At 41.3% G+C, this 576716-nt stretch overlaps 19 protein-coding genes and 1 long non-coding RNA gene across 54 annotated transcripts; 13 read left to right on the plus strand and 7 right to left on the minus strand.

Moving 5' to 3' along the window:
- Positions 1-1513: 1513 nt before the first annotated feature.
- Positions 1514-107932, plus strand: DIP2A (disco interacting protein 2 homolog A). 7 transcript variants are annotated; one of them, XR_010306090.1, is made up of 40 exons: positions 1514-1743; positions 36513-36584; positions 41935-42054; positions 48330-48449; positions 55274-55519; positions 59562-59690; positions 60760-60879; positions 63040-63237; positions 64797-64888; positions 65264-65374; positions 66152-66275; positions 66546-66655; positions 67087-67189; positions 68862-68926; positions 69232-69325; positions 69745-69864; positions 70520-70634; positions 71634-71773; positions 80831-80967; positions 81596-81676; positions 81871-81998; positions 84007-84151; positions 85240-85441; positions 86005-86114; positions 86265-86345; positions 89484-89607; positions 92673-92794; positions 93379-93490; positions 93729-93838; positions 94344-94474; positions 96096-96264; positions 98012-98182; positions 100060-100089; positions 101193-101254; positions 102872-102929; positions 103343-103417; positions 103843-104017; positions 104958-105081; positions 105818-107207; positions 107299-107932. XR_010306090.1 is itself a non-coding variant. In XM_064160425.1 (39 exons), exons 1-39 carry the CDS (start codon positions 1647-1649, stop codon positions 106068-106070), a joined length of 4776 nt encoding a protein of 1591 aa, XP_064016495.1. In that variant the 5' UTR covers positions 1514-1646; the 3' UTR covers positions 106071-107932. The 7 variants fall into 7 exon arrangements, 6 of the variants coding, with proteins under 6 accessions (XP_064016495.1, XP_064016509.1, XP_064016516.1 ...); XM_064160425.1 differs by having other exon boundaries at positions 105818-107932; XM_064160439.1 differs by having other exon boundaries at positions 84007-84121; positions 105818-107932.
- A 10404-nt stretch (positions 107933-118336) lies between these two features.
- Positions 118337-128698, plus strand: LSS (lanosterol synthase). The gene is made up of 22 exons (XM_064160484.1): positions 118337-118445; positions 118522-118714; positions 118800-118938; positions 119017-119125; positions 119511-119632; positions 119962-120058; positions 120871-121006; positions 121211-121319; positions 121652-121770; positions 122091-122188; positions 122325-122352; positions 122973-123029; positions 123720-123791; positions 124365-124415; positions 124563-124712; positions 125056-125152; positions 125362-125467; positions 125981-126046; positions 126465-126545; positions 126843-127013; positions 127428-127506; positions 127701-128698. Exons 1-22 carry the CDS (start codon positions 118429-118431, stop codon positions 127872-127874), a joined length of 2271 nt encoding a protein of 756 aa, XP_064016554.1. The 5' UTR covers positions 118337-118428; the 3' UTR covers positions 127875-128698.
- A 3199-nt stretch (positions 128699-131897) lies between these two features.
- BZW1 (basic leucine zipper and W2 domains 1) lies at positions 131898-140010 on the plus strand. 2 transcript variants are annotated; one of them, XM_064160651.1, is made up of 11 exons: positions 131898-131971; positions 133843-134019; positions 136222-136316; positions 136542-136607; positions 136879-137014; positions 137403-137512; positions 137631-137801; positions 138160-138306; positions 138615-138753; positions 139564-139686; positions 139934-140010. In XM_064160651.1, exons 1-11 carry the CDS (start codon positions 131908-131910, stop codon positions 139963-139965), a joined length of 1260 nt encoding a protein of 419 aa, XP_064016721.1. In that variant the 5' UTR covers positions 131898-131907; the 3' UTR covers positions 139966-140010. The 2 variants fall into 2 exon arrangements, with proteins under 2 accessions (XP_064016721.1, XP_064016731.1); XM_064160661.1 differs by lacking the exon at positions 131898-131971 and having other exon boundaries at positions 133849-134019; positions 136222-136227.
- Positions 140011-141269: 1259 nt separating this feature from the next.
- On the minus strand, positions 141270-147921 carry CLK1 (CDC like kinase 1). Of its 3 annotated transcripts, none has more exons than XM_064160591.1 (13): positions 147812-147921; positions 146572-146726; positions 146186-146378; positions 145054-145144; positions 144571-144637; positions 143569-143685; positions 143275-143441; positions 143103-143197; positions 142889-143018; positions 142666-142748; positions 142007-142086; positions 141672-141762; positions 141270-141581 (listed from the first exon to the last, which is right to left on the minus strand). In XM_064160591.1, the coding sequence occupies exons 2-13, from the start codon at positions 146724-146726 to the stop codon at positions 141369-141371; spliced, it is 1482 nt and encodes a 493-aa protein (XP_064016661.1). In that variant the 5' UTR covers positions 147812-147921; the 3' UTR covers positions 141270-141368. The 3 variants fall into 3 exon arrangements, with proteins under 3 accessions (XP_064016661.1, XP_064016654.1, XP_064016671.1); XM_064160584.1 differs by having other exon boundaries at positions 146186-146381; XM_064160601.1 differs by lacking the exons at positions 145054-145144; positions 146186-146378 and having other exon boundaries at positions 147812-147920.
- A 3124-nt stretch (positions 147922-151045) lies between these two features.
- On the minus strand, positions 151046-158114 carry PPIL3 (peptidylprolyl isomerase like 3). The gene is made up of 7 exons (XM_064160686.1): positions 157917-158114; positions 157204-157248; positions 154683-154757; positions 153838-153931; positions 153102-153169; positions 152535-152653; positions 151046-151429 (listed from the first exon to the last, which is right to left on the minus strand). The coding sequence occupies exons 2-7, from the start codon at positions 157204-157206 to the stop codon at positions 151303-151305; spliced, it is 486 nt and encodes a 161-aa protein (XP_064016756.1). The 5' UTR covers positions 157207-157248; positions 157917-158114; the 3' UTR covers positions 151046-151302.
- Positions 158115-158172: 58 nt separating this feature from the next.
- Positions 158173-163912, plus strand: NIF3L1 (NGG1 interacting factor 3 like 1). The gene is made up of 7 exons (XM_064160673.1): positions 158173-158269; positions 158538-159009; positions 159706-159871; positions 160357-160483; positions 160855-160993; positions 162025-162108; positions 163542-163912. Exons 2-7 carry the CDS (start codon positions 158577-158579, stop codon positions 163724-163726), a joined length of 1134 nt encoding a protein of 377 aa, XP_064016743.1. The 5' UTR covers positions 158173-158269; positions 158538-158576; the 3' UTR covers positions 163727-163912.
- A 693-nt stretch (positions 163913-164605) lies between these two features.
- On the minus strand, positions 164606-243603 carry LOC135184583 (hyccin 2). 9 transcript variants are annotated; one of them, XM_064160571.1, is made up of 26 exons: positions 242928-243034; positions 221343-221445; positions 218794-218869; positions 217702-217803; positions 210283-210462; positions 208355-208435; positions 207704-207819; positions 206909-207004; positions 205079-205195; positions 204319-204406; positions 200123-200282; positions 184257-184400; positions 183890-183976; positions 182637-182726; positions 181098-181129; positions 179842-179899; positions 178422-178606; positions 177712-177810; positions 175062-175171; positions 173473-173605; positions 172994-173090; positions 170655-170801; positions 168742-168913; positions 168347-168408; positions 167019-167137; positions 164606-165681 (listed from the first exon to the last, which is right to left on the minus strand). In XM_064160571.1, the coding sequence occupies exons 3-26, from the start codon at positions 218842-218844 to the stop codon at positions 165595-165597; spliced, it is 2613 nt and encodes an 870-aa protein (XP_064016641.1). In that variant the 5' UTR covers positions 218845-218869; positions 221343-221445; positions 242928-243034; the 3' UTR covers positions 164606-165594. The 9 variants fall into 9 exon arrangements, with proteins under 9 accessions (XP_064016641.1, XP_064016622.1, XP_064016613.1 ...); XM_064160552.1 differs by lacking the exons at positions 200123-200282; positions 204319-204406; positions 205079-205195; ... (6 more) ...; positions 221343-221445; positions 242928-243034 and adding an exon at positions 185311-185693 and having other exon boundaries at positions 178422-178588; XM_064160543.1 differs by lacking the exons at positions 200123-200282; positions 204319-204406; positions 205079-205195; ... (6 more) ...; positions 221343-221445; positions 242928-243034 and adding an exon at positions 185311-185692.
- On the plus strand, positions 235647-238090 carry LOC135184695 (uncharacterized). The gene is made up of 2 exons (XR_010306129.1): positions 235647-235798; positions 236586-238090. It is a non-coding gene; the product is annotated as an uncharacterized LOC135184695 (long non-coding RNA).
- A 229-nt stretch (positions 243604-243832) lies between the features above and the next one.
- On the plus strand, positions 243833-251486 carry NDUFB3 (NADH:ubiquinone oxidoreductase subunit B3). Of its 4 annotated transcripts, XM_064160707.1 has the most exons (4): positions 243839-244008; positions 245426-245567; positions 247855-248057; positions 250444-251486. In XM_064160707.1, exons 2-3 carry the CDS (start codon positions 245428-245430, stop codon positions 248009-248011), a joined length of 297 nt encoding a protein of 98 aa, XP_064016777.1. In that variant the 5' UTR covers positions 243839-244008; positions 245426-245427; the 3' UTR covers positions 248012-248057; positions 250444-251486. The 4 variants fall into 4 exon arrangements, with proteins under 4 accessions (XP_064016780.1, XP_064016777.1, XP_064016768.1 ...); XM_064160710.1 differs by lacking the exon at positions 250444-251486 and having other exon boundaries at positions 243833-243984; positions 247855-248122; XM_064160698.1 differs by lacking the exon at positions 250444-251486 and having other exon boundaries at positions 247855-248122.
- A 101-nt stretch (positions 251487-251587) lies between these two features.
- Positions 251588-269612, plus strand: CFLAR (CASP8 and FADD like apoptosis regulator). 5 transcript variants are annotated; one of them, XR_010306110.1, is made up of 12 exons: positions 253012-253143; positions 256022-256129; positions 256791-257216; positions 258049-258154; positions 259048-259183; positions 259741-259838; positions 260903-260954; positions 261832-261881; positions 263019-263097; positions 265895-266408; positions 266539-267355; positions 269301-269612. XR_010306110.1 is itself a non-coding variant. In XM_064160622.1 (11 exons), the coding sequence occupies exons 3-11, from the start codon at positions 256921-256923 to the stop codon at positions 266675-266677; spliced, it is 1470 nt and encodes a 489-aa protein (XP_064016692.1). In that variant the 5' UTR covers positions 251588-252048; positions 256022-256129; positions 256791-256920; the 3' UTR covers positions 266678-269273. The 5 variants fall into 5 exon arrangements, 4 of the variants coding, with proteins under 4 accessions (XP_064016692.1, XP_064016711.1, XP_064016684.1 ...); XM_064160622.1 differs by lacking the exons at positions 253012-253143; positions 269301-269612 and adding an exon at positions 251588-252048 and having other exon boundaries at positions 266539-269273; XM_064160641.1 differs by lacking the exon at positions 266539-267355.
- A 1297-nt stretch (positions 269613-270909) lies between these two features.
- On the plus strand, positions 270910-284055 carry CASP10 (caspase 10). 2 transcript variants are annotated; one of them, XM_064160727.1, is made up of 11 exons: positions 270910-271261; positions 273000-273339; positions 273475-273574; positions 274108-274243; positions 275005-275093; positions 276409-276445; positions 277537-277625; positions 279715-279826; positions 281916-282200; positions 282321-282420; positions 282917-284055. In XM_064160727.1, the coding sequence occupies exons 2-11, from the start codon at positions 273026-273028 to the stop codon at positions 283086-283088; spliced, it is 1434 nt and encodes a 477-aa protein (XP_064016797.1). In that variant the 5' UTR covers positions 270910-271261; positions 273000-273025; the 3' UTR covers positions 283089-284055. The 2 variants fall into 2 exon arrangements, with proteins under 2 accessions (XP_064016797.1, XP_064016792.1); XM_064160722.1 differs by having other exon boundaries at positions 281916-282420.
- A 643-nt stretch (positions 284056-284698) lies between these two features.
- On the plus strand, positions 284699-293530 carry LOC135184721 (caspase-8-like). 3 transcript variants are annotated; one of them, XM_064160738.1, is made up of 9 exons: positions 284699-284777; positions 286481-286731; positions 287082-287411; positions 287638-287743; positions 288412-288547; positions 289892-289980; positions 290570-290681; positions 291616-292105; positions 292852-293530. In XM_064160738.1, the coding sequence occupies exons 3-9, from the start codon at positions 287101-287103 to the stop codon at positions 293000-293002; spliced, it is 1395 nt and encodes a 464-aa protein (XP_064016808.1). In that variant the 5' UTR covers positions 284699-284777; positions 286481-286731; positions 287082-287100; the 3' UTR covers positions 293003-293530. The 3 variants fall into 3 exon arrangements, with proteins under 3 accessions (XP_064016808.1, XP_064016803.1, XP_064016815.1); XM_064160733.1 differs by lacking the exon at positions 284699-284777 and having other exon boundaries at positions 286066-286731; XM_064160745.1 differs by lacking the exons at positions 284699-284777; positions 286481-286731 and having other exon boundaries at positions 286783-287411.
- A 927-nt stretch (positions 293531-294457) lies between these two features.
- LOC135184738 (caspase-8-like) lies at positions 294458-301069 on the plus strand. 2 transcript variants are annotated; one of them, XM_064160760.1, is made up of 6 exons: positions 294458-294943; positions 295361-295472; positions 297387-297566; positions 298729-298867; positions 299780-300281; positions 300509-301069. In XM_064160760.1, exons 1-6 carry the CDS (start codon positions 294636-294638, stop codon positions 300642-300644), a joined length of 1377 nt encoding a protein of 458 aa, XP_064016830.1. In that variant the 5' UTR covers positions 294458-294635; the 3' UTR covers positions 300645-301069. The 2 variants fall into 2 exon arrangements, with proteins under 2 accessions (XP_064016830.1, XP_064016841.1); XM_064160771.1 differs by having other exon boundaries at positions 294459-294943; positions 298732-298867.
- A 3045-nt stretch (positions 301070-304114) lies between these two features.
- On the minus strand, positions 304115-332191 carry TRAK2 (trafficking kinesin protein 2). 2 transcript variants are annotated; one of them, XM_064160793.1, is made up of 18 exons: positions 332025-332191; positions 325759-326079; positions 324639-324833; positions 320446-320499; positions 319609-319679; positions 317600-317716; positions 315992-316201; positions 314350-314428; positions 312879-313009; positions 312611-312685; positions 311914-312051; positions 310915-310994; positions 310043-310246; positions 309627-309916; positions 309023-309301; positions 308685-308784; positions 307553-308118; positions 304115-305725 (listed from the first exon to the last, which is right to left on the minus strand). In XM_064160793.1, exons 2-18 carry the CDS (start codon positions 325793-325795, stop codon positions 305718-305720), a joined length of 2634 nt encoding a protein of 877 aa, XP_064016863.1. In that variant the 5' UTR covers positions 325796-326079; positions 332025-332191; the 3' UTR covers positions 304115-305717. The 2 variants fall into 2 exon arrangements, with proteins under 2 accessions (XP_064016863.1, XP_064016854.1); XM_064160784.1 differs by lacking the exon at positions 320446-320499 and having other exon boundaries at positions 304115-308118.
- A 13-nt stretch (positions 332192-332204) lies between these two features.
- STRADB (STE20 related adaptor beta) lies at positions 332205-343272 on the plus strand. 3 transcript variants are annotated; one of them, XM_064160815.1, is made up of 12 exons: positions 332205-333360; positions 334396-334452; positions 334991-335071; positions 335465-335564; positions 336148-336269; positions 336862-336970; positions 337477-337600; positions 338140-338311; positions 338697-338801; positions 339023-339252; positions 339813-339855; positions 342801-343272. In XM_064160815.1, exons 2-12 carry the CDS (start codon positions 334441-334443, stop codon positions 342858-342860), a joined length of 1158 nt encoding a protein of 385 aa, XP_064016885.1. In that variant the 5' UTR covers positions 332205-333360; positions 334396-334440; the 3' UTR covers positions 342861-343272. The 3 variants fall into 3 exon arrangements, with proteins under 3 accessions (XP_064016885.1, XP_064016875.1, XP_064016894.1); XM_064160805.1 differs by lacking the exon at positions 342801-343272 and adding an exon at positions 340279-342493; XM_064160824.1 differs by lacking the exons at positions 334396-334452; positions 342801-343272 and adding an exon at positions 340279-342493.
- Positions 343273-345857: 2585 nt separating this feature from the next.
- Positions 345858-360734, minus strand: TMEM237 (transmembrane protein 237). 2 transcript variants are annotated; one of them, XM_064160827.1, is made up of 14 exons: positions 360507-360734; positions 358869-358904; positions 358109-358140; positions 357163-357173; positions 356596-356652; positions 355723-355833; positions 355229-355343; positions 354211-354371; positions 353498-353621; positions 352432-352623; positions 351415-351488; positions 350833-350926; positions 349664-349785; positions 345858-348751 (listed from the first exon to the last, which is right to left on the minus strand). In XM_064160827.1, the coding sequence occupies exons 1-14, from the start codon at positions 360534-360536 to the stop codon at positions 348684-348686; spliced, it is 1227 nt and encodes a 408-aa protein (XP_064016897.1). In that variant the 5' UTR covers positions 360537-360734; the 3' UTR covers positions 345858-348683. The 2 variants fall into 2 exon arrangements, with proteins under 2 accessions (XP_064016897.1, XP_064016900.1); XM_064160830.1 differs by lacking the exon at positions 358869-358904 and having other exon boundaries at positions 346019-348751; positions 360507-360730.
- Positions 360735-361646: 912 nt separating this feature from the next.
- Positions 361647-383789, minus strand: MPP4 (MAGUK p55 scaffold protein 4). Its single transcript, XM_064167098.1, is given in 21 exon segments — positions 361647-362060; positions 363322-363456; positions 364264-364372; positions 365657-365750; positions 366391-366471; positions 367322-367492; positions 368295-368336; positions 371081-371095; positions 372327-372347; positions 373049-373087; positions 374103-374120; positions 374883-374947; positions 376101-376297; positions 376703-376774; positions 377517-377602; positions 378724-378805; positions 379443-379574; positions 380102-380182; positions 381296-381373; positions 382286-382407; positions 383729-383789. Coding segments are annotated over 21 exon segments (1893 nt in total). The 3' UTR covers positions 361647-361868.
- A 5114-nt stretch (positions 383790-388903) lies between these two features.
- ALS2 (alsin Rho guanine nucleotide exchange factor ALS2) lies at positions 388904-430419 on the minus strand. Of its 3 annotated transcripts, none has more exons than XM_064160841.1 (34): positions 430354-430419; positions 425579-425668; positions 422342-422496; positions 420127-421043; positions 418173-418533; positions 416704-416872; positions 416182-416278; positions 415705-415782; positions 414663-414836; positions 413110-413281; positions 412568-412748; positions 410929-410994; positions 408266-408428; positions 407388-407519; positions 407031-407159; positions 406531-406601; positions 406122-406188; positions 405694-405896; positions 405487-405552; positions 405011-405109; positions 404265-404429; positions 402916-403027; positions 402412-402489; positions 402172-402305; positions 400079-400246; positions 399694-399811; positions 399005-399162; positions 398202-398321; positions 397006-397182; positions 396588-396633; positions 395019-395080; positions 394289-394438; positions 393893-393989; positions 388904-392542 (listed from the first exon to the last, which is right to left on the minus strand). In XM_064160841.1, exons 2-34 carry the CDS (start codon positions 425596-425598, stop codon positions 392504-392506), a joined length of 4944 nt encoding a protein of 1647 aa, XP_064016911.1. In that variant the 5' UTR covers positions 425599-425668; positions 430354-430419; the 3' UTR covers positions 388904-392503. The 3 variants fall into 3 exon arrangements, with proteins under 3 accessions (XP_064016911.1, XP_064016908.1, XP_064016920.1); XM_064160838.1 differs by lacking the exon at positions 430354-430419 and adding an exon at positions 430282-430343; XM_064160850.1 differs by lacking the exon at positions 430354-430419 and adding an exon at positions 430311-430338.
- A 7381-nt stretch (positions 430420-437800) lies between these two features.
- On the plus strand, positions 437801-479429 carry CDK15 (cyclin dependent kinase 15; the record flags this gene model as incomplete). The annotated part of the gene is given in 9 exon segments (XM_064166070.1): positions 437801-437890; positions 443929-443973; positions 445695-445826; positions 446338-446459; positions 453170-453267; positions 465058-465106; positions 467604-467743; positions 476127-476231; positions 479377-479429. Coding segments are annotated over 9 exon segments (834 nt in total), but the record flags the coding sequence as incomplete, so codon positions are not given.
- Positions 479430-547323: 67894 nt separating this feature from the next.
- Positions 547324-551636, plus strand: FZD7 (frizzled class receptor 7). The gene is made up of 2 exons (XM_064160861.1): positions 547324-550253; positions 550827-551636. Exon 1 carries the CDS (start codon positions 548045-548047, stop codon positions 549767-549769), a length of 1725 nt encoding a protein of 574 aa, XP_064016931.1. The 5' UTR covers positions 547324-548044; the 3' UTR covers positions 549770-550253; positions 550827-551636.
- Positions 551637-576716: the final 25080 nt, after the last annotated feature.

Genomic DNA, 576716 nt, shown 5'->3' on the forward strand with positions numbered 1-576716 from the left:
TTGCCTGCAGCTACCCTCCCATCTGCTCCCTGGTTCCCAAAGAGTGGAAGCATCTGGGCAGAGATGGTTTTGCCCACTGTGGGGTTGATAGTTCTTGTTGGCATGGCTTTCCACGTACTGGTGTGGTGTGTTTGTGCACTCTGAAGGGCAGTCTTACAGGATCTGCTCTCATATGCCACATTGTCCTCAAAAGAAATCAAAAGCTGAAAAATTTGGACTGGGTAGGGAAAGAAGAAGAGAGGTGGCAGGAGCAGAAGGAAAGGGAAGGAGAAGCAAGGACTGGTTGCAGGTAACAGAAAGAGGCTGGTAGTTTTTTGGTAGTCCTCCTTCAATGGATCATGAGTCGAGCTCCCATTTCTGCAGTTACCTGGAATACCTGCTCGTGCAAATGTCAGCCTGGCTTACAGTGAGCTTACAGTGAAGCCTGCCCTTAGCAGTGTTTCACAGTGCACCACATGACATCCTCCTTCTCGTGTTTCCAGGAACTTGAAAATCTCCGTGGCCCCTCCTGAGAAAGGCTGCCACGTTTCCTATTTTCTGCTGAGAGGAAGAAGTGGGGAAGAAGGGTGACAAAGCTGGTGAAAGGCCTGGAACACAAACCCTATGAGGAGAGGCTGAGGGAGCTGGGGGTGTTTAGCCTGGAGAAGAGGAGGCTCAGGGGTGACCTCATTGCTGTCTACAACTACCTGAAGGGGCACTGTAGCCAGGTGGGAGTTGGTCTCTTCTGCCAGGCAACCAGCAACAGAACAAGGGGACACAGCCTCAAGTTGTGCTGGGGAAAGTCTAGGCTGGATGTTAGGAGGAAGTTCTTCCCAGAGAGAGTGATTGGCATTGGAATGGGCTGCCCAGGGAGGTGGTGGAGGCTCCGTCCCTGGAGGTGTTCAAGACTGGATGAGGCACTTAGTGCCATGGTCTAGTTGACTGGCTAGGGCTGGGTGCTAGGTTGGACTGGATGATGTTGGAGGTCTCTTCCAACCTGGTTGATTCTATGATTCTGTGATGGAGAAAAAGAACAGTATCGGTGTTTTCCCAAGGGTACATGGCTCTAGTGGCCAGAGCGAGTAGAAAGGGAAAGGACAGCAGTTGGATGAGGGAGGGGATGGGTCCTGCTGACTGCTTCCCAGACGGCGGGACAGGCCCGGACCTTTCCCGGGCCTGGGAGTACCTGTCTTCAGCACCGCAGAGCACATGCTGCTAGGGGGCCTGCTGGCTCTCCTCCCCGCCGCCAGGGGGCCTGCGGCTCTCCTCCCCGCCGCCAGGGGGCCTGCGGCTCTCCTCCCCGCCGCCAGGGGGCCTGCGGCTCTCCTCCCCGCCGCCAGGGGGCCTGCTGGCTCTCCTCCTCGCCGCCAGGGGGCCTGCGGCTCTCCTCCTCGCCGCCAGGGGGCCTGCGGCTCTCCTCCCCGCTGTGGGGCGCCCAGCGCGAGGCGGCCTGGGAGCGCGCGCCCCTCCCTCAGCGGCCGCCCCGCCCCTCGCACGGGGCACGCGTCCCTGGCTGCGGCAGCGCGGAGCGGCGGCCGCTCGTCTTCTCTCGTCCTGGGGCTGCCGCTAACTCTCCTCCCCTACCTGTCTCCAGCCCGCCCCCTGCCTCACCTGCGGCAACGCTGGGCGGCGGCTCTGGCGGGGCCCACTCGCTCCTCGCCTGCACCATGGCGGCGGAGCGCGGGGGCTGCTCCTTGGAGTCGGTGCCGCTGCCGCCCGAGGTGCGCGAGAGCCTGGCGGAGCTGGAGCTGGAGCTGTCGGAGGGTGAGGGCGGCCGGGGATCGCGGACCGCAGCTAGGGCGGGGGGAGGTTTGGCCCGGCCCGGCCCGGCACGACGGCAGGAAACCACGAGTCGCTTCCGCTGTCCTCTCGGGGTGGGGCGGGGGCCTGGTCCCTCGGAGAGACCCTGGGGGTCAATGGGAGCCTCATGCCCCTGCTCCGCCTGGGGCTCCTCTCCCGCCACGAGCCCTCGGAGGGGAGCTGAGCTGGGCTGGGCGGGCTGGGGAGGCGCGCCAGGCCCGGGCTGTGAGGGCCTGCGCTCCTCTGCCCCGCGCCCCTGTGGCAGGCAGTAGTGCGGGTTCACCTGGCGCCGAAAGAACCACGTTGGTAGAGGAGGCTCCGGGTGCTTGGTGTCCTCTGTCGCCAGAGTCTGCGTGGAAGCCGTGTTGGAGGTCCTGTTAGGCGTTTTCAAAAGGCCGTGAGGTGTTGCGTTCGGTCCGAGCAGACACTGAAATGTTCAGTTAGTGTGCAGCTGGGTAGTCTGAAAATACCTTTTTTTTTTCTGTTTTATTTAAGTATCTGTTCCTAAGTATGACTGAAATCTTAACCCTCTTGTTTGGGACCACTCTATAATTCTCATAGTCTTTATGCTTTCTTTTATATCAAGTTTCGAGGTAGCATTCTGTTCACTGCTCTAATTATCGAGCCTTTGGTCAGAGGTGGCAAAGATGCGGTGCCAGGCCAAGGCTGGCTTTGACAGTCGCTTAAACTTATCTATTGCTGCGTGGCCCCCAAAAGCTACTGCTTTCCTTCCATCTCTAGGCTTGTGTTTGGTGGCTTCAGCTGTTCTGTGATGCCCATGGGAATTATGCTTGTTTTCTCTCTAGTGCTGGAATGGGTTTTTTTGCATATCGATTCCTTGACATGTCCAAGGCAGGTGTAGAATCTTGGTGCAGTCCTGCGGTAGGAGTTGTGCCTCAGATATTGCAGTTTTCAGATAGGTATGTTCAGGTGGGCAAAACTGGAGTTGTTTAATATGCTGCCTGAGTTATGTTGTGGTTTAGGAAATGATTCACAAATTGGCTGTCCTCACCTCCTGCAGTGGCAGAGGTAAAAATATAAGATTAGTAACTTTGTTGTCCAAATTTAACCTGTTGCTGCATGTCCACCAGAGCTGTAGGAAGCAGTATCTGATGTGTAGGAGTACCTGACAAGAGGAGTTCCAGTGATTTGTGAGCTGTGGTAATGCGCAGCTGGTACCTGTGTGCTCTCATGCTGCAGCCACGCTTGGTATAAGGACTGTCCTGTGTGTGCCTTCTGGCGCTTTCCTGTTAGCCAAGATATCCTGGGGTTGGCTTCGCTTGTGTAGGCCTTCATGGTCTTGTTGTTTAACCATTGTGATCTCTTTTTATATATAAGCCTGCAGTACATTAAATCTGTGACGTGCCTGAAGTGATTGCAAACTGCGGGTGCAGTGTGTCCAATACTGACATTTCTGTTGCTGTATGGCTGCTGGATTAATTATGTGATTAGGTACAGTGGTACGTTAGCTCAAGCTGTTTGACCACTTTGAAGACTGTTTATGATCACAGATGTGACTTGGAAGCATTTGCAGGCAGTTCTTCAGCATTGAAGCATAAGTAGTTTGGGTTGGAAGCAATCTTAAAGATCATCTAATTCCAACACTCCTGCCATGGGCAGCAACACTTCAAGGGAAAGGATGTCCACAACTTCACTAGCCAACCTGTTCCAGTTTCTCACCACTCTCACAGCAAAGAACTTTTCCTTATGTCTACTCTAAATCTACCTTATTTAATTTTAAAACCATTACCCTGATAGACTTCCTGCCCACCTTTCCTGTAGGCTGCCTTTATATATTGAAAGGCTGCTATAATGTCTCCTCAGAATCTTCTGCAGACAAGCCCAACTCACTCAGCCTTTCCTTGTAGAGGGCATATCTAGTTATATGTTACTTGCTTGTGTTCTGTGATCACTTAATGTTTATGTATGCTGCTTTTAATGGACCTCTCCATCACTAATGTTCAGAATATGCTTACTCAGGAAGAAATAGTGATCAAGGATTATATACTTATAATCTATGTAAAATAGAAGTAAATTGATACGTGTAGATATTGTCAGTTATTTCCCTCTTTTCATTTGAACAGAATTCAGGCATAGTGGAAGGTTGCTGCCGACAGCTGTTTCCTCAAGTTGTCAGCATCGTTTTTACTGTATTTACAGTGCTCTTCTGCACTTTTGTATGAATGTTGTAACTGACCTCTGCCTTAACAAAGACTTGTGTCAAAGGCTTGTGTATGTGTGAAAGCAGACACACTGCAGGGAGATTTAATCGGGGATTTCTTTTGCTGCATATGCTGTAAACTAGAGAAGGTTATACTTGGGAGGATGTTGCCACAATCTGAGAGGAAGTGTGAAGGGAGGAAAAGAGAAGAATAAACTCGAGAGCAAGTTCCTTTCCACTTTGTGTGTGTATTCTGTTAAATGAAATGTCATGTATTCTATGCTGTGGCAAGAATAATGTATATTCTCTTTGATTATGTTGTTTTCATCTATAAATAAATCAGGAAGATGATTAAGAACTTCCTTTGATTTTGCACCAGGTTGTCGTAGTGGAGGTTGGGTATTTACAATTCGATGTAAAGGAAAATGAAGGCATTCAGAGTGCATTGCCACTTTCTAAGGACACCTCAAAAATCCAAGTAGTCAGCTTTTAGGTGATTTTTAGGAGAGGAATAAATTGATTCTTGCTGCAGTTCTGGTCATGTGCACTGCCGTGGATCCTTATATTTCTACAAGATCCTAATCTCTTGATTGACATTTGTTTGTGTTCTTCATGTACTAGAAAATAGTTGGAGGTGGAAGGGAAACCCTAGAACAGTGATGCTGTGTTACTTTGTTATATCAGCACTGTTAATTTCATTCTTGGAAAAAAAAATAGTGAATATTTTAATGAAAACTAAGAGATCTGCCACAACCTTTTTGAGAGATGATGACAATTTTGAGATGTTTGGCATCCAAGCTGAATTACAGCTCACTGATTCCTAGACTTTCTTACCCTTAGACATAAATGCTGCAACTTTCTGACATAATGGGAAAATACAGAGTTCCCTGATCAGGCTGGCAGAATCTTCTGTAAAAGCATGAAAGTGATGCTGTGGAAGTTCAGTACACCTTCAAAATGTTTTTGGTTGGTGTTTTTTGTTTAGTGGATATTTTTTAGTTTTATTTGTCTTTATTCTGTCCATTGAAAGACAACTATAGTTATAAGCACTCTTTAAAAAAGATCTGATCTGCAGTGGATCTGCAGTTTCGTAGGGAAGACATCAGTTTACTTGTTTAATGCTTGTGCCTCTTTTATTTTAGTGTATGATGTATTTGTGTGTATTTTTATGTGTCTAAGTGTGCTTGTATGCTACATTTTAGGTGTGATAATTCTGAAGGGCAAGTCTTATTTAGACACAAATGTTACTTGTATGTTGTGTGTATTTATGAAAGTGACATTTTATTGGAAAGCTGTGCTGCAAGTTTCGCTTTTGACTGCTGGCCAGAAGGCTTCTCATTTTTGTTCTTTTCAGAGCTTTTCATTTTTTTCTGCTATCACATAGCTATAATTTACTGACTTATGCAATGAGATGCGTGTTTTTGGGTAAGAGAGAAAAACTTGAGAGGTCATGCAGTCCTTCCTCTGCAGAAATAGTTCTTGGTGTTTAATGACCCCTTTCTGAAAAGCTCTAGGTGCAGTGCTTCCACCTTTTGAGCAGCTTCACTTCTACTCTCCTAAGCCTAGGGGATATGAAATTTAGGTCATTTTTTGCTTCTTCCATATCCTTTGTGCCGGAGAATGCCTTGCTTGTTCCTTTCTAATATAAGGACAACATGAGTGAATGAAGTAGTAGTCAAAGATAAAACGACATTGTATGTCCATGTAGCTACAAGGATCATCCCACTGGTGTTAGCCTGTGTGGTTTTGTCATCTAGAGTTTTCATGTTAGTAGTCCCCTCAGCTAGCAGTTCAGGGGAACATGCGACTGTGTTTTGTTCTTTACTTGGAAATGTTTTTGTACTTGTTGCTCTGTGGTGCTGGTGAGAGTGGACCATTTGGATTCATAATACATGATCTGCATTCAGTAAATGTTACATAAAAGCTGAGGAACAAAAAATGTGAAGTTACAGACTTCTGTGTGGCAGTTTGACCAGTGTGTGAATGTTAGGCTTTTTTTTTGGCTCTGAATTTCTGATCAGCTTTAAATGTTAAATATATTAATTTAATTTATCTTCTGTTTCATAGGACTTTGCAAGTCAGTCTTAGTTTGGAACTGAGCTGAGATTCTTAACAGATACTACCTACTGTAAAGAGGTTGAAGATATTTTTCTTCCAGTTCTGATCTATTTGGTTACGCCCTGCTTGGCAGATGGAAAACGACTTCTACCAAACAGGCTACAGAATTAGTCCTGAGATAGAAATGTATTGTCACATAGTTTATGGTCTTAATTATAACTTAATCTCACTGTTTATTTTGGTGTGCTGTGTTTTCCATCTCTTAATACATCACTCAGAGTTTCTTCTGAGATTGGTTAAGTTTTAGTGGAAATTCTGGCAATTTAGATGGAGTGTTTGATGTGTTGATGCTGGTTTGGGGGTGTTTTTTGGCATCTTCTGAGTTGCTGCAGGTATTGTGATGCATCCAGCTAAGTGGAAGAAGGTGGCAGCTAGGGAGGGTTTCCCAGTATCAGACAAAAAATACCCTTTTTTTTTTTTTGGTTACTGCAAAAGCCTCAGCAAATATAGATTAGTGGTTATTGCAAAAACTACTAGCCGATGCTAACAGTCTGGTTGGGTGTTTTTAGAAAATAAACTGATGATGGGATACTTTCAGGGGAGGGGGCAAAGCACATTATAGAAACTAAAGGTAATGGGCAGAGATGGTAAGTTGTAACTTAGTTCATTTTGTTACACTAGCAGTACTGATGTGGTGTTGAATACTGTTATGTAAAATCAGCTAAGAGATGCATATGCACTATAAGCTACATTTTTTATGATAAAGCATAGTATTTGATACTTTTTTCTGATCTTAAAGTAGTATTTTTCTGTTATGGAAGTCTTAAAACTGTCTATCTGCAAATTGCAGTTGTTTACTGCTTCTGCTATTGTTTTAATACTTGGAAATAAATATAATCCAATGCTGTCAATGAGCAGAACTGTTGGAACTGGGCAGATAGATAAGTGGATGGTAGTCTGAAACTTGACCTGCAACATCTTTGTTGCTTAGTTTCTGGGCTTCTTCACCCAAAACTGTTAATTGTGCGATTGTAAGTGGGGCTTGCTAAGTGTCAGTGGGGACCAAGTAAGTCTACAAAGGTTATTCTTGCACACGTGCTGCACCCAGCATGGGTCTAGGCAGCTGGCTGACAACTTTCAGGCCAGTTCATATCCTTAGGTCTGGTTTGTCACTGAAGTAGTCATACAGGTTTCTGATTTTGTTTAAACCAGTCTTCTGGCAAGGAATGATTATCAAGCAATTACAGATTGATGGAACAAGGCTAGCTCTTTCTGCCAGCCCTATCTGGAAGTCAGGTGCTTCTTGTGGTCTTTATGAATACCTGCTGCTTTATTGTATATATATGCCAGTAAGTGGTAACCAACTCAAATATGCCTTCTATGGGTACAAGCGTATTTGAATGCTTTTATCAAAATGCACTTCAATCTAAGATGGTCTTGCATTGATACGTATTGGTTGTAAAACTACACAAGGATGCAGCTTAAGATTACCTTCATGATACATTCAGAGACTGTTCAGAAACTAGATTCATAATGGTTTCATCTTGTGGGAGTCCAGTGTTTCATTGGTGGGTCTCTAAGCACATCCCCCACTTGTGTCATTCTTGGGTTTATGTTGTTTAATGCTTCTATTGTATTATTATTAGGGAGAGTATCAGTTATTCTAAGGAAAAGAGGGGCTTTTCATACCCAGTCACAGGTGGAGGATTTAATTTGCAGCTATTTGAAATTAACACAGTGAATATGAGTATGGAATTCTCATTAAAGCTATCTTTGAAAATATCTCTAGAAGATGAAAGCTGTCCAAGCATGTTTATTATCTGCAGTGAAAAGGTGGTGACTTCATGGACAGAGGTGTTACTGGTGGATAGCATTGCTATCACAGCCTTTCCATTTCACTGATTACGTGAGTGGATACAAACTCATCTGCTGCCATTGGTAGGCTAACCATGAAGCAGCTGTTCAGTGTGTTGTCACTGCTTTGTCTTGCCCTATTGCTCTGACTGGTCAGCTAGTCCAGGCTATTAACAGGAGTGTCAAGGGTTAGTACTGGGCTGGCCACTAAACCAGTAACAGACACTCTCTGTTAACATTCTTGCTTCCCAAAAGGCATGAGAAAGGGAGTAAGGGAAGACAAATTATGAATTGGAATGCTAAACCAGCTTTATTTTTTTTTTAATAAAAAGTACATAAAAATATACAAAATCATTATCAAATCCAACTCTCCTAATGGCCTCCTAATGGACTGGGACTGAAGACAGAATGGACAGAGTTGTCCTCAGACACCGGCCACTGAAGAAAAGAGAGCTGAACCCTTGTTATCCCTCAGCTTTATACCGAATATTGTGTCTATGGATTGAAACACTCATTGGTCAGTTTATTGTCACCTGTCCTGTCCACTCCAAATTGTGGATTCAGCCTTTTAATCTGCACCCTCAAAGTAGCACACTGAGATTTAGCAGTGACGTTGGCCTTCATACCAGTCCTTGGTACCAGCTGTAAACATTGAGGCCTTACCAGAACTAGAAACAAACACTAGAGGAATAGGCTGTTATTTTCAGAAAGTCCAGTTAACTTAGAGGAGACTGAGATGAGATGTAAAATCTCTGAACAGAATTAGTTCTGTTTTCACTCAAACCAGGAAAAGATGCCACGACTTTAGCTTTCTGAAGCTGTGTTCTGATTGCAACTAAGCTTTATTTTATAACAGCAGCAGCTGAAAACTAGATTACTTTTAAAGCCCCCATCTTTTTTGAGTAAAACTTTCTGATTATGGTAGATAACTCAAATTACCATATTTAATAAGGTGATGGTTGGGGTTTTCTTGCTGGTTATGACAGCTTTACAGTTTAATGGCAGCAGTATAATTAGAAACAAATTAGCATCCTTACTTGATATGGTTAAGAATGATGTTTTCTTTCCAAAAGTGGGTTCAGTATCTTCCTGCTCTGTTTCAGGATAGGACTCTGAAGTTCATTTACAGGCCACATGTCTATTGAGATGAAGGTAGTCCAGATAGTTGGCTGATATGTAAACACCAGGTCTGTGAGATGCTACCATCCATTGTGCTCTTTTCAGCCACAGCATGTTTCAAAGACTATTCAACTATTGGATTTTGCCCTAACTGAACCAGTGTGCCGGTAGAGCAGGAAAAGGAAGAGGTGGAGGAGCAACACATTGCTGCTGGGCTAAGTAGGAGTAGTTCTGTGGAGCCAGGCTACTGGCACTAGGATGGCAGCAGCAGTTGTTTTTGTTCTCCTTCACTGAGAACTTGCAGAAAGCTTAAGGACATCCAGTCTTATTTTGACATCTGTGGCTTTCAACTTAGGAAGAATGGAGATACACTTAAAGGCTTATAAAACAGGGATAAATCTACTTTGTTGAGGCAACAGAAAATGTACAACAAGGAGAACTGGGAGTGCTAGGTCATCAGTTTTCTTTCCAATCAAAGCAGAATTTCAGACTCTGGTTAGGTCGTTTGGGGTTTGCTGGTTTGGTTTTTCGTTTGTTTGTTGGTTTGGTTTTTGGATTTTTGATGTAGCTGAACAGTATTTGGATTCTTCTCTTCCCATGTTCAAGTAGAAGAATGTAAAGTACTCTGTCTCTTTCACAGCCATTCTGCATTGAAGGATCAACTGGTAGTTGTTGGTGATTGAGGGTGAAGACTTAAATGAAGACTGTTATAACAGAGATTCAGGATGCCGAAGATGCTGGCTTCATGATATTTCATGCTGTTGATTTATAGGTGTATCACTCTGTTACTGAAAAATATTTTTACTGTACCTGTATGCAAATACAGAGACAAAATATTTCAGTCTCTCTGATTACATGAGTGATTTGATTATAAAGAATGTGTGTATTTACCTTGGAATAAATATCAAAGTATTTGACAGTTTCTTGGCACAAGGTTAGTAACTCACAAAGAAGCATTAGCTTGTTGCATTCTCCTGAGTTTGGCTTTTGGGATTTTTCTGGGTTTGTTTTTTGAAGCAGTGATTGCTCATCTGAATTTTAAGATCTGCTGCAAGATATGAGTATTTTGTCTTCCTGTGATGAGGAGAAGTTATGCAATGCATATTTTGGGGGAACAGGTTGAAATGTGTGCCTGAATTATTAAAGCCTCTAAAGCATCATTGTATCACCTCATCATATCCTTCTATTTGCTTAATGGTTGAAGTACCACCTTTGTGCTTTCTTCACTGTTGTTTTCCCAGCAGTGCTGAACAGGACACAAAGCTGGGTTCACCCCTGTAGTCTTGTTGAAGAATACAGCATTGTTTGCTTTGCCCCCTAACAAGACCATTTTATTCACTTCTTTTTAAGCCTCTGTGGATTTTTTAATGGTTTATTTTTCTGTGTGGAAGCGTCTATCTTTTAGTGTTTTTTTATGGTATAGTGACAAAATAGTGAAGAAAGAAGGAGCTTTTAATCTCTCATGTCATACTGTTACCTTTTAAAGATCAAGACACTTTCATTTTGTTACGTTTGTGTATGTCCCTTTTCAGAATTTGGAGAGACTCCATAACTGGTAACTATATGTGGCTCTCAGCCCTTCACTGTCAGGAACTTCTTGTTTAGTGTTCCTCTTAGGTGCCAGTGAGAAACATCTCACAAAATTCTATGTCTTCTAATATTTGCTGATTATGAACGCTGAAAATGCACTAGTAGCTGATGTCTCAATATCACAATGCTAGATACAAATCATCTTTTCTTCTGGCTTTTTATTATAATTAATCAGTGTTCGAATTTTTTTTCCTTTTTCTCAGATTTCTTATTTAATGTCTGGTTATCTTGTTTTAGCTTGTTTGTTTGGATTTTTTTTGGTCTTCTGGGTTTTATTTTGAGGTCTTTTTGTTTGGGGTTTTTTGGTGAGGTGTTGGTTGTTTGGTTTTTTGTGGTATTGTTTGTTTGTTTTTCCCCTAGAGTCAAATGAAACAGCTATTTCAGAAGAAAGTTATGAGAGTAGTATGTCCTTATCCCTAAAACAATATTCCATGCTATTGCAGAAACTGCCAATTGCACTTAACAGGCTGATGAAGTTTGAAGGATGTGTGCATGCATATGTCTGTATGGGCTACATCAGTTCAGCTGACTCCTTCCTTCCTGCTGGAAAAAAATGTTAACACTGGGGGTTTGCTACTTCTTTATCAATTATCCTTTGTGTAGTGGTTTTCTGATTAAGTTTGGGGACACTCTTCTGCTCCTGTGGAAGCTCATTCTTTCCACTTCCCATCTTGTGCACAAGAGAGTCAGTTTTCACAATGGGGATCTTGTGTTTGTCTTGCTATGTCTACAGCTCTCTGGCTGCTCCTGTGGAGGGAGTTGGAAGGGGCCTCCATCTGTCCCCAGTCTCTGAGTTGGGTACTGTTTTACCAGGCTGGACTAAAGAAGCAGCTGTTGCCCAAAAGGGAGTTTCTTATCCCCAGGCTTTTATCCTGAGCTATGCCTGGTGGCAGCAAGTTAACATGAGAGAAGGTTAATTTTAATTGTTTTTAAAGCAATTTAGAGAGTTGAATTTGCCTGGTGTTATAGCCAGATGGGCTCAGAGATGGATTGAGTTGAGAAGAGAAGGATGAGGGAAAGTGCCAATGCTTAAGCTTAGCTGAAACATGAATCTGTGCCCAAAATAAATCTTTTTTCAGTGCCTGGCTCCATCTGTACTGCTGTTCCAGATAGGGTTTTTAAAAGTTATTACATATGCAGAACTGAAGGCATGTAGTGGTAGGTGGTTTGAATGTAACTAGAGGGCCTTCAGCTCTGTCTGCCATGAAGAGGTTTCAGAAGGGCAGTCCAGGAGCTGCAGCTTTTCTAGGGGCAAGGAGTCTACTGGTTCTGATTTTTTCCTGTTGCAGCAAGACACATAGGTAGGAGGACAATGTGTCTTTGCAGCCCAGAAGGCCAACGGTATCTTGGGCTGCATCAAAAGAACTGTGACCGGTAGGATAAGGAAGGTGATTTCCCCCTCTGCTCCCATGAAGCCCCACCTGTACAGTATGCAGTTCTGGTACCCCCGGTATGAGAAGGATATTGAAATGCTGGAGTGTTTCCAGAGGAGGGCCATGCAGATGATCAGAGAGCTGCAGCACCTCTGCTGTGGGGGCAGACTGTGAGGTGGGGCTGTTCTCTCAGGAGAACAGAGGGCTCTGGGGAAACCTTAGAGTGGCCTTCTGGTACCTGAACTGGGTATACAAGAAAGCTGGGGAGGGATTTAACAAAGACATGTTCTGATAGGTGAGAGGGAATGGGTTTAAGCTTCATGAGGGTAGATTTAGACAGGGTATGAGGAAGAAATTTTCCAGTGAGGGTGGTGAGACACTGGATCAGGTTGCCCAGGGAGGTTGTGGATGTCTGCCTTCTGAAGGTGTTCAAGACCAGGTCGCACAAGGCCTTGGTCTAGTGAAAGATGTTGCTTCCCATGGTTTGGAAGTAGATGATATTTAAGGTTCCTTGCAACCCAAACCATTCTCTGAATCTCTGACACCAATGGTAGAGAATGTATATACTGTAGAGGACAGCAGTACAACTGTGTGGCTGAAAACAGAAGTTCTGTGAATCATATAAGGATTATGGATGAGCAGTATTGTTGTACAGATTGTGTTCATGGGTGCCATTGTGCACTATATACATAGTCTGTGGTGGTGAATCTGCCCCATCACCTTGTTCTAGGTTCTCTGTTGTATTGTGAATTCACAGTTTTCCTTGCATGTTGAGGGAATTGAAATGGCTTCTTTGCTTCTCTGTGTTCTACATATGCAAAGTAAAATTCACAACCTTGAAACTTCTTAGCAGTCAAACTGATGAATCCAGAGTCACTCCTTAAGCAGGACCCAGAAGCCTTTTTTTTACCTTGCCCTAGTGCAAGTGTGTTGCTGCTTGATGAGCTTGCATGCACATCAAGAACTTGGGAGTTCCTGCCAGTTTGGCTTAATAGTCTCAGTTAACTTTGGGGCTACATGTAACCATTTACCCAGAAGATAGCAGCCAGGTAAGGATTGATTTTGTATATAGTACTTTTGCTATTTGTGAGTTTGTCTTCATTGAGCAGTTTGGTAAACTGAAACAGCAGGTGGTGGCCAAATCTGAAACCATAGCTGGACATGTCACCTTGAGCGATAGGACGAGAGTAAAGATGGTGTGCATCTTTGTCCTTGTGCTCCCATTCCAGCCACACCCACCTTTGCGTTACTATTCTTCTATAATGCAGTAAAACAGTCTGTTCTTAAAAGATTACTGTAGTAGTTGAACAACGTGATTGTGTGACAGATGAAAGAATGTGCAAAGGAAATTAGTATTTTTTAAATAGGAGACATTCTGCTGATTGACATAGTGGTGAGAACAAGTTATATTTCTAGACTTTTCTGATTCGTTTTGGTTTTATTTCCATAGGGCATGAGTTTATAAATTTATCAGTGCCTGACACTTACCATTACCAAATGAGAATCTTCCATTCCTAACATAGGGTGATTTTCAGATATCCTTCAGAATTCTGCTAGTTGAAAGAAAAACTTTAGACGCTGGTAATATTTGTTTGCAGGAGTCAGGGGCTGCTCCAGGGACCATAGAATGAAGATCTGCAAAAGGTAGCTCTGTGTTTATTGCATTTCCTTTTTTCAATGAATCTGATTTTTTTTTCCACTTCATTGTTAAGATATTTGTGGCACAGCACACACTACAGAATAGTTTTCCAGTAGGAAAAGTAAGGGAACCAAAACCATATGGAATAGCTTCTCTGTCACTAACATGTACCAGAGAGATGTGTGGCTAGCAGGTCACAGCTCTTACTAGGGCCTAAATGATGCAGAGGGAGCTTCTCTTGTTCTCTTTCTCCAGGACAAGTGAAAAAAAAATATGGCTTAGCTGTATGAATTGTTGTTTGAGAAATGGAATAATTCATCACAGTAAAAGCATCAGTTCCTAAGAGTTTCTGTCTTGTTAACTTCTGTTTGAAGTGATTCCTCATATTCTATATTCACTTGTAGCTGTGGCTTAATACTCTGATCTTGTGCTACTGTTAAGATCATAAATAACTTCTTAAATTACAAAATGGCTGCATGTAAATCCTGATTAATAGTACTTTTGCTCCAGCAAGTTTTTTGGATCTTAAACATTAAGATAAGTCTATGTGTTGTGAAATCATAGTGGGTTAGCTATGATGAGTACGGGCTTGTTAGCTGGTTACTGCATTTAGTGAAGGGTAAATTTGATAAGAGATGAATCCCTTTGCATTCTAGCTGGCCATCAGAGATTAGAGGGGCTAGGGGCAGCTGGACTTATCTCTTGATAGATAGCATGCCAGTTATTGCTGTGATTATGAGCTGGCACCAGGAGCAATAATACATGCACTGAACTACAGACTAGCTTTGCAACTTTACAGTGTGATTGCCATTACAAGCATAAAGTCTCCTGGGGAAGCACTGATGAAGTCACATACTTTACCGGAGGGTGTCCTTTTTGGGGGAGTGGGAGGCAGGGGTGTGAGTAGGACAAATCTATCCTCTATCCCTGCCATTTGATAATGAACTCTCTTTCCCCTGCAAGTGAGGTATGAAATTGGGATCATATTTATACCTCAGTATCTACTGTTGTGCAGAGTGTGTGCGTGGGATTGTGGTCAAGACATAATTCCTTGTGATCAAACCTTTGTTCCTTTATCAGCTGCACAAAACATTTCTTATTTTTGGTGTAGCTCCTCTGGTCAGCAGTACTGCAGGTGGCAGGTGGAATTAAAATGGTGGTCCTCTCCATTCTCCCCAGTGCCATGGCAACACAGACCACTGAGTCTCCAGCCCACCTCTGTGTCTGCTCTGATCACCATGTGTTTATCAGCAATACTGAGTTTTGTGATTTTTCCATTGTTCTGTTCTTCCAGCACTGGCTTGAGATGACAGGAGAAGAAGAGCAAAATGCCTAGGGAAAACCAGTAAAGGGTAGATGGTAGTCAGAGGTAACTGATGTCTTGTACTTTTTAAGTGAAAGCTATATGAATAAATATAACAGGTTCAGTGACAAAGTATTGGCTGATCTTTCTCCCTTGGCAGGACCAGTGTTGTCTGAAGTGCATCCAGAGGAGTAAAACCAATTGTGTATACACAAAAGTTATACATAACTAATATCTCACTACTTGTTCCTGTGATAATTACATGTCTTCTGAACCCTACAGCATTTCTTTGTATCTTCCACTCAGCAGCTGTTGCATCAGGATTGCTTTTACTGATTGTTTGGATTGTTTCTTTTGGTGGTTAGGCCATTTCAGTCACTGTCATGCCACAAACAGGTAGATTTTTCTTGACTGTAGACACAAAGTCTGTTCTTGGTTTTATCCAACTCTGTCCATAGTCTTCAGTGCTGGTGATAATCCACACATTTTTTGGTGGCTTTAGCTTTCTTTAATGTCTACTTCTGAGTAGTGGAGTGAAACAATAGATGCATACTTTTATGTTTAACTTTGAGCCATACTCTGAAGTGCTTCAGTCATGCTTGCTGTGTTGTTACAGGTTTAAGAAGCTGGATCAACTGAATCACAGACATCCATGTGTAGGCTTAATATTATGTTCAGTGTACATGGCTATTTTTGAATAATAAAGATAAAAGATTGTAAATGTGGTAGGTGGTGTTTTGTGTAGCATGATTCAAAGTGTGAAGTTCAATAGCCATATCTGCAGTGAAAAGTGTGATAGCAAGAGAAGCCCTTCTGAACAAGTGGGGGAATTAACACCAGTTTTATAGCTTTGGACAGACATTTTTCCTTAAGAAAAGACATGCCTGGCAGTCATTCTGTGAGCCATTTGCTTTTTAATTTTTTTTAATTACTGGCTGTTCACTGAGCCCATAATTAGTGATCGTGATGAAAGTGGCATTGGCTAAATCATAATAGGAGGTGACCTTGCTGTTTAACAAGCCATGTTTTGACAATGCAAAATAAAACAAGATTATGAATCGGTATGAGATAATTCCTTGTGGTGACTGAAGGGTACTGTTGGATAGATTGATGACTCATGTGGTGTTGATGTTATCAAAATTGAGTCCATCACACTAAGTAGGTTCTCAATGCTGCTTTATAAGGGAAAGTCTGAACTTCAAAACTCAAACTTTGCAGTCATTGTCACTGAATATCATACTGAGTAAAATGACTGTAGTGAGATTAACTGCTGCTGTATAAAGACCATGGCCTAGTTTTGTGCTGGGGAGATAACATGATCGGTCACTGGAAAATAATACTGTTGTGCATAATTAATAGAAGCACCCTCAGCAAAATGTGATTTAAGTTATTTCAAACAGATGTTTTTGTAAGCACAGTTTCACATTGTTACCACTGTAAAACAAACAAACAAAAAAACAACCCTGAAGCGATCATGTTGACATTCTACGTTTGGATGATAAACCAGGTGATAAAATAGTAACTTCTGCAGATTTATGGATTTTTAGGCATTTTAAATAGCACCAAAGTAATGGAAATTAATGGAATTAAACAATTGGGTTATTCAGGTATTAAATATGTAGTTTTTTGGAAGACCAACGGGCTGTCACATTCTAATAGAAGTTTATTACCTAAGGTTCCAGATCCTGTTTTAAAGAATATAGTAAACATTATTCTCATCTAGTTTCTAGGTTACTGTTGCGATTAAAACAGGCTGTGATAATAGTGATTCACTTTCTTTACAAGAAATTTGTGTTGAGCTTCTTCAAGTTTTATTTAAATTTGTCAGACTAGCAGGAAAATTAGTGGAAACTGAGGACATGGGTATCCACAGCTCTCTTAGTAGATCTCTGGAAGGTCTAAATTTTCCAGGAGCAAAAATCAAAATGCTTTCATGAACTAATGATTCAGGGTAGATAAGTGAATAGTAGCTCTGGATGGTTTTTGTTTGTTTGTTTTCTCAGTCGAGATTGGAGAAAGAAAATTTAGAAACCTGATTGGGTTAGATGTATGGGAAAAGCAAGTGAAATGTAGCATTCATACAGGTCATGTCAATAACTTCTACCTATTGGATTAGCAGGAATTCCATTGATTTAAAATTCCACATCTGTTTATAAAATGCATTAAGGCCATTAAAGTGTGTTCTGATCATCAGTCAGAATGAAGGGACAACTTAACAGCTATCTGAAATCCTTAGCTCCAAAAGTATTACCTGTATTTTTTGTACTAGTGGTGAGGGACTTCTAAAATAATGTAGAACCCTGAAGAATTTGTCTGTGGTGAACAGAGATAACTCTGTCTCATGAATGTTCAAAGCAATTATTCAAACCATGTAGGCATGATTTTTAGTATCAATTTTAAATGCTAGTGCATTTAATTTATATTTAAAATATTGAAAGTCCTGGGTGGTAAAGTCACTATTGTGAGAAGTGGCATTGAATTATAACTGAGTATTTAGTGACTGCTGCATTAAGGAGAAAATAACTACATATTCATAACTTCAGGGCAGAACGGTCCAATTTTGGACATTTATGTGGATATGCAGTTATGTCCCAGTCTTTTCTGGTAACAATAAAAAGTTGTGTGTTGTGCACTCCTAAAAATGGAAGTATTTGGACTTCAGTGGTTACTTAAATATCAAATCATAGGAGTTTTAAGCCCTTCTGCAAAACAAACAAACAAATTAAACTGTAAAAAAGTGAACTTCTGTGCTGGAAATGGAGTGCAGATAACCTGCTGGATAAGCTTAGGTGGACCAACTATTGCAACAGTGAATATCATCTATGTTGTGTTGTCCTTTCCCCTGTGACAATGTTCATTCTCCATTTTCTGTGATCCTCTTCTACGAGTTTTTGTGTTGTCTAGAAGCCCATTTACTTTTAATTTGGAAGGAAATAGCAAGCAGCCCTATAGCATGATCTTAGAACATATCTCCCTTGGTTATAAAACAGATTTGCCAAATTAGTTTAATGCACTAAGTCTTAACAATAACCTTGTAATGAGCTGAAAAAATGCTTCTGTATCACAGCATTTGAAAGGGTAATGTCGGCTATATCTTTAAGTTTACCAGGTCATTTGGAAACAAATGTCAAAATCTATTGTGTTGAACTAGGGACAGTTTCACTGGTACTGAGTTTCATGTGTGGAAACTTCTATGTTCCAGTGTCTTAAATTTAGGTGCATGAGTCTTGAGTGACAACTCACCAGTAGGTATCTTGATTCTGCATGTATATGGAAACAGTTTTAATACAGATTATACAAGGTGAAACCAGATGCAGCTGTTATCTTTGAAGATACCACCTTCTGTGCAAGCAGTGCCATGTCTTGTTTTGTATTACCATTTTTACTTTTAAATTCTTGTGTGGTCCTGCTTTTCTGTACTGCATCTAATCCCAAGTATTCAAGAGGTGGTTGGTTGCTGCTTAATCAGGTTCTGAACACCAAAAGGCACTGCTGGGGATACTGGTGGAACTTTTTGAAGTAAATCCACTCTCAGACTAAATCTGAAGAAAAATCAGATAGGCTATTGCATGCCATAGCCTATCTGAATCAGACCATTTTTGAGTAGAAACAAATACAAACTTAGTATTAAAGGATGAAAAAGTTTGAACTGTGGTGCCAGCCTATTAAGTCCTTTACAGCCACCTCTGACCTGTACCTCTATCTGTGACCTTCTTGTTCATGTGCTCTTGCCCTCTGAAGCCTGCTCTATTGTGACAAAAGAATTACAAAGCAAAACAAAAAAATCAACAACAACAACCAAATGTATTCAATATTCTGTTCACTGAACAATGTCTCTTCAGTGCATTGGATGAGTCAGAGATCTTGTTGAAAAAATAAATGCGGTCATGTAGGTTTTCCCAGTACATGCACACAAGGGACAAGCTTAAATCTGATTTTTTTTGAACTATGTTTGTCTTTAATGTTTGTCTAAACTTTTGGTTTGGGCAGTCAGACTTCATTAGTATTGGGTAGCACTGCATGTGGTGTGTTTATTTTCCTACTGGCCTTCACTGTCACAGCATCAAATATGTGACTTTCTAAAGTTTATAGATTAGCACTGTTTAAAAGGAATTCATTGTGATCTGTTTAAGAGATTGAAAGTGATTAAATGCTTAGTAATCTCTTAGTAATGATCACTGTTAAGGAGCTGTGGAGGAAAATGTGGTAATGGAAGAACTTAAGGAAGATGTAACTTCGCCATTAATCTGAGGAACTGTGGTATTTCACCAGTGGTTTGAGGACAACATAGTCCCTTGCTGCTTGATGTTTCCTCTTGTGTTCTAGGTCACAGAGGGCCATCCTGTATGCTGTCTGTGGGACTCAACAGGCGTTTTTATCGTAGAATCAACCAGGTTGGAAGAAACCTCCAAGGTCATCCAACCTAACCTGTCACCCAGCCCTATCCAATCAACTAGATCATGGCACTAAGTGCTTCATCCAGTCTTTTCTTGAACACATCCAGGGAGGGCAACTCCACCACCTCCCTGGGCAGCTCATTTCAGTGGCAAATCACTCTCTCTGTGAAGAGCTTCCTCCTAATATCAAGCCTATATCTCTCCCAGCACAACTTGAGACTGTCCCCTTGTTCTGTTGCTGGTTGCCTGGAGAAGAGACCAACCCTCACCTGGCTGCTGCCTTTACTTACCTACTTAGTTTTGTTTCCTGGGTTAATCTTACTCAGGTTTAGGAGCAGTCTGAGTGCTGGAGCTGGTTAGAGTTGTGGCAGAAGCAGTTGTTTGGGGAGCAGGTCTATCTCTTCCAGCTGCAATACTACCTTGTGCAGCCACACCGTTTGCCTACTTCGCAGGGTGATAGATAGTGCTGCTACATCCCTTCTCAGCCACATTTAAATGTCCTTTCAAAAACACTTGCAGCTTGCATTAATAACAACAGCAGAGAGGAGGCAGTCCAGGAGATTTCTAGACTGCGTGGAGGACAGCCTCATGACCCCGCTGTTAAGTGAGCCTACTAGGGGTCAAGCTCAGCTTGACCTGCTGCTCTCCAACAGAGAAGGGCTGGTAGGAGATGTGACAGTGGGAGGCTGCCTGGGGTGTAGTGATCACGAGATAGTGGAATTTTCAATATGCAGGGAGATAGGGAGGCACTACAACAAAACCCACACCTTGGACTTTCGGAGGGCAAACCAGTTTGCTTAAGAAACTTATTTCCAGAGTCCCCTGGGCAGCAGTCCTTGAGAACAAAGGGGTCCAGGATGGTTGGACCTACTTTAAACAGGAGCTTTTGAAGGCACAGGAACTGGCAGTTCCCATGTGCCGAAAGATGAGCCGGCGGGGAAGGCGACCAGCCTGGATGAGTAATCAGCTCCTGAAGGAATTGGGGGAAAAAAAGAGGGTGTATCACCTTTGGAAGGAGGGGAAGGCTTCTCCTGATGTGTTTAAGGATTTAGCCAGATTATGCAGGAGAAAAATTAGAGAGGCTAAGGCCCAGCTAGAACTTAGGCTGCCACTTCCGTGAAAGATAACAAAAAGCACTTTTATAAATTTATCAATGCTAAAAAGGGCAAGAAGAGCCTCCACTGCTTACTGGACCAGGAGGGGAACACTATAACTGATGATGAAGAAAAGGCTGAGATCCTGAATGCCTTCTTCGCCTCAGTTTTCAACAGCAAGGAGGGAGGAGGAGGCAAGTGGCCTGTTGAACTGGGGGATGGGGTCAAGGAGCGGTGTGTTGCCCTGGAAATTCATGAAGAATTAGTTCAGGACCTGCTGAGCCATCTGGACACCCACAAGTCCATGGGACCAGATGGGATCCATCCCAGGGTGCTGAGAGAGCTGGCAGCTGAGCTGGCCAAGCTGCCCTCCATCATTTTCCAGCAGTCGTGGCTCACCGGAGAGGTCTGGGAACTACAGACCCATCAGCCTGACCTCAGTGCCAGGGAAACTGATGGAGCAGGTTATCTTGGGGGTGATAAGAGCGCACCTGAGGGATGGCAAAGGGCTCAAGTCCAGCCAGCATGGGTTTAGGAAGGGCAGATCCTGCCTCTCCAACCTGATCTCCTTCTATGATCAGGTGACCCGCTTGGTGGATGTGGGGAGGCCTGTGGATGTGGTCTATCTGGACTTCAGCAAGGCCTTTGATAATGTCCCCCACAGCAGACTGCTGGCTAAGCTGTCAGCCTGTGGCTTGGATGGCAACACTCTGTGCTGGGTTAGGAACTGGCTGGAGGGCCAGACCCAGAGAGTGGTGGTGAATGCTGCCACATCCAGCTGGCAGCCAGTCACTAGTGGTGTCCCTCAGGGATCTGTGCTGGGCCCCATCCTCTTTAACATCTTCATAGATGATCTGGATGAGGGCATCGAGTCAGTCATCAGCAAGTTTGCAGATAACACTAAGCTGGGGGCAAATGTGACCAGGTTGGAGGGCAGAAGGGCTCTGCAGCGGGACCTTGACCGCCTGGACAGATGGGCAGAGTCCAATGGGATGGGGTTCAATAGCTCCAAGTGCAGGGTGCTGCACTTTGGCCACAACAACCCCATGCAGAGATACAGGCTGGGGTCGGAGTGGCTGGAGAGCAGCCAGACAGAGAGGGATCTGGGGGTGCTGATTGATACCCGCCTGAACATGAGCCAGCAGTGTGCCCAGGTGGCCAAGAGAGCCAGTGGCATCCTGGCCTGCATCAGGAATGGTGTGGTCAGCAGGAGCAGGGAGGTCATTCTGCCCCTGTACTCTGCACTGCTTAGACCACACCTTGAGTACTGTGTTGAGTTCTGGGCCCCCCAGTTTAGGAGGGACATTGAGATGCTTGAGCGTGTCCAGAGAAGGGCGACGAGGCTGGTGAGAGGCCTTGAGCACAGCCCTATGAGGAGAGGCTGAGGGAGCTGGGGTTGTTTAGCCTGGAGAAGAGGAGGCTCAGGGGTGACCTTATTGCTGTCTACAACTACCTGAAGGGTGGTTGTGGCCAGGAGGAGGTTGCTCTCTTCTCTCAGGTGGCCAGCACCAGAACGAGAGGACACAGCCTCAGGCTGCGCCAGGGGAAATTTAGGCTGGAGGTGAGGAGAAAGTTCTTCCCTGAGAGAGTCATTGGACACTGGAATGGGCTGCCCAGGGAGGTGGTGGAGTCGCCGTCCCTGGAGCTGTTCAAGGCAAGATTGGACGTGGCACTTGGTGCCATGGTCTAGCCTTGAGCTCTGTGGTAAAGGGTTGGACTTGATGATCTGTGAGGTCTCTTCCAACCCTGATGATACTGTGATACTGTGAAATACACACCAAATTTGACCTAAAGATATATGATATGGGGAAAAGCAGATGGAAAGAAGGAAGAGGCAAGTATCTTGAATGAGTTACCTGGCTCTGACACTCATGGCTGTTCTACAGTTACATTTTCGTGTGTGCTTTATTGATATTTTCTTGTATGGAGATGTCAAAAGTGAATCCAAGGACCCAGTTGCCCTATAGAAACACAGGAGATGGAGAAGCTTCTGGTGCTAAAAAAGCTAGAGCCCTTTCGGTTCATTAACATACATAGCACAGATTGAATGGGTCTATTTGTTAACCTTTCCGGGTTAATGGTTTGATCTAGCATACTTTTTAATCACATGAGGTCTAAAGCTGGCATATGGGAGGCTGCACTGGTTGGGAGTTACAATCAGAGCTACATTTTTCAGCAGTAGTAGCCTATTGAATTAGCCCAGGTGTGTTGTGTGACCAGGCTTGGAAAAATTAACTTGCTTTTATTTAATCCTATTGTTTATACCAACATTCTTCATTATCCTTTGGCCTTGGCTTGGGAACTTACTTATCTACTACATCTGTCCTCTTCTGTTATATACCTATCTGCCTGTTGCTGCTGTTCAGACAGCAGGTGTAGCTTGCATTAGGTTGGTCAGGCAGAACTTGGTCTTGGTGAAGCCATACTGACTGTCTCAAATCACCTCTTCATCTTCCATGTGCCTTAGCATAACTTTGAGGAGGATCTGTTCCATGATCTTCCCAGACACAGAGGTGAGGCTGGCAGGTCTCTAGTTCCCAGAGTCCTCCTCACTACCTTTTGTAAAAATGACGGTGATGTTTCCCTTCTGGTCACCAGGGACTTCACCTGACTGCCATGACTTCCTAGATATCATGGAGAGTGGGTTGGTAACTACATCAGCCAGTTCCTTCAGGACTCTGGGATGCGTCTCATCTGGTCCCATAGACTTGTGTATGTTCAGTTTCCTCAGGTAGAAATAAACATGATGTGCTCTTATGTGGTAGGAACTGTCCCCCCCCTCCCCCCCCATCATTGTCTTGTGTACCGTAGATTCAGCAGTGTTATTTCTCCTGCCTAATTGATGGTGGCATTCATTGGAAAGGAAATATGTTCCTATAGTGGTGCTTCTGGATTCCCATCTATAAGTCTCTTTGGACCTATTTTACATTACTGCTATGTTGACATCTCAGGATATCTTGCTGCCGCTGAGCATTTTTCAGACACGTTGCAGCCCTTGATTGTGGCTACTACTACATGTGAAATTCAAAAAAAAATTGATTCATTTAGTTGCTACTGGAGTTGCTTCACCTCTTCTCCTTAATATAGTTTATCCTTTTTTATCAGCCAGTTAAAATCTTGCATTCACTACTTGATGTAATAAAAATTATGCATTCCAGTATTCAGTTTTAACAAGCCTTACTGTATGGAAGATGCTGTTAGTTAGCCACTGCCTCGGCAGCAGCGTGTAGCATTGTGTAACATTCAACCTCAAACCAAGTGGAAGTTGTGGGCTTGAGCATCTAAGGCTACAGACACTCATCCTGGCTTTACCTTTGGCTCTTTCCAGCAAGCCGAGTTAAAAATGCAATTGGCAGAAATGGCATTTTCTTGCTGTTCAGGGAGACCTCCAGTTCATAAAGAAATAGATGTCTCTGTGTTTTTCTAAAGAAGATTTGTCGAGTTAAGGATATGAAAATATTTGGAAAGAAATCAGCATATTTTATTTGAGGAGCTGAATTTCCTACTCTTGGTAGCAAACTGATGGCTTCTGTCTGATCTTTAAGTCGATGGGGAGGCATGCAGAAGTGAAGCAGTCTCCTTATCCATAACCAGCGCTAGCAATGGAAGGCTGAGGTACAATGGTCTTGATTCTTGATAATGCCCTTCTGCACAGAAAGTTAGCATGAGATGATGGATTGGATTTTTGCTGACTGAACAGATCTGTGGTGTACACTGTGTAGCAAGCTTGACTGGTAGGGCACTGCTCCCATTCATGAGGCCTTTTCAAGTCCTGTTCTTGCACTTCTCCAGTTGCAGATTCAGGAAAATACTTTGCTGATCATGTATAGGCTCCAGACCTCAGCTAAACAGTTAAGTGAGTATTGCTTCAACTAGAAATAAGTTTAAGTTTAGCCATTATGGGGACCCTTGCTGGACTTTCCAAGCTTTGTAAGCACAGAAGTGTTCTGGTTGTAGTAGGGATTGATGTTTTGGGGAAGGGGAAGGGGGGAGGTTGTTGTTTTGGATTGTTTTATTGTTTGGTTTCTGGGTGGGGGTTTGTCAAGGTCTGCAGAACAGAGATTAGTGATATCTCTGTCTAGAGGAGCAAGATCTGTTCTTAGAGATTTCCGTGTTGTGAAATTAAGGTGCAAGTAAGACCATATATCATCACAAAACTATTTATTAAAGGATAAAATTGAAACAAACCGAGGGAGAGAGAGAAGAGGGAAGGGGGAGAGAGAGGGAGAAGAAGCAGGGAATGAAAAGATCGGGGATTATATTACCATCAGGAGAAGATGGGAGGGGAAGAGAGAGAGGTGTGTGTGGCCAAGGGACGTTCTTCTGTCTTCAGGTGGAGGTGCTCTCTTTGGCAGGCATTGCTCATGTGTTTTTATACAGGTATTTAGATTGTGTCCAGATGCAGCTCCCCAGGAAATCTTTCTGTGTATTCATGCATTCGCAGGGGTCCAGCGGCACCGGGGAGGGCCTCCGCCCCCTCCCTGTGTCACTTACCTGTCTGTATCCCAAATACACATAAGCCTTTTCTCTTTGGGGTAGCTGATGTAAGACATGTGCATCCTGGGCATTCAAGCCAGGCAGAGGTCCAAGAAGTCCACAAAAGCACTGTATCCCTGTTGATTGCATCCCTGAGCTTTCGGCCAGGCACCTCAGCTGAGCCGGGGAGGGTAACAAAGGCAGTCTTCATCTTTGTTGATGAACAAGGGAGAGATGATTTAGACTCTCACAGGGTTTTTTGTTGTTGTTTTGGTTTGGGATTTTTTTGTGTTGTTTGGGATTTTTTTTGTTGTTTGTTTAGGATCTTTATGGATTTTGTTGGGGTTTTTGTTTGTTTGTTTGTTTTCTTTGGTTTTCTGAGTTTTGTTTCCTCTTGCAGTGAGAGGTTGCTTGTGTGTACCAGCTTGCTTTTCTGCATACTTTTATTTTTCTATTTTCCTTTTGTGTGCTTGTGTTTGGGTTTTTTTAAGTCTTTCAATGTCATTTAGAAATTTGTCGTTCAGCCAGGAACTCTTAATTACTTCATCTGTTTCTTTATGATCACATCAGATGATTTATGTGGATCCAATATAAAGTCTTTAAATGACATCTCATTTCCTAGTGAAATTACATTGAGCTATGTTATTTTTCAGCTTTACCATGGATATTGATGAAGGTCTTATTTTAAAATAAGTCAAAAGGATTTGCATGTGTAGTAAAACATGGCCACCCCCACTCCAGTTATCTCAACATCAACTTTAGATCTCATTTACCCTTTCCTTCATGGTCTTAAGGTGCTTTTGAGGGTGTGATAATAACCTTCTCAGGAAATCAACCAAACTCGGAGCCAAAACCTAGAGATCCATTGAAAAAAGTTTCATAGTTTACAAATTGAAATAACTTGAGTTGTCTATGGCTGAAGTAGTGGGGCTTAAGCAGTGAGCACCAAACTAAAGGCTGGCCTCTAGATGAACCTCCCAACCAAACATTACCTATTATTGGTATCTGACTACTGGCAAAATTTGTATTATCGTTAGTGTCTATTACAAATGTCTGGTTATTGGTGAAATATCTATGATTATTAGTGAAAGATGTAACTTAGACAAAATATAGTTGTGAAATGCCATGGGAATATATTTAACTTTCCCTATTTAGAGATAGACCACCAAGACAATGAGCTCAGATGTCTGGTCTTGTAGAGGGTGTGTGATCAAAGCCAAAGCGATAAAGATACTCCCTTGGTCTCCCACTGGGCTCTGGCCAGGCTCTGTGGAAATCCAAGAGGAGTGTGAAGTCAGAGGTTTCCACATTTAGAATCATATAAACCTGTTTATTTAACAATATAAAAGCTGGACCCTCTGGCAGTGATTTTTTTTTTTGAAGCCTCACCTACAAGTGGATGTGCTGCATGGGAGTTTCCAATTGCTGGGTAGGGTTCTCCAAATCCTCACTGCAACCAGGGCTCCCCAGTGACTGTGTCTATGGCAAATATGAAATGCTGAGTCGCTTGTAAAACATCTGCAGCTGATGGGGTAACTTCTTGGGTGTTAGTGAAGAGAACGGGAACAATCAGTATCACTGGCATCCAAAAAACACACCATTAAAATAAAGCTTTTATCCAAGATAAAGGAGTTTAATAGTCAAAAATACCTTCATCTTGCTCACTAATCACTGTGTGATGAGTGTGTGAAGGATAGGAAAAGTAAAAAGCTCCTTGGATCAGAAAGGGAGTTGCAACTACTTAACCTTACACAGCCTTAAATATTACATTTGTCCTCTTTATATATTCATTTCTCAAGGATGACTTCATAATGTAAGACATTTATTATCAAGTTCTTTTTTGGTTTTGTGATTGTTTGTCTTATCTGAATTATACAGAGAAAATTATCTAGCTGATAAATGTCTCCACAGCCTTATAAGAGAGGAATGTGTACTGAAGGTCTTGCAAAAAGTACTGTAGAAAGCGGTTTGTTTGTTTTTTTCCTTTGTGGTCCCTTAAGTCTTTATCTGGTTGTTTCTAGATTTGCATATTTGGAGACAGTTTTCAGGGAATCTTTTGTGGTAACCATGGAATAGAGTTTGGTTTGAAACTGCTCCTGGATGTTGTGACAGTAGAAATTGTCAATGCGACTCATTGAAGGGAAAATAAGTGACTTTGTACTTAGTAGCAAAGCATCTTCCCCCTCCTTCCCCACTGCATGCTGTAGGTTAAAATTACTTAGTTCAGACAATTATTTTTGGCTAATTCGTTGTGATAGTTGATCACTACATGCCAGGCATAATTATTCTACTCTTGTATTGTATCCCTGATGCATCTAGGAAGCAGCAAGCAAAAAGTCTGAATATTTTCATCTCTGCAGTAGACTGACATTAGATTATTTTGAAATAACATTTTCCTAGTAGTATTTAAAAGAAGGACATACCTCATGTCTATCACATCCTTTCAAGTTTTTTTTCATTTTTGTATTTCACTAAAGTAATTTTCAGCTCAAATTTTAAAGATTGTATTTTTAACGTTTTTCTTTGGTTTGTGTGGGAAGCAGACAGGACATTGTCTGCGTACCAAATGGTTTCCACCACTCTGCCCGCCCCGTGTACTCAGTTTTCCTTAGCTTGTTAAAGGGAATGGTGACATTCATGATTTACATAATAGTAAGATGTAAAAGCTACATCTGCTTTGATAAATTTTTTTTCATAACCTCTAGTTGAAGATTCTAATCAGCTTTAAAGAACGTACCAAATGAGTGATTAAAAACTGATTTTCATACATAAAAAAGCCTGATACCATGAAGCTACAGAAGTTACATTCTTTTGAAGCTTGTATCTGCTGTGGAAATAAACCTGTAAATTAACGCAAGCTTAATGAAGCTGGTTCTTCATTTGTCCTTCTAGTGCTATAGCAGAAGAGAGTGTGTTTCATTGAAAGGGAACATCTCAGCCTATTTAAAACAGGACTAGTTTTTCATCACTAAGAGCAGAAGCCAGAGGCAGACTGGTACACCTACAGATGTTTGTGTCGCTGGTATCTGTCAATTTGTTTCTGTATTCTGCAGGGAGCCCTAATGGGATAGAAGTGAAGGAGCAGAGTTTAAGCTTTTCCTGTCTCCCTGTGGAGTGAGCTTAAGGAGTTACTGAAGCAGTGTAAGAACAATTCATTAATTGGGCTAACCAAGTCTGGAAACCTGCCAAGTTGCTTTTGCAATCTAATTATTTAACCTTCTTTTACCCTGTCAAATATACTCCTGGCAGATGAAGAGGAATTAAAGCCAGGCAGCTCAATATTTAAGAAGGAGCATCTCATCTCAGCATGTGTGCATGGTTTTCAAGTGTGGGTTTGTGCAGAACAGAATAACGTGGAATGCATAATATACTTTTCTCATCCTCACTGTATTACATACTTACTTTGGTGTTCTTCATTTTGTAAAATACAAGTAGTGCCTATGTCTAGGAACTGCTTTGAAACTTTGAGGTGAACGGATGACATGTGTGTCAGGTTACAGTCTTCAAATTCTGCTATTTAGCATTGCTTTGCTAATGCCAAAACTGCCTATGGCTTGATCAGACTAAATTCAGACCACAATAAAGCACACTAACCAATTCATGGTACTGTGAAATGAGTAGTTCTCTTGTGTAATGGGGCACAAGGTGGAAAGTTTAGTCTTCTGCTACTAATACTGGTAACATTAATTACCTTTCTGTTGTTAAGATATGTACAATTAGCTAGGTTCTAGAGGTTGATGTTTAAGTGATTTTACTGCAAAAGTTTCATAAAACTGCACATATTTAAGTAGTTGTGTATTTCTACTTCTACATGCAGGTAAGTTTTGTACTTTGATGAATTATGTTAAAGGGGTGAAAGTTGTACTGGAAATTAGAAATTGCAAGTGAAGTTGTGCTATAATTGTAATACTGCTTAAAATGCATCTTGAGGCTCTCAGGATGTTTAAAATAAGATCTTTGAAATAGAATTTCTTACAGGTTAGTCAAACATATCCCATTTGGAATGTTCAGATGTCACTTTATTTCTGTATTAAACACATTTGTATAATATCAAAGTTCATAAGATATTTTCACACTTCACTGAGCCTATCATAGGCAAGACTTAGAAATGATTCAGGATAAAGGACTGCTATTTGAATATTTTGCACACTTACAGATGTGAAGAAGTGTTCTTTCCTTCAGCTTCACCCACTTCTCATGTGGCTAGTTTCTGTGCTTTGACAAAGACAACCTGAACAGAAGTGTAGTTGTGCCTGAAATACTGAGCTATAGTCTGAGTCTTGGAATGAAGATATGTTCTATAGAGGAAGGGGGGGGAAAAAGAGAGAGAGAGACTTTTCACTAGAAATTGAATGCCAGAATGGATTTCAGGTTACCTGACAAGTAAAAAATGTATCTTTATAACCACAATTGCAAAGCATGAGTTCTATAGAAGAGCCAACAAATGGAAACAGATGTCCTTGTCACCCTTAACCAGGAAGAGCAACAAACTCAAACCACTAAGTTTGGCAGTATAACTAATCTATATAGAGTCACTTATTTCAGTATAAACTTCATTAATGATAGATATACAGCCTGTAAAAGAATTAAAGATCAAGACTGAAATGGCAAAAATAGGAGTAGCTAAAAGAACCAAGACTACATAACAGACTACTTATTTACATACAGTTGTGACATGTCTTGCTCATTTATCAGTGCACAATTGAATTCCCCTCAGCTACTAGGGGAGGAATTCAGCAGTAAACTTCTCTTTTGCCCAGGAAAAAAATGGGGGTTCTTCAGCAGGCAGAAAAAGGGGGGGAAAACCTACAGCCACTACAGTTTACAGAAGATCTGTGTGAATGTGAATCCAGTTTGGAACCAGTGTGTTTAGTAAGTCCACCAATTTTCAGATAGGGGTAAGTAGTAGTTAAAGAAGATTTTCTTTTTAATATATTTCTTTTTTGAAAAACCCCACTTTGATTATCAGATTGAAACAGTGCAGACCTACTAGAGATCATATCTCAGGGATGGTAGCGAGTATTGGCATTTGCTTAGTTCAGGGGTCCAAACTGCTTCCTTGAATTGCAGGTATGATTTTAATCTTCTGATTCTCTTATCACCTTTAGGTCAGTTTGACTTTTGCTTAATTTATACAAAAATGTACCTGCAGGAAGAATGTGTAGCAGTTAACCAAAGATTGTAATGGGCATTAGTGGTAGATTTGGGAGAGATGTTCCATTTTTTAAAGTTAAGTGCCAATTAAAATTTGATAGTACTCACACATGTCAGGTCATAATTTTACAACCCTGGTGTTTGTCCTCTGATACGTAAATTCAGTAATCCCAAAATGAAGTCTTAACAGAACATTGCTGCTTTTGGTGCAGTGGACTTCACTACATGGGGGCTCATTCATCAGGTCCTTTACCAGAGGGTGCAATGATGCTGGTTTCACCTTCTCTTAAAGAAGATTCTGGTCATTGGAAACTACATCATATTTACCTTGAGACATTAACAACAGCAGCCTTAATGGATGCTTTTTAGACTTCGATAGGAGAATAGCAATTCAGAAAGGTACTGACCTTGACTTTTCTGTGGCTTTTCATCAGCTTTTCAGTGCCACAGCATGAAGGTGCCCAGTGCTGCATGTCCTGGTCCACTGAGGAAGTTCAGCACCCAGGAGAGGTGCTGCTCCTCTTCCTTCTCCTTTTGCTCAAGGTCTTGTTTGTGACTGCAAATAATACTGTAAATAAAACCATCCTGCTGCACTTAATCTCCCCATCTTGTTATTTTCAAGGGTGTCAGCAACTGCTATTGGCCATCAGAGTGCTGTAACAAATGACATACCTTGGAATTTGAAGGCTGTAACCCTTGGTGTGTGACTTTGTTGAGATGTATCCCATGTGAGTGGCAATATAGATCTGATCGCTGTAATGACTCGGTATTCAATTCAGGAATTACATGTGGCTGTTGCTGTACTTTTGCCCCTTGATGAATAGACAACTTTATCCTACTGTTAGGCTGTCTCCGTTTTTAATCTTTTGTATGTTGGTTTCTATTAGCAACAGCTTTCTGAAGCCTGCTTATGCACTGTGCTGGAAAGATTTTTTTTTTCCCTAGGAGTGCAGAGTTTTTGTGGGTTTTTTGTTGTTTTAGGGAGTTGTTTGGTTTTTTTGTGTGTGTTTGTTTTAGTGGGTTTTTTTTTGGTAGGTTTTTTGTGGTTTTGTTTTTGGGGGTTTATCAGTCTTTGTTTACTGCACTTCTCAGCTATGTTTGAGAGAACAGCATCCTTGAGATTCTGTCATGGGGATTGTTGTTCAGATGCTTTAATTGTCTTTATTACAAGTGAGATGCACTAATTGCTATTTTCAAGCCTTTGAGTAATAAGCTCCTTACTTCCTATAAGGCACTTTTACCCTATTGATGTTGGTTAGAGTCTCGAACTGGTGGTCTCAGGCTGTATCAAGAATGCATAGGCTTGCAATGCACGTGCATGTTGTGACTTAAGCTCGTGATCTCTGTGGTCTTCATGCTGAAATAGCTGTAGTTTCATAGCTTTGCCGTGCTAGCAGAGGATACAAACCATCTATTGATGTTCCGCTGTCGTCAACCTGTGCATCAGTGAGCTCTCTTTTCACTTCTTGTGTGCTTCCATTATCCCATTTCCTTGGGACTGGTCAGCACATGATTTACTTGTGAGGAAGGATAACATGAAAAACGGAACCATTTCTAATGCTGGCTGCATGATTCAGTGATCCTTAGCACCAATCTTCAATTCTCCAGCTGTGACGCCGTGTGTAACTGCCTTCCCTCATCATTATCTCTCATGATAGTTCTTAGAAATGCCTTGATTATTTTTGCTTTTGCAGTGGGCAAAAAGTAATCACAGATATTAAAGTATTTTTTTCCTCCATGAATTTTTGTTTCTGACTTGGCATTAAGTCAAAATCATGTAGCAATGTAGGGTTCCTTTTATAATACGTCTAGGATACTGAAGCTTGGCAAGTTTTGTCATTTACCAAATATATCTAAGATGTAGAATTGGAAATGATGACTGCTGAATTGATTTTTTCCAACTCCACCAACCCTTCAAATTCAGTTGACAACCTGTCTCCCAAGTAAATCTGGAGATTTGCTTGAAGTTTTCCACAGGTGACTTCTGAGTTATGTTTTACACTAGCAAATTGTCTGCCTTTTCAAACCATCCAAGAACCATTTGTTTTTCAGGCAGAAGCCAGCATTCACATCTCTTTCACCTTATACTAAAGGAACTGACAGAAATTTCTGTAGTGATTCACCAATAGTTGCTATATCTGACACTCTGGCTGCTCACCAGTGGTCAAATAGTGGAATCCCTAAAGGTTTCATCTTGCAGATCTAATACATCTTAATTCTTTTCATCCGCATTTAATGCACAGTCGTCTCATTTAGAAACGTCTGTATTCCTGACCTCTGCAAATTGGCAACTTGGAAACATTTCCTTGTCTCCTGCAAGTGCTAGGTTTGCACAGACCCATCCTCAGCTGTACAGGATGCGCAGTCATCTGGCAGAGAGCATTTACACAACAGGTCCTGGGGGTATATTGCCAGCACAGTGTGATGTGTGGTTTCCTATAACTGCTCCCACAGAGAATTTAAGTGCAAGCTACTGATTAAGGGCTGGAGAAGTCACTTCGTAGCAAACTCACCTTTCCATGAACTGTTCAGCATCTGCTCTAGGTGGTGCTGCTCTGGCAGAGAGACTGGACTTGATGCTCTTCAGAAGTCCCTTCTAGCCCCTACCACTGTGTGATTCTGTGATCTTGCTGATTTTCCCTTTGCCATTAGTAAGCCTTCAAGGACTCCTCACTGCAAAAAGAGCTGCACCATCAAGCTCTGTCCATACACCCACTGAAGAGGAGAGGTTTCTTTGCTTGCAGATGTACTTTTCTGGTGGAAAATAATATTTTGTGAGGCACACTTTATTTATTAACTATTTAGCTCACATATATCCAGTTACTAGGGTTTTTTTAAAGTCCAAACATTATTATCCAGTGAGTAGAGGACCATAAAAGACTTGGGATTACAAAATCAGGATTTTGCAGCATGAAGATTTTGCAATGCAATGAGGCATGGCAGCTGTATCTAGGCAGTAAGGCATATACTTATTTCCTGTTTTGCATTGAGGCAGTTAGTGTTCACCACCTGCTTTTCAGAATTGAAAATAAGCTATTTGAAAATTTTGAAGTGGATAGCCAATGAAAAGTAATTAATGAAAACCCAATAAAATGCAAGTCGTTTTAATTTCATTTATTTGGCTCTTAACTAAGATGCTGTTAGCTAGTAGTGCAGACACTGTGAAATAAAAACATACGTGGGTAGCTTTGGGGTAACTGTGTGATTATTTTTTTTCTGTGCACCAAGAAAATAATGTTTATAGATCATTTAAAGAAATTCCAGTCCTTTCATCTCTGTAGAGATTGATTTTCTTGAAGCCCCTGATGTATATTCAAACATATTCTATATTTTAAAAACTATAAATATTCCAGGCAGAAACCTTACAGTTTGGCTCAATGTCTACCTTTATTCATACTTCCCAGCTAGTTTGTGGAGAATGAGGAACCTCATATTGCTTTTGTGTAATCTAATAATTAGTGAGAAAGTGAGGCTAAATGACAGCAGCTGTGGCCCCCACATACCAGATGTGGCTAAGCGGCTCTTTCTGGAAGAGGTGAAGGATCACAAAGAATCCCAGCTGATGGTTTAATCCCACTGAGGGTGGGGGGGTGGAGAGTAATTGTCAGGAAGAATCCACCCCTGAGCTTTTTGAGAGAAACAAAGAAAGCTTTGCTGGGCTGCGAAGTGTGACTTACCAGTGGAGCTGCAAAAGTTGACAGAGATGCTTTTGACTTTGGACTTTTCTTAACCAGGTGGTTCAAAGAAAATTTTTCAAGTCATCATTCAAGAAAAATCAAAGAATTTCCAAATGCAGTGAGATGCCAAAGTTTAAGATATTTTGGGTTAAGTGAGACTCTCTTTTCAGCCGTTTCTTTTGATCTGCTGCTTCTTTGGCACACCTCTTCAGCTAAGTGATATCTGGTAAGACAGCTGATCTCCTAATAGATTTAAGGATTGCTTGAATCATTTATTGAACTGTGAAAATTACTGTCCTCACTGAAGTTGTGGTATGGCAAATGTGTGTTGTGTACAGCGTCTGTCACTTAAAACAATGTGCTGAGGTTGATTTAGTCTTTCAAATTACTTATGCTTTCAGGTTCTTCCTGCTGATGCTTCTTGAGTGTTTTAGGTTTGGTGGTTTGGGATGGTGGGGGTTTTGTTTTGTTTTCCCCATTATTTTTATTGTTTCCTAGAAATTACTTACTTAAAGTGTGTGATTTGTCATTTTGATCAGCGTTTTCCAGACACAAATTTATTTGGGTGGTTGGGGTTTTTATTTTGTCCTTGTTTTGATATATAACACACACAGACACACACCCCTACGTGTATGTAGTACTTCTATATATTTCTGCTAATAAAAAAAAATCTGCCTAAAAAAAAGGGTAACCAAAGTGTTTCTGTTCTGTGTCCAAATTTTATAGGAAATATTTGCATATGCTGATGAGTGAAAACTGACAAATTCTGTTTGTTGTAGTTTAAAATGCTTCCAGTGATGGAAGCACACCAGCACTATTTTTTGCTTATCTATTTTGAGCAGCATCTTCAAGCTGTCATTGCTTGTTTTGGCATAATGTTAGTGCTTAGTCACCTAGCTGCAGGTATAATGAAGTGACTTCATTTCTGTTAGCACTGTCTTCTGATGTAGGAGTAAGGTGGATGATTAAGGAAATACTTTCCAAGCACATACTGCTGTGGAAAATAATAAACAAAAAACCAAAACTGACTCTTATGTATTAAGGCAAATACCGAAGAAACATTTTTAAATAGAGTAAGAACATATCTTGCTTTTGTATGTCCAAGATAGGTCACTCATCTGGATGAATTAAAAATGACTGTTACTAGTAATACATAGTCTTTTATATATATCCCTGGAGGTGTTTAAGGCCAGGCTGGATGAGGCTCTGGTCAGCGTGATCTAGGGTAGGGTGTCCCTGCCCATGGCAGGGAGTTTGGAACTAGATGATCTTTGTGGTTCCAGCCCTGTCTGGTTCTATGATACAATTTTACCCTCCTTTCTAAAGGGAATGAATCCTGTGTAAATCACACTCTTGTCTGGATTGCTCTCTGAACTCGATTCTTGCCTGCAGAAAACTTCTGTAAGGGGAAAAAGACTAAATCCCCAGCAAAGTCCCAGGTGTGGGGCATTGTGTCAACTCTTACTGCACTCCTGAAAACTGAGATCAGAGCAGCCTTAGAAATAGCATGGAATAGTGTACATGGAGTTCTGTCAAATGCAAGACCTAAATCCGTTCAAGCACCCAGCATGCCAAGATGGGCAGTATTACTTTTTACTCCTCTTAAGGTTCCCAGACTTAAAGTTTTAATTCCTTGTATAAACAGGATGGAGAGTTCAATTTGACAGAAAGCAAATGGTCAGGGTTAGACTGTTTTACGTAATTCATAAATTCACATATATAATTCATGCCTTATTTTTCCTTTCTGTAGTTCACTTTGATAAGCTCTTTCTCCAATATATTCCTGAAAGAATGTGCTTGAAGTAAAGATCTACATGAAAACATTCACTTGCATGTCCTAATTAAAGTCCAGATAATTATCTGACTACATTTCTAAAAGTTACCTGCTTTGAGCATGTTTTTTTTTTAAATCTTCAAATATCTATATTATCTTGAATCTTGGTTATATTTCATATTATGCATTTGCCAGATATTGAGACATTAAAGTCCACCTTGTTAGTGGAACTGCTTAATATCTCACCATCTTTAAGCAAGTGTGAATTTTGGGAGGGGAGAGTGTTTTTGAGTTATTTCAGATCACTGTTTTCATGTCTGTGCCAAGGCAAGAAAACGGACAAAGCCTGTAACATTTTTGGGGGTTTGGGTGTTTTTATATTTATACTAAGCTTGCTGCTGTTTGTTTTTATGGAACCACTTTGTTCTTGTGGTAGGATGACGAACGCAGAGATTCTGAACTGTCTCAATAAGTTGTTTTTATTCTAGTCAGTGAAAATGTGTTGTGTTTTACCAGTGGAGTCTGCAATATGAGTTTGAAACAGAGTATCAAATGACAACTGTACATAAAAACTAGTGCTTGGAAGGGAGTTAGGACATCCTAGAATTTGAAGTTGCAACTGCTGTGCTTCTGCTCAATTCAGAATGGACAGCACAGTCTAGAGTTCGAAAGGCACTACAAAGATGCGCTAGACAATATTCTTTCAATCCCTGGTCTACTGAGCATGTCTAATGCCCCAGAAGGGTGCAAAGCCAGGCTTATTAGCTTTGTTGGCTGCTGCTATGTTGCAGGTCTTTTGTGCTGTGTTCCGCATTATGGTAGCTATCTCCAGGGCCAGGTTCAACACAGGTGCTGGAGACAAAACTGTTATTCCACCGTTGTATAACTCCAAGACAGATAACGCTGCAGTGATGTTATGTATGTAGCCATGAATTTCTTTGACCAAGTCTTGATTGCTGATGTGACCCATTCAAATTTAGCAAGTTTAACCATGGGCATCAGAAAAATGAGGCTTATTTCAAAACTGTTGAAAACAACTTAAATGTATTTCTCTGTTTCTTTAGGAGACATCACTCAGAAAGGATATGAAAAGAAAAGAGCAAAGCTCTTAGCACGGTACATACCACTAATTCAAGGTAAGAGACTGCATGTAAATTGCACCTTCTGTGCTATATCTGTGAAAATATATCATAGGAAAGTTCTAAATGGAATTGGTTAATTAATCACATGTGATTGACATGGCATCTAGGCAGTAGTGGAAAATGGCTGTTGTAGAGAAGTGCAGATCAAAAGTCTGAATTAGTTTTTATTTTATGTGAAATAATAAATGGTAACATTTCTTGTCAGCAAACTTTAGTTTGATAACCACATTCAAGACTTTAAGATAACTGTAAAAATTAGTGAAGTTTTTTCTGAAAGCAGGTTGTCCAGTGTCATTAAATGAAAACACTCACACATCATCACTCTCCTTCTTCAGTGTGATTTTTTTTTTTCACTTTATGTTGTACGTCCAAAAACCTAAAATGTTTAACTTGTAAAATTTATTTTTATACTAGGATATTGAAATCACTTGCACTTAAAGCTGTTGTGCTGTCATTGAACTTTCATCTTGTATAATAATCTTAAGCCAGTGCTTCCATAGCTTGAGAGATTCTGGCTGAAATAAGGGAGAATGAGACAACAGCTGAGATGAGTGGAACCAGTAAAAGACCCTGTAGATAGATGAGAGAAAGAGAGTAGAAGTTCTTTTTTCGCAGTGTTAGGATTATGCTTTCAGATGAAAGAACAGAGGGATTGGTGCTGTGATTTCAATCTAGTGCTAATATCTACAGAAGTTACTGATCTGAAGGAGGAATGGGCATCTCTAGCCAGTTTTATGCAGATTGTGTGTTGCAAAATGCTAAAGGCCTTGCTACCTTCCATGACATTGTGGAGTTAGATGATGGTCTCTTTTGCTTTTGAAATCTTGTTGCAGTGACTCCTGTGGCTTTTCATAGCAGGATAATCAAGTTTTATTCTTCTGAGTCTTGCTGACTGAGTTGTGGTGATTTAAAAAAAGATTTATGGTGTGTATTTTGCACTGAACATTTAGAATATGATCTGGTGATTCATTATGTGGCTTTTCAACCCAGGTTTGTTGTTGTGTTTTATGTTTGGTTTTGTAGTGTGTGGTCTTTTGTTTGGTGTTTTTCTGGTGGGTTGGGTATTTTTGTTTTAGTTAGAGGGGGATTGTTTGATTGGTTTGTTATAGTTTTTCTTTGTTTTTCTTTTAAGAACAACTGCAGCTTTTCCCTTAGCAAATTTATAGTATTCTGTAGGCTACATAGGACCTAACCTAATTCTATGAAGTGGCTTATTCCTTGAATAGAAACAGCTTGGGTTTTTTGGATAAATATTGCAGTCAGCAGCAAGGTCTAGCTTCATCCGCTACAGCTTCTTCTCCTTACACCATTTTTCTCTAAGGAACTGTCTTGTTCATAATACCCTGTCCTCAAACTCAGCTTAGTTAAAGATTTTGACACCAGGCTGTGCATGGTTTTTGGCTGAGGATTAACAGTTATAAGAAATACTCTGCCTGCTAGCAGGTCATGTCTTTGGATTTCTGTCTCTTGGTTTAATCTCTCGTAACAGTTGCTTTACTCTCTCTGCTTTTCTCATGATAGTGTTTTTTTTTATTTTTAAAATATTATTTTTGCCTCTCAACCCTTAAACTATGAAAGGCTATTTGCACAAATTGTTCAAGTTCTGAACTCTCAAGTGTATCTTAGTGAAGTACAGCACTTTCTCTCATCATTTCAAAAATAAGATTAATGCAATGTATAGCACCTTTGTTCCCCTTTTCTGCATTAATACCACTGGCTTCATGTCATATTCTACCTTTCAGAAGCAACATTCAGTTATCTGCTCTCAAAACCTGCTGTGATACCTGTATTATTTCCAAAGGTGTCTTGTAATACCCTGTGTAGGTAACAGGATCACAGGATGTTAGGGGTTGGAAGGGGCCCAAGGAGATCATCAAGTCCAACCTTCTTGCCAGAGCAGGACAATACTATCTAACAGCGATCACAGAGCAACACATCCAGACAGGCCTTGAAAGTCTCTGTAGAAGGAGACCCACTCATTGTAACCTGAGTAACCTTATGAGTAACCTGCTTATTCAGGAACTCATTCAGTTGGAGTGGTGAATGAAACTACAGCATTGTTTGGTTTATTTCCTTTGGAAGAAAAAAAATGTTAATGACACTTTATTTTTTTTTTCTCGCACTGAATCTTCTCTTTCAAACTTGGTGTTCAAGAGTGTTTCATTCTAGAGGCTGGAAATCGTATAATTAATTATAGGTTAACAATAATTGCAAGAAATCATGTCGTGAGGAGATGGCAGTGGCAGGGCAATTCTACAGTCTGTTAATTTGCCTGCGATCTGAGGTTAGGCTCCATAAGAATCCTAGGTCCCTGTAGAGTTCTGTCTGCTTAAAATTTTTCTTGTTTTTCTTCATGTTTTAAGGAGTGGCTGAAAATTAGCTGATCCTACTTTGTCCTGCTTGATGGATAACAGATTTTCTAAGAAATACTGGATTACCCAATTTGTCTACCATTTCTGCCTAGCTTTGCTTTAAGATGACAGGAATCAAGCTTTAATATACTGGAGAATGAGTGAGCAGGCTCTCTGCCTTTGAACACACAGAGTGATACTCTGGCAAAAAGGCAAAGTTTGCTTAAAGCTCTAAGCTAGCTACTTACTTCAGTTTCCTGACATATGTGTTCCATTAACCTAATTCTAGCTTGGAATTTTGTTAATTGACACAGCCTCAGCATGGCCCAGATTAATGTGTGGAAGTCCCCATGGCTTTGAGCCTCCAGTAATTTTTTTTCTCATTAGCAATTTGATCACAGAATTTTTTTGTAACACCCTTTGCTCAGTATCATTCCTGACAGGATTCAGTAAATTTTGTATTATTGATCAAGTTTTTGCAGACTAACTGATTATAGTATTGTAGATTTGAAGATTCTTAGTCTATGACCAATAGCTTGTGTCTTTCTAAAGCTGATTTGATTATCATTTACTTCCCAAGTATATGCATTGTCCTTTCTCTTGGTCTATGAGATAAAGACTGCTGACCAGTTAGTTTCACCTCACATTCTTCAGTACTTGAATTCCACAAAACCTGAGGTCTTTTTCAGTGCATCAACGCATAGCTCTAAACTTTAGCTCAGGGGATAATTTGCTGATTTGTAAGGTTTTTAGCAAAAATGTAAGGTAGGCAGTGAAAGTGCTGAGTAAGAAGTAGAATTCCTAGTGAATGTAGAAAAGGAAATAATGGGGAAATTGTTTGAAGTGAAAGGTTTTGATTGCTGTGACTTTTCGAAGTATGGAATGATTAGAGAACTCAAGATAGGATTGGATGTTGATGTGGTACTTGTAAAGATGGAAAAAGTGATGGCATGGGTTCAGAAGCAACTGTGGAAAGAAACTGCTTCAATGGAGAGGAGGGGATGACTGTTCTATGAATCTGCTTCAGGTTTTCCAGCTTAGGCTTGCATGGGTACAGTTTTTCTATGGTTTGTGGACCTCTTTCTAGCCAAGACAGTTGAAGGGTCATCACAGCTCAAATGCTCTATATTTCTGAAGAAGAGTTGTGTGTAAGCTTTCCTTTTCCTCTTTTTGCGACTTGTGAATGTGGTAGCTAGAACTAACCTTAGAGTTCTGCTAGTAAAAGAAAAAGAACATTTCAGAGATTCTGTCTTGGACAACACAAGTGGTTTTTAGAAGCACCTAAAGGTGATGAAAAGATACTTGAGTACTTTTAAGTTGTTTGTCGAAGGACCTGCTTGGACCAGATAATCTTAAAGATTCAAGAACACTTCCAAGTCAAGATGAAATGAGATAAAAGCAAATATGAAAAGTATATTGCTTGATTTCCATCTAATCCTGAGATCACTTGAGGCCATGCTTCAGCAGTTCAGTAGTGGATCTGCACTGAGTCATATGGTAACATGAATTTGTTCTGCATCAGCTAAATGACTGTAATTAGTCACAGCACATGATGATCTTGTTCCTTATCTCAAGTCTGTCTTGGTAGATGTTAGAAATAGTTTTGGTACAAGAAGAGACAATCAGTGCCAAATTCAAACTTGCCATTTTACATCTGCTGCCTTTGATTGTCTTTTCAGTCATCATATTTCACACAAAAATTCCAAATGCCTACCTCTTAGGCAAATTACATTTACAATTTTTGCTTTTATGGATTTATCATGAAATGAAATATGATTGGCATATTAACCATAGTGCAGTTGCCACTGCTGCTCATTGATCAGTGACAATATATCAAATAAAAAGAAACAAATGTAGAGAAATGCAAATAGTAACCCAGTGATTCTTCTGCTTTCTAAACCTGAAAAAACACACATTCTTCATTTTCTTCTGAGAGCTGTTATTTACAGGCCATGATATGTTTGTCAATCATAAGTACTAGTCCATATTCTAGTTTTGAGAAAGCTTGAAATCTGGCATCAAGTGTGACCTACAAACCCAGAGGTGTTTAGTTATGTTACTGGGAAAAGAAAGAAAGGCCCAACCCTCCCCTTCCCCTATTACATATAAAGCTTTGCATCTCTTTCCTTGAGAGCTAAGCCTATAGCAGGGGGTTGGGAACTGGAAGCCAATGGCATCCTGGCCTGTATCAGGAACAGTGTGGCCAGTAGGATGAGGGAGGTTATTCTTCCCCTGTACTCAACACTGGTCAGGCCACGCCTTGAGTAACGTGTCCAGTTCTGGGCTCCTCAATTCAAGAGAGATGTTTGGATACTGGAATGTGTCCAGAGAAGGGCAATGAAGCTGATGAGGGGCCTGGAACACAGCCCTGTGAGGAGAGGCTGAGGGAGCTGGGGGTGTGCAGCCTGGAGAAGAGGAGGCTCAGGGGTGACCTCATTGCTGTCTACAACTACTTGAAGGGAGGCTGTAGCCAGGTGGGGGTTGGTCTCTTCTGCCAGGCAAGCAGCAACAGAATAAGGGACACAGTCTCAAGCTGTGCTGGGGGAGGTCTAGGCTGGATGTTAGGAGGAAGTTCTTCCCAGAGAGAGTGATTTGCCTTTGGAGTGGGCTGCCCAGGGGAGGTGGTGGAGTCTCTGTCCCTGGAGGTGTTCAAGAGAAGACTGTATGGTGCACTTAGTGCCATGGTCTAGTTGATTGGACAGGACTGGGTGCTAGGTTGTACTGTATGATCTTGGAGGTCTCTTCAAACCTGGTTGATTCTATGAACTCTATTAAATTGGAATGGGATACATTTTGCACACTCTATAGCACTGTGTTCTGTAGTTCATTTTCTTGGGAATGCACAACTTACGCTGGTGTCTTGGAATCTGCAATAGCTTTTATAGTTTCTTCCATTTGTAACTCATGACAAAGATGATAAAACAAACTAAGCATGGGAAGCAGATACTTTATTTGCAAACCTGAATTTGTACTGAAATAGAACTGTCTTTCAGGTGTGGATCCATCCCTGCAAGCAGATAACAGAGTCCCAGGCTCTTCGCAAGCTACCAATGCTGTTTCTAAACAGCAGAAGTCTCGCTCTGCCAACTCGAGGGATGAGCGCTTCCGATCTGGTAAGGATGAGAAATGTAGCTAAAACATCAGGGGTCTTAAAAGAAAAAGTGTGCCAGCAAAATAGTTCCTACACCTAAAAAAACAGTTGGAACTGCTTTGGAAAAAGAGAAGTGGTAATGAATATTTTTCAAGTAGCTTATTGTATTTCTATACATGAGGGGTTTTGTTTGAAACAAGAATGGGGTGTATGCTAGGAGGGAAAGAAATTGTGTACATGCCCTTTGGTGTTTTTCTTAGTGTGGATTTTACACCACAATTAACAGTTTTCTCTTGTTTACTGATTGGGTCTCCATTCTCTAGATGGCCTGTTTATACCTTTAGAAGATTGCAGTGTGTGGGTTCATGTTTTGGGGATTTCTTGGGTTTCTTTCTGGGTTTTGTTTTGATTTGTTTTTTTTTTTCTTTGTTTTCTTGTCTGTTTGGGCTATGTTATTAAAGGAAGGTTACAGGTTTATCATATTTATTGTAAGTTACTTTCAATATTTCCTGATTTAAAACAAGTGTACAAAAAAGGGAAGTGTCACAATGGATATTCTACTTAATTTGAAAGGGACACCACTGTGACAAACCTGTTTTGGAAACTTCTGTGAAAATACCTTAGTATCCTCATCACATCCTGTTTCCATTGTTACTTTTCAGGTGGTTATGTAGACTGTTTCCCTGTGAAATTCTTTGTCACAATAGTGAGAAGCCTGATGCGTAGGAGATCTAGTTTATTCCTTGCACTTAGCACTGGCCTGTGCCAGAACCTTAGGTAGTGATTCGTGTCCTTCTGTGGTTTCCTCTCACTGCTCTAAATCATGTTTCATTAAATGTTCTTGCTTAGAGCCTATTCTTCACTTTGAAAAGGAAAGTTTTGGGGAAAATATTCTTAGTTGCAACGCATGGAAATGGGTTTCTCTTTCCCATTAGTGATATATGACAAGGCTTAGTGTGCTCAGGTGGTATCAAAATCAGACAGCAGTTGTTTTTACTGTACTTGATTGAAGTTAAACTTATGTCTAGGCAAGGTAATGTAGATATAGCTGTCTGAAGCTGCTACATTTTCCTCTTCTTCCACTCAAATGCTTAGAAAAAAAAAAGTGGTTCTCCTCTTTATCTCAGTATGGGGCTGGGCTGAAAGAAAAATGTAAGGTGCTTAGTACACATTTTTACTTTTTGAAAGAATTACTACTGTGATTCTAATGTATGTTGAATCACCTAGTTTATTAAAGCCTGAGAATGCTTCATATTGCTGTCAATGCTCTGATGTTCTCTCATGGTTACTCATGGTGTGTGACATATATATGGAGCATATGAATAGAAACATTGACAAGATGTCTCAGAAGATACCTGTTACTTGGTTCCCCTCAATTTCACACAAAAAAAATTCACAGTTTCTCTTCACAAAGCAGTTCTGGTTTATCTGAGAAATTATAGCTGTACTAAACCCATTTTCTACCTGCGAAAAGATGTCCATCACCACCAGCTTGAAATGCTGCAACTTAGGTTTTAATATCCCTCTATGTTGATACATTACTTCTTGGGAAGGATAATCAGCTTTAGGTTCTTGTTCTGGATACTGTTGTTTCTTCTATTGATTAGGTACCTTATTTATTCCAGGCTTTTCTGGAAGTCAGGATTCCTCTATTCCAGGCTTTTTGGTGGTGGTGCTGGTGATGGTGTTTTATTTTTCTTTCTTTGCATGTCGTCAGTTCTGCTATGTCCTTTTCAAGAGTAGCTGATGAGACTAAAATGCAACTTTTTGCAGAACAGAATCTCTTGAGCAGAGAGCTATTTTAGAACCATCAACATAAATTACTTAAAATAAGCAAATTAAACAATTTTGCCTTTTTATGTAATTACTTATGCCATTAACTAGGTGTAAGCACTTTTTTATCTATAGTTTCCCCATAGTTGTTGCCCATTTAAATTAGCTGTAACTTCCATCATCCACAGATTTTTGTCTTCAAACAGGAAATATTACCAATGGATTTCAACAGTGAATACTGCCAATAAGTACTGCAGCCTACTAAATTTCCTAAAAGTTCCTGAAGCAACGTTTAACACTGCAGTGCTTTAACTGGGTTTTTGTTCTGTTAAACGATGATGACAGTGTGTTAAAGTGAGACGTGCAGAGAGTTTGCCAGCATTGGTCCATAAGTGCTAAGACCCTCATACCCTTAATTCAGACAATTGGTGATGAGTGTATTGCAATTGCTACTGGCTTTTCTTTCAGAAGAGTATGTGGTTTCCAGTAGAAGCATTGTGCTTTTTCCTGTGTTCAGTCCCATTGCTGCCTGGTTTGGAGTGAGAACACAAATGAATTAGCTGATGAGCCTTTAGAGTGTCCGAAAAAGCTTACCTGGCAGCTATACGTTCTCTTCCCACTTATTTTTTCCCCACTTGCACTTTTTTTTTCTGGTGGCTATTCTTCAGCAAGTTGAATATGTAACTGTAATAGGCAGCCTGTTCTCCCAGTTTGCCTGGATCAAGATGTAGAAATGCATTTGGGAAGCTGCTCCAGAGGAGGAGCAAGCCTGCTCAGCATGCAGGATGATACCTGCACAGTACTGTGCAATGTGCAGTAGTTCTCTTTTTCATTTCATGTGCTAAAACTTGATCTCACACTGATCATCTGTACTCTGTCAGCCTTCCTGGGGTCACATTATCTTTTTCTGATTTTTTTTTTAAATTGGCAGTCCTTGTCACAGTGATGCAGTCATATGGGACATCAGTGTGCAGCAGCTATTTGTAAATGCAGACTGTGTTGGTTGCTGTATAAGTTCTTGGAGAAGAAAGGAAACTGGTTAACCTATGAATGCCATTTTTTCTTCAACCAATTGTAGAAATTCTTCTTCTTCTGCCTAAGGCAGGAACAACAGTCAGAGGCTGATACGTGGTACAGGTGAGGCTACAAAGAGGGAAGAAAAATACTCTTCTAATAGCTGGAGGGTTTAGGGTGCAAGAGTTTAGGTGATTTGTAGTCCACAACTGTTTCTTAGTTTTCCTCCTCATTCATTTTTAAGTACATATAGAAAATGAGAGCAAATACATAAGAAGGAAGAGGAGACAATGTGGTTGACTACAACAGAGGAAGGAAAAACTTTTTGAATCAGTAATAAGAGGTTGATGATTGTTTGCAGCCGAATGAACTGCAGAATCTTGGAGCTGTTTTTTCTGATTTTGGCATATGTGTTTTTTCCCTGGCTTAGGTATGCATAATCTTCATGTTAGTAAGAATCTGGCCTTGCTGTTCATCTCTCTTAGTGTTTAATTTTGGACATTCATGTTCCCTGTTCTCAAAAATACGATATAATACAGATCACATTTGATCTGATTTTTAACAAAGAAAACTGAAGTCCACAGTTCTTAAATATTAAAGCAGTTTCAGAGTAAATTTGTGAGAATTTAGTAGTAGATGATGGTAGCTTCTTTTTGCAGTTCTAATACCCATTTGAACTGTAAATTATAGCAAACTTCTTTGGGTTTTGGCGTTTCTTTTTCTTTTTTTGGTACTCTAAATATTCTGCTTCTTTAAAATTTAATTCCTTTTACTTATTTTAGTGAGGTCTTGTTTCATCGTGTACATAAGGCTCTTAAATGAAATGTGGGATAGGAACAAAGCATTCCAGAGAAGTGAAACGGATTACTTAATTTGGCAAAGAAGGGATGATCCTACTCACTTGTTATCCGGGGACAAGACATTAGAAGACATGTTTTGAGCTGGAAATAGATATTAATGAATACCAAATGAACTGATGAATTAAATCAAAGTTATTAAAAAAACAGAAAAAAACTTGAAACTGACTAAAAACTTATCTTGACTGTCATCTGCTCACATTTTCATCATTTAATACAGTTTTTTCCAGGTCTTGAGATGAGAGTTAGGAGGGCTAGAGGAAGAGGTGGTAGTGATTTTTGCCCTCTGGAAATGAAATAAAATGTAGTTCTTATACTTGTTACCACAAATCTATGTGATGTTAGGACCAATCTCTCGCTACTTTGCTAAAATACCTCAACACATCTGTGCCCCAAGCTAGTCAGTCGCAGTCCCTATATGTGCAGCCAGCTAAGAGTGCTTTCATTATTTTGTCTGCAGAGTTATTTAATGAATTTATGTACATATTACAAATACTGTGTGTTACTTCTCTCTTCTGGGAGACCTTTTCTAAAGAAAAAGAGTTTGTTCCCCTTCTTCCTACAAGATGCTAATGTAACACAAAAATAGCCTCTAAATTTTATGTAAATATATGTATGGTTGAAGTGAATGCATCTAACAGTTACAGTCTCTTTTAAAAACATGCAACTTGGTTTTCAACTTCAGGCTTTGCTATGGAACTGTGTCCTGCAGATTTGACACATTTTCCCTATATTTCAAGGGACAAACTTTTAAAGGTTACTAAAAAAATAACCTTTAACTAATATTCTCAAGTCTTTGCATAGCAGTAGTGTCCTTGGTGTGTCTAAGCAACACAGCATAACAGAATTAATTCCTGGAGTTCTATGAAATTAAGAGGTATGCTTTTGGGTGTCTGTGAGAATAAACTTCAATAGTGAATGTGTACAGTGGAAAAGTCCAGAACTAAAGATTAGGAAAAAATAAGACTCTGCAGAAAGCAGTAGCCTAGTTGTGGGGAACTGAGGCCTGTAGTGACAAGACAAGGGGTAATGGCTTCAAACCAGAAGAACCTTGAACAACCTGGTCTAGTAGGAGGTGTCCCTGCCCATAGCAAAGGGATTGAAATTAGATAATCTTTAAGGTCCCTTTCAACCTGAGTGATTCTGTGATTCTGGGGTTTGTGCCACAGCTTCCTGCTGTTTCACAGTGATGCATAGTGCTTTGCTGTTTCGGATGCTCAAAAATCTCCTCTGATTTCCATTAAAATAGATACAGATCAGCTTTACCTTAAGCCATCTCTTGCTTTGTTAAAGTTAACTGGAGTTGATCAGAATAATTTTAAATGAATTAGAAATAATGTTGTGTTGAGCATGACTAAAATGGGTTAATGACTGGTACCAGAAATGTATGGAGCTTTACTTGTAGTCATCATCGAGGTTAACCCCTATAGATATGGAGCAGAAGAATTGCCTTTTTCAAAATGTAAGTTGTGTTAAGTGTGTGCATGTTACATGTCTGAGCTTCATACCTACAGATCTATCAACCTGATAAATACTTGCAGCCTTAGATCGATATCTAATGAAAGAATACATCTTTTTTTGGTAGGTTTGGGGTTTTTTTTCAGAGTGGACAGATTCATTCTCTAATTCTTCTTTAATGTCTTTCACATAACAGCAATGTGGCAAGGCAAGAGCATACTTGCGTTGAATCTTAGGTCGTAAGTTGAAGTGTATTTTGGGTCTGCCTCATTTCTCCTTGACATCTGCTCACTTCTCATGAATTTTCTTTCTCCATAAATTTTAGCTTTTGGCACCACTGAAATATGTGAAATAGATAAATCTGCTGAAGGCAGTTTAGAATTACTTGAATATGTTAACTGCACTGTGGTCTTGACTGAACACTGAATTCCTCTTTAATCTTAGTTTCTGTTTGAAAATAAAAAACACTGAAATAAATCCCATGAGTATAGTAGGGTAATTTTTACTTTCAGCAAAGCAAAAACATTTTGTGTCTCTTCCCTAATCCTTCATATACATTTCTCTGTTTTTTGTTACTTGTATTCTTTAGTCAGAGCTTCAGGTAGACATTTTTCACTTCTTTTGCCATTGAGAATTTGGAGGCTGAAGAGTGCAATGCTGTTGTCATTTTACAGCATCTGCATTGAAATTTCCCCACAAAATGAAAATAAGTCATAGCTCAAAACAAATGTATTATTTAACTTCAGTATCAATTTTCAGGGTGTTACTCCTAAAATTATATTTACAAAGCCTTTTCAAGTACATTTCATAAGGAAAATATCTCAGCATGACCCTTGCTCTTGAGCTGAATTTGAGTGTGAGGTAGGCATATTTATTCAGTCCTGCTAAGCACTGCTGAAAGAGAAACACAAGTTATCACAGCTTCTGATTTGAAAACCCTGTTACTGTAGTTTAGGTTTGGACCTTTCTGCTCTGCAAGAAGTGCTGCTTCCTCTGAAGATGAGAACCTGCTCCTTTCTGCAAGCTTAACAAGTGGCTGGGATAAACAGGATTAAAGCCATAAAGGCTGTCGTATGTGATTCAGCCTTTGAAATTGAGCTGTAAAAGATGGCATTGATGCTTTCCCTGTTTTCCGAAAGAAATAACAATGAAACTTAATCCCTTAACCTTTTTTTTTTTGTTGTTTTCTGTTTAGATGTCCACACTGAAGCAGTACAAGCAGCCCTTGCAAAGTACAAAGAGAGAAAAATGCCCATGCCTTCAAAGAGACGGTCTGTTCTTGTGCAGTCTTCAGTAGAAACATACACCCCTCCAGGTATCTATTGAGTTAACATAGATTAGCCTCTTGCCAGGTGAAAATGATGACAAAATATAAAGAACAAACCCTTTTTCTGCAAAGATGTAAGTATGTTGCAATGAACTGTATTTCCTGATAATCAGGTGTTGATTGGATTTGTTCTTTGATGTCTTTCCTCAAGATTTTCAGTGTCTTACCGAGGTGCTGTAGCTGCTGAGGGTATGCTTGAACACAAAAAGAGAGTGAGCAGTCGCCCTTTATGAAGTATATTCTCTTACTGTTAATGTGTTTCTTGGAAGGAGATAATCTTGGTAAGCATGACAGTGCTGTGAATAGCTTTCTCCATGTTGCAAAAGATGATTTTCTCAAGAGCTGAAGAAAATGCCAGAGCATTAAGTTGCTGCATTAGCTTGCAGAACTCTCTCATCAGGTGGTTTTTCAACTTAAAGCATTAAGAAAGTCACATGCTATAATGGTTCAGATTGTTAGTCAGAGTGTTTTAGTGAGGAAAAAAGCAATCTTCGTGTTGTCTCACAATAAATTCTCTAGAGACTAAGAAAAGCCTTCTCCAGACAACATATTGTAGTAGCAATCCATGTCTTGTATACAAAGAAGAGAAATTTCCCCAAGCTCTTAGGTTTTGAATGATGTGTCTTTGTCTTTTCTAGAGTGGCTCATGAGTAGAGGTGCAATGACTTGTAGTGACCTGCTCCATCCATTGTGTGTCTTATCCCTCACTCTGAGAAAGTGTAGGTCTGCTGTGCTGCTCTCTTGCTTCCTGGGTTATATTTCCTTTTTTCTGCTCTTCCCATTTCCCATTAAAGGAAATTCCACTTTTCCTTGCAAGTCACTCACTTTTGGATATTGTTTTTGTAGATTCTCTGGCTATTTCCATAGTTAATAAATAATAAGCAGTTTCTGTTGTAGTCTTACATGTCATCTTTGTTCACCCTTATGTTTTTGCCTATAAAGATATGTGAAGGTGTCATGCCTTTGAGTTAGCTTATTCTTCTAGTACTCATAAACTCAGAAGTATGTGAAGGCATCTGTTACAGCAGCATGGTTATCATGCTTTTAAGTTTTCTTGCATATTTGTTCATTCTGTAGGTTAAAGTTATGAATTGCATGAAGTTAAATCCTGGAGAAAACTAATGTGTAATGACCATCTGTATGAGGCTTTGGGAAAGAGGCCCTGAAGTTTCTGCTTATAGCTCTTCAAAGCAGTATTCCTTCTCATTCTTCAAGAAAATTGATAGTGTTTTTCTAGCATTATCAGTGCATTTTCTTGGTACCGACAGTGCCTTTCTTGTAACATCACTCTGTCCTTTTCTCTCATTCCCCTAGTGTGACAAATCACTATGTGCTTGACATGAGGTATATCATAACAAGAAAAGAACAGGCCACTGTTCTGCCTAAGAGTTGGTGTGCAAAAAACAGCTGGGATCTGGAAGCTGTGAGTGTGGAGTACAGCTAGGCTTACTTGTCTGGCTTAACATTTAAAAGTAGGAGGAATCTTCTTGCAGTATTTTTGAGAGAAGCAAAATATTCTCTTCTGAACACCTTTCAGACCTTGAAGCAGTGTCCCTGCGGTTACTCTACAGGCCCATGCTGCCCAAAATCAGGGCTCTGCAGTGCTTCTCTGAAAGAGCAAAGTCTCAGGTGGAGTTGAGAGACTCTTCAAAAGAAAAAAAAGTTGAGATGCTGCAAGCAAAATGTTAATGGTCTGCATATCTTCACAGGAGCACGAGTGAGGGAACCCAAATAATACCCTGCCCCTGCTATTCCCAGGCCTGTCTCAGCAGTCATCAGCCTGTCACAGACCCAGCTGCACAGGCCCAGAGAGGCATGAGGGAGAATGGCTGTCAGGAGTCCACAGGAGACTCCCAGGCTGTCCCTGGAGTGTCGCAGTCTTCCTATACAGGCATGAAACCCCTCAAGGCCAGTCAATACTAGTGCACCTTCTGGGCTGAAGGGGCATGCCCTGGAAGGGTATGGGACGCAAGGCAAACATATTTGTGAACTGCTTGTGTCTTGTTGCAGGATATTTAGATGAGGAACCACAGATAAGGAAAGGGGTAGATTTAGGTGATATAGGGAGAGAACAAGTGTGGGGGAAATAACAGGGTAAGAGGATAAAAAAGGCTAGCAATGTATAAATGGAACACTTGCTTGGCCATGTCTTATGTCAGACTCTGCAGTCTTGTCCTTTCATCCTGTTACACTCAATATCTAACACCTCTCCAGAGGTGAGAGTCTCTTTGTTCTGTGTGTGGAGTGACTCAGTCACTCCATACAACCAAATGGAGTGGCACTGCAGTCTTGGGTTCGTATATCCCAAGTGCCAGCAACTGGGGAGTCTGGAGCAGCCTAGCTGCTGAAGGGATCTATGTTGTACATGATGTGTATGGTCAGCTGGAGCAGGATGATGCCGTGGAATCTGCCCATTTTCTGTGGGTGTTAACTCTGTGACTAATAGTGTGGCCAGCAGGAGCAGGGAAGTGGTCATGTCTCTCTACTCAGCACTGGTGAGGCCGCACCTTGAATACTGTGTTCAGTTTTGGCCCCCTCAGTACTACAAGAAAGACATTGAGTTGTTGGAGCATGTCCAGAGAAGAGCAGTGAAACTGATGAAGGGTGTAGAGCTGCTGAGGGAACTGGGATTATGTAGCCCGGAGAAGACTGAGATGAGACGTTACTGCTGTCTACAACTGCCTGAAAGGAAGTTGTAGTGAGGTGGGAGTTGGTTTCTTCTACCTGATATCAAGTGATGGAACAAGAGGAAATGGCCTCATTTGCACCAGGAGATTTAGATTAGATATTAGGGAAAAAAGTTTTCACAGAAAGGTCAGGCATTGGAACAGGCTGCCTAGGGAAGTGTCACTGTCCTTGGAGGCATTAAAAAATCCAAACCATGTAGACATGGCACTTCAGGATATGGTTTAATGGCCATGGTGGTGGTAGGTCAGTGGTTGGACTTGGTGATCTTAGAGATCTTTTCCAACTGCAACAACTGTGTGATTCCATTCATATGTGTTTGTGCTGCTTGAGAGATGTTGTCTTCTAACACAGAAGACACAAATAGCAGCATCTTCTCTGCTATCCACTGCCAAAGTGGATAGCAGAGAAGACAAGTATAATCCTGCTGGGCTTCAGTGGGATACAGGAGCACCCTAACTAATACATTCTGAAAGAAGAGTAAAGTGTCTCTGGGATCTGTTGTCCTGTTTCTAAGAGGTGACTTGTTATATCTTTGTAAGAGAATGGGCCACTGGATGATTTCTGTATCATAGGAGGTCAGGCCATTCAGGACTTGCTTCAGCTGCATCAGTTCACCAAAATAATTGTCTTTATTGGTCTGTCTTTATTTGCAAAGTTAACTCAGCAAGAAAGATCTGGAATTGCAAAGAACTTGAGTACTGCAAAGAACTTGAGTACTGCTGAAGTAGTTTTGTTGTCTTGAACCATTAAACCACTGCCTTAAAATCCTTGTACAGGCAGAAGTTAATGCAATTAAACCCAGCCTTTCTAAGTAACTGAATTTTTGTTCCAGTTACTATTGGTCACCGGGAAGGAAACATTGGATTCTAGTCACAACATTATGTGCAAAACTGACTCCTGACTGGCAGTAATGGAACTGCTTTCATCAGTGATCCTTCCAAAAATTGTAATGGCCATTTGTTTTTGTCCCACTGAGTCTCTCATGCTTCCCATACGGATTTCACGTGATGAGAACTAGTCTTGATGCAAGTTTGGTCCAAAGGGTGGTGGTTTCTGTGGCTGTCTTGGATCAACTCCCAGCCAGGAAGAGCTGCAAGCCAAGCACAGAGCATTCCATGCACAGCATACTCAGAACCACTAATTAACTCTTGAGTCTGCCTCAGAAATAGTTACTAATGTTACCTGGATACTTTTCTGTTGTAATTATGCTTTCATATTAGAATGTTTTTACTAAAGATCCTCCATTTTTATACACAGGATTCTTCAGTTGAAGTGTTTAGGGTTTTTTTTCCCCTTATGTAAGACAGCTGAAAGCTTAGAAATTTTAGAGCCTTCATTAAACTTGGGTCTGAACCAGGAGATGCTGTCTGTCGGTATTCTTTAAGAAACCTGGGGAGGTTTCTATAGTTTATTTCTTACAATGAAAGTGATAGTAGATTGCAAATGTGGGGGAGTTGCTTTTGGAAACCTGACTGTTTGTAATCCTGTCTTATTCCATATTCCTGGAATTGTTTATTTTTGCTTTCCACATAAAAGAAAGGGAAGGGTGCAAGCACTAAGGGGCAGGTTTGGCTCCCCTCCAGGAGAAGATGGAGGTAGCAGCCAAAAACTACAACCGTGGCAGTAGACCAGAAATACTTATACAAGCACAGAGCCAGGACTGGTGATGCACCACAGCTGTATCTTCTCAAAGATTAATTGTTTGTGCATTTCAATTCAAAATTTTCATGTTTGAGTAGGGATAGTCAAATCATAGAATCAGGGTTGGAAGGGACCACAAGGATCATCTAGTTCCAACCCCCTTCCTTGGGCAGGGACACCTTACCCTAGATCAGGCTGGCCAGAGCCCTATCCAGCCTGGCCTTCAACACCTCCAGGGATGGAGCCTCAACCACCTCCCTGGGCAAACCTTTCCAGGATCACACCACTCTCATGGTGAAGAACTTCCTCCTCACATCCAGCCTGAACCTACCCATACCCAGCTTCGCTCCATTCCCCCTAGTCCTGTCACTCCCTGGTATCTTGAAAAGTCCCTCCCCAGCTTTTTTGTAGGCCCCCTTCAGATACTGGAAGGCCACAATAAGGTTGCCTTGGAGTCTCCTCCAGACTGAACAGCCCCTACTCTTTCAGTCTGTCCTCATAGGAGAAGTGCTCCAGCCCTCTGATCATCCCAGTGGCCCTTCTCTGGACATGCTCCAGCATGTCCACATCCTTCTTGCAATGGGGGCTCCAGAACTGGATGCAGTACTCCAGGTGGGGTCTCACCAGAGCAGAGTAGAGGAGGAGAATCACCTCCCTCGACCTGCTGGCCACACTTCTGCTGCAGCCCAGGATCTGGTTGGCCCTCTGGGCTGCAGGTGCACACTGCTGGCTCATGTTGAGCTTCTTGTCCACCAGCACCCCAAGTCCCTCTCCTCAGGGCTGCTCTCCAGCCAGTCATTGCCCAGCCTGTATTTGTGCTTGGGATTGCCCCAACCCAGATGCAGGACCCTGCGTTCGGTCCTGTTGAACCTCATGAGGTTGGCTTGTGCCCACCTCTCCAGCCTATCCAGGTCCCTCTGGATAGCATCCCTTCCCTCCAGTGTGTCTGCTGCACCACACAGCTTGATGTGGTCAGCAAACTTGCTGAGGATGCACTCAGTGCCGCTGTCCATGTCACCAACAAAGATGTTGAACAAGACTGGTCCCAGGACTGATCTCTGAGGGGCTCCACTTGTCACACTTGTCACTGGTCTCGACTTAGACATGGACCCATTGACAGCCACTCTTTGGGTGTGGCCATCAAGGCAGTTCTGTATCCATTTAGTTGTCCACCCATCAAACCCATGTTTCACCAGCTTGGAGACCAAGATGTGGTGCGGGACAGTGTCAAAGGCCTTGCTCAGGTCCAGGTAAATGACATCAGTCAATTAATGAGAGATCTACAGTTTAAACTTTAAAAATGTCATCAGGTTAAATGGGCTTCTTATGAAATTATTTCTGATTTTTATGGTTTTAGGCTGCTTAAGGTCAATTATTCTGAAGCTATTTGGAACATACATATTCTTGAAAAGAAAATTAAATACTTGGTAACAGAAATTAGTTCCCAAGGATGAGCAAAAGATTATTTTGGGGTTTTATTTCACTCCACTATAACCCAGGTTTTCCATGTTTGCACACCCTGTATTATTCAGAAGCTGTTTTTCAGTTCCTGCTGACTTCTTTGGTTTGGCCTTTATGTGTGACTTTACACTGCTCTTCACAAGCTGTCTTGATGTGAGCTTTATCAGTATATAAGGAACAAGTTCTGAAAATACAACAGCCTCTTTAGAAGGCAAAAGCTTTTTCTGTAACAAAAGTTTCCATTTTTCATGCAAAAAACACAGTGTTTTATTTTCTTGATATTTAGAAAAGACCTTTTTGTTATAAATGTGGGAAAATTGAATGTCAAAAGGAAAGCTCTAGAAAGTTGTAAATAATAGAATGGTAATTAGCATAGCCTTTTATCAGGCTTCTGACAGCAACAAATATACACTGAGAATGAAAGGATATTTTACTCAGCATTTCTATGTAGTACTTGTCAGGTTATGTGGATAAGATAAATGCTTTGCAATTCTTTTTAATTATTATTAATGCAATTCCATGAATTTTCTAGCACTATGCTTTTTTAGTAATTCTCAAAAAAATATATAAAAATTGAGAAGTGAAGAGTTCCTCCCCCCCCAAATAAAATGTCCAATTAAGAAAACAACAAAGTAATAGAATTTGTTCAGATGGGATGAAATCCAGTTCAACTGTTAAGAACAGACCTGTCCTTTCAGTGAAGCAGGTATGGTATGCTCACTGAAGATAGCTAGGGAATGTACTTGGTACCTTGGCAGAAGCCTTTCTTGAGTGTTACATCATTCAAAATGCAGGAGGTAAATGAGATGTTACGTCCCATGTGTTCTAGCTGTTGTGTGTAGAAGTTGTTGCTTTAACCTAAAAAAAATGGCAACGAGCAGAATTTGTGCATGTGATGCTTAATGCATGCATCTTATGTGTAGCACATGAGACTGCTACGTGAAGAACATGGAAAATCTTCATGTTCCCGTCTGTTGGGTCATTCCCACATTACATGCCTGTCATCATTATTTTAACCACAGACACATCGTCAGCATCAGAAGATGAGGGCTCGTTACGTCGGCAAGGACGGATCTCCTCCACTCCGTTCCAGAGCCACTCCAACGTAGAGCCCTGGCTTAACCGGGTTATTCAGGGCTCCTCCACCTCATCCTCTGCATCCTCCACCTCATCTCATCCAGGAGGGAAACCTGCTGCTGCTTCCAATACTGCTCCTGCCACCGCTGCTGCCACTGTTCTTGCAGATCTCATGGCACACACCCAGCTAGGTTAGTAAAAAAACTGCCTGTGTGGTTGGAATAAGTTCAAATTAAAAATCCCAAAGCAGGGCTAAACACAAAAGTCTTCACCAGAAGATGCCTGTAAATAGCTTTAAAATGTACAGTCCACAGACCAGGTATGTATGACATGTGTATTAAACAAACTCAGTTGTTCATGAGATCTGAACGTGCATTCTTCTTGGTAAAATGCTTGATTTATCAAGAAACTAAGGTTCCATTTGACTGGATTCAAAAGCAGAGTTTCATAGGGATCATATTTTTTTATGCATGCTTTCTGATCTCATATTTATCCTAGACAGTATCAGGTTATGGATTTCAAAGATTGTTCAATTGGTAAAGATCCAAAAGATTGGAAAAATACCCATTTGAGAAGTCAGAGGTACTGACAAAGCCAGTTTTCAAGTGCATATGTGAGTCTAGGGTCTCTGAGAGAGTATTTTCTGGATCTTCTTTGTGGACGGAAACAGTGACCTCACTTTGTGGTGATTGATGTCCCACTTTTCGCAGAGCGGGCAGTTTTCTGCAAGTCAAGTTGAGATGGAAAGAGGTAGTAGCTTGCTTTGTGTTCTGGAAGGCTCTTTAGATGTCAAGAGACTCTAGGAAGACTCTTTCCTACTCACTTTTTTTCCCTCATTTCTTTGTATGGTGATCTCTTTACTGTAGAAACTAAGCAGGGAAGCAAATTCTGATACCTGAGCTTTTATAAGGCACAACATTTTTCCCAAGCCTGCTTAATGCTGTTGACTTAGTTCCTGCATGCTGACGTGTTGGGATTTGGTTTATGTCTTTGAACGTTATGGGCAGCATTAGACTTGTTCGTTTTTCTGCACTTTATCAGTGTTTCATCCATAAACATAGTTAGAAAGCTCTGTCTCTTCAGTTAGCTGGTGGATTTATTGCTAGGGAAATTTTTCCTGTTTGTACAAAATATTCAGCTTGCTGCCTTTCAGAAAAAAAAGAAGCTAAATTTTCCTCTTCCTATTTCCAAGTTTATTTATAGTGAAGTATTGTCTTGTAGGATCTTGTTTTGTGTCCTGTCTGGCTTGGTGCACTCTTGTTGTTTTATTGTTCCAACACCATTTAATAAACTTCTTTAAATGTCCCATTTTGGTAGAGTGGTTTCCTAGAGACGTAACAATCATGCACGGCCATCTCTAGGTCTATCTCAGCTTCTTGCCAAGCAGGGACGTTTTTCAAGTGTTTGTCTTCACCCTGAGATTCCTCCTGAGACTGCTTTCTCTCTAATGCCTATCTCTTCATTTTCTCTATTTTATCCCATATGTTCTTTCCTGGGCCACTGCTCTCGTGTGCATTTGTCTCTGTCTTCTAATTAATAATGGGAAGGTACTTCAGTCTAATTCCAGGTTTTTTTCTGAGGCTGCAAGTCACTTGCTTTCATTTTTTGGGTTTTTTTGACTACTTGCTCCTCCTTTTTCTCTGCTTTGCTGTAGTATCTCTAGATGACACAGACTTAATTTCATGTATTCCGTGGACATATATTAATAAAATGCTTAATTAAGCTAATGTGTTTTTTCTCTGGGCATAAATCCTGAAAATTGAACTTATTCCTTCTTCATGCACAGAAAGAATGTTGCCTTCTCGAGGCAGAACTGGGAGGGAGAGTCCATTCTCTGCTGCATGTAAGATGAAATAAGCGTGGACAGCAGAGAAGTTGTTCATAAGCACACTGGCCATTTCTCTTCTATGGTGATGGACATTGATTTGCATGAAACTTGACTCTGAAATGCTTTATGATGCATGAATTATGTAGGTTAACACCTCCGTATATAGCTTAGCTTTGCTGATTTTTTGTGTTGGGTTGGGGTTTTTTTTGCTTGTTTTCAGTTGGGAAAGATTGTCAGTGGGGTTTTGTTTCTTTTCTGAGCATTCTCTTTTATGTTATTTCTGTAAGTGTTTCCAAATAGCCAATTCCTTCTGCTATTTTCTGAGCATCTAATTGCGGAGCTTTTGTACTGCAAGTATCTGCTTTGTGTGTGGGTGGAAGACTGTTTTTCCCAACAGGAATATGCATGATAAAACCTACATCCACTAAATATTTCAACATAGAACTTTATGCAGGGCTTCTGGCTGACGTGCACCCAGTCTTACAGTGTGTGTCAGTGCCTCTTGTCCCCTCTCTCTGGTGTTATAACTGTTCCTATGTGCATATCACTTTGAGTGTACATTTTGAGTCACCTTAATGTTTAATGGTGGCAATTTCTTCTATAGGAATGCCGGTTTGGGGTCTTCCATTGATGAAGATACAGTTGTAGATGTTTCCCAATTGTCATTCTTGGTGGTGTGTTCAAAGAGTGGAAACTTTAGACATTGATAACCACTGCAGGGTTTGTAAGCTGAGAGGTAGGGATTTCGGGTCCCATACTGCAGTGTGAGAATTAGGTATATTTGAGTGTCTTTTTCTGTGATGGATTTTTGTGCCATGTGAAGTCAGTGGTTTAGGACTCTGGTAAGGAAAAAAACCCAACCAAAAAGCAACTCAGAAAGTACATAGAACAAAGAGAGAATGTTTCTATTTACTCTGAATGCACTGACTTCTATACACCTTGTGAGTGGTTATACAGTTCTGTAAACCTGTGAAACAGAGCTATGAACAGTTGTTACCTTAGTGCAAATCACTTCCTTAAAATGGGTGAAGTCTTGTATGTATTGCACAGCATTGCCTAGATCTCCCTGTGCTGTGAGTTCTAGCTGCAGGATTTGTGGCATGCTGAGGTCCTTCAAGAGGTGTTGCTTCAGCACCATGTGTTCTTAAGCTCTTTCCTGTTGCACTCCTATTGGTACTTTTTAGAATTCTGAGTATTTCAGGCCTCAAATTCTTGTTTTTTTTCCTTATTTGAACACTTCTACTACATAGTGCCATTTCCTAACCTGTGATTCTATTCAAAACTGTTCCATAATCTAGGTGACAGTTTTGGAGTGATGATATTCCTTAAGCATCATTCTGCAGCAAAAATGGAGCAGTTCCAAGCAAAGCAGACTTTTGCCTCAAGGCTTTTGCAAGGTGACTTTCAAGCCCTTGTGAATATGTGAGGGTTCCTTGCTTTCCCTGTGTAAATACATATTACTAAATAAATGAAGTATTTATTGCTTGTAGCATGAAACAGCATGTTGTGTCCCACCACAAATGACCACCTCACACCTCAGAAACCTTGGTGCTAAATTTACCTGCAGCAAGCAGCATATGTGTATAATGTTGACATCTACACCACAGGTGCTTTTCAGTATTACAGACATTCCAGCTATCCCCACAGATAGATGTTCCATTGAAGACTATACCTTGTCTGTACCGTAATATAAACAGGAAGCTTTTACCTGTTAAAACCAGTTGATAATGAGAGCTGCTAAAGAGAAAAACCATGACTGGTATTACAAACTGCAGGTGACAGTTCAAGTCAGCAATTACTTGCCTCTGAGGAAGTCTCTCATCTTGCCCTGTGCATCCCTGAGATGTGTTCCAGCCTAAGTACACCCTTTGCTACCTTAAATTTTGATCTGTGCTGATCAGCAAGTCTTACTCTACAGACTATGAAATGTCGACAAGTGCTTTGTGTTCTCCTGGGGCGAAGTTCCCTCCTTTCAAACTTTTCTCCCATTCTCTTCCTATGGGACTTAAACTAGTCATTCCAGTTTTGTGGTGAAGCTATGGAGGCTTGTGTTTCTTCTGAGAGAAGCCAGACTGGCTTTCTTTTAAGACTCATTCTGTTTACTTCTTATATTCTCCTTTCTCTCCCCTTGCTGTGATGGAGTGACCCACTGATCTGTCGATTTGTCAGAATTTCTTTGGATCCCTTTGAAAGCTGGAATAGCTTCTCTTCACCCTAGAGAGACAGGAGGGTTTCTTTACAGATTCCCACTCTATCTGGGTGATTTTGATTGCAATTTGATTAGAGAAATCGGAGTTTTGTTAAAAATGTCTGAGAAAACAGCAGGACTGCCGCAAGAGGCAATTTCAGATGCATTGATTCTTAGATGGCTGATGAGCTCCCATGTCTGCCTTCCATTTCTGCAGATAACCACTCTGCGCCTCCAGATGTAACCACTGGCCTGGTGGAACATTTGCATCATGAGTGTCCACAAGTAGCATCAGTACGAGGAGTTCCCCGAGGCTACTGCAGCAGCATTTTGGAAACTGCAGATGGTGATTATATTATAAATCTTCTACCTTTCAATCTGTGCCCTTCTTGTGCATAAGTGAATGCATGACGGAGCTTGACACCCATCGTGTGCTGTGTGCCAGCTCCCTCCAGAGCTTTGCAGTAGTATTGTGCGTCTGTCAGTACTGCATTTCCTGTGTTCAGCGGCTGGGAACCAACTCCCCATTTCTGTACGGTCCTATAGTAAATTGCAATGTAAGTCTTGGTCTCACATTTAAATTTTCTATTTTCTCAGAGCTTTAAATTTTAGTATATGTAGGCAAATGCACACATTTGTATCTAAAGTGAATATATCATGTATGCAAATGAAAATCACCATTTGATGCGGTTTTGTTGTGATTGTTTTTTTCTAGCCCTGTACTGAAAGTTTCACTTATTTCTCCCAAGCCTGCTCACATTTCAGAACTGAACAAATGTTAGAATGCAGCAAATTCCCAGGTTCTTGAAGGAAGGAACATTCATGAGATCATGAGGGGCTGGGCTCTCTTCAGTGGTGCCTAGTGATAGGCAGTGGGTACAGGCTAGAACACAGATTTCACTTGAACTGAATGAAAAAAATCTTTACTTTGAGGGTGACCAGGTACTGGAACAAGCTGTCCAGAGAGATTGTGGAGTGTCCTCTGGAGACTTTCAAAACCCACCTGGACACATTCCTGTCCTGATCCAGGGAAACCTGTATTATCGGGGGGCTGGACTAGGTGATCTCTGGAGGTCTCGCCCAACCCCTACCATTCTATGATTTTTTTAAATTTTTTTTTTAGTTGTGTGTTGAAATCTCATGAAGTAAATTTAGTTTGAAAATCTGAATTAAAGTGTGAGAAGGTATATGCATCAGCCAGCTAGCTAGGAAACAGCAGTATTTAAAAACAAATACAAGGTTAAAACTCTTACTGATTTAAAGCTGTTTTTTATCAAACAAGCTGCTGCTCTTCTTTATGATTCCTCCTGAAAAGCCTTGCTGAGCTTACTGTGATGTCAGCAGTGTGGCAACATGTGTTTTAGTGTATGGGTTTTTTGATATATGGTAAGTAATAAATCTTCTCTTTTTGGCAGGTGTCCCAGTGAATAGCAGAGTGTCCTCTAAAATCCAGCAGCTTCTAAATACCTTGAAAAGACCAAAGCGCCCACCTTTGAAAGAGTTTTTTGTTGATGATTTTGAAGAACTACTAGAAGGTTAATTTTCTTTCAAATACATTTTTCGCTCTTTGTGTAAGTGGTTCATGAATGAACTAATACTTCTTAGCAAGTGTTGTTTTCTTTTTCTCTTCCTAACAGAAAAAAAATCACAGTGGGTTTGTATTAGCAAGACAAAAGTTATATGCTATCACAAGTGAAACAATCTTCAGGTTAGCCCTCCTGCTCAGTATACCTCTTCTCCCCCTTATCACTCTCTTTGGAAAATCTTTTGATTCAGTCCAGTTTGGGCTACTGTGATGACCTAGTGAATACTAAAGACGGTAAATTGCAGATACCTGGAGAGGTTCTGTTGACATCCTTGTTGAGAAATTTATTGATACATTCAGAAATTGTCATGTTTGGTGATGGTCCCAATGGAGCTTCTTGTCTCAGGGACTCTAAACTTTGCCCTGTGGTAGTCTCTGACGTGAATCAGGACATAGCCTAAGTGTAACTGATTGTTCACTGAGCCTCTGGAAGCCTCTTATCAAGCTCCTGTTCAAAGCAGACCTGACTAATCCAGGCTGCTCAGTGCTGTGCCCAGTCCAATTCTGTGCATTTCCAAACATGGAGATTCCATGTACTCTCTGGCTGCCCACATTCAACTGCTTGCCTTCAAGCATCCTGTTTGAAAAACTGCTTTATAACTGGTCAGTGCCTAAATATAGTTAGATGAAAAAAATTGCTGATAATGGGAATTTATTTATGATAATATTTTTTGCATGATAATGTCCTCTTCTTGAAATCCAGAAACTCATTCTTTTAGAGGTTCGAAGGAGTGAAATGCATGGAGTGCACTGTTTAAGGTCTCTTTTATCTGTGCATTAAATGAAATGATGGAATAGTGCTCCTGCAGGCTCTACAGATACTGCTCAGCTGAAAACCACTATTTTCTTCTCTGTATGTGTCTGGGTGGAAAGAAAAGTATCTCCAACAAGTGTAAAAGTTGCTTAGCAATATGTAGCAGCCTTTAAAACCAGCTACATCAGCTAATTCTAAATAATTATTTTCTTTTCTGTCCTCTTAAAGATTTAAATTTTGTTCTTCATTTGACTTTTTTGATTCCCAGTACTATTTGTTTTGATACTCAAAGTGATTCCAGTTCTAGTCTTTTGCTGCAGATATTTCAGGCAAGCTTAGGCTGAGATGCATGTCTGTCATGGTGGAGACTGAAGACCATCACTTTGTTTTAGTTGTCGTATAGAGTGTTAGCTAAATCAAACTGTGGCTTTGTTTTGCTAACCAAGATCAAGATATCTCACCATCTTGAGCGGTTTGGGACAGGATTTTAGTATCAGGCTACTTAGAGAGCAAATGGCATACAAGTCCTGCAGTGTGACACAACTGGGAGGGATGATGACAAATATTCTGTGAGCAGTATAGTTTTAGTTTAGATGATCCATACCATGAGCATCTCATCTGACTTTTTGGTTGGGTTTTTTGGCTTGCTCTTTTTTTCCATAAATTGTTACAGAAGCATAGTGTCATTCTTCATCACCTGTTGAGAATTTGGTGCAGCAAAAATAAATGTCCAGTTGTCATTGAAGCCATTCTCTCTGATAATGCTCCTTGACATGGTGTAGGCTTTCGTTTAAACAGGTGTTAGGGGACACAGTCTCAAGTTGTGCCGGGGAAGGTATAGGCTGGATGTTAGGAGGAAGTTCTTCCCAGAGAGAGTGATTGTCATTGGAATGGGCTGCCCAGGGAGGTGGTGGAGTCACCGTCCCTGGAGGTGTTCAAGAAAAGACTGGATGAGGCACTTAGTGTCATGGTCTAGTTGACTGGATAGGGCTGGGTTCTAGGTTGGACTGGATGATCTTGGAGGTCTCTTCCAACCTGGTTGATTCTATGATTCTATGGGGAGCAAACAGCAGAAAATAACATTTTTCCCAAAGCAGAAAGAGAGTGAAGTAGATATTGAAATTCTGTTTCTGTGGCCAGATCCTTTGGCTAGTGTAGAGTAAGGATTCTAAAGTTAAGAGAATTAATTTTTATGAAGCCAACAGATAACTAGTTTAGTATCATTATAAAGCAGAGAAGTAATAGTATCTGTGAGGAAGAGGAAGGTGATTAACATCCACAATATAGTCTGTTTAAAGTCTAACCTGCACATTTCTAGGGTTTGACATTTGTCATTTTGCTGTGCTCTGATTTTAGTGCAACAGCCTGACCCAAATCAACCAAAACCTGAAGGAAATCAAGTGAATGTACTTAAAGGTGAACCCTTAGGTGTGGTAACTAACTGGCCACCTTCCCTGCTGGCTGCCCTGCAGTGCTGGGGAACTACCCACCCAAAAGCCCCTTGTCTGACAGCTTTGGATACAACTGGGAAAGCTGTTTATACACTTACCTATGGTAGGTATTGGTGATAACGGTGAGGAACAATTAGACGTTCTTTGTGGAATGGACAATTTGCTTTACTTAAGAGAGACTAAGCATGCTCACAATGGATATTTTGCTGATCACATGCAAGTTGTGAATTCATTTTATGTGAGAAACACCTTAATGAAGTGTATATATATAGTGTCGAATCTTAACAAGTGGCTGTAAATTTCAAACAGTTTGGGTTTTTTTTTCCTCGACATTAAAAATAGCATGGTGAAAAATAGGAGGAAGAAACTGATGACTAATAATGCCCTCCTCAAATTCCATGAGCTGATACTAAATTTTAGCATGTTCTTCAATATCCTTACAGATGATTTGGACTTCAGGAGCTCATTTAGGATGTGTGGGAGTGTTACAGTAACTGCATTTTTCTGGGAGATAATTGTGTCTCTTGGGACAACTAACTGCAGCATTTCATGGTCTAGTATGTTAGAATGCTAACGTTTCTTTTTTGCATTATTACAGATGAACTCTGTTTACAGGAAATGTAACTGAGCATGTGCATTAATGTCAGTATTTTGCAGTGGAGCTTTAAAAATAATTTAGAATATCATATTTAGTTTTATCTTAAAAAAAAACAAAAAAACCAAACGAAATTAAAAGAAGCCAAAGTCTTAAGTTTTACTTGGATTCTGAATTATATTTGGACTCTGCCAAGTGCACTGAATGGCCAGTTCTAAAGTGAACTGTGGGTCAATAGTTGTATTTGAATCCTGTGGAAGTTATGTTGTTTTTTTTTTGTTGCTGCTTTGTTAGATTTGTTTTTTAATATATGTATATAACTGGAAACTACACAGGAAAAATACTGAAGACGTTTGAGACTGATTAAACACAAAGTAATTGTTTTCTACATGCTCTGAAGGGAATGATGCGAGTCCATGATAATGACCCTGTGTTCCAGATGCATGCTATTTGCCATGGCATGCTTCTTTGGAGGTTCTTGCTTTGATTTACATATACTCTGAAAGGGTTTGGCTGTTGATCAGTTTTTGTAAATATTTTTTTTTTTTTAGCAAAGCTTTTCCTTTTTTGGAGGCCTACAAAATAAAATAATATGTTTATATTTTGTCAAATAAGCATTTAGATTATTGTCTTTGTATTTGAATAGCTTGGAATAAGTTTTTGCTCTAAATTAGTGAGAGCTGTGTAGGTCACTGCTGAGCACTGAACTGGCATTTCACAGAACCAGATATTGTGGCGTTTATTCACATCCTTTGGTTTTGTCCAGACGAGTAGAGTTTCCTTTCTTTAGGAGCCTGCAGGGAAGAGTCTTATTAAATGCCTTTTGGAAATCCAGTTGGCTTGTATCAAGCAGACTGTGTGTGCACATGCACTAAGACACTGGAAGAAGTCAGTAGGTTTGTGAGCTGCTTTGTGTTCACAACAGCAGTCTTTGCTTTTCCCTATTACTTGCTCATGTGCCTGTTGTAATACGACCAACGTAAGGGTGTATATGAGGTACGGATATTTTGCTGATGTTACCATTGTAGTATCCAGTTTATAATTTCTGTATTGCCTTTTCTCTTTAGGCAAGCTGTGGAGTCGAAGCTTAAAATTAGCATATACCCTGCTAAACAAGTTAACCACTAAGAATGAACCACTGCTGAAGCCTGGAGACCGGGTAGGCATCTATTTGAGATGCTCTTTATGGATAAAGTAGACAGTGGGGACCAGCTTCAGCTGAAAAAGTTACCATGCCTGAAAGTGTTTGGAAAAATGAGTTGGTGTGGCATTTTGAAATATGGTCCAGTGGTGATGGATGTGTTGGGTAAAGGTTGGACTTCATGATCTTAGTGATCTTTTCCAGTCTTTAAGATTCTATGATACTGTGGCTTATAGTAGTATATTGTTGCACCATTTAGTATTTCTGTTCATAGTTTAAATATGAACCTGAACATTGTTGTGAAGACTTTTTTCCCCCACCAATTAAAACACAGCTTCTCTTCTGCAATTGATGTCAAAATTTGTTTCCTGTTATTTTAATGTGTCTTTGTAGGTAGCTCTGGTATTTCCTAATAGTGATCCAGTTATGTTTATGGTGGCATTTTATGGATGTCTCCTGGCAAAACTCATTCCTGTCCCAATAGAAGTTCCACTAACAAGAAAGGTATGCAAATATATTCAATGTTTTTATAGTTTCAAACATAAAGATAAGAGATGTGTCTGAATCATGTAGTTCTTATATAGGACCTTTTAGAGCCTGTACTGCTGAAAACTGCCTCATGCGTCAGTTGACCTGCGCAGTGCAGTTTATATGTTTGGAAAGTGTTTAATAGGGAGTTAGTATGAAGCCAATAATTAGTTAACTATTTTAGGATACATAACTGCTTAAGTTATTTTCATTATTTTTGAAAGATCAAGGAAGTATTTCTTGTAACACAGAGAGCTCCTTTCAACTTTCATGTCAAGTAATGAGAGCACAGGCAGTTGGAGACATAATATTTATTGGAAATAGCCAGGTTAAGCCACTACACATTAAGATTATTAGGGAAGGTGTGAAGTCAGAGCTGGAAGGCTGCAGGCTTTGCTTTGCAGCCAGCACCTCAGGACTTGACCTGCATCAGACCAGCTCTCTGCTTTACCAGAATTTAGCAACATGCCTATAGGGTTGGAGGAGGATGCACAACCATTGCTTTTGATACTACCATGCTACCATTGCTTGCCAGATCTACTGTCAAATCTAATTTACTTGGCACAAAGCAAAACTAAGCCTTTTGAGTATGGCCTTCGGTCTTTTGTCTTCCATAAAAGGTCTCATGGGGTAGAAGTTTGTTTTTCCCTGTGATACAAATTGACATAATATCTTCTAAACATGGAAAAGTTACAGTAGACTGTACAAAAGCTTCATTATTTGTAAGTTTGCTGTAATGTGATTTCTCTGTAGGATGCTGGCAGCCAGCAGATCGGATTTCTTTTGGGCAGCTGTGGAGTAACACTAGCTTTAACCACTGATGCCTGCCAAAAAGGCCTTCCTAAAGCACAGACTGGTGAGGTGGTTACATTCAAAGGTATGTTTTTATGATACTCTTTTTTTCAATAGGGTAAAGAGTGGGTATGCCCATGGTTGATATTACACAATCTTTGAGCTTCCTTATATGGTTGTAGATTACATAGGAAAAACTGTCTTCATGTCAGGACAGTATTTATGACTGCTTCTTCCAGTCAGGGTGATGATGCTGCAACTATTGCTTGCCTCCTGTTTTTATCTTTGAATACAGTGGAGGGAAAAAAAACTTTTTTAAAACTGTCATGACAGTAGTGCTTCTTTGTCTTTGAAGGTTGGCCTCGTCTCATGTGGTTTGTGATTGATGGGAAGCATCTGGCAAAACCAACGAAGGACTGGCATCCACAATTACGGGATGCTAATGCTGAGATTGCTTATATTGAGGTGATCCAGTAGAATATACTTGACATACAGTTACTCTGTTGTGGTTTGTCACAACATGTTTTCTTCCTTTCATCTCCTGATGCAGTACAAGAGATTACTATAATATTTTTAACTGTGAACAAGAACTTTTCCCTTTAGGTTCTCAGGCAAATTGTTATTCAAGTAATTGCATTGAATCAGATTGAAGACTCAGTGTAACAGGCATTTTTGGATCCCTGTGGCAATTTGTTTAATTGTAGTAAAGAAAGAGTCACATTTCATACAGTATTACTGTATTTCATGAATATAAATGTGTCTTCTACAGGAGCTTTTTGATAGATCTTTTTAAAGCTTGTTTCATTTTTTAGAATAAAACATCTTTTCAGTTCACTACTGTAAATTTTCTTGCTTTTGTTCTTGATCTAATGTTTATGTAAACTTTGTCTTTTCAGTACAAAACCAGTAAAGAGGGCAGCACAGTTGGCATTACTGTCTCTCATGCTTCCATGCTGGCACACTGTCATGCATTGACTCAGGCATGTGGTTATTCAGAAGGTAAGTCAGATAAGTACAACTTTATAAATGGTACTCATAGATTTGAATATTTAGACAGTTTATGTTGCAAAAGCATGTTTACTGTCTTAAAAAAAATACAAAACTTAAAGAGTAATTACTTCAGCTGCAAAAAGAAAGACAAACTTCCTCATTCATAATCAACACAGTATGAAAAGGAAAGAAGCCACCTTGTGAAATCATAATCAATGTGTATTAATTCTTTTAATGTGATGGTTTGGGCTCTTACCTGCCCCCCCCCACTTTTGGAATTGCCCCAGCTAACTCAGACGGCCTCTGGGAATATAAATGAAGCTATTTATTTTACAGCAGCAAATATACAGGCAGCTATTTACAATATATATACAGTTATATACAGAAATATACAAAGGATAAACAATACAGAAGCACAACTCCCCTCCCAGAAACCTGAGTCCCCAGGAGGGCCTCTCAAACCACCCCAACACCTCCCCTTGCCCTCTCAACCTTACCCCAGTTCTCAGGAAGAAGAGAGGTGCAGCCAAGAGGTTAGGGAGCAAGGTTAATGAGATGTGACTAGGTCTGAAGGCAAAGGCAGAATGAAAGACAAAATGGGGAATGTTTTACTTCTTCTTCCCAGAGTTCTCAGTGGGACTGTGAGTGAAGAGACACAATTGTTTTTCATTTCACTGCCCGTTATCTAGTTCTTTTACCAAAACATTCTAGCTTGCTTCAAACTAGCACATTTAGTCCAAATTCCTTACAGATTTTATTCAAGGGTTTGGATTTGTCAGTCTTAATAAATTTGATAGTCAGTAGTAAGAGCTGTGATGATTTTTCATCCTCTTGAAAACAGCTTGGCTACAAATCCATTTTGCCCTCCCCTTGTGCCTTTTGAACTCAGCAGCCACTTCGGGAGAGGGGAGAATGAACTGATACAGGATTGTACAGCAGCTCCAGAATCCTGACAGGACAATGGCAACCAGTTATGGATTTAAGGGATCTACACATCTTAATTTTCAGGCAAATGTGGAGTACAGTTGCTAACCGTTAGTGTTTCAGATCTTCACAAAGGCTATTGAATTCTCCTGTCCTCATGTGTGTTTGTTACTCAGATTTCTGTTGCACCATGCTAGAAATGCTGTCACAAGGTTTGTGTTCTGTAGAGGCCGTACCTAGTATAAAGCTTTGCCTTCTATTTTGTTTACAGATATTGCAGCTTCACGGTTTTGGCCACAATAGTTCCTATTTTTAGAAAGTAAGAGGTTTTCCTCTTAAATAATCAAGTCCTACAAAAGAACATCCCTGTAAAAATCAGAGTAAAGTGAGAGGTCTGCCTGTTTTCAGTCATTCACTCAATGAATAGTCAAGAACTGCACCTAATTCTGACCACATGCATAAACTTGATTAACCAAAAAGTTTTCTGTTTTAAATCCATTTGCTGGAAGAGTCTTATGGGTTTGATTGATTAGTCATTACTCTATAACAGGCTAGTGTGTGCCAATGTATGTTGAGTCAAGTGAAATAAGTTAGTTTCAGCCTAAGCAGCCTGTTGTAAACAAGAAGACATGGCAACATAGCTGGAATTCTTAGTGATGTTCAAAGTTTCGTAGTTGCTTTAACAAATATTTTGAGTTCTTAAATATTTCCTATAAATACACTTCTGAAGTCTGATATTTTTTTCCTTCACTTTCAGCTGAAACACTAACAAATGTCTTGGATTTCAAAAGAGATGCTGGCCTTTGGCATGGAGTATTAACAGTGAGTATTTGAATCAAAAAACCTGCCCCAAGTTGCTTCTCTCAGGGACAGAGTGTTTGAATCAGAGTGAGATCATAAACTCTTTCAAACTATTTATATTTCAGTATTTATATTTTTCAGAACAAAGTGTCACTTTTTCAGTAACAGATTGCACAGGGATAGCTTATATTTATCCTGATTACAAACACAGTTTTCACTAGCAGTTAAGTATAAAAGTTATGTTGTAGCTGTGATTTTATTTTTTTTTAAGTATTAGTACAAGCTGTATGTTTTTTGAGACACTTAGAAGTTTCTTTTCCTCACAGAGTGTTATGAACAGGATGCATGTCATCAGTATTCCTTATGCATTAATGAAGGTTAATCCACTTTCCTGGATCCAAAAAGTGTGCACATACAAAGGTAACCTTAAAGTATTTTCATTATTATAAATAAATATGTTTTCATGAAATTTCCACTCAGGCTGAGGCCTGAGCAGGTCTTTTATCAACCTGACTTTTTAGCACAGCATTCAGAATTGGGTGTACCTTTTCACCATTGCATTTACTGATAGACTCATTGATGAGTGACATTGATGGCTTCTTCTGATGGACACTTAAAGAAACTGCGTGTTTCTCATCTCAATATTTGAACTAATAGTAAACATTTAAATTTTATAATCAGTCCATCTGGAAATGTTTGTTTCTGGTTGTAAATTGTTTTCTGTGTTTGTGGTTTGTCTCATAAATGCATGCAAATAAAAGTATTTTTGTGTTTCTGTACTCCGCCTATGTTTTGTTCTGTATGCACACCATAATGGTTTTTTCCCCCATTATTTTCAGCCCGTGTAGCAGTAGTAAAATCCCGTGATATGCACTGGTCACTTTTGGCTCAAAGGGATCAGAGAGATGTCAGTCTGAGCTCTTTGCGAATGTTAATAGTGGCAGATGGAGCTAACCCATGTGAGTATGGATGCAGTTTCTGAGTGTCAGTCCAATGTAAACCTAAGCGCGCTGCAAATCACAGAGCTCTGGATCTGCGCTGTAGGAGCTCAGCAGCAGTGGCTTCAGTTCATCTTCAGCAAAGCAGAGACAGCAGCAAATATTTCTTTGCCAAGGCCACTGGAGCTACACTTTCTATAAAAGTGTTCTGAAGGATCTGTTCTTTATATAAAGAATGGTAATTGGCAAAGTCGTTTGAAAGAAGCTTTTAGAATTTCAAATAAATCAAAATACCGTTTTCAAGGTAACTACTCTTGGATTGTGAGTAGTCATCGAGTTGCAGTGTGTGTTGGTTCTGGGCATACTCCTAGGGCTTGTCTCAGTCATGTGCAAGGACCTAAAAAATGGGAACAGTCATAGCCTTACCTCAATTAGAATATGCAATAGTTTCTTACTTTTTTCTCTTAGTCATGTGGTGGTCATTTGCAGTAGCTTAAGAAACAGCTGGGAGGTTTTTTTCAACAGGCAAGCTGCTTAATTTTGCTGTTCTTAACACAAAATCAGTCATTCTGGATTCCTTGTGAGAGGTTAGCAAGTCATCAGAAAGTGAAAGCATGAAAGTCTTGCCTTCCTGCTTTTGGCAAAATGTTTCTACTTGTGTAATTGTTCTTTTTAGGGTCAATATCTTCCTGTGATGCATTCCTGAATGTATTTCAATCCAGAGGTTTGAGACCAGAAGTGATCTGTCCCTGTGCTAGTTCTTCAGAAGCGCTAACCGTTGCTATCCGCAGGTAATTGTCTTTCCTGGGAGGTGAACTGAAGCGTTTTTTGTCTATTGTAAGGTATCTGGTGTTAAAATAGTAGCCAGACCATTACTTGCATAAAGAGGTCCTCAACAGAGAAAGCTTGGAGGTGTATCCTTCATTGAAGGATGTGCAATTTGTTTGTTTTCTTCAAAAAGCTTAGTATTTTCTAAAAGTAATCAGCCATAACAGTTTTTTGGTTTTGGTTTTACTGCTTGGGAAAGCAAGTTCTCATCTTCACTGATGGTGGAGGATTCTCACAATGTGTCTCAAAAATCAAGACTCTTATTTGTGAGGAAGTTGATGCTGAATCTACAGTATTTTTTTACATGTAATGCCTCTTAAACAGTAGGCTAAAGAAAGAAAAAAACACTTGTAACTGGTCTGAAAAATACCATTGGCTATCTGGAGATATTTCTATTAATAGGTGTATGAATGGAATATGCTGGGTTTTTTTACAGTAGTTTTGATCTAGACATGCTTTCCCAGAAAACCAGTTTCAACAGAAAAATGAAAGTTTGGGATTTTAGAAGTGTTTTCTCTGGTGGGAGAAGTGACGTTTCCCAACTTAAAAATAACAAAATGCAATTAAATTATTACTTTTATACAACAGCTCTGTAATATTTTGCTCTGTTCTGTCCTGGAAGTAACCACAAAATGATGTTGCTGATCCTCAGTCAGTTCTGTTCAGAGTAAGAGGTGTCAAGCCTTCTGACCACTTCCTTGGTTTTCTGCTTATTCTTGATACATCTTTGCCCATAATGGAACCCTAATCCTCTTTGTAACATTTTAGAATGAGAGGAATCTATATGGTGTTTTGTTCTAGCTCTTTTATCATCTGGTTAAAATGTATTCCCAGTCTTGAAATCTTGTTTGCTTAAATAAGAAACCAGTATGAACAAGCCTGAGAGACTTGCATAGTGGTTTTGGTGACCATAATGCCATTGGTCTGTTGATTCATACCTATTTTGATTATCTGTTTTTCAGGCCTCCAGAATTGGGTGGGCCTCCTCCAGGAAAAGCAGTGTTATCTATGAATTGTCTAAGTTTCAGTGTGATAAGAGTGGATACAGAAGAGAAGTTATCTGTGTTAACTGTACAAGATGTTGGTCAAATTATGCCTGGAGGTAGGAAAGTGTTTCTTGTAGGTGTAAGAATACTCCACATAAGGTATCATTACTATCATACTTGTGCTGTTGAAATAGAAATGTTGAATGATAAATACCTTTAAGATACTATGATTTACATTTTGACAGTGTCAACTAGATTATTCAGTATTTTCAGTAGAGGTTAGTCCATAATAAATTTGAGCACCCTTAGATTTTGACACATGCAGGTGCTTCTGGCTGGTCTACAGAGTCTGTTTATTACTCATTTGTTGGTATTAGTGATGGGTACAGCTATGTAATAACAAGTACAGCTGAATGAAACAAAATGTAAAGCACAATAAGAAATACTGTCTTTCATCCAGGAGCAGTAGTCCACATGTTAAAATAGAATATGTCAGTTGGAGGGGACCTACAATGACCAACTCAGTTCAACTGCCTGGCCAACTCAGAGCTGACCAAATGTTAAAGCATGTTAAGGGCATTTGTCTAGATGTCTCTGGACAGCTTTGGGATGTAAATCATCTCTCTAGGAAGCCTGTTACAGTGTTTGACCACCCTCTTGGTAAAGAAATACTTCCTAGTGTCCACTCTAAACCTCACCTAGCACAGCATTGAACCTTTCCTGAGTGTCCTATCACTGGATGCTGGGGGAAGGGATCAGCAGCTCCCTCTCCAACTCCTCTCCTCAGGAAGATGCAGAGAGCAATGCAGCTGCCCCTCAGCCTGCCTTTCTCCAAAGTAGATAAATCCTAAGTCCTCAGCAAGGAAGACATACCCGTGATAGAAAATACAAAGTTAAGTATTCATGAAGTGAACTACATATGTAGAAGTCTATGGGCCTTGATGGGACTTAGCCATAAGTGCTGAAGGACCTGTTCAGTGTCATTATGTAGTCTTTCAATAACTGTGACAACTAGGACAAGGGCTTGAGGACTTGAGAGAAACAAATGTCAAGCCTGTCTCCAAGAAGGGCAGCCCAGGGACCTACACATTGGTCTGCATCGTCTCAAACCCTGCAAAGATGATGGACAACTCTGGAAACACATAGAGGACAAGAAAGTCACCAAAAGTAGCCAGCATTGATTCACCAAGAAGTCATGTTTAACCAGTCTTACCACCTTCTACCAGGAAGTGACTGGCTGGGAAGATGAGAGGAGAGTAGTGACTATTGTCTGCCTTGATTTTCATCAGGTTTTGGACACTTTATCTTGTTAGATCCTCATAGAGAAGCTGATGAAGTATGGGCTGGATGAGCAGACAAGGAGATGGACTGAAAACTTCTGGACAACCAGGCCCAGAGGGTTGTGACTGGTGGCACAAAGACTAGTTAGAGTCCAGTGACTAGCTGTGGAGCCCAGGACTCTGTACTGGCTTTGGTTTGGTTGAACATCTTCATGAATTATCCAGTTTGTGACTGACACAAAGCTGGTAAAAATGGCTGATACACTAGCAGGTGGTGCTGCCATGCAGATGGACCTTGGCAGGCTGAGGGAATGGTCTGACAGGAACTTCATGAAGTTCAACAAGCAGAAATGCAAAGTCCTGCCCCCTGTGGAGAAGTAACTCCATGCACCAGGACACGTTGAGAGCTAGCTGTCTGGAGGTCAGCTCTGCATGAAGGGCCCTGGGATTTTATCGTGGCCACCAAGCTGAACATGAGTGAGAACATGCCCTTACAGTGAAGAAGGCTAATGATCTGCTGACACCAGTTGTGTTAGCAGGGTGTGATCCATCTCCTCTGCTTGGCACTGGTGAGGCTACAGCCAGAATTCCTGGTCCATTTCTGGACTTTTGAGAAGAAAACAAGAGATGGAGCAACTGTAGTGAATCCAGTGAAGGGCAACTAAGAGAAGAGACTGAGGCCATCTTAGCATATCTGAAGCTGAGAGAGCTGAGTCTGTTCAGCCTGGAATAGAGAAGGCTTGGGTGAGGGGGTGGATTTCAAATGTGTACAAATATCCAAAGGGAGACTACAGAAACAACAGTCAGACTCTTTCCAACGGTGTCCAGTGACAGAACAATGTGCCAGTGGACACACACAAGCTGAAACACACAAGCTTCCCTGCAAACTGAAGGAAAAACATTTTCCATTCTGAGAGTGACTGAGCGCTGGAATGGGTTGCCCAGAGAGGTTCTGGAGTCTCCATCCTTGGAGATACTGAATTGTTGTCTGGCATAGTTGTCCATAATGTCTGTCCATATAGTTGGCTGTCCTTGAGCTGAGGGGTTTGACCAGATGACCTCCAGAGGTCCCTTTGAGTCCCAGTCATTCTGGGAATCCCAGACCCTGGATACCCCAGCAAACTGGTCAGTCCCAGATGAACCTCACTTTATTAGTGACATATGTTAGCACCACTGCTTCCTGAAGTAGCTAGATATGGGTATCATTGCCCAGCCCACTGAGCAGATTGAGGGAAAGAGACTCTTCCCTATTGTTCTGTTCTGAAGTTAGGCTGATGAGTCATGCATTATTTGGCAAACAAAGCACTCTGGAGAAGATGAATAAAGTTAGGGTGCCAAACCAGACCTAAGGTTGTGGACAGTGACTAGGATCTGTGTCCTGGAAGACCACACAGTGTCCTCTGGATGAGGCACTTAGTGCCGTGGTCTAGTTGACTGGATAGGTCTGGGGGATAGGTTGGACAGGATGATCTTGGAAGTCTATTCCAACCTGGTTGATTCTATGACCTCTACTCCAGAATGAAGATCAAAACATTTAGGTTGGTAGTGTAATATTGCCTGGTGCTGTCTGTCTTGAGAGCACCACTAGCTTTGGGCCCTGTCTTGTCCTGGTCTGGGTGTGCTTGAACAGGATGAGATACAAACTACTTTCTTACTCCTTCAGGTTTACTATGTGGGGACCAAAAAGTTCTGTTCTGGCTGTGCCTTTGACACCTGTGACTTAACTATTCTTGGTCTCATTACGAATCTCATACCTTGCTGAGATGTGGTTATGAGGCCTTCCTCTCTGTAGAGTATTTACTCAAAGATAATCTTGCACTGCTTCACTGTAAATCAGGGTCCTCATTACAAGCAAGAGGCAGCAAACACCTTTCCAGTCTGCTGATAAAAAATGCAACTATCGTGTAGCAAGTGCCATTGATCTTGTTTTATTTTCCTCATAACTTCCAGAAGCACTTAGCAGCCAGTAAAGTTGGTAGTTCAGTTATTCTTACTGAACTTAAGTTCACATTCAGAGCATCCTCCTGCTACCAACAGAAGACTGAGCAGAAGTCGTTCCCAAAATAAAATGGAAAGACATCCTACTTCCTGTAGGGATTCATATCCAATCTGCTTAATTTAACTGCAGAAGACTGAACCTCTCTTCTGACCTTCTGGGAAGATAGGCAAAATATTTTAAATGTTCTTCTGGGAACAAGAGTTTTGTGCCCAGCAGGAGGGTTTTAGTGCATTCTTGGAGATGTTCACAGAACTCTCTGTGTTCTACAGGTCCTGTTAAGAGTTCAGTGTGGTAGGCAACCTCAGGCAGGTGGTATTTGGATGAGTCTGAAAAATCCTTGTGTTCTCTTTGCTCAGGCAATAACCCCATTATATCACCATATCTCTTCAGCTTTTGATCCTTGAGCATACTGTAGCATCGTGGATCTGACTGAAAACAGGTCAGATAATTTACAGCTAAATTATTTCAACTTAATGCTCTAGGAAGTAAGATTGTAAGGGCTGCCAGTGTGAATATAGCCACTGAGAATAATGACTCCTTCTCCTTTGTCTAGTGCTTTGAAGCATTGTCTGGCAAAGCTAATGGATTTGACTGGTTTAAAATGCCATTAACAGACAATTGACAACACTACTGTGACTTTCTACATTTGTAAGAAACATCAAGAGCCATACCTGGTTCTGAGAGGGGACAACAGTTAATTGTGTGTCCATTTAGTGCCTCGAAGTGGCATGACTTGGAATTGCTGGCTGTTGCTGTCTTCAAATACAGTAGTAAGTGACAAAACTACTTGTAGGCTAAGCAGAAGTTGGGCAACTTCATGAATTAACTATTTTAAAACTCTGATCAACATTAGGCTATCTATGTTTGGGGCAGATGAGCTTCAGTTTGACCAAATTATAAAAATGTCAGGTCTAAAGGTGTATTTTTAGCAGCAACTTCTCTGTACGTTTCTTAAGTCAGAACCTATGTGATGGAGTTCTTGCTAGAGGATAACCTGATGATTTTGCTTGCTGTGACTCTGCTAAAAATAAGTAAAAAATTGAAAATTTATGGAGTAGGAAGAAAATTAGAAAGTTAGCTCATTTATAGGTGTGTGCCAGTTGAAAATAAATTAATGACTTAATGAAATCAATAACTTATTTTCAAATGAGCCTGCATGTACATTCTAACAGTGAATATACTTGTACCTTACCTTGTAAAATTTTTGCTCTTTACTGCATAGTATTCATGGAGGATGTGCTCTGTCTATTCTCACTTGGTGTTTGGCATACAGGAAAAAACATACCACCATTTCCTTTCCTGTTAGTTGTCCTCTTGAATTACTCTGAGTCTTGCTCTTCATCTGGTTTTGGATTTGTATTTTATCCTCTCCTTAGATAGCTGTGATTTCACCAAAGGCCTAATTTGAGTCAGGTGCAATCCCTCTGAAGGCTTTATTCCATCTTCTGATCCCCACTGAATATGTTTAGAAGTACTACATACCCTAGTCTTTCAGACTCGCATTCCCAAATTTAATTTGGTCAAACATGCTGTGAAAGTAGTCTCCTAGCCAAGAACTGGTAGTCATGGTGAGACTTCTTCAGTCTAGCCAGATGGTTTTGATCTCATTACCCTTGAAGATCACTAGCACACTTTATTCAGGAAGCAGATGGTTAAAGGTCTTGGATAAAATGTCCACTTTCACCCTTCTTTTCTTCATAGTTATTCTGACACACTGAGCCCACCTACAATGGGAATCTTACTCAAAAGATCCCTCAGCACCAGGATCATGCCTTATATCACTGCTGTTAACCCACAGGCTGCTCTTGGTGTGCTATATTTCCTTCATTTGCCTTGGCTACTCATTTCCATCATTTACCATGAGTGCAAATCACAAGAGGAAATGGAAGTACTTCACACCAGGGAGATGCAAGCATCCACGTGGATATCTTTCCATGAGAGATGACAAGGGAGTTCTTAACAGAGAACCTAGTATGCATTGCCCTGGAGTCTTTTCTGCAGCTTCCAGAGGGATGATGTTTTGTCTTACCTGTACCACTTTGCATTATTTTGCATGGTTTCTGTCTGGGACTCATTGCTAAGAAGCTATATTTGGCTTATAAAAATCTCCAGTTTATGTTTTCAAATTGCAATGAAAAAAAATGGTAGGAAGAGTACCAAACCTCTCTTCTACTTGCTTTGTGCCTTCAGCTTTCACATCAGCTGGGAAGCAATTGCTATGCCATCTTTCATCTTGGAAGTTTACTTTAGCTTATACTTGGCCCTGGATGTGGGTGCTCAAGGTATTCAGTAAAGTTTACCTCTTTGCTAGTTCCCAACTAAATGCTTATATTCTTTTACAGAAATTCTTCTTGCTTCATTCTTTGACAGGAGAGTAACCCTCTCCAATCCATAAGATCTGTATCCCTGTAGTTTCTAATTCTACAAAGTCTGGTTCATAGGAATAGTGTTGTAATAGAGATAGTTTCTTGTACTGAAACAGAAAACAGAGTTGGTGCCAGATCTTAGGCTTCTGCAAGGTGAACTTACACAGTTTCAAGTTCTGTATTCAGTACCTCTTCCAGAAGTTCTGGGAGAGTGACTGAAATTTTCCAAATGGCAGCACGCTTTGTCTCAAGCCTTTGGATATCATGGATGTTGCTATTTCCACTGTCCGTGTCTCGGCAAACATTTGCCCAAGTTCTGGTAGTTACCATGATGCATCTACACTGCAGAGCAATCTGGTTCCATTATCTCATTGCCCTGTTTATGAGAGGAGTTGTTATAGAAGAACCTTATGAAGATTTCAGTCTTTTACCTTAGGCCATCAATGTGATATAGCAGTACGTTGCCACTTGGTCCTTAGAAGTCATTGTGACAGTCTGCTCTGTGTGTTCCACCTGGCTTCAGTCTGTTGCACGATGGCACAACAGCCTGCCACTGCAGAGAACAGCTCTTGGAGATCTGTAGCAAAGTGTATGCTTTTGATGGTACAGTTTCTTGCAATTTAAATGTCAGGTTCAGCTGCTTATGTGAGCATCTCTAGAGTTTAGATTCTTGTTCATCATCTAGGACATTGGCTTGCTTTATGCCTATTGCCATTCCCGGAAGAGCAGGAAAAGATTCAGGTCCTTGCACTGGATGTCCCCAAAGATGAGGCTTCTCTAGAAACTCTGTAAATGCCTTCCACAGTGGTGGTAGAGGCATTTTGTCCTCACATTTTAGTATTTCTCCTAAGGCTTCATGCTTCTAGGTCTGTGGCATTCTTCTTGAATTCATGTTGTGCTTGTCTTGAAACATGCAAAGCTGAATTCAGTCTTTGGTAGGGCATTACTGCAGTCATTTGTTTGCACAAATTCTCATCCTCTGCCAGAAATGTCATGGCAGGGCTAACTGCTGAGAGGCACCATCTATAAGAATGTACATGTGGACTCATTTGAAGAAAGCAAGCTTTCTCACCAGTAATCTGTAGTCTTCATAGTGTTTAGTCCACATGTACATTTCCATCCCATCTGCTTTTCCCTTCTCTCTAATTCTTTTTCAGATGCAATGCTGTTGAGACTGAAATGGTGGTAGATGCACTTTCTTGTATGTCACACATGAAGCAGGAAAAGAAGGAGAAGCCAAAGTACAGGCTCTACAGATACTGCAAAAGGAAAATCTTGCAGTATCACATGGCAGGGCAGAACTATGTCTGCTGTTAGAATGTACGTGTAGCCTACCTGTATCAGACATGGGTTACTGGTAAGTGGGTTTTTTCACTTGGTCAGGGCGATACTATTGTTCTTGGCCTTCATGGATGGAGAGTTGTTTTGGGCACTGTAGGCTAATCTGTTGGGTTTTGCGTGTTTGTGAATGAGTCAGGCTCTAACATTTGTGTGTGCCTACAAACTTGTGCTTTCTCCAGTTAGTATCACTTCTCTTGGCATTGAACCTTAAGCATTACGTACAGAGTTCTGAGATTAAGTCCAGTTATTTCCTGTGGTAATACCCTGTTTCAGCTTGCTATTCAGTTTTAAATGGCCTTTTTATCCACTATCTTCTAGAATACAAAATGTGGGGTTTGTACTACTGGCTGGTAATTCACACTGTATAATTCCGTTCCAGACTTCTAGTTCATAGTTACAGTTTTCAGCAACTGAAACTGTTCTACTTTAGACTTAGACCTTTAGCAGATTTTGAGTAGCATCACCTTACTTGGTCACCAAAAGTTATCATTGCATGGTCCCAGCTATTAGTTGTTCAGGTGCTTTTTATGGAACCAAGATATATAGAGGTTGCTCTGTTGGCAGGGTGAATTATTGTCTCTGTTGTTCAGATCTAAGTTGCTGAACTGAGGAATTCTCTGAAATTTGAAAACATACCTATATTAACATTTTTTACCAACAGAGTTCTTGGTGCATGCCTGCCACAGAGCTGGTTTTAACATGTTTTAATAATAAAGGAAATGTGTCACTATCAATTTCTGGTTTCTTTTCATGCTAGTTGAGCAGTGGTAAAAGAAAGTGCTATCTCTGTATCACTTAAGATTTACTAAACTGGGAAACAGGATTACAGTTCCTTTTAATGGTGATTGTAAGCCTTATCCGGGTTTCCAATATGATATATGTTCCATGGGCAAAATGTCCCAAGGATCCTCATAGAAATAAGTGATCCAAATACATTTCTGATACTTACGGAGTCTCATCATTGTTTTCTTAGTATAGTATGCATGACCACAGAGTACTCTTAATAATCTGAGGTGGAAGCAGACACAATGGCAAAGGGCCGAATGAGGGTAGAGAGGCTCTTCAAAAGGACTTGGATAGGGTAGATCAATGGGCCAGCATTAATGGGATGAGTTTCAACAAAGCCAAATACCAGATCCTGCACTTGGGTCACAAAAATCACAAGCAATGCTACAGGTTTGGGGCAGTGTGTCTGGAGTGCTGCCTGGCAGAAAGGGATCTGGAGGTTGTAATAGACAGCTGAATATGAGCCAACAGTGTGCCCAGGCAGCCAAGAAGGCCAATGGCATCCTGGCTTGTATTAAAAATGCTGTGGCCAACAGGAGTAGGGAGATGATTTTCTCCTTGTGCTTGGTTTTGGTGAGGCCATACCTCCTCACTTGCCAAAGTAAAATACAACCCATAACCAGAGCTAAGCTCAGTTGTAATATTTGATTTACAAGTGTGTATATTCTCAATTAAAAAATAGAAAATTTAAGTATAGGACTTCTGATATTTCAGAAGAAGATTGGTAAGGATAATAGTGGTAAGACCTTTATGGAATACAGACCTTTTAACAAGATAGGAAAGAGATATTACATAGTCACAGGAATATATTCCATAAGGCATAGCTCTGAGATGAGTTGTATGTGGTCTCTAAGAGTTGGCAGACTGGCCTGCTTTGAAAGATGGGACACAATCCAGAAAAATCATTGCCCTATCAGTGAAGGAATAAAGTAACCCGGTTTTCTCTCAATTTGTGATGTGTTTCTCACATAACTTGAGATGATACTATGAATATCACAGTGTGCGATAAATAGATAGTATGTCTGTAATTGATAGCTTCTTATTTGTGATCTTTCTCTCAAATATGCTTGTACTTGATCAAGCCATCTGCCTCCATGCTGAAAAGCAATTGCTGTGGTTTCGGGTTCAGTTGCAGCTGCTGTATAGGCTGTAAAGCACTGTAAGGAAAAAAAAGTTGCATTTGTGTATCTTGAACTTTAGGAAACCCATTACACAGGCTGTCAAAAAGAGCTCTCTCACATGCTATGTGTTTGCTGTAGCTGGTAGGTAATTAGATAAAATAAATAAATTTTTAATAAATTAGTAATTAATAGGTTACAAATCTTCCTGTTAGTGGCAAAGCATCTTCTGTCAGTTGCTGAAACATATCAATGCTGTGATTCTGTGTTCTTCTCTCTTTAGCAAATGTGTGTGTTGTGAAGGTGGATGGGACTCCTTATCTGTGTAAAGCTGATGAAGTTGGAGAAATATGTGTGAATTCAGGTGCTACTGGGATGGCATATTTTGGTCTCCTTGGAATCACCAAGAATGTGTTTGAGGTTTGTATCTTTTTGTCATGTAAAGTTTCATTGCTACTTTTCTACTATTTCTTTTTACAGATAAGCTGCAGCAAACTTAAAGTTCTGATAGCATAGCAGTTGGAGTGATATGCCTGGGTACACTCACTGGGGATCACAGAATCACAGAAACATTCAGGTTGGAAAAGACCCTCAGGGTCACCAAGTCCCACCTATATCCCTACTCTACAAGGCTCACCCTAAACTGTATCTCCAAGCACCACATTCAAATGACTCTTAAACACATCCAGGATCGGTGACTCAGCCACCTCCCTGGGCAGTTCATTCCAATGGCTGACTGCACTTGCTGTGAAAATGTTAGCAGAATGATTTGCTGATAATTACTATGTGAGTGCATACTATGAAACTTGGTTTAAAAAGCAGTGCAAACTCGTGCTGCAAAGGCTGAGTAGCTGAGAAAAAGGCTACCACAGACTTAAGAACTGGAGTGTTCTTTGTTAAAAAAGCTGTTGTTCATACTTGATAGTAACAGTTGTCATCAGGTGATTTTTCCACTGAGCATAGAGCTGAAATGAAACAAGCAGAAAGCATTTTGACTTCACTACTCTTATCGGTACTGAATGTCTGAATACTTGTGTGTTTTTTCCAGGCCGTTCCAGTGACAGCAGCTGGTGTCCCTGTTTCAGACCAACCCTTTACAAGAACAGGATTACTTGGCTTTGTGGGTCCTGTAAGTGTCAGTGAGCCATCTGGGGCCCTGCTTTGTGCTGCCTCACAGCTCTTTAGCGATGCCCCTAAATTCAGCATAATTCTGTGCCAGAGCTGTAACCTTGTACAGATCTTGAGAATATTGTTTGCTTTAGTTAGGCATGTGTTGCTGGAGGTCTGCAGGTTTTTCACCTCTATTTCCAATCCTTTTTTCAGGACTATTTGGTGTTTGTGGTAGGAAAATTGGATGGCCTAATGACAGTCAGTGGTCGCAGGCACAACGCAGATGATGTGGTAGCCACTGCATTAGCAGTTGAACCCATGAAGTTTGTGTATCGGGGAAGGTGAGTATTTAAAGAACTTCATCACTGCTGATTGGACTTTGCTCCTTTTTAATCCAGTAAACAAATAGCATAGTGTGGACAGGAGGTCTGCATGTGAATTTTTATGTGTGTTCTCTAGGAAAGGTGGCAGTAGGTTGCAGTTTCCCAGATAAGAACTTGTCTGTCCCTACTAATTTGAAAGACAAATATTGACACCCTGCTTCATGCATAATAGATGCAGAATTACTTTCACATGGTATAAACATAGGTCTTTAAAGATCTACTTACAAATTTTTACAAAGCTTTGTTTAAGACAGGCAAATGAAGTTTGCGTGCCAAATGTAAAGCACAACTCGCGTCAGTCTGCCTGAGCCTTTCATGCAAACTGGTGTAGGGAAGAACTGTGCAGCATGTTCTAAAGAACAACCTAGGAGTGTTGAGGCTGCTGAAGGGCCTTCAAAGATGGCATGTATTCTGTCACCATCCTTATTGCTCTTGAGTGGTCAATGACTCAATATCTGGATGGAGATTAATGATGAATCATATAGCTCAGGGTTTCATTTATTCTGTTTAATATCTTCATCAATGGCATAGTGGGATCAGGTTCACACTCAGAAAATTAGCACATGACACCAAGCTCCTGGGTAGAGTTGATGCACCTGAGGAGTAGGATGCTATTCAGAGGGACATGGACAAGCTCAAGAAGTCGGTCTGTGTGAACCTCGGAAGTTTTAGTAAGGCTGAGAGCAAGGTCCTGTACATGAGGTAGGGAAAACTCAAGTGTAAGTCCAGGCTGAGGGATGAAGGGCTTGAGAGCAGCCTTCTAAAGAAGGACTTGAGGGTACTGGTAGGTAAAAAGCTGGACATGAGCTGTCAGTGTATGCACACAACCCAGGAGTCCAGCTGCCTCCTGGACTGTATCAAAAGCAGTGACCAGCAGGTTGAAAGAGCAGATTCTGCTCCTCTACTTCACTCTGGTGAGACCCCCATCTGTAGTGCCGTGTCCAGCTCTGGAGTCCTCAGCACAGGAAAGACAGGACCTCTTGGAGAGGGTCCTTGGAATGACCACAAAAATTATCAGAGTGCAGGAGCACTTCTACTGTGAGGACAGGCTGAGAAAGTTGGAGTAGTTCAGCTTGGAGAAGAGAAGACCTAAGGGAAACATTATTATGGCTTTTCAGTACCTGAAAGAGGCCTATAAGAAAGATGGGGAAAGTCTTTTTAGCAGAGTCTGTTGTGATAGGAAAAGAAGTAATAGCTTTAAACTAAAAGAGATGAGATACCATCTAAATGTAAAAAGAAGATGTTTTTTGCAGTGAGAGTGGTGGAACACTTTCACAGGTTGCCCAGAGAGGTGATAGATGTCTCATGCCTGGAAACAGACAGGGCTCTGAGCAACCTGATGTGGTTGAAGATGTCCCTGCTTACTGCTAGCGGATTGGACTAGATGACCTTTAAAGGTCACTTCAAACCCAAGCTATACTATGATTCTGTGAAAGTCAGTCTCTCCTCATTTTTACATCATTTGTGTAATTCACAGTTCATAATAATAATGGCACGTACCTGCTTTAGGCATTATTAATATTTCATCTTAGAAGATGCAAGCCTAGAACTAATTCAGTACACAAATAGGAGTAAGTATTTTTCAGTACAAATATTGATAGCCATGCTGATCAGTAATTTGGCATAGTTGTCTTTCAGAAGGGACATCTTATGCAAGTGCCACAAGTTTAGAATGCATGATAGAGTTGTATAAGCACAACCCCTGCACGTATGGAAGCTGTCTGTGTTAAACACATGCAACGTGGGTGACTGCAAATTCACTTGTCCCCCAACAAAAATAAATTACAATAACAGGCCCACATCTGTTTTAAATTTGTCTGTGATTTTGTGATGATCTGGCATGAAAAATGCTTGTGTATGTTGAAACAATACCATTAAAGATTGCAGTCATTTCCATGTTATAATAAACCATGCTATGTTTCATCATATGTTGCATCCTATCATTCTTCTGTCCTTTGTGTTTTAGGATAGCAGTGTTTTCTGTGACCGTTTTGCATGATGATCGAATAGTGCTTGTGGCAGAGCAGCGTCCTGATGCGTCAGAGGAGGATAGTTTTCAGTGGATGAGCAGGGTTCTACAGGTAGTCAGTCTGTCCTTTCTCTCTTTCCAGGTGAATAAGGCTGATATCTGAAATAAGACTCTGAGAGCATCTTCTTTTTTTTCCATAAGAAAAACCTATCAGTGTAACACCAGAGTTGTAATGCACTGACTTGGGGAATTATTTCAGGGTTGATAGTTAATAGAATTTTGTCAAAAGTAAGACTTTCTTTCACAATGTCTTTTAACTTCATGCTACTAAAAGAATTTTAAGTTCTAGGGATGATAGGTTTTGTTTATTCTAATTCTGTGTATCTACTCAGTTTTATACTGATTGGGAGAGTTAAGTCTGAAAATGTTTAAAGGGGTACTTAGTGCTGAGTATCAAAACACACTTTGAAACCTTTTTATGTCACTGACGTCCTTATTCTAGGTCTCCAACAGTAAGCATTAAAACTTCTTCCCTTGAGTCTTTTTTCCATGGGGAGCATGAAGGGAGGGAAATTCTGGTAGATTTGTACTTGAGGATTTTTTAATTAATCCGTTGTAAGGAAGTAAAAAGTGAGAGAGCAATTATGGCAGAATAGTGAACGGACAACTGAAGGGAAGGTTCCTCTGAAGAGTAAAGCAGTCATATAATAATGTTTTCTGTCTAATTTCAGTTTGGTAATCTTTTTGGAGGGACTATCTGATAATAGGAAGGAGTTTTTTCATGGCAAGAAAAATATTTTTCGTTCTGTCCTCAGAAGTGTCATGGCCAAAATGGACGTTTAAGTTTTAGGCCAGAAGATGTATCCCTCCCTACTTTTCTGATTTTATGTTCTACTGTGCTTTTGTGATTGTGCCATACAGGCCAAATTCAGTTTGGGTAATTCTTGGTTTTTCGAAACCTCTGTGCTTTTTGCCCACTTTTAAGAGACATCCCTGATGTGCAGGTGGCATCCCCTTGATACAATGCACAAGCATAGTCCTGGGTCTGCTCCTGCTCCCATTGAAGTCATGGCACAGCTTCTATGAGTTCAGTGAGTGCAGAATTGGACTCTTTATTTGCATATTGTGGTGCAAATAAAACTTTTAATGTTACTAAATGACATAAATTCTTGCCATAGCTACATCCCAGATGATAACATGGACTGTATTTTTCTTTTTCTTTCTATCAAGGCAATTGATAGCATTCACCAAGTTGGCGTCTACTGTCTTGCCTTGGTACCAGCCAACACTTTACCAAAGGCTCCACTTGGCGGAATTCATATTTCAGAAACCAAGCAGCGCTTTCTAGAGGGTACTCTGCACCCATGTAATGTCTTGATGTGCCCACATACTTGTGTTACTAACCTGCCTAAGCCTCGGCAGAAACAACCAGGTCAGTAATCCTTAGTTGTGTATTTCTCTCTCTGAGGGTGTGCATGGGATAGGACTCAGAGTTGACATGAGAGTTCAGGGCTGTGCATGTAGACTGCCTTTAAGCAGCCTAAATTGACAGTTAGTAATGGTGTTAGACCAGCCCAGAGCTCAGTTGAGGAAGTTAGGGTTTGCCTTTAGTCCCAGGTAAATGCAAGGACATAAAGCATGTACCTGTTTCATGCTTCTGTTAGTTCCATTATAAATTGGTTCTATACTGGTCATCTTGCAAAGGCTGATCCTTAGATGCACTGTAAATCCTGTAATAAAACTGAAATACAGACCTCAGTTTGCTGAATCAATAGAGTGTATTTTTTAATCTACCATACTGATAATGGGCTGATGTTCAGTGTACCATATACTGTCTTTCCTTTTTCCTATGCAATATGGCCCTTGGTCTTAGCTTTTCATCTTTTCAGATCGATGTCACATGTGACATTTATGGTAATTCACAGTCTGAGTTATAGATTATTACATGTTCCTTGCATTCTTTTCCTTATTTTCTACTGTTTTTTCAAAATGCAGAGGTTGGTCCTGCCTCAATGATAGTTGGAAACCTTGTTGCTGGAAAGAGGATTGCGCAAGCCTCAGGGAGAGATGTTACTCAGCTGGAGGATAACGATCAGGCAAGAAAGGTACCACTGATGTTCTAGTGTTATTAAATACTGGAGTAGCCTTATTCAAAACAAGAGAAGACCAGTTATGGTATTCTGAAACTAAGCATGGTACTGGTACATTTTGAGTGAACCTGAGTGTCTCTTTTTTTGTTGTTTTGTTTGTTTCAGTTCCTATATTTAGCAGACGTTCTTCAGTGGAGAGCTCAGACAACTCCAGATCATCCCCTTTTTCTTTTGTTGAATTCCAAGGTGAGTTGCACTTTAGGTCATGCTTGGAGATTGAGGTCTGTTAAACATTGTTTGTGTTCTAAGAAAATTATAGCTAGCAGTCTTTTCCAAAAATGCTATGGTGAAGCAGACATTTGGAAGCAGAATTTTGATGAAGCAGACAAAAACTGCTCGTTAGCAAAGCAGCACAGTTTTTCAACAGCTGCAATTGTATTCCACATCTTTTATTCCATATCTAAAATTTCAGTATGAATTCTACCTATCTTAAAACATTGTAGTAATTACATATCCTGTTGGAACACAACTTTTTGTCATATTAACGAAAGTCGTAATTCTGTCTTTGTCCCTGGACACAAGGATATGTGGAAGTCAGAGATGAAGGATTATTTTTTTTTAATTAGAAGATCTAGAGCCTAAGTAGAGAACCCTTGGAAGAGCTTTGGAGATGCATTTTTTAGGAACACTGCCAGGTGGGGGTTGGTCTCTTCTCCCAGACAACCAGCAACAGAACAAGGGGACACAGTCTTAAGTTGTGCTAGGGGGAGTATAGGCTGGATGTTAGGAGGAAGTTCTTCCCAGAGAGAGTGATTGGCATTGGAATGGGCTGCCCAGGGAGGTGGTGGAGTCTCCGTCCCTGGAGGTGTTCAAGAAAAGACTGGATGAGGCACTTAGTGCCATGGTCTGGTTGACTGGGTAGGGCTCGGTGATATGTTGGACTGGATGATCTTGGAGGTCTCTTCCAACCTGGTTGATTCTATGATTCTTTGGGAGCCATAGAAGCCTTGTCCTCAGACTCTGGCCTCCAAAAGGATTGAATTTAGAGTTGCTCAAGAATGAACAAGTAAATGCTTCACTTCTGAAGTGCAGGCTCTGTGTGATTACAGGCTCCATATACTTAGAGCTGTCTGAGCCCTTGTGACATATGACACAGCAGCAGTCATGTCTCTCGGTTTTGCTCATAGCTGCTCTGTAGATGTGGCTGTCAGTAGTTTTGGAGCATCTATTTCCCTGTGCATCCAGCACTTTGTAACAGGATATGTTATAAATAAGAACTTTTGGATGTTTCTCAGTATTTCAGCCTCTTGGGCTTGAGAAGCTCTACTGCTGTTCATGTATCAGAAAATTCACATCTTTTAGATCTTCTACTGCTGCTCTGGCACTTTTCTGTTCCCCTTCTTTCTTTACAGGAGGCAAAGCTGTTTGTTTTTTATTGATACCTATCTTCAGTAGCTACCATTTCCATGACAGAATAGTCCAGTGACAGATTTGGCTTATCTTGTGCTATACTCTACTGCTGCTGTGCAAGACAGGAAAAGTTACAGATTTGCCTTAGGGACTCTCATTCAGGCAGGTGAAATGGTTTGTGACATGGTCCAAAGTCCTAACTTTCTTTCTGAGACTCTGTTTTAGCAGAAGAAACTTCTTCAGTATAGTTACTATTGAAAGCCTCTGAATTGCTTTATTATTCTCACAGAATAAAGAGGCTTTTGAGGGAAGGTTTTTAGTATGAAGAAGCCCCTTTCTGGATCTCATGCCACCCAACTGGCAACCAAGCACTATACAGCCACTCACTCCTACCCCTCTGTGGGTGGATATAGAGGAGAAAGTATAACAGAAGGCTTTGAGGGTCAAGACAAAAAAACAGGGAAGGTTCACTCCCCAGTTATAATTGCAGGCAAAAGATAGACTCAGCTTCAGGAAACAAAATGAGGTTGATCTGAACAGCAAAACCACCACAAATGTAGCAGCCAAATCAGAGAAGGATAGTGAGCAATACAACCAGATCTTAAAAACATCTTCCCCTGACCCCACCCTTCTCAGGCTCAGCTACCTCTTCACCTTGCAGCAGCATAAGGATTTTCTTGAAGCTTCTTACAGGAGTTACATCAATAGGCCCCTCCTCTGCTACCAAAACCCTGCCAGACACAAACCAAACACACTGGATTATTTTGTTCCAGCAATCTTTATCCTTTACAAGGAGGTATTGTACAAAGAAAATGCAAAACTTAGACACGGTGAAATTATCTGTTGGTGAATACCTCTTAAATAGCTGGAACTATTAAGCTATGATGCTAAACATTCATTTGTTCTCAGCTTTCCTTGAGAAACCCTTTTGTTCTCCCCCTTTTTAGGTCAACATTTTTCTCCCGAGTCGAGCTGCTACTGTTCCCATATTATCAAGAATACACTGTATTTACTTTTCTAATTTTGCATGATGTTAGCTCACAGACGTTAGCAACAGATGGAGCAGAGCATCAGTGCATCCTGCATCAAACTAAGCCTTGAATCAGAGAGCTGTGTATTTGAGCTGAAGATTACATTTGGCAGCTCTCCATGACTTGAAATTGGTTACTTATGTGGCAGACATTTGCTGTGATAATCCTTTCTGTGTAGAAGTGGTCTTGATTCAGTCTCTGACTATTTCCCTCTAAGGTAGTTGTCCACTAGTTTTTCTTGAATCAGATTGAGTCTTGGGAAATCATACATCCTAATTTCACAGGCTAAGGCATTGATTCCTAGGTTGGATAGAAAAAGAATGTTTCTATCTTCACATAAGGAACTGGAGTTAGCTTTTTGCAGTCCCCATGACTTGGGAACTGCCTAAGCAATCCAGAGAAAGCACTGCTTCTAAGCAAAGACTTTGCAGATGCATAGTTGTGAAAAATACACTTTCAGTAGATGCACTAAAGCAGAAGTGACAGTGTACACCAGGCACAACTTACATTGCCTCTCTGACATGTCAAAAGAGTATACCAAAGACATCAGCAGAGTTCCCTTTGCACTTTTAATACTGCTGATTGCATCTTACACCATTATATGATGATTCTGTGAGCTACAGGTTGGGTTATGCATGGTAATGTAAAGCTGATGCAGTGCTTTTCTTGCTGCTAATACAATTGTGTTTTCTCCCTTGGACTGAAAAAAATGAAATATTTGTAACACAGTCCCTGTGTGGTACCAAATATATTTGGAAGCTGATGTTTTTTAGCATTCCAAAAGTTCATGGTACCAGTAGTATGGTTACTGAAACACCCAGAGTCTTTAAAAGCTTGCTGTGGTGTTAAAATAAGGACAATGAAGTGCTGCCTCTGCAGCATATACTTTGTGGAGAACAATTTGAAACTAAAAGTTTTGTGATGTTGCTTCTTTTGTGTGCAGGGCACTGTAGCTAGCACTGCGTCGTGCATACAGTTGCACAAGAGGGCAGAGAGAGTAGCAGTTGCACTGATGGAGAAAGGACGACTGAATATCGGTGACCATGTGGCCCTGGTTTATCCTCCAGGTAAGGCAGTACAGACAGCAAAACTCAAAGGCAGATACTGCAAGAAGCAACTCTTTCCAAGACAGAGTATTCAAGCATCCATTTGATATAGTAGTATATGGCAGTAACTTGATATTTCAAAGAGATGTATTTCTGTTGTTTTATTGTTCGTTCACTGTTCTTAAGTGGCAAACTACATTCTCTTAACATTTCATCAAAGTGTTGCAGATGTCTGGGCAGTAATGGAAGAATAGTTTGGTTCCTCCAGTGCTTTGATGATGACTTCTTAATGGAGATGGTGGAGGAGCCAACTAGGAGGGGAGCACTGCTGGATCTTATCCTCACCAACAAGGAGGGTCTGGTTGAAGCAGTGAAGGTTGAGGGCAGCCTTGGCTTTAATGGTGGAATTCAAGATCTTGTCTGGTAGGAACAGGATATCAAGCAGGATTACAACCCTGGATTTCAGAAGAGCCAACTTTGGCTTTTTCAAGCAATTTCTGGGTGAAATCTCACTGGACAGGGCAGTAGAAGGCATGATAGTTCGTTAACATTTAAGGACCTCTTCTTACAAGCTCAAGATTAGTGCATCCCAGCAAGTGGGAAACTGAGAAAGGGAGCCAGGAGACCTGCATGGTTAAGTATGGAACTGCTAAGTAAACTTAAGTGGAAGAAGAGAGTCTACAGATCAGGGAAGGAGGGACAGGCCACCTGGGAGGAGTATAGGACTGTTGTCAGAGGGTGTAGGGAAGCAACTAGGAAGGCTAAGGCCTCATTGGAACTCCACCTTGCAAAGAGTGGTCAAGAATAGCAAAAAGGGCTTCTTCAAATACATTGCAGGAAAAGCTAATGTTAGAGGCGATGTAGGCCCTCTGATGGATGAGGTGGGTGCCTTGGTGACAGAGGACACAAAGAAGGCAGAGTTACTAAATGCCTTTTTTGTCTCTGTACTGCTGGAAACTGTTCTCAGAAGCCTCTGACACCTGAGGCACCAGAGGAAAGCATGACAAAGGAGTCTTCTCTGGTTCATGAGGACTGGGTTAAGGAACAGTTGAGTAATCTGAATATCCTTAAGTCCATGGGTCCTGATGGCATGCACCCACGGGTGCTGAGGGAGCTGGCACAGGTCATTGCCATACCACTCTTGATCATCTTTAGTAAGTCATGGCAGAAGAAGTGGTACCTGGGGACTGGAGGAGGGCAAGCATCACTCCAATATTCAAAAAGGGTTAGAAGGAGGACCCAGGTAACTATAGACCTGTCAGCCTCACCTCCATCCTCAGAAAGGTAAGGGAGAAATTTATCCTCAATGCTGTCTTTAGGCATAGCAAGGACAGTGGAGTCATTGAGAGCACAACATGGTTTTACCAAGGGGAAATCATGTTTGACCAACCTGATAGCCTTTCATGAGGACATAACCAGGTGGAGGGATGATGATAGAGTAGTGGATGTGGTTTATCTTGATTTCAGTAAAGCATTTGACACTGTCTCCCACAGCATCCTTCTGGCTAAACTGAGGCAGCGTGATCTGAATGATCAGGTAGTGAGTGGGACTGGGAACTGGTTGAAGAGGAGAAGCCAGAGAATTGTGGTCAATGGGATGGAGTCTAGTTGGAGGCGTGTTACTAGTGGGGTCTCACAGGGGTCAGTACTGGGACCAGTTCTGTTCAATATGTTCATCAATGACCTGGATGCAGGCACAGAGTGCACTGTCAGCAAGTTTGCTGATGACACCAAACTGAGTGGAGTGGCTGCCACACCAGAAGGCTGTGCTGACCTTCATTGAGACTTGGGACAGGCTGGAGGGTTCGGCAGGAAGAAATTCAACAAAATTCAACAAGGGCAAGTGTAGAGTCTTGCACCCAGGAAAGAATAAGCCTAGGCATCAGTATAGGCTGGGGACTGACCTGTTGGAAGGCAGTGAAAGGGAAAAGAATCTGGGAGCCCTATTGGATAGGAGGTTGACCATGAGACAGCAATGTGCTTTTGTGGCCAGGATGACCAATGCCATTCTGGGGTGTATTAGAAGGGCTGTGTTTAGTAGGCTAAGTGCCATTCTGGGCCTCCCAGTTCAAGAGGGACATTGAACTGCTGGAGAGAGTCCAGCACAGACTCAAAAAGATGATTAAGGGAATGGACCATCTCTCTTACAGTGAGAGACTGATAAAGCTGGGGCCCTTTAGCTTGGAGGAGACTTCATCAATGTTTATAAGTAGGTAAAGGGTGAATGCCAGGAGGATGGAGCCAGGCTCTGCTTGGTAATGCCCGATGACAGGACAAGGGGCAACAGGTGGAAGCTGAGGCAAAGGAATTTTCATTTAAACGTGAAGAGGAATTTTTTCACTGTGAGGGTGACAGAACACTGAAACAGGCTGCCCAGGGTAGTTGTGGAAGCTCCCTCTCTGAAGATATTCCAAACCCACCTGGATGCATTCTTGTGTGATCTGATATAGGCAATCCTGCTCTGGCAGGGGGGTTGGACTGGATGATCTTTTGAGGTCCAGCCCCTGACATTCTGTGATTAAACCACACAAGTTTCTCAGTTTTTAACCTCAGAGAATGGAATGAAACTGTATAAGTATCCATTGAAAACTAGATTTAGATTAGTGATGTCAGTACATGAACACCCTTTCTTTCCTGAATGACTGTCTCTAAAGGAGATATCTGGACTCCAAGCTTCCATTGCTACAGTGTGTATAGAAGTGTACCTCAGGAAACAAGTATTACCTTGCAAATGCAGGATGACTGCGTAATTCAGAGTGATAATTATGAAGATGAAAAGTATGCTTTCTAAAAGAATATGAGTTGTCATCTTCATAATTTACAATACTCTATTGTTTTTGTTATTTTATACTTCCTGTCCATGAAAATATATCCTTATAAATCTAAAGTTTGTAGGGATTGAACACTTTTTGCTAACTCTCAAATGCAAAATATGCTAACCTTTTAGAACTGGGCATGACCAATTCTAAAGAGACCCTGTGACAAACTTTTACATCTTAATAAAATAAATCTGTGCCTATTTTGATTTTGGTGAAAGAATTTGGCTTTTTGTTCTGATTTATTTTTTTTTCAAATACCCTTTACAGGAGTAGACTTGATAGCAACGTTTTATGGCTGCTTATATGCTGGTTGTGTACCTATCACCGTTCGCCCCCCTCATCCTCAGAATCTTGCTACCACTCTGCCCACTGTCAAAATGATTGTGGAGGTATGTATGATATTCTTTTCCGAATGCTTCTGGTGGGTCTAGGTTGGCTGATGCAGCCTGATAAATTACTTTCCACAGTCAGTGTAAAATAAGATAAGAAAAAAAAGTCTCTGTGGCTGAGTCAGTAAACACATTGTAGCCAGGTGGGGGGTGGCCTCTTCTCCCAGGCAACCAGCGATAGAACAAGGGGACACAGTCTCAAGTTGTGCCGGGGTAGGTGTAAGCTGAAAGTTAGGAGGAAGTTCTTCACAGAGAGAGTGATTTCCCATTGGAATGGGCTGCCCGGGGAGGTGGTGGAGGCACCGTCCCTGGAGGTGTTCAAGAGGAGACTGGATGAGGCACTCAATGCCATGGTCTAGTTGACTGGCTAGGGCTGGGTGCTAGGTTGGACTGGATGATCTTGGAGGTCTCTTTCAGTCTGGTTGATTCTATTCTGTTTATGATATTCTTTCTATTGTTGTGATTTATTTTGCTTGAAATTTATTAATCTAGTCAGCTTACTGGTTCTGTCATCAGGATGGATGTGAAATCACTTGAGCACTCGTTAACTAGTTCTATAAATGGTTTTAATTGTGTATTTACAGGTCAGTAAGTCTGCATGTATACTGACCACACAAGTGATAATGAAGCTGCTGAAGTCCAAGGAAGCTGCAGCAGCTGTAGATATTAAAACTTGGCCCACTATTTTGGATACAGGTATAGAATGTTTGCCCTCTAGCCAAAATGTAAATGGTTTGAAGACTTACTTATTTTATTATACCATAGCTGCCTCATTGAAAGGACGTATTTTATATTGCATTGACATAGCTGTCTAGAAACTATAGAATGCATCTGGAGAAAGTATCTGCTGTAGAGATACTTTTTTTTTTTTGTCCTGTGATCCTTTTCCAAAATAATAATGTGGTACTCTTCTCTTTGTCTGTATTTTACATAGATGATATGCCTAAAAAGAAGCTGGCTAGTATTTTCAGACCGACATCTCCAGATATGTTAGCATACTTGGACTTCAGCGTGTCTACCACTGGTATATTAGCAGGAGTAAAGGTAATGAGATTGTTATATTTTGTTTGCTTAAATATATTTTTTGCACTTCTTCTCTGGCAGGAGGAATGAATGTGGAAGATATCTATATTAGTGGGCCATCTCAGCATTCAGAAAACTATTAATAAAGTCTGTATGACATCAGAATTTCTCCATGCACTTGTTGAAAGCATTCAGTCCTGCTGCCTCTGTTTGGGGAATTTTTGAGGGGGCTAAAAGAAGCAGGTTTCTCATAATGAATTCTTCGGTTCACTAAGTTTTATTTTGCAGTTTATTCGAGAGAGATCAGATGTCATTTGGCATCATTCAGTGTCATAGTATGTCATTTGCTACTATCTTGAAAAGTACCTATGAAATCATGGGCTCAGATCTCTTTTCTCTTTGATAGGTGCTTAAAAGAACCTCACACCACTACATGTCTTCCACAATAGACACTTCTGTCAATTTTCACATGTGATATGCTGTTTTTTTTACAAAGTCCCTGAGAGTGCCTGCTTTCCTCTTGCAGATGTCACATGCAGCTACAAGTGCCTTATGTCGCTCTATAAAGCTACAGTGCGAGCTGTACCCTTCACGTCAGATTGCCATCTGCCTTGACCCTTATTGTGGCTTGGGGTTTGCACTGTGGTGCTTGTGCAGGTATGTTGTTTCAGTCTTAGGCTTTCTGATATGTTCCCAGCCCTCTCTAGAATCCAAAGGAACAGTCATGCATGAAACTGTCAGAGAAATGCAAATTAACCTTTGTGTAGGTATTTCATAAAATACATTTGTGGTAACAAAATTCATTTCAGTTACTTCAGTAACTTGAGTTTTGCAAGTGGAATTATTTAGATACTTAATCCAAGAAAAGAAGGACTTGACTGTCTATTTCACATTGATACATAAGTTCTTTTAAAGTGTTGAGATTAAACCATTTCTTGTTACCAGACTCTTAAGGTGTTGACTGCAAGGTTGGTGTGCGCTAAGAATAATGCTAGAGGAAGCCATTAAATGTACCTGATTTGATACAATTAGGTAACAACTATAATGCATCATGTCTTGCAAAGGTGCAAATCTTTCCTCTTTTATGCCTTTTAAAACATTCTGCATTTTAAACCATGCTTTAATCCAAACATTTAATAGTGGTTTAGATATTATTTTGCAAATTTACTGTAGTTAACCCATTCATTCCCTCTTCTTATTTCCTCAACTGGGAAGGAAGCTTAACTTTGGTAACATCTGATGTATTATCATCATCAGTAAAGTGAAGCAGAATGGAGGGAGAAGAAACTTGAGTTATGGGAGATTTAAAATGTGAATTGATTTAAACAAACATTTCTAGGGAAGGGAACAACACGTGTAATGCTGTCTGTGGAAGAGGTCTGCTGTGTTCCAGATGAGCTTTTAGTGTGAAAGACTGTTTTATTACACCATTATTTTTTTTTCTGTTTTAGAATATTTGAAAATAAAACAATAATACCCACTATAAAAACACATCAGATGTAGTCAGGAGAAATGGGAAGTGTGTTAGGCTCCCTGTTGAAAGCAGTTAGAGATGCTCTTCTTTTTTTCAAGATGCATTGAGTTACCTAAGCTTTATGGGTGGAGGGCATGAGGGGAGTGGTGTCACTGATTTATGGATAGTAACTGATCTGAAAAACATTTGGTAATTTTAAGACTATGTGGTTGTGTTATTTATTATCTTGAGGTGAGTGTATAATGTTTTAAATAAAAGGTGGTCTGATTCTGAATTTGGGTTTCTGTCCACTCATGCTAGCCAGTATCTAGGTTAAATATTTCACTAAATGTGGTTTAAAAGCTAAGACACCTATGGCAAAGGCTAGACAATTACACTATAAACTTGAATCGTGCAATATAGGTGTTAAAGACTCATTTCCTTCAAAGCAAAAGGTGCATTTTCCTTACAATGCCTCACAAAAATAAGCTTTGTTACAAATTGTGATCTCTAACTGGATTAGTATCTCAAACGTTAACATTTTATGTCAGAAGTTCTGTCTATTCAAGGCACTGAGTATTTGCTGATAGTTTAACACAATTTACTGGAGGACAAATACACTCCCTTTAAAGTTTGTGACATAGCTAAGAACTGTGTGTTTGAGGTAACTGAGGGATACTTGCTCTCTTTGGAGGAGATAAACGGAAGTTCCAATAGATACCAAGCCCTCTGTTTTCCTTTTCACTTCAGGTTGATGTTATGTAATGTTTGGGGGTTTTATGCCAGCTTGAAGTTTTCAGGTTTCTTTTCTCTTTCTTTTCCTAGTGTATATTCAGGTCATCAGTCTATTCTAGTCCCTCCTCTGGAACTGGAGAGCAATGTGTCTCTGTGGTTGTCTGCTGTAAGTCAGTATAAAGTACGTGTCACGTTCTGCTCTTACTCTGTGATGGAGATGTGCACCAAAGGGCTTGGAACACAGACTGATATACTCCGTGTGAGTGGACTTAATTTTTCAAGATACTGACATAAATATACAGATATTTCTCTTGCAGAAGATGGGTCCATAAGTATCACACAGTATCACAGTATCATTAGGGTTGGAAGAGACCTCACAGATCATCAAGTCCAACCCTTTACCACAGAGCTCAAGGCTAGACCATGGCACCAAGTGCCACGTCCAATCTTGCCTTGAACAGCCCCAGGGATGGCGACTCCACCACCTCCTTGGGCAACCCATTCCAGTGTCCAATGACTCTCTCAGTAAAGAACTTTCTCCTCACCTCAAGCCTAAATCTCCCCTGGCGCAGCCTGAGGCTGTGTCCTCTTGTTCTGGCGCTGGCCACCTGAGAGAAGAGAGCAACCTCCTCCTGGCCACAACCACCCCTCAGGTAGTTGTAGACAGCAATAAGGTCACCCCTGAGCCTCCTCTTCTCCAGGCTAAACAACCCCAGCTCCCTCAGCCTCTCCTCGTAGGGCTGTGCTCAAGGCCTCTCACCAGCCTCGTTGCCCTTCTCTGGACACGCTCAAGCATCTCAGCGTCCCTTTTAAACTGGGGAGCCCAGAACTGAACACAATACTCAAGGTGTGGTCTAACCAGTGCAGAGTACAGGGGCAGTGTTTCTCTGAAAGCCTGTAACTGGCCTTTTGGCAAAAGCTGAGATTGCTGGAGGCTTCAGCCTTTATGTTTTTTTGTGGAGGGAAAAAAAAAGATGTCTTATGTTTTCAACTTAACTTATTTGTGGCACATCTGTGCTTCTGGGTATTTCTGAGACTTGGGGCAAAATATGTAGCAAGCCTATCAACTTTCACTTCTCTGGGAAAAAAACAAACAAACAAAAAACAACAAAAACAAAACCCATATAAACAGACAAAACCCACACCCAAAAGAAGGAAAAAAAAAAACCAAAAGCCTTACTAACCCCCAAACCCAAAAGACCTAACCCTTTAAAAAATCAAGGAAAAAAAGCCCAAAGAAACAAACAAACAAGAAAAAAAAAGCCCCCAGAGCCTGGCAAGTCTTACTTGCTTTCAGATCACTTGACAATAAATTTATTGAGCTCTAGAATGGATGTAATTTTCCTAACAGCAGCAATTACATAGTCATTTATTTTTGAGGAAAATCTCTTAACTGAAACTTAATTTCCTTGAAGAGATGCCTCCGTCTCAAAGGCAGGAGAGTTCCCACGCTATAGTAACTAAGCTGTTCAGGACTTCCACTGTGGGAATATCTGGCAGCTTGTTGTGTACAAGAAAGCAGTACATTGTACTTATTCTCAGTAGAGACAGAAAATGCTGCCCTTCTGTTTTCCTGAAGGGAGAGCCTCACTGAAGTGTATCCTGACCCACAGCCTGCAGTTGCTATAGGTTCACATTCATGCAGATGACAGCTAATACATCTTGAACGCTCTGCTTGCATCTGAATTGTGTAGCACTGGGAGTGAGCAGGTCTCTTCTGAGCCTAGCCCTGTGACACGGTGACAACTTTGTAGGTTTTTTCAGCTCAAAATAAGTGGCCATGTGTTGCAGCTATATGATGTGAGTAATTTGCATCTTGTGCATCAAACCCTGACACAAAACTTCTTGGCACAGTTTTTGAGGGTTGTCCTGAGTGGATGGAGCCAAGCTGAGTTCACGTCAGTTGTTCCACTGCTCTACAAATCTGTTCCACAGATTAAAATGGCTTATTGCTAGAATTGTAGACTTCAAACTTAAAATGTTATTTTCTTCCCACAACCTCTTAGATGAAAGGAGTTAACCTGTCCTGTGTACGAACATGCATGGTGGTTGCAGAGGAGAGACCAAGGATTACGTTGACACAGTCTTTCTCTAAGCTATTCAAAGACCTGGGCCTCTCTGCTCGTGCAGTGAGCACTACATTCGGATGCAGGGTCAACGTAGCAATTTGCTTACAGGTAAGATTAAACTGCTTATTCCTTATACGAAATCATAGTCAGTTGTAAGTAATGTTTCTCCTAATGAATCATAGAAGGATTTTGGGTTGGAAGGGACCTTAAAGATTATCTAGCTTCAATCTCCCTTCCATGGGCAGGGATATCTACTAAGCAAGGTTGTTCATTTAAACTTTAAATGAGGCATATGAGCTGGTGCAATGGGACAAATATTTTGGAACCAGAACTCCATTGCTTGTTTGCTTCATCACCGAGTTAAATAAGCCTTGAATATGTGGATACAGACAATTTCACTTTTCTGTGCTAATTGACCAGTGGATTTGCCTTTCCAGTACAGAGCAGGTCAGTATTAAGAAACTTCTTTCCTTCCTACTATTCAGGACCAGTATTAAATGCACAGCTTCCTGTCTATAAATGTACTTAGTATTTCAAGCAGTGTTGTTTCAGCTTTCATGTGATTCAGATTTTGTCTGTTTGAAGAGTAGCTTATGTATGTGGGGAATTAAATGCAAGACAGAGTTCCTCAAGTAATAGCAAGGAAAATTGACCAGGTTGGCAGGTTTTTTTTTACTTTTGAAGATCTCAACTGAATATTATCAACATGCAAACGTATTTGTCTCACATCATGGGAAAGGTGAACTTCTTTTCAATTAAAGGTATAAAATTTAAAGCTTTTGAGGGGGAGGCTTTGCCCATGAAGTACATAGTCCTGTTTCACACACTCTGGATAATGGCATGCTGTGGTCTAGATCCAACTTTGACAGTGTACTGTTCATTTGACAATAATACTGTATGTGTAGTTTAAACAGATTAAATCTAACTTGTCTTTGTGGGGTGCTAATTGACAGCCAGCTGAACATGAGCCAGCAGTATGCCTGAATGGGCACTAAAGCCAGTGGCATCCTGGCTCATATCAGAAATAGTGTGGCGTGCAGGATCAGGGAAGTGATTGTCCCCATGTACTGTACACTGGTGATACTGCCCCTCACACACTGTGTTCAGTTTTGGGCCCTCACTATGAGAATGACATTTGAATTGCTGGAGGATATAGATGAAAGGAAGATAACTGTAAATGAATATTCTAAATTCATTGAATAAAGCATTTCAGGTGACAGGTGTGAAAGTACAGCTTTCTGAGTTGGCTTGTCTAAACAAGAGTTTTAAAAACCTGTTTGGGATATTTTCTGTTCAGACTGCACAAAGCAGGGAAGTAAACTTTTCTGCAGAGTATTACATGACAATGTGAAAAGTACTCCAAGAAAACTGAAGGTGTAGGGCTGCTGGACAGTTAAGCTTCCCCTTCATTTTGTACCTTTTTCATCTCTGTTCTCCATTCTTGAACCCTTCTGTTGTGGGCTGTAAGTTTTTTTTAAAAACACCTTTTCTCCATTCTTCCAAAATAATACCTGTATTTGACTTTAAATACATTTAATTTAGGTTCATATAGATCAATAGCCAGACTGAATGGGTATTTGATGCAAATTAGCATGCAAAGAAACACATGTTCTCTTCCAGCCTTACTGGGATGGTTTAGTGAGAAAGTATTTCTGAAGCTGCAAGCATCCTTTAGGTACTTATTGGTGGAAGAGGGATTTATAAGACAGCAGGCATTATGTATGATCTACCTTAATCCTCTTTGTGTTTATTAACTGGAACTTGCATATTTCCCAGTGAAGCATTTAGAAGTACCAAGCTCTTAAGTAATCTGAAATAGAAAATTTCTTTTCACTCTAAAACAGTATGAGGTTTGTTTTCTGTCTTACTGTGTGTATCCTATGTTTCCAGTGCCTCTTTGTTTGTATTTTCTTTTTTTTTCACTTTCTCTCTGTTTCACACACTTTGATGGCCTCTGTTACTTCTGTTTGTGGTCCCACTGTCAGCCAAACAGGCTGGGCAAGCTGGCTGAACAGGTATAGTGATGCATGTGTGCTTGTAACGACCTGAAGTCAATCTGGCTCAGTAGTTATTACTCTGTAACGAATGTATGCCACTTAAGAGAATTTTCATTTGAAGTGGATCAAGCAAGACTTGTTCTAAAGGAATTAAATTCCACTCAACTAAGAACAGTTGCAGATGAAGTATAAAACCTCTTTCTCAAACAGGGCAGAAAGATGATTAGAGCAATGATTAAAATTGCTGAGTAGTATATTCCTAAAGATACAAATCATACATACCATTAATCTGGTGCGGAGCTTGCTGTCACTGTGCCTCAGCAGTGCTACAAAAGTACAAGGGAATGTTATTATAAAGAAATTATTATTGTTCTCCAGCACTGCAATCTTGGGCCTCATTTTTAAGTATTTCTGAAATAAGAAACTGCTGTTGGGGAAGTTAGTCACCAGAACTTTGACTAATTTTTTTTAGCTTGACTATGCTTTGCACAGTGTTTTCTAATTGTCTTGAGATTAAATTCTGATGGGGAAAGGAAAAAGGGGAAAAAAAAGTCAGTCCCCTGTTCTCATGTTGGGAAATGGAAAAACCTCTCACCAGAGTTGGTAAGAAGGTTTACCCCCTGACTGCAGTAGAGCTTTACCTCTGCCTAGGCTGTTACTGGCAGGAGCCTTGAAAAGGTATGGATTGTGAGAGTTACAGTTCAATAAAATTTTGTTGGGTTGTTTTTTTCTTCAAAGTTGACAGAACTGTTAAAAAGTGGAACAGTTGGGCTTTGGGAAAGGGATTAGGCCCACAAAGGTTTATGCTTTAAGTACTTTGTACTTCCTGTGTAGTTTTTAGGGAAGTGCTAATCAAAATTAAAAATTTAAAACTTAAGTTTTCAATTTACAAATGAAAGAAACTTAGACTTACCTGTATAAATACATAATTCATTACTGACTCTATAAAGCATCAAAGCATGATGGCAGTCACTGTAGAAAGGGGGTCAGTTTTCCTATATTTCTGGTAGATTAGGGCATACTTTGAATGTCAGTGAAAAAGGGAATTTGTGAGTGTATGTGGCTCTGAGAAGAAAATCAGGATTTTCTGCCTTCTTTTGAATTTGTTTCCTCCTTCTTAGGGAACAGCAGGACCAGATCCGACAACAGTCTATGTAGATATGAGAGCACTTCGACATGACAGGTACCAGTTATGATAAAGCATTAACTCTTTCATGACTGTAGAGGAAAAAGTTCAGCCTCACTGCATTGCATTAGTCTGTTACAATGCTCCTGGCAGCTGCTAATCCCTTATCACCATATGAGGAACCTCACTGCAGAGAATGATATGTGCTGGAAGTGGTCCAGCATCTCCTGCTCCATCATTTGTTCTGCTGTTCACATCTAGATCTTCACCTTAACTTGTTGTCTATTCATCAGTCCTGTATAATCTTGACTCATTAGCTGTTTTTAACCTAACCATATTGTTAGGAAAAGGTGGGTTTGCCAACTGGCTGGTTAGTCACAGAATCACAGAAACAGTTAGGATGTCCCTCATGCAACCTCTGCTCAAAGCAGGACTGGCTTCAGTGCTCTTCAACTGGCTCTGTCTTCTCTGTAATAATAATCCTTTAGGTAGTGGGAAAAGTGCAGTTAGAATTCCCTTTTTTTAATCCTTCAGACCAAACCACCTCAATTCCCTCAACCTCCCCAGATCCAATAAACTGATTCAAGGCCTATACTACAGCATATCAAGACACACAACACATGCCTGCACATTTGGAAAGTTGCCAAATATATATATATATATATAAGAGCAAACAATTCTGTTACTCATAATTTTCATGTTAACTTGTTTCACAGTTAACTTAGTTACAAGTGCTGGCAGCACCAAGTTCAGATAACTTTAGTAGGGTATGTGGAGTGCATGCATGTCTTTGTTTCTGTACTTTAAGAAATACAGTGTCAAGATTTGGCACATTTGCCTTTTTTTTATGGACAATGTTAAGCTAGGATCTTATGTTAACTTTCAGTCTTTGTAACTACTTGTCTCTGATTTTTGCAAACTTAAATCTTAGCTGTTAGAAGACAAGCTATTCACCGTGATTTGCATGATCCTCATCTGGCACCTGAACAGATCAATGTAAACTACAGTCATTTTAGTCATTTGCTCTCTGCTTCAAATATTATTATGACTTTTATGACATATATTCATTCCTGTTCAAAATTAGTTTGGCCATAGCTTCAAAGCTGCCACTTGTGTCTGTCAGTTCTAGCCTATGGCTATAAGGGTAATGTAATGACATAATGTATAGGAGCCTTTTCTCTTATATGCCTCTCCTACTGCACTCAGTTCTTGTTCCTTCTGAAAATGTGGTACCTTTATAGGCTATACTACTAATGTGCTGCACAGCATCACTTAATTCCATTTAAGGTGCTTGCTTTTCATTTTCTGTAATTCCTAATGAAGTTCTGCCATCTGTCAAGCAGAGGTCCATGAGAGCCCAACAAAGAATGTGCATCTAAAATGCTGTCAACCTTAGAACTTTGCTGGAAAAAACTTACTCATCTCCCCAGAGAGCTGCTTCTGATTCTTAAAGGAGAGTGGTCTATGGAAATGCTAATATGGAGGTCTTTAAGACACCTAGAAACTCTTAACTGTCCTACTGCATTGTGAATAACTGAGCATAACTGTCTGGCATCTTAACAGTTTGGTCAGTGCAGCTGAGGATAACATAACACCAGGTATACTGTAACACATCTATTTAACTCCTGCTTAAGTTACAAATCCTGGCACAAATGCATTTTCTTGTTTTCTTAGGGTGCGTTTGGTGGAGAGGGGTTCTCCACACAGTCTGCCACTTATGGAATCTGGAAAGGTGAGAGACTGAGAGCAATCATTCTTCCTCATGACTCTTCCCAGGGTGGTGAGCTGCTTCAGCTGGATCTCAGTACAAATCTGTGCAACGAGCTTCAATAATGACGACATGTGTGGGAGAGGCACTAGAGAGAGCATTAAATTAACAGCTAGTTAAAATGAAGCCAGGTGAATAAAAGGGAAGCAGCAGGATATATTGCTACAAATGAAAAAAACAAAGGTCTTCATGCAGAACACATGCATGCTGCTTAAACTGTTAAGTAATAATTTAGTAGGAAGAGATGGTTGATGCCTGTGGTGCAGAGAGGACTAGAATGAGAGGGATTGACTTTTGGGACTCTGCATTAATAACTTTTGTTTTGATTCATTCAAGTTCTCATAATTTCTGTTCTAAACATTTACTTCTCATTCAAGATTCTTCCGGGGGTAAAGGTCATCATAGCACACACAGAAACCAAGGGACCTCTAGGAGACTCGCATTTAGGAGAGGTAAAGCTTTGATGCTGTTATACTTTATTAACAGTGATTTAATACAGACATAAGTCATGTTTGATAAGTGACTGTTTCTTAGTGGAATTACTACAATTGCCTTGATGTGGCAAGTGAAGGAAGTCTGTTTACATATTTGTATGTATGTTTGCATGATTCCTCTTTATCATCCCTAATGACACGTATTAAAAACTCTCCTTTTCACTCCTATGTCCTGGTATTTTTCTGTGAGGCAGAAGTTAATAAATCTTAGTAATTGAGAACCAAAAAGATTGTCGATGGAACAGAATTTTTAAAACCAATAAATAATGGTGCCTGGGTTTGGCAAAATAACCTCTGTAGGTATGGGAGTGGTTCCACTGTTTCATTTCAACATGGGAGTGATCTCATTGTTCGTTTTGGTTTGTGCATTTTTTATCCCCTAGATATGGGTAAGTAGTCCACACAATGCTACTGGTTACTACACAGTGTATGGAGAAGAAGCGCTGCATGCTGATCACTTTACTGCTCGCCTGAGTTTTGGAGACACTCAGACCATATGGGCTCGGACTGGGTACCTTGGCTTCCTGCGCAGAACAGAACTTACTGATGCTAGTGGAGGTAAGAGAAAACAAATGTATTTACAGAAGCATGTGCTTGAGACTCCTTGGGATAGCTAAGCTAAGGAAGAGTAAGCTGTCCTGCAAGTTTACCCTGACTTCCGTCAGAGAGAAGTGCTGAATGCCACAGGAATTATTGCTCTGTACTTGCTCACTGATTATAACAATACTGGGCAATCGTCCAGAATGAGAAATTCATAATGCCCTTTTGACATGTTTAGAAACCATGCTCACCTTCTTTTATTTCTACTTAAACAAAATGAGCACACTTGGTAGAAGCACTAAAGCCTTTCTGCTGACTTCTCCTCTGAACCAGTTCCCTTTAAAGTATTTCAGTGCTGATCTAGAGAATATGAATAATGTTGTCTTTCAGCAGTTTTAGGATGTGAAATTCCCAGGACAGTGATTTCCTAACCTTACAGAAGTTAAAGGTTTAGAGGAATAACTTATTCGTAATGTTTCTGGTATAGAAAATAAATGGTTTATCTCCTTTTTTCAGTCTAAGCCAACATACCAAGACTTGAGAAACATAAGCAGATGGAAAAAAAACAACTACTCCTTTTTCTCTTGAGACAGGATATGGATTAGGTATAACTGTCTTGATTATCACAAAAAAAAAAAAAGCTAACTCTAAACATCCTAAGAAGAGGATGGATTTTGTTTGGGTTTATGAACTCAGAATACATTCCGTGGGAAAAGACAATCAGATGACTAAGAAATTTGGTTTAGTCTGGATCCATTTGCTTGGCATCAATAGGCAGAAGTGCTATATGACCTCTTAATTCTCTTCTCTCCAAAGGTAGAGCTTGATGTATATTATAGATACTCTTTTTCCTAGGAATCACCAAGAACATCTTAGAACACTAGGAATAAGCAGATACAAATAAAAATGTTTCTTTCATAGATCTAATGATGTTTTAAATGTCTGTGCTATATTGCAGAGAGGCACGATGCCCTGTATGTGGTAGGCTCTTTGGATGAAACACTGGAGCTCAGGGGAATGAGGTACCATCCCATTGATATAGAGACCTCTGTAATAAGGGCACATAAGAGCATTGCAGAATGGTAAGAGCCTCATCATGAGTTTTTTGTGTCCTTTTCTTTTCAAAAACAGAAGTCAGGTTCTGCAGAACAGCATGCTAGCCACAACTTTGAGTTTGGTTTTCATACTTTAAAAGAAAGGGTGGGCAAGATATGAACTGGGCAGCAGAGCACTTCAGGTTGTGTTGTTGACTTTGCTGGTTGCGTCAGAATGTACACAGTTGGATGTGGTAAACATGTCTCAAAGATTTCTGGAATTATATCTTCTAACAAAGAATATTCTCATTAGGTTCTACTGGATGATGTATACCATTTGGCCATTGGTCATCTTTAGCTTCAAAATGGCAGTGTTTACTTGTAAGCTTTGGGGAGTTTTGTCTTTCTTTTAAAAACCTCTGAAGATATACACAAGCACATTACTATCAAGTATGCATGTGCTGAATGTGAAATCTTGATGGCTCCCATTGTAGTACTTAAGCACAAAGGACTTTTTAATATATGATTGTGTACACAGAAGAGCAAAAGGCCTACTTTTGTACATGGACAGTTGAAAAACAAGTGGCAGAGAACATTCCAAGAAGTTATTGCTTTAATACCTCTCAGTTTAGGATTTTTTTCACATAACTACTACACTTGGTTTTATTTATGGGGTTGTTCAAGTCCTTACAAAATTTATTTCCAGTGAGTCTGTCTTTGCTAGCTGGCTTCCTTGGACTGTGTTGGGGTTTTCTCACGCTAAATATTTGTATCATACCAACAGTGCTGTGTTTACATGGACCAACTTGCTGGTGGTGGTTGTGGAGTTGGAAGGCTCAGAACAAGAAGCATTGGACCTGGTTGCACTGGTGACAAATGTGGTTCTGGAAGAGCACTATCTCATAGTAGGTGTTGTAGTCATTGTGGACCCTGGTGTTATTCCCATCAATTCCCGTGGTGAGAAACAACGAATGCACTTGAGAGATGGATTTTTAGCTGACCAGTTGGATCCTATTTATGTCGCCTACAACATGTGAGAGCAGAATATCACATCAAGGCTAAAGCACCAAAATCCAAGTAATAACATGGGAATCCATTTTGTGTTTGTAAAGCTGTTGAAAATGGAGATACTGATCTTCATAGACCTTCATCTCTTAGACTGCATTTGCTTTCATAAATCCATTGTAACGGTTACAGCTGTTTACTGGAATTCCTGAAGGAAGCTTATTAGAACTGTCATGGACCAGTGTTTTGGTTTTTTACAAAAATTATGAATGTCAGTACTTGATGCACTGCATAAAAGGACATAAAGCTCAGTGGGGAGAGAACACCAGCCCTGAGGAGGACTCTTAGAAATAATACTGAAAGTCATGAGTAAATGTTCAGAGTTCACCCTCCATGTGATTGTTTGCAATATATTGGCAGTATGTGGGTTGAGAGGCACCCTTAAAGACTGCACACATCTTTACCATATTCTCTACTGTACTGAAAGGAATTTTGCACAAAGCTAAGATTTAAAAATGCAGCCTTTATATTTTAAACCACAGGCTCATCCCTACACAGAAGAAAAAAAACTCATTTCAATCCCAGATTCGATGTAACAGTGACGCTGCTGTTCGGCTTTTTGTACCAAGCAAAAACAAATACTGTAACAGGGTTACTTACTGTGCCATGCTGGACTCTGTAATGCTATAACCTTTATAATAAAATATAAATGAATATCCAGTTTTAATTACTTGATGCAGGAGCTTTCACTGCTCTTGCTGTTGTAACTTCATGTTAAAGTTGCTTGTTTTCATAGCATTAGCTGTTTATTACTGCCTTCCATAATGCCAAGTATTTGAAAATTCATTCCAAAGCCAACAGTCTCTGAATGATTTCTAGAGATGTTTACAAAGCATGGTCTTACAATATCCTGTGCTAAAACTTATGATAGTAATTTTTTTCCCCACCATGGAAAAGATACTCAGTGTTAGCTTGATCCACCATGGTACAAACTTTCGTTGTTCTTAGAGTTGTATTTAGACAGACTTCTTTGTTCAAGCTGAAATATCCAGTTGGTTGAGTCGCACTTGACTAATTAAGGTTTTGAAGCTTCTGCCTGATCTAATACTGCAGTGAACCTAATCCAGAAAGAGAATGTGAAGTTACTCAAATACTTCATGTATTTGGAGGTAAGCACGAGACTAGCAAATAATTATTTTTATAGAATTGCTAAAGACTTTGACCTAAACCTTTGTTTTCTTTCCTTTTTTTTAAACAAAGAAAGAAATGCATGAGTTTGGCAAACAGCCAGGTTTTTCTGCAAGGCAATTCTGCCTGGATCAGTGCCTAAGAAAGATGGATGTCAGCTTCCTGATACGAGGATATCAAATTGACTGTTGGTAAAATAAACTATAAAATCTCCCAAAAAAACTTTCATATATGGTAGTTGTTTGCCTTCATGGTGTTTGACTTTGGTGTATTATACAGCTGCATACTCTACTATGACTGTAATTATGTACAGAACTTGTGTAACTTATTAAGTACAGCATCCTCTAGCAGTGGGCTATGGGACATTCCTCATAACTAAACAGCTGGCAGAAGTAAAGACTTACCTTTAATGTTGTAGTTTTTTAGCAAATAAAGCGTTGTAAGGTTTTTGTATTGAGACATTGATGAAAGTGAGACAAGTTGCCTTGTAAAGTAAATCTAAAACAGAAAGCACATTAAACATTTCAAATCAGCTCTTGAAAATCAAGATTTGCTGAATGTTGAAACTTGAGCTGTTAGATCAAAAACTTACCTAGGGTACACAATTTTCACTTGTGTTTTAGACAGTTTAATGCCTAAAGAGCTTTTTTTTCTGCAACATGTTATTGCAGTTGCTTTATAATTAAAGCAATTACACATCCTCAAAGTGTGGATGTTTCTGAGTTTTCTGTTTTCAGTAACAAAACTGAAGTGTGTGTTCTTTCTGGTCTGGCTTACCTCCCTGCCCTGTGTGGATCCTCTCCACCCACAAGGGCAATTGCTGCAGACTGAGTTTCTTAAACTTGGGGGTGAAGAGTACAGCTGGGAGGGGAGATGGGCCGGGATGGGACAGGGGGTGCTTAATACCCCTCCCCTCAGCATCATCTTGCTTATTTCACCCAGCAAAGCAAAAGGTGGCTCTTGACTTAGAGCTCTGCCCACCTTGTGTCACACCAGCTTCTTGAGTAGAGTGAGAGGATTTTCAAGTGCTCTACCTGCGGGGAGGCCTTCAAGCAGGCATTGTCCCTCAAGCAGCACCTGAAGATCCACGAGGCATGTGACCCTCACTCCTGCTCAGTTTGCAAGTTAGCCTTTTCCAGGCCCTCTTACCTCCATCTTCGTATGAGAACACACAGTGGGGAGCAGCCATGCCACTGTTCAGTTTACAAATGGACCTATGCCAAAATCTCTACCTTTGAAAAACAGTAAAAAGCACCAACAGGATGAAGAGAAGCCTGATGGTAAACCCGAAATAAAGACCTCCAGGCCAAAAACACTGGCTGGAAAAAAAACAGGAGCACAGACAGCAGCACCAAAATGACATCCTCAAGCAACCTCACCAGGCTAACCCAAAGCAGCAGCAGTAGGCAGAGAGGTTGTAAAAGTCACTAAAGCGAGAACTTGCCCTGGGCTTTCTGCAACATGGCTTACAGAAGACACAGTGTCTGTTTTTTAATCAAAATAAAATTACATAGAGCACCACCTTTACCCCAGAGCATGCTTCCAAGCAGAGTTCTTTTTCTGACACAAGATTCAGTGCAACACTTCTCTGGGATGCAAAGGATATCAAAGTATGCTGAGGCTTCCTGCAGCTGATCTGGAGTGTAGAATGGTCCATCCTGACAGGGTGATTCCACCCTGTTTGCACACCCCAGTGGTTTTGTGTCATGTCAGCAGCATTCTCTAACAAACTAAAGAGGCTCCAGAACAAAGCACCTGCTTTTAAACAGAGTGAAAGAGGGATGCTTCTTTGTAAGTGGAAATTACAGCTTCTTAAAGGCAACGTTTTTGTTTGAAGAGTTTTTGTTTATAGGTGTGCCTACAGAAAACAGATTTGTACCAACATTCAGTGTAGGAAACAAGCAGGATTTTCTCATCATCTGTCTTTAAAAGCACTGTACATAGAAGGAAGATAGCATCTTTGAGCCTTTTCTGTTTTGCCTCAGTTGACTGAAATAAGGCATTGTACTTCACATCCAGATAATGCTGTGTATGAAGCACGTTTGAAGCACAGCACAGTTTTATTGCCAAAGAAATTTAACTCGTCTTTCTCAAAACTAACAAGTGTCAAAAATCTGTAATTCATCTTGAACTGAATGAGTTTTCACATTTGAATTACCACCTCTTCGTAAAAGTGCAAGAACTTTTGTTTGTTTTAACCTGATCATTTTGAAATCTATAATGCAGCAACAAGGGAATCCTGAGCCTCATGTTTTTCTGAATTAACTAGTTGCTGTAGCTGGTTCACTGACCAGTCACCATGCTGAGGAAATGAGGCAGGATGCCATGAAAGCACTGCTGTTGAAGCAGAATATTTCAGAGTTGTTCTGAGGCATGAGATTGGACTCCAGTGAGTGCTAAATGACTTTGAAACGTTAATGAAACTGCCTTTATTGCAGCAGTGGTTTTTGTGGACCAGTAACTTCAACTGTTCTTTTTTAATAAGCTTTATGTCATTCTGACAACAGTACTATGAGGCTACTTTATGCCTTTATATGTTGCTTATTCCTACCCTGAAATTTACAGTGGAAAAGAAGAAGCAGTGAGTTCATTTTTAGTGTACACTTCTAATCTTCAGAACCAGATTCCTGATTTCTTTAATGCTGTTTTCCTGCTGTTGTGTATTGTGCCCTTTAAGCATCCTTTGACATAGGCTTCTGGTTTTGTTTTCTATTCACAACTCTGTTTTAAGGACAAAAAGGCATTTTCTGAAAGCTTGCACATTTTAAAGTATTGCAGTGTATCAGACCAAAAATCATGTTGGTAGATGATACAGATAGATTACATTTAAGAAGTAATTTACAGCTAACAGACTTCACTAAATAATTCTCTAACTTTCTGCACCTCGGGATTTACTTGATGCTGGTTATATATTTAGTTGGTTTACAAGCCTTAAGTATTTATGTGGTCAGATATTTCAAATAAATTGTTTCTAAGCCAGTTCCCTGTCATGACAATTTTTTGCTACAGTCTTTTTGTTTTGTGGCCAGTCGTGTTGTTAAGGAGGAACTTGACATACTGGTTTTTATTTTCAGCTTGGTTCTGCCAGTGCCAAGTAAGCAGAGTTTTGTCTTTCTTTGTATTTCAATTCATGTTATCAAAATAATATACACAACTATCTTTTCCTCCAAACACTTTTTTTTTAAATTCTGTTCTCACCTATACATAGAAGTTTGCTTATAGAAGTGAAAAACTTGCGCTAATTTTCTAGCATTCCTTGAAACTTGCCTTGCAAATGTAACTGCAAAATAACAGGTGTCTTTATTTCAGGCATTTTTCTTTGCCAGATGTGAATAGCATTGCCATGTGTGATGGTTTGGGAGTTACTCGTCCCCCCACTCTTATGAAGTCACCCAGACTAGACTCAGCCGGCTGGAAGTTAAGGAATGAAGCTTTATATTCACAGCTTAGCACAATATACAAGCAGGTACTTGCAATATATTACAAATATATACAGCTGTATACAGAAATATACAAATTAAAAGTAATACACAAACACAACAGCCCTCCCAGAAATCAGAGTCCCCAGGAGGGGCTCCCAACCACCGTTCCACCTTCTTTCCACCCCTCCACCTTATCCTAGAGTGTGCTTTACATGCAAGGTGAGTTTGGAGGATCGGCAAGGGAGGTTGGAAGCCCAGGGAGAAACACAGACTCTTACAGACCAAGACACACATGCTCTCCCTTATCTGTGTTTGTGTTCTTGTTTTTATACATCTCAGCAAGCCTATGAGTGAAGTAGACATCACCATTGTTTTCACAGCGTATAATTTTTCTCATTAAAATATTCCATTTAGCCTCAAACTAGCACAATCCACCCTTGTCTGTTTCACTCAGAGTTTTGCTGAGACCCATCTGTCTAATCTAAACCAATATTTACAATAATATTACAAGTTCAGGTCACACTTCATTCTGGCTATCTCAGATGTCGGTGATTCAAAAGCTCAAAAAACAGTAAACAGTTTGTCTCCTCACAGATGAGATGACAGCAGGGACTGCCAGATGACATTAGGTTGGTGCTCACATACTGTAGATTCTCTCGTAGCTTGTGTCTTTGGATTCCAGGTAATACCTAGAACAGAAAACTCCAAACAGCTTGTATTATACATGCTGAATTTAAACTCTCTCAGCTAAGGTTAGATTTCTCTGTGGAATACACTGGATTTCACCATTCTCCTGCATTACCCAGTAGGTGTGACCAGGACCTTCAGCAGAAACCACCCCTCAGACAGGTTTCCCTTCGCCCAAAGGAGAAAATACCCAAACAGTTTTTCCTAACAGGTTCTCTTCACATACAACAGGAACTTTGTATTACTATCCACTGTACCAGATCTCTTTGTGCAGGTCCTGCTCTGTTTACTGAACCTCTACTATTTACCAACCAGGTAGCTTGTGCTAAATGTTTGTCCCAGTTTTTCAGAGTTCCACCCCCCATGGCTTTTAGGGTGGTTTTCAGCAAACCGTTGTAGTGCTCAATCTTCCCTGAAGCTGGAGCATAGTAGAGTATGTGGTAGGTCCACTCCATGCTGTGCTCTTTGGCCCAGTTTTTTACAAGATTGTTCTTGAAATGAGTGCCATTGTCTGACTCAATTCTCTCTGGAGTTCCATGTCTCCACATGATCTGTCTCTCCAAGCCAAGAATGGTGTTACGTGCAGTAGCATGTGGAACTGGATAGGTTTCCAGCCATCCAGTGCTGGCCTCTACCCTCGTTATCACATACTGCTTGCCAGAACGAGATCGAGGTAGAGTGATGTAGTCAATCTGCCAGGCTTCACCATACTTGTACTTTGACCATCTCTCACCATACCATAAGGGCTTGATTCGCTTAGCCTGCTTAATAGCAGCACAAATGTTACAGTCATGTATGACTTGGGTGATAGCATCCATAGATAAGTCAATTGCCCTATCTCATGCCAAATAGTAGGTTGCATCTCTGCCTTGATGTCCAGATGAATCATGGGCCCACCGAGCTAAGAACAGCTCACCTCGGTGTTTCCAGTCAAGGTCAAGATCAGAGTTTGTATCAACTTGAGAAATCTTAGCAGCTTGGTCTGCCTGCTGGTTGTGTTGGTGTTCCTCAGTGGCTCTGCTCTTGGGCATGTGTGTGTCTACGTGCCACACCTTCACTGGAGTTCTCTCCAATCATGCATTAATATCCTGCCATAGATCACCAAATAGGCTTTCCTTTCCTCTGCCAACCATTCTTTTTCCAGTCTTTTAGCCAACCCCACAGAGCATTGGCTACCATCCATGAGTTGGTGTAGAGGTAAAGGATAGGCCAATTCTCACGTTCAGCCACATCAAGAGCAAGTTGGACAGCTTTTACCTAAGCGAACTGCCTGGATTCTCCTTCTCCATCTCTCGCTTCGGTAACTCTCCTGGTAGGACTCCAGACTGCTGATATCCACCTTCACTTGTTCCCAACAAGACAACAGGAACCATCTGTGAACAAAGCATAGTTCTTTTCCTGATCAGAAAGATCACCATAGGGAGGAACTTCTTCAGCACAGGTTACTTTCTCCTCTGGAGGTTTGGTACAGTCTGTGCCTTCCAGCCAGTTGGTGATCACCTCCACCAGACCAGGTCGGTCAAGATTACCCATTCATGCTTGTTGGGTTATCAAAGGTATCCACTTGGACCAGGTTGCATCTGTGGCATGATGCAGAGATGAACCTTTGCTTTGAACATCCAGTTTAGAATCTAGGAGCTAAAAGCAATTGTGACTCAGTTCCAATCACTTCAGAAGCTGGTTTCAGTCCTTCATAGGCTGCTAGTATTTATTTTTCTGTTGGAGTGTAATTTGCTTCTGAACCTCTGTAGCTACAACCCCAGAAACCAAGTGGAGGACCACGTGTCTCAATTGGAGCTCTCTGCCAAAGACTTCAAGTTGGATCATTGTCACAGCCATATAAAGAATGTCTTTAATGTCTGGACCAGTTTGAACAGGTCCCAGGCCCACTGCATGGACTACTTCTTGCTTGATCTGATCAAAGGCTGCTTGTTGTTCAGGTTGAAATCGTTTCTTTTTCAAGTCACGTTGTGCAGAGGTTTGACAATTTGACTGAATCCAGGAATGTGTAGTCTCCAAAATCCCACTGCACCCAAGAAAGATAGAGTGTCCTTCTTATTGGTGGGAACTGCCATGGTGGAGACTTTCTTTATCACATCCTGTGGATCATCAAGGGGGGTTAGAAGTAGAAGGATTAGTTACACAGAAGCAGCCTAGGGAGAAACACAGACTCTGACAGACACACGCACTCTCCCTTATCTGTGTTTATGTTCTTGTTTTTATACATCTCAGCAAGCCTATGAGTGAAGTAGACATGACCACTGTTCTCTTTTCACAGTTTATAATCTAATTTTTCTCATTAAAATATTCCAATTAGCCTCAAACTAACACACTATGATTGTGTATATATATACCTTTCATCTGGCATACTTACTTGCTGTATCAGAATTTCAGTAGCAAGAAAATACAAAAGTGGCCTTTTAAAGATGAGGTTTATGTTGCTTCTTAGTATTTTAGAGGTATTTTGTTCTATTGAAAAAGTTTCTCATTTTGCTCTTCTAGTTTCCTGCTCTGTCAGCTTCCTTCTCCCTCCATTTGGAAGTCTACACTGTCTAGATGCAGGTTGAGCTGAGACTTTGTACGGTAAAATCCAGCGTCACACTTTAATGCCCTGACCACTGCAGTACAGTAAGTAATGCCAGGCAAATACTGACCTGGTAGGGGAAGCAAATTCAATCTGTGGATCACTCTCAGAAATCCTGCCACTTTATTTTTTCAGCTTAAAGTGCAGAGGGAGAAGGAACATTTTCCATGTCACTAGCTGCCAGGCTGAAGGAGTACCTCTTAGTGCTGTTGGAGCCTGTAGCATGGAGTTCTGAACACATGGAGGCACAACCCAGAGGTGCAGTGCTTTCTTTATGCTATTGCTGTACTGGATCCAACAAAGTTAGGAATGTTCCTTTGGGGTCTGTAGAAGTCTGCATTTGATTTGTGGGTGAGCTGTGGAAAAAAGCATATTTTGGTTCAAAGAGAAATGATTTTTCTTGCTGTCAGCCCATGAACTCTGCTATTGAAAGATTGTGCTGAAATTCACTTCCATCCATGGTCAACAAGATGATTTCTTTTCAAGTGTGCTAACAGCAATAATCAGCACTCTGACTAAGATTAGATCCTGTGCTGAGGAACTTCTGGGGGTGTCTCTAAGTACATTTTCAGTGCTGGTAATTGTGTATCTTCTTTAGGGAGAGGGTTCCTTTTCTCAAATGTGCTTTGCCTAAAATAGTCTGGAGAGAGAATAAAAGTGCAGATTGTAATCTAGAGCCAAAAGTAATGGCAGCATTTTAAACTGTACAAATGTGATTCAGTAGAGGTGTGATGCAGCATGCATATAGTAAATGCACCCCAGTCTGTCACTTTTCTCATTTGCCAAGTTGATCTGAGTGTTAAAACATCTCAGGCTCTTCTTTTTGGTCTACTTTCTTCTCTTTATTTCACTTTTAGTACTGTTGATTAATCTTGTCTTGTCAGGATGTTTCATATAAGAAGCTATCCGCTGGTGCCCTTCTAGTGGGAAATTCACTTGTGTGCGCTCCTAGAGAGAGTCAAAAGCTTAATAGATGTGTTGAAATGTCAGACTGGCACTGCCAGTGTAATAGTATTCTTTCATCCTTGCAGGTACTCCAATGGTACAGACCCCAGAGCTCCATTTTACCAAGCCAGCCTTTCTGCAGCTTGTCACACACGAGTCTGGAATAATGACCAAAAAGTGGATTTTATGCAATCAGTGCAATGTAAAATCAATCTGACCAGTGTCAGGTAATTTAAGAACGGGCTCATTCTGTTGGCTGGAATGGGGACATAACTAAAAATGACTTAATAATCACATTAGCCTATCACCTTCCCTTCCTGAAGAGTGAACTATTCCTGACAGAGCCTGAAAACCAGTGGTGCCAGGACTGGCACTTCTAAGTGACTAGCCTGTCATTGTTGGGAGGCTAGCCTGAGTGTCCTCTTTCACAGCTCAAGGAAGGTGGTTGCAATAGCAAGATGGTCCTTGTCTGAAGACATGTAATTTTGTGCATGAAATCATTATGAAATGTGGAGTGGGGTAAAGATGACCTCATCAGTGAGCATCTTTGTTGTGATTTTATATATAGATGTTGCTAGCCATGAATGTGTAACTCACAGGTGTTGCTGAGCCAGACAGCATGTGCAGACTGAAAAAGGCAGGAGCATAGAGGAAATTGTTCTAGGTTTAGTTTTGGCTTTCCAAAGGCTCACCAGCGCAAGCTCCTGCATAACCTTAGGAGCAGCAGACACATCCTAAAGAGCAGCAGTCCAGCAAAGAGTGCATTGCACTCTTTTGGCCTGGCAGGTACACCTGCCAGTTTGGACAGCCAGGAGGAATATGGTATCTGTGACAGGAACATCCATCATAGTAACTTGCGCCTGCAGCCTCTTGTCCCTTCACTGTGCACCTCTCAGATGGGTCTGGCTGCATCCTCTTTAACACCCCATCAGCCTGGAGGATAGTGGAACCCTTTGTAAGGGAGTTGCTATTGTATCAGGCTGCAAGTGGTTGTAGAACAGAGCTTGCAGCTGCAACAGAAGTTCCTCCCTGATGCCTGCATGGGGCACAGTGCCAGGTTCTGGAGTGTGTGTTGCCATATCCTCAGAAAAAAGGACATTAAGAGGCTTTGGGTTGTAAAGCTGCTCTCACAAGGCTGTCAGCCAGCCAGTAACTGTGACACCACCCTTTCATCTGAAAGGGTGGTGAGAACCTCCTGCCTGCTTGTACCTGTTGTCCACATCATGGTTGTGTAGGTGACATTGCTCACGAGTCTTCTGCAAGTCTCAGCAACCATTAAATGCACTTTTATCTGAGCAGAAGAATTGTAAGCTTTCCTTTCTGCCAGAGACTCCCTTGCAGGCTGGTGCACTGACTCGGTGGAGGGGATGCTCTGTGTGGGCCAGCAGGCAGCCTTTTCAAAGAAGGGGCACCTATAGGGGAGCAGGTGACAAGCAGCAAGAGCAGCAAGCAGTGTCTTTCACCCAGACTGCTCCTAGTGGCACAGTACAAGTGAGTGGTTGATGAACGCTGAAGAAAGTGCATTTCACTCAATTCATTCTGACTGCTGTATTTTTCAGGGAGTGAATGCTATGCTGTACTGGCTAATAGGCTAGGAAGAAGCAGGATCAGATGTGAACACTACCCTTTCTAGCCTGTTAACCGGCAGGCAGCTCTAGACAACTTCCCTGATCTGCATCCTGTCTCAGATCCTGACAAACCTGATGTGAGTTGTCCCTGGTGTGCACCACACTAGGCTCTGCCAAACCACGAGAAAAAGGCTTGCAGTCATCAAAGTGGGAGAAAAAGGTAACCAAAGCAGCTCACTCCAAAGAGGGTGGGAATCATAAGCTTCTGCTTCCAAAGAGCTGTGCTCACAGTCCTGGCATACAGAGCAGCATTTCAGACGGAGGTCCCTGGCTCTGTGCCATGGTCACTGTGTCCATTTCTGAACCCACAAATGCAGCAGCTAGAGATGAGCTAGGCTACTCTTGAAAACTCTTGAATGATGGTTAGAACAGAAGTCTAGGACATATCTGAGAAGTGGGCTGGTGCTTGTTAAAGTTGTTGGAAGGAGATGATGGGCCTGATTTAGTGCCCTGCACACACCCATAACGTATAACAAGATTTATGGGTCTCACCTCTGCCCACAGCACTCTGCCTCACTTGAGCAGGGCCCAGGTATTTAAAGGGTGCCTGACACTCAAATCAGGTGCTGCTGGCAGTGGTGCCTTCCAAGGGTGTTGTGAGCTCTGCCTCTGATAGGAGCTTTTCTGCAGGTTCAGTGAACAAAAGTGGCTTCTCAAGGCAGCAGCGACTGGCAGGACACAGTTGGGGAGCATGGGGGCTATGGGAGTGTGAGCACCTTTCCTATGGCTGGTGCTGCACTGAAACATGGTGTCCCCAGCCCCTCGTGGTCCACAAGGACATGGGCTGATCATCTAGGGTTAGGTGGAGTTGGTTTATTATTTCCATTAACGATGGAAACCATGTGCCCAGGTTTTTATGATGCACAGAGGTAGGAATGTTCACTCTGTCATATGAAGGAACAGGACAGTGATCAGGGTCTGTAGGGAGGACAGCATTCCTGGGGAAGTGAGTGCTCTCTGTGCCTGAACAGGCACACTGGACAGAGGGAACTGGGTCCCAGCTGGTGGCAGGGTGACGGCATCCCCATGACAAGAGATGCTGCAGAGGGGATGTGTATGAGGACAGATGCAGTAGGGTCACACAGAGACAGCAAGACCATGGCACATCCTGAGGCCAGGCACTGGACCTGAGTTACGCAGCTCTGGACACTGTCCAAGAGTAGTGCCTATGGTACTGAGCCCAGGCTGGTGGCCCATAACCACTATTGTGAAGGCAGGTCCTCGGAAGGAACCACACTGCTAGGCTGTGAAATGCCATCAACACCCACTCCATTGGGTGTACATCCATTTTTATTAACCACCCACTTGTCTGGCACTGCTGCTTGTCACCTGCTTCCCTACAGATCTTCCTTCTCTGACAGGCTGCCTCCTAGCCCACAGTAAGCACCACGGCCATGGGGTCTGTGCGCCAGCCTGCGAGCAAAGGGATGCTTAACAGCTCTTGGGTTCAAATGAAAGTGTACTTGCACGCATGGTGGCAGCTGCATCTGGCAGAAAACCTCTGAGCAACAGACGCAGGCAGCCACGACATGGACGTGCAGCCCCCTCCAGACTAAAGAGCGGTGCCACTGGCCGGCTGATAGCCTTGTGAGAGCACCTTTATGGCCAAATGCCACTTAGCGCGGCTGTTTATGAGAGTATGGTAAGGCGCGCCCTAGAGCCGGACACTGTCCCCCGGCAGGCATCAAGGCAGAGCAGGCGAAGGCAGCGGCACGGGAACCGCAGCCAGGCCGCTGCGGGGCTACCGTTCGGGCGCTGCCCCGGCCCCAGACACCTGCCCACGGAGGCGGGGCTAGGGGCGGGGCTAGGGGCGGGGCTGTCGTCCCGGTTTCGCGGCCCCATTGGCTGCCGCCTGTGGGGCGATGTCGGCCCAGCGCAGCGCGGCCGCTGTACAAGTGCTGGGACCGGCTCCACGGCGACAGGAACGCGGGCGGCGATGGCGGCGAGTGGCGGGTAGGTGCCGGCGCGGCGGAGGGGAACCGGGGGGACGGAGCAGGGTGCTGCAACTAACGGTACTCGTCTCCTGCAGGGTGGTGCGGAGGCGCGGTGGCCCATACCGCACGACGGCGGCTACGGCGCTGCCTGAATGGCGGCTGCGCTGCGAGGGCGGTCGGCAGCGCTGGCGCTACCTAGGCGACGGCGATAGCGATGGCAGTGGCGAAGACGGTGGCGAACGGCGTGCGCAGACGGTGCTGGAGGAGCACAGCCTCGGCCTGGACACGGTGCGGGGTGGGGGGCCGGGGCGCCGAGCAGGCGGCAGGGACCGGCATGAGGGGCACTCCTGACTGAGCCATTGCCTATCTCCAGGCAAAGACGCTGCAGCCCTTGCCGGCGGCCGACACGGCTCGGGAGGCTGCCCGCAAGGGCATGCAATTCTACGCTGCCCTGCAGGCCGAAGATGGCCATTGGGCCGGCGACTACGGCGGACCTCTCTTCCTTCTGCCAGGTAAGGGATGCCTTCCCTACGAGGAGTGAATGTGTCAGATTTGGTTTCATGTAAGAGCCAGCATATCTGATCTTCTAGGTCTCCTCATCACATGCCACATTGTCAAGCTCCAGCTGCCAGAGGGGGTTCGGAAAGAGATGGTGCGCTACCTTCGCTCTGTGCAGCTCCCGGACGGAGGATGGGGTTTGTGAGTAGCAAAGATACTTATTTTAATGATGGCATCTCCAGCGTTCAGTACTTGGAGCTGCTGTCGCATCTGGCCAGGTTTGGAGAATGGGATTTGGCAGCTGTGGTACCTCTGAGTGGCTGGACTTGTGTGGCACTCCAGGTGCACTTTTGTCAAGAGATGGCTGGAGCATTAAGTCGACTGCATCTTCTCTGTGGTGTTGTATCCCAAAACACCATGTGTGACTGGCCAGTGCAAATCAGTGTTTCTCCTTCTATTGTTTGGATCTCCCCTTTTCTTCAGTCACCGCTGGCATTCCATTTCACCCCAATAAAGACAGCTCTGTGTTTGGCTAATGCTAATAGCTAGCTAATGGCTATGCTGTCTTTGTGCATGTGTATAACAGGCATGTAGAAGACAAATCAACGGTATTTGGCACAGCACTCAACTATGTAGCCCTGAGGATCCTGGGTGTAGGACCAGATGACCCTGACATTGTGCGGGCCCGTGTCAACCTGCACAGCAAAGGTCAGCTCTGTTGTGCCCAGTACACTGGGGCTGGTACACTGTTGAGAGAGGTCTGGTTGGATCTGAGGGCTGCATGGAACATGGTGGGCTGCCAGGTAGTGGAGGAATGGTTGCTTTTGCTTGCCATTGATAGCACCTGCATTTTCAGTTAATGGTGGAGAAGTGTGTTGTGGTTTTGTACCATTGCTTGCTTGCCTTTCTTCAGGACTTGTGTCCTAACCTGTGTGGCATGCTTCAAAACACAGGGAGAAGTCAGCCATGTAGTGGGGAAGAAAGCAGCAAGCTGGCACGATTGCATTAACTCTGAAAGCTGGTACTGTTCTCTGCAGGAGGTGCTGTGGGAATTCCTTCCTGGGGGAAGTTTTGGCTGGCTGTCTTCAATGTTTACAGCTGGGAGGGGATGAACACGCTTCTCCCAGAGATGTGGTATGTGCTGTCCTTGATGGGGAGGTAGGAGGCGTTGTCAGATCCTGCCATCAGCCTTTAGCCAGAGCTGTCCCAGGCACTGATGTTTACTGGGATGCAGCTGTGGAACTCTGGGTACTCAGGCTGTTTGTTAGCTCAGAGAACAGCAGTAAAGCCAGCCAGTGGGTGGATAGCACTGAACACTGTACCAAAGGGAGATGCCAGAGTTCAGACATCCTAACTTTACCTACAGGGTCCCTGATACATCCATGTGCTCCGTGCCTGCCATCGGTATCTTCCCTTTGTGGCCAATCAGAACTGGGCACTGGCTGAACAGGACAATTACATGTCAAGCTGCCACCTCTAACTCTCATTCATACTCCAAGGGCTGCTGGGTGGCAGAGAGGGAAAGCATATGACTTTTTCCCCAGGAGAAATCAGGGGCTGCACACTACCAAGGGCTGCTGGTGCTCTGTCATCAGATGCACATAACTGCTAGTCTGAGCCCTCTGCCTTGAAAGTCACGTGGGGAAGCAAGTGGCCATTGAACTGACTTCTCTCTGAGTTTGGTGTCCTCCCTGCCCTCTCTCAGCTGGATCAGGAGTGTCTGATGGCCCTGGCGTGGGGGAGCAGCTCTGTTGGAGAGATTCTGAGCAGAGTCAGGCCATATAAATACTCTGTTTTTTAATGCTTCAGACATACCAGCAGCAGCAGGCCTGGTACAGGGGACAAGGAAGGGCATGCCCAGCTCAGATCCCTGTCAGCACATGTATCTCCATGCTGCCCTCAGCTCCTCTTGTTCCTCATAGTAGCATCTTCTGTGTTGCAAACAGGCTGCTTCCTACATGGTTCCCAGCCCACCCATCCCGGCTCTGGTGCCACTGCCGCCAGGTTTACCTTCCCATGAGCTACTGTTATGCCAAGCGTCTGACAGCAGAAGAGGATGAGCTCATACAAAGCTTGCGGCAGGTGAGGGGTTGACCCTGGTAGAGCTCCCTGACCTTTTGTTGTGCCAGCCACGTTCTTGCGGTGCAGTCTCTGGCTTACAAGGTGACAGCTCTCATACCCACAGTCTCTCTGTCCAGGCAGCAGAATCAACTTCCAGCAGTAAGCTTTCTCTGGGTGCTTGCTCCCAGCTTGCCAGGCTGATGCCCTTTTGTTATTTCATGATAGGAACTGTATGTGCAAGACTACGCCAGCATAGACTGGCCAGCCCAGAGGAACAATGTGGCTGCCTGTGACGTGTACACGCAGCACAGCTGGCTGCTAAGGCTTGCCTATGGTGAGTGCAGTTTTGGCTGGGGCGGGGCCTTTCCATGTGCGCTGATGGTGGTGGAACTGAAGATGCCTTGCACTATGGGGGCTCTTTAGAGTCTACTACTAGTTACTGGTGCATACCCTGGCACTGAGATAGAAACGTGTATTGTATTGTGTGATCCTTGGGCTTTTCTCACCTTGACAAGAGTCAAGGCCTTGTGCCCTCCTCCTTGGGCCATTCTGGGTCAGAGCAATTCCCATGCCTTCCTCAACTTGGTCATCACATGGGCAGTGGTCCAGATTGTAACAGCAAGTGAATCTGTTTTTTTCATTGCATGGCCCTTTATTCTCCTATAGCCATCATGAACATGTATGAAGCCCACCACAGCACTCACCTGCGGGAGCAAGCCATCTCAGAGCTGTATGACCACATCAAAGCTGATGACAGATTCACCAAGTGTATCAGCATTGGGCCGGTAGGACACTTACTGTTGATCCTTTTAAAATGCTCACAGGAAACAGAACATGCAGAGGACATGGGGACAACTGTGGGCCTGGCGCAGGGTCTCCTTGTGGTCCAGGGAAATGATGTGAGGTGAAATTCTGGAGTAGTCTCATGGCACCTGGTCCACTAACTGAGTGATGCCATAGGAAAAAAACGAAGGCACTACAGGTGGAGCTGTTGGAATCAAGCCCAGGACCACCTCTATTTGGCTTTATGCTGGGTTGGAGGGATACATGTCTCTGGGGATGGAAGAAGCTGTATCTGGGGCAGTGACAGTGTTGCTTTCAACAGATTTCCAAAACAATCAACATGCTGGTTCGCTGGTTTGTGGATGGGAAGAACTCTCCAGCTTTTCAGGAGCACGTTTCTAGGATCCCTGACTTTCTCTGGTAAGGGTTGAGCATGGTTCACCCGGCACAGCACAGAGCTCTGATCCATGTGGGGTGAGCGCATCATGGCTCTCAACCCACTTCCTGGTGCTCTTGCTGTGCCTGCACTGCAGCACTGTGCTCTCTCTTCCCGCAGGCTGGGCCTTGACGGCATGAAGATGCAGGTGGAGTGCTGTAGGAGTTCAGCTGTGACTGAGAGGGACCCTGGTGTGCTTGGGCAGCCCCTGGAATAATGGGATAGTTTGTTCACCCTGGGCCTGAGCTCTTAGCATCTCTACCTTTGATGCTTGATGGCCTTGTCTGTCTCACTGGCACTTCCCCTGGCTGTGCCAGGAGTGAGTAGTGTCTGTCCTGCTAGTTTGCTTCTCTGTGGCTGTGTACTGACGGGGCAGGTCTAGGCCTTTATCCCCTTCAACCCTTTCATCCCCGTGGGTCCTGAGAGAAGTGAAAGAGAAGGACAGGCTCCAGTACTACATATGGAATGAGCTGCACTTCTCTCCTAGCTGTTGTGTCCCTGTGCTCCTTACTGCTAGCCACCTCTTCTGTCTCAGCTGCACACAGAGCAGGCTGAAGCAACTGTGTCATTTCCTATTCCCTTGTTGTCTCTGAACTGCTGCCTTTGTCCCCCTCTATACCAACTGCGATGTTGGGTGATGTGAAACAGACACAGGGTGGAAGGAACTAGTAGGGGTAATGCAGGAAGGATGTGCTGTCCCATAGACCCTACAGGGGGTCAGGCTGCTGGCAGCACCTGCCCCTCACTATCTACTTAACTCTCTTCTAGGGCACAAATGGATCCCAGCTCTGGGATACTGCTTTTGCCATCCAAGCTTTCCTGGAGGTAATGCATCCCTCAGTGCCATGTGCTGCTGTAGGAAAATGGTCACCCTTGGCACATCCCTGAATACCAGCAACTTCTACTGTGCGTTCCCTCAGACCTCTGCTGTGCTAGTTCTGGCTTGGGGTCATAGTGCTGAGCCAGGGAAACACACATCTCAGAGCCCACCTCAGTCATGGTAGGCAGGGTGCCCAGCACAGCTGGTACAGCCTATCTTTGCTAGTGGCTTTTGGAGGAGGAGGAGGAGGCAATGTTTCCAGATGTCAAGTTAGGCTTCCCAGTTGCTACCATCTTGAGGTAAAACCTTGGGGCCTTCCTCTTTGCTCTGCTTGGCTTCAGCATATTGCCATTTGGCAGGGGCAGTGTGCAAGTCTCCTGCATTCCTGCACTGGGGCAGAGACAGCTATGGTGAGCATACTTTTTGGAGGGTGGTGTACTTGTACTGGTAAGCCCCTGACCTGGCCATGCAAATATCTGTCTTAGTGATACTAGCAACAATTGTTAGTTCAGCTTTCACTGTAGAGGTTTGTAATGGAAGTGGGAAACAGTATGAATGTAAACCTACAGGAAGTGTTCATTGAAGGGCTAGGCATTAATGGAACCTAGATCATCAGGTCAACAAGGTCCCAGTATATTCCCTTCTTCCTGAAGGAAGCTCCCAGCTTCCTGCTGACTATACACCTTTGTTTCTAGGCAGAAGCTCAGAAGATGCCTGAATTCACATCTTGTCTCCAAAATGCTTACGAGTTCCTCCGGTTCACCCAGGTGAGCAGAGACAGTTGATGATGTCTCTCACATCCTGGCTATGCAGACCTAACTGCTTCTCAGAGCCCTGCTGCATGTGTCAGTTGCCTTCTGAAGGGCTTTTCTGAAAGACTAGACTAGCAAAGTCTTTGGGACACTCTCCTGGTTTTGGTCCGTATTGCTGGAAGCCAGCTTTGCAGCTTGGAGAAAACCTTGGCTGGGCCCAGGGATGTTTGGGTTTGTCTCTAAGAGAGGCTGGAAAATGGAGAGCTTAGTCTTCTTTGTCCTGTCTGATGCACACACATTTAAGGCACCATTCTGGGAAAGCCAGGCTCCTTAGCAGCTTGGTGCAGATGCAGTTGCAGGCTTTGCTTATAGTGCTGTGAATGGGGCCACTGAAAGAGGCTTCTTGGCAGGAAAGTGCCCAAAGAGGGGACACTTGAAACCAGTCCAAAATATTATTTCAGCACTCCCTGCTCCAATGCTGACCTCTTTCTCTGCTTACCTCAGTAAAAGACAGGTGTTGCCCTGTCCCATGTGATCCTGCAGCTGGGCACCTCCAGCCTGCTCTCACTTGTTTCCTGTCTTTTGCAGATCCCAGAGAACCCACCTGACTACCAGAAATATTATCGCCACATGAACAAGGTGTGATGACTCAACTGGTCTCTGAAGAATGCATGAATAGGGCAGGGACTTGGGCAGAGGGGACAGGAATGAGGAGCAGCACCTCCCCCTCTTACAAGAACAGAATGGGTTAGGGGAAGGTGCTGAGCCCTCCTGACCTCTTTCCAGGGTGGATTCCCCTTCAGCACCCGAGACTGTGGCTGGATTGTGGCAGACTGCACAGCGGAGGGGCTGAAGTCAGTTATGTTGCTGCAGGAGAAGTGTCCCTTCATAGCCAAGCTTGTCCCCTCTGAGCGTCTCTTTGATGCTGTGAATGTGGTAAGTGGTGCAATAATCAGAGACAAGAAAAATGCAGGCAGCTAAACTGAGATAGAACAAAAGAAGTCTTAGCCTGATGAGTTGTTAGATCTGGAATTACTAAGCTAGTACAAGGCACTTGATCTGGTATGGCAGTGCTGTATTTACTGTGGTACAAAGCTACATATGTAGCATAAGGTGATTTGATGGTCCAGATGAGGCCTACTTTTCAATGTAGTTTGGGAGCTGGCTTGTCCGCCAGCCCTATGGTCTTGTAAGTCTGACTTTGTCCTCACACCTGGCTTGGAGCCAGACTTGGGTGGTACTGCTCAGTCTTAAGCCCTTTTCTTGCTTGCCTGGGCAGTTGCTGAGCATGAGGAACTCAGATGGAGGCTTTGCCACGTATGAAACGAAGCGAGGAGGCCACTTACTGGAGCTGTTGAACCCCTCGGAGGTGTTTGGTAAGGGGAGCTGTGGGGCTAGTTATCCTGTCCACTGTGAAAGGGATACAGTGGACTGGCCTCACTGTGCACAGTGGGTGCCTGACTTTGCCCCAGGCCCTTCTGTGGATTAAGTGCACCCTGGGTCCAGAGGGAGAGGCTGGCAGCGTGTGGCTCAGAGGCTGCATGGCAGAAGGCCTATCACACTGACACCCTTCACCTTCTGGCAGGAGACATTATGATTGACTACACCTACGTCGAGTGCACATCAGCTGTCATGCAGGCACTGAAACACTTCCATGATATGTTCCCTGAGCACAGAGCCCCAGAAATCAGGTGAGGCACTAAGATAAGCGTACAGGGGAGATGACAGGCTGCAGTGTTCCCTGCCATGGCCTCTGTTGGCACGGGCCCTGCTGAGCCTTGTCAGGGGTCTTGCCTGGACAACTGCTTTGGCACGGAGCAGCCCCTGCAGCGGACGTTGATGCTGGGATACTGGGATGCTGGGATACTGATGACTTCTGCAAACCAGAGTGCTCTGCAAGAGGCTGGAGCTTAGCCCCTCTCAAGGAGCAGAGCATAAAAATTGAGATCAGGCTGAGGGAAATTGGCGGAGATCTCCCTGCGTCGTGACCAAGCTGTAGACTGAGTCCCCTGCTTGCATGCTGGCACAAGGCAGAGAAGCACCCAATTGGTGTGCGATTTGACTCCGATCATGAACAATGTGGTTTCTGGTCTGCATGTTCTTGCCTCTTTAGCCCTCTAAAAATGGCACCCATCAAAGCCTCAGACTAATGAATGCCACTGAGTTTGAGGTGCTTCTGAATCCGCTGTCTTTTTCCTGACCAGGGAGACTCTGCAAAAGGGCCTGGACTTCTGTCGCAAGCAGCAGCGAGCTGATGGGTCCTGGGAAGGGTAAGCAGTGTTCTTGGTGCCCAGTTTTCCTCTGTCTGCCCCAGTGTGAGTGGAACCATGACAGCACATATTCCTGGCTGGCAGGATCTGTGGGAAGGACAAGTAGTTCCTCTAGTTCTTGTGTTTTGCTCTCCTTTCCTCTCCCTGCAGCCTAGGCAGAGCAGGCACTTTGTGCATTGCAGAAGACCCAGACAACCCCTCAGGCTAGGATGATGGCTCCAGCTCCGCTCACAGCACCCACTGATGCCTGAGTGAGCTGGTCATAGGTGCCAAGTGACCAGGCATGGTTGTGCCATAGAGAAAGGCAGGCTGCAGCTCTGTGCCTGCCTGTACTCGTGCTGTGAACACACACATGTTGAAACCCACCTCTACCTGGAGCCTTGCATCCCTGACAATACTGCTCTCCCCTTCTTCCTAGGAGCTGGGGCGTTTGTTTCACCTATGGCACCTGGTTCGGTCTAGAAGCGTTTGCCAGTATGCAGCACACATACCGCAATGGGTGAGAAGCACCTGTTTGGTTACCCTGCCCCAACCTGTTCTTTGGGCTTGGCCAAAACTCTGTGGTGGGGTTAGGTGGATATCCTGGTTGCACATGGGCTCTCTTGCCCCAGGTACTACTCCTTTCAAATCTTGTGCCTGCGGTATGGCCATGGCAGTCGCTGCCTGAGCCTTGACCTCTCAGGGTCATTCTGGCCATGGGCAGGGCCAAGCACAGCTCCTGTTTGCAGCTGGGAAACAGAGGTGTGCAAATGCTCTTAGCCCCTGCCCTGTCTGATTCTCTGCACTGTCTTTGCAGTGTGGCATGTCGAGAAGTGGCCCAGGCCTGCCAGTTCCTCCTCTCCAAGCAGATGGCAGATGGTGGGTGGGGAGAAAACTTTGAGTCGTGTGAGCAGCGCACATATGTGCAGAGTGCCACGTCGCAGATCCACAATACGTGTTGGGCCCTGCTGGGGCTCATGGCTGTCAGGTAAGAGCATCCTTCACCTCTTCAGGCACCACCTATCCCTGAGTGCTCAGTGAGGTAGGACATACAGGCTGGGCTGTGTAGCAGGGCTGGCACAGGCCCTGGGCCTGCCTGATTTAGGCCATACACCCAACCATGTTTGATTGTGACCTCACTGGCCACCTCCTGCAATGTGAGACTGCCATGTGCAGTGCTCCACAGGCCAGTATGGAGGATGCAGTGCAAAGCAAAGGCCTGGATCACAATTGCAGGCCTCGAGCCTGGAATAATGTTTCTCTATTCATAATGTCTGGTGTCAAAGGGTTGCAAGGGGCCTTCCCAAAGCACTCAGCATGCCTGAGTTCCCTAAGCACATGGATGGGAATTTGCAGGCAGCTTGGATAAGAATGCTTACGTTGTCTCCCTTGCATTTTGCAGGTATCCTGACACTGATGTGCTGGAAAGGGGCATCAAAGTGTTGATTGATAAGCAGCTACCCAATGGAGACTGGCCTCAGGTACATCTTTCCTCAAATCTTTCCAAGGGGTTCCCTGGTGTTGCAGACATCCTGGGCATTGTGCAGCTTTGGAAGGGAAGACATGTGTGGCTTTTGGTGGGGAACTTCAAGAAGGCAGTGAGCTCAGTGCCACATCTTGGACACACTGTGGTCCCTTGTCACCCTTAGCACTTTGCTCTCTGTCTATCTCTCAGGAAAATATTTCTGGAGTATTCAACAAGTCGTGTGCTATCAGTTACACCGCCTACCGCAACGTCTTCCCCATCTGGACGCTAGGCCGTTTCTGCAGGCTGCATCCCGACAGCCCTCTTGCTGGCCAGCTGCAATCTGGATCCTCGGCTGGTGTGGGGAAGACCTTGTCTGCCTGAACCTAGGCTGTCCTACCAGCTGCTGCATGGGGGGACAGGAGCGTTTGCTGCATAGGATGTCTCAACACTGATCTTAACATGTGACCCGCTGCCTCTGCAGCACCACAGCAGCACTTCTCCCTGGCAGGCTCCACCTTCTGTTGAACCTCTTCTAAAAATCCACTTTTAATGATTTTTCCCAGGTGTATCCTACCTCACAGGATGGGTAGCAAAGTGCCTTTTCAGACCAATATGATGATCTGAGAAATCTGCCAAGCTGTGTTCTATTACACATCTAAACAGATTCTCTCATCCTGGGTAGAGCAAGGCTGCCTTTATCTTCTCCTCCTGCTGTCCAGGTTGGCTGTCTGCAGAAAGAATGTGGGCTTGGGGCCTCCTGTGTGCCCAGCATTGTGCATGATTGGGTGCACTGCACAATCTCTGCTGAGCTGGCCTCTGTGCTGTGGATGCTAACAACTGCCTTTGAAATACTCTACTCTGGAGCCTGTGCGGGGAGGGAAAGGCAATCTGTCCTCCTCCAGGTGGATGGGAAAGAGGAATGATCAACTCAGTTTTCTTCCCATCCTGTGCCCCAGCTGGTGGCACCTGACTTGCCACAGCCTCACAGGTGAAATCAGTAGTGTCATTCCCATTTTGAAAATGGGGAAACTGAAGCAGAAAACTCTAGGGTGCTGAGCATCAGGGCACAGCTACTCCCTGTGCTCTAGTCTTTCCCCAGAGCAGCCTCTGTTCAGGCCATGGTGCAGTTGGGTGTTCACATTTTGTTGTCAGAGTTGGAAGTCACACTGGCTGACAGACTAATAAATGGCTAATGGTGTTGCAAATGGAATGTAACTGCATGCTGGTCCCCTTATGATCTGGCACAGTGTGTGTCCCAAGCAGATGTATCGTGTACCCTGGCTTGAGTCATCTCTCCTCAATGGTATGAGAACCATGTTCACCAAAAGCTACATTTGGAGCCTGCACAGCAAAGGCAATATGAGCAGAGTTGGGATTTATTAATCTATGCTCTCCCTCCAGGGAAAGCCCAGGGCAGTCAAGCACTGCTAGTCATTGTGAGCTGTGGGGGCCCAGGCACCTACAGCGTCAGCGTGGGAAAACCTTGGCTGACCCTGGGCCCTCTGGTCCTCCAGCTCAGGGTATAGGCTCTAGGATGTGACTATGACCTAAAGTGGCCCATTCACACTCGTTTCCTGTCACGGGGCTGGATTTGTGGTGCATCAGAGCCCAGTGTCCCTCCATGACATGGCCCAGGGACACCAGAACATTCCTGCCTTCTCACTTTGCTTCAGGACCAGAATATGCTCCCCACCATATCCCCTCTGTCTCTGTTCCTTCAGCTTTCTTGGCCTGTCCTGCTCCCCATCACTGCTCTTTCTGTCTCCGTCTCTGTGTCCTGCCTTATTGAGGGCTGTAGGGAGGTTCCATTGCATTGCTGTGGATGTTCAGTGTCCTCAGGGTGCTCCTGGGTTTGCTTTCAGCACCCTATGACCTGGATACATCCAGAATTGACGGCCAGGCCAGCATGAGTGGTGAGGGGAGCTGAAGTTTGCACAGAACAAGGAGTGCTTGTAGATGAGAGCCTGTCAGTCAGTCCAAGCTCCACTGAAGTCATCACAGCTGCTTGAGTAGGCACTGAGACATTCTCTTTGTCTTCAGATGTACCTCAAACTCTCCATACACCTTTCTGCACACTCCTGAACTCATATGTCTTGCAATGTGCCACCAACACTTCGCTGTAGCCTTCTCCCATCCTCATGTTACTTGGTGTGCATTGTGGTTACCTGTCTTCATCTCTGTGTGTCCCCAGGAGTCCTCTGTGGCGGCAGCCCATGATGTTTTTTCTTTACCACGTCCCAGAACTCCCACTTGTTCCCTTATCCTCATAACTATGCATTTCTGTCCTCTTCTTTCTGTGTGCCCTGGGCTCTCCCTTCAGCTTTTGTCAAGTGCTGGGACAGCCCTCTTGCCCCACAGCCTCAACTGTCCCTGACAGGACTGCCCACCATAGCTTCCCCTTCTCTATTCCCGAGGGGCTCTACCTTCGAGGCAAACCAGTGAGGCTGCTGGCAATGGCCCCTCAAGTCACTGGGTGTTTCAAATGATGGAACTGGGGCTCTGGGGAGCATGAATACTGTGAAGGTTAGTGGCTTAGTGGCAAAGGCAGAGATAAGTTGGGGCTGTGAAATGGTTGCCAAGGGAAGCTGAAGGCTAGCAACAGCATTCAGCATCGACACCTTCCGTGGGTAAGCATTTGCCAGGTGTTTCCAGTTTTGCAGATGGGCCTCTTCTGAGCACAGACAGAGCCCATTTTGAATTGCTGAATTGCTAAAGTAAATGTAGGAGCCCCACGTTTGCTGCAGCTGTGAAATGGCTACCAGCAGAAAGTCAGAGCCAACAACAGCAGTCAGTGCTGCCACCCTCCCTGGAAGCTTTTGGGTTTGGTGCTAAGTCTCCAACGAGTGCAACCCCAGCGTGTTACAATGTTAGTGGTTTACTGGCTAAAGCAAAGCTGGGAAAGCCACATGTATCAGAGCGCTGAAATGCCTTCCAAGTAAACCAGCAGCATTCGGCACTAGCCCCCTCCCCGGAGAAGCAGCCATTGGAGGCTTTCAGTTTCGGAGCCGAGGCTCAGACATACGTGAATGAAGGACATTGTGAAGGTTAGTGGCTTAGTGGCTAAGGCCAAGGTGGGGGCCCTGTGTTTACTTAGGCTGTGGTTTCCAAGGGAACCTGAGTAGCAGTAACAACATTTAGTGCTGGCTCCGTCCACCGGGTCGTCAGCAGACAGGTTTGCCTCTGGAGCTGGGCCTCTGGTGAGGCGCAGGACCACCTTACACTGGTGGAGAGTTTCTAAGCCTGGAGAAGCTCTTGCACAAGGCTTGGGCCTTTCTCTGCCGTAAGCGGCACACACGGGGCTGACAAAACCCTCCGCAAAGCAGAACTCGGCCCTACCCCCCAGAATGTCTTGTCCGGCTCTGTTCCGTGGCCCATTCGCTGAGCGCTGAGCGGGCCCAGGCCAGTGACCCCCGCTGCGCCCAGGCTGGGCAGCGCCGGCAGGGCTAACGCGCACAGCCAGGCCCGGCCGCGCTCTGCCCAGCCCGAGCGGGACGCGGTGCGGCCGCCAGGGGGCGCCTCGCCTCACCGATGGGTTGACCCACGCGCAGCGCCGCGCAGGGGGGCGCCGGGCGGCTGTGGCGTGTGACGGTAAAAGGAGCCTGGCGCGGGGCGGCGGGCGCGACCCCTGCGCTGCGAGCGGGCGGGCAGCTGCGCGGAGGAGGGAGAGAGCCGTTAGGTGACGGCGGGTCCGCAGCGCGCCCCGGGTAAGCCCGGCCCCTTCCCTCCCTCTCTGGCGGAGCGGCATGGTCTGCCCCGGGCGGGGCGCGGCACGGCCTCCCTCTTCCTCTCGTGCTGGTGCCGTTCGGGCGCTTCCGCCGCTGCTGTTGCTCGCTGCTGTCCCCGCACGTCTGCGCTTCGGCCGCCTGCGCATTTTCTCTCTGCCTTAAAGTCGGTAAGGAGACGGGCCCGAAGGCCGGGCGGCCGTCGTGCCCCGCTGCGGGGAGCCGGGGGGTTGTGTGGCCGGGTGGGGCCGCCAGGCCGTAACATCCGCGCCTCATTCGGGCGGAGGGGTTCGCTCCCCGTTCTCCTCCGCATCGGCAGCGTAGCGCGGTGCCAACAAATCCGCCGCTGCCGCGCTGGGCTGTGGGGGCCGCGCAGGCCCCAGCTCCGCACAGGCCTCCCCAGCGCCCTGCCCGTGGCTGATGAGCCTCAGTGCCTGCCGGGTAGCCGCGGCCGGGCCCGGCGCGTCCTCGCTAGTGGCCCAGTGCCCCGGGGGAAATGGAGGTTGCGGAAGGGAGAAGGGAAGGAGGAGCGACGCCACTGCGGCGCAGGGCGGCCTGGGAGCAGCGGCCGAGAGCGGGAGGCCGGGCGGGGCGCGCAGGAAGGCCAGCGAGCCCCCGGGGTTCGGCCGTGCGGGCAGGTTCCGTCGTCAGCGCCCTGAGGTGTGTGCCTCCTTCGTTGCAGGGTGTCTTTTATGAATAATCAAAAGCCGCAGAAGCCGACGCTATCAGGCCAGCGTTTTAAAACGAGAAAAAGAGGTAAGCTTTTCACAGTGTGCATTCCCCCAGTGCCTGGTACCTCTGTTCCGTGTGTAGCCCCCAGTAAAACGTCAGCTGTTGTCAGGAAACGAACTAATGTTTTTTATTCTTACCCGTAAATCTTTTAAACGAGACCACGCTAAATACTAAGTCTTGATGCTAACTCGGGGTGCTAGAATGTTCTCTGCACCGATAAAAAATACTTGTCAGTAAGAATAGCTGAATTTACGGAGATAACCTTAAGAGGTGGTCATTCCAGAACTGTAACACGAGCTAGTGGCACATTAATCTGTATATTTAAGGTGCATCTCGTAGGAGTTCTGTTGTTAGCCAATGGACAAAAGTCAACATTGCCTTTTAATGCTACAAGAATATCCGAATTAAATAAGTAGATCCTGCATTCCCCACCCAAACAATGCTTAAAGCATGGGGTATGCAAGTGCCTGTCTCTTGTGCAGAGCTAACTTTCCTAAGAAGAGTTGATAACTGAAAAGGTGTGATTAGAAATTTAATATTTTTGTACTTTTCTTGATTTTTTTCATTCTAAAGAGGAAGTTTTGTTTAATACTGTTTTACTAATATACTAGCAGTGTTCCATCTCAAACTGACAGCGTTAGGGTTGCTGTACACAATGAACTACTAATTAGGCTGTACAGAAGCACATGTTGACTTACAGAACCAAATTCTATTGTTTAAGTAAAGCACCTTGAGAGAGTTGGATTTAGTCTGTTCAGCAGATCAAACACTAGTGTCCTGGGTTCCTGGATCTGTCCTGGTAAGGTACATGATCAGATAGGTCTAGAGTTCCGCCTGACTGTTACCAACATGTTGATACTTGCATTGGATGTAAGGACACTAGTATGCCCCTTGCGGGAGGATTGCTAACACACAGTAACAAAACTGGCTTAAGCTGTTGTAAATAGCATTCAAAGTAAGATTTGCAGTTGACTTCTGTATCTTTGGAAGCTTTTCATCACTATTTGCATAACGTAAGAACAAGCTGAGGTGGAAAAGTTCTTTAACTTTTTACTTATTTAAGCCTGTTAGTTACTTGGTGGCTTTGTTGCCTATGAACTGTGCCCTACACTAGTAAAAATAAGGCTGTAATCAACTGATACATCTCAAATGAAGTCTGTGTTCTGCTTTAGCAACAACAAAGGTTGCTAAATAGAGATGCAATTATAGTCCATCGTTTAATATTTATTTAATGCTAAGAAGTTAGCTCAATTTTTTGCATTTTCCCATAGCTCTTCAAAAGTAATTGCTTCAGACTCATTTAACTCCATATTAAGAGGGAAGGATGGTCTTCATAGCCAAAAAAAGGAACTAATGTCAGTTGGCCCTAACATGATAATGATATGCAGCTTTTCAGTTGTAATATTTAATCCAAAACAGTGAGGACAAAAGGCTGAAACGGAGTGTAAGTAATGGTAGGGGCACATACTAAGAGTTACTTTCCAGACTATATTTAAGCCTCTGCTTTTGGAGGGAATGAGTGATCTAACATGTGAACAGGGGTATAAGAATCAAGCTGAGAAGTCAGATAAGCCAACCGATGATCTTTGCAAACAGCTCTTCTTAGCGAAAATGCAATAAGAATTCAATCAAAGCAGTGTTTTAGTTTTGGTAGCCTTTTTCTTAGCCTTGACTGAAGAAGGGAGTGAAAGCAGTAAAACTTCTTAGTGTTACATTGGTCTTTGAAACTAATTTTAGGCTACACTTACAGTGTCACTGTTGCTGCTAATTAATACCAGTTGTAAGGATTGACAGTGCAGGTTTGGTTTTGTGGCTTATTTTTCAATACTATTTAAATGACAGCTTTAAAATCCAGACAGCTGTGTGGCAACTTTTTCAACACTTTGTCTTTACAGATGAAAAAGAGAGGTTTGACCCTACCCAGTTCCAGGACTGTATTATTCAAGGTTTAACTGAAACTGGCACTGACTTGGAGGCAGTAGCAAAGTTTCTTGATGCTTCTGGTGCAAAACTTGACTATCGCCGCTATGCAGAAACTCTTTTTGACATCCTGGTGGCTGGCGGAATGCTGGGTGAGTCCCTTTGGCGGGGCTGCTGTCAGCCTCTATTCACTTGACTTTAGTAAAGCTCATTTTTTTCTTTCAGTGTAAAAAATCTCCTAAGGAACCTACTGAGTACCTAGAACAGTGTTTAAGTTATCTGTGGTAAATCTTAGTGACTAACTGATCAATCAGATCACCATAGAAATACTCTATCTCATGACATAGTTTTGCGTGAGTCAGTTTGTATTTTCCACAGTGTAGACTATACAGACTGAGCTTAAAGGAAAATACATGACATTGTTATTTTTCTTCACCAAAAGTGGATCTTGACTTTAGTCAAGTTCACATCTGCTCATGTGAGATGGATGAATTTTTGCTTCAGGTGTGTGGTCTGCAGTCGGAAGGCAAACAATGTTGCTCTGAAATGCTCTGATCTGATCTTGTGCTTTGTACACCCTGCCCTGTAATGCTGGACAGCAGTACTGTTTACAGAAGAATCTGATGTGCTTACTCTTGGAAATGCTATTGTATTGTTTGTTGTTGACAATAGTGAGGTCATGGGTTCTGAGGGATGCTGGGGAGTGAGAAATGAGAGGGTGATGGAGTCAGCAGCAAACACAGGGAACTGAAGAAATGCGATATAATGATGACAAGCATTGTAAGCTCATGTGCACACTGTATGAAGAGCAAAGAGTGGATGAGATGCTGATCAACCAGGTAGGAAGTAGATGAAGCTAAGTGAGATTTGAAAGTAGTAGAAAAAATAGTGCTTCTAGATTTAGACTTTACTTTTTCTACTTGACTAAATACCATTTAGTGAGAGATAGCAGGAAGCCTTTATGTTGTTCTGCCTAGACTGGAAAAGATTAGTCTCAGATTTTAGCATTTGTTATGTAGTAGTTGGGAAGGAGGACTCAAATGAGAAATTTGTGAGTTGCAGAAGATTTTCTGTAATAGAACAAGAATAGAATTTAAGTGACCTAAATGGGAGGAGAGGAAATACCTGATTCTGTGCCACAGTCAGACTGAGGATAGCAGTTCTGCAGTGGGGGTGGCTAGTTAGGGAGGAGGGATCTGTAGCCCGTTGAGGACATCTTCACACTGATACGTAGTAATGTCAGGTGACTTAAGCAAACAAATGCTGCAAGGCTTTCAAAATATTTAGCTTCCTGTACCTGCTGATCATAAAGCTGTGTATTGGAAAAGCGTGCAGACTGAAGTTACTGTGACTTTATTTTTGCTAACGTTGCAAAGACTGGTAGCAGAACAAGTAAAAACTTGTCACATGGAGCATGGGCACTTGAAGTCATTAATGTACAGCTTGTTTTAATCTGTGGGCTTGCATTGAAGAGTCTTTAACCAGTGCATACTCTTAGGTGGTGTTCCTTCTAGGAGGGAGGCTAAGAGGGAAGACTGCATTGCAAAGGGATCTTTCACTCCCTTTGTGTAACAAGTAGTTAAGTGCACTAGCTCTGATCTTTGGTCAGACAAGGCCAAAATAAAAACTGTTGCCTTACCACTTTATTATAGTGTTATCGTTAATGCTTATCATCACCTCTAAGTCATGTTTCTGGCTAATATATAACAAAAGGACTTCCCATATTATCTATGATGACATAGAAATTGGAGCTGAGGTATTCTGACGCTGGAGTTGGTGACTTCAGTTCACCCTACTTAGTGAAGCAACCTGGCTACCAGTCAAATGCCTGTATTAAAATGAAGAATGGTGAAGAAGCATCTTCTCATTAGTGGCTAGAAAGCCACTTTCAAAATTGAAGTGCCCAGCTCATCTCTAGGGCGCTGAATTTTGAATGTGATCTCTCTCTGTTTGATTACTGTTGTGGCTTCCTCTGTTATTTAAAAGACACTTAAAAAGTAGCACTGTTGCAGCAGACACTGAAAAGACACTTGATAGATTTAAGCAAGTTCGGTGACTTCCTGTAAGGGAAGTGTCACTCATGGCCATGTTGACTTATGCTTCTGTAAACAATGTGTGTTGCTAACCCACTTAGCAGTAAGGGATCAGAGTATGTGAATGTTCATATGTGTGCAGCTGATTTTACGATTCCGCTGCAGTGGTGAATCAGTGGAAATGTAGGAGTGTCTCCAGTGATCCGATCGTTCAGTTCATCATGAAGGGACATGTTGGACGTTATGGGTATTGAAATTCTTACTGTAGAGACTGTATACTCCCTGAGGAGCAATGCCGCTAATGCTGAAACCCTTCTTTAGCCCCAGGTGGTACTCTGGCAGATGACATGACGCGCACAAATGTCTGTGTATTTGCAGCACAGGAAGACCTAGAAACCATGCAGGCATTTGCTCAGGTTAGTTCTGAAATGAGTACAATTCAATTTGAACTGTTAAGAAACGTTTGTGTAGCTGAAAGTTTAGGTTAAAATAATGCATGCCTAGAAGAAGCTTACTAGAAAAGATAGAGTAACACTGTTCTAAGCTGAAAGTGCTCTTTAGAGTTTGGTTGAACTTGAATTTGATTTTTATTAGTTCTAGTTGTAGTCCAGAGCAAGAAATAATACACTGTATTTTTTTAGGTTTTTAACAAGCTAATCAGGCGTTACAAGTACCTGGAGAAAGGCTTTGAAGATGAAGTCAAAAAGGTATGGAGTAGGTCCTTACCAGCAGACAAACCTTTAAAATCTGTTAGTAAATCACTCTGAAGAGCTGTATCATAGCATGGATTATGACAATAGAACACTGAGTTCTTGCTAGAAGAACAGCTTGCTGTGACTGGTGGAGAAAAGACTAAGTGAACTAGTAGTTCTGCTCATAGAATAGTTTGATTGAAACAAAAGTGTCTTAACATAAGAGGCAGTGGCCAAACTTCAGTGAGAGATGGTAGCTTCATGCAGCTCTTTATACTTCTTGTAGCTGCTGCTGTTCTTGAAAGGGTTCTCGGAGTCTGAGAGGAACAAACTGGCCATGTTGACGGGTATTCTGCTAGCCAACGGGACACTTAATGCATCCATTCTCAACAGTCTTTACAATGAGAACTTGGTTAAAGAAGGTAAGTGTTGACCAGTTTCTCTTTTAGGGGCATACTGTGGGGTCCAGAACCATTGACAAGTACATGGTAATTGCAGTGATTGTATACCCTTGCCACTCACTAGCTTCATCTGCCAATAGATTTGCTACAGGATTAGCAAAGGTAGCGTGTTGCCTCACAACCTGGAATTTTGCTAAGGCTTTAGAAAACCGGTGGGTTTGGCAGGCTTGTGTGTAGGACTGCCCTGCATGACACTGGGAGCTGCTGGAGGTACATACTCTGCTAGGGCTGCCTCTGAGCTTAGCTATGTTGAGCAGGGGACGGGTGTGACAAACTTGGTGCTCTGTACTTGCAGACCATGATTCCGTTTGTTTTGAATGTTGTTAATAATGTTAATCCTATTGCACAGGTGTTTCTGCAGCTTTTGCAGTCAAGCTGTTCAAGTCATGGATAAATGAGAAAGATATTAACGCAGTGGCTGTCAGTCTTCGTAAAGTAAACATGGACAACAGGCTGATGGTGAGTACCACTGAAGGACTGATTTACTATTTGGACCACTTTAGTGAACAGCATTTACCAGCAAAGTACTCAACACATGTTTCTGTTGTGGAAGAGTTGTTCTGAACTTTATTTTCAGGAACTTTTCCCAGCCAATAAACAAAGTGTTGAACACTTCTCCAAGTACTTCACTGAAGCAGGACTGAAAGAACTTTCTGAGTATGTTCGGAACCAGCAAAGCATAGGAGCTCGCAAAGAGCTGCAGAAAGAACTTCAAGAGCAGATGTCACGGGGAGATCCGTTCAAGGATGTGAGTATTTGTCTGTAGACAAGGCAGAGGTGCCTTTTTATACTTTTTTTTTCCCCCTTGAAATACTTTTTCTGTAGGAATTTCACTCAAATTATCTGAAAATAGTTTGTAGTATTAATCTGAAGAAAAATACATTCTTAGTGAAATATTGAACTTAAACACCTATTTCTCACTAAGCATTGAAATTAGACCAGAGTGTTCTGGTATAAGTTTTGTAGTCTAAGGAATTTCCTTAAAGTCCTGAATCCTGCTGTACAATCGAGGGTTGTTACTGCTTCTAAAAGCTTCTGGGTTACTGTTAGAATGGAAATTTTTGTTTAGGTTAGTGACGTGTGGCCTCTGCTGTTCTAACTGGCAGATAATCTTGTACGTGAAGGAGGAGATGAAGAAAAACAACATCTCAGAACAGACCGTGGTAGCCATAATCTGGTCAAGTGTAATGAGTACAGTGGAATGGAACAAAAAGGAGGAGCTGGTAGCAGAGCAAGCCATTAAGCACTTGAAGGTATTTGTAATTATGGACTTTGCACCTGTTGGCTTGAGCTTTCCTCTGTCCACAGCTTCCTTTTTAAATGAGTGAAAGTTTATGCTCCCTCTAATGCAGAGACAGCATTAGATGGGGGGGTGTTCCCCTTATCACTGTGGTATTATAAATCTAAACTGAGACAAAACCAGTGTGACCTCTGCAAAGCACTCTGGGGAGAGGTGGGAGTTGCCAGTGTGTAAGCAGTGGCTGGTGGAAAATCTGAAACCAGTCTAGCCAGGCAATAAATGTGAAGTGCTGTGTGTGCCAACTTCTTCTTCTTGTTACAGCAATACAGCCCTCTACTCGCTGCCTTTACTACCCAAGGCCAGTCAGAGCTGACTCTTCTGCTGAAGATTCAGGAGTATTGTTATGACAACATTCACTTCATGAAGGCCTTCCAGAAAATAGTGGTGCTTTTCTATAAAGGTAACTTACTTGGCATGCAGTTTGGGTACTTTGCAGGTGTTCTTGTTCCATTGGGTAATCTTTTTTTTTTTAAACTTTTCGTCTGTGGAATGTTTTGGTCCTGGTATGACCTTTAGGGAAGACCTGCAAAGTGCTACGGAACTTCCGTTTGAGAAGTTCTACAGTTTGCTAAAGGTGGGTGCAGCTGTCTTTGGCACTTGGGAGTACTCCTCTGGACAAGGATGCTGCCTTTCCTCTAGATTTATTGGAGAGTTGTGATAGAGGAAAGCTAAATTTAGATTTGATGTCTCTTTTGCCCTTTCAGGTTAGGGAAAGATGTGTGTTAGCATGTTGTTCTTGGTCCTCCGAATGAAAAGCTAGAGATTGAGCCTACAAAAGTGTTCTGGGGTGCTCTAGGCTCTGTGAAATGGCTGTTAAAAAGTGTTACTGAAAACCATGCTGTACATGTGTAGAAACTCCACAGGAATGAAAGAGCACTTGGTTTTAAGCTGTAGGTGATAGTGTGCATGTATAATTTTAGCAAAATATTAAACACTTCCTGCAGTGTGCTTTGGCCGTTAAGAGTATTTGCATCTCTTCTTAGGTGTTGACTGAAATGTTCTTCTGTGTGTCATCTCCGGTAGCTTTGAAATAGTTAGTGGGACTAAAAGCACCTAGGAGCTGTCCCCAGCAGCCAATCTGAAATGCACGGTTCTGAGTTTTAAAATAGGAGGCACTGCTAGCAGAGGTGTGTCCTGCTCTACTGAGAGCTGTACATGCTGCGATGTTGCTAGGGAAGGTGTGTTAATACTGCTCTCGTGCATCTTACAGCTGAAGTGCTGAGTGAAGAACCCATCCTGAAGTGGTACAAAGATGCGCACCTTGCAAAAGGAAAGAGTGTGTTTCTGGAGCAAATGAAAAAGTTTGTTGAGTGGCTCAAGAATGCTGAAGAAGGTAACCAGCAGCTTAGCTCACATGTTGAGTTTGTTTATTTGGGTAACGTTAGCACAATGCTCTTTTGTTACAGGGTGGGGGGTTGGTAACTGCCCCTCTGACTAGTTGTCCCCTTAATACTGACTAGAAGAGTTTGCCTGTTGAAATGCTGTAGCAGCTATACAGGATGTGAGGCAGCAGCTGGGCTCGGGATGGGGGCAGGGAAGGGGCCTGTTCGCAGCCTGTTGATGAGCTCTCTCTGTTCCAGAGTCCGAGTCTGAAGCTGAAGAGGGTGACTGACCTGTGAAACTCTGTCCTCAGTAAAGCAAACAGCTGTAGATAAGAGTCATGTCTCATGTGTCCTTATTCTTACATCCTACCTCCCTGTATCAAGCATGATAGAAGGGCTCTCACAGCAATTTCTGTTTTCTATAGGTAATGAAATACCAGGTTTAGTTTTTAAACCCATGTTTTAAGTAGCTTACAGAAACTGTTATCATTTGACTCTAACCTGCATTTGTCCTTTCAGTTACATTCTACCTCCTCTATTTTCTACTGTAATAATGTAATTCAATTCCTTCACAGTGAAATCCATTTTATGCCTTGGGGTTTTTCTCTATACTTGAGTAGATGGCAATAGAGCAAAGGAGGCTGAGTGGCAGTTCTGTTTGCAAATCAAACTGTAAAAAGCCCCTGAAGAGACCCCATGTAATGCCACTTGTAGCTGGTTGTCCATCTCCCTAAGGATTTTGTCATCTCTTTACTGTACTTCCCAGCATAAAGCAATCTTCCATCCTAACTGCTGGTCAGGTGGCTGCCCCACTCCTGGGAGCTGTGTTATATTGGAGGGAAGCTGTTCTCGTGGCAGCAAACCAGAGCCAGGAGGGATGTTTACAGTAGTATCTCTGAGCCTGCTGGCTAGTACAGCTTGGCATCAGTTCTGAGGGGAGGGGGGTCTTGCTCACTTGTTCTCTCATGCAAGTACAAACAGCACTGTTCCATACACACAACCATGCAACAGCTTCCCAGTGCTAACAAGGGCAGCTTGCTTGTGCAGCTCTGTAAATAGATGACTACTGGAAGGTAAAGCAGACAAACTAACCCCTCCTCATGCAGTTCAGAGATTTTGTGCCAGCAGTTGACACTGTTAAATCAAACAGCTGATTCTTAATGGAAAAATGGAAATTCTCAGGACAGCTCGTAATTCAAGAGAAAATGGGTGAGTGAATTCTATGGTGGTGTAAACTAAAAAGGAACATGAACAAATAGTGGTAACTAGAGTGCACCTGCTAAAGAATATATTAAAACCGGTGATCACAATGCAGTCTGTTCAGTACTCCACTGATCTTCCTTTGTAATGTTCTAAAAAACAAATAAAGGCCCCCCCCTTACACTTCCTGTGAAGGGCTGTCTCTGTCCTGTTACTCAAAAAGGACACATCAATGACATGAAAAGGTAAAAAAGCAGTCTTAGGTATTTCACTATTCAAATCACAGTTGAATAAAAACATGAAAATACTTCCTTGCTGCTCTAGAAAGTGCTCTATAAAGCAGGCTGCCTAAGTGAAATGATCCCCATATTTTTACTGAGGAAACAGAAGCAGGTTGATCAGTATGTTTTTAAGTTTAATGCCAGCAGCTGGATGAGTATCCGAAAAGTTGTGATACAAAATAAGGAATTTACAAAACTGTACACAATAATATTTACCACTTTTTATGTTTCTTCGGTGGGCTGACATCTGTACCAGCCTGCTCAGCTATGGGCGATGGTACCCTTTTTCCCTCTCGCAATGGGAAGAAAAAAGGATGTTTCAGTGCTTCTTCAAGAGTAATGCGCTTGGCTGGGTCATACTCCAACATCTTTTCAATGAGGTCAAAGAGGTTCTCGTGGTCAGAATCATGGCAGGTCATGAACTCCTTTAAGAAAACAAGACTTTTATTCTTCCCAAATCTTAACATTTCACTTAGCTCCTTTCCTAAGAGTATTTTCCCTGTTGTCTGCCTTACCTTCAGTGGCTTGCAGCGCCTTGAGACATATCTACCAGCAGAGCTGTGTTCATCCCAATCCAGCTGGTCATGATGGAAGTATTTGCGTTTCCTTCAACAGACCACAGTTTATATTAGTCAAAGATTCTGCTTTGTCCCTTTACTACAAGTATCAGCATATTTGTTCACAACACTGGAATAGAGCTGGGGCTATTCCACCAGCGTGGCCAGCTTGTTAAAATGAGCCAAAGGATGAAGCTTAGTTTGTTTTAAACCTGTCTAAATCTGGTATTAAACCAAATCTGAAAGTGTATCACTTGAAGTGTAGCAATCCAGATATGGAAAAGTGCAATTACCTTGTTTTCTTTATCATGTGATTTGGCAAAGGCCCCAGTATTCGCTCCATCATTGCCAAGTGTTCTTTGCTGTCATGGGTCTGGAGGGAAATCACAAGGTGAGACACTTTTGTTCATTGTTACAAGAAGTCACCAAGAACCACTCATTAACCATACTTCATTCTTACTGTACCCTACAACAATAATGAATTTCAGATGGAAAAAAAAAAAGCCAGCTTGGTCTCAATCAGTTTCCTGAAATAAGTTACCATGTACTGGAGTCTTTCTCCCTTGGCCCTGCTTTTTTAAAACTTTGCTTTGTTCATAAAATTCAAATTTCAGCAATACTGGCCAGATGACCTAATTCAGGTATTGGAGCAGTAACTGCTGATGGTTACAAAGCTACACCTGTGACTAGTGGGGCTTGTGAATTACAAACACTAACAGAGTGCTTCTCCACTCTGTGAGTGGAGAATGGATAGTGGCAGCACTATTCATTTTGCTGCCAAAATGAATAGTGAGAGCAACTGTTAAAAAAAGCTCTTTGTGCCTACATTTTCCCTACACTTTGGCATTAGAGAGAAATGCAGCTTAATTCCTCAGACAATTCTCCTTAGTCCCCACCTCCCTGCAAGGAGCATTACACTTGCTGCAGCACTGTGAAATCCATAGTTACCTACCGGAAATACAGTGAATCCAAGGTAGTATTCTATAAGAATGCATCCTATGCTCCAAACATCACATGGCTGTGACCATCCCAGTGCTGTGAGAAGACGATTCAGAAGGTCCATGTTAATTCCACACTCTGAACAGTTCACCCATTCACATAAGACACACATCACTTCTGGAGCACACATTAGCATACAAGAAATCTTAGAGCATTAGGCTGAGACCTCTACTGACCTAGGATAACTTCAGGAGCTCTGTAATGTCTTGTAGATACCAAAGTGCTATGATACTCATCATCATATGTTGCACTCCCAAAATCTACAATTTTGATGTCTGCGCTTTTCAGTGTGCGCTCATCGCGTTTCTGAAACGAGTAGCAGTGGGATGTAAGTCACCAAATCAACCCAGACCCCATGACTGGGGATGAGGGAAGGGGACATCAACTCACCAGTTTGGGGTTATACTCTTCTACATAGTCAGACTTCACAAATAAAATATTTTCTGGTTTCAGATCTGTATGTGTCAACTTATTCAAATGCAAAACTGCAAGATTACAAACACAGTTAGCCAGTTCTGTGAAGAAATTTTAACAAATAAAGCAAACCAGAAACGTAACTTACAGTTCACAGACTTGCAGATCTGATATGCCATGTGCCTAATGTGGTCCAGCCTAAATGGCAGGAAGCCATTCTCTTTAATAAAGTCATAGGTGCTGAGTCCCAGTAGTTCAAAAACAATGCAGACATGTCCGTGGTACTCAAACCATTCTAACATCTTGACACAGCGACTGCAAAAGCAGTAAAATACATGACTTGATACAGGAAGTTGTGCAATGTCAATACATGCATCATACATTATAGACAGCGATGCCACAGCAAAGCCATAAGAAGGAACGGCCACCTTGGCACACTTACTATGTGCTGCTGGGATCTGATGCATTTAAGTGCTCCAGGACTTGTATTTCTGCGTGAGCTGCCTCAGAATAACGATCAACATTTTTCACTATTTTCACTGCCACGTGTCTGCCCTCCCTGCAAAGACAGGTTTGCAGAGATTAGCCCAGCAGGCAGTTTTAACTAAGGATATTCAGCAATCACTGCTGCTAACAATTGCAACCTTACCAGGAAAGAGGTGGTTTTCTTAAGTACATACTAGTGATAGAACCCAGATTTGTCTATACACAAGCAAAACTAAAATTCTTAACCTCCACATCTTGAAAACATCCTCAATACCTTATATAGTGATATTATTCTTAGAGGTGAAAAAACCCACTCACCTCCCCTTTGCATTTATGCATGCATGTTGGGCTAATACTGCAGAAACTTCCACATTGCACAGCCTTGTATGACTGTCAATCAAAAATGACAAGCTGCCTTCAGTCATTAAAATGTCACTAGCTGAGGTGGCAAGTGACTTCTACAGTGACCAGAATGGCAACCTAGTTTCATACTGGTTTAAACAGCAAGACTGCCATCAACATAACAGGTTCTTGATGTATACAATACCCTGCTGCTAGAACCCAAGTGGCACTGCATCATCATAGATGGTACTTAACTAAGGTAAGCAAGGTCAGAGACCCTGGTTATCATACAGGCCTCAGGCACTGCAGGGTGGGGAACAGAGGACAACACAGCAGCATCTCACTGTCTAGACCCACTAGGCTCCGTCATCAGTTATTGACCTGCAGCACACCTGCAGAAGACACATCCATTGCCTCATCCACCAGATCCAACAGTCGTGTAAGTCTAAGTGCTCTTTTCAGCATCATGTACTAATATGAATTTATGTCTGCAACTGTGGCAGCCTTAAAGAACACACAGAGCTGCATCTGAGGAAGTGAAGATAAAACTTCATGCAACTGGAAAGCACAAACCACACTGTCATACCAACAGTAAGAAAAATACATTAAGACTTACGCTTTGTGATCAATGCATTCCACTACTTTTCCAAAAGCACCTTCACCCAAATTAGCAACAATCTCATCTATAGAGAAAAGAACTCTCAGTCACAGAAGTTATAAATCACTCAAATATTCAAAACAAATGAGGCAAATAAAAATAAATACTAAGTACTATGACAAGCTATTCTAGTATGTGCTTCTTTAGATACTTTCAATTTAGTCTGAGAGATGCCACTGGACAACTCTCATCAAGGCACATTTAAAGGGCTCTCGTTCTATCACATTCATTAACTTCATTTACTGTACTTGGGGGAAAGAAAAGAAACAAGAAAAAAAACCAACATGTTTAAGTTCTACAGAAAAAAAGAGTAACAATCCCCACCCCCAAACAAAAACAGTCAAGACAGAAAGAAAAGACTTCCAAAGCCCCCTCACATCTTATGCTAAAAAAAACTTATTCCATCTGCAAAGTTAATAGATTTTGAAAAATATTCTATACATCTTGCACTTAGTACGTCTCCACTCTGACAGACCAGGTGACCCTCCTCATCATCCTCTACACTCCTGGATCTTTTCCTTCGATGACTCTTCTGGAACGGCACCAAGATCGTCCAGCCCATCAATAAACCCGAGTGAATTCAGGTCAGAATACGAAATTCATTCAGCATGGAGATATTCAGGCATTCAGATACACGCCAGGCCACAAACAGTTGGCAGGAGCAATTTCAATTTCAGTCCCCAGAAATTCACAGGGCACATAGTTTGTGTTACAGGAGAAAAACATGGCAAGGAACAGATTTTCAGATGAGATACTCAAAGTGGCAAGGTAACAGAAAATTACAACACAATTGTTTTGCTTTAGAAAGATTGGTTCACTGAATTTTACTTTAGGATTTCAGTGTCTGTGTATTTTTTAAGCAAGTTTTTAATAATTATCATATATATTAAAAAGTAGCCTTGTGGCCAAGTTAAAAAACCCATCCTAAGATTACATCACTGGTCTGAATATTTGGCAATATTTTTGCTTCATAAATAGCAAATACATTTACTTTAATCTGAAGATCTTAAAATTAAAAATCCTACCTTCAGCTTATGAGTTAAATACATAACAAAGTTTAGAAAACCTGCCCTGCTAGGAGGCAGACATCATACATATCTAAGTATTTCCAGTAAAACACCTTACTAAGTATTTTCTTTAAGTAAAAATCTGGTATTATCTCCTTGCTATTTCAATGTCAGTCAAACACAAGCTTAGAAGCTTGTGCTTGGATTTTCCAATGGGGCTGAAATAAATACTTGTCATAGTAAGAATTCTGACAGCATGAGAAGTGATGCCTGTATTTCAGGTACTCAAACTGATGGTTATTAGCCAGCAGTCTGCCCAAATATATGCAATGAGCAAATAGTAAGACTACATCCTGTGATATCACAAGCATACCTACAAACTGCCCATTTTCCCTGAAAGAAATAAAATCCTAGCAAAAAAAACCCCAAAACTACCAACGACAGTTAAAAGAATAAACTATTATTGACAGAATTCCCCAAATCCCCTTACTTCAATCACTACTGCCCAGATGAGAATCTTATCTTCTTAAAATAAAAAAGTCCTCAATTAAAATTGGTCACACCACCTGTGAATGACGATGATGACAGGTAGTGTGGTGTGTCTTGTATTTCCTTTTGTAACTACTCGTCACACTATCACCCGATGATTTGCTACTGTGATGCCCAGTATCACATCCTTGAATGTACTCATTTCGGTATTCTTCAACATAGCGTCGCTCATGATGGGTTCTTTCATTAACAGATTTGGTTTCTGAACGGCTACTATAAACAAAGGATCAAATAAACTTAATTAAAATAATTCTAGCAGGCCTATCACGGTAGCTTTTTGTTTGAAGCTCTAAGACATCTCCCTTGAAATATCTTCAACTCAAAAATGACACAGTATTAGATGACCTGAAGAGAAACCCTGAAACATATGCTTATTGATATCAGCAGTCCACAAGTTATTTACCTGTCAGGAAGTTTATCAATATAGTTTTTGCAGTGCTTGTTGCCCTGTGCACCACTTGATGATCTCTTTCGTTTATCAGCTTTGTCATACCTTCTGCGATCGAGACTTTCTCTTTTATCCCAGTCAGGATAATTAGTTTGCCTGGAATGCCGCATCTGTAAAAAGGTATTTTTTGAGTTATATCCCACTGACAAACAAAACAATTTTATTATCAAATTAACTAAAACGAAACTGTATTTTTCCTCAGCTATCCAATTTTCATTTTTAGCCTGCTCTTTTACAGTCATTTTTAAATGCAGCGGGTTTTTTTCAAATTAACTGAATTGTTTTGATAGAGGAACCTAAACAAATAACCTACGTCTTATAAAAAAGAATTAAAAGCATTATCGCTCGGCTACTGACCGCATACTAGGGATGTTCTTTCAGCAAGGCTGCTCAAGCACTCAGCAGTGCACACGCTAGGAAGGAGAGAGGCTTCCGCGTACTTAAAAAGTCTAAATACTGCTCAGCATCCCCTGCACGCCTAAAGGAACTTGTCAAACTTTTACTACGCTTCTCTCTCTACAGAGTCCCAGAAAATTTCTAATGCTTAAGTCAAAGCGTCAATAAAAGTCGGGTCATCTCCTAGTTATCCAGCTCCGAAAGCAAAAGGCAACTATCTCTCTGTCCATGTTTTACTTCACTTTCCAACCCTAAGCCGATTTCGGCTCACAAGCTGCATCCCAGGCCTCACAGCACCGCCTATGACGCCAACACTTCCCCCTCCTAACTGGGCTCGGACGGAGAGCCTTGCCACGCCTCCCCAGGGCGCTCCGACACTGCCCAGTCTGCCAGAGAGGCAGCGTTCGGCAACAGCGAAGTTCTCGCTCCGTTTTGCACCCCGAGGTGGGGCGCGGGAAGCGGGTCCGGCCTCCCCCGCTAAGGGGGCCGAGGCCATTTTCTCACGGAACCCCGCGCCAGCAAATAAGATGGCGGCCGCACGGAGGCGGAGCACACGGCCGCTCCCGCCACCGCACACGGCCGCTGCCGCCACCCGACCCGCCTGCTCCCGCGGACACAGAACCAGCCGAGGCACCGTCTGCCCTCCCCGCGGCCCAAGACGGCCTGCCGCCGCCGCCGCATCACAGCGGCATCCTTCCCTCCGCCCCACCTTCCCGCGGCGGCGGCCAGGCCCAGCGCCTAACGCTGTCCGGCAGCTCTGCCCTACGCGCGGCAGTCAGCGCCTTCCCATCACGCTCACCTTTGCGGCGCAGCGAGGTTCTTGCCGAGGACTGCCGCCCTCTCCCGCTCCGGCTGGGCTCACCGCAGGAGCTGCCGGCACTCTGCCACAAAATGGCGCTGCCGAGAACGTTCTGGAGTGAGGCGGCGCGCGCCCACGGCGTCAGAGGGCGGGGCCAGGCCTTTCCGCCACACCCTGCCCCGCCCCGCCCCGCCCCGCCCCGTGGTGTGTGGCAATAGGGCAGTGCTGGCACGTGCGTGCTGCCGAGTCAGCAGCTAAAGCAGGTTGCCCTGCCCAGAGGCTTTCGGGATTCTGGCCGCTGTCCGCCGAGTGCGCTGCGTGCTGCCGGCAGGCCCCAGAGGGGACGGGCACTGCGTAGGACACGGCCGCCCCCAGCGCTGAAGAGCCGTACTGTCCCTCACCTCTCCGCGGGTTAAAGACTTTTACTCCCGGCTCCGCTCGCTGGACTGATAGAGGTGCATGTCATCCGGTCACAACACTTTACAGTACCATCGTATGCCTCATCAAGTAATTCAGTTACAGCAGTTCTACATGACTCAGCTGTGGAAAAGCTTCAACCATTTTCCTGCCGAGAACTTCGGGAGACAACGTGATACTAGGGGAAAAACAAAAAATACAATTCTAACCCACCTGTAGGTATAACTGCCAAAAAGATCAGTGAGTTTTTCTGAGTCTCCAAAAATGTCTAAATTCTTTTTGCCCTTGTCTCTGTATTTTGCTAGAAAAACTGTGAGAGGCTCTTAGAGCATGTACCCAGTCAGCTTTAAACCAGAATTTTAAAAGACCATGTATTACTAACAAACTGAAGATACCTTTTTTATGCCAATAGTTTGTAGTATTTCTGAACTGTTGCACACCTTTTAAAAAATGCCTTGCAGTATCTGTTATTAGCTTCTAGGTTTTGGGGTTTTTTGAGTCTGAACAGAACATAATATAACCATTGTAAAACAAACAAACAAAAACCAAGTAAGATCAATACCCAAGAATGGAGAAGGAAACCCAAACAAAACAAACTCAACACAACACTAAAAACCCCCAAACTGGGGGGGGGGTTCCTCTGCTGTTCACTACCAGTGCACAAAGGGCAGTTTAAGTAATGGCCAAGCCCTCTCACTGCCCCATGCCTTGCTGCAGGCCCTCAGCCACTTCTCTTAGAAGGAGCTTTCAAGTATGCCAGTGATTTTTTAAGTGGTCACCTCAGTGTCACCAAAGAAGTGTGCATGTTCAGGGGTAAACTTTCTTGTAGACAATATACTGAACAATGAAGAAAGAGACTTGTAGTCAGAATGCCCTTGACAGCTGGAACATCCTGGACAAACATGTAAAAAGTGCTACTAAGTAAGTCAGCTTTTGACTTCAAAATAGTGTCCTAGGCTAAACTGGCCTCATTACAAAACACCTCTGGGCTGAAAGACCTCTGGCCAAAATAAACCCCTCACCCTGTGAGCATACTCAGTGAATTTAAGAGAAGCTGTACCCTTAATGCGAAGCAAGCAAGAGACTAGCCAATGGATAACTAGTAGGTGTTGAGATGAGGTGTAGCTAATACATTCAATTGATGTGCCAGCTGTGGAGGAATCCCTTAGCATTCAAAGTTGTGTAACTTTGTAGTAAACCAGTGTTGGCTTTCTAAACTGTCATTTGGTTTGGAGAGTTCTCTTGGTTACAATTTCCAGTAACGTCAGCAGAGCTAACCAAGCATTACACCTGAAATTTAGCTCTCCAAAACCTACAATAAGCAAACATCTCATGTGCAGTCTAATTCATGTGGGGATAGGGCCATCTAAGAATAAAGCAGTCTGGAAACAATCTATACACACATCAGTCCCCTAAAGAAAGAAAAAGACACAAAATTGTTTTCAGTTAAGTGCTACATGTCAGTATTTTAAATTATGATTCCTTTGCACTGTAGGAAAGATTCCAGTATGTTCTTCCACCTGCACAGCAGTAGTGTCAGTGTGGCAGTTAAAAATGCAGTTGCGTGCTTCTTTCTATTTCCTATTACCACTGGTTGTATGGAAGCGACAGAAAGATCGCAGAGCTAAAATAATCCATTTACTGACAGTAAAGTGTATCATGTCTGGTGCACGGGCTAGAAGCTTTAAGCAACACTCCACACACCACATAGAAATTTGTCCCAGAGATATGGTAGTGTTTAACTCTGCTCATTAACACCTCAGTAACCTCTACCTCGCATACCTTTGCCTTTCTCTTGCACATAAGTCCTCTTTAAGAGGCAAAGTCTCAAAACAGGAGATGCTAGACTGAAGCAGACTGTAAGTCAAATGTACCTTGACCTTCCAAGGATTGCAAGGCCCATTTATAAAAATGGACTTGGCTAAGTGTGTTGACTGAGCCCAAAGCAGATCTCTCACCTCTAGTAAAGTGAAAGTGAACTTCTGTGGAAACAAGTCTGTTTATTTTTTGTTTTATGAAAACAAAATCAACAAGGAAGGGTAGAACAGTCTGCTTTTACCAATATGCCAAAGGTGGAGCACTGCTTTTTTTGTGCACAAAAATCAACTCTTTTCCCCATTTAAGTTAGTTTACCTTATGCTTACTATACTAAGTGACTTGAAAATAGGATTATCTTGTATGCATATACACATCTATGCATGTATTTTATTTTTCCTCTTGACCAGTCAATATTCACATATCTCTATACTTTGCTGCAGACTTTCATATTTGAGTCCAATACTTGGTCTCATATATAACCAAACAATATCTCTCTCTTATTTGATGAACATCATCATCACTATAGTATCTTTTATTATCTTGAATGCATCAGGATATTCTTGAAGTTTGACCACAGTCTTTTTGTCACTACTCTTTGTTTTCCGATTATTTGTGCAATAAAGTGATGAAAACCAAGTCACAGTAAATCCATGGTTACCCAGTTTCAAAGTGAAGACATAAACACTTACTCTTTCACACCAAAAGCATTGTGCCAAAGACAGAAGCAATTGTTTCCAATTCACCTTTTGGGAAGGCTAAAGAGGCTCCCACTCCAACACAGCAGTACAAGAGCAAGCGCTCCACTAGGAGAGAAGAGTTTCATCTATCTAAGACATTTCTTTCATCTAGGGGAAATAACTGCAAATCTTACTCAGTTTTCTGAAAAATAGGTAAGGATGGTGAGCATTTATGTGAGACAGTTTCAGAAAACCGGGAGAAGGAAATTGTGGCAAATGACATTGTTTCAAGATAGTATCAATAAGAGACACAAGGCAGAAAAAGATTTGTAAAACCAAAATATGTATTTTTAAAAGTATTTTCTTATTTTACAAGTATAAAAAAAACAAACCACATTTAAAAATAAAAATCCTGTCAGATACTCTGGAAAAACTGACCTTTAAAGCACAAGGCTCCTCTGTGACAACTCCCAAGCAATGTCACAGCGCCTGAAAATCCTGCATTTAATGAGCAAAGGTATGATCCAGCTCAAAGAATCCTTTTTAATGACGCTTTAAACCTTGCAATGCACTCTGTGGCTACAGAGCAAAAGGATTGGCATGAATTGAAATATCTTTAATGCGAACATCGTTAAGAGGTCGGTATGTTTTCTCATTCACAGGTAGCTTCTCCAGCTCATCCAGAGTCTCCAAGCCGTCAATAACTCTGGAAGAAAAGAGGAAGTGCTAGGAATCTCCTAATGATTTAAATACAACAACTGGGGTGTCTCAAGGCATGCTATGGTTAAGTATTACAGTGCAAGGACTTTCCAAGCAAATTATATATGACAGGCAAAAATTATATATGACATATAATTTGTTTTAGAAAGAAATATTAAGCATCCATGACAGATTCTCCTACGAAGTACAAATATTCCCACTGACCTGGCAGTATCACATTTTCTACCAACCACAGCAGTATAAAGACCCTTGCTGCATTTCCTGGCAGGCAAGCATGACCAATCATAGTAGTATCATGATACCAGCCACGCCAAAACTTACTGTGAATTACTGAAATCCTATGGCTGGAAAATCAATTTCCAAATGTAAGATTATAACTGCTAATCTTATGACTCAGACAAGATTGCACAGAATCATTACTAACTGTAAATCTAATGGCACAAATAGGGAGGTGGTCTGGAACCTGACTCCAGGTACCCTTGGCTCCTCCAGGAGAAGCTCTCGCTACTCTGCTTTGCCTGACAAGCAATACCCTCCCTGCTCTCGGCTACAGCTTTGCCCCGTGGCCAGCCAAACACAGAGTGAACCAACTACTTCATAAATCTACCTTCATCCATTGTCATCAATCTGGTTTTGTATATATATATATGTTATACCTGTGTCCCCTCCCTTATCTAAAATACCCTTTATTTATTGTTAAAAGTTATTTTTTTAACTTCCAAAATTGGTGCTAGTCTGTTTTCTTTGGGTGTTTTACCCCTTTTTCCTATTTCTACCTAATTCTCTTTTTTTTTCAAAGGCGGGAGGGAGAGGCATCCTATATATATAACATTGTTCTGTTGGACTTTGGGTCTCCAGGAAGCTCTAAACCAGAACAGCATTTCAACTGAATTCTTTACTACTAAAAAAAGGGAGCAGCATTTAGGAGCAACTAATCCTGCTGACAGAGCAGGAGCATATGTTTACATATACACATCCAACATTTTACAGAATTTTAGAATCAGAAGCTTCTGAATTTGCTCTGCATGTGCCCTGAAATATTCAGATCCTTCACACAGTACAATAAGGAGGCATGCAGTTGGATCACTTACTTTCCAAACACAGTGTATTTCATGTCTAGGTGCGGTTGCTTGCCGTAAGTGATGAAGAACTGTGATCCATTGGTATTCGGACCATTGTTTGCCATTGAAACTACCCCACGGACACTATGCTGAAACAACATGAAGACACATCTGTGAAAACAGGACTAACTTGTACAAAGTGCTCAAGGACTTAGCACTCTGCTTCAGTAACATTATTAAGAACAAATCTTGGTTGCTAATATATTTAATCACAGTTCATAATTAGCTCCTAAAAATTGCTCTTTGAATGAAAAATTACCTCTTTGCCTTCTGTGCATGAAAACCACTTTATTACACACTCTTTTTTACTTCAGTTCTCAGTGGCAAAAACTCTCAAACCTAACTTATCAAGTACAGAAATGCCTGTTGGTATTTTAATGGTAATTAATAATTTCTACTACGTTATTGCAGGATTATACTTTGCTTCACAATTACCAAGAAGGTACTTAATACAGTACAACGCAATGCTGGTTGTTTTTCAACCTGTAAAGAAAATTCCTATGAAAATATAACTACATATTAAGAGCACAGAAATACCTTTAGGTATTCACTGAATTCATCTTCAAACTTCTTGCCCCAGATGCTGTTACCTCCTTTTCCAGTGCCTAACAATGAAGCACAAGAGATTACTGGGTTTTCATACTGGAAAATAATCAAGAAACTACATAGTTAAAACATTTTATAACAAAGACCCTAGACAGCCTGCAAGTGATGTGAGGCAGGGATTGGATTCTCATGTTTTGATACTGCACAGAGCCATAACTCTTTACAAGGAACACTTATTAAATTGCAGAACAAAACATTGACATACCATCATATTAAATTCAGTTTGAGTACAAGCACATGCACGGTTGAATCAGATTTGCTCCCAAACAGTTTATACTGTCTAGGTCATTTTTGCCAAATGCTTCAGAGGCAGCACAGAACCTTTTGGGCAGAAACCAGAGAAACCACAGTAGCAACTGCCACCTGTCAAAGAGCTGGTAAGACAGCAGAACTATCACATTTAGTGGAAACCACTAGAAAAACTAGTTTGTAGAATGCTTTAATACTGCATGATTATTTAGAATTACAATAATGTCTGCTCTTCTGTAAGCTTACTGCTGAAAACTGATCTCATCATAAAATCTTCTACCAACAATACAATAATTCTTCTAAATTATTTTTACTTTATTTACAGTTTGGGTTGGATATTAATATTTATAATTATTTTTTACTAACATTTTATTTTAATGTAATTTTTGTATGGAGAGCCCTGGGCAGAAGAATTTACCTAATGGATCCCCTGTCTGAACCATGAAGCCCTTTATATTCCGGTGAAATATGCATCCATTGTAGTAGTTACTAGCACAAAGAGCCAGGAAATTCTAAAGAAACAAAACAAATGATATTAACAGTTGAGAAAATCCTGTTACAAAAATTGCATCATTCGCAAGACCAAGACTAATCCTTTTGCCTCTGTTTTGCACTGTGACTATGCAAGTTCCACAGAGTACTTGCAGTGAACACTAATGAATGTGTTATAGTTAATACATTCCTTTGACATGGTCACAAATACAAGGATCTTAAAGCTTACTGCACAAGGTTGTTTGATTTGAAGAGCAAATAAGAAACCTGAAATATGCTCTGAAGTATCACTTCCATTCCATTCAACATTTTTAGTTTGTAAATGTAATTTTTTAATCAATATCTTTATACCTTCAGCTTTGTTAATTAAAAAGGCAAATTACTTATATTTAGGTTTGTTTACTGTAGAAAGGAAAACCTGGAGCCTCTGACAAACTGGGAGTGATTCTCACTCTTTTTAAATTAAAATTAAATCGGTGCAAGTAGGAGCAAATTCAGGGAAATTTGGGAATCCCAGGCCATGTACTATATTCCCCTTAAGGACAAATGATACTTGGGGAGAAGTGACCCTTAACTAAATCTTATCTGGTGAGAAACAAGCAACAAATCTTTAGACAGTTTGACAGAGAACACAAGTTCCACGAGTGGGAAAGGCGCTGTAACAGCTTAAAATGTTATAATTCCAAGATGAACTGCATGTCCTCTACAGTCTTCATTATTTCTACTGTATTGCCTCAAGATAGGCAATCCTGCTCCCATTACTTGACTTACTTCACAAGTCTTTGGTGTACGCTCACAGAACAGTTCAATTTTAATATCTCCTACATCAGTATGCAGCGTGACAGCCTAAGCAGGAGGAAAAAAAAAGAATTACTAACAGACTCAGATTTATTTACCACTCTCACCAAGAACATAAGTTCTTCCCAGTGGTTATAACCACTGTTTCAATATTTGGCCACAGGTAAGGCTACTGTCACAAACCTTCCCCTTTTCCAGTTAAATCATCAGAAACATCTTGGGTTTGTTTAGTTTCAGGACAAATCAAGTTATTCAGGATAATGCAGAAGATCTGTTTCATACTGCTACACTCCAGAGACATATCATTTGTTTGTGAACTAGACCTGCTCAGTCACTTAATTGCAAAGTTGAAGAATCAAGGTTACAACTAGTTCAGATGACAGTGTGGTGCACATACCTCACTGGTTTACAAGAGGAACAACTGCTGGGTGTTACTTGCCTTTTGACAGGAAAGGCTACTTCTGAATGGCACCATATATAACCTGCCTTCACAAACAAGCAAACCTAAAAAATTACACTTTTCTAAGAATTCATAAATAACTGTCATAACATTTAAAATGGCAGCTATTCAACCACCCAAGCAAATATATCTCTATAGGCCAAATACATCACAGTGCTCTCATGGAAAGTGCTAAACTATGCAAAAACAACTACTGAGGAAAAGAAACAACTACTGAGGAAAAGAAACAACTACTGGGGAAAAGAAACAACTACTGGGGAAAAGAAACAACTACTGGGGAAAAGAAAAATAACAAAACCCTACACAATCTTGATACTAGCATGCTGTTACAGACCATGCACCTATAAAAGGTGTATATACAATTTAAGACACACAGTCATAGAATCATAGAATCATAGAATCAACCAGGTTGGAAGAGACCTCCAAGATCATCGAGTCCAACCTATCACCCAGCCCTATCCAGTCAACTAGACCAAGGCACTGAGTGCCTCATCCAGTCTTTTCTTGAACACCTCCAGGGACGGTGCCTCCACCACCTCCCTGGGCAGCCCATTCCAATGGCAAATCACTCTCTCTGTGAAGAACTTCTTCCTAACATCCAGCCTATACCTACCCTGGCACAACTTGAGACTGTGTCCCCTTGTTCTATTGCTGGTTGCCTGGGAGAAGAGGCCAACCCCCACCTGGCTACAATGCCCCTTCAGGTAGTTGTAGACAGTAATAAGATCACCCCTGAGCCTCCTCTTCTCCAGGATAAACAGGCCCAGCTCCCTCAACCTCTCCTCATAGGATTTGTGCTCCAGGCCCCTCACCAGCCTTGTTGCCCTTCTCTGGACACGTTCCAGCACCTCAACATCTCTCTTGAATTGAGGGGCCCAGAACTGGACACAGTACTCAAGGTGTGGCCTGACCAGTGCTGAGTACAGGGGAAGAATAACCTCCCTTGTCCTACTGGCCACACTGTTCCTGATGCAGGCCAGGATGCCATTGGCTCTCTTGGCCACCTGGGCACACTGCTGGCTCATCTTCAACTTACTATCTATCAGTACCCCCAGGTCCCTTTCCTCCTGGCTGCTCTCCAGCCACTCAGTCCCCAGCCTATAGCGCTGCTTGGGGTTATTGTGGCCGAAGTGCAGAACCCTGCACTTGGCCTTGTTAAATCTCATCCCATTGGCCTCTGCCCACCCATCCAGCCTGTCCAGGTCCCTCTGCAGGGCTCTCCTACCTTCCAACAGATCAACACCTGCTCCTAGCTTGGTGTCATCTGCAAACTTACTGATGCTGGACTCAATGCCCTCGTCCAGATCATCAATAAAGATATTGAACAGGACTGGGCCCAGCACTGATCCTTGGGGAACACCACTAGTGACTGGCTGCCAACTGGATGTGGCACCATTCACCACCACTCTCTGAGCTCTGCCATCCAGCCAGTTCTTGATCCAGCACAGAGTGAATCTGTCCAAACCATGAGCTGCCAGCTTGGCTAGGAGCTTCTTGTGGCAGACAGTGTCAAAGGCTTTGCTGAAGTCCAAGTAGACTACATCCACAGCCTTCCCCATATTCACCAGGCGGGTAACCTGATCATAAAAGGAGATCAGGTTGGTGAGGCAGGACCTGCCCTTCCTAAACCCATGCTGGCTGGGCCTGTCCCTTGGACAGTCATATCTCTGTCTTCTGATTTGCTGAACTTTCAAAAGCTTGCCAAATGTAGAAGGTTACATACACTCAAGCAGCATAGGACTATGGGCTTTCAACTTGAATAATGCTTCTGTGGTAAAAGAAACCAAATTAGATCACCAAACGTTAGTCAAAGTCGGATTTAAATTTAGACTCTTATAACTGAAATTTTAACTATATTAAACTATGTTCTTCTTCGCAATATTTTGTTAAAAGGCTGAAATGAAAACCTTAATTTCTCATTACATCCAAATCCAAAGCGTGATCCTTTGAGAAGCGCTGCAGCATCTCAAAGTGTATTCCCTTTTCCAAGGGATGATCATTTCAGAAAGAATGAAAACGTATTATTGTTCTCACCATGTCTCCTTATCAAAAAGCTTTTGGTTTGTATACAGCAGCTTCCTGCAAAGAAAACACGTGAAATTTGTTGTTTTTTTTCCCACCAATCCGCAATTCTTTTTGATAACTAAAATATTCGCGTGTTTATATGTTTTTACAGTGTCGCTCAAGTGACTCTGGATAAAGTCGTTACTTTTGTTCTACACAACTATGCAGCACATAGCGAATCAGAAAGAACAAAATAGCTTAAAGAAACACAGCGAGGGGAAAACCCCACCCTTTCCTAAGACAGAAGTTTATACTGGAAATCACATCTTTTCCAAAGATCAGTTTTATAAATGGTAACAAATAAAAGCCATGTGCGAGTACCGAAACACAAGTGCGATTTGGGGCCACCTTCTGACAGCTGTGGGTGCAACAGGCAGCGACCTGCCCCCAAGCAAAGGATCAGGTTCTTGTTTTAGTAGTATTTTCAAATAAAACATTCAGACTAAGGACAATAAACCGGCAACAGCTTTACACACTAACTTTTCTATAAACTGCCCTCCCTGGTTGGGCCCTAGGCTTGGCAAGGCCTGTGACAGAAGCCAGGGAGCCCGCTCCAGCCCGGCCCCGCGCAGTCCCCTTCACTAGGGGCTGCTCGGATGGCGGGGCACCGGGACGAGCCACCGGCACCGCGCACGGCCAGCTTAGGGGCCGACCGCGCTCGCTGCAGTTCATGCAGCTTCTACCTGAGCCGCGACAGTCTGGCGCCGCCGCTCCTTTCCGTCCGACCTGAGGTACTTCCACGCGAAACCCACACAGGCGGCTGCGGGACAGGGCGCGGCCCGGCTCCTCCACCGTCCCGCGGCTGCCAGCCGACCCGGTGCCTTCACCCCGGCCTGACCTCACGCAGGCCTCGCAGACGCCTGCCGCCGGGACGCAGCAGCCCGGCCCCCAACAGGCAGGCAGGAAGGAAGGGGCTGGGCAGCCCTGGCCTCAGCCCTCCTCCGGCAAGGCGCGGATCGGCGCGGAGGGCGCTAGCGCGGCGGAAGTGGGGGGGTCGTGCGTCAGGGCTGCAGCGGGAGCTCGTCTCTGGCGTGAGGTGAGTACGAGGCCCTACGGGCGGCGTGAGCGGAGGCGTTGTCGGGCTCCAGGGCTGCTTGTCTCGCTCCCGGGTACTCCGCCACCTCCCTTTTTGGAGAGTGAACACCGAGAGGTGTCCGGTTGCGAAAGCAGATGGAGTTGAAGTTCCGTGCCTTTCTGGCACCGTTGTGCAGGATTGCTTACGGTGTTTAACCAGGAGAGCTCTGGAGGCAAGGAGGGTGCGTTTGCAGCCTGGACGCTCTCAGCTGTGCTCTTTCCCGGCCTAGGCTCACTGGCGCTGTTTTCCTGCCTCCGCTGACAGCCGCATGCTGGCGCCTGGCGCGCAGCTGCTCCGCCGCTGTGCCTGCGTCCGTGCTGCGGGCCGCCTGCCCTCGCGCTCCCTCATGCAGCTCCGGGAGCTCGTTTCTGCCCTGAATGACTTCGCATCCCTCTCGCTGGCTGAAAGCTGGGACAACGTGGGGCTGCTGGTGGAACCAAGTCCTCCCCACACTGTGAACACCCTTTTCCTCACTAACGACCTCACTGAGGAGGTGATGGAGGAAGCAGTGCAGAAGAAGGCAGACCTAATTCTTTCTTACCACCCTCCTATATTCACACCGCTCAAGCGAGTAACGTGGAAGACCTGGAAAGAGCGGCTGGTGGTCCGAGCCTTGGAGAACAGAGTCGGGATTTACTCTCCACATACTGCATACGATGCCGTACCTCATGGAGTCAATAACTGGCTCACAAAGGGACTTGGTGAGATTGTGTTAGAAACAAACAAACAGGTTAAAGTTATGTATCAGTATGTGTTATTTTAAGTGGAGACCTCCCCTCATTTTCCTTTCTTCAGCTTACACAGGTCAGTTTTTACTTCATCCTTTTAGTATTTCTGAGCCCCCTAAACGTATTTTAGGGAACTTACCTTGGTGAGGAATACCAGGTATGTATGAATAGTAGAGGACTTTTTTCACATGCTTGACTGAACTACTGGATCTGACGGTGCAGCGTATTTATTTTCTATCTTGGTTGCAGAATTTAGACCACTAACTTTAAATCACCACCGTGAATTTATAGAATGCAAGATCTCGCTGTTTGCAAAGGACTGAAGGTATCTGAAATTCATTTTAGATTTCTGTCTTGTGTTGCAGATCATAAATGACAACAGCTGTCTTTTCCAGCCTGATGTACAAACCAGAAACAGTTTTGATTTTGTACAGTTCTTAGGATAATATGGATAGCACTGAGAATGACAAATCATATCTATCCACCAGCTTCTTTGCACTTAAAATAGACTCTGCATAATGGCAGCAACACATCAAGAAGTCCTCAGTTCCTGTCAGAGAAAATAGATTCACCTGCAAAATTTGCATCTTGTTGCTTCTCTTTAGGATATGCACTAAACCAATATTAAGAGTATTTACTCAGCTTTGTAAAACAGTACTGTTTTCTTAGGGGCCTGTACTTCCATCCCATTGCATCCATCAGCTGCACCCAGCCATCCAACTGAGGGCACTCACCGGGTAGAATTCTATGCAAACAACACTGAGCATCTGGACACAGTGCTGTCCAAAATCAAAACCATCCAAGAGATCTCCTGTCTTGCTACTCTTCCTGCTAGGTATCTACCTCACTCTACTGTTGTATTCTTTCTGTTGTTTGAAGATGAGTTGCCAAAATAGTTTTTTACTTTTGTAATCACTTTGTTCCTCTATGCATTGCTGCTGTGTTTTCCAGCAGTGGCTCTAGAAACATAAGGAATAATCATCCCCTTCCTGATCAATCGATGTTACACTGAATGGTAACTGTTACACTGATGCAACACTGAATACGATGTTATACTGAATGCAACTCAATATAGCATCACATATATTAAAGGTGGTAAAGGACAGTATTAACAGGAAGCTTGATGAGGACAGTCAAGTTAAATTCCCGTATCTGTTTCTTCCCAAAGAGTTTACTAGGCCAGGTTTATTACAGTGCCTTTTTTTTTTCTCTTTTTCTGTGGTAGAACAGCCACTGGGATAGCATGGCTTCATTTTACATTAATATGATTCAGAAATTTTATCTAGTTCTGTAGCAAGGACCAAGCATATCTTTCCTCAGGGTTGAAGGTGAGGAGCAAACACGAGTCAGTTTGAACTGTTCTCAGAAAGCACTGCTGGAGGTGGTGGCCTTATTATCCCAGGACAACCTTCTTTACCACAAGACCGAGATTCTCTTATTACAGAAGGTAATCAAATCACGTATTAGTTCCAGTGAATGTGTTACTTGTGTGAGCTGAGTGCCCCAGACACTGAAATCCAGTAGTCAGTAGCATCACAGGTTTCCTACCCCATGAGTGCTCTGAAGTACTGGCCTGTGGGGATTTGAAGGCACACACATTTTCCAAGCCCATGAAAATAACTGTGTGGCCTGGACCAATTCTTAAATCAGTTCCAACAGCTGGTGTAGCTAGCATGTCACATTCAAGGGCATACATAGATAGTTTCTGTGAACTTCAGAGGCATTCCTGGATTCCCAGCCTGCCTATCTTTGTACAGCATGGAAAGCAATGCAGACTTCTACAGTCAGCTTTCTCACAGTCATTTCAATTTCTTTCAGCCTCTCCTTCCCCATACTGGAATGGGACGTCTGTGCACGCTGAGTGAGCCAGTCTCTTTGTCAGACATAATTGAGCGTGTCAAGAACCACCTAAAATTACCCTATGTCCGCTTAGCCATGGGAGTGGGCAAGACACTAGGTAAGCAAGCCTTCAAGTAAGATTGCACCATTGGATTATGACATTCCCTTTGGAGACTGAATGTTAAATTTCACAGCACCATAAAATAGTAAGGTGCTTTATGATGTCCATATGAACATGTAACCACATTTTGATTAAGAGAAGTAACAGCAAAGAAGGTGAACTGTCCTAGCTCAAACAGTGGCTCAGTAGCAAAATGTGTAGTAAACACCCTCATACGTATCATAATCTGTCATCCTGCATCTTACAGCTGTCATAATTATGAAAGCAAATTTGTTGAAAACTCTTCAAAACTTAGTAGGGAGCAGTCTTATTAGAAGCCTCTTGTACTGTAAGTTGCACAACAGAAAACCTTAAACTGTTTTTAAGGTTGTCATCATGCTGTGGGATTACAGTGGTGTGACTCCACCAGATCAATAGGAATTATGTGGTAACTACTGTAGAACCTTAATTGGGTTTGAAAACTGCGTCGTGTGTCTCCTCTCCCTAGGAAATGTAATGTATGAAATTCCCTGTCACTATCATATGCATTAGCTTGGAATCAGCAGCCATAGCCAATGGCAGATCTTTAATGGCATGGAGCAGCTTTCAGCATGCCTTCTGAGATCTGAAAGTTAGGAACCAGTATATCTTAGAGGCAAAATGTTGCCTTAGTGGTGTCATTGGTTGAGAAACTAGTGAACACCTGAGTGTCCTGGAAAGAAAAACAGCCTATTAAAGGGTTCAGAAACCTAACTAACACCTCACTAGGACAGAACTAGCAAGCAGCCAACCTCTGTGCTGTAGTTTTCTGCAAACTTTCCTGCCTCTTGAAAAAAAAAAATCTCCACATCTGTGTAGTATACAGAGAATTTGCTGTGTTATCAGAGATGTTAGAGGTCCATGACTCTTTCAGTCTGACAGATGTCTTTTCCTCCAACAAATATACATTGATCCTAAAATCAGGGTGGTAGTTGTGAAAATTAATAGCAGTACAAACACGAGGGCTGGACAGAGGGAAGAGTTTAACTGCAGTACCTTGTATCCTGCAGAATCACCAGTAAAGAAAGTTGCTCTGTGTGCTGGTTCTGGGAGCAGTATCCTGAAGGGAACAGAAGCTGACCTCTATCTCACAGGTAACAGGTTATGTTGCTATATACATTTATAAAAAGTCACTAGAATGAAAAAAAAAAAGATACAAAAGGAAATTGACTGGCTGGTAAGAGATTTGGCCAGAAAGCATGACCTGCTACAACTGGGAAACCTTCAGTTAATTACTGTAATGACAGTAGAGATCACATGCAACAGACAAATGGCTGTGCAGTGTAGTGAATCATAGAATCATTCAGGTTGGAAGAGACCTCCAACATCATCCAGTCCAACCTATCACCCAGCCTTATCCAGTCAACTAGACCATGGCACTAAGTGCCTCATCCAGGCTTTTCTTGAACACCTCCAGGGATGGTGACTCCACCACTTCCCTGGGCAGCCCATTCTAGTGGCAAATTACTCTCTGAAGAACTTCCTCCTAACATCCAGCCTATACTTCACCTGGCAAAACTTGAGACTGTGTCCTCTTTTTCTTTTGCTGGTTGCCTGGGAGAAGAGACCGATCCTCACCTGTCTGCAACCTCTCTTCAAATAGATGTAGACAGCAATGAGGTCACCCCTGAGCCTCTTCTCCAAGCTAAACAACCCCAGCTCCCTCAGCATCTCCTCATGGGACATGTGTTCCAGGCCTCTCACCAGCTTCGTTGCCCTTCTCTGGACATGTTCCAGTACCTCAACATGTCTCTTGAATTGAGGGGTCCAGAACTGGACACAGTACTCAAGGTGTGGCCTGACCAGTCCTGAGTATAGGGGAGGAATAACAAGGTTACATGAATTAAAACATTGCTTGTATATGCATTATTTCAACACAAAATCAATGCTGATGGCAGTCTATGACAAACTGAAGTGGGTATTTCCTCCACTCTATACAGAATTTCCTAATGGAAAATGGAATATAACATAGCTTGCAGAATCTTCCAAAGGAACCATATAGTGCACATGACCAAAGGGACACTTAGTCCATAATCCTCTGACAGTGGGACACCTACTTCCTTACAGCTTGCTTTAAAGTGTGCAAGCTGCCTTACATTCTGTAGTACTTTATTTGAGCAAATTCTATGGCAAGGCATGTCCCACCTCACCCTTACATACAGCAGCCCTGCAGAACTGATCTTCAAACAACTTTGCAAGGTTTCCCAATTGTTCTCCTCCATTCCAGCAGCCTGTGTGACATCCAGACAGTCCACTTCCAAACCACTCTCTGCACTCTTATTTCCTGGTCAAAGTGGCAGAATCTACCACCATTCAAAGAGGGCTTGTCACAGCTGTAACTGGGGGATGTATGCCTTTCAAGTAGTGTTCTATATTCTTACACTGAGCAGATGGTGTTGTACTTCCCCTCAGGGTCTGTGTCCTGTTACATTTCCCCAGCTTCTTAAGATTCTGCTTACATTGCAGAGGTAGTTACCTAAACTGTACTCCTAGTGACCTACATGGCATTTCTTTCTTAAAATGGCAGGAGAGATGTCCCACCATGACGTTCTGGATGCGGTTGCCAATGGGATAAGTGTTATTCTGTGTGAGCACAGTAACACTGAGCGAGGCTTCTTGTCAGATCTGCGTGACATGCTAGCTACCCACTTACTGAACAAAGTCAGCATACTAGTGTCTGAGAAAGACAGAGATCCCCTCCAAGTGGCATAAAAGAAAAAAGACCAAACAGACCAAACAGGAGAGAATTCAGTCAAGAGTTTTACAGTGTCAACTGCAAGCTTAATAAAGATGCTCCAAACTGATTTAGAACAAAATGATGGTATTCTGTATTGCCTCGAAGTTGTGATGTATTTTGTCTTTTGTCAGATAAATAAATGCTTGGTTTGGGCTACAGAAGGCTGACTTCCTCAATTACTGCTCTGCACCCAAATGAATTTACCCTTACTAGATATTTGATAACCATGATACTCAATGATTGGTTTAGGTAAAATATAAAGACCTAACTTAGCTCTAGTTTTAAGTTTACACAGCAACTCTACCCTGCTGCAGTTATGATGAATCATGTCAGTGTAAGTCACTGATATTTTAGCTAATAAATCTCCTAATAATAGTTAATGACAGTAGTCTAAGTAGTGATAGGCAAGATCTGATGCATCTTGCAAAGTTTTGAAATGCAGACTACACAATGCAGATTGCTGGAAGTGCCACCAAAAGAGACTGTTGATTGGAAAATGTTCTGGAGGAACCACTTTTCCTCATCAGCCTGTCCAGCAAAGCTAATTAGATCCTATAGCTGAAGAACCAAATTGTCAGTGGGAAAACCAGGGACCCTGTGTTTTCAACACGAACAAAAGTCAGGCTGGAAACCTCTGTTGCTCCTATCAGTAATCAGGTGACAATATTCCATGTGATGTTATGGTTCTCTTCAAGTTATACACTGGCATTAAAAGGCATGCAAACAAATCTTCTGCACACTGAGTAACTATCTGCAGATATGTGACATAATAATGAAAATGAGGCTTTCACACAACTGTCAGAAAGATCTCCATTTTCCTGCAACATAAAAAGACTTTACAGAAGACAAGCTAATGAAAATTAATATAGTACTTTATTTGATCAATTTGAACATGGAACTGTACCATAGCTACCAAACAGAGTCCCTGAAATCTGGTTGGTAGACTGCTCTTGTTGGAACTATAGGGTTTACTCCCATATACCTGAGAACAAAAGTGAAGAAAAGCTATTAAACTTGAGCAGTCTCCCAACCTCTAAGGACTTAAAAAAAAAGGAGAGCTTATAAATGGTATTTAAGGCCTCCAGGATTGGTGGACGCTCCTGATGTAAAAAATACATATATACAATCAAGCTTTTAAAAAATAAAACACTTTACAGCCTCTTCACATTCCTGGATTGCAACTTGAAAAGTAGATGAAAAAAAAATTGATTCTCTCACCCTCACCAACAGGCAATGGCTTGAGTCCATCACAATTCTTTTTAGGAAAGGATTTGTGTTTGGGACAAGTCCTTCAGTTCTGTTGCCAGAAATTACCACAGCATCCCAAACCCACCAATATTCTTCTTATGCAGTCAAGGCATTACAAATCTTGACTTCTTCACATGCTGGAAGCTAATCTTGCTCTACTGGTAAAGGAGTAATGCAAAGCACTCAGTTGAGATAAAATTTGCACCCCCAGTACAAACTAAATCTGTGACTGTCTAGTGATTTGCATTTCCCAAGTAAACTGCACCAGCCAAACTCTCCCGCCTGGTGTGGCAGCGAGCAAAGGCACAGTCTTACCAAGATCATTTTTCTGGCTGTAAGGCTGCCTGCACTGATAGGAGGAAGGCTTCATCTGAGCTAAGGGACAAAGTAGACAAATCAACAGAGCAAGAGATGCCTCGCTCACAGAAGTCATCATTCCAAACTACCTTAAGTAGCTGAACAAGGAGCATCGTTCACTACAAATACTGTATTTCAATAAGTAGCTCATCAGCCTTGGAGAGACACATCCAAATACAGGCCCTTCCCAGCAGTCCTTGAGAGCAATTGCTGTAGATGCTGTCAGAACAGAGAAATGTTATACAGTTTCATCTTCTTTTTCTAGGAAGTCGGTCAGGGTACTGTCATCTACAGGGATTAGTAAGTATTCCACACCATCAGTGCCCTGTGAACAGACAGGTACACACGTTCTGTTAACACCAACGCGGAGGGCAGTGCAAGCCACCAGACAGCACTGATCGGCTGCTGTCTACTTGGAGTCTGGGTAGAAGCTGGCCAGTGGTCATAAGGACAATGCTGATACCAACCAGGAACACGTTTCACTAGAGCAACACTAGTAATGCACAAACAAAACCAGAGTCCATAGATGAGAAATCTTCTGGTGGGCTATGCTAGTCTGACACTATACAGCTACTCAACACTGTATTTCACACAATGGGTTGGGCTGGAAGGAACCTTAAAGATGATCTAGTTTGAACCCCCATAGACAGGGACACCTTCCACTAGACCAGGTTGTCCAAGGCCTCTTCCAACCTGGCCTTGAACACCTCCAAGGAGGGAGCATCCAGAACCTCCTTGGGCAACCTGTTCCACTGTCTCACCACCCTTACTGTGAAGAATTTCTAATACCCAGTCTGAATCTACCCTCCTCCACCTTAAATACAGTTTCTCTCATCCTATCACAAGAAGCCCTTGTAAAAAGTCTCTCCCCAGCCTTCTTGTAGGCCCCCTTCAGATTCTGGTCTCCTTGGAGTCTTCTCTTCTCCAGGCTGAACAACCCCAACTCTCTCAGCCTGTCCGAGAGAGGAATTGCTTCAGCCCTCTGATCATCTTCGTGGCCCTCCTCTGGACCCACTCTAGTAGTTTGATGTCCTTCTTGTGTCGGGGGCACCAGAAATGGGTGCACTACTCCAAGTGAGCAGAGTAGAGAGGGAGAATCACCTGCCTCATCATGCTGGTCACACTTCTTTTGATGCAACCCAGGACATAGTTTGCTTGCTGGGCTGCAAGTGCACACTGCCAGCTCATGTTGAATTTTTCATCAACCAACACCCTCAAGTTCTTCTCCTCAAGACTGCTCTGAAGTCATTCCTTACCTATCCTGTATTTGCGCTTCGGATTGCACCAACCCAGGTGTAGGACTTTGCACCTGGCCTTGTTGAACTTCATGGGCCCACCTCTCCAGTCTGTCCAAAACCCTCTGGATGGCTTCCTTTCCCTCCAGCATGTCAACCAGACCACACATCCATATCTAATACTGCCTCATTGTTAGGAGTAGCTTGTATTCTTCCCCCATGCAAATACAAGTAACTACTGGAAACAGACTGGCAGACTCCAGAGCTCACTACTTCTCAAGGTCCTCAAGAAGAGACCTGTATGTTACTAAGTAAGCAAAGCACCCTGCATTTTTACAGACCCCTGTTCTTGTAAAGAATCCTGATGAATGGGACATATGGAGAGAGCTGCATCAATACCCAGAATTATTTTCTTCCCCCAACTCACTCGCTTGGTCCGGATAAGCTTGTGGTCCCTGAATTCTGTCAGCTGTGCCCTGAGTGTCAGGTCACTGTTCACAAGGAAAGCCTCTCGACACTGCTGGTAGAAGTCTTGGAAAGACAGCCCTGAAGTTAGAAAAAAAAAACAAGAATAACAAATTGTCAGATTTTTCCAGGTGTAACAACACCTAAAAATCTTGCTTTGATTCAGACCGCAGTGACTACAGTAACATCACTTTTTTAAAGTATACAGCCAAGACAGAAAATCACCTAAATTAACATTCCAGTCACCCTATTTGTCTAACGTTATTTTGATAGCATTTTAAATGCACTCCCCTACATGATTAATCTCTCTTAATTTCCAACTGATCTATGGCTTTCTTTACTGTTAGCATGCAGCACCTGTTAGAAACAGTGACAATATATTCCACATGCATCCCAGAATGCAGGGACACATCAGAAGTCACTTAGGAGCAGCAAGGGAACAGAATCTCCTGTCCTTCTCCGGCTAGTTATGCAAATCCATATTCTTCTCAGTCATGCCTAAACATCAAAGCAAGCAACAGTAAGAGATCTGTGCTGGGTTGAGGCTTTTTACTGAGATAAATTAAATCCTTAGCTGTGAGAAGAAAGGAAAAAAACAAACCAGTAACCTATATCCCTCATTCTTCTGCTGAGAAACACAACTAGTCAAAATATAGATAAGACACTTCTCAGCTCTCACTTCTATTCCTTCTCTCTGGCGGTCTGAGTCTGTGTGGTTGCCTTTGCCTTAACTCTTTAGTGTCTGACCTAAACCTTTTTCCTATAACCTTATTGTCATCTTTTTGACATCTCACTTCATATCGCTCCAGATTTATCTAGTGAGGTATGCAAAGATTGATCTGGTTATGTCTGAAGGGAGGGAAAGAGGGAGAGTGGAGGAGGTTTGGGTTGGGAGCCTCCTGGGGACTCTGATTTTCTGCGAGGGGTGTTGTGTTTCTGTATTACTTTTAACTTGTATATAACTGTAAATATTTGTAAATATATATGCTTGTAAATCATGCCAAGCTGTAAATACAGCTTCATTCCTTAACTTGTAGCTGGCTGAGCCTAGTCTGGGTGGTTTCATAAGTGTGGGGTGGGGGGTAACTCCCAAACCACCACAAGGTCCTTCAATACCAGACAATATTCAGATTCCCTGTCAGTCAGACACAGCAGCAATGAGTCTCACTGAGCCCACAGTTACAGTGCTTCTGTTACTGGTGATGTAACCTGTACACCAAAATCCAGTGCTTTTACGACTGAGCTGGCAATGGCAACACCCTAAACAGATGAGAAACTGTGGCTGTGTACCTGGGTAAGATGGGTTGTCCTTGTTCTCCAGCTGGTACTGAGCAAGCAGTCTGAATATACCCCTAATGGGGAAAGGAGGAGAGAGAAACATCACAAGAAAAAACCAGAACCAAACAAAACCCTCACAAACCAAACCACAACTAAAACCACCCCAAACACTCATCATTAGAATATATGAACTGATTTTTCTGTCATGACCAAAACTGTATGTGCAAATTGTAAACTCTCACTGAAGAAGGCTTGCTTCATATGAAGAAACCCATCAGTTGGAACCCAGATCCTACTATCTTCACTTTGAACACTGTCGTCAGAAAAGAGAGACTGCCTCTTGCTATGTGTAGACCAGTAAGGACTGGATCTTCAGCAAGTGCTATTATGAAGTATAAATCTCTTACCTGGCATTGAGAGTGAGACTGCGCAGGACATGCGTTAGAGAGCTCAAAGCCAGAGATCCAGATTGTTGTACTAAAAATGAGTTCTCATAAGATGTTTCTTCTACATAAGGACTAAATGTGGTTGTTTCATACCAAAGCCAGTTGTAGAGGCTTAGTTTTGCCTGATCCCACACTAGACAAAGAGAAAAGAAAGAGCAGACAGAATTGGGACCTTTAGCTCTTCTAAGGTGTTCAATAAGCAGTACTGAAGCATACTTAGTTGTACTGCAGGTCTGAAGAAACAGTGTACACTAGTGAAATTCACAGTGCATATACCCAGATACTTGCAGTTCAAGCAGAACAAATTATCTGCAACAAAACATCTGCATGCATCCCTTTTTCACACCAGTTTCATAGATACATGTAAATCCTTCCAAAGTCAGCAGTATGCAAAGAATCTGTGACTGATAAAATTGTTTAGACGTAACACCCAATCTCCATTTTGTTAATTCCCTAAATCAAAGTGTGCCAGGAGCTTGGATTCTATTTATATATTTGATCAAAATTAATAAACAATATTATTTTTGGAAAAATATAATCCTGCACGAATTAATTACCCCTCCATAACAGTTAAGTCCCTAAATCAAAGGGTGCCAGGAGCTTGGAGTCTGTTTGTATATTTGATCAGTGACTGGCAGCTCTCAGTAGATTTATACAATTTTGGTGCAACACAGCCACAGTCCAAGCTGGGACTCCTAGCTGCTACCACCATACACACATAACCAGATCTGTTCTGCACATCAGCAGTTAACACATGAGCTTATGAAACACGCTCTGCAACCCCAAAGTAGAATGCAGACTCATACAATGTTCTGGGTTGGAAGGGACCTCCAAAGATCATTTAGTCCAACTCCCTCTGAAGCAAGAAAGAGCATCCTCAGGTTACCCAGAGCCCAGTTGAGCCTTACTTTGAATATCTCCAGGGATGGGGTCCCAACCACCTAAATCTGCTCTTCTCTAGTCTGAAGCCATTGCCCCTCACCCTATCACTACAGACCTTTGCAAACAGTCTCTCCCCATCTTTCTTGTAAGCCCCCTTCAGGTTCTGGAGGGCCACTAATAGGTGTCCCCATAAATGCCTCTTCTCCAGGCTAACAATCCCAGCTCCCTCAGCCTGTCCCCATAGCGGAGGTGCTCCAATCCCCTGATCATTTTTGTGGCTCTCCTCTGGACCTGCTGCATCAGTTCCATGTGCTTCCTATACTGAGGACTCCAGACCTGGATGCAGTACTCCAGGTGAGATCTCACCAGAGCACAGTGGCAGAATCACCCCTCTGGATCTGCTGGCAATGCATCTTTTGATGCAGCCCAGGATGTGATTGGCTTTCTGGGCTGCAAGCACACACTGTCTGCTCCTGCCCAGCTTCTTGTCCATCACCACCTCCAAGTCCTTTTCCTCAGGGCTGCTTTCTGTCACCTCATCCCCTAGTCTGTATTCATAGTGAGGATTGTTCTGGCCCAGGTGCAGAACCCTGCACTTGCTCTTGTTGAACCTCATGAGGTTCACCAGGGCCCACCTTTCCAGCTTGTCCAGGTCACTCTGGATGACACCTCGATCCTCTGGCCTGTTGACAACACCATTCAGCTTGGTGTCATCTGCAAACCTGCTGATGGTGCACCTGATCCCACTGTCTATATCATTGATAAAAATATTAAATAGCACAGGTCTCACTACAGACCCCTGAGGGACACCACTTGTCACTGCTCTCTATCCAAACTTCAAGCTGTTGAGCACCACCCTCCAGATGTGACCAACTACCCAATTCCTTATCCACTGAACAGTCCACCCATCAAATGCATATCTCTCCAACTTGGTAATTAAGGTTTTTCTCATTCAATTAAGGTTCTTCTACATCAGGCCCAAGGGGACTCACTTAGGGGAGCATTGATGTGGTCAACAGAGGCGATGAAGTAAATGTTAGGGAGAGAGGATAACTGTGCAAGGATCTGTTGACTTTTTTCTCCTCTCAACATCTGGCCATCCAGGTTATGGATGAGGATATAGAGTTCCAAAGATGAATCTGCAAGATAAAAAGATTAAAAAAAAAAAACCACCCAAAGCCAAAAAAACAGAGAACCAGTCAGAGAAACTGCACTGAAGTGGTTTCCCATTCTCAGTGGAGCCTAGGACAAGTCTATTCCATCAGACTCCATATTCATCACTTCAATATGAAATAATTTTCTTGTAAGGCTTACTTTGATCTCTGTCCCATACTTGGTGTTTCTGAGCACCCAAATGGCTTTTTCTCAATTTACTCTATCAGTTCTCATCACAGCTACAGTTCTTTAGGCAGTTTAAGCTTCTCTCTTACAATCCACTTTCCACTTGCTTATGGCTTTACTAGGAATTGCCCTTTTAGTCCTGAGATGCAAGCTCATTCAAACGTGTTTTAGGATGGAAGTGCAAGCACAGTTTGTTCAGCTGCTTTTGAGTGACATGACTAGGGTCCTTAAGCTTCTCCTCACACAACAAAAATGCACTTTCTATTCCGGGCTGGATCCAAAGCATCCGAATCTTTCTCACTGAGTCCTCAGAGGAAGTTAAAGACTCAGCTTTGTTGATCACAGAATGGTTTAGGTTGGAAGGGACCTTAGAGGTCACCTATTCCAACCTCCCTGCCACAGGCAGGGATGCCTTTCCACTAGACTCAGCTGCTCAAGGCCTCATGCAAGCTGGCCTTGAACACACCCGGGAAGGAGGCTGTTAAAATTTCCAGCTAGCTTGTTACTTCTGTACTTTTCCCTGGTAAGAGATAGGTAATGAGACCAGAAACAATTCAGGAGCAGTAACAAGTTTTTGTGCAAATGAATACAGATTTGGCTGCCAACGGAAACCAGAATTTCCTCAGACTCTCAGTCAGATTAGTTATAGTATACTACAAAGGACTGATACATGTCGATTCAAGTGCATACCACTGTTCATTGATCTTTCTCACTTAATCCCAGCAGAAATACTCACAACTTAATGAAAGAGAGTGTAAGCACTTACAACACCAATGTCACACACAACTAAGATTCCATGACAACTTCTGTACATATACACAAGCAGTAAAAATAACACTGAAAAAGAATTCAGTAAGCATTCTGTGTGACAACATCTGTTTGGTTTTGCTTTTGAATCTGATTCTAACCTGCCTGCTTGAGACTGATGTTCTTTATTTCACCTTAATATCAGTAGTTGCATCTATTAAATTTAAATAACCACTCTGCTAAACCATACACATTTAAGCCTTAATTCAGCCTATACTGAAATTTGTGGAAAGACCATCAGGCCTTGATTTTACAGAGAAGCTCAAAGGCCTTGATATCTGTCAGCAACTAGCATTCCAAACTGTGAGTTCCCTGTTCTGTTGATTTCAGTGAAGTTTATACCAGGTCCTTAAGTAGCCACAGAAAACCACCTTTTGGACTTGCACCAGGAAACATGTGGCCACAGAAACACAGTAAATAGAGCACAAAAGACATGGTGCTGAATGCATGACAGGTGAACAGGTGAGTTTGCTAACGGGTTGGGAAGTCTCTGTGTTCAAACACTCATGTCTTCCTCCTTATAGAATCATAGAAGGATTTGGATTAGAAAGGACTTTTAAAAGTCATCTAGTCCAAAATCCCTGCAATGAACAGAGGCATCTTTAACTGCATCAGTTTGCTCAGAGCCCCATCCAACCTGATCTTGAATTTTAACAAGGATAGGGCATCTACCACCTCTCTGGGCAACCTGTGCCAGTATTTCACCACTCTCATTATAAAAAAGTACTTCCTTCTACCTAGTCTGAATCTCCCCTCTTTTAGTTTAAAACAATTACCCCATGTTCTGTTGCAACAGGCCCTACTAATAAGACTGCCCCATCTTTCTTATAGACCCCCTTTAAGTACTGACAGGCCACAATAAGGTTATCTCAGACTCAACTCTTCTCCAGACTGAACCCCAATTTTCTCAGCTGCTCTTCATAGGAGAACATGCCTTTTCTTGCTTTTCTAGAAAATTCAGGAACACAGACCAAGGTAACAGGTTGAGATCATGTTCAGATATACTCCTGGTGTGTGTATGTTTTCCTATATGTGGCATAAACCACAAGCAAACAAAGTATACCACCTACAAGAACTAAGAAACTGTAACTGCAGATATGAAAACTATGAGTAAGAAACTGTCCAGGCTCTCCTAACAGAAAGTGAACTCTAATATTTTTATGTGTAAAGTTAGTCACTTTACCTTCTTTAAACCTTTTGATGATGAATTCAAGTTGGTCAGATGGGCTGCGGAAGGTTCCTATGTGGCCCAGTACCTCCTCTGTGATGGAGTTGAGAACCTGAAAAAGAAAACAGCAGTTCCTTCTGAAGGGCTCTGTCACTGCACAAAAAATATGAAACTAAGCCTTTCACTGTCACAATGGAGTTTTACCATCAAACTCCAAAATCAGTCAAGATAACTCAATAACCCTCTTTCAAATCACTGATGTGAAATAAGGCTACAAACTCAAGAGTATTTCTTCATGATAGGAACTACTGCAATTCCCTGGAAAATGCATGTGCTAGTTTCTTTAAACTCTTAAATGGATGTAGAAACTGCTCTTCATTCAAGAGTCTGCTGCTCCAGGATGCAGCAGTCTTTAACATTTTACACTGAACGACTTTAGAGGTATCTGTAACACAGAGTGATTAGATAAACCCATAAGCTTTTCCCACACTTACAGATCTTATAGTGATGCTGGGGAAGTATCCATTAACCACAAGGTGAACATAATCCTCGAGCACAGAGGTACGAAACTTCTCTAACAGATCACGCTTTGAGCCCAGTCCATAAAGCACAATATTGAAACCCAAGCTGCAGAAAAGTGAGCAAATACACTGAATTAAAAAAGAACAAGTCCCTTTTTAGGTCCATGCATTCATTAAGCAAAATGATCCACTGTAATCTTACCTTTAACAAATTTTGTACTTCATCAACTCCACGCTTACCTTTAGCTCATAGCAGACAAAGGAGGTTAGCTGCAAGAAATCTAAAATGTGGCACACCTAGGAAGAGGCATTTTGGTAGCCTGAAGGCCTATAAATACAGCAAAATATCTACAGAAGAAAGTGGTATTGTTCAAGAATGAGACTAGATCTGCAACTTAATGTAATGAGTAACTAGCATTCACGTTCTCCCCCTCACCAGCAATTATATTAAATGTTTGCCATGGATCACAGCAATTACAAGAAGAAAAAGTAAAAAGTAAGCCTCAGTGGTTTTCTACTTTGACCTATGGGTGCAATTGCAAAACAAATCTACACTATTATCATATCTCTTTCTTATCCTAATTGTTCAAAGAGAACATGGTAGGGAATCACATAGCTGTATTCATTTTTGAGAAGCAAGACAATCATCATCTTGACCAGAAGGAAGACTATGAGATCACTCAAATAACAACGAGCAAAGGTAAGGTCTTCAGCAATCGTTACTGGACTTCAGTTTTATCTACAGATTTTTTTCTGCTACCCTGCCACATACACCTCTAACCATTTGCCCAGAACACTGAGTCACAGAGAACTCCTTCTTGCAGCTCTCCAAATTTCAAAGGTAATGTCCTTTTCATATGTTCTGTCACTCCCTATGGACCACAAATTTCTGTATACTCTACTCCCCAGCAAAGTTTCCACAAGGCCTTCTCCTGACAAGTATCTGCTCCTGGAGACATTTAACCTCAAAGCTGGTGACCTGCCTTCTCTAAGGCACTTCAAAATGTCACAGCTCTCAGTTCCCCATTTGCTTTTCTGGATGCTTACTCTTTTCTCCTTCCTATGAAAATAAATGCAAGCCCAGATGAAATTTTCCAATGGTTCCTTCATGCCTATTTCATTCGGTACTACAGGCAAAGTTAATTGCTACACCACTGATAAGAGCCACATCCTGAAGACAGCAGTAGTAGACTACTCACTACTAAGTATGCTGCTGTTCACAAAGGACACTTTTCTCATCAGTCATGACCCCATTTTCTCATTCGTCATGTTCCCTGTTTGTGAATACCCTCTCGCTTGCTTTACAGAGGCACACGCTAACTAGCCAGACAGAATGCAACCTCATTTCAGTTTGGGCTTTCTAGTCAAGGATTCAGTCAGATATGATTTGGTCTACAGGAAACATTGTACTAAATTATTGTCACCTAATTTCAAATTAAGTTACCACTGAAAGAACAAAAGTCACTCCTTAACTTATCCACAGAATGTGGTTGACATGAGGGCAAGTTTACTGGCAGTTCCCAATTACTAGGTTTATCCAGTGACTGTCATTGGATACCTACTGTAATTGCAGCATCCACCTGGAAAACAGGTTTTCATGTTGCTGGTTTAGCTTTTTGATCTCCTCAGCATAGGCAAGGGGAGTTTTTCTCAGAAGATCATGCAGTGTTTGCTGTGTGAGGAAGAGAAGACAACAGTCATCTAAAGCTGAGAATAAACAAAACGTGTATCTGGAATCCTTAAAAATACCCTTCTAGTAGGCTCTCTAGCTAGGGAGCAGAATGGTTTTCACTGACAGGACACTCAGGTGTGGTGTTTTGGTTTTGTTTTTTTTTTTTACCATGACAACCCCTCTAAGCACAGTTTTCCTACTGGAGAAACAAGGCAGAAATTGACTAACCATATACTGGGAGACGGCAGCCAAACTAGAACCGGCATCATACTGTGTTTTATTTCTTCCTGCTGCACATGGGAAAAGCACAACTGAACTAATGGACACACTTCAAGCTTATACAGCACCACACACTGCACCAGGAAAACACCAACACCACAACCCTCCCCACAGGGGCAAGGGCTCCAGTTCACATGCTTAGCAGTGGTTCAGGTGCTTGTCACTACTAGAGAATACTCACAAACATCATCTTAAAAAAGAAACATGTCAGAAAGGAAATTATTTGCATCTGGCAGCTAAATGTAGAAAAAAGTATTTCAGAAGCATTGAGAAGCAAAGGATTAATTTAGCTTTGAAGATATGCTGGGATGACAGCACATTAGCATCACAAATAGCATCAAATCTGCACCTGCCTTCCTTTTCATTTTCAACAGCTTTGCTTTCTACTCCCTTCCATTAGAAGACAGTTTACTCTGGAAAGAGCAAAAAGACACTTGCAGTGTCTCAGACAAACACGAAGCACTGAGAGATAGAAATGCCAAGCCTTCAATTTCTTTGTGGCCAGCAGTAGATTTACTACTGAAAACCTCTATTTCCTTCCAGAGCTGTTATGAAAGAACTTGTTAAAAATCCAAATGTTTCTCTGGGTAGCAATTCCAGACAGAAAGCATCAAGCAATCTGCATAGATGCCATTCTTGAAAACACTGATGGGTGTAAGAAGTAGCCATAGACAGGAGAGCTCCACATATTTTACATGGTTCCCTGGCATCTGTCCTTTTATACCCATCTCTGTAAGGTGCAACTGCTTGCTTTGAACTGTCATATGGAAAAAAACCTGGTATATGGAAAAATGGCATATGGAAAAAAATAAAGTAATTTAGTCACCACAATTAGACCATTACTGTATCTTAGGAACTGGAAGAGGACAAAGTGCATTTCACAAACTAAGTGACAAAATTTAGTCCCAGTACTGCATATGGCTTGACTCAGTAATGCTCAGAAGAAAAGGGTTCTCCATTTCCTCTATACACAACTGGTCAAGACAGCTTGAAATTCCCCACAGCATTTTATTGACAAAAACGCTATTTTGGCATGTTTTTGAAGCAGGTGTCTACAACTCTCCTCCTTCCTCCCCTTCTCCCCCAAAAGCAAACTTTAACCTGTGCTGGTATAAAGAGCAGTTCAAAGAGCATTACCTGTCTTATTGTTGTCATCAGGAATCAAGACTCTGTACTCCCAGAAGACTTGGACTAATATAAAAGCTAACATCTTAGCATGAGTTTGCAGTGGCCTGCTCCATAACAAGTTACTGATTAAGTCACTGAACCTGTACAGTGGAATGTGGTCTCCATAGATATGCAGGTGCAGGCCCCATGGGAAGAAGGTAGCTAGCATCAACCATCCATACCTGCCAGGTATGATGGGTGGCCCCACTGTCCCTGATTATTCCTTTGGAACAAAGAATCATAACTGCTGCCAAAATGGATTGATGCCTTGGTGTTGCTATGGGAACCACAAACCTTAGTGAACTTTGCTTGTTACAACGTCATTGTAACATGAAAACACACCTCCTGGCCTAAAGCTACCTACCTCCAAGACAGACCATGCCTTGGATATGCCTCCTTAGGCCCACCACACCTTGGTCACTCCTCCTTTGGCACGAGTGGAAGCCTTATTTGTGGGGGGCACAAGGGATGGAAAGGTGGAGTTTGGACATTGGTACCTGTGAAATTGATTACAAAAGATGTCTCTCTAGCAACGAGACTTGGAGAGCTTTCCCCACCAGGACCAACAAAGGATCAGTACCAGAAGGACTGGTCCCGGGATCAGAGAGACATCTTTGGACACTCACATTGGTGGTAGCTATAAACCTCTTCCTCTTTCCTCTCTTCACTTTATTTTACTTTTCCCCTTCCTCCTCTCACTTTTCCCCACCTATTGCATGCCATCAATAGGCTAACAATAAAGTTTTACTGTTGGTTGAATGGTCACCTGAGTTTTTGCACTTTGAGGTCACAGTAATGAACCATCACCAGTCCTCTGCATGGACCATGACAGCTGGTAGCTGCAACTTTTAACTATCTGCTCACTTGATGGAGCCTTCTCCTTGCATTGTACCTACTGTCCCAGGCTCAAACCGGTTACTGTCCATCCTCCAAGCAGCATCGGGGAACAAAATGCTACCAAACCAAGTTTTACCACTGAGAATGTAATCAGCAGAAATAAAGTAACAATAGCAACATCAGGAAATTTTGATGAGGAAAATTTTCAAAGAAATAAAAAAATCTCTGAGAGGGGTGTAGCTCACTACAAAGTGTACCTGATTCAGTCTTTTCTTCCGCAACTTCTGCAGCGTTCGATCTGAAGTAAGCACTTTAGAACTACTGTGAGCTTCAAAGTATTCCTCCACCAGGTTGCTCTAAAAACAGACAGAAAGATCAACCATACTTCAGCTGTCAATTTACCCCTCTCCCTTTGCACCCACAAACATGTCTGAGGATGGCTAATATGAAACACTGAGTGAGATGAATAGAAAATTAGAAGATACTTGCAAAAATGGTTTCTACAGTAGCATTTTGCCAAAGCTAAATGAGTCAGATGATCGTTACTGAAGACAGAAAAGAGATTCTCAGATAGCAGAATATAGTAATAATTCTAAGGGAGTGTGAGGATCCCTTGTGCTGGAAGGACATGAGAGAACAAAGGTGAACTCCAAGATAGAAAACAACACATGTTTCTTTTGGTGCCATAGGAGTCAGTTTCTTCATCCTGTACAGGGTATCCCACTTCACGAACATCTTAGAACTTCTCCTTCTGGAGCTTCTGAAGATACAGACTGGACTAGTGCACACACTCACAGGATGCTTGTCTAACAAAAATTGCTCAGAAGTATAGCAAAAGCCCATCCAGCTTGATTTTAAATTAGTCTACCAGTTCTTCCCCACAGTTAGGTGTGGTCACTGACAACTTACTGCCACTACACATCTCTTCACACTTGAAGGCTCAGAAGTATATTTTCTTCTCACTCACCATCTTGTCCTCCTCATTTTTTTTGGCTAGAGTGTTTCTGGAAGGGGGTACAGATGCAGCCTTAGTTTTTGATGGGGTTTTTTGACTAGATAAAAAAGTGCTGCCTTCTTTCTGGTCTTCCTCATCCTCCTCTTCTGAGCAGGAAGCAGAGTATTCACTCTCACTTTCTAAATAGAAATCTGGAGCTAGAGCATACATTTAAGGTTAAAAGCAAGCAACGACTTCTTACACAGAACACATTTTGCACCATCTTGTTCTCTCACATACACTAGATGTTCTCACACACACTCTCTAGATGTTTTCCAAGCATACGATTCCTAAATATATTTAGCAACCAGTGTTTAAGAGGACTGCAAGCACACACAGCCATGTCTTTCCCAGTTCTAGGCTCACAAATTATTTAGTAAAGCTTGCTCCTTGATACCAACTGAGAAACATAATCATACCATAAAAAGTGATTACAAATGGACAATGGAATTCCCTCTTTCTCTCAGCATCCCTACATCAGATTTCCCAAATGCCAGTCATGCCAGGTGAGTATCTTCTGGGTCACACTTTGCAAAAAACGTTTTGTAAAGGGCCTCTGTCAACAATGCTGATTAATAGAGCACAGATGGATTCTGTCTCTGTCCTGGTCTCTCAACACAAAAGAAGAAACAGAGCATCAAATGGTGCACACTAAACTTGCCTCTGCATTCATATACATACGGCCAACCAGCTATTGGAAATGCTTTACCGTGGGTGTGGAAGCCATCATCAAAATATTCTGACTTGGGCCATTCTGGTAACAGTTCCAAACTTACATGTCAGCATAGCTACTGAGAGTTTTGTCTCTTTTGATCAGGTTACCAAAGTTTAATTACTTTGTGCTTCCAACCTTTTCACCCCTTAATTAGGTAGCAATCTATTGCAGGGAAAAGATCTACATAGACATTCTTAAGGGTATTTCCACATTGCAGAATCAGATTGCTTCAGTCAGACCACTACTACAGACAAGAGCTCACCAAGATAAATGCTGTCCTCTGAACACAGAATCCCAGGATGGAAGGGGTTGGAAGGGACCTCTGGTGATCATTTAGTCCAACCTCCCCACTAAAGCAGGTTCTCCTAGATCAGGCTGCACAGAAACATGTCCAAGTAGCTTTTGAAAACCTCAGACAAGAAGATTCCACAACCTCTCTGGGCAGCCTGTTCCAGTGCTTTGTCACTCTCAAAGTAAAGAAGTTTTTCCTTATGTTTAAGTGAAACCTTCTGTGTTCTGGCTTGTGCCCACTGCTCCTTGTCCCATCACTGGGCACCACTACAAAGAGTCTGGCCCCATTCTCTTGACACCTGACCTTTAGATATTTCTAAGCATTAATAAGATCCACTCTCAGTGCCTCAGTGACTGTGGGAGCTGACTGCAAAGGCTGTTCTTTACCTGTCAGTCTCTTCCTGAGTCGATAAGGTGTGGTAGATATAAATTCTTTCTTTTTACTCTGTAACAGCAAAGAAGAAACATGCATTAGAAGTAGAAACATATACCTCCTCAAAACAGTCTTCTGCTAAGCAAAGAGTAGAATCACGTTACATTTCCAAGCTATTTCAGCCCATGAGAAACTGGTACAGCAGAGACCAGAGTATGGAGAATTCTGACCTTGCTGTTCAGCAGGTAGGAAAATGTTCCAAAAGATGCTTAATTCTTCCAACTAATATTCTGACATGAAGGGTAGAAAACTCTGAAATCTCTAATCAAGATGCCAGTCTTGGGCCCTCAAGAATAAAACCAATGCAAAGACAAACTGGAAATGCTTTGGGTCCCTATCCATCACGTCACACTGTCTACTCAAAGTCATTTGAAAGTCCACTATGAAAACAACTACCAGAATGACTGAAGACCACTCAGAGTACTAAGACCAGAAGAAGTACAGCAAAATAGTCAAGCTGCCTGAGATCAACAGGTTGCAGTGGGAACTTAACATACTACAAAGCACACCCCCGACTCTGACACCAGATCATGTCTGCACCACTTAGGAAACATTTTTGTTCATCTTATCAAAGTGAATGTGAACATGGTGTCCCAAAGCAACATCTCTTACAGGCATACCTCACCCTTATACCCGAAAAGCTGTGCACACATTTCCAGTACAACAGTACCATTTTAGGAAGCCAGCTGCTGGACAGCACTCTCTTTACAATCACAACTGGCAGTTCTGGACTGCACCTCTCTGCATGTTGTCAACTTACATCCCCCTCGTTATCACAATTTATTTTTATAAACCAATGGTAAAATAAGAAACTTAACAGCACCACAGCTCTTGATTTTCTCTTATAAAAGAACACTTTACAATTAAGGCTGTTTCTTCCTTTGACAAGAAACTGAAAGCTATGAGTTTAACTGCATGTTAAGGCATTGTCTAACGACCTCACGTGTGTGATGCAAGGAAATAGTCTCCACCCTTGCTGATTAAGCTGTCAAACCCACTATTTACCTACTGATTACTGGGAGCTCTGGTTTTCACTTAGAGTTACTCCTGCCTGGTTAGATTGGGAAAGACATTTATTCTGTGGATAAGGTCCTTCCTTTGCAGAACCATGGTAATTGGTCAGTTCAAGGCTTAAAAATGAACAACCTCCCCCCAAACAACCAACCACCCAAAACAACAACAAAACTCCAGTAAGGCAGTCATCACTCACCATCTGCTGAACTTTGTTTGAACTTGAGCGTCCTGAAAGGCGAGAAACAGCATTATTCAGAGTACTGCATATTTTCAACAGTGGCATAAGATGGTCCATTAGAAAAAACAGGCATTCAAATGTATATTGCATCAGAATATCATCTCCATGGGAGATTAATTCTTTGAGGGAAGCCTCTACTTCCTTACAAGTAGGTAAGGAAAGGACAAAGTCATTACCACAGAAGGCAGCTTTTAATTCTGGTCACAGCTTTGGGAGGCTATCAGGATGAGGAAAGAGGCTGGAAAACGAGCGAATGTCTTCTCCCTAAGCAAAAAGACTATTTCTGAGCACAAACATGCCCTCATGAGTGCTGACTTGCACTGACTTCTCCCATCTCTATTCCTCCTTCTAGCAATGGGTGCTGCTTCACTATCACATAATAAAGTGTGGATTTATAAATGAACACCCACACAGTTCTAACAAGCAAGCCTGCCTGGGCTCATCAGCCCATAAGCTGCTCTTAACTCTCTGAAGTACAAACATTTTGTTGAATACAAAGGAATCATCAAGTGTCACAGCAACAGATTGAGAGAGAAGTTCCCATTTTCTCTACACCAGCAGGGCAGAACTGAAGATCTGACACTCTGGTAAACCAGAGGCCAAGCCTATGAAATAGTTCAAACTGAAATGTTAAGCTGACTAAAATATTCAAGCATGACAGAAGCTGGGCACAGAGGAACCAAACGAGGTTCAACAAGTGCTGAGTCCTGCATCCGAGGAGGAATAATAAGCTGCACCGCTATAGGCTGGGAGGTGATCTGCTGGAGAGCAGCCCCATGGAGTGGGATCCGGGAGTCCTGGTGGATAACAAGTTATCCATGGGACAGCAATGTGCCCTTGTGGCCAAGAAGGTTATTGGGATCCTGGGGTGTATTAAGAAGAGTGTGTTCAGCAGATCAAGGGAGGTTCTCCTCCTCCTCTACTGTGCCCTGGCGAGATGTCATCTTGAACAGTGTTCAGTTTTGGAGACCCCAGTTTAAGAGAAACAGGGATCTGCTGGAGAAGGTCCAGAAGAGGGCTACAAGGATGATTAGGGAATTGGAGCACTGCCTCATGAGGAGAGGCTGAGGGACCTGGGGCATTTTAGTCTGGAGAAGACTGAGAGGGGATTTAATAAATGTTTATAAACATCTGAGAGCCGGATATCAGGAGGGAGGGGACAGGCTCCTCTCACTTGCTCCCTGTGATAGAACAAGGAGCAGCACAGGAGGTTCCATCTCAACACAAGGAGGAACTTCTTTACTGTAAGGGACACAGAGCACTGGAACAGGCTCCACAGAGAGGTTGTGGTGTCTCCTTCTCTGGAGACTTTTAAGACCCGTCTGGATATGTTCCTCTGTATGGTCCTGTTCTGGCAGGGGGGGTTGGACTTGATGATCTCTTTGGGTCTCTTTCAACCCCTAACATCTTGTGATCCTGTGATTTACTCTACCACCTAAATAGAACCATAGCCCCCATTCACTTAGCTTCAGTTCCCCAAAGCATCACAGGACTTACTGCTGCTTTGAGGTGTTCTGACTGTCTTCTCAGAGCACTTAGAGTGACCGAGTGCAACATTCTGTCCTGGTGTCTGAGCTAATTCAGAGGCTGTAGGAAACAGGAGGAAGGGAAGAAGTTTCACCTGTGAGGTACAAAACTTCTAGCTCTAGCTAGTCAGCCATGGAGTCATATCCTTGAAACATTCTCTAAATATTAATTTCCTATTTCAAGAAATGCACCACATATCTTTTTCCCCCCCTAACCCTAATAGTGAATATAAGCCTTAACAAAGGCTGGACTTCTCAGATAATTCATTTTTCAGTACAGCTGAGGGAATGATAAAGCACATTTTGCTCCCTTTGAGACCATGTGTTTTCAAATCAGAGCAATATTTAGTCATGCTTACTTATTCCTTTAAAATTTCTCAGGTGGACGGTACATCAGGTATAGCAAACACATTGGTTCCCAGGAGGTAGGTTCTTGTATTGTATTTACCTATTTCTACTAATTAAGAGCACAAGGTAAAGCTGATTCACTGATCTGAATATGGAAGGGCTCCCATATCCTACTAACAATCCCTCAAGAAACTCAGCCTTCCATTGTATGACTTGCCTCAGTTTGAAAACTGAGTGATGGCTTCAGAAGGGTGCACCTGTGAAAGCCACCCTGCTGTAGAAGGGAGGTGTAAGAAACACCCAACTTTCCAAGACACAGCAGAAGCTCCGGGAAGAAGAGATACAGAAGTCAACGAGGAGAAATGTAGTGGCAGCAAGGTTCAAGCATCTTATTTGAACTGTAACCACTAACCTTCTCCAGAACTGTCAATTTCTGCTTGCTTCTCCTAAGTCCACTGTTAGGTTATGAAGCACACTCTGGTACTTTGAGTAGAAGAAATCTCCAGACACACAAAGGTAATACTGCCTTTTTTTTTTTGGCCCTTTGCTACATGAGTTATTGTCATATTCTTCTAACTTACACAAATAAAACCCCTGCCATCCTTTGGTGCTTACACACAGACTCCTCCAGCATTAAAAAACTTCTACTTTTTATTATGCATTTTTTTATCATCAACATTTCCTATTCCCCCTATGCATTTGCTTTGTCCTAGCCCCGTGCTTTTGTTTCTGAGGAAAACTGATTCAGAACCAGATTAACATTGCTGAAACTCTGCAGATGTATATTTTGAATAAAAAGAAATGAGAAATCACATTAAGTACTCAATAAAAGACCATAGCCAAAGCAAGAATGAATGAAGAAAGACGAAAACATACCCAGCTCTGACATTCTGCTGGAGCGTCTAGGAGTTTGGAATGTATAAACTTCACCACCACTTACAGCTGAGCCATTTCCCATTGGATCTGTGAAAACAAGCATTACTTGCAGCTCTTTAAAAGCACTGGTATATGCCCAATCCAGGGAAGTTAAAATGCAACATCCTACTATTTGGATCAAAGGATTCTTTGCATTGCAAGTGGTATGAAACAAATTCAATTCAATAAAAACTCAGAATCATTATCCTCTGCTATTACCAGCCAGAGCTGGTCAGCCCTCAATAGCAGCTTCATCAACATTGTACAGCCCCAGCACTGCAAGAATTGCCTGAAGCTAGAGCTGTGTTAAGTTTTCACCTGCTAATACCTTGGGCACATACTCCAAGAGCAGCAACATAGTTATTCTCTTCCAGGATCTCTTCATCTTCATCACCTGAAATATCCTCAAGTTTCTTCGCAAATCTCTTTGCACTGAATGTCAGCTGAGCCTTGTCCTTCCGTACTTTAACACCTGGGATTGCAATAGAAGTTTTAACCTCCTGCTATCACATTATTCCTATTGTAGAACCATGCAGCTACCCTATTTAGAGGCCGTTCCTGTTGTGCAAACCACTAAACAAATACAACACTGAGAAGACAGCTCACTAAAATAGGTCTGTGCCCTAGTGTCCACATGACCCTACAGCCACTAGCCCTCCTTTATCACAAAAGCTAGCCCCTGCTGTCCATAAGATACCCAATGCAGCAGACACCTTGAGTGAACTGACAGTCACTCACACAAGTATCAAACTTCATGCTCAGGGGCTGGTATTTGACATCTCCTATCTTCCCTAGCAAAGGCGAGCAAGGAAAAGATCTGGTCTATTGGATGTCAATACACTGACGGGAGAATTTAGGCTGAGCCACCTCAGGAGACCATCTGTCTGACCCTCATCGGACAGCGGGACCCACAGCGAAGTCAGATCAGGGTGCTCGGGGCCTTCTACAGGCTAGTTTTAGGCATCTCCACAGAGGTTCCAAATCTCAAAAGTCAAAACTGCAGCACAATACTCCTGCAGCAGCCACCTCAAACCTCGTTCTGACTTGGCTCTGCCTGCGTGTAACCACATCGGGGGTTGGGAAGTTAGCCAGGCCACCTGTACACCGCCTCCTCGGTGGCCAGGAAAGTTAGGACAGAGAGCCGGTAACCACGCTACAGCTGAGGGCCTTTCTGTGGGTCGGGGAGCGGACAGAAATAGGTGCCGAAGAGGCAGCAGGAGGGGAGTGACGCTGGAGGCTCGTCCTGCCTGCCTGCAGCTCGGCCAAAGCGCTTCCGCCCCGGCTGCTGGGAAAGGGCTCCCTTCCCGAAGGCCGCCGGGACGGGTCGGGCTGCTCTCCCAGGGCCCTGCGAGAAGTGGGAGGCTGCCCCAGCCTGGCTGTACCTGCATCATCAATAATGTGCTTCAAGACATCCTCGTCCGGCACGAACTTCACCTCCAAGGGGCCGCCGCCTCTCCCCACCGGCTGGCTCATGGCGGGAACCCTGCAGCCCTCACGAGTAAGCCACGTGGGCCCAGCCACCAGGGGGCGCTGCCGCAAAGTGCGGAAGGAGGCAAGCGGCAGGAACCGCCGGAACTCGTTCACCGGTCACCGTGCCGCCCTCCGCAACACCCGGGACCAGGCCTCGGGCATCTGCCCCCTTCCCACTCCGTCGCCGGTTGGCCGGGGGCTCCAGGCCGCCCCCTGCGGCGGCGGCGGCGGCCGGAAGTGGAACCCAGTTCACGTGCCACACAGTCAGACGACTGCAGCGCCCGCCGTGAGGGCGAGCACTGAGCGTCACCGACACCTTTTGAGTGACTGGTGCCTCGGCCAATGCCCGCCGGCGGGAGCGGTGAGGGGGCGGGAGCTCCGCCCCCAGCCAGCCGGAGCTCGGAGTTGCCATGGCGACGCGAAGATGCCTTCAGCGCAGGGCTGGACCCGCCCGTGCCCGCCCCCACCCTCCTCCCGGGGTTGTACTCTCTCTCCTCAAAGCCCGCCCCGGCCTCGCTCTGCCTGCGCTTCTGCAGACAGACGCTCGGAGGCAGTTACCTCTCACGCAGCCCTGGCGGCTGCTTCCCGCCCCACGCACTGGTATGGTCACGGGTGCCTGAGCTACGAAAGTCTGCGTTACAGAGCCGCAAGGGCGTAAATCAGAATTGAAAAAAAATTAGAACCCAAACCAACGAAGACCATTCACAAAGTATTCATTCTTGCTCAGAAACAGCACAATATTTATTTAACATCTTTATATACTTTTTTTTCTGCATTGCAGATTGTGTCGAGTTTTATACATCTCTATTTACAATGATTCAAAATAATTATACTTCGTCTCTGGCAGATATTTACAAAGTCAATACTAACTACATTTCACATTTCAACAACAATCAACAGCATTACCAGCTCAGTAAGACAGTTAAATAATGGCTTACATGCATCAATAACATGATCTTCAATACGTGCCATCTTCAGGTCCAAGAATGAAGATTTTCCCTGGTCCCAGGTTAAAGGACATCATACAGCAGAGGTCACGGTTATTAAAATCCTGTTTGGTTTAGTCCTTCACCAGTACCAAATCTTGAACATCTGAGGCTGATACCAGCAAGCAAGGCTACCCTGCTCAAGACCTGCTCACACCATTGATTCCATGTCCTTTCACCTAGCCTATTTGTCCCACAAGAAGTAGGCTACTTGCTGCTTATGCTTCCTCTATGACAGAGATAAGATTACATAATGCTGAAGTAGTAAAAATCCTCAGAAACCTTAGTTCAGAGAAACAAACCTGGTATGACAGAAAAAAAAGTAAATAACATTTTAACCCTTGCAGAATGTTTCTTTTTGCTAGGAAAATTGATGGCATATCCTGTGTTCTTGCAAGGACAAAAGCAGATCACAAGGTTCACTGTAAAGTACAGGAATTAGAATTTTTTTTAAATGCAGCATAGGGTACCTCAATTTAGTTGTCAGAGTTTCTTTAATAGGAAATAAAAGTCACTGCAGTAAATCTAAAATGCATTCAGAGCATCTGATTTAATTATTTTAAAAAATTATTAGCTTTCTCCTGGAATCTTTGATATGGACAAAAATGTTAAATGACTCAATTTTATTTAATCATATAGTATTCTCCCATAAGTAACCAACTAGTAATACCCATCCTGTAAGTAGTTATTATCTGCAAGAAAACAACAAGAAGTCTTGTTTCAAAGTAATCATTGAACACGGCCACACAAAAACACACAGACACACTCCAGTACTAGAAATCTATTAATACTTTGACAAGTTGGTTTATCCTGAGTGATTGTTAACTCACATCTACTGTATACTTGAAGCTGCAAAGTTTCTACTACTTGCATTTTTCATAAACTAACAGCATGAAAGTCTAGCACAACAGTAACTGTCTGAACAGAAAGAAATACTGACTATTGATACTGTTCTGTCACTCCCAAGGCCTCCATATTTTAGAACAAAAGGTTAAATGTTGCTTCATTCATACTTTTACTTTTTTGTAATTAGCTCTGTGATTCTCCTCTGGGGAGGACTCAAACACATGGGATCCACTACCGATTTGTAAGGAAGTTTCCATGACAAAGCACCATAAAATCACTTTACTAGGAGAGACTCCTGAACAGTTATCTCCCCTGACCATTTTACCCTCTAACCCAAAAACCCTGTGTGAATTCTATGCCACATTTTAATGAGTTATTAATCATCTTTTCAAGAGTCAATATTTAAACTGTTTTATGGGAGTTCTCCACTGGGAGCTCACAACCCAATAATTGATTAATACAACTTGATCTCTTCACTTTGCTCATCACGCACAAGGTAAAATGTACAGAAAGATTTTACTGTACAGACACAAAGTTTTACTATACATCTGTTCCCATCAACAGCTCTTCTCTGGAATACCTTACTAATCCTTTATGATAGGAGGGATAATTTATGGACCCATTTTTAATTTATTTGTTCACTCAGATACTACTTCTGGTAAAATCTGATGAACACAGTCAGAAAAAAACAAAGAAGAAAACCACCAAAACAATACCAAAACCACAACAACACTTCCTCCATAAACAAACAAACCAGAGGAGGAGGGTACCCTGGAGAAAAATAAAAGAATGGAAGAATTTTTTTTTTCATTACTGCTCTAATAAAGAAAAACAACATGGGACAAATTTGACCCTTTGACTTCTACAGCTTCCCTCTGAACTGTTAATATCAGAGGCCTTGACATTTGCCTAAACTTACTAGGCAAGTTTGTCTGAAATGGTTAGCTGCTGTGTTTTGAAACCTTGTTCCAAGATCTGTTTTATTTTAAACAACATTTCATCAGGAGTATGCGGAAATCCTTGTATGTGTCAGTCTTGCAAAATCCACTTACTGCTTGCTGTCAGGAACTACTGACAAACCAAGTTGCCCACAATTCTCTCCATCACCTTCCACCACCATGAAAGAGGCAGGTTAATATTTTGGCTCTTCATCTAGTCACGACCTGCAAATTTTGACAGACTGATATATGTATTCACTATTACAGTACCCTTGTATGTCATGATCTGTTACCCTGAATCACCTACAGAAAAGCTCTCTACAGCAAAGTTTTATCTAAGTGTCAGTGGGAAAACAAACTGAAGGAATTATCAGGAGAGATTAAGGCCCATATGCTAGAAACAAGCAGCATTTAAAATACCAAAGAAAATACAGAATGTTGAACAATTTGATACAAACCAACAATGGAAGTAGAGGGGATTTGTACAGAGATTACCATGGTTGGAAAGGAAAGGTTACTTTGCAACTTTAGTCTTGCAATTATCCTAAACAAGAAATTTAAATAAAAAAGAGGGTGTGTTTATTCTTATGATGCAAATAGTTGTTGCAAACAAGACCTAACTAATGGCTTTAGTGCTATATTAAACATGCCAAGGTAGCAATATCTTTGGCAATGAGAGAGTTGCAGAATTTAAGGATGAGATCAGATTTATTAAGACAAGAATCATCATTTTGCTTTGTGTGCAGTACATACATTTCATTCAAACATGTTCCATTATATTCTCCACACCTCCTCCAGGACTATAAATACAATACCTAGTTTGTACTGCTTGGGTTTTATGATTTTACTCAGAAATTTATTCTTGGTTCTCACTTAGTCTTCAAATTGATTTTCATTTGTAAGCCAAAATGAACAAAAATTCTGGTTTGTGACCAAAATTAAAATACTGGACACTTAAGAGATAGCCATTGGTTCATGATAAAATAGACCAAGTTCAAACTCCTAGGTTAAAATACAGCCACAGCATAGAATTGTATACTCAAAAATTAATTTTTCAAAATATAAATCTCTGATCATGTTATACATTAAATACTGAGGAAAATTTCCCTGGAGCTATTTTTTTCCAAGAATACTAATAATCTTCATTAGAGAAGTAAAACAAACCACATAGTATCTGGGGACAAAAAAGGGATTAGAGATAGGGTCATCATTCTACAGAGTAGCTTTGCCACCATTAAGATACAGGTTTCCCCCTTAATCTTGAAAAATATGTTCATATTTATATACAGTATACACACAGTTGAGGCAATTGATTGTCAACATGTGACAAACGTTTGTACCTACCCACACACAAGTAAACCTCACATGGTGAGAAAAAACCCTGTCCCAGTAAACTCCAGTATTCGTAAGTAGTGCAAATAAATACTTTGTCAGAAAGCAACTTTTCTCACTATTTTGATGTTAAAACAGGTATTTTTAACTATGCTAAAGCTAGCAGAAGCATGTTGGAAATGCATTTAAGACCAACACACTTGCAAACTACAAATACTAGGATCTAATGCTTACTGGCTGCAACATGATGCTCAGTGTTACAGAATGAAGTATGCCATTAAAAACTTTTGCAAATTCACATCAGAAAGGGTGTTCAAAGAAATCTGCATTTAAAATGGACAGTGACATACAGAGACTCCAAATGAAAACTAAATCGATCATACAGCAATTAAAACTGCAATTTTGCAACATTTACTGCTGTCGCTTTTGCTGCCTGCAGGATGAAAAAAAACAGCTCGTCATTCAACCAAAAAAGCTGCTTTCTATAAACCCCTGAAAAGGATAGTCAGGCTGGAGTTACAAATCCTAACATGTTATCTTTTCTTAAAATTATAAATTCCAACAAAAATGAGTTGCAAAATAGCAGTATACTGTGATGTGGTAAAAAGTGTATCGAGGGGTAATTAATTTATCCCTACTTAAATGTATATATACATCAAAATAAAGTACCTCTTTTCCTCACCTAAAAATCCCATGTATATGCATGCATGTGCATGTATACATGGAAAAATGATGTTCTGCTTTTTGATCTTCTTGGATAATGCTGCAGTTGCACTGAAATACTCCAGAAATCTAAATCTAATGCCTCACATCAAGTATCAAATGCTCTCAAAGAAGACACCGTACAGTGAATTCAGGATAAAGATTTGCCACCAGTGTCAGAAAATGTAATCATATTTAATACTTTGTTTAGTACTTAGCATATATTATCAGGAAGCGAGCATATTATTCCCTCAACCCATATCCTGGACTCTTCCAATTTTATTTCTGCCATTGTACTTTGAAGTATACTGAACTTCAGTATATAAAGTTTTGCTACAACCTTAATGCACCCTGGCATAGTTTGAGACATATCTAGAAGCATTAATGATAAACAAGATGTACAGCACTGGCAAAGCCTATGATTACAGATGATTTGTAAACATTGGTGATGACTCATTTTGTAAGATAGATGTCAAAAAGTACTTGTCTGAAAAGTGACAGAACAAGTTCCCACAACTGAAACATTGCACTAAATGGGTAATTTTGAGAAGTTATAAATGTACCACATCAGAAAAAAAAAAAACAGAAAGATATTTGGACTCTTTAAAAAACTTTATACAGGACAGATGTGTATATATATGGGTGTGTATATATATACACACACACACACATACATACACGAGAACAAACCAAAATACAATGGATGCAACAGTAACAAAAGGCACATCATCAAAATGAGATATATAAAAAGTATCTTAAAAGGTAGTTTTAACAAGTTGTGATTTATGTATGTACAGTTGACTTCCCTGTCTGAAGTCACTGAGCTGTCTCACTTTCCTCTAACAGCTTAATAGTGTGAGACTCCACACAATTTTTTTAATTTTTTTTAAGAAAGGAAAGAAAAAAGAGAGATTGTACAATTTGGCCTGATGCAAATTTAAGTGTTCTAAACCCTCTGGAGGAATGCTTAGAATAGAAAATGTAGAAAGCAGAAAACCTTACTAATGAACACCTCTACTTTTAAAAATACTAAGCTAAAGTAATTCTTATAAAATTAGCTGACAGTCCTGACTTTTCTTTCCCAAAGATTTAAGCAATTTTTTTGGTCCTTTTCAGTTTAGAGTGATGACTCTTTAATAGAACTTCCTTTGTGGTGGTCTCTACACAATATAAATTTTGTACTTTCAGCCAACACTTACAAATGTCTGTACTAGCAAAACTTTATAAAGAAGAGTTTAACAATATACAGCTTTTGATATTTTTACAGAAAATGCCTCATAGCCTAATCTCAACTTTGCCTTAGTTCCATCTCTGTGTGACTGGTAGTCCATAAAGATTAACTTCAATTTAGAAACTGTATAATTTTTTTACTGATGACAATTCTATTTACTCTAGAAGTGAATTTCTGCATCAGTCCAGATGCCATTTAATTCACTTTATGAATATAAAATACAAAGACTAGTCTACCAAAGTGATTTGTCAAATCACAACAAAAATCTTTAAATACTTAAATGAATTTTAATGTAAGTTTTTAAAAAATAGTTTTTCTATTTGAAATAAAGATTAAGAAGCAATGAAAAAAAACCACCAAACAAAAACCCAGATCCAAGCTAACTACCAGCAATGCAACATCATGTCATTGTCTTGATTTTAACAAAGACAATAGTCTGCTATTTCCAACTGCTTATGTTTATCCTTCACAGTGACAGTGAAACCAAAGTGCCCACATGAAGATTGCAACTCTTCCCTGTGGTTTTACAATTTGTAAACTTCCAGGATATCATATATGACTTAAGATAGAGGATGAACTTCTCCCTTCTCTCTCTAGCAATCCAAGAAGAGAGAGACGGAGATGGAGAGAGACTGACAATCTCCTACGTAACAAGAAATGTGCTCCCACAAGCTATCCTCTAGCATAGGGCCAGCACAGGACCAGCTAGGGCCCATACACCAGTCGTACACATTCAAGGCTTGGTGCAACGGTGTAAGTTGTAAATTTTCTGGAGTAGGGCAATCCATTGCAATAGTTTAAAACACCTCAACAGATTACACACACCAAGGCAATGAAGTGCCATCTTTCCAGGAAAAACACTGTCAGTATCCCTTTGAACAAATGGTGTTTCTAGGAAAGCATTTCACATTGAAGCTTCAGTGTTTCTAGCAAACCACTGAGACAGCTCCTTAATAGTATGGTCTGCCTGGACTACAAGATTCTTCAAATGACTTCAGGGACACTGAGAAAGCAGCTGAGAGGGGCAGGGTGTCCATGATACCATAGAAAGCAGCCTGAGAAATACTCTTTACCCGAATACACCTTTCAATTCAGTGATCAGCACCTCACAAGAATAACAACAACAAAAATGAAGCAGAGCTAGTCATGAATTCCTGGGAAAGTAGTGTTTCCCTCCCATGTACAAGCCAGTCTGCTTCAACAACATGGTGTTATCTGAATGTTAGTTTATACCCAGAATGACCCTGTGTCCTGGAGGGGAAGACATGTAATGTTTCATAGGGCTACAACACCACTAAAAGTGCACTGTAACCTACATTATCTTCTTAGAATTTTCCTTCTGAGGGAAAACAACTTATTAATAGTCATGTCTCAGTTGTCAAACATCTAAAGCTTCTGGGATGAGAGACTGTGGGCAGGCAAGGAAAAACTACTCTTATTCTAATGAAAAAGTGCTGTAGGCAGCCAGGAGCAGCAATGACAATCCCCTCCACAGAACTGATTGCACAGACTCAGAGAGGTCCAAAGTCACACCAGAATCTCTGAGGCACTCCTGGTTCTGAGAAAGAAAAGTCATGATCTAGTAGTCTTTGCAGTACTGCAGACTGAGATAACAAACCCGTTTCTATTTCTTAACAAAGCCAAAGCATCATCTCATAGGGATCACATTCACCATTTCCGCCAGTGTCTCCAGTCTCACAGTGTTGAAATGGGACTGATCAGCCTACGATGGATTGCACATCACCCAAGGAGAAAGGAAGGCATGGAAAAAGGCATACAGTACATTATATACTGCTTCACGACCATTTTTATGAGGTGGGAGGGAAGATGAACGTGAGGGAGGAATTATTGCTGTTTCAGTAATACAATATGATCGCTAAACCAAATCAAACAAGATCACAACAGTCACTATTTTCACACTGTGGGATGATAGTTCATACTTTGACAAAAGATGAACTTGCCTGGGGATAAAGAGGAAAGAGCAAGTCCGAAGGAAGGAAGTCAGAGTTAGACCTGGGATATCAGTTGCATATTAAAACTTGGAGATCGAGACTGCTTTGTTAGGGGAGCTACTGGGGGAAGGAGATCTTTACCTTCCCCAGCTTGGCCTAGACGGTCCTCCTGTAGGCTGATAGTTGAAAATCGATTGGTGTTGCCAGCTGCTAGATTGGTAACACCCTCTGTACCAGCTCCAACACTCGAACCTGCTTGACTGCCATTGACATAGTCAAATGATTTACTGGAGGAAGAACTGGCAGTTCTGATCAGGCTCAAACTGTTGGCTTTTGGCACCACCTGCCCAGCAGGCAGGCTGAGGTGTTTCTTAGTAGGTGTCATCTCAATTATATCTGCACCAAGGTCAGCAGATTGGTGCATGTACTGCTTCCGAGCTACTGAATCTCGAGGGCTCTCATTGGATTTTGCTGCAGAAGAGGTTTCTTTATCCTTAGCAGAATGCCCATTTGCTGTTTTCCTTAAGCTGCCCTTCTGGGACACAGATGATAGAGGCTTGGTCCCAGCTGGCTGGCTGCTGAGGGAAGCTCCTGATGAAAATCCTTCATCAGCATCATTAAGGTTCACAGATTCCTCTCTTCCATTTACACCTTCAGCATCTGTCAAGAAAAAAGAAACAACAAACAAAACAAAAGGAAAAAAAGAAAAACCCAAACCAAATCAGAACACACAGTAAGTATTCAAGTTACATGATGACAAAAGATGCACACAGAATGCCGAAACAAACCTCATTTGCTAATCCACCTGTTTTCCCTTTGCTTAAAAAATTCTGATTAGCAATAATCTTGCTGCCATATTTACCAGAATAAACAGAACCTAATAATAGGTATTCCCTGAGCTTAATTTGCTTTCCCTCTACATCACTTTTATCAGTCAGAATGTCTCCTGAACTTTGTCTATAAACAAGAATAATTAGGCCCCATTTGGTTAATTTATTTTAGTTCTGCCTGCTCAAACTAGTGCCTATTCTCCTCTTCCACGTGAGTGAAAGAATTAAGATAATTTTAAAAAATTCCTTTCAGACTATTTTATCCTATTCTGATGCAAGATCTAAGACTGTTCAGGATTTCGTTGAGTCAGAGTAATTTTTGGTGAGTGCTCAGTAAGCTCCAGAATTAGGCTACTTCTTAGGCCAGCAATCACAATGCTCCAAGAGGTGAAGGCTTCTTTTGTACACTTCAAACAACGTGACTACATTGATCTTTTGGAGGTTAACCTAATTCCTAGTTCTTTCTCCTCCAGAGCTCTATTCTCTCTGCATTTCCAGTAATTCTGTTTAGGTACTTCCATTGCATTTACTTTTTCCTCAGCATTTAGATTTTCCAGAGGAAAAAAAAAACCAACATTATACTGAGAGAAATTTAGCCTCTGAAACACTCTGTGTTGTAAAAAAGGCACTGTGCTTTTGACTGTCATATCCGAGATAAAAAAAAAACAGCTTGATAAACTTCTTTATTAAATCCTTGGTTTCATGTCTGTAATATGATTAGGGCTGCACATAAAGATTAGTAATTTTTAAAATCTTGTTCTGCCCTTTTTCTAAACTCCAATTACTCACAAGAATTAGTTTCAGTACAAAACTAACAGCATTCACCTTTCAAAACTGAAAATGGAGATGCAAGCTTTTCTTCCCTATATTGCATTTCAATGGGAAAAACCCATAAAGTTTGCCATGCTGACAAAGTAAGACACATTTAATTGGCAAGAATAGTGCTCTTCTTTATAAACCTGTAGTGCTTGATTATTTACAAGAAATCTGTAAAGCCTACGGACCCATCCCAGCTAAAGCCACTGCACTGCTCTACTGGCATTTGGTTCAACCCAGCTTGCCACCATGCAAATATGTCTAAAATTCTTTTGTAGAATGAGGAAAAAGCACTAGAAAGGATCTAAGAGATTCTAGTATTTGAGTGGAAGTTCGTTTTTTCATGCTGATTGTTAGCTGAGCACTAAATCACATTCCATTTATGGGAGAACAGGCAAAAAGCTTTCAGCGTGGTTGATGCTTCTGTGTAACAGGAGCATAGCCTGACCAAAACTCACATTTCTAAACTGTAAAGCAAAAAGTAAACTTTACAGGGAGGTTTTATCACTCTGTTTTAAATTTACTTTTTATTTTCCCCAGGAAACTTTGCTTTGGAATTAACATTACTGTGTATCAGCTTCAAAGGATGTTTAGCCATCTCCAGGTCAGACCATTCTTTGGCCTCTCACAGAATAATGCGATGTGAGATTATTTTACACAGTTCTGTTTGACTCAATAGCCCCCCAGAAGCAGAAAAGTAATATGGGTTCATGCTACTGCAATCTTCATTCCTTGGTAAATGAAGGGTGCATTACTTACTTTAACTTCCTGTAACCACATACAAAATACACATACTTTCCCCCATTCCTTCCCACCTCATTTGGTCAAATGAGGCCTTTATCTTCTCAATTAGATACTGATATATTTTATTCACAATCTGCTACATCTTCATTCCCCTCTCCCACAACCTTCCCTCACATAATCAAAGATAGTAATAAATTGGAACATACTGAAAGCAAGAGCAATTTTTCAATAAACCAACATTAACGTTTCTTTATATAATCATGCAAAGCTAGATGAAGGCGTGTTTAGTTACAAGCAGAAATAGCAGCAGCTGAAGTCCCCTCTCAAGCCCTTCTTATTCAAACAAACGGTGTAATTTGCAAGAAGATATCTCCAGACAATGCTGCTAAGCTTTTTACTATTACAAGAACATAAGCTGTCTTCAAATCTTATGCTAAAATATTGCCAAGTTAACAGGATGCTAAACCAGACGTTCCTATTCAGGGACTGCGATGCAAAACCAGCCACCTTAAAGTGTCATTTTATCCACAGAATTTAAAGACAAGACTGAGAGGGGTTGCTGCAGCTACAGAGAGGCCCAAGCAGCTCAGCAATGCTCAAAAATAAGAAAATAGAGAGGACAACATGCAGGAGAATTTCCATCTAGCTAGACCCATGTACCTACAGAAGTTCTCAGTGGGACTGAAATAATTGAACAAGTACATTCTTTTACCAATACATGTTATTATTTCTATTAAAACTCCCCTCAGAAACAGTAAAGAAGTTTCAGTCCTTACCTACTCTGTTTCGAGTGAAAAATAAGATGAAGTCATAAAGTTAACCGCTTTTTTTTGTCTCCTCCCCACCAACAGACCAATAAGGCAATTTAAAAAGAAACAAACAAAAAAAAAATCCCTACAATCTGCTCCTCTCAAGCACTCTTCTGTAAGGCCAGAAGAGAGAGACAGTGCAACCTGGCAGAAATTGTACCAGTTGCACTACAGTATGTATTTAGGACTTTTGCTGTTTGTATCTGAATAAGTTTGTCTCCAAAGACTTTTTATGCCTGCACATAATTAATCCTGTAGATGTAGATACAGCATTCTCCAGTGACCCAAAACAGGACACACAACCACAGGTGCTACCACCCAGAAGCAGAATACCTTGTGAGGCATTACTGAGTCAGTTCTTGAAATCTGCCTTTTTTCCTACCTTCTGGGTCTGAAGAAGGGGGTTTATGTCGCTTTTTAGAGTTACCTTTAATCTGTTATCTTTCCCTTACCTGAAGGCTGAAAAGTCACTAGAAATTATCAGTCTTCCAATATTTTGTTTATTATATTTATGAGAGAATATTTGCTAGTTGAAACTTTCTGTGAAGTCAGCATCACTAAAATAATAGACCACTATATATATGCACACACAATTCTACACTGCTAAGCAAGCCAAACTCTGTTCTTTTTCCTTCTCTGAGGTGCTATTAACTGACAGAATTCAGTTTTCCCAAGCATGTAATTACACACTGCTAATGTTACAGAAGTGAAGGGTATTCAACCCACACTTACTGAATTAAACCATGTGGAATGAGGCCTTATCCAAAACCATGCCAAATTATATAGATGTCTTAAAACAAATCAAGACTAGAAGGCCACATCTTTGTAAACTTCTTTCCCACTTCCTGTTTCTCCCAGAAGGTTCTCTGCAGATAAGGACTTCTCCATATCCTTCAGGTCATGCACATGCAAAGTTTAGTAAAATGGAGTTAGACCAACTGAACGAGTAAATTTAGGAGAAGACAGGACTCATTTACTGAGCATGCTCAAATGCATCAATGCGTAGATTATAAACCTTTATCAAATATTTTTGTGCACCTATTTTCAACAAAAGCATGTCTTAAATTATTGTTTGATAGCTGCTCTGATTAAGGATAGGGATTCTGTGATAACAGTACATCAAATCTCCACATTCTCCAGGTTGTTTCCATAAAAGAAATCTGAAACCTATGTAGCTCCTATCTGATTGTGCAAATAAATTTCATTTATGGTGAACTGATAGGCTTATAGAGGCTGGAAACACCAAAGGAACATTCAGATAGGAAAGAAGACTTAAGATAGGAGAACATTCGAAAATTTTAGTTAGCTAAATTTAAGAGAAATTAATTCTAATCTCTGAGAAGAAATCAAGATTCATATTGAGTACTCTAAGCCATGTAGTTTATGGAGTAAATATGAGATAATTAATAGATTAACTTAAAAAAATTAGATTTTTTTTGCCATTTGCTATTCTTGGCCACAGACTAGACATATGGCATCCTACAGCATTTGTGTGGATGGCATGACTGAGAAAACAGTCATTGTTTCTAAACTTTTTAGAAACATGACAACCTGATTTCTTTTTGAAAAGTCATTTTTTGGTATGTGTCTTTTAAGCAGCCAGCCCGTTCATGTAAACAAGTTGTGTGTGTATGAATGTTCAATTAAAGGATGACTGGCAAATAAAAACAACCAACAGCTGTACATCTGTCTTAGGCTTGACTTTTAATGGGAACAGGAAATTTCATTCTTGGAAATTTAGAAGCTGCAAACTGAGAAGACCCTACTGTAACTACGCTGTAGCAAAATCTATTTATGCTCTACATTGTCTACTCTTCAGGACTAGAAATGTGTTCATGTGGTGCATTTTTTTCTTTCTGAATATTAAACATGCTCAGTAATAGAAAGTTTCCAAGCAATCCCAAAGCTCTTCACTGCTACCCCTGGTCTGGGGGTTTGTTTATGCTGTTTCTTTTTTTTTCTCTTTTTTTTTTTGCCATGCCAAGCAGTCTTTCGCCACACAGATGCAAGCCCCAGGCCAGCCCACATGATAACAGAAGGTAGTACCTGACCTGATGTTAGGTATATAGGGGATGCGTGTATTGCAAAGAGAAGCTAATACACTCTGGGATAGCGGAAACACACACTAGAATGGAAAGAAGTTCTGCTTGGGGACAGGGAGCCAGGATCCTCCTCCAGCAACTGCCTCACTGACTTCTGCCTCCTCATCTCTGTCCTACCCTCTGTTGTGGCTGCTGCCAAGGCGGGCTCCAGGAAGCCATGCTCAGGGGTCCTGCGCATCAGCACCTCCCCCTCTTGCTCATGTTTGATCCCTAGGTCTGTGGAGCCGTGTTGGATCGGTGAGCCAGGTATGCTTGAGTCAGCCTCGTTTGAGAAGTCAAAGCCATCTGGGATTCAACATATAACATTTTAGTGCTTTTCTATTCCTTTCTTGGCATTCCAACCCAGGCAGGGAAAATAGAGTATTTATGTGGACACTGAACAAACACAAAACAGAACCCAGACTTAGTTAGAAGTTGTGAAAACATCCACAGAATGGGACAAGTGAGCTATGCTGCAGACCATAGACTACCAAATTAATATAATGTCAGCTACAGTAAAGACAAACATGACTCAAGAGTTCTGAAAACAGAAGACAGCTACTTGTTGTCCTGTACATCCTGATTCAGTTGAAGACCAGAGGTCATCAAATCTTTTTGCATGATACAAAAAAAAAACACAACAGGAAAACATGTAATCCTTGTTTTCAGACTCTTTTGCCCTCAGTTTATTTTTAGGTTATTCTGCTTCAGCCATTTATATAGTTTTTTTTTAACTGAAGTTTTATATATGCACCAACAAAGCTTTATATGTATGACAAAGTGATTTCAATGCAAGATTTTTGTTACACCTACACTGAAGATGTCATCATATCAAGGTAAGTATTACTACATAGTAATTTTTTTCTTCAGACACTCAATCAGATTGCCACAGGACATAAGTATTTTCTAAGCAAAAACAATTACTAATTGTAAGCTATTCAAAGCTAGTTTATGACATGGCCCTTTTCTAAATTGGGCCATATGGTGGTAGGAGTGTGATGTTCAGCTTTTCCCTTTCCTACTGCCTTCAAGTAGCTTTAGGTGTCTGGAACCTATCAGATCTGGTTAATACCATTCATTCTCTGAGCTATTTACAATGGGAGTTTTAGCATGTATTAGAACTCAGATTCTAAGTCAAACTCTACCCCTATGATTTTATGCCGTGTAACATGAAGGAAAAAAAAAACTGAACGTTTTACAGCTTTTCAATTTCCTCACCTACCTCATAAGTTATCACCAAATCAAAACACAAACAAACACTCTAAATGTTCATGTCAATGCAGTGCTTTGAAGATGTAAAATACTATACACTGTTATGGAGTATCATTTTTTGAAAACAAACAAACAAACAAACCCCAAACCAACTGTTCTGCAAACACTCAGACTTGGAGGCCAGACTACAGTGATGATGATGAATACAATACACTATAGATTTACTCTTGGCAAAGAAAGCTCACCTTCTCTCCTCCAGCGATGACGACGGATAGAAGCTGTTGTAATAGCAGTTCGGGAAATCCTTGGCACTGTCGGAGTAACTTCTACTTTCAGTACCTTCTGGCCTTCTTGTGATGTGTCAGGAGCATCAAAGGGCAGGGAGTTCTTCATGGCATTTGCCACCTAAGATAACAGTAAAATGCTGTATTAATGTCTTTGATTGCATTAATGGCAATATTTAGATGTCTTACTGCATACAGAAAAGAAAACAAGAATTGAAAATTATGCCAGAGTCCATCCAGATGGATGGCTGCATTCTTGAGATTCACAGTTTATAACTGTTGCTCACCACAATCATATTCCCAAAAATATAGCTGGGTTTACACAATTTTGGAGATAATTTATTTTGTTTCACATTTGCTATTTTTACTGACAGAGGTAATAATCTACATACAAATGTCTCCAACCAAAAGAGACTACAAAATGACAGAGACAATACCTTTCATGTTACATGGGAAAAATGCCACAAAACTAAAGTCACAGGCCAAGCCGATGCAAAAAGCATATGGCCTTGCACATGGAGGAGACAGGGCCCCCTCTATGGCCCACCTGTACAGTCTCATATCTCTACTATGAGCAGATTCTCCCCCTGCCCAAGAGAGAGAATGTGAGGTACACAGCATGGTGTATCCCTGTGGTACTTCTATGTGACCACAGAGAGGACATAAGCAAATGAGATGGAAAGCTTACTTCAATCCTAGCTGCACAAGTACATGAGCTGCAAGAGAAAACAATCACAAAAGGGGATTCATCCAGGAAGAACACTGCTTCACTTCCCATTAAACACCTTCTCCTATATGACTTTTAACCAGCACAAAATATTATTTGCATCATCACAGAAATGCTCCTTACCATTCTGCCTCCCAGCTGTTCAACACTGATTTGCCCTCTGCTATCCAATTCTCTTAGCCCCAACACTTGTTGGTGAACTGCTCTCCTATTCACAGAAGCCTGGTTCCATGAGATGCTCTCAAAATGATACAAACTGCATTCACTCTATCCTTGATCATACTGAAGACTTCATAAACTCATTTCTGCTTACTGAACTGAAGCAGATGAGGTTCAATAGTATACAATGGCTTCACTTTCCATACACTCTCTAGAATTGCACCTTCTTTTGAAGAAATACCCTTCTCGTTAGACAGGATTAAAATCTAAAAAAAACTTAGTAGCAACGACCTTCTGCAACAGGACCAAAAAATGACAGAGCACTTCTGCTTGGTGAACTTTTTTAACAGCTGTCCCTTTCTAACAGCACGATTTGTACTTCTGGAGTCTGAAGACAACCATATGGAGGTAAAAATTAATGCAGCAGTAGAACTTTGAAACAATCTAAACAACGAGTATGAATGAGTCATAGTCCTTCTCTGACAGGAAAAAAACGAAGTGCAATCCTTCAAGCTGCAAAAATACTTGCTCACTATGTCTAATCTGGCACTGAGAGGCACAAAAACAAACAGCACGACTCAGGCTTGGCAAGTCTGCAACTGTCAATGACAAAGAAGGACTGGTTTCAGGCCAGATATCCACTCTTGTCTATCAGAAATGAGCCTTAATGAGAGAGCATCCAACAAAAGCAGTAAGTACATCAATAAAATACACTGGATATAGATGCAGTCACAATAGGGACTTGCTGATCCATGCCTTTTGCATATCAGGCTAAGAAAACCTGTGTGCCTCCACACTGAAGACAGGGAATTATGTCTGAAACAAATGCAGAAGTCTGGTGTTCAGAGGAAAAGACTGACTGACTGGAACTGAGCTACTCCCCAGGTTCAGGCTAGCTTGAGAGCGTACCGCTTCAAGGGGTAGCAAGTAAAAAGCTGCAGCCTGTTGGGAGAAGCAGACAGAAGGGGTGATCTTAAACTGACCAACAGGTATTCCATTGTGTGAATACCTCACATTCATTATACATCTGAGAGACCGTGGGGGTCAAGTTCTCTTCTTCGATGGCCAGCAATCAAGGAGGACTTTGTTCTGCCTTTGATCCTGATCCCTGTGCTTCTGAATCCAGCTCCAGAATCTAGTTCCTGAATCCAGTTCCTATCTGCTGCTGAATCCGGTTTGGGAGTTCCTCAGAGCCTGCCCGCAGGATCAGTGATGACAGGTTAATTGCCACTTTCGTTGGGTTCAGTCTCAGTTTTATATGTGGTTATATATATTATTTGAATGGCATCATTTTCACTGAAGTTGTTTATACTCTTGTTTTCCAATCCATAAGTCTCTTTCTCTTAATCCCTTTATCTTCCGTTTTGGGAAGGGAGAAGGGTTAAGAGAAATCATCTGTCATATGCCTAAGTGTCTGGCTTGGCCCTGACCCTTGACAACTGTCTAAAATTTTTCAGCAAGAGACATATACCCAAACACAACTGTGATGTTTTTCATTGTAATGTCTAATAATATGCTTAGAATTATATGGATAGATTGAGTACAGATATCTAAAAATAATCCTAATGTAGGGGGTTACCCAAATATTAACTGGACTTCGAAGAATTTGCTGCTGTTGGGAAATCCTAGCCAGAGGCTCGACTTGAAACTTATCTGGGATGCTGCAGACAGTATTTTATTTGGTGCCAGCAGTTAGAAGTTTAAAATACAAAATTCTATAATGCTGCTACATTATACACATCTCCTAGAGAAAGCAATATGGTCAACGGACTCCAGCCTTTGAAAAAAAATGGCATCACCTGAATATATAGCATGAGGCTAAATATATGCAGGTCATTTTTCCTTAAAACCACATGTTCTTAAAGCTGCTTTTTAAAAATTCCAGTAAAACAAGGTAAGAAGCAAAGCAACAATGAGAGTGTTAAGAAGGAAAACCTCACAGATGTGCCTGCATACATGTGCATGAAAAACCTGAAAACTGGGGAAGGGGGAAACGGTGATGTCATCACATCACTAACATCAGATAATAGAATGGGGAGGCAATAGTAACTCTGGAAAAAAACCATAAAGACATTCTAGGAGATTCTTACAACTAGAAATAATCTCAGATGACACAATGATTAAAAATTAACAATAAGGACTGAAAACTGTCATATCATCAAGTTCCAGATCCTCTTATACACCTTTTAAATGTAGTCGTTTGGTTAGCCCAATTCAGCAGGTTCAATATTTAAAGTTTAGTTTATTTTCAATCTAATGGAGTGAAGGGTCATTTTACAAAATAAATCAACTATTATTGTAAGTCAACAGACAGCAGGAATTTAAAATGCAGCAGCATCAGAAAGACTGTAGATAAATTTTACAGTCAATATTAATTCATCAAGAGAATAATTTTACATAATTTTTTGCTGAAGAGAGGGATCTGCAGTTGCCACAAAAAGATTTTTCCCAATCCACTCCTTTCTCTGTTATGTAAAAAGCAGTGAAATTTTACTGCTGTTAGATCAGAGTACCATTAAAAGCTTCTAGCCACAACTCTGATGCAGAAATTGAGACAATAGTCTGTTTGCTTTGTTTTAATTTTCTCTCAATTTTATCCTCATGCCTACATCTGACAAAAAATAAAATCCTTCCATTCCTCCTGTCAACCTCCTCATCCTTCCCAATCACATCCACCTGCACTCACCTTCCTAATTTCAATTCTCTATGATTAGAACAGCAAATACAGTAGAAACAGAAAAAATAAAATAAAATCCCCAAACAATCAGGTGAACTCTATTCTACGACTGCTCCTCCAAAGAAGGTAAACTTTGATCAATAAAAATCTGGCATTGACTCTAGGGACGAAGCTCCTTTTTACTTTCAGCTCTGTGCTATTGTTGCTTTTTCACTCTGTGCTAGCAAACCACACAGCATATTCTCAGCCCCACTGAACGTCTTGAAACAAATACCATCTTTGCAAAAAATGTCATATGACATGTAATCATTCAGGTAAACTTACGCCAAAACAAACATTCTGATCCAAACATAATCCATTATGAAATTCTAGTTTTCAGCAGCAGTGAGTCCTAGGAGATCCCAAAGTCCTAGTTTAATACTCAAGCATTAAAAACATGGTATAAATAGCTATGTCGAAACACCAGCTATTAACAACTACTTGCATTTGGGAGTACAGTAAATGGACACAAATGCTTTCATCATCAGTCCACTTCAGAAACACATCCACACTCCTATTACCCAAGCCCATAAATTGCAATGGATTGTTTCTTACCAGCAGAGGCTGTGAGTAGAGTTCAAGCTGTGCTCTGTAAATTATGTCCTCCAATACCTCCTGGCCAAGATCCCACTGACCATTATATCTAAAGAGTAAAGGAAGATGCTTATCTTTCATATGTTATGAATTCAAATTTGCCTTTTTTACTGTCCAAATCCACCTCATCAATTCTTTGCTTGTAAGGACAGTTCATCAATTGTAGGCATAGCCCAGACTCTTCACCTCTTTTAAAAGGATATGCAAAGCATTTTTCTATTTAACCTTCTTGGTATAACAAAAAGGCTTCTCCCTGTTATCACTGAGCAAGGCAAAGTTGAAGCCATAATCAGGACAAACTTAAAGAATTAAAAAAAGAGAGAGTCAAGATGAAAAAATTAACGCTACTTAGCAAAACTGAATTTACAGCAGAAATGTGTCTTTGCAGCATCAAAAGCTACTGACATTGAAGAGGTCTGCATTTTATCATGTTATTCTAGCATCCAAGCTGATTAAGCATGGGAACAGAAGATATCTGGTTGTAGGGGAAACTTGGGAAAAGATGAAGCCAGAAGTCTAACCCTCTTCAGCACCTACAGCCTGCTTTTTATCACCAATTCAACGCTGACAAAGATATCTTAATATTATTACTTGACTGCACAAATAACGGGAAATATATTCATCGAGTCATAAACTTCTGTTATGAGCTTAGCTATTTTTTCAATCTGTAAAACAAATATTAATGTTATAATTCATGTAAAACCAGACATCTTCCACTTACATGGCATAATAGACACCTGTGAGCAGCTGCACCATGAAATCAGGATCTAACACCACTCTACCACAGTGTTCTTTCCAGCGTTTCTCATGCTGCCGTGGAAATCCACTCACACAGAGTCTGAAAAATCACACCATTGTAAAAAACTTAACTCCACAAGACTGCAAATGTCTTCACACCACGGAGATTTTAGTTTTCAAAATTCTTCAAAACATAAGTAACAAAGTCAAACAATCTTCTATTGCTCCTTCCAAGATTAGAGCAGTTTTATAACAGTGCCTTGAGATGTGGCTTGTTGATAATCCAGCATTAGTCCCATGTAGCTATTAACTCCATTTGTTATCTTCAAATAATAACCAGCTTCTGAAGAGTGAAGGTGGCAAGATGTTCCCTACTGCCAGCTACCAAGTAGGAGATTCTACCCAAAACCCAGCAACTAAACCCAACTTTCTTTAAAGGAAATATATTGATTGTACAGGAGAAATATGTCATCTCCCATCTAATGTATGGCTACAGCATGTAATTGCCTTTTATCTAAAGCTTGGTAACAGAAATGCTGTATTGCTGAGAACTGCTCTCAGCTGCCTTCTTGAAGGAAAAAAAACAAACCAAACTTCTGATCACTAAAAAAGGGCCTGTCTCCCCTATACTACATAGCACTGAGCCTTCATAAATACCAGAATAAATTTATTCATAGTGTTATTATCCAAATCTTCATCAAGGAAGCAACATCATGGCTACTAATACATAGTAACTACTGCACTGTTTCAAACACAGCAAAAATTCCCCAAGCCTATAAATTGTTGGCTCTTTGCTTACCCAAAGATGAGATCTAATTTTCAGATGCAGGAAAAGTCAACATCTTTGTCAAATTTAGCATAGCATCATGTCAAGTGAAGATGAAGCAAGAATACCAAGAATTAAACCATTCACATCAAAAAGCAGGGAATTAAAAGAGGATTTAATCTGAACTGTTATGTGTGTGTTACTACAGAATATATGTTGTTAGAAGCTAGTCTGATCCTTCTTTGCTACATAACCGACTTGCATGTATTTATAGCAGTATTGTGCTGAAGCAAACAAGCTAAGCAAAAAATATTTTAAGAGGTTCCTCTGTTTAGGAGTAGGAGAGAGAATTTATCTAATTTTAGACAAAAATGCTGGTAAAACCTGGCATATGAGAATATCAGATATACTTGAGATTCTTCAGAACAAAAAGCAGGGATCTTTGCCAATCGATGTTTCTAAGGCAATTCGAATAGAAGGTTATATAAAGGGCATGCAGAAGAGTTTGAGAAATCAAAGTACTGAATTCTCTGGAAAGAGGGATGCTATTAGCAGAATTTTAAAAAAGGGGAAAAGATGGGGAACACCAAAAAAATAAACACACCAAATCAAAACCCAAACAAAAAAAAGCCCAGAACACTGTGCAAGCACTACATAAAAAAAAAAAAAATCCTCAGAAGCAAGACATTAGTATCTGGAAGTAGAGACAACCTTGTATTCCTCACGGGATTTTTAAGACGACTATACTGAAAAACATCTGACTATCTTAAACTGTTCTTTTTCCCCAAAATTGCCATTTTAAAAAAAAACCCAAATCATATATGAAGTTTTACAAGTAAAGTGACAGCATATGCCATAGTAAGATAATCCATATGTTTTTACTGTGTGCATGTATGACTCCAAATTTCCAATTCAGTTGCAAGACTGACCCAGAGCTAAACAGTTTAGTTTACAAAACATAACAAGCAAATTCATTCATTTTTAGCTAGATGAGTATTTTAAGTCTAGATGCAATCTGCAATACTATTTCAAAGGCAAGAGTCTCACCTGGAACCCATCCCACAAAGTGACTGGTAAGAAGAGGCAGGCATATAGACAATAGCAGAATTGTAGCACAGCATAAGAAAGCTCAGCACCTCAAACCTGAAGAGAGAGGAACAAAATTTTGCATGGTTTGAATTCTTCAATTTAACACAAAAAAATAACCCACAATAAGAAGTGTCAGAAACAAACAGAGAAATCCTGAATCTTCTTTCATTATAATTCACTAAATTGAAACAGGTTACTAAAGTTTCATTCATAAACACTTATAACCACTATTATTGCAATCCATTAGCATATGCAGGAACCATTGAGGAACACAATATTTAGACAGAGTTAGAGTATAGGACAAGCCTGCAATGCATTCAAAATTATTTTATCAGTTTTCCCAGAGCAGGGTTCAGACATAGGTAAAGCTGGCAGTCACTGGAATGGAGGGCAGATTTCTCCCATTTCTAGTTCTGCCTATCCGCCCAGATGTGGATCAGTCACAGCCAGAGCCAAAGCAGAATTTTGCTATGTCTGTAGGAAAATGTGAGTTGACAGACATAAACCTGAAGATATATTCCTGATGAACAGAGAAATGACAGAGAAGTTACTCCTTTCTACGTTAACCAATAGACGAACTGACAAAGTTAGAACAAAAAGAAGCCCTATACCTCAAGACTACCGAGACTGTTCTCTAGATTTATTTCCAAGTACTTAATGCTACGAAAGGACGGAACACTAATGTTTGGTCTTAATGTTTAAAGACTTGTCTGCCGAGTACAGCACCTCTAACATTAGAATACATCTACGTACCGATTCTGTGCTGTGAAGGTTTCTCTCTGAGGATGAAGATCACTGTAAACTACCCTGATGAGATCATGCTGACACAGAGCTCCTTCAGTTAACGCCATGGATCCAATAGTAGAGGGCTAGGAATAAGTGGTTGAATAAGGAAGAAAGGATAGGGTAGAAATCAAGCCATAAGTAAAAGGTCCTCAAAAGCATTAAAACTCCTAACCATTCAAGCCAAAAGATACATTTGCTATCTGTAAAAACAAAGATTATCCCAGAAAGCTGTAAATCTAAAAACATTACCTAATTTCATTATTATAAAGATTCCTCACTTAGAAGGAGTAGAACAGGGGAGAATAATTTTCAGCTTTGATTCTTACATATTCGTTTATACTAAGTTTGTCCTAATTGCATAGATTTTTTTTGTGCAGCAACAGTAAAGAAAGAAAAACACAATTCCAAGTTCCAGCTCTACTAAGAAGTTCAAAGAAGGAAGACTACTTGTATATGGACATGCAAGAGGCAAAAACCCCACAGTTACAACTGCACTGACTGGAAGCTACTGACACTGAAAACTTATTGCAACAACATCCATCTAAAATGGTCTGTTCCATCGAATGGGTTCAGTTTTGATTCATCTAACAGATTCAGTTATTTACCAGCAGCTCTTACCTCATGATATATTGAAGGTTTAGATAATGAAGGGATAGTGAAAGACAAAACTTTGTTGTTTCCATCTTTGTCAGCAATTTCCTGCAATAAAGACCAAAACCAAAACAGAAGTAAGGAGACAGAAATTGAAATAATTTTCAACTCTTAGAAATGCATTTAACAAATAAAAATTTCGAAGTCCTGATCTGATAAGACTATTAACAACCCAAGCTCTCTATGTGTTTGCAGAGTATCAGTAAATTTACATCCTTATTTTAAAACTGGGCAAGAATAAATCTGCAACACTTAAAAAAACCAGCAGTGGTTCCCTGATCAGTGTGACCATCAAAACTGAAAGAAGAACTATCCAGTCCGCCTTTATATTATAACATTTACTGCATAGTGCAGCAAGGCAAAACTTTAAGCCCAGAAGATAGACATATGAGTCACCTGCTGACAATGGGCAGTACTTCATAATAAATGCACCACAGAGAAAAGGTGAAATCAAGGGGACTTGCAAAGTTTCTTCAGGCATTCTATCAGTAATACATATACAGGCATTCAGATTGGCTATAGTTGCTAGGCTACTACATAAGCAAACCCAGTGATTTTAAAAGCAAATTACTTAAGTCTATGCCAAAAAGGCACCTAAAGTCCTGCCTTTTCACTTTATACAGCAAATTTCCTAGCAATGAGTTCTAGTCATTCCAGTTAAAATGAAAACATAGTGCAAGGCAGCATATTACAAGGGGAGGACAGTTGATAGAATATGGCAGAATGCAGATTTTTCCTTGTCTTTCACTTTCTATTGTCTATGTAATTAAGTATTGAGAAAACTCTGGTCTCAGTATAAATGCCAAAAATAGCAACAGAAAGAAAAAAAAAATATGGCAGCCACTGTACAATTTGAGACCTCTTTCTTCCTGAACCTGGAGAGAATGAAGAAATTGCTGTCCTTAAAAAAATGAATCACCACATGACTATGACGTGGACTGCAAAAGGACCTTTATCAGAAAGAATACACATCCTACTTCTGCTCAACAAACAGTACCAAAAATCCACAAGCAGTTTACAATGTTTTTTCTATCAGAACAAATATAAATTAACTGGATTCCCCAATTGTTAGAGCTAATCAACAGACATGTAGCAAGAATTCTATTAAGAACCAGAATTTGACTGTTTTGTATCTCATAATGTATAGAAACAGAATGCACAATCTAAAGGAGAGATTTACTGTGATAACAAAGGCAATATCACAATATAATATGTTTTAAGGTCCTGTAACGCAGAAATTCTTTCTAGAAAATGCCTGTCTTGGCAGTGTTGCTAAATTTATCAGCATCATAACACTATAAGAATAAACACTTCCAGGCTAAGGTTACAGATATAAAAAACTACTTTTACATCCAATCACCAATCATCTACGGTTATTTTTACTTATCCTTAAAATCACAGTTTCACTTGCCAACTATCTGCCTCAAATGTGCACAGGTATGTAATGAAGTGCTTGCATCAAAAAGTGGTTTCAGCTTTAAATTACCCTTAAGAAGACATCTTTAGATGTAAGTGGTGCAAGATGAAGTGACACATGAAGACTGTCCAAGCATATTGGCCTGACAATAATGTCCATAGAAAGTTGCGTTTTTCAACATTAAGGAGTGCTATTTAATTTCATTACAAACACAAAAGGGTTTCAGAAAGCCCATGACATGATGCTTTTTAGTTAAAAGTTTACCTGGAAAGATTACTACTAAAAATATTTTTGCAAACATGTTCTTACTAAGCCTTCCTTGCATGATGCTTTCCTCCACATTAAATAGGCTTTCATGTAAAGTGTGTACTGTAGTTTTAGATAATGCTGTTCCAATAATTTACTTTATTTCTTGTGGTCAGTGATGCAGACTCTCAGATCAAAGTTTTCCTCAGCCACTCCCACTCATCTCACTTACCAAGTTGTAGATGCCAAGTAGCAGTGCTTCAATGCAACCGTTACTCTGCCTGTCCCTGCTGGCAGTGAGACGCAGATATACCCAGATCAACTCTGGCAAGAACTGCAGCGTGAATCTCTTGAGCCGAACTTCAGAACTACGATAAAGTTCAAACAGCTGGTGGCAAACAGGCTCCAGGAGCTGTGGAAAGACAAAAAGACTAATGAAGTACTGTTAGGCTTCTCTAATGATGGAAAATGACATCGCAAATATAGGGGCTACATCATATAGCCACTGCAGCCAGTAAAACATACATTCCTTCGTAGTAATTGAATAAACAAACCAAAACTGTATTTGCATTCCTTCTAAGCTCTGTAAGGACAGTCCTGAGCAGCACTGGTATGTGGTACTAGGAAATGTGGCCTTACTACAGCCACCATCACATTCTTCTCTAGGGTTCACAGTATGACATTTATTTTGCATGCAGGTATTTAAGGCATGTGATGGACATGTGGCTTGAACTTTGTGCACCATAACGTTAATAGTCCAGTCGTAAGGTTTCTAAAGTATAAAGGTTAAAGACTAGCTGCTAATGACAAGTCTATTGACAGAAATACAAATTAATTTCTTACTACAGCTTTTTAGTCACAAACTTCACAAGTCTGCATTTGTTGATTACATGGTAAACTGTTTTTTCAGTCTTGACATGCCCTTCATGTTTCAATACAAGAAACAAAAAATGTCCATGCCAAGTCAGTGTGCTACAAGCAACAGAAATATCTTGACACTTTAAAACCACACAGTGCCAAATCAATCATGGATATGTATTCACAGAGCTGTTAATGAACAGAAAAAAAACAACCAACCACATCAAGTTGACTCTCCCTTTCCCATGACTAATGAAGTTTATAATACCAAAGCCAAAAGCTACCCCAAAAAATATTCTGAGAGGAGTTTTGATAAGGTCTGTGTCCAGTATCTAGTATTACATTATTAGAAATGGGAAGCTATGACCTAAGGAAAATACTCATGGGATTCAGCATCCAAAAAGATGGAGGCATCCACATGACCTGAAGTATTTACAGTCATATAGAAAGAGGAGTGACAGAATCAGAAAATAAAATCATAGAATCGTTTCAGTTGGAAAAGGCCTTTAAGATCAAGTCCAACCATTACCTAACTCTACCAAGTCTGGTGCTAAACCACGTCCCTCAGCACCACATCTCTGCATCTGTTAAACACCTCCAGGAATGGGTATTCAGCCACCTCCCTGGGGAGCCTGCTCCAGTCTTTGATAACCCCTTCAGTGAAGAAGTCTCTCCTTAATACGCAATTTAAACCTCCCTCGTTATGACTTGAGGCCATTTCCACTTGTCCTATCATTTGTTACTAGGGAGAAAAGACCAATCCCCACCTTACTGCAACCTCCTTTCAGGCAGCTGTAGAGAGCAATAAGGTCTCCCTTCAGCCTCCTCTTTTCCAGACTAAACAATCCCAGTTCCCTCAGCTGCTCCTCATAGAACCTCTTCTCCAGACCCCTCATAAGCCTTGTAGCCCTTCCCTGGACACGATCCAGGACCCCAACCCTGGACAGAGTACTCAAGGTGTGGCCTCACCAGTACTGAATACAGAGGACAATCACTTCACTGGTGCTGCCTGTCTCACTATTCGTGATACAGACCAGGATGCTGTTTGCCTTCTTGGCCTCATGGGCACCCTGCTGGCTCACATTCAGCTGGCTGCCAACCAATAGCCCCCTGTCTTTCTCTGCCTGGCAGCTTTCCAGCCAGTTGTTGTGAGCCAAGTGAGGACCTGGCACTTGGCCTTGTTGAATCACATACAATTGGCCTTGACCCATACCTCCAGCCTGTTCAGATCCCACTGTAGTTTAAAAAAATTTGCAGATGGCCCGTGCTATCAGCAGAACAACAAGCATTCCTAAAAGAGATTAGTTTGAATGTTTGAAAAATGTGCAATGCTATAAATCTGTATGACTGCACAAGTTCACATACACAAGTATATTACAAACACAAAGCTTAAATTTGACAGGAGAGCTGCCTTTAAAAAGAGCATTACTCAAGAAGGGGTGCACAGTATTCTGGTCAATGAAGCATGCCATTTTTAAACCACTGATTACATAAGCCAAAATATGACATGTATGTAAAATGAAACTCTGCTACCAGATGAATCTCTTCTGAGACAAAGCCCTGGTAAAAGTACCTTGTGTAACAAGGCTTCTGGCTGACAGCATTGTAACTGCAAGCTAAAAGCCTGTTTTTACAATAGAAGCAATGAGATACTCCACGTGCAAGGGACAGAAGCTTGATAAGGACAACACTGGTACAGCATGGAAGAAGTCCAGTCTTTCAGAGCACTCAGAGCACACAGATCTCTATAAGCTGTATATATGAAATACTTCATCATATTTATTGATTTGGGATCTAAATTGCTTAGCCTGGAGAAGAGGAGGCTCAGGGGTGACCTCATTGATGTCTACAACTACCTGAAGGGATGCTGTAGCCAGGTGGGGGTCGGCTTCTTCTCCCAGGCAACCAGCAATAGAACAAGGGGACACAGTCTCAAGTTGTGCTGGGGGAGGTATAGGCTGGATGTTAGGAGGAAGTTCTTCCCAGAGAGAGTGAGTCACCATCCCTGGAGGTGTTCAAGGAAAGACTGGATGAGGCACTTAGTACCATGGTGTAGTTGACTGGCTAGGGCTGGGTGATAGGTTGGACTGGATAATCTTGGAGGTCTCTTCCAACCTGGCTGATTCTATGATTCCAATTACATTAGAAGCCCATAAAGCTTCTATTGCAATTGTTTCATTAAAGCAATTCTGGGGCTTTCTCAATTGCCAAGTTGAGCCTATTTTTTTTTTTAGTATATTTGTGCCAGTATTTATATGTACATTTCACTTCATGTTCAAAAGATGCATAAATAGATTAAATCTTGATTTTTACTTAGCAGAAACTCCTATCTAAAAGTGACACTGATTATTAAAGCCATCTGTTACGGTAATTGTTCAAATCCTTCACCAGAACTGCATCCTTGTTTTATGAGAGGCCTAGCACATTTCAGATATCCAAATAAAAAAATAGCAGTTAACAAATAATTTAGAGATCAATGAATAAATTTGTAGGTTTTCTTTAGGAAGAAAAATATTAGCAAGAAGCTGAAGAAGAACAAGTAAAAACATCTGGAAACAATAAATACAAGCATATCTGCAAGGAGATAATAGGTGAAAGAAAAGTTATACAAATGTTTTCAGAAACCAGACACATACAGCAACATTGCTATAAACAGTCCTTCTATTAGTTTAGAGATGATAGTAGCCCATAGTTGTTTCCTGTTTGAAATTAGCTGGTCTAAACCAAGTCCCATTAAAAACACTTTAGCTAAGGTCATATGAGATTCAACCAGAGCAGCTACTGAGGTTTCCTTCCTTCAAATTAAAATTTTATAAATGTAGCCTTTTAAGCAGAACTGTGTCCTCCTGGAAAGATACAGGTAATATCCAGTTACTGGTGCTGCAAGCACATAAATACTAATTCCTAGTAGCTGTCATTATAGCTGTGCAAAAGGTCTAACAACTGAAAATTACTTAGGTGAAATCCATAAATTGTTTGTAGTAACTACTTCAGAGCTTTTGGTGTGTTCAGAGCTTTAAGAAATCAGGCTGCCATCATAAAGGCACTACAACACAAATATTTTTAAAGGTATGAATATCCAAGTTTTTCCCATCACAATGCAGGTATTATCTCCCACCTGAAAACACAAAACTTGACACTAAGACAGAACAGGTATTTTCCTTGGATCCTAGTTAACCAGCCTTTCAGAGATGCAGTCTCTTTCAATTAATTCTCTGAATACAAATACTGAGAAGACACTGGATAAACTACAGTCTACAACTATCTGAAGGGAGGTTGTAGTTAGGTGGGAGTTGGTCTCTTCTCCCAGGCAACCATCAATAGAACAAGGGGACACAGTCTCAAGTTGTGCTGGAGGAGGTATAGGCTGGATGTTAGGAGGAAGTTCTTCACAGAGAGAGTGATTTGCTATTGGAACGGGCTGCCCAGGGAGGTGGTGGAGTCATTGTCCCTGGAGGTGTTCAAGGAAAGACTGGATGAGGCACTTAGTGCCATGGTGTAGGTGATTGGCTAGGGCTGGGTGATAGGTTGGAGTGGATGATCTTGGAGGTATCTTCCAACCTGGTTGATTCTATGATTCTATGATTCTAAACAGAAGAAATGGAGCTTCTGTCACTAGTAGTGGGTGTATACAACTAGAACACACTTAATTCCAAAGACTTTTCAGTCCGAAGTCAAAAAAACTGAGTAGCACAGCAACTGGACTAAAAAGTCTCCTATAACCGTATCTCTTTCCTGACAAACTAAAAACTTATGCTAATAGGAAAGCTCTTTTACTATAAATAGGAATTGGCATAATGAACAATTATAAATAAAGAGTTTACTATCTTAAATATACAGAAAATGACAATTATATAGTTTTCAGGCTTCATTTTTACACTTCACAGAGATGCAGACTACTCATGTACTAAGAAAGCTGATAAATAGCTTTAGTTTCACTTACTTTAACAAGTTTTTAAAATCCTAACAGCCACAGTTTGAAGTTAAAGGCAATAATAAAACGCATGACGAAGATTGGAAATGCTTGCCTTTTTGAAGAACTCGCTTGTGGTAGAAAATAATGTGCTCCTTTTAGACTTAACTATACATAATGGGTGAAATTAGTTATTATTTTAAAAGTACTGGGTCTGTACTTTGGCACTGCAAAGGTGACGTCATTCTGTCTCAAGTCTGAGTTTTCCAAGTTAATCCTGAATAATGCCATACAAATACTCAATGTTTTAATTCAGTACTGCATAAAAAAATATTTATGCTGACCACCAGAAACCGAGTCTAAAAATTATAAAACCATTTCAAAAAACAGTATTTCAAAACCACTTTTTAAGTATATGCAAAACTAGTACATTATTCTAGTAAGTATGTGGGTGACGAGCAAGATCACTCTCTACTCTATGGAACTTTTTGTTCAGTTATTATCTTCTTCATATTAAAAGAAGAAATTTCCTAAAAGGCAAACTGTATTGTTTTTAACTTGACTGTATGCTTGTCTTTATTTGATAGCTCTCAGTATGGTAGACAATTGTCAGAAAAAGAAGCACCTTGGCTGCTTTTTTTGGTTCCTAAACACACTGGTTCTATAATAAATTGAGAATCCTTGTCTTGATAGAATTATGTCTTGTCAAGATAGAATAATGCCATCCTAGAAAAAATAATGTTTACTCTAAATAGTTTATTTTAAAAGTAGGCCAACTTTATGATTAAGTTGTACTTAAAAAAAAATTACTTTTCCATCAAGTTTAAGAATCCAGCAAGTACATTTTTACAATTGTCTACAACATAAGCTTTATCTTCATCAGCAGTTACCCTTCTAACAACAAATGCCCCATGAAGCATAATTTAAAAACTTCTCACTTAAAGCAAAATATTACCACAGAATTATGCAAACTAATTATTTTACTATGTATATAATCCTCACATGCAAAAGAAGTTTGTAAGGACACAAGGAAATACATACTGCTTTAACAAGCAGAACCTGAAGGTAGTCAGCAGTACTAAAGAGTACTGACAATATCAATATGCAATAAAGCAAGATAACAGTCACACTCCTAAGAAAATACACTTTTTGCAAATATGGTACTTTGCATCACTACAGAAAGCAAACAAACAAATAACTCCAAACCCCAAAAGCAAACACAAATGCTCATTTTTATAGCAAGGGACAGCTTTCACATTTTCAGAAGTCTGTGGAGACAAAGACACATATACTAAAAGACAACAGCAGCAACAGTGGCTTCAGGTTGCAGAAAGCATAATGGTAGCTTCAGCACAAAAGTCACTATGCAGGTTATTTGTAACACTGAAATTAAGTTGACACCTGCAAAGCTTTTTCTTTTTTTTTAATTGCATGAGCATTATGCAATCTCATTTAAGCTCAGTCAAGCATTCAAACAGTTTCCAAGAGCAGCTGAGCTATGCTTAGGAAAATGAACTTCCTTGCTATGTACACTTGCCATTTAATTTATAAGTTTGGTAGACATCAGACATGATAAATCAAATATTTTGAAGCAGTTTAGACAAAGTAGTTAACAGAGCAGAGAAGGGCACATCTGCACAATTCATTCAGGAGTTCTATTTCACATGCTTTCCAAAAAATATTCATAAGGGAAGCAAATGAAAGCTAAAGTTCAGTTTAATGTCATTTGCAAAATTAATTACATGCAAAGTTAAGCTAAGTTTTCATTGTGCATGTTTATATTTTGGGGTCCTGTTTCTGTTCTTGTTTACAGCACTGTAAACCAGATTACACAAACATGATATTACTATATGCTGGTTTGAGGCTAACAGGAATATTTTACTGAGAGAAATTAAATCCTTACCTGTGAGAGGAAAGAAAAAAAAAACAACAGTAACCTGTATCACTCATTCTCCTGAGAAACACTGGTAGTCAAAATATAGATAAGACACTCACTTCTCACACCCTTCTCAGCTAGTTCTCACTTCTACTTCTCTCTGGCAGTCTATGTGGTTGCATCTGCCTTAACTCTAATCCAACCTAACCCTTTTTTTCCCTTAACTTTCTTGTCGTCTTTTTGGCATCTCACTTCAGTTCTCTCCAGATTTGTCATGTGAGATATATGGGGATCGATCTGGTTATTTCTGAAGGGGAAAAGGGGCAAGAGGTTTGGGTCAGGAGCCTCCTGACAGTCTGATTGTTTTGGGAGGGATTTTGTGTTTCTGTATTACTTTTAAATTGTATATAACTATAAATATATTGTGTATATACATGCTTGTAAATTGTGCTAAGCTGTAAATATTCCTTAACTTCCAAATGGCTGAGTCCAGTCTGGGTGAATTCACTGCGGGGGGGGGGCGGGTAACTCCCAAACCATCACATACTACGAGCAGAAGATCTTGTTGTAATAGGACTTAATAAATTGATCACATCTTCCACTGTAATAGGCCACCAGGTGAAAGGCATATTGGTCTTACTGAGTTTCAGTGTAAGGCTTATTTGCCTCTGTTAAGACTGAAAGGTTTTTTTAGGGGAAAAAAAAACAAACCAACCAACAAAATCTCATTGAGAAAATCAAGTGTAACAGTCAGCTGTGGCAAGTAAAATCTACCAGACAACATCAACTATTTCTGGGAGCTGATGAGGCTGTGTATTATCAGAAAGGCATTAAAGTAACTGCCAAAACAAGAAAGTGAGAAGTGGGATGATATCCATGTTAGACTACATTAGAAAGAAGAATCAAAGAATCTTCCTATCTTCACATCACAGTTACTCTAGTTTCAGTAGTAGAGGTGGAAAATACTGACAATATTTCTGTTGGCAGTCTTAAGATTCTCTTACCTCATTATTTGGATCTTGAATGACTTTATAAAGAGCTGGTACCAGTGGTTTTTTTCGGTGCAATGTAGCTGCATAGCTTGAAATCTGTGTTTCAGGTAAAGCCTAAGGGAAAAAAAATTACCCTGATAAATCAATGCTTCCAAGTATTAAGTCATCACAAAAGTATTCCATCTTATCTCATCAACAAGAAAAAATCTTGACATTCAGTAAATTATCAGAGTATCAATCTATTTTGTTCTGTATAGGGTGACATGCCAACTTCCAGGGTTAAAATCCAAAAGCAGTTCCAGACTTTTCTTTCATAAAATCATTTGCTCCAGCTTCATAGAATATCAAGAGAACTTTCATATATTTAGCACCTAGAAATGTTGGATCAGATGATCCTTGAGGTCACTTCCAATGTGGCATTCTGTGATTCAAAGCCTTTATCAAATTAACTTGACTTATTTAAAAGGCGTGGATAACCTAGAATGAGCACAGACAGCCTTAAGTGCCACAAAGTAACCATGTCTGCAGATTTTGCACCTTTGGCTCATCAACAAATTTCCAACAATAGCATGTAATGACATTGTGTATTGCCAATTATGTGAGGAACTAATAATTCTTAATTTAAATAACAGATTCATTTCGTATCAGTAATAAAATACAGTATTTGTTTATGCATTAAACTTTATTTCATGTATCATAATTATCAACATGTAAAATAGCTTAAAAATACTTCAGATCCCTCATGACAAAAAACCTTTATGCAGATGATAGGGAAAAAATATTTTTCTTTAAGTTTCAAACACATCTAGTATAAACTTAGGCAATGTTATCCAGCTGTCAGTTAAATTCTGTCAGCCTGATTTACATAGAAATACATGCTTTATAAATCCACATTGCTATAGCAGTGTTCTACTACGCAGTAATGAACTACTACTAAAACTATGCATTGCATATTATGTACCAGCTGACTCATTTACACAGACCTTGGCAGGCTTTATGCATTATAAGATGCCTAAATATCAAGTGCTAGATAGATAAAATGTTAATTATTTGACATATGGTGGCATAATGCCAATGGTATAGCTATCGCGCATCTCACCTTACCTTGAATTCTGAAAGCCATTCTTCCACAACACCTCGTTCTGACCCCAGCATTTTCTTACTTTTGCTTCTCTCTTACCTTTAGATGTCAAAGATAAAAAGAAATAAGAGTTCTGGCAGTAAAACTTAGTTTTGTAAAATCCTATCTCATTGAAAAGTTGCTAATGTATTTCCAGTAGGCTTATACAGTATCAAACAACACAAAAAGTTGCATTTTGGACAATAAGCCCCATTTTCTAACAATGATGAAACTGTTCTCTTCAGATTTTTTGTTAAAAGTCCTGCACATTAAAGGGAAGGAGAAAAAAAAAGGAAAAGGATTCAGTGCTTCAGGCGAAAATGTATATAGTTTAAGACAAACACAACATCCCAGTCTTGCTCTCTTAAAAAATACAATATGAAGAGAACATAACTGGAGCAAAGTAAAGAATATCATGGAACTATGACCATTCTAGATACAGCTCAAAATAAGGCAGTTTCATAAACCCAGTAAGAAATCATAATAGCAGAATTTGACTCCTTAAACTTTCCTTTAAAAGAATTATGACGTTTCTTGTTCAAACAGCAATATTTACCTCTTCTAAAAGTATGCTGAAATTCTCAGAAATAAAAAGCAAACTTGCAAGGACAAATATTGTTATTTTATTTATATCTTTCATTATCTAAAATCTTTGGAAGCAAGAATGTTTAAAACACAAGGCATCATTGCCTGCCTTTGCTTAACATTTAAATAAAGTCTAAGCACCAAGGGTCATTTTTGTCTTCCTGCATGACCTCAGTATAAATTTGCAATACCTGGAATTCATTATAGTCCTAGAACATTTTAATCTGATGAAGTGAAATTAAGCTATAGCATAATATTAGAATACTAAGAATAACAGCCCTGAAAAAATAATGAATTGAAGAGACAGTAAAATCTAAGAGCTGTTTGAAGCCACACTTGGCACATGAAGGCAGTGATTCTAGTAAAGGCTTCATTAAAAGTTTGGTTTTGACAGGACTCGCAGGTTAACAGTTGCCTGTACAGAGAGAAGTAATAACTGTGAAGGAACTCTGTACTTCAGGAGATACTTTGGTCACTGTTTTGGTGTTTTTTTTAATTCTTTTAAAGAAAATGCTATTACCATACAACAGTTACATGCAACAAAGCTGTCACATATCATCATCAACCTTTACCACAGTTTCCCTAAAAACTACAAGCACCCACTAGCTTCAGAGCCCTTGTTTGGTGAGGCTTTTTTTGTTTGGTTGATTTTGGTTTTGGTTTTTTTTTAAGAACTGATATGTAATTGTTAAACAAAAAAGTAAATGAAATAAGATACTAAAATTATGTTTGGAAGCTGTAACTTCACTGCTACCAACTTTGTATGAACAAGGTAACGTGGCATGTTGCATAGCTCTTGGCAGTGTCATTCAGAGAATACAAACTCCAGCAGGTAAGGAACTGCCTCAGATATTTCAGGCATGTTTAAGTATCCTAAAAGACATATCACAGAATGGCAGGGGCTGGAAGGGATCTCTAGCGATCATCTAATTGCAATCCTACTGCTAAAACAGGTCCACCTAGATCAGGATGCACAGGAATCTCTCTGGGGAGCCTGCTCCAGTACTCTGCCACTCTCAAAAGAAAGAATTCTTAGTGAAACCTCTTGTGTTCCAGTTTGTGCCCACTGCCCCTTGTCCTATCACTGAGTACAGTATTTCAGATGTGGCCTCATGTCATGCTTTTGACTCTGCAAGTTCCAACAGTCTGCTGTCATGAAAAAAAAAATCCTGTTTTGATTGATGTTCCCTGATGAGGAATCGAACCCAGGCCACATAGTTGAAAGTAAGAATCCCTAGAGCAGAGAAGAGGGAGAGGAGAGGTTCCCTGATCTGCTGCTAACACTGCTTAGTGAACCCCATGATACCAGAAGAGCACACTGCTGCCTCAGAGTTAACTTGTCCATCAGGACTCCCAAGTTCCTTTGCAATTACTTTACAGCATTGGGTTATTCCTCCCCAGGTGCAGGACTGCACATTTACCCTTGCTGAACATGAGATACCCCTCCATCCAACTATGTATCCTATCCAGGTTGTGCTGAATGGCAGCACAGCCTTCTGGTGTGCCAGCCATCCCTCCCAAGTTTCTCTCATCAGCAAACTTTCTAAGAGTACGCTCCATCTCTTCATCGTCATTTTCCTTGATAATGTTGAACAAGACTGTCTGCAGTACTGAACCCTGGGGAACACTGCTAGCCTCTAACTGTATCAGACTCAGAAATAACATTTGGACTAATTTAAATTCAAGTAACACTTGGGTGACTTCAGCAGAAGCACTGACAAATTAACACAACATACACACATAAACATTTGCAAACAAAGGTTTCCAGAGACATCTTTTTCACAGGATAGGGAAACAGACTTCAGTCACCAGAATACACCAGAATAAGACATGGAAAAGTTAAATTTACAACACGACAGAGGTAGTTGAGATTTAGTTTCTTCTGCCTGGAAAATTATAAAAAAAAAAAACTGGTATTTTCTACAGAAAATACAACATTCAAATTTACCTCTTCTAGGAAGTCAATTTTCTAAAGGAGGAGGAGGAAGAGGATTGTAGCAGTTTTTCAACCTGGGATGCATTTGTCAAGGCTTCAAGTACTGCCTTTTTTTCTGAAAGGTGAAAAGAAACTCTGATGATTACAAAACAAGGAGAAATACAGTAAAGCAAAGCAAACAGTAATCTATAGAATCACAGCATCATTAAGGCTGGAAAAGACCTCTAAGGTCATCACATCCAACCATCAACACACTACCACCATATCCTACAAGCATGTCCTGAAGTGTCATGTCTACAGGTTTTTTTTAACGTCTCCAGGAACGGTGACTCCACCACTTCACTGGGCAGCCTGTTCCAATGTTTGACCACTCTTTCAGTAAAGATTTTTTTCCTAGTATGCAATCTAAACCCTTCCTGGTACAACTTGAGGCCATTTCCTCTTATCCTATCACTTGTTACTACGGAAAAGAGACTAACCCCCACCTCACTACAACTTCCTATTAGACAGTTTCAGAGAGCAATAAAGTCTCTCCTCAGCCTCCTCTTCTCCAGACTAAACAACCCCACTTCCCTTAGCAACTCCTCATACGACCTGCTCTCTTGACCGTTGACCAGCTTCACTGCCCTTCTCTGAACACACTCCAAGACCTCAATGTCTTTCTTCTAGTGAGGACCCCAAAACTGCACACAGTATTTGACTGCAGTATCATCAGTAATGAGGACAGAAGGGCAATCACTTCCTGCTGGCCATACTATTTCCAATACAGGCCAGGATGGGGCTGGCCTTCTTGGCTGGGCCCAAAGAGTGGTGGTGAATGGTGTTAAATCCAGCTGGCAGCTGGACACAAGTGGTCCCCAGGGCTCAGTATTTGGGCCAGTTCTCTTTAATATCTTTATCAGTGGTCAGGATGAGGGGACTGAGTGCACACTCGGGAAGTCTGCAGATGAGTTAACTGGGAGGAAGTATTGATCTGCTTGAGGGTCGGAAGGCCTCTACTAGAGACCTGGATATGTTGGATTGATAGGCTGAGATCAATTGTATTTTGTATGAGATTCAACAAGGACAAGTGCTGTGTCCTGCATTCAGGTCACAACAACTCTATGCAATGCCCGGGGCTTTGTAAAGAGCAGCTGGAAGCTGCCTGGCAGAGAAGGACCTGGGGGTGTTGACTGACAGCAGTGTGCCCAGATGGCCAACATGGCCTGTATCAGGAATAGCATGGCCAACTCCTTTACTGAAAGGGGTTGAATCCCCTACTCCTAGAGGTGTTTAAAAGATGCAGAGATGGGATGCTGAAGGACGTGGTTATCACACAAGCCTTAACAGAGTTAGATAATGATTTGACTTAATGATATTGAAAGTCTTTTCCAACTGTAATGACTGTATGACTGGAAAAAAAAAAAAGAAAAAGAAAATAAGGCTTAGCATTTTAGCAGAGTAAGTAAGGCCCTAAAAAGAGAGTTTTGTCACCTAAGGGGAAAACTCTTACACATTAGTGGTATACACTATTACATGCACAGTAGAAAACTGAAGACTACTATGAAGAGCAGTCCAAGAAAGATGCAAGCTGAACGAAGAGAGTAAGACTTTTAAGTTAGCTGAATCAATACCCTGACTTTGGACAACATACTTGTTATATGGAATATATTAAAGACCCTTACTATAATTGTTCTTAATACCTATTACTTACAGAGGGAAAATTTCACTATCATTGAATAATCATGTATTACACTAAAGTTCATGTAGGATCCCTTCACACAGAGCATGAAGTAAACACAAAAATGAGCCCACTCAATAAATTAAGGGATTTCAATATCTGGAGACTTCTAATAGGAAAATGAAGTATACAAACAATAGGTATCTTCAATTCTGTACTGCTTATTCAATTAATTACTTTTCCAAATGACTGAATCACTTAAAGCTCTTTTCTTCTTCCTCCTCTGCAGCAACTAGCAATAGGCTAACAGGAGGTATTATGCTTTTCAGGCTACAATGCAAGTGAAGCACATGGAATTAAGTAGTAGAGAAGGCAGAATGGATTTTTGTAACAGAATAGTACAAAATAAAATGTTACAATCTAACAAGATATAATGTCAGACTGCTAACAGTGTACTGTTTCTCATACTGTAAGGGTAGAAGTCATTATTATAAAATATCATGAGGGCAATAAGATAAGATTTTAGATAATCATTTTAACATGAGTTTTGCATACTTTTCTTTTGTGGAACAAGATTAGTAAATGAGACAACTTAACAGTGTAAGCCAGCACATAGGTGATACGCTTCACAATGAACTTCTGCTAGGAGTATCTCCTCCCTTCATTTCTGATTATACAGGCATATACAGCTTCATCTAGCTACTGTCAAGCTACATTAAAACAGACACAGTATGGTCTGATTTCCACACTGGAAAAGTTGACGACTTTTAGGTTAATCTGGTCCCAAGACAAAAGTAAGACCAGCTCTGGGAAAGCTCAGTTTTGCTAGATTATGTCTCATACTTTTTTAAAAGTACATGTATTATAATACATGTTTCTTATGACAAACATATCACAAATGCAATTGTGATTCACTTCTATTCATCTACATAAATATATTATTCTACAACAATCACATTTAATAAATACTTACACAACCTGCCATTTTGGCAAGGGAAAAAATTGCTGAGGGCAAAAAGTTTAAAAATCAGAACTCCAACTGCATCTTGGTATTAGAAACAGGAACAAACATTCTGCCAGGACTGTCTTGACTATACAGCACCACAACACACAGAAACTTCTACGAGGAGCACAATTAACAAAGGCAGAAAGAAGCCAAACATTCTCTCGACAGTTGTTAATGTAAATCTTCAGCTTAAGCATTCTCTGTGATAGGATTAGAGTCCTCCTGCCAGTCAGGTTCTTAGATAATTGTACTGCAAGCTAAAGCAGACAGACATGCATTCTAACATTAAAATATAAATTATGACATACTGCATAGATAGAATTTAAGTTGCCAGACTTACTAGACAAGCCTTAATCACACAAAACAATTTGGATAAGTAATTTCTTCCCTGTCCACCCTGAGTCACTAGTAATAACTAGGCTAAAAAAAATTTTTGGATACCAGCAACAAAGTAAGTTACACTAAAGTCAATGATGATTGGCAATACTCCTGAAAACTTTAACAGTACCATACTAGCACAGTGAGTTCCACTTCTTATCAATTCCTACCACTTTTGGCTGTAGCCAAAAAAACCTAGCAAAGACACAGCCCATCTGTCATTCCAAAACACTTCCTCCAAGTCATTTTAAGCCCTCAGTTATCTTCCATGCCCTTTCAAGTACCAAAAAGCTCAGCTGACAAACCCATCTTTCCATAATTGCTACAAGAAAACTGCTTTGCAGATAGAAAGGTGATGAAGGCAAAGAGTTAAAGGAAGCGTGAACAAAAATGCAACACTGAAAACATACATTTCATATCAGATTTTAAGATATTACTTTAAAGCTTTTTTATTCTCTATTGTAGTGCTCAAAAAACTGTAGAAAACTATGAAGCTAGGTGACTAAAGAAAAATAATTCCTGTTTGCCTCAGAGGATCTAAGAACCTAAATAAAATACAATTGTACACTTGTAGCCACATGTCTCTCAGGAGTTCATGCAATGAATGAAGCTGAAAAGAGAAGGGTCAAGATGATTGAGAATGTGGAAAGAGACATTTATCTTTTGTATAAGAAGAAAAGAGTCCCCTGTGTTCCTTACAGGATTTCAGAAACATTAATATAACAAAGAAATTATCCTGCAGCCTTAAATACAGCAAGAGACATGTAGTTATTCTATTATAAAGACACGACACACTTAAAAATACATATACATACACGTAGCTTAGGCACAGAAGTGTTACCTTACTCTCTCAGCACCAGTTGCCTTAGAAACAACTTCCTATTGTCATTCTACATTAAACACAATACCTTCTCATCAGTACCGTGTGTGATAACCCATCCTATGTTAAACAATCCAAGCTTGGTTTTCCTTTGCATCAGTTCACATGCAATAACTCTTTCTATGCTAGTTTGTCTGAACTCATTAAATATTTCCATGCATATTGCCTTCCGTGTAACCCTCTACCTCTCCCAAACACCTTCTTCATTCACAGTTTTGGTTCATGAAGTAAATTAAATCTAGAAAGACTTAACTAAAGATAGAAATTGCACAGCAAAAATGTAGCCTAAAAAAGAAATACAAAACAAAAAAAACCCCAAAACCAAAACAAACAAACAAACAAAAATACCCTAACCACAAACTAACACTTACAAACCCACAGCTGAGGGATATTCCACAGTAAGTACCAAAATGAACAGGCATGAGCTACAATAAACCTTGAAAAATATTTTCTCTGGGGAAAAAAACAAATCCAAAACCAACCGTAAAGAAAAATAATAGAATTACACAAACAAACCAAACAAAAAAAAACCCTCAACAAACAAACAACATACACCATTGGAAAAAAATAATACAAGCTTTGGAATAGGACTGCAAACATTATGCTGGGAGAAGTTCACTGTCTTGCCTGCAAAGGAAAGAAATGTATGCAGAAACAATTCTGCAATACAAACTGTAGATTCTATAGAGCTTCCCATTTTTGTGCTGTAGAATCGATAGAAATGTCTGTTACATTCTGGAAATAATCATTTAAAAAAATAATTCCTCTATCAATTCTAGACCAACAAAATATCAACATTCATTTCACACTGTAGTGCCTGCTAGCAACTGGAATTTAAGTTTACATATTTGTTAATTAATCAAACTTGCATTGTTCTACCCTAAATAATTCCAAAGAGATGTGATGTAACCTAAAGGAGTCTCTGGTGAAAGTAATAAAATGCTTCATTCTAATCTTTCAAACTGCCAGATGGTAAAGCTTTCACCTCCAGCAAGCAGAGTGTAAATACATGAGCCTGAGGTGACAGATCTCCACTGTCCATCCATACACTTACACATCCACAAACTCTTCAATGCAATCTTCAAATGTATCTGAATTTACTTAAGCTATAGCTACAACTATGTCATATTGCTGTTTTTTTAAAATGATACAGTAAGAATACAAAGTCTCAACATAAACTTTGAAATTGCCAGACAAAGGTATGTGAGCATTATGATACATTCCTCTGTCGCATGATACCATAAATTTGATATGTAGGAATCATATGTATCAGTCACATTTAAGATGTATGGTTTTCAAGGATAAATATAATTCTGACTGAAATTCAGGTCTTACTTTCCCAATAGAAGTTCCCAGTCTTTAAAATGAAAACTGAACAGTAAATATAGTTACATGAAACATCTACCATGATCTCACTACGACTCATCAAGACAGCACGACTTCAGAACAGCACAGATTTCTGCTGCCTGTTCTAGTGGAATGTACAAGATAGTTGAGCCCTGCACACAAAACATGAAGCTGCACGCAGAGGCTGTTTGCTATTCACAGATAAAGTGACGCAAAGTAGCATCAAGAAGCCAGAAGCTTCAACTTTCAGAATAAAAACTGCTCAGTTAGCTGCCTTTGCTACTTCTTTCAACTGTTACTTTACAGAGAACAACTCATCTTCTCCCATGTCATGCAGCACAGCATTATTTCCATGTTAGTAATCTTCTATCTCTTCAGTTTTGTTTTCTGGAGGTCAGAAAAGGGTTTTAAAAACTGCAAAGAAAATTTTAACAAAAACAGAAGAAAAACTCAACTATTGTGAGAACAGACAAATCATACAAGAATTTTCACATGCAAGATGTATACTCCTGACCATCTTACTTCTGTACAATACAATCTACTAAGAGCTACCTTAACATCAACTATCCATTGATTAGGGTGACTGTGTTACAAAAACTGAAGCTCACAACCATTCCTGCTAATTTCACTAGGATTCCTGCAGATCAAGGGCCTCTTTCTTTCACAGAAAACAGGCAGAGAAACAGTACAAGAAAAGCAGCAGCAGTCCTTTTTAATCATCTTACTAGATCCCTGGTGGAATTCTAAAACTTGGTTTAGTATAATAGGCATTCTGTTGCCTATCACATGGAAGTATACGCCACTTCTCTGTGAAATAACTTTGTAAGAATTAAAACATTTGTAAATGTGAACCAGTGCAACAACTACACTAGTTTCCCCTTTTGTCTTGGTCTAATAAATAACCTTTGCCGCTGAATAGTTAAACACAACCTATATTGTATACACAGTTATTCCTCTCCTATTAAACTAATATCAGAACAGAATAGAGACTCATCAGTCATAAGGATGGACTAGTTAATATTTTAATGTGAAGTGGTTAACTTTTAATATATTTCTAAAACAGTGAGGAGTACTAAGTTACTAATGTGTGTGGCAGTGTTTCCTGGAGGGATGTGTGTCTTTGGTTGCTTTTCTGTGTTTCATGGGTTTTTTTAATCTGAAATTTTAAGTTTTATTCTGGGGCAAAACTTCATATATAAAGGTCTTTAGTAATGTCATCTAAACCCAGGACAAACAACCTAAATCAACCAGATCTTTTATGCACCCTGTTAGGCACAACTTCCCACAATATTTTTCATTTATGTAAGCTACAGAATTAAGCACCCCCCAAAAAAAAAACCCAGCCTTCCACAGACACAGCCTTAATTACTTCAGTTGAAATGCACAGCCCTATTCCCCCTTCCCTAACAATACAGAAACAAGAGATAATAAATGCATCCTATTGTTTTCATGCATATTTTCTACTCACAGCCTGAACAAAATTAAAAGGTTTTTGTCAAATACTGTCCTAACATACATTCAGAAGGCAGGAATCTTGCAAAATGACAACTTAGGCAACACTGAAAAATCCATGCAGCTATCTTCATGCACACCCTTACTCCAGTTTGTTTGGTGTGGAGAGAGGAATGCCATTTATTAACACATGGTCAATTTTACAGCATTCTACATTTAAAATGCATTTTCTTGCACACAAAAAAAACCCCAAAAAAACCACAAAAAAACAACAGCAGAATTTCTCACCAAGGACTCAATGTTCTAAACATTGGCTATTTTTACATAACCTCACCCATACACAGAGGTTTTGTTTGCAATACTAAATAGTTTTCCTGCTAAAAACAAACTTAAAAGGCAGTTGCTAGAACAGTGTCTTTCCTTCCTTAAAGTCTCCTGAGTATATTTCCTTCAAAAAAAGACCAGAGACAGCTTCATAGGGAAACATGTCAGAGTTATATTATTGCTTTCTGCAGCATTACTCAACATCAGTAAATTCTAATTATTATGTCTAATTCAAACAGAAATACATCCATATGTACTATGCCAGACATAAAGTTTCCTTACTCTTACAGGTAAGTCACTACCTGTCTAGGTGGCAGTGACTTATTTTATTATTTACATTGACAATACAGCAAATTCAGTTCATTCTCTTCACTGTCCAAAGTTTTTAAATCAAAGCCTGAGTTTAACTAAACAGCCTGTTAAAAGTGTCACTCTTCCCACAGAAATGTGTTGATAGGAATCAGCAGCATTTACTGGTTAAGGCACCAAGCTCCTGAGCAATAAGGGACCTGCTGAACCACTTGGATCCTCACAAGTCCATGGGATCAGATGGGATCTATCCTGGGGTGCTGAGCGAGCTGGCAGATGAGCTGGTCAAGCCACTCTCCATCATTTATCAACAGTTCTGGTCACTGGAGAGGTCCCCAGAAACTGGAAGCTGGCCAATGTCATGCCCATCCACAACAAGAGCCGGAAGGAGGAACTGGGAAATTACAGACATGTCAGACTGACCTCAGTGCCAGGCAAGGTCACAGAATAGTCATCTCGAGTGCCATCACAAAGCACCTACAGGATGGCCAAGGGATCAGGTCCTGCCTGACCTGCCTGATCTCCTTTTATGATCAGGTTACCTGCCTGGTGAATGTGCGGAAAGCTGTGGATGTAGTCTACCTGGACTTCAGCAAAGCCTTTGACACAACAAGCGCCTGGCTTGGGAGGGATGAAGCTGCAGGAGCTTGGACAGATTCTCTCTGATATGGGTCAAGGACTGGCTGGAGGGCCAGGCCCAGAGAGTGGTGGTGAATGGTGCCACATCCAGTTGGCAGCTCTCACTAGTGGTGTGCTCCAAGGATCAGTTCTAGGCCCAGTACTGTTCAATATCTTTACTGATGATCTGGACCAGGGGATTGAGTCCAGCATCAATAAGTTTGCAGATGACACCAAGCTAGGAGCAGGTGTGGAGCTGCTGGAAGGTAGGAGAGCCCTGCAGAGGGACCCTGACAGGCTGGATGGGTGGGAAGCGGCCAAGGGGATGAGATTTAATGAGGCCAAGTGCAGGGTCTACACTGTGGCCACAACAACCCCAAGCAGTGCTACAGGCTGGGGACAGAGTATCTGGAGAGCAGCCAGGCAGAAAGGGACCTAGGGGTACAGGTAGATAGTAGCTGAACATGAGCGAGTAGAGCGCCGAGGTGGCCAGGACAGCAAATAGCATCCTGGCCTGCATCAGGAACAGTGTGGCCAGTAGGACAAGGGAGGTTATTCTTCCCCTGAACTCAGCGCTGGTCAGGCAACACCTTGAGTCCTGTGTCCAGTTCTGGGCCCCTCAATTCAAGAGAGATGTTGAGGTACTGGAACATGTCCAGAGAAGGGCAATGAAGCTGGTGAGGGGCCTGGAACATAGCCCTATGAGGAGAGGCTGAGGGAGCTGGGGGTGTGCAGCCTGGAGAAGTGGAGGCTCAGGGGTGACCTCATTGCTGCCTACAACTACCTGAAGGGAGGTTGTAGCCAGGTGAGGGTCAGTCTCTTCTCCCAGGCAGCCAGCAACAGAACAAAGGAACATAGTCTCAAGTTGTGATGGGGGAGGTATAGGCTGCATGTTAGGAGGAAGTTCTTCACAGAGAGAGTGATTGGCATTGGAATGGGCTGCCCAGGGAGGTGGTGGGGGCACCGTCCCTGGAGGTGTTCAAGTAAACACTGGATGAGGCATTTAGTGCCATGGTCTAGTTGACTGGCTAGGGCTGGGTGCTAGGTTGGACTGGATGATTTTGGAGGTCTCTTCCAACCTGGTTGAATCTAGAATTCTATGAAATTGTTAGATTATACATTTTTGGTGCAATATACTCATCTAACACTCTTCATAGAATATGCTTTACAAACACATGCAGTCTTTCAAGGGAAACTTCAAAGGTTTAGAAATACTAAGGTTATTGAAATGCTTACAGTGGACCTGAATAGAGAACACTGAATAACTTCTCAAAAAGTAGGGTGGATCAGGTATGAAGCCAAGACAAAGAAACCTCAAACTGCCACAGCACAGCAAAATAGCAACAAAACAAAACCAACACACAGGCCACATTGACTACTACAATATTTAAGACTTCTGAACAAAATACAAATCCAGACCTAACACCCAGGCACTTGCAATTATGTGCAGATTTGCAAGATGATTATGCAATAATTATTTCTTACCAAAGACAAGCAAGAGCTTCATGTTTTTCGCTTAGCTGCCAGCTCTCCAGATCACACACGGAAAAGAATTCCGCAACCAATTTTTAACTCTTCAATTTCCTAATCAATTCTATTTAATTTTAATAAGTAAAACCAACAAATAGGATTGCAATTTCAAACATTCTCCTGCAATTAAAAAATGAAATGCTAACAAAAACATTAATGCAATGCAGATGAAAAAAAACATTTTAAATTTACTTGTGGCAATACTATGCATTTCAGAAATGCCGTAAAATCTGCGTTTACACAGACAAGCCTGCAATGGATTAAAAATCAACATATTACTAAAGAAGAATGCCCCTAGAATTCATGGAAACAGCCATAACATAGCTGTTACTGGAATTCTGCACAAGGACAGTACACACAGGAAAAATATTTTGTCTAGCAAAAGATACTCAGTTAAATATGAATTTGAATTACCTCAAAACTTGATACAGCTGAGAACTCCTAAATAATGATTCATGTTTCTTAATTAGCACAATAATGTTCATTTGGGATCTGCCCTCTCATCTCTCGCACAAGATCATAAACTTCTTGTGAAGATAAGCTATCAAATACAATCTCTGGTAGGTTCCAATAATAGCAGTGTCATTAGTAGAGAAGAGCACTTCACCATCAGACCCATGGACATTACACCAGCTAAAAATGGTAGAAGTTCTGAGAAAAACCTTTCCGTTAAAATGACAAGCAGTGGCAAATCACAGAATGGTAAGGCTTGGAAGGGACCTTTGGAGTTCATCTAGTCCAACCCTCCTGCTAACACAGGTGTGCCTGAAGTGCTGAAGAAGATTTTCCTAGCAGCTGTCACTGACAAATAGTTACTTTAAAGCTATCTTCAGCATACATCAAACATCAATTTATCAGACAAAATGAACCTATGGAGGCACTCTCCTCTTAGGTTTTCTCGAACGTTCTTCTACTTGTATCGTGCTCTCTGTTCTGTCTTTAGCACAGATCTACACCAGCAAGTCTAAGAAAAAGATTGCAGAAAACATTTTTTTTAATTAAAAAAAAAAAAAAAAGAAACATTTGGTTAATTGTATGTTGCTAAATAAAGTGAAGCAGGGACACAATACTCTGTGACAAACACAATATTTGATTACACAATTTCAGCAGCATCAATGCCAATTAGTATTGCCCACTGACCTCTAACTCAGTTTGGAATCCACCTTGTGCGCAACAAATGGGAAAACCCACTGTTGCACATGAATTTTTCTGCCTTAACATTGTGAGTTTTACTCAGCCTAAATATTGAAGTAGCTTTAAAAAAGGAGGCAAAATTGCCAACAGTTTGTCTAAATATTATGATGGAATTTATTAGAGCATCTCCAGTCATTTCCCTAAAAATTCCAGAGTTCAAGTTTTGGCCAATTTGGCACATTAAAAATTGGACATAAAATGCTAACATTTTAATTAAAAAGGGAAATTTGTGTAGTAGGTTTAGTTTTGCCATGTAAACTGCAAAAATTAACTTCTAAAACCCCTAACAGGCCTGGAGCTAGGATTTAACCTATACAGGGGAAAAAGGTAAAGCATGCACTCTGACAACAAGTTTAGTATAGTGATTCCTGGAATACAAGACATGTGTGTATAATAAAGCTTACATTTGAATGATTTAAATATCCAGATGTCTCAGAAACACTTTTCTATGGCTGAATTGATTACAACAATCCAACAAGAGTTCCATATCCGTACGTACAAAGAATGATTGCATACAGATTTTCACCACTGATGTAGAAAAAGTACACATTCTCTGAGGGAAGAAGTAATTCTCACTAGGTCTACTATACACCTTAAAGGACTTGATATTGCAAGTCCAATCAATACCTACACCAGCAAACAGGTATCTCAGCTACTTCTGTAATGGGTCCTTTGGAGACCCATTTAGAACTGTGTCTAAACTGTTCGTATTCCAGCGATCAACCAGACAGCCTGGGCAAATATGCAGGGGGAATTGTTTTAATTCCTTTTTTCTTTGGTGTCTCAAATTCTCCCACTGATCATGGGAAGGAGAAAAAAGAAGAATCTGGAGTTTTTTCCCTCTCTCCCAACAAATTAAGAGAAAGCTAGGAAGTTGCCTTATATTACTGTCTACAACTACCAGAAGGGGCATTGTAGCCAGGTGGGGGGTGGCCTCTTCTCCCAGGTAACCAGCAATAGAACAAGGGGACACAGTCTCAAGTTGTGCCAGGGTAGGTATAGGCTGGATATTAGGAAGAAGTTCTTCACAGAGAGAGTGATTTCCCATTGGAATGGGCTGCCCAGGGAGGTGGTGGAGGCACTGTCCCTGGGGGTCTTCAAGAAAAGACTGGATGAGGCACTTAGTGCCATGGTCTAGTTGATTGGATAGGGCTGGGTGCTAGGTTGGACTGGATGATCTTGGAGGTCTCTTCCAACCTGGTTGATTCTATGATTCTAAGAGGGCCACAAAGATATCAGAGGCTGAAGCAATTCTCCTATGGGAACAGGCTGCAAGAGTTGTGACTGTTCAGCCTGGAGAAAAGGTGGCTCCAGAGAGACCTTCCAGTACCTGAAGGGGGCCTGCAGTAAGGCTTATTGTGACAGGATGAAAGGGAATGGATTCAAGCTTGAGAAGGATAGATTTAGTCTGGATATTAGAAAGTCTTTACAGTTATAGTGGTGAGACACTGGAATAGGGTGGCCAAGTGGGCTGTGGATGCTCCTCTCCCTGGAAGTGTTCAAGACCATGTTGGAAGCATCCCTGAGCAACCTGGTCTAGTGGAAAGTGTTCCTGCCCATGGCAGGGAAGTTGGAACTAGATGATCTTTAAAGGTGCCTTTCAACTCAAATCATTCTATGATTCTATACTACAGATACAGAAGCTTCTCAAACTCACCTGGTGGGGAAAGGCAAAGTTTGAGATTCACATCACATGCAAGACACCTTGGCAGTTGCACAAACGCAAGCCAACAGTGAAGGCATCAGTCTGCTACCAGCCATCCTGTTCACTAGAGAATCACGAAACACATGTGACAATTATGACTTTAAAGGAAGGGTTGTTGTCACAGGCTGTGCGAAAATAAATGGCACAGAAATGCAGTTTATGAACTCTCAAATTTGATGAGTATTTTAGGTATTTCTTCTCTTCTTTCATCCAATTCGCCTCCAACCCAGGATTCTCATATCTATTTGTATTTCCATAAGTAAACCGTAAAAAAGATTTTCATTAAACTCTTGCTACTTTGACATGGAGAGATTTGCACTGCAATCTCTCACAACTTATTAATGTGCATTCAGTCACCAGAATGGCTCACGTCAAGTTTGACAAAAAAAGTACTTCTTTCTTGTCAAGAAATTGCCCTAAATACAGTTTAGTAACTTCAGAAATTTAAGAATGCTAGTATCTGAAACTACTGCAGAGGCATAATTGAAGAGAGACGATCAGGTATCATGGTCTGTCGGTTACATAATTGCCAAATAGAACAGACATACAACTTAAAATGTACAAGCACTTTTGGGAGCTCAGCAATTTTGTCTGATGTCTGTTCTAAGCTAAGAACATGAGAAATGCAACTTACAAACAATAAAAACCTATGCACATAAGGAACTAGTAATTTTACCACTGCATGTCTAAACCCATCTTATTCTCTTATGTGCCCATATTTAGCTCATGTCTCTATGCTGTTCCAGCTCAGTTGAACATCTTACAAAAATGCAATGGAAACTTCTCTCCTGACACACAGAGAAATACAAGCTTTGGCTAGGGTAAATCCTTTATCAGCATGCCTTAAATTTCTATGTAAAAGGGCACATGGTTATTACTTAACAATGCCCCAAATCATTACTTGTGTAATTTAACTATGGTAAATGGACTTTAACTAGTCACTTGTCTATCTCACTGCTTTTACTAAAATATTTAGAGTCTGAAAATGTATTAACATCATGTCTTACTCTTGTCACTGTTGTACAGAGAAAGACTTGTACTATTAAGACTGAGTTCTAACTACAAACACGTACTAGTTTTGTCTACTGAAGTTCAGTTTAATGTGTTTTAGCAATGCAACGTGGTTACAACAGAAGCTTGGAAGTTCACACTCTAACCTTAATTCTGTGGAAGTAAATCTTAGCATTGGCTTCAGATGCATTAAAGGCATGAAAATTTTAATCTGTAAAATTTAGGTATCATACAACCACACTGATCAAGTGATCTGACATATTTTATTAAGTTACATACAAGTACTAAATACCAGTCCAACAACCATTTAAAATGGGGAGCTTTCTTAAACTGTTGTTTTTAACTGCATGTGTGTTTCCAACCATTAAGATGAACAAGAATCATATGTAGAAACATCATTTTTTGTTAAGAAAAGGATACTCCTAATCTGGACTAACAAAGAGATATCAAAACTCAAAGTTGAATACTACATTTTTTGTCTTTGCCCCAGTGATGGCACACACTAGCATGCTTGATAAATTGCTTGATCTACCCTCTCCATAACTAAGCTTATATAAAAGCTTCCTATTTTCTGAAACCTGTCTCATCTGAAATGTTATTGACGTTCTGTGTTCAGCAGTTATGATGTTGCTACCACAAAGCTGACAGTGGAATCGTCAGTGTAGCCTACACATGAGACAGACTCGTTATAGGGTACAGGATCTTCACGAAGTTCTTCTTTTTAAAAAATCTTTTTAAATAAATTAAATTTCTAGCTACTTTGTTTTCACATGTGTTATGGGTTGAGCCTCTAGGGGGCTGGGAGGTGGTCTGGAACCTGACCCCAGGTGTTCCTGGCCCCTCTTGGTAGGCACGGTCTGGAAGATGAGCCTCCGCCAGACCAGGTGCAAAGGTTAGTTCACTCCCACCTCCCATCTGCAACACTATAAAAGCAGGCAAACTTCCTGATCTCTGCTTGCCTTGCCTCAAGGGCAACACCCTCACTGCTCCAGCTTTGCCGTGTGGCGGACCAGCTAACTCCTGAATCTACCTCCATCCATCTGGTTTTGTGTATGTATGTATATTTGGCACCTGTTTTCCCTTCCCTTATACCTCTGTACACTCCCTTACCTTAAATACCCTTTATTTATTGTTAAAGTTGTTTTTAACTTCCAAAATCTGTGCTAGACTGTTTTCTGTGGGTGTTCTACCCCTTTCCACTCTTTTCTACCTATTTTTTTTCTTTTCAAAGGGGGAGGATGGGAGGCATCCTATATTTAACTTTGTTCTATTAGGCTCTGGGTCTCTGGGAAACTCTAAACTAGAACAACATGCAAGAAATATAATACTTAAACTAAAAAGACAAGCTAACATACAATATTTCTAAAACAAAATTTGCTATACCTATACCCACATGCTACCAAAATCTTGTGCCTAGGGTACATAGGAAAGTTGCTTGAAAAGCTACTACAAGCTTCCTCAGAATTTTTCCTAAATCGAGTTTTCTACTTTTTGGTCCTACTCTGAATCAGTTCAGAAGCAGTCTTATAGAGGGTTGCTCTCTACCCTCTCCTAAAGCTTAAGACAGTCTCAAACCTAAAGGAGACAGAAAGCACAAGGCCAAAAAAATGACATGAAAAGGGATAAAGGCCCAAACTCCCAGAAATAATCAACCTATTTGAATAAAAATGAAATAAATGAAGGCAGAAAGAGGAAAAATAAAAAAGCAAGTTTTACACATTCCACTTCATTGCCTTCCATCCCAGTATCTTCTCAAATTAATGGTCATGAAAAGCACAACTGTTCTTGTAAACTTTGTCTTTCCAAATAGATCTAGAATAACTCTTCCATCCCAAACACAGGTCAAGGCTGTGCAGAAGAGGGAAGAAAGAACCTAAACACAATTATATTTAAAAATTCATAAACTGCTAGACATCTGGAATGGAAATAGAAAAAAAAAATCCCTGAAGTATCAACACTGCCCTGTATGAATCAGCAAACTACAGTCACATAGCCTGCACTAGTGTCCATGTCATGCATTTCACTTAAATATAATTCAGAGGAACAGCACTGTATAACTAAAGAACTCTTGAACCATACATAATGCAAACACCAATGATGGCAACCTAACCAGTTTGTTTTTCTGAAGGATCACAGTAATTAAAATAAAGATAATGTAAGATTAGCTAAATTATGGGGATTATAGAGAAGAATATCAATGTAGCATTTCTGGACTACAAAATTCAGTATTTGTCAAACATCTATAGAACTTAATATAGAATGAGATGTTACTGACTACTACAGTCTGTTAAAAAAAATGGCAAAACATGCAGAAAGAAAGAATTCCTGGAAGAATGTTTTAACAGGTGTGAACTGCTCCAACCACTGCCATCAGCTCAACAGTATTACACAATCAGGGAAGGGTGCATTTTTCCAAGAATTGATATCCAGTACTGAGAGAAAAATATATAGATAAATAAAGAGATTACCACTTTGCAATAGTTATTCATCTGACATTTCACTTCAATACCATATCTACTTCCAAATGTCTCTGGCTATTTTCATGCAAAAGGGAGTTAATAAATTTGGACCATAAAATCAATATTGTTCCACAGAATCACACCATGAGGTCAAGGTGGCAGATCTGACACAGGCAGTAGGCCACAGGGACAGCTGGACTGCCTTGAAGGCTCTTCTGAAGAACAAAACAATCAAGGAAAGACTGAAGAAGTGACTTGCCTATGGCAATTATCTTTTACAAATCATCTGAATTGTGATTGTCAATAAAACCTCAATTTAAGTGGACGGACATAAATAATTTTAATTCCCATTAACATTTTCAAATAGACCCTGTAGTATAAGAAACATGGGATTTTGGCAGAAAAGGGTATCACGTGCTGACAGAGTAAGCCTGCTGTGGAAATTCAGTCTAATCCTCCAAGAGACACTCGAGATACAAATTACTCTAGAGGCATTAAAAGCAAGATGCAAATTAGTTTAAAAATAGCCACCATGGTTTGTTAGACAAGTAAGTTCCATGATCAGTTAATTTGCTATTCTTAAAACTTTATAAATTAACATAAATGTCACACATCTGTAGCACACCATTTCTATCTCCAAGGAAAGCAGAACATTAAAAAAAAGCCAGCATTCAGATTCATTATATTTGACAGAAAAAAAATGAATGCCAACAGAAGAAGGACTTCTGTCCATGCAGCATTTTTCTTTACAAAACTTTTAATGTTATGGACATTTGGCACCATGTTGGAACAGTTTGCAAACTGTGTATTATTTTACACTGCACTTGACTGAGGTTTTTATGTTCTCTTTGGTATTACTGGCAATAGAGAATTCTGTTTTACAGTAAGGTTTTGCTATATTTTATTTTATCAGAAGTGCCCCTCTACCTCTTGACCTTGTATTTCAACTTTAGAAACTGAAATCAGAATTTTATACAAAAAGGAGAGTCCTGTGAATAAAGTTTAAAAAAAAATTGTCCTGCTATTAGAAGCATGAATTAGCCAAGAAAAAGTGCAGGAAGAAAAATTAAGCAGTTTGCTATTTTATCTGCAGTTACGTAGGCACAAACTCTGAATACTTTATTACTCTGAAAAAAAAACTTTGCACCAATCTGGACACATATTGAAATATAAAATATTTCACTTAAACATAAGAAAAAAATCTGTGTTTAAACACTAGAAAAAGCTACTCAGAGAGGTTGTGGACTCTGTCTTTGGAGATATTCAAAATCCAACTGGACCATGTCCTGCAGAAACTGCCCTAGTTTGCCCTGCTTTAAGCAAAGAGGTTGAACTAAAGGACCATCAGAGATTCCCTTCAACCTCAAACATCTTGCAATTTTATTTTTTTTAAATGACCTCCAGCCACCTCACCTCCATCCCCAGAAAGGTGATTGAGTGACTTATCTTGGGTGCTGACCTAAGGCATATCATGGACAAGGGGGTCATCAGGAGTAGTCAACATGGTTTTACCAAGGGAAAGTCATGTTCGACCAAACTGATAGCCTTTTATGAGGACATAACCAGGTGGATGGATGATAGTAGAACAGTGGACATGGTTTATCTTGATTTCAGTAAAGCATTTGACACTGTCTCCCGGCTAAACTGAGGCAGTGTCGTCTGGATGATCAGGTAGTGAGGGGGCCTGGGAACTGGTTGAAGGAAAGAAGCCACAGAGTTGTGGTCATTGCATGGAGTCTAGTTGGAGGTCTGTAACTAGTAGAGTTCCACAGGGGTCAGTACTGGGACCAGTTCTGTTCAATATATTCATCAATGACGTGGATGAGGGCACAGAGTGCACTGTCAGCAAGTTTGCTAATGACACTAAACTGGGTGGAGTGGCTGTCACACCAGAAGGCTGTGCTGCCATTCAGCAAGATTTGGACAGGCTGGAGGGCTGGACAAGAAGAAATTTAATGAAATTCAGCAAGGGCAAGTGTAGTCTTGCACCTCAAAAAGAACAACCCCAGGCATCAGTATAGGTTGGTGACTGACCTGTTAGAAGGCAGTGAAGAGAAAAAGGTTCTGGGGTCCTGGTGGATGGGAGATTGACCATGAGCTAGCAATGTGCTTTTGTGGCCAGGAGGGCCAATGCCATTCTGGGATGTATTAAAAGGGGTGTGGCTAGTGGGTTAAGAGAGGTTCTCCTGCCCCTCTACTCTGCCCTGGTGAGGCCACATTTGGAGCATTCTGTCCAGTTCCGGTCCCCCCAGTTCAAGAGGAACACAGAACTGCTCGAGAGTCCAGCACAGAGCCACAAAGATGATTAAGGGAACGGAGCACCTCTCTTACAAGGAAAGACTGAGGGAGGTGGAGCTCTTTAGCTTGAAAGAGACTGAGGGGTGACCTTATCAATGTTTATAAATATGTAAAGAGCAAATGCCAGGAGGATGAAGCCAGTGTCTTCTTGGTGATGCCAGTGACAGGACAAGGCACAATGGGTGGAAGTTGAGGCATAGGAAGTGTTATGTAAACATGAGGAGGAATTTTTTCACTGTGAGGGTGACAGAACACTGGAATAGGCTGCCCAGGGGGGTTGTGGAGTCTCCCTCTCTGGAGATATTCAAGACCCGCCTGGACACGTTCCTGTGTTATCTGGTACAGGTGATCCTGCTCTGGCAGGAGGGTTGGACTAGATGATCTTTCTAGGTCACTTCCATCCCCTGACATTCTGTGATTCTGCTCTTGCAAAGGTGACAAAACAATAGATCATTTGGACAACATCCAACACTTAAAATCTTCCTCTAAATCATCATCTCTATCTTATAGTTATCTTCACGGTCTACATGAAACATCTGAACAGTTTACACAACCCAGAAGTTAGCAATTCCTTGAACAGAGCTGTTCATGCAATTTTATCTACTTCAAGCATCTAACTGCAAAGGAAACACTGTGGAAAGCAGCACCAAATAAGCAGCTATTCTATTTGGAAATGAAAATAACTGACTGAAGTAGTAATTCAAACTGTATAGTTAATGATCGTCTCTTCTCAAATCAATTTCCCCTGAAAAGAGTAAAAGGACTTCTTAGGATTGTTCCTGTAGCACAAGATGTCCTTCACTCAGAGTCAGCTGGAGAAGCCTCCAGTTTCACTTCCTGATACTAATTCACATCTTAATATAAGCAACAAGAACAAAATAAAAACAATTAAATTTTAATTTTTTTTCCTGCCAAGTGTTTCAGTGAACACATCATCCTGATATTTAAAGGCTAAACACATATCAAACTGCTTGAGAAAGAGCCAAACAGTTCTGTCCCTCCTCATAAAGAAAACAGAGAGAGTATCATATGAAGTTCTCAGATAACAGGTTCAAAACACAACAAAGGAATTACTTATTCACACGATACTTAAAGTATGGTGCTTACTGACACTAAACATGGGAGATGAAAAAAACATACATAGGATCAAAAGCTGTTAAAAATTTAGTATATCTATGGAATAAAAATCCACAGAGACCATCATCCCCACTGACAGCCTGCGCAAGCTGACCTAAGGAGTAATCTTATATGCTTGCCTAAAAGAATGTTAGAAAAAAAAGCCCATGATGTCAAATACTGCTTAGCTGTGCAAGACAAACAGGACTTGAAACCGTGGTCCTGTCACACAACAGGATTCCAGAGCTTTAGACTTCAGGGGAGAATAGTAGATTAATCCAGTATGGCTGTTCCTGTGAAGAATGGTCTCTGGGCTGCTAAAAAAAGACCCCCAAACCAAAAAACAACACAGAATGAAATTAAGGCTTTTGCTCCAGTACATCACTTTTCCAAAAGAGGTGAAACAGTGGCTTGAGATTGTGTACTATCCATAAAATGTTTATCTCTCTCATGCTGCCAAAGAAGATCATTTGCTCCCTAACCTTTCACAGCCTTTTTCAAAAACCATTCAAAGAATCCAAGGTGGACTAATGAAGTCTCCAAAGTAACATGCAATATCAGGAGAAGAAGTCACAGTATTTAAGTAGCTGAAATATGTACTAAGATATTGAGAAAAAAAACCTCACAAATCTAAATCCCATAACAATCCCAGAACCCTTTTTTATCTTCTCAAAACTGAAAATATTTCAAGTCACTGTTAGGCACACAGCTCTCTACTTCAGAAAAAAAAATAAGAGCATACCACTACACACCACTCAGTACTAGACAAAACATTATACGCAGAGGAAAGAAGTACCCACATGGTATCTCACAATCTGTTAATTCAGAACACCTATCAACACATAGTTCTGGAAACATGGTCTTTTGAAAGGGTTATTCAAGAAAACCCTCCCACCTTCCTCTAACCAACCAACATAATATTATTAATTAATATTAGTCAAACATAACAAGTATGGCTGGATACATGCTAACCCAACCGTATCCTAGAACACTTTATCTTTTCAGTAATTACCACAACCACAAGTAGTACCAAAAAAAAAAGGCAACTGAATAAACCACAGGAAGTACTGATTCTTTGTACATGGAGTCTCAATGACCTTCTCTTCCTAAAAGACATGCAGCACATTTTTTCTTAATCAAGAGCTTTTATGTACTTGGGGGGGGGGGGAGAAATGGATACCCAAAACCTTGTCAAACCTTGAAAGCAATAGAGTATTTGAAGGTAAATCTTGCCGACTGCACTCCTCTGCTACAATTCTGTTTGACTGCAATAGGTCACACAAAGTCAACACTCTGTGATCAGAACTGAACATTCATGTTGACAGAGATACCAGTAAAGTATGGCTTCATGCATAAATTATCAAGTCATGCTTCCAAGCACCATGAAAAAAAACAAACAAACTCAAAACAAAATAATTTTTAAAAGGACCCAAATAAAACCAGAACTTTAAATTTTTCCTTTAAAAACAAATACCCACATTGTCCAGTATCTCACATGTCTACGGGTCACTGATTTTTTCTTCTGAGGAAAATATTAACATTCCACAGCAACATCAGACTCAGCACACATATCCTTTAAATTTTGGTTACAATAAGAAACACAAAATTCTTCACAGGTATGACTGAACATCTTTTTAAGACAGAGATTTAGGCATCTCATGAATAAAGAGTCCTCCTGCAATTCCACCCCACACATATATACAGAACCGAACGTGTTTCCCCTCAGTCTTGCAGACTTACCTCGCAGTGAAAAACATTCAATGCTGAAACCAGACAGAGGCAGTCTGGATTAAACAGATGGCACTCTGTTTAGAACGGTTTCAATGTTAATAGCACAATAATGGTATTCCACTTGGAGCTATTTTCCTATGTTCCCAGTACCCTCATAAAAAATCCTGAAACCCAGAAGCAGCTTTACATCGGGATATTAAGAAAAAGGCACTACATGTTGTCCTAAAATTCAGCCAGCATCATGCTATAAACCACTCTTTATTTTCATTCTTATAAGTGCTTGTATTCTGCTATAAGAAAACAGCCTTAGCACATAATCTACAATCACAGAATAATTTAAGCCTTTATAAATCAGACTGTATAGTTAACTTCTATCAGTGCCTTTTTGGATTAAAGGGATTCAGTCTTGAAGAACGTAAAAAAATATTTAATCATCCAAAAGAACACAATCAGCATCCCACAATTACATATTCACGGCATGCAAAACACCAAGCTCTCCAGAGACAGGTACTCCACAGAGCCAAGCAACCACCTCACTCAAGAAGCAAGAGTCAAAGAGAATTCTTAACTTTCCCTCACCTTTAATGCAGTTCCATGATTTCAGGACGTCTCCCCACGTCGCCTATGGAAACAAATAGCGATGTTTTTTAAAGACAAATCCACTGAAAAAAATCAGAGGTCTGCTTCTGGTGCCAAGTCGGGCTTGCAAGCACCTCCGATTTCCCCAACTTCTTCCCTTGACGAGCTGAACCCCAAAGGCAGGCAGCGAGAGGGCACTGTCCCGGGCCTTGCGGCCGCTCCGCCACTTTCGGTCGTCAGGGTCGGGGCGCGCGGGCACGGGGCTTACATAACCGCTGAGTGCGGGGATGTCTCCCACCGCCCGCCCCTCTGCGGTGCCTGGAGTTTGGTCGTCTGCGAGGAGAGGGAAGGGAAAAGGACGGGCGAAGGTGAGGGCGAGGCCGAGCTCGACGCCCCGCACCTCAGCGAGCGGCAGCGCCGGCACCGGGGGGGGAAACAACGGCTCGCGCCCCCGCACGCGCAAACCTCGCCGGCTTCCGTCCCTGCTCGCGAGCCCAGCAACGACCGGCAAGCAACGAGCAACCGGGGAGGAGAGAAGGAAGCGGAGCGGGATCCTTCCTGCCTCCCCAGTCCTGATGCTAGCCCAGGCCCCGCCCGCTGCCGCAACTCAACGGCTCCGGTCCTGACTACTGTTGCCGCTGCCACCCCCTCACTTTCTTCTCCTCAGCTTCCACCTCCAAGCACTGCCAACTCCGCACCCCAACAAAGCACCTGCCCATTGGGCCGCTCCCTCCCCCAATAAGCTCTGCACTGATTGGCCACTTTCTCCTCTGTGTCCCTCCCCACTCCCCTTGCCCAACTCCGCTAGCAGAGCCGGTGGCGTCATTCGTCGTGCGGGACTTGCCTCGTTAAACCGCGACCGGAGTGCTGCAAGCGGCAAAGGGCGGGGCAGCGGCCTTATTGCTTTCGTACCTTCGCCAAGACAGTGGGGAGTACCGGAACGGAAGCTTCCCGGAACGCTAGTAGCTGGCTGCGCTTCCTGTAGCGGCCAGTGTTTGCGCTGAGTTCCGGTACCGGGTGGCGGTTGTGACCTGAAGGAGGGTCACGGAGCGGGCAGGTACTGAGGAGCCGTTGGTGGGAGGTGAGAGTGCGTCTGTCTGGGAGCTCTCTGCGTCCTGTATGTGCTGCTGCCTACCTCAGGAGTGTCTGGGGGGGACTTTAGGAGGGCAGGCGGTGGCGGCAATGCCTGCTGTCTGGGCTGTGCCACGGACCATGGTAGCCTTGCGCAGCCGCCGTGCGTTTTCGGACGCTGCGTCCCTGTTAGCGGCCCTTGGCGCTGGCGCAGCGCGGTCTGCCCTCGTCGTCCCCCGTTCCTATGCCGGACGTCCTTTCGGCCCTATTTTACCCAGTTTTGCTGGCGGAGAACGGACGGCTGGTGTTGCAGTGCAGCCAGCTATCCGCGGCGCCTGGGCGCACAAAGGCCCGTCTTGTAGAAAGGTAAATATTGATAAAAGAGAAGTCTTGAGGTTTTATGGCAAGGGTATATATAGATTCGAGCTAATTTGGAGGGAACTTTCCGGATAACAACGGCATAGGAGCCCCTCGAAGTTTTCTTACGCAAGACAATCCTTTTTGCTTGCCTCCAAGGCATGGCGTCTTCAGGAGTTGTAGGCTTCGAAGCTGTGTTTTTGGCACCATTGCATTCCAGTCAATTCTCCTAAAAATTAAGGACATTAACTTGTTCTTTACAACCACGTATGCGTTAAATAGGAAGTCTTGGCTCAAAGAATCTCAGGTTCTTTGTGGAAGTAGACTTAAAAAACATCATTATTTTCTTCCAGTCCTTCATGATCCTTCCCATATGTCTTGATCGCTGTTTTTAATGTAAGCTGTAATGCTTTCATAGTTCTGTCATCAGAGTATCTAAATAAAGCATATATTTTGAAGCATCGTGAAATGACTAGTAGGATGTATCTCCTTGTTAATTCATACTGTACCCATTTATTTACCACCACCGTTGTGTTTGGTTGCATTGAAGGCAATTTAAAAGCAGCTGAGGAGGCAAGCCTTTGTTTTCCTCATGTTTTCCTTTGGAGCATGGTGACCATAAAGCTGCATACCTAAATTAATAATTTCCAAAGTGAACTCTAAGCTTTTCGAACTCTCGAAAGCCTGCAAGTTGTAGGTCTCTAGTGTTGCTAAAGCGTATTTGTAGGCATCAGAAGTAATTGTTTTTCTGATGCTATTTCCTAGCACAGAAAACTTACATAGCATGAATATAACGGTGGTAGCAACTCAACACAGTAATACTTAAGTCTGCACAGTTTGCTGTATTGTACTGAACAACCAACTTCTGAAATGCAGCATGAAATCTTTAAGCACTTTTGCATTATACACCACACATTGTAGAATAAAGATGCTTCATGTAAGGTGTTACATGCTTTGAATACTTCTTGTAACCTTCCTCTTTTTTTCTGTACAGGGTATTATTTGCAAGTGTGTGAAAATAAGCCGCTATTCTATGAGAAATAAAAACCTCCTTCTATCATTCCTTATAGATATGGGTCACGGAAACGAGCATGGCCATGGCCATGGTAAAATGGAACTCCCTGACTACAGGCAATGGAAGGTAGAGGGTACTCCACTAGAGAAGGTGCAGGAAAGGCTAGCTAAACGGGGTCTGAGGGATCCATGGGCTCGGTAAGTGCAGGACCTTCAAAAATAATCATGGTATGTTGTCTTGTAGCATCAGCTGGACCCTGTCATTGCAGATTATTCTTTCTTTAGTAAAAATAGTGAAAATGCATCTAGATTATGTTAGAGTTTTGGTTAAGTCTTTACTTACTTTGTTGCGTAGAGGTCATGCTTTGCGTCACCTTGACCAGTAACTCTACTGTGCAAGGGACCTTTGCACTTTGTGATGATATAGAACAGGCACAATGATCAATACCTCACTGTCAAAAATAAATAATATTAGGTCTTACACATGTGAATAAACCCCCATTCCTTCTCAACAAAGAGATAGAATGCTCCATCAACTTCAACAATATCTGAGCACACAGAGTAGGATTCCTTATATACAACAAGAGGCCTTTATTCAAAAAGATGATTTATACTAATATATAGTGTGGAAATTGATTCAACTATGCATTTAATTTTGCTAAGTAGTGAATGATGTAATGGAAGATCAGATGTTTACCTAAGCTGTCTCATTCTACAATAAATACCTCCTCTCTTTTTTTCCTTTTCTTTTTTTTTTTAGCTAGAGCAGTTCTGGATAATTTAGGCATGAATTATGTAATACTTTACTCAAGTACGTTTTATTCTTGAGGAATAAAAATGCTAGGTGTCTTATACTGTGTAGTCTGGTTGTTTTTTAAGAGCTTTCATAGAAAAAGCTTTATATAAGTCACTACAAGAAATATTAAAGAACAAACAGCTGATCTATTAAAACGTTGTTCCATGTTATAATGTCTGGAGAGGTTAGGTATTGACATCACTTTTCTCCTTCCTTTAAAAGTTTAAGGCTGTATGCATTTAGTAAGACAGTTTTGATGGTGATAACCATTTGAGTTCTTTACTACAGACTCAGTTAATTATCTGTTGCAAATGAACTTTTCAGACATGTCACATTTATGTGGCCTGTATATCTATCAAGTGCAAGCAGCCTTAGCTTTTTTTGTCCTTTGCTTCTAACAAAACTGTTTTAGCAAGCAATAGGCTTATTCCCATAAAAAATTGATAGCTTAATATTATAAATTTAGTGCAAATTAACCTTTCTGTGCATACGCTTCCAAGTACACTGTTAAGAAGTGCTCCAAAACAACAAACTTGGATAAGAGCTTGTGTAATATTTGCTATCCCTTCTAATTAAAAAAAAGTAATGTTTTCCTGGTAAAAGAATGGGTTTGAGCCAATTGTGTGAGGAGTTGAAATAAGAAACAAAGTCAAAAGCATGAGGTAAATAATAATTCTCCTGAATTTTTATATAAGGCAATATTTCAGTTCCATAGTACAAATATCATGTCAATCTTCCTTAGCAAGCAAGAAATTCAAGTATTATTTGCTTCAGTAACCTGAAAGAAGATTGCATGATTAACATGTTGCATTAGAAGTCTTGGTAAGGTGACCTTCTCTAGGTCTCCTTTTTTTGTTGTATATTGAAGCTCCTTTTAAAAAGGCAATCAATTTTCCACCTTTGTAGCAGATACACATTAAATGTACATATTCATTATATAATAAGCTGTGTGAAAGATGCCAAATTTGGAAACTTTGTCTTTATCCATTAGTATCTTATACTAGCGTCAGGAAGATACTCTTGTGTGTCTTTGTCTTCATTCTGAGTCACAGGAATTACCCGCACAAGGAGATTATCTAAAATATGAATACTTGATCTCCTTGTTTAAAAAAACCTGTATCTTCTCCTGAAATTGTACTTCTGATTTTATTTCTTGTTTCTGTGAAAGTGTGGTTTTTTCCCTTTTTTTGAGGAATGTTGAATCCTTAGAGATGGACAGTATCTCCCTGATATATTATACTGGTCATGCTACACATTAATACTTGCAGTCAGTTATAGAAGTGACTAACATTTGAGTAAGGTAGAAGACGGTGTAGGTCAGGTAAATATTCTATATCAGGTTTCATAGGCTTTTCTGACCCTGATTAGTGAAGTTCACATTGTAAAACAAAAGTGCGTCCACATTAGAATGGGTTTTCTACTCCTTCTCGTGCATGTGCTAGCAGGTTCTGATTTTGTTTCAGAGTTAACAACTGAAGATGACTACATAAGTTTGGAGAGGTGATTCTGTTACTGGACTTCCAACGTTTGGTGGAGTTAATTATATCTCGAATTACGTGCATAAAGGGTTACAGTTAAGATGGTGATTAAATGATACTTAAATGCTAGAAATGTCAGTCTTGATGTTAATATTTATCACAATGGCTCCACTGATCTTGTTCTATTGTTTTGGTTTCATTTTTCTTCCAGTAATGAAGCCTGGAGATACATGGGTGGCTTTGCAAAACCTGTCACCTTAACAGAAGTCTTAACTAAGGGACTCAAGTGGGGATTTGCAGCTTTCGTCGTAGCTCTTGCCATTGAATATACACTGTTCCCTCCAAAGAAGAATGGAGGCCATCACTGAAGATCAAATATGAGAGCTTAATATTTACTCAGTACTAAGCTGAAACGTATGTAAGACTGATGCTTACTCTGTACTTACAATATGCATATTAAAGTCTATCATAGGCAAAAAGATGTTTCTTTGATTTTTACTATACTTCTGTGGAAGGATGAAAAAAACATAGCCAGAGGGATTTAAGTACCTTTAGTCTGGGGAAAATAAATAAGACATGCATATGCTCTTGGGTGTGCTGTACCATGCTCTGTAGAGCAAGGGAAGCTATCAGCCCAGCTCTTTCAACCTCTGCCAATTTCCGTTAAATGAAATTGAGTAAGTATGCTGCTTTTAAGAGGGGGGAAAAGTGCACTGATTACAGGTTTAATAATTTGATGGTAAGTGGTAATTGATGACTTGTCATTTCTTAAAAGTATAATTTGTTACTATTCATTATTGTGTCTCTAAATAGATATAACTATTGCCTTAAACTTTAAAAAACTACCTAAAACTGGCTCAAAGTACATTAAAGTTTTAATTACATCTGCAATAGGATTAAATATATTTGACAGATGCTCTGCACCAAAATAATCTGCTTTGTTATACCTAGAAATAAAAAAATTACATTGCTGACACATTTTCTAAGCAAAGTAGAATGTTATACTTGGTAGTAACTGCACCTTATCCTAATATGAATTCCAAGATACTAGAGTGTAATGTGAAAAAAAGAGAAAGAACAGTTGCTGGTTAACTTGTCATGGCATATTAATGTCTAAAATTGCAGTAGTACATTTAGTGATCTGTTTTAAATTATCTGATTTTCCTTTAAATTATCTAACAGCTTCTGGAATGCTTCAAAAAATGGCTGGAGTAAGGACTATAAGAGAAAAGGGCCTGTTGACAGCATCTATCCTCTGTAGCACTAGGAATTAGAATTGGCTGAGTATTGTAATTTTTTTTTAAATGCTATTAGTAACATAAGCTCGAGGGTATTTTATCTCATTTTTTAATCCAAATGGCATGATATATAAACAGAAGAGCAAAATTATGATAGAATCAGCCAGGTTGGAAGAGACCTCCAAGATCATCCAGTCCAACCTAGCACCCAGCCCTATCCAGTCAACTAGACACCATGGCACTAAATGCTTCATCCATCGTTTTTATTAACACCTCCAGGGATAGTGACTCCACCACCTCCCTGGGCAGCCCATTCCAATGGGAAATCACTCTCTCTGTGAAGAACTTCCTCCTAACATCCAGCATATACCTTCCCCAGCACAACTTGAGACTCTGTCCTTTGTTCTGTTGCTGGTTGTCTGGGAGAAGAGACTGATCCCCACCTGGCTATGGCCTCCCTTCAGGTAGTTGTGGACAGCAAATGAGGTCACCTCTGAGCCTCCTCCAGGCTGAACAACCCCAGCTCCCTCAGCCTTTCCTCACAGGGCTGTGTTCCAGGCCTCTCACCAGCTTCATTGCCCTTCTCTGGACACGTCCCAGTATCTCAACATCTCTCCTGAATTGAACCCAGAACTGGACACAGTAATCCACCTGACCAGTGCTGAGTACAGGGCAAGAATAACATCCCTTGCCCTACTGGCCACACTGTTCCTGATACAGGCCCAGGATGCCATTGGCTCTCTTGGCCACCTGGGCACACTGCTGGCTCATGTTCAGCTACTATCTACCAGTACCCCTAGGTCCCTTTCTGCCTCACTGCTCTCCAGCCACTCTGATCCCAGCCTGTAGCACTGCTTGGGGTTGTTGTGGCCAAAATGTAGAACCCTGCACTTGACCTTGTTAAATCTCATCCCATTGGCCTCTGCCCACCCATCCAGCCTGTATACAAGGAAGATACTTAAAACGTTACTAGACCATTACAAAGTGTACTTCCATGGTCAAGAAACTAACCTTTTAAGCAATTGTATCACAAATTGCAGCTTTACAAAAACCTTGGAGGTCCCACCAAAACACAGGTAAAATATATTAAATATATGTATATATTCACACATTTTTTCTGAATGAGGTTATTAAGAGTTACATTTTTAGAGCCAGTAGGCATCTGCTCTAATGGGAGCGTTATCTATGCTGTTCAGTAGAATTTGTCATCTTTGTATGACATTGCTCAAGGCACTGTTCATAGGGCAAATAGTTGTTTTACTAAAACTTTCTTGCCTAGTTCTCACAGTTCTCTATCCCATTGTATCATTCCCTGAAAAACAAATGAATCTACTGTGTGAGGTCTGTTGCGCAAAGTATTTCTGTTGTCACTTAGCAATGGCTGTCCTTACGTTAAAACAATCATTCTGCCAGCAGTGATGTGTAGTGCAAAGAACAGGGTCACAAACAGCAGTGGCACCTGCAGAACAAGAATATATGAGATTTTAATATCACAGTCAAGAAGCTCTTTCTGTACTTGTTCTGAAAACAGAAGTGATAATGCTCTATTTTTTTTAATGCAGGTGGAGACCCTATCTGTATCAGTAGTCAAGGATCTGTTTCTGCTGACCTGGAAAGATACTGGTGATTCATCCATTGGTTTTGCTAATGCTACCTATAATATGTACATCATTATATATATTTGGAAGATGTTGATGTTACAGAAAATTAGCACAGCTGAATGAGCACAATAGAATAACAATTATGCAGTCAGACTACATTGGATGTTGCTGAAACTCGTGTTTCAGAGCATAACAAAATAACTGTTCTCATGTTGTGAGGCAGATGCAGTTTAAGTACCAGACTATAATAGTTTCTGTCTGTGATGAGCTTTCAAAACTACAGGCTCCTATCCCTCAATTAGATCTTTGCTAGGTCAGCTTATATAGACTTGTAACATCAAAGCAAGTGTATTTTGTACATGAAACTAATTGAAATTGGAAGTGTTTGCTTCAAGGGGTTTTATAAGAAATGTATTCAGGACCCATGTTTGTCATCCAGTTTACTGATTTCATCATTGGTATCAAAATACCTAGATTTATCCAGACTGTTTTACATGCAAGCCAGGGAATGGAAAGTAAGATAATCTTCTTACCATTGTTCCAGTGGAGAAGAAAAACTCTTGAAAATAATCTCATCATAGTGAGTTAGCCTCTTTAAAATTGTAAAAGTAACAGCAAGACTTAACAAGTTTGACTAATGACACCACTTATACATACAGATGGAATGGCCAGATCACACCAAGCCTGATTTTGAAATATATAGCATAAGATAATCTAAAAAATTATGTATTAAATCTGTTACAAAAATACATAAAAGGAAATATGCCCAAGCCAGAGATTTATATCCAAAGTCCTCTAAATTGGAAGAACGAGGGGGGGGGGGGGGAAATCACAACTCATAAATCTATAAAAATATAAAAGTGGTTTAATAAGCATACAAAAACTAGGTAAATAGAGGGAAAAGTGGAGTAAGTGAAAAGAGTACACTGGTCACTTAAGCTGTGTTAAATTGGTAAATAATGAAAACGTTTATAAATAAATAAATGTTCTTTCACAAGCCTGCAGCCTAACCATCTCCCTCAAATTCTTCAGTTAGCCTGCACAAGTCTTCATGTGCTTGTATGGAGTAGATCCAAGGAGAAAGTGGGCATAGTGATCCACAACAGGTAGCTGGTTTCCTTCGGAATCATCACTGATACAATGTTGTGTCTTAGTAGCAGGGATACTTGGCACTCTTGAATAACTGTTATTAATAAAAGTGAGAGACTGAGCATACAATTTCAGTATGAATGCAGGTATTCTTTTCAGAACATAAAGCAGTCTATAGGTACCTGACCAAATTCTAGTGTAGGCGATTACTTTCTGCCTCCATTTGCTCTGTAGTCCCACAGACTGAATCTGCACAACATGCTATCAGAGTACTGTGTTTCCACTGCTGCACTTCTAGCAGCACAAAAACATGTGTTTTCTAAATGCTTTTAAGCTCATGGAGCTATGAGTTGTATATGAGCTAATTCCACTACATGCGGAGGTGGCTTTTGTCTGTTTCAGCAGATAAAAAGAGCCCAGGATTTTAGACTTTAGGCTTGTAAGACAGCAGCTCCAGCTACAGTACTTGCACCTGAGGTAAGTCCCTTCAACGAAGCTGGTTTTAAACGAAGGGATTCACAATGCCTAGTTTACAGGGACAAGGCATTACTCAAAAATTATCTAAGGTTATACAAAGGAAAGTATATGTATTCACACATGTGTATAGTGCTATTTTCACTATGAGCAAACCTGGTGCAACAGAGCAAGACATAAACCATGGGCTTAGTTCAGTGCAAGCTCCTGCCAAAACATGTGCCTGTGCTTTCCCCATTCCTGCAGTTCACAAAATCACAGAACCAGGCTAGAGAGGACTTCTGAGATCAAGTCCAACCTAGCACCTTCTAAATAAGTAAACCATGGCACTAAGTGCCTCATCCAGTCTCTTTTTAAACCCCTCCAGGGACGGTGACTCCACCACCTCCCCAGGCAGCCCATTCCAGTGACCAATCGCTCTTTCTGTGAAGAACTTCCTAACGTCCAGCCCTTTTCCTCACTGAAATAGGGTCTTTTACTACCGCACAGCTAGTCATGCCTACCACCAGCTGCAGTAGAAAAAGCACAGTCCCGTAAGCGTGTGTTAGCATACTGAACCTAAGACCAACTCTCCTCCTCACGGCGTTGCCAGCACCCAATTCACCGGAAGCCATTTTGTGCGTAACCGACGAGCACGGACGCCGGCGCAAGGTTGCGCGGAGGACACGTCCCCTCCGTCAGAACCCGCCGCCATCTTATGGGACGTGGGCTGGGTCTGTTTGCACAGCTCCGAGATTGGTCTTTTGAGATAGACGATAAAGTAAAACAAAATGCTTCATCTCGCCCGTTCCTCGCCTCAAAACACTTAACGGCTTGGGTCACGGTAAAATCATAAAGAGTTAGAGCAAACGTGGCGGAATATGTGTAATGATGTTAAAAGCGGCAATAGCCATGTCCCTCTGCGAGAAGCGGTGCGGCGAACAGCACTGCCAGCCCCGCACAAAGGCAGCTCAGCTCCTTCCACCGAAGCGTAAAGAGCGCTCTTGCGTGAGTCGAAGCCACGCCCAGGGTGGTGAGGCTAGCACCGCCCCCTCCTCCCCGCTCCTCAGCTCGGACTTCAAACGGCGGCCGTTGACGAGAGCTCCCCGCCGCGTTCGGGTGCGTTACCTTTCCCTTTCCCCCTAGCATCTCTCTTCGCGCTTTTAAGGCAGACTCCCCAGCACCGTGCATGGGGATTGAATCACCTTCTCTGTCTAGACCCGGGCCTCAGCGAGGGGCGGGCCGAGCGGCGTGCGGGAAGCCGGGCCGCCTGGCTCAAGCAGGGCGTTAACTCGGGAGGAGAAACGAAACCCGACTTTTTAAACTGCTCCAGCGGACTTTACACTCCTTTCATTTTCCAAGTGTGGTTTAAAACGACGTAGTTAGAAAGTTCTCTGTTAAGCTGCGTAAACTCCCTGCGGTAAAAGCAGTTGTAGAGTTTTTTTTGTTAGGGGAACTGAAGTGTTGAAACCAGCGTACCTTTAAATGGAAGTTATCTTGGTCGTTACTAGTTTTCACCTAGAACAAACAAACCTTTTTTAAAGCCTGATACAGCAGTGAGAAACGCGGAAGTAACTTTCGGTTTTCCCTGTTTTTTTCAATGTCTTGTGCCGTATCTTTTACAGGGAAATGTGAAGGTCGTGCAGCATGCTCCAAACAGTTCAACACTTTGAAAAATGACAGATTACACAGTCTCAAAATGCATTTACCTTTGTGTGGTTTCAGCACCTTCTTCAAACGGAGCAGAAGGGAGGAAGCACAAAAGTGCAGCCAGCCCCTGTTCTCTCCCTCTAGCGTAGAGACTTTCCCATGAGCTCATTCTGGGAAACACATGATTTTCAAATCAGAACTTCACCCACTGATGTAATATCCTTGCTTTTCTGCTACCTAAGTGTTCGTGAAATGTTGAAGAAACAAATGCTGTCGGAAATTGCAGGCTGTAATTGTAGAACTTGTTCAGAGTGTGAACCATTTCTCTTCTCTTGAAATGCCTTCCCTCTTAACAGCAGGTCTGGAACAGTGTGGCCAGTAGGACAAGGGAGGTTATTCTGCCCCTGTACTCAGCACTGGTCGGGCCACACTTTGAGTACTGTGTCCAGTTCTGGGCCTCTCAATTCAAGAAAGATGTTGAGGTGCTGGAACGTGTCCAGAGAAGGGCAACAAGGCTGGTGAGGGGCCTGGAGCACAAATCCTATGAGGACAGGTTGAGGGAGCTGGGGGTGTTTAGCCTGGAGAAGAGGAGGCTCAGGGGTGATCTTATTACTGTCTACAACTACCTGAAGGGGCATTGTAGCCAGGTGGGGGTTGGCCTCTTCTCCCAGGCAACCAGCAATAGAACAAGGGGACACAGTCTCAAGTTGTGCCAGGGTAGGTATAGGCTGGATATTAGGAAGAAGTTCTTCACAGAGAGAGTGATTTCCCATTGGAATGGGCTGCCCAGGGAGGTGGTGGAGGCACCGTCCCTGGAGGTGTTCAAGAAAAGACTGGATGAGGCACTTAGTGCCATGGTCTAGTTGATTGGATAGGGCTGGGTGATAGGTTGGACTGGATGATCTTGGAGGTCTCTTCCAACCTGGTTGATTCTATGATTCTATGATTCTATGTTGACTTACCATATGTGACATTTCACTTTGCCTTGACAATCACATTGGCATTTTTTAAATTGTACAGCTTTTGTGTCATAAACATGAAAACAAGTGTATAGTATAATTAATTGGATTATCTTCATAGAAACTAATGAACATGCAGGGTTTTTTTTCTGCCTGAGTTAATGCAGAAGGGAAATGATTTGTTGTCTAATATTCTCAGATGTTTACATTTACGAAATTATGAACCTCGTTTACAATGTAGTACTCGAGGTCAAAAGTAAGTGCAGACTTTAGACAAATATGCCTGTGACAAGTTGTGTAGTATGTGAGAAATTCAATATCTTTAAAAACCTTACACTTTATTCAGGAAAGTCTGAAAGTTAACTAAACCCAGAAACTTGTACTTAAGTGTATGTCTGTACCGACTTGTTGAGATATGCTTTCTCTCAATCCTCTTTTTAGTCACCTTAGAATTAGTGACTCTTCTTACCAGAGATCTATCTTCCAGGAAAGCTCTTCCTCTGAAAATTTAGTCTGATCGTCAACTCAAATAACAAAACTTAAAGAAAATTCCCCCTTTACCAGTTTACATTCAGCATACCAGGGATTTTCCTGGCTCTTGGAATACAAGAGAAAATGAGATGCTTTTGGTATTCCATGTATAGGCCTGCCTCTTTCACTTGCTGTGCCTCTGCTACTTGCAGTTATCCTTCTCCCTGTCTGTGGCGTTGGTTGTGTTAGACTTCAGCTATTTGGAATTACTCTGGTTTCCTTGTGAATTGACAATAAAAATGTGCAGTACTTCAAGCCTCTTTTTTTTCAACCATCTTCCTGCTCTTTAAGTGTTCCATTGAAGTCTTTATACACTACATGGAATGTTGAGCTGAGGAGGATAATTTTAAATGTTTTCTTGCAGCAATATTGACAAATCACACATGCATATGAACAAATAGATGGTTGGGACAGGTTTGTCTCTGATGAGCATGATTTTTTTTTCTTTCCTCTTGATAAGACAATCTGCTTTTCCTCTCAGCTTTGTAAAGAATTTATGTTCAATAATTCTTCTGCAAGGTAATTGAAAACCAAGACTATTGAGATTTAAATTTGTTACCTTTCTCTTTAATTGTTGCAGCTATGAGACATTTGCCAAAAAAAAAAAAAAATCTTGTCTTACGTCTTATGGTGAAGTAGATTGTGGCTCAGCTGTACACAGATGGGATATATTTGGCTTACCCTTATAAAGGCTAAAATTTGTCTTCAGGTTGCTCATTATGCCTTTCTCCACGTAGGTAGTGGGGATCAGAGAAGGTTAGATAGAATTTCCATAGTTGGTGGCAGCAGAAATTGAGTGTAGCACCCTAATTATTGTGTTAAAAATAACAGTGGTTTGGTTTTTTTTTCTTGTTTAGGCTTGAATTTTTATTCCCATTTTCAATATGGTGAAACATGAATGTCACATGAAGATAAAGGCAGTGTGTGACTTACACCTTCACAGATAACCAGTTTGCATTCTCAAGGTTAGATGTTTTTGATTTGTGTGTGGTGCTTTGGTGTTTTTGAGCATGGCAGATGGGAATCTTAAAAAAACCCAAACCAACAGTAATTTGTTCATGCTAATATGTTCCTGTTCATTCTGCATGTTCTTGAATTCATAGAATCAGTATTTTTAAACGCAACATTTTGTATTGTGACTATACATTGAAGGCCCATGTAGTGGGTTTATACATGTGTGTGAGGGTTAATTCTTTTGTCTACAATGCCTGGTTGCACTACCTCTTAGCTCCCAAAACTCTTAACTAAAACATGTCTTGTGACTTTTAGGGCAGAAAGGGGGAAGGGTTTCTGGGAAGAGATCAGAGCTTTAGACTTAAATTGCTATGGTAGGTGTTTAGAGAAACACTGGAAACAATCAGCAAGATGATGACTTTTGTTTCACTTCCTATGGAATTTACAAACTTGTATTAAGGTAATTTTACTTTGAAAAGAATTTCCTTTTTTTTTTCTGATTGGTGTGAGCTACCAAGTAATCTTGTTCTAAAAAGAATAGCTGGGAGAACTGAGAACAGGACTTGTGTGACTTACATTGGTGTTTTAGTTTTAAGTGAAATACATCGAGTAGGAGAGTGTGAGTTTGTGCAGCAAATAACTAACTTAGTACTTTTTGATTCTCTCTAACAGAACTGCTAATTTAAAAATGCATATGGTTAAGAATGAACACCAGAGAAGTGCTGTTATGGACATCATGTCATGTTGGCTTCCTGTTTAAAAAACATTAGGCTGGCAATTTTCAAGGAACACCAATAAAGTGATGACCAGGTGCCAAGTGCCAGCTGTCCTTATTTACCAGATCGAACAAGAACTTGATAAAGAAGAGGAAGAGATGATGGTTTTCCTGTGCCGAGACCTCGCTCCTGACTTGGCCACTGCAGACCTTAAAGAGCTCTTAGTGGCTCTGAATGAGAGAGAGAAATTATCCTTTTTTGGCTTATCAGAGCTGTTGTACAGAGTTAAGAGGTTTGACTTGCTGAGGAGGCACTTGAAGACTGAGAAAGCAACAGTGGAAGGTAACCTTGCCAGGAGTCTCAGACTTGTCCCTGATTACAGGTAATATATGTATTTCAGATCTCAAGGCTACTCTTACTTTGTTCAAAATATGTGGGACGTTTTAGGTTTCTTTTGGGGGGAGGAGTTTTAATGTTTTTTAAATAGGTAACGAAGGTAAAATAAATTCAGAAAAGGGCATTATATCTAGTTATATTGAAAAGAATGGTTTAAGTTTAGTCCCTAAAACAAGCCTTAGTAGCTCCTTACAAGTCATGGCATTAGAGTGATCTGTCTCTAAGGAGTTTGTGTGTATTAATCAGTAAAAGCAGTGATGTTTGTACAGTTTGAGATTTGTAGATAGAAATTATGCTTTAGGGGAACACAGAAATATTGTCTAGTTTGCTTTGGGCACATAGCTCTGTAGTACAGCTTTTATCAGGGGACATGTCTCTTACTACTTCTTGCTCTGTAGTTTTAAGATGTTTAAATTAAGAAGCTCCAGTTACTTTGTCAGACCTTAGAAAGAAATGCATGTGCTCATAAGGAAGATTTTCCAGTGTTAACTTTTCATGGAAATAACCCCCCTGTAACTGCTAAGTAAAAGGTTAAAGATGTGTTCTGTTGTCTCATTCGCTCGCTTCATCTTTAATGAAGTAGTAAGGAGACTTGTTTTCCTAGCAGTGGCTATTACACAGTCAGTCTGAGTGATGTAGGTGCTGATTAGCAGAGTAGGTATTTTGTAATTTGATCTTGGAGCAAGGTAGGCTTTTCCTCCTGTTGTTTAATTTGGAATGACATATTAAAGCAGTAACCTGGGAGAAGCTAGGTAGTTGGGCAAAGATGGGATCTTGCTGGAAGCTAATCCTTTAGAAATGTCTCTACTTTATTTCAGGGTACTAATGGTGGAGATTAATGAGGATCTCGAAAAAGAAGAAGTGGGTTCTCTTGTTTTTCTACTCAGAGAATACACTCCTCGCATGAAAATGGCAAAAGATAAGGTATGGGTTTGCTGATCTCTGGAGAAGTGAGAGATTAAAGTGAAAAAGAAAGTAGCAAAAGAGGAGAGACAGTACTGCAGCAGAGGGTAGTGAGGCAGGATTAGCTAGAAGTCAGGAAATAGAGGAGGAAGTGGCTTCTCTTTCATCTTTTTTAATTCAGAGAAACAAGCATGAGAAATAGTAAGAGAGAACATTAGAGACTTGCTGTAGTGAATGGTGTTAGCATGAACGTCAGGAACAGAAGATGTTAAGAAAGAAAATTCTATTCAATAGTACCAGTTGGAGAGTTCATGTATGAAGAATCTCAAACCAATAATTACATTAAATATATCTCGAATTATGAAGTCACTTTCTATGTTTGTGCTCTGCTTCACTTGCAGAAGAACAATTTTCATTATATCTGTCTCTCCACATTTGCAGTCCAAATATTTAATTGCTTTGAGAAAAAAAACAGAGGTTCAGTAGAGTAGATTGAGAAAACTTGACTGCTGTGCATAGAAGTCTGGAGATTTCTATGTTTTTCCACTGAGTTTTTTTCTTTCTTTAACCAAAGAAAGGGAGAAGCCCTACAAATTCCCCAAAGATATCTTTTGCTTTGTGGCATGCAAGGTGACTTTACAAATGGCTGCATTTGTAGCAACAAGGGAGTGCAAAACTGTTTCCTCAAAACCTTTGATGTAAGAATGTAACTTTCTAGTTTCCACTATTCTATGATAATACCAAGAATTCTTTTATCTTCCAGGTAACTTTTTTAGTATTTCAGAAGGTAATGTCCTTAGTTCTTGAATATACAACCTTTATGACCACCCTGTGTTATTTTATGGGTTACATTTTATTTATTATTAGAGAGTAAATGACTGATACAACTGTTTTGTCATATATTGCTGTTCTAGAGTTTTCTATCTCTTGTGATTGACTTGGAGAAGCTAAATTTGGTGGCTCCTAATAAACTGGATTTGATAGAAGATTGTTTTCGAACTATTCGCCGGATAGACCTGGTCAGGAAGATTCAGAAGTACAAACATGAAGGTAAAATGCTGGTTTTGTACTCGTTACTCATAATAGCAATGATCAAGTGTGCTCTTAGAAAGACTATGAGAGTTGGGGCTCTTTAGCCTGGAGAACAGGCTTCAAAGAGACCTTGTATTAGCTTTCCAGTATCTGAAGGGGGCCTACAAAAAGGATGGGGAGGAACTATTTACAAGGTCTTGTAATGACAGAAAGAGGAGTAATGAGTTTAAACTGGACAAGGGGAGATTTAGACTAGATGTTAGGAAGAAGTTCTTCACATTGAGGGTGGTGAAACACTGGAACAGGTTGCTGAGACAGGTTGTGGATGTTCCCTCCAAGGCTAGGTTGGATGAGGCCTTGAGTGACCTGTTTTGGTGGGAGGTGTCCCTGCCTGTGGGTGGAGGTTGGAACTAGATGATCTTTGAAGTCCCTTCCACCCTAAAGCATTTTATGATTTTGTGATTCTATAAAATTGTAAGTTACAACCTAGAGTATTTGCATGCTTCATAGATTGAGGATTTTTAAGCAGTTGATGTATTATGGTGTATTTCTTTGTGTTTCTCTTACACTTTCAGCTTCCTTGTCCTCCATTCATTCTCAGCCAGTATATATAAATGCACTTCAGGCATCTCTCCCTAATCTCAATCTGATTGATCCCCCTTATAATTCAGGCGTAAGTATACAATAAAATAGATCCTTTATTTCTGCATATTGCCAGGCATTGAAAGGCAGATTCATCTTTGCAGAGCTTGTGGAACGAGGGATTGGTAGTAACTAAAATACTGCTTAATTTATTCCTCCTATTCCTGTTATTTGCAGAGTTAAAGGTCTGATTTTAATCTTCTAACTGAGAATGATCCCCTTTAAAGCTTCTGTGTTTTTTCCCCTGTTAATTGGACATACAAAATAAGTATCTTGAGAGTTTTTTCTTCTATTCTGAGGAGTGAACAGTTGTGCTTTTAAATGTCCTTTGCAAAACTTACTCTTCTGTGTACTTCAGGAAAGTTTTTTTTTTAACTCTAGAAGCCAAAGGCTAAAGGTTTTTTAAGGACATCTTTTCAGATTATTGTGTGTGTTTTGATCTAATTTTAATGAAAATACATCAGTATGCACAAAATCATCAACTTACACTGCATGCAGTACTCTTCATGTTTGTGCTAGGTCTGATACTGTAATAGCCTGACCTTACTTAAAGTCTTAAGCTAAGTTAACATTTCCTGCTAAATGGATTTGATGAAATTATTTCGTTCATGGTCAGTAAATATGTGTGTGTAAAGCTTGCAGACAAGACACCAGTGAATCAATTTGTCTCCATTAACAAAGTCATAACAGCTTTATTTTCCAGACTACTGACAGGAAAGAGTTTGCATTGGCTTTCCATAATATTATCATATTTTTCTTTCTAATTCACTGAAAGTTCCTCTCTGTTGCTCTACAGGAAACAAAAAAAATGTATCTCCAGAGGTGGTTTTGTTTTATTATGTTAGGGAATAAGCTTTCCTTTACTGTAATTTTAGTTAGTTTGTTTTTTACTGAGGGCTCCAGGGTTTTGTTTGTTTGCAGTTTTGGTAAGAATTTTTACTTTTTATTTTGCAATTGTCATTAGCTGATAGATGTGAATCTGAAATAAGGAGTCCTTTTATTGAGGAAGAAAAATAGTTTTGTGTTACATTTTGAAGCACATGACTATTGATTCTTCAAGGAGAGAGGGGAAATAAACATTTTCCTTCATTTTAGATCCAGAATGTGAACAAGGAAGAATCACAGATTGGACAAAGTCCTATTCTGGGTAAGAGCATTTTATCTGAATATTGATAATCTAAGAGAGCCAAATTAAGAATGTTGTATCAAAAAGACTGGTTGCATTTATGGCTAATCCAGGTGATAACATCAGGAGCAAAGAGCATTTGGTACCTCTGAAAATTGAGCCTTCCTTTATTGTTTGCTCTTTTATTTGCTTTCTATGTGCTGCCAGAACTTTATTGAAACTGCTGTGGGCTTCCGCTGTTACAGCTTTTTAACAGAATAAATAGTTTATTAATAAAATTATGGGAAAAAGTTGATTAACCAGCTCTGGAGGCTTGTGTAGTGCAGCTGTAACCATTAAGTCTTGAGTAGGAAGTTTTTGTATCAGGCTAGCCAGAAAGTTTTCCAGCAAGTACCAGGTTCTTACCATGTGTGCTGTGTATTCTTTCTTGAAACCCTCTCAAATACAGTGATTTAAAAAAAAAAAAAGAATTGGCTGGATGCTCTCAGTGTAGGAGATATTGTTTGTTAATTCTGGTCACAAGCAATATAGAATGCAATCCAAATAACATGTTAGAGATGATTTTTTTGGTGTGTTTTGTTGGTTTTGTTTGTTTGGCTTGGGTTTTTAACTTCAGTAGCATACGTAGAAACTAAGAGGTCCAGATGAGTAGGAATTTGGCTGAACAAAATAGGCTTATTGGTTCATAAAGTGGAAGGGACCTTAAAGATCATTTAGGTGCAGTCCCGCTGCCATGGATAGGGACACCTTCCACTAGACTGGGTTGCTTAAAGCTGCATCCAGTGTGGCTTTGAACACTTCCAGGAGTGGAGCAGTTAAACTGCCTTTTTAATTGATTTGTTGTCACTATCATTGGTACGTACATGCTCAAGATTACTGATGTACATTTTCACTGCAGCAGAGCCAGTCCGTATGTCTATTCAGGAATCAGGACCAGTGTCACATAAGGTATGTGCTTGTGCATATTTTTGCATGTAAACATCATACAGATCTCTGCAGATATTTACCTTGGTTCTTTTTGTGTTTGAGATTTTCTTTAATTGCACACAAGCAGAAAAATGTGTACATCCATATCTTCCTCAGCTATAACCAGGTTCTATGCATTGTTTTTGCAGAATATATTTGTAATATATTTGATGCTTCCAGAGTAGCAGCAGTGTGCAAAATGCATGTACATATCACGTGAACACAGGACTTGTATATTCATTAGTGGAGGCTAAGTCAAAATCTGTTGGAAGTCTGACCTCTTGCCATCTGGATTAGAAATTGCAGGGCTTCATAGCAGGCAGTGAATTTTTTATTCTCTCTCCACCTCTATTGCAGGTAGGATATAGACATGCTTTGAGTATTAGCGATAAAGATGGACTGCTGCTGTTTTCGCTAGCTCTCTTGTAGGTCAGGAACCAGGGAGTGACTTAATAGCAAGTTGACTGTAATATTTTTTAAGGGGAGAGAAATTTTAGATTTAATAATTTCAGATTATTAGGAACAAGGAGGCTGTTTCGCTTAATAAGGAAATAAATGTTGTTTTGATGAGCAGTGCTTGCACACCTGAAGAACACAAAAGTTCTCTACATTTGTTTTGTTGGCAGTATGAAGCTTGTAAACCCCAACATCTCAATAGTTGTTACACTTACTGAAAGTACTACAGAAAGGTCATTGCTGTTGTAGTCCAGGCCTTTAAAAAAGGCCCTATACCCCATCCTGCTTTGAGTTTTGGTGGTTTTTTCTTAATGTTTGAAGAGCTACCTGTCCAGAGTTAAGATTGTGTTTCAAATTTGGTTCTCTCATTTCTGGTACTGTCTTAGTTGTTTAAGAATCATTACGGTATTAAGATTTCATAACATGAGGATACAAAAATTAAATCTCTACTAGAAATGGTGAAAAAAAATAATGAGTCCACATCTCCTGATTATTTTGTTTGTTTGGTCATTTAAAGAAAACATACTACATCTCAGTAGAGAGACTTCTGCTAGCTACTCTATGGAAAAAATACAGAATGTAATTGAGTAGATTTGAGGTGGTTAAATTTGAGAAAATAAGTCATTACATTGACGGAGTGACATTAATTTATTTGTTCCTCAGGTGAATGAAGACCAGTACAGAATGCAAAGTCAGCCTTTAGGAATATGCCTGATAATAGACTGTATTGGCAATGATACAGGTAAGTCTATGAAACTGCAGTTTAACAAAACTGTCATCATAGTTTTGTATGGAAAGGAATTTTCTTCCTTCTCTCTTGGTCTAGTTAAATTAATAATTTGCATGTAGAATTCCAGGTAGTCAGTGCCATAGTTAAAACATGGGGTTTTCCTAACTGCTTTTGTGGAATCCAAAAATCAGATCATTGCTTAAGCAAAAATACCCACTCTAATAGTTGTAGCATGTGAGACTCAACAAAAAAAAAAAATTGAGAGTATTTTCAGCCAGTTCTGTAGTAGGCTGGTGTAAGAAAAGGAAAGGGTTTGTGGCCTGTCTCTTCTCGTAACTAATGTCCCAGCAGATGAAGCAGCTTATGCACTGTTGAAGAGCAGTGATGCAGAGCACAAACAGCAAAATAATTTTTCATGGTTGTTTGACAATGGTGTTTTAGGTAAATGATACCAAATGTGCATGAAAGTGAAAAAATCAAAGCACATGCTTTTCATGAGGTCATATGGTCATTATATTACTTGCAGAAGAACAGAAAGTGTAAACATGGAAAAAGTCTACTGACTGGAAAGGACAAAAATAGGTTACATCTTTAGCATCTAGCATGTCAAATACACCTACAAATCATGACTCTGCTGCTGTTGTGCCAAAAAAACACCTGAAGCAAGGCTTGGTGTGCCTTGGTTTCCATGAGTGTCTGCATTGGATGCAGAAACAATGAAACCATGCATGTGCCTTAGATGTTTAATGTCACTGGTGCATCATCAGAATTTTAACAGGACAGAAAGGAAGACTTTCACTGGAATACCGTTTTGTACTAGTGAGGTTCAGGAGAGACTGGACAAAACAGCATTGCTTGGAGAAGTTCATTAGAAAGGCATTTGCTACTCTTACTTGTGCCATGCTACTTACAAAGACTGAAGAATGAGAAGAGGGAGAGTGTTAGGATTCTGTGGCATGCATCAAGAGTCTAGCTGTCCCATGATTTGAACAGTTGAAAATGCCTAGTGTAAACAATGTGGATTCATGAGATGCAGATAAAATCGATATGCGTCTTGCTGTGTTGTAAACGTCTACTTTTGACTTTTCCATTTGAGAGCCAGTTTTTATCCTCGCGTTGTAAACAATCACGGGGAGAAAAGTGTAATTTCGTGTCTAGTGTGGAAATGCTCAGAAGCTGGTAGAGGTTTGCTGGGAGATGATTACTGATGAAGAAACAGATGCTTTCCATTCTCAGGCTTCAGCATGTGATGCTGTGTGTTGTCTTGCTTTGAAATAACTGTATCCAAAGCTTACCATGTATAATTTCTGATTCATTGTTAAACTAAGGTATCAGCTCTACTTTTTTATTTTCCTCAATGGTGACACTTGGCGTGTGCACACGGTCTAAAGTGATGCCAGGTTTTGTTTCTTTATGTACCTGCTAACGAGACAATTACCGAAGCACTGTTGCTGTATGTCTAGATTTGGTTGTGTACTACCGCCCTCTAATGGATTAAGTCCGGTCCGTCATCGAGTGTGTAGCTGCTGAACGGCAGAAATGACGAGTCTTCCATTTGAATTTTGAGAGCATGCCTTATTGCCTAAAGTAGAAGGGATTTTCCTTTCTATTTATAAATTTTAAAATGTCAACTTTTAAAATTATTTTACAAAATTTAGTCAAACAGAACTGGAATTAAATTCTGTAGTTCTTCTTAATCACCTCACTCTAGTATAGAGTGTATATGTACTTGGTATTTCGCTGGAGAAAGTTACAAGTTGTGTTCCCTGTTTTCTCTATGGGCTTTTCCAGGAGAACAGTGTGGTAGTACAGCTCCTGCTTGGCTACCAGTTACCTATGAAGTAGCCTCTGCTAATTAAACATTGTTAAACTTTTGAAGTAATGGAACAGTCTAATTTCCTGTGTGAGGCAACTTACAGAAATGTGGCACTTGATATTTCCTGCCATACCAGAAAGTGTGTGTGATCAATGTATATGTAGTTTATACTAAAGATAGGATGCTACAAATACGAGTTGTTAATAGTAGCTTGTGGTTCTCTGAACACTTACAAAAATACCCATGGTTTTAAGGACCATGTAGTTTGTTTCACTCCCATATTCATAAACACTTAAAGTACTTAAGAGCACAGCACGTTTTCCTCCAGTATGAGTTAACACAAATACAATAGAGTCAAATCTTAATTTTTGGCCACCTGCAGTTTTAATACATTTCAAAGAGTTAATTGTTTAGCTTTTTGTTTTGGTTTGTTTTTCCCTGAAAAAATGCCATTCTGTCACAGTTAAGACTCCAGTGTCCATTCTCCACCTGGAACTCATCACTTGAAGTCCATTTTATATAACAGGAAACATAAATTACTGGAGCAGGCTTCTTTGGTCTTGTAAAAGGGTTCCTTATGCAGTTCTCTATAGTGACCATTCAGAGTAATTTCAACAAAAAGAGCAACAGGTTTCCTATACTATCCATATTACTCCTTATCATTTCAAGAATGTTCTGTGTGAAGTATTTTCTAACGTTTCTGCTATTTTAAGCACTAGGAGTTTGTTATACTGACTCCAGATGAAAGCATACAGGTGTCTGTGGAATTCGGAGCAGATCACATACCAAATAATGCTGTCTTTGGAGTCATGAAGTACATAACTCATGTTAAAGAGAACATGCATGTAATGTACTGTGATCAAGTACTCCAGATTTTTAGATTATTGTGATGATATAAATGTCTTGTTTCCAATAGTGAAATGCTGTTCTTCAAGATAGTTGAGATTGAGCTTTGATGTGCTGTTACTTAATTTTACATCTTGTTTTTTTCAGATATGTTGGAAGAGACTTTCAGAGGCTTAGGCTATGACATTCATTGTCACAGATACTTAAATCTGAACACTATGAATCAAACATTGCTTGAAGTTGCAAGGTTGCAGCAGCACAGAAATTGTGACAGCTTCATTTGCATACTGGTCAGCCGTGGAAGTCCTCACAGCATCTTCTGCACAGACCATACCTGTTCTGGATTCCCTTTGGAACAAATAAAGAAATACTTCACAGCAGACTCATGTTCTGAACTCCTAGGAAAGCCAAAGCTTTTTTTTATTCAGAGCTACATTGTGCCAGAGAATGAGCAAGAATATACTAGTCTTTTAGAAGTAGATGGTAATTATGAGAAAACCATTGCTAATGTAAAAATCCCTGCAAAAGTCACTATCCCCCAAGTAGCAGATGTCTTTTGGAGTCAGTGCAAGGTGGATGTATGTACACTAGAAAAATCTCCAAGTTCATCCTCATATTATCTGCGTTGTCTGTCTGAACTACTCCGCAATCCTCATAAAAGGTAAATTTTAAAAAATAGTAAAAGTATCCTTTTCCCCATGACAACCTGCTGAGTCTAAAGTTGTCTTCTCTTGTGGATTCTTAAATGGTGTATTGTTTTATTCTCTAATAGAAATCTTTTCTTGCTGCAGGAAGCTGTCTATATTAGATATCCATACAGAACTGAACAGAAGAGTCTATGAATGGAATAAGACCACTGACCCAAGCCAACAATACTCACTTCTGCTCCAGCACACACTGAGGAAGAAACTCTTTCTTTCTCCCACTTAACTGCTGTTGGAAAGGACATGTCTGAATTAGCCAATAAGAAACACAAAATATGATCCAGACAGTTTCACACATACTTCATGCATTGCTATTGCACATATACTTAAATACCTACTGCTTCCAAACCCAGGGATTTAGAAGCATTTTGGTATGTTAGGGCACTAGATACATTTCAATACATAAGGCAGCTATGATAGAGCACTGCCACAGATCTTACAACCAAATACAAGAGGTAAAGAGGGTGGAAAGAGCTCTGTATAGCTATTGCTTTTTACAGAGGGTTGTGTTTTTGTTTCATTCATTGTTTTTAGCAGTGCATTGATTTAGGTTCTTCTGTTGATACTTAAAACAAATGCAAGTCAGTGCAAATCACTCAGATTCACTGGGTACTTTGCCCAGCAACTACTAATGGAAAATATGTCAGCATTAGTAAGTTGTCATTTGCTTGCCTCCACAGACTAGCAAAACAGAAGAAGAGTCTTGTAAATAATTTGGATTCCACCTACCTGCTGCATTAGAGGTGGTGTTTCACCCAGAACCCTGTGTTATCACTACTGTCCACAGCACACTAGAGTTGTGTTAAGTCTCTGCCACATTTTGTGCTGTTTTTCACTAATACAAAGATGAGTCTATGTGTAGCCAGGGCTTTATAGTGATCTACCACAGAGTTTAAAAAAAAAGGTGAGACTTTGACAGATGGGTTATGGTAGCTGAAACACAATTCACACTTTTTGCACTAGGCGTAGTTGTAGAAGTACACTTTGTCATATTTGAATCTAGATGTTGTGTATCAGTCACTGGCTCTTAAGACTGGATTAAATATAATAATGCTGTTGAATTTTTTTTTTGTCATTGAATTTATGGCATTGTCTTCCCTCATAAAGCTTGCAAACTTTTAATACTAATACAGTCTTCTGCCCAGGAAAAAACAATTCAAGGCCTTGATGTGGTAGTTTGGTTTCTGATGTAGTTACACCATGTATCATTCCGGCATGCATTCCACGCAATCAAAAATGAAAAGAGTTTTTGCTCGTACAGGCTATGCTAGTTCCTTGAACAAATACAGTTCAAAAACATTTCTAGTACAGCTGCATTTGGTTTGAGCAAAAAGCAGATGTGCTTACACACCAAACTTCACCAACAATGCTTGTTATTGTAGACAAAGCTTATCAGAAAGCTAGCCTAATGATGCTATGTATTGTATACTATCAGTATACCTTAGCATATTGATTGATAATTAGGAGGGTTTGGCCAGTAAACTTTCACGGTCATGACTTTTTTTAACTCCTTGGTGTTAATGTGCTTGGCTGTTGGCTTGACATCATCTGTATGCACTGTCTTTTTTTAAACCATGTTTAAGTTTTATTCAGAAAACAATGAATTTTCAAATAGTTTCTATAACTGAAGGTAAAAATACTTTTATTTGGCAAAAAGTACATAATGAACTCTTAAGAAATGCTTGAGAGTCCTTCCTTGTTACGTGATACGCACTCAGTCTCTTCATGGTGTAAGTTCTTAAACTACTGATTGGTGAGGATTGATAAGAGGCTATAAAGAGGAGAAACCCACTGAATGAGTTTCATGTCTTTATCCATAGAAAATGTGGATATTGACATAGATATTTATATTGATTATAGCATTTTTATAATATATAAAGTACACTTCATATCATTATTCAATCTTTACTCTTTTAAAAATTGTATTGTCTCGTTTGCATGCTAACTCTAGCAAGTTACAGAGTTGTGATGAGGAGAAATTTTCCCACAAAAATTACTTACAAAATTACTTCCAAAAGTAATTCACCTGTACTGCAAACCTGTGCGTTCCATACTTGTCTCTTTCCACTTTGCAAGCTGTGGAAGTGTCTTCTTTCATATAAAAATATATGGAAACTTTTCAATAACTTTGAACTGGGAAATGCAACCCAAATTTGTATATTGACTTCTGAGTACCTGTGTTATTTTTGCTACTGTAATTCTATGTAGGCACAGGCATGAGAGGAAAAATAAAAAAAAACAGATGTTTTCTAAAAGCTCATTTTTCATGAGCACTACAGTGAAAATAGCAAATCTAATTTCATGATGTTAAAGGTGTAGAAAAAATTGCCATTGTGGGACAAATAGACAGGACAGGACTTCCTTTCAGTTTTCTGTTTTCTAAGAACGGGCCAATTGAACTAGTTCTTTTCTGCAACTAGTGACATGTTTCTTTTGGCTTTAAAAATACATCTTAAAATCACATTCATATGTTTTCCATATGTTGAAGTAGAGAACTGCACTGCATCAACAGAAGGGTCTATATTCTACATGATAGGTAATAAAAATAGCATTAATTTATAACCTTGAATATTAATAACCAGTTATCTTACAATAAATCTCAAATGTAATTTTGAAACTCTACCTTGCTTATGTTTTATAGAGTAAGAGAAGGATGTATTTGGAGTCTTAGAAGTTACTTCTTGTAGTGGCTGGTAAATGAAACAAGTGATGAAACAAGTATGCTTTCTATGGTTGTAGAAATAAAATGTGATTCCTAGTTATCATATGTGATCATAACAAATGATGCAATGCTAATAAATATCATGTCTTTTACAAATTAACTTAATTTTTCCCATTTTCCTTACTAGCTTTTGCATGTGATGAGCACTCCTGATGCCTTAGACAACCAGAACCAGGGAGAATGGAACCAAGAGGAGGCAGAGAGATGTTGGAAAGACATATGGAAATTCCAAGCAGGATCAAAAAGGGGAATGGTAGGGAGAACAAAGAGAACAACTAGGGACAAGACAATTTGAGGAGAAATACATCAATATTGGAAAGAGAAAGAAGAAAACGAGAAAAGGCAGAAAGGAAGTAAGATCTGGTAGGGATAGTCACTGATTATTCTAACAATGTGGTTTTTTGTAGGTTGGTTGTAAATAAAACTATTTACTTAATAATATCTGCTAATATTTGTATAGCTGTTTCTGATAATGTTGTGACAAAACTGACCAAAAGAGGAGAGGGAAAATGATTTTCTATCTGGAACCATCATCAGTTTATGATACATAAGAAGTTGCATGCTGGTGAAATTTCATGGTATATTTTTCCAAAGCTGTTTGTGATGGTTGGGAGTTACCTGCTGCTCCACTCTTACAAAATCACCCAGACTAGAGTCAGCTGGCTGGAAGTTCATAGAATCAACCAGGTTGGAAGACACCTGCAAGATCATCCAGTCCAAAATGAAGCTTTATATTTACAGTTTGGCACAATATACAAGCAGATATTTACAGCTATATACAGAAACATACAAGTTAAAAGTAATGCAGAAACACAACACCCCTCCCTAGAGTCCCCAGGAGTAGGTCCCAACCACCCTTCCACCTTTTTTCCACCCCTCTACCTTAACACAGAGTATACCTTACGGTCAAGGTGAGCTTGGAGGATCAGCAAGGGGGAGTTAGAAGCAGAATTTGTTGGGTGACATGGAGAAAAAGCACAGGCACTGACTGCGACACACACACTGACTGTCTTATCTATGTTTGTGTTGTTGTTTTTATACATCTCAGCAAGCCTATGAGCAAAGTAGGCATCACCTTTGTTTCCTTTTCACAGCCTGTAATCTAGTTTTTCTCGTTAAAACGTTCCAGTTAGCCTCAAACCAGCGCACTATTGTTAAACAAGATAAATACATCCACTCCTTGCTACTGCACTGTGTTTGGAACAAGAGTGTTGGCCTTACTGCTCCATGGAAGTGAATTTCAGTTTGGCTTTCTCCCTACTGAAACAGAAATGTCTTGTACATCTGTACGTGCTGTATATACAGAAGAGGGGAAATGGAATAGGCAGAGTATAGATAAGGCCTTTCAGTGGTTCGGGTGTCATTGCTGGAAATGCTGAATGGCCTGAGGGGTCTGCTTAAGGCAGGTCATGCTCACCATCCTCCTTTCCTCCCCATTACCGCAGTAGGTGTGTGGAGGGGACGGATTCGCGTTAAAACGGCATTGAAGCGAGCACTACTCGCAACCTTCCTGTCAGCGAAGAACTCTGCTAAAAATGTTGGGGAGTTTTTTTGCGATGTGGCCTTCTTTAAAAGGGCCTTGCCGCAAAAGAGAAAAGTTTTACTGGTCACTTCTGTGTTGTCGTGGAATCGGTGTCGGTTTCCTTTTTGTGCCTTGCCTAGCAAAGTTCTCGGCCGGGCAGGCGGTTAAAAGGCTCCAGAGCCCTGAGGCTGAGCGCGGGAGGACCCGGGCTGCCCCGGAGGGAACGGGAGACCCACGGTCATTCGCCTGTGCTCGGCCGCTGCTTCGTGAGAGGCCGTGCCCCTGCTGGTGGCGGTATCCGCTCCGCCTGTGTGCCCCCAGCGCCTTCTTCAGGTCGGCTCGGTCGCACTCTCTGCTACAGGGGATGTCTCAGCCTTGGGCTGCCCGCACCGCCGTTCCCGCCTTCAGCAGAGCAGAGCTCCGCGCTCCTCCCCGGGGCGGAGCAGGCTCCTGACTCAGCATTTAACACACGCCTGGGGGGCGGGGCGGGGAATGACCGGGAAAGGCTGTCCTGCGCTCGTAGGGTGGCACCCGCGAAACCGGACGGGTCGGGATTCATGTGGGAGGTAAGACACGGTGACTGAAATGGAGAGGAGACGAAAAAGCTGCAGCCTCTGATTCCGGAGTCTAAGTCAATCACAGGAAATTCTGCGTCAACACGAGAAAAAACTTCTACTGCGAAGGTGGTGGAGCACTGCAATGGGCTGTCTACAGAGGCTGTGGAGTCTCCTTCTCTGTAGGGGTTCAAAACACGCCTGGACGCCTTCCTGTGTGACCTGCCCTAAATGGTTCTACTTCGCAAGGAGTCGGTCTGTGGAGGTCCCCTCCAGCCTCCGGCATTCTGTGACTCTTTTTCTTCCGGTGTTGTGCAGCGGCCTCTGGGCTGCTGGCGCCGCCGGAGCCGACTGCCTTCCTGGCTTCTGGGGCTGGGCACTGGGTCTCAGCATTCCCTGGTGCTCCTCGGCTTTCCGTTATTGTTAAATCTTGCACTCTGGCAGCGCCTCCGTCAATAAAACTTTAAAAGAAGTAGTGCTGGGAGAGAGGGCCAGCCTGGCCGGCCTCCGCACAGAGTTAAGAGGAGAGGTTACAGCAGCCGGTAAATGTAGCAGGTCTTTAGGGTATTCCAACCTCGAACAGGAACTCTTCGGACTTGGAAAAGCTTTCTAAGAATAGCAGCAACACAAACTTGTAAACTATTTTATAGGTAGATGACAGAATCCGCGCTGGGTCGTGCTCTGGTTTGGCTCGCTGTTGGGGCGGCTGTGTACACCTGGCGCACACCCAGCTCCCTCCCGGCCTCCTGAAGCCATGGGGTTTTCACAACTAAGTCAGCTGAAATCATTGACTCTAGATTCGGAATGGTTGTAATTCAGTTTGAACCTGAACTGGTTTGTTAGTTTAATCAGAAACCAGTGTAATCTGTTTTATTCTGCTAAATCTAGTTGCTATCGAAGTAGTTTATAGCTAAATTAAATATAATTAGTGTGAATTGATACAATTTCTGTGTGTAGATAATTGGCTGCGTTCTAAACCTTTTTGATAGCAATTTAATGGAACGGGGTGTCACACATGGGGTTTCATACAAAGAGAGAAGGAATGTGAAGGACAGTTAGTGAGCTATGGGAGAGTAAGTTTGAATACGGGGAAAAAGGAATCTGACTTTTTTTTTTTTCCAGACTGACTTGTAACTTAGGGTCAGAACATGATTTGGGACTCTTGGATTCCGTCAAGCCTTGTTTCCTACCTGTTGGACTTGGAGATTGTATTTTTTCTATCTGCCACAGAACGCAAAAATTCAACAGTCTCTTTTCTGTGCCCCCGTGTGCAGTGATATCCATAGTACATCTGCATGCTGTCCCCATGGATGCTTCAAAGGCTTTGGATTCAGAGGTTCTGTCCTTGCTTTGCCTCCCTAGTTTTTAATTGTGCAGACAGCTTTACTGTTTCCAGCTGCTAAATAGAGGAATAGAGACCTACCTGCCCATTTGAGCAGAAGATGCTGAAGCACTTCTTTATATATATAACCTTCTATAAGCAGAAAAGAGGTGCCTAGGTTACATGGAAGAAATTGTTATGATGGAAGAGTGTATATAGACCAAGTACTGAGTGCTATTACATGTTAGTTGATGTAAAGTGGTGTCCATAGAGTTTTCCTGTGCCAAATGTGAAACACAGGCTAATAGCAAGATATGACTGGGAGTGGATGGGTATTTCACAGCTTCAGCTTGGGTGTCAGGCTTCTAACAAAACACTGCCCTGCTACAGCTACAGAAGAATGAGCTAGTATTCACTTTCCACTTTTAGGCAGAGAGACTGCTGGTTGCAGTAACATGGAGGAGGATGTCACCTTGAAGTTTCGTCAGCAGCTTCTGCTTATTGACCAAAATCTGGTGGCTGAAGATGTAGCAGCTTTAAAATTTTTCTGTACTGACTTCTTGTCCTCCAGAAAGCTAGAAAGTGTCAAGTCAGCTCTGGACATCTTTCAGTTTCTCATGGCTGAAGAATATCTGAATGAGGAAGATAATTTCCTACTAGCTGAACTCTTATACAGAATTAAATGTCACTCATTGCTCAAGAAACTTGGTTATACCAAGGAGAAAGTAGAAGAATGTCTACATGAGAAAGGGAGAGTGTCTCCATACAGGTAAGCTTGCAATGAGATTCTGTTTTCCACATTTCTGCCATCTGTGCCATACTGTATCCATTTCAAAATTCTCAGATTGCTTTTAATCTCTAAACTCTCCTGTTCTGCTTTGATCTCACTGATTCTCTGTTACAGGCAGATGCTGTATGAATTGTCAGAGAACATTACCAATGAGATGTTGAAGGAAATTGTATTCCTCCTGCAAAGTCATCTTCCAAAGCGATGGATAAGTCTTGTATGTGTGGAGACAGCCAAATTGGGGAGGGAAGGAGAGGGGAAATAGGAGAAAAAGCTTGAAATTTGACTTAATAGGGCATAATCTGCAACTAGGCTAGTCAGTGTTTGTAGGGTTAGCAAGGATCAAGGCGTTGACAGGTAAGTGTGGAATTTTGTGCTTTATGCCAGGGGCAGTCACTGACAGTCCATAATCTTGCAATACATTATAAAAGGGTGACAAATATTCAACCATTTGAGCCATATGCAAAGGACATTCATATCCATCTGTCATTGGTACCATTTTATGGCAAGTAAGCCTTCTCAGAGTCATTAATATGTTCTGGTTGAATCTGTTTAAACAAGACCATACCAAATAATAATGCAACCAGTAGCTTTCTGTGGAGAAACATTTCCATCTCCCACAGTGATAGAAAATTGACTGGACCTTGTTGGTAGGAAGCACAGCAGATAATGTTTGAGACAGACAGGGCTGAGGCAGGTTTTAGGTTCTAAGGAACAATAACTGTTTTACTCTCTCCTTCTGGCCATCAGTCTGCTCTGGATATGCTGATTTTATTGGAAAAACAAGGTCTTGTATCTGAAAACAATGTACAGGTGCTGGAGGACATCTGTATGGAAGTTTCACCTGATCTTGTGAAAACAGTAAACTGCTACAGAAGGACAAACGGTGAGAAATTCTAAGGCAGGGACCAGGCTTGCTAAAATGCAGGTAGCACTGGAAGAGTCTGGAAAACTGAATTTCAAAGTCCTATATGTGCATTGCTGGAACAGGAGCTAGAGTGGGATCGCTCACCTTGATGCATAAGTTGGTTCTAGCTTGCATTACTTCCCAGTTGAATTACAATAGGGATATGCTGGAATATTTGAGGCCCCACAGAGCAGTTCAGCACGTACTGGGAAACTGAAAATCCATTCATAGTTATGTAGCACTGCTTTATTTCTCCATGAGCAGTATTGAGATGATGATGACTGTCCTGTAAAAAGCACTTTGTGATATATAAGTGTGCACTACAACAAGGCAGTTGCCTGATAATAGGCTGGGGAGGCAAACTGTGTCAGCATGTGTCTGATACAGGGTGGGGTTTATTAGTAAATATTTGTTTCACACTATCAGGGGTTATACTGCAGTTTGTTGTTTTCCTTCATTTAGTGTCCTGCAAGGTGATTAAGCATACTGGGGTAAAAGTTATATTTCCATGTATTGAAGCATTGCAAAATAAATTATGAGAAGTACAAAGCTACATCCCAGTAGATGCAAAGACATTCAGCACTTTGTGTGTTCTATTCCCCCGTGTTTTCTGAGTGTATTTCAGAGTTGGTTTTCAGTGTAGCTTTCACTAAGTTTAGATCTGTATTTTTCTAATGTGCCTACTGGTTAAAAAAAAAAACAGTTTGCTTCTTTTATTTTGTCTCTCTTATTTCTCTTAGTGTCCCTGCCTCAGGAGGAGAATGTTTTTCCCATCAAGGAATCTTCACTGTCTCACAGTGGAAACATCAAAGTGTTTGCTTCCCCACTGGTACATGGGATATATATTGTGTGCTTGGGTTTTACTGGTTTTGAGGGTTGTGGGTTTTTCTTGCCTTTATTTTGAAACTGTACTGGCTGTGAGCTTCTTTGCTAAATCTTATTTGGTTTAGGAAGGAAACAAGCATATTTGTTCATCATGTAAGAAATACAGCTACTGTACCATCAAATAGTGGAAGTCAAGAATACTACTATTACTTGTGTGCAGTTGGTGAAAAAAATCACACTTAGGAAGAGAGATGAGTGAGACAAAAAAATAGACAGGTGCCTCTGGAGAATGGATCAGTTAGTTGGTGCTGACTTGTCAGTTTTGGCTGATCAAGACTAAAGACCCTCTAAAGGCTAAGACTGTACACTGATCAGTACAAACTGCTGCTGTTAAAAGAAGTGATCCAAATTTCTCCATGGACCAGCCCTCCTTGATCTGTTAAACCCATCCTGCAGCTGCATGATCAGTCAGACTGGGGAACTTACATGGGTGATAACTGATCTCTTTTTGGGCGGGGAGGAAGAGAGGAAAGGAGAGAGTTTTAACTCCATTCCAAATGAGGAAACCCAGTGATCTTTCTAAGGATACCTCCCAGAAGTGAAATGCTAGTAGACAAGAGCTGATGAAAATGAGCTATTTAGTATCCTAAGTGTTTGTATTACTGCTGCTTTGAGCTGTATTTGCACCACACGTATAGAGGGTTTGGGAAGACTTCATGCATGGCACTTGGCACAGCAAAAAAAACGAATGTAATTTTACTTAGAGAATGTAGATTTTAAAAAAAATAAGGAGTAAAAAAATTTAAGAGACTCTTTACATAATCCTGATTATCATGCTTGATTTTTCTTTAAATATATGAGACTTTTCCATTATGAAACTTCTTCCATTGGCACTTATTGCTAGAAGATGTCTCTTATGCAGGACTGGAATCACTAGTTATAATGATTTGCACTCAAATAATTAACTCTCCAACAGAACTGATACAGGACTATAATGGAACCTTTGTTTTGTTTATAGTGACTACCTACCCCTATAGTGAGAGGATAATCTCATTTGTAAGTCAAAGAAAATTATTTGCCATTTCCCTTTATCCTAAAGAGAGAGTATAGCTGTATCCAACTCTGCAAGATTTGGAGTAAGCAAGGAAGTCTCTTATAATTTCATGATGAAATGCTTTGCTGACATTAGGAATTCAGTATTTTTCCTACTCACTATTTAAAGAGCTTTTTATTAAGCCTGTTTTGGTAAAATCATGATGAAGACATTATATACAGTAATAATAATTTTTAACATGCTATTCTTTCCATTCAATAAAAAGGAGACTTCAGTGAAACCTGTCAGTTCTTGTATCAATGGTAAGAACTGCTGAAAATATGCTGGATTTTAAACTACATTTATGTTTAATGTTGCATTCTTTAACTTCTTCTAGGAAATTGCCTGCATTTGGTTTAATGCAACACTCTCACCTTGCTGCTTTCTTGGAAGGGTCTTTCTATTCCTGCACTAAAAAAATTGAAGAATTTCCCTTCTTATATGAAAGACAAGAAAAATGGCAAGTCCTGTGTACCTTGCCAGTCATTTACTAGAAACTGACTGATACACTATCTGAGAAGTGGCATAAGGGCTGTTCTAATTAGAAGTAAAATGATTATTTGTTTTCTGAATACAAAATATAACTTTTCTGTCTAAATATCCCTGGGAGGACAAGAAAAGAGACACTGACTACAAAACTGAGATGTTAATTTTTTGGGTGCAGGATTTTACCTCTAACTTCTTTTGCTGTATAGATCATTATGCTGCAGAGCCTGGGATTGTTGCGTGGTGGAGGTGGATGTTTTGAAGAGAGTATGATTTGTATAAAATGAGGCAATTGCTTTAGGGCAGTCAGAGGGAGTAGATAAAGCAGTAATGAAGTTATATTTTGTATCAGAACTCTGAAAAGATTCTGCACAAATAACAGTGAGTAGTGTTGCTTCCATCTTTGTGACTCCACATGAGGTTGACCAGTATAACAGTATAACATCTGTCAGCAGTTTTCCACTTCCAAGTTTTGTCAGTTGCAGCCTTGCTCTGAAAGGCATTCTGACTTATTTCTAAGCTGATTTCCAAATAAAAAATTAATTTGAATGTCTTAGATCAAATCTATCCTTGTACAATGAATATCTTTGTTCCACATTACCAATACAAGTAGAAACCTTGCCCTTGTCACAAAAATATACGTAATAAAAAAGCTGGAGACCTGTTCAGAAGAGATCCTTTGAATGTGGTGATGCTATCTCATATGGAGGAATTATTCTTTTCATTCACACTCTATTTCAAAAACAAAAAGTGCAGTGTTGTAGCTAATCTCCTTTTTACTACATCCACAAATACTGAATTTCTCTAATTTCTCTTCTTAAATTCATATGTTGTTTTGTTTTTTTGTTTGGTTGGGTTTTTAACTTAGATAACAAAGAAGCTAATGTTACACAAGCCTTCTCAGGAATGAAGCTGGAGCTGCATGGAGGATTCAGCAGTGTAGAAAATGAATCCAAGGTTTGAGACAATCTCTTAAATATCTCTTTTGTAATACCTGTGTGTGTGAGGTGTTCATTGCAGCAATGGCAGTTACCATGCAAGGGCATGTGAGATATCTGTGTGTCTCAAACTTTTTCAAGTTGCCTGATCAACTGGAACATTTCAGAGAATATTTTTACCTTGGAGGCCAGACACTTAGCAATATCAAAAGATGTGGTCAAGGCAGAACAGGCATAATACCTTTAATGTAATCTACACAAGTGCATCTACTTATCCTCCTAGTATAGCCAAAATGTTTGGCATTTTCTTAAATTGTGCATTTTGGAGATGGCAACAAAATGTGCTAGACAGAGACAGTCATAACTTCATAGTTACCTCTGGATCTGGCTTAGGAAAAGCTTCAGGGCATCTTGAAATTAAAAGTGATAAGGGGTAGCATGCAAGAACCTTCTGAGAAGGATAAAAAAAGGCAAATTTAGTAAGCTGTTGCAGCCATTTAGCTATCTTCCTCAATAAACCAGGGCTTGGTATGGGAGAAAAGGCCCTTTTAGTGAGATCCTCTATTCCAAGCCTGATGTGCACCGTTTAACCTTGTACAGCAGTGTAGCGATTGAATTCTCTAGCTTTTTCTTTTTGAATGGTCATGGCTATTGAGGGAGCAAGTTGCTACATGTATTTATAGCTATTTAATTTCTTACAGTTCTGTACTGTGATACATCTTTTCATCACCTTATGTTCAGAGTGGTGTAACCAAGGCAGTTCTTGCTGCTGTTGAAGTAGCTTGGAGTGCTGCCTTCATTTTGTACTGAAATGCAGAGAAGCTGGTGTTTGTTTTCTTTCTAGTGAGCAGAAAGGAACTGGAGTGGTAGGAGATTTTCATTTCAGCCAGAGGTTGGACTTAAGATGGTACTTGAAGTTTTGGTGACTTTTCCATATTTAGAACATTCTTTCTTGAGAGAGGGAGGTAACTTTGAAGTCTTAGCAAAACTGTTAGTGTGGCAAGTTTATGCACTTCCAGCATCTCTGTTCCAGTAGATCAGTATGAACCACTGGCTCCAGGTATTCATCACTACTCCTGAAAAAAATCAACTTAGATGCGGATAGTGGGCTGAAGATGAGCCAGCAGTGTGCCCAGGTGGCCAAGAGAGCAAATGGCATCCTGGCCTGTATCAGGAACAATGTGGCCAGCAGGATGAGGGAGGTTATTCTTCCCCTGTACTCAGCACTGGTCAGGCCACACATTGAGTCCTGTATCCAGTTCTGGGCACCTCAATTCAAGAGAGATGTTGAGGTGCTGGAAAGTGTCCAGAGAAGGGCAACAAGGCTGGTGAAGGGCCTGGAACACGAACCCTGTGAGGAGAGGCTGAGGGAGCTGGGGTTGTTTAGCCTGGAGAAGAGGAGGCTCAAGAGTGACCTCATTGCTGTCTACAACTACCTGAAGGGAGGCTGTAGCCAGGTGGGGGTTGGTCTCTTCTCCCAGACAACAGAACAAGGGACACAGTCTCAAGTTGTGCCAGGGGAAGTATAGGCTGGATGTAAGGAGGAAGCTCTTCCCAGTGAGAGTGATTTGCCACTGGAATGGGCTGCCCAGGGAGGTGGTTGAGTTGCCGTCCTGGGAGGTGTTCAAGAGAAGACTGGCTGAGGCACTTAGTGCCATGGTCTAGTTCACTGACTAGGGCTGGGTGCTAGGTTGGACTGGATGATCTTGGTGGTCCCTTCCAACCTGCTTGATTCTATGATTCTATCCCATAGTTTCACTGTGAACCCTCTGCCATCTGAAGTTAAAATAGTGTGACATTTGAAACAGCTGTGGACTTGTATCAAAAATCGAAATTACAGAGTTCAATTGCTGGTTCTTCCCCTTTGTATACAGATGACAAACCTAGCTATAAACAGTTTGACAGAAAGGTGACAGAGTGTGCTTGAGACTTCACCCATGTTATTTCACACAAGGAAGCACCACTGAGCTCTAGCTTGTCCAAAGTAACCCACAGCCTTAGGTGCCTCTAATTTTTGGATGACAATTTTGAGACATGTTAATAAGGAAATACAAGTAAGTTGAATAAACTCATTAAGGCTATAACTTTTTTTTTCTCTCTTTCTACAGAGGATATCAACCTACAAAATGGATGGACCACACAGAGGATTTTGTCTTGTTATTAATAATGTCAACTTCGATGGGTCTCTTCAGGAGAGGAAGGGTTCTTGCAAAGATGCTGGTAAGTTGCTGAAGCAAGATTTTTGGTGTATTAGTCTCTCTGTTTCCCCGTATGAGCTGATTGTCTAGTATCACCCCATATTTTATTGTCTATATTTTAGGTGATGTTGTTAAAGAGTAAAATGTTTGATTAAACTATGTCATTTGTTTATCCTAGGGAGGGAAGGCTTAAAGGATGACTTGAGTTTCTGATGCAGTTGGATCATTCTTGAATCTTCTTTATGTAGCCTTTAGTTGTAATAAAGAACTAAATTAAATTGTCATTATGGGTGAGAATCAGGAGTAAGGACAGCAAAGGCTATAGACCTCCCAGTCAGGATGAGGAGGTAGACAAAATATTTTATAAGCAGTTGAGAGAGGTCTCACGATTGCTACCCCTTGTTCTTGTGGGAGACTTCAGCTTCCTGGATATCTGCTGGAAATACAATACAGCAGTAAGAGAACAGTCCTGGAGACTCTTGGAGTGTGTCACCCCTGTGCTTGGGTCACTGGCAGAAAAGGATCTGAGGGTTGTAAGAGACAGACAGCTGAATATGAGCCAGCAGTGTGCCCAGGCAGCCAAGAAGGCCAATGGCATCCTGGCTTGCATTAAAAATGCTGTGGCCAGCAGGAGTAGGGAGATGATTGTCCTCTTGTACTCGGCTTTGGCGAGGCCACACCTTGAGTGTTGTGTTTGGTTTTGGGCACTGCAATACAAAGCTGGTGAAGGGCCTACAGAATAAATCTTAGGAGGAGTGACTGAGGGAGCTGGGATGTTTAGTTTGAGGAAGAGGAGGCTGAGCAGAGACCTCATTGCTGTCTGCAACTACCTGAAGGGATGTTGTGGAGAAGCTGGTGCTGGTCTTTTCTCACAGGTAACTGGAGACAGAACAAGAGGGAGTGGCCTCAAGCTGAGACTGGGTAGGTTTAGATTGGACATCAAGAAAAAGTTTTTCACAGAGACAGTGGTCAGGCACTGGGATGAGCTGCCCAGGGAAGTGGTTGGGTCACCAACCCCGGATATGTTTAAGGGTCATTTGGATGTAGTGCTTAGGGATTTGGTTTAAGGTGAATCTTGTAGACTAGGGTTACAGGTTGGACTTTGTGATCCTGAGGGTCTTTTCCAACCTGGATGTTTCTGTGATTCTACATAATGCAATGCAAAGCAAAAAATCTTATTTTGTTCATTCTGTTTATCTCTTCTGTATGAAACTAATAGTCAGAACTGCAACTGGAAAATAATGATGTGAAGGTTCTGAAAGATCTAATCTGAAACACAGAGATCACTTCTGTTTTCAGGTGTCCTTTGTGAGCTCACTTCAGTGCATCCTTATCTGAGTGGACATGAGGAAAAATTCACAATGAGAAAAATCAACCTTTGGAATTTCCTCCCCAGGGAAGTGGTGGAGTCTGCAGTATTGAACACTTTTAAGATACAGCTGGACAGGGTGCTGGGCCATCTTATATCACAGAATATATTTGGTTGCAAGGAACCTTCAAGATGATTCAAGCCAACCCTCAACCCGGCACTGAAGGGTTAACACTAAACCATGTTTCCAAGTGCTAGATCCACATGTTGCTTAAGCACCTCCAGGGACGGTGACTTCACCATCGCCCTGGGCAGACCATGACAATGTTTGATAACCCTTTCAATACAGAAATATTTCCTAATACCCATCCTACATGTCTCTCGGTGCAGCTTGTATCCATCTCTTCTAGTCTGGCCACTTGCCACTGAGTGGAAGAGGCTGGCCCCCTGCTTGCTCCAACCTGTTTTCAGGTAGTTGTAAAGAGCGATAAGGTTTCCCTTCAGCCTCCTTTTCTCCAAACTGAACAAACCCAGTTCTCTCAGCTGCTCCTCAGAGGACATGTGCTTCAGGCCCTTCACAAGTTTTTGACCATGCTCTTGACTGAAAAACTCCAGGAACTCTTATTATTTGACCTGATGACATTTACTTTTATTCCATTTATAGGTGATACTAGTATAAGGATGAAAATGCAGAAGTGTCAAGAGTGTAAGGTCTTCCCAGTTCAGATTAGCTTGCATGGTGACTTCATACAGTGGTTTTCTACTGCCTCAATTTATCCTTCTGTGTTTCTTTTATTTACAGAGGAACTGAAGCAAGTATTCACATGGCTTGGTCTGGATGTAAGGACTTACAAAGATCAGACATCTCAGCAGATTTTGAATCTCATGCAAAGTTGGCAGCACTTGCCAGATCATAAAGACGGAGACTGTTTCATCTGCTGTATTCTGTCTCATGGAGAATCAGGAGCGGTTTATGGAACAGATGAGAAACTTGTGTCAATCCGCACAATCATGTCCTACTTCACTGCCAAACGATGTCCACAACTGGCTGAAAAGCCTAAGCTCTTCTTTATCCAAGCTTGCCAAGGTAAAGAGGTACAGTGTCCAGTCTATGTTGAACCTGATGCACGAGTTCCTGGCTTGTCTTCCGTGCAACGCAGCATTTCTCCTTCTGAAAGTATTCCTGAAGAGGCTGATTTCCTCCTAGGCATGGCCACTATTGATGGATATGTCTCCTTCCGGCACATTCAACAGGGTGCTTGGTATATTCAGGCCCTGTGCAGCAAGCTACAGTTGTTAGTACCAAGGTAAGCACTCTGACTAGCTCTTGCATGGAAGAAACCAGAGGAACTTCTCTTTGTTCTTTTTTTCTCTGAAGGCAAGTTCATACAGGAACACTAACCCACGTTCTGAAGTGGACAAAATTAGTTAAACTGATTCGCTTGCTGCTGATAAATTTGCATTAACACTGCCAGTACTACAGAGGGAGTCTGGAGAATGCCAAGTTTATTGTAAAAATGAAACCCTCCGATTTCTAAGGCAGAACCATTTGTTTATGAAGTAGATTTAGGTAAAAATATTTTTTCCATTATTGTTATTTACTGATTGAATCAAGCACTAAGAACAGTAGTTTTTAATACAACTCAAATGAGAACAAAAGAGGGTAAATTTGGAGAAAAGGACATGTTTTGTGTTTTAAACATTCATATTGTATTTTCTAGATGATCTAGGAGGTGTTAAATGGAGTACAGTCTGTTCAGTTAACAAGTCATGCTTTTATTTTTGCTCTCCTCGTGGCTGTAGGGGTGAAGACATTTTGTCAATTCTTACAGAAGTTAATGAAGATGTGGGTAGACGTGTTGACCGCCTGGGGACAAAGAAGCAGATGCCTCAGCCAGCATATACCTTAAGAAGAAAATTTATATTCCCAATACCTAAAGACCCTCCTCCTTCACAGCAACATGGAGGCTTTTAATAATGCACCCTTCTGTCAGTGTATCTTGTTTAAATGCAATTCACCACACTACCTGTTTTAAGACAGTTACCCAGAATCTTGAAAAACTGCTATCTTCAGGGCAAAGCCTCACAAATTTTCTCTCAAATAAAATGAAACTGGAGGAGACACAATGAAAACAATCCACGTGCCAGCTATTTATGTTCAGAGTTATCAGAGTTGGAGAAACGTTCTTTTATCATATTAAACATTTTTGTACCTGCACAGACTGCAGATACAAAGTCTTCTGACAGCGTAAGGGTTGCAGGTAGCCTACTGTATCTAAACCAGGATTGCTTATGCTCTGGTCATGGCTTAGTATGTTTTGTTTTGCAGGCTAACAATTTTAAATCTTGCCTCTAAATGCACTAGCTAGGTTTATTCTGAAAAAAAAACAAAGGTGGAGATGAAGAAGAGAAAAGTAGTAGGTGGGAAAGGATTTCTTTCATCTGTAATTCAAATTACATTTAACTAAATGGAGAGGCAGTTAATTGTTGAAATCAGTAATTCATTCCTCAATGCACACTGACACCTTGTAGTGGCTAACATAAACCACATGTACAAGGAGATCTTTCCAGAACTCAGTAAAGCGAATATGCTGCATGTGAGATTCTCTTTGTGAAACACTGTGAACTGTGATTTCAGCATCACTTCTGGGAAGAAAAATCAGGGTAGAGGATTTGCACGCTCTGAGATATAGCATTCAGCAGTGTATGTGCGTAGATTTATCAGATTGATTAACTTTGTTAAGCATTAAATTTTCTGATTGTCATTTCTTGTTTTAAGATCTAAAATGCACTGACATAAGAAAGAGGTCTCCTTGTTTTGAGCTTCTGACAGAGTGTTTTAAGAGTTAACTGAAATAATGCCATTTTATTATGACCTTTTGTTGTGTATGTCTGTGTCTTTTCTATTTGTTACTACATTAAATTCATATTACTTTTAAAAAGGTTGATGAGAGAAAAATTATATGCTGGTGTAAGGATTATCTTTGATTCTGACTGGCCCCTGCACTTTGTTGTGCTGCATGAATCAGTGGGGTTTTAACTGAAATGAAACTTCGTGTATTTCAGCAAAACACTGATTGCTAGCCATAATTTGAGAGTATGGTCAAGTATTGTTGGGAGTGTACAAGGCCAGGTTGGATGAGGCCTTGAGCCACCGAGTCTAGTTGAGAAATGTCTCTGCTTGTGGTGGGGAGGTTGTTGATAGATGATCCCTAAGGTCCTTTCCAATCTAAGCCATTCTATGATTCTTTCCCTGATTTTGACAAGGAAAGTTTTTCATCGTACAGAGCTTTGGAAGCAGCCATTACAGTCAGTTTTTATCATGATGAATTGATAACTAGGTCACCCATCACATTTTGGGTCTTCAAGTGTAGCAACCATACTAACTTAGAAGTCAGTTCTGTGCCACAGATGAGAAATGTTTAATCTGCTAGCAGAATATATGACATACTGTTAATAGAACCACGCAGTTTCCACTTGACAGTCACTGTTCAGACTCGGTGCACTGGTTTTGTATGTTTAGGTAACAATTTTTATCAGTGCAGAGTAAACACTGGTGACAATTTTTACCTCCTTTAGTGGCAACTTATTTTAATTTTTAAATCATGTTATGATTCTTTCTCTGTAGAGACTTCTGCCTGGGTAATCTCCAGTTAAATCGCAGGTAGGTAAAAGCAGTCAGAAGAGTCTAAGCTGACATCTGCCTTGAGGGCCCTGGAGACGGGGATCTGCACTTAAGTAGGAAAGACTGGTAAAGTCTTGCTCACTCAGGGTTTTTTTCCAAACACATTTTGTACTGCTGTGATCTATACCACCTGTTCAGTACAAGTATTTTGTATGTGTGGCATCCTGGCTTTTATTGGAAACAATGTGGCCAGCAGGAACAGGGAGGAGATCATTGCTCTCTGCTCGGCACTGGTGAGTCATAGACTAAGTACTGTGTTAATTTCCGTGTCTCTGTAACAAGGTGAGGTGCTGGAGCAGGTCCAGAGAAGGGCAGTGAGGCTCATGAAGGGCTTGGAGCTCATGACCTGCAAGGGGGCGTTGGAGTTGCTCAGTCTAGAGAAGAGGAGGCTGAGGGGAGACATTGCTCTCTACAACTACCTGAAGGCCAGCCTCTTCTTGATGACAAGTGACAGGGCACGAGGAAGTGGTTACAAGCTGTGCCAGGGCAGGTTCAGGCTGAATATTAGGAAATATTTCTTCACTGAAAGCATTATCAAAAGTTGGAATGGTCTGCCTGGGGCGGTGGTGGAGTTGCGGTCCCTGAGGGTGTTCAAGCGATGTGTGGACCTGGCACTTAGGGACATAGTATAGTGTTGACCCTTCAGTACTGGGCTGAGGACTGGACTTGATGATCTTTGAGGTCTCTTCCATCCAGATAGACTGTGACTGTCTGCGTGCTGAAAATTGTGTTTAGATGGCTGCACACTAATTCTTGGGTGCATGCAGTGGTACTCTGTCAGCACAAGCCCAAACACTGGGTCGGTCTAGCACTATCACCACAGCTGCCACTCAGGAAGATGCAGTAAAGTCACTTCTTTGTGATGTCTAGTCAACTAATGTAGTGTGAGATAGCAGTTAGAAAGTCTTGTGGAGTGCATTTCATGCAGTTTAGGTACTCATCATTTCTTGCTGTCCAGGGTGTGTGCCTTCAGTGTTCCTCCAGTAATACAGAGCTGTGTCAGAAAGAAATCAGCCTAAACCAAAAGAAAAGGTGGTTGATTTCTCTTGAGGCTTTCTGATGGCATACAGAAGGATATGCACATGCACTCCACCTACAAAACCAAGGAAGAGCTGTAACTTGTGCAACCATTGTTTAGACAGATTTAAGTGGAACTATTGGGGAAGTTTGGATCTTGGGAAGATTATCTTAAAGTGGAGTTTGAAACATCCACAAATCTCTGGTATCTTGCCCCTCCTGACAGCTTTTGTGCAGGAGTTGTGTATCCTGCTTTGTGCCAGTAGAGGCCAAAGTCACAAGAGCTGCTGAGGAATCAGTAGCCTCAGTGTTTTAACTTTCTCAAGACCAGTTTTTCTGGGAGAGACTAATTTTGGCAAGGAATAGATCAGGACAATTCTAGAGGAAGACAGAGGGACAAAATCAGCATGCAGGGGAGCTGAGGGAGATGGGAGAGACAGTTAACAAAAGGACAGGAACATTTTGGGGAAGGGCAAGAAAGGAAAAACCTAAGAAGTGAAACAGTAAAGGAAGAGGAAGAACAGTGCCAAGAGGGCTGGTCTTTGAAACTGCTGCATGATGGGACATGCCCTTATCTGGGCAAGAGCGCTCTTGGGGTTGGTCTTACCCACAAGCATTTGTCACACAGTACAGAGTACATCACTACGTCATACTTCCTCTTTCAGACTGCAACTGGAGTCTTGATTCAGTTGAAATACAGGGAGAAATGCATGGAGAAAGACGCTGAAGTGTAGGATGACAGGGAGAAAGAAACGTTTTGGACCTGAGGATCAGATCTTGTCTTGTACCTCTGTGCTGCTCCCAGTCTTTGGATAAGAGGACAACTCGTGCTAATAACCTGGGTCACACACGTTTTCTGAACTGTTACTAATGTGTGGCTTTTAGAAAGAATTTGGATGCCTCATTCTATCAAAAGGTATGTTATAATTTCGAGTTTATAAAGGTAGACAGGTTCAACTCAATAAATGATTGTTTTAATTGCAACATTTTGCCAAATTTCAGCACTCCTAACTGTCTTTTTTCACAATGCTGACTTCACAAGCTTCAGAACGTTTGGTAGTTGTACTGATTGCTGATCATGTGTTTCCTACTGCAAGGAAGATACTGGAAGCATCAAAGCTATGCTAGCAAGACAGTCGTTCACTACTACAGTACTTTCGACTCCACGTATTTATTTTGGGCTAGTCTACATGATGTCATACCTTTTATGATCACTTTGCTGCACTGCTGTTGCTGACAAGTGAATCAACTTGCTTTTGTGTTTAGATCCAAATCCTGATGTGAAATGAGTACAGACTTCCAGAAACTCCTTTTCGACATTTCTGAGTCGTTGACCACAACTGAACTGGCATCTCTGAAGTTCCTCAGCCTGGAGTATATCCCTGTGAGGAGGCTGGAAGCTATCCAGAATGCACAGGACTTTTTCAAAGCGCTGCAGGAGAAAGGCATGATCGAGGCGGGTAACCTGTCCTTCCTGAAGGAGCTGCTCTACCGCATCAGTCGCATCGACCTTCTGGCTGCCCACCTGGGCTCCAGCCGTGAGGAAGTGGAGCGAGAGCTGAGGATCCCAGGCAGGGCACAGGTGTCAGCCTATAGGTAAGCAGAGAAGCTGTAAACCTTTGCATGCAAAATGTACAGCAGTTTTGCTGTGAACTGTCTTGTTTTCTGTCTGCACGGTTGTCTAATGAGTATCACAGCATAATGAAAGTTAATATAGTGTGACTGCCAGACATTGTGACTTTCACATTTTGCAGTTCAAATGTGTAATTGCAGTGTTTACTTCTCTTAACTTTCTTAATCGCTTTTCTCTATTTGTTGCCAGACAACTGCTATACGGAATTGCAGAGGACTTAACTCAAAAAGATATCCAGGATGTGAAGTTCCTGCTCCACGATCAAATACCAAAGAGCAAGCTCCAGGATAATGCTGTATGCAAAGTGATCTCTATATGGTTCTTGCAAGGCTAGTTCAGAGTCTGCTAGTTCTTGTAAGAAATGAGGAGAGAGAAAACAGCCTACTTTCACTAGACTCTGTTGATAGAATAGAATAGAATAGAATAGAATAGAATAGAATAGAATAGAATAGAATAGAATAGAATAGAATAGAATAGAATAGAATCAACCAGGTTGGAAGAGACCTCCAAGATCATCCAGTCCAACCTATCCCCCAGCTCTATCCAGTAAAGAATTGTGGTCTTAGCTGATAGCTGCTATGTGAAAGAATGGATGCCTTTTTTTTTTTAATTGTATTGTTCTCTGTCCTTTTTTGTTCTCATATTCCTATTTTCTTCTTGCAAAATCCATCCTGCTCTTTCATCTTGTCATCCACGTCAGTGCTTTGCACTGCTGAGACAAAACAGGATAACCTAGCCATAGGCATTTTCCAATCATCCTGTCTTAAACTTAGTGATGTGTTTCTTCAGTTGCATTGCATCCCAATAATTCTTTTAATGAGGTTTGGAGGAAAAAGAAACTGTTTTTTAGCTGTCAGTCTCTGGGAGTGAGAACATTGTCTTCTGTTTTGTCCAGAAATGCCTGATATTGCAGTTATTGAAGGTCACTGTATGAGTGTGAGTTATGTATTTTTGTTTCACCAGTCAATGTTGAAAGTCTTACTGGAAATGGAAAGAAATGAGATAATCAAAGAAGATGACCTAACAGAGCTGAAAAATACATTCAAGAAAGTTAGAGCTGACATAAAGAAAAAAATTGAGACCTATGAAGAAAGAAAAGGTAAAGCATTTAATCTGCTATTTAAGAGTAGAGCTGGAGGTGAGGACTGTGTCTTTTTGTGGCTCCAACCTTGGCAATTTAAGAGTCTAGAGAAAGGACACCTTACAGTACCCTAGGATAGGCAGAACAGCTCCTGGTGCCTGTGGTTTCTGAAGTTTCCTGCTAATTCATTATCCCATCATATCTTCAGGTGTATCTCCTTGAAGTGCATTCTGTGCTTTGTAAATGGTCTGCATCTCCCTCCCCTGTGCCTTAAATGCAATTTTTCTCTTCAGGAAACAGTGCAGTACTGGTTTTGGACCAGCATAGCTTTTCATTCAAATAGAGACTGAAGTGACAGTTGCCTTTTGGAAATTTGTACTAGGAGATTGTCAGTAATGCTTTCTGTTAGCCAGGCTGTTTGTTCTTAGTCGAAGGAAAAGATCTCTGAAGGCCAGGTACTTGGTTAAAGCATTGCCATTAGCTTTATGTACAGATGTGAAATTTCAAGGACTGCAGTATTTCTGGGTTGTCACAGCTGAGCTGGTGACTTCTGACACCACAGCTGGGCCTTACTCTTGGAGAAACAGGATATGTCAACCAGCAACAACTAAGACCTATTAAATTTCCACTCCAGAACCTCATTTTGGACATGCATTTCCTTAGACACATCTCTACAGCCAGCCATGTAGAGATACTGACTAGTTTTCTCAGTGTGTCTTTATGCTGCTGAGCTGTGCTGATGTTTCTAACAGAGCAGAAGAAAATTGCCAAAGGTGACTAATGTAAGCAAGCCCTGTGTCAGGGGAATGGCTTTTTAGCAGTATTGTTGTTTTGTCCCCCTTAGTAAGAAGAAGAGCATGTCTTACAGATCTTGTTGCCATGACAATTAAATTCCATTTAAACACACCTGTGTAACTTCCAAGGTGGCTACTGTGGTCTGTTTCCTTTGTTAGAGTTCCAGGAGAAAAAACAGTGGCCTCAGAAGTAAATGAACTAGCTGTAATGTACCAAGGTACAAAAAAGGAGTCTCTTCTTTTACTGATAAATCCCATAGTGGGTATGCTAGTGAATGGTGTACCTGGGGTGACTACTCACATTTGGCCTTTTACTACCTGGATTTTGCTGCTAATGAAAAAGCAGAAAAGAACTGAAGCACAGGTCTACTCTACACAGCTTCAATAATCAACAGTCTGTGGAACTGGGAACCCTGCTTGGCCTAACTCTACAAAATGATGGTATCTCAGGGGTACGAAAGCCACCTTCCATCTACTCCTTGCACAAGCTTTCTGAGTGTTGAAAGATGCATAGTGGAAGATTGATCTTTTTAGTCCTAAAGTATTCTGTTTATCATCTTTGTCTTAGAAAATTATTCTAAGGAAAAACTCCACTACCCAGTGCCTGTGTCAGAACATCCAGCAGGACAAGGAGCAGAGGGGGAGACACCACACCTGGTGAGAAATTCCTCAAGACTACCTTTATTTATTCCACTCCTGGGAGGGATAAATTCCTTGGACTTAGCAGGTAGAAGAGCTGAAAGGGAGGGGTCCTGTCTTTCATAGAAGCCTTTATACAATTCTTATTTTCAACACAAAACCAAGCCTGGCCATCAGCAACTCTTTAGGCAAGAAATGAAGGATTAACTACTGCATGAGGAAAACCAATCTTAACAGTAGTGGAGACTGGGGCATCAAAGTTCTAGCCAGGATACTCCTGGACTGATGTGAAGGGAAAAACAGAATCTGCTACCTCACTTGAAACCCATAAGGATTCTCAGAGGGAATGGTAGAGTGCAGGAACATTTTCCTCTGTACATACAAATTTGTGTTTCTGCCAAAATCATACCCCAGACACAGAGGAGGAGCAACTCAGGGAGGCAAAGCAGGTTCCTATCCCCTGTAGCTAGCTTAGGCTTTTCCTGTCTTATGTCTTGGCCCTCATGGGGCTTTTTGTGCTTGGAAGTGGAGGACCAACAAGTGTATAGAAGATTTCTCTTATGGATGCTTGGCACTGCTTTCTTACCTGTTTTCTTCATTTTTACAGCTTGTGGAATCATACAAGATGAAAAATAACCCCCATGGTTACTGTCTGATTCTTAACAACTACAAATTTAAAAATCCAGATGAAGACAGAGAAGGAACAGTGAAAGATGGAGGTAAATGGTTTTAAAAATCCAAATACTGATTTATTTTGCTCTCTGAAATTGTTCTGAAAGAATTATCTTTTGTGTGAGGAAGAATCATGTCCAGTGGGTTCCTCTGTAATGACACTCACTGTAGAAATTTGAAATCTGCTCCTTTCAACAGTTTAACTGATGGCTTAAAGAAGGAACCACTTTCTGTTCTAAGTAAAAAGAATAGTCTTAATTGGTCCTATGTCCCAGATAGTGAAGGAGGATTTACTGTTCCACTTTGTCTTTTCTTGGTTTGTTTTAATTCAAATACATGCTACTGGTTCATAACTTTTCATGAAGCCTGTCTTTCTGCAAGAATCACTTTAAACTTTTTATCCTAATATAAAATCTGTTTTCTAAAAACACACACAACTGGTATTTTAACTCTGTCTGTAGGCCGTTTGCTCCCCAAGTACTTTCTCACCACCTGTACAGCAAATGAGTCAACATTTACTGAGAAGTCGGCACAGCATTTGTTAGCTGGCTAGCTCACCTTCCTTGCTGCATTGATCATTCTCACACAACGAGGGAACTACTTCATTTAAGAGTGGCAGAACTTGTCATTCTAAAGAGATAACTCTTCTTTCTTAGAGGTGTTCTTAAGCATCTGGCATTACTATGTAATGCACGGTTAAAGCTTGCTTTAACACAGTAAGCCTCACTAATTTGTATGAATTAATCAGTCTGAAAGTTGGTTTTGTTTTACATAGCTTGATGCTTGGCCCAGCTGTATTTAAAAAAAAAGGCATCTGAGATTTTCTAATTAGATTTGGCTGGCTGAAAGTCAGTCAGGTGAGTTTATTGGTGGCATCTGAACAGTTCTGCTGATACCTGATCTACCACACAGACCCTGAGGTTTCAGGATCTTCCTTGTCACTGTTTATAACAACTGCCTTCTGATTTTTTTTTTCCCCAGAGGCTGCGAAGAGAGTTTTTAAGTGGCTTCAGTTTGAGATAGTTGAGCACATGGATCTAGAAGCAGAGCAAATGTATGCAAAAGTTAAAGAATACAGCAAGAAAGACCATAGTAACATGGACTGTTTTGTTTGCTTCATTTTTTCACATGGTGAAAAAGACAAAATAAAAGGTGTTGATAATGAGGTTGTAAATATTAAAGATTTAGTTTCCTGCTTCAGTGGATCTAATTGTCCTTCTCTTGCTGGCAAACCCAAGCTGTTTTTCATCCAGGCTTGCCAAGGCATTGTAGGTCATCCAGCTGTCATAGTAAAAGAAGACTCTTCTGGCCATTTTGAAACTGATGCTACCCCTCAGATTTCAATTCCTGATCAGGCTGATATTCTGATTGGCATGGCTACAGTGGAAGACTATGAGTGCTACCGCAGTATAGAGACTGGCAGTGTTTACATTCAGTGCCTCTGTGACAAGATGGAGCTGCTTTGCCCACTGTAAGTACTGTTTTCAATCCATGTACCTTTATGATATTGTAGACATACATACTTAGGGATGTTGGGCTGAAGCATCACTGGTTTGTATTTGTGCTGTATGATGATTTTCGTCTGCAGGACAGTGCAGAACAATAATTACTCTGGTACTGAGCATTATTTTCATACAGATGAACTAAAGTACAGGTGACTTACCCTAATTTGCTTGTGACAGAACCAGGGATGCAATGCTGGAACATCACATACACACATGTGTATGTATGTGTGTGTATGGCTTTTAATATTTTTTTACTCATGACTCTTTTTTTAAGTAACACCTGATGAGAGGAAAATTTGAGTGATTGCACAGACCAAAAAAAAAATCGGTGTTCTATAGCCACAATTTTCACTGCTGCCTCCCTCCCATCCCCATCATAGCTTGATTTAGAGTACAGAACTTCCCTTGAGTCATCACTTTTCTCGTGTTGTCCACAAGAGGGCGTGGAGAGTGTTTCACCTTCATGCGCTCTAATGCCTATAACCAAAGAAGAGGAATGGATTTGCTGGCAAAAAGCAAAGTTGCTTTTATTCTCCTAAACACACTGAATTCTGTATTTGCACAACGCAGTGCGCCTGTGACAGGCAGAGTGTGAGGAAAATGCTAACCTTCCTTGAGATACCACTTTGCTGGAGCAAACGTAGCTCAGATTCTTGACCTAAATGCAAGCATTGAGTATTTCAGTGTAATTTTTCTTCATTTTTTGTTCAAGCTCCAAGGATCTCATAACCATCCTGACTGAAGTGAACAAGGAAGTGGGAAGAAAAGTAATGAAACAAAGGAAGCAGATGCCAAAGATAACATCAACTCTACGGAAGCAGTTGATCTTCCAAATTCCACCGTGTCCACCAATTGAAAAATAGAAAAATGCACTCAGGAGTTAGAATGGGGGAAGAGAATTTTCAAGAGAAATCATTTGGATCAGTGTAGTTAGCAACCCAATCCTTCATGGGGCCATGGGACATAAATTTTCCAATTTCCATGTTTGATCAGTCTTCTGGTACTTGGATCTGTAGCAGCCTGGTAGGGCCAGAGAGGACTAGAGACCTGGCATTCTGTCCTGCAGAAGCAGTGAAATCTACAGTCTGGGTTTCAAATGAGGAAACACTTTTAAGTAGTATGATTTTTAAGAGTTATTGGACAGAAATGGGACTTGCTTTAGCATTTCTAAGTTAGAAGTGCCTGGTATCTGAAGAAAAGAACGGACAGATTCAGAATGTTGTATGCCTTCCCAGAGAGCATATGTAAGATTATAATTGATTTACTCAGAGGTGAATTGTTTGCAGTCTGTGGAAGATGTATATTTTTTTTTCTTGGACAATAACATCCCTGTCAAGAAGAATGAGAAAACGATGATTATGATAATAAAAGTTTGGTTATTTTCCCCCAGATCCATGTTTTGCATTACAGTATTAATTTACTTGGTTAAACAACACTGCTGTTTATATCTTTTCAATAGTAAGGGTTGTAATTGTGTGTTTTTTCTCAGAGCTCTTAAGACACCGTATGTTCTAAATACTGGAATGTACTGGATACTGGAATGGGGAATGGGCTGCCCGGGGAGGTGGTGGACTCGCCGTACCTGGAGCTGTTCAAGGCAGGATTGGACGTGGCACTTGGTGCCATGGTCTAGGCTTGAGCTCTGTGGTAAAGGGTTGGACTTGATGAGCTATGAGGTCTCTTCCAACCTTGGTGATACTGTGACACTGTGAAATTGCCGTTGACCACTGGAAGGAAGGTGTCCGTCCATTGGATCCGCTGCTCTGAGATGCCTCCTCCTCCTGGCATCTGGCATGAGGTCTTGTGGACTTCAGTTTTAACAAATACTCTTGATTTTCACACCACCTTTCTTTGTGGTGAGCTTCTCTTCTGGATGAGCGGACAAATACTTCAGAAGAAGTTACTTTGCTCTCCTTGATGTATTCACTGCCAGCCACCCGTGCAGTAGCATATTGATATCCCTTCGTTAGCAGCTGCAGAGAGGGTAGGAAAGAGTAAGTTTAAGTTGAGGACTGCAGCAGTAATGGTGGTTGACGGCAGCGAGGCGGTTCTTGTAGGTGGTGTGTGTGAGCCCCAGGGGATTCTCGCAGCTGCAGTCCTTTTGAGTTCGTAACAAGATTAACGAGGCATTTCAGAAGTCTTTCAAGTTATCCTTTGTTCAGTTTGTATTTTTTCCAAAGCTTCGCAAGGGAGGAGGCCAGTGCTGGTACAAGCTTCTTTGCGTTAAAACGGCCACGAATCCTGACTGCCCCTCAAAGAGCTGTTACTGCGTGGAAAGCCCAGGCTCAAGGCGGTGTTCCGTTTCCGCAAGAGACTGTGAACGGAGAGGGCTTGCAATGCGCCTGACAGGACTCCTCCCTCGCAGGCGGCCAGTTTCAAACTTGAGCTGCTGCGCCGTGTGGCTGCGGATCCGGAGGAAGCTACAGCCCAAGGGCGGCGTGAAGCGCCGCCTGCCGCGGCGGCAGCCAGCGCCCTTTGTCCTCGGCGGAGCGGGCCATGGAGCCGCTCAGGCCGCGGCTGCTGGCGGTCAGCGAGGAGCTGGGGGAGTCCGAGCTGGCGGCTCTGAAGTTCCTCAGCCTGGAATATATCCCCATGAGGACGCTGGAGGCCATCCATAATGCATACGACCTTTTCGAAGCGCTGCAGGAGGCAGGCGTGATCGAGGCGGGAAACCTGTCCTTCCTGAAGGAGCTGCTTTACCGGATCAGTAGGATCGATCTCCTGGTTGCCCACCTGGGCTCCAGCCGTGAGCAGATGGAGAGAGAGCTGAAGATCCCAGGCAGGACCCGGGTGTCGGCCTACAGGCGAGTGACCGGTGGCGGGGATCGCTGCGGAGCTTGGGGGTGGGGGGCGCGCAGTACCGGGGGCTGGGTGCTCGCTCTTACGCCGGCTGCCCGTTTTCTCTGGTCTGTGTAAGCTTTTAACAGCGATTTGAACGCCTGGCTGAAGTTTGGAGGCACACAAACGTGTTGCAAGTGAAAGCAAGTCCGTAAGCTCCCATTTCTGAGCGGTAAAAGGTATCACGTTCAAGCCACACCCTGTGGAAATGGTGGCCGGGCCCGAAGGCCTCCCCGCCGGGCTGCTGCGGCCTGCGCTGCCTTTGTGCTCAGCTCCAGAAGCTTTCGGCGCTGTTTCGATTTTAAGAAAACTGATTTCATTTCAACTGCAGCGAAAACAGTTTTACTTAGGGCTGTCCTGAAACAGCGTTCTTCTCTTTCCAGATACCTGCTTTTTCAGCTGTCAGAAGAAACCACCAAAGAGGAGCTGAATTATTTCAAGTTTCTTCTGGGGAAAGAATTACCAAAATGCAGGCAAAGCCCTGAGACAATTACTGTAAGAATTACTGCGGTCTTTGTTTTGTTTTGTTTTCCTTGAAAGGATTATAATAACCTGTTGAGGCATTTGGGTTGTTACAAGGGGAACGAGTATCACGTCTCCTGATGGAACAGTCTAAGGAAAAGAAAGGGGTTTTTAGGCTCTCTGGCGCACATTGGACTTGTCTGTGCTGGTGTTTACGTGCAGCTTTTGCAGCAGTGTCAGGTACCTGCCCCTACTTGAACTGCCTGTGCAGTTCCTTTTCACATTTTAGTTTGACCTGCAGGTCTGGACTCAACCATGCTGGTGTCTTTTCTTCCTTGCCTTATTTCTTACTCCTGGGGTTTGAGAGCTCTTGCACTCTATGGAAAGTGTCTTTAAAGATCTGTTCTGCCCTCTTGTGCCTAAGGACCATTTCCCCAAGGGTCCCATTGACTAAATTCTTGAAGAGCAGGAAGTTTTATTTCTGCAAACTCAGGGTCCTGACTATACTCCTTTTCTGACTTAAGACTGTGAACTCCCCCAGTGTGTGATCATCACAGCCCAGGCTGCCTCCAGTCTTGACACACCTGATGAGCTCACCTGCATTAGTGACCCTCAGATTCCATATTGCATCCCCTCAAGTAGAGCTGTCTACTTCCTGAATTGCTTCCAGCTTGCTGTGTTACTTTTCCAGCAGGTGTTCAGGTGGTTAAAATCACCCAGCAGTAAAAGAGCCTGCAAGCATGATGCCTCCTGTAGCTGGAGTAAGAAGGTTTCATCAATGGTCTCCCCTTGATTGGGTGTCCAGCAGTAGACTCCAATCACAAGGTTCCCCTTGTTGCCTTGGTCTCTAGTTCCTAACCATAAACTTCTGACTTGCCCTGAGCTGCTTTTCAGGGATATCTCTTCACCCTCAATCCCTAACTATTCTTAACATAGAGGGCAACCTCTCCTGTCTCTTCTGAACAGCTTGTAGCCTTCGATAGTCAACACTCCAGTCATAGGATTCATCTCACTAATTTTCAATAATGGCCACTGTATTGTAGCTTTCCAGCAGCAGAACAGCTTCCAGCTTGTCCTTTTTGTTGCCCATGCTGCATGTGTTCATGTAGAAGCACTTCAGTTGGGCTGTTAGCTGTGTCACCTTCTTAGACAAACACCCCATTGTTACCTTCAGGTGTTTTGCAGATATTTCCCTATTGGATTCTACTACTTCAGGAGCTCCTGGCCCATCTATGTAAGACTTCGACTGTGCTGCAGTGTCCCCAACATGCCATAGGACAACAGATTGAAGGCCCTTCCTAGTACCCAGTCTATTTAACCCTAGTGTGTCATCCCACCACTTGTCACAGACATGAAAGCATGGAGTTGTCTTCATTCACTCTTTTAATTTAGATTTCTGCCTTCAGACTGACACAGGGACAGGATACAGGAGCCACTTGATCCTGTGCTTTCTGACAGGTGCTCCTATTTGTGTTTTAAGGAGGGCACAGCCTGGCTCTGCCAGTCTACCTCTTGTTTAGCCTCCCTGATTGCTTCATAGCAGTCTCTACAGCATAATTCCATGCTTACATGTTCCCATTTTTGCCACTGCTCAAGATGGGTACTACGGTGATTCTTGTGTTGCAGTTAAGTGCATGAGATAGCCCCTAAAAGACAAATCAAAGCAGTTACAAAAAATAGCATTATATGTTAATTATGTTCATCATTAGATCTCCTGAATTGGCAGCTGTGGAAAGGAAGTGAGTCCATTTTGAGATGGTATTTGTACTAGCAGGTTTTGTTGAATGAGTTTGCTTTGACTCAGCTGAGCCAGTCAGCTGGACTGACTCTGTGGGTTGCACATGCATGTGAGGTGCATCTGTATTTAAGTTCACATTCCTTGTGTGCTTCCCTCCCAGTGGTAGCATGGATGTTCCCTAAGAGCAAACTACCTTTCTGATTATGCAGATGATGCTGGACATTTTCATTGACATGGAGAAGAAGGGGATTTTGGGAGAAGACAACCTCAGTATCTTGAAGAGTCGCTGTGCAGAAATTAATCCCAGCCTGTTGAAGAAAATTGAAGAGTATGAATTAAACCTACTTGGTAAAACAAATTCTTCTGATATCTATAAAGAACATTCTCAGGTAAGTCAGTTTGTTTCTTAGAAACATCATAATTTTGTTTTAGAAAAGACTATCCCTCCATAACAGTTACTTTAAGTCAATTTTAAAAGCAGTGTTTTGAAAAATTAAAATCCACTGCTATGTAACATCTGTTATTCTGAAGCTAAGGCAAAGGCACCAGCTCCTGCAGCATTAAAACTTCGGAAGAATTTGCAGGGGTAGCAGGACAGGCTGAGTGTGTTACAGCAGGGGTGTTGGCAGGTTGTGCTGGTTTGAGGCGAACTGGAGTATTTTAATGAGAGAAATTAGATCATTGGCTGTGAAAAGAAAATAGTAATGATGGCTGTATTACCCATTGGATTGCTGAGATACAAACCCAAGAAACAGTGACAAAGTCTCTCAGTCTGTGGCAGGTTGCCATATTAACTGCCTGCCTGAATCCAGTCATTATTTGCCCTTGTAATGGGCTGCCCAGGGAGGTGGTGGAGTCACTGTCCCTGGAGGTGTTCAAGAAAAGACTGGATGAGGCACTTAGTGCCATGGTCTAGTTGACTGGATAGGGCTGGGTGCTAGGTTGGACTGGATGTCTCTTCCAACCTGGTTGATTCTGTGATTCTCTGATTCTATGATTAGCCTTCTAACTCCTTGTCTGCTCTGGCATCTGACTCCCCTGTTTTCTCAAAGATAAGCTTTGTGAGATAAGGGAGGGGTGGACAGGGAAGGGAGAGTTAGTTCTGGGTGGTTCTGCTGTTTGGGAGGGCTGTTTAATGTCTGTATTACTTCTAACTTGTATATAATTGTACACATCTGTATATATTGTGTATATATGCTTGTAAATGTGCACTGTGCTCTAAATATATAGCTTCACCTTACCTTCCAGCCAGCTCAGCTAGTCTGCTGAATTCACAGTGTGGGGAGGAGGGAAACTCCCGAACCACCACACAGATGGACAGGCATGGAGGAGTGGGTGAACACAGCACCCTGTGATGATTATGTGCGTTGGGGGGTGGGGGGGCTGTGTGCTGTAATGCTGGGCAGTGTCCCAAAGGTGGTGAGACAGGAATTGGCAGCAGTGTTGTAGAGAGAGCTGCCTAGAAAGCCAGGTGGCACTTCACCCTGCTATGCCACTAGTATGGGCTGAGAAAAACAGCAAAGTAGCTTGAGCAATATTCTTTCTTTTCAGCAGCTTGAGGCTTACAAAATGAGTAGCCGGCCCCGGGGAGTGTGCCTGATCCTCAATAACCACAGTTTTGCAAAAGCCAGGGAAGCAGTTCCAGCACTGAGAAGGCTGCGGGATCGGGATGGGACTGACGTGGATGCAGGTACAGTACTCTTTACTAGAACTTTGAATTTTGGTCTTCACTTTCTAGGATGTAGTTGTTGTAGTGGCTAAGTTGGCTCTGTGTATTGTGCTGGCAAACCCTAATCAACTCATCATGCTTTTACTGGCTGCCTCAGAACAATTCACAAGCATTTGGCTGGTTTACTGAAACAGTAATCAGCAAACTTGGCCTGAACTTTACAAGGTAGGCTAGCTTTCCCTCTGCCTTATGCATACTACTGTTAAAATATGCAGAATCAGAAATGGGTTGCTGCAGAACTATAGCTAAGTGTTCATTGTTTTAACATCCAACTTCTGGGAAAAAAAAAAAAGAGGGGGGTGTGGGGTTGTGTGGGAGGGACTACATTGGCATTTCGAGACTTAATGTGCTGTTGTTCCAGGGTCTTGATTTCAGCAGACTATTCTGCAGCATCATAGTTCAGTGCAGGTCCTAGAGTATTAGTGCAGATAGCACAGTCTGTGCCAAGAGATAAAATCCATCAATAGACCTCACCTCACTGATTTGAAGTTAATTTGAGTCCGAGTGCAGTTTGTCTTCCCATAGTACAGGTACTTCAAAGCCCAGTGTCCTGCTCTTTTAGATAGAATAGCTGCACTATTCAGCATCTTCCTTCTGAGAGATGGAGTAGCTATGAAGTGTGTGGGGAGGGAGATACAGCTTTCTTAATAGCTCTACAGGATTTCTAGACAGGCAGTACTGGACACCAAGATTTCAAGGAAGCCTTTTAATGAGTTAAGTGAACTCAGTACACATATGATTAGTGGTTAGACTACTAAATTATTTTCAGAGCAGGAATGGAACTGCTGGGTAGTAGTGCAGCAGGACTTTAAAAGACAAAATAAAAAGTCATGTAATGAAACTGCTCCAATTCCCCTTCTCTTTACTTTGCAGAGGCTCTAAGAAGAGTCTTTAGCAAGCTTCATTTTGCAGTAGAAGAACGCAGAGACCTCACTGCAGAGGCGATGCGCGAGACTGTGAGCATGTACCGCTGTGAAGATCACAAAGACAAAGACTGTTTTGTTTGCTGTATCCTGTCCCATGGGAAAAAAGGCAGCGTATATGGTGTTGATGGGCAGGAAGTACCTATCCAGGAACTGACCATTTCTTTCACTGCAGAGAATTGCCGCTCACTTGCTGGAAAACCAAAAGTCTTTTTTATTCAGGCCTGCCAAGGTGAATCTTTCCACAAAGGTGTGCCCGTGGAAACAGATTCAGTAGAGCAAGATTCTTCTGTAGAAACAGATGCAAGATTGCAATTTGACTGCATCCCTGCAGAGGCAGACTTCCTCCTGGGCATGGCTACCCTGCAAGATTATGTTTCCTACAGAAACCGAAGGGAGGGGACTTGGTACATACAGGCATTGTGCCAGCACTTGGAGTACAGCTGTCCTCGGTAACTATGTTTTCATGAGCAACATCTGTGTATTTTCCGTTTGAATGACAAATGTAATTTGGATGTAGATGTGTTGGGAATGCATAGTAATGTAGCAGTTTAACTGCTGTGAAGCCTGTTTAAAACAGGAGCTGTTTGTACTGGTATAGAACAAGTTAAGTGAGAATGTGGTGATTTTTCTGCTATTAACTGCTTCCCTAATACAAAACATATTTGTCTTTTTGCAGAGGAGAAGATATTCTCACCATTCTGACAGCAGTCAATCAAGAGGTGAGCAAAAAGAGTTGCAGTGCAAATGCAGACAAACAGATGCCACAGCCCAGTTTCACACTGAGGAAAAAGCTCATCTTTCCTGTCAATTAAATGGGAAGGAACGGCATGGCAGAAGGAGCTGCAGCAGCTGGAGCTGTCTAGTATCAGCTAAGAACTTCAGAACTTACTAGAATTAAAAACTTTTAAGAAATTAGCTGAGAAAGCTAAGACTTACAGTGACTGCTCTTATCCCAAAGGCAACTTTTTTAACTGAAAATACAACTGAGGAGCAAAAGCCTTAAAAAGCTGTGTTAATCCATATGATACTTTATATTTGAGAGCACTTCTGAGCTGGCCTGAGGTATGTGATTTCTTAAGATATGCTCAGTGTCCTCTATCAGTTGCACTACACTGTTTTTGCAGTGGTATTTTCCCACTGTAGCTTTACAAAGACAACTGTTATGAAGCCTTGTGTATTTCATGTCTAACTTTGTTTTATAAAAGGGAGGAACAATACACATTTTATAGGATCATCAGCTCAAGCCTTTGTGTTTTGTTACTTTTCCCCACCACTTAATTTAGTATTTTGGTACAACTTCAGGAAATGTTGAGTGCTTATCCTCCAACATCCTCAGCAGGATGTGGCTGTGACCTGCATAGAGTGTTCTCTACATAGAGCAGTTTTAACAATGAAGAGCAGTTGCTCAGATAGAGCAGGTTCATTTACCTGTCTGACCTTCAAGTCTCTGTTCTATGCGCAGCAAAAGAGGTTGCTAGGTAAGTACCCAGGTCCTTAAACCCAATTTTTATATTGCATCATGTGATTAATAAGCACACAGAATAGGGAGCTTTACAAGCTGAGTAGAAGCTAAAGCTTTGTTAGTCTCTCTGCTTTGCTTGAAATGAGATGTTCTATTACACCCTTGTTAACAGCTTTCATCCTTAGTAATGGTATCAGTATAGAGGATTATTTAAATAAATATATCTTCATTTTAGCCTAAGCCCTTCCCTAGACTCTGGTAGGGAAGACTTCTCTCTTTGGTACCAGCCACTTAATCAGACCAAGCAGTCTGATAAGCAGAAAAGGCTGCCCAACCACTGTAAGCATTGCTCAGCAATCCCTGTGTTATGTACACAGTTTTCATCACAAAGCCATAACAGCACCATCCCAGCTACCATAAAGAAAATTAACTACCCCAGCTAAAATCTCACACAACTTTTCTGTCTTTCCAATTGATTTGAAAATTTCTTCTAAGAGCACAGCTTCTTGTAAGTTATCCAAACCTAAGCACTGAAGAGTTCAACTGCAAGAACTGGATACTTTCAAGTGAAGATTCCAGCCCACAGAAAAGATCTTACTTGTATTCACTTCTTCATTGTATAAAACACTGTTTAAAGGCCTTTGCTCCTGGGAGATTATCAGGTTTTTCTTTAGCAGTGTGACCAACTAAAAGGAAGACAAGAAAGGCTCTCAAGGCACTTCCAAGTCTCACCTTGAGAATCACTTCAGAATTTATTTCAGCTTTGCCAAAGTCCAACTGATTTAAGTTGCTTAATAAACCTGTTTTCTCCAGGAAGCTCTTACCTGCATTTTCTCCAGGCATATCTGCACTTCTGTTGTTAGTTCTAGCTCTCTTCCTGTAGCTTCCAAGGGCTTACAGCTCTCTTCCCTTACTACTAGAGAGCAAGCAGGGAAAAAAAATGCATCACCAAAATGTTAGATAGTATGTACATGCTTACAAAACGGCAGCTAGCTGTACTCAGGCTTGTCAGGATAGCTGAAATCTCTTGGAGTTCAACAGCAACTTGCATACTGACAATTTTTTCTTTCCACATACATCATGAACAGCTTTGATGCAGAGTGTGCTAGTTTGAGCCTAGCTGGGATGTTTTGGTGAGACGAATTAGATTATGGGCTGTGAAAAGGAAACAATGGTGATGTTCACTCATAGGCTTGCTGAGTTGTACAAGAACAAGTACACAAATATTGGTAACAGTCACTCTCTGGGGCTGCATGAACTTCTCTAACTTGCTGCCTGACTAATCTTTCCACTTCCTACCCCCCCGGAGGATTCTCCAAACTCACCTTGAACATAAAGCAAACTCTGGGTAAGATAGAGGGGTGGGAGGAAGGGTGAAGGGTGGGGACTCTGGTTTCTGGGAGGGCTGTTGTGTTTCTGTATTTTTAACGTGAATGCAGGTGTATATATTGTAAATATCTGCTTGTATATTGTGCTAAGCTGTAAGTATAAAGCTTCATTCAATTTCAAGTGGCTGATTCTAGGCTGGGTGGTTTTCTTAAGTGTGGAGGGGCAGGTAACACCCAAACTACCACACAGAGTAAGCATGGCAACCAGGAATCCCAATCCAAATATAGCTGTTCTTGTGCCATTTAGCTTCACTGTGGAATACACTTCTGCAGTGTCAGTACTTAAGTTGGTAACTCTAGCCTTTGCTCCAAAGACATGCAAACATGTTTAAGTACTGATGCATAAATACATTTAATACTAGGAAACAGTTGAAGTTACCTATTTGCTAGTTAAGGAAATCTGGTCAACACCTCTTGCAACCCAAATATTGGTGTTTGAGCTTGCAGCAGGGTCATGCCTAATTGTTTGTAAGTGTGGCATCAGAGCACACTGGGAAGAGAATATTGTCTTAATGTGTTGGACTCAATAACCTTAAGGGTCTTTTCCAAGTGAAACCTATGTCTAACTCATGAAAAGTTGAGGTGAAAAATTCAACCTGAGATTGAAAGCTCATCTCCTCCTCACATCAGAAAAAATAAGCTACATACATAAAGGATACCCAGAGGAGCACAGAGGTTCTGTTCTTGGAGATGTTATGCACACGGAGTCCTAGAGGAAACAATGTCAGTAACTCTTAGACTAATTCAGGTAAGAACCTGTTAAATGCAAATCAATATTGTCCCCATTCTCTACTACTGCAGGAACTTCAGTGTTCTGGAGAAAATGATCAGAACCTTCCAGCCTGAAATGTAAATGAAGCCATAGGCAGGAATTTGACACTGCTGTGCCAAGAGATTCAGTGAGACTTACACAAAGGGAGTAGTCCTCAGCAAGTAACTCGATTTCAGTCTCTCCCCCCATATTACTGTAACTATAGAGGGTTAATGTAACATTACTGACTGAGATGGGAAAACAGCAGCGTTGGTAATCAGACAGTGTTGTCTAATACTGCCAGAGACAGTAGAAAACCCTCAAAACAACACAAACACAAAATCCCACAGGAAATATGAACACATTCATTAAATTGTTGAGTAGAAGGCTTCTCAAAATGCAGCAGAAGGTATTCTGTAAGCATTCTATTTGAGATTCAAACATCCCATTTATTGTGCAGTCAGACTGCACATCTGCTGCCTGTACCAGCAAACAACCCCCTACAGGCTGATGAAGTCTTCACATCAATTTCTTAGCTTTTACTGACACCATTTGTGCATAAAACCACTTAAACTTGTGTACAGTAAATAAATTTAATCCAAAAAAGGCTTAATTTTAGGTTTATTATAGAACACTAGGATAGATGACAACACCTGAACAAACCACACAAGATAATCAAGATACTGAAAAGGTTTGTTACGTATATTTATTATGAAATTTACACTCCACTATTAAACAACAGCAAGTGCAAAAAGCAGATGAAAAAACACCATGAAGTTCCCAGGCCTTTCAAACTTTGTGTCTAATGCCCCTCAAGTAATAGCCAAATGAGGCCCCAACCCAGTACTTGCCTTCCTTCTCTGATGATGACTCCAGTGGGCGTTTGAGATTGAACACAGGTGCTTTGAGCAAGTAGGTAATCACTGAGTCTTATGAAAACCAGTGAAAGCTATAAATTTGTGCTTTAAGTCAATCTTAATAGAAGTAAATACTACAAGAATTTTCTTCTGGCTCTTGAAACCTTCTCAAGTATGGCTAAGTTCTTTCTGGTTTTGTCTGAAACCTGCAGGATTAGAGAACTTTTCTCAAATGTAATTATCTGTTCCTTCTAGTACTACATCCCACTGAACCTAATCACATTTGTGGAGGATCAAAAGACTTCATGCAGGCTCTCAGCTATCAGAGCCACACAAGTCTGTCTCATCTCTTACAGGATGCAAGAGAAGCTGAATCAGTTCCTTGAATAATGGCAACTTTTAATGTGTTCTTCAAGCATAGCAGTCAAAAAAGTTTACTGTTTTGTGCCAAAATCTAGAAGATAAAAGTACCAAGTTTGTCTGCTGCTGCAAGCTGGGTACATATATACAGAATGTGTGTGACCATCCAAAAGTATGAATGCATGGCAGAGGTTCAATGACACTGCAGTACAGCATCAATGACCCAGATGAACACACACACACATTGCTATACAGATTCTTCCATTTCCTTCTTGCCTTGCATAAAGTATCCAATGATCCATCATCCCATAGGATAGAAACAAGTGAGGAGAACCTCTCCACAAAAGCATAGCATTGTTTCAACTGAACTAGTTTATATTGTGGAGCTATGAAATATGGAAGTCTCCCAGAGAGAATGTTCTTTCAAATGAGTTTTAACTGAATCCTGGTCTGCCAAAGGAGTTCAGATTTAGTTGATTTGCTGCTTCTGACACAAAGAATGATCCCATGGCTGGAGTTCTCTAACAAAGCTAGTTAGAAAACCAGTGCAATAACATTTATCTGTAACTTACACCTATTAATGCAACAAACGCAGATAAAATAGAACATATTTTGACATATGATAGACTTCTCTGTTGACACCAAACTTCTTAATCCTTTGTTAACTCATTAATGTTGTTTCCCTAGATGTTAAAAATACCCAGCAGACATACCTGTCTTCGTTTACTGGAGAACAAAATTACGACCGCCCACTCCTTTCACTCTTACCTTACAAAGCTAAGTTAGACCTCATGCATGGCTACATATGTACAAATAGTTACATGAAGAAATTAAATACGTGTCATTAAAAAAGAAAAATTAACCCGTATATAGTATCTTAAATAAAATTCACCTTTTGTAAGTGTAAGGTTTTGCTTCAACAGCAAAAGGCAGCTCCAGGAGATCCTGAATATTTCTGTGCGCTGCTGACAGGCAAGCTTCTGCTAAGAATCCCTGTGCAAGTCTGAAGTGGTTACTCCCTTTCCTTTTACAAAAGAGACTGTTGCATCAAAGACTCATCACAAGACCTACAGAACTGTAAAAGCAGAAAGGCCACATTACAAATTTCCAATAAACCTGGTTAAGAAGCTTTCTTTTTGCGCCCTACTTCACTCATCCCTGCAGCAACAAGGGTGCTCATGCCTTATGGCAAATGCCAACCGGGACGAAGTGACATTGCTGCTTGACACCATGTGCCCAGGCAGGTACCAGCTATGTCTCACATGCACAGTAACAAGTAAATGCTGACTGTTTTACCTAATTGTATGGAAACTAAGATTTTTTTTTTTAATGCTGATAGGTACAATGAAAAATTACACAAAGAACCTGTTTCCATTCAAGTCACTAGTGAGGACACTTTCCAACGAGGAATTCTGGGCAGGCTTTTTTTTTTTCCCTTTAAGTTACACTATAAATCTATTGTAGATTATTCAGTGAAGACTAAAGCCTTGGACAGGAAGGAATCAAAAAAGCTGACTGCAACTCAGAAATCAGATTTTTAAAATGGACTTTTGTGACAAAGTCTGCCTCAACTTTGTTCAGAATCAAGGTCAGAACCACCCTCCATCATCAAAACACTGGATTTCAACATAGACAAAACTAGTTTATGTTCATCAGAATGCTACAGAACACTAGCTTTCATCTGCCTGTTACTAAAAAGAGTCTGGTAAATTCTGCTCTTTAAAAGACTTCATTAACAAAATGCTGCCTAAAATCAGAAATTAGTAATGAAAAGTGTGGATGTTACTGCAGAGCTGTCAAATACACAGAACGTCTACCTAAAGTCAGGTTACTGACTTTTTGACACTTGTCTTAAAGTAGAAGCTCTCTACTTATGTTAAATAGAAACCCTGAATCAAGCACCTATATTTTACTTCCTTTTGCAATACTGAAATGTGCCTGAGATATTTTTTGTGTGCATGTGTGTGTGCAAAAATGCTTTCATTTAAAAAGACACACAGCACGCCTTGGAGGATTTCTGAGAAGGAAAATTTTCACCTCAATACACATGCTGCTATCCTGCTTCTTGGTTCTCATTCATTGCACCTTCCTCTCTGAGCTCCAGAAGCTCTTGAAAGAAATTAACTTCTGTTAATACTTCACTACCACCACAATTGCACTTTCAAAATATAAATCCTGACCACCAGCTGCTGTGTTCATAAACAGAAGTATTGCTTCCTTACAGGTAAAGGTTTTCTTCCCTGCTTCTGACATCAGGGAGTTCAAAACAGTACATTTTCTTAAATGGAAAATACAAGGATAAAAAATAAATCCAAGTTTTTATATTTGTTAGCTACAGACAGGAACTTGGACCAATAATGCTACTTAGACTGACCTTTTAATGTTATAATTAAGCTATACGACCTGACTGCTAATGATTAGTAAAATACTACAGCTATGTAGTGGGAAAAACCAGAATGCCCCCAGCAAGACAGTTCTATGCATACAGGTTAAAAGGTTGAAATGCTGAGAATGTCTACAACAGCCTCTTATTTTTGCGTTAAGTTCAGACAGATGCTAAAAGTGGTGTCAAAACTAAGCTTTGGTTTCTTGTCTTCCACAAAAGCCTTCTTCATCAAAACCAAGCCAACAGTGTTTTCTTCCTTCATCCCAATACTTCCCTCTCCCACATCTTTAACATGCCCCTGCCTTCTGCAACTCTCCTGTGACACATCTAATGATGCCTGTACTGGATGTTTATCCCTCATGTATGTCTTATGCTAGAAGCCAATCGTTTTTCAGAGCAGTCAGTCCTCCTTTAAGCTATTTACTTTTGATGACTGTATGCAAACTGGAGCTCCCAACGCTCCAATCATGACTGGAAGACTCTGGTTTCTTCTCAGCCCTGCCATTAAGTTGCTACCTGCATTTAGAAATACAGCTGAGTCCTTCCTCTGCATGCCAGTTTCTAGCCCCTGATTCTTGCTGTGGTCTTGTGTCTCAGGAGGCTTGATCACCCTGGCAATGCCCAACCTCTTCAGTCTGTCCACCAGGTTCATCTTCATCTGGCCTACAACATCTGGAGAATTACGGGAGGGCTTTAGGCCATACATTTCTTGCAAGAATGTTTCTGCTGGTCGAGAAGCCAGGAAATTTTCTGAGTGATGTCCTCGAGACTCAAACGGTGGAGGGGAAGGACAAGGCGAATGTGAGGGGGAATTTGGTGGAGTAGAAGGAATGGGGAGAGTTCGAGGGGGCTGCAGCAAAGGCAGTTTTTCTAATATGGGGCTATCGTAAACTTTGGCAGAAATGCCTCGTTCTTGCAGCATTTTGGCCAGGCTGCTTGTGCTGCTGAAGGTAGTAGTTGAATCTCTTCTATTGGTGAGAAACTCCCCAGTACTGAGTCTGTAAGACACAGCTGGAGCGCTCACTGCTGGGTTTCCAATAGTGCTGCTGCTATTTCCGAATGAGGATGGGGTGCCTATGGAACTGGAATAAAATAAAGTGAAAGAAGATGCACACGTCAGACATTTTTATACGTGCTCTGCATTTGCTTTTTAGGATACAGAAGGCTCAAGAGAAAGTAAGCTATTGCTAGCCATTAGCTGGGACAGCTGCAGCTTGAGTAGGTTGAGAGTTGTGCTGCAAAACATTCAGAAAATTTTAGGCTGACCAAGAGGTTTTGGTCTAAAGTACCAATGAATTTACCTTCTGTAGTCCCCTACACTGAATTGTAGTAACTTAGTTAAAAGAAATTGTTATAGGAAAAAAATATATCATAGAATGAGTCTTTTTTTCCACACTAGTTATATGATACAAGGCATTTGCTATTTAAAGGTATACATTCATTTCCTTTAAGTCACCCTAACTTGTTTTAAATCTAACCCCACTGAATTTCAGGATTCCCCTTTTTAATTACAACTGTTTGTACAAGCACCACCCTCTGTGCTGTGTAGCTGCCTTGGTATATTTTAAAACTAGCACCTGTATCAGAAGCCAGACAGCAACAGTTTAATCCCATGCGGCAACATTTAGGATGTCAACTGTCATCATACCTGGGAGTTACTTGAGTGACATCAGACGGGTGGAGGATTCTACAGGTAGTGAAAGTAAATGTGGAATTTGTGGAAGACAGGCACTTCCCTGGATTTGAGGCTGCAATGTACAGAATTTATTTTTACCCTTAACAGATACAGACAGACAAGGACTAATCAAAAGCACAGTTTAAGATAATGTTCCTGTCACTGCTAATTTTTCACAATTTTGTTTGTCCTACCTTTCTTTTTAATAACGAACAAAGTAAAGACAGCATTGTCACAATTGTCAAATTTTTATATTGAGAACAAGACAGTGGAGAAAAAAAAATAAACTAAAAATAAGTCATGCTTCTTACCAGTGAGAGGTACTGCTGCTGAAGTGACAGCTGGTAGGAAAATCCCTGACACTGGCTGAGCCGCTGTACATTTCTTTCCCTCTGAGAAGGACTGTTGCACTTGAAATGTAATACCTCCTTCACCTTCCTCATCATCATCCTCTTCCAAGTCAGAGATGTGGTGCATAGCATCATCAGACAGAGGAGTAAAACCCTTTGTAACAACACCTGGTCTTGGGTCAAGAATAGTACCTAAGTTTGGTCGAGCAAGCTGCTGCCAGTGGAAAAGGGTCTGAGATCCTGGTGTGACAAAAGAGAAGAGTCTCAGAGAGCCACTATCTACTTTTGTGCTGAGTCACAAGAACTCAAAACCACTCCAGATAGCTAGTGCTGACACTGATACACAGGCACACTTGGATGGCAATGCCAAGACAAAGCCCCACAATTAGCACTGTGTAAGAAAGACAAGCAGAAAGTGATACTGATGAGCTAGTTGGCATGTAGCCTATACAAAACACCACTGCTTCCCCTTACTGCACATCTCACTATACACAAACCAACAATGATTTAGTTGGCAAATGCATGTAAAATCCTTTTCTGATGAGAAGGAAGATCATCCTCTTACCTTCAATAGGTTTAACAATTTGCAGTTTTTCTGGCAGGAGGACACGGAGGTTACTAGAGCTGGCAGAAAGATCAGTGAATTCTGAGTTTGTACCCAGGGAAAAACAGCTTTCTGTCGGTGTACTGCAGCCGCTAGCTCCTTCTTTCTGCTCAGCCATTTGTAAATGCGTTTTTTGCTCCCATTCTTCAAAGAACTGCTTCTCACTCAGGTAGTTCTGACGACGGAGGGAGAGTCTGTGCAGAGCTGTGGCTACGTCATTGTCTCCAAGGGTTCCCAGCTGGCCAGTGTCTCTGTGAAAAACATCAAGAACTGATATGAAGACCGCTGAATAAACTATTTCTCTCTTCCGCAGCAGAGGTCTAGTCTGGATTTGGTTTTGAAACAGTTTGTTTAGAACATAATGGGCAGTTTCCTACTTCAGATTCTTCTCAGAGCTGCTCCTCTGGGTCATCCATGCACGGCTTTCCAAATGGCATATGCCAGACTGGAAGGGCTTTGCTGTCATAACAACACTTGACCGATTAGATCCAGGGATTGGCAATGGGGCAGGAAAGGAAGAGCAGCGGCCACGAGTGACATTAGCAACCTTGACAGTGTCAAACACTCGTTTCTGTTGATCCCTAGATAAAAGACAAGAGATGTGTTTTTCAGATACATTTCAAATACATTTTGAAAAAGATACAAAGAAAAAGCTCTGAACAATGGAATTTCAGGTCTGCAGAGCCGTGGCTAAAAAGATTTAAGACTGGAAAAACACGATTTTCCTAAGACACTCAAGGTGTCTACTCTATTAAATATTAGTATCAGTACATTGCTTTGACCTTAATAACCTGAAGCTCTATTGTTAACCACATCAGAACATTCAGGAGCATGTATTTTATTTAATTTATATATGCTCTCAGAAGCATATATTTATTACTTCTTGCTCAAAAGTAATAGCCAAGAAAGGGTTTTCAGGCCTTTGGAAGCTGCTCTCAGTCTTTCAGGTATAATTTCATTTGCCTGAGAAATTTTCTATGTGCATCTAGTGCTGTACGTCAGAGAACTTGCACCAAAAATCTCACAAATTAGAGGATGAAATAACATCCTTTTAGCAATTCCCAGCATCTTCATAGAATCAATTAAGAATAGCAAGTTTCAAGTTGAAGATTACCAAATACTACCAAAGCTTTTTTTATTAAGTTATGCTGAAGACTTCTTATAGAGGGAACATTCATTCACATTTACAGAAATCAGTTTCACCTTACTTAAGCATACCACAGTAGCACAGAGAGATGTGAAAACATACTTTTGCTTGGAGAGAACAGATTCATCACCCTGACTCAGCTCCCTCCGCATTGTCCCTTCAATTTCTGCTGCAATGGAATCCTAGAGACAAATGGAAATCAGAAAAGTTGACAAATGAGAGACAAATATTCTTCCTACTGATTTTAGCAGAAAGCATCTCTAAAACAAAAGAATACTTTTAACATCTCCACTTGTTTCCCCAGTATCAGCATATTTCTGACAAACTCTTTGGTCTCTGAGGAAAGGGATATGCAGGTGGGTTTGCCACCTTAACTACCCTATGTATAACCAGTAAGGGTTCAGTTTTCATTAGCAATGCCTGTTTTTTCTTGGTGCTCTTTATCTTAGTGTTTTAAGTTAAGCTATGATTGTCACGGTGCTTCTTATTAAGGCCAAATATGCATGAGGGATTCTGTAATACACAGAACCATCCAAAACCTACAAGATCTCAGTATAGTCCAGAATTTTTTGAGAGTAATCAAAACAAAGCTGATACTAAGTAAGAAGGGGAAAATAAATGCCTTTCACCCTTTTCTATTGATGTAATCACCTATGGTAATTATTCTAGGGTGATGCATTTCTGAGGATGATTACAATTTAATCTTACAAAAGAAGGACATAAAATTTTGTCATAAACTACATAAAGGAAAAAACCCTATTTGAATTCTTGAAAAGATGCTTTGTTTCTTAAGGCAACAGCCAAATTATAGAATACACACCAACACTGAACAATATCCTAGCACAACTGTGGACTAGCTGTAGAACATGACAATTCCCTTATTTGACAGAAAAGTCATACAAAGAAAAAGTAAATTTTACCCTCCCAACATTTAAATTGAATGGTTGGTGTCCCAATACATTAAACTCTCAAAAGCATATATAGTAAAAGAATCAAAAACCCATTAGAGCAACTCCTTTGCCTACTACTACAAAACAGCTACTGAATGCCTGTTTTACTCATAGTTTATGCCATACATGCCGTGCTAGCAGTATTTATTACCACAGGAAATGCTCCACTTGACTGGGGGTGGCAGAGACAAGCAACAGCGCTAGCTTTGCTGCGCAGCAACTTCACTTCTTCTTGTGATTCGTGCAACATCCCCAGACACTCTGCATTCCGATCTTGCAGCTCGTGTAGCTGAAAGAGAAGAGACTCCAGTAAGGTTCCAAGAAAAGAGAATGAAAGTGAACTGACTCTTACAGAAACCTGCATCAACTGATGCAATACTACTATTTTCCCAACTGCATGGCACAAGCCAGTATCTCGAATGCACAATGGTCAGCACAGCACCAGCAGCAATTTTAGTGGTGAAGCACAAAATCCGAATTAAGACTTGAAAAAGGAAGAAGCATCATAAAATTCACATGAAAATACACTGAAAAAACTCTGCAAGTGTTGTATATGCTGATGCAAAAGAAGCAAGAAGAACTTCCTTAAAAACTGGCAAGCTATAGTATTGTTGATAAAAATCAGTAATATCAACACTAAACCATTCTCTTTCTCCTATTAAGAGCAGTAAGATCTCTCTATTTGGAACACCTTACCTTTCATACTCTTGTGAACTACAGAAGTTGTGTAGACAGATAAAAATAAAATCAATAGTTCCCACCCTCTCTTTTGTTTTTTTCCTTCTCTGGTATTCTATTCCAAACATTCATATAAACATATACATATATTTTTAAAAAATCCTAAGTACCTCTGCTGTTAGTTGCCTCTGAGCATCTTTGGAAGCCTGTAGGTGAAGTTTCAGCTCCTCCTTTTCAATCACGTGCTGAAAGCAAAAGAAAGTGCTCATTTTCTCAGCCAATTTCCCCAAGAAAGGTGATCCTCTGCCCCTTTTTTCCTGAAACAGCCACTGTCCTGCAGTGTACCTCTATGGCTTGCAATCAACATTTACCTGCTGTATTAAGCTGGCATACACAGACACACACACACAGAGATGCTCTTCACGAGCATTTTCTTACTTCTTTGAGTTTATGTTGAAGATCAACAATCTGAGACAAGAGAGATGAGATCTCTTCTTGGTAGCGAACCACCTCCTCACTCTTCTCTGACAACTCCTCTGTTATTCTGGAAATATGAGCATTTGTTTGCCCTACAAAACACAAAAGGAACTTGGTAGACAGCTTTTCCCAACAGTAGACAAAAAACCCACCAGAAAGGACCAATTAAAACCAGCAACAATCTACAAAATTACCAATACTGTTAGGAAATCAATTCATAGTACATAGGAATAGGGACCTTATAACATCCATAAGCAAAAGAATAATGGTGGGAAGGAGGAGCAGAAAGAGTTAACTTCAATGCAGGTGTGACATATGAAAAGACGAGTATGCAGAACTTTAAAGACATATCAGAGTCATGTGAAGAACCATAAGATACTATAAACAATTTCAATTGCCACTGACTCAAGATCAAGGCCAGAGCTGGAATATGCTGAACAAGTCAGGCTCTGAATTGATGATGCTATTTACCGCCTTTCTCTGCAAGCAAAACCTTTTGTCAGACCTTGTCAAGCATAATGTAACATTTATATAGCTCCCAATTGTAGTCAGTATCTGTCCCCCAAAGAACCAATGCATAGTTTCCAGTTTCTTTCTTTGAGCAAACATTTCATCAAGAGAGATGACAAAGCAACTCGAAAAGCTGAAGTGGTTTTATGCAGTTAGCCTTGCTTGTATACTTGCCCTGAAAGCACAGTCAAGTTATTATAAAGTCTGACCAACCTTGCATAAAGGTCACACTACAAATATAGTGGCTACTTTATTTATCTCAGAGATTTACAGCAGAACAAGGTCCTGCCAATGGGCCTGCAAACTATTAAGCTCACAATCAGGCACATAAGCTTATTATCCACATGGGCAGTAGCACACATCAAGAGACTACAGATAACAAAATTGTACCACCAGGTTATACAATCACCACAGACACAAAAATTGTTTTTGTTATTTCAGAACACTTATGCAATCTGAAATTCTTTGCAAAGAAGAAGTTCCCAAAGCAATTGCAAACCTTTGTTGCAAACAGATTAAAAGACTTGTCAATTTGGATGCTTTGGTTCATAACACATATAGTAAAAACACCTGAATGTGTTCATAGATATACAGTAATTTAGAATGCACTGATACACTTAAGCACCAAGTGTGCTGAATACTCTGTACAAGAAGATTATTTGATTGATTCTCCAGTGTCTGTATGCTTCAGTTCAGGTTTATAGACATTAGATTTTGCACTGGTTTTCTCCTTTTAAACACAGTACACATACCTAAAGTTGAATGCCATGGTGGAACTTGATGAAACACTGAAAATTTTGCACTTAGGTAAAGAGCAAACCTTGAATAACTGCCATAAATTAGTGAAGCTCCTTTTTTTTTCCAAGGCACTAGGTATTTCAAATATGATTTTGCCATTGCAATAATCAGCCTGGATACTCACGGAGCTCCTTGACACAGTCATTGACCAGTTGCTGTTCCTTCTCTTCGTAGGTAATGGTTTCTGTCTTCAGGTGGCAAGCCTTCAAGAAAATTTCTGATATTTCAATTTCAGTTTATTTACACAAATATAAATGTTATAAATTTTTATTTCTGAAATTCTTGCAACTGAAAAGCCTTCTCTCAATGTTTGCAACTTCTATGCATCTGTGCTGGTTTGAGACTAATTAGAATATTTTAATGAGATACATTGGATTGTTGGCTGTGAAAAGAAAATAAGGTGATGCCTACATTATCCATTTGCTCCACTGGGACACATAAAAACAAGAACACAAATACAGACAAGACAGTCACTGCCTGGCTATTGCCCTGTTAACTCTTCTGTCTGAACCTGCACACTTCCAACTAAACATTCTGCTTCTAACACCCCTTGCTGACCTTTCCAAGTCACCTTGCATATAAAGAATATTCTGAGCCAAGGTAGGAGGTGGAAAGAAGGTGGAAGTGTGGTTGGGAGACTCACCTGTGCACTCTGACTGCTGGGAGGGGTCCTGTATTTATATATTACTTTTAACTTATATATAACAGCACATAGTTGTAAATACTTGTAATATATTGCATATATATGCTTGTAAATTGTGCTAAGCTGTGACCACTTCATTCTTTATCTTCCAGTAGTCTGGGTGAATCCTGGGGCAGGGCAAAGTGGGTGACACTCAGAACCACCACAGCATCTAATCATAATTCCTAACTATTTTCCCCACCATCATCAGTTTCCCTGAATCGTGTAGGTCATTTGAGTGGAAGACACACAGAGAGACATGAACAATATCTGATCTCTCACTTTCAGTAAAAAATTGTTGCAGAAATATATAATTTGGTACGGGAAGTAAAGCAACACAGAAACCAGAAGTAAGCAACTGAATTTGCTTCAAATCTTAAGGCAAAGAAAATCTTAAACTGAATGATGTTAGCCAACTCTTATAATCAATATTCCCCTCTTCTTAAAAAACAAAAGAACATACTTGTGACTAATGTCCTACTTTACACTCTCCATCTTCACAGAAGACACCACTATACAGATTGCAATTCTTCTGACCTTTGCTATTGGTTCCATGACTTTTACAGTCATTGCTTTGTCCATTTAGTATCTATCCCTGTAATGGCACAGTGCCTGTATTCATGCCCCATACACAAGATAGAACAATGAAACTATATGGACTGATCACATAGCCAAAACTAAGCATAGCTTAGTTTCTTTTGAAAGAATTTGAGCCAAAGCTTAATAAATCCCAGTATTGAAAAAAGATTGCCAAAAGTGTAATGGCAACACAACAGAATTCCCAACCTGTAAGGGCTGTCAGATTTTTATTAAAACAGACTGCAAAAGTTTGAGAGTTAATGGATCCAAGTACTTTTCTAGATACTTACAGATGTTCCCATCTTCCTTCATACACCCTAAAGGCATTGACAGAGGGCTACTAGAGGACTTCAGAGATAGCAAGTAGCAAAGGACACCAAAAGATGTTGGGCAGTTAAACAAAATAATCATAAAGCTTCAAGAGAAACCCAAATGGTGGAGTTTTAAAATATCCTGATTGATTTCATATTCAGCATATACGGTATACACTTTAAGTCTGATATACCTTCGATCGCAGAGCAAGGTTCTCCTCTTCCAGCTCTCTGAGTTTATCTTGCAAGACATCCAGTTGCAACAAATCATGTGACACATTGAAAGACTCATTGAAACGAAGTGGAGTGGAACAGCTGGAATCTGTTTCGCTCTCCTCAGAAGCAATTGAAACAATACGAAGCAGGTCATCCTTCTTTGACAATTCATGCTGCAGCTGGTTAACCTATGGTAAAAGAACATCACCAGCTTGTGAAATATACTTTAGCTATCTAATATTTCACTGAATGGGCTGCCCGGGGAGGTGGTGGAGTCGCTGTCCCTGGGGCTGTTCAAGGCAAGATTGGACGTGGCACTTGGTGCCACGGTCTAGCCTTGAGCTCTGTGGTAAAGGGTTGGACTTGATGATCTGTGAGGTCTCTTCCAATCCTAATAATACTGTGATACTTTATGTATTATTTATGCAGCCCCTTGGAACATCCCTGCTCCAGTCTAAAATGAGATTTAAAAAAATAGCTCACAGGTCATCATCCATTTACTGATACTTGCACAGAAGATTCAACCTGTTGGTTTTACAGGAACTTCATAAAATAATTTTAAAGCTGTAAAGGAGACTGAGGAGTCAAGGTAACAGAAGAATGGCCCACAAAAACTGCTTTTGAAATTGTTTACTTCCACATAATTTTCCATCTGCCTTGACAGATGTTTACATTTTAACATGCTGGCTAGCATTTTGATTATGAGCATTTTTCTGAACTCTGTGTTCCTGGAGAAAAAAGACAGACAGATATCCATTCACATGTATAGACTGGCACTCCTCCAGCCAATGAACCTTAAATGAACTGTAGGACAAATGAAAACAAGAGACAGGTCTCGTGTAGATGAAGTCTATTTTGTATAAAGAAGTTTTTATATAAATACACTGTTTATGCTGCCCTACAGAGAACTCATGATGTTTAAATTACCAGTTTTAAAGAAGCAGCTGAATTCATTTCACTGTAACTTAACTACATCTGTTGACGCCAGGGTTAGAACACTCGGGATACCTTATTGTTTATGAACAATTTAATTATTATTTAAGAAAGAAAAACAAAGAAAAGATAAAAAACATGTACTTAAAGCAAGAGAAAGAGTTAAAACCTTGAGCAGAATTCAGTTTTCATTGCATTTTATTTTAAAAAATAATTATTTTTTTTTTAATTAAGTGCAAGTGCTCAATTAAGCAAACTCGTTCTCTGGCTGTTTCTTTACTACTGAAGCCATTCCATAGTAAGTCATGTCAGATACCACCTACTTACTTTGACTTAGATTATTAGAGTCTAAGTTTAATGGTGAGATATCAGAATGATAGTCAAACCAAAATACTTCAAAATGCCATCCTGCTGAAGATAGATGACAGTAATACTTAACAGTCTCAAGATTTTTCAGTAATTAAAATACAGAGTTTTCACAGCCAATTCTGGGACTGAGAAAGCTGACTGAACAATGTCAGTCAACTGGAAGAAATCCATTCAAGTACACTTCTGCAGTTTAACAGCAGCAATCACAAAGAAACAGTATCTATCCATTAATCCTCTTACTGTCAACATAAAACAAGTTAAAAAAACCCACAAAGATCACTCACTCGATCTAGAGTTTGTCCTAATTGCTCTTCTAGTGATTCATTCTGTTCTGTCAGCAGATGGTTTCTCTTAAGAAGAGCTTGTCCAATTCGAGCTGCTAACTCCAGATCACGATCTTTCTGTTCATAAAATGAGAAGAAACGTCTGCTTTCAAATCAGGTAAGTTTTAGTGTACTTTTATACCTTCCTAGCTATTTTTTAATGCATCACCACTCTGAAATCTATCTTCACTTACAAATGAATCAACATTGTTAGAATAATGCTTACTGCTTCATCATCTGGATCCAGAGCACACCTGTAACTGTTTATTGATACAGCACATTCTATTCCACAGTCATCTGCAGTAACAGGGGGAGGGGAAAGCACCAAACTCTTGAAACCGTTTTGGGGTTTTATGCTTGTCCTGGAAGTCCTGTGTACCCCTAAATTCCTCTCTCTCTGTGGCTTGAATGGGAGGGGGAAAGCCGCCTGGCTCCCCCCCGCCTCGCCTGCCCCACAGGTGTGAAGGGGGTGAGCAAAGGGGTCCTGCCCACAAGAAGAGTGCCCCGTGCAGTGCCCGCGCTGGGATCTGGCTGGGATTGGCTGTGCGCTTTCGCCCCTAAAGTGTGGTAACTCTGCCCTTTGTCTAGCAAGGGTATAAACTGGGGAAGTTCCCACCTTGGATTTCATCCATGCCTGGACGTTTGTGTCTGCCTGAGACCCCCGCCCCGACTCGCCTAAGGTGAATACAGAAAGCTTCAAAGGATTGCTTCCCCATTGACACCTTTGCAATTGCTGAATACCTCTTAACGACTCTCCGACAGCTTCTGCAGGAGAACGAGAGACACAAACCTCACCAGGAAGCCAGCCTGATCGTGAGTTATTTTGGCTCAACTTTATTAGTAAGAAAACCGCTATTAATTAATAGCTAAAGCCTTTTCCAACTTCTGTCTTCCAAAATAGTCAGATTATTCATGGTATCCCTGTAGATGATTCTCATGCGACTGAATCTGCTAATTAAATGAAATTAATCTTTGTATATATAGTTTTGGGGGCGGGTTTTGGGGAAAATAAAATAACTATTTTTGTATAAAATTCCCGACTCGGCCACACATTAATTCCTGCCTCCACAACAATGCTGATGTATAGGGTTAACACTCCTGGGGGAGTGACCCTGAACCTGACCCTGGGGGTCTTGGCCCCTCCCCAGGGGTGGGCCACACTCCAGGTGATGGTTAGCCCACTCCCCCCACTTCCTGTGGTATAAAAGACAGAGGAGTTTCCTGTCTCATCCTCTTTTCCTTTGCTACCTCTTGACCCACACACTCATACTGCATACCAGCACACCACGTGGCAGCCACGAGGCAGAGACACCATCACATTACTCGGGTTGTATCCATCCCTTGTTGTATTTTGCTATTTTCCCTTCCTTATCCTTTGTGAACTTCCCTACCTCCAATACCTTTTCTAAGTTATTGTTAAACTTTTCCTTTTTAACTTCCAAATCGAGTGAGATTGATTTATTTGGGTGTCCCTACCTTTCTCTCTCTCCCTGCCTTTTGGGAAAAGGAGGGGGAAGAGGGGAGGGCACTCTATAAATTCTATAAATTGTCATTGGGTCTATTAAATTTATTAGAGTCTCTGGGAACCTGCATTTGAACCCAAGACAGCTGAGTACTGGAAAAGTTTTGTGGGCTCCACTGATCACACAAACAAACCACATGTACTTAGCCATGTGGTCTTTCAAGCATTTCTCCAGAATAGACCATTTAACTTGACTTGTGATGACAGAGTAGAAAGCAAGGGAGCAAGAGGCAAGCAGAAGGAAGGTTGTTTCATTCTTATACCTTACTGACTTTATGGGTGTCCAGTTTTGCTAAATCTTGTTTCCACAATGGTGCAAATACATGAGCAGTTTCTCATTACTTTTGGGTTTGATACGCAGGTCCTAAAGGTAACTGAATCAAAATCTCAGGTAGCCAAATAAAATCCTTCCTCAAATATATTAACACAGCATTAGAGATGACCATACCTCAGCTAATAGATGTTTAATCATGTCAGCATCACCGTAGGTCTTCTGCTCCACATTATCTGTGCCATGAACTGAGAAGAGAAAACCACAGTGAAGTAGATTAAGTACAAGACAAGTGTTGAGAAGGCAGAGAACTGAAACTTGGAGGATGTTGTTTACATACAAATATAGTGGTTTATTAAACTAGCAGAGGCTATGAAAATGCATCTTGATTTCAGAAATACAAAACAATACACATTTGGAAGACAGACACAATGAGTTATTGAACAACTTCCAGCAATATTAGCTAAAACTTGAGGTGCTCACACATCCTTCAAGTTTAGAAAAAAAAATTCTCTTAAGATCAACTTTTTGAATATGACTAAGTTATTAAACTGTCCAGCCTCTGCAGAGAGAGGGAAGAGTCTATCTGAGCATACCCAAATACCACTGAACACATATTCATACATTACCCTTGGTAGGAATTCCCATATGTGTGTTTGACAGCTATACACAAGAAGTATGGAGGCCCCAAAGACTAGTAATGAAAATATATTTAAGTGCTCAGTCATCTTAGGAGCAGTTAAAAAGAAATGGAGTCATGTATGTCTGCAATTTCAATGTAGTAGTAAATGCTGTCTTATTGATCAAGTGACTTCTACATTTGAAGAGTTTGTAAAACTACTGGAAAGTAGAAAAGAAGAAGAGAAAAAGAAGGATTTGAAAACCATGACTGAGTCAAGAATACACAAAGCATGAAGGATGTGTGACAACTCTAAGGAAAACACACTGATGCTCCTCTGCTCTAGTTCTTGCCCTCAGAAACAGGAGATGCAAGTAAAGAAGAAATCTTATTACCTTGTTCAAATTTGTGAGATCCAGCCAAGGAGGAGGAAGGAAGTTCAAGAAGAGCTAGTGACAGAAAGTGAAAGATAGAGGTGGGAAAAAAGAAAGATGAGAAAGAACTAAAATGTAAGGAAATGGGTGGGTTTTTTGCATACATCCATCACCACCAGAAATTGTGTAAACACAATGTCTACACTACTGAAACTTTCTTAGAACTTTTAAAGAACCATTTAAACATGACTGCACTGAGGAGCAGAGTTACACCACACTTGGAGGTGATGGATGCTTGTGCTTGTCCAAGGATCAACAGAAGTTTAGTACTTTTGCTTTATGAAATTTAGATCACAAAAGTAAATAAGGTAGCAATATCAATTTAACAAATATAGAAGAATCTACTTCAGCTGGGGGTCTAAGTTACTCTGTTTTGAAACTAATTTAAATCATCATTGCACTGAAAAATGAGGTTACTATGGATTCAGTCTAAATCTGTTTCTGAACATCTGCTTAACTCTTCTACCTTGTTAAAATCTGAATCATATTCTGAATACATACTGGTTCTCAGTTTTCTCTCTGTTCTTGTTGAGGACTGCACATGTACTTATGTGAGAGGGAAGCATCAAGCTGAAGTGCACACAGAGCTTATGTATGTTATATAAGCTATGTATACACAACCTGCATAATAAACCTTTTAAAACATAACACTAAGGCTATGCTAGAAAGAAAAACAAGTTGTATTGTAGCATATAAAAGAAACTTACATTGCAGTCTTGAAGGACAGGAGAACAAAAAGGACAATATAAAAGAAAAATGTTCGTTGAACAGTTTCTCTTGGAGCTTAGCAAAAAAATAACTCAAACAAATCAAACCGTTTTTAGCAAGTAGATCAGTAAGCATGAAAACCCAACACATGCTGTCAAGTATTCAGGAGTTCTGAACTTAATAGCAGTACCATTTACAAATCACATTTCTAAGTAGGACAAAATTTGAAGGCCCTCACAAAATTTGAACTATTACCAGTGCCATAGCATGCATTTGGGAGATCAGATTTATTGTACTGCTGATGTTGGTTGCCAACAGGGGACTCCAGTCTCACCTGGCTTACTAGTATCTGGAAAGTTCACGCTACACACATGAGCAAGTCTCTGCCATTATAGGCAGATTTTTATCACCAGTTCTCCTATACTGTGTTCCCATGAGGTGATTTCAAGGTTAAAGTCTCTATTCAGTGCTAAGTCACCATAACAAAGCTTTAAGTAAATTACATTCAAGGTTATTCAGATAGGTAGGTTCCTAAAATCAAAAGCAAACATATTTACTTTGATAAATGAAATCACAGAACTAACAGTTTTGAAACTTATCTCTACACATCTTATTTTCTCCCAGTACAGGATCAAAATGATAGTTTGTTATAACTTGCTCTTGCAAATACGCACATGTGCAATCTCTCCTCACTCACCTTGCCAAGTGAAAGCTGCAAGCAACTCTTCATTTTGGTTAATATCCTTGCAACGTTGTGCCATGTCCCTTTACTCACACACACAAAACAATTCTCAAGATAGACACTATAATCTAGGCAGTCTTAGGCTACCAAAGAGCTGAAGTAGAAAATATTCTTCCACCTCACTGAAAACAGTCAGCAGGAACTCAGCTGATCACTGGATAAATCTTCTACTAGGCAACAGCAGCCATAAAAAGAGGAGGAGCTCAAGTGCAATAAATGTTGCCCTGTTTTGTTTGGTTTTTCTTAGATGCCAACTACAATCTATTCAAAGCAGAAGTTTAGCATTCTCTCTAGGAAAAAAAGTTATAAAAATGTTTCCATATACAGGGAAACTTCAAGAGTACAATTGTCACATTTATTCCCAATTCCAGCCAACAGACAGATATAAATAACACCTAACAAACTATTCAGCAATGATTATAAAATGCAGATATAAATCAAGATCTAGTTGTTTAGGAACTTTCCAGTACCATACTGTAAGTTGTTAGGCTCAAAACAGCTACTATGACTACTACTAACTAGATTCAACCTCTTGTTCTAAGAGAAACATAAATTGTAATAGAGTTTATGACTCAGCAGTTCTGACAAAGTTCCTAAATTGTAGAATTTGTTTGATATGTTATGCCTAACGGTTATCTTTTAGCTTAATGTCTGTCACTGTTACAGCTCATTTGCAATAACTTCAGGAAAGCAGCTGTGGCACGTGTTGAAAAAAACATCTCTCACAAGCAGTTTATTATTTTCATAGGATACTTTCCACAGTTAAAAAGAACTTCCAACTTTCTGTAGAACCTTGACAGACAAGTAACGCGTGGCTGGCTTCACTAAAACATTGCTGATAAAACCCTTTGCTCTCACTGCGGTTTGGAAATGGAGGCTCCCACTGACTGGAGGTCCCTGCTTTGAGAGCTCTGTGCTTCATTACTCTGGAATTACAGGTGTTGACCAAAGAGCTTCATCAGAGACATATTTATGTAGTTTCTTCCACCATTGACAGACCCTGACCCCACCTCTTTATGATGAAAACTTAGAGGAAAATCCACACCCCACTAAGTACAGAACTGCTTCCAGTGAACTACCAAAGTGTTCACTAATAAAATCATCTATGCTTGCAATACTATCATCATAAACAGACTGAGTCATAAACATTAAGTGGCTTTCCAACTACTTTCCACAGCTGAAGAGTTCCAGCTTTGAACTGCTAACAAGATTAAACTGTCAAGTACTGCATTCTTACGAGGTAGCATTTTACTTACTCATTTGTATATGCCCTGGGTGGAGGCTTAAAGCACAAACAACAGCAACAAAAAACCCTTTCAGAGGTGGCATGTACAAGGAAGAGGTATTTATATAGACTCTGTAACCACTACAATTTCATTCTCCCAAGCATTTTTTTTCCTGATAGTTCTAATTTACTGAGGAAAAAGGACTTCCCCATTTTTCTGAAGTGATTACAATGCATTCTGCTCTTTCCACAAACCCTCTCAAAACTAAAGGCAAACGTTCAGGTCTTATGGTAGCCTCCTCTGTATTAAATTTTAAACATAAAGTTTTCTTCGTGTGACTGGAATCTCCATTTTCTTCCTTAAGACCTGACACCTTTAAGGATAAGTTACTTAGTAGTTTCAGAATTGGAAGGCAGTGATCACACTGATTTAGTACCCACTTACTGGCATTCACTTCATTTCTGTCTCCAAAAGAAACAATTAAGAGCATTCCAAAAGCAACTGACACAAAACATGAAACCATAGAATGTTTGGAGTAAGAAAGGATGTTAAAAGGTCATCTTGTGCAACCCCCAGCAGTGACCAAGGGCATCTTCAACTAGATCAGCTTTCTCAGACGCCTGTTAAACCTGACCTTGAGTGTTATGGCATACCTACCACCCACCTCTCCTGGCAACCTGTATCAGTGTTTCACCACTCTCACCATAAAAAAAAATCCTTTTATTTAGTCTAAACTCTTTCTGTTTAAAACCACCACACCTTTTCTTGTCATAACAGGCCCCGCTAAAAAGACTGTCCCCATCTTTCATACAAGCCCCTTTAAGTACTGAAAAGCTGCAATAACATCTCCCTGGAACTTCTTCTCCAAGCTGAGCACAACCAACTCTCTTAGTTTGTCCTCATAAGAGAAATGTTCTAGCCTCTGATCATTTCTGAGACTCTCTTCTGTACCCACTCCAGTAGATCTATGTCTTTCTTGTGCTGAGGACTTGAACTGCACATAGCATGGGAGGTGAGGTCTCACCAGAGCACAACAGAGGGGAAGAATCCTCCCCTCTCTACCTGCTGGCCATACATTTTTTGATGCAACCCAGAATAGGGTCAGCCTTCTAGACTGAAAGTGACAGGGCAAACACTGGCAAAAGAACCACAGTACCTCTCATATCTAATCCAGCACAATTCCAGGTCCCTTTCTCTTTTTCACTACCTTGTCTTGCAGTTTGTATTTCTATGTGAAATCTAATGATCAGACAGCCATGCTACGTTCTGGGACAGCCCGTAGAATTCTGGTGCTGAAGTATGAGTTCTTCCCCTGAACTCAGTTTTTTCTTGCACCTGTACAAAGTTTACCAAATTTTAGCACTTTATGTTAACAATATTTATTTTATATTTACAGTTTTCTCTTCAATAATTTAAAAAAGTAAATAAAAATCAAACAAAAAAAAACCCCAACCATATCTAGGTCCAGATATACTCACTCATGTAATGGAAGGGCTCTTCATCAAGAACAGGAGAAGTGATTTTAGAAAGATGGCCATGGCGGGCAGGGGACTGAATCCAGTCTTGATTTTCATACAGATACAGAGAATCCACTCTTAACTTGTAATCTGGCAACTGTTCTTCTAGCATGCTCACCAACTCTACCTCAGGAAGGTCCTCACTGGAGCAGACTTCTGAAAATGAGTAAAAGCCAGTAATAGTACACTGCTATTAAATATGACATTTATTGCTACAGCAGTAAACATTCTATATACTATAAAATACTTAAACATTCAGTAGATTTGAAAAGAATTATTCTACACTGGACAAACTGCCATAATACTTATTGAATCAATACTTAATTTATATTGTAATATTTTAAGTTCCTCATCCCCTACTGACTCCATAGCTTCCTGGAAAGCCGTTTTAGCCATGATTCCCTCCAACTTCTTGAATATGATGTCATTAGTCTAAATTTCTATTTTCCTCCTCATTGACCCAACACACACACCCCTACATTTTACCTGCTTTTGTAAGGTTTAAATCTGCTTTAGTACAACTACACCTCCCTTTTCTAAAGGAAATTCAGTTGTCTTGTTGTTCTATTTATCTTTTTGTTTGGTAATAAACATAGTTGTAAATAATCTGTCACATCAAAAATCAACAGAATACTGCCTTGACATCAGTTAACAAATACAGAATTCCATTATCATCCACAGATAATCATGCTCCAAGAAACACAATACTCAAAATCCTGGAAAGGAAGACCATCTCTTCCTGTTTCGTCCCACCCTCCTTAATCTCTTCACAATTACTCAAAACAAACAGGGGTATATGTTGATTACCTTTGCAACATTCCCACTCAAGGTGAAGGCTATCTTCAGCATAACTCAATGGGAAAAAAATGCCAGCAATGATTATTTTCACTGAAAACTTTACAAACAATCTTTTACAGTGGAGGCTGATTTTACAAGCTAGTTAAGCTTGTATAAACTATTTCTGTTCATCCACAGTAGCAGACAAACAATACAAAAAATGTGAAACTGCAGATTATCTTCAGGTTGGAGTTCTATCACATAAAGATAAATTCAAGACTTCTAATTTAATTCTGCAACTTACCAGAGACGCTCTCCAAGCCCCCGTGATCAAAATTCATGAGTCCTTTCCTCACAGTTCACTTCTTTGGAAATAGCATTCTGTAGGCAGACTGTGCACTGTCCCTTTATTGCTTTGGTAGAAAGATGGCTTTGGTTTAGATAGTGAGACCCATCAAGCCACCAAGACACTAACAAACCGGGATTGACTTGCTTCTCTAGACTAGTTCATACTTTATATCATTTCCACCTTAGGAGGTGCTTATTTCATCTGCGCTACTACTGATCACCATAAGCATCTATAGGCATCTCATGTAAGCTTCACCATCTTCAACTCAGCCATCATCTAGAAATAAAACCAAAAAGAATATTGAAGTTTAATAGATGTCACTCTTTCCAATGAGACAGCTAAGTTAATGTGACTTTTTTCAGTCTGAATTTCACACACACAATAATTTCATTTAAAAAAACCCAACCATTTTAATCCCCAGTTTACACACTGCATATAAAATGCAGCATTCCAGACATGTCTCTTCACTGCAGATACAACATCTCACCTTCAGCACTGACTCTGTCAATTACTTGTCTGTACTTTTCCACCTCTTCCATATAATATTTAGCGCATGACAGTTTCATTCACTGAAATGAGGCATTTCCCTTTTACTTTAAAAGGCAGCAGCTCCAATAAAACACATTTTCTTCAGGCTATTAGATTTAAAGCAATGAATTCTAAAGGCAGGATTTAAAAAATATATTTTCTTAGCGTTTTGATTGTTAAAATGTTTCATAAGACTGTTAGCATTAATCTTTACCCCTTAATTTATTAAAAATTGGATCCATCTGAGCTTTACTTTGTGGGTCATGACAAAATCTGTGTTTCATCTTTGGCAGAGGCTCATTAAAACCATAAATGAAACTACCATGACTAATTAACATATCAAAACAGTTAAATAAAGTAAAAAAATTGTTTGCTTGCCTAAACTGATCCGTCATCTTTTACATAAAAGAGTGGTCCTAGGTGACAGAGAAGTATGAAGCGGAAAAGCAAAAGTCTCTCTCCTCACCATGCACAACAATCACAGATTTGTCTCACAGGCTGTAACAAATTCTCACTCAATGAGATCAAAATGGACACTGCAGGAGCTTTTTAATGAATGCCTTCAGCCTGCCAGTTCATCTGCTCTTAGACCTTGGCAGGAAATCAAAAGAAGAGCATTCTTCCATTAATATCAGCTTATACTTGTGAGCAGTATCTTCTTGCTTTGCCACTTAATCCCTTATATATGTACTTTATTTAGTATTTTTTATAATCATCTACCTTGGGCACATATTTAAAGTAGTAAAACAGATTCCAGGAACATTTTCTATCTGAACATATAGCTTCATCTGACACTAGTCTGCAATTTTTAGAAGAACCTGTTTTTTTAAAGGATTGCTGAAAAGCATTAACTACACCCCCACACACACACACATCCTCCTCATTTCTACATTTAATAATGTAAAAATGAATGCTGCTTCCTCTTTCATCTAAGGCGTGCCAAACTGAGCACTATTTATTGCAGGTCAATCTTAAGTCAGCCAGATAAAAAAAAAAAGTAAAAAAGAATTTGGATCAAAGTCTTCTAGAGTGCCAGGCCAACATCGAGCTACTCAATTCAAAAGGCAACCTCATTTGTAAAACCTTTGACAAGCTTGCTATGTAAACAAACAGTATAAAAGTTAATGCTCACATTTCTAGTGTTTAGTGTGCCATGGGGAACTTCTCTGGAAACTCAACTAGTTAATGGCCTGAAAGCAACTCCATGACTTCTTTGTTCTGCAGCGATAAAACTATTTCAGATAGTCACAACTACAATTAAATACTTTTGGATAAAACCCATAAAGTTTACAACACAGCCTTAAAATACATGACCATGCTATAAAAAGATGGTCCAGAAATTGCAGTTGTAAAACCATGCAGAAAGATACGTCCAACGTCCACTTCTAGATGATTCTATCGGCTATTAATTTTTATCTTTATTTATAAAGATCATTTTCAATTTACTACATGCATGCCACACAGATGTTCCTCACATGATAATTTCCCATTGATGTTTGAGTCTTTTACAAATAGGTTAATTGAACATGGGAAAAACAAGGAGAATTAAAATACTGCAGAACAGCCTATGTGTAGGAGTGGTGCTCTCAGAAGGCTTGCTTTAAGGAAGGCTCAAGAGAAATGGAAGTATCAGTCCACATTTTGTATACACCTACCTACCTGTGTATTTCTGTGCTCAGTAAATTTTATTCCATGATGTGTGTTTCACATTTAAACTATTATGTGGCTTGAAACAGTAATCTAAAACCAGGAGCACATGTAGCACATTAAGAAAAAGGCCACTTGTAAAACTGAGAACTACTCCTAGGCCTTTTGCATTTGCCCCCAAAATCCAAATTGCTCTGAGGTTTGCTAGATCATCTGTGTGGAAAATGAAAAGAAACTCAAGAAGAAAGGCAAAACCAAGAAATATTCTAAAAAGTATGGAGAACTTTCAGAGCCCAAGCAGAAGTCTTACTGCTTACCAATGTTACAAACTGTGCAAAAATTGAAGCATAACCAACAACAAAAGAAAAAAATAGGGCAGGCTACAAAAATATGTTATAAACACTAGAAGACAGTCGATGTGCATTTCTCATAAGTGGTATGGTGTCATAGTGCATAGGTTAAAAAAAGAAAAACTAAAGGAAGAGGAACCACACATTCCATTAACCCACTAAAACTCTGAAATATTCTTTTACTTTAGTAGTAAAGAGACAAAAGGTTCTCCTGACCACACGACAGATTTCATTGATTTTTTTTCCTTCAGTGATTGAGAGGATCTCAGCTAAGTTTGACTTGTAAAAGTAATATTGAGCAAAGCCTTAGAAAAGTTGTAGTTATTCTTATCTTTTTAACTACTATTTTTAACAATTCAAGATGGATGCAAAAAGACAGTTGTGCCATCTTATTCACGATGTAATTCTGGAGACATTCTACCTCTAGAGAGCTCTAATTCAAATATTAATTCTCAGAAAGGTGAAATTAGTTGCTTTTACAACTGGAAATCATAGATAAACAAACGTATGTCATTTCTTGTGCATAAAAAGTTTAAAACATATTCAAAATATTAGCATCTATTTGACAACATTCAAACTCAAAACTCGGAATCAACCAGGTTGGAAAAAAACTTCGAGATCATTAAGTTCAACCTATCACCTAACACCTTCTAATTACCTAAACCATGGCACTAAGTGCCTCATCCAGCCTCCTTCTAAACACCTCCAGGGATGGTGACTCCCTGCTGGTTTTCTGCTTGGTGAGAGCAGTTGACTCCCCACAAGCACTTGGAAATACTAAACTAGAGCTGCTCCTCTGTACAATTACAGCATGCAAGACATCAGACTATAACAATATAACAAACAACTTCAACAAACAATATTCTAACTCGATTAAAAGGGAAGGCCACATTCATCTTCCAAAAGAAAGCCAACTGAATTATTCTGGGATACTGAATTGTACTGCTACATAAATACACAATTTAATAATAATTTTTAAAATTACATCAAGTAATTCTCTCTCCACCACTAAAATTCTCACCACATAGAGCAAGCAGTTCTCTCTCCACCACTAAAATTTGAATGGTGTCAAGCCATTCAAATAACAAAAAACACATTTTGCATTTCAAAGCTTAGGATACAGTTCTATTCTTACAGCAAACATGACTATACTGAATTGCTGCCAAAACATTCCTGGGACTAGTGCTCAGAGGCAGAAGCCAAACTTCAACACTGCATAGCATGACATGAAAAACAAAGGACTATATACGGAAAACCAATCTATGTGAACATAAACTTTGTCTATCACAACACTTGCTGTGTGCCTAACATCTGCTATTTTCAGTCATTACTATCCCCACAGAAACCTACCTAGTGCTTGTGCTTCTCACATGTAAGGGAAAAAACATGTCAGAGTATGTCAATGCAACCCTTATAAGAAGTGTAATAAGGCAAACTGGCTCAAATCTTTAAGCAAAAACATTACAGTGTAAGAAAGAAACTGTAAGAAAACAAAATTGAAATCCCACATATTTCCTGGAATGTTTTTAATTTGAGGAGGGTAAGGCTTCAGAGGGGAAGCTGGAAGACATCTCTTAGAGGATGATGAATATCACGGGAGTCAAAGCTGATCACAGTGGCTCCCTCATCCTAATCATCCAGAGCTAGATCAGGCTAGACTATTTTTTTCTTGTCAGTCATTTACAGTAATCCATATTTTCCTTCAGTAGCCAAACTACCATACACATATATACATACTTATAAACTGAAGAGTATATATGTGTATACACATATACTCTCAGATATCACAGTCTGATAATCAAGATTTTAAGTCCTACATGCTTGGAGGTTGTCTACATCAGCCCTAGCACACAGTATAAAATCAACTTATGCGTAAATTAAGTCAAACTTCATCCAAAATGATGAATGCTACCCAGATTAAATACTTGTATCAAATTTTATTAATTCCCAGTTCTTTTCTGTAAATGCATAGACTTTCTTCCAGAAGAAAAAGTCTACATGTCTACATACAAGAAATAATGAACACATGCAAGCAATGTTAGGACTAGAGGGCAAATAATCTGTTTTCAGAGAATAAAAGAACTGTCATGAATTGAGTATTTGTAGGTTAGAGTACAAAAATGCGATATATGCTCAAGGCAAGTACTGTGCTGCTACTTCGTTAATGACATTGTTAGAGGCTCCTTTTAGAACTGAAATCTTGTTCTCTATAAAGCATACTTGAGCTTAAGTGAAATCTTTAAGGCTTTCAAGCCTTATTCAAAGCTGAATCCACGTAAGGAAATGGTTTGCTAATATATACCCCAGCATTTTAACAGTTAGAATTTGGTATTTATTAGAATAAACCAGACTGATCTATATGACTCAGCACCCCATTATCACTAGCAACCTACTTAGATAAAAGGATCTGTCATCTCTTCTACAAACATCTCTGTGAAAATGCTATTTTTTGCATCTTCCTGGAAACCCAGTCAGTGAATCATGTTTATCCTTCCTGAAAGAAAGCACTCCTACTGCACAATATTCATCTCAACATGCCCTCTGTTAGAGGCAAACCACAAAACGTTCTATCAAGTCTGTCATTTTCCAGCATTCTGCTCTTTAAGTCACACTTTCAGATACTCATGCAGAAATTCGATAAATTGATACCACTGTAACAGATGACACCACTAGAGAGTTGAAAATTTCAAATACTGGATTTTTAAAATGTTGGCTTCAGTGTTACAGCTGTAATTAGAGAGAAGTCTATCTATTTTTACTCGGAAATACATCTTTTGCAAGACAGTATCTGAAAGCAAACCCGTGTTGCCTTGTTATACTTTTCGCATTAGACTCTGACAGTCAACAATAATTTGAAACATCGCCAAAAATATGCACCCAGGTAACAGCCTACAACTGAAGATTGTATGAAATAAACAAAAATACATGGATACAACTCCATATAACACTTTCTCACTAGGGCAGCTGAAAGAAGTCATTTGCTGACACTTACTACAGTTTAATCATCTGATCAGAAATGCTGTGATTAAAACGCTGACAGAAGCCAAAACCTCCTTGGCCTCAAATCTATAGATAAACAGGGCCACAACCGAAATGTCATCAGTTGTGCTTCTAAGAGCAGTGACAGAAGCCTTCCAGGACAGCCCATACGATTATGGGTACTTGTAACGCAGGAAGGAACTGTCGAACACGCTGAAGGTCACACCAATCACCAAGCCAGCAGACACAGCCACCATTCGCAGCCACAGCCTACAGCTTGAGCAATCTTAAGCACATACACTGAACGGATAAAGCTTAGCTTTCTATTTATCAGCATTATCACTGTGAAGAGAGCATTGTCTGCTACAACACAAGCAAGGCAGATTAATTCGGCTCTCCCTTCCGCTCAGGGTACGCCGCACGGGACAACGCAGCCCGCCCACAACAGCGCCTCACGCTCAGAGCCCGCGTTCCCGCGCCAAACAACCGCACGGAGGCCGCCACACGCCCGCCGCGGCCCGGTGCGCCTCAACAGCCTGCGGCAGGCACAGCGAGCGTCCGAGGAGAGTCTGGGTGACGCCACGCCCCAGTGGGGACCGGCCCTAAGGAAGAAAAGACGCGGCTCGGAAAGGATTCATGTGAGGGGCAGAAATGGGGACCTCGCTAAGTAACCTGAGGAGATAAAACCACCCCGAATCAGCGCACAGCACCTCTTACCTGCCCTGCGCTTCCTCCGGCTGTCCCCGCCGCCCGAGGCGGACGGGCGGCAATAAAGCCTCGACTGAGGAAGGACCCCAATTGTATCCGCCCAACTCCCGCCCCAGAACTACAGTCCCCGGCTCGCCACGCGGCGCCGAGGGGCTGCCCGCCCCAATGACATGCTCCACGATGCGCCGGGCAGCCTCCCCCACCTCTAGCGGCTCTGCGAGGGCACAGGGAGGGGCTTTTGACTGGTGGGTGTGCTCGGCGGCCGCGCCGGCCCTGACTCTGGGCTCCGGCGGCAGGGAGTAGAAGCGGGCGCTGCCTGCCCTTGAGGCTCTTCAGCCGTGCCTGGGCCGCGGGGGCTCTGGGCCAGCTGTGCCGTTAGCCTCGCTGCGGGCGAAACCGGGCAGACCGGGAAGTGGAGAACGACGCATGTCGAGCTCGGGAGTCGGCAGTAGGAATCGGCGCCGCAGCCGTCGCTCTGGCAGGGGCGCAGCCCTGTCTTCGCCGCCGCGGGGGGTCAGAGGGAGGCGGAGACGCCGGTGACGGCCGTCTGGCGCGGAAGGAGACGGGGGCATCGGGGGAAAATCAAGGTACAAGTCTGACGGAGAAGTGAGGAGCCCTCCCGGGATAGTCTACGGGGCTTTGTTTTTTGACATCCCGTTACTTGTGTCACGGACGGATCATTTAACTGGAGATAGGCGTTTCAGCACCTCCTCAGTCACTCCAGGCGCTGAAGCAGGACCTGCAGCCCAGCGCCGGTAGAAGCACTTCATCGTGTTTTCGCGATACCTGGCCTTCTGCCAGGTCACAGGCACGTTTTCGTGTTTGTCTTCCCTGAATTGTTCGCCGCATCTGAAGCTATTATTAAGCTGGGATGAACTTGTCAGTTCAACAGTGCAAACACTGTCACTAAAGTGCAAAAGAATTGCCTGCGATACAGAAGGGAAAATCTGGAAACAAGCAAACACAAACACGTAGGGAAATGATCCAGAAGCAGGTTGAAGGGGGGAAAATGTTAAGCTACGTAAGAAAATTAAAAATACAATGTTTATAATGTCATTTGAGCAAATGTGGATCATGCCATGTTTCTGATGGCTGACAATACTCTTCTGAAAAAATTCTACAAGGCTCTGACTTCAGTGTAACATAGTTAAGGTGTTATTCTTCAACTTAGCTTTTGTGGGTTTGTATTCCGTGCAGCAGAATAAATTATCTTGCATAGTGGAACGAGGTGTCTCCTTTCCAGATAGAAAGATGCTGTACCCATTACAGCGCTGACCAGTATCTTGAGGCACCTGCTGGATTTTCTTTTTTCCTGCTCTGCTACAGACTTCCTCAGTGAAGTTGGGTAAGTCAAGTTCTGATCCTCTGAAGGTGCCCAATACCTACTGAGGATCTCTTTTTTTCTCAGTTTTTCATCTTTGATAAGGAGTTGCAGTATTTCTTTGAACGGACTTTCAGGGTAGAAATACTAAGGATTAGGAGTGGCTTTGGATATTCAGTAGTGGACAGGGTGGTGGCTACCTTGATTAAATTGCATGCACAATTTAAACATGGGATATAATCAAGCTCCTTGATAAATAAAATTATCAGTTCCTGATATAGGCCTTCATAATTTTCCACTTTCAAGCAGTAATTACATGCTAACACATCATATTAACATACTTAGCTACCTTATGTAGCAGACTTAAGTCAATCACCAAGTAGAATTCATCATGGTAGAAGACTTGCTTGTAACTAAAGTAAATTAGCTAGTACCAGTCTTCACTTTAGAAGCTTTGATACGCTTCTAAAGACCTAGATGTATGCTTCTATAAACAGTGATGTCTTTTTCCTTACTAGCTTTCAGATTGACTCATTTCTGAGGGAGTTTGAATGCTGATTCTGTAGCCTAAGTAAAATGAAAATTATCTGAGTTGGTTCTGCTCCTTGGGTGGTGTGATTTGTTTTGGGGTTTTGTTTGCTTGGTTTGGGTTTTTTGTAACGTGGTTTGTTTTGGTTTGTTTGGTTTGGTTTTTTTCACTTCATTCTTGTCCAGTAATATTTCCACTCTCGTTTGTGAAATCTAAAGTGCACTTCTGGCTTTTTTTGTGAGCTAGTTCAGCTGTACACAGCTGAGCTGAGATCTGACTAGCAGACCTGTGCTCCTTTAAAACAACAATTACTTCTTTTCCTACAAACTGCCAGAGATTCATGAATCTGTTCCATTTTGCATTCTGCACTTACGCAGTTAACTTGGAATTAAATTGCTTGTTGAAAAGTGGTAATCGGATCTCTGAACCCATGTGTGTGTTGAGAGGAATGCCCCACAGTTGTGAGCAAAGAGGCTTCTATTTATCACAGGTTTATGTACAATCTTACATTGCTACTTTAATTTCTCTAGGATAAATGGGTGTATGTGACCTTTTCTCTCATCTAAAGTAGTTCCATGTCTTGTTTGGTAAGTTTGTATTTAAAAGTTTTTGGCAGTTGTACCTTGCTACTCAGTCATACCTTCTGCTGAAATCTGTTTCTTGATTTCCACAGTGCTGACATGTTTAAACTTTGTTGTGTCAACTTTCAGTGAAGGAGGCTGTTTAATATCTCTTCTCTTGCCATGTATGCTATGCAAGCTGCAGCACAGGAGGTTCCACCTCAACATAAGGGGGAACTTTACTGTAAGGGTGACAGAGGTCCCCAGAGAGGCTGTGGAGTCTCCTCTTGAGACTTTCAAGGCCCATCTGGATGCGTTCCTCTGTGACCTGAGTTAGGCTGTATGGCCCTGCTCTGGCAGGAGAGTTAGACTTAATGATCTCTTTGGGTCTCTTCCAACCCCTGACATCCTGTGATCCTATGCTGTTTTTTAACCTCTTGCTTCACTGACTTGTAGCAGAAAACTTTCTGAACTCCTGCTTATGTGGGCCACTTTTGATGTTTTCCCACTGGCATGTAGTACATCTCAGCAACTTGACTATCATTCATTGGTTTCTGTTGTCAAGGACTGTTCCTGTATTCTACGTACACCAGTTGAACCAATCGGACCAGAAGAGCCATCTCAGAGTAGCATCCATGAATGCCTGGTAAGAAGAGAATGGAAACATTAACTAGCAGTGTAAAACACAAAGCTGATACATATTCAAATTAATTTCATCAGAGGGCATTCCTTAAAATGTTAACAGCAACAATAACCACAGCACATAGAGGCTTCCAGTTTGAAATTAGACTACAGGGTAACTAAGTGTTACTTTTAATCTCATACCAGTTTTTAAATGCTCATACGCACAAAATCAGTAAGTTATAAAAGTAGTCACAGTGTAATGGTAAGAGCACCAGTTTGAATATTCTGACTTGAGTACTTGATCTTAGCATTCTAATTAATTATATTGCTGTGTTAATTTTAAACATGTAAATTCTTAAAACATACAAATGTTTTAAAATTAGTAATTTTGAGAACTGTTTTTCCTCACTGTTAGGCTGATTCTGATCTAGCCTGGATTCCTCCATCTACACGAAAGAATGAAATGGTATTGTGCACTTCTAATGTCTCTCACTATGAACTCCAGCTGGAAATAGGTAACCTAAGTGTACCTTAAAATCTTTCTTGTTCCTGTGGATGCATGCTCTCAATAGGTTATTGCAGTGAATAACTAGTTTGGAAGATGTATTTTCAGCTGACTAGAACTATTCTTGTGTTGTGTTTAGTTGAGAAAAGCACAGAGCATTGCGCATGTTTCACAAATCACTTATTTTAAGGGATAAGATAAATGTGATATGGTGCAATAAATACAGCATTAAATAACATTTTGTCTGGTCACTTAGCTACCTGAGTTGGTTGTTCTAAGTATGGCTGCCCTGAATCCTACTTTGTATGCCTATGCATATGCTAACAAATGTTAAATGTGTTGTTTGTTTTTATGTATAATTGATATGGACAAATGTTTAAATCCTTCTAGTTCTAAAATTAGCAGAGCTGTTCTTCAGCTAATTTGATGGATATATTTTGCTGCAACTACTTAAGTTCTTGACATTCTTAAAGAAAAGGTCATACTGGTATCATCTGCCATTTTAAATCTATAAAATTATCTCTGTAAAAGAAAAAAAGGATGTGGTGTATTATTATAATTGCCAATCTTAAGGTAGCCACTTCTGGTTTCAGGAAGGAAGTTCAACAACTTAACTTCAGTCTACCTTGCACGGCATACACCTACAGGCATGCAAGTTGCTGTGAGGATTACAGACCTAGAGGATTGCTCAGAAGAGCATTTGAAAGCCTTACAGGTAAAGAAACAGCATTTATGCAAAGATGGTAATGAATACATATGAAGTTACTAAATAGAGGTAGCTTTTGTCTTTGTAGTGAGTCATTTCATTCACATTTTCCCTCCAAAGGAGTAGAATGCAAATTCAGGGCATTTGAAGTTGCTTTCTGAAGAAAACAGTTGATGAGTGTTTTAGACATACTTATCTAATTCTACAAATTTTTCTTTGAAACTTGTTCTATACTCTGTATTTAACACCAAAACTCTGGACTTTGAGCAAACTGGATTTGCTTCAGACAAATATAATTAGAGGCACATAACCTGCAACCTGCTATAAATACCATTGTCATTAGAATAGGCTTCCCAGGGAGGTGGTGGAGTTGCCATCCCTGGAGGTGTTCAAGAAAAGACTGGATAAGGCACTTAGTGCCATGATCTAGTTGATTGGATAGGGCTGGGTGGCAGGTTAGACTGGATGATCTTGGAGGTCTCTTCCAACCTGGTTGATTCTGTGATACACAGATAACAGGTCTTTCTACTGATCACTGACTTTTATTAAGACTGTTGTCTTGTGGTTAATACATCCACTTTCATTTCATTTCATTGTGTAGAACGAAGTGGTTTTATCCCACTTTTTCCAGCATCCCAACATAATGACGCTTTGGACAGTGTTTACAGCTGGTAGTTGGCTTTGGGTCATCTCCCCATTTATGGCATATGGTAAGAACTGGTAACTGCATTTTTGGAATAGGGAAAAATGCTGCTACAATTTGGATTGTGTGGCACTTTAGAGGTTTTGCTTTAAGCATCTCCTGTCTTGTAGAAGAAACAAATCTTCTTAAGCATTTATTGAGAGAAGTCTTCCGTGCATAATGTTCCTCCCCAGTGAAGAATTGTATTTGATCTGCATTAAATTGTGCTTAGTCCTAACACCATGGTAACACGTGGTAACTGGAAGATGAATTTCACTTTATACAACTTTTAAGTTCACCAACCAAAAGCCTGTTGAGGTTGAAAACAGGTTTGGCATACACTTCCAGTTAACAGAAGCATAATTTGACTGTGATTTTTGCGTAACAGGTGTATCAGTTTCATCCATGTAACTGTTCCTGATGTACCACGGTCAAAATAAAGATGAGAGGTCTTAAGGAAGGTATACAATGAAGCAAGCATAGACAAGTAATTTAACAAGACTTGTTAGGCTTAGCTATTTTTTTCACTTTCAGGTTCAGCTAGACACCTGCTGAAGACTTACTTTCCTGAAGGAATGAGTGAAGCTTTGATAGGCAATATTCTGTTTGGTGCAATCAGAGGATTAAATTACATGCACCAGAATGGCTATGTTCACAGGTAAGATAATGTCAATAGGTAAGAATCAGATTACAGCATCCAGTTTAAGAATTTAGTTTCACTTCAAAACTCTTTTCTGCTTAAGTGTTAGCTCTTCCGTTTTTCTTTATATATTATGTCAGACAGTGGAGATGCAGTTTTCTTCAGTAATAGATCAGAACCGAGTTTGTGGAAGCTTAAAAAAACCCAGCATTAATACATTATTTAAAACCAGTTCTTACAGGGATTATACACCTGGCTTTTTCTCTTTGAAGCAAAAGACAATCAGGTGTAGAAAGAGTTTCCTTACTTTACCTGCTTTGGAGAGAAGGTAATTCTCTCTCCAATTTCTGTAGGTTTTTTTTTCATGTTGATCATCTCTCTTCATTCTTAGGCCTGTATTAAAAAGTCAACTCATACTAAGTGAAGAACATGAAAATAATCTGCTAAATAGAACTGCACGCTAGCATCTTCCTGTGTTAATGAAATACAAAAGCCTTTCTAGTCTAGTTGTTCTTTGAGTAATTCTTGTAACTAAAATTTACCACTTTATGTTACAGGAATATTAAAGCTAGCCACATTCTGATTTCAGGGGATGGGCTGGTTTCTCTCTCTGGCTTAAACAACCTCTGCAGTTTAGTTAATAATGGACAAAAATCAAAGGTGATATATGATTTCCCCCAGTTTAGTACATCCGTGCTCCCTTGGCTGAGTCCTGAAGTACTGAGACAGGTTAGTGTAAATTACACTTGGTTTTTTCCTATTCAAAGTTACTGTAAGTATTCAACTTCTAACTTACGTCTTCTTGTAGAAGTGCAACGGAAGCAGTTCAACTGCAACTTTTTAAAAGACATAGATATACTGAATTTGTAAAACTGATTTTACAGCTGTTACAAAAGTGGTGCTGTACTAAACCTCTTTACTTGATCTTCCTAGGAACTACTACAGATTCTAAAACTTTTCTTCACTACAAACATCAGATTTCTGCACAATTTAATTGCTTCAATCTCGTATAGATTACAGGGTATTATAATCTTACTTTGAAGCAAATGCTTGCATTTTTGTCAGCACCGCTCAATGGCATCAGTGATCCAGTGGAGTTTTGTTTTTCTCACAGGATTTGTCTGGGTATAACATGAAGTCTGACATCTACAGTGTGGGAATTACAGCATGTGAATTAGCCAATGGACATGTTCCGTTTCAAGATATGCCTCGCACTCAGGTTTGATGCTAAACTCCCTACTTTAACACACTCTTGAGTTTTTTTGTTTTACTTGGATAACCCAATACTATTACTGCTGAAATGGTCACTGCTTTTTATTATTTCAAATATGCATGCCTTTTTCTGGACCAAATTGTTCATTCATTCCTGGAGTTTCACAGATTAGCCTGAATAGGTCTGGATAGCTGTTGAGTTCTTACACTGCTATTCCTCTCTACTAGATGCTGCTGCAAAAGCTGAAAGGTCCCACATATTGCCCTTGGGATATAAATACCTTTTCCCATGGGGAGTCCAGGATGAAGAATTCCCGATCAGGTGTTGATTCTGGAATTGGTGAGAGCATGACACGAACAATGACCAGTGAAAGGCTACAAATTCCATCTTCCAAAACATTCTCACCTGCTTTCCACAACTTGGTAGAACTTTGTCTGCAGCAGGACCCTGAGAAAAGGTAACTTGGTCAAAACCAATTTTCTGTTGCTTCAATCTAAGACCAAGTATAATCCACAATTTAGGATACAGTAATTACTTGAACACTGTTAAAGACAGTATCTCAGTCCAGATGTACTATGCAAAACACTACAATTATCTTGTCTGTTAAGGGAACCATACTTTTAAAGTTGTCTGACCCCTGAATTTCTTGTAATATGAGTACACTTTGTGACAAGTAAAATTAATTTTTAATAGTGCACTTTGTGAAAGGGAAAATAAAGCAACAAACAAACTCCACAAAAATCTGAAGAATATTTTTCAGTATTTTGTCTTCTCTGAATGAGGAATTCTTCATTAAGCAGAAAAGTGGAAAAGTCTTCCAAAATAATTTGCAGTGAAGATGCTACTAAATGTATCTGAGTCATAGAATGTAGGAATTATGTGCTACTATTCTCATGCTTCGCATTTGTCCTGTGGGTGAAATACCACAGTTTGAATTAATTTGTCAGCCTGGCCCATTTTACAAGAGCCATATTTTGCTATCTAACATATAATTGTATTTTTCATTTTATGATACAGGCCATCAGCGAGCAGTTTGCTTTCACATACATTCTTCAAAGAGGTGAGTTTACTGTATTTTGTTAAACAACTGTAAGTAAACCGCAAAATATTGCAGTTGGATTAAGTTAAACATCCTGTAACAGTAGGATGAGTTTGGGGTTTTGTACCAAAATGGTATTGATAGACTATTGACATCATAACAGTAACTCCATTTCACCTTGAGGTTTAACTTAAGTCAGCATAACTAATAAGGGTTAATTAATAATATTACTTTCAAGCAGAGTAACTGTATAGCTAATGTAATTAGTCTTGAAAGACTAACTTAACTTACTCTGGAGTGAGAAACACTAAACCCTTTATCGTGTTGTTTTCAATATTGTTAACATGCAAGAACATGGCTCTGATTCCACATGCTTTTAATGAAGTCAAATGCAAATTTATGGAGACTTTTGTGCAGCCCTGTTTTAACTGTTTTTCTTTCTAGATAAAAGAACAAACACAGAATTCACTACTGTCCCTCTTACCACCTATTCAAAATAACAAATCAGAGTTCTTGCCACTACCCTCAACAGTAACTGGGACTGAACTTGAACAGATTACTGCAAATCACAATGATACAGATTGGGAATTCTAAATGAATCAGAAAAAAAAATCATACCTCTTCTGTGCTTCAAAGAAGGAAAATTTGCTGCTTTAGTTTGTATGGTTAAAATACAGTTTGACAAAGTATACTTGAAAATGCCCTCGAAGTGGCCATATTTCATTCACTACTTTATCTGTTACCATCACAACGCACAGTGTGCTTCACTTTCTGACTGTAAGGAAGACTGTATATAGAGAATGGCTGAACAGCTATCTCCCCCTTTCAGAATACTTTCAAGTGAGTTTCTGCTGTAATCTCAGTCTATACTGTATTTTGAGCTTATATTGCTGCAGTCTGTGGTTTTTTTTTTAATTCAGTCTTGGGTTTTGTCTGTGACCTTACTTAAATGATCTAAATTGTCTTTTTATTATCATACAGATTATTTTAATAAGAGGAAATCATCCAAGTTTGAATTTGAAACTGCATGAATTAGCTGCTTGTGCAAATAAACTGTTTTCATACATCCCAAAAGGCATTTTTCTCACTTAACACTGTCATACTTTCCAGAAGTTAGCTATGCATGATTTTTCTTGTGTTTTTTATACTGTTTCCCAAAGAAGTTACACTACCTGAAAATGTGATTCATGCTCCTGCATTTCTCTGTATTCTTAGAACAATTTTGTGCTTTTGCCATCTCCATTTTATTGTTGTGGCCTTTTAAGCAATTAACCAGAGGAGCTATGCAAAGTAAGTCTCAAGTTATAACAGGTACGGGTTAATTTTAATGAATGATGTTAAATAATCTAAAGTTACTGTACATATTTTTAATTCTACTGTATTCCTGTTCACCACCGGAACCTATCAGAGCTTAATACTGTTTCTTGAAAGAACAGGAAACGTGCATCAAGCTTCACTGGTACTGCTGCTGGCAAACAAGCCTCTTCTGCAAGCCAGTCAAATTCCCAGCTGTAAAGTGAACCTAATAAACCCTCTAGGATCATCTTAGTGAATACTTATTTCTAGCTCCCATGAAAAACTGTCTTTCTTCCTCCTCAATTTAGTAAGTTCTCATCTTTCGTACTATACCAGACACCTAAAGATGAACAAAACCATCTTCTTTTAAAAGAAGCTGCATATTCTTAATTGGTTTTAGAAAAAAAGTTATGTTCCAAAGCCACTAATACTTCACTAATGTAAGTTCTGACTGTAGTAAAAATGTATAAAGAGGCATCGCATGGATGTATTTCACATTGTCTTCCCTAGCTGAGCCAGTCTGCAACCACTCTTGAGAACACTAGTTTTGCCAGCAGCTTCACTACAGAACCTTGAAGAATAAATGACCAAAACACAAGCCTGAAGTAGATTTTATGGTCATTTAGAATTTTATGTATTAACAAAAAAGCTGTGAAGAGAGTTCTGCATTTCAAAACCAATACATGAAACTTAGGATATATATATAGAAATGTTTTTAATCTTCTCTGTCTCCACTTATTTCTGTAATTCTTGTACTTCTATTTTCGCTGTAGGCAAGTCATACTAACAGCTGCTTGTAACTGCATGAAAGTTTCATATTTATGTCAGTCATTAGGTAAGAAAATGGCTGTCTAAATTAGAAAATTACTCTGGTTATAAAAATACTACTAACTTAGTTACTCTAACAGAAGATACTGTTTTCAGGTGAACCCCATGTTCTTAATTCTTAACCACTACAAATGTTTACTGTTTTCAAATCAGATACATTGTATAGCATCTACAAATAACTTTTGGCTAACAGTATGTATAAAAACAAGCCCTAAAGAGTGAGAATACACATGTTGAAGTTGTACATATTTTAATTTTAGACCTCTGGATAAACATTAATATTTTATGAAAAAGAAACAGAAAACAAATTGCAGAAATTTGCAGGCAGCTGAACTGCCAGTCTTTGCACGCTCCTCTTGAAACAACAGTGCCCTGCATACTCCTTAAAAATGAACTTGCATATTTACAGTGGAGTTACTTTACTGCTGTCTTTTCCTGTAGGAAAAATAAAATTACTTATGTAAGTACAGAGGATGGACCAGTATTTACAAATAACTTTTAAGAAGAAAATGAAATAAAATTTTGTATGTTAAAATGGTCCCAAGTCTTTACTGTCAGAACTACTCATTTTCAAGAACTAAAGCATTTTCAAATGAAAGTGATTAAGAGGCAGTGTGACTTCTAGTAATTCTTAAGTAGTAATACTTGAAACTAGTCCCTGGATTATCTTTGCTGAAAGGTTTGCTACAGTTTTGCTCATTAAAGATGACACCTTCTATTAAGAAATAATGAAAAATAAGAAATGATAGTTTAAAAAAAAACTCCATAGTTGTTACTGTTAAAGAGTAAACTACCTGTCACTTGCAAGTTCTCAGAAACAACTATGTTCTATTTTTTTCTAGAGCACTTGGTTATTCACTTTTACCCATACCAGTGATGTGTGTTACCAGTATATGGACTAGAACTGAACTTGGACTTGAAATTTTCAAGGTATCTGAGGTATTTTCAAAGGAGCTTATAAATTTTTTATACATTTTGCAAAACCACATGGCCACTGAAACAGAAGTCTAGAGCTTAGTTCCTGTTGCAATAATTGTGGCAACACCACAACACTTTTTTTCTATGACCCTTCTTCATGCTAGCATTTAACACTACATAATGAAATACCTGTAACAACAGAATACAGATATTAATTCATTATCCTAAATATATGCACAAGGCTGTTGAGCTTCTTACTGTCTTGGTCTGATACCACAGCAGTTTGTGAATGAATGAACACAAAAACATGTGATGCACTCAGAATCAATTTGATCTGCTGTATGAACTACTGACCTTAAAAAGTCTTAGTGCAATAAATACCCATTGAAGAGATAACAGTTTCTTCACTTGATGCTATTAAAGAACAAAAGTAAACATGAAAAAAAAAAAAATTAATTTACCTCTCTCTTTTCCCTACTCTCTCCTCTTCCTCAACTGCTATAAAGCAGGTTTTAGCCTAATAGATAGGTAAAAGCACAGGAAAGCATTTGAAAACTTTTGTTCTGAATGTCTCTAATATGAGATACCTAAGCAGGTGCCTTACAGATCCTGCCTTTAATGCTAGTAAGTAGCTTTGCTGATGTATATTAGGTTGTCTAATTAAAGTCTCTAAAACTAAGCTAGCTGTAAGGACTTGTCCTGATGATGGTTATCCGTATCCTGTATGAACAAGGAAAAACTGCTAAAATCCAGTGTGACAGATCTCAAAAACCTATGACTAAGCACCACACTACAAGCTGTTTGATACAACAAACCAGTAAAGACAAAAGAATTTAAAGAAAGCACTGAAAAATCCAGGTGGTCTACTAATAACCAGCTATCAGAATTGCAGTTGGTATTTAACACAATCAAACTTATCCAGAAACTTGAGATATGAGGGAAAGAATGTTAGGTTTAAGTAGGTTCCCGTGGACAACTTCATCACTCCCACATGAAAACAACTACTTCTCCATAAATTAATTACATAAATATATGTTACTTATCCAAAAGTCCTATAAAGTTCCTGGAAAAATGACAAAGAAGTCTTATGTGAAATTATCTGGAATTGCCTAGTGATTTTTACATATTCCTACAGAACATGCGTTACTATGAGATTTACCTGCAAATTCAAATTCATGGAATCTAGATTTGGCCTATCATGAAGTCCTGTCATTACAGGCCTTTGTATACAGTCCCTCTCCAGCCTTCTTGCAGGCACCCTGCAAGTTCTGGAAGGCCACTATTAGGGCTCTTTGGAACCACCTCTTTCCCATGCTAAACAACCCCAGCCCCCTCAGCCTGTCCTCCTGCAAGAGCTGGTCCCACCTCCTGACCATAAGGTCCATTTCCATCCTGTGTTGAGGGCTCCAGAGCTGGATGTGGTACTCCAGGTGAGGTCTTACTAAAGTGGCAGAATTACCTCCACTGTTCACACTTCTTTTGATGCAGCCCAGAATGCAGTTTGCCCTCTGGGATGCAAGTACACACTGCTGGCTCATATCCAGCTTCTCATCGTCATTATGACTTCATTTACTTTACTTTTTTTCCTTTTTTTTTTTTTTTTCTTTTCTTTCATCACAGCCTGGGAACATTATCCCAAGAGAGATTCAAAGCAAGATTTTTCTTGCCTTCCCAGTTTTCTTTGGAAGGACATTCTGGATTCACTTACTGGTTTGGGGTAATTCCCTGTAATAATTCTTGGTGTGTTTCACAGAATTCACCGTTTTCTTAGGACTGATTTCCATTTGCTGTGCCTGAAGGTTTTGATTCTCAGACTTCAAGCTGTTAGTATTTCCTCCAACTTTACTAACAGAGGAATGTGGTGATGCAATGTAAGAATTTGCAGACTGCACTCTAGGAGTCTTAGCTGACCTGCAAACATGGGAAACCATGACAGGGTCAGAATACAGTGGCTGACTCACAAAGGTGTCCTAAATCACATTATTTTTCCCCAATTTTACCAATAGGAAAGAATATTCAGATTTCATGTGTCGGCTGTAAAATACTTTAGATCCTATTGCCCTCTTTTTGTACCCATCTTGATGTATCTCATAATTTGCTAATCAGGTTTATCCTATAAAGATGTAATGTAGTAGCAGGTAATAAGGATAGGAAATACATTACTAACACATTTTACAGGACTCTTATGTACCCTCCTGCTCGACTTCCTCCTGCTGGAGCTGCAGGGACTGCCATGCTGGCTCCCTGGAGCGCAGAACCGCAGAGCGAGGAAGAGCAGGGGACGGAAGCGAGGCGGGCGGCCCCACAGAGCTGCGGCGAGCCTGACAGGGCGGCCCCGCCAACGGCCCCCAACGGCCCCGCCAACGGCCGGCGCGCGCGGCGCCCCCTGCTGGCGCGGCGGGAAGGGGCGGCGGGCAACGGCCACAGGCTGAGCTGCAGGGCGGGGGTGCGGAACGGTCAGTCTTGACTGCCAAATGCACCGAATGGTCAGGCTTGATCGCTAAATAAATGGACTGAGGAGGGGCGACACGACCGCCTGAGCGTCAAGGAAAAAAAAACAAACAAAACTGCCCCAAGACCTCCCCAAGAAGCAGCATCCGTCGAGTTTCGTGAGGCATGGCCACGGGCCTTGCCCAGACGGGGGAGCTCTCCTCCCCGCCCTCAGTGCAGACAGGAGCGGCACAGAGCACTGACGGCACCCGAGGAAGGGGGGAAGAAAAAAGTAAGAGTTTCTTAAAGGCTCTGAGGACCTACAGATCAAGATGAAGCACAGCTACACTGAGGAATACAACAGTACCTTCCACACCACTATGAGGAAAACGGAAGAGAAAGGTAAGGCTTAACAGTAAATACCTATCTGGTATCAATTCTCCCGAAGAGTTAAATAATTCTGCTGCAAGCATGCAAGCAAATAATTCTGACCTAACCACAACTCACCTGAAGTTTGCCTGAGCAATAAAAAAAAAAAAAACACCAAAAGATTTTAACGGTTATTTCAAATTAATTCCACCTGGCTTCACATTTGGAAATCTGAGCCAAGTTACATTAAAACAAAGCAAAACAAAAAACAACTAGAATTTATCCAAAATTTAAATGATTGTGGTTTAGGGGGCAAAATAAGAACAATTTAGTGTGGAAGGCATTGTGGAGGCCTGTTTACAGTATCATTTCTAATTGCACAAAAGACCAGTACAGCAGCAGGAGTCTGATGAAGAGGAAAGCAAGGTAATTATTTACAACACTGCTACAAATAAAGAAAATATGGTTTTTCCATAATCCTCTGTTCAGAGCTTGTATATTATACATAACATTAGCACTAGGGGAAAAAATAGACTGATGTATTTTATACAGATTAATCCTTTGTAAACAGAACAAAGTAATACAACCATTTCTAACTAGTTTAGAGTAGTTGTTTCATATATGTAAAACCAAGAAATTGGCACTAACATTTATTTTCATTAACAAGAATACTGCATTAAAGACAATGGTATAGAAATGCAGTTAAGGCTTCTATGCATATAGCCATGTTCTGTAATTAAAACATCTACTTTGTAAACTCATTCTAAAACTCATCAAGTAACTAAACAAAAAAGCTCAGTTAAACTCATTCCATTGAGAAGATTAATGGAAAAGGTCTTTGTAAATAGACTATTAGCCATCAAGTTGTTGTTTATTAAGTGTAATTTATGGCAAACCACAGTAAATGAAACATGCATGTACTTGGACCCTCCTGAAAAGATACACTGGAAAGGCAAAACTGGTTTGAAATATTGATCCCATTAGGTTAATTAATTTAATCTCTGCTCATCCATCTACCGTACTTCACAATGAGAAGGGATCTGGCTCTTGGCTAGCATCACTTTGCCCAAGGGATATTTTGAAGGTAAATTTCTAGTAATAATATCAGAAATCAAGCCATGCTATTACTCAAGTTTCCTCCATACTGATGTGATGCCTTAGCACAACTCTGCCCCATCTCCATACTTCATGTGCAAAATTGTGCTGATGACAGTATAAGAGAAGCCATTATCAATCTCATCTTCTGGAGCTCAACAACTCTGTAAATCAGCCATATTACACCTGGAGAAGATCTGGTGGCAGTTTACATGGAAACACTAAAAAGTGTCCCATCCCCCTTCTCCAACAGTCAAATCATGACAAGATCCTCCAGTGCAACACTGAAAGGGAGAGGCACCCCGAGTATCTCAATTTTAACGTACAATAACAGAGTGCCAGGCATAATTTAGCTTTAAACTTTTGCGAAAATAGACACACAAGAGCCATAGCAATTTACAAACAGGGTTAACAGCTCCTTCCCACAACAAAGTGAATACCAGACAACAGCCAGCAGCTGTGCCTGAATGCCTTCCTTCTCTACCCCCAAGGTTACTACAGCATTAAAAAAATGTCATACACAATGAACTTTTGAATTAGTTAAATTTGCTGGATAAGCATAACAGAACTCATTTTCAACAAGGCTGCAGCAGCCCGTATTATTCATGTTCCCATTCTTTGTTTTAAAGCAACTGAGGTAACAGCACAGAAAGTTACTAGCTCTTAAGCATTCCTCCTCAAGACTTTTATCTGGGTAATTTTAATTTCACTACTAGAAAATACAGTAACAGATTTGTGGCTTCAGGTGATACTTTCTTGATAAATGGTTTTCAAACTAGGTTCTGTCTATATATGCCCTGCAGTACATCCGTATTTATTCACATGTGCAGTGCTTTCAGTCTGCCACTTTAATAGAAAAAGAATGTTGCCTATCACCAAAGCCCACTATCTGCACTATTACTGCAATATCACAGGTGAGTTGTATGGTTTTGGTTTGCTTTAAAAAGCATTTTCATGTAATTTTAGGGAGAAGTTTCCCATTCCATCCTAACACAAAACAACAAACGTTCTTTTTGGGGAAATAAATCTCCAACAAAATATGCACAAGTAGGAATATCTCTAACATCTGTGAAACAAGTTTCTTTAGAGCAGTGAAAGAGCTCTTGCCACACAAGATAAGAAGAAATGCAAATCACAGCACAAGCTGTAAACTAAAAGCTTGTGTTGGGTAATCACACTCTGGCTGGGAGAAGTGACCTGGCAGTGCTGGCTTAATGGTTGAACTTGATGATTTTAAAGGTCTCTTCCAACCAAAACAGTTTCATGACATCTGATAATTCTATCAAACTGGAATGCTATTCCTGTGAATGGCTTTGGAACAGTTTGGCATCTTGAATGTCAAGAGATTATAAGATGCACATATATCCTGTGGGCAACCAAAAAAATACTTCTATTTAGATACTTGTTAGCTAATCAAACTCTTGCAACATTAAAACTTCTGCTTCTTACATCTACCTCAACTTACAAGAACTTGTTATCATCAAGATATGTCAAAAGAACAAAATGAAGATGAAGAAAAATGAATTGTCCCCTTTTAATACAAAATCCATAATTAAATTGTTATTCTAGCAAATAATTTTAATGGCAACTAACTCCAGATTATTTTATGCTTACAAACTTTGTGCAGTTTATGTTTCCTAACTCTGCATCCACCGTGTCTCTTTGGTTATACCGGTAGTAGTATTTATAAAATCACCTCAACTTTATGCACTAGAGATAATATAACTTTGTAAAGTAAAAAAGAAAAGTATAAAAGTTTTCAGTCACATTCAAAATTGTAGCACACATAAAAAGATCAAAATCAAGTATATACAATATAAAAATAAGTTTGTTCTTTATGAAAGTTATAATACATGGCTGTAATACATGGTGAGACATCAGTCACAGCTGTATTTGCAGATGCTTGTTCCACACTATGGCTGGACTCTGGGTATGATATCTCCCTGGGGATATTCCTCAATTTCAGCATGAAACATCAGTTCTAAAAGATGAAAAGAGAAATAGAAGAACGGTATTTTCATGTAAAAATTTCACCTGAATACAGTCTCATTATTCAAAAAAACATGCTCTAGCATTCCCCCAAGCCTGCTTTTTTTCCAAATCATAACAACAATTCAGCAATGCAAAGGGCTCATCCATTGTCTTTAGAAAACTATTGCTGGCTCCCAAAAATTAGTGACAGTATTAGCAGCTGATCATATGTAGTATCCTGCATTTGACCTGGACACTAATCTAGAACTCTAAGGTCGTTTGAGGGATTGATGAAGTTTTCAGAGTGTCAAGACTCAAGAAGAAAGATTCCTGCTTAGAGTTTCTTCAATTCATGGATGTGCCGGCTTTATGTATCACTGCCTAAGTTAGCAACATTAGAACTTGGAATATAAAGAATCATCAATGATATTGGTCATGCCACTGTTGACCACTTGCCATCACCTCAGCAGCTTGAGCATGGTAGAGAGCCTGAGGTGAACAATGAAGAGCTCCTTGCAGAGAAACTCAGGTAGGCACACTAGCTGAACTTGAAATGCAGTCAGCATTTGCAAAAGGAACACTAATAACATTAAAGAAATTTCTAATACACACAAGCAGAATAAATGCAAATATTCAAAATACTGTGAAAGTTATTTTTTTTTCATTTTCATTGAAGAAGTGATACACTCTCATGTTTCAAAATTCATGTTGCTTCAGCCAGGACAAACAAGGCTTTTCTTTCTCTTTTAAATTAGTGGATTTTTTCTTTATAAAACCAAATAGACACACACATCCTAAGAAGCACTTGGTAACTTTTCAGGTGATTCTTGCTTTGTTCTCAGCACTAATCTGTAACACCAAATACAGAGCACAGCAGATAAAAGCCTGGACAAACAACATTTTGCCTATTAACATTTCTTACCTTCACTGTGGTCTAGCTCTGGTCGGTAAGACAAGAAGATCCAACTCGTCCCAACTAGAACAGACACTACCAGATTCACCACAACCCATGGCTTAACAATTTCTTCCTCTGTACCTGCCGTCCTGGAAAAAGCACATCAACTTGTCAGTCAGGGGATTGCTAGTACATACAGGTTACATTAATAATTTCAGTAGAGTATCTTAACGAAAAGCTTGGCTAAGGTAACTGTGAACACAGAACTACCTGTACCATCCTGATGTTACAGAAGCCTGGTAAAGAGCATGATTACCAAAGACTCAGCTAGGAAACCCTAATACCTCATACAGAATGTCCATTTGTAGATTTCAACAGCAAATTCCTTCTCTTAGCCGAGACAGAAAACAAAAATCAAAATGCAGAGTCAGATTTTATTGTGGTGAAGGACACTGCACAATGTTGTTAGTCCTATATTTTAAGTACTTCTTCATGGGGCAGCAAGGCAAGTGAACAGCAACTCAAGTAAAGTCTGTCTGGAAGCCAGTGCAAGGATTTATGTATAGATGCTGTGGAGTGGATGATATAGAACTTTAATAAGCCAAACCCCAGCAAATTTTCATGTAAATGCTTTTGTTGTACTTCTTCTGGTCTATTTTAAAAACTCATGCAACTAGAGTTTTAAGTCCATCAAGTATTCACACTTCAGAAAGTAAGTTTAGTATGGAATTTCCTAGCATAAAACAATGCTTTGTATTTAATGCCATCTGTGTCTGCTAAGCCCTTGGATCCTGTGTCAGACATACTTTTTCATAACATTGTGATGTTCACATCTTGGATGGATTAGACTGTTTCCTTCAACACCAGTGCTGACAGGCTACGGAATGTCCTGCCCTTAAACACAAAATGGTGACCTCAGCAAGGTCCCATTTCCTCTAGCCAAAGAGATTCTGAAGATTTCTGCCCGGTTACGTTTTCAGCATCATTGCAGCAGGCTCTTGTTTGAGGTATAATGTATTTGTGATCAACATGGTCTTTGATTTGTCCTTTTTCTGTTAGACAGAGGCAGGTTTAGTATTGAAATTCTTCATTAATACCTTATGTATTTTGTATAAACTTTTCAATCCACTAGTTTGACTAAGGTTCCTAAGTCAGCTATGTTATTGTTTACAGAAGTGATTTCTTAAGTTTCCTACCAGATACTTCCATTTTCCGAAGGTGCTGTGTAGAGGTTAATTCTGTCACATGTCATCTGCTGGCTTAAGGATAAGATAAGAGCAGCAAAGTACACTGGAAGAAATGGAATTAGTAGTGTCAGATATAAACTCCTAAAATGCTGCTTCATGATGACATGATAACAATCACTACATTTTCTTTCCTTTCAATCCACTGATTCCAATGATAAAATCCTTTAATTCATTCTCTCTTCTTCAACATACCCCGACTCATCAAAATCTGGTTTCTGCACTTCTGCAGATGATCAGCTACATCAAAGGTGGCATCTTGTGATTCTGATTTTTGCTATGTTTGTTTTCTATATTGAGAAGTGGGAAACTAACAGGCCCACTAATGCTACTATTGCAAATGCTTTAAAAAAATGTAGCAAAGTGTTCATAGCTTCTGAGAATATTTTCAGCTGCTGAGCAAGTCACATATTCCGAATCAGAAAATAACCACGGAGGAAGATTTCACTAAAAAAGTCTCTAAAAAACTCTATGTAAAACATTTTCATTTAGTGTCTCTTCTAGACAACTTCTTATCCAAGTAAAAATACTTACAGAAAGAGGCTACTGCTGCTGGGTCTAGGGTCAGAAAGCCCCTCAGTGCAATTGATGCTTTTGCCAAATCAATCCTGGTAACAAAAACAAGTCATTGACACAGCCCAGTAAAACAATGATATTGTTCCTCTAACAGTATTCTATTGTTCTTTTACTTTTTGCAAGATACCTTCTGCTTCTGTTGCACACAACTATATCCTGCACACATAGCAATGGTCCTCATTATGTCAAATTAAAAAATGCCTGAAACTAAGGAGGATATTCCATGAGGTTTGCAGCTTTCACACTGCAATCCCTCCTGGCAGGGAGAATGTGAAGAGATCTGTCCCCTTTCTAAACCCTACCATTAATTTCAATGTCCATACCACCAACTGAGTTACGCTATTCTAACTGCTCACATCGCTTACATCAGTACAGGAAGAATGAAGTGTAACTCAGGCTCTTCCTTGACACTACCCCATGAAAAAGAAGTCACATTTTTTCCCATAGCACTGACTCCTCCCCCAGCATGATGCTGCCATGGAAACTATCTGCAACTAAGAGAAAAATCTATAAAATTTACTCTGTTTATGTTCTTTTTTGGACCTCTTTCTGTTCATTCCACTCTTAAGACATAATGCAGACACCTCAGCTAAGACAGGAAAACTTTACACATCCGTGCTGCAAAACTCACTGGGGAATAGATTCATGTGAAAAGTAACCTGACAGAAACTTTAGTTGTTTTTCACTCCTTTCCCTTACAAGGTAAAAAAAAAAATCAGTTCTTCCATCTAGTTCACCTCATGACAACACAAACAGCGCCAGCACATTGAAGTAAATATACAGGTAATGGACAGAAATTAATAATAAAGGTCTGAATGCCCAAGTACATCTTTTATCTGTAGAGTCAGCCATGTGTAAAATCATGAAGTGTATCACATTAAATGATCAAGAGCGTATTAAAATGTGTCATAGTAACAAGAATGGAACACACTGCACACAAATTACATATATCTTTGAAATTCAAACATATTTTACCTGTCAAAGGCTGATACTGTACTGATAGAGAGCAACAAATAGAACAAACACTGAGCCGGGTATGCCAGTGTCTTATACTGCTCAAGCAGGTTAGAAACAGTGGAAAGTTGACTTCCTGCCAAAATGTAGATAACAATAACATTCCATACAGCATATCCAGCAAGGAAGCCATGGGTAAAGAGTCCTATCACCCTGAATAGAGGAAAAAAATCATTAGACAAAGTTTCACATCTTGAATTTGTGACAGACAGAAATGGCATATGAATCCATCTGTTCAGCCTTGCTGCTCTAGCCTTTCATAAATTTAAGTGTTTTTTTCTGATCTAGTTTTACAACTTTTAAGCAACAGGACCTCTGACTCCTCCCTTGACAGACTGAGGACTTAAAATGATCCTATCACGACTTCATTACTGCTGCAGAAATCAAATAATTTCACTTGCTTCCTGTAGGTTCCCAAGAGCACCACCCCTTACAAAACTCTTTAAACGTGTCCTCGAGTCAGTTATTTTATCCTCCTTGCTAAGAAAAAGCTGAGAAGGAAGTGCAGGCTTCCAGATAAAAATACAACAGACAAGAAAATGGCTGGCATCTTCCCATTCTCTATCACATCACAATCACATAAGAAAAAAGTAAGGGTTTTTTTCTGTTGGTACAAGCTTATGTCCCAGTCCAGTTTCACTACTCCTCCTTTTTTACCAGTTTCATATAGAATTATCTGAACTCAGCTTATGTTTTGTTCTGGTCCTATAGCTCATGGGCAAATCTTGTTTTATAACACACATTTTTTCTGTAGATCTCTAATATTTTTGTTACCAGATCAATTTCTGGATATTTAGATTTTGTCTGAATCTTTGCAATATAACTTCTGCTTTGCAAGTTGCATTTTGTATGTGATATCTAGACTATAAATAGATATTCTTGACAACACATACCAAAAGCTAGAGATCTGCTGCATCCCAAACCACCATTTATTAGCAAAAGTGCTAACTTCCAGGGAGAAGTGAAAAAAACCCACACCACAAAACCTTCTTATCTGCTTATTTACACCGAAACATTTATCTTTCACCTGAAACTTCGGTGCACTGAGAGTGCAACATCTCTGGTTGTCCATGAAGCCTTCACATCCATAAGTACATTGATATTTTCAGTGGTTTTAATCAATTCTGCACGGTCAGCTGCCTGAAAACGCCCTGAAAGGATAAGGATGTTAACTTTAGAGAATACTGTTACCTTCCATCAGCATTTCTGCATTAATACTTACAATGTTAAAAAGCTATGAATGTCAGAAGTTCCATTCCTCTCCCTACTTCCTACCCTTTGCCAGCTTACATTCATGCCAGGATGCTTCTTCTCAGTGCAGTGCATCCTGGTGGGTCAGGCTATGGATTTAAGAATGTGCAAAACACTTTGGGTAATTACCAAAAAATTTTTAAAAAAATGAAACAACCCAAAATAATTTACACTTGAAAGACTTTTGCAATATACTGAATGTTAGCTTCTTGTCAGGGTACTGTGACACCTGTGACACTATCAGGTCAAATAAGCTCAGCTGGGTACTAAGAAACAGCTTTTTTCATCCATGTCACAGAATTCAAACATTCAATGAAACATGCCAGCACAGCAACACTAACATTCACTGTTGAAAACTATAATTTTTTTTCCAAGTATTTTTTGTTCTAGAAAACTTTTTAAAAAAACCCTTCTCAATATTGCAATATTTTTATTTTAAATACAATAATGTTTCATTTAATTGTGAGATAAATCACAAGATGTACTCACGATTTTTTTCAACAAACACTTTGCTGACAGGCTGGCTAATTCCAGTGGGAGCAGCAAACACAGGCTGCTGATCTAGGCTCTTTCTGTGCTCATCCTCAAGGATGTCTTCCTCCTCCACTTCTAGCTCATTTGAAGAGTGTGTTTCAGCTGGACGAGACTTCCTGTCAGCATAGAACATATAATGAGCCACAGAAAGAATAGGAAGTAAGATGGAAAATCTGAAGGCTATTCTTATAGGTTTCTTCTCATCTGTGCAGGTTCAGGAGGGGAATTAGAGATACTGTGAGTTGACCATGTAGCACTTTGGGACATGGTCCAGGTGTCATGGAGATGTTGGGTGGACTTGATGATCTGAGAGGTCTTTTCTGACCTTAATGATTCCAAGATTCCTATGAACATTTATATGTCTATCTTGACCAATAAGAACCAAACAGGCTCCTGACATGTATAATATAATCCCCCAATTATAATTTCAAGTATTACAGTTCTTATGGAGTTAGTTAATTAAATCCATAAAACTAGCCCTTGATTTTTATTTTTTTCTCCCTGTTCAAATTTTTTCCTGTTTCAGTAATATGGGGAGAAATATGTATCAAGAGACAAAACTATCTGGGAAAAAAACAACAAATCAAACTAAACACAAGGCCAGAAAGTGGATGCTTTTGGTAGAAAGGCAACTAAAATGCTTTAAAGGCATAGTTCTGGGAGAAAGCCAAATAAAAAGGATGAGAACAAAATGTTGTTTCTCATAAATCTAAGAAAAAATAGTTAAGAATGAAAGAAAGCAGTTAAAATGTTTAATTGTTTAATGGTTGTGACTGAAATAGTAGACTCACAATTGTAATGCATCCCAGCTGTGCATAAAACAAACGAGTATGGTAGGAACTGCACACATAGTATTTATTGTACAGGCTGAATGGTTTTGTGGACTTCAAGATTTTACATTTTTGTAATGTGACAATGTAAAATACCACTCAGCCACATTCACAGTTATTCTGAATTATGAGTTTTGTCTCACTTTGTTCTTTTTCTCTGTTTGCGGACCACTGTTTCTTCAGTTTCAGGGACATCCATGCCATTTCCATTCTGAAATAAGGATGCAACATTTGGCTGGGTAAAAGAGGTCTCAGAATCTGAAGATTTAAAATAAACCACATGGAAGTTTCACAGCTTTCATAAAAATATAAATATATTCACTTACATAGATGAATAGTTATACAGAGTGGCAGAACCCAGTGGTCTTTGAGCTCTGAGTGAGATAAAAGGCTCTATTCTTGTATTGCCATTATCTACATGAATGTTTGTACCTTATGAAATCAGCAATCAGAAACTGAAACTTTAAACTACCCGATTACCAGTAGTCTCACTCTGTGATTACTTTCAGCTGTTTTAAGTAAAAAGCATTTGAAATGTCTTAAGACAAAATACAAGTTGGCCAACTGTATTTCTGTGTTACCATGATTTCTGTGTTACCAATCAGTGCTTTTTCCAATCTACAATTATTCCACATACCAGTAGGTACTTTCTTCTTCTTGCGTTTCCTCTGAGGGACATCAGGAGGTTCAGGAGTTAGAGGCTCACTGCTTTCAGACTGCCTACGAACTGCTGCTTGGACAATGCCATCTAAAAAACAGAGAAAAAGATCCAGTAACCTTAATTTAGAGCTGCTGAGAAACAGGCAATAGAAAATCACCTTTTGCAGCATTGTGCAGAATGTCTGTATTTTCCCACCTTACAGCTGAGATGAAAATGTATTGGTTATAAAGTGTAAGAATTGGGAAACACACATTTTAAGTAAGAATATACAAAGATGATAGTTGAGACCTCTCCTTTCCACCTGGCAGTTTGATGCCCAGAAGGAAATTTAAATATCCAAGAAGTAGCACAATTCCCATTTGGGCATACCACAGAAAACTGATTGAATGAAATCTACCATAGGAAAGAACTACATCTCTGTATTTTTCCTTTCTATATGCAAAAAATAGATTTGTTAAATAAGTTTTTGTCTTTGTTCATTCAAAAATTCAAGCACTTAACACATTCAATGTAACAAGCATCTTACAGCTGGAAATTACTGTTCAATGAAGTATCAAAAAATGCTAGAAACTTTAAAAAAGTAGGAATAAAGGAACTCCTTCAGTTCAGTATCATGTCATGTTGTATTAATAGTATTGAGAATGAACCTAGAGAAAAAAACACATGAATGAGTGATTTCAGGTAGCACTACAGACTTGTTATAAAATGACATCACTTTGGGGAAAAAGACTGCAAATCATTCAATACAACACTACTGGAAAATAGAATACATATATCTGTCAGGAGCTCGGCTACAGCACAGCTTTCACTCAGGATTATAAACAGTTTTCAGTTTTGGCAGGACCTTACCTAATGGAGTCTTTCCTTTGGGTTTCCTTTTTTTGGGACGACTGAGTGGAATTTCATCTGTAGAATATAAAACAGAAGTATAGGTGCATGGTATGGAGAAACTTCTACTTTTTAAAATTTTAACAGATATATTCTATTGCTAGTTAAGAAAGGGATTTCCATTTAGAAGTGAAGACATCCTTCACCTTCTACTGTCAACTTGACAATTCACATAAGCAGGAAGATGGCAAGAAAACAGGATAGGAAATCTGTTGTTAAGTGCAAGAGAGGCCAAATATATATACACACTTGTATTAAGCAAAAAACCAAAGCATTCTGACTAATGTTCTGAAGAATAAACTTCTTGTTTAGAGCAGAGTGACAACATTTCATTACCTTAATTCAGAAATAGCAAAGAGAACAAAGCAAAACAACAGTTATAGCAATGGCAGCACAGGTATCCATGCAGTTCAAATAACCAGCCTACATTTAGGAAAACTACAAGGCTCTATCTTTAAAGAGAGGATGAAGTGGTGCCAAAAGGAGCTACCAGTGTCTATGATTCTCAGGAATGCCAGAATAACTCACCTTGGTTTCCACTTCACATTTAAGGAGAAAAGATGTTGAAGAGCAGATGATAAAAAACATGAAAAAAAAGTTAATTTTAAATTAATTACAGATCACAACAGTGACATTCACACTGCAGTTTTTATGATTCATTTTCTTATCCCTACTCCTAGTTCTCCTTATGAACAGTTGTCTGCATCAGGGAGGGAAGCAATCCCCAAGACTAACACTTTGTTCGTGACTATGCAGAGTTTCTTGATTGCCTAGCTGTGGATCAGATTAAAAGCTTTAATCACCTGGCTAATTAAAACTTGTCTTACTGCCTTATATGTAACAAACTGACAAAAGTTATGAAACATTTGAGCACCTACATTACTGAAAGGGCACTGTCCTTACATATTGTCAGTTGTGAACGTCACATTTGCTTTTAGATGTACTTTGAAGGAATTCTGAAGTACGTTGTCATAAAAACTATAATTGTCTTTCCTTCTGCACCAGAAAAAAACCCTATATTTTTCTCCATACTATATCAGACTAGTAGATAGCTATATCTGTATTCAAGAATATCTAGCCTAATTTCAGAAATTCCTGCTCTGAAGGCTTTGAGTCAAATAATCTGAAGAACGTGAAACAAAACAAACAAAGGAAGAAGAGATTGGAAATAAGGACACCAATCTAAAGTAAATGTTAATAAAACTAAAGTAGCTATATGAGAGTTTTTAAAGGGTTTCTCTCAGGGTATTAAAATTGAGGTAACATAGTAAAATTTATGGGGCTCTGTAGAACTTTAAACTGCTTTGTATTCTTTATAAGGAGTTCTGGGATGCAAACTAGCAAGAAATGCAATTGCATTTGAAGCCCATGACTACTTATATATTTATTCAACTTATTTATCTTCATTTTGTTATTTGTAACAACACTGCAGTACAGAACCATGATCGATTCCATGTAATGAACTGATTTTTACCTTGGCACTGGAGGAAGGGCACGAGGTGGGCACTAAAAAACAAGAGACAAAAAGTCAACTTCTGTCACTGTAAAACCACCTCTCAGAAAACATGTGTTTCTAGGGATGGTCAGAATACATTGTGTTTTGCTTGTATGCCTTTTAAATAGCTAGGAACTCCTGATGGAGGTGTTATATGAAAGTAATATGTAAAAGATGCAGGACTAATATGATTTTACTATAGTTCTGACAGGACTCATTAGGAACATGTACCCAACAGCCATACGAGGCATAACCTGCATTTCATTTTTCATGTAAGGTGCTGCTTTCATTGGAAAGTTGATTTGACATTCTGTTTAAAAATCAAAATACTGCAATAAGTCATGCATTCACTGTTCTTGCACAGAATAGAGTGTAAGCTGAGTATTTTCTATTAATTAAGATGTACATTCAGAAAAATGTTCAGGGAAATAAGCTTATTTATGCAAAATACTTTTAAATGGCATAGTATAATTACTATTCATATACTTTTTCAAATATTTACCAGCAGGTCAAACACAAGATGTAAAAACAATTATCTCCTATTAACAAACTGAAATTGAGCTGTTGTACTTTCTCTTATCTAGAAAAAGGAAGGCACTTTACATTCAGATTTTGTATTATACAATTATATTGAAAGACTATACACAAATAACAATTCCTTACAGTCCGAAAATTCAGTTGATACTAGAAATAAGAAAGGCCGTAAGACTGGCAAAAGTCAATGAATCCACAAACTTACCACTTGTTTTTTTCCCATATCATTTGAAGCAGTTCCCTGAAAGAGGCACTGTGAACCACTCTGTACTCCCTCACGCTGCTCATGCTTAACCCTCAGCTAATTCTGAACTAAAAATAAGCTTCTAGCAGCTAGGATTAACTGGATGTGAACCTTCCTGCCCCAAGGTTAGGGCCCACTACTACTCACATTTGAAACAGTTAGTTTGTTTCCATGCACTGAAAACCCCAAAACTCCACATGCTGATAGAAGTTGCAGCTAACGAATTTGACTTAGGTTAATTTATTTAAAACAAATGAGACACTTTGTACAAAGAATGGTTTTCAGGATTAAGCCTCAAACCTCTCACTTGGATTTTGGCCATGCTGGCAGACAGCAAGTGCTATTCACTTAGGTAGAACACAGCCCAGCCAGAGTGGCATCCAGCGAACTGGTCAGGGCTGGTTACGCTATACACATGCTCCGTGAGGGAGAAAAAAGTACTGATCCAGGCCAGAGCTCATAACTTGTACTATTTCCTACATTCTTGTGGCAGTAATTGCTAAAAGTTTGGTATAGTTAGTATTTTTTAAAACGAAAACCAAATCCCTCATTTTATACAGCATTGACTGCCTGTACAGCAGTGCATCTGTTTTGTAGTACCACTGTTATCTTCTACAAAACAACTGAAAAGTGAAGTAACTTTTGTGTAGTTGACTCTTTGCAACAAAGGAAATCACATGCAAGTAGGTCTGTCCCACCTGTCCCAAACAAATACCAACTTTACTCTAGAGTTTTGCCGAGTCTGAAGGAACTCACTCCAAGCTCCAGAGCGAGTTCGAGCACAGCTTGGTTTTCAGGGACATATTTGCTACTGACAGAAGAGCTGCTGAGTGCTAATATAGCGACAGTGCCCTTAAAGCCAAGGGACTCCCACAAACCCTGTAGCTACGGCCTCAGTAAACCCGTTTCCGCCCTTGAGCACAGGGCAGTGGCACACAACCGGGAAGTCTGAGGGGGGCAAAAACCTAGAGTACCCAACTCCCTATGTGTCCATTCAGGAATGCAGAGCAGAAATGTCCCAGCTCACACACGTGGCTATTATGAAATAGCTGTGAGCAAATATATTTACTGCCCACATGTAGTGAGCTGTACTGCCACCACCCGATCTGACAGGTGGTACCGTGGGAGCAGTTACAACTGTTGACAAACACTTCAGAGATTTAAAGCTTTGCATATTTTTCTTTACCGGGATAGCTATATATGGACGGAAATATTAAGATGCTTGCCTCCCTAGTAATAGATGAGCAAAGCCGTGCTGCTCTGAGGCCGCCTACACCCCACCTCCCGCGGGCACCGGGAGGGCGGCCGCCACGGGAGTCGAGATGTAGGAGCCACGCTCTCAAAGCGCCCTGCTTCCGCGTTGTGCTTCAGCTCAGTTTCCCCAGCCGCAGATGCTGCTGCTGACAGCCTCGGTACAACTCGTCAGCCTCAGTGCTCAAAACGTACAAAGCTCCGGCCGGTGCTTACAACCTGCTGCACCAGGCTGCAGGCCCGCGGGGCCGGCGCTGCCTTGGTAACCAGCGATTTGTCGCCCGCTCCCCGCCCGAGGTCGGCCTGCAGAACCGCGCCACGTACACCCCGGTCCCGCTGCGCCCTCACCCCGCCGGGGCCTGCCCGCCGGGCCGCCATGCCGCGCCGGCCGCCGCTGCCGGATTCCCCGGCACCGAGAGGAGGGGTCGGAGCTCGCTTCCGCTCCGCGCCGGAGCTGCTGGATCGAGGCAGGCGGAGGCTGCGGTCCCCCCAGTGGCGAAGAGGGTCAGCTTCTTGCTTGAGTTCGCCGCGGTGTGGACAATAGGCGAGCTAAATTAATTGCACGTTAGTGGGAAAACAAGGTTTCTAGTCCTTACCCTGGAGCCACGAGCGCGATTTGCAAAAGCATCAAATTACCGGAATGTAGAAAATAGATGTGAGAAAAGTTCTGCTCCGGCACAAATAGATGCAAACCAAACATAACTATACTGGAAACATCTTTCTAGTAATGAAAGCAGATCTGTGTGTAAGCAAACAGATAAAAACAGGCAGAAACGGGACAAATGCTGGACCAGGCAGTAGAAGAGGGGAGCTGGTCGTAAGAAAGCAGCACAGCGCTGGCACCAGTCGTGCTTGCACTTAGCCCACACACCAATGACGAATTGAAACTCCCCTTTTCTACAGTTTTACTTATGAATAAAGAATACTAGACCCAACTAGAACAAGCAGACAGTGTAGCAGCTGCAATATAAGATTTTGAATAATCTCTTTCTAGAATGTTTAATTGCCTTTGTTGATTTTCCTGCAAGGCAAAGAAGGCCAATAGAATAATTGTCTGCATTTCTCAAGGTCAAGGCAGCTGCAGTGAAAGACAAAAAGAGTGAAAAACTTTGTTTGCCACAAGCACTGCACTATTTAATGAGAAGAGCACACTACTACAGAGCAAATGGATATGAAAACTGGCTTCTATTTCCCTCTTTGGTAAGTCCATTTTCTCTCAGTTTTCACTCGAGTTGTATTTTGAACATAACTATGGTTTCTACAGTAATTTCTATTGTGACACCAGCACTCTGCTTCTGTCTTAAAAGAAGAAGCAGCAAAGCAATAGCTTCATAACACTCTTTGCTCACAAGCAACATATCATTTGTCAGTAAGGCTTCCAGAATGTCCAGCTATCATATCATCAGAATGACCATTAAGAAAAAGGGAAGGACTTTTCCATACTGTGTAAATTAGAGAGATACATGCAAAAAAATAGATTTTTCTTTATTCTTGTAGTTGGACACACACAATTACATTTGTACAAAAAAAAGTGGATGCAACTTCAACATAAAAAGCTGAACATAGTATGATTGTATCTGTTGCAGCAGCTTCATTCCTAATCCTCTTCCAAATCCCTCACATACAAAGATAAATTCTTGCAATCCTGACATTAGGATTATTCTTGAAAACATAAGCTATAATCTTTCTGAAGCTGTCTGCTGCTCAGAATTATGGCTGAGTGTCTGAGCATATCCATACTGCGGGCACCCACTGGGGCTCGTCCTGTGCACGATGGACTGCAGACAGCAGCTGTGCAGATGCTTCTTGTAGATTGTCATTCACAATCACTTGATCAAAGAACTGACCAAACTGAGCTTCCATTTTCTTAGCCGAATCTTCCATCTCCTGTAAGTCTTCTTCCTGAAAGACACAGAGTAAGCTGATAAAGCTTCAGTGTGGTTTTCAGACATATGCATGGCATATGCAGAACACCTTGGTCCTGTAAACAAAGGGACAGATAGTGCCAGTGTTGTTATTTTACAGTTTGTTACAGTAAAGCATGCATGCTATAGTCAGTTCCAAGTCTCTAAACCAGAGCTGACTGCCTTTTCCTTCCCAAGGATTTACCCTGTCTCTCAGTATGCTCCATTTGCCGCAAAAAAATTACTCTACTGATGAATGCTGGCAGAGGACGTTAGTGACTGGAAGGTACTGCTCTCATTCCACATATTAGTTTATTTCCCTAGTGTTTAAGTTCCTTTCTGAATTATGACACATTTCTTTATAGAGTTATGGACTGAGGTCTCAAAAATTTTTAAATGCTAAACTTGATTATATTTCGCATGGAGAAAAAATTGACAATGCACTAGAAAATGTAAATGCAATATATGCAATTCCTACAAGGAGGATTTGTGTTTTATCCACAGAAATTATTATAGCATTTATATTGATACCGTCATTAAGCATATGTGAAATAACAATACATTATTAGGAAGGGGACCTGGGGCTTTTTGGTCTGGTGAAGAGAAGACTTAGAGGGGATCTAATCAATGTTTATAAATACATGAGGGCTGGGTGTCAAGAGGGAGGCAATAAACTCTTCTCAGTTGTGCCCTGTGATAGTACAATGGGTAGTGGGTATAAACTACAGCATAGGAAGTTCCACCTCAACATGAGGAAGAACTTCTATACAGTAAGGGTCACAGAGCACTGGAACAGACTCCCTAGAGAGGCTGTGGAGTCTCCTTCTCTGGAGACTTTGAAGACCTGTGGGTCCCTGTGTGACCTGTGCTAGATTCTGTGGTCCTGCACTGGCAGGGGGGTTGGACCTGATGATCCATGGAGATCTCTTCCAACCCCTAGCATCCTGTGATCCTGTGATTCACATTTGTCAGGAGGCAGTTGTTTCAAAATATACAAAATAGCCTCTCATTCAAAGACATTTTGAAGGAAAATGCCTCAGAATCCCCGAGCTACAAATTACAACACTTCAGCTTCAAAGTGCATCTAGAAGGGTGAAAAAATACCAACAAACCAAACAGAAATAGAATTAATTTAGATTTGATGCTGAAGACACAATAAGGTTTTTTAAAGAGTTAATGTAGTAACATGGTAGAATGCACTATGTTCTAAACACGGGATCCCAGATGTCTCTTCAACCTCTTTTGTTCCAAGAGCTTACCTTGAATTTCATGTTCACATAATAATCTGTAATGATCCTGGCATTTTTACGAGTCTGTCTCATGCAGCTTATGCTAGATGGCTTGATGAATATAATGTAGGGCTTTAATTCATGAGTCCGGGCTACTTGTATACCCTGCAAATTAAGTGTAAATGAGAAGTGTTTCAACCCAGTCTTACTCCCATAAAAACCCAGTTGTTTACAGCATGCTGTTACCTCCAGACCCAGCAGGTATCTTTTTTAGAAACACCTACTTCAAAATGACCTCACTAATAATCCCTGGACCAGACATTGTTAAGCAGCTGTAGCACACCAATTCCTTAATTCTGCTTATTAGGAGATGCTTTCAACTCCAGTGAGTGACAGGACATTCTCATTAACAGATCTCTTCAATCAAAATTAAAGATATATCTGAAATCTGTGTTTTAACTGCTGGGGAGCTTCTTTTGGAAAAAGTACACCTTTATTGCTCCATACTGGAAGAACATATTCTGCTTTCAGAAATCTTCATTTTGTGCAACGTTTATGTTGTGTAGCATTTTTAAAGTACTGCAGAGCAGTGGAAGGAAATACCAAAAAAAAAAAAAAAAAAGGAAAATAAAAGTTCAGTATGTGAAGTTGGCCAAGCTGTCAGATTTAAAATACAAGTATGCAGCAGTAATTCTCCTATTTCACCTCACAGCAGTTACTGAATAGCAGCTATGTATTGTTACTTCATGCCCTTCTTGATAATGCAGCTGCTGACTAGAAAACAAATTAACTATACTGATCTGTGCTTGTCACTGTAGCATCCCCCACCATACCCATGCAGAGAAGAGTCTATTATTAGTAAGCACCATGAGCTAAAGTTAAAACCAAACCAAAACAACTAACACTTTGCAATTGCTCAAGAATGTATGCAGAATATACAAACTCTAGATTACCTGCCCCTTTACAACTCACCTGTGGTTCTAAATCGATTACACAGATCTTCCCCTCATCGAGGACCATTCGCACCGAATCAATACTGGTACCATACAGGTATCCTTTGTACTCCCCATACTCCAGCATTCTGCAGCAGCAGTGAGGAAGATGGAAAAGGAAAGAGCACCCGAGTCTCAAAAAGATTCTATTTAAGGGTGAAGTGTTCAAATGTACTCCACTGATCAAGACTGAACAATCATAAAGCTTAGTGAGCACTGATGAACCTCTGCTCTTGCCCACTCCACTGGGCACAGAAATTAACCCCAACTGTTTGACACCTTCTGTAAAGGGTTACCCCTCCTGGGGGTGGTCTAAACCTGACCCCAGGTGCAATGGTTAGCCCGCTCCCACTTCCTGTCTAGATCCCCTATAAAAACAGAGGAACTTCCTGTATTTCTATCTCTGCCCTGCCTGCCAGCAGCATCCTGCTTCCTGCTGCTCCTGCTTTGCCACATGGCCATCCTACCATGTAGTGGGACAACCACCTCCTGAATCTACCTCCATCTATTGCCAATCTGGTTATATTTTATATCTTGTTTCCCTTCCCTGTATCTTTTTGTAACTCCCCTTAACTTAAATACCTTTTATTTAGTTTTTCTTTTAACTTCCAAATAGAAGCAAGACTGTTCTTTGGGTGTTTTACCCCTTTTCACTCTCTACATCTAATTCCTTTCTTTCCAAAAGCAGGGAGAAGGGAAGGCATCCTATTATTGTATCGTTCTGTTAGGCTTTGGGCTCTGGGAAGCTTAAACTAGAACCAATACACCTTCAAGGCGTGCATGTTACACAAAAAAATTTTACAAATTATGTGCCTAGGTTTCGTGACTCTAATGAGAAAATGTTTGTCATTTATATAGTACAAATAACTGCATAAATCAGAAGATCTCAAAGCACTTAGCACAGCTCAAGGACTGTAGTTTCTGGTGCTGAGTTTGTCTTTCTTAGAGGGATTATGGATGCACAGGAAAGAGCAGAAACTTTTGAAAGTTTAGCCTTTACAGGTCAGCTGATTATGTGGAGATATCATCACTGCAGAGATTCTGCAGTGGAGTTGTAGATCAGGAACAGGTCTGACTCACTGCACAAGAAAACAGTCTAGTTTATACAAGAGTTAAACTCATAACTTACATGCACATCAAATGAGCTCAAGACTGGAGATCTCACTTTCTTCTAGGATTCTGAGATTAATTGTAGAGAAGTTTATTTGTAGCTGCACAAAGAGTTTTTGAAGTAGTGGGCCCAAATTTGCACCAAACATACATAAAAAGTGTAAGTAGAGAAGCCCAGACTCAGGACCTAAGTACAGAACCACCTTGTCTTGGATCATGTTGTATTTTAAATAACAAAAGTGTAAATTGTCTCTCTTCCTTACCTGTGGCTATACACCATGTTTTCAAAAGTTTCCTTTGATACATAGTGATATTCACGACCATTGATTTCATAGCTCTTCTGAACACGAGTGGTGTCTGAAAGGTGATATACACAAGCACACACACAAATTAAAAACAAAAATCAACTGCATATAAATTCATGTTATGTTGTAGATGAAAATGTGGCAACTTCCATGAGGAATTGTAAATCTGTATTTTTATAAGCAATAAAATTAGCTGTTGCAATTTGTTATTCCAGAGCAAAAGCACAGGTAAAAACAATATCAGTTATTTCATCAAACTGAGCTGTGAGTCTCATTTGAGACTAGAAGGCTAGTAAGGAAAGCTGCAAAGCCTATTTAGCACCAGCTTTTGTTGCCTTCATTCTCCTATCTGATCACTTACACCACTATGAACTAAGTTCCTATCCCCAAGTAATTTTCTTATTTTTGAAATCTAGAAAAAAACAAACATTATGATTATAAACAATCATGCTGATCACCTACTGCTACATAAAGCTTCCAGGGTTTCAGGAGGTTAAATTGAAAATATCTTTGGTTGATATACCAAAATAAGGAGAAACATCCTATTTTAAACTAATCCTTATAAAACCAAAATTACTTTGGCTTACAGTACAGCTGAAAAAAGAGTCATACAGGAAAGAACATATGAATATGTAAAGGCAAAAGGAGACACGTTTGAAGGAGGTAGCAGGGGGAAGAACAACATTACATACGAGGTATGGCACTTTGAAACTCTCGTGGGTTACTTGCAATAAGCCTTCGCCTTAGTTCATTCACACCAACACCTGAAGGTCCTGCAAAGTTGGAAAAGCTACTGATATTACTGACAGGCAGGTTTTGCATGCACACCCCCCATTTTCCAACACACTGCACATATGCCAATCAACTGTAATTAAGTTCCCCAAAAAGGTACCAGAAGCAACTAAAGCATCTTGATTGATTCAGAATGCAAAGCACTTCCCAGCAGTACAGTCATACCCAGGAGGCAACCCAGTAAAACCACTTAAAAAATAAAAAATCATCAAATACTTCCAGACGTAGAAAAGATAATGGATTTGCCTTTACCAGGATAATGGACCACAACAGAACAATAACTTCTTCAGTCACTGTCACTAAAGACTACTTGAAAGCCTGCAGCCCACTTAATACCTACAGCAAGCATTATCAAAGGCCATCTTTTTAACTTTCTAGTCTGGAGTTTAAACATTCTTCTTACCCTTGCCATATCCATGCATCTAACTCTGGTTATAGGAACGTCTTCACCTAAAGATGGGTTCTAGTAAGTTACAAATGTGTTCTCATTTTCTGTGCTGGCCCAAACTGAATAGAACTGGAAACTGAATAGCTGGAACTATTTCCCTAATAAACCCCATTATCAACCAGCACTGGCTTCCTCTAAGGACTTCATTAAAAAATATTCACTATCTTAAGCAAAGAAGATGATGCATAGATAAACTTTTTAAACTGACAATAAAGTTACATTTCAGACAAACCATTCTTGAAATAGCACTTTGAGAGCTACCTGCAGAGTCCACAACCACTGCAGTCAGCAGCTGGAAACCTCAGTGAATCAGACTATGACTGCTTCCCCTTCCCTCTGTTACAGGTTGTGGAATTCACATGAGAAAGTGATTAACCTCTTACCCACTAGTATAATGAGTCTGTTCCGGTCTGTTGGGTGCCGCTGGTACCTAACCACCTCTTCATACGGAGCTGCAAGAGTGCTGTAACAGCTGCTGGGGCACTGGGAGTAACATGACTGCTGGTTGGTCCTGGATTTCCTGCGACACAGGCGCATACTTCTACGGAAACCAGCTGTAAGGGGCAAAGACAGTATTGGAAAATACACCACAGGCAGCTACTTTTGCAGTCTAGTGCATCTAAATCACACAACATGCTGGGGCTTTGAGCTTTTTGCAAGTTGAAATTAGCTTAATTTCAGTGCTGCACTTGGTATGTCAGGCTGGTAGAAACTCTGAGCATTAAAAGGCAGCTAAAGAGGAAGTTAAATCTCAGTGAAAGTCATCTGACAGTATGGAATTAAAAAGCTCTCTCCTCCAAGATCCCCAAAACAAGCCAAAGGAGAAGTTTCTGTCCATATAAAGCATCACTAGAGAATCGGTGAACTGTTTTTAAATTGGTTCACTCTTCTGAAACAAATCCAGAACATGTGCTCTAGCCTCTGGAATGAATCCAAATATTTTAAAAGTCACTATGGTTTAGTAATAGGTACCCGTTTGTTGCTCCTCCTTACCATCCAACTCTGAAAACCTGATGTTTAGGTCTACTTTTGTGATGGAAGCTCTCATAATTATTCAGAATAGATAACAAACAACATTACACTCCAGCAAAATTAATTGTACAGTAAAGGAAATCTTAACAGCTGGTCAAGTTAAACTAGTAGTGGCCAAGCCTCAGTAGAAACCCAGCAGGAAGAGAAATTTCATGAAGAAAACAAGCATTAGAAGGAGGAAAGTGACTTCTTGAAGTATGGGAATATGGAAAACAGAGATGCAGAACTCAATTCAATGAGGCTTTAAGAACAAACCATTTTATTTAACCTTAGACAAGCACTCAAGCCCCAAACATCTTACTTATCTTTTTAGTCATTGCGTACCAATAAAGACTCGCTGACCGAATTCACCAAATTCTTCCTCTTCTAGAATATCAAGAACAAATACTCATGAAATAAGTGAAAGCTTAGCTAGACAGCTAACAATTATTGCAGATCCCAAATGAAAAACAGTGTTTCAGTAAAGGTATGGAAGTAGCATGGCTAATCAAATGAAAAAGCACAATTCTGCATAATACAAAATACTCAGATATTTCAGGTGACCCATTACAAGGGCCAGTGTTTCTGAAAAAAAGAAAATTAACTTAGAGAAGTCTTGGCATTTTCTAAATTAATTTTGAAAGTGTGCTAGTTTGAAGCAAGCTAGAATGTCTTGGTGAGAAGAACTAGATCACAGGCTCTGAAAGAAAAACAATGGTGATGTCTACTTCCCTCAGAAGTCTTGATGAGGAGTTTGGGAAGAAGAAATGAAAACATTAGATAACACTCTCACCATTTTCTCTCACTCTCCTTTGGGCTGCTGGCTGAGCTGCATCTCTCTAACACACCCTCCACTCACCTTTGCTTCTTAACCTCTTGGCCGAACCTCTATTCTTCCTTAGGACTGGGGTAAGGTTGAGAGGGGCAGGGGGAAGGTGCAGGGGTGGTTGAGAGCCCCTCCTGGGGACTCAGGTTTCTGGGAGTTGTGTTTCTGTATTACCTTTTACCTTGTATATTTCTGTATATAACTGTATATACTGTAAATAGATGCTTGTATATTGTGCTAGCTGTAAATAGCTAGCTTCATTCATATTCCCAGAGCCAACTGAGGCTAGTCTGGGTGATTTCTAAAGTGTGGGGGGGCAGGGAACACCCAAACCATCACAGAAAGCAAACGTTTTACTTGATTCCTAAGATAATTAGATACTAAGTCACATTCTGAAATACTTATAATTCAACCATGTAATTTAAACTTTTCAGGTGAAACCTAGCTTGTAGAATTCTTCTCTTATAACATTACAGTAACTAACATGTCAGTAGCTCAGAATCAGAACCGAAAAGTTTATAACTCAGTTTCTGCCTAGTAGTGTGCTGAAAAAAATATATAACATGCATTGGCTTAGATCTTTCAGACAGAATGAAGACCTGATTTTATTATTTCTGTTTAATCATCTTTGGAACAGTGCTATCTGTGTTCCAACATCCCATAATAATCTCTTTCCTCCCCTTCTGATGGTGTTTCAAGGGCTTAACCATACAAGTAAGCTGTGGTGGAGAGTCCCAAAGGGCACAAAGTGGGCTTGAGCATGTCCGGTCTTGTCCAGACATATTTACCTGCCTGTCTGCATTGCAGCCCGAGGCGGGAAAACAGGACAAAGGAAACCCAGGCAGCCCAGTCTGGTTTGATCCGGTCGCCTGAGAGGGGTTTCGCGAGGCCCACGGCCCTGTGGCGTGCAAGGCGTATGCGCCCCCCACTCTTGGAGGACAACAGCCTGTGCGTTCTGCTTTTTTTGGGTCTATTTGGGTGATTGCCAGAGGTGATTGGGTGATAGTGTGGCCAAGGAGAGCATTAGCCTCGGCCATTGTCCCATAAAGGGGTAAACAGGTGAATGAGGTGCTTGCGTGGTCGGTGTGCCTAGCTCGTCAGCCGCTCGCCCCCCCACCGCAGCCAGCAGCCGATCCCACATCGCAGCCCAGGTGGAATTCACCACAGGACTTCTACTGAGTATTTTCCTGCGCACGTTTCGGGCCACAGACATTAAGACTGAGGACTAGTGAGTATTCTGAATTCTTTATTCAAGTTGCTAAAGGAATTTAATTAACCTCACAAGCTGTGAGCGAAGCCGCCAGACTCTCTGTCAAAGACGTTTCTAAAACCTTTCAAAATTCCATTGTATATAGACATTCTGCAAAATAGTTCTGCTAACTTCATCCAAGAACTTGTGTGGATAGTTGTAAATAAGTTTGGGGGAATTATCTTTGTATATATTAATGCATTATTTAATGATTTTTTGAATCGGCCTCATTGCATTTCACCCCAAACTCAGATTTCAACTAGCCCCCTCCATAACATAGGCCTTCCAAATCTCTGTAAATGAAATCTCTCCTACAGCGGTCAGAAATATCTATTTCCCAGTAGATCAGTGCTCTTAACAGTTTAAAAAACTATAAAGGTGATTTGAAAGGAAATAACTAAGGAAAAAAAGTGTCAGCAGCATTTACATGTCTCTTTAAAAAGGACTCCTAATTTTCTCGTAATCATTCATGTAGTTATCCATGCTGTGCAATTCCCTTAGCTAGGCCTTGTTAAAGCAAGAATAAGGTAGAGAAGACATAGGTGTATCTTTAAAGCCAATACTTTTTTCAAGGTATGAACATTATTTTTATTTGCAAAACATGAACTGTATCAGCTTTTAGTTCTAGATTCTTTGACAGGTATCATAAACGTCTTTCACGTCTCTGCACTCTTCATTACTTGTGCCTTTAAAATACACTTCTATTCCTACGTTTCAATGTATACTAACAACTCCTTGTTTATGATTGTATAAAAAAAATACTTGTCACAAAACTGCTCATATGGGGCAAAGTTCAGAGTGCTGCAGCTGGCACATGTCTGTATCATTTCTATCATAAGGTCTTTTGAGCAATTATTCAAATCTTTTGAAGCATTTCTGCTTCATCTGTCCTCTGTTCTATGGTATTGAGTGCAGTGTGGAATACTACAAGGAATAAGCAATTCAGCTGCTGGATACTGTCAGATGAGTGGTAGCTCCTGGTAATGCAATAAACGACAGGTAAATTTTAATGATTACTGTTTACAGGAGACAAAGAGAAAGAAAAGTCGGTGTTACCTTCTTTAAGCTCCTCTGCACATTCAGGTAGAGACAGACAGAAACCAATTAGTTTTGAGCAGACAGTCTACACTAAGATTAAAAAAAAATAAAACCATCAAACAGCATAGTCCAATGTATTTAGGACAGTTAGGAAACAAGTACTGCAGGCTTCACATGCCTGTTTGAACATGAATTTTCAGTTACCAAAGAATAACAGACTTGGCTACAGCATCCTTATCAGTGCTGTACCTGCAAAATACCTCACAGATATTCAGCTACTGGTTAACTTAGAGTGAAATGTAGGATAGCACCTTTATTCTTCTGACTCTGGATACAGCAGAAAGCAGACTCGGCACTGAGCACTGAATAGGATCTGCAGGAGTAATCTCTATGTGCACTTATCAGAAACATCCTACCCCCAAATTAAAGGGCTGCCCTGTAGACCTGCTAGTTCTGTCATTAAAGTTTTGGATATTGCTTGAGAGGTGGAAGAGGATGAACCACTTGTGATAAAAGGAGAAGACCTAACGGGTAATTAGGCACTTTGTGGAGAAAAGCAAGTCTAATGTGGAATGACATTTTCTCCACAATATTACCAAATCAACAAGAAGTTTAGCATTAGAATATTTGTTTAAGTGGGAAAATTTAGAAGACTGAAATTGTGAAGAACTCTGAATATGCTGCAGATAGGTAGCTGTTCCATAAAAAAAACAAACAACAAACCACCAACCTCAAAATCTGTTTGGTTAAAACAAGCACTGATGTACATCTTGATATATAAATCCTTAATTTTATAAAATAATTTTTATTTATTGAATGCCAGCCATGCACACGATTGACAATCCAGAACAGATCTCTTTGCCACAACAACTCCACAGGCACGGGGCATTCAGGCCCTCCATTACCCCACGGTAATCCAGTTACCTCTGACATCAGTGCAGACCCTGCCTGTTGGAGCTTGCATGGGTATAACTGATTAGGATTTGATAAAAAGATCTGGTACTGATGCACAAGAATAAACACACACACACTTGTGGCATGACAGGACAAAGACCTTACTACTAAGGTAAATCAGAAAGCAAGAGGAAGACTTAAGGCAACAGGATCTTGCATAATGTTTTTTCAAGCCAGAATGGCTTCTGCAGCTAAAAAAGCATTCTGGCTTTTGTCACCTGCTTGTCTTTAAGACACTTGCTTATCTCTGGACACCCTTCTTGAAGCAGTACAATAGCAATGAATTTGGAGTTAGGTTAGAGGAACTTACCAGACTCAAATGTTTCTTCATCTTGTTTAGTAATCCAGACAGCAAAGATATGAAAATAAATTCAAATGTTAATTTCTTCAATAGAATTTCAGAATCAGAAATTGGTTTTCCAGCATCTGTCAGTCTCTCCCACACATACTTTGCCCAATTTCTTCTACACTAAGGTGGCACAATACTGCTCACTGTACTTGAATTAACTGTCTAGTCTTTATCCACTTAGTCCTGCAGCATCACATCACTCCCTAAGAGCTTTCTCAGGAGAAGGAAGAATCAGCTGCGCTGCTTTAGGAAGCAAGTCAAGCTAACAGTCTTAATATATACTATTTACATATGAAAAACATATTCTTGCTCAGTAAAAATGTATTCTCCTGAAGTCTTGACAATGAATTGTGTGAGTTCTCCAAAACTACAACCATTTATGGCATTAAATATACAATAGGCAAAACCACAGCCACAGCCCAAAGCCAGAATCGAAGTTGAGGTAGGCGTTTTTAGCATGGTCCCTCTTTTCAGTACAACCTTTCACTATAAACACTACACCAGCATGGCAAAAAGCTCAATTTATTACAGTAATACAGGATGAGGTTTCCAGAGTATGAAACCCAGAATTTTATACCATTAAGTTCACTAGCAGAATGAGTAGTTCTATCTGGGAAACAAAACAAGGCTTTAACTAACTACTGCCTTGAAGCAAATGGATGTGAATTCATGAATTCCGTTACCTGTTTCCACACACTTCTCATCAATCTGCATGTCATCCTCTGCAGATAACAGAAGGGGAGGGAGGAAATAAATCATCTGAATCAGAAAAACTTGGGAAGGAAAAAACCCACCCCTTACTGATCTTACAAGACTGAACTCAGACATCAGAAAAAATACCTGAAGATCAGCTTTGGACATCTTTAAGGATTTTAACTGTGAACTCTAACTTACTGATTTTCCATGCCCTTAGTGAGCAAGAGGTCTTTGTAAAGACAAAGGCAAATCTCTCTAACTTGAATTATCCTTTTGAAATAATAAAACTCTCAACATAGATGTTACTGTATATATATCTTAATAAGTAAGTATTACTAGGATGTAAAATAATTTCCCACTCACTTCTTTCCTGTGGTTTTTAAAGATGCATGTATTTCCAATATGTTTCACTCACAGAAAGTGTTCTGTTTCCTTGATTTTAGCATTATAAATTTTACAAAGAACAAAAGGAAAAGACTGATTCAGATGTGTCTGTAAACCCAGACCACAACAATTCATGTCCCTGAAATGCAATCCTGTGAGCTCGGGCAATCTTATTGGCTCACAATACTGCACTGTCTGTGTGCCCTATTCTTGCGTGCCCTTCCAAATATGAGGCCCAGTAGGAGTGATTTTCCAGTACAGGGCAATTGCCAGGACATCTGTCAACCATATTCTTCCCATATATAAATATGCTTTAAAGAAATAATTCTGTTGAAGCTGCTCAAGTCAGCTGCTGAAGATGGACCAGAAAGAGGGAGAGGAAAATAGGAAATATAGTCTTTCCTTTCTCAAAGCAACCCATCCAAACTGGTGCTGCATAGAAGATATTGCAGTAACTTCAGTTCCACTTTAAAACAATATAAGTTTCTACTTTTTCAAGTGAAAAACCACTTAATTTCAGTTATGCTAAGAACTTGTCTTTCTTTTGCATGTATTTACTAAACTGCCTCATTCCTAACTTTTTTAATGGCCTGTCAAACTGTGCGCTATACTGATTATAACTACAGGAATGCAGTATTGTCCAGTATGATCTCCTACCTTCTTCCACAGTGCTTACTGCCACAGTATATCCATTGAAGCAGTTAAAATGCAATAAAATTATGGTGAAAGAGAGTCCCTGCTCTATGACCAAAGCAATCAATCAATGCAAGAAAAAACAATGCAATGAAACATAATCTAGGAGTTATCACAAGAGAGAAATTAATTTTATACTAGTATAAAGAAACACAGGGGGAAAAAAAGGGGGAGGGGAGAGAAAACAGGAAGAAAATGCTTTGTCTGGAAATAATTGCTTGTTTACAGAAAATTATAGTTGGCAGAGAACAGTGTTTCTGGATTGTTACCACAAACTTCTGGGCAGTATAGCTCATCTTATATTTCAAGGAAAAAAAATTCTATCTTTTTCTCAACAGTTTTGATGACAAAGAAACATTCTAAACATATGGTATGGTATGGTATTTTCCAGTGCAGAACTGCTATCTGTGTCCTTGGAAAGCTAGGTTAGTGCAAGACTTAGTCACAACCCATTATCCTAGAGAGAACTGGTTCTCAGAGAGAGCTACTAGATCTTACTGGCTTCAGGAGATTAATTCAGTTTCTGTCTGTCAGATTCCAGGTACACTGGAGACAGCCTCCACTGTCATTAGTCCAGGTACAACTATCATTGAGATAGTCAACACTATTCTGAGGTTACAATATGGGTCTAGAGACAATGTCTCTGAATTACACTGGACTGCATGAGCTTCTATCTTAGTACCCCTGAGAACAGAGACAGGACCTTTCTTTCCTGTCCTACCAATCAAGTAATTTTTCACTCACGCATTGATGATTTGAGACAGAGATGAGGCTGGAAAGGCTGAGACCACCAGAATTCTCGCTGCTTCCTATATAGAAATAAATGTTACCACAGTTTTAAGAAGCAGAACTGTCCACAAGCACTTTATGCTCCAGTCGGAGTCACTGCTTTACACATAAGCTCAGGAGTACTGAGCTGACCAGAAGACACTGAAAATTGAAACTTTCTAATGTTTTAGCCTACCAGAGTCCTCTGAAAGAAAGCTGGCATGCCATTAAAAATATTTAAAGGCTACTTCCAAATAAGCATCCCAGATATAGGGTGTTTTGGGTTTTCTAAGGGCAGGAAGATAAGGCAGATTGTGGTAGAGACTCCTGGAAGTAAAGAATCTACTTCTGCTCTGGGTAGTCGTGCTGCTCCCGCTGTTAATATGCTGAGCCTCTTGCTTGCAGCCTTAATCACAACTGAGTTTGATTTCAGCTTCCGTTATATGGATCCTAGTTAGGTTGACGTATAGTAAAACTAAAGCCTATCATCTACTGCTGTGTGGCCTCATGTTTTCATGAGTGTAACACAGACAGGACATGTGGTTAGAGGATCAAACTGAAGTATGGCATGGCAGTTGAAGTACAGGCAAGAGATTCTTGTTCTTCCTTAAGCGTGGTCATATTTTTTGTGGGGAGGGGTATAGGGTGTGTTCCATTCCTTTCTTTTAACCTGCTCTATTCAGTTTTGACCAAAGCTGAAGAGGTCACTCATGCCTCACAGGACATCTTTTAAAACCCAAACTCTGTCTTGGCACAGCTATGACATAATATGCATTTAGTATCTCATTCTTCTTACCTGCCTACCTTCCCCCCCATTTTGTAAAATAAACAAACCAACCAACCAAGACCAACTACAAAAACCATCAACAACAAAAAATCATAGCTGATGGTCCTTAATCAGACAGGGCCCTTAATTTACACCCAGCTGTTACACATGGCTATATGTCTTAGCAGCTAGCAAAGAGACCAGGCAACTGCTGTAAACTCAGATGTCAGTCTATGAATGATACAAGGTGCTTCTCACCTAGTACAATGGAAGGAAACCAGCAAGTTGGAGAATAGAAAGAGGAATGATGTTTGTCAGACCTTACTCTGAATCATAGTGCTATGCAATGTATGAAAACTCTTGAGTAGCAAAGTCTGAGTAACTGGCTACTTTTGAAACTGAAATCAGAAAAATTACAGCTTCTTTACCTTTTAAGAAGGTGGTTTGAGGGTATAAGTCCAGCACAGGCACTGAGATCTGAAACTTTCCTGGCCTGCCACCAGAAAGCATCGTTCTGGTCCACAATCTGTAGTATTTCACCCTTCTTAAAAGGCAAACCTGCATCAGCACATGGTATTGCAGGGTCTTGCAAGGGGCAGTAATCTGCCATTGCTCGCACATACAACTGGCAAAGAAAAAAAGACAAGAGTTAAGTGGAAGCCACATTTAGAACAGATACAATGCAAGCTTTATAATCACAGGGCCACATATTGCTGTTACATATTAATTTTTGGATGAAGTCAAGTTTTGAAAGCCAGATCAAGCCCTCGACCCTACCTGTTAATTAAAGGAGAAATAAAAAAGGGTTTATATATGGTGTGAAAAGAATTGGCCTTCAACCTGCACATCACTCTGAAAATATCTTTATTACTTTTAGCATAAATGCATTTCATCTTACTAGCTTACTAAAGGCAAGTGAAATTTTAAGAATTGCAATAAACTTTTAAGCAATGCCATTTATTTCCATCACACCATGAGACATTACTGGGGTAAGTGCAGTAACAATGAGGAAAAAAAGAATCTCTCTTACTGTTGTTTGGTTGCTGACAGGCCGATCAGAAACTGGAATTAATTTGAACATAATTGTCCCCTGAGAGAGTGCCTAAATGATTAGAAAAAGATTAAAACGTGACTGGATTCAACACACACAACCAAACACAAGCCTAACACAGCATGCCTTTCAGGTCACTGTAAGGTCGGCATTGCAAATAGAATGTAGACAGAATCAGTGTGAAAATACTGTATTGTTGTCAAAAGCAAACTCAGAAATTAGTTTTGCTAAATATTTTTAATTCCATGAAACCTAGGTTTCATTATTAATATATATAGTTTCAACATTAATTCACAAGCTTCTCTACTGAAATTTAATACAGATTAACAGAAGGGTCTGGTTAGCTAAGTCATCTAAAGGAGAAGGGAAAAAATAGAATTGTTGAAAAATTCAGCATTCCAATACTGTTTGTATTTCTCATGCCTAGAACTAGTACAACCAGGGAAATAACACTGAGGAACACATGATACTGATTACATGTAGCAGTACCTCACTGACCACCACTATCAGTTTGCAGTGATGAACCCTGAAAGATTGTGGGCAAAACGATAAGTAACAAGGATTTCCTCATCAGAATTCTGACAACAGTAAAACCATTGCCTTTTTTTGCAAGGAGAGGCATGCAGTTCACAAGCGCATTCACTCTGCTCTGGTACATTTTGTGATGTGGACTTTTTTTAGAACAGCACCTTTCCATTACTTTCTTGGAGAACATTAACTCAGTGGAGTGTCTGGAAGGATTTGTGTCAAATCAGTAAAGGAGGGTGTGTGTGTGTTAAAAAAAAGTCAGTACCAGAATATTAATAACTTGTTCAGGCTCAAGTCCCTCAATAGGAACTCCATTTACTTCCACCAGTTTGTCTCCAGCATACAGCAACCCTACAGTGAAAACAAGGACAAAAGCAACAGAAGTTTTATCAGATCATGGATTATCTTGGATAGATGGATCATGGATTATCTTGGGAAACATGAATATATCACAGTCTTGGAAGTCAGTGTTAGAAATTCCCATACATCAGGTATGCAGGAAGGCAGTTTGGATTTAGGTTATATTGGCCAGGATAGGACTGCAGACTTTTGCGAGTCACAAGAAGCTTGCATGCTTCCATTTTCTTCTTTCCTTTCACCTCTCCTATACAACATATTTACAATCTATCAATGAATTGCCTTCAAACTATCAGAGACCTCCCAATACACTTCCATTTACCAAGATAATTTTTTAACCTAGTCTATCTAAACTCATTCTAATAATAGACAATGAGACTTGGAATCAGACCCTTAAACATTCCAAGTGCAGTGGGAGGCCTTGGAACTCCTCTCTGTCATTTATAATGTCTTCACAATGTTTGTTAAATTTTCTTTCAGCTCAGTTAAAGCATCAAACTAGGAGCTTTATCAGCTGTTGTCTAGTTTGGGTTTTCTTCTCTATACATAGGCCAGAAAATACTAAAAGGAATTATTTTGTAGTGACTGCAGTTCAATTTTATTTCTGATGTTTTACATTTTAGTTACGTTTCCAAAGGAACACGGAGCTCGTTCAATTCTACCATTGCTTAGTAACATTTCCAAGGAAACTCCTTGGAAGATTGTTAGCATTAGCTGCTGAACAAAGTGGTTAACAGACTAGTGCCAAAAAACTATTGCTACATGTTCCTTGAAGTCCATTATCTTAGTGAATCACAGATTACCTATGTTTTTCATTTCTCTATTAAGGAATGAGCTACTCATATTTATACTACACTGTAGCTTGGGATATTCCACATCAATCTCATGACAGATTTGTCTTGGTGCCATAAACATTGAATGGAAAGGGGATTTGTACTTCATCTGAGTCTCAAGCAGTTTCACATGAATTTCATTCAAGGTATCACTGTTAACAGTGCTATCCAATGTACATATCTTTTTTCTCTCTAGTGGAAGACTAATTGTAGAGGCTAAGCTATCTCACTTTATATACCAAGTTCAGTTTCTTGTATCACTTTGTTTCAAGTTACACATACCACTTCTGTCTGCTAGCCCACCATGGATCACACGGGCAACTGTTATGTCACCTGTTATCTCATGGCGCTTAATGGTGGCACCCTGGCAAATAAAAACAAAGAAGAAACACTGATCATTGAAGATCCCCAATAAATTTCCTTTCATATCACAAGTCTTATCTTTGCAATGACAAATGTACACCCACCTTAACCCTGCGCAGATCTAGCAATAACATATCATGATTAGTACTAAGTCCTTCAATGATTTCAACTTCCATCATACTAAAATAACCTGACAGTAAGAAATCTCTCTCAAATATTGCAGCTATCTTTTCTTAGACAAAATTAGTTAAGCTATGCAATGCTTTTTGTTTACAAGCAAAAATGATTTTTAAAAAACCTTTCAGTCTCTCCTCCCCTCCTTACTACTTTGCTTATGGGGATGACTCTCAATGCAATTTGCATTTTCATTATATGAGATAAAAACATTTGGCAAATATTCAAACAGCAGGCAGACAAGGCAGTGAACAACCTGATCTAGTTGTACCCACACTGAACAGGGCTAGATGGTTTCCTAAAGCCCTTACCAACCTAAGCAAGCCCTATGATTCTGTGAAAACTGGACAGGAATGCACACAAGCTCTGTGACATTCCTGAAAAAAAAAGAGTATGTGTGAGATGTATTTATCGATGCTTGTGTAAGTTCAAAGAATTTGACAGGCATCAGAAAGCTCCCTCACCAGAGGCTGGTTGTTTTTCACTAAGCAGACAATCCTCATAGCTTCTTCATTTTCAGGTATGTTGTCTGGCAGTGGTGGAAGAGTTGGTTCAAAATCTTTCTGTGCCACAGTATCATGAGCAGATAGCAAGGCCTGTTACAAACCAGAGCAAGCAAACCAACCATAAGCAAAGGTCATACTATAGAAAAACTTTAAAGAGTTACTGGTGAAAAAACGGATCAATGAGTAATACCTTATGCGAATATAGGTGCCCTTACAAATATTGATATTCTTTCTGAAATTGAAATGGTGAAATAAAGTTTTAAGCACAGTTGCTCCCCCTGCCTCTTCTGGAAAATTTACAGAATATGCAGGATTTCTGTTTGGAGCTCCAGGGTAAAAAGCACAGGTTTTGGGAATACTTGGTTTGTATCTGCAGCAACTGCTCAGAACCTACTTCTGTATAAACATCTTTCTCCGAGCACAGTCTTTCAGAAACACAGCTGAGTGCAGGTACTTCAGATACACGGGCCACATTTGATTCCACAACAAGGTTAGTTCCTGAGTAGGAAGCTGTGTCTCCTCCAACTCCTTTGCCAGTTCTTGTGAGCAGCTGGACATCTGTTCTCACTCCAGACAGCTTTGTAAGCAAGCTTCCTTCCCTTACACACAGGACTTGCCTTTAAGTGTGGAGCACGCAGTAGTCGCCTTAGCTCTTTGATCTCTGCAAACTGATGGGCCTCACGCAGTAACTCTATCACCTAGTAAACGTAAGAGAGAAAGCACAGAGACTGGTTCTGGAGAATTAATTCAGAAAGCTTTAAACTGAATTTAGAGGACTATGGCATGGTGGGTTTTAAGCCCCCCACACTGTCTGATTCAGAGCGTATGTATAGGATTTGCTCTAGAACTGGACAGTATCTCTCAGTCTGGCTCAGTTCAGGCACAGAACCATCTGCTCTAAATTGTTTTTTATCCGACGCCTCAACCAATTTCATGGAATCATAGAATCAACCAGGTTGGAAGAGACCTCCAAGATCAGGCAGTCCAACCTAGCACCCAGCTGTAGCCAGTCAACTACACCATGGCACTAAGTGCCTCATCCAGTCTTTTCTTGAACACCTTCAGGGACGGTGCCTCCACCACCTCCCTGGGCAGCCCATTCCAATGGCAAATCACTCCCTCTGGGAAGAACTTCCTCCTAACATCCAGCCTATACCTCCCCCAGCACAACTTGAGACTGTGTCCCCTTGTTCTGTTGCTGCTTGCCTGGGAGAAAAGACCAACCCCACCTGGCTACAACCTCCCTTCAGGTAGTTGTAGACAGCAATGAGGTCTGCCCTGAGCCTCCTCCAGGCTAAACAATCCCAGCTCCCTCAGCCTTTCATCAGAGGGCTGTGTTCTAGGCCTCTCACCAGCTTTGTCACCCCTCTCTGGACATGCTTCGGTATCTCAACTTCTCTCTTGAATTGAGTAGCACAGAACTGGACACAGTACTCAAGGTGTGGTCTGACCAGTGATGAGTACAGGGGAAGAGTAACCTCCCTTGTCCTACTGGCCACACTGTTTTCCACTTAGTCATTAACTCTCCCACTAATTCAGAAATATAAGACTTAATCAGCTATTTTGACTAGAAAGATTAAAAAGAAAATTTCTCACAATCCTCACATCAGACTGCTCAATTGTAGCCATGATGCTGAACCACACTGTTTCATGGCCCAAATAATGGATGGCCAGTGGTTAAAACTGTTTCAGTGTTCATTACACTGGCCAGGACTCGTGCACAAAACAAAGACCAGAACGTTTGTCTGCAGCTCAGCTGACTAGTCTGTTATGAGCAAGTAAAGCGACACACTGTATACACACAGCTTTACCTCACGGTTCAATGAGCGTGCCTGTGGTGTGACAGGAACTGGTTTTTTTCCAAGATAGTGTTGGAGACATTCATAAATCTATGGCATGCCATAAGACACAAGACAGCACAATGAGGATATGATCAGTTCACACAATAACATAGATCCATACACAACACAGAATAGACACAATTGGGTCTCTAGGAATTTTTCTCCCCAACTAGAGCCAGTAGAGCTTGCAATCTCAAACGTGTCTATAATTCATTGTCTTTCCATATTGCCACCGAGCTAGCCAGTTACGTTGTAGCTTTGCATCTTGCAATAAGAAAGGGTGATTCATAGGACAACAGCCTGAAAACATCAGTTCTCTGACTTGCAGCTTGTTTGCATCCTCTAGTTGCAGGCATGATTAATAATGTAAGTTTTAATTGCTCTACTTAAAATAGCCTTATTGACATTCTTATCCACTGCAAGTTTTAATTCTTTAAAGTGGAAGGAATTTTAAACCCCTACTTAAAGGAAAAGCAGAATTTGTTTAAAATTTGTCTTAGAGATACAGTTCTGCACAAGATAAGAACATCAGCTGAAACTCTGTTGTGCAATGACAAAGTCTTCAGTTCTATGTAGGCAAAATCAGAAAACCTGAATTTCTTACGCATCCATGTAAAAACATGGGATGCATAGCCATACAGAGATTTAAGAGTAGAAAAGGCAGCTGAGCAGTGCTGTGTTCAGCCTACACTCCTACCACCCTGGCCTTAATACAGGCGTGTAAAGTAGAAGAGCTTTGATATCCAGCAGATATGAGAGAGAATATTCTTCCCCCCCCCCCCCCCCCCCCCCCCCGCTTTTAAAGCAAAAGTGGTTAGTTCACCTTAGCTGCTGGTATTAGGACTATCAGTTCCCAGCATAAATAAGCATTTATTGTGTTGATAGAGTAAAATAAAGTAGATGCCTCCTAAAAATTATCCTCTAGGAACCCTTTGCTTTCACAGTTGAATGTCACTTTACCTTTAAAAGCGCTTGCAGCCAGTGAGATCGGAGCAGGTCGTACAACATGCCAACACCATTGACATCTCTTTTACAGAGCAAACTGAGTTCTTGTAGCACTAGAGTCAGAACATGAGACACACCTGAGCCCAAGAAACAGAAAAGTGCGAGGCACTTCAGTACAAATAGAAGATCAGCCAAAGCCAGACAGTGACCCAGGCCTTCAGAAAGCACCTTTCCTCTATTTATCCTGCCATCCTGCCAAGAAATGCACTTATTTCCTGTCTGCTTTGCTTGTTTCCTGCAACCAGCTCTCCATTATTTTATTATTAACCAGTGGAATTAGCTTAATACCAGGAATTTTCAACTGACTTGTGTGGTCTGTGATCCTGTGAGAAAATCACATATCAGCGTGGGTCCAAGCTCATACCTCCTACTGAGAAGAGGTGAATAACAGTTTGCTTGTTCATTGTACATGCTTTCCTTTTGCATGACCCATCTGTTTTTCTCCACTCTTTAGAAACACAGGCATTTGAGAAGATAGCTAGTGAAAAAATGAATTCCTAACAAATACATACCATTGTCACAGGCACCTACAACACATCCAAGGAATGGGGGAGAACTGTTCTGACTATTTAGAGCAGACCTTGATCTGTTAGAATACTACCCTAATACAGTGGAAACCACAAAAATCCAGAGTCTCTCTAAAATCTCAAGCAGGTGGAAACTAAGAGGTGACAAACAGGAAAGCTTTTACACAAAGTCAGGCTTAGACACATACTGGATTTTTGTCAGTGCATGGAATTTAATATTACTTCAGAAATGAAACCAGATCATGTCTGATATGTGTGAAACTGTTCCCAAACAAACACAGTACTTACAACAGCACGAATACAATACCGTACCAAATAGCAGGGGTCAGATTTATTGAGCTGTAGGTGTTCTTAAGGTGACAGTAAGAGTTGGATGCTTAACTCCCACTCCACGTGAAAGGAAAGCAAGTTCTTAATTCTTGTGTAATTTGGTCTTTTCCGCCATTATCGGTTGCCTCTTTTCGAGGTGGCTTGTAGTAATTATCTCCTAGAACATTACCCCTACATCATACTTGGCTCAAATAGGCCAAGTTCCCATGTGGAACCACAGACCTTCAAACTACAGAAAATAATTTCCTTAAGCAAAAAAAAAACAAAAACAACTCTTCCAGTTATTAGTCATTCCCGATACAGCTGTGGAAACCATTTTATAAGCCAGAAACAAATGCCAGGCATCCTCTTCTGTTGCTCTCTAAATTAACTTCATACCCTCATTAAATATCAGGAATCATTCCAAATATTAAGTACTAGTACTTCTAGATCTGTTCATCTCTCTCATAACTCAATGGAGGAAGAGCTAAAGAAACGAAGAAATAAAACTTTTTGTCAGTTTTCTTTCTCTTTGAAGAAGAGATGCAAAAGTTACAAGTACCATTATCTTGACTGCAGAGTGTTGGCACCTCCATCTCTCTGTTTATTCAAGGAGATTCCATCCACTTCTTTGGGCACTGCATTCACACCATGTAGGTTTCTCAGACAGATGCTGAACTAGGGAAAAGAGTACACTCATTATCAGGATACCATCAGATATTTCAGATTAATACTAGAGCAGAATTTAAAAGAAGAGCGGTAAATAATCTTATCTGAAGTGCACAATGGGTTGCAAGCGTAAATGAAATACATGGCTCTGGATCAGGCTGCCCAGGGAAGTGGCTGAGTAGGTACTTGAAAAATGTGTAAACATGGTTCTTAGGCACAAGGTTTGGTCACAGATTTAGTAGTGTTGGGCTAACAGTTGGACTCAAAGGTTTTTCCCAGCATAAATGATTCTATGACTCCATGATTGTAAGTTATTTGCTAGTCTAACTCCCCTCCTATATTCTCTCTCATTACAAGAAGTACAGACTATCTTACTTCTTTCATTATTAAAAAGGATTTTTTAAGCAATGCAGGAAGCCAAGGCTTAGGCTAATTAATATCTATTCATATCACAGAGAACTTTTCACATATAAAAAACAAATCTAAAATTCTCCTCCAAATTCCTCCCCTCACTTAGAATTCTGTGACAGTCTAGCCCTAACCTGTAACATTCTCTTAGAGTAAAAGCAGAGGAAGCTGTCCAGTCAACTGCTAACAGGAAACAATGCAGTACAAGGTTGCTTTAGTGAATTTCAGAGCTCTTTGCAGTCAGGTATGGAAATTCCCCAAGGAACACCATATGGTGCACTGTCCAAAGCATGAGGAATCTCTGAAATCATAATCTTCATTACATCCCAGCTGATCTAACTTCAAATCTCTTGATAACCAGTATTGTAAGATTACTCTTATGAGTTAAATATTTAACTGGTCACTCAAGAGATGATTCAGAGTGCAAATTAAAAAGCCCTGCACATCAGGTATCTGAGCACCTCAGTCAATAGTGACCCATGTGTGAGACCAAATTCTGTTAGATGCACAATAATTTATCTTCTAGGTTAGCACAGCAAAGAGACAGTCATAGTTCTCTAGACTACCCTGTGAAAGAAAACACCGAAGGCACAAGCAGAAGTATTATCTTGAGCTGCTTATGAAAGCAGAAGGCATTACTGTCACTTTTACTGCAGGTAATACTTATTTTTAGAACTTGCTTCCTCTCTCCTATTAAATCATAAAACTATTTTCAAAAGGCAGTGGGAACTAAGGGAGAAAAATACCAGAAACTATCAAAGTATGATTCAAACATTTTATTAGTATTGGTAATTTGTTTCAAGTTATCTCTGCAGGATACTCAGTGATACATCTTACCAAAATGCTAATTCAAAGATTGCTTTTAAAATTGTGATTTCTCCAAGACCAACAAAAATGTAGTTTGATCCTCCCTTAATTCAACTAGATGTCGAGCTGCAATTATTTTACTATTTTCAATAGCCTTGAGTTCTTTTCCTTTAAGAGTTTGCCTTCCCCTTTGCTAAGAAGCTCAGCTGATCTGCCTAATGATGGATTTAACAAAGCAGGCCATAGAAATCTAGTCACGAATACCTGTCTCTTAATTACTGAAGACATTATTAGCAGGACACAAGTCTTCACTGTAGGGTGGCACAGACACAGAAAGAGGAAGACCTGTGTTGCAAAGTGCATCAAGGATGGTGGTGCTCCTGGTTTTCACTTAACAGTAATGTGACAACAGATAACTCTCAGCTTACCTGATCTCTGTCCCTCCCTCTTTTTGGGGAGGGACTCCCCAGTTGATTTGCAAAGCATTTGCAAAGACAGGGTATTCAATCTGCAAGGTAGGTCCTAAAAGGAAGTTTCTTCTAAGCTACATTCCACGAGCCCTATTTCCTGTTGTTATTACTAATTCTACAGATTCTCTACTTGGGGAGGATTTTTTTCCTCCACATTTTTCCAAAACTGAGAGACCCTGATGAGATCTGTCGGTTCCCATGTACAGTAGTATGTGTATTTTGCTTTATATAGTCTACACAAATATCCAACAGTGCACATCCAAGTCAGAATCCTGGTGACAATTCTGTAGTGAAGGCAGTTCAGAGACAAAAGAAGACACTGTGTCCAGTCATTCAGATAAAGGAGCCAGCTCCTGATCTCTTAATTTTGTATTTCACATACCGAAGATCCAGATTTCAAAATCTCATCAAGTGTATCCCTCAAAAAGCACCCAAACAGCCCAACTTTTTTCTCTTGAAAAGACAAAAAGTTAGTTAAAACCCTATTAGAATATAGTGGGGCTGGCTAGGACAACTGCCTGAGCTGAATGTTTGGCCAACTCACATCTAGTTCTGGTTTTCACCTGTGATCAGCTTTACTGGTTACTGTACACCCATCACCAGACATGTGATGGTAGAGCAGTCAGTTCACTCAAAGCATGAACAACTTTTATCTGTATTCTGCCACCTCAGACTCTCAACCCAATGTACTTACAGCAATGTCCCATTCAAAGCCCAGTCCTCTCCAGAATAAAACACCAGTTACTGCAAGTCTAGAGTGGGCTTTTCCTATGGTTTTGTCCTATTTAGCTTGAAAGCATCAGACCGAAAGTAGGGAGGGACCCTGCAAACATACAGGAAAGCACATGAAAGACAAGAAATACTTCCAAAAGCTTTTTGGTTTAACTAGTTAAAGCTTTGAAGACCCCTTAACCTTAAAATGGGCAAGGAAAAATTTTCTACATACTTTTTAGAAGACTATTTTTTCTCCTGTGACTCCTGTAACTATTGAAATTGCCGTAATGTTAAGACCTGCTTTGATCAAGTAATGTCTACCAAACTGGCAGTCAACACACTGATAATCAGCACTTCTTACAGTCTTAGCCTGGAGAAGAGGAGGCTCAGGGGTGACCGCATTGCTGTCTACAACTACCTGAAGGGACATTGTAGCCAGGTGGGGGTTGGCCTCTTCTCCCAGGCAACCAGCAATAGAACAAGGGGACACAGTCTCAAGTGCCAGGGGAAGTATAGGCTGGATGCTAGGAGGAAGTTCTTCACAGAGAGAGTGATTGGCATTGGAATGGGCTGCCCAGGGAGGTGGTGGAAGCACCGTCCCTGGAGGTGTTCAAGAAAAGCCTGGATGAGGCACTTATTGCCATGGTCCAGTTAACTGGATAGGGCTGGGTGCTAGGTTGGACTGGATGAACTTGGAGGTCTCTTCCAACCTGGTTGATTCTATAATTCTATTACAAAGAAGAGAATTTTAAAGAAGAATTAAAAAAAAAAACAAAAAACAAAACAACAAAAACAAAAACAAAAAAAAAAAAAACAAAAAAAAAAAAAAAAGAAAAGAACACATGCACAACTATCCTCAGTATGGTCTTAGGAATACCTCCATCAAGATCTCTTTTAGCCTTTGGGAGATCAATCGTATTTATTTCTTCTTAGCTAGGGTAGATCCTGCAGTACAGCGACTCAGAATAGAAAAGAACCCAATCAAAAGCAACCACGTTACCCTGTTGCCAAAGAAAGACTACTCTGCAGTCTTTCTAGTAAGCAGTTATTTCATTTTCATATAAGCCACTGAGAATCGTCCTGCAATCAAAGAGTAAGAACATTTGTGGTAATGCTAAACCAGTTTCTGAACCTGCTGCAATACAAACAATATTGCTACCTCTTGAAAATACTTTTTTTAGGGGGTTGTATTTTCTTTCTCCCAAAGAGCCTTGCAGCATCTAGCAGCCCTACTGTTTCCACAGAGAGCAAGTCTGGAATTAAGTGTGTTTAGAAGTTGTGGATGCAGTCTTTGTCTAGGAAAGCTACTGAATATTGATTGCACTTTTGGCTGAAATCCTCAAGTATAGCTACCAGAGAGCTATTAAGTTTATTATTAAACAGAGAGTTAGCAATCCTTCCATCCACTGTTGCCTGTTTGAACTACAGGGTTTATGCTCATGCTGACAGAAGTAGCATTTAAACATCAAAATCTGTCACATTCTTCTCAAGACAGCTCACCTCATTCATAAAGTAGTAGCTGTTTTGTACATTCACACAAAAGCAAAGCAGCTTCCAACTGTGAAGCCTGGTTTCAACACCTGTCAGCAGCAACAGATGATGAATAAGTCATTACCAGAAAAATGAAAGAATATCTTCTGAGTGGTTCTTTAGAAAAACATCCACTCAACTGCTTGCTTAAGGGGAAAGGTTGGAGTTCAAACAGATTTGTAACCACTACTGTGCTTTCATTTCCCAAGATTTCAATGTACAGACTGGAAGGCCAGAGCTCAGGGTCTCCTCATGACAGAGACCTAAGTAAATCAGATGGAAGTTCTTACTAAAAGGCTTACCTGACTAATCTCCCAGCCAGTGTAAGGTTCTTCCCATTCACGTGTATTGCACATAATTATAGCAGCTCATTAACAGAAAATATTTCTCTTTGCCTGTTATTAGAGATAGAACTGGATACCCACTCTGAATGTGCTGGAATTTAGTGTCAAAATTAGTCACCTCATGCCTAAGACTATCAGCTACCCCAAATTTGGGTTACAGGGCTAGTTTCCTTCAGTAGCAGAATACGCAATTCCTTGACCCTGTTTGTCAGACCAAATCTCTATTTTTAATACAGTTTTCAGAACTGGCTTGAACTGGACAATTTTGGATGCTGTCAAGCCTCTAAAAGCAGACACCAATGAATCTGACATTCAGAACACCACTGCTCTTATAAGCTGCTTTGGCTAACATGCTTGGCCAGGTTATTGAGCACTTTGAACAAGGAAACCCACTCATTTTTATCTAAATTTGCAAAATTAATCATTGGTCAGAATGAAGACTACAGTTTAGCTTGAGGGCAAGGGACACACTGAGAAAGCTTTTGTTACAAGTAAGCCATTGTAAAACAGCAAATTGAGTAGGCAACAAAACTGTAGTAAGAGACATTCAGCCTCTCTCAAGTGATGTGCCTTATTCAGGACTTTGTCCTGCATTCAATTAACTTTATTAGGCTAGTAGCATCACTAAAGTCTGTCAGCTTCTTTTTTCTACTCAGTGTGAAAAATCATCTTGCCTCTTGCACACTTTAAGATTGAGAGTGCTTCAACTGAAAAAACAAACCCAAATATCCCCAAAACAACCCAAAATACCAGTGGAGTAAATTTTAAGCAAAGGCAGAGAACTGTACTTTGAAATTATGTTCCTTATAAAAACACTGACTTTATTCACATAAGGCATTCTGTGACATTTAGATAATCACATCTACATATTATAAGGCTGACAGTGAAGCAATTTATGCTATTACTCTTCATAATCAGATACATTCAATTATTCATTCTGTTTTCCTTTGACACAAAAGCTTACAGCCACAATGGTGTTGTGAGTACCTCGTTTACAAGGGGGGTTAACGCCACTGCAGAGCAGCACATTAAACAGGATACTTGGGTGCAGTGCATGTAATCATGTGAGGTGGTAAGCTTCCCTTCCAGCTCTTCACGGACAACTGGGCTTACTAAGAAAAAACGACTCACCAAACCATGCAACAACCACCTGACAACATCAACACATTGATATTAAACCAGCTTAGAAATACCTGGCTAGGCAGTTCAAAGAAAGGATTTGTTTTACAATCCTGTATCAGTCACATACCTTTGTTTACACCTCAGTGTAGCAGAACAGGTAATTCCCTAAACTGCTTCTAGAAACAAATACAGTTAAGAAGCAAATCTACTTTTGGCAAAAGAAACCCAAAACATTAATATATAGCACTTGCCATTCAAGTCAGAATATAGTGTGAGGCTTAGAAGTGAAAATTACCTTCTGAGCTCCTACTCCCCATTCATGCAAACCTCAGAAGATTTAGCTAGTGAAAATTAAACCGCTGTCACATAGTTTGCCGTAGCTATGAGTAGCTACAGTTGCATGGGAGAAATGCATCTGTGCAGTACAATGGTTTTAGTAAAGTGCATATTTTCTTACCTGCAAACACCACTGAATACACTATGTTCAGCTCATGCAGAATTTCCAGAGAGGAAGAGTACTTGCTGGATGTTAGCAGAGCAAGTAACCTCACTGCCCTAGCTAATCTATGGACATCCTCTGTTTTCTAATCCGCAGAAACCTAACCTTAGAACTACTCATTACCAAGGAGAAGAGAACAAATCCCCTTAATCCTTTTCTTGCACAAAAAACCTGCTTTTACGTTCTCTCTCACTTCAATAGTTTTATTCTCAGCAACTCACTCATTTCTTCAGGTCTGCCTTCAGCTACTGTGCCTGCAACTAAAATGACAATCCATAACCATCAATCTTCTGTTACTTGTTACAAGATTTCTGCTGCAGCACAAGAAATATTCAGATTCCAATTCAAGGAAGGAGGGGAAAAATGAAAGAAAAAATCATTCTCATGAAGCAAAACATCTGGAGAAATCCTGAACTAATTTGTTAGCTACAGAAATGCACAAATAAAACCTGGTCTATACCGATTTTCTAACGCATCACAGGCCACACAGGCTGTGAAGTGGAATCTGTGTCAGAAGCACATTTAATCCTAGGATTCTCTTCAGCTAATAACCGAGTTATATATCAGAAAAACCAAAAATAATCCAGCCCAGGCTGTCTCCTTATATTAATCTGCAAGCGAAATTCATGTGCAATAGCTGCAGTAGCACTACTTTTTTGTAAGGGGGGGTGTGTGTGGTGTCTATGTAAAGGCAAATGTATTCTTCACCATTTTAGCTCTCAACTTTGCGTAATTCATGGTGAATAAACAGTTGAAGTTGCTGTGTATCTATAGATAAATCTCCTTCTTGAATGGCAGGAAGATTATGGAAAAACTTCCCATCTCTAGTTACATTCTCAGTCTAACGTACTGAATCAACATGGGAGTAAGGTCAAAACAAACAAAGCTTTTCACATATCGGAACTGAAGACTAAAATCCTTCCTTTCTTCTGCAATATCTGAAGACAACAAACACTAACACTGAAGTTATCAGTGGGAGGAATAAAACCAGATCTGTTTTTAATTATTCCATTCCCCAAAAAGCCAAAATAAATCCTGAATTGAGATCTCTGTAGATGAAAATTATTGCCATTGGTTTATTCAGTTGTTCAATACAGCTCCTTTTCAAAGAGCAATTCTATTTCTACAGGTTTCAGTTAAGGTTTTTGCACATTAAATTCTAAGAGATGATTGCATGGAAAGACAAAAATCTAGCAAGAAAGTTTGTGCTCACATTCCTTCATTGTACACTCTGCCCTTAGCTGTTTATCTGTTTTCCTCCCTTTACATCTTTTTACAGCTTCCCTGTTACTGCTCATCTCTCCTCAAATTATTCTGTATAATATGAAAAACAAGACTAACAAAACTGCTTGCAAACTTGAAATCTATTATCTCTATATTTTCACAGGATCATAGGATGTTAGGGGTCAGAAGAGACTTCCAAAGATCAAGTCTTTGCCAGATCTGGACCATACTCTAGTTGCAAGTATGATTTTGTTGCAAGTATTGCAATAGTTTCAAACATCACCTTGCCCAAACTACTTTCACCTTCTCTGATTGTCATGAAAATAATTACAGAAAGACCAATAATTTTTACTTTATTATGAAAACTGCTACATTACAGTCACTGTTCAAAACAGTATTTTGACATATGGTTTCTTTCCATTTCAGTGTCAATACACTAGCCATAGTTACTACTTAAAAAATATGATTAGCATCATCTATGGTAGTTCTGACATAACTTAAACCATTATAACATTCTATAATCTATACCTCCCTCCCTTTTTTTTTGAGTTGCCCATGGTAAAGAACAGCACCTACAAGACCCAAGTTAGCCACTAGTGTCATTGGTATAAATGAAGTTAACCATAAACCACAGAACACATACACACAAAAATACACCAGGGAAATTGCTTGTTCTCTACATGTTCAAAAATGCAACAAGATCAGCTTTTATTCACTCTGACGCATAAGTTAACAGCCAAAAGTCTCAAACGGAATTCATTGTCAGCTTATTCAAGAGTACTTTACCATTCTCCCATGGGCTTCCAGTGTTTGTCAAAGTGAATACTATGGATTGCATGTCTTTAATTCAGTGCCAAAATCTGAAGTGGTCAGTGCCTTTTATTCATTTCATAACCAAAAATAATGGTGAACGCCTGTGTATTTATAATTCCAGTAAATGCAGAAGTCCATAACAGTGGGATTATTTCCACAACAGCACATGAATGATTTGCACTCAGCAATGCTGTTCAGCACAGATGCCTCAAAACCTTTGCAGACAGACACATGAATAGGTTATCCATTATAAATACTAACATATTTCTACTTTTAAATAAACAAGCCTAATAGCTTAATTCAGGAAGACTGAATGGTTCAGTGGTGCAATCAAATCTCTTTTAAAAAGTCTCTGTTGACAAACCAAGAATAATAAAAACAAACCCACTGCTTTAGAAGCCATGCGGTCCAGACTCTCACGTGTACTCTATGTAGGTGCCATGCCTTTTTGCAGTACTGTTCTTTCAGGAGTAGTAAATCTTTCTGTTAGAATAGGAAATTGTTTCTGCTTGGCAAGTACTTGACAAACCAAGTCTCTAGCTTCATCAGCATTTCATAGATAGCCTCGAGCTGCAGTTTTCCAATCTTAAAGCTGAAAGTTCAGAAGAAACAACCGAGTATTTTCATCTGTAACCAGAGAACTGCAGCATTTTCTAAACACCGTTTCCGAGAAGGAAGTGGGGTATTAGTGAAGTTCCTCTAAGCAGATTATCCCACACAGCCCATCTGTAAATGGTCTAGGTAAGCTTTTCATGTTGAATCTGGTAGTAACACGCCTGAATTAAAAAAGAGAAGTTCAGTTTAGCAGTGATACCTGTTCTCAGAAAGCTGATAAAGCACCATACACAGAAAGGTTAATTCTGTCTGAGAAAAAGAACTGGGCTTTCTGCAAGCAGTGACATACGAGAATTTTCCAACATGGAAACTCACAAAAAGAACAACGAAAGCTTTTTTTAAATTACAAGTTACAGCAAACTCCTAAGGAAAAAAGATGGCACGATGTGGGACTCTGAATAGTTTTTACAGCGCTCATCTTTGCCACGGTTAAGTACGGGCTTTTGCTCACAAGTCTGTCTTTGTTTTGTGACAAAAGGACCTAAAAAGAGACCACTGTCTTACAGGAGAAAGGTGCAAAGATTAAGCGTCTTAAAAGCATTCAGACTGAGAAGGTTTCTATCACCTAGATAAATATCCTGAACTGCTGCTCACAGATATTCACTCAGCACTGATTCAAACATGCATTGGGTCAAGCATGAGCAGAAACTTAACACCAATGTCTCAGACAATGCTTTCACTCATGGAAAATAAAATTCTGCTTCTACTACATAGATTTTGTTGATTAAATTTAAACTCAAACTTCCCCTTTTCGCAGCACTACAAAATTAATAGGTCTGAAAAAAACAACTCTGCAACCATTTCCAGTTTACGCAAACAGAAAATGGTCATGTTCACTTAGCAGCTCAGTTTAACATTATTAAGCTTTGGATTAACAGCCTTCCTACAAGACAACTCCATGAAAAAACTCCACACAGCTATCACTTGTTTTAACAGTGTGGAGGTACCCAAACAATCTATTTCCATTTTCTCGAGTACAATAGGATGTTCTTCAAAACAAATCCTCTTCCTTTCTTCCCTACTTAGGAAGAGAAGAATGATAAATAGAATATGGAGACTGACTCAGTAATTAAAAAAAAACAACAAACACCAACAAAAAAAGCCCAACAAAGCTTTTTTTTCCCCAGAATTACTTTCTTGAAGCATGCTGATGTAATGTTAGACTTAAACGTTACTGGACCAGATAACCTCCAAAGCAGCACTTCAATTGTTGTAGAGGTAATAAGGTTTGTTATGTTGCAAGGTAAATGACAAACTCTGGGTGAGCACTCAGAAGTCAGCAACAACCAATGTCACATTTGAATAAAGTGCATCTGCACGTTGCACAATTCTATTAGCAGTGCCTGCAATTGTTAAGTTATCATAAGTGCTAACTTAAGTTTCCTTATTAATCCCAGCAAAAAAAAAAGTCCAAGAAGTTACAACCTGATGTTTATACAATGTCCTCAGCTGATCATCTTTGCTTAAAGCTGATAAAAAAATATTTTAATAAACCTGAGTAATTTTCATACCTTCAAGGTAGTGAACATAATGCCTTGCTCCCCATGCTGCAGATATGGATCCATCAGGTCTTCAATTAAGTGCACTTCAGACCCTAAATTCCTTATCCTGTTACACAGAGGAGAAACAAAGAGAACAAGTGAACAAAAGATGGCAGAAATTTTCTTGTTTTTTATACATGATGCTTTGGAAAAAAATATGCTTTTCCCTGACCTCTTTCTGCAATCAATTTCATAGTTAACTGTTCAAATATGTTAAGGCCAAAGCAAACAGCCACAATGGAAGATTTAGTAAGTTACAAAAAGCTTGCAATTAGTCCTGTAATGAGAAGCAGGAATCTTAATAAAGGTAAAAGTACTCATACTCCCTATGCTCAGCTTGTGACTGATGCTGCTCTTAGTACCTACCTGGCTCGTAGCACCACATAGAGAAAAATAGGAAGTAAGTCATCCATGGACCACAGAAAATCTTCCTGAAGACTCTTTAGTACATTCTGAGAGATCTCTTCAAAAGTTTGGTGGATCACCTTCAATTTGTCAGCTGGGGTAAATGTGGTACTATTTGGGGATCAAAAGCAAAACAGTAACAGCTAAATTAGGAAGACAATTTGCTAGCTAACATGCCTGTGCTCAAGAAGACAAGCCAGATTATTCACACCAAACCTGCTACGGCTGCCAAGGCTGTGTAGTACCCCAGGCTATAACCAGGGGATCAAGGCACCGTACTGCAGGTGAGACCATCTGTACAGTTTTCTTACAGTGGGAAAGGAGGAACAATCCTTTCAAGAACCGTTTTCATTTCTTCCTAAATTCTCACAGCTAACAGAGAAAAGGTGCCCATGCACAGGTTGTTTTACAGTAACTCTTCAAGAATTCACATGTGTATTTGATTAGACATCTTCACAATTCTGATTCTAAATGGCATCCTATGGATACATCTTGGTCACATTGAAGAGACTATACTTCATTTCTCATTAAGAGGATTTGCAAACATCCTTATAGTGGGAACTCTGAAACATCCTGGTGATCTCTCTTATGATGGTGAACAAAGAAAAGATGACAAGTGAAGGATTGCAATCAAGTAAACTTGACTGTAGCAGGAACAGCAAAACACAAAAGACAAATTTCAGAGCATTACCTGATTTGCTGTAAACACTCAACTGCAGAGGCAAAGCAGGCATCCTTTGTATTTGATGATACCTGTGTAACCATGAGAAGATGTAATTGCATGGGTTGAAAAACCCCACTATGCAGCAGAAAAGCAGAGCATCATACAACATCAGCATAAACCACTTTTTTCTCCCCTTCAGTTTTCCAGTTCCACAAAAAGGTCACAGATTAATATAGGCAGATTTCCTGCGTGATTTTAAAAATTCAGGAAAGCTTGTAATGAATTCTTTGGTATGTTGTAAAAATCAGATTTTGGATGGCTTTCAAGTAAGACTGGGACTCATTAAATTTTCATGGTTAACAATTAAGGGGAAATGGTAAGACCTGAAACAGAAGCTTACCCAAAATGTCATAGCAGTTAATAATCAAAGACTCAAGTTTCAGCAAATGGCAAAGAACCAATATAGAGCCTTAGTCTTTCTGAATGAAGCAAACAGAGAATGGATGGGTGGAAAAAGACTTAGAGGAACTCACAAATTAGAAAACTGGACAGAGAAGCAGATAAATGTGATGTCCTGGCTAAAACCCATCCTGCTTAATTGAATGAATGACCTGGCTAATATGGTAAATGGGCTGCAGAGAGCATTACATAATGCATAACTCTGCCACGTAGTATTTCACAGTGGAAGGGCTCTGCTCTATAGCTAAAAAAAGAATGATCAGAAGTGTGAAGGACTTGGCATGTAAAAATTTTGCCCAGTACCTGAAAATATTAAATACTAAATAATGCAAGAAATGTCTTATTGATGGATTTCAGAACATTTTGAGTCTGACTGGAGGTTTGTTTCATGTTTTATCAGGTTAATCTTCATGACTTGTGAAAAAGGGGACTTGTTCTGCTGTGAACCCACACGCTCAGGGGTGGGATTCAGCAGCAGCACTTAATCTCTTATTAAGGAAGAACAGCTCATCCACAAGCAGTAACTACTACGATGAAAACTGTGCTTCTGATCATTACAGACCACGCACAAACCATAGCTATACACAGGGAAAAAGGTCATCTGAAGGCAGGAGAATCTAAATGACTAAAAAATGGAACATTTCACATAGAAGTACGCTGGCTTACAAACAGATATGAGTTGAAGTACACTGTGAACACTGAAATTGTTCAAATAGATGATTATTAAACCACTCTTACTGGAGTATGGAGATTGAGTACTACACTATCAGCATCTGAGTCTTCAGCTACTTTCAGTAACATAAGAGTTAACACCACCACAATTCTTCTAACCAGACAGCACACAACAGTATAACTCTCTGAAGCAGGTTGAAAATTTCCTTGCTAGGCTGTTATCTGCTTTCATAATCAGAGACAAAGCAAATATTTTCTTGAAGTAAAATTCATTGCAAAGTAAGACAGTAAGTGACAAAGGTGGACTGACAGCAACTGGAAGAAAGCACTAACATAGTTCTTAAGTAGAAGACAAATTTTAAGGAAACAAGATAAAATAGCATCTTTCAAGCAAAAAAAAAAAAAAAGGTTTTTTTAGTGATCTGAGCTTATTGAAAGCTGTAGTTCAAGGCCCAACAAACATACCTTTCTGCTCTCTCCAAGGAGGGACACAGTTTCTGGCCAAAATTTCCTGCAAAAACATCCAACATAGTCTAATGAGAAATCATACTCTTAAGGCATTTTTCACCTTCTGAAATTAAGTCATCATCACTTTCTATGAGAGACAGCTCGTTCTACAGGATCAACTACATCTAGCACAGAGATGGAAAACTGCCTAATTTGAAATGCCTCACTCTGGTTCTGTAGCAATGCCTAGCTCCACTGTCACCTGCTCAACCTCCCCTCCTTTGGAAGAGGGAAGTTTTAATTCACACTTTCAACCAACTAGCTTAAGGATGTGTTTTAATGTATTTTAATCAAAGAAATCACTTAAGACAAAAGGAGGTTTTTCAGTTGCTTTATATATGATGTAAGTTCTGTTTCATTGCTGAAGCATACTCACGCTTGCACTCCAAGAAAACTCAGAAGAGCCAGATCAGTTTGTTTGTTTAGACGTAAAACACATTCCCAGTACGTATCTTCTTCACGCTCATTGTCTAAGGCATACAGCATAAACAGGGGAGGATAGAGTCGTGGCAGTAAGACAGGGAGCAGCAAACCAAAACTGGTTACCACATAGCTATTAAAAAAAATACAAAGGGGAGGTGGTTTGAAGAGAAAGACATTTTAAAAAACCTCATTGTTTTATGAAACAGTGAAAAACAATCATTGGAACAAATCTGTCATTTAGTATAAGCTTCTTCTATGAGGGATAAGAATAATAATTCATCATATATTATCTGTGTTTAAAAATCAGAGTACAGTCCACCTAATGGGTAGATTTGGGGTGGGAGTAACAGTGCAAGGGTTTTTGTGGTTTGTGTGTTTTAAGTAGAACATTGTCTTTCTTCCTTGTAAACGTAAAAGCTTTGAGTACTGTACTATAGTAAAGTTTAGGTTTGACCTGTGTATCTTCATGCTAATCATTTAGCCTCCACTGTACTTAAAACTGTATTTTACCTTCCAAAGCACTGTCTAGAAAATAGGCTAAAAACTCACCCAGTTACCTGACCTACATCCACACACTCACATTCTGGGGTCCATAAACTCAGCAGTTACTTAGGATTACAGTTTGATCCTAATAGGGAAAGTTGAAATTGAGGTGCCTACTAATACCATTTGCAGAGGTCATTGGATGCTTTCTCAGTAGGCTACCTCTGCTGGTCTCTCTTCCTTGTTTTGATCACACCTAGGACTGCTGTGGACAGAACAAGGATCACCTCAAGGGTGAGCTCCATATGACTGGCTATTTGTGACACAATGTATGTGCACCGGACCTGCATTACTGTCAGTGCTCGTATCTCACATAGTTTTCCGAAGCCTACACTGAAGCCTGAACTTGTTTACCCACAACAGAATCAAAAGGGCAAAAAACCCCCCACCAACAAAATCTAAAACCAAACAAAAAGAACCAAACCTAAACTCACCTAACCTAAAACCACATATCCCACAAAAACTCCAAATCTAAAAAGGAAACAAACCCAAAAGAGCTGTTTATATCTGTAAGTTAAATGTAATTATCTTTTTTTCCCCACTCAACAAAAAGCTGCAAGCTAAAATAAAATTAAGCCTTCATTTATTTTTGCTTATTTTACGTACCCTGGCTCAGGAGATTCTGATCTGGAGTCAGATTTCCCACTGCAAAACGATCGCCTTTTTGTCTCGGTTGGCTGAAACGGAATTGTGCTGCCCTCATCCGGCAGATCAGGAAACAAGAACCTAAACGGCAATGCACAGAAAAAACTTCATTTCAGTTAGCTTCCACCAATCATAGCACTGAAAGGCACGATTGGAGAGAAGTGTCAGCTGAAATAATACATGGTGGACTAAGACAGCATAGCTAGAAGACGTACATCGCCTGTCGATAAGGAAGACGACTTAGGAAGGCCAACCCCTCCAATGCCAAAGAGGTCTTTCCTCTAAACAAGGCTTTTAACAGTTAATAATTTGGAGCATTTTTCTGCTTTTGAATTGGCAGGACCAAATCAAAGCTGTCATTGCTCTCAGGAATTAAGCAAAAGCATCACAGGAACACTGCTAATCCATTGGTAAGAACTTAAATGGAATATGCTGCAAGTCCCCATCCCCATCTTGTGTATCTTTTGAACACTGTCTTTTCAGAGCATTGATATCCAGAAACACTAAACTTGACATTCAAGGCAAGTGTCTTACAGCCACATTCTGAAGTACAATGTAGGATGTAATATACTGTGGTGTAGACTTTAATGTTTCTATCTGGACAGAACATTCAAGACTCCTTAAAAAGGTTAAGGAAATAGAAGCAAATCTCAAAACTGAGTAAAGATAATGTCACACAAGACTACATATAAACACTGGACAGTTTGAGTACAGCTTTCATGAATTCAGCAGTAGTTCGACTTGAAAATTGGGAGCCTTGTTACCTAACCAACTGGAAGATGCGTTTGAGGTAGGACTTTATCTCTCTTACAGCCTCCTGCAGTAATCGCCGATTAGCTCCTACTCCGACATAGGTCATTCTGTAGACAGCTACCAGTGTTTCCACCAGCTTGCCCAATGGATGGAGAGGAGTATCACAGGCCTGAGGTGAAAGGTATTAATTGGCCAGTCAGATAGGTCAGTGCCAGCCAAGGGGCAATAAATACATAAATTCAAGAGAGATGGAGCAGCAATGCAACAACTGGCTTCGGGAAAAATAACAGTATAAATTCATTTTTAGAATGATCTGTATTTAAGAATTTGCCACGTGTATTATAAAGTGCATGTATTAGCTGAATCCAGCTCAGAGAAGAGTCAAGATAGTACAAAAACTTGTGCTACTACTTGGAATGGCCATCTGTCCAGTAATACTAATGTGCAATAATTAACAATTGCTGGAAGAAGTAAAACAGTAACTGAGGAGAAACTGACTTTAAGGTAGTATTCCATTAGGTATGCACTGATTTCAGTCCCAGCTGTAGGTTTTAATTCAATAAATTAGGAAGTTATAAGCAAACATGAATGAATATAACAGATCACAAGAGTGCAAATAGAGAAGGAATTAAGGAAAGCCAATACAAAATAAGCTTGACTTCATGCCCCACCAACAAGTTGAGTGAGCATTTATTAATACCTTTATCAAATATTTCTTTATATTTTCATATTTTTCCAGTGTGAAGGCACCAATGTGTTGTGGAATGAACTCCAAGCTTTCCAGTGTCTGAGTATGTGAGCGGCTCAATACTTCTGGACTGCAGTTACAAAAGGACAAAGACATTGTACAGATTATTCACTAATATTTGATACTGGTCAATAATACACCAGGAAAAACACCTTGAATCCAACAACTGAGCTACACTTTAGTATGTTCTCAGAAAGGTTTATAACACAGGCTACTAAGAGTTCTGATGTTGGTGTTTGGTTTAATTTTTGTAGCTGTATACTTCAGACTGGAGTGCGATTTCAGCTTTTCTCAATGCTTTCTTCTGTCTTGCTGACAACATTCTCTGGGAACCAACCTGTCTTTGTGCTGCCGTCGGTTGGTAGTCAGGGCCACTGCAATGTTGTCCCAGGCCTTCCACCTGTCCCCTTGGCCTGGGCTCTCGCAACCAAGCTGGTTCCAGCATTCTTCAAATACTGCCTTCCATTTCTCATCAGGAGGTACTGCCAGGATCCCAAGCTTCCGCCTAACAAAACAAACAGTTAGGCTGTTAAAATGAAACAGTCAGGAAACAAAACATGCAGCTAGGAAGACCACCTACATCTCATGTTGATCTTGTACTACTTTAGTAAAAGGCAGTATATTTAACAGTCTCTATTGTGAACTCAGTTTATCACTAAATCTTAAAACCTACTATTTAATGTGTTGTCTTTCAACACCTTTTAAAAGAACTTACAAGAAGTGCCACTTAGTGTTTTCCTTGCTACCTAACATAATCTATAAAACACGTTGCCAGATTTTTTCATACCTACATGTAAGAACAACCATGAACCTTACTAATTAGACAAGTCAATCTTAACCTTTCTTGTGGTCCTGCAGGAAATGATTGGTTGAACACAAAATGATTGTGTTTATTTCCTAGAAATCAGGACATACTGCACTTGACTGGGCTTGTCTTCAACACAGATACTCATTCAGAAGGCTCCGGACACATTCATACAACAAGGACATAGTAAAAGTATGTCCCAAACATCTGACTGTCATGGAATGCACAAAGAGCATAAATACACAGGTAAATATTACAGATGGACATGATCATGATTTCTGCCCCTAAACCAGTATCTGCAGATGACACTGAATGACACAGAGTGAACAGCTCAGGCACCTGATCATTGACAGCCAATGCTCAGGGATTCTCTATGGCCAAAAGAAAAACAAAAACTGTTGTTCTCCCTATACAGATTATCTACAATGAAATGTAGAGCTTTGAAAAGCTTTCATAAAGCAAATAAATGCTGTCAGATTTAACAGTTTCAGCTTGATTTAAATCAAGCATCAGAAATGCTCAAACTTTTCTTTAGTATTATTTTCCACCCTGTTTGAGACAAGAACCAGCAACACTGGTATTGCCCCATGCTTCCAGTTTCACAATGTAGGATCTAAGCCTTTTCACAAATTATACTTGGAGATTTTCAGCTTCAGGAGTGCCTGAAGAGGGTAGATGAAACCTCTGCTTCACAAGCAGTCCTCACAATGTACAAACATTTCTTCATAGACTCCTTACTGGGGTAAAAAGCAGACAGCTGCTAAGGTGGCAAGTGTTCAGTTCAACAGAGACCTGCTTTATCTTTGCATCTTGTTGTAGGTGTCTGCATTGCCAAAAATGACCAGTGAATGCTTCAGGAAGCATCCTGAGAAGTAATGTAAATAAAAACATTATAGAGTTGTGTTACCCATTTTAATAGGAAATATGCTTCAAAGTAACCAAAACCTGTACAACTATTAGTATTGTAAACCTGTGTACAGTGATACTAACATACTGAAACTTTGCCAACTAAAGGTGTTCTAAGTCATAACTGATGTATTTTTTTACCCAGAGATAATTAAGTAAATTGGCCTAATGCATCTGTTACAAGTAGGATTATATGGATACTTTTCCAGATTATCTTTGCCAAGGCATAAAAATGCTCTTTTTGGCAGTTCAGCAGATTTTTCTACTCTTCTTATATACTGCTTGAAGAAGGTGCAGTAGCTACATTTGGACAGAATTAGCTGTCACCACTGACATCACTAAATGGTGTACAGAATGAATTCATGTACCAGCAGAACAACTGGGAGAAGGCAGAGAGGTCTGTGATTGACTTAGTCACTCAAATGTAACATACTCCTCTTTGGTATCTCAGATGTCATCAGCAGCTGTGAACTCAGGTTCCAGCAGTCAGTTTAGATATAAGTTAAAAAAATCTGAGACAGCTACAGGACAGTAGCACTGTGTCAGCTACCCTGTAACTTCATGCTGCTACTTGTGTGTTCAAGTAGGAGTTAAAGCAAGAACAGCTGAAGCAGGAGGGGAAAAAACAAACAAAAGTCTTGAAAATCTCACTGTCTTTGGGAAGGGATGTTATGTTCTGAAGCATTACTGAACCATATTGGTAATTACTCAACACTCACAATGCTTTAGGTTTGTCCTTCTCGTTCTCATACAAGCTAGGTTTGAAGTAGGTTCCTGTGATTTTTATTCCAGATCCCCACTCTCCACTGAAGAGACCTTCAATATAGTCTCCATTGGGCAAGGTCAGTGTTCCCTTTGGAGAAGATAATAAAAAACATTTAACTGAAATCCATTAGGAACCACACTACAAAGAAATTTTAAGTCAGTAACAATTTACAAGTGACAACTGTAACACCAACCTTTCCATTCAGAGTCCAGTTATCTGAAAATTCCCCCTCATAGACTGTGTCATCCTCTGACAGCAGAATTCCAGTCCCCTATATAAAGAACAGCAGAGAGCAGAAAGTGGTATGTGTAACAGAGGGCCAGACTGCTGATCTAAAGGCTCACTGAAAACCAGTTAAAAATCCTTAGCATATCATTTCTTTAAAAGCCATTTCAGAAGGAGTTCTAGGTAGAATGGAACAGGGTAATGAAGACTGTTTTAAAAAGCCAGGAAAACAGAGAAGTTTTACGCAGTACTACATACACTCATCTACCCCAGAAAGCCACCACACAGGGGAAAAGTCATAGAATGATAGAATCCACCAGCTTGGAAGAGACCTCCAAGACCATCCAGTCCAACCTAGCACCCAGCCCTATCCAGTCAACTAGACCATGGCACTATGTGCCTCATCCAGTCTTTTCTTGAACACCTCCAGGGATGGCGATGCCACCACCTCCCTGGGCAGCCCATAGCTCACCATCATTTTGTTGGTGCTGAAGGCTCCTTCATAATACAGTCCAAACTGCGTAACCACAACACCATTGCCTTGGCAAAGATCATCTTGCCACATTCCCATATACTTTTCTCCTCTGAAGAAAAATGAAGTAGAAAGAATACAAGTAGTACATTTATGTCCTTTCTTCAGCTTTACTGCAATATTTGACCATATTAGAAACCACTAGGAAAGATTCATACAGCACTTGGTTCAGGTCTGTCAATCTAGCTTCACTGGATTCATGGAAATTAAGACTCTTTTTGATAGGAATACCTATAATGAACTTCCTTCACAATTCACATTACAGACTGGCCACATCCAAGCAAGCTTCCTGATGCTGAAGCCCCATTAAAGCCAATTTCAATCCAATGAAACCTGAGTAGTAGCTACAATGCAGTAGAACAAAGGATCTGGTCTGGATCTGGTTTATTCAAGATTTAAGTTGCATATAAAAGGGGGTATTTGCCTTTTTCAAGTATCTATTTGATATATTTAACAGTTATTTAGGAAAGATGCAAGAAGCTTATTTTAGGCTTATTTTTTGCCTGAGGTGTTGTTTTTTTTTTTTTTTTTTTTTTTTTTTGTAACCTAAACTGAGATTACTTCAGTTGAGATGTTAATATGTGAAAGAAACCAATCTGCTACACCTGGGGGATAGGAGTGAGACCTGTAAAGTCATACAGAGCATTTTTTAAATACTAGATGGCAAAAATTTTAAGGAAACAGACCATGTTGTAGAAAGTTCCTTGATAATAGCCTAACACAGGTCATGCCAGCAGTCATGTCTATTCTTTTCCTGACAAGTGAACACACCAGGCTCTTTCAGATTACTGTCTTAAATACTTGCCATGCTAGAGTGTTTGAAACCAAGTGCAAGTCCTACATATTTTGAGATGATCTATTTTCCCACTGTTCTGAAAGAACATGATGCTTTCACCATACAAGTAATAAATACTAACTTGTCAAGGACTTTTTTTGCTCTATTTTATAGGGAAACTAATGATAGGTTTAATAGAATACTGTTTACATACAGCATTTTCCTCCTAGTACCATATAAAACTTATGGTCACAATAAAGAGAACAAGTCCAGCCAGTAATCTAAATTCAGGAGTATCTTCCAGCCAATTGGACCCATCAGCAAAGAGGATGCTGGTCTGGTTCATCAGGCCAGCTGCAAAGGCTTCTTGAGAGACAGATGCAGCACACTCAGTTACCAGGACAGAAACATGAGAATAGAAGTTTCACTTTCCCATATGACTGGTTATCAATAACCCTTCCATTCTATTCTTACAATTGTATGTCATAGCAGTGTTTTAAAACTGAAGCATTACCTTGTGATATCATCAAAAACTCCATAACCACTCTTCTTATCCATTGTCCACTGTCCAATAAACATACTGGGAGAGGAAGAGGTCAGCTTTCCACTGCGTAGCAGACCATGCCCATGACGCATGTTATCCTGAAAACAGCCCTCATACACCTCACCAGTAGCATAACTGTAAGTGAAAAGAAGCAAAATTCCTATAATCTACTTCTCTGTTGTGCTTTGGGTTTTTTGTTGGTGGGTTTGGGGTTTTTTGAGTGTGGTTTTTGTTTGATTTGGTTTTCTTTGGTTTATTTTGGTTTGTTGTTTCTTTCCTTTGTGTTTGCTTTTCTGTTTGACTGGGGTTTTGGTGTGGCAGATTTTTTTGGTTTGGGTTGGGTTTTTTTTCCTCCACAGAACATGTGCATTACAGCTACACCAAGCAGGATCTATAGTAACAGGATATTTGGGATAAAAGTGAAGTCTTTTGATGTTTGTTTTAAAGCCACTCTCTCCCTAACAAGGTCATTAGAAGTTTTAGTTATGTCTCTGAAGAAAGAATCCTCTATTATTGAAATGTGGTACCAACATTAGAATAGATATTAATAACAGAACACTGTACAAGTATACATTGCAAGCAATTCACAAAAAGCAAAGCAGAAAATAAACCAAGCTAACTATAATCACAAGAATTTCATCTTGTAATTTAACAAGAAAGCTATGTAGAGAGGCTTGATAAGCAGAGTCAGAGCATGAGCAAGTGTTACACATCACCTGTAGACTCCATGTCCACACATTTTGCCTTCTTTCCAGTAGCCCACGTAATGGTCATCCTTATTCAGTGCTTTGTTCGGCACTCTGTATTCACCAAATCTGCCAATGCATGGAAATGGAACACAAGCAGATACAAAGCTGAGACACTTCATTAGTAACGGGAGCACATATCTCTATCTGTAGATATACATAGGCACAGAGCTTGCAGACCCATTCAAAAATCAGACATCTCATTCCTCCATCCTACAGCTGATCACCCTGAGTAGTTTCAGATTTCATGAACGATCAAGTTTTTATCATGCAGTTGGGGAGTCTGTGAAGACAACTAGCATACCTCTGGATAAATGACAGACTATCAACATATAGGCATTATCTTGTTAACATAACACTGCAAAATCTTTAACAGAAAGGGTTGTGTTATTATCTTCTATTAAAACAAGGTATTTCTTGCCCTCTGGCACTGTGAGCAATCTTACCCATCCTCCAACCCAGTCCGAAATGACCCAGAGTACATTCTTCCATCTGCCCACTTTAGGATCCCTCTGGAAAAAAATACAAAGCCACAGACATGTATAAGATCATCAGTTCACTTCACACTTCCCAAATAACTTCTGTGAATGCACCTACTTATTGGTACAGCAGCCAGTCTGTTTCCAACTGTTGTGTTTATTAAATGTTTTTACCTGCCATGAGGTTTCCCTGAAAGCCATCTCCCATCATAAACAGCATCCTTAAATCGAAGGTCCTTATAGAACGTGTATTTGGCAGTGCGAGAAATAGGAGGTTCTTGTCTTGGCACATTCCCACCAGCTCCATACAGAATTAAGTCAGAAGTCCCTCTAAGTGCCTGATCCACTGCTTGGCTAATTGCCCTCAGCCACTTGTTCTGAAACAGAAAGTATTTCATCACGGAATTTAGCTAATAGCTGTTTTCTCACTGAACCACAGTTTTAAAACAACTGCAGTGGTCACCTCTGCACTCCTCAGTGCAGTGTTGTAATTTGGAGCACTGCTACAGTGACCCTGCACACCAATTCACATAATGACTTGGGTGAATGCTTAGGCAATACTTCTCCCTTTTTGGTTTCACAGTAGGAGAAGCCATATTTACCTTCTCCTGTGGTGATGAAGACACAAGAACAAGCTGTTCTTCTGGTGTTGTAATCTTCAATCCGTTCCTACATTGGAGGAGGGGAAGTATTTTAATCTAGTGAAATTTCATCCTGAAAGAGGCAAAGTTTCTCAGAGCATAAATACTGAACCTTCCCTCCCCTATCCCAGTTGTTATTGACTAATATTGAAGTCAGCAGTGAAAGTAAGCAGCAGGAAAGCCTACTCGCTTCCCTCTTGCCTCCTTTATTCTGATACTTATACAACTTATTTTAAGATAGAAATAATTAGTTTTCTGAAGCAAGAAAAAGGAGTAAGCATTATTGTATACATCAATAATTGGTTACAAAATGTTCATCCACCCTCCCAAAATACCTGACTACTTCAGCACCAAAAGCAAGAATACTCACACGTTACCAGCTTCTTCTGAAAGAGCTTCTACCCACAGTGTAGACAAGGGAAAAATATGATGTGTTGAGAACTGTAGGCAGGAAGAAAGAGAAAGGAAACTTTACCAGGTACCGAACCATTACCCTTGTCCCATACTTTTTCACCCCAAACAATTCAGTGGGTTTTGTTGGGTTTGGGTTTTTTCTTTGTTTGTTTGTTGTTGTGGGTTTTTTCCCCTTTTTTGAGGATTAGGGAGAAATGAGCCTGTGTATTCCTTATGTGCCCCTTCCCAAGAAACAGCTGACAGAAACCATGCCAGCCACAGTTGCAACAGCAATCAAACACCACCAGAAACACATACTTCCAAGATTATTTGCAAAGATGAAAAAAAATTGCCTCTTAGAAGTGTTCAAGCAATGCTGCAGTGAAGAGTGCAAAAACCTTATTTTCACTATATGAAAAATATGTCATGTTGTTTGATGCAGAGTTAAGGTCCTGTTTCTAGATACTGCTGGCTTACCTGAGCATGCACCAGAGCATCATTGAAGAGGATGAACCAGTTTACAGAGAATCTTCCAGCATGCTGCAGAGACAGCCCCCGATTGCTGCTTTCACAGATGAGACGCCGCTCTGGCTTTCGCAGGGAATCCTACAGGTAGGGTTTAACAATAAAGATTACAGCAGCTTCCTTCTCACTGATTGTGTCTTAAGGTCAGTGCTCTTTGTATTTCACAGCAAAGACTGAACTTTTCTAATGTTAGAGAACTACAGCAACACAAATTAGAAAAACAAGAGGCGCAACTGTGACAATAGCATCAGTAACAGACATGGGACATAATGCTAACAGCTGCTAAGGGACTGACAAATATCATTATACCGTCATTTTCCCAGGAAAGGTCTTCCAGAAGCCAAGCGTGTATTCTGCTTCCTTCCTTTTTCTGCTAAGGTGGACAGCAAGGCTCTCATAACAAGAACTACAGTCCTGTAGTTTCTGATATTCTGGAGATGCCTACAGGGCACAAGGTTAAGACAGACTTGAGAACATATCTGAACACCTGTACTAACAACAGTAACCAAGCTGCAGTGCAACTATTCATTTTATTTAATCAGCACCAAATGCATTGGTGGTCTGGTTACTACAGTAACAGTGGAGGCTACGTTATTTTCTTGGTTGGGTGTTCTGTTAGTGCAAATGTTAATAGGAGAGTGATTAATATCCAATTACGTGATCTACCATCTTGCAACTTCACAAGCTGTAGCAGTAGTGCCAGTAATTGCAGGAGAAATACTTGAAATGTACGTTTATAGCAACACAGTAGTTACTGCTCCTGCTTAGTCACTGGTTATTTCAAAAGAACGCAGTTATGTACATCCAAATGGGTGGTAAAAGGCTACCTAATATGCATGTAGTATTTCTAGCAGAGTACTACAGCTAAGGACAGCTGCAAGAACGATGGCAGATGGAACTTGAAAGCAACAGGTAAAAGTCAAAATCCTGTATTTTCAATTAAGTTATCTGGCACACAAAAATATTCTATAAGGGTACCAAGTTTCTACCTGTCGTGTGATCTGTGCAGGTGTGGTGTGAGACACAAATGAATTAGCATCATCTTCCCTGCAGCAACCACAGGTTAAAGGTAACTGCTCTGAGGACTAAGCTATTTCTAATTACCTTGTCATTTGCTTCAGTTACCTCAGAGCCTAAAATTTCAGGAGTATGCACTTAATCAGATACAGATGACGAAGCCACCTTACCACTTCAAAACATGTGGCAAGCTTTAGCAAAGTCCTAGCATAATTATGAAGTCGTCCAAACGGCATGAAAAACAGAGCATTCAGAACTTCAACTAGCTGGAGGTTTTCCTCATTCTTCTCAGACAGTTTCTGTAACAGCTCCTGGTTTTTACTCAAAAAGCCTCTAAATAATGAGAGCATTAGGGAACAGAGGGAGGAAAAGATAAAAAAAAGACAGCAAAACATCAGTGACATTTTATACAAATGATCTCAGAATTACACTGTTTGGATTATCAGAGACCAGTAAAAATTACAAAGGCAAATGCATGCTGCTTATTAATTTGTTCCCAATTGAAGGAACAGTCACACAGGTATGTAGCTTTCTAATAACTGCAACACGAGACTTTATTTATTTATGCTCTCACATGCTGTCATTAAACTGGATGAAGGAATGTGGCTAAGCTGCCCCACTTGAAAGTAAATAATTGCCTGTTATCCCCTTTAATACCTGACTAGTGAAAGAGCTAACAGGTGGAATGACTTCCTATTACTGGTTGAGTATCCAGTTTCTAACACTGTTGATTCACATACAAGAAGGCCTAAAAGAATCCGAACTTAGCTCCAGTGAACTTCCCTAAATATCCAAACAATCCCACCCCTGCCACTTGAAGGCAACTGACCAGTTTTTCCCCTAACTAGAAAAATTACATCCTACCTCAACGAAAGGCAGGAAATCTGTTCAATCCTCAGTCTGACTTCCAAGAGGGAGAACTAATCTAGTTCAGAGAAGAAGAGGGAAATGATTCTGAAGACAATGAATTAGCACATAAACCCAGGAGTTCTTCATTAAAAGGAAAACAAACCTAATTTTCCCTCTCCTTCACCACATCTGTGCACACACGTGTGGGCACATATGACACATCTGAATTAAGTCATGTCCAACTGGGAAGCACTTAAGCCACAAGCTGCAATAATCAAGTCAGGCTGAGAAAGAAGGCCCCAGGGACAGCAAAACAGATCAGAGAATTGCACAAGAGGGTCTATAGGAATTCTGCATGATTAGTGAGGTGTAATGTACCTTGTCTGGGTTTTCTAGTGATAGTTAAGAACTCTCTTGCTCACAAGCCTTAGCAATAAAGTCTTCTTTAGAGAGAAGATTGTGTTTCTTAAATTTAACCGTATGGATGGCTTACATTTAAGTGCTTTGAGATCTTCACACAGAAGTCTCTGTAGAACTGTCAAATAACAGGTTTATAACACTGAGCATGGCTCATCTAATGTTTCAGAGAACATACTCGAAAATTAGACAGCAATGGACTCCTACTGAAGCAAGCACTTTTTTGTTTGTAAAGTTGGGGTTATATTTCTAGTGTACTCCTGCTGCAGAGTATCTGTAAAAGACAGGCTGACATCGTGAACCACTGATTCAAGACTGCATTCTTTGGGGAGGGGGGAATTCATTATTATCGGCAGAGATCTTCTTGACTTCCCTTTGCAAGTAACAGGAAAAAACTTCTAAGACATCTCCTCTCTGAAATTCAGAATCTGAAAGCGTTATTCACTTAATGAGACCTGGGTTGCAGGAGAAGTTGTGACACCTGACTGTGACAACTGATGTGATGAGTTCAGTACGAGTTAGCATCCAGAGCTTTCCAGTACTTATTAGAAATACCTGAACTAAGATTTCCTGTAAGTCAATCTTAAAGTCTTGAACAATGCAGAAAGATTCTCAGTGTCTCTCTGCAGTGGGATTTTGTATTTAGATTTTGGCACAGGTTCTAGAGAGCAGAAGATTCTTTGCATTAGGTATCCTGGTACTTCGAAGAGCTTCCAATACTGTAATTTATGATACATTCAAAGCACTCCACAAACAGCTGTAACAGAATCACTCCCAGATTACAGAATTTATGATGGAAGGAAATCTCGCAATTGTTCAAATGAGTTAAAAAACACCCTTACTGCAACAACTTCAGAGCACTAGACTGTAAAATGCACAGTGGCATTAACATTATTTCAATACAAAGACACTACTGAAAAAAACCCAAAAACTTCATTTTATGATGTATAAGCTATAAATATACTGCCTGAGTTCTTAAGGTAGCATTCCTCCTACATTCAAGAGCATCTATGCATGAAATAGAGTAAAGCAGCCTTGAAAGGCAGAGAAGATACATGTGTATAAATGTTAGTTTTGCATCATTTTAAAGCACTTTCATGAAATTCAAGAATTCAGACCAAAGTAAATTCACATTATCTACTTTTACTAACTCTTAAAGAGAAGTCTGCTGTTCTGTATTTTCTTCACAGCAATGTCTGAAAGAATAAAATGCTAACAATCACTGAACAGACAATGAAAACCTAAGACTAAGCTTTCAAAAAAAAATCATTATCTGAAATCTATTTACATATCTTTTAAGGAATTTGCAATTTGTGCCTTTTTTCCTGCTTTCTCCACCTTCATGGTAAAGTAACAAAGCCTGATCAGCAGCGTTTTAACCTACATTTTTAACACAGGTGAGAAGAAGCAATGTTTTCTTCATCTGATGGAAAAGGATTAAGTGCACTCAAGCAAGCCGAGACCAAGTCTTTCCATGCTCATTACGACACACAGAGACACAACTCTTTAAAGCACAGTTCTTTGCTAGTGTATCAAAAACTCTAGAAAATGGTAAAGGTTTGCTTACATTGCTGGTTTTGCAAGGAGTGTAAATCCTCCCATTACAAGGAAGTTTGTTACTGAAATACAATACCTGAAACAGGAAAGAAAAAGAGCCTTGGTTACAGAATAAAAACATCCCTTGAAATATCAGCTGTTGTAACTACTAACGAGATCTTTAATAACTTCTACCGTACAAGTAATTTATGTGCTCCAGAAAAAACTAAAATGGTGCAACATTCAGTGTTACTGACACACTTAGTATTCACTCTCCACAGAGACCAGAGAACATGCATTCCCTATTCCACATTTCTGCTACCGTTAGCACAATGCAGAGAGCTTACTTTGCAAAGGAAACCTTCAGGGGGTTTTGTATTTTTTCTGGCCCCTAAAATTTGGGCACATACAGAACAGATCATCTGTTTCAACTGCCTAACACTGCTAACTTCTATTACATTCAAGATGAAAATTTCTCCTTTCCTGCCATTTGGCATTGTACTTTTCACTTCTCCCCATAACAACAACCAAAACAGCCATATTTCTCTGAGGGAAGAGGCCTCATCTTAGTCCCATATACTTGTATTGCTTGATGGATCCTTAGAAGATGCTGAAGGCACTATGCTAAGGAGCCTGCATAAAGTCTGATGCTATACAAAAAGAAATATGTAAAGCATTAGAAAGTAAAGGGGGAGAGCAGAAGACAAGCAGTAACAATGAAAACAGAAATTAGGTATTTCAGCCTTTGCCAGGACAGAAGATATTAAGAAATATTTCTAATTTGGAACTCCAGGTTCCAACTCTAGAAATCCAAGTCAGAAGAAAAACTGAAGGACTAAGAAAGGAAGAAAACAGATTATTTACAATTTTACACAACCCATTTGATAAGCAGAGAAGAAAGCTTCTTTCAGGGTGGTAGAGTTTATCACTGAACTAGTAAGAGTACTAATTGTTGTGTTTGCATTAGGAAAAAAGTGCAATTAGCTGCACATTCGAAGTGCTACTGCATAACAACTCAAGTGGATGATTCTGAAATGTGTTCCCTTCAAGATTTTCACATGTCTGATGACCAACACTACATTCAGATTTGACATTTTGAGACTCTTCCCTCAACCCAGTATTTTTCACAAAGGCCTGTAGGTATCAAATATGACCTCTGCTACACAGAGATGAGATTAGCCTTTTGGGTTAAAAGGTGTGATGCTAGCTATTTAGCAAGTATCAGGACAGAATCATTCTTCTGGGAGCCAAAACCTCAGTTAATGATTACTAAAAAGGCATTTTATAACCAAAATGAACCCTCAAAGGTAGCTTCACTAAGCAGGCTAGCCATAGTAACACTACTGTATTACAAGGCCCTTGCTATTATGAACAAACATATCACTTTATTACATATGCAGCAGTGAAAGAAGAATTTATGTGTAGAGCTTTAAAGTAGGAAAGCTAGAGCTGTCCAGCATGCTCCACTGGTGAAGGCTTTGAAATACAGAGTTGACTATGCAATCGAGTTTGTGTAAAACTCTCTGTACAGTTTAAATTTCAAGATGACACTTTGCACAAGTCACTTATGTAGCTTTTCTTATGATTAACTTTTCCCCTAATTCAAGGCTGCTTCTGGTCAGTAGGTGAAGCCTGCAGAGACTCAAGAGGACAGGGAACTGGATACTTGCTCGGTGTAACTATCCAAAAAGAGACTGGAATGCTTCAGGATGGCCAAGCTCCTTGCTTCTTTTACTCCATGAAGAAAGCTACTTAAAGAAGCTCCATGTTGACCAATGAGATAGCATAGCTTGCTGAACCTGCTTGCCATTTCCTGCAATAACTGGATTGTACTTGCATTGCCCAAATTATCTGTAACAGAAAAAAAGCAGTTTTGCTTACCTTACAGAAGAGCAGCATCTGTTAACAAAGAGAATTACCACAAGGTGCTGTTTAGATGTTTTATTGGCAATTTCACCTCATTATCCAGAAATTCAACAATTTTAGACTAGCTACAGATCAAATCATTACTTCAGGTACAAGTCAAGACAAAGCAAACACTAATAACTAATACAGAAGTCCAAATACAGCTGTACTTCACCAGTTCATCTAAACAGGGCAGAAAAGTAAGACCCCAGCTTCATCTTTAAAAATATAATTACTTTTAAATCTTGCATAAAGAAACTACTTTTGTAGAACACAGAAGAAACAGTATTAAAAGAGACATTCTTACCTAAACCCAAAAGAGGTCTAAGAACCTGAGACTTAATCTCACTCAGTTTGAAGTAAAACCTTCTCTCTGAAGAGGCCAACTCATGCAAACTGGCAATATATCCCATTACATTTTTGTCTACTAAGACCAAGCAGTTGTCACCACCAGCTAACACATTGCTTATGTACCCTATCTGGAAGATAAAAAAACAAAAGGTAAAGCAGGAGCTTTAAAGCTTTTTAAAATAGGGCAATGAAGGATAAAGCATATATTAACACTTACTGCTCCTAAAGATGGATTATTTGCCACTGTAGATAATAATTAACAACAGTTTAATACAAGAGTGATAAAAGTTAGGATAAATATTTATAGTCAATGCTGTTCATTTTCCTGGTACTGACACAGAGCCTCAAGACAATAAGCAGACCACATTTTATGGTGACTTACACAATCATTGTATATTTAAGAAACAGTTGCTTTTAGAATTGCAGTATGCCTCATGCTTTTATCAACAATACCAATATTAAGCATATGAATATCATCAAATTCTCCTAGTGATTAGGAAGTGAAAATAACAAGGCTTTAATATTATGACTGTGCTGAAAGATGTCAATGATAAGAACAGAATCAACCAAGTTGGAAGAGATCTCCAAGATCATCCAGTCCAACCTATCACCCAGCCCTATCCAATCGTATTGCAGTATCCAAAAAATGGATTAATACTCCTAACTACACTCACACAAGTGGTATTAGCATAGGTAATAATAGCCAGTGTAGTCCCACAGTAGTTGGAAGCAGAATTATTCTCTGAGGTCAGCACTAGTGCCACTGATGTATTCTGTCTCCTCCCTAATTCAGGCTCATATACAATACCATATTTGAACCCATTCAGTGTTTGAACCCTACTTATATTTCCTTTGTTCCTAAATGGAGGATACTTTAGAAACACCCAGTCAGAGGTTTTTTCTTCACACTACCCAGAGGCCAATTCTGCTACAAGAGCCTACAGGTCAGTCTGCAAGAGAAGAAAGTGTCTAGCAAAAAAGTCTTACAGAAGGAATGTAATTAAGTGTGTCTGTGCACATGCACAGACTGAGCATCACGATCCCTGTCTCTCCTTAAAACCCCTGTCCAGCTCATATTCTGCTTAATCTAGGGAAGTGACAATGAGACCAGAGAAGCTGAGACAAAAAGCTGCTTTCTACCCTCACCATTTCCTTTTGGTTACGTTAAACTCAGGTCAGCCTAAAATTATGCAAACAACTTGGAAGAGAGTATGAAGACTGTGGTGAAAACAGCACAGTGTTAAGGAGGCACTTCTGCAGTGTGTGTATGTGTAATGGAAAGTGTTAAGACAGATTTGAAATACTTCCTTATCCCTCAAACAGAAAAAAGACTAAGAAATATACAAGCAAGAGAACAATACTAATTAGACCTCCATAAGCTGTGCTCCTGATTTGACCAACAGGAACCACTTACTCAACACTCTTAAAAGTAGTTAAACAACCAGCACTATGTTCTTGTCAAAAAAGCATCAGTATAACTTGCAGTAACTTCAAGGAAGTATCACTCACCTTACTACAGGATAGTAACAAAAATGGACTCTTAGGACAGCTATTTTCATTCAAATTATTTTCTGTTGTCTCCTGGCCACTATAATACAATCCAGGTTGGAAGTCTTCCTCATCTGCTAAAAAGAGGGAATAATCTAATCCTGCTGCCATACTCCAAACACCATTACCACACACCTGAAATTCACAAGGAAGAAGCATTAGAAATCATCACTCAAACCCAGAAGGAGCACATGCATATAAAGACAAAAACAAATATTGCAATAGCTAGTGATTTTTCAACTTCAGCATCTCATAACAAATATGCTCCTTGCATGCATACTGAAAAATATCTTTCTTTCCAATGGTTGAGCTTTTCTAAATTATAAACCATTTTTGGTTTTAAATGGGCATCAGGTGAGCTTGGAACACTATTCTGCCTTCTACATTTACTGGGGAAAACTAACAATTTGGGACAATTAACGTGCTGTGTGTTAATGCGCATAAGATCTAAGTAAGAAAACTCTGTGTCTAGTTTTCTACTAAGACAAGCCCCAGGAAACACAGGAAAGAGTCCGTTCTAACCCAAAAATCATTATTTGGCTATTCATTTAATGTGATGAAAGCTCAAAACAAACAGAAAACCTGCTAACAAACCAGCTCTGGAAATACATAAAAACCCAACAAGTACAATCAGGATCCAGCAAAGCTGAGAAGGCTAAAAGCTCTTTTAAATTAAAAAACAGTTTTCTAAAGTATTTAAAAGTTTCAGCACAGCAACACTGCTATTTGATAAATAATATATAAGGTAAAACTGAAGTTTCCTAAGAAGATACAACCAGTCACACTTCTCAGTCAAAATCCACTGCAAGTCTGTAAAAAAGATTTCTTGGGTAGATTTTCACAAGCTCATCTAAGGATGACATTCACAGTGCACACCAAAGAAATCAAGGGCTCTCTTACTATATAGCACACAGATCTATGAACAAAGTCAGCTTTTAGACATTACTTTGCACTCACTTGCAAAATCCTGAACTGAAAGAAAAATGCAAGTAATACAAAGTACCTTTGCAAGACGAGGCACTGTTGTTGGAGAGCTCAAGTGACCAAGCTGACCAGAGTTATTACTGCCCCATGAATACACCTGTAAGAAACACAGGTAATCATCAGAATGGAAGGTTGTATGCCTGGGCACATACTGAATTTTAGCAGTCCAGCACATTAAGTGCACAAACACACACAAGTCAAGGTTATGATTCATGTACAAAGAAGCACTTTCCTAGTTTTCGCTGTCTTCCTATGGTCTCAAATTGTCTTCTCATGTTCAGAAATGGAATGCATCAAATCAAATCAAGGCAATCTTTAAACCTATGTCAATAGTACATGCATAACTTCACCAGAAACAGAATTTAGAATTCCATGCTGCTTCCGGTCGCTTTTACTAATAGAAACAAAAATTTAGAAGCAGAAGATACAGAAGCGCAGAAGACACCAAACATGACTATCTCACAGATAAGCAATGAACCACAGCAGTCACTTTTACCTGGGATTTGGCAGTGAGTGCTAAGGAATGATGGCCACCAGCAGAGAGATGAATCACTTCTTTACCATCTAGGCTTTTCACACACAGTGGCTGAAGCCTGTCAATTCCCAGAGGGGATAAAAAAAACCAAAACCATAATTAGAGGTATTCTTAACACAAAAATAAACTACAAGTTGATTTTTATTTTTTTCCCCCAAAACCGAAAACAAACATGGAGTTCGTTGGCAATAAACCAAAAACATTATGAAGGGTCAAAGCTGATGCTGAATCTCACCCAAAGGTGAATAAAGTCAACATATCACCAAAAAATCCTATTGATTATAATGGGAAAGTTGTAATCATTTTCAGTAACAACACAGCATCACAAAACATGTTACTTGAAGGAACTGCAGTCACAACACCTAGCAGAACAAGAACACAATGCAAGGCAGTTGCCCTCACTTGAGAAAGCTGAATACTCAAAATTATTTCCTGGTGACTTCATGATGTTAGGAAACAAAAAAAAAAGCACAGAAATCTCACCTTGGCAGAACATCTCCATGCCCTAGCTGTCCTTCTTTCCCCTTTCCCCAACTCCATACTTCTGTTCTTAGAGAGGGTAAAAGAGCATCGGCTTCACCACTGTAAGTTGGAGTCAGAGCTACAGCCCTCATTTTTGCTCGTCCTACCTTCCGTAAGAGCCTAGGAGAAACTGAAAACAGGCTGTGAGATACAAAAGCTGTTCATCATTTTCAGGAAACACATCACTTGAATTGTGTGTTATACAGTAATAGCACCATTTGAGATAACTGACCAACACTGATCAAAGAGGTCTTAAGATTAAGAGCAAAGGCTTAAAAGAATACTGACCCACAAAAGTAATGTGTCCCAAAAGTTAACAGATTAACTCCTTTTTACCAAACATTACAGGAAAGCAGGTATCCCAGACCCACACAGTTATACTGAAGCAAATAAACCTGAAGAAACTACACATTAAAAAAGTATGTTTTGAAAGAAAATATATCCTGCTAGTGAAGTAAAGCTTACAACACTTCCTAAAATCTCCCCTCAGATCCAAGGTCCATATAGAACTAAACCATATACTCATTCAGGGCAATTAACAATTAAAATTTGAGGGAAGAAAGGTCATTAACTTTGACGTTTGGCAGTAGGAACTGTAACATTCCTAGATCCCTAGCTCAGCATAGTGATGATTACATGCCACAGGTTTATATCTGCTACACAACCTATGTAAAACATAGTTTGCCATCACTTTGTAATAAGATGCTCAGACTAACACTATGCACCCACTTCACATTGACACTGAGTTGCTAGAGCGTGCCCAGAGAACGGCAACAAAGCTGGTGAAGGGTCTAAAGAACAGGTCTTATGAGCAGCAGCTGAGGGAACTGGGACTGTTTAGCCTGGAGAAGGCTGAGGGGAGACCTCATTGCTCTCTACAACTCCCTGAAAGCAGGTTGCAGTGAGGTGGGTGTTGGTGCCTTCCCACAAGAAACTAGCAACAGGATGAGAGGAAATGGCCTGAAACTATGCCAGGGGAGGTTTACACTGGATATTAGGAAAAAAATCTTTACTGCAAGAATGGTCAGGCATTAGAACAGGCTGCCCAGGGAGGTGGAGCAACCATGCCTGGAGGTGTTAAAAAAATTGTGCAGACATGGCACTTTGGGCCATGGCTTAGTGGGCATGGTAGTGCTGGGTTGACAGTAGGACTTGGTGATCTCAGAGGTCTTTTTCTAACCATAATGATTGTTATTCTATGACTTAGATTACTTAACTAAAAAGGAACATTCCTAAACCCACCATGCTCTTGGGTTTTCACAGCATGCACTACCTGCTAGTCTTCACTTTGTCCACTGTTTTGAAATCCTAAGAGGTAGTTTAGAATTCATAACAACTTGGGTAGATTATTAGACTTGTGTTCAATGACGTTTTATTTTGAGTTAGAAATTGTAACTTTTCCAGTTGGTTCTCCCAACATATTTTTTTACCTTGTGACAACAAGCCAGGCAGGGAAAGTCTTCGGCTCCCCCCTTCAGATTCCTCCTCTCTAATATCTACTAAACTGGAACTCTTCTTTCCCTGCATGGATTCCAGTCTGACCTGCTCTTCTCGGCTGTCTCTCAGAGCTTCCGGCCCTGGGGAACCACCACCAGACTGAGATCCTGTTTCACTTGAAGGTGTACCATAGAAGTTCATTACTTTCTTCAGAGACAACGCTCCAGCTTCATACGTAGCAGCTACTCTCACACCAACCGCTGATGCACAAGAGGCCACCAAGCTGTTCAAGGCAGATGTGCTGGTTCCTGGAGGACCAGGGATGCAAGCACTGACTTGTTCTTCTTGAGAAGGCTAAAACCAAAGAAAAATAGGAGACAGCATGTAACAGTAGGATGATGATGTACACATTCACTCTTTAAAAATGCGCTGTGCTAAACAGGACATCATGAGGAAGTCTTTTTAATACTTAGGTGTACATCTGTTCCACAGAATCATTTAAGGTAGGATCAAGCACCTTTTCTGTATGGACTAAGCTTTGTCTGTTGCACTTGTAGCTCATCCTTAAGAGACTGTGGCTCTCATTGTCTTTTAAATACCAAAAGGAAAAAAAAAATCTTTGCAAACAAGTATAAAAAGATTTAATTTTAGGCTTATTACCAATTAACATTAATATTTAATTATCACTAAAGTGCATCACTGAGCATGCTATATTTGCACAGAGGTAAGTTGTCTCTTTGATGTGTTAAAAGGAAAACAGTGACTCATGCCTTATTCTGCAAGGCTGATCTTAAAAGCAGCATGGGCCATGTCTGCTTACACTACTGTGATGTTCACATAAAGCTGATTTAGTAATCAAGTCGCACTATGGACAAAAGGACTAGAAACAGTTATTAATGCCAGCACATGGTTAACAGTAATAGCAATCAGTTTACCCAGCAAACAAACAAAAAAGCACCTGACAGTATTTACCAAATACTCAGAATCCCTGAATGACTGGACAACTTGGTTTGGTGTCAATACTACTTCTTTTCCGCCCCCCAGAGGCAGCAAACAAAAATAAACTATTTATTAAGCACTGCCACATTTATCTCCCAGAACCACTGTGAAAAATTTCTTATTGCAACTATAAAAATTGGAAAAAAAATGATTAAGATGTGTGCACAACACTTGAAATGGCAAAAGACATTTCTAGATGTTAAGTTTATCATAAACCACTCAGTAGGACAATATTTACATAGGGACTGACAGGCAGCACTGCAAGATTCTGGATTAACTTTTTGTCTAACAGCTTTTGGCTGTATCTTCCTCCCAACACAAAAATGTTAGATTTTTATTTTTTTTAAAGTGTAAAACAGTATTTTGTTTAGGAGCTGGGAACTGCTCCTGAACCTCCATATGAAGCATTTTCTGATGCTTATTAAGAAAATATTAGTTCTGCTATAAAATCAAAACTCTCTTCTCAAACATTACGCAGCAATACTTACGTATTTGTGCCATCCCTATAAGATTAGCATCAAAAGCCTTTTGGTAAATGCTTTAAGGTAAAAAGGCAATGCCAGTTACAATCTTTAATTGCAACCTGGAGTTTTTAATGGATTGAGAAACTAGATTTGTGAGGGATTCCTTCCCTTCTAGGTAAATTAGACATGCACTAGCCTACTGCCCTACACAAATGGGAAAACTATACAATCACAAAACAGCTAGAGAATGGCTTACATGGTTCTGGTACTGTAAACCATGGAGAAAAGACTACAGCACTGTCAAGACTGCTCATGCTGAAGGCTTACAATTTTATATGGATGTGAGACTAAAAAAACCCTTTCACTTAAAAGCTGGGAACCATCACATAGAAGAAACATTTTGAAACTTTGGGAGTATCACAGCTACATTAACAGAATATGTCATTTGTGAGAAGAAATTAAGAACTAGTTACCAGGTACCGACCTGCTCAGGTTCTGTGCAGATGTTTTTCTCCAGGCTCTCATTTAATGAGTGGTCTGGTAGACCGACCGAGTACTCTTTCACTCCTTTTTTGTCTAAGAAGAGATTATTTCCAGGACTAGAAATACCACTGTCTTCCCGTCCATCATTGCTGGAAAGAGCATGCACTCCAGATTCTAAAGCAACAAGTGTGTGTTCTTCCACAAGCGGTTTCTTACAGTCTTCGCTTTGGCTACCTGCTACACTTTTTCCTTCCAAGGTCTCCAGGGAGGGATAGAGGACATTGTTTTCTGGTTGTTTACTAGACAGTGCTACACCCAGTGGGCAACAGTGACTATCTGAAATGATTACATGATCTTCCTTGTCTGTCATGGTAATGAGAAGTTGACTGCAATGATTGCATCTCTCTGGGATTGGCTTCATTTCCTGCACCGGGAGACATTGTACCAGAGCCAGGCTGTGGTAGGCTCCACAAGCAATCTGGAGCACAACACGTCCTGCCAGGTGCTCTACCCTCTGTGGCTTTGTCACTGGGAAAGTCGTTGTTATGAGACCAAGCTGGCAGCCACTCCCCCAAGCCCATATCTCTCTGCTTAGAGATAGTGCCAGTGTGTGTTCCTCTCCACATGCTAGCTGCAAAATCCTTACAGATAACAGAGGACTGGTTTCAGAATCAGAAATACTGACGGGTTGTGGCTCTGGCACACATGGCTGATCAGCAACTGCACACTGGCCAGCAGAATTGTTCCCCCACATATAAACCACACCACTTTCTGTCACAGCTCCATTATGGAAGCTGCCAGCTGCCACTGTAATAACATGATGTCCAAGCAAAGTGTTTTCTAAGATAGGACTTTTAGCCCACAACTCCTCTGGTCCTGATCTCCAGGGAAGTTTTCCAAAACTGTAGACCTCTCCACCTGGAAGAGAAAAACAACCACGAAATGAACAAAACAAACAAGCAAGCACACAAAACCCCCACACACCAAAACCATAAAACTTAACATGAGTCTAATGGAGTGAAAAATAAAAATATTTGAAGAGAGATTCAGATGAACATATTAATTTCTAGCTTGCCTGAGGCACAGCAAAACTATACCTACTGATACATGAAGACTGCTGGCTGCTCTCTGCAGCTACATTCTATACCTCGCTTCATCTTGCATACACGTGCATTGGGGCACTAAGTACTGCTTTTCTGCTGTAAGTTTTACTATACTGTAGTTAAGTGTATTTATTGGTCCTTTCTATTTGAGAAACATATTAAGGACATAGAGCCATGTCTGAAGCGCAAGACAAGGTACCGAATTCACCTTTGTAAGATCTAGCATCAAACTGTACCATTTGATACCCCATGTTAAAACAGGATTGCTCTACCAGGTGGAATTCGGGAGGGGGGCATGGGATATGTGCAAATGTATCCGCTACTCTCCAAAATTTCATTACCTTTACCTCAGAGGGCTGCAGCAATGACAGTTCAAGTTAGTTTGATAATTTTAAATAAAAGTAGAATTTTAAATCAACATGATCTGCCATTTTCCTATCACAGTGAAAACAGATCCACAGATAACAGCCTTCACAGGTCAAGAGCACACATGCAAACAGATCTTTAAATTATGAAAGAAACAGGTTCTAGAACAACACTGGAACTCCAGAACAACTACAGTAAAGGTGCTTCTGGCAGGCTCACCCATAACCTGGAATCTTTCCTGAAAGATCATCAGAGAACTTTCCATTCAGGCTTTACAATCACTGATCAGTAGAAGGAAGGACCAAGTTACACAAATACTTCCAGGGACTGGCTTTTAGAAATCCCTTTTATTCACAATGCCAAACTGCTCACAAACCAAGAGTCAACCTAATGCTAGCTACACATTTTTAACAGGAGCATACAGAAAACAAAGTTCTTACACATCAATAGAACCTCCTGCTGTACAATCTTTGAGTGAAAGACATCACAAGAAATGTAATTTTGAGTTAGCAGGTTTCAGATTACAGAGCCATTGTTAAAAGAATTAAAACCCAAAAACACATTAAAAAAATGCTACATATACAATTTCTATTCCAGCACCGTTCTACCTAAACTATAATAAGGAAATACTGGCAAAGTTTAGAAGTTATGAATGAGACATAGATTAAATGCAAAAAAAAGAAGAAAATGTGCCACTAACTTAATCTTATTATTACCTCAAAGCTTTACAATTTAGATGCTTATTACCTTCTGTTAGAAGTAATCCATGATGTATTCCAAGGGCTGCCTGTAATACAGTCTTTCCACTGAGGCCTGGAAGCCTTTCTGGAGTTACAGAACAAGAACCAGCCTTCCACACATAAACCAGGCCTCTCTCTTTGGCTCCTTCTGCCTCTTCTGACCTACATGAAGATAGGAAGCAATGCTAAGTCAAAATGAAGTCTTCTGTGGTTCAGCAACATGTAGTTTGCTTTCCATATACATAAGAAAGGCTTAGCAGTTTTGGGCATTCCTTTTAGGTTCAACAAGTCTATATATTTAATTTACAATTTAGTCACTGTTATTGAAATGAAAAACAAGTGTTTTCTATTTGAAATTGTTAGCTTTCCTTTTTGCTTGTGCTTTACTGTCTGAAAAGCAGCTGGCCTTGTCATTGGTAAACTTAAAAGACACATTTATTCACAATAGATATAGCTTTCACATTATGTATTATATTAATTGCTCACAGCAACACACGGTTTTGTCATTGTGTGATGGTACCATTTCATCAGTTCCACCCACACGTAAACAACTCTTCCTCCCTCAACAGTGAGACTTTTAAAGCAAAAGGAACATGTCTGGTTTATTAGGTTTTATTAATGGTCTCTGCTACTCAGCTTTCAGAAAACAAAATGCAGGAAAATTATCCTTATGATCAGGTTTTAACCACTGACAAAGAACATCACTGTCTGGGGCAGCGTGGCTGGAGAGCTGCCTGGCAGAAAGGGATCTGGGAGTTGTAACAGACAGCTGAACGAGCCAGCAGTGTGCCCAGGCGGCCAAGCCACAAAGGCCAATGGCATCCTGGCTTGTATTAAAAATGCTGTGGCCAGCAGGATTAGGGGGGTGAGTGTCCCCTTGTACTCTGCTTTGGTGAGGCCACACCTTGAGTATTGTGTTCAGTTTTGGGCACCACAGTAGAAGAGAGATTTGGAGGTGCTGGAGTGGGTCCAGAGGAGGGCAACAAAGCTGGTGAAGGGCCTAGAGAATAAATCATATGAGGAGAAACTGAGAGAGCTGGGGCTGTTTAGTTTGAAGAAGGTGAGGCTGAAGGGAGAACTCGCTGCTGTCTACAACTACCTGAAGGGACATTGTGGAGAGGCTGCTAGTTTCTTCTCACAGGTAACTGGAGACAGAACAAGGGGGAATGGCCTCAAGCTAAGACTGGGTAGATTTAGATTGGACATTAGGAAAAAGTTCTTTCATGGAGAGTGGTCAGGCTCCAGAATGAGCTGCCCAGGGAGGTGAAGTCACCAACTCTGGATGCTTTTAAGGGTTGTCTGGATGTGGTGCTTAGGGATATGGTTTAAGGTGAATCTTGTAGAGTAGGGTTATAGGTTGGACTGGGTGACCCTGAGGGTTTTCTCCAAGCTGAAAGTTTCTGTGATACTATGAAGTATGCTGGAATTACACATCAACATCTCAAACAACATTTGCTTTAAAAGTAATTAAGCAAAGGATGCACTGTGTGCAGATGTTATCATGAACAGATTACCCCCATTCACAACGTCTTCAAAAACATAACTCTAAGAGCTCATCTTTTATATATTTACATTTCCATCCTGAGAGAGAAAATGAGGTTTTGGTTGCTGTTTTCCTCTTCTTAATTCTTAACAGGTTTCTCAGATTCAAATGAGCCAGTCATTTAAATCAACTGAATGAAGAACAAGGACCAAAAAAAATTATCCCAAAATACAATAGGGGAATCTAGGGTTGCACAAGCGACTGAAGTATCCAAAGTTGGTTTAATACTTCAGCACAGTCTGAGGTTTGAAGGCTCAGTCAGCAGCCTCTCACATGCTGCAGAAATAAATTCCTCAGAACTTTGGTAAGAAGCAGAGTTTTCACAATTTGCAGTCATTTTAAACACAAAAAGCAATTTTAAACATCAGTATTAACTGGCAGCATTTCAATTAAATTAAGAGGTGTCTTAAAAATTATTTAGAAGTTTATATAAAATTTTGTCACCTATGCTGCAGGAAAAAGTAAATTTAGCTTCTTATTTGCCAGCAGTCATTTGCTACTCACACAAATAAATTCTTGCAGCTTTGCACAAATTTGTGAAGTTAAACACATAAGGTAGGAAAAAAAGCTTTGACAGAATGGCAACTTTTGTCTTGAAGGGGAAAAAAAAAATTAAATGTATTCCAAAAGTGAAGCAAACCCAGAAAAGGTTTATAGGCTGATAGGCTGCACTGTGGACAACTTACATAAATAGCACATTCAAAAGCTGAAAGGCCCTATTCATGCAGGCTACTGATTTTTTTTTAAACTAAACATTTTCCTACTGTGGTGCATTGGATGAACAACACCTTTGCACAATCTGCCCTTGAAACATTTAAGATCAGAAAAGTCAAAAAAGGGAATTATGTCTCTTAGCTCTTGTGTCTATTCCCAATCCCAATGATGCTCTTCTGTTATGTAGGGGAGGAAAAAAAATCAAAAATAGGGAAACAGTCAGGAACTCTTCTTAGAATTCAGATAAGCAATTAAATCCAAACATAAATTGTAGTAAAACACTGAGTCCATCTTGCATTTTAAATATATAGGACTTGTGTCTAGAATAGACATAAATTAAAAGTAACCAATTAAGTTACAGGCCAGAAAAAAAAATCAACATCACACAGTTAGGACATTTATATAAAATCAAAGTACAAATTTTACTCAGATAGGTGAAGAACACTAAAGACAGCAGCACAATAATATGGTGAGTTTTCATCAACATATTGTGCATTAAATTCAGTCTAAAGCCTGATATTTGGGCTTCTATCCACTTAAATCTTCAGAGAACAGCTTAAGAGAAACTTGGACATTCACATACCAGAATTCATTACAAGATACTGATTTTCCCTCTCATGAACATCTGACCTGCCAAGTATCGTAGCAAAGGCAATAAGGAGCAAGAGGGTAGTCTACTGCAGATTCACTGATCCACAATCAAAATTCACAGGTGCAGGTGACACATAAGCATTTACTGTTCACCAGAGAATGTTCTTCCAGTTTTCTAGCCGTTGGATATTCCTCCACAACAATCAACTTAAAACTGCTGTTATAACACGCTGCATATCCCAGATATAACTGAAACTAAAGCTCAGCTAGTCCTCTTTTTCCCTTTAGTCTAAGTTACATAAAGAGTTCGCTGACATCACCTAATTTTACAGGATGATCACGAGCTGGCTATTTCAGGAAGCCTCTCTGTGGCTTCACCTAGCTGCCCATTCTCACCTTCCTTCCTGGGCGTCCATCTGTCAGTGGCAGCACTCCATCACCACCAAATCATTCCTCTTTCGAAAGGGACAATAACATTTCCACAAACTGTAAAACATAAAAATCAGCTATTTAATTGCAAATAATGTTAAATCTTAAAAAAAAAAATTACAACAGGAGAAAAGCTCTAGATCTCATGTTAAATAAGCACTTCCACAAGAGTAAGATGAAGTATTTAGTTCACTCACGCTGAGTTGCCAGACAAAAGCTAAGCAGCTAGACTTGTCCTACCTACTCACCTCACAATAGGTCTATTATAAGGACAGACTGAACAAAACCTAGTTCAAAGGCAGAAATCAATCTCTCCACATAATTTGCAGTATATCATTCAAGAAACATCAAAACAATCTGTTTTCAGTTAAACATAAGACAGAATTCTATGCTCAAGCTCAATGTATAAACAGATTTGTATGAGCAGAAAATGGTCAAGAGTTGAATGCATAATCATATTCTTTAATCACAGCACATATTGCTACTGAAAGGTACAGTTCTATTAAAGCCTGTGGAGACATACATAAAACAAACTAAGAGCTCAGAACTTTCCTTCATGTTAGCAGAGTCTACATGAAGTTATGGTAAGACCCTGGAAGGCAAAAGGAGAAAAGTGGCTACTCTATGTGTTCATGTTTTCAGATTTTGAATTTTCCAAATTCACCCTCACATATTTCCATCTTAATGAAGATACCTTTGTATTATTTCTCTTGTAATGAAACATAGATACAGTTAGTCTTTGATCATATAATGTTTGGCTTTTTAATAGTGAAATGATTGTAATTTTCCTTTATCTACTGCCTTCCTAGATAAAGAATTAAAAATTGTAGTTAATTAAAACGTGTCTAATCATATTTATTCAAATAAACTAAATTTCATACATAAATCCTTTAGGCCTTTTGCTTTATTATTGTTCCTGTCTGATATCTACTGTAACAGAGCTAGAAAATATATTATTTAATACAATGATATTTTAAGACAATGCCCCTTCAAGGAAATATGCAGTCTTTATTACAAGAGACAATATATACAGGCCTGTAACTGGCATACAGAAGTTTCAGTTCACACTGGAAAACACCAACCATCAAGTTGACAAATAATTGAAATAACTAACACAATATCCAGCACTTTCACTACACTGCTCTGAATAATGAAGTACCAACCACAACACATCAAATGTTTTCAGTTCTCCATATACAAAACACTAAAAGAGTGACTTGGGCTTCAGGGCTGGCAAAGAGCATACCACAAAAAAATAAAGACCCACAGAAAAACAAAATCAAATTAATATGTTAGAATAGCACTGTGTTAAGTCATATGCATCTTGCTCCAAAAATAACCAAAGCATTCTTTCCAGGAATAAGAAGTCACACTTGTCACCAGAAAGATACTGCTTTCAAGACATTCTGTCTCTTCTTCCTTAACTGAAAAATAATTTTAAGAAACTGAAAAAAAACAACCACCCACAACTGTAAAAGGGTTAACTTTTAAAATATTAACAAAGGAAGTCTCACAAATATGAGGAAACTGTCATGCCATGCTTCAGGAACAGAGGTGTTGAAGAAATAAAGGAAAATGGAAGCATATTTTTGGAACTTCTAACTTTGTGATGGTGTTCTTGCTCAGAGCAAGTACATTTGGAGCCGTTTTTTAGCCTACTCAAACCCATCTAACTCCACAATTCATTTTTGTGATAATGCTAACACTTCTCTGTGACGAACTCTTGCTTTGCATATAAACATCCAATAGATAAGTAAATCAGATATAGATGGCAGCTTTGATAGAGTCAAAGTATTAACAGCCATGTAATTTACATCATATATATATATATACACACACACACAATTAAGATTGGGGAATTGAAGTTTAAAATTCTTGTCTTCCATAATTTAGAGGGTTGGGTTGTATAGTTTGTGCTTGTGAGGTTTTTTGTTGTTATTGGTAGGTGTTTGGGTTTTTTTGTTGTTTTTGGTTTGTGTTTGTGAGGGTTTTTAAGGGCTGAAAGAATTTAATTTTTATGAGCATCACCTGCACACAAAAAATAGCATAATTCTCATGGAAAATTACAATTGTAATAGTAAGTTAAAGCCAGACACCTGTTTTTTCACAAGATCTCCCTTAAAGGCCAAATTAAAAATTTATTTATGCAATTATTAAGTAATATGCACTGCTGGTGAACTAGAAGAAAGCAGTATGATGAAGGTGACACAGTTGTAATGCACCTTTAAGGTTGCATTACTAAGCATTTATGCACATCAAGGAAAATTTTGATCAAACCATTTTCTTTCCACAAATGAGTCTTTAAGACATTACAAACAATTTAAGGTTACTGCAAGTTTTCACTTAGACTCCTAAGACAGCACAACTTCACTGTCCTTTGACAGCTAATACAAAACACAAGTAATTTGGTCACAGCTAAAAACAAAGCGATTAAAGTTTCTTTCTTCCAAGAGGAATATGTAATTTTCATTGCTGATTTTCACATATATGCAATATTATGTTGTAGCATTATATATATTTCTTTTCCACTATCATCATCTCAATTGTTATTAGATTTAATGCTCACAGAAATGAACTGCCAGGCACAAAACACCATTCTCAGGGTATACATCAGTATGACACTAGCACCTGAACTACTCTATCCATGCATTTACTTTTCACACATTTTTCCTTCAACACTGAGAGTACAAAAGTGTGAAACAGCGCCAAATTATTAAATGAATTTGTGTTACATCCAGATGGTCACTAGCATGACACTGATGTCATACTCTCCATTTAGGAGAGTGGAATGCTAATTCAAATTCTCCTAAAGTCAAACACTACCATATCAAAGTAACTGTTATAGCAAGAAATAAGCATTATTCTCATTACTATGGAACTGCGTCCTTCACTGGGCATTGACCATCCTTTAATAAGCATCATAGGTGTAAAGAGTAATCTTACACTCAGTACTAAACAGGAACAATTGGCAAGCTCTTGACTTCAGAAATACTAGAACTCCCATCAGCCTCATGTGCTTATTGACCTGCTACAGTTAACATACTACAAATACTTCTACGGCTTTCAGACTTGTTTGGACACATCAGCCATGTACAAATATATTTTGAATAGATCTGTTGATAAACTTGCATTACCAACACTGCAAGACATTACAGGTTCTGAAGGAGGTTAACACCAAGCTTTTTAACTCAAAAGAGGGTTGTCAGCATTAGTCTTGTCTACATATATACATTTATAACTGGTAACATTGGTTCATATACAATGCACTACCAGTTAAAGAAGCCCTTGTGTTTGGGTCAGCACTAAGTACAACCACATTGTGTTTGATTTGCTCAGTGCCCAGCAAAACAACTTGCCACCCTTGAAGCTGAGGGCTTAAAGCTTTTAATGCCAGTTCCAGTGAATGAGGGATGGTAACAAACAAGATATAATGCAACCTGGAAAAACACAACAAAGAACGGGCCTAGTATCAGCTAAAAGAACGTTGCCAAAAAAACCTATCTACTATAGGACATAATTTAAAATTTACCAAAATAAAAGACTCAAAAAAATGTGTGAATGCCCATTCCCCCTCTTATTTTGAAATCATGTCTTCTTAAATTAGTACACATTGAGGTGCTTCCCCTTCTGAAAACAGGTAACTCGAAGACTGTAACTACAGCTAGTTTTAACAAGTTGCTACACTGTGACAGCAGTGATGAACTACCAACCACCTACAACTACTCTAGGTGCTCTCCAGTGCCTCATCAAAATATTTTTGTACTGAAAGAGGTCAGTAAGAGTGCCAGCATTTTACGTCATCTGTACACAACACCACAGCCATACCAGGACTACCACTCAATAGGCTCTGAAAGCTCAAATGACAACCAAGTTACGCAGAGCGAAGAAGCGGAAGAAGTTAAAGGTCACAGTATTTAAAGTTCAGGTGGTCTCTACCCAACCAAAAGGAGGAGCCATTTACAAATCTACAAAAACAAATCTCAGCACCTCTGCTCTGCCAGACTGCAAAGAGTTGCACAGCCGGCATCGTCAGCCACAGCTGTTCTCTAGCCTCTCCTCAGCTTCTCAAGCACAGTCCTCGGCCGCACAGGGCCTGTTCCTCGATCATGAGGGCAGCATATCACCTCCACTCCTAAATCTAAGGTGTGGAAGGCGCAGGGATCGCGGCGGGCCGGCCCATGACGCTTCTGCCAGACAGGTTCCCGCCGCACCGCTGCGCTCCCCGCTTCCCTTCGAGAGAGGCCAGCCTTGCCCCTCGCTGCTCCTCAGCGCCCTCCAAAACTTGCCCACCTGTTGCCAGCGGCGCGGACAGCGCCTGCCCTGCCGGAGCAGCCCCCAGTATAGAGGCCTTGGGGGCGATGCCCTAAGCAGGGCCGCGCGGCAAAATACCGACGTGACGAGGCCGCTGGAGGGGAGATGGTTCCCGCAAGTGCCTGCGGCCAGCGCGGAGCCCCTTCTGCGCCAACCCCGCTCGGCCTGAGCCAGACTCCGCTCCTCCCGCAGCAGGGAACGCGCAGCCCCCGCGCCTCGCCCCCGCGCCGCGGCCGCCTCACCAGCACCGCCCTCGCTCAGGCCGCCTCACCAGCACCGCCCTCGCCCAGGCCGCCTCACCAGCACCGCCCTCGCTCAGGCCGCCTCACTCAGCGCCGCCCTCGCCCAGGCCGCCTCACCAGCACCGCCCTCGCCGCGGCCGCCTCACCAGCGCCGCCCTCGCCCGGGCCGCCTCACCAGCGCCGCCCTACCAGCGCCGCCCTCGCCCGGGCCGCCTCACCAGCGCCGCCCTCGCCCGGGCCGCCTCACCAGCGCCGCCCTCGCCCGGGCCGCCTCACCAGCGCCACCCTCGCGCAGGCCGCCTCACCAGCGCCGCCCTCGCCCGGGCCGCCTCACCAGCGCCGCCCTACCAGCGCCGCCCTCGCCCGGGCCGCCTCACCAGCGCCGCCCTACCAGCGCCGCCCTCGCCCGGGCCGCCTCACCAGCGCCGCCCTCGCCCGGGCCGCCTCACCAGCGCCGCCCTCGCGCAGGCCGCCGGCCCCGCCACTGGCTCCCGCGGCGCGGGTCAGCTGACTCACGTGGCGCGCGGGGCAGGGCCTCGGCCGCGCAGGGGGCGGGGCCCGGAGTCGGCCCGCGTGAGCGCGCGGGAAGGGGCGGGGAGAGAGGCCAACTAGGGGGCGGGGCCCGGCGCCTCCCGCCCCGAGGTACAGCCCCCTCAGCCCAGCCCCGCGCGGCTCGGTGCGTCTGACTGCGGTGTTCCTCCGGGACGGACCCCAAGTGCTGTTCATACCCCACTTAGGGCAGTAAAACGGCGTGCGGCGACGTTGGTTGCGCAGTCCACCGTGACGTGTAGGCACCGAGAGTGCAGAAGAGACATCTGAGTATACATTTCAAGTAGAGGCACCAATAAAAAATACAGCTGCAACCTGCACAGGAAACCTGCTCGAGAACGCGCAATAATACCTGGCACTCCTTTGCTGCTCCACACTGGTGTAAAAGGGACCAAGCGTGGCCACACTGTTCTGATGCACTAACACAGCCTTCCCACAAGACAAGCCTCTTAAACAGTCGTGCGTGTGTATGCATAAACACCCACGTGTATGTACAAATGCACACATTTTAAAGCATGCGTAGGTTTCACAGAACAAAACATAGATACCCCTGTACATGTACACTACATATACACATCTGTGTATGTACATACTATACATATGTCTTTCTACATGGCTATGGTTTTTTTAATGCACTTTTTATATTATTTCAGCACTTAGTAGAGTTTCTTACATTGCCCAAAGCTTTCCTTTAAAAGCCATAGTTCCAAAGACAGGTATATATTTATGAACTACATTTTCTAAGGATGTCTGTTAAACATTTCTATGAAAGTGTTTCTTCTGCTAACTAGTGAACACTCACTTTTAATTAGTAACCTGGACCTCCAGCTATTGCCATGCTTCCTTCATTTCCCCCACTCTTGCTGACAAAAGTTGGACAACTCTTTGTGAGAGAGTAATTCCCCTCTCCTCCCTCACACAAAAATGCAACTAACATTAGTAGTATTCATATGAATTAATATGTATGTTTTATATTGTAAGGTTCTGTGCATTTATCTTTCTGTTTCTTTAAAATGCAAGTATTATTTATGCTTAAATGTATTTTAAAAGTCCATTTGTATAAGTATGGCCCTAACAATAAAAAATATTTTCCAGAATAAGAACTTTGTACAGATGTGCAAATCATGTTTGCTTAACCAGTCTATTACTGAGGAAGCTGCATCTAGACAACCTTTCTCGTGCCTGGAGAGCACGTCCAAATTACTGCTGTATTCTGATGCTCAAAGAACATGTGGGAAAACAAACAGAAGCCTGAAATATATGATAGATATTTATGGCTAACTAGGGAGTGCAAAAGAAAATCACAAGATCACATGATATTAGGGGTTGGAAGGGACCCAGGGAGATCATCAAGTTGTCAGAGCAGGACCGTACAATTTAGCTTAGATCACAGAGGAATGCATCCAGACAGGCCTTGAAAGTGTCCAGAGAAGGACACTCCACAACCTCTCTGGGGAGCCTATTCCAGTGCTCTGTGACCCTTACAGTAAATAAGTTCCTCCTTGTGTTCAGGTGGACCCTCCTGTGCTGCAACTTACACCCTTTACTCCTTGTCCTATCACAGGGAGCAAGTGGGAAGAGCCTGTCCCCCCCATCCTGGCCAGCCCTCAGGTGTTTATAAACATTTATTAAATCCTCTCTCAGCCTTCTCTTCTCCGGAATAAAAAGTCCCAGGTCCCTCATCCTCTCCTCCTAAGGCAGTGCTCCAGTCCCCTAATCATCCTTGTAGCCCTCCACTGGACCCTCTCCAGCAGATCCCTGTCCCTCTTAAACTGGGTCATGTCAAATAAAAGCCTTTCAGGTATGTTAGCTCCTTCTTGCTATGCCAGCGCTGGGTAGTTTGGATGCAATGACACAGAAATTGTTCTTGCCTTCCCAGGACATTTTTTTTCTTTTTTAAAACAAATATTTTTTTCTCAAGGGAAAAGTGTTATTCTTAGACACCAAAATGGTGAAGCAAAGGGAAAATTTCACATCGTCATGTACTCAAATGAAAACTGAAGGGGTCAGCATAAAAATGCCACAGTATGACGCCTGATCCCTCATCCCTTGTCAACATTTTCTCAGCATGGGTTGAATGCTAGCCTGAGGAAACTGCACATGAAGTCTTACACACAAGGAACTGAAAGAAGGGAACTTTTCAACCACACCAGGCACGAATTACCTATGTGTTGCTTACTCAGCACATAATTTAGCAAATCAATTGAATCTGGCTATTTTGACAAGTGAACAAGAATATTTTCTAGCAGCTACAACTCATCACATCCCTTAAGTCAAGTGATCCAACTTGGGGCAGACAACTCCCCATGCTGACTTTGCCATGACATCACAGATAAGGACATAAACACCAGAGCAAAGATGGTCAATATACAGCCTCTGAAGAAAGCATAGTTTGGCCACACTGCTAAGACAACTCTATTTAAAGCCTAATGGCATACTGAATTATAACTACTATAGATACATAGGGAAGTCAAGATCTGTTCCTGTACACAACCTATCACTTCCTTGCCTAACATATTACACCAAGAGTTGCTCATCCGAAAGGAATTTGTACAAGCAGAAAATTCAGATTTATTGCTTAATTCTTCATCTTTGGGTATGAAAAAATGTTGGCTGTTTTTGAGGGCATATGCCAAATGTGGCTACTCCACAGGTGAGTTTGGATTGCTGCATGATGGACTTCCAAAGAAAAACTGCAGAAATCACAGGACTGATTGAGGCAGAGATCTCATGGGAGTCATACGAAGTCTTATTATAGATGGAGGGGTGAGGATGAGCAAAGGGGAAAACAAGAGATACATTTTAATTTGAACGGGACAACATGGAAGACATGATTTAAGTGCTGTCAAACCAGGGTGCTGCAGCTGCTGTTCAGAGTGGAAGGGCTTCCAAAATATCCAAGACGTTCAGAGCATGGACACAATGTCTACAGTAGAGATATTTAATATCACATTGTGATACTCCTGCATTGAGATAGGTTAAGCCCGGGTTCTTCCACTTGTAGGAGTGTGAAACATTCCCATTTGCTTCTAACCAGACAACAAAAAAAAAAAAAAAAAAAAAAAAAAAAAAAAAAAAAAAAAAAAAAAATTGAAGCTTTAGGCTTGTGAAGCTACTGAGACTCTGTGCCTTGGATGACAGTAAATGCCTTTGATGCGATGAACAAGGACACTATTGCACTCCAATGAGCTCTGTGCCACCAACGGAGTGTAAAACAGGGAGGGAGACAACATCCTATAATTCTGGAGGAGGCAACATGCCATAGATTACAAGTCTTTTATATTTGAGTTAAATGATAATGCAGGCACCCATCCAGTGTTCTTGCTCAGGAGGAGCTTGCAGCCTGTCTGCCATTCATTACCACTATTTTTATATGTTGTAGCATGGTTATGCTGTATGGGCCAAATTAGGAAGCTGTGGAAATTATACAGTGGTGAGAAAGGCTCAGTATGTTGGGAGAGGAAAGTAGAATAAGTAGGAGAAGAAGACCTAAATTTAAACTTCCTGAAATTTCACTCCTGCATTTGGATTTTTGTCCCTGCCCTAACAGATTGCTATCTAGAGATTAATAAATCAAGGGTAAGACACAATAGCAGGCATTTAGAATGATACTGGTAGAAGTGTCCTCTACAGCTAAGGCAGTTGTACCTCATGTTCTGAGAGTGCTACCATTCGCCAAGACAGAAATGTCTATAGACACTTGCTCCCATTACAGTCAGAGTTGAGAAACTGTACTGGAGTGGAGAGGGGATGAAAATTCTGTGAAGTGCTCCGAGCCAGTGCAGTTAAGGAGAAAGGAAAGAATTGTATCAATAAATTTATGTTTTGCCAGTGATATGGTTTGCCTTCTTTTCCTGTGCCAGCTGTTGGATGTAATCGGAGCACCTTTTCTGTTACCCTCACTGCAATCCCTGTGGCTCCACATCCTCCAGAGTTGGAGGCACAGGATGCAGAAGCCTCGGAGTTATGCTGGTCCTTTCCAGGAGCTGAATGTTATGGAGAGGTTTAAATGGGTGAGCATGCAGCATCCATGGAACCAGACAGGAGGTATTTCATCCTATGCTTATTGCAGCCATGAATCAGTGTTTCATTACTCAGTGACATGCTAGTAGCTTCCTGTGCTACTCGGCAATCTAAAACACATAGCAGGTTCTTCATGAAGCAGAGACAAGGCATGCTGCTTGAAGCTGCCACATTCTGTATACAGAGAATACACATTCTAAAGAAGCTGTGTGAACAATCTTTTGCTACTGTGTGTAAGGGGATCAGAAGGTGAGCAAGGATAACCTGTGTCATTATTGCCTTCTCAGTGGCCCCTGAAAACACTTGTTATGGAAGTCTGTAACAATGAGCGTGAAGCTGGGCAATTGAGACTGCTTGCAAGAAGATAAAGGGAAATCAGAAGTCCAGCTTTGCCTTTAACCAGGGTATTTGCAAAGCCTCGTCCCAGTTTTTCAGGGAAATCTTCCACTAGAGCCATGGAAGCTCCACAAAGACACTTGGCTCCCCCAGCAGTGTGTCAGGAGATTGTCTGGCCACACCAGGAAGGATCTTTGGAATGAAGGATCCTCACATGATGGAAAAATTAGAAGTGAGGCCATGCTGGCATCATATAAGAGCAAGAAAATTGTGAGTGATCATTGCCCAAAGCCATGCTCTAGCAATTCCTGCTCAGCAGAACAGTGCTATCCTACCCAGGAGGGCTGGCTCCCATTTCACTGGTAATGAAGACAAGATGGAGGTGGTTTGCAACATCTTTCTGAGCTTGGCCTATGTGGGGGATGTAAGCCCTAGAAATTATGTTTGGGTGTGGAATAACTCGGGGAAATGTTAATATTTGTTGTCATGTCCAACTCTGAGGTGTTTCATGTGACTTTCCACAATCTTATTTCTTCCTTACATGGAAAGAGGCAACATTTGTGCCAGTCTACTGTCTGGTTTTAGTGAAAGTGATCAATGTAAGAGGTCACACTTTTTTTTCCCCACTTACTGCAGTTCAAAGCTAGAGTTAATCTTGTCAACGGTGGGAATGTAGTGTTAAGGACCAGATGTGCCAGCTTTTACAGAGCAGTGGTAGCAAAGAAGAACTCTAATACCAGTTAACTCAGAAAAATGCAGAAGGTCAGTGGACCCAAGTTTCTAACATGGTAATTAAGATAAGTTTACAAAGTCCTTAGTCCAATCCTGGGTGAGCGGAGAGATACCCAAATATGCCTATTTTCAGAATGGCTTGTGTTACAGTTTCCCATCTATTCATTTGCTGTGGTGCTTGCTCTGCATTTACACTTGTAACCCACCAGTAAAATAAGCCTTAAAAGCTTTATCTACGTAGAACTAATGATGCTCGAAAGATCAGCAGCCTTTTAACATGCTCTACTGGACAGGCTGAGAGCCTTAACTTCATTCATTATGGAAGAAAACAAGACTGATCCTAAGAAGGGTCTACTTTAAATAGATCTTTCGTGTACTGCTGGGCTCTCCAGCATCTGACACTGCAATTTACAATGTAAGTCAGTAGTGCAAACAAAGCATAAGATTTATTGACGTGGTGCATTCTCTGCTACTCTGGGGGAATGGCACTCCCCCGACAAAGAGCCACTTCACCGCAGGAAGCCCCACAGAGACAAAATGTGTTTAAAGCTCAGTTGTGGCTGTAGCACCTGACACCCCAGCAGGGGGTTGTAGAAGCAGCCAAGTGAGGAGCAGTTCCCAGACGCCTGATTTAGACACAAACGCTGAATTCTCCATACTACTGTGGACCCTCTGTACTGACTGCTCCTCTGGAGCAACAGCTCTGTCATAGGTGGGTTTTGAGGTACCGTAGAGCCAGGTTAGCAGCCTCTTTCCATAGCAGATGGGATCTAGTCCGGAGTATCTTTACTGGACTCATAGGCAATTGGGTGCAAAGTGGAGTGTGCTTAAGGTTCATATTACCATGCACTAGAAATACACTGCTGATAGCTAAATAAGCTGGCATCAGTATTAGAGGCAGCTTGGCTGTGTGCAAGAACTAATTTACAGTCTGTACTGTTTCCAGTAGTTATGCTGAATCAGACACCCCTTACTGCTCAGCAGGCTCAGTATTGACATAGGCTTAGACCACAGCTGTGTGGTACAGTGTATCTGGCTGCAGGGTTTTTAGAACGAGGTGAAGTTGTTAGGTCAACAAAAGGCAAAGTGCTAATCCGGTATAAATTTGCTTTGCCAGCATGAAATTCTTCGAATGTCTTTTGCATGTTGTTTGAAAAACAAAAAGCAGCTTTTACCCAGGACCAAAATTAATTTGGCTTCCCACGGATAGCTCAAGCTCTGTATTGTGTGCTTCAGCTAATTCAGCAGAAACAAGATTGTAATGCCCACGTCTCATCTGAATGAAATTCGTGGCACTGAGTGGTTTGATGGTAAGATAGTTTGGTTTTATCAGCAGGAAAAGGTGAGTCTGGTGCAGCTGTGAGGCTGCTATTCTATGTCAGATGCTGAACTAAAATCTGGAGTCAGGGACCTGCTTTTGTTGAGCTATGGAGCTTCTGTCTGTGCACAATTTTGGTGTAACAGCTGGCTTGGATTCTTCAGTAGTGCCAGTGACCTACAGACAGAGTGATCCCAGCTCCAGCACTTCCCCATGTCCCTTCACTGTTCAGAGCTACAGAAACTACTGTCTCAAGTTTATGGTGGCAAATGATGGAGCTGTGCACACTCTTCCCTCATAGTGTCTACCTATGAGACTTTTTGAGATTTGCTGCTGAGAAGCTGCCTTCATGAGAATGTGGTCTGGAGCCAACTCTACCATGAGAAACCTAATACAAAGCTGAAAGACTCAGAAGACTGTAGCCTGTTTTGTCTATATGGAGGCCAAGACTTTTCCCCGTGCTGCCCACCCCACCGCCACACCCAAGATGTGCTGAGGCTTGGTGAAGACACATCAGAACATAAGGACTAGGACCGCACAGTTGCAATGATACTTTTAGATAGATTGGCTGAAAGACTATTTGCCCCCATTTTCAAAATTTTTCACTGCCTTGATGTGTGCACTTTCTCCTTCTACTTCCAGCAGCAGCAGTTAAGATGATCTTCCTTTTGTGCTTCTCTTCGCAAGCACTTGAAACATGCCAGCATTGTACTGCTTCATGACATTATCCAGACCAAGGAGACACTAATGTTTGATTTTGAGCACGTGGTGAGTTGATCTTTTTCTATCTTCCTGGAGAACTGGTACTGGGAAGTGTTGAGAAGTTGTTGCATAATGAAGATACTGCATTGTGAGACATCGACAAAGAGACAGACCTTAATCCTTCAGTGCAATGATTGATTCTCCTTCTCGATCCCTTTCTTTCCAGCCACAGCTTTACTTTTTTTTTTCTGTGCATGCAACAGCTGTATGCAAAAATGATTCTATATCTTGTCCTCACTAGAGTGACAGATGCTATTTACCTCAATTGCTGCCTTGACAACACAATAATAATAGTGTTCTTGAGCCATAGCAAGGATAGGAAATAATGATCACAGGATGTTAGGGGTTGGAAGGGACACAAGGAAATCATCGAGTCCAACCCCCCTGCCAGAGCAGGACAACACTATCTGACACAGATGACAGAGGAACACATCCAGACAGGCCTTAAAAGTCTCCAGAGAAGGAGACTCCACAACCTCCCTGGAGAGCCTGTTCCAGTGCTCTGTGACCCTTACAGTACAGAAGTCCCCCCTTGTGTTGAGGCAGAACCTCTTTTGCTGCAACTTACACCCATTGCTCCTTATCCTATCCCAGGGAGCAATGAGCAGAGCCTGTCCTCCCACTCCTGGCCAGCCTTCAGATTCTTTTTTAGGCAATTTTATCTCATATTTAAATTATTCTGATACAGATCTCTTATATATAATCCACAGAGCCATTATGCACAGAGGATGGGGATGATGGGGACAGTGAGGATAGTGAAGGCAATGGGGATGATTTCAAAGAATCAACCAGTTTGGAAGAGACTTCCATGATCATCCAGCCCAACCTAGCACCCAGCCCCAGCCAATCAACTAGACCATGGCACTAAGTGCCTCAAACAGTCTTTAAGGCTGAAGGAGGTGATGGAGGCCATAGGTTACTCTGAGTCCCTGCCCATTATGTGCCTCTGTGTGCACCCCCCTGTGGCAGCAGGTGGAGTGGGACAGGATCTCACCCTGCTCAGCTGGGGTGTCCAGGAAGGACCCAGTCCAGTGCCGTTGTCCCTGGCACTGTGACTCTCAGTATTTTCCTGGGGTGTATTAAAAGAAGTGTGGACAGCAGATCCAGGGAGGTTCTCCTCCCCCTCTATGCTGCCTACCTGGAATATTGCATTCAATTTTGGGCTCCCCAGTTCAAGAACAACAGGGAGAGCTCAAGAGAGGGATACGAAGATGATGAAGGGGCTGGAGTACTGCCTGGTGATGAGAGGCACAATACTAATACTAATCCCTCATGAGCTTTCAGCTCAGCCAAGTACTTCAGCTCATCATAAGCAGCTCAGCTTCATACAGGAGCTCAGCCTAAGTAAGGAGGCCCAACAAGCGCCCATGGAGCGATGCCAGAGTGACCATCAAGCCTATTCCTATGTAACCGGGGGGCCACCAGGCCCCTCAGCCTTTGACCCCTCCACCATTCACCCAGTGTGCACCATGGGCACTCACCAGCAATGCCGGGAGGAGGATCCCTCTGCCCAGTTGGGCAAGCTTGAGGCTTCTGCTTTTCCTGGGGCCGACTATAAAGGGGAGTGGGCAGGGAGGGTAAAGTGGTGACACCTGGGGTGGGAGGAGACTCCAACAGAGCCCAGGTGCTCTGGGTTTGGGGGCAAACCCGGGAAAATGTGGTGTGAGGTGGGAAAGGAGCAGATAGGGTGGGGTCACATTTGGTACTGTCTGCACTGGCTTGCCATAGCCACACTGCCAGTTGCTCTCATGAGGAGGCAGGATGACAAGAAGAATGTTTTCTACTGGAGTCTTTCTACTTCTGTTGCTTTTGCTGACTGCTATCAACCAAATTATAAGGAAAGCACAGAGGCTATGTTTTCTTACTGCAGTCTTATGGTTAGTTCTGCTATAGGTATGAATTTTGTTAACTGTCAGCTTCAGGTCATAAACTGCTAGGGTGAGATAATGGATCAGCCAGGTCCCTGATTTGACCCAGCACCTAAGCAACTGCAGCAACTGTTGTGCTGCATCAGATCAGATGTTCATCAAGAATCAGAGAATCACTGAAATATCCAGGTTGTAAAAGACCCTCAGGATCACCAAGTCCAACCTATAACCCTACTCTATGAGATTCACCTTAAACCATATTCCTAAGCACCACATCCAAACAGCCCTTAAACACATCCAGAGTTGGTGACTCCACCACCTCCCTGGGCAGCTCATTCCAGTGCCTGACCACTCTCTCCATGAAAAACTTTTTCCTAATGTCCAATCTAAACCTACCCAGTCTCAGCTTGAGGTCACTCCCTCTTGTTCTATCATTTACCTGTGAGAAGAGACCAGCACCAGCCTCTCCACAGGTAGCTGTAGACAGCAGTGAGGTCTCCCTTCAGCCTCCTCTTCTTCAAACTAAACAGCCTCAGTTCCCTCAATCACTCCTCATAGGATTTATTCTCTAGGCCTTCCACCATTGTTTTTGCCCTCCTCTGGACCCACTCCAGCACCTCTGCATCTCTCTTGCATTGCAGTGTCTCTTGTACTGCAGTGCTCAACACTGAACTCAAGGTGTGGCCTCGCCAAAGCTGAGTACAAAGGGACAATCACCTCCCTACTCCTGCTGGTCACAGCATTTTTAATACAAGCCAGGATGCCATTGGCCTTTTTGGCTTGGCTGCCTGGGCACACTGCTGGCTCGTTCAGCTGCCTGTCTATTACTACATCTCCCCCTGCCCATCCCTTTCTGCCAGGCAGCTCTCCAGCCACACTGCCCAAAGTCTGTAGTATTGCTTGAGGTTGCTGTGACCCAAGTGCATGGCCTGACATTTGGCCTTGTTGAAGCTCATCCCATTATTGTTGGCCCATTGATCTAGCCTATCCAAGTCCCGCTGAAGAGCCTCTCTACCCTCATTCACATCAACACTGCCACCTAACTTGGTGTCATCTGCAAACTTACTGATGACACTCTCCATGCCTGAATCAAGGTCACCAAAAAAGATGTTCAAAAGAACACAGATCCTTGAGGAATACCACTAGTGACTGGTCACCAACTGGATTTAACTGCATTGACCACCACGCTCTGGGCCCTCCTGCCCAGCCAGTGCTTTATCCAGGAGACAGTGTGCTCCTCCAAGCCATGAGCAGCCAATTTGCCTACAAGAATTTGTGGGGAATAGTAGCAAAGGCTTTTTGAAAGTCTAGAAATACAACATTGACAGCCTTTCCCTCATCCAGTAGCTGGATCATCTTGTCATAGAAGGAGATCAGGTTGGTCAGGCAGGACCTGCTCCTCAAATTCATACTGACTTGGCCTCATCCCCTGGCTGTTGTCTGTATGACTTATGATGGCATTTGATATGACCTGCTCCATGGCCCTCCCTGGTACTGAGGTCAGACTGACAGGTCTATAGTTTCCTGGATCTTCCTCTCTGTCCTTCTTGTAGACAAGCTTTGCATTTGCTACCCTCCAGTGCATTGGCACCTCCCCAGTTAGCCAGGACATCTGGTAAATAATGGAAAGTGGCTTGGCGAGCACATCTGCCAACTCCCTCAGCACCCTTGGGTGCAGCCAGCCCCACAGACTTGTGTACATCTAAGTGGTGCAGCAGGTCAGTGACCACTTCCTCATTTATTGATTCCTCTCTCTGACTCCTGCTTCATGAGGGTGGGTGCCCAGGGCACTGCTGGATCCAGTGCTAAAGACTGAGACAAAGTAGGCACTGAGCACCTCAGCCTTCTCCTTGTCCTTAGTCAGTAGGTTTCCCTCTGCATTCAGTAGTGGATGGAGATTTTCTCTAGTCCTCCTTTTGCTGTTAATGAATTTATAGCAACATTTTTTTATTATCTTTAACAGCTGTAGCTAGGTTAAGTTCTAGCTGTTCTTTGGCCCTCTTATTTTCTCCCTACATAGTATTGCTACATCTTTATAGTCCTCACAAGAGACATGCCCCCTCTTCCAAAGGCCACAGACTCTCCTTTTATTCTTGAGGTCCAGCCTAAGGTCTCTATTTAGCCAGGCTGGACACCTTCCTTGCTAACTTGTATTTTGGCACACAGGCACAGCGTGCTCCTGTGCCTTTAAGACTTCCCTCTTGAAGTGAGTCCAATCCTCCTGGACACCTAAATTCTTCAGAATAGCTTCCCAAGGGACCTTGTCCATCAGCCTCCTAAACAGGCTGAAGTTTGCCCTCTGGAAGTCCAAGGTGGCCATTTTACTAAGCCCTCTCCTTGTTTCCCCAAGGATAAAGAACTGAATCATCTCCAACCTTTACTTCCCCCACTAGTTCTTCTCTGTTCACAAAAAGGAGATCCAGGAGAGCACCTTCCCTGGTTGGCTTTCTCACCAAAAGTTATCCTCCACACGCTCCAGGAGTCTCCAGGACTGTTCTCTCATTACTGTATTGTATTTCCAGCAGACATCTGGGAAGTTGAAGTCTCCCATAAGAACAAAGGATAGTGATCTCAAGACCTCTCTCAACTGCTTATAAAAAATTTTATCCACCTCCTCATCCTCATTGGGAGGTCTATAGCATATTCCCATCACAGTATCACCCTTGCTGTCCTTAGTCCTGATTTTCACCCATAATGACTCAATCCTGTCATCACATTCTTTAATTTGTGTAGTTTCATATGCTTCCCTAACATAGAGGGCCACTCCACCACCTCTTCTACCTTACCTGTCTCTTGGTTGCCTGTCTCGCAAGAGTTGGTACCCTTTGGTTGCAGCATTCCAGTTGTGGGAGTCATCCCACCGGGTTTCTGTGGTGGCTGCTATATCACAGGTACCCTGTAGTACAATTGCCTCCAGCTCCTCCTGTTTATTGCCCATACTGCATGTACAAACATTTCAGAGAGGGAGTTGAGTACCTTGTTTTAAACCTTGATGGGGGGGAAGTCCTCCTGGTTGACTAAGACACCAACAGACTGATCCACAAGTGATGGACTACTACTCCCAGGGTTCTCAGCAAGGCCAGCTACATCCCCGTCCCCCTTTGAAACTAGTTTAAAGCCCTGTTGATGATCCCAGCCAACTCATGTGCAAGAATTCTCATTCCCTTATGGGACAGATGTACTCCATCTGTCACCAGCAGATCTGGTGCCAAGAACACTTGCCCATGTTCAAGAAAACCAAAGTTCTGTTGATGGCACCATCCTCTAAGCCATGTATTAATCACATGGATTTTTCTTTTCCCTTCAATATCACTTGCTATCGCTGCAGGGATTGAGGAGATCACCACTTGTGCTCGTGGACCCTCAAGTAATCTCCTCAAAGCCATAAAATAATTTTCTGATTGTTTTTGAACTCCTGTACATTGCTTCCTCACTCCCAATCTACATTAGCAGCTGTGGGTAATAGTCAGTTGGGGAGCCTCTTAGAAATGTCCCTAACCCGTGCCTCAGGCAGGCAGCAGACCTCCATGTGGAATGGATCAGGCCTGCAAACAGGGCCCTCAGTTCCCTTGAGAAGGGAATCCCCTACTAGTATCACCTTTCTTTCTTTTTTTGCACTAGTACTAAGTCTCAGGGCTGGCTGGCAAGTTCTATGTGGTTGAGTGCCTGGAGATTCATCTCCATCCTCGTTCATCTGGCCCTCTGTTTCAAGGGCACTATAACTGGTGTGTGTGGACAACTGAGAAGACTGCATTGGCCTGCCTTTCCTGCCTCGCTAGAGAGAGACCTGTCTACATCCTTCCTCACCTCTTCTAATAGACACCTGAATCGCTTCCCCTCTTCTTCTTGGGTACCTCCCTCTGCTAGTGGGATCTGCAGAGCCTGGTACCACATGTCCAATTCCCTTTCACATTCCCTAATAGATCTTAGTGTTACAACCTCATCCTTCAGCTCATCCACCAGGCTAAGCAGATCTTCAATTTGTCATACCTAGCACAGGTGCTGCCTCCACTGCTCTCCATTTCAAGTGTCAGGCACCAACACTTACTGGAAGAAGGAAGAGAAGGAAAAGACAGCTTTGCAGTAGTTGCATATTCTTTTCCATTTACAGAAGAGTCATTAGTAGAAGCATTTTACACTAGTAGTTTTACCTCAAGTTCTTATCTTCCAATTCAGCACCCAGATCTAGCACAGTACCTGGGCCAGCATCCTGGAGGATTTATTTGTGCAATGTTATAATGAGTTCCTTAAAAAAAAAAATAGCATCCCTTAAAGCATGAGGAAGTGTTATTTTCCACTATGCATGATCACTGTAAATTGCTTACTGATATTTATTTGTCCCATCTATCAGAAACACTTTGAAGAAAAGCTGCCTTTGATAACTTCCCTCTCTTACTCTCCAAAGCCTTTTTTTCCATTTAATCCCTCTCATTTTCTGAACCTGCAAGAGGGCATTCAGCTTTTGTGAACAATGACATCTTGTGGCAAGGAGATCTGTCTCTACACAAATTTGTCTTCTCTTACCATTAGAATACATTATTTGATTCTCTAATTAAAAACTTCCAGATCTCACTCTCCTCTCATCTGGAACTGTCTTTATGTTTACAGTAATTTAAATCCCTTTTGTTTCTACTACACCTTTTTGAGACTGATTGACTAGGCCTGAGCACAGATGAAGATGCACCATGACTGATGTTATAACAGTCTCCTACTCTCCTTTGTACATATCTTCACATTTAATAAACTGTCAGGATTGTCGCTGCATACTGACTTAAGGTTTCAGTGGAGATGTGCTCAGTGAATGCCTGGATCATTTTTCTGAGCACCTTCAATTAATTTATCTTACAGCTGCCAACAATAACTTTGTATCTTATCAAACTGCTTATTCATGTGATTCTGTCAGAGCCCTCTGAAGTTCTCCACTGTCGCTTCTTATCACACCTAATCTAAATATTTCTGTCATCTTCAAATGTTGCTGTCTTGTTCACATCGTTTACCAGATAGTTGTTAAGCAACACCAATTCTAATCAACTTTCTTGGGGCTCCAGATTTTAAACATCCTTAAAGCTCAGATGTGTCCAAGATGCAGTGTTGTTGTTTTGGCACAGATCTCAAGGGCTCACAAAGCCCATTGAATACGTGGCTATAACACATACTCTCTGGCAGTTCTCTGAGTACACACTAGCCAGCTGCTCTGCTTTCTTGTCCGAAATCCTCACTGTCAGCAGGAACTGAACTGTAAAATTCTTTTCTGCTCTTTTAGGAGGGTCGTCTGGCTTGCTTCATTTTTTCTTTCAGAAGTTGCTTGTTTTCTTTTTCTCTAAGTGATTCCTACTGAATATGATGCAGGAATGCAGAATTTTACAGGGATACTTCTCTGGTACAAAAATGACCTATGGGTGTCACTGTTTTTCCTCTTCAGATTATTTTTTCAGCCAAAAAACACCTTTTCTCTGGTCAAGTCTAATTAATTTTGATGTGTTTTGTTTCTATCCACTATACAATTTCATACCTTGTTTCAGCCCAACTTATTTCACCCCAGGCTTACTTACATTGTTACAGTGGTGGGAGTTAGAGATTTCAAGCTTGCATGCTTTCTCGCTTGCTTGATTCATTTGTCATACCTTATGTGCTATATCTATTCAAATCAGTGCCATGTGTTTTGTCCTAGCTTGAAGATAACACTTCACACTGTAAGGTAAGCCAGTTCTTGCTCCTGCAATCAATAGTCCATTTCTAAAGAAAAGTGACATTTCAAAAATGTGCACTTAAGAACTGCTCTGTGACTGCTCTTGTGGCCAAATACTCTACCCTGAAACCATCAGAAAGCTGCAGAGCAGTCATCTTGCATTGCAGTTTTTTCTTCTCTACTATTTTTTACTGGTTTCTTACTTGCTTTGTCTCTGCTTTGTTTCAAGAATTCTCCTGAAGTTCAGACTGACTTTTTTTGTCTTTTCATATTTCAGGTTTTGTGTGGCCTGGCTTATATCCAACAACAACACATTCTTCACCCTGATCTAAAACCTCAGACCTTCCTTGTCAGTTGCCTTGGTAAACTCAAATTAGCTGACTTTGCTAAGTCACAGTTTGGATACTGATAATATAGCTGCTCAGACCAAAGGTTTAGGATGCATATAGAACTGTATCCACAGCCAATTCAGGCATAAAAGCAAAACCTCTTATTGAAGGTCATGAAATATTCTTGTGGTCAGTATAGCCTTTCTTGCCCTTCTACTGGTAAGTGCAGGGAGTAAGCTCATTTAAGTTAGGGCAAGTACTGCCACATAAAACTGGTTCAAAAGAATTGGCAATCAACACCTCACTCTTCAGAGAACAATGTAGCATGTGGAATCCACTGCAATGTGCTGAACTAAAAGGCTTTCTTCGCATTGATTTGGGATGGCTGTTTCGGTCACAAATGGTAAAAGCCCTGTAAAACACAGCACATTGCTTGGTCTGATCTGCCCCAAAGGAATATTCCAGACACAATTTGTATTCTCAAATTCTTGTGAAAACTGCATTGGGCTTGGTTGCATTCAAAGATCCAAAAGAAAATAATGTCCTATTTCTAATTGTTTTCCTGCAGGCATTGCTTGTGCCAAGTCCATCCCCAGACAGACATACTCCCCTGAAGTGGTGACAATCTGGTACTGTCCTCCTGATGCCTTTTTTGGAGCTATAGATTATTCTTCTAGTCTAGATATCTAGTACTAACCAAATTTTAAACATCTGGGTTCCCTTGGGAAAATTCATCTTTATCTGAAATAAATTAAGTGGAATGCGTCCAGGGAAGGGCGACAAAGCTGGTGAAAGGCCTGGAACACAAACCCTACGAGGAGAGGCTGAGGGAGCTGGGGTTGGTTAGCCTGGAGAAGAGGAGGCTCAGGGGTGACCTCATTGCTGTCTACAACTACCTGAAGGGAGGTTGTAGCCAGGTGGGGATTGGTCTCTTCTCCCAGGCAACCAGCAATAGAACAAGGGGACACAGTCTCAAGTTGTGCCGGGGGAAGTATAGGCTGGATGTTAGGAGGAAGTTGTTGCCAGAAAGAGTGATTGGCATTGGAATGGGCTGCCCAGGGAGGTGGTGGAGTTGCCATCTCTGGAGGTGCTCAAGAAAAGACTGGATGAGGCTCTTAATGCCATGGTCTAGTTGATTGGGTAGGACTGGGTGCTAGGTTGGACTGGATGATCTTGGAGGTCTCTTCCAACCTGCTTGATTCTATGATTCAACCAAGGTACTGCAGATACAGTTGCAAGTAGAGGAATTAATACCTGTGAGAAGAAAATGTCTGAGAAGTGGAAAGTTTTGTGCTGTTGGGTGCGTAGAAGTTTTTATGAATTATGCCACTACATCTCAGTTATGGATTTATATAAGTTTCATCCCAGAATATTTATATGTACATCTCATTTAGTAACATTTATGAAGCATTTTTAGATCTTGCAACAGAACACTTTTGCTTAATGTACTTATTGTTTTGTATCTGTGGCCTTGGTAATAAAAAGTAGATTAGAGCATTTCTGAATGGGTGTAGAGAGAGAAAGGTGTCTGAATTTTTTATTATTTCTGTGATACTTTGTCCTTCTTGTCATAAAATGTGTCTTAGATTCATTCTGCATTTCATAGAGAAGCAGGGCTGTGTTCTGTTAAAGCCTTGTTACCTTATGAGCTGTGTCCCAAAATCTTAATGTGGCTGGAAATCACAGGAAACAAGTTGCACATTAGCTGAGAGTTGAGCTCTCAGAGAGGGGTCTCTGAGACCAGGCAGAAACCAGAAGAGGATTGGGGGGGTTCACAGGTATTTCACTGGTCCTTTCAGACTGGCCTGGATATCTAGCTAGGCCTTATTGTTCATCTACCTTCTGGGTCACTTCTGCACCAGCCTGAGCCTGCTTCCAGCAACACAGTCCTGACTTAGTCATGGACAACATGCAGCTCATGAAGTTACAAGAGACCATCCTTGTTCTGGGCAGTTCTCTACCTGTGAGTAGTACTGCTGCTTCACTCTTTCTTCAGACTAGTCCATTTTGTGGCTGTGCCTGTCAAGGCACATTGGTGCTTTTCTTAACCACTCTGTAGAGTCAAAAGCTGGGAAAGGGCAGCAGCAAGCTAAAAAAGGTGTAAGAAGTGCAGATCCCCCTCCAAAGGTCTGTGGCTTATCAGAGAATCTGATGGCCCAAAGCTGGAGAGCACCTCAGGAAAACAGGATTTTTTAGTTTGTTCATTTCCCTAGGCCTGCTGCTAATTTAATTGCTTGAAGATTGCTCCAAAGAGGAAAACCTTGCTGAGTTTGAATGGCTTTCAACTGCTAAGTTATGTCTAGATAGTCTCATTTTCTCTCCTTGACTGCCTGTCACCTCTCCCCTCCAGACAGTAGACAGTCTCAGGAACATCTGCTGAGGTTGAAGAAGATGCCTGCCTAGCAGACTGGAGGGTTTGTAGATGCTGATATAACCCTGGGTTATTTTCTTACCTGACAGCTGACCCTTGTCCAAAGCCCTGGCTATGCATAGGACACCTGGCATTTCTGCCTGTGCAAAACCAGTATCCCCACTATAGAATAATAAGATTGTTTGCATTGGAAGGGATCTTAAAGATCATCTATTTCCACCTGCCCTGTCATGGGCAGGGACATTGTTGTCCACTAGACCAGGCTGCTCAAGGCCTCATCCAGCCTGGCCTTGAACACCTCCAGGGAGAGGGCATCCACAGCCTCTTTGGGCAGCCTGTTCCAGTGTCTCACCACCCAGTATCTAGTCTAAATCTACTCTCCTCGAGCTTAAATCTGTCCCCTCTTGTCCTATCACTACAAGCCTTACAAAGTCCCTTCCCAGCTATCTTGTAGACACTCTGCAGGTACTGGAAGGTTGCCATAAGGTCTTCCCAAAGCCTTTTCTTCTCGAGGCTGAACAATCCCAGCTCTATTAGCCTGTGTCTGTAGGGGTGATGCACTACATAACTCTGCTCTAGTGTAAGGAATAGCAACATAGGAGTGGCACCAGCACTCTTAGCAGCTCTAGCAGCACAGTACTCTGAGTCTCACTGAACTGTACTCACACTATAGGCACCTTTGTCAAAACATCTCCTTATAGTAACAACATTCAAAGTGTTTGCCCTAAAGAAAGATGTCACACTGAGAGAATGGAAAATACTTCAGTGAGCTCTATTCAGTAACTTCCTCTAGCAAGAGTAATTTATTATCTTGATATGGACTGCATTTAAATTCAATTTTTGTCTCTTAGGAAGTAATGTGAATTCACACAGATGTTACTTGTCTACTGGGAAGAAAGGAAGGAAAGAAAAGCCCATGTCTTTTGGATGCTCAGTTAACACAAAGGCAGGTCAGAATGCTCTCACTACTGGCATAAGACAGTAGGTGTTAAAGTCTTGGTTTAAATAAACCAGTTATAGCAAAATAAAACATTATCACAGTTCATGCATGATGTGCTTGAGCAGCAATACTGTCAGTGGGAGGCACGTGGTAAGTGAATGAGGCTTTGAACAGATGAAGAAAAAGATAAGGAGACTCACTTTTTTTTTAAACACCAAGTGCTTTATGCATCTGCTGCCCTAGTAGCTGCTAACGTCACGAGCACCTTGAGTCATGTCTTCTTTTCAGACAGGCTTTCCTTGTATAATCTTCATTAAAAAAGTATATCACAGGAATCTTCCCAGGTAGATTCATGCAGAACAGGATTTCTCATGCAGTCATTTAATTTGACTCTGTCAGGCCCACTGCAGCCTCTTCCCCAGCCTGGTTGGCATTGTCTTGCTATACCAAACTGGGAGATACAGACTAAGAGTTCCTCTGTACAGACCATGCTCAGTGAGGAACAAGAGAAAGATGTATTTCTGGTTAAATATGCAGTTTCAATCTCTCATGGCCAGGAACACTGTGAAAGGGAACTCTGGGATGGCACAGAGATATCTTAAATCTTAACCCTGATGAAGTAATCTTTCCACTGTATGATGCAGCACTGCAGGCTGAGGAGTAAGCACAATGTTCATAATACCTGCCCCAGGGATTGCAGGCAGATGCAGCTATGCTGTCTGAATCAGCTCTGTTTATGCTCATTAAATATCCCTATATCCAGCTATATGGCTCTTAACACTTTAGCAGTCAGTGTCTTGATTCATGTGCATATACAGGTTGAAACAGCATGTATAGGCCTTTTCCCAGAAGAGCCCTTCCTCTGCCCCAGCTCTTCCCAAGGACTGAGATTATTTGAGAAACTCATAGACTTGAAGATCTAAGAGAACCTTTGAATGAATATCAGAGGGGAAAGAAAGAAGAGAGGAAAACTAAACCAATGCTAAGTCAAATCTTTGTGTATTTAAAATTGAATGTCCTTGAGTCATCCTCATTAACAGAAGGATCCTCATAATGCTGTCAGAGCAGTAACTGTAAATCCTGTATCTTAAATGGAAAAATGAGGCATCTGCTGAAAGGCTGATATGATGACTGGCACTACTTTCTAAATTCCAGCTTTAACAGATTGACAAAACTACCTTGGGAAAAGAAGGAGGTGCCATAACATTAGTTATTCTGTGTACTTATGGAGGGTTTTGGTGAAGAAAAGTGTATTTTGTCAGGAAACACATAGAGTTAGAATGAGTCATAATTGCCACTGATGAATCAATACAGGCACTAAAGGCTGAGTCTCACTACAGGAAACAAAAAGCCCTCCCTTTTCAGCATTTGTAGTTTTGTCATTATTAGAGACGCTGAGGTTTTAAGGTTTCAAGAGATAATGGGAATATACCAGGAATACAAGAAAGACCTCTTCCAGAAGGTGCATTGGTTACAGCCCACAAGTTGTCCTTAATCTGACAGCTTGCCCATTAGTGAGAAGATTGTTTCGTTAGACTTCAATTCTTTAACTCTTTCCTTGTGAGTCATTCTTAGCAAATGCTAGCTGAGGCTATGGGAGGAAACAAACCAGCTAACCAACAAACCAAAACAAACCCAAACAAAAACCCACATTAACCCCCCCAGCCATAAGCTTTCTGGTTCTTATTTCTATTTATTGCTGGCTGAACTTCAAGGCTTCTCAGCATTAACAGAAACCATAGCAGATCTGTTTGTTTGGTTGTTGTTTTTTTTTTCTCTGCCATGAATCCTGTTGCCTTAGGCTTTTGCAACAAAACAGTGTCTTAAATTCAATTTAGGAAACAGCACAGCCAGCACTGTTTATTAGATCTCTGTAGAAGGTCTAAGTTGGATCTGTGTCATTTGGAGGCTGTAGTGAGTCCAGACAAAGTTTCTGTGGTTGCCAGTCTAATGGCTGTTTCTGGGTAGGATATTAGAACCCAAACTGTGGGTTAATGTCAGGATCATTTGCTCCAAAAACACATGCAGCTGATTCTCTTCTCCCAAAAATGTAAGAGAACCTGAACTGCTTTGACTTTCTATATTTAAACTTGTGCAATGGGATCCAGGAATTACAGCAACCCCTGTCATTGCAAAATAAGGCAAGTCATTTGGGGACATACATCAGCTGTGAAAATAAGAGGGTTGGTATGACACTGGACTCAGCAGAATCAGTCTGTGGGCTCTAAAATAATAACTAGCGGTGTGATAGTGAGTGAGACACAAAATCTATGTTGCAAAAGCTATGGATTGAAGTTTCATGACACTGAGACCAAGTCAAGGCAAATTCGACAGGTAAGACCCAAGGTTACTGTACAGAAAGCCAAGAAAAAGCGCAGCAGATGTTTGTGAAATCAGCACTAGACATGGATCTGCAAACAGATTTGGCATCACCTGATGCACAAACATGACCAAAATGAATACCATAGATGAGCTGCATGCCAGGCTTTCAAATGACCATAGCCAAGTGGGAAAGGCATCTATGTTTTTGCAAAAACAAGGTGCAGTACAAATGACCAGAAGAGATTACTAGTTGTAGCTAAGCAACTGAGAATAATACTTTCAGAGCCTGTTAGACAAAGCTAGGTTTTCAACATTTGAGGTTAAAAGACTCAAATTTACTATGAGCAAAGAAGATTGAGACTGAGACCTTAAATTTTGGGATAGGACTTATTGAAAAGACAGAAAACCTAGAAAAACTTTGGAGGAAAAAGATTTAAAAGTGAGCAGAATTTTATACCATACAATAAAAGATAGAAATACTTGGACATAGGTAAGCCTACCCTGACCACAACTATCCCATTGTTATTGCCAGCAGAAGTAAAATGAAGCATATTTTGCAGGAGTTGGTGTGTTTGGTTTTTTGTTTGTTTGTTTGTTTGTTTGTTTTAATCTGGTTGCTTTGCCTTGGCACAAGTGCAGAGCAGGACATGGCAGAAAAATAAGAATATTTAACTTGCTATTGTTACTGAGTTCTTTATGCTGTGAAGTTTTGCCTTCAGTTTTCTGGTGACGAGCTAATTGCTTTAGAAGGAAAAATTGCTCTAGCAGTTAGTGCCTCTGGCTTCTCTCTACGCCAGTGTATGCTTCAAGCCAATAGTGTGTTGTAACTCCATGTTTATCTTCCCTACTGCTATCACTCCAGTTTTGCTCCCTTTTCTCATGGAAAACAATATAGTATTCCACAGACTTCTGCCATGTCAAATATTTTTAGATAGTTTTGTAACAGGATAATTTGAAAGATACCTGGAAAAAAATGTTTCATACTAGAAAAAGAAAAATAAGAAAGTTGGTACTTACTGGGTTTCTTTTCCAAGGATGTGACCTTGGAAAAAGGTGACAAGAACATCTGGTCTTGCAGGTGGAGGGTGTGGTTTTATTTTAGTGGATGCTGATTATGAGAAATAAGAGATGGGAACAGACTAGTTTGGAACTATGACTGCTCTTTTTTCTAAAACCCCAAAGGGATGTGAATGGGATTTATCTGTGGTCTGCTCCCATCCTATTTGACTTGTCAGCTTTTATTCAAGTGTTTCAATCTGTAGGACTTGCATGAGATAAATGATACTGCATGTGACTCAGAACAGTGGCCAGTTGCAAGCGTGTAGAACATTGCTGCCAGACCAGGGATCTATAAAACAGCCTTTCCCAATGGAAACTTTCCTGATTTCCCACAATTGATAGGGTTTTTTATAATGCTATATCCTGCCTAGTACCATACTGTAGAGGCTTATCAGTCTTCACTGAAGCCTGTATTTATTACACATACACAGACACCCCATGTCCCGTCTTGTTTCTCACACAAACACATTCACTACATGACACGAGGTGGGTATACAATACCTACACATCAAGACAAGTACTTTTCAGACTTAACATTCACAGTTCATAGCATTTATAGCTTATATCAGGAATTCTGCATTTACAAATCAGGATTTCTAAGTTTCCATCCCAACCATTATCTTTCTTCCTACTTCCCCTGTCCATGCCAACAATCCTGTTACATATGCCATGTACATGAATGAGTTAATACCTCAGGTTTCTTGCAGGAGTGCAGGCCGTATATTTGCTGAAGTTATCCATGTCCAGCAAATATTTGCAGGAACTTCTGGTACTCTCAAACAGCTGGCGAAGATCTGTGTGGGGAGTAAAATATAACATGAAGTAAGAGAGAACAAGAATCTATTGCTCCGGCCCCTACTTAATTTTGAAGTCCTAAGCATAGGTTTCCCTGAGTGGCAGACATTTTTTGGTCCAATCCACCAAGTTCATAGCAGACTTTGTAACCCATTTTATATTTGGCAACTTTGTTACAGACACAGGATTAAATCACTTTCCTTTGATGTTTGTCATCTCATCAAAAATTTAAAGCCAATTAAAGTGACATAAGATTGAAGAAGGCATAAAAGGTGTGCAGGTATTGCAAATTCTATTCCTTCTTTTTAAATCCTTTACTTATTGTAGGAGACAGCACACAATATTCTCACAAAGGAACTCTAATACTGCTCTTAAAGTACCTTGAAAATGGCAAGACCCTGAAGTTTTTCAGACATGCTTCTTCATTTTAACTTGGAACGTTTTGTATCATCCAGTTTATGACGCAGCCCTGGAGACTGCTTTGGCTCAATGGAAAGTGTGAAATTATTTTGTAAAGGTAGCAGTGAGTGAGAGCAGACATATTCAGGAGCCTCTTAAGTGGTTTTTTTGCTGTTGGTTTTTTTTTTTTCCTACTGGGGGAAACTGAAACAGGGAGATAAGTCCTTACTGCAGCTTGGTAGAATGGGGGCAATTACCAGCACTAGTGAATTCTCTGTGTTCCTGACTGCTTGTTGCTGACCTGTTACTGATTTGTCAGGAAGGCCAACCTATAGATTCCTATTGAGTTTTCCTGTAGGTCTCTGCTCTTTACATCTATTCCCAGAGATTTACTCTTCTGCATAGAATGCTTCCCAAATGTAGGTTTTCATAGATTTGGAAAGAGGTTGGAAAGGATTTTATAGCTTCAAGTCTGCGTTAAGTCAGATTTTCCCTCCCTTATCACTTAATCTAGAAACACTCCTACCTAGTAAGGTTTTCCTTTCTGCTTGTAGCTTAAATGTGATAAAAAGTCAGATAAGTGGGTTGAGTGCTTAGATTTGAGTTCAGTTAGTTCATTTAAATAAATGCTGAATTTCTCTTTCACAGAGTCAGAAAAAAAAATATTGAGGGGAAAAAATCCCCATACTTGGCCAATTAACAGGGTTCAAAGCCAGGTCAGGGCCCAGTTTCCAAGAGTGAGAATGAAGGGTATCCTTCCACTTACATCTGAAATCTTTGGCTACATTCCCCATGGTTTTGCACTTGGAGGGTTATAGCCCTATTGTCATTTTGCTGGTATTATAACTAATACCATGATTAATAGGATTTGTGCTATAGAAAGCAAAAAAAGGCCTTATTTAAAAATCATGAGGAAGCTTTAAGAGCAATGAAATAATTAGTGCCTTTCACAGGAGGTTTTATGCTATTATACAGCCTGGAATGAGGCTCTGTGTTAGGCCATGATTTCAAAGCTCCTTAGAGGCTTTCAATGCCTAACTTGAGATATTTTGCTGAGTGTGAAGTTCAGAATGGGGATTCCTACTGTTTTCTAATAGTCAGTTCCTTTCATGTACTGATAATAGCGGCACCCTGCACTGGCTTAGAGACTGTCTGCATTTGTGTGCATGAGTCTGTATCACCCAGCATGCTTATCTTCATGTAGGACTCTTGGTGCAAACAGCAGATAGATACGTGGCTGGAAAATCACCAGTCTCTGTTTGTCTTGCTGAGTCATCAGGACTGACTGACATTTCACCAACATTTCTTCTAAAGGCATGTGCCACCATAAGCAGTCTCCATCATCTGTCTCTATGCCTGGCTGCTCATTTCTGCTCATGTGTCACCTGTCACATGTGGGCTTACATGAACTGGTGAGCTATAACTTGATTTTCTTCCAGAGGGTTAATCTAAATGAGAACATTTTATCTACACTGTCCATCATCTGGCTGCACAAACAGTGTCACTAATGGCCAGTAGTGCTCATGAAGGGATGAGACACATGAACAGGACCAAATGGGAAGGAGACGAAAAGCAAACACCTACTGAGGCCAGCAGTGCTAGTTATGGAGGTATGGCTTCAGTGAATGTGAACTGCAGCATCCCCAGTTCTCTTATGGCAGGGAGAGTAAAGAAACTTGAAAAACTTAAGATCCATCATTCAAATGTCAAGATAGACATAGGTTTTGTGTTAAAAACTCCATTTTACTGATTAACTCTGCTGAGAATGGGCTGGACTGAGCTGCAGCATGCCACCAGTGGCTAAGTGACGAGTGAAAATGTGCTAAGTGCCAAATGATTAACTACAAGGCTTCTCTCCATAAACCAGAAAATACACATTCCCAATGAAGCTAAGCAAAACTGGATTGATTCCCTCAGCTGGTTTATCACAGTAGAAGCAAGCAGAGGGCAGAGACAAACAACAACGATTTATACCAACTTAAAGAGCTCACTGATGTACAGGCATTATAAATACACTTCTCAGTGGAACTATGCCTCTTCCAAAGTGGACTAAACTAAGCTGCACCAAGACCTTTACTACAGTTCAGAGTGCCTGCTTGAGGAAGCACGACAGAGTTTTTGTCTGGTGGCATGGACTGGAGATTTAACACCTAGATTTAGGTGGATACACAACAGATAAAACGATCCCCAGAATATAATTGATTTCAATTACATAAGTATAATATATTGTTTGACTTTGCAAGGACTCTTATTAAAGGTCCAAAGAGAAAAAAAATGTAACCACTACAAAAACATAAAAATCACCTGCTCCATTGCCTTGGAAATTCAAAAATAGATCAAAATGTATTGGTTGGAAGAGCATCTTTAGTAAATAAATTACTGAGAAAGGAGAACTATAAATCCATATTCATATGCTATTGAGTGATTGGTGTTCTGAATGCTTTCACATCTGAGCTCTGCAAAATGTGTTTGCTGAAAACCTTATGTAACTAGGTACAACCATGCATAAATAATAGTTTGTAAAATTTTTCACCAAAGAGAGGCAGAGTGCTAAGCTGACACTGGAGAGGATGATTTTACTCTGTATTGAACTGAGCTCCTGCTGATGCCTTTAGTAGTAATGATGCCTCATGGCTCACCTGAAACCAAAGGAGGTACCAGCTGAAGGCACTTCAGAACTCACATCTGGATTTTCAACGTAAAATATTTTAGAGGTTTTGCTGTGGCTTCCTGGAAAGCTAAGAGGGTAGCAAAACAGAGTGAATTCTGGATTCAGGCTCACTCTTTCCTCTGCACAGTTTGCTTGCTTTGGGCAGATCTGCCCTGCCTAAATGACACCCACTAGTCAAGAATACATCCTCATCCAGAGCTGTCAAAGTACCCTTGCCACCTTCCAGCATCCTCATGTGGCTGAACGCTGCAAGACACCTACTGCTTTCCTCACTCTCCATTTTCTTTTGCACAGGAATTGGGGGTTCCCAGTTAAGGTTACTTGGTCAGCACTTCTCAGATTCCCCAATTATAACCCAAGCAGGATTTAACTCACAAGAATGGCAATTTTTACTCAGAGACACTAGCCACTCAATTTTCAGGTCCCTGTTAAACCCCCTGACCTACTTGCTCATAGTGCTGTTGCAGGTCCTACAACAACACTGAGATTGGCCTAGTATACAAGTGACATGCTTGGCAAAGTTGCTTCAGTGAGTGCTGGGTGTATGTTAAGCTGATGGAACATTTCATTGCTGCAAATGCTGACCATGTAGTTAGTCTCCACTCCTCAGTGCAAAAGACTGATGTCTTCTGGTTTATACTGGAAAAAAATGACAAACCTGGAGCCACAGTTTATCTGAACTCTCCATACTTTTATGGAGATGTGTTTGGGGGCTTTAAAACTCAGCTTTAAAGGTCACTGTACCTGATTTTTATGTGGGCAAGGTAAGAAATCTGTGTGATTTATAAAGCTGGTTTCTTTTATTTCCACATGGGCTGGTAGAGAATTCTCTGTCCTGGACTTCAAAGAGCCAATTGTCTCTTATTTTGATGTGGGCAGGTTGAGAAGTGCTTTGAAAAGCTAGCTCAGTCAATCTCCTTCTCTCTTTCTCTCTTTCTCTTTTTGTTTAATGTTTTCTCTTGGGAAAATATATTCAAGTGTCAGTGAGGGGGAAATGATGAGCACTGATTCTCAGCCTCTCAGCAGGATAATTCTGTAAGAGAAATATAAAAGTGAAATATTAAAAACCCTAGAATGTGAAATACACCCATCTACAGTCTAGCCATTCTCCCTTGCTAGTACCCTAAGAGAGTGGTGAGGGGAGCCTGCCTATCTGGAAGGGGGCAAAAAGAGCAGGGGGAGAGAAGGAGGGAGAAGATGTGCTTTGAGCAAGAGGTTTACAGGTTTAGTAGAGCATAGTAACATCTTTTGAAAGAAGTGGGTGTTGTTCTGTGACCCAGGCCAAGATGCCCCTGCTTTGATTCTGGTACATTAACACTAAACAGCCCCCATTTTCACATGGTCGCTGCGATTGGCTGAACAATAACTTGGTCTCACAGTCAAAAGGACTGGAATCCTTCACACATTTAGCTGAGACACATTAATCAAACCAGCGTGAAATGGGAATGTGTCGCTGTCCACAGCAAGTTTAATTTGGATACGGAGCAAGCATGGAGCAGACAGCTGGAGGAAGCACTTTCTTCTCCAAGTTCTTGAAGGCTTGTCTGGGTAGTCTATGAGTTGGGAAGGGTAGTCTAGGAGGAAAGAAATGCTTCTGTGTGGGACAAACTGACCACAGAATATATTTTTAATGCCAGTCATCTGCTCTTTCAAGGTCAAAACCCCTCAGCCATGATGATAAGGTATCCCAATGCTATGTAAAGAGACAAGCTAAAATTGCAAGCATTAAGACTATGCTAGCAAAGAATCTATCACAGACCACAGAGAATGTGTAAGTGCCCAGAACTGCCCTGAGCAGTGACTCCCACTAAGATCTTTTTTCTCTGAGTAGCAGTGCTGTCCTCTGATGCTGTAGAGGGTGCCAGGACTGGGAAGGGAAGGACAGGTACCTAGGCAGAATAGAAATAGCTCCTGTACAGACAAGTCTAGTAATCATAAATAGTCTTCAAGTCTGTATTGTTTTCAGGCCTGATAGAAAGTTTCCCTAATGGACTCCAGTGGGACAGAACTGGCCTATGCTGTGATCCTCTGATACTGGTGCCTTTTGTGGCTGGAGTGGACAAAGATTCAGGAGTTAGAGGACACTTTCCTGTGGGAGCATCCCACCATGATAGCAAACACATGGAAAAGGGTTGCTGAACCAGTATTTGGGGCAACAGCTGTGCCGGCTATAAAGGCAGCATCCCTTTCCCCTCCTTTGAGCCTGCCTAAGGGGCTCTGAGCTGCCTCAGCTGTGTACTGGTCCGTAGCACTTGGCTCACACCTGGATTATATAAACCAATTTGGACAGATTAGTTGTATAAGGTTGGACTATTTGCCCTCATCATTAACTAAATCAAATCAGTTTTTGATGGGACTGCTGTTAAGAAGGCAAATTAGCCTCTTTAAAGCTCTTTTTGATTCACATGTCTCTGTGCACTTCCCTTCTCTTCCTGGAAGTACAAGTGCTATTTCCTCCCCCCAGGACATGCTCAGCCCAAGAGGAAGCTGTGGAGTCTGCCTGAAAAAACCTTCTCTCTTGAGGTTATTTCCAGCACCCCTATGTGAATGAGTGCCTGGAATGGTTCAGATAAGCAAATAAACTTTGGTGTCCTTCCCCAAATCTGAATGTCTTGAATGCTTAGCTAGTCCTATTGATGTTCGAAGTGAGTGCAGGCAGCAAACAAATAAACAGGTTCCTGCCTGAGGCAAGGAACAAACATGGGCAAAATAAAGCACTGAGATGTGATCATATTCTCATTGAAGCTGATAGCAAAACTCCCACTGGATTCAGCAGTGTTAGTTAGGCCCATTCCCAAACTGAGGTTGTTACTGGAAGGGCTCCTGGGCCAGGTGGGTTAGTAGCAATCTTTGAAATGAAAGGTGGAAAGCTTTAGATGTTTTCTGATCACTCCTGTGGGCTCGAGCACATCCTGCTGTAGAGCCTGAAGAAGAGATCCAGCATGGTTTGTGGGGTCTGCAAAGCCAGGCACACTCAGGGCAGCAGAAGGAAGAGCAGCTCTCTTGCCCTCTCTATGGGCAACTGACAAGAGATGGAATGTGAGACGTTTTTGGCCCTATGACGTTTTTGAACAAAGAAGTTCAGAAATGGGCTTTGTGAGGATTGCCTACAGTTTGCCAAAATCTCAACCTGTGCTGACCCCAGGTGAACAGGAAGGGTGGATGAGCAACTTTGCCATCCACCAAGCAAGCCCTACACCTTGTGATTTTATCCTCACCCTGAAGGAGAGATCCTTAGGTTAGGTTAATTACGTGCAGTCATGGGGCCTGAAAGCACAGTTTTACCTTAGCACTGGCTTGAAAGCCAATTCCTGCAAGACATGAAGAGTTGTGAGAGCTGCTCCACTTCTCAGCACATGCACTGGCCCTATCCCTGGCTCCCTGCGCTGAGGAGCCCTGCTCATAGCGACAAGGCTTTGCCCTGTGTTTGTTCATTTGTTCTGTTCCCCTCATTTTGCTTCCCCTGAAAGAGGCAGATTGTGGCCGTTTGAGCTGATCTTCTAGCTCAGACATAGGGGAGAGATGAACATTCCAGGGATAGGCCACATAATAGCAACAATAGATAAATTAATATAATTTCATTGGAGCATCAAGAGCTTACTGTCTAGAAGCACAGTTTGTTCTCCCCCTTCTCCTGCTGGCTTCTGCTGCTGCAGCTTCGCCTATCTTCCCCGGCTGCTGTTTTGGCTACTGCTGCTTCTGCTGCTTCACCACTGCTCGACCCCTCCCCCATCTCCCTTAAGGTTATTGTATTGGTTTTTTTTTTTCCTTCTCTAGTTATTATCTGTCTTTACATTGTTATACTATAAGAAAATACAATTTCATCTTTCTCTGAATTTCAAAAAAAGGGAGGGGGAGGGTCTGTGTTGTGAATTTCTTCCCGGGGGAGGGATCAGCCCAAACCCGGGACACAGTTGTAGCTCTGTTAACACTATTTTTGAAAGCTCTCATGCTGTGTGAGCTCAAATCCTTGCATTAATCTACTGCTGTGTTCATTTCACTGTGCTGAAAAGCAGGGAGTTTAAATCCCCTCTAAACACCACTGGTGACACCAGAAGGCCAGTGTTTTGATCCAGCCCCATTAATGGTTACAAGTTTGAATCTAGACAGCAGGGGTCAAGGGCAGGAAAGGATTAGGAATCACAGCCCATGACATTAAGTGAGGGCTTTTGCCAAACTCGGAATACTCGAGCACCCAGTGTAGTGAGCTGCTCTGTGTTTGCTTTACCTGACGTTTGGATTCCAAAGAGTGGGGAACAGTGCATATTTGTTTATAACGTGATGAATTCACTATGAGTGAGATTTACTCCTTAATTTGTTGCACAGGCTGACTAATAAAGTTTCCTGTGCCAAGTGGTCTCATCTCACCTAGCAGGCACATGTTTTATACCGGGCTTTTTAAGCTGCAGCCATGACTTTTAAGTCTAGGTTTTCACGTATCTGCAGGCTTTGCTACCGTGAATGAGATTTAGAAGCTTTCCAGAGTCAACTTCTGCTTCCGGATACATTTTGAGTGTCTGTTGCATGTCCAAAATGTTACCAGCAGATGGAGGCAACAAGCAGCAGGTTCCGGAATACAAATGACATTTTGGAGAACGCAGAAGTCCGCACTCCGAGAGCTTTTCCGCCCCTCGTTTTAAAATTGTACCTCACTTTTTATGCTGACACTTCACTTAACAGATGGGATGGTTAAAAGCTGAGTTCTAAAACGATGAAAATTGTATTGTGATAATAAACTGTATATAGCTTTGACCCCAAAGGGAAGAGAAGCGCTGTAATTTAATGTGCAATGTATGCTGGCCAGGCTGCAGGTAGACTTCCTATCTGCCTGGCACTGGGTATGGATTGCACACAAACAGAGCTTTGCTCCTGGTCCTGCAGCCACTGAGATTTCATTAAGGAGAAAAATTTTCTCTGTGAGCCTGCAACCCCAGAGCCTTCATCCAGCAGAACTTGGCATCCTCTTTCTCTCCCTCAATTAGGAAAGTTTAACTTTTGTCCTCTGCCTCGCTTGCCTCATTATCAGTTCATTAGCTACTTCCACATGGGTTTCCATATAGGAAGGTATTTCCTCATTAGCAGGCACTGCCTTGCATACAGATGGAAAACAACAAACACAGGCACTACCTTTCAGATCCACTCATAACAAGCCAATCAGACTCTCACAATCCCATCATTTTATGTCCATATAATCATTGCAAGATGATCAAATTGGTAGTTCATCCACTTTTTGTAATTATATCCCAATACTCTTTATCTCTTACTGTTAAAGAGTAGCTGTTGATGTTGTTTCACAATTTTAGATTGCTCTTAATCTTACAATAGGGAAAATATTTACTGCTCTGTTCTTACCCTCCTTCACACAATGGGGCCTCAGCATTCTCTAAGGATTTGTCTGTATGGGGTCAGTCAGGAGATTAATCTGAACTGATTTAAAGTGGATTAGTTAACTGCATTAAATCCTTGAGCAGAGACATACTGTTTTCTTACCCATATCTTCCATTTATAATCAAAGCTCTGTATACTCAAAGTGGCAGTCCTTGCTCAAGCAGAATTTGCCACTGAAATATCTGTTTGGATGGGGACAGCAGTAGCTAGCTCACTGGCTCTTGCATTACCCCTTGTAGATAATTATTAATCTCCATGTTATATAAATGATAAATTCAAGTCAAGGGGCTTGGTGGAATCTGCAAAGACTATAATTCAGATATTCCCAGTAATCAAGCTGATACTCTTAGCTGTAATGTAAAGAAAATCCTATTTCCTCTTTGGAATGTTAATCCTGAAAATACACTCCACAAAAACAGAGTGGTGTTTCACTTATATACTATTGAAACATTTTGCCCTGTTGTTATCAACTGAACTTGAATGTTTAACTTTTATGTTAAACTCATTAAATACTATTAATGTCAAAAGAGTTCAATAAAATACAGTGTTTAAGTAATGTTGACATTGTTGCTAAATATTAAATTCAGTTAATATATTGCCATGCAATGTTTCCATCTCACAAAAATTTCCTGGCAGGAAGGTACAATACCTGAAAGGTTTTGGCCAGTTCTACCTCATACAAAATTCTTATGTCTTTCCAAACCATTTTTAAAATCACTTTTCTTCTATTCTGCCTGGAAACTTTACATCTCTACTTCATATGGACAACTTCTACACTTTTATTACAGTCTGAGGGGCAAGATGAAGGAAAGAGGATCCAGAGAAAATGCTATTAGTGATCCAAGAAGAATGTTCTGCCAGAGTTAATCTTGGTGACTGATTTGGGAAGGGGCTACTCACCATACCAATACATAACTTCTATATACTAATTCCAGTGGTACTTAATCTATGATTCTAAACAGTCAGAAATCCTGTCCCACATTATATTACCACTTACTGCTTTAGTAATTACCTTAGTGTTTAGATACAGGAGAACACTTCAACTGTGACTATTCTGTGATAGACATATTTAACAACTTGCTTGCCCAGCTATATGGTGAAAGATTGCTGCTGGAAGGGTTAAGTGCTGAAGGTTCAGTCATTTGCACTTTTTGAAGTTGTTCTGCATCAAGTCAGACACTGAGTGACCAAAGCCCTGGGCCTGATACTCTGGAAGTGGTCTACGTGGGCAAAGACAGAGGGGACTCCTGCTTTACCTCTGGCCTGCATCTTCTGTCGCTGACTGATGGGGGTGATGCTTCCAGGAGGAAATGGAGGGCAGATGCTCTTCAATAGCACATCATAAGTCCCAGCCAACCCCACAAGCCTACTGGTAACAGACCAGTGGCACTTGTCTCCTGGTGGTATTCCTGCAGTGAGGATTGCTTGTCCAGGCTATGCCACCCTTCCTGCTCTCCTTTTTCCACAGGTAGAGCATCGTTCATCTTTGCTGTCAGAAACAATGCTCAGAAGAATGTAACTGGATGGAAATTACAACCTTTCTGATGCAAGAAAATATCTCTATTGATTAGCTCTAAGAGGAAAGCTTCCAGGTTAAGCCATTCCTTTATATCAAAGAGAAATTTCATGTTTTGTAAGAAAGTGGATCAAGAACCGGCTGGAAGGCCAGGCTCAGAGAGTGGTGGTGAATGATGCTACATCCAGTTGGCAGCCAGTCACTAGTGGTGGTCCCCAAGGATCAGTGCTGGGCCCAGTCCTGTTCAATATCTTTACTGATGATGTGGATGAAGGGATTGAGTCCAGCATCAGTAAGTTTGCAGATGACACCAAGCTAGGAGCAGGTGTGGAGCTGTTGGAGGGTAGGAGAGCCCTGCAGAGGGACCTTGACAGGCTGGATGGGTGGGCAGAGGCCAATGGGATGAGATTTAACAAAGACAAGTGCAGAGTTCTATGCTTTGGCCACAACAACCCCAAGCAGTGCTACAGGCTGGGGACAGAGTGGCTGGAGAGCAGGCAGGCAGAAAGGGACCTGGGGGTACTGGTAGACAGTAGGCTGAACATGAGCCAGCAGTGTGCCCAGGTGGCCAGCACCTGTGCCAGGAACAGTGTGGCCAGTAGGACAAGGGAGGTTACTCTTCCCCTGTACTCAACACTGGTCAGGCCACACCTTGAGTACTGTGTCCAGTTCTGGGCTCCTTAATTCAGGAGGGATGTTGAGACACTGGAGCGTGTCCAGAGAAGGGCAATGAAGCTGGTGAAAGGCCTGGAACACAAACCCTATGAGGAGAGGCTGGGCGTGTTTAGCCTGGAGAAGAGGAGGCTCAGGGGTGACCTCATTGCTGTCTACAACTACCTGAAGGGAGGCTGTAGCCAGGTGGGGGTTGGTCTCTTCTCCCAGGCAGCCAGCACACAGTCTCAAGTTGTGCTGGGGGAGGTATAGGCTGGATCTTAGGAGGAAGTTCTTACCAGAGAGAGTGATTTGCATTGGAATGGGCTGCCCAGGGAGGTGGTGGAGTCACCATCCCTGGAGATGTTCAAGGAAAGCCTGGATGAGGCATTTAGTGCCATGGTCTAGTTGACTGGACAGGGCTGGGTGCTAGGTTGGACTGGATGATCTTGGAGGTCTCTTCCAACCTGGTTGATTCTATGATTCTATGAAAACATTTCAGAAATGTATTGCTCTCCATTTTTACAATGTTTAGAAAGGTGTCCATTGAAAAATGTCAACAACAACACAACCTTCCCTGAACTGCAAACTGCAGAGTTCCAGTCTGGTAGAGATGTTTGAATCAGTAAGCACAAAGCCTGAATGCAAATGTTTAACTTAATAAACAGAAAACTTAGTGACAGCAAGAGAGGTGGGCAAGAAGAGAATGGGACCCAAGTGTCTTTACTCCATCCCCAGATTTTCTGCCAGACACATGCAAAAACGCCCCACGTGCCTACAGAGGAATTCATGAAGCTCAACAGCCCCTTGGTAAGCAAAGAGTATTTGCTGGTGATTCAGGCCTGCATGCCTCTCTCTGCTTGCTTTGTGTGAAGGCTTTAGGGACTAGTACTGCTTTAACTGAAGTCAAAGCTAAGACTCACACTGTAACAGAAGGAAGCCCAAGGCCTATATTCACAGATGCATGAAAGGAAAGGGTTACAGAACTGGAAGAGCCTTATTAACATCAATGCTGGTACTCAGGTCCTGTAGGAATAATGTATATTTATATATACTAAGATGACAGATTCTATAGGGGCTTTTGAAATTCTGAGCACCTGGGTTTTCTAAGGGCTCAGAGAATGGTTTTTGCTTGATTTTCATTTAATCCTGTGATTGCATATTACACTTTCTAGAACTGGTTGCTTCCAGGAGACCTCAGCGACTCCAAGTCATCTGTGACAGGTAAGCTACCTATAATGGCAATGTCAAAATTGCCTCTGGGTGTATTTGTTTCTTTATGCAAGCATTTAACTTGAAATGAGCTCTTTTGGCAAGCTCAGGAAGAACGGGTGGCTCTGTAGTAACAAGCAGATCTAACGTCAGTTAAGCAACTGATTTTGAAAGATTGCAGCAGAGGTAGACACATAGTGGGTTTATTATGCTCAGAGGAGTGGTGATTATTCTCACATAAGCAGTGATTCTGTGACAATATGAGCAGCTTTTTGTTGGCCATGGTTCGATTCCGAAGGTCATACTTTCCCAGGCTCTCTTGTTCAGACCGAAGACAGACCTTATACTGTCCCAGTTGTCATTTCTGAACACAGACTGTAGGAACTTAGCTCAGCAGTGGTAAGGGAGATGTGCTTTTCATGAGACAATGAAATAATCTTAATTAGTTTGGAGGGGAAAAAACTTATCTTTCAGTGGCCAAAAGCTATGAGACTAGGACCATGGCTGTATAGCTCAGCTTGACCAGGCAAATGAACACCACCTAATCAGTCTCCAGTGTACAAGTGTCTGTATGTCACACACACACATAACATATATATGCATCAGTGAAAGAAATTTATAATCAAGCAAAGTGCCCTAGCCTAGCTCAGAGAGTCGTTCAAATTGAATCTCCCTCTGCATACTGATTTTGAGACACACAAAAGACTTCACAGATATGTAGGAAAATACTAGACAGGATTTGTCCTCAGGATTGTGTTTATGCACAGGTCAAAAATCAAATTCTCCTTGAGGATGTAACCACATGTTTCATCACTGCTATTTATTTCATTGTCTGAGATCCAGCCCAGCTCGGAGGGAAGCATGCTGCCCTTCAGAGCTTAGTTTCCCAGATGCCATTCTGAATGGCTGAATAAACATGCTGAAGTTTTCAGCAGAGCACAGGACTGAAAAGCTAGCCACTGTCATGCACATCTTCAGAAACACACAAAGCTCAGCACGTTCCAAACCTTGATAACACAGTTCCTGGAACAGAACAAATCCTCTCTTGGCATGAACAAAGGAATAACTATATTCTTTGCAACTCTGCTGTGTGCCCTAACTTCTGCCTTTGGGCCATAATCCCTTGATGAGTTGTATTGCAGCTTCATACCAATGGGCTGGCTCAGTGCCTCTGCAGCACAGCTCTGGGCTGTATGTTAGCCAGGTTCAACTCTGTGTTACAGAGTCCTTGTACTGGTATGGCCAAATGGCTCCCTTAGCTCTTGGGAAGGAAAGAGCTGCTTCATACAGGCTGCTCAGCCATGGCCAATTAAGAAATCAAAGGGGAGCTGTGTGCAGAGCCTGGCCACCAGGAAGCCAGGGCCATGGTGGAAGCACTGAAGCATGTTGCTGCCCATTGTGGGAACCTGAAGCAGCAGGGACCAAAGGAGTAGGGAGTCTCTAGTAAGACCCCTGCCATGGCAGGGGCAGCCTGTGATGCTGCTCTAGCAAGCAACCTCAGGCTGGATCCTTTGGCTTCTTGTTCCATCTCTGTTCCCCAAGGCAGCAGGGGCTCAAACCATTTTGCTGGAAGCAACGATTCAGCAGTTACCTACCACAGTGAGGCCACATATCTTTTATAACTCGCTCAGGATCTCTTTCTCTGTGACTTTTCTGGTTTTTAAGCTTTATCTCCTCATAACAAAAAATGTCAGCGTGTTAAACGTCTTGTGTAGAGAGGGAGAGTGCAGGGACAAGGTGATTCTTGTGCCTGATGTCATGTGTGGAGGAAGTACTGGCAGGGCCTGAGGGAGAAGGCACAACAGGCCACGCTCCAATAGGCCTCCTGATGCTGAAACATGATCAGAACAACAAATGAAGTAAAAGCTGTAAACCCAAATCATTATTTTTATTTGTTCTTGGTTAGTTTGTTTTTTCCCTTCCACTTCCTTGTCTCCAGCTGTGTAGTCCCCTGGAAAGCAGCTACTTGGCGCTGTTACCTGCTGGCCATGGAGCATGTGTGTATTACATCTAGTTGAACCCCCAACACGTTTTACAACCAGCTGCACTACTACTAGGATCAGAAAAGGAGAAATGGTAATGTCTATAGTGATTTAGTTTTGACCTCTGGTCTGCTCAGTGAACTAGTGAGGTTATTTTGTGCACTTACATTGTCATTGTAAACTGATAACAATAACCTGATATTCCAGTTACAATATGCAAAATGTAGTTGCCTTAGCAGCATTTTCCCTTTTACTGACCACTTTCCTTTTACAAAGTAACAATTTTCAAAACTCCTCTGAAAACATGAGTTTGAGCTGAAATCCTCAATACACATACTCCAATATAATCTAACTCACATGGAAAAGCAAATCTCCTGGAAAGCTATAGCTGGGCTGAGTTTATGCAGCCCCCTTGTGTTCCTCCACAATCTTTGCCTTGAGATCTGAGAATGGATGAGTCAAGTTTTGGTTCCAGCTTTCTGGCTTGTGCTCATAATCTGTGCCATTTTTTCCTCCTGTGTTCCTAGGCCTAGCAGGGTGCCAGCAGTGAAGGATTTTGCCTCTGGGATGCTTACAGCTGTCCTTCAAGGTCACATCTTGGTGCAAGATGCACTGCTTCATGGCTTCTTCAGCCCTGTACCTCCTCAGCTCTATCAGATTCTTACCGGTAAGTTAACTCCTGGTTTCCTCTCATCAAGAAAGAGCTACTTTACATCCAATTTATTATTAATTTCTTCTGTGTTTTGAAAGTCTCTGCCATTCACCTGAATGTCTTTTCTGCCTGTCCCCTACTCCCTTCCCCATGCAAAGTTTACATCCCATTGCAAATTTGACAGCTTATTTTTCTGTTATCTTCCACTTGACCACAGTGTTAATCCTCTAAGGGGACCTAGATGTGCTGCCACTATGGTACATTTAGAAAGCAGAGGTGTATATTCTTTGACAGTTTGTTTATCCCCGATTCTGTAAGCCCCAGGGCCCTAGAGTGTTCCCTTGGACTGGTTCATACTGTGTATTCAGTGTAACTCACATGCTAGTTCCTCCTGATGTCCTGAATTCCCCTCTGCTCAGCATGATGTGCTAGCCCCAGTTCCCTTGGACTGTTCCTCCTGCTCCCTTTTGATGTTCAGAGACAATAGGTATTCTTTGTACCCTGCCGCACCAGGTCTCCTTCAGTTTTACCTGCTTTATTTTCTTCTTCCCTTGCTCTCTTAAGCACACAGCCACATGCACACAGATCTGCCTCTCTTGCCCTGAGCTGACAACAAATACAGGACCTCTTAAGCTACAAGTCCTGTTCCTCACTAGGAAAAACTCCTTCCTTCCAGGCAACAAGCCCTTTCATTCCCTCTTACCTCTTGGGCACTCACTACACTAGTTAGTTTGGTGGTTTTTTTAAGATAGGGGCAATTAAAGAAGAAGCTGTCTTGGACTGTGTTGTCAAGGTATTTGAAAACCTAATTTCTGGCTTCTGTGACACATGCTAAGTGAAGGAGCAGCCAGCTAGCGTCTCTCCCAAACCACTGCCCTTCACAAGTTGCTCTCTGTGTGTATGTGCATGAGTGAGAGACATCTGCATTCCTTTTCTGTTCACCCAGCCACAGAGCACAAATCTACTTTGACACTTCCAGAAAAATGAAAAGATGGAATCTCGCAGGAGCCTGCCTGTGCCGGGGGGGTAGGAGGGGAGCACGCACAGCAGGAGGGAAGTTGACTTTTCTTTATACATATAGGGTTTTTTCCATGCAGAGTTTAAATTATGCCTGATAAAAGGACTTTCGTGGATGTTTCAGTTCTTTCAAACCCTCCTGGCTTCCTCCCAATTAAATGAGGTTTGTCAAAGCCACAGGGCTCTGCTGCTGCCAGAGAGGCGGACAAGCACTTCCCGCAGTGACATCTCCAGTCCCCAAGGGAGAAGATGAAAGTGTCAGTGCCAAGAGAGAGAGAGAGTGTGGAAAAAAACAGGTACGGAGACAGACAGTGTGAAAGAAAGAGAGAGAGGAGAAATAGAAGGAATGAGAAAACAGATTGGCAGAATGTGTCAGTGTCTCCGACACCCTCCCAGAGAGGGGATAGATAGATTTCACCAGAGTTTGTACACCATGTTATCCCCCATATTGAGGTGAGAAGTACCTTGTAGACAGGAAGCTGCATGGCATTATCATAGCAACCAATGTGTGAGAATTGAAGTGCAGAGGGCTGAGACCAGTGTGATCATGTAAGATCATATTCATGAGTGACTCCTGAACCTTGTGAAAATGGGGCAGTTCTGAATAATTCCCCATGTAGCCGTCCCTCTTGCTATAACTGTGTAAGATGTTTGTCCTCTTTTGCCAAAGTGGTTCATGAATTTTGGAATTTAAGTGTATCACTTCAAAATTCTCGTTGGTCTGATAATACAGTGCAGATTTTCACTATATCCTGCTCCCACTTCATTTTGGAGAATGCTGGATGGTCCTCATCCCCAAGAAAGCTAAAGGGCAATGAATGAGCTAATGATGAAGGTGAAAGGAGAAGGGGGTTGATCCCAAAACATGTAAGAGAAGGAAATGATGTTTGGAGGAAAAAAATTTACAGGGTTCCTGTAAGAAACTATTGTATATTTTAATGAAATACTTGTATCCATAACTACCCTTTTTTTAACTTGCTGTGACAAGTTGAAAGCTAGAAGATATTTCTCAAAGGTCAGTTTCTAGGGAAAAATAACTGCAGAAATCAGTGTTTCAAAGATAAATTCCCCTCCAAATAGTGTGTTTCTGATTACTGAGGGGAATGCTAATGGCTAGAGTCTGCTGCTGAGGGAAAGGATAGAGGGAGCACAGTGCTCTTTGCTTTCTGGTAGTCAGCTCCTGCAGAGTGGAACAGGTTGCTATTGCTTATGGTCATCTGGATGCAAAGTGCTAGAAAAGAAATAGTAGCCCACACTGTAGAAAGGAAGACTCTCTGCCTCCTGAGTGGGCTGGTGCACAGATAGGCTTCTTCTATAGCTGCTTGCTCCTGTGCCACTAGCACTAGAAGGGACTGCTAAGGTCCAGGTTCAAATTCCTCTCATCATCTTGGTGGCCTTAATTCTACACATGCCACCAATACCTCTGGATATAACAACAGAGAAGAGGAGCAAGAGATTCTCCAGCTTCTTTCCACTGCATCTAGTAGCTTAAGGGGTTTCAGTGATGACCTTTCACAAATCTGGAGCATTTACTATCCTTTTTCTGGCCTAAGCCAATCCTGAGACAATTATCTTTGTGCAATGTAGCCCTGCAACTACTACAGCTCTGATAAAACTTCAGTCTAACCCTTTGCCACCTGCTAAAGTAGAATGTTTTCTGTCCAATTAATCACTCCTGGAAGAAAGATGAGATCCCTGAATCAAGAAAGAATGAGCTGTGCTCTCAACTCAATGTCAGTTCTGAAGTGAAAAGGGTCTTCTGAGAAGGCGTTGCACTCTGCTGTCAGACAGGTCAGACAGAATAACAATTGCAGCTTATTATTCTCAGTTAGAGATTTTGTTTATTTTCCCTCTTTTTTTTTGCCTTTGGATCCTTTGCAATGAGTGCGCAAGCAGGGAGGATAAACAGTGGGATTTGGAGTTAATACAAGTGTGCTCCCAAGAAAACATACTACAAGAAGAGCTCTGGCCAAGCAAGCCAGGCACCTAGAAAGTGAAGTTCCCATGAGGCGTGTGGACCTAATGTGTCTAATAGGGAATAAACCAAAGCTGGTGCTGAGCAGCAAATCAGCTGCAGTGTTTTCTGTGAGGTGATAAAGCAAATCTTCACCTAACTCAGGAAAACACAACTCACTTCTCCTGGTGTGATCTCTTCTGAGGTTTTGTATTCTGCCTTTAAGCCACCACCCTAGGAAAGAGTCATTGCAACATCATGGCAGATGTATGCCAAGGGCATGTGCCTCTGGTGATCTTGCCCTGCTTAAATTCTCCCTCAGCCACTGGCCTGGAGCAGGCATCGTGCTGGGAGGTACAGGGCCCTGTTTGGGAGCACAGGGTGAAGGGAAAGACAAGAAAAGAAGGAAGGTTTCCTTTGCTTACCCTCCATCTCATGCTCTTGCAAAAGCACAACTGGCACAAAGTTTGGCCCACATGACTTGTGGAAACAAAGTCCTACAGACACGGATCAAATGCTCTGACTGCTATTGATCTCAGGCCAGAGAATCTCTATAAAGGTCTTATTGTTCAGGGAGATGAAGTGCTCTTGGAAGGGAGTGCTGTTAATACCCTTCATGGAGGCAGACACTAATACATCAGAACTTAGCAGATGTTTTTCTGTATTTTTTCTACTTGAAAGTTATATCTGAGTTTGTTTTTTTTTTATTTCAATTTCCACTTTAATTCTTAAATTCAAATCTGAGAAGATTTAATTGTATTGTTTGCTGTGAAAGGCATCTGGACTGGAACACCCATGTAGTCATTTCCTATCCTCAGGTGCACTTCTGTCTTCACCCAGTTATCAGTAGAAAGATTGAATGGGGATATAGTGATCACATTTCTAAGGCATAGAAGTTAAAGCTAAGTTTGAGATCATGACAGCAAGCAATCATAAGCCTAGCAACTCAATTATCCTGAAAGACAACTATCTAATTATTTTTTCCTACAATGATATAAATACATAAGAATGTAAAAATTTGAAATAGTCTCTCTCTGTATTGACTGTCTAAATGACTGAATTTCACTGCTCCATTTCTTTAAACAGCCACTTTAGTATTTATTTATTCGAAGCATGAAGCAGCTACAATAATTAGACTGTCAGATTTGGTAAGTTAATGAGGAGTCACTGGAGTGGAAGGTTTTGCATTTGTGAGACTGCTAAAGGAGAGGAGCTCTGTGCCTTCGCTCTATCTCTTTTTTCTTTTTCTTTTTTTCCCCTTCCACTGGGTGGGAAGGAGAGAGCTTGGCAGTGTGTAGATCCATTTGAATCCTTTTGATTAGTGGGTTGCATTCCTACCACTGTTCTACCAAATAGTATTTTGCTGGCTGCTCCAAGAAAAAGAAAAAAAAGAAGCTGTAGATGAGGTTTTTAGAGAAAGGTGCCTAGATTAAAGAAATCACTTTCAAAAAAAAAACCAAACCAAACCAAACCAAACAAAAAAAACTCCAAACCAAAACCAGAAGGAACAGAGCTGTAAGAAATAGGATCCTCAAGTAGAGTATATTGTCACTAATGTTGCAGAGAGCATTAGGAAAGTAGCATAGTGAAGGAAAAGGATAATTTTGCAGCTGTCTCTTTAACTTGATTTTTCCATAGGACAATCAATGCTCACAATTCCAAGAATGAAACTGCAATCTGAAATCTGTGACCATTTTGCTCCTCACTGAAAATGCCATCTCTCAGGTGGTTGGAGCAAGTTTTGGTGGAAAGCAGAGATGACTTACTTGGTTAACTATGCAGTTGCCACTGTCAAACCTACTGCCATCATCCTTAGCACATTAAGTCCTTTGTGTATTGAAGCTGAGAAAAGAGAAATGATACCCCAGGCTCGATGATCACATCTTGACTGGATCTGGAGATCAGTAAACCGATGACCACCAAAGCACAATGCTCAGTGGCATAATAGAATTTCTGAATTTGTTTAATCACATGCCCAAGTCTCAGACTAGGCAAAAACCTCCTCAGCTGGGATTTAATTAATCACTATTTTAGTGTGACATGCCTCAAAAACAATCCTTCAGCATCAACATTTTAAATCTAAAAGATCACTTAAAATCACTGTTATTGAAAGAAACTACCAGAAGATATGATTTAAATATATCCTGTCTCTTTGTTTACTTTGTGCATTTGTTAACAGCATGTGTCCAGTTCAGTGTCACTGGCTGGGTTTGTGCTTACACAGCAGATTTGGAAACTGATCTTAAGGACAGACTGGTTTGACTGTCCTATTCTTTGCCAAGCTAAGAGGCAACGTAGCTGTGAGAGCAGGGCAAACCTCAGCTACCCATCTGTGCTTTCAAATGCATGTAGATGCCATGTACCTGCTATAGGTCCCAGAACTCGGTGCCTGGTCTCACAGCCTCTTTCTACCCCATCCTACCCGCATCATGCAGACAACAGCAAACAGACAGGACAGCCTTGAGCATGTTTGAGAGGGACTTGACTCTGCCAGTCCTGTGAGAAGAATGGGTTTTGGAGGTAACCTGCATACATTCTCTGCTCACCTGCCTAGCTGACTGCAGACAGCAGCTCTTCCCTCTTTGTGATGAGAGAGGAAGTAATCCTGCCAAAAAAGCTTGTTGTCAGTTCCCCTAAGGCTTCTGGGACAACTTATTTTGAGAAGGACACTCATGCTTCAGTGTTTAATGAACTTGGGTTTAGCCAATTTTAACTGGGAGAATTTCACAAATATCTAATACAGAATAGTGAAACCATGAAAATAGCAGGAGATACTCTTAAACATTTTATTAGCCTGGCCTCAAAGTGATTGTGTCCCTTTTTAAAGCTGCTTACAAAACATACTCAACCAACTTAAATGTCAACTCAAATTTTCTGTTGCACTTCATTATAGGAAAACATTCTATAAGTGACAGTGTTCATAATATTAATTATCTTTTTGAAAGGCATCTGGATTCAAACATGCAAGCAAGGTTATAAATGAAACAGTAATTTTTTCTTGTCATTTTAATAGGCTACCAGTGGAAAGCAGGGGGTCCTGTATGCTTTTTCAAATTTAATCAGAGGTAGATAAGCATCTAATGCACAACAGCCTCATGCTGGCACATGAGAGAATGGAATTTCCTGGGAACATAATGAAACTGACCAGCCTTCCTTCACTGGCCAACCTGAGCAATGTTACAAAACCAGGCAAACCCAAAAAACTAAGTGTACCAAGCTCAATCATGTACTCATGGGCCCTGAGCAGCACAGCAAGGGACAGACCATCATCACAATCTCCTACATGTTCTTCTGGGTTGAGGAAGGGAAAAGATAGGGCCAGGCATATAACCCAGGGTGACATACACCATACCAGTACTCCATCCCTACTCCACTATTCCTCTCTCCCTGCTAAAGCAGAACATAAAGCTCATTGGAATCTGTTTCTATTCTCATTCTGCCTCTAAAAATAGAGATAAAAAATGCACTGGCTGTTATATGTATGTGCTACTGTAATAGCTAAGTGGAGCTGAATCGACAGGAAGATGAGAGCTTCTTTTAAACCAACTATTAACAAGCAAAGTAACTGAAGCCCTGCAGAATATTTGTAAGTTGGATTTATTTTTCCTTTTGACTCAGGATTTAGGCCATGAATTTTTATTCTAACAGAATTCCTTTGCAAGAGGGGCAAATTCTACCCTCTGTTATACTAAGAACCTTTGAAATAACTCCTGATATTGACAAAATGAAGCAAAGCTTTTGATAGTACAAAATAAGGGCAAAGTTTGGTTGAGGGGGGTGATATTTTCAAAAATTAACTTTTAGCAGAAGAGACTGAAATTGTGCAGATGTCCTGCCTTTTGTTTTTCAGAAAGCAATGTCAGAAAGATTGACTTGGCCATGAAGATGTAACAGCACAGTCTGGACACTGGACTTGTAGAATAAACGCAGCCATGTGTCTCTTAATAGAGAGATCCCTGGACCAGAAGAATGATGTACAAACAGGACAGATGGGGAGTGACAATTGAAAGAATGTAGAGGCTGATCCAAGGCTTACAGAGACCTGCCATTCCTGGGGTTTGCCTACAATCTCCTTCAACAAAAGAGCTCCTGAGGGATGGAGGGGATTAGTCAAAAGTTGAGTGAAGTCTCCAGGGAAGATGGTTTCATGGATAAAGTTGTCAACAAAAGGAATTGTTAAGACTATTTGTTATAATTTCCTAGAGGGAGCTTCTGCCGTTACTAACAGGATTACCAGCATACTGGTTCCACACCAGCAGAGCATTAGACATGTGCATTACAGACTAGTTGCTTAGAGCTGGGCTCAGGGGTCTTCTTATGCTGGATCCCAAATGTGTGCAGGTGTTGATGAGCAGAGGGGAGATGGCAAAGAATTAAGATGCAGCAAATTTGTGGTCCAGCTATTGCAGAAAGTCCTGCCTCATTAATGAGTAACCAGGGTGTTTTAGTCTCCTTGATCTCAGGACTGCTGACAGAGTATGAGAAGGAAAGCTAATCTAAGGTGAGTGCTGATCAGGATACATGGGAAATTGGAGACCTCTTTCCCAGCTACATTTCCTGTAAACTTTCCACTGTATTACTGCTGGAAGAGTCAGGCAAACAGGAAACTTACCTTCTTTGTGTGCTAATCTGCTGGGCTTCAGTTATAGGGATACATTTTCTCAGCTCTGGGACATCAGAAACCAGAAATCTTGGTGTAACCTCACAGCAGATCTGGTAAGAAAAAAGAAGAGAAAACCAAATAATTAAGGTGCAGGCATCAAAATCTTGAACACTTCTTATTCATCTGAGTAGTGTCACTAGCATGACTGGGAGAACTTCTCTGAGCAAGAGGTATGCAGAGTATTGAGATATGAGAACAAAATCAGTCATGGAGCTATGTGTGGCAGCCATAGATTTGGAAGATGTAGCTTTAGCGTAAAGGAGCTGCATCTCCAGCCCCACCTCAGACCATTATTTGCTAACCAAACATCACAGATCTGGGCAGGAAGCAGCACAATTGTTTATGTTCCTCTTTGCTCTCACTATAGACATGATTGCCGGAACGAATAGATTTGCTATATAAAAGAGCGCACAGGCACTGCTCAGTTAAGAGGACAGAGGTATTCTTTATCTTATGTGACAATCCTTAAAGTTCTCTGGCTTGCTGAAAAGGTAAGCTATGTACCAAAAATCTTGTCACCTCAAGATTTTGTGGACCCAGGCCTCCCAAAGACCAGACATTCTCAAAGTGAGTGTGAATGCCTGACCTGCTTCTGCAAAACTGAACAGTAACTTGTCTCAGTATTAGAACCTTCCACCTTTCATTTCCTCTGCAATAAATCAGGAATAACATTGCAGTGACTTCACAGCAGTGTAAGCAAGATCAGAATGGAGTATCCTATGGAGCTCTACTTTTGTATTTCTGTGTTGGCTTCCCATGAGCAGGCTTATTTGTAGAGAAAAAGGCATTTGGAACACCCCAGCAGCAACAGTTCTTGAGCACTCTGGCAATGGCTGTTGCAGTGCCAAAATGTCTAAGAACTGGTACAAGTAAGAACACTTTCTAAAGTGGCTGGCTGGCTGCATAGGTAGAAGATAGCTCTCCACTTCTGAGTTACACTGCACATTCAGAGCAGCTGTAAATTGTGCCCAAGTTGGGATAGAGGCGTTCCGTGTTCCTCCTGCACTCTTGGAGATGTCTAGACTAAGAGCAGTGAAGAAGCAGGATCTCTAATACCTGCTGTGGGATGGCTAGGGCTGGATGTCTGCTCCTAATTGGGAGCCACTAAGCGCTTGAGATAGTTAAATAAAAGGATATGTTAAATGAAAGGGCAGTGAGTGATTTAATGATGGGAACTGAATAATTTTCCTCATGGTGTCTATCCAGAATATTAGCTGTAAATTTCTTCTGCCCTAGAGCAGCAGAGAGAATGACTTTGGTCTTTTACATAGCTGCTACCCCATAATGGCCAAAATTTGGGCCATTAACGTGTTAAATTGCTGAAGAGTGGTTCCTTCTAGCACTCTATGTGGAAGGGCAGAGAACCAGGATGGTCGTGGCAAAAGGATGTGCTGCAACCAAGCACTCTTCTGTTCATTAACTCAACATTGGAGGCCCAATGCCTTAAATATGCCTGTCTGAGAGAGAACTGAGAGAATCTGAGAGAGGTGCTGGAATGTGTCCAGAGAAGGGCGACAAAGCTGGTGAGGGGCCTGGAACATAAACCCTATGAGGACAGACTGAGGGAGCTGAGGTTGTTTAGCCTGGAGAAGAGGAGGCTCAGGGGTGACCTCATTGCTGCCTACAACTACCTGAAGGGACATTGTAGCCAGGTGGGGGTTGGCCTCTTCTCCCAGGCAACCAGCAATAGAACAAGGGGACACAGTCTCAAGTTGTGCCGGGGAAGGTATAGGCTGGATGTTAGGAGGAAGTTCTTCCCAGAGAGAGTGATTGGCATTGGAATGGGCTGCCCAGGGAGGTGGTGGAGGCACCGTCCCTGGAGGTGTTCAAGAAAAGCCTGGATGAGGCACTTAGTGCCATGGTCTAGTTGACTGACTAGGGCTGGGGGACAGGTTGGACTGGATGATCTTGGAAGTCTCTTCCAACCTGGTTGATTCTATGATTCTGTGATTCTAACTTGTTCCGGAACCACTCCTCTCTCAAACTAACAGGAGTACTATTTACATCATGAGTACTGATCTCAGTAGATTTCCCAGCCTGCACATTCTCAAAGGCAACAGCACTCAGGGAAAATGGATCCAGCATTGTAATGGGTCAGGAAGAGCAGGTAACAAGAAACACATCTGAATTTATGTACCAAGTTAACACCACCCGAAACCGGGCAGTCCTGCTTCCCCTATTTCCCTCTCTGAATCAAGCTTCACAGTCTTTCTTTCTTATGCCCTCTGGAACTTTCCTAAGCCCTTGATGAGCTGATTTAACTCAGTGAACAAGTGGAAAACTATTAACTCTTTTGCTGAGTTAGTTTTTCCTTCCTCCAGTGACCTGAATCAGATTATGAAGGGGTCAGAGAAGTACCAAACTTCATGCATGGCTGAGTGTGGAGTGGGAAAGGAGGAGAAAGAAAAAGCCATGAAGTTCAGAATCTCTTCTCTCCCATCTCTCCACATCTAGTTTGTATGGTTGGCCATTCCCTCTGACATCTGGATGTTTTACATTCTGTTTTGTGGTAGTGACTAAACAGGTGAGTAAGCTCTCAATACTGCCATCATGTATGTGGGCCTATCTAGGCGTTTGCTGTTGAGGACCTCACAAAAAAGCACAGATATTGGCAGAGGGGTGCAGGATTGACCTTTCTTTTTTTCCAGAAAAGATTTTCTCTTGGCAGCGGGAGGATGCTTTGCTAAAACAGGTGAGAGTTTATGAAGTGCATGTAAATGGAGATCACTGTACTCAAGGGTCATCAAACTGTTTCTTCCCACCACCTAATAAAAAATTAAAAACAAATCTCAGATTTTGGAGAAATCTTTTAACATCTTTTTATGTAAGGAGAGTTTAACATCAGACATAAATATTTGCTTTATAAACATCTTCAGGTATGAAAAAAACTTATTTCTCAGGCCAAGATCCTGTTTTACTTCATCCAGAGCAAGTTTGTTGGCCAAATTACATATCCCCAAGAAAAAATTCGAGCAAGCTGCCATCTGTAATGGCACGAGTGGGCGATATTGTTTAAAGGGAGGGGGGGGGGGAAAGCACCTAGATAGTCCTCCTCACAAGCCAGAACTGCATTTGGGGAGTGCAGATGAAAGCCCTGATGCGGGTCATGTGACAGGTGTCACTTCAGTAATGATACTGGGGCAGAGATAAAAGTGCTGGCGGGCTGGTCATGTGACACTGCTTCATTACTGGCACAGCAGGTGGTCGGAGGCTCTCAATGCCTTTATTTTTTAGTGTTTTTTAATTTTTTTTTTTTTATTCTGTGATAATGAGAAAATGTTTAAACTTCCATCCCTGTGTTTAAACACTTCTTCATGCTGACAGCAGCAGGAGATCCCTTGATCAGCTGTGCAATTTTTCTGGAAAATAAACAGCATGTTTGCCAGTTGGAAATCATTTTCTGTTTGTTGGGACTGCTCGTTGCGGTGTGATGGAGCCGTGTCACAGCATTTGACAGCTCAGGAGTGGGGAATAGGAAGCAGGCTAAGACATGGGGTTTAGGCTCTGCGTCTGTTAACAGGAGCTTGAGATTTTTGACACCTAACTGTTGTGATTGTGGGGGAAAACCCCATCAGTTATGGATTTCTTATGAAACTTTTGAAGCAGTGTGAATATATTGGACCTTCTAAGAGAAGCTGCTGTATTTTTATAGAAAATTTCCTAGACGAAAACCAAAAGGGACACACAAAAGAACGGAGTGGGTGTGGTGACACATGGGGAGAAGGTGGCCAGATCTCATTCTTGGTTAGCAAGTTTAAAAAAAAAAAAGAAGTATTTTTGTTTGACAGAACTTTTCCTGGCTGTGATGTCAGGTAGTCTTGGGGAACCACTGGGAGTTTCAGGTGAGACAAGGCAGGCAAATATGATCACAGGGTCGTGACTCGCTCAATCCCATCCCAAGGTGGCTGGGGCCTGGCTGAAATGAGATCAGTTATCACCTCCTTTGGAAGTATCCTGGAACCCAACTAAGTTCACTCTAAATGCTAATCACCTTTTTTTTCCTCTTCCTATTAGGCAAATACATTCTCAAACTCAATTCCCATAGAGAACAAGAGATGCAGATATAATACACATAATTTTAATTAAAGTTAAGGTTTGAATATGCATATGCAGAGGCATACACAGCGTTTTTCTTATGCAGACATAGGCAACATCTTATATGCAGAATCAACAAATCGATTTGATTTCAACACTAGGAAAGTTAATAACTGAGAGCACAGCTTGGATTGTGTATTAGATACTTGCAGCAACCATTTCACAGAGCCCTTGGTAGTCTCCCAACAAATGCTTTCTGCTGCTGTCTGCATTGCAACCTCCATCTGCCTCCTGAAGATTCCTATTAAGAGCTTCCTGCCTATTACGCTTCATGAAGTCTTGGATCATTAAAGCAGAGGTTTCGATGCTCGGAGTCAGTATCTCTCTTGCACCAGCAAAGCCCGAGAGCTGGTGCTTTGGTTTCGGCTCCATACTCTCGAGTGAGGCTGAGCTGTGCTGAGGTTGGTGAAGCTGGGGAGGTGGCTGCCTCCTTCCTGCTCCGCATGGCTGCAATTAGCAGCAAGGCCAGACCATCAGCAAAAATGATCCCAAGTGAAAAGATCAGATCAGAATCTGGCCCTTTGTTACTAGTCATTAAAAAAACATTGCACTTTTAATAGGAACTTAGTCAATTAGCAGACTAACAGGCTCCATCAGATAAGCTGGGGATTTCCCTGGGAATCTGAGTCACATACTACTAATGTGCTCTGCACCCTAGGGTTAACCCTCTCAGTGCAGAGCCAGAATGAATAAGCCAAGTCCCAGGAAAAGGGTTATTTTTTTGTTTTTTTAAGGGAGAAGGAAAAGCTCTCTGCTGTGCTTTGAAGCCCCCGGAGGTGCCAGTGCTGAGTGTGAGTCACACTGACACTGGGAGGACTCAGGGGGATCATGGCACCAAACTGTAGCTGCTGCAGACAGGAGGCTTGCCTGATCTCTGATAAACATGCTGACATTTGGCATCCTGACAGCTTCACAGTCCCATAAGAGGCTTCCTAATTAGAGCCTGGGTGAGAAATAATCCACAACTTGAAGTTTGTCTCTAGCTTCCTTGCGGTACCTTTTTCCCCTCCCTTTTTGTGCGTTTTCACCCTTTTCAGTGTTTTCTCTCACACATTCTCAATACAGCCCCTCCTCACGGGCAGAAGCTGTTTCAAGCAGCAAGCAGGAGAAAGGGTTATCTTTGCCTGTCCTCTCAGCTCAGAACAGCTCCTAGCAAAAACACCTCTCCTTCATTCCAGTTGCCCTTGAAGGAGATGGGGAGATAAGGCAGGGGAAAGGACAGTGAAGTTTAAAGGGTGAAGTTTATAATGAGGCAAAGTACAACTGGTAGGGAAGAAAATCAGATCAATCCTACTTATTCCTTGTCAAACAAGTAGGGCAAAGCTAGGGCTCCTAGCAGCAGGAGAATATGGACTCCGAGTCTGGATTCAGCCCTGAATTTTGCTTTCCACTATAGCAAGCTGGCCCTGAACACCACAACACAACATCCTGAGTCTTTTAGACGCACCCAGGATATGAAGTTATCATTGCCTTCAAGATGTACACTAGTGTTGCTGCTGTATCATTGCAGCAAGACATTCATCCATCTAGTTGTGAGATTAAATATACATTTTAGAGATATGTAGTTACCTTTTAAACCTAAATCACATTCCACTCATTTACCCCATCACATGCATATTGCCTTTATAGTTCCAGAAAAGCTCTTCAAATTCAATAACCTCTGAATCCATGATTGTATCAACAAGCAACATCTGCTATGTACAACTCTTTCACTGTATTTATTTCCTGCAGGGTTATTTGCTGCCAGTGCTGATTGTTCTCTATTTAATAGTGCCAATCTTTCCCAGGGTAATGAGACGGGTAGCAGAACTTAAAGACATGAGCCATGGTATACTTTGCAACAACTTGGATATAGAAACAAACACCACTTCACCATCCTCTTCAGTGAATACTCTACTGCCTGGGTAGCCACCAGGGATGGGCAGAAGCTTTAGAATTCTCATATTGGCTATATATTACATTGGACAGCTCTGTCACTACCATTCAGCAGAATACCACATGATGACATGAGACCAATGCTTACAGATGTTTGACCATTATCTGTCTTCAAAGTAAATAGATTTCATTCAAAACACACAGCTGAAGATATCATAGAATCATAGAATGGTCAGAGTTGGAAGGGACCTCCAAAGGTCATCTAGTCTAACCCCCTCTGCTGTAAGCAGAGGAGTCCTCAACTAGATCAGGTTGCCCAGAGCCCTGCTGAGCCTCAGCTTGAATATCTCCAGGGATGCAGCCTCAACTACCTCCATGGGTGACCTGTTCCAGTGTTCCACTAACCACATGGTGAAGAACTCAAACCCTCACGGTCCAGAACAAACAAAACTGTTGTTGAAATACCTCCATCTAACATCTCTAGTGTTCAATACCAGTCTTACCCAGAGGACTCGGGGTCATACATTTCTGAGGTTTCACTATAGGGCCTTCATTATGACCGCTGACACACAAGTATTTCATGTGCTGCAGACATCTTTGTACTGTGCAGCGAGGAGAAAAACATGTGGACCCACACCTGTGTACTGGGGAGAATGGCCCTGCATCAGGACTGGAAAGGTCTGTAACATCATCCTCATCTGCAATGGCTCTGCTGCTGAGATACTGAAGTTGAGAAAATTGTTTACTGAACCAGTATTTCCAACAAACAGCCATCTAGGAAGCAAGCAAAGATGTCTCCCAAGGTTCTGATATTAACAAATTCCCTGAAGAGACTGTAGTTGTGTGTTTTCTACTGTCCCTCTCTATAAATGGGAGTATGGATTAGTACACACTATTTATAGAATCCACTCCACCCCCTTGTTTGGAGCACCTCTGAAATTGAGGGAGATATAGCTGCATTTTTAGCCAGATGCCACCCCCAGGGCTCATGTAGTAGATCAAAATTCTGCCTTGTGAAAAAATAGAGGTTGTTCTAGATCTGAAATATCTGGCTCTATCCTTGACATCCATTTTTTTTGCATGATAAACGAGTACAGACATGAAGAAGGAGGAGGGCACAGACACGGGGAAAGCTCTCATGGAGATCTGAGTAGGGAGGAGATGAAGTAGAACTGGCTCTGGATGACTCACTCCTTGGGTACTTATATTCCCTGTCACTGCAACGTGAGCACAAAGGTTGGGAAAGCAGCGTTTTGCACACAAATGCATGTTTGATATGAACCATTTTAAAATTCAAGTGAATCAGATAACATGAATGGGTGCAATACCACAGAAGAGAAGCAAAGCATTGATTCTTTTCAATTAAACTCTTTTTTTTTCTTCCCAGGATGTAGAATTTCAGTCATTTAAAACCATTTTAGATCATGTCTTACCAATAGAAGTTGGCTGCCTGGAGGAATGAGCTTTTATTTTATTTTGTTTTTAAAGGATTAACTCAAGTTGATAGATTTAGAGCATTTTTGAAGTTTGTTGGTTTCAGATGTTTAAAAATAAATTTAAAATAAGCAAACAAAATCCAGTTAAAAATTTGGCAAGGGCTGAATCCTTTGGGCAAAATTTTCCCAGGAGAAGCATAGATTGCTGATAAGCAACGGAGGAGATGCTGTATTTCACAGCTGCAATGCAGATCTGTGGCCTCTCCAGAGACTCCCACACACTAAACAGGGATTTCTTTAGTTTAAATGCCAGATCCACTTCAGTCCCAGTGAAACTTCAGAAGGGCATTATCTAGCAAAACAGGGCACGTTTTATCCACTTTATCATTAATGCAAAAAAACAGTCCTAATATTTATGAAATTCAGAATCATGTATTATGAAAGGTCCTTCATATCTTGAGAAGATTAAATTCTACTTGCCAGCCTCCTCTAGGCAGTTGGGCCATAGGTTGTTTGTAACATCTCTGCTTATGATATACAGGTCTTCCTGGGTCTGTGTGAAGCAAGTATGAGCTAGACTGCTGGCCTGGCCGGGCACTTCCCTGAAGGATGTGCTGGAAAGTTTAGTTTGGTGACTCAAGCTGGAAGCACCACAGGTGCCAAAGGCAAATAATAGCTCTGGGCAATATAGTTGGACATTGGCTTCAACATTCTCATCGAGAACGGCTTTTGCATTTTCTCTGCAGAACCTTCTCTGAGGGCATTTGATACTTTGACTGGGTTTGAATTTAAAAGGATGAAAAGATTTTACGCCACTGAAGAGCACTCTTATCACTGAATGACAGTACTGCCAAGGCCAACTATTCCCTCCTTGAAGTATGGGAGCAAGTCTTGTGAGCTAAACACAATGCTTTTGCACTGGTCTCCTCCTAGGCAGACAAGTAGTCACTGTGCCAATACTGGTAAGCTGTGGGCTAGGCTGCATGAATCTGCATCCTGCAGATGGTGAAAAGCTGCAAGACAAACCACATCAGGTTTTGCTGGGTAGGTGTTGAAGGTTTCTCACATGATTAGATGTCAGTTTTATACAAAACTCAGAAGCCATTCAGATGGACAGATTCCTGAGCAATTTAATTCAGATGAAAGTATCAGAGTACCATAGAATGGTAGAGGTTAGAAGGAACCTCCAGAGATCATCTAGTCCACTCCCTCTGCTAAAACAGGTTCATCTAGATCATGTTGCACAGGAATGCATGCAGGTGGGTTTTGACAGTCTACAGAGGAGACTCCATGGCATCTCTGGGCAGCCTGTTCCAGTGCTCTGTCACCCTCAAGATACCTGCCCTCATCTACCCAGTCAGTCAAGCCATCACAAGAGGATATCAGATTGGTCAAGCATGATAACCTTCTCTTCCTTCATGTACTTAGAGATGACCTCCAGAATGAGCTGTTCTATCACCTTGGAGGTGAGGCTGACTGGCATGTAGCTTCCCAAGTCCTCCTTGTCCTTTTTGAAGACCAGAGTGGCACTGACTTTCCTCCAGTCCTCAGACACCTCCCCCTGTTCTCCACGACCTTAAGAAGACCATCTGCCAAAGACCTAGGAGCAGAGATGCTGGCCATCCCACTGTGGATCCTGTGCAGAAAGAGCTGGGAGACATGCTTGGAGATAACTCTGAGACCCCAAGATTGGTACCATATCAGGAGCCTCCTGAGAGCAGAACTATGAGGCTGCCTTGGAAACTGAGGAGGCAACTTGAAATCCATAAACCATTGATGGTGATAGAGAGCAGCTGCCCAGCCAGCAGAGAAGGTGCTGTTGTTGTCTGGGTGTGACAAATGAAAGCAGACAGGTAGCTAGCCATTCCTGTTTTCACAGGGAGCTGCCTCTTTGTGCCAAGCTGCACCAGAGCTCCTGTTGGATAGATTCTGCTCAGCTCAGTACAAAGAGTTAAAATGGCCAGGTGTAGAGGGAAGCATGCTGTGAGCACTGAGGGCTGAATGCTCCATGCCAGAAGAATGTTTGACGCAACTGCCAAGGACATATCCTTGAGGGGGCCTGCCCTGGGGCCTTGGCCTGGGAGGAAACAGGCCCTGAATATGATGGCCTCTTGTTCTGTCCCCACACAGCAGGCACTACTATGCAGAGTTCCTTTTAATTCTTGGAAGAACATATTCTTATGTCACAGATTTCCACCCATCTCCTGTGTGACTCTGGGAGGGAAGCGGAGTAAAGAAATCCATCCCAAGTCATGGGTGCCTCTGGGAAATGCCTGCTTTAGTGAGGAGTGCAGCACTTCTGCATGCCACATACCCTTCAGCAGGTCCTACCCATGCTTTCTGCTTTCTTTGGTAGGATCCTCCATCTGACATTGGATGAAGGGCAAGCTTTGGGCAGATATTTGAACTCTTCAGCATGAACACTGCATTTATCAAGCACCCAAAGCACTTTTGGGGGTCTGAAGATATCTTCCATTACTAGTATGATTGCAGCTCTAATGAGATTTGAAGCAAGTGATTTCTTCTAAACAATGGTACTATCTCATTCTAACCCATTTAGATGATAATCTGCTCTTCCAGATATTAATATTTTCATATTAATGTAGATCCTTTTATCCTTCTAGCTTAGCACTGGGTTCTGATTTATTAATAGCTATCTCCCTCTGGACTAGGGGAGCAGGATGCTGTGTTGTGATGAGCTGAATAACTCACTGCTGCCCATTAGCAAATCACAGACTAAGCTTCACATTTGCAGAGAGAATCAAGTTGACTTTCCCTCATTCCTATTGTGCAAAACTACCTGCTAATAATATTTCTTAATTGAGCCAAGTGCTCTGATATGTGTTCAGCCCACAGAAGTGAACTAAATTTTAAGAGCAAGGGCAAGAGTAAATTTAACAGATTTCACTGGCAGTTCCCATCAGATGGTGTCAGGGCACTTTTCTGGAGGTACCAGCAAGATAGCATTCAGCAGAACTAATGTATTTATTATTATTTAAAAAGAGCTCATGATTTTTTTTATGTCTCCCAATTTGAAGGAAGGGTTGAAAGTAAGGGCAGTCTTTTTCATTGTGAAGAAAGTTATCTGCCTACTTCAACTGCCCCTCCCCTGGAATATGCAGAAATAAATGCCTTCTAATGAACCCTGGGGGGCTGAAGCTTTGATATGCATCTTGCCGGGGGTATAGTGGTCAGAAGAAGCTCTGCCAGACTGAAACCCAGCGTGGCACAGGGGCAGTAGGCAGTCCTCCTAGGAGTGTGAGAGAAGGGAAACTGAATTATCTTGCTAGCAGTTGGTGTTTTTCTGTCTGCAGGAGCTTAGAGATGAGAGGCCCCAGCTGGGAAGTTAAATTCAGCCCTCTGCAAACATTAATGGGTTTTTTTCCTCATCTAAATAAGAGATTATTCCATCCAAGGTCTGAAAACTTTTTGCTTTTGCTCCATCTGACTGCAAGACAGGTGAGCAGAGAGGGAAAACCATCAGGATTTGAATTTTTCTTTGGTGGCTGCCAAAATTGTTAAATGTGTGGCCATGTGTTTGCAAACACAGATTACACTTTAAATGTGACATCTGGTTTTCAAGGAGCTCCAGCAGCAGGCAGAATTGGCGCAGTACACACTTCAGTTCCCTCATACCAATCCATTGTAGGACACTGTTTTGCAGTTTGCAGCACATCAAATAAGCTTAAAAAACAAATGCAACCGAAGCCCCTTACTACAGAAATTCTGACTTAATACTCTTCCAATGGAAAAGTCTCCTGTGTTGCCAGGGGGTTCCATAAGAAAAACATTTTATAGTGCTAACCCATTCCCTGTAGAATCCTGAGCATAGCACAGAGGCTGTCACGCTGCTTGGGAAGCAGCAGTGCCAATGGAACACATCAGCCACTGTCTGAAAAGGCATGCAGCACCCAGGGCAGTTGAGCTCACTCCCTGGGCAGTGGCTGGTGTGGGATGGTGCTGTGGGGATTCCACCAAGGACACCAGATAAAACATCTCTTCCCTTGGGGTGCAGACACGAAGCCTTCCTAGCAGGACAGGACAAGAAGCATTTAGCAAGCTCCCTGACAGGAAGGCTGAGCCAAGGAAGTTGCAAAGGGAATTACCATTTCTTTTTCGTTTCCCAAAGAAGGACAGAGGAGAAAAAAATCTGCAGGAGACTTAGTCTGACAGGAAGGAACCAATAGGAAGTGCTGCTATTGTTTTTCAGGATCGGGATGCTGCACCAGTTAAGTTTCATAAGGTTCTGGTATCCTTATGTATCACGTGCAGAGTCCCAGTAGCAGCATTTTGGGATTATTTGCCTTGATTACCTGAGAATTTCTGCACCTTTTTTTGAAAGAATTGTCTAACTCCTTCTCCCCTTCAGCACAAAGTGCAAGCCAGCCCTGATACTAAGGAAGCTCTGGTAGCAGGCTGCGGTTGCGTTTTTGACAGCAGGGCTGCTTGCATTTGTTTTAGCAATACTACTCCCCTTCTACTTCCTAATGCTTCCTTGCCTGTACTCCACACCATCAGCTGTACTAACACGTTGTCTTTGTAGCACATGGTGAATGAAACCAGAGAACTGATCCAGATAAAAAACAAACTGAAGGGGAAAAAGAAAAAAAAGGTTTATTTTTAATCTGGATTTGTTCAGTTGGATTAGGTCACTGCACAGCAGAGTGACTCAAGGATAAGAGCAAGTGCTAGAGCCTGTAAATTGTCAGTTACTCCTTTCCTCCCTTCTACCGTGGTTATTTAGACTTCATGTTTTGAAGGAGCTTTTACCTTCACCCCAAGTTTAGGTTTCTTTGCTGAGATCAACCTTACAGCAAAACCTTGAGACCCTTCATATTTCACAGCCTTGGAGTGTTAGGCTACATCTCACAGTGCAGCTTGCTAAAATGATCCTCAGAATTCTCCCAGATTTTTTCGGATGTAAACAATTTAACTTTTTTTCACCCCTTCATTTTTTGGAGGTTGCACTAGATGACCTTTAAAAGCCCCTTCCAACCCAAATTATTCCATGATTCTATCTCCAGCAGATAGACTTGTGTATGTAAGTGCTACAATCCCGCACCACTGAGTGAGAGTAAATCTGGTTGCAGAAACTATGTTACCAGCGTGCTGCGCACTCCATACTTAACCTTTCTCAGCAAGTTTTCTGGTCACAAGTGTGCAGCTACTCTGCTTCTGGTCCTAGTATTTGTCATTTCTGGGCAGGCAGTGTGGGGCTGTGCCCCGTGCTCCACTGCAGGCTGAAAACACACCCACCAAACCTCACAAGACCGCCTCTTGTCAGGTTTCATGAAGCTTATCTGCCTTGTATTTCAAGTGGGCTAGTTTTGGCACCAACTGCTTCTGTACCAAAAGGTGTAATGGAATTTTAATGACCACAGACGGTCACAACTTCTGGTTTGTGTCTAATTTGAACCCCCCACTCCCAAAACATCACCACAACAGCAGTGTGCTCCCCTTAAGTCAGGCTTAGGAGAGCAAAGACACAGATGAGCGAGTGTTGCCAGTTCCACACCTCTCACTCTGCTACTGTTGCTCAGTCTGGATTTTCCTTGCTTAATACAGAACATCTTGACTTTATGTAAATATGATCAAGTCAGGCAACAGAAAGCTGTAGATGAATGTAAAGTAAAGTACTTTTGATCCACCTCCTCTAAAGCATTCTAAATCCATATCCTCAAGGTCTTTGGCATGTATTAGCTGGAACACCTTGGTTTTGTGTTGGATGATTAGATTCCCACATTTCTTCACAAGCAGAGGAAGCATAGCCAGTTATAGTTCGTAGCAACTGTGAAAACTCATTGTAAGTAGTGGCAAAAAGAGACTGAAGAAAAATGCATTATATTTTTCTCATTTAAGTATGTAGGAAAACAGATCCTCCCATCCGGCTGTGAGCCTTTCCAGAATACATCCCAGAGTACAGCTGTTGGTGTGCCTCCCACTGCCTATAGGGTTTGTTGCTGTTCCAGGCCTGCTTCCTGGGGAGTATTCCCTTCAAAATAATTATAAACTTGAATAGAGTAAGTACCAATCTATGCAAAATTCACTGCTGCCTCTGAATAGATTACAAAGTACGTTTGGCTGTTGTGTTCACGCTTGTAAATTTTAAAGTGCTGAGTGAGATCTCTGAGTCTGGAGAGCATTAGAGGACCTTGAGAGCATTAATGAAATCTAGAACCCAAATCTATCTACTTCTTACTCTCAAAGGAGTATCAGACTGTATTCAGGAAAAGTCACCACGGCTTCAGTAACTCCTAATGAATCTTAGACTAGCTTCACACTTGGGGAACCCACACAGGAAAAACCTGCTCCCAAACTCTCATCTCACATCTTGATTACATTAATTTCTCCTTGTGGTCTCTCCCCGACATCCATAATGCTCCACCTCCAGTCCAAACAGTTCAGAATAATGCAGACCTGACTTACACAGCATTGCCACCACATTGCTCTCTCAGTCCTTCCACTGTGGCACACTTTTCATCACATCATATCACAGGGCCTCTAAGCCCCTCCCTCTTCTTAATCTTTTTTATTCACCCACCAGATCTTCTGTCATCACTGCCAATGAGATGCTGCTACTCTCCTCCAGTGTCTTCTTTTCCTCACTGGCCTGCATTTCCACCAACTGCCTTCTCATTTCCATCTGCAATGCCTTCTCCCCTCAGTACTGGCCTGCCTCTGAAGGTCTGCACAATACCAACTCATTTAGAATCCTCCTGGATACCAATATCTTTTGCAGTGGCCATAATAACCTGCCTAAGTAATGCCCAGGCTTCTATATTTCACTTCTCCACGGGTTTTCTTTAAGGGAACCATGACATTGTCTTTTGAGGTATGTGTCAGCTTTAGAGATCCTGGAAGCATATGAGACAACCTTATGTGTAACTTAAGCCCATAGCAGACTCACGGAAGACACAGTAGGTTAGAAAAGTTTGTGCTGTGCCCCAGAGACTCCTCCAGCTGAGATGTATCAGTACCCTACATGTGACTGAGGTCTGCAATTTGAGCCACAAAATTTTAAGACTTACACTGCAGTTTGATTATAAAATAAATCTGACTTGTGGTTCCCAGTATTAGATCAAAAATGTCACAGCCATATGACATGAAGCATGGATCCAGCACAGACTCGCTCCACCAAGTTAAATGCATTTAGAAAATTTAGACATGTCAATTGACATGGAAAGGGAGTGCAGTAGGCTGGGTGAGGTCTGCCTATGTTACTCTGCTTTCCTGCCAAATCAAGTACAAACTGTCCACCACAAGCAGCCCAAAGCTGACATAAGAGGATGAAGTTGCATAAACTCTATTGTGTGCTCGGGCTAGTTTGACAGAAATGCAGTTGTGTGTACAGGACTGATCCAGGTTAAATGGGGACTTCTAAGCAATCTGTCAGTGCCCAGAGCTACAGTCCTGGTGAAACCTGAGCCTTCAGAGTATTGTGGGGTTTTTTGTTCCAGGACAAAGCAAGATTTTCTGTGTTTGCAGCTGCATGGTTAATCCTGCTGCAAAAAAATGAAGCAAAAGGGTTTCTGTGAGCTGCAGGCAACCCTGAGACTCCTATAAGGATATTGGAGATGGCAGCTGTGAACATTGCCAGATGTTTTTCTGAGATGAAAACTCTGCAGACAAAAACTGGCTGGTCTAAAGCACATCACATATTGCGAGTGAACTGCACAGCCTGTAATAGAAGCAAACCAGTCACTAACAGGTACAGGCAACCAGTCACAAACACAGCCATGAGTGGGAGCAAACCCAGGAAATAAGCAAAGGCAGCAGGAGGGGATGTATCATAAGTACTGGAAGCTGGGTGGGATGGGGGCTCCCAGGGCAAGAGGACTGCACTGGGATATAGCAGCTGAAGTGAATGGGGCAGATGGAGGAAACGGGGCAGCCAGAGGGGATGGGCACTCCGGTAGGACGGAGGTATGAAGCTCCAGGGTGGGATGGAATACACAGGAGGAATGGAGTGCCCTGGAGGGTTGAGGTGCCCCTATTTCCATCCTCTGCAGCCTGGAAGAGGGCTGCAGAGCTGCAGAGAAGCAGCGCTTGTGGCAGCAGAGAAAGAAAGGGTTAACTGGATTCGGGTACCCTGCTCTCTGTTGAACTCATTGATTCATTTTCTCTGTTCCTATTTCTTTCTTTCAGTTTCTTCTTCTCTCTCTTGCAGACTGATTAAAAACTCTTTGAGTTTGAAGGGTTTTGTGTCAAAACAACTCAGCTGCCAGCTGGGTGCCAAGCAGTGAATATTCATGGTATTTAAATGTAACAGTGTGGTGGGGGCTAAAGGACGGGCTAGTTAGCTCTTTTTAGATGGAGATTAGCTGCCTCTTTGCTCCTAATCACCACTGTTGTTGAGATATTACAGCTTCTGTTACAATTATTAATGTCCTAAATGAAGAACAAGCTCCTCTGAATAACATCAAACACCAAATGGTCACTTCCAATTTCAGCCTGTTTCTCTCCTATTGCTAATGTGTGTTTTCATTTTTAACTGGAAATCTGCCTTGCTACCACATAGTTCAGCTCAAGCCCTGCAGGAACTAGCCTGGCCAAAGGAGCACTGACCTCTGGGTCACTGATTCAAGAGAGGTCGATAGCTGGCCAGAGGTTGTAATTTACCTCATGAAGATTGCAGCTGCTTGGAGTCAGGAATGAGTAGCTAGTGGCAAGCTGATCTTTCATGGATGAGCTTTCGGAGTCTTCTACTCTAGTTGAAGCTCCTGTTACCACCATAGGATGGAAGCAAGTGACTTATTTTCTTGCACCTAGCAAGGGCCCAGGCAAGGGTGAGCTGAGGCCCACCACCCAAGTGATATGCAGGAAGGCACAGTGCTTCATTGCTCCCTCAGTTTGTATGCACCAGGGACAAAATGAAAACTGCAGCCCTCAGTTCCACAGCAAACATTATAAATGGTGAGGTAAGCTGACAGACTCAGCTAAAACTGCTGCTGAAGTCAGAGGCTGGATGAAATCTGTGACAGGGTGGTGTGAGTTGGTTCTTTCACAGCAATATCTGGAATGGAGCCTGACGGAAAATACTTTGCAGCAAAAACTGCCCAGATGTTCGATGCATGTTTGGCCATTTGGAACCTCTCCGTGTTCATCCACAAAAACTGCCCTCCGTTATCCAAGAGCATGCCTGGCAGTGTGATGAAGAGGAGGGAAAACCCATGTGTGGTCCTTAGGCTCTGGCAAGAAATAGCAGAGCAGAACAGAACACCAGGCTATTGATTTCATGTTTGCTTTAAAAACAACCTAAGTGCATTCCTGAAGCAAGGCTGGTCTGGAAGCCTAAATAAAATAATATTCTTCAGCCTTGAAAACTGACACTAGACTTCAATGACTGCTTTAAAGTCCTGTCCCCCAGACTAAGAACTGCACATTTCCTAAGCTCTTGTCTACACAAAAGTAGTGCTACTTCAACTAGATCAGTGTAGCTAAATCAACACATCTCTCCTTTCTCCCATCCATTTTTCCTTCCTTACATGAAAACTGTTTAAAAGCACCCTAATTTTGACAAAAATAAGGGGAAAATATGTTTTTACCAATATGAGGCTTATTAGTATCAGCACATCTAAGTAGGACTAGTGATAGCATTACTGTTTCGGCAGTAAAAAATCACATTCATAAACAGCATACTTATTCTGTCACAGAAGGGATGCACAGAGTGATCCTGTGGAAAAAGACAAGTAAAAGAGGTCTCATGCACTCCATGGAACACAAACGATCCCATCTGAGGTAGTCAGGGACTTCCCTGACTCTCATATGGCAGTGCAGTGTCTACTTGAAATGTGTGCACATCATTTATGACATAAATGCAACACCACAGAATTAAGACCTTCAACAGCAATAATCAGGTCAACAGAAACTGCACATTAGCTAAGTTCACTAGGGAACAGACAAAAAATCCCACCCTACCAGCCAAAGCCAAAAGGAAGCCCCAATGCATTCACAGATACAAATAATAGACTTAAACACTGGTCTGTTTTAAGGGCTAGCTTCCATGGATGGTATCAGAAATAATGGGCTTGGCCTTTCTCTTTCATGGAGAATTACAATGACTAACACTGGGCTTTTGAAGAAACTGAAAAAGAAATCCTATAGGATATACACATATTCTCTCCTGGAAGAACATTAGGACTATAAATTTTCATGGATTGCACTTGATATTCAAGATGCTTGTGGGCAATGAAGGTGAACAAGAATTCAGTGATTTCTCACTTGCACCTTTGTAAAGGGATCTTGTGCTTTTAAGTATTATTATTAATAACAACAATATTAATAATACTATTATCCATAATAGTATTAATACTACTAGCAGTAGTAGTCATACTGCTGCTAGTACTACTAATATCAAACTACTAAATTCTATCTCGATACTCTCAGGATTTTCCTGCATCAGTCCTATTCCCATTCAGGCTCTAACTTCCCAAGGTTCTAACTGCTGTACTTAGAGCTTTGCCAATTCTAACATTCTCAGTATAAAAAGCATTCACGTGTCCTGCCCCTTAGATTTTCCCTTGAACAGTGGTTGTTTCATTCTTTCAAAGTAAATTAGATGGCACTTAGTGCATACCTCCAGAGGGAGAAAACCCAGAAGACAGATGTATATGGTGCCTAGCAGGCAGATGTACGAAAACATGGTACCGAATACATCTATCGTCCCAGTCTGTTCCTTGACATATAGAAGTGCCTCTTGCCTTCCTCAGATAATTTTCTTCAAAAATGTTTGGCCTCCATGAATTCTGATCTCCAAAGTTGTATAAAATTTGAATATCCCCAACACAGCTGTAACTGAAGCTGCAAAGTGGCCTATCTATACAGCCAGAAATGCAAGAACCTTTCTTGACTAAGGATGGTGAAAATCAGAGTGCAGGCACTGTTAGCCAGCCAAAATTAAGGTAGGAGCAACCTGACAAAGTTCTTCTGAAACAACTCCTTGCTGCAGTTTGGAGGGAGCTCCAGGCTGCACAGTTAGGCCAAATCAGAACTGAGCTCTCTGTCCTGCATTCTAGTAGCCCCACAGGAGGAAAGAGCATTGAGTAGTAGGCACTACTTCTCTTGGTCACACACCTGACCTTCATAATCTGTTGTTCTTTTAATGAAGGTTGCTTGTGCTGTTAAGGAACATGGTATCCAGCCTGGTTGATTCTATGATTCTATGATTCTATGATCTCAGCTGCTGACTGTGAGCAGAATGAACAGGCATGTCAACCTCTTTGTTTCACTACAGCCATGTAGTCTCATCTCTCCCTACTTTCCAGGTCAGCCAAACCTCACTAGTAAAGTTGCCTTCCTCTGCTTCATTACAAGTGTCACATCTTCCCATCCTCCATTTGTCCTTTCTCTTCAAGACTTCAACTGCTGACCCCATGCCCCAATCAGTGCCTTCCCCTTCCTGCTCCCTAGTTCCCTTTGTGTCCTTTCAGCTCTTCTGTCTTTATCATGCTGATCTTCCCTCCTCAGCACAGTCGCCCACTTTCAAGCCACAAAGCTCCTCCTGGGGCACCATTTTTAAAGCCATCCCTTCTCATCACCAATCTCTCTCCTTTATCACATGCCTCTTATGTGTTTGTTTCAACTGTCTGAATTGATAGGCACAGACAAATTTGCAGATCAGTTACAGGTTATCTGAAAACTTGAACTTTTTAGATCAAAGGATATAAAATCTGCACTTCTGTCTTGTCTATTTACCAGGATAAACAAAAGTACACCTCACCCCCAAGCACCCACTTAGGTAGCCTGTGGCAGGAGACACACGGTAACAGACCATCCTGTCAGCTGCTTGCTGGCTGGATCTGCTAGTGTCTGTTCTTCCTCGTACAAGAACCATCGAGCCTAGCCTTCCTACCAAGCCAGTGTTCAGATGGAGAATGGCTCTTCAGCTTCATTTCCCTTTTGCTCTTTCTTCCTGTTGGTTACTTTCTAAACCTACAATTTCCATATTTTAGCAGAAATATTTATATCTTGTTATTTTTTTTTTTCATTAAAATGATCTACATTTGTGAGGCAGGGCAGTTAACCTCTCAGGGTACTGCCTCACTACTATATGCCAAGCAGCATCAAAAGCAAGGAGGGAAACGCATACAGAGTCTGGATTCTCTTTACAAAAGCTAAGGCCGACTTTCCTCCAGGAAAGCAATAGCTCCACATCTCCTCTGCCAGCTGGACCCACAGTTGGGCTCTACAAGGAGCTCTGAGTGAATCAGCCCTGCTAGCAAGGGAAGCACTTCGTAATGGCACATTCCCTTAGAGCAGACTCAGCTTTGGGCTGGACAGGATTAATTACCCAGCAAGCAGCTTGTTAGAAGCTATGTTGGCACACAGATAAGGGGAACTGTAATGGAATCAGCCAATTAACCAGCCGATGGTGCTGAACTAAATGTGACCCCATCGTTAATTGTGGTTGTTTTTCAGCATTTTTCTCATCATACTGGGTGCTCAGGAGAGGGGAGAAAAAGAGGGCTTATCCAGGTGCTTAATTTATTCCTGCTCACAAACAGGAATCATGGGATATAAACTTCATGACAATTACATGGCAGAGCTTTAAATGTTATTACACCCACTCTTCCTGAAAGAGGAGAGAGATGAAAGTCCTAGAAAAGCCGAGAATAAGGCCTCCTCACACTCTCCAGCAGAGTAAACATCTGTCTGATACAATGAAGCCTTCTTAACATAGTTTACCTGAAGGTAAATTTTCTGTGTGAGAGGAATTCCTCTTGCTCTATCTGCTGCATGGCCTGTGGCCTATCTGCACTTGTGCAGCAGAGCGAGTGCTCTCAAAGAAAGCTGATATGAAAAGCTCAGGATGGCCTCAAGCTACAGCTGTATGTATATCTGGCTCCAGATTTCCCCTCAGTTCACAGATGTTTGAATCTCAGCCCCTTGCAGAAACTTTTGAGCTAGATGGAATATCCAGGAATGAATTTCCTTAAACTCATGAATGAGTTCAAGAGGGCTCAGGAGGTTTTTCTTTAAATCCATCTCTGGAGATGACCTAAAGATCTATGTTCTTGTGGCTGCTCCCCTAAATGAAACGGTTGGTCAACTCTTTGTTAGGAATTAATCTTACATGCTCCTAAATAGGTAACTCTTCCCTGAAATAGGACTGTGATGAAAGAGCACAAGAGCAAGTACATCAATTGCTAAGTGTGGCTTTGCTTCCTGGAGGAAATAGAGTCTGCAATGATCTAGCCACAGCTACACATAACCTCTGACATACCTGCTTTAAAGTCATAGAATCATAGACTTGGTTAGGCTGGAAAAACCCTTTAAGATCACTGAGTCCAGGCCAACACTACCAAATCCACTGCTAAACTATGTCCCTAAGCACTGCAATCTACATATCTTTTAAATACCTCCAGGGATGATCATTCAGCCACTTCCCTGGGCAGTCTGTTTCCTAATGTCCAACCTAAATCTCCACCATCACAACTCAAGGCCATTTATTCATGTCCTGCTACTTGTTACTTGCGAGTGCAGACCAACACCTATCTTGCTACAGCTTCCTTTCAGGTAGCCTCCTTTTCTCCATACTAAACAACCCTAGTTCTCTCAGCTCATTTTCATAAGACTTGTTACCTAGACCCTTTATCAGCTTTGCTGCTTTTTTTCTGGACCCACTGCAGCAACTCAAAGTCTTTCTTGTAGTGAATGAAGTACTCAAGGGTATTCAAGCCACACCAGTGCTGAGTACAGGAAGACAATCACTTCTCTAGTCGTGATGGGCCACGTTATTTCTGATACAGGCCAGCATGCCGTTGGCCTTCTTGGCCAAATGATCACACTACTGGCACATATTCAGCCAGATCAATGGCAGCAAACACCCTCAGGTCCTTTTCTACAGGGCAGCTCTTCTTTAAGGCTTTTGCCTGGTAACTTTCTTTCCTGTCTCCTAGATTCCATGCTGTGATAAATAGTGGATAATCTTTCTTACTTACTCATGTCTCCATGTGTATCATGATTTGGTGTATCTCTGGTGTAACCCCCCTCAATTGTTACCTTTCTAAGCAGAAGAGCCTGGTTAGTCTCCCTTTGTAAGGAATTAGTTTCATACCTGCTGCCTCCTGCCTGTCACTCCTGAGTCACAGCTCTTCAAAATTTCAGCTCGTGGCTGCTCCCAGTTCTGTCCCTGCCTTTCACATCCAATTAGAGCCCCCTGTCACACTGCAGTACTTCTGATAGTACTGCCACACTTTTTCTCATTCCACTACATTCTCTCTCAGGGACCAAGACTGCATGCAGCATTCAAGACACATATGCACCATGGATTTATACAGCAGTATAATGATGTTTTCTGTTTTGCTGCCAGTTCCTTTTCCAACCATTCCCTCCCCCAACTCCAAGCTGACTGTTGCTGCACAGTTTTTCTCCTTAGGATGACTCTAGATCTCCCTTCTGGGTGGTAATAGCTAACATACATACACTTCCACTTATCATTGCTTTTCCCTACATTACTTCCACATTTATCAACATGGAATTTCAACTGCCATTCTATCACCCACTCACTCTGTATCCTGCAGCTCTTTGTTCATTACAGCTTATTACAGCAGTCTCATGGAAAAACAAGCTCATTACAGTTGAGAAACTCATGCCTTATTCCACTGACTGAGGGGATGCCTTTGTTGGAGGTGGTGCTGACTGCTTGAATTTCTTCCCAGCTATTAACAGAGAGCCCAGTGTGTACTCCCATCCTCTACCCAGAGGGGCAGGATTGATTGAGGCTCCTTCATAAGCCAAAAGGGCAAAGGATCACATGCACAACACACCATTATTTCCCTACTGCTGGCAACTTTCTCCCAACAGACTGCTAATGACAGTCACCTACCCACATCCCCTTGAATGCTACCCTTTCCCAGCACCACTGCTTCTCAAGAGAAGATCAGTTGAAGCAAGACCCTTCACAGCACATCCCGAACTTGTACTCTAAGGATCCAAGTAGAGCAAGGTGAAGGGAAGTGCTCTGGGCAAGCCTATCAATATCTGTCATAACAGAGGAAAAACTAGAATGGGGAAACACAAAACCTTACTGCTGCAGTTACTTGGACCCATTACCATGGAAGGGATCACAGCCAAGGTGTTTTGTTCAGCTAGGTATGCCATGAAAAAGCACTTCCCTCCCCTCTGCCCAGAACAGACTTGCCTGTGTGTGGTACCCTGGGGAGGAATGACCTAATAATATTAGTGTCAATCCTGTTTTATAATTTTATCTCATTATTCCCCTCCCTTGTGGAACTCACACCCAGCAAGCAGATAATCTCGTTTTCTCAGGCTCCTTGTTATCTATGTTGCCTTTCCCCCCGCCCCCCTCAATCACCAGCTCTAGTCCTACAGAATATCTTGATGTTTCTCCCTGAATTCTCCCAGATTTATCTGTACCTTTCTGCTGTGACACAGCCCAGAACTGAAAGCAGCATATTTTGCTTGGAATCCCATTAGAGGCATTGAGAAAACCAGTGCCTCCCTCAGCTGTGATTTGATCCCTTTCCATACACAGATAGGAATCTCATTACCTACTTTCTTCTCCTACCATAACACACTGTAGTCACACATAATATTCAGTTTGCTGTCTCCTATCACATTCTCATCTCTTTCAGCATACCAGCTTTTCAAGTCCTTCTTCCACAAACTCACTATGGGCCAGCTGACCTAAATGGATTTATTTTGCACCAGTTAAAGGTTTGGCCTTTTGTTTGGCATGAATCTTCTTCAGGTTCACCAGCCTTCTTCAATCCAGGTCAAATCTCACATCATTTCTTCATTGTACACGTAATCTTTGCAGTTTCTCCAAGAGGTCAATCATAACTCCTCCTTTTTTGGTGCATTTCCATTTGCACAACCCACAAGATGGCTGAGTACCATGCTCCTTTAGAGTCCTTCCCTCTTAGGGCATTGCATTCCATTTCCAGCTATGGTCCATCCACGGTATACTGCCAGCCAGAAGTCCAGGTATGAGAATTCCTTTTCAAAATGACCAGAAACCCATAGATCAAACAAAGCTGTGCCTGATTTTCCACTTGTCTACATCTGGTTTTAGTGGTGGCCATGCCAGTGTGCAGTCAGAGCCCTGGAGTGCCATGGCAAGGTCTGTGAGAGCTGCTCAGCAGCCCTCATCACAGGCTTTTGAGGTTTCAGATTTCATGCAGCCCCACACAGCAGGGTTAGCTCCTACAAAGCTCCTCCAGAACTATTTCCTACAATGTATATGCCTTTTTGCCAATTGCCCAAAATTTTGCACAAGAGTAGGCAGGATATAGACCAAAATAACAAGAATTATTTTGGCCTGCATGTCCTTACCAGGAATGGAAGGCTTTGAGGAAGTAGAAGACCTCTGGTGGCTGCCTCTCTGTTGCCACTCATCCCACAAAGGATGGGATGTTGTGAGGGTCTTTTGCTTGTTCTTTAGACAACTGGCATTCATAGCTGCAAGGTAAAGTTTGGTCTGCCTGCTGGTTATGTTGGTGTTCCTCAGTGGCTCTGCTCTTAGGCATGTGTGCGTCTATGTGCTGCACCTTCACTGGAATTCTCTCCAGTCATGCATTAATATCCTGCCATAGATCACCAAATAGGCTTTCCTTTCCTCTGCTAACCATTCTTTTTCCAGTCTTTTAGCCAACCCCACAGAGCATTGGCTACCATCCATGAGTTGGTGTAGAGGTAAAGGATAGGCCAATTTTCATGTTCAGCCACATCAAGAGCAAGTTGGACAGCTTTTACCTCAGTGAATTGACTGGATTCACCTTCCCCATCTCTTGCTTCAGTAACTCTCCAGATTGCTGTTTTCCATCTTCACTTGTTCCCAACAAGACAACAGGGACCATCTGTGAACAAAGCATAGTTCTTTTCCTGATCAGAAAGATCACCATAAAGAGGAGCTTCTTCAGCACAGGGTACTTTCTCCTCTGGAGGTTTGGTACAGTCTGTGCCTTCCAGCCAGTTGGTGATCACCTCCACCAGACCAGGTCGATCAAGATTACCCATTTGTGCTCGTTGGGTTATCAAAGCTATCCACTTGGACCAGGTTGCATCTGTGGCATGATGCGGTGATGAACCTTTGTCTTTGAACATCCAGTTTAGAACTGGCAATCTAGGAGCTAAAAGCAATTGTGACTCAGTTCCAATCACTTCAGAAGCTGCTTTCACTCCTTCATAGGCTGCTAGTATTTCTTTCTGTATTGTCTCAGAACCTCTGTAGCTATGACCTCAGAAACCAAGTGGAGGACCACATGTCTCATTTGGAGCTCTCTGCCAAAGGCTCCAAGTTGGACCATTGTCACTCACAGCCATATACAGAATGTTTTTAATGTCCAGATCAGTTCAAACAGGTCCCAAGCCCACTGCATGGACTGCTTCTCACTTTATCTGATCAAAGGCTGCTTGTTGTTCAGGTCTCCACTCTAAATTGTGTCTCTTATGAGTCAAATCATGCAGAAGTTTGACAATTTGAATTCAGGAATGTGTAGCCTCCAAAATCCCACTACCCCCAAGAAAGAGAGAGTATCCTTCTTATTTGTGGGAATTGCCATGGTGAAGACTTTGTTTATCACATCCTATAGAATGTGACAGTGACCATCCTGTTACTGCACTCCCAGAAACTGAATTTCTCTGGAAGATCCTTTGACCTTGTCTCTCTTAGTGGCAAAACCTGCTTGAAACAGAATACCAATTATTTTGTCACCTTTCTCAAAGACTTCCTCAGCAGTTTGGTCCCACACAATGACGTCATTGATGAATTGTCTATGTTCTGGAGCTTTACCTTTCTGCAGTGCATTGTGGATCACTGAGTGACAGATTGTTGAGCTGTGTTTTCACTCCTGAGGTAAACAGCTGAGCTGGTACTGGATTCCTCTACAGGTGAATGTGTACTGAGGCCTGCATTCCTTTGTTATGGGAATAGAGAAGAAAGCATTAGCAATGTCTATGGTAGCAAACCATTTGGCCTCCTTCGATTCCACCTTGTACTGGAGTTCCAGCATGTCTGGTGGAGTCACCTCGTTGAGGGCACAGAAGTCTACTGTGAGGCATCAGTCTCCATTGGGCTTGAGCACAGGCCAAATCGGGCTGCTGAAAGGTGAATGAGCTTTCTCGATGACAGCTGATGAACGGGCAACAAAGAGTCACGGTTAGCTCTGTACTGCCTATGGTGCACAGTCTGAGTAGCAATTGGTGGTTTCAGATTTTCTGTAATGATGCAGATTCATCTGAAAGTTCAGGTCTAATGGACAATTTCAACTAACCATCCTCAATTTCTACAGATGCTATTCCAAAAGCCCATTTGTGACCCTTAGGATCTTATCTCAAAAGGTGAATTCCCAGAATGCAAGGTGCATCGGGACCAGTTACAATAGTATGTTTCTTCCATTCCTTACCAGTTAAACTTATTTCAGCCTGCAACTTAGTTAACTCTTGAGATCCACCAGTGATTCCAGAAATAGTGATAGACTCTGTCCCTTTGCAATTGGATGACAATAAAGTACACTGAGCACCTGTGTCAATTATAGCCCTGTGTTTCCGAACTGCATGTGAAGTGTGCACAATGATTGGTGTTGTTATGAGAGAAATTGCAATTGTCAGAATAATTGCAGTTGCTCTGGGGAGCTGAAGAAGTGACAGCTACTTTTCTGGCATTGCTGCCTCTGTTTCTGCCACTCTGCAGTTCCTTGACTCTCCTCAAAGTAGGCTGGCCATCCCACTTGTTCATGTTATCACCAAATTGGTCATGCAGGATTATCCAAAGTGACCCACATGATTAGTGATGTCTAGGTGCAATTTGTCTTCTGGGCTAGAATTGCCTTGCAGGAGGTGGGCATCTGTTCCTGATGGCAGAAACATGCACTCATTCAGAAGGTGAAGGAATGGTATCCTTTGCCAGATTGGATAGAGAACTTTTAAGTTCCTCCTTCAGTTCTTTCTCGCTATAATTAATGTTATCCTTTATCTCTGTAGCCATAGTCTTTATGGCAGATACTAGGGCAGAATGCAACAACCTGTCCTCTCTCTGCCTCAGCTGGTCAGTGAATTCACCAACAGTAAGAGGCCTTCCATTATCACTCTTGATAGAAACCTGCTAGTCAAGATGTTAGCACAGGATGAAGGAGCAAGTTTAACAAGCTTCTTGTGAGATCTGTTCCAAGAGGAATGTCATCAGGCTCATGTGTGCCATGATCTCCATAAAGCACTTCCTTCACAGCAAACTCCTTCAGAAGCTTAATTCCCTGATCAATCATGTTCCACTTTTTAGCTGCCCATGGCAAATTATCTCAGGAAGGATATCTCATAGCCACAGCCAACAGGAGGTGTGTCCACAAGCTAACCTAACCAAGAGGGGCTGCCAGGTATTTGTCTGTTTCACTCTGCTTTGTGAGCAGCCCTAGCTGCTTGGCAGACTTGTCTCCTACCTGTAGGGCATTTGCACCAATAGTAAGGCATCTCACCAGCCATCTGAGGACTGTCTCTACTGATTCCCTTGCATATTCCTTTCTAACTTCCCTGATCTCTTTGAGGGGATCACTGGAATCCTGGATATCATCCTTCTCCTCTTCCTCTGGTTGTCCTGGTTGCCTAGAAACAGAACTTTCCTAAGAGAACTCCTAAACTCCTCTGAGCCATTCTCCTTCTTGGTAGCAAATCTCACATAGCTCCTTTGAGTATATTGGCTAAGTCTCTAAGGCTATATTTCTCATCTTCTTCCTCTTGTGTACCAGAGATCCCTCCTCCTAAATCCACTCTTGAATCACTCTCTGACAAAGGTTTCATCTTAGCTTTCACCTTCACAGGAGCAAGAAAGGTGGTAGAAGTTCCCACGCTGGGTGCCAAAATAAAGATGTGATGGTTTGGTAGTTACACAGCAAAGCGCCAAGGAGAAAGCACAGACACCAACAGAGACACAGCACACACTGTCTTATCTATATTTTTGTTCTTGCTTTATACATCTCAGCAAGCCTATGAGTGAAGTCACCATTGTTTTCTTTTCACAAACTATAACCTAATATTTCTCACTAAAATATTCTATTTAGCCTCAAACTACCACACCTGGCTGCAGTATGAAAGACCAAGAAAGGATAGACAGAGTGGGCAGTCATCTAGCCATCTTCTTACCATGATCATAGAATCATAGAATCAACCTATCACCCAGCCCTGATGTCCCTGAGAAAACAAAAAAAGAGTCCTTCCAAACCTGTACCAGTAGCCAAAGATGTGCTTCTCTTTCTGTATTAGAAGATCCATGTCATCTTGTTTCCATGAGCTCCAAAAATTTGGGTCCACATTGCAAAATGTCCTGCATATATTTAATAAAGGATATGGGTTCTGGGACTGCTGGACAGGAAAGGAGTCGGGAGAATTAGTGGCCTGTGGGGATGGCAGGGCAAGGCTGAGAACCCTGGCAGGGTTGTCTGCAGGCTCTTCCCCATGAAAATTAAGGTCAAACATACCAGTCACTGCTTTGTATCCTTTGTATTCTTTGTATTTTTGGAGTGGCTATATTTAAAAGCAAGTGAAGACGTCCACACAGATAGGTTTGCAATGCTAAATCTGGCTCATCATAAACAATTTAAGCCAGAATAAGGTAGCACAAGTGGGGATAAAGGTGCTTTTATGCAGTCATACACTCCCTGATCAGTTCTTAAGCTGCCAGGAGCTTTCTTGGTCTTTACTGAGAGGCCAGGAGGAATTGATCTCATTCATTCCTGGCCTCCCAAAGTCTCAGTGAGCTCTTGTAAACTATGCTTGCTATATTGGCAATTTCCAGAGCAAGTCAGCTGTATGTCCTTACCAGGGAATTCCAGAGATTCCTGTTTATAGCAACATTAAAATTCCCTTAACAACAATTAGCATGGATAAGGCAGGCCTGGTAGACTTTCACACTTCAGCCTATCTCTTTAGTCTGTACGCAATATCCATGCAAAGACAGCACACAGGGTTACTGCTGTTTGCAGCACTGGAGGAAGGCCTCTGCAGTGAAGCTGCTTCAGGACTTAGACATGTGGTGCCCAACCCACTCGGACTGTGGTTTTACAGGAAAGCAAGCCCAGCTGGAGGGAAGCCCAGTGCCAGTTCAGTATGAAGCACTATATATCTAAAACACATGAGATGTCACTTGCCAGCTTAAACTTACTCAAAAAATTATGAAGAGGGAACTTTGTCCTTGCCAAGTTGATGCTGGGTCAAGTATTTTCCAAACCTTCTCCTCCTCCCCTGCAGCTGACAGAAGCTAGCACCATGCACTATGCAATTCAACTATCCAGGCAGAAAATAATTTGTGCTCCCGCCTGATGCAGACGAAAGTCATGCAGCCTTTGGAGACTGCAGGAGAGCAGAGATCTGACATCAAAAAAGGTGCAGCCATACGCTCAAACTAAGCACCTGCCTGCTGTGCAGCTGCACTGGCAGCTTCCTCTCAGCCTTCCCTAACGTCCCCAGTGTGTGTGATTGCTTGGAAGCAGTAAGAAACTTCACCCCTTCCATGATCTGGCTCCTGCCCCCCAGGGGTTTAGGAGAACATATTTTTAAAAACCCTCCTGGGAGTTCACTCAGGCTCTCTGTTTACACAGCAGATTGGTGGCTTCTTGTTTGAAGTCAGGATTTAAGTTGTTCTTTCCAATTACAGAGAGACTCTGAAACCTGAGAGATCTCTGCTGTTGAAGACTAAGCATAGAGGAAAAAAAAACAATAGTTGCATAGGTAGAACAATAATACATCCAGATTCTAGAGTTTGCTTTAAACAGAAGGCCCCTGAAGCAAAATAGGACATATGGACATATTCATCTCCTACAGTCTCTTTTCATCACACTATTTTCTGCTCATCACCTCTGTTTCTTGCAAGTTAACACCAGCACTCAAGGACATTTGTTCCACTTTGTCTGCCATGGAGGATAGCAGAAAATATCTGAATGCTAGCAAACCTCCTTGGACAAACAAATGGAAGCTGAGGTATTTCCAATCTCCCCAACCTGACAGCTGCCAATGGACATAACTAATATTAACAGATTATACACTGAAGTTCATTTGAACTGATCAGTCACTGAAGTTTCTATTAGGAGACTAAAAGGGAATATAATACCATTGCATTTCAGAAAGGCATTTACAGTCTTAAAACCATTCTTTAATACCTCTTGTGTTTCTACAAGCCAGAAAGTGCAGCTCCAGTGTCCCAGTTCTTGTGTGTGTGTCAAGACTTTTTATGCACTCATTCCTGCAAGGAGGACAGGATGGAAGAGGAGATTTGGAGCAAGATGGAACAGCAATGTTTGTTCCCTCTCAGAGTGCCTTGCTCCATGAGCAGGGCTGGTTCTTACAGCCCTACACATGACAGGGTTTTGAGCCTGCCTGGAGCTTCTAGACACCTCTTTCAGCTGTCACTATCGACACTACCTCAACTCCTTTGCTGCAACTAGCAAGTGTGACGTTTTGACAGTTGACAGAAGAGGCAGGAGGTGGAGACAAGGTGAGAAAATACTTTGGGAACTTTCCCAGCACATCAGAAATAGTTCTCCAGCAGCACAAACCAAATTGACTGGTTCCCAGTTCACCTTGGATGTATGAGCCAAGCTGGCAGTACATTAAATAGAAGTTGGAAAGTAGCACATTTGAAACAAGCTAAAGCACATGGGTCTGATCACAACCTGGATGCAAGTCCAGTCCCTTCTTCACATGAGTCTCCTTGTAAAAGAACTGCTCTCTGTTGACTCAGGGCAATGCCTGTCCCTGAAAGGCTAACACTTCAGTAAGCAGATTAAAAGCCTCAAACAACAGCTGTGGTTGTTCTTTGAATTAAAGGCAAAATAATCACAAATTATTGTTTGCCTGCAAATTAAAAGTCTAACTGTCTCCTCTCTTCTTGATTTCTAATTTGCTCCCTGAATAAATGCTGCATTAACAGCAATGACCTATTGCTTGGATCACACTGACCTGTGCAGATTTTGTAACATTTAGAGTCTCTTAAGTGAAAATGGCTTAAGGGAAGGGGTCATAAATCCCACTGCAAGAGAATTCCTTCTAGTATTATGTACTGTTCAAATGGATATAGGCTGAATAATTTGGCCTGATTAATTAAAAGCTGCAGGGCACCAGTGGGAGACATTAATGTAGGTCTTCATTGAACATGCTTCCCAAGTCTTCTGCATTATTTTAAAAGACACAACCTCCAGAATTGTTCCAGACCACTGCTATAGCTTGGGATGTGTATCTACTGCAGAGAAAACACCCCACAAGTGTAATGGTATTCATATGGATGAGCAAAGGTGTGATGTTAAGATTTTCATGCTTATTTTCTGCTCTGTGTTCCCAGTTTCAATGCCACTTGGGCATCAAAAATCACAGTAAAAAAGAAGACAGTACCAGAGTGTCCCAGGTTAGGGCAGATCCCTCCCCCGGGGAGAAAAAAACTCACTACAACACAGATTTTTTTGAAAGTCAGGGAAAGATGAAATTGTATTTCTTACAGTATAAGTATAGCAGTGTAAAGAGAGATAACAACTAGAGAAGGAAGAAAAAAACCCAATACAATAACCTTAAGGGAGATGGGGGAGGGGTCAAGAGGCGGCAAAGCAGCAGAAGCAGCAGCAGCCAAAACAGCAGCCGGGGAAGATAGGCAGGTGCAGGTCAAGCAGCAGAAGCCAGCAGAAGAAGGGGAAGAACAAGCTGTGCTTCTAGACATTAAGCTCTTGATGCTCCAATGGAATTATATTAATTTATCTATTGTTGCCATTATATGGCCTATCCCTGGAGTGTTCATCTCTCCCCTATGTCTGAGCTAGAAAATCAGCTCAAACGGCCACACATAGATAGCCTCCACTAGCAAGATAAGCATGATTTGTTGGGAAGCAAATGAAAATTACCTCAATTCTCCCACTCAAGATGTTACTTACTTCCATCACGCTACTCTCTTTCCCTTTCACCTACTGGATCAATTCTCAGTCAAATTTCCCATGAGCGTTTGATGACTTGGCAACAACTTGAGGAGCTGAGTCCTCCAAGGTTTTATATTAGGAGCAAAAGTAACCACTGTGAAATCTGGGGTAGTTTTCACATACATAACAGGATAAAATGAGTGCTGGCAAAGAGAAACTTTACCAAATCTGCAGTGTAACTCATTATTTCCTATTTCTAAGTTAAAGTCACCCACTTTCCAGCTTGAATATTGCATTGTGCAGCAGAGAGACAGCCACAGTGATTAATTTTTATTCCTTTGTTAATGAAGGAATACAGACTCTGAAGGGAGAATAATGAACAAGGGAGACAGGGGAGAGAGGGGCAAAAGCTTGTGGATGTTTCTGGTGATGGGAAAGCTGCTCATAATGAAGTTAATAGTGTGAATTTTATTTCAGAGAGGAAAAAGCAAACTTATACCTATTCCTAACACAGATTTCACCGCTGCCACCCTCTCCCTTGCACTGAGTCTGCCCACATGGAGGAAGATCCAGGATCTGCATTTGAGGTGGGGAAACCTGCTGTGGAAAGCAATTAAGACTGACAGTGCTGATACTGGGCAGTTTCTCCAAGGGCTCCTGAGTAATGTAACCATAGCACAGTAACGCTTGCTGGTGTAAAAGAAGTCTTGTTGCTTTGCCAGGGGCTTCTCTTCTGCCCCTTCTATGCATATGCATGCATATTTATTTATTTATTTATAGTCTTTGTTCTTCAATCTCCAGAGAGGCTTTCTCTAAAATGCCAAGTAGAAGAAACAGCTTGTTATTCTGCTGCACCTGAGCAGGCAACAGCACTCAAAATGACCCTCAGATCTTAGGGTTTCCAAGAGGTTTTTCTTTTTAGCTATAACAGAAAAGGAACCTCTTTATTAAAAGCAGGGCCAGTGTCAACACTCCTTCTGCACCATCTCTGACTAGCTGGCTTCAGCCAAGATTTTTTTCAACAAGGAAGTTTGTACAAGAAGATCAAAGTGACTTTCCTTCAGGGTAATACAATTTCCCTGCACTGCTGTTACCTTGCCATAATACCAAACTGGGAAAAAAAAAACCCACTGATTTGTTTGAAAGTGTTCCTAGGTCTAGAGTGGCAGATAGGTCACCATAAAATGCCAGATACACAGTCAGTGAGTCTTTTTTGGGTAAGGACTCCAGAGCTGGATTCTCAGTCTTGGATGACTAATCTCAACATCTGTTTTCATCCAAACCTGCCACAAATTATATAGTAGCCCCTTAAAATGATAAAACAAATGCAAAGCTTAAAACTTAAGCCCTAATAGTAATAGGTTTTACCATACAAACTGAAAATCATAGAATGACTGGTTTGACTCTAGTGCCGGACAGGTGTTCTGAAGTTTTGCATCAGGTGAGTGCTTCTAATCAAATGTGGCTTCACACAGACAGACTAGGAGCCTCTGTGCCATGACCAGGGCCAGCTTCACCCTCCAAGGCACTCCAGAAGAGAGCTTGTTGACTGGATGGGAAGTGCAGGGCAGACAGAGGTGCTTTAGCACAAATAGTCTTAGACCTAGTGTGAAGAACAACATGGAAATTGAAATGCAGTGAAGAAACCCCAGTTCTTCAGAGTATGAATGGTTTGGTGTGGGTGGTCTCTGTACAGACGCTAAAACAAAGCCACCTGCAATTTAAGGAAAGGTAAAGCCATGTCAGAGCTGAAGGACAGATAATGGTTGGTCAGATGTGGATGAAATAGAAGCAGAGAAGGGGTACTTCGGTCTTCTTTGAGAAGGGTCAAGACAAGACATTACGTTGAGGATGAAACTGGTTTGCAGAAGTATGCATAACATCATTAGAACATGCACTCCTTGTCTTTGTAAGGGTGTTGAGGACACACAAAGTGAATATAGTAAAACATATTCACTGTATCCACACTGTTAAAGATCACAGAGTTCACAATATGGAGATTGACCAACTCTTAAAGCCTACAACACGTCCTAGGAAACAAAGTTCTCGAGCACAAAAGTCTGAGGCCACTGACAGGAAAACGAGGAGGTGCTCCATTTTCTGAAGGTCACTAAAAAAGAGTTGAGAGTTTTGCAATTTTGTCACAGCAAAAACCCAGAAGCCTTGTCAAACTGAAGTCACACAGCTGTACACTGTGTGGCACTTGCTGAAATAAGAACTCCAGTTATTTGTAGGGGGAAGGGAAGGCATAGTTACTTTATTCTCCTCCTGTGTTTGCTTAAAAAGCCCAGAGCATGTGATGAGGTGATCCCTTCCAATTTAATGACTCTGAAATTCCCTTTATACTAACACTGTAATCACCCCTTTGCAGGGGCAGTTCATCTCCAACTCAGGTATTTGTCAATCTGTTTTGAGGCTGCAGTGAAGGTCCCCTGATCAGCTGGAGAAATACAGAGTTGTACTGAAGTTTTTGCAACCATAAAAGGGACAACAGGTCACTGCTACCCAGCTTTCTAGCTCATCAGTTTCAGCTAGGTCTGTTACTCTCTACTGACCAAAGACAGACTTTTGGAGGGGGAGAGCATGGAGTTCATACTGAGCCTTTCCTTGTGGAGTGAGAGAGCAGAAGGAAGCAAATGGAGATGAGCAACCCTGATATGGTGGGAAATAGAAGGAGATGGAAAAATAGTGTATAAAGAGATGGAAAGTGTTAAAAGCCTCATGAGGAGAACTTCTATCATAGAATCACAGAGTCAACCAGGTTGGAAGAGACCTTCAAGATCATCCAGTCCAACCTAGTACCCAGCCCTAGCCAGTCAACTAGACCATGGCACTAAGTGCCTCAGCCAGTCTTTTCTTGAACACCTCCAGGGATGGCAACTCAACCACCTCCTTAGGCAGCCCATTCCAAAGCCAAATCACTCTCTCTGTGAAGAACTTCCTCCTAACATCCAGCCTATATCTCCCCCAGCACAACTTGAGACTGTGTCCCTTTGTTCTATTGCTGGTTGCCTGGAAGAAGAGACCAATCCCCACCTGGCTACAACCTCCCTTCAGGTAGTTATAGACAGCAATGAGGTCACCCCTGAGCCTCTTCTCCAGGCTAAACAATCCCAGCTCCCTCAGCTTCTCCTCAATAGGGTTTGTGTTCCAAGCCCTCACCAACTTCTTTGCCCTTCTCTGGACATGTTCCAATATCTCAATATCTCTCTTGAATTAAGGAACCCATACCTGGACACAGGACTCAAGGTGTGGCCTGAACAGCACTGAGTACAGGGGAAGAGTAACCTCCCTTGTCCTACTGGCCACACTGTTCCTGACACAGGCCAGGATGTCACTGGCTCTGCTGGCCACCTGGGCACACTGCTGGCTCATGTTCAGCCTACTATCTACCAGTACCCTTAGGTCCCTTTCTGCCTGCCTGCTCTCCAGACACTCTGTCCCCAGCCTGTAGCACTGCTTGGGGTTGTTGTGGCCAAAGCATAGAACTCTGCTCTTGGCTTTGTTAAATCTCATCCCATTGGCCTCTGCCCACCCATCCAGCCTGTCAAGGTCCCTCTGCAGGGCTCTCCTATCCTCCAACAGCTGCACACCTGCTCCTAGCTTGGTGTCATCTGCAAACTTACTGATGCTGGTCCAGATCATCAGTAAAGATATTGAACAGGACCAGGCTCAGCACTGATCCTTGGGGAACACCACTAGTAACTGGCTGCCAACTGGATGTAGCACCATTCACCACCACTCTCTGGGCCTGGACCTCCAGCCAGTTCTTGACCCATATCAGAGTGAATCTGTCCAAGCCACGAGCTGCCAGCTTGGCCAGGACTTTTGCTGAAATCCACAGCCTTCCCCACATTCAGCAGGTGAGTACCCTGATCATATAAGGAGATCAGGTTGGTCAGGCAGGACCTGCCCTTCCTAAAGCCATGCTGGCTGGGCCTGATCCCTTGGCCAGGTGCCTGTAGGTGCTTTGTGACAGCACTCAAGACAATCTGTTCCATGACCTTGCCTGACACTGAGGCAGATATTGCCACATTTCACTCCTGAGGGACACAAAGACAAGTCAGGTCGACAGCAGAATAGAGGCACTTGTGCGTAGACCCAGAAAAGGTAGGTGAACCATTTCTGGCAGGTGTGTGATGTGCATAAAGACAGACAAGAGCCACAAGGCACATGGTGTTTTCATCTTCAAGTACAGCTCTTCAAGTTTGTGGCAGAATTACATTAACATCTTAAATACAGCTATGAAAACTGCTCTCTTTCAGGTAAACCTCTCAATCTTCTCTCTGAGGAACATACACAGCTAAGATCTCAGTAACCCAGCTTTAGCTTGGGAACATTAAGTTGACCTCCTTCAGGAATGCCAGAAGTGCTTTTCAGCACAGTGCAAGAAATATATGCTCTTAAATTGCCAAATGGAAAAAAGGAACTTTGGAATGAGTTCCCAAACAACAGCAGCAAACTACTCATCATATTCTTGTAAATCATCTGCAGTCATATGCAGTCCCTGTGCTATGCCCCTGCACAAGTACCACCAATCTTTGCAAGAAGCAAGCAGTGCCTGAATGTGAAGCTTTGCCAGGACAAAGCCTTGACCCTTGAACAGACCCTCCATGCCCCCATGTGATGAGGGTCCAGCAGAGAGTGACTGGGGTACAAGGACCACACCACGACTGGGCAAGGCCAGAGCACAGCAGAGGACAGGGAGTCCTTCAGAACACACAGAAGAGAGAGGCTGAGGAAGGCAAGGCAACCCAGGAATTCAGGTAACACATCTTGAAGGGGCTCTCCGGAAGCAGTTCTCAATACTAAAGCTGCTGAGGATAACAGGGAGCAATTTGCAACAGTGAAGTACAGCTAACCTAGCATTCTGGATCTGCACACCTGGGGCATGTGGAGACTGATGGAAACAATTTTGCATTCTACTTCTCCTCTTTTTAGAAGTGAGGTTCTCTACCTTCCTGAAACTGTACTTAAATTCTTATCTGCAACAATGACATCAGGAATTAACACTGCAATTGCAACATATCCAAGTCCCTGGATCTCATTGTTAAACATGACTCTGCCTCTTCAACATGTTGGCTGCTCAGCAGACTTGGCATAAACAGTTGGCATTGATGGGGTGTCACAATAGGGCATCTTGTTACTACTCATCAAATAGCAGCAGTGAGCAGCAGCTTCCACTGTGCACCACAGAAACGGGGAGAAGAGTGGTTCATCTCATCTAGTGTTCATGTGCAATTGAGATGCAGTTATTTGGGTTCTAGTACAAAACTGTCACTCCACCTTTGAACAGATGACAGTAACATTTCACCTACCCTCAATGAAAAAGACACTTGCTGAAGATTAAATCATAAACCCTGTCACCCTCCAAGGGTTTTCAAGTACATGAAGTAATAAACCCTGAATCTGCCAGTAACAGCATAGCAATTAGTGCAGCAAAATCTCCCTGAAATAATTCCTGTAAATTAAATGCCTGGGAACTCCCCTCAAACTAAAAAAAAACACAACAGCAACAGACAAGGACAAAGGACTTCCCAGTGACACTTTCCCACCCTCTCCACACAGTTCTTTTCCTGCAGACACAGGAGCCAGAAGAAGAGTACTGGGGCCTTGCCACAGAAACCCTTCACAACACAATCAGAGGAGAACAAACCTCTTGTGAGCTAATAAGGGACCAAGGCTCTTTTGATCTAGCTGAGGCAAAATGACTACTTTACCAGCTCCCATACATGCTACAAGTGCTGCACTGATTTTCCCTCAATCAGATAAATCAACACCAACTACCGGCTTAGCCCATTGCTTCCCACTGACCGTGGCCCTGGCAGCCCAGCACAGGCACAGCACACCATTTCCCATTCACAGTGCATACTAACTGGTATCTAGGATGCAATAGTATCTACTTCCTGTTTCCCCTGGGTTGTTTTGGTTTGTTTTGTTTTTCCAAATCAGCCTGAACTCATGCTGGACTTTGTGCTTAACACTGAACATTGGGTGCTTCTCCATGTTACCTTGACACAAGCTAACTCATCTTGATGGATTATTTCTTCTACTCTTATTTCAAATCTCAATATAATAATCAGCTCCATGAGCTTCATAGTTTCAGACAAAGGAGAGAAGCTTCTAAATATGGGTCTATAAGACACCTGAAAAACTGAGTAGCTATCGTACAAACCAATCTGAGCTTCTGTAAGACCACAGACTTTTGCCTTCACAGTAAATATATGCAAAGAAACAAAAAGGATTAGCAGTAGTGACTGGGCTTATGAAGCAAATTCCAGAAGCTAGAAGCAGGCTTGCTGTGCTGAAACACAATATGTACCCTTTGAGGCCACTATTTCTGATTTATAACATCTACCTTTGACACTGCAACAAATTTTAGCCCATTAAAAATGTAGTTAGTATCATGGAAACCTGAGTCTAAAGAAAATGGCTGGGCAGAAAGAACAGAAAAGTATTCCTCCTGTGTGTGGCCTGTAAATGAAACAAAAGTTCCCCAAATGGAAAATACTTTCAGCAACACATATGAAGGATCAAGGTTCCATCGATGGCCTTGCTGCATGGCTTCTAAAGCCCTTTGCCTTCAGATATAAAATCTGGTCCTCAGGTGATGTGAGAGTTGAAGCAAGGCAAGGCTAGCTTCCAAACAAACACTCCTCTGAAGAACTTTGAAGAATGTCAGAATCAATTAGATGGATGATGGGTGCTGTAGTGATCTGCTGCAGACAACAAGAGAGAAGTAGTCTCAGTACTCAAGCACTCATCACTGAGAATGGCTTCCCCTCTTCCCATGGCTGCTCCCTACTTTTATTCCTTCTCCTCTTTCCCAGCTCATCCTTTCACAGCTAGCCGTAGCTAGCCCTCAGGCTACCTGCCAGCAGGCCATTTTCATTCACAAGGAGCTAAAGAGAAGGTACAAAGCCAGCCAGTCAAAGGCATATTAACCAAGGCCTCACAGGCAGCGAGTCCCTTTCTGTCCTCCCTAAGTCCATTCAGGGCATGGATTCTTGCTATGCAGAGAAAGACTTTGGATATTTCAAAGCAGAATAGGCATCTGTGCTTGCTTTGTCTGGGGATTTAAGCCTCAGTTATGTGTTTGTCCCAGAAGATTTAGTCAACAAGAGCTTTAGTGCACAAAGAAGCACAAGCCAACCTGGACCGGAATGAGGCTGGAGGGAAAGCAGATCAGGTTTCCAAAGCAGTTATGCAGGAAAGCCACCATTAGATGATGCAAAGTGCTCTCAGATTTTCGTGTTGGAACTGAATTCAATATAATCAATGCCAGCTGCTCCATCAGTTTCAATAAGACATTTGTCAGGCTTTTTGAGAGCAAACCGTAAATTGGCACCAGTTCTCCCTTCCTGAAAGCAGCCGATGCTCTTTTTGCCTTCTAACAACATTGGTTTTCACTTTCTGATGGGTATTGGACTGTTTGCAGTATTCTGATGGCAACTGGTCTTAGGAAAAACCTAAGAGACAAACCAGGAAGCCCTTGTTTTCCACATCAAATACTCACAACTGAGTTGCTGAGGCTCGGGTTTTCTACCAACGTTTACCTGATGCTCAGCTTTCAAGAAGCTAACACGGGTGCAATTTACTCGGCCACTCAACAGCACTTAGCAGCCAGGGTACTGAAAATGAGAAGGGTGAAATCAGCAAGTCGTCCAACCAAAACTCGTTGGTTTTGAGCATCTCTTCTAGAGATGCTTCTAGTACAGCTTAGGCTGTACTATCTTTGTAATACATATCCTGGCCCTCGCTCATTAGGACAGGCTTCAGAGCTTCCATGACTCTGATTTCCCTGCTGAGAGAAATGCCTGATACTAGAATCTGACTTCAAACTAATGTGTATGCAACACAAATGTTTGGGGCTAAAAGGCTGGAAGGGAATAGCATGGATACATGCAGTTACCCAAAATGCAATATTCTTTGCTTGAGCTGCAGAAGCACAGGGACAAATGCTCAGCCACCCTCCAGCCCCTCTGTGGCAAAGACAGTTGGAAATGCAGTCAGATCTCTACTCCTGGTGGAGGACTCTTTACGACGGTGGACTGTCGTAATGGCTTCAATACAGTGTTCGGTGCTAGCAAGAAGCCTCGGGCAAGAGGTGCTGTGGGGCTGAGGAGAAAAAAGGATACAGGAGACAGAAGAAGCCAAGCTATATCACCTCAGTAAAATTCAACCATTTCTGGCTTCATAGAACAGCTTCTGGACCTGGCTGTGATAAGCAGTGGTTTACAGTCATCCCAAGACTGTTAAAAACGACACTAGGATTCAGCAAAATGATGCAAACAAAAGCCTTGCCTGTGAAATCTGCTTCCAATTAGGACAACACTGACTTCCTTCCCCAGGACATTCTCACCGTGCTCTTCATAACAGCTTTTGTTAACTTTCCACACAGTCTCAGGCATTTAGACACCAGCTCTATTATAGGGGTCTTAATTCTTGCAACTTGAAAAGCTCAACCACCATGTACACTTGCACTGAAGAGCACAAATTACATAGTCAACTTCATTACATATACAAATGCTATATGATGTTTCAGACAGAAAGAGAGGGCAGTTTGGGTCAGAAAGGCCTCTGAAGAAGACCCTCATACCTACTTACATCCATTCTGCACAGTTACAGAGGCCTTTGAATTCCACGAGGGAGCTATTTCCTCCCACAAAACTCTGAGATTCACATTTCAAGATGTCTGTTCATTTGGTACTCCCTGATTTGGACAGAATGGTGCACAAAATGGACCAGCCTTCAAGACAAAGCATTCAGTAAAGACAAAGTAGTTAATAGGTATTTAATTGCATAATTTAAGGCTAGTTTGCTTTTCAAAGCAGTTTTGCCACTATGATGTTTAGAAGCCACTTAATTTGCTAGTCTTTTGATACAAACAGGCCTTAAAATCTTTTGCATAAGAAGGTTTGTGCTAGTGCTGGGCTCTTTCCTTTCTCAGGGCACATGTCTGCTGCTGAGCCTTGTGCCAGGGAAGGAGAACTAAGATGAGTGGACTTAGCAGAATGCCAAGTGCCAGAGCCAGAGAAGAAGCTGGTCACCAATAGGCATGAAGTAACTTTTATATGAGCTGTCAGGGCCCAGCTGCTGTGCCAGCTGCTGAGCAAACTCTCTCGCTGAGCAAACCCTCTTCACTTCCCTCCCTTCTTCCAGGCTCCCTCCTACACACTGCACTGACAAGGGCTGCACTCCCACATCCAACACTTCATTCTGTCCAGTCTAATGGAGTGACAAAGTAATTCTGCCTTCCATCTCAGCAGAGGATTTTACTTTGAAGACCCTTTCATCTTCTGGCTTTCTCCTTTCTGCCCTTCCTGAAGCCTGACTAGGACAAAGCTCAAAAAGGCACATGAAGGGGTGGTTGAACCTTTCCAAAGGCACATTGTATGCTCCTCTGACCTGAGGTCTGCCACTGCTTTGGTACTTAGGGGATGGATCTGGTTGGGAATCAGGAGAGGGAACCACCATCATAGCCAGACTCCCTGGGAAGAACCCAGCCCTTCCATAAACACAATGCCATCCAAGAACCATCACTATCATACTCACAGCATTCTCCATCAAGGGAGAAACTCTTCTCACATTCTAAAAGCAGGCTCTGGGTTACAACCACTTTGACTACTGCTGTTTCCCGAAGTCTGAAAAATTAGGATCTAAGCCCTCTTGCACAAACACTGCATAAACATGATTCAGCAAGGTCCCTGCCCTTGTCTGCTTCCAGACTGAACACAATGGAAGATAAGGTAGAAAAGAAAATGAAGATGGGAAGGATAAGGCTTCCGGGAATCAGATCATGTTACTCAGACTGGACGCACTAATGAGTATTCTATGAATCACTTGTCCAACTGGTTAGTTCTGATGGGGCAATTTCTTAGAGGAAAAAAAAAAAGAGTAGTAAAAGATAAAAAATAATTTAAAAATAAAATTAAAAAACATCATGAAGAATTTAGGTAAGGTAAATCTAAGGTAAATTTTAAGTACATCACTCCCTGCATTTAATATTAATGTCAATCTATCAGAACAGCTGTAGATCAATCTCTCCTACACTGATTTGCTTTCCTGAACTTTGTCTTTAAGTTTTACATCTACCACCTCTGCAGAACTCTGCCTGCAGTCCTGTTGTCCCTTTTGCCATTTGCTTATAGAAGGGACACAAAAATGGGGAGAATTGTATAGCCATCATGACTACCAGTGAAATATACTCATGTTATTTCCCTAGAAGACATATTTTCCTTCCTATTCTGCCCAAATGTCCTCTAAATATCATCTGCTTCCTCTCACAATCCCATATTCTCATCAGTTGAGGAGAGTACAGTGCTGTGGTTGTTCCTACCAAAGCAACAAGCAGTTCCTGAGACAGTTGGGTGGCCACTGTTACAGTATGTGATGTTTTCCCTCTGCAATGTATGGATAACCTTGTGAGGTTTTTTTATTGAAGAACTGTCAAAATGCCCTGTAAAATTCTTATGACAACGTGGGTCATTCCTCTCTGCCTCCTTGAAAGCCCCCTGCTATCTCAAAGTGAAGAATTCTTTTTTCTCCTACACCCTAACCAGCACAATCCACCCTGTGGACCATTTACCTTCCAATATGGTCCCATCTGTTCTTCTGCCTGTCCTCAGCAGGAAGAGGGAACTGCTGCTTTAGCAGCACAGGGCCAAAGAACCCGTGTTCACTGTGCCTGTGAACAGCTCATCACTTCACAACAAAAGGGAGGAAGAACAGGCTGGTGCCATGTCTCTTCTTATGTTCAACACAGCAGTCAAGTACTATTATACTATTCCAACCTGCATAATGATCCCAAAAGGGAAGGCTTAACTGGTCCAACCTCAGCTATTAGACATGATCATGAAATACTGTAAATACCATATTGATTCCACAACAGAAGTGGCTTCATTTCCATGGAATACATTATAGATTTTACCCTTAGCAAATCTCTATGAAGAAAAGCATGGTATAAATGTAAATATAAATTGTAGCATATATTTGTGTCTTATGCAGAACTCTATTAATTGCCTAATAGGCATGTGTACATATATATTTAATGTCACACAATCATAAATATTAGAGGAATAATCAACCAATGAAATTACTTTTCCCTTGCTATGAAGTTAATTATCATCAGGTGAAATGAAAAGGTTATTTTTATTAGCTTACACTCTTCTGGAATGTAGATTTCAGACTAAGAAGCAATGGCAGACTGTGTTCTGAGGGTATAAGGGCTACTTTGCTCCTCATACTTTATTCTGTGTAAGCATCCAAAAGGAAGCCATCTGGTCTGAAAGATGGCTATGCTATCAATTATCTGTGGAGATACTCTTTCAAGGGAAATTATATCCTTTCAAGGTTTGGCTAGTTTGTTTAGACAACTTTACCAGTGGAGAATTTTATATTAGGTGTCTCAAGTGTGTAAAATTTCAAGACTGAGTATACTACTATTTGTGAAATAGCAAAGTTTAAAAAGGTCATATAGGAAAGTGGCAGACAACTGGCTACAGGATCCACTATCAATAGCACACATTGTTCTGCCAGAAATCACTAACTGGAAGGTTTTCTAATCCCTGCATATATATATATATATAGAGAGAGAGAGAGAGAGAGATTGCCACAGAGAAAGAGATGCCTGGTAACTTTATGGAGTGTAGAAGCCAACAGGATAGGCAGGGGACTATGGGTGGAAAAGGAGAAATAAGGATTCCGCTCCTTACATGCACCACAGGAAACTACTCACCCATAAAAAGTATAAGTGGCAGTAAAGCCTATGGGTGTAGCAGCCCAGAGGCAGCTCCTTTTTCCAAAACACAGCCAACCTTAGCTCTGGCATCTACAGTCATTACTGAATGACACTAGGGAAAAGACTATTGCACCTATAATGTTGACTGCTGATGTTTCAACATCTGTCCTATCCTCTTCTGAAGGACTGGTAAGGCAAAGTGTGATGGACGAGCACAGCTGGCTTAGCCAGACTAGGTAACGCCTTCAGAAAATGCCAAAGTCTGAGATCAGGATTCAACTTTGCACGATCTCCAGGCTGCTGTACCTGCCCTCTTGGAAAGTATTATTGTCAGTCTACCAGCAGCAATATAGTGGCAAATATCTGCATTCGTTAGCAGAACAAATAAGGCCTCCTGGCCTGAAGGTAGAAGGATTTCTGAGAAGTGTTGAGCTGAAAGGAAATAACCAGTTCTCAGAATGTGCTTCTGATCTCTCATAACTTCTGCCAGGGTCAAGCCTACTTCCTCAGTTTGCACGTGGGCCTCCTATTCAATGTTTAACTGCTTGAATTTATTTCTTTATAAAACACTGTTTTGATGGTAGTTTCCCAAACAGACAGCTGTTCCATTCTTTTCAAATATAATTAGAAGAAAATTTTTCAAAAACAGCAGTTCTGATCTCTTTTTTGATTGTCAATTGGTGGGGGTTTATTGTCATCATGCAGTAGTCTTCAAAACACATCAACAGCTAAATGGTTCCATTTGAAAGGAGTAACCTAATTTTTAGCAAATAGTTGCATTCTCACACTCCACACATCTAAGACATTCTATTAAAAATGACTGACACTATTGCCATCTTGGTCACCACTAAATAGACTGAACCACTGCAGCTCAGTTTCTCCAAAGCGTGGAAAGCAAGAGTAAATACCAGTTGCAAGCACTTCATGGAGCCAGGAAACTATTAACTACCTCTAATTAGTGACACCTATTTATACTTGCAGCAATTAATTATAACTGCTTCTCATTCTTGTGTCCTGCAAGAACTCTGCTGCTTCCATCACCTTGGAGAAGCCCTGAGCAGGACAACTGCAGCTTAATAAAGTGTCTTAGATCCTCTGTGACCTACCAAGACTTTTGCTTGAGACCTTGCTGAGACCTTGCTTGAGACCATATCTCTTGTGTGCTAGCATCAACCATCACTCCATCCAGATCAAGTACAAAGGATATGTTCTGCCAGAAGACCTCTTCCTCTATGTGCAGTTCCATAGGTACCTCAGAATCACACCCAGAATATGGAAAGAACACATAGTTTTAGAGCTCTGGAATAAAACAACTGCAGACACCTAACCTAAGATGCTGATCTCATGTGAGTTTACACTTCAAGATCTAAATTGTTCAAAGAACTGTGAAGGCTTAATCTTTGTGCTAGCAAGCCTCATGCTGAATCAAGTACTTTTGGTTCACACCACTCTGCCTTTACATGAGTGAGTTGGGTAGCACACCTGGTTTGGATCAGATGTGTACTCTTAGGTATGGAGTAAGCAAAGCATCAGCAACAAACACCACCATATTCCCACCCTCTGCCCTAGCACTGTCCTTCAGCATTGTTTGCAAAGACTGAGATGTGCTTATTGTCCATGCTTATTCACAGCCTGACTCATGAGCATTAGCTATTGCTCACCAGCAACCAGCTGAACACAGGTTTGTTTGGGCTGATCAGCTTGGATGTGTCCCATTCCCTGCCTCAGATTCCCCATTCATTAACAGTATGCAGCATCTCTCTCTCAAAGTCTTCAACCTGTATATCAGATCTGGTCCATACAGCACTCATCCTGCACTGACCTTCACAGCATGATGAAATGTGGGATCCATAGCAGACAGGAACTACAGTATCTTACTCCTGGTCTGACACCAACTTGTAAGATAACCTTGGGGAAGGCATGTCATCCCTCCTTGACTGAGTTTTCCCAGTTGTAAGTCATGGATAATAATGTTCTTTGAAGTTTATTCATATCCTTTGATAAAGGACAAAGATTTTAAAACATTATTCTTGACTGCACACTCTTCAGGATGTGAATTGCGTCCTTGGCATGGGAAATCCTGTAGCACACTACAAGTGCTAACGCTGCCCCAAAGAGAAAATAACAAAACTCTGCATCAGCTTATCATGACAGGCACTGAAAAAACACACATTGGTTGCTGACATCACAAAATCCAATTTGCTTTGAGTTCAAAGAATTATTCAGCACTGATCAGGGTTATCTAGGAGGTAAACCAACCTCCAGCTGTATAACCTTGTGTCTTTGGGAATATTTCTCTGGTTTGATCTGAAGCTGAGTGGATCGTGAGGACACATGGCTAGGTTTCTGGACATCATCTAGTACTGTATATGTTCTGATGAACGTCTTTTCTTGCCAGAGTTTTGATTTTCTTATTTAGAAGAATTAATCGAAGTAGCAGTATTTACACAGGCTCTGTGCAATCCTTTCTTATTTGTTTTGTTCTTGTTTTCTTCTCTTTGCTTAAAGATCATGTCATGTTTGTACTAAAGCAGTGGTGGCTGAAGGAGCATATGCAGCTCTAACTCAGAACAGGGAGGGTCCTTCTTATGTCACTGCTGTCAACTTAGGACAAAAACTGCGATGAATAGGAAAAAATAAATAAATCTTTTGTTTTCAAAGCTAAATAGCCAAAAATGCAGCTAGAAAAGTTCCATAAAGGTCTAGCTTTCAGCAACACATAGCAGAAACAAAGCTGATTCCTCCTCTTGCTGTGCCCCCTGACCTCAGAGTTTTATATGTCACTGCCTAGAAGGCCTCTAGTCACAGCAGCCTCTGTGCATGGCTTTCCCAGGACTTTCAGGGTTTTCCTCGGGGGATGCTTGAGTGAGGGAAAAAAGGACTTTAGCACCAGCCTTCGATTTAAAATAGCAGGGGGAGTTTACTGATTAATATTCATGAGAAGAGAACAGTCTGCTTTTTGTTACCACAGCCGTTTCCCATGCAAGGTGGGTTGAGAGGGAGGAATACATTAAGAAACATATCCCACTGTCACAAGTACCACCACCTTTAGAGATACAGAAAATCAGGAGCCTAAGCAGAGCTCAGATGGTAAATATTTAACAGGGAAAGGACTTGTCTCCTCTTTCTGCCTGTATATATTAAACTCATTCTTTCATTTTAACAAGGGAACTGTGTTTTCCTGCACTCTCTACCCCCATTCACACAACCTGCTTAAATTCTGGGCCTAAATGGATAGTTCACAACATGCTATAAATCCCTTCCACTCCTAATGCAATTGAATATATTTCCCTGTTTGGTGACTTTTTAAAGTCACTGATAGTCCTTGTCTAGTGGGAAATATTACTTCTATTCACTGGTGCACAAGGAAGAGCAGGACTGGTTCCCTTGTACATATACCAGAAAAGTTCTGAAATAATCCAGCTGAAATTCATGATTCTCATACTCACCTAAAACTTCTGGATTGAAAACCAAACCAAACCAAACAATGACAAATGAGATAAAGTATTTCAAATGGAGGTGCTGATTTGGGATGCCTCTGAACTGTGTGCATTCACCTCAAAATGCCTTGCCTCTCAAGTGCAAAAGCACAGAGCATGGTCCTGCTCTTGACTTCTCCAGTCCTGGGTCCCAGAGCTAGGAATGACATCTGACAACTATAAGGAATGGCACAAAGCTTCTCTTGAGATGATAAGCAACCACTCCTTAATTTATGTGTAATCCCTGGGAAAACATGACATCTAAGTGGAAAATTCAGCCACCGTTTAATAACTGCTTAGAGATAAGGGATTGTAAGAGCTATGGTACACCTCCATTTCTGACATCAGATGTGGATTTGGGGAGAAGCTGACAGACCTCACTGGCAACAAATCATATGTCTATACTTATGATCCTATCATAGAAAGATAGAATTAAAGTACCTGAAGTGGGCATCCAGAAGAATTACTTTTTGGTATCTTCTTCTGCATTAAGTAAAACAAACGGCTGGCACAACTACACTTCAGCTGACAGAACTGCACTGGATGATTGCGCACCAGAAAAGCACTAATAGGAACTCCTGGGATCTTGCAGACAAAATGGGTCCTGTGAGCTCAGGTGCTTGAAAATATAGATCAAATCTGATCATGAACAGACTACAGAAGTGCATAACTGAGACCACATCTGGATGCCAAGAGACCATCAGGATGACCATCAACTTTTCATCTTATCTCCACAGAACAAAAGAGCATAAGTGGATCAAAAATGGCAAAGCATGTGGCCCACGTAAGGGCTCATCTCCAAGAGAGAGCAACAAGGGCTATACTTAAAGCCAGGTTAGTTGTGCCATCAGCAGGTGGCAGAGCCTGGGGTCAAGCCAAGGTGGGTCACCCTGGGTCATCCTCACTGTTTTGACAGATGTCCTTAGACTAAGTGCAATTTAAAGGATCAGTACAACCAGTTTACCTATGGGAGAGAAGGAAGGAAGGAAGGAAGGAAGGAAGGAAGGAAGGAAGGAAGGAAGGAAGGAAGGAAGGAAGGAAGGAAGGAAGGAAGGAAGGAAGGAAGGAAGGAAGGAAGGAAGGAAGGAAGGAAGGAAGGAAGGAAGGAAGGAAGGAAGGAAGGAAGGAAGGAAGGAAGGAAGGAAGACAAAATTATTAGGTTCACCCACAGCAGTTATCCCTGCCCCGAAAGTACTTCACCAGTGCAGCACCCCTCTATTCTTTCAGTAATCCAGCTGGAAAAATTTGCCAATGGAAACATCCTGGATTTGCACTTTCACAAAGATAAAACCATGACATAGCTTTACCAACAGAAGTAATTTTGCTTGTATAGCATCTGTTCCCTGGCAACTGAGATATATCATGTTTGCAGAGGACATGTACCATGAGAAGCTTCATTTCCATTGCTCAGGTAGAAAAGCTGCTATAGTAGTGGAGATAAAACAAACAACAAGGCCCAGAGTTTCTCACTGAAACTGGAGAAGCGATGTGAGGATTCGGATTAAGGATGGCATGAAGGATAAGTAGACATTTCATGAAGATAAAAGTAGGTTTTATCACCACACCAGCCAGGGCTAAGAAAGGAACTTTTTGAACATGGCTGAGGAAAGGATACCATGGTACTTGTGCCCCTCATACCATCTCCCTAACCTGGGCTGCACTGTGCTCCCACCTTGAGTGGCAAACATTTTGCTGGAGCTTTGAAGAAGTGTGTCTGACTCTGAGCTGATTGTGAATGCAGAGCATGACCCATTTTAAACAGGTAGGCCAAGAAAATCTCCATCTCTCTGCCTTTAGGGATCTGTTTCAGAATACAGAGGACTTACCTTGAAAATGTTTTCCATACTGTTTGATGTTGTGTAACTGTCAGTGGGAATACTGAGAGCATTAGATGCCTGGGTGGCTTATTGATTTGTTCTAGTTTTATTAAATTGGCTAAAGTTCATTCAGCAGCCTCCCTTCCCCACACTCAAATACTTATTCTGAGTGCTGCCTTGAGAGGGGAAATGTGGAAAGAAAGGAGGAAAAAAAAAAAGGAACTTGAAAGTTGAAAAATTTATCTAAAGAAGCCTGTGATGTGAAAATGGACTTCATAAAAAGTATATATTATTTATATCACTAACATAGTCTTCTGGGTTCAATATTTCTTGCTACTTAAATTGTGGGAAAAGTTGAGTTTGTGTGTGCCTGATGTTTCTAATGACCATATGCACACATATGTGTATGTGTAAAGGGAAGAGACCTAAAGAGAATAAGAATGAATCTACCATATACAGTCATTTTTCTTTTGCCAACCAAAGAAATAAAAGAAAGCTGAAACCATTGCCCTTTTTTCAAGAAATGTGAGAATTACATTCTTGGCAACCTATACCCATGAAGTAATGACAGACAAATTAAATGACAAGTCACACGAGACCAGTCCAGACCTTTCCCCTTCCCCCAGCAGCAAGGTTAGACATCCTGGGAGATTTCCAAGAAAGTCTAGGAACTGAAGTAAAAGCTATGAAAACTGCCAGTGCTCAGCAGCTTAGAGAAGGACCCTAGGGTTTCAAAAGGGCATGGTTTGAGTGCCTCAGGCATGGCTGAAGAAACATGGAAAAAGTACAAGGGCAGCAAGGATGCTGTCAGGTCTGGGATGATCTCCCAGCACAGGTGGAACCTGCTGCCAAAAGAGCTTGGGTCAGGCCAGGAACAAGCGAAGACAGGAGGATAAGGCATAAGTATCACCTTTTATCTAATTCCAGATTTATCCACTCTCATGTGATCCAGAGAGAACTGTTAAAAGAATTATGATTGCTAGGATGGGTAGAAAATGTGAATTTGATCCTTCTCTTTGCTTCTTCTACAGCCATAACAGAAATTAATTTCCATCTTATTAACCCTAATGATACTTCACTTTTGTTATGGTCTCATTAGGCGAGCAGGAGAGATTAGAAATTTTTTTTCCCCAGGAAATCCTTTCTCCATCACCTCTGGTTATTGAGAAAACGAGATTTCAATGGTTATAACTTCACAATTTTTCTCTGAAATGTAGTGATAGAATCATAGAATCATAGACTAGCTTATTTCCCCTTGACAGATCATTTAAAGGCACAAATAGGTTAAAACTGATAGTGCTATCTGATGTCTAATTCTGGGTGTATTTTACAACACATTTATGTTTGAATGAGATTTTTTAAAATAATTTATAGGAGCTGTCTGGCTCTGTCCTCCTGCCCTCCTATTCTCCACCCAATGAATCAGTAAATTGTAACAAGAGAATCTGGCTAAACAAGTTCCTAATTCAAACGCCATCTTATGGACAAAGAAGTCTTTGAAAATAGTACCCGTCATCTGGCTCCTTGCGATGAAGTGGAAAGTTGTGTTTTTACTGTTCATGGAATTCATCTCTCCCTTCAGCGCAGTCAAATGTTGAATGCGGAGCGGCACGAGAAAGCCGAGTTCAGGGCAAGGAGAAGGAAGGGGGGACGCCTCTGTCGCAGGACCCCAGGGCAAGCAATTTCCTGCCATTTAACGCACAGCAACTGATAAAATTTCTCTCAAGAACAGAGTTCCTGATAAGGAGAAACTTTTTATTAATTGATTCCAAGTTACTGGTAGAGCTTCCTTTCCTAAGGTCCAGCCACCTTCCGGCTGAAGTGATCGGCTTCAGTGTGAGCAGTACAAGAGTTTTCGACAACAGCCTCTAAAGCTGAACACGCAGCCTGCCAGAGCTGTGTTTATGTGGACATCACTAAGCTGTAGCTCTCCTTGCAAGTTCCTTTTGCACTCATAGGCAGTGTTGCAAAGCTCACTGTTCAGTGCTACAAAATTAAAATTCAACTAATTAATCTATGTAAGGTGGATCCAGAGCTAAGCACTGTGCTAGTCACAGCAATAAACTAACCAAACAAAATAATCCCCACTGCTAGCAATCTATAAAATGGATTTCAAATGTTTCCATCAAAGTTTTTATAGAGCAGCCTACTTTTGGCATGCGTGGCATTTTCAAGGCTTTTTGCTTTCCTTTTCTAGATGTTGGAATACCTGAGAGTAACAGAGCACAAGGGAATCAGAATAAAAAGACATTTGTTCTAAGTATAAATGCATGAGGCATTTTGTGTGAGGAGACCAGACCCTTTTCCATTACTCTCCTGCATCTTGTAGCTTCTTTGAGGAGGCTGGTGGGAAGAGGTTAAAGGTTACCTAGAGCTGCCAATAAGAGTGAAAAATAGTGGATAGTGCCCCTGTTCTTGACTGTGAGTTCCTTTATTTCCTTTTGTCATGGCAATACCTTCAGAGGGAAGGCCTGAATGTTGAAAATTAGTGATTCAACTTATCTTTCTAATTATTTCTTCAGGTGTAACAGTGAGACAGCTGCTTACATGAACAAAAGAAACTGCTTAGTAGTGTCTGTGTGCTGGCATTTGCCACAAACCATTTTTAGACTTATCAAGTATCTTGACTTGTTATTAAACACAAACATAAAAAGTATTTCCTCCCTTTTCCCATGGAACTAAAGATCTTTCTCTGACAACTTCAGTCTGCTTTAAAAAAAAAATAGGGGAAGGAACTGCACCTTATACCAGTATTTCTGAAAATGACACAATTAGGAGAACATCTGATGAAATCAAATACACAAGCTGAGTTTGAAGAAGCAGGAATTGTGCACTGCTGAAAAAATGAGAGATGGAACTAAAATCTTGAATGCATGGCTGAGGAGGCTGTCTTGAACAAGAGCTGTATGAACAAGAGCTGTAGGCTTTATTTTCCACCACTTGCTTCTTGGGCACAAATTAAAACTTCCTCTAATGAGAAGAGGTGATGATTTTGATGAACAGACATGTAAGAAGACCCAGATGAAATATTCAATCCTTGTGCTTGTTTAGAACAGAAATCTTGGAAACTTGAAACAAATGCCCAGGAATGCCGTCATTGTCATGCACTCAGGCTGCCTGAAAAAGAGGCTGCTGCCAAGGAAGACTTGCCAGGTGAAAAAAACTGTGGTGTTCTGCAATAATTGTCACCAACAAAGAACTGCAGAGATTCAAAAAACAAGACAAAGACATAACAGACTATTGTTTAAGGCTTTATATGCAATCATAGACAAGACAACTTAAGCATCATACTGAAAGATGATGGTCCAGCCTCTAGCCACAATCAAGGCTGATCCAAACAAGCTAGTAAATCCAGAAGGCACATGAGAATCTGATTCAAAGTCTATTGTGGAAAAATCTCTTGCTAACCACCATTAAAGCAGAGTGAATATGAAATGCATGCACAATAACATCTATCTATCTATCTATCTATCTATCTATCTATCTATCTATCTATCTATCTATCTATCTATCTATCTTTCTATCTATCTATCTATATTTACATGAGATTTGTGGCCAGACAATGTCCTTGTCAAGCTATATAAGCATGAGGGGTAAGCTACGGTGAGATGAAAGAACTCAGTGCAATGAACAAAACAGGGATATTTGTCTTGGGTTCATGGCTCTAAGTAAAATCTGAATGCTTTGTATCTGAATCTAGCTAGAAATGATGGCCACTTATAAATTAAGTCTCTAGATTTTTTGTGAATCTGGCCATGAGAGTGCATGAATTCTGATTATCAACACTGACTGGAAAATCCTGTCACTAAAGAATTGTTTTCAGAAATAAAAATGCAATGGTATGTCAAAAAAATAACTGAAACATTCTAACCAACAAAGTAAAACAGCTTTGGGGTAACAGATAAATGGGAAAATTCTTTATTTTATTTGTATTTCAGTGGGTGTATCTATCTTGGTACAGTGATTCAGAGCAGCAGCAAGAGCTTGAAAGCAATGCAAATTCCTTTGGCACCCTCTACCTAGTAGGCATCGGCTTGATTTGTGGAATGGTTTTGATGCCCATCAGCAAAATTTCTACTGAAGGATGCTAAGTCAGAACCATTTTAGATGCAACCAATGAGTCCATAATGGAGACCTGAGAGTCTGAGTCAATGCACGGTACTTCAGAGAGCTACAAGACACATCTTTGGTGGGAACATTTATTTCAAGTAACCACCAATAGGTTAGATGAAGGGTTCTACCAAGTAACTACCAAGTAGCTTCAATATACTGATCCACTCATGTTGTACTAAATTGCTTTAGACAAAGCCTAACTGCCTCAAAAGATGCCAACAGCTTACTATTCCCTGATGAAGATCTGCAGGGCTGTGATTCCAGCTCACAGCAAATTATTACAGAAAAAATATACTAAATAAATCAGTGTTTATGCTAAGTCATGGGGAAAAGTGCAGCAAATTAGGCACTCATTAAAGATTGATTTCCAAGCTACGGACTGAACAATGAATAGATGTGATACAAAAGTTTTCACTTAAACCTACAAAGTTCTGATCAAATTATAACAACAGCTAATGTGTTCTTAGTGGCTTTTCATGTTTAGCTAATCTTGAGTAACGTTACTAAAATTACAGTTTCCCAGTGTATTTTGTCTTTGATTGATAGTTGAGCATTATCATCTTGCCACAGAATAAGAAGGAAAAGGTGGAATTCAAAGTGTTTTCAAAAGTTGATTTCAAAATCACCCATGGAGAGCTCTTTGATGGGTGCTGGTATTGTGGCATCAAAAGTAATTCAGACACCTGCTTAGTTCTTTTAGTTCATTCAAGCGCATGCTCAAAGTGGTTGTTTTTCCTCTCCCTCACACCTTAGACTTAAAAAGCCACTTCTCAATATCAGGCTCTACAAATGAAAAGTAAAACCTTCTGCACCAGAGACAGAACTGTTCTAGAAGGCAGAGAGCATTTTTCCAACTGCTGTTACACATATGGGATAATAAAGACATCCTGGAAAATCCAGATAGATTCAGGTATCAGTAGCACTTAGTACAAAATACTGCAAATGTTACTTCAGCTAATATGTAGCTTTTCATCATGCACTTACTGTTTTGTGTGTCTATACACTTCAAGCATATACCTTCACATCACACAAACAGAGCTGATGCCCACACTGGGAATTTTCCTTTTTTTTTTTTTTTTTTTTTTTTTTTTTCATAGGATTGTTCCACTTGCTAAAAGCTAAATTCTGCTGAAGATGACCTATATTTACTGCATTATTATACAGACTCTTCCCTAGCAGGTTTCTCTGAGAAAGCTGGGACGTTGCATAGTCTAAGCAGAGGTGTGTACAGGTTTACATTATTAGATTCCAGCAGCTTGATTTCAGCAGTTAAATGTCAGTAAGAGAGGGCAATAAAATAGCAGCCAGGTAAGAGTCCTTTTAAAAGCACATTATTTGAAGGATTAAAAAAAAAATCCTCATTTTCTTTCAGTTTCAGGGAGCAAGGCACATGATCTTGTTAGGTTACATACAGTTAATTCACGTGAAACTGTACATCTTGACACTGAAGATCCTCCTTCTCTTTGGTGCAGAAAAGCTCTATGTGCAGCTGATTTCAACAACAGGCTGTGTACACAGCTGGGCTCGCCCAGTGACCAGCAAGACTATATGACAATGTACTTCTGGAGGCCATAATGCAATTTTCATACCAGGGTCTGCCCTCTCAACAAAATATAGTTAAGGCAGGTAAATTAATAATACGAGTTTTACATGAAAATGAGAAAGGAATTCAGATCTTGCCTTGTTAGATTTCCATGTGCTCCTATAACAGCGTGGGGATATGGCTAAGTACTTTGGAAGGCAATCTCTAATGAACTGCTCCTCCATCTCTTCCTGCCCACAGTCACCTCCACCCTATTGGCAGAGAGCAAAAGCTAAGAAACAAGAGGCCCTATTTCCATTGCCTTAATGCAGTTACTAGGCAGCAGGTTCATGATCTGAGAAGAGCCATCTGCCCAGGAAGAAAGACATAGGGTGAGTGAATGAGGCAGGTACAGAATGAGGCCAGCCAAAACTTTACCAGAAAATTTACGCCCGAATAGAGGCTGCACAGGGAGAGAAAGTAACATAGGGAAAGGAGAATCCTTTTCCAGCCTAGTTATTAACAAATCTAATAGAAATAAGTTTTTTGCTTATCTTTGACAGATGATGCTGCTGCATGCCTCTGTGCCATGTTGTACTCCACCCCCTCACTGGAAGGGTCAGAGGTCAGAGCAGCACTCTGGTTGTGGGAAGTCAAGGCATTTCAGCTCTCCCCACCCTAGCTCCGGCCAGCCACCACAAAGCCAAACCCTCCCCTTCCTATGAGGCAGACCCATAGGTGTTCCTTCAAGTCACTATGTTTAGTTAAGCTACAGATGCAATTTGGACGTCCCCAACAATTCAGAACAGGAAATTCTTGGCACATTTCTTGGTATTTTTTTTTTAATTTGGATGGTTTTGTATGTCACTGAAAGTACATGAACACAGAGCAAAGTATTCCAGACACAGAAAGGTATTCACCCTAAGCAAAAAGGGCTTTGGGTAGCCTGTAGTAATGCCCTGTCTCCTTGCAGCCAAGTTGCTGTGCAGGGCTGCAGACTGCCTACAGAGAGAAAGTGAATTGGATATGTTGATTTTTTTTTTTTTTGGTTGATTTTTGTTTGGTTGGTTTGTTTTGTTTATTTTGTTCAGTATGCAATGTCAGCAGCTGTTGTGTATCACAATCAGATCTCCATCAGTACCTTCTGACTGAGTAGCTGCAAGCCCTATCCTGGAGTCTAGGACAACTTTTTTTTTTTTTTAACCTCCACACACTTTTCATCTGGGGGAATTTGAGAGCAAGATGGTTAGCCTGATCCAGTCTCTTGGCCTGTTGGCATGGATCAGTAAGATAATTCAGATACTCCCAGATATCTCAAAGCTAGAATGAATGCCAATAAATGAAGCTGCTACACACAGATTTGCCACTAAGTACACAAAGTGACTTCAGTGAAAATTAAAGATGAGAAAGAAGAAAATGTGAGTGCAAAAAGTACCTCAGATGTTGATCCTGCAGAGAACTTTACACTAATTACTTTTGAGAAATGCTGAGAACGAAAGGCTGCATCAAAATACTAACATTACTCACCACAAAGTGTGGTTTTAGACTGTCATACCATTCATCTTCTGCCTGATGCCTCTACAGCTTGCAGACATCCAGCAGACAGATTAGAGCAAGGCTAACATGTCTGGGTTTAATTGGACATGCCCACTTCTGCCCACAGATTTTGTCTGGAAGGAAGGGAGAATCTGAGGTCTTTCTTTACCTTTGTGAGGGATTTCTGGGAGTCCAATGGCCCAGATGGAAGTACTATGCAGTAGCAACCCCAGTATTCAGTGTCCAGAAACCCCAGATACTTCCACAGCACCTGCAAAGATCAGCTGCAGAGAATCTACGAGTTCAGCACTTTCAAAAAGTGTCAGAGGGGTTTGTGGTGCATGCTGCAATCATCCGTGAATCCAGAGCAGAGTAAATTCAACATTTCCCAAAGCACTGGATAGGCATTCTGCACACACAGACCACCTGTGCATTGCACAGATGATCTTCTGGCACCACCTTGTTAAGTTTGGGGAGTTTTTGACAGTATCTGTTATGTGGTGGGTTTACCCCCCAAAGGCAAATTATGACACTACTCAGAATTTGGAAGTAAAATTAAATTATTACTTACAAAGTTGGCTAAATAGAAAAGGTAATAAACTTATACAAATACATATATACACCTACCTGCCAGACACTGTAGCCTGCAAGGCCACCTTGTCTTACCTTGCTACTGCAATGTAACCCAATCAATGTTTCCATGCAGAGCAGCCAAAGCCAGAGGCAGAGAGAGAGAGATAGAGCATGAAAAGGCAAGCAAGCAAGTGAATGAGAACACTCTGAACCTCACAGTACATAGAAAAATAACAACCCAATGAAATGGTGTAAATTTATCTCTTATTACATCCCATTTGGGACGTAATCTTGAATTCTCTCCGAAACTTTATTTACCATTTAAGACCCCAGTCTTAAAACTGTAACAGTATCTTTGCAAGGGAAGTATCTTTTCTGCAGAAAGAAGTGTAGCAGCTCTGGACTGGAAAAGAAATCCAAGGAAAAAGATCTGATACGAACCCTGATCACGGTTGCTGCTGTACTTAGGAATAAATTTCTTAAGTCACCTCCTAACAGCTATGATGCTAATATAAGTGGATGTAGAAGTGCTAGGAACTCCAGTCTGGAAATCCTATGCCAGTATCATGCAAATAAGTTGCTGGTATGAAGTCTGCAAAAACAATGTCCTTCTGAGAATCTGCTTAGGAGGGGTAGGGAGTGTTCAGCTGCTAGATATGAACAGAGGGGGAAAAAAAAAAAAAAAAAGAAAAAAAAGGGGGGGAAAGGTTACAAAGTTTTACTTTTCTTAGAAAGTAAAATGCAGAAGAATCTGATTTTTGGTGGACATCAGGCCAAAAAGGATGATGCTACTAAACTTTTCTAGCCTCTTTCTTGCTTCTGAAATAACTCGAACTATTCAGAGAGAGAAGAAACTGCAGTACTTTTAATCATCACCAGCAGGTCTTTAACCTCACAGGAAACAGAAAAGGAAAGAGAGATTATAAAATATCCAGACAGACTAAAGGTCATTCTTCTTTCCCTTGGGATGAAACATTGCGTCTTGCCTTAAGGACGAATATGCATCTACTATATACATGCTGTCACAGAGAACACCCTTATCTCTTCACTGTCACTCAATAGTGACTCACCAAGTTTACATTTGAAAATACAGATAGGCATGGCAATGGTGAGCAAGTGATCAAGCAATATCATAGACAAAGAAAAAAAACAAGACACTTCCCCACAGTGACAGAAGAACTGACGCAAGCCAAACATATTTAGAGGCTGTGTAGTTACAACCATGTACATTACATCAAAAGGCTATTTTTGTGGAATGCAAGTTGGGAAGTAGGAGTTTGGTCTGATGAAGGAACCAAGAGCAAAATATACTTCCTACAGCTCATCAGCTCTTCCTTTCATGGATTTCAGTCAGCTCACAAAGCCTGTGGTACACACACAACAGCCCAGTCTTAACCACTTTGTCTGGGATGGTCACAGGAGACTACAGGGCTACCAAACATGTGTCACCCCACCACACTTTTTTACAGGGGTAAAATACCATGGCTGAAGGATAGCTTTCCTCCCTGAGCACATTCTTTCACACACAGAGAACTGCTTTAGGTTCTTATAGTCAATTGGTTAATTTTTCTGGTGTCTAGTCTAATCCATGCCAGGGCACTCTGGCTGATAGTACAGCTGCAGATAGTACTGCTGATAATTCACAGCTCCCGTTAAGATGGTAATAACAAGAGGTGTGGGGGGGACTCACAGCAAAGTGCTTATTCTCTCAGTGCTCCGGTGCAGAAAGGACCACTTACCACTCTAACAGGGCTGCTGGCATGTGCTTGCCCTTCCCAGGCTGCTGTGCCATTCAGGGAACCAGAAGGGCTCCCACTTTCCATAGCTAGGAGTACAGAAGAGAGATTTTCATCTCCAGCTCTTAGTGCTTCCAGAGAGAGGTGGAGATGGGCCTTCCAGCAACACACCAATGAGAAGGAAGAGAGGAAGCTGTGGGGTAGGAAAGGAGGTTGAAGCCATGGATGGTCCTTGCTACAGCACTTCAGGACTTGCTGCTTACTCTTACATACTGATAATCTCCTTAAGTGGCAAAAAAAGAGAATACTCTGAAAAGCTTCCTTAAATGGGGTATTAGCAAGAAACTTACTCTTTGAGAATAACATCTAAAGGCAAACAGTAAGAAACGATGATTGGGAAACATTAAATAATGAAAACCAGTCAAGGGTGCTGAGGTGCCTATTGTGTGGGCAATTTTCACACCTTTCCTGCTAAATAATGCACAGAGGTGTGAGGGTAAGTGGCCAGAACTAGGTTATATCACACTTACACATGGGTGAAAATCTGGGTTCTCAAGCCTGCCTAAAAAATACTTGTAGACATTAAGCCCTGACTTAGCTTAACCACTTGGCAAATGAACATTTCAAAACATGAATTATTGATAATACACATATCCTTGTCTGAGGCTGAAACCTCCATGATCTGCATATTCATGATGCTGCCATGGACAAAATGCCAGGACTCACCTACACAACTAAAGGGAAGGGAAACACTTTTGGGCAGATGCTGACAAAGGGTAACTTGAGCAGCTAGGCACAAAAGCAGATGCCTTGTCAGGATGTGAATATCCCATGCTGCCTTCTCAGCCACCACATCCCCCGCCACTGTGCATCTGAGACCCTTTCCACAAAATGCATCTGCCATCAGGGCAGTTCTGTCAGTGAGTTTGGAGATAGTTGTTCAGGTGAGCTCTAACATGAAGGGAGAATGGCAAAACCCATCTGATCACTCACTGTCAGTGTGGAGAGGGCAGTTCCCTCCTCTTGTAGTTCTCCTGTGAGGTTTACAGCTTTGGTATGTTCCTTTTCAACTGCCTGAGAGGACTAAACCACTAGTCACTGAAGACATGCTGGAAGGCAGAATCTGTGTATAGACTGGAATGGGAGAGATAGGGCCAGAAGAGGGAAAGGATGGAGGTGCTGGTACGGCTCAGCACATCCTGCCTGACTGCATCCTCTCTGGGAGCAACAGGCTATGAAGGCGGTGGCGCCACTGGCAGGCAGTGGCAGTCACGTTTGAAGGCTGATGCCATTGCCCCCACCGAAGCCTTTGCTAAGAACTGGCACCGAAGTTGTTAACTCTTTTAGGAGAAAGCAAGCTGGGGGTTTCAGATTTTGAGGAAGCCAAGCTCTCAGCAGCCACACCACAGAGGGTGTGAGATACAAATCCCTTCAGAGAGAGACTGAATTGCAGCAGCACTGAACAGCTTGAGCTGCAAAGGGGCCAGAGGAATCTCTCACTGCTCCACACCCTGTAAATCCTTTGCTAATTGCTTTATTGCCGTTATTTGTGAGATAAAGGAAAAGGATTAATTAAGAGAGAAGAGCACACATCTCCCTAGATGGGCTTCATTAACTGATATGGGAGGGAGAAAAATCAATTAACAAATTCCTTTGCCTTCCTGATCCCTGATCAGTGTGGAAACAGAGCTATGGCACCGGTTTTGTTTTTGGTGGGATTTTTTTCGTTTGTTAGTTGGAGGGGGTGGGGAGGAGAGCTGTGGGGGAGTAGGGATGTGCAGGGGTTTGTGAATGTTTAAAACAAGCCGGCTCCCCCAGCCAGCTGCAGTGTATTCATTCATTCAGCATTTGCAATTTACACCACTTAACCGCGGTGGTGTAAAGGCTGTGCTTTGCAGACACTTTGCAATTCTGTGACAACAGGCAGATACACAACGTCAGTGAGGTGAAGCTTCTGGACACCAACTCTCTGAAGTTTGATCTTTCACTCTTGGCAGAGATACCTGATTATGGCAAGACAAAAAAAAGTTCTACAAAAAAATGTAACATGAACAATGGCATCCCCTGACACTGCAATTCAGTACACGATTTTCTGCAACGTGTGAAAAGGAGCAAGAGAGCAGACTGGACAAGAATACCACATATTGCCTGTATTCCTATCATTCCTCTGTCTTCTTGAACCTTTATACAAACTCGGGACCAGACTCAGACACAGGAATCTACCCAAGATTCCTTTCATGTGGCATATTGGTTGAAGGAAATGAATGGTCCCCCGGGAGAAGGCCTCAGAGGAAAGGAAGTGTTTGATGAATGAGGTTAGAAAGGTCTCAGTGTAGCTGTGTCATGCCTCAGTAAGGGCTTCTTCAGACAAGAATGATGGTTTCCACTGCCTACACAAACAAGGGAGGATATTTAGCATCTGTGTTGCAATGTATAAAAACCAACCAAACAACAACAACCTCCAAAACCCCAACTTACCCTATTTCTACAGTTTCAGCTAAAGCCACTTGAGTAAACCAAATGTAATATATTCAATTGTTTAAGCACTATAAATAATTTTTGTGTGTGTGTCTTAAAAACACAGACTGGGGGAAGTTGTTGTGATCAACTGGGAATTGCACAATTTGAATCTGATGTCTTGGGCAGTGACTCTTAAGTTTTGCTGTCATTGTCTCCCAGGGATGAAATTAGTGAAAAAAGGAAGAAAAAGAGAGCACAGGCAATGAAACAAAGAAAAAAAAAACTGCAAAAGAGGGACAGAGCAAGCTAATAAATAAAACGAGCCTAAAGGAAAGAGCTGCTTTGTCAGAATATAAATATTTCCCTTCTCCTTTTATCTTTAATGTGGTGCGAGAAGCTTATTAAGGCGAAGCGCAGCTCTGTCCCTGGAGTCCATCCACATGCTCCATGTAGGCAGCTTGGTCCAACACAACCAGAGCAGACACACAAACACAAACTCTTCTCTGCTGGAAACATAATGTACCAAGCAATAAAAGGGAAAGTGGGCACCCACAGTGGACACTACAACTCTTAACTTCCTGGCCTTAGAGCTGCTTTACGTTAATGGGGAGCCGAACTGCCAGAGGCCTGAGCTGGGGAGCTCTGCTCCCCTCAGGTGTCAGTGGCAGTTTAAATCAGACAAACCCTGTCCTTCTGGTGCTCCCACTGCTCTTTTGCAGGGAGAACAAATGTGACACTTCATAACAAACCAAGTCTGGGGTTTGGGTGAATAAAAAGAGGGTGTCAAAGTGTGTATAAAGAGGAAAATACGGCCCGGTAAGAACATCAGTCTGTGCACTAAGCACTGAGGTTCTAAGAAGCCCTTCCCTCCTTTTTAACCACAGCTTGGCACAGCCGTCTCTGGCAGCCAAGCGAGGCCTCACCTTCCCACAGTGCCACGCTGAGAGAGGACACTGAAGCATGAAGCGAAATTCGGTATTAATGGCTCCTCTCTCTCAGAGATTTGTTTTCTGGTGACAGCTTCTTTCCTTTTCCCAGTGCTGGCATGAGCACCTCTTTGCTGGCTCTTCAAAATGCTTGACCATATGGCAGCACAAACCTGCATCATCAGTCAAAGCTTCTGAGTCAGGAAGGGGAACAGTTTCAAATTGCTGCCAGAGGATCTTCTCCCACTTTTTGCCTTGCCTGAGCTGTCACAGATACAGGTGTCAACCTGGCTTCTTTACTGCTTTGCTCTTTTCATCTTCCCTTAATTTTTCTTTTTTCTTTTTCTTTTTTTTTTTTTTAATGGAGAGAGCAGAAAAATAAGAGCTTTGCATTTCCTCTACTCAGGCCTTACATTGAAAAAATGAGGGGAACTCATTGTTGGTGCTTGCTGATCCCTCTACCCCTACTGTTGCACCACCGTGTCCCTTTGAGCATGACAAAATGAGCTCCCCAGGCTTGATTATGCAAACCACTAATTCCTCTTCCAGTCAAAGGGGTGCTTGGGCTTGGCAGCTATACAATTTGAGTTTACTCTGCTTTTGTTTCTGTTTCTGTTCATAGAGATAAACACTTAGCACCTTTGCATTTAAAATGGCCCCTTTTTTTGTTGTTGTTGTTGTTTAACTGTATGCTTATGCACAGGAAGACACTATCAGGTACACCCTTTTTTGAAGTCTTAAAAAAACAATAGTAAGATGATGCATATTTTAGGTTTTTCCCCACAATGCTTACACATGAACTCCTATCCTAATTGTATTTTTTTTTCCATCATGTTTCAAAAAGAGGTTACTCCAAATGTTACCAATAGGTTGAATTTTCCTGAAAGAGTTTTCAACAAAAAAATATTTTCAAGGCAATTTTGATGAAAATGTAACAAAAAACCCAAACAAACAAACAAACAAAGGCAACTTCAAATCAGTATTTTTCAAGGTGTAAAAAAAAAAAATCAGTAACAAAGGTTTATAAAAACCCTCATCCACTTCTGGACTTTTTGCAGCCGGTCCTATTAGGAAACCAGCCCTCAGATCCTTGGGAATTCATCTAGCAAAATACCACTTCTGCTCGGTCTCAGCTGATTGGCATCAATTGCAGCTTGCAAGCAGCTTCACTGAGGTGGATGATCACCTCAGAAGAAGCTCAGAAACAGGGCGGTTCTCCTTCCTACACACAGCTCTGGTGGTGAGCACCCAGAACATGAGAGCATCTTAAAGGAAGAGTCAGTTGTGCTTTAAAGAACAAAAACAACTAAACCCAAACAGCTTTAAGATATGCTTTTGAAGAAAATCTAATCTGATGTTTTAAGCATGGTTGCTTTAGAAATACGTGGAAAACAGAGCCTTTCTCTAGAAAACTCTTGAGTGAATTTGGAAGCTAGTGAGTAACTATTAACTCAGCTGTTCAGGTTGCTTCAGAGAGCCCAAACTCACCATATCTGCAGAACATGTAGACTATACTCAAAAAATGGCCATTGTGGTCTGGGATAATGTTGAGTCACAGACAGATGAAAATAAGATGACTGCAAAAGCTCCCACCCTCTGGCTTTGCCCTGCCACTCCCACACAAGTGGCTGACCCTCCTGCTGGCATCTCTGGGCCAGGAGTAATGTGGCCTTGGGAATCGCCTCATTTTGCAGCCCAAAGAAGGGAATGAAGTCAGTGCCAAATATGAACTCTAATAGGGTGGGCCACACAACAGTCCTAAGAATGGCTTTGAGCTGAGTGCTGATGTCCTTGCTCAAGAGTGATTCCTGGTGCAGGGCAGGGGGTCCAGCTGGGGACAATCACCACTTTGGCTGTCCCACTTTCCACTGACTGTTTCATGAGTCAACATCCCTGTCTCCTTGTCCTACCACAATGAGAATTTGCATTAATAAGACCTTCCTTTGTAGAAAATGTTCTTACTGTTATGTCTAGGAAAACACTGCACTTTGGTAATGACGGTGGTAATAACAACACCACCATCCAGAGGCCTATTTCCTCCCTAACCAGCAGCCACTGGCACAATGCTGGCTTCACCTAGAGGTGGGGCTCTCGTTGAAATTCAGGTAAAAACAATTTACAGCATCTTGAAAATTCCCACAGATCACTCATCTTCACAAAATGCTATCAATGTCCATATGCAGTTTCCAGGATTAGCACTCCTCCACCATCACCAATGTACTATGTGGGGCAGCTTCTAAGGTGCTACTTGAAAACTTGTTTGCTTTGCGCAGAAAGTCATTGTTTTAATATTGGCCCACCGGTTTTATTTAGGAAAATAAACCAGTAGTAATTCAGCAAAGACACCAGCATTAAGAACTCATCTTCTTCAACTGCCCTGTAACAGCTATCAGTAATTGAAATTTCAATTTTCACACTTCAGGCAAAAGCCTGCACGTACAACAGCACGGGGTTGGGAGGCAAGGTCAAACAGAGGAACACCACCTATTGCACTCCCAGCATCACTTTCTACACCTACACCACAGATCCTGCTATGACGCTTACACCTCGCCACGCTGGCAAGACCAGCCTCTGCCTGAATTGCACAACTGCCCTGAGCACTGTCAGAAAGAGCACTTCAGGGTGCACACCACATCATGACTTTGCTGAGCCCAGCACATGCTTGCTCACTCACATCAGAAAGAAAACAGTAATCTGCCCACTTTAAGTTTTCCTTTAAAATGGATTTTTTTTCCTAAGAGGAACTTCTCCTTCAGGTGTTTATAGAAAATCTTGACCAGCACATGCTTTGAGAGTTTTAAAGTCCTACAATAATTATGTTTTCAGAGAAATTTTGTATCTTTGTAATTTAAAAACATTAAAAAAAAAGGTTAGTGGATACCCCATTACATTGTAGTATAAATCCCTGCCTATTGAAATAAATACAGCATTAATACAAGTAAATTCACCATTAAACTCATGGCTTTACTGTACACATGTAGCAGCCAAAGTATGTTTTTATGGCTGGCTACCAGGTCAGTAACTTACAGTCATTGAAAGAAAATCATCTGACCTGAACGACATGGTTCAACAAAAGCCCCAGAGCAAACCACGTCCAGTTGCACTTGTGTAAGCAAAGCAAATAAGAAACAGGAGAGCTAAAATTTGAGCTTTCTCCTTGAGGTGTTGAGAGTTTCCAGTTATCTCTAAGCTCAAAGGAATGATCTGTGGGAGCAAGGACAGCAGGACCTGCTATTTTTAGGAGTCAGGAGTGAAACAACCTACCACATCAAGCACATAAGAATTTGGCAGCAAATTAGGATTTGAGAGCTCTGAGTACCTTCCCCAGACTGAGCCTGTGGATTACAAAAGATTCTAACCATGTCTTAAGTCTCAAGCATTTCCTCAGCCCTTTAAAAACCTTTAGGGGAAAAAAATGACGAAACCCAAACACTGAAACCAAGACTGAGAGGAAAAAATTAAATACAAATATATAAACATTCACAAAAAGAAGCTGAGCTTCCATTGTTCTGAGGTCTAGAAAAGAAAATGTAACTGCGGTGCAGGCAAATTGAGGGGTTGAAAACACCATGCAATACTTGAGTGAATTCAGCGCAGAATTACAGACATTACTTTGAATTTCCCAGCTTTGGTAGGTGCAAACCAGACATATGATGTTATTTCTTTTCAGCCCCTATGAGAAAATGTTACATGCAGCGGAAATCTATTTCAGACAGCAGTGTTTCTTTAGCAGAATGGGATTTCTCTAATGCTTTGCTTTGCTCCATATGCTTCTAATTATTGCTCAATTCAAACAGCTATTTCTGCATTGACTTGCAGGAATCTCAGAAGGCACCTTCTATGCAGGCAAGAAGCATAGCCCATAAATAATTTCCAAAAGTATTAAAGAGGGGACGCTTCATAGCTCTTCATTCCAATCTGACTATGTGGTATTTAAATAAACCTCTGTGGCTTTCCAGTAACATAGCAGGAACTCCCAGGTGGCAGGGCTTGGGGAAGAGAGGGAGGAGAGCACTAAACATACTAATGAACATGTAATTAAGAAAATGGGCCCCCACTCCCTTCAGAGACTCCACGAGGAGGGAGCTTATTTGAAGTACTGCTTTCTGGTTCACTTCCCGCCATGGAAGGAAATCAGCTTAATATCTCTAGCACCGTTCAGAGTACCATTGGTCCCAGCTCCAAGACAGATCAGCAAATGCAGGCTGCCACTGAGGCACAAATCACAGTTTAGAAATGAGTGGTTTGAAAAAGGTAAAAGAGAGTGTGTAATGCTGATCCACAAACATCACAGCCTCAGTTCACAGCAGAACTGCCTCTAGATACTGGCCCCTTTTCCCTAATAGCACTGATGTATTGAAATGCAGTTGGGGTCACCACTGCCTGGGGACTCTTATGGAGAGGGAAATACTCCATACAGCAGCATCTTGAACTCCAGGGTTGGAAGAGGTACAGCAGCCCTGCACAGCAAACCATGTAGCCTTGAAGCAGGGTGGCAACTGGGCCTCCAGGGCACCACTGGGAACAAAGGAAGAAACAATTCTATTTAAGAGTTTAATTGTAATTGTGGATGACAAGACTTAATTCATGCAAGCCCACTGGAAAGAGGGAAAATAAAAGTAATGAAAATGTTTGTTTCTCTTTCCAATCCAATTTTGGAAGTCGAGTCAGCTAAGGAAATTTCACCCCAAACATAGGATGGCAGTAGTGACTGGTAATTTAAGCATTCACAGGAGGTGGAGAGGGGATTTTGTAAACAGGGGCTTAGGAATTCCTCAGCCTCTTTAGACATCTGGCAAATTCTGTACTGAATACCAGCTCTTCCCTTGTTTTCGACGCTTTGGAAACAATGTATTTCTGGAGGCTGCATTCATCTTTATTGAGTCTTAATCAAGCAAAGATAAACCATTTGTTTGAACATCAGGCAGTGGCTTTCTGCCAATATGATCACTGAATGGCAGAACCATGTCCCAAGAGAGACAGCAATAGTCCTGTTAGTCAAGATATTTAAAATTAGACTAATTATCCACTAGCACATGTAATAGCAAGGGCTAAACGATATAATGGGCCTTTCCCATGTCTTATTTTGGGCTAAATCCAGTTCTTCTTCCTACATAAACAGAGTTTGAGGCTTTGATGGGTATCCTGCTCTGTTTTCAGTGAAGCAAGTGAAACCTTACCTTTAACTCAAACAGGGCAAGTACAGCCTCCAATCTATGCATTAAAGAGGATGTAAGATACAATCTCAAATAGGTGAGTCTACAGAAAGACAAAAATGAAACAAGGTTGGGCTAAATGACAAAACACATAGCACAATGCATTAGGGCACTCTATTCCTCACAATCAAAGGGTATCATCAGGAGAATAATCAGAGCAACCAGTCACTGCCCACATGAACCCCAGTGCTGGAAGCAACATGTAATTCAGTGTGCCACCATCTGCAATGAGATGGGCAATTCATGCACAAATAGGAGAAACTTGGCTGGTTTTCACTGAATTGTTCAGAGAAGGGCAATGAAGCTGGTGAAAGGCCTGGAACACAAACCCTATGAGGAGAGGCTGAGGGAGCTGGGATTGTTTAGCCTGGAGAAGAGAAGGCTCAGGGGTGACCTCATTACTTTCTACAACTACTTGAAGGGAGGTTGTAGCCAGGTGGGGGTTGGCCTCTTTTCCCAGGCAGCCAGCAACAGAACAAGGGGACACAGCCACAAATTGTGCCAGGGGAAGTATAGGCTGGATGTTAGGAGGGAGTTCTTGCCTGAGAGAGTGATTTGCCATTGGAAATGGGCTGCCTAGGGAGGTAGTGGAGTCACCGTCCCTGGATGTATTCTAGAAAAGACTGGATGAAGCACTTAGTGCCATGGTCTAGTTGACTGGATAGGGCTGGGTGCTAGGTTGGACTGGATGATCTTGGAGACAGATGGGCTTTGTAATTGTGCAGTTAATTCAGGAAGGACTTAGAGGTCAGGCGCACTTGTCTTCAGCTTCAGAAAATGAAGTAGGAATTACACAGAAGGAACAAAACCACCGGGTTTGGAGGGAAAAGGGACATGTGACAGAGAGTCCAGATTGTCTAAATGATTCATAGTGATTTGGAGGATTATAGTTCTGGAAAGGGAACCTAGAACCACAAAAAGATACTAGCCAAATCCCTGAAAAACATTCCACAGTGGGGAGAGCAACCAGGGATGTGTACATTTATTTTTGTTTGATCTGTAGTGCTTCTAGGGTTATAAAGCAAGGAGTAACTCTGCCAGAGACCTTTGCAGATCTGTGAGTCATTTTCACAGGCACTTTGAGAAGCTCAGGTAAGCTGAAGCATTCATGAGGCTGGTACTCCTGCAGCCTTTGAGAGAAGGTGGCTGGCCCAGGGAGACACTTCCAGCTCCACCTCAAGTGGTTTTGCTGCTGCTACTGCCCAAACTGGTATGTCATATATTCCAGTGTATATTGAATTGGCCATGATCAGCTACTTAGTCTGGAAAGTGTCCAAGCACCATGCCAAGACAGAAGCATCTTTCAACACTTTAAAAGTCAGAAAATAAATTTGTGCCTATGCAACATCCAGATTCTCAGAGCAGGACCTTCTCCACCAATGGAAAGAGGACAGTAGACACGAGTGTTATCTTTTCCCACTGTCTCCGTAAGCTTCCCTTCTTCATACTGCATTGTTACTGCACCCAGACAGAATGATGACAGTGCACGGCTGATAATACTGCTGACAGCAAAGGACCTAACTTAAGAAAGCGAAATAGGGAGGCATTGCCTGCATTTTATATCAAAGGGCCTCCGCAGACCTAAAACTGGGAGACAGAAAATTAAAATTACTTTAAAGAAGCAAGGAGTTCAAAGTGTCATGCAAGGGTTAAAATGTAACTGATGTCCTCACTGAACTGTTGAGTGGAGATGAGGATGAGCAGATAACTTCAGGTTTTTGTTTTCTTATTCATGGATCTCAGATGAAAGCAATCAGCCTGATAGCCCATCTTTGTTTCCTCACGTTTTCCCCAATTTGATCATAAATGTGGAAGGTAGTGCTGTTTTCCTGTATCCTTTGGGATACAACTTCATAAGCTAATAATTATCTTACAAATCCATGCTGCAAACAGCTTTTACCTCTCTCACCGTGGGAAACCATATCCCCTCCAGCAGTGTCTCCTTCCTTTTGTCATTTGTGCTCTCCCCATATGCTCTTTTCAATCAGTTTCTTATGTCTTCAATCTAATATCAAATTAAGGCTCCATGGTGGGGGGCAGGGGTTTATGTTCCCCACTCCCTGCTTGTGAAATACAAGGATCTCCCACCTCGTTACAGAAAGACTAGATTTCTTTGGTGAGCTCAGACAAGATGCAATTTAGAGTAATCTATCAGACCGATAGAAATGCAAGCAGATATAAGACTCTGAAGTTATTTTATTTCTAATTATGCAAATCGTTATGTAAAATAGGCAAATGCATCGTTTCCCCCTAGGCTCCTGGCATTTTCCCCAGGAAGCTTTAGGGAGTGCAAATTTTGATGTTCTTAGCTCAACAGCCTGCCTGATCATGTAAGACTGTACATAAGTATGCTTCAGATTGTTAAGGTTAAAAATGTCATGCGAGTTGTTTACTAAATGTAACTAGGACAAATCTCACAATTTGTGCACCGAGGCTTTGGCGGAGCCAGTTATCAAGACACCCGGTGAGGCACAGGAGGACCTGGTGGAAGAAGGGGGAAGTGATGGTCCTTGTTCTTCGGAGGGCAAGAAGGACTGGAAACCTTGCAACAGGTAATCTAAAAATGTTCACCCTCAGGCACCCAAAACAAGTGGTGGGTTGGGGAGGGGGTGTTTTGTTTTTATTTCCCTCCCCTCATGGAAGGACTTTTCTATTATAAGGGATTGGAAACAAGGAAAAATATATTAGGACCACTTAAGAAAGCTTTAAAATAGCAGTAAAGGACATTGCATAGAGGTGCTGCTGCTCCTCACTGACTTAGCTTGGAAGTTGAAATGGATTTATTTTTAAATGTGTAAAAAGACAGATAATTGTTCCCAGCTATTCCTCCCTAAACACAGTCATCTAGTAAGACAGCTCCAGAGTTGTACCAATACCTGAAACTGTAAATTTATTCTGGTATCTTAGACTTGCCAGAACTTTGCTTGTGAAGGTTTATTGCTGATAGGCCATGTGGTATACTCAGAACATTAGCAATTTTAGAGAAAACCTTTTGAACTGCTATGTGATTACAACAGACAACTTCTCTGATGCTACAAAGTCTTGCCCAACACATTTGTTCTGGGTGGCTGATAACCTGGCTAATGGTGGCTGCTGATGCTTATGTGCTGATGAGAATCCCTCCTGTTGTAAGAAAATTTAAGTAATTTTTCAGGCTACCACTCATGAATTTATATTGAGATAAAAACAGGAGATGAGCATCTGTTTGCTGATTTTTGAAACATGACTGATGGTGCTTACAGAGGTTCTGGATGTTTTGGAGTAACCTGCATTCCAGAATCCTGTAGTTTTCTCTTTTTTTCCCCACTGTCACCTGAAAGCTGTCAGGATGTCTTAGACTGACTTAGGAACCCAGGATTTTCTCAGGCTGTAATCTGCCGTTTTGAGACTGTCATTGCTTCTCTCGATGACAAGCCCTCATCTCCCAGTGAGTCTCAACAGGGAGAAAAAACTTGCAATTTATTAATAGACACAAGAGACTCTCATATTAGTAATTTCTGTTGCACATTCAGGCCATCTGGCAGCATCATTCCATGTGATAAGTTTACTATCTTTTTATCCCCATAAGAAATGATTGAGAATACAGCTTTCCTGCCTTCTTCCCTCCTGCCTAGCCCTTCACTTGTTTTTTTTTTTTCCTTTTGCTTCACTCTGATTCATCATAAGTGTTACAGAGTCATACTGCTTTTATACCATATACCAGAGCTCCCAGTCATCTTTCAGTTTGCACCATGGTTCAGATGAATGACTCTAACAAATGCAACCAGTGGAAAATCAGAGGGAACCACTGATGACATCTGCCCTGTCTTGTAAATAAATACCCGGTTAAAGCATTGCCGCTTTGTTTGACATTCCTTACTCTGAATAGTTTCCGTCACTCTCTCCCTATTGCTGGGAGATAGTTTCTTGTAATACAATTTTATTAGCTCTGAGCTTGTTTCTTTACATACAGAATGAGCAATGCCTGGGGAAGAAAATTTGCAGTTGCCTTACTTTCTCTTCATTGTTGTTTCCCGACAGTGAAACCTCCTTTCATGCAATGTTTTTTGTAGTAAATATCACAAAATGCCACGCAGATGAAGACAGTCATGAAAGCCAAAGTGAAAAATAAAGGCTTTAAGGTGATTATTACAGAAAGGTGACTCAACAGCTCATGTAGTGTTACAGAAAGATGGGATGGGAGGGGGGAAAAATAGAAAGAAATAGCTAGAAAGAATAATCACTTTGAAGGTTACCAACAACCAAAGAAAAAAACAATAGAGTAGATAAGCTTCATGTAAGTTTGCACTGTAGGAGGTTATTTAGGTAAAAACCATCACAAAAAACCTGCTCAGTCATTAGGTATATAAAGAATTCAGATAACAAACTGAAAACCTCCTGTCCCTCTAAGGCACTCTCAAACAGCTTACAAATAAGAATGAAGACATTTCTTTTCCAGAGGCAGCTATTGCAGCCGCAAGTAGCTAGTCTTGCCCATAAACATACCAGAGACCACAGTATTATTTTTAAAAACATGTCCACTTTTAAAGGAGTAAATTTATTTTAGCAAACATGTTTATACTTGCTAACTACTCTTAACAAAAGCTGCAGCTCCATAGTCTTACTGGCATGGGGACACATTGTTCATGAGCAGGAGAGGATATGGGAAGCATTTGCCCAACAACTGTTTGAGTTCACTGAGCCAAACTCTGCTCTCCAGAACTGCCTAAGAGTACGGTGCAGATTGGTGCATTTGCTTAGTCCCTAACAGGAGCACAATTCCAAGTAAATGACTAAAGGTAAGAATTTGAACAGTACAATTCAGACAACCTCTGTCCTCAAAAGGAGGGATGAGGTAGGTTGAATAATACCTAGCCCAAGCTTGTCTTTGACTACAGGCTCTTGGGCCACTGTGAAGAAAAAGGATATCCTTTCTGCTCTGCCGAGGACCTATGCCATTTTCTCCCTTGTAGGCAGGCTGGGAACTTCCACAGAGGAACTGCTGCTTTTCTTAAAACCTGCAGGAGCTGCAGCAGTGCAGATGGGATGTAAAATTTCTCTTCATTTAAGTAACACTGGACGTTAAAAACAAAACAAAACAAAAACCAAACCAAAACAAACAAAAAAAAACCCAACCGCCTTCTCCCACCTACAGCTCAGAGCTGCATGAATAAAGCGTTTATTCTGCCAGCAAAAAGCAACGGTCATACTGTGATAACAAACCAAACTCCCCACGGCGGGGAGAAGCGACGGTGCACAGACACGAACATCCCGACCACGCTATCGGCTCATTCTGCAAAAGTACTCGGGGTGTGTTTTTTTTATCCTTTTTTTAATAACTCTGGGCACGGGCAGCTGTTTGCATTTTCAAAGCCTGTTCAGAAAGCAGGCAGTTAATTTTAGCGTGCTCGGGCCACCCTGGACGCAGTGACTGGGCTCCCCCGCCCTTCTCGGCTCCGCCCCACAAGGCGAGGGGGAGCAGAGCAGGGGGCCCGGCGGGGACCGGACAAAAGTTGTTAGCAACTTTGTGTGCACCCCCGACGCGGGCTCCGCCCCTGCCCCGCCCCCCCGCGCCGATTTGCCATGGGGCGCCGCACGGCCCCGCCCCTGCTGCGGTTAGTGAATGGGCCGGCGGCGGGGGCGGGGCCGCGCTCGCTCCTATATGTGTCTTTTTTCTTGTCTTTTTTTTTTTTTTCCCTTTTCCTTTTTTTTTTTTTTTGTGCGGCGGTAGCCGTGGGCCGGGAGCGGCGGTGCGGGCGGAGCCAGGCCGGGCCAGGCGGGAGGCGTGCAGCTGCCCCGGACACACAGCCCGCAGCGGCGCCCGCCGGGAGCAGAGCCTAGTCGAGCCGCGGGCAGGATCGCGCAGTAATTGGATTTTAAAAGTTATTTAAGCCCCGGAGTAAAATACACAGCTCAGCCGGGCGCGGTAATAATCCATTTAGCCGTAACCTAAATCTCCGTCTCCGGGACCGCGCGGCCGGCCGGGGAGCATCGCCACCACCTCGTCCGCCACTACGCGTCTCTGCGCGGAGCTGGCCGAAGACGTCGCTGGGCTACGCGCTCCTCTCTTGTCTCGCTGCCGCCTTCTCTGGCGAGAGCAACTCCACAAACTTTCGCCGAGTGAAGCGCTGCCGCTGTGCCAGCACCGACCCTTCGGCGCCGAGGAAGACAGTCGCGGAGGTTCAGCGCGGAGCCACGTTCCTCCCGTCACCGCGCTCCTACCCCTTGGAAGGGACCCTACTGCTACTCTTTGGGTGGCACCCTCATGCCCCTGGGGCATTGCACCGCCCGGCTCTGAAGGATTCACGCAGCTCCTCGACCGCTCCGGCGATGCGGGCTGAAGGAAGAGGGGAACGCGGCGGAGGAGCGGCCGCTGCCGGCTGTCCCTTGCTGGGTCTGGCCGCGCTGTTAGTCGCTCTGCTGGGGACTCACGCGGGCGTGGCCGCGCAGCACGGCGAGAAGGGCATCTCCGTGCCGGACCACGGCTTCTGCCAGCCCATCTCTATCCCGCTGTGCACGGATATCGCCTACAACCAGACCATCCTGCCCAACCTGCTGGGCCACACTAACCAGGAGGACGCGGGACTGGAAGTGCATCAGTTCTACCCACTGGTCAAGGTGCAGTGCTCCACTGAGCTCAAGTTCTTCCTCTGCTCAATGTACGCGCCAGTCTGCACCGTCTTGGAGCAGGCCATCCCACCCTGCCGTTCTCTTTGCGAGCGGGCCCGCCAGGGCTGCGAGGCCCTCATGAACAAGTTCGGCTTTCAGTGGCCAGAGCGGCTCCGCTGCGAGAACTTCCCCGTCCACGGTGCGGGCGAGATCTGCGTGGGCCAGAACACGTCTGATGCCCCGCCAGCGCCTGGCGGAGCAGCAGGCCGGGGGGCTACGGCCCACCCCACGGCTGGCTACCTTCCGGACTTCCTCACCCCGCCGCAGCCCCCATCCGGCTTCTCCTTCTCCTGTCCCAGGCAACTCAAAGTACCACCTTACTTGGGCTACCGGTTCCTGGGGGAGCGGGACTGCGGTGCTCCATGTGAGCCAAGCCGGCCCAACGGGCTCATGTACTTTAAAGAAGCTGAGGTGCGATTTGCCCGTCTGTGGGTGGGTGTGTGGTCTGTGCTCTGCTGTGCCTCCACCCTCTTCACTGTGCTCACTTACCTGGTGGACATGCGCCGTTTCAGCTACCCAGAGCGGCCCATCATCTTCCTCTCCGGTTGCTACTTCATGGTGGCAGTGGCCTACGCAGCAGGTTTCTTGCTGGAGGAGCGAGTGGTTTGTCTGGAGCGCTTTTCTGAGGATGGCTACCGCACCGTGGCCCAAGGCACCAAGAAAGAAGGCTGCACCATCCTCTTCATGATCCTCTACTTTTTTGGCATGGCCAGCTCCATCTGGTGGGTCATCTTGTCCCTCACCTGGTTCCTGGCTGCTGGCATGAAGTGGGGCCATGAGGCCATTGAGGCCAACTCCCAGTATTTCCACCTTGCTGCCTGGGCTGTGCCTGCTGTCAAAACCATCACCATCTTGGCCATGGGGCAGGTGGATGGGGACGTACTCAGTGGGGTGTGTTATGTGGGTATATACAGCGTGGACTCGCTGCGGGGCTTTGTGCTGGCTCCCTTGTTTGTGTATCTCTTCATTGGCACTTCCTTCTTGCTTGCTGGCTTTGTGTCCTTGTTTCGCATCCGCACCATCATGAAGCATGATGGCACCAAGACAGAGAAACTGGAGAAGCTGATGGTGCGTATTGGCGTCTTCAGTGTCCTCTACACAGTACCTGCTACCATTGTCCTTGCTTGTTATTTCTATGAGCAGGCCTTCCGTGGCACCTGGGAGAAGACATGGCTCCTCCAGACCTGCAAAACCTATGCTGTGCCCTGTCCCAGTCACTTTGCCCCTATGAGCCCAGACTTCACTGTCTTCATGATCAAGTACCTCATGACAATGATTGTTGGCATCACGACTGGCTTCTGGATCTGGTCGGGCAAAACCCTGCAGTCCTGGCGACGCTTTTACCACAGACTCAGCACCGGCAGTAAAGGCGAGACTGCGGTATGAGATCCTCGTCCCCTCTGACCACACACACACAAACAACACGAGTGATACTCGGCAGAAGAGACAGCAGTGGCTCCCTGAAGAGGGAGGAAGGGAGGGTTTCCAAACTTTTAATCCTCCTAGAGGGTTTGGAAAAAAATAACCTTTGCATAAAGGTTAAGATGGACTATGCCAAGTAGTGCTTATGCCCAGCTAAGTGGAAAAGCACAAAAAAGAGGCTGCTGCTGGGATGCGAAAGTCCTTCACTCTCAAGAAGTCCCATACTTCTCTTACCTCCTATCCCTGTGCAGGAAAAACAACCCTAACCCCACTAAAACCATCCTGCCTTGCTTTGGACGGTGGTGAGAGAGAAACGACCAGATCTGTTGAGCTGCCCGTGCTGAGAAGTAGCCAAACGGTCTCTGAATTGCTGAGGTCGAACTGCAGCACAGAGCAGCTCCGAGCCTGAGCTCACTGCCTGCTCCTTCCAGCTCGGCGGAGCAATCACGTGAGTATTGCACACCCAGCTAACGCCCGGATCGTGTGCTGGGGAGATGCCTCTGTTCTCTCCACTCAAGTCCCTTTTTACCTCGGTGATACCTGTTGTAATTGTTTCGAAGTCGGCCCTCAGCCTGTTGTTCTTGCTTCTGTGGGGAAGGAGAGGGCTGCTGTACCATACTCTGAAAATAAATGACTTGTTGCTTTTCAGCAGAAGGCTTTTCCCCCTTTGTTCTAGAAGACAAAAGGGGAAGGAGACATATCTTCTATGTAGAAAGGCATAAGCATGAGATCGATTTTTATGGGCAGACTAATAAAAATAGTCGAGGTTCACTCTTGGATGTGAGAAGCTTGCAGAACAGAAACCAAAATCCAGTTTACGAAAAAAGGAGGAGGCAGGATGTTTTCCTGTCATTCCCGTCATTTCTGCCATTTCTAAGCTGAAGGAAATGCAAGACTTAGAGGGCAAGAAGAACATAACTGGCACCTGCCAAAACAAGAGCCATTAAAAGATGTAATGTAAAGATACAACTTTGTTTTTTTCTTTCTTTCCCATAAACCTGCTTTGTCTCCTGCTTTGCAGTGAGCTCACTGCAGGTAGGGTCAATACACAGCTGGCTTCTGGGGACAGGATGAATCCTTTTGACTCGCGATGGACCCTTTGCAGGCTCCTCAAGTTCCCTGAACTGCATAGCAATGACTTGTGGTGCGGGAGGGGACTGAGATTTAAAAGCAAACAGTTGCTGCAAGTGAGGGGCCTTCTCGTTTTACCTAAAACAGAGCTGGTTATGTTTCCAGTGATCATGTCTTGGAAGGAAAGACATTCAGAAATCATCAGATGCATCATCGTCTTTTTGAAATGTGACAGATTTTTTTCTATTCTCAATTTTTTGTTGACTTGTTCATATTTTATTTTTTGCATACTACTTTACCTTTATATTCACTGAAGGGTTGTTTTTATAAGTATATGTGTGCGTGTATATTCTTGCCTAAGGACAAAGTATGAAATTGTGGATTTTTAGCAACTCTCCCACCCTATAGCTGCTCTTCATTTTTAGGGGGAAAAGTGTCTGGAATGAAATGTAAAATTAAAAAAAACCCCTCAGACTGCTGCGGAGAGTGTACCAGTAGTCTGGCCATGAGGAATGGGCCTATCAGCCAACTTCGGTAGATCTGATTTCAAACGTGCAGGGCTTGGGGTTTTGTCTTTTATAATGTGCACGTGGAAGAAAAAGATTTTAAAAGTGTAAGACAAGTGCAGTATGTATATTTTGTAAATCCCATTTTTGTAAGAAAATATGTATTTATGTTTTTACTTGATTTTTGAAGGTCTGTATGAGGCCCTGCTTTATCCCATGTACAGATCACTAAATAAATAATTTTTAATACGAGAGCTCCAATGAAGTTCTTTCAGTCTTTGACCAGGGGGCAGATTAAAAAGGGGGGCACAGTTCTGCGAGAGCTGCATCTCCCACAAAGCAGGGAGAGAAGACACAAGACTTTTGCATAATTACGCTGGTCAAAAACTTATTTATGACTTGAAATTGTTTTTTTTGAGTATCAGGTCCTCACAATAGATCACATACTGAGGCCATTTCAAATGTTTGCCCTCAACTTGAGGTACCTGCATCCTAGCCAAATTCCTCCAGGCTCTGCCTCTCACTGAGAGGAAGCTGATAAACCAGTTCCTTATCTAAAAAATAAGGATAATGCTGTCTTCCCATTCCAGAGAGATTTATGAGATTGAGAACTAGAGAGTGCTACAAGTGCTGTAAATTAAATCCTTGCCTTGGTGTGTTGAGTATTTTAGAGAAACACTAAGGACTAGGTCCTTTTCAATAGCTTTTGAAGGGCAGTGTTTTGGACTGGCTGTTTTCCTCCCCCACCACCTTTGTTATGTCCAGTTTTGTTCAGGTGACTTTTACTTTAATCTTAATAGCTAGCCCAAAGCCTGTGTTTATGCTCATCACAGTCATTTGAAAGCTGATATCTTCCATGGAATGGTCTATTTAATTTCATTTTTTAAACTGAAATGAATGTTTAGATCTCAAGCTGTGCTGGTACAATCATGGAAAGTGCCCCAGCTAACAGAATTTTACACACCTGTGAAATTATAGTTCCAGCTTTTCTCTTGCAATGATTTCAGCCCTTCCTTTGCCTTAAACTACGACTATACTCTAAATTTACACTGTAGTCTACATTTTCATGAAAAACACATAAACACCGTTTAAGTTTCTGAGACATTTGTGCTGCTTTCTACAATAAAGTATTATTTTAGGCGAGTTAATTAGGAGGCTTTAACAGTTATAAAGTTCACTAGTAGTAGCAGCAACTGAATGTCTCCACAGAAAAAAGTGATTTTGTAATAAGGCAGTGTTTGTTTGGGTTTATATTTGGTGGAATACCCACATCAGCATTGATGTTTTTGTCTAAGTACTTCACCCGCAACTTCACTTGCTTTGCATGCAAGTGAAAAACCACACATCTCTCTGTTCACCAGCTGGCAACAGTAAACAAGTATAATTTCACATTGTTTTAGAAACCAAATTACTAGCTTGTATCTTAAATAGTTGGTTTTTTTTTCCTCAATCCTATTTCACTTCCATCCAGACCTTACAGGTACTTGATATATACACCCTGTTCTCTGTACTTGCTGTGTATATCTGTTATTTCTTACCACCACAAATACAGCTGAAAGAAATTTAGTTTTTTGCTTGGAGAAAAAAAGATGACTCTGAATCTTTCAGCACTGTGACTGTTCATTGAGATAGACCATTGCCAAGACTGTTCTATATAAACCAGGATAATTGTTTCATGCCAACAAGACCGTGTGGTTTTGGCAGCTACAGCACTGCACAGGATAATACAGGATTGGGAGAATAAATACAGCACAGGGCAAACTCCCAAATGCCCCACATAGAACTGACACATTTTGACAAAAATGGTGCCCAAACTATAAACTTAAAATATGTACAGCAGAGTTTAATGCTGCTTAGACAACCAGTTTGCACCACAAAAAAAAAAAAATTGGGGAGAGCTTTGATGTTGTTTGAACTTGAGGTCCAAGGTTGTATGCTTGGGGTGGCTGGACATTTGTTGTCTCAAAACCGTATCAGTGAAGTAAGGCACAGCACTTTCTCCCGATCTAGGTAAATACTGAGCTCAGACACAGCATTTCTACAGCTGTAGCCAAATGGAATTCTACTGAATGATGCACAGTGAGAACAGATAGACTCAAACAGGGTCATAAGGGCATACTCCTCTACATTGCTTGCTCCTCTCTGTACAACCAGCCTAACCATGCTAGGAAACTATGGGATAAATGAGGATATGGATAAAACACAAGAACAAGCAGGGCCTATAGTATATTTTTAAATAATAGTTGTAAATTAGAGGGGATCACATATCCATACTAGTCAGGAAATTTTGCTATTAACAACTGGTTCAGTTATAAATCCCTCTCACCCCACAACCCAACACACACACACACAAAAAAACAAAAAACAAAAAAAACCCCAACCAAACAAAAAAAACCCAAAACAACCAAACCACAAAGCCAAACAAAAGACAAAACCCAAAAACATAAGTTAAGAGTTTTTATGGAAGGCTGTCAAAGAGAGCTACTTCCAAAAATATTTACCTAAAGGACCAATCAGATCAGTCAGTTGCCTAACGTGGCTTCCTTTCTATGTAGTGTGCATGTGCACATGTGCAGCCTAAGTGCACGTTAGTGTAACAGCTACACGCTGCAACTACAGGTAAATGTCCCATCAAAAAAAATCTATCAAAGACAGAAAATCAAAAGGCCCTTGCCCAGTGCAGTTGTCTGCTGATTAAATACCGATGTTAATTGCAATAGTCTACTTGGACCCCGTTTCCCATGTTTGTGGTGGTACTTGTGTGAGTTCTGCATTGCTCAGAACTTTCACATTCTCACAGAAAATGAAACAGTTTATAAAAGGAATGAAAGGCTGTGATATGTATATATAATCTATAGGGCTATTTTTAAAGAAAAAAAAAGATTTTTTTTGGGGTGTGTGTGTGTGTGCTAGTTCAAAGCCAGCTTTGATTATCTAAAGCAAAAGTCAGCCTTTAGAAAGTATAAAAAATGTAAAGATGGAATCTTTTTTATTTAATCCATGATGAAAGGATAATTTCTTATTTATAATGCTCTTGCCTCTCACTTTTTTCTTTTTTTTTCTTTTTTTTTTCTTTTTTTTTTTCTTTTTTAATTAACGGCAAAATGTAGACATTTCAGGCAGCATTTCCTCCTAGCCTTACTTTACCAGATGTGCAAAGCAGCATTCCATTAGGGCCAACAGCCAGTAGAAAGGGATGTCATTTGACACCCTTACACAACTACGCATACCAGGCTGGAATTGAGCGGGATTACGCGAGCGCATAGAAAACCCTTCTAGAGGAAGGATTCGCTCACACTGCTTTTCTTTACACATTCTGCTCTACGAAGATAGTAAATCAGGTACTGGATTTGCACAAACAACCTTTATGATGGCTACGAATTTCAGGCACAAAGTAAATAAAGGCAAAGGTCTGGCCTCACTAAGGCAGCTTGTAGCAACCAGGGGAAGAGACTGAAGTGCATCCATTTCCAGGACTAAACAGTGCCTGTGTCTGAACCCTTGTTCCCCTTCTAAAGCAGGGTCAAGAGGTGGGCTGGGTTTCCAGATCCTCGGCCAAATCCCATGGCACCTTTCTGCTTTTCCTGTAGGGCAAACCAAAGTCCTGCATCTAAACTTCACAAGATTTAAAAGTCTATACCTTACAGTTACTGTGATCTGGAAAATTCTCTTTCTTGCAAGAAATCCCATGTCTGCAAGGGTGAATTAATTAGTGGATAGTTTTGCTTTCTTATGAAGGCATGGAACTTTGTATCACTGCCAACAGGCAGGAATCTAATTTTCTATCTTTCAGACTCCTTAACTTTTTTGCTCTTTGACTAATAGAGCTGACATTGACGGAGCTAACACTTTTAACTCCATGTCTCTCAGTTTGCTAAAGTATACTTAAAATTTTACAGCACTGAATTCTGTATCAAATCTGAATCAATACTTTTCAATATGAGAGCTGAGAATAAAAATTTATCAGAAAATAACCTCAAGAGGACTCAGCAATTTCACTTAAATGACCTTTCCATTTTGCTATCAATTTTCATTAAGACTGACTTTGTTTTAAAAGTATCCTTTGGTCAGCATTTCATCAGTGGCCTCAGACTTACTACTTGAAAACAGACATTAAAGGTGTAATAATGACATATGCACATAAAAATAAGCCTGTGAAGGACTGTGCCCTGATAAGTGTTATTTTCACAATCTCCACAAACTCTCAGTGTCATCCCTGGCTGCATCTTACTTAGCTGGTAAAGTTCTTTGTGTCAATACCAGCCTATCTTTTTTGTTCTTAAGTGTAGTTCTGCACAATGACATTTTCATTAGCAAATGAGATGTAGTGTGTGCCAGCAGACAGGGCACCAGATTAGGGGTCAGGAAACTGTCATACTTTTCCCAGACTTGCCCATGGTCTGCAAATTCTTCCAATCGTCCTTAACTCTATTTCTTTTCCAGCCCTTCTCCAAATAGTATCATGCTATTTGGGACAAACGTCTCTATTGTCCCCATATGTGTATTGGTACTGTTCCCATCTTGCTTAAACCCTGATCTTGAGGGGGGCCTCTCAAGATCTGGCACAATGCAAGAGGTTCCAATTAAAAATAATTGATCATTAAGAGGCAGAGAATGGTAAAGAGTGAGCTGGTGCTTTACTTTCTACGGGGAAATAGTCAAACACTAGTGGCAAAGCAGAGATGTGTGATGACACCAAATCTTCCCAAAGAAATGAAAGTGGGAAGTGTCACTCATCACCTTTTGGGCTTTTGTGTAACATGTGTAAGGAATGTTCTGTTCTCTGAAGAGTCTCTGTGGGCTCTTCAGATGATGGGATTTACTGTCACATGCCCTCTTCTGCCTGTCTTTTTTCTGGTTGTTGTACAAAGTGTTGCCATGTGGGGTCTGTGTGATAGCACATGTTGCAAAATACCTCCAGCTGAGTGAAACTGGTACTGGCCAGTCAGATTGTTAGTTGGCTGATTGTTCCCTAACAATGAAAAACAGGCACCATTGAAACGATCTTGTTCAAAAAAAGGAAAATATTTATAAAAAAAACCCTAACCAAACAAAAAAAAAATCAAACCCAATACCAAAACAAAATCACTGGCTGTTTTTTTTATTACATTATCTGTAGTGAAGCATTTAAATACTTGAACAGCAGAGCAAGAAGGAAGCTCACTACTTCCACACACACTTCCAAAATATGGATTTGAATTAAGCAAAGCAGTTTTCCAGTTCACTCTGAGCTGCCTCAACTGAAGAAGAAAACAAAGGGGGAAATGCCTGAATGTTTCATTTAACTGCTTCTTAAAAGAAGCAACTCAAAGTTTGAATTTGAAATGCACCCAAAATGAGTGAAAAACATTAAGCAGACTTATAAGGTTTGGCTTGAACTAATGGGAAGACTAAGGGATGGACCAAGGCTAAGACAGACAGATGAAGGCAAGTAGCTTGGCTTTAAATCACAGGGATTTTAAGAGAAACATAGGATACAGTTTTGCACACAGCTTGCCCCATATCATTGAGAAAGCCTAACCAACTTCACCCGTACCATGTAGACCTGGTAATGAGGAACGTAAGGCAACAAATGGAACATTTTGCTTAATGACATTAGAAATGGCATATGGGAGAAAGTGTTTGTGGAGAGCAGAGATACAAGGGGAGCAAAAACAATTGAGACTGAGATACAAGAGGCATATGGGCACAGCTACAATTACGTGTACATTTACTTTCCTTGTGCTTCAGGCTGGCTAGAGAGAAAACGACTCTGGTGTGAAGCTATGCTTCTGTGCCTGCTCAGCCCAATGCTCATGCTGACTGGCCCTCCTGGCTAATGCAATGGGCTGACTTCTGGACTGGGACAGCTTGTAGCTGGCCATCCCAGAGGCCATCCCAGGTGAACTTGTGACTGTCTGCCTCTCTCCAAGCCGGTGTTACTCTGTGATTCCTCATACTGCCTTTTTGATAGGACATATGCGGCAAAGTACTATTCATGTCACAGTGTAGCAAAGTGCCTAGGCTCCAAAGGAGCACAGTGCTATGTATGCATAGCTGCAGTAGCATCTCTAGGGCAAACTAATTGCTGACTGTAAAGTGCTGTGATCAACATAAATGGTCACCAAATGATATTCCTCCTGTAAATTTTCAAAAGTAAGAAGTTTGCTGACAAAGAAATTCACAAAGGTTGCCAGGAGCATGGAATGCCTTTCTAGAATGTAGGTCCTAAGCTACTCCCTTAGAAACCAGTAAATAAAGAGTTAAGGAATGAGCAAACACAATCTTAACTGTGCTGTTTGAGCCATGTCCCAATATGGCCATAACATATAGAGCCTGTGCTATCTCAAAGGCAGAGTGCAAACATTTAGGGAATAGGGCACATGACCACAGGACACAGTCAAAAGCCTTCTTTTTGAAAGGAAAAACTGGTCTGTACTGACGGTGCAAGGACTGGGGGCAGGAGGATTGCAGGCATCAACCTCACCCAATAGACAGCTGCTTTTTTCCTCAGGACTAACACCTACTCCTGTCCTTGCAGACTGCCACAGGACTATCCACTCCACCCTCCAGCACTGAACACACAGAGCATATTTTGGGCACCCTTGTGCACTTCTGGTAATTCCCCATGGGAGGAAGAGCTCTAGGCACTGTTATTACCACAATTTACAAAGTCAACACCAAAAGGAGACACACTACTGAACCACCTACATGAGCAGAGGAGGCAGAGAAAGAGGCAAGCCACCTTCCAGAGAGACAAGGCTTTCCTCATGTCAACATCCAGCAGTTTTCTTGTGCCACAGCCACAAAGCAGCCAAGTGCTCAAGCTCTGCCAGCTGGAGTGGGTCAGCTCCCACAGCTGACTTGCAAGGTCCCCATCAAGGGCACAGGAGCAGTTAGTCTTTCAGGCCCTGCTTTTCAAAAGGATGATGGTTTACAACATTTGCCAAGACGGAAAGGTATAAGATGCTAACAGGAACCTTTTCTGCTATGTCAGTTAAGGTTTGGTTTGGTTTTTTTTTGCATGGGGTACTACGGCAGAGATACTGCTGTCTGTTAGGGCACAAACACTGCTCTGGGATATATGGCCACAAAGAATGCTGCTCAAATACTCCGACTGTGTTGTTGTCCCCCTTCTCTATTTATTTCTCATTGTCTGCTCCCTAGGAAACTGGGAATCACATTAGCATCTCCCTCTTTTTCTGTCCTACTTTGAATGCTGAGTAGCTAGCACCCATTATTCTGTGACAATGTCCCATCTCACTGACATGTCTTGAATATGTACATTTTTATATTGCTTTAATAGTGCTATTTTAAACTATAAAGCCTGTCAAATGTCCTCCTGAAAGTCAGATGGAAAATAATGCTATTCTTATATTTTTTTTTGTCTTTACATCCAAAGCAGTCCCTAGAGCAAGGCTCTGTCCTCTTGTTGGTAAGAATTTCTGTAGCCAGTTTGCACGGTACTGTCCTGTCACTACAACTCAAGGGGAAATCTTTGTGCTATAATTACAGCATATCTGCAGCATGTGAGGCCCTGTTCTGTGATCACTTACAACCCCTTGCTTTGGAGTTTTGGCTGAGCAATGAATGTAGTTTCAAATACAAAATAAATACAGAAATCAAAGACTACAAAGCTAAACATTGTATTTATGGTGTTCTCACCTCTGTATGGGCATAAGTAAGTCCTACTAGTGCTACACTAGTATGAGACCAAGAGGAGAGCCACAAAACTTAAGTTTTAAATCCAAACCTCTTGCAGACCCAGACTCCAGTCTCTGAACAAAGGCACGTTTGGAAGTTTAGGTCTTCCAAAAAGTATGTCATAAGGAAGAGACTTTCCATTACTACTTACAAAGCCAAAATGCAGAACCTATCCTACAGCAAGATGACAACAGCGTCTTCATGTTCCTCAGAAAACACTCTCCTAATTCAAGGGTAAGGTAGCAGGACTGCAGACCCTACACTTAAAACATACACTTAAACCTGAATTCTCTCAAGCCTCCATCCCAAGCTCTGGTTGCAAAATTGAGCCAGTCAGCTCAGAAAATCAGCCTGCAGTCTTGACAAAAAAATGTCCTATGGCAGAACTGGCTAGCAGTAAACCCGGTCAAATTTCACATGCAGAGGACAAAATGCTAGTGAAGACTGCAGTGTTGAGTTCTAGAGCTCCTAGTGATAATCACTGCCTATTCATCAGCAAATCAAGACTTAACCAGGAGGGTTAAATAAAGAGAATACACGTTATTTGTCTCATCCTGTAATTAAAAAAATCCTCTTAGATTGTAGTGTAAATGTCCATTTTCTTGACCTACAAGATACTTGGGTTAAAAGTCTCCCTGGCAGTAAGCTCTTCTGTAAACACTCTCACTTTATCTGCAGAGAGTGAGAATCCCAGTAGTGATGGAAAATTATATAAATGGAAACTGTTAAAAAAATAATAATAACATCATCCAGCATACACTAAGAATAGCAGTGATTTCTGGCAGGAATTAATTAAACCAGATGAAACACTTCTGATATGATTTGTGCTATTGGATCATTTAATTAGTTCTGGCTTTTAGTTCATTGTAACAAGCTTCTGTGAGGGTGAAAAAGAAATAATTGTTTATTCAAATGGAAGTAACTTGGGTTTCTTTAATGGATTTCTAGTGTGAAAGCACTGACTCCTGCTGTTTCCTAAAATGCTGGGTGGAAAAGTTCCAGCATGATCTCCAGTTCCAGAGGGCATTGAGTCCATTCCCCACTGCAGCCTCCCATCTGCAATTGAGCCTGCTTCAGACCTATTTCTTCTCCTGGCTTGTCTGTACAGCGTTGAGCATTGAGGCAAGGCTCAGCTCTTCTCTAATGCTGGTAGGTTTATTAAGTATTCCTCTGCGAGGCTCATAAATAATACTAGTGGGACTGAAATACATTTTCTTTCCAGCAGCCTGGATATTCTGGAAAGGAAATGTTTTGAAAGAGTTCAGGCATCCAAAGAGTGTCTAAAAGGGAAGAGGTTTTAGATAATGATTTTTTTTCCCTTAAAAAAAGTATATTCTTCTGTAACTAAATTTAATTCATCAATCTTTGCCCAACGATAAGGGAGGAAATTGATTCTGCTTCACTGCCACGATGCAGTGTAGAAAAGTCATTGAGCCTACAGAGACACATGCTAGCAGCTTTAAAAGCAGGGTTGGTAACTCCTGTTTCTGCTGATTGTTAATTTTTTGGGTGACAGTCAGTAAAAAGGGTAAATTTCTGCTGGGTAAAAGGCAGTACAGGACTAAGACGTGCAAAGAAGGGGGGGGTGGGAATCTGCAGTTTGAAATTCCATGGAAGTATAGTGTGGGTTTATGCCTAAGCCAATATTAACCATGGGTCACTGCTGTAAACCCAGAAATTCCTCACATTACTTAACCTAGTGAGGTCTGTGAAAGAAGGAAAGGCCCCAATTTCTATGCAAGATCTAAGGGGCAGAGACCTTATCTGTGCACTTTCCTGTAAAGCTCCAGGTGCACTGTGAGATCTATATCATCAATTCTATGCTAAAAATTATCTTGTTTAAAACAAAACAATCAAAGGCTGAAAAGTAAAGCTCTCGAATATCACAAAACAGCATAGCAAAGGTTGCATCACATAACCTTCCTTCTGCCCCCGGGTTGTACAGTGTAACATACTGTTTCAATCTGACCAGGTACTGCCCTCACATTCATCTTTTTGGCAAAAGCCCCTGCTTCACTGCAGCACAGGACTGCCAGTGCTCTGCATAAGCAGCTATTTTTAATCTTCTTCAATGTGGAACTTCATCTACTATGAACTGTTGCAACACTGTGTGAACTATGATACTTTTCCATTCTATGCTGGTTTTTGTTTTCTCTTCAGCCCCAGAGCCCCAAATGCTTTGTACTAGTTGACACATTTATTCACAGAATGTCCGTGTGAGGTGAGGAAATATTATACCTAGAGAGTTAGATTAAATTGCTTTCTCAAGAAAGGTAGAAAAGAGGCAGGGAAAGTGATGAAGTCTCTGGAGTCCCAATCAACCACCTAAATCATCATTTTTACAACAGGCCTCTGGCCTTTACTCATACCACATAATGTCTGCTAGAGGTTAGGCAGCAGTTGCAGAGACATAACCCCCATTCTCTGACACAAATCTACTACCGTGACTCCAGCCCAATACAGTACATGACCCTAGTTTAGGTTGACTTAGGGCAAAATCCAGTCCTGTGTGGAAGGCCAGCATTTACATCCTTTCTAAAGGTTTGCAGTTATGTTTGTGCCTCAGCCTTATCTTCTGATCTTTTTTTTTTTTTGAAAGAAAAAAGTCATGCTGCTTATCCACTAGACACTGCAATCACAGAGAGACACATCTGTACAGACTATGATTATAAGGGGCTGAGTAAAGATTACCTTGGCTTCTTGATACCTCTTCAATATTGTGAAAGGTGGAAAAATGAGATAATATTGCAACTCCAGGTGAAAAAGTAATTTTGCACAATGAATTACAGAACAAAAAGATCTCCACCTTTCAGTCATCTTCTATTTAGTGAGAGTGCGTTCTGTATGCCTGAATACTTTCAAACCACAAATCAAAAACCTTTTATTTTGAGTGCATGTCTTGCTATGTGAAAGGAAAGGCCTCAGATTTCTTCATGGAGGTATCTTCTCAGTTATGTAAAGAGGAGGACTGAGATGGCATGCTGGTATTCTTTCTATGCTTTGCCAAGTTTAAATATTTTAAGCTACCCATCTGGGTTGCCAGTGGAAGCTTGTGAAAACCCTCTAGTGGAGCTTCCCTGTCTCTGTGTGTTACAGAATCATAGAATCAACGAGGTTGGAAGAGACCTCCAAGATCATCCAGTCCAACCGATCACCCAGCCCTGTCCGATCAGCTAGACCATGGCACTAAGTGCCTCATCCAGTCTTTTCTAGAACACCTCCAGGGATGGTGACTTCACCACCTCCCTGGGCAGCTGCAGGTGATTCCTAAAACTCTTGCATTCCTGAGCATATCGTAAACCACTGTGCAAAAGTTTTCTGAAGTCATATCTGAACCAAAGCAAATCTGTTTTTCACTGAAGCAGTGATATCTACCAATTACCCATCTGAAGTCACATTTTCACTACCTGCTTAGAGGATCATAAATCAGTCAAAAGGTCAAGATTGCCAGCACAGCAGAACAAGTGTAGTTCCTTACACACATGCATGCACATACACTTTCCCAAAACATTCCAGGGAGGAAGAAACAGCCCTCACACAAGCAAGCTTGCCAAATCAAACATATAGCATTCAAAACACGTTTTTTTTACAGACATAGTACCTGTCATGAGCGAATTTGACACTTGGAAGTCAAGACAGAATATGCTTTGGGCTTCTTCTCTGTGTGGGCAAAACTGGAGAAGACTCATCCTAGATTAGTCCCTCACTTACTGTTCTTCCCTAGCAATTTTTATTAGCCAGTGTTGGGAGACTGACTACGGGCTTAGGTGTGTCCTCCTTTGATTCAAATCTCAGCAGCTCTGCTCTTACACCATTATGTTACATCAGTGCATTTCAGCCACAGGGAAAGGCTAGGACAGAGGTGGAAATACGAGCCAAGGACTGAGCCTTGCAGAGTTGCATTTGCTGCTCTGGCTGCCCTTGAAAACATTGTGGCAGTTTAGGCCAAACTTAAGGGAGCAATGCCAGCAACAGCTACCAAGGCACTTCCTTGGGCTCTGCCACAGCCAAAGGAGTTGCCACAGCTTCACTTCTGGTTTGGCTGTTCTTGGTAATTGCCTATTTTGCCTATGCTCAGACCCTCCCAAGGCCACACAGAGGTGGAAGCTATACCCAAATTCCAAGTCTCAATATAGTAGCTTAACCACAAGACTCTGCTCCCTGTCTTCTTTCTCATGCACATAGTGCCTTAGTCTCTCTGTGCCAAATACAGCATAGTGTCTCACAAAACAAGGTTTTCTTCTCCTCTCTCCCTAGCTTCAAAGGAATACATTCATTTACTGTTTTGAAACAAGGGATCAGCTCTATCAGGAGACTGCAGTTTACCTTAAAACCTAAAAGCAGGAACAGATATAGTCTAATATTCCCTAGTAGAGTATTTAATGACTAAAGCCATGCTGCTGAAAATGTTACATGCTCTTCAGTCCACATCCTTAAATCCACGTTCACTCTCCTGCCCAACGTAACAGAGATAAGGAAAGGAGGAGGTTGTCTGTCCTGTGTGCTCTGTCTGCCTGGTAAATAAGTGACTGCTGCAGCACACGGATTGCGACGCACAGTCTCTAGCTGGGCTTACCCTCACTGACTTCTCTGCTTTCTCTGCTTTAGCTGCATTGTTCCTCTGGAGTGCAGTGATCTCTGATGATTACAGAGCATCCTCCAAGGTAATCTCCAAGACTAAGAAAATAAGGGATGAATTTCTGTCAGCTGCAGAGTCAGTGACATTTCTAACATTGCAAACATGATGCAGGGCATGCTAATGCCCAAGCTTGCTGAGCACTGTGTACCCAAAATTCTGCCAGACACAGGCAAGCATGATTGCTAGAGGCTTTCTCAACTTCTGTGTAAACTCTGAATATGCAAGAAAACCCAGCATATGTAACCCTTGAGGAGGCTTGACGTGAATTTTTTGCTCTTATTGTTCTCCTGTTGACGTTTGGAGACTTCTTCCTGCATCCTCATCAGAGGAGACAGCTTCAACAATATGGATTTTATTGTACCCCCCCTACATCCCACTTCTGCCCCTTGTCAATAGCACAGGGGCCCAAATGCCATCTCAGCTGCAAAGAGGAAATGACTATTCACAAGACACAAAGGTTTATGGATTTCTGCCTAACAAAAGATTATTTCTGAGCAGACTCTTCATGTACTCATGCCTCATCTCTTCCACTAGGAAAGCAGACACCCTACAGTATGCCCAACACCAATAAGTAAGAGCACCCTCCAGGGCAGGTGTACTATGCAAGGTAGCCTCTTAATCTTCTCACATGAACAAGTGCTATTTTTCATACCAGCTGCATCTTAAACACTCGGTTAAGATGGTGATTAGTGGTGGTGGTAGGGTGTCACAGTGGGAGCTTTCTTAGGAAGAAAAGGCTTTGATTGAGCCAATGAAAGCTGTTGCCAGGGAACCAGATGCCATGAACACACCACTCCAGCAGCGCAAGAATACAAACCATGTGAGTGCTGGACTGAGCTTTAAATGCATTTGCTGCTTGAGGCCTGAACACACCATTAACTCTTTCAGTACTAGAAAGAGTTCACACAATGAACCAGGCAGATGGAAATCTGTTATAAACACAGAGGAGCAAAACATCTCCTGATCTCTCTCTATTACATCCTGTTGATGCAGAACATTTGACCTTTAGTTTTTGACTGGCAAAGGAGGTTTGTTTGTTTTGTAAAGTATGTAAGGAAACTTCTCTTCAAAGTAACACTTAGTTTTACACTAATGTGAAAAAGAATCAGATAGATGCTCAGATAAACCTATAAAAGTATTCATTTTGGTTTTTGGAGGGGGTGTTATGCATAAAGTTTGGTGTGCACAGTGTGTTCACCAGTCATCTCCTCTGCAAGAGGAACAGAATAGCTTAGATTCCATTTTTCCCAGATCTGAGCTGGTTTCCAACACAAATGTTACCGATTTGAATTTTATCTGATCAGTTGCCAATTTGTTTCAAAGTTAACTTTCCACTCTGATTACTAAACAGCCTTGTACTCTACCGACAGAGCATTTTTTTCCTAATGTAAATTCCACAGTGCTCTGCAACCCTACCAGTAAAATGCAGCTAAAGCTCTAATTAAAAATCATGCCTGCCATATGTCAATTCATAAGAACTAAAATTAAACTAACAAGAGGCTATAACCAAAACTTTTTTTGAACATGAGAGCCTGCCTGCTCTGTTTTGAAGCAGTAACATGTGGAAGCCTGGGTAGTTCTTGCAGGACAATAACTAGTCCCAAACATTTTAATCTTTGGGCTTCCAGTTGAAATGTAGCACAGGATCCTAAGTACAAAAAGCCATTACTACTCTACAGCCTGAATGAAAGCCCATTCACTCCCATGTAGCCAGTACTGGATGCATACTTTGATCTCCCAGAGTGGGTAACTCTTGAGCAAGTAACGTGCTGCTGGCAGTATTATATTGACCTCCTCCTGCCAGTCTCCATTTCAGCCTCTTTATATCCTGTGGTAATGCCAGCTGTATACTGAGTTCTGAGCTGGGGTCCAGAATACTACTGCCTTTTATGCCTCTCCCACAGTGCAGAAGGCCTACGGGGAAAGGACATAGCAATACTATTATAATGCTTAAGTGGCCATAAAGTCCCAGTGTGAGTCCTAACAATCTGAACATAAGGGACAATAAACCTTGGGCCCCTAAAATATACTCTAGGGGATTGGCAAGAGTGGGTATAGTGCAAAGCTGATTTTAAATCTCCCTGCAACTCCTGTGCCAATGCCTGCCCAGCTTGGTGATGATGGAGAACTGGGAGCTCATGTGTCTGCTGGCCATCCAACAGGCACAGAATCTCACTGCAATGTGATGCATACTGTTTATCCTCTCAGAGCCCCTTGGGGTCCCAGCTAACAGTTATTCCATAGCTGAGGACTGGACACACACACGTATATGGCAGACTACAATGTGGAAAAATAAACCACACACTGGTACAGAACACCTCTCTCTCTGTCTGGATTCTACAGTAATTTACTTGGGGGTCCACAGGCCTGCTGTGGACTTTGCCCTCTAACCCCCCCATTAGTTACTGTGCTGCTGTGAAGAGAGGCTGCCTGTCTGCTTATAACTTACTTCCTGCAGGGTTTGATCTGCAGATAGGCATGCCAGGCTCACTACAGTTGTTCCCACTACAGAGCCCCTGTCTCTGGCAGGACCAAACTATCTCTTTATGGAAGGTCTTGTGTAACCCTCATAAAACAGGGAAAAACAACACTGCAGCTCAGCTTAGGCTAGCAGTGAATAAATGAACTGGAAAAGACTTCTGGAGGCAGAGTTTTCTAAATACAACTTTGGCAAATTATGAGGACTAGCAGCCCATTTTTTAACCAGTTCCATACAAAATCTGTAATGATAAAAAGCAGTCAGTGTCTACACTTTGTATTTTGAGCCTAAAACATATATATGCACAGCTAGATACTGCACAATGGTAAAGGAAGCCGTTCTAGTGTGCTGGCTTTGTGGAACAGCAGATTAAAGTGTCACTTACTGAACAAACATGGTTGCATGACATGTCAGTGACCTCAGAGAACCCCTGTCAAAGATCCCATGCAGATGTGATCCTGCTCAGTTTGCAAAAGCAAACAACTGCAGTGCAAAATGGTGTTGCTACAGAGGCTGATAATCCAGTCTCTGCACTACAAAGAGGTGCAACTGTACTGCATTTACTATGCTAGAGAGTGATATTTAACTGGTTATTGCTGTCCTTTTGTCACAATGTGTGCTCAGCTCCTCAAAACCAAATCACCCCCAAATACTTCTTACATGTACACACACACTTGTGCTGCTATGTTAGAGAAACTGGAGCCTTCAAGAAACACAAAGCACAAGATGCGGTTACTGCATTTCCAAAATGGATTTGTCTCTTCCCCATACACATCAAGATATAATTCTCAGTTATATAATTGTATGTTCCCTTCACACCAAGGGTCCAAGCTTCAGTGAAAAGATCACACCTGGCCCATGACAAAAGCACCAGTCCTGTAGGGATCTGATATATCCTCTGTCATAGCAAGCAGAAGATTCACAGCTAGTGAGACAGAAGACAGTAAGAAAAGAAATGAGACCTTGGAATGAGGAAGATGAATGCCACCCTGAACAACTGGATTCTATGCACTAACATTGCATCTCTGTTTAATTTTCAGGCTCCATGTCCAGTCCAGAGCTCTCTGCCCAACATCTGCAAAAAGTCCATCCCCTGCAGCCCACATCCTCTACATCTTTGTATCCACCTATTCTTCAGTCCTTCCTTTTCCTTTCCTCCATGCCCAGCCTCCTTGGGGCCCATCACATCCTCTTCTGTTCCTTGGCACTGGAAATAGCTTTTCAATTTCTTTTGTTAGACCCTACCTCTGTCTTCCTTACTCAATTTTTTTTTACCTCCTTTGCCCTCAAGCCCACCTACATACAGATCAGCATCTGGTTCTACTTTTACTTCCTATTTTTTCCCAACCAAACCTCATTATAATCACTATCTCAATGAAATATGCTCTGATACTCACTGAAAATGCACATTTTCCACAGCTGTTCCATACCTACATATTTGGAGAGTTTATTTCAAGAACACAGTATGATGAATTTACTTCAACTGCATTTAAAACATCTTCAAGAGTGAGGGATTTTCAGTTGTAAAGTATATATCCTTCTAAGATATAAACTAACAGTGCTCACCAATAAAACTGACAACCATAAAAAGTAACTGACAATACAGCCCCTTACCAAAACATTAATGTAATGTAATTAAGCACTGCTTAAAAACTAAGTGTTGAAGAAAAATTGCTAAAGAAATGCAAAGCAGAAAATCAATGACAGGCTTTGGAAGTAAATTTAGATTGATATTCTCATCTATTCTTAACTTTGTTTATATTTGGTTTGATTCATTATTAAGTCATGAAGAAAAATCATGCTTGGAAGAAAATTATTCTAAGCTGGAAAGAATTTAGAATGGTGCTGACAGTACAGGCTCTTTTCTATTGCTGTTCTCTCATGGAAAATGTCATTTTTGCCAACGGAAAAAAGCAGCCCCTCTGAAGACGTAGTTGTTTTGTACATTTTCTATTGCTGTTTATAAAGCAATTTTAGCACATGTACAGTGAAAGACATTGCATAAAATAAAAATCGAAGTGTTGTAATATTCTGTAAGTCTTTGTATGTGGCAGCAGGGGGCACTTTCACAAGACGGTGCTGAAGCGCAGTTGACAGACTATCCTGGTTTCATGGCCAGACAGAAGTGCTCACAGTGTGTTCACAGCCTGTTTCTGAAAGCGGAGCAGGCTTGTGCTGAAACACAGCTCCCCCCTCCTCTTGTTCCTACTAAAAATTCTCAAAGCATGTTGAATAGCTGAGTTATAAAATTTCAAGAAAGAGAAACCCGCACCTTTGAATGAAGTATGACAAGGGTAAAGAATTGCACACTTGAACACTGAAGCAAGCAAATATTTAAATATATTCTGCCATCTCAGTTCTGGTTTTAGGGCTAAAGAATAGTAACTCCACGACAGAAGTCGGGAACACAGCTAAGTGGCCAAGATTTGTACCTTTCTCTGAAGTTACATGGGAAGGGTGAAATGTTCCTACGTTAAGCTTCTGTAAGAAAGCAGGTGAGGAACCAGAGAAAAAGTCATTCAGGCTAAAGATCTACACAAACCCATAAAGGATAAGTGTTCTACAAAACAATCTCCAAAAATGGATCTTTTCCAGCAAAAATAATTTTTCAGTTAATAATGGAATTTGGAAAGTGTCGTAAAGAAAACACAATAAAACAGCTTGGGAAGAATGTTATTCTAGCACCTTGGGGTATTTACTGCAGAGCAGTCCATCCTTTAAATCTGAACCTGTCCCTTGATATTTCTGTGCTTACTTGAACTCTCCCTAGCTGTTGCAAGGATGCTAATTTCTGTCTGACACCATAGCAACAGCGAAACAACCCCTGCTCACAATGAGGAGAGTAGCAGTGGTGATGGTGGTTCACATATCCCAAGATGTTGCAAAGCAACAAGAGCTAAGAGAACAAGTGCACAGGACACTCAGAGTGGGGGGAAGGGGAAGGGAAGGTAATCAACTGTATGAAGCTTTCCTCATGTTTTCAAAAAGCCAGGACACCAGCCTGGCTTTTTCTGCTGCTCAGAGTTGCATGTTACCAAGGCACAAACTTAAGAGTTACTGCATTTCTGAACAAAGAGTCTGATAGTAAGTTTGTTATTCTATCACAGTATCACCAAGGTTGGAAGAGACCTCACAGATCATCAAGTCCAACCCTTTACCACAGTGCCCAAGGCTAGACCATGGCACCAAGTGCCACATCCAACCTTGCCTTGTCTAGGGGCAAGACATGAGGTTGCTCATGTTTCTGGGGCTCAGTGCCTAATCTCTCCCTTCTAAGTAGTGGCATTGAGCAGGTGGTGAAAAAAGACCAGGACAAACTAGAAGTACATTATGAACCATAGGCAAGTTGCTGCTAGAAAAAAATCTCCATAGTAGCTCTCAGAGATGAAGTATTTTCCATTTCAGAGTGTTAAATAATGTTGAAATAATTATTTTAATGAGAAAGTATTTTACAGTGTGTTCTCTGAAATAAATATCAAAATGCCATAACAACCAATGGCACAATATAATAAGAGATATACATGTTTACTGTAGATAAAACTGAAGAACCTTCAGTTTGAGAAGCTGAAACACTCATAAAAGAAGAGATTTCCAAAGGGAAAATCATTATTTTCTGTGATGAACAGGTAAAGCTGCTAGTTTTGTATATAGAGGTTTTATTTTTTGTCTAAATCTGTTACACTAATTTGAAATAATCGCTTGTATAGCACAGTCCATGAGAATTTTACAGCTGCCTAAAAGAATAGACTCATTTATATGATGCACTGCAGTGCTGCAATGAAAAGTGAATACATTAGAGCCACAGTCAAAGACATTTTTTTTCCTGTGAGTTCACAGGAGAAACACTCCCAGTGAATTTTCAAATAATTTATGGAAGAATTATATTTTGGTTCAGTTACACAGAAAAACTGGGAAAAAAAAATTCAGTAAGATTGAGATAAAAAAATTTACCCCAGATTTCCCTTTCAGCTTCAGCATGGCAGAGTCTGAGGGGCATGTTTATCCTGCCTTGAGGTGGTGCCTTGCACAGGAATCAAGACTGTTCGATCTCTTAAGCACTGCTATCAGAACAGTTACTCTAAAACGTAGGTTTTAGTCATTGCAAGCCTGAACCCTGACATCACATCAAAGAATGTATGTGAACACCCTGACTACAAGAATAATACGAAAACTCCTGTTTTATGAGTTGCATTCAAGAAACCAGAAAGTTTGCCTAGAGAAACATTGTATGCTTGTGTTACAGTTTTCTCCCAGTGGCCTAGGACAACAGATTTATATCAGACCCCTTCTCACTCACTTCATTCAAGGCATGTGGGGATGCATTTCAGGCCAAAATGGACTCTCTCAGACGAGATAGCATAATCTGTTTGAGATGCATGTCTTTTGTTATATATTAAGTCTCCATATTATTTTACAGAAAATCCCTCTTCCTTGCGTATTTAATCTCCTCTCTGCTGCTGCTGACTTAAGAGCTCATGTGAGGAACAGAAAAAATTCTTCAGGTAGGAGTCAGATTTGTCTGTTTAGAGAGGATACAGCATCAAAGTCCTGTGTACCAGTTAGAATGCTACAGTAACATGGTTACTGTCTCTATAGTATAGTCCCACCTGAGGCCAGGGCCATATTTTTCTTCACAGTATACCCCCTTTCTAAAAAGCTCAATCATACAAAATCAAAAGGCAAAGGGAAAAACATTTTAAACTGAAACAGGTAACAAGCTAAGATTGCATTTTTTATTCCAAAGACATTTGATCCTTCTACTATTACATTTAGAATCCATTAATTCCCAAATTAAGAAAAAAAACCCAACTATTTCACAGCAGTAGTGGTCTGGAGTGAGATGAAGCATGTCCACACAAGTACTCCAGTCTGTGACCTGTGGCCTCGAGGAACTGGTGTGATACAGACTGCATTTAATATGGACATGAATATAGCTCTAGCACAGCATTATCAACAAGTACCTTTGTCATATTTCTCAGAACAGCAATATCCTATGTCTAGCACTGCTTGTATGCAGAACACTTGTATTTTATGTGTTCAGTACTGTTCCTGCAGTACTTTTTATAGTTATGGCACCTAAGAGACTTCTTTACTGTATCTAAGAAAAGCACATTTGTTTCTATTCCATAGCCAACTAGACACACTGGACACCACATAAAGACTGTGGAGCATCCCTAAAGCACCCCAAAATAGTAGTTATTTGTATCACAGTATCACCAAGGTTGGAAGAGACCTCGTAGATCATCAAGTCCAACCCTTTACCACAGAGCTCAAGGCTAGACCATGGCACCAAGTGCCACGTCCAATCCTGCCTTGAACAGCTCCAGGGATGGCGACTCCACCACCTCCCCAGGCAGCCCATTCCAATGTCCAATGACTCTCTCAGTGAAGAACTTTCTCCTCACCTCAAGCCTAAATTTCCCCTGGCGTAGCTTGAGGCTGTGTCCTCTCCTTCTGGTGCTGGCCACCTGAGAGAAGAGAGCAACCTCCTCCTGGCCACAACCACCCTTCAGGTAGTTGTAAATCTGTTAATGAAAAAGCCTCAGTCTAGAACTATTCTACCTGCTACTCAGCACTACAGGCAAACAGACTGCACCCAGGGCTGAAGGGCTGCTGTGGCTGCAGGAAGGGAAGATGCAGCTGCAAAAGGCAGAATGTAGGCTTGCTGCTCCTGCTGTCACTAGGATAAAAGAAGGAATAAAAATCACAACTGCCGCTCTAAAATGATACTCCACCCTGGTGGTGGCAGCGGCAGCAGCACCATGGCTTTACATGGCTCTGTTTTTAAGCAATATATGCTGCAAGCTCACAGTCACTGCCCCAAGCAAGAGTTTATCGTAGCTTTGCCTAGAGGCAGACTTGTCTGGACCTAATCCATAAGACTCTGTTGCAGTCGAGAAGAAGCCACTTGAAGTCCCTGCTGAAGTCATGTGTCGTGTTGTCCAAAGTGAGCAAAATCTTGATGAATAATTCACAGCCTGAACCTAGACTTTTCAATACTTCCTGCTGCAGGTGGTCTATCGGAAAACACCACAGCTCAGGTCCTAGCTGTGCAGTACAATAATTGTTAGATACAGATGACAAAGCCCCAGTGGTGAAAGCATGTATAATCAGTAAGCTATAAATTGACAAACTCCATACTGACAAAAATTTTTGTTTTGGTTTTTCTTCTCCAAAGTCTACCCTACTTTTATTTTATTTGTGGGTTCAGAATTATTTTAACTTGAATTCTCCTGAAAGTTACTCCCATTTTAACAAGGCTTCAAATGCAAAGTAATCACAAAGGACTGCTTGGGTCTGGCTTTCCCAAGAACCTACAGTACAAGAATGGGTGTGCTGGATCTGTACTCTGAGGAAAAAGGACAATAGAATAATGGGCTTGCAGGGACCCAAGGATGTAAAAGAAAACTACAGATGGAATTGCACACCATCCAAGACTTAACAAGAGCTGTCTTGGCATATGAAGGAAAGCAGGCAAGAACCATCAGACTACCCTTCCTCTAGATACAAACTACACAGACTCCATGGAACCCCAAAAAACCTACTGCTATTCATTGATGTTAACAAGTTGCCAGTAAAATTAACCCAGTAGCTAAACATATTATTGAGCATCACCTTCCCTATAATATTCCACTCTTTCCTTCAAAAGTTATCAGCTGTAATTCATTCATCATGGTTAAATTTGTACCTGTTCTGAGGCTTTAAATGGTGCCAACATGGTCTCTGTGCCTCCACAAAGGGTGAGCTATTTCTCAAACACATTGCCATACAAATAATTGCTTTCTTTGAAGCCCACATGGAGCTAGATTCTGGCACTCAGAGTCTGATGGAATTTTGCCTTGTCATCAGCAGAGTCAGGTCATGTGTAGATTTCACATCTATAGATGCTGACAAGGAACAAATCTTCTCTACTTCTACTCCAGTGGGCCAAGTTTACATGCTAACAAGCCAAGGGTGTTTTCTTTGCTTGGACTGGAAAGGGAAGTGTGAACCACCCCGCATGATACTAATCACACTGGCTCCCACATTTCGAAAGATACATTATAATATTCAAAACAACTACCTAATGCCATTTCGTGTTCTGCACAGCTCATTGCCATTAAATTAATAAGCTACATCCATGCCAATGACATGATCTTTTTTTTTTCCTGCAGCGCAGCAACTCTACTTAAAAGATAAAAGGTAAAAAAGCACAACAAGGCTTTTTGGGAGAGTTAGGCTTATCCAGCAATCTCTGATGATGTAAGATATTGTAGAGTTGCTGCTGACGTTTGTCTGAGAAGACTTTGTTTAACTCATTCTTGGCTCCAGCATCAGTGATCTAATGAATTCATCCCAAAGTTGTGGCAAGAATTATTTCTTTCCCAATATCCTACATCTTGATCTGTGCTATATATACACCCAATGGTATGTTCATACATGTCTATGACAGTGAATTCTCAAATTAAGTAAGACCATGCTGTGCCACTTTCCCAGTAACATAGGATATTAGTGAGTATCAGACAGTAAGTACCCTCATTGAGCATTATATACTTTCATAGTCTGACAAATGCTTAAATATTGCTTATTTTTACCTTGGAAGACATGCCAGAGATAACTAAACAGTTTAAAGACCAATCACAGGTTAGTTTTTCTCCCAGCCATTTCCTCATACTTGTTCATTTTGCTTTCCAGTGACTTCCTCTCTAGGCTAAATGTCAGAAATCCAAAGATTTGACAGTGGCTACAGGAGATAATGAAAAAACAAAATCTTTTCTCTTCATTTGTACTCTACATTATGGACTATGTACCGACCATAGTGAGGGCACTGATACGGGTTAACAGAGATTTTATAAGTACTGCAGTAGGCCTGATGACAAGTTGCACACAGTTTCTCATGTGACATAAAGAGTCATGCACCTTAGCAGTTCCTTGATCCTGGAATTAAAGAACTGAATCATGGCCAGCACAACTAACTTTGCTGCTCTGTGGCAGTTCCAAGTGAGTTAGGGCAACCGAAGATTTCAGATATGTCTTGAAGTCTCTAACTAAATCTCTTATTCTTTTGAGGAGATTAGGGAGCTCCTATTCTGACTTTACAGCACTTTGGGATTTCTAAACACTGAATTCCCTTGGGAAATCAGCAGTGTAGATCCATAGAGCCAAGAATCTGCTTCACAGAGATCTGATAGGGTCAATGTTGCAGTAGATTGGTTTAAAGATTTAAATGAGGCATGGACTGACACTTGCCAAATATGTTTTGGAAACACATGCTGAGCATCTGAGAGGGCATGGAATTAAAACTAGAGATACTGCCTTGCAGAATCTGCCAGTAGCAGAAGCTCTGCAGTATCCAGTTGTCGCATACCTACCACTAGACAGAGACTGCCAGACCTGATATTCAGAAAGTCACACAGAGCAAGGCATAAAAGCACTAGGCTGGGATTCAGAAAACTTGGCTTGAATTAAATGGTCCCCAACACTGAAACAGAGTGCCTTTGACAAACAACTGTGCAGGAGATCTGACATCAAACAATAAGTCTGTGATAAATCTGGCAAAAGCTACATAGAAATTAGTCAGCAGACAATGGATCTGGTTTTGTCTTAATCCTATGACACAGAGTTGCTGTGACAGCTCACTAGAAGAAGCCCTGCTACCATCGTCAGTAGGCCTGGAAATCCTGCCTCAAAAAAGGCTTTCCAGAATTCGTAAAATCCATGACCCCAAAGGGCAGCCTCAATTTCTTATGCAAGGACCACTTACAAAAAAGCAAAATCAAGACTTCTAGCCTATCAGCTATAAGACAAGGTACACCCTGCATGGTAATTGAATGAGATTTTTTTTTAAGTTGTTGAACATGATTGATATTGACTTTGGCACATAAGGTGTCAAGACTCCTTCAAGACCTGCAAGCTAACTTCAGAAGCAGTATATTAATGCTTACTGCCATCCAGAGCACAGCCTTCATACTAAAGTTTGTCAATAATGAAATAAACTGTGTATTCAGTGGTAACTGTACCAAAATGATCACTTAAGATTATATTTTCTCTTTCACATACAAACATACATATCCAAGCCATCAACCAGCAGCAATATTTAGTTATTCACCTGACCAGATGGAAACACTGACTTCCACACCACTTCTTAAAGCTGTCTTCATTTTCTGGCTTGCAATCTTCACTGCAATTTAAAAGTATATGCCAAAACTTAATGCTCTTTGTAGGTAAAACATTTAGAGAAGCCTAGACTATTTCAACACTATCACAATCATGTAGCTTAAAGTGAACAGCAAGAGTAATGCTTAAATCATAGGAGGGAATTTGGCTAGTCATAATGACCAAGTATTCCACTCAAAATACCTTGTATCCCAGCAATCCTCAAATTACTGTAAAAATCATAATTCTGCAGCTTTACATAAAATATGAAAATTTGACCTATTAATACAAGTGCATGCTAATTATGCCAGCTAAATGGTTTTAAAAGTGCAGCAAAATTCAACCCCATTCATGTTCAGGAATGAACATTTTTCATGTTACTAATGAAGGGCATTTTTAGAAACATGCATGTGCATTCTATGGGCATGAATGACTGCACACATGCCCTGCTTTGCAGTTCCAGCATTTCCATGAACCTCAAGCAGTCTCTATCACATCTTACATAGTAATGATACCTGCAGATATAAAGAGTGAACCTTTACAAAGAGAAAGCTTTTAATCAGTCTTCTAATCAGACTGAACTAATGAGGAAAGCCTCAATGCAATCCAGATAGCTCTTGCTTAACTGCATCTGACATTTTGGAATAGATTATGTTCTAATGGTCTACAGCAGAGCTTTCTCTTCAGAAACCTTGGGATGTAATTAATAAATATGGCCATCGTATAGGGACTCCACACCTCTATAGTCGAGACAAAACGTCTTCTAGGAAATCACTACCTACTGTGTCGAGAACCACATCAGTGAAGCCAGGCGCAACATCCATCAAAGATTAAACGAGCAGAAAACGAACACTGCTGTGACCAAACACTTGAAATCATGTGCTGACTGCCACAAACAATTAGAATTCAGCGGGGGTATTCTCAGGCATTCACAAATCACGACGGCAGGAGACCTCAGGAAATGGGGCCACGATTAACCCCTCCTGCTGTCCCCAGACAATAACAACAGGCTGTTATAGGGAAGAAGCTGCAAGCTTTCTCGTGTAAAAAAAGACTCATTTTCCTAAAATGACACATTCTGATCAGGATGCAAATAGCCTGCTATACGCAAATTTTAAAAGTTACAGAGAGCAGGAAATCTGAACTCAGTTCTCTGGGTTTAGAGCCAGGAGGGAGATCTGCATTAGGGTTCTCATTCAGCAGCAAGGGCAACAACTTAATGTCTGCAGGCTTGTGGTCTCCAAGGAAGATAGCTGCTCTTGTCTCTCAGGTCTAGTGACAATCTCTGCATCTTTGCAGAGCACTAATAGTCTCCATCTGTGCAAAAAGCAAATCACTAAAGTTGGGTATCACATTTGCTGATTCTGGGCAGATACAGGAGAATTGAAAGCCTTTTTG

This window comes from Pogoniulus pusillus, chromosome 2 (assembly GCF_015220805.1).
Source record: "Pogoniulus pusillus isolate bPogPus1 chromosome 2, bPogPus1.pri, whole genome shotgun sequence".
In the NCBI taxonomy this organism is placed as follows: Eukaryota; Metazoa; Chordata; class Aves; order Piciformes; family Lybiidae; genus Pogoniulus; species Pogoniulus pusillus.

What these genes read in the sequence shown, in the direction of transcription:
- LOC135184738 (XM_064160760.1), top strand. Translation starts at nt 294,636, where the DNA reads ATGGAGCCGCTCAGGCCGCGGCTGCTGGCGGTCAGCGAGGAGCTGGGG. An exon ending in TCTATAAAGAACATTCTCAG is followed by an intron (nt 297,567 to 298,728) that starts GTAAGTCAGTTT and finishes CTTTCTTTTCAG; the next exon opens with CAGCTTGAGGCTTACAAAAT. An exon ending in TGGGACTGACGTGGATGCAG is followed by an intron (nt 298,868 to 299,779) that starts GTACAGTACTCT and finishes TTTACTTTGCAG; the next exon opens with AGGCTCTAAGAAGAGTCTTT.
- CFLAR (XM_064160622.1), top strand. Translation starts at nt 256,921, where the DNA reads ATGACCAGGTGCCAAGTGCCAGCTGTCCTTATTTACCAGATCGAACAA. An exon ending in ATCCCCCTTATAATTCAGGC is followed by an intron (nt 259,839 to 260,902) that starts GTAAGTATACAA and finishes CCTTCATTTTAG; the next exon opens with ATCCAGAATGTGAACAAGGA. An exon ending in CTCCGCAATCCTCATAAAAG is followed by an intron (nt 266,409 to 266,538) that starts GTAAATTTTAAA and finishes TTCTTGCTGCAG; the next exon opens with GAAGCTGTCTATATTAGATA.
- LSS (XM_064160484.1), top strand. An exon ending in CCGGACGGAGGATGGGGTTT is followed by an intron (nt 119,126 to 119,510) that starts GTGAGTAGCAAA and finishes TGTGTATAACAG; the next exon opens with GCATGTAGAAGACAAATCAA. An exon ending in CCAATGGAGACTGGCCTCAG is followed by an intron (nt 127,507 to 127,700) that starts GTACATCTTTCC and finishes TCTATCTCTCAG; the next exon opens with GAAAATATTTCTGGAGTATT.
- LOC135184721 (XM_064160738.1), top strand. Translation starts at nt 287,101, where the DNA reads ATGAGTACAGACTTCCAGAAACTCCTTTTCGACATTTCTGAGTCGTTG. An exon ending in GACCTATGAAGAAAGAAAAG is followed by an intron (nt 288,548 to 289,891) that starts GTAAAGCATTTA and finishes TCTTTGTCTTAG; the next exon opens with AAAATTATTCTAAGGAAAAA. An exon ending in AGGGGGAGACACCACACCTG is followed by an intron (nt 289,981 to 290,569) that starts GTGAGAAATTCC and finishes TCATTTTTACAG; the next exon opens with CTTGTGGAATCATACAAGAT.
- CASP10 (XM_064160722.1), top strand. Translation starts at nt 273,026, where the DNA reads ATGGAGGAGGATGTCACCTTGAAGTTTCGTCAGCAGCTTCTGCTTATT. An exon ending in AAGTGTTTGCTTCCCCACTG is followed by an intron (nt 275,094 to 276,408) that starts GTACATGGGATA and finishes TTCAATAAAAAG; the next exon opens with GAGACTTCAGTGAAACCTGT. An exon ending in GTGTAGAAAATGAATCCAAG is followed by an intron (nt 277,626 to 279,714) that starts GTTTGAGACAAT and finishes CTCTTTCTACAG; the next exon opens with AGGATATCAACCTACAAAAT.
- BZW1 (XM_064160651.1), top strand. Translation starts at nt 131,908, where the DNA reads ATGAATAATCAAAAGCCGCAGAAGCCGACGCTATCAGGCCAGCGTTTT. An exon ending in GGGGAGATCCGTTCAAGGAT is followed by an intron (nt 137,802 to 138,159) that starts GTGAGTATTTGT and finishes TCTAACTGGCAG; the next exon opens with ATAATCTTGTACGTGAAGGA. An exon ending in AGTGGTGCTTTTCTATAAAG is followed by an intron (nt 138,754 to 139,563) that starts GTAACTTACTTG and finishes TGCATCTTACAG; the next exon opens with CTGAAGTGCTGAGTGAAGAA.
- FZD7 (XM_064160861.1), top strand. Translation starts at nt 548,045, where the DNA reads ATGCGGGCTGAAGGAAGAGGGGAACGCGGCGGAGGAGCGGCCGCTGCC.
- STRADB (XM_064160805.1), top strand. An exon ending in CAGCAGGACCCTGAGAAAAG is followed by an intron (nt 339,253 to 339,812) that starts GTAACTTGGTCA and finishes TTTATGATACAG; the next exon opens with GCCATCAGCGAGCAGTTTGC. An exon ending in CACATACATTCTTCAAAGAG is followed by an intron (nt 339,856 to 340,278) that starts GTGAGTTTACTG and finishes TTTTCTTTCTAG; the next exon opens with ATAAAAGAACAAACACAGAA.
- TMEM237 (XM_064160827.1), bottom strand. Translation starts at nt 360,536, where the DNA reads ATGGCGGCCCGGCGGGCAGGCCCCGGCGGG. An exon ending in AGTGTTTGTTGAAAAAAATC is followed by an intron (nt 353,622 to 354,210) that starts GTGAGTACATCT and finishes TTATCCTTTCAG; the next exon opens with GGCGTTTTCAGGCAGCTGAC. An exon ending in AGAGCTAGACCACAGTGAAG is followed by an intron (nt 348,752 to 349,663) that starts GTAAGAAATGTT and finishes TTCATCTTTTAG; the next exon opens with AACTGATGTTTCATGCTGAA.
- TRAK2 (XM_064160784.1), bottom strand. Translation starts at nt 325,795, where the DNA reads ATGAATTTTGATCACGGGGGCTTGGAGAGCGTCTCTG. An exon ending in GGGCTTGGAGAGCGTCTCTG is followed by an intron (nt 324,834 to 325,758) that starts GTAAGTTGCAGA and finishes ACTCATTTTCAG; the next exon opens with AAGTCTGCTCCAGTGAGGAC. An exon ending in AGCAGCAGTACCTCTCACTG is followed by an intron (nt 308,785 to 309,022) that starts GTAAGAAGCATG and finishes TGTACATTGCAG; the next exon opens with CCTCAAATCCAGGGAAGTGC.
- ALS2 (XM_064160841.1), bottom strand. Translation starts at nt 425,598, where the DNA reads ATGGACGCCCAGGAAGGAAG. An exon ending in CATGGAGATGTTCTGCCAAG is followed by an intron (nt 416,279 to 416,703) that starts GTGAGATTTCTG and finishes GGGAATTGACAG; the next exon opens with GCTTCAGCCACTGTGTGTGA. An exon ending in TTGCCACATGTTTTGAAGTG is followed by an intron (nt 407,520 to 408,265) that starts GTAAGGTGGCTT and finishes TGTGCCCTGTAG; the next exon opens with GCATCTCCAGAATATCAGAA.
- PPIL3 (XM_064160686.1), bottom strand. An exon ending in GTACACCAAAGACTTGTGAA is followed by an intron (nt 153,932 to 154,682) that starts GTAAGTCAAGTA and finishes TTGTTTCTTTAG; the next exon opens with AATTTCCTGGCTCTTTGTGC. An exon ending in AAATACACTGTGTTTGGAAA is followed by an intron (nt 151,430 to 152,534) that starts GTAAGTGATCCA and finishes CTTTTCTTCCAG; the next exon opens with AGTTATTGACGGCTTGGAGA.
- LOC135184583 (XM_064160571.1), bottom strand. Translation starts at nt 218,844, where the DNA reads ATGCTGGGGTCAGAACGAGGTGTTGTGGAAGAATGGCTTTCAGAATTC. An exon ending in CAAACAAAGTTCAGCAGATG is followed by an intron (nt 179,900 to 181,097) that starts GTGAGTGATGAC and finishes TTGCTGTTACAG; the next exon opens with AGTAAAAAGAAAGAATTTAT. An exon ending in AAAATGAGGAGGACAAGATG is followed by an intron (nt 177,811 to 178,421) that starts GTGAGTGAGAAG and finishes GTCTGTTTTTAG; the next exon opens with AGCAACCTGGTGGAGGAATA.
- NDUFB3 (XM_064160710.1), top strand. Translation starts at nt 245,428, where the DNA reads ATGGGTCACGGAAACGAGCATGGCCATGGCCATGGTAAAATGGAACTC. An exon ending in CTGAGGGATCCATGGGCTCG is followed by an intron (nt 245,568 to 247,854) that starts GTAAGTGCAGGA and finishes TTTTTCTTCCAG; the next exon opens with TAATGAAGCCTGGAGATACA.
- CLK1 (XM_064160584.1), bottom strand. Translation starts at nt 146,726, where the DNA reads ATGCGGCATTCCAGGCAAACTAATTATCCTGACTGGGATAAAAGAGAA. An exon ending in GATCTGCAAGTCTGTGAACT is followed by an intron (nt 143,198 to 143,274) that starts GTAAGTTACGTT and finishes GTAATCTTGCAG; the next exon opens with TTTTGCATTTGAATAAGTTG. An exon ending in AAGAGTATAACCCCAAACTG is followed by an intron (nt 143,019 to 143,102) that starts GTGAGTTGATGT and finishes TACTCGTTTCAG; the next exon opens with AAACGCGATGAGCGCACACT.
- NIF3L1 (XM_064160673.1), top strand. Translation starts at nt 158,577, where the DNA reads ATGCTGGCGCCTGGCGCGCAGCTGCTCCGCCGCTGTGCCTGCGTCCGT. An exon ending in CTTGCTACTCTTCCTGCTAG is followed by an intron (nt 159,872 to 160,356) that starts GTATCTACCTCA and finishes ATCTTTCCTCAG; the next exon opens with GGTTGAAGGTGAGGAGCAAA. An exon ending in AGCTGACCTCTATCTCACAG is followed by an intron (nt 162,109 to 163,541) that starts GTAACAGGTTAT and finishes TTAAAATGGCAG; the next exon opens with GAGAGATGTCCCACCATGAC.
- DIP2A (XM_064160425.1), top strand. Translation starts at nt 1,647, where the DNA reads ATGGCGGCGGAGCGCGGGGGCTGCTCCTTGGAGTCGGTGCCGCTGCCG. An exon ending in GGCAGATGGAGCTAACCCAT is followed by an intron (nt 69,865 to 70,519) that starts GTGAGTATGGAT and finishes TGTTCTTTTTAG; the next exon opens with GGTCAATATCTTCCTGTGAT. An exon ending in ACGTAGCAATTTGCTTACAG is followed by an intron (nt 98,183 to 100,059) that starts GTAAGATTAAAC and finishes TCCCACTGTCAG; the next exon opens with CCAAACAGGCTGGGCAAGCT.